Raw genomic sequence first — 471,107 nt, 5'->3', positions numbered from 1 at the left:
CCACAATATAGTGACCATCTTTGTCTTTCTTTACTTTTGTTTATTAAAGTTTCTGTTATCTGATAAGAATGGCTACACCAACTTTCTTTTGGTTTCTGTTTGTCTGCAATATTGTTTTCCATTCCTTCACCTTGAGTGTGAATGAGTCCTTGTAGGTTAGATATATTTCCTAGAGACTGCAGATTCTTGGCTTGTATTTTTTTATCCATTCAGCCAGCCTGTGTCTCTTCAGTGAGCAGTTTAAGCCATTTACATTTATTGAGAGAATTGATATTTGGCGTGGATTTCTGTTCATCCTGTTAGGTAGAACCTTATTGCTTTGTTTTACTTTCTGGGCCATTTTGGAATCTGGGTTCTGGAGTTTAGCTTTTTGGTGATTTTACACTGGTGAGTGTCTATTGCACTGGCCGGTACATAATGCAGGTTCTAGTACTTCCTGCAGGGCAGGTCTGGTCTTCGCAAATTCCTTCAGCAATTGCTTATCTGGGAAAATCTTTAATTTTTCCCTCATATAAGCAGCTTAGTTTTGCAGAATATAGACTTCTAGGGTGGCTATCATTCTGTTTTAGAAGACTGAGGATGGGTCCCCAGTCCCTTCTGGCTGTAAGGTTTCACTTGATAAGTCTACATTTAGTCTGATGGGTTTTCCATTGTAGGTTACCTGCTGTTTTCACCTTACTGCACATAGGAGTGCCTCTTTGATATTTACTTTGACCAGCCTAATAAATATGTGACCTAGTGATTGCCTTTTTTCCCATTGCGTCTCCCAGGAGTCCTGTGTGCTTCTTGTACCTGGATATCTAGATTTATAGCTTCACCAGGGAAATTTTCTTCAATTATTCCCTCAAGCATATTATCCAACCCTTGTGTATTTTCTTCTTTGCCCTCTGAAGTGCCTATGATTCTTATGTTTGGCCTCTTTAAATAATCCCATGTCTTGGATGCTTTGTTCATGCCTCTTGTTTCTGTGTTCCTTTCCATTGATTTGTTTAGCTCATAAATGTTATCTTCAAGGTCTGAGATTCTCTCTTCTGCATGATCCAGCCTATTCTTAAGGCTTTCCACTGTGTTTTGTAATTCTTTGAATGCATTTTTCATTTCCAGAATTTGTTTATTTTTTCTTTAATACTTCACTTTCTTTAGAGAATTTGTCTTTCATTTCTTGCATTGTTTTTGTGGCTTCTTTGTGTTGAGTTTCTATTTTCTGTTGAATTTCATTGCACTTTCTTACAATGCATATTCGAAGTTCTTCGTCTGTCATTTAACTGTTTCATTTAAGTTGATATCCATTGCTAATGAGCTCTTGATTTGTGTTGGGGGTGGCTTTCGCTGTGATTTTTCATGTTTCCAGAGTGCTTTAGCTGATTCTTTGTCATCTGGCCTCTTGGTCGAGAACTGGGGGTGCTAGGGTCCTGTCTCTGTGTCCCCAAATTCATCCCCTGACCATGCTGGGGAGAGGAGTTCTGGTCCTTAATTGTCTTTTGGGCATTTTAGCAGGTTTGATGAACCTCTTGGGTCACTTCTTCCCAATAGAGTGCAGTGAGTTTGGACCATCATTATGAAGCTCCAAGCTGGTATTATGGGACTTGTGGGTACAAATCCACTGCCTCCTAATAGCTTGAGATGTAAGGCACTATCTTTGGCTATTCGGTTGTTCCTGCTGTTGTTTATTGTAGTTTGTGTGGAGGAGCCAGTTACCAAGTAATCTGTTGTGCCCATGGTAGGCTCTAGTCCCCCAGGTGAGGTATACGAATGCCCTAAGCTTTGGGAGGGGCCTTGGAGCTCCCAGGGATTCCTTGGACCCTGCTCCCCACTGGAATAGTGGGAAGAGCAAAACAGATCGTAGCTGGGGTATAAGAGCCTGGTTGTGTGAGCCTCTATGGGGCTCAGAGGTTGCTTATCCGGTGAGTAGGGGGAGCCACTGATACAGAGTTTAGGGCTATCCAAGCTTGGAGGGCTGCTGCTACTTGTGTGATTGCTGAGGCTTGTAGCCATGCTTTTTTTGTCCCTCTCCATAAGCCCAGGCACTTTTCCCTCCAGTTGGTCCACTTGTGTTTCCTCTCCACCCATGATGAATTCTCGAACTTACCCACAGTTAATGTGTCTGGCCTGCTGGCTTGTGACTCTATGTGATGCTGGCAGATAGGGGGATCTCCAGTTGTGCCCCCCTTTTTAACACTAGATCCCAAGGCAAGCTGGGTGGGCCTCTCTATCACCAGAAGTCTCCACCATGGGAACACTCCCACCAGGGGAATAGTGGCAGCTCAGGGAACTCTTGGAGCAAGCTGTACTCCCTAATAAAGTGGTGGTAGGGGCAGCTGCTCCATTTCAGCCTGCCCTGGAGGCATTTGATTGCCATGGGTACCAGTACTTATGCAAATTGAGTCTCAGTGCCTATAGCCTACTCCAATATGGCAGTTCTCCTGGGGAGGGATGGAGAGGGTGCACTTATAGCCCTGTGCCCTCCTGTGCTGTTCCACACCCTCCCAATGGGCACATATTCTTTCTTGCCGCCTGACCCCAGAACCAGGATCCTCTCTTCTACGCCATCAGCAGGTGAACATGCCAGACACCTGTGGGCAAGAAGATTGCAAACAGCAGTGGCTGCCCTGCATGCTTGGGGTGCAAACGCACCCCAGGCACTGAAAGCAGGTCACACTCAGCACAGAGAACTCTAGTGGCTGCTATGGTGTAGGGAAGGGGCCCCAGTCTCTCTGAACTGTTCTTGTGTTAGGGAGGCACCGGTCTGCCCTCCTTTCTGAGCTGCAGCCTTGACCCCAGACCCTCCTTTCTGAGCCATCCCAGTGGCTACGCTGTCCAAGGAATGTGCCCTCTTGCAGGGAGCCCAGTCACTCAGTGCAAAGCCCTTTGGCAGTTGCTATGTGGTGGATGCCACCACGTGGCTATGAGTAGCTTGAGCCAAAATTACTTTCTGGGATTCCAGCAGTGAAGGAGGTGCAGAGGAGGCGGCATCCAGAATCAGGGATGCCGGCTCTCTGGTCCTTCGTGGCACTCCCCTGCTGGAGGAGAGTCCTGTGTCCTGTTGCTGGCCTGAGGCACCCAGATGGGGAGGGGGAAAAGCCGCTTACCCTTTCCCTGGGCTCTGGAACTCTCTGGATTTTGTTCATGGCCGATTTCTCCCTTCTATCCTCCTCTCTCTCAACTGCTCAATTTCTTCTGGTGGTGTCCCCGGACTCCACTTCTGAGCAGCAATCACTCTCCACTCTCCTCAGTTCAACCCTCAACTCTTCTGCCAGGAAGGTTCAACAAGCTTTGTGTCTAGTTGGCCATCTTGGCTTGCTCACTCTAGGGTATTAATGCACAAGAGACTCAGACATAGTTTTGTTGTTGTTTTTACAGAGGAAGGGAAGCAGGCAGGAGATCACAGAGCAAGAAGGAAGGTATATCATTATATCTTGAGTTTTTTCCATATTCACCTATACCATATTTCTCAAAGAAAAAGCTGTAGTGCTGTCCATATTCTGGTGGGTTTGAGATCCAGCACAAGAGAAAGCTTATTCTATTTACCTGTGAGCGTTCTTCAAATGTGAGGGCAAACATAAGTCACTTCTTCCTCATTTGCTGGAGATATGGCCCTGCCTACATAGTCACATGCATTTTCTCATCCTTTTTGACCTATCAGTTGGCCTTAAAACAGGCAGTCCGCTTTGCATGATTCAGATATGGATAAATTCCAGTCACTATGGTTTATTTAAAATAACACAAGTTCTCCTACAACACAATCAAAATTTAAGCTACCAAAGCATATTAACTGTGAGTAATTGCATAAAATTCAAACTTCCCTGGTGGCTCTTCAGTCCATAAATCACTATGTAAATAACAGATGGGCATTGTGTTATGCACCCCCATCTAAAGTCCACATCCTAATTCCTAAAATCTGTGAACTATTGTATTACATGGCAAAAGGGACTTGGCTGATGTGATTAAGTTAGTTAGTGATCTTGCGATAGGAGATTATGCTGGATGAGCTGGGTGATTCCAGTGTAATCACCAGGGTCTTTATAAGAGAGAAGCAGATGGTCAGAGTCAGAGGAGATGTAACAACAGAAACAGAGTCAGAGAGACTTGAAGATACTACATTTCTGGCTTTAAAAAGGTGGAAGAAGGGACTGTGAGCCATGAAATGCAGGAGGCCTCTAAAAAGGAAAGGCAGGGAAATGGATTCTTCCTTTGAGCCTCCAGAAGAAATATAGCCCTGCCAATATCTCGATTTTAGCCCAGTTAAGACCATTTTGGACTTCTGACCTTCAGAACTGTAAGACAATAATTTGTGTTATTTTCAGCCATTAAGTTTGCAGTAATTGGTTGTAATAATAATAGGAGATTAAGACATGTATCACGATGAGTGACCGATTACATCACTTCTTTCAGTCTGTCCATGATTGGTCACTGCACATCTGTTACTTTAGGCACGATGGTAAGGTGTGTAGTTATGCCAACTCCTCATCTCCAGTGGTAAATCCACATTTTGCAAAAATAAAAATTGGCTAATAAAGATGAGTGTGCACAAGACAAATGAAAAATGACAACACTGGAAGTGAAATTCAAATTCAACATAGATGCAATTATGGAAGAACTAGCTGACTGTGGGAATGCTGACACTGATGCTGTTTGAGATACTGTAGATACACAACCTGAAAAACAGAGAAGGCAAATCTATTGACATCCATGAGGAAAATAATTGTAACAAAAAGGATAAAGATGTCTCAGAGGAAGTGATGCCAGTAAAAAAATTTAATCTATAAATTATAGTAATTCCAATCAAAGTCTCAAATCTATTTTTAGATAGATAATTTTCTTACCTATAGAAAAAACATACCTATTAAACTTGAAAAATAAAGATGTTTATCAGATATTCAGACAAATTTAAAGAAATAATAATTTAACAGTTTGATAAAGGCACAGAAATGGCAAATAGAGTACTAGAACAGACTGAAGAATTTAGAAAACAGACTTAGACACATGGGAAATGATTAAAAAGTGTCATAAATAGGGGTATAGTGATAGGTGGTCCATGTGTAAAAACATCAAGTTAGAGCCCTATCTCAAATGTTTACAAAAACTCCAGATGGATTAAATGCCTAAATATTTTAAAAACTATGAAAGTAAAGAAGAAGATATAAGAATATAACTGTAGAAGTAAAAGCCTTCTTTGAAAGAAAGGTCAAAAATCTAAAAGGTAAAAGACCCAAAAAGAAATTGATTACATTAAAAAGAAAAATCCACAGTATGGAAAATTGACATCAATAAAGTTAAATCATGAAAGACACTGAACAGTCTAACATAGGGGCCAAAGCACAATAGCAAATCCAAAAGGAATCTGTAGCCTAGGTAAGGCTGAGTTAGCAAGTGAGGGCCACAATGCCCTGCCCAAAACAAAGCAAACCACACATTCACCAACTGTACTTCACCACATATCAGCGCAAGGTGCTCAAGGATCAGAACAGACCAGTCATTATTATAGAGGGAGTCACAGAGGACTCAGAGGGAAGACAAGGACAGCACCCACCTCTTCCCCTTCCATGAGTTCATAACAAGCCTTCCTCTAAACCAAGAAGCCAATCTTGCGAGGAGGAAGAGGGAGAGAATAGCTATACAACTATTAGGAAGACTCAAAAGCAAGGGAAAATCAGTCACACAAAATAAGCTACATTAATTTTCAGACTTATAATAAAAATCAATAATAGACAAATGACCTGTAGTAAAGAGTCTGACTCCATCTTTTGATGTTTGCTGACAAATTGTAAGCCTCACTCTTCCCAATTCCTCTCCTGCCCCACATCTGGGTGGGCTGAGAAGAAAGCCTGGATACTCCTTCTTTGGTACCAGCAGGACTTTCAGATCACTTAAGCCTCTTCTGCAAACCCTGCCCCCACCAGCCACAATAAAAACCCCAAGCCAGTCTCACTTCCTTGTTCTCTCAAGTTGCCCTGCTTTCTCCAGAAAGCCTCATTATGTGAATAATAATAAACCTTTTCATATCCTGTTGGGGTATGTGTGATGTCATCAGTCTCAATATCCAAAATCAAATTTTGGAGGAAGAAGGTGGTTCCAGCCTGCTTCTGTATGGTGGCCATACACAACTATTCAGGAAGACAAAAATAGTCAAAAATTACAAACAGACAAGTCATAGAAGAGAAAAATAAGAGTGTCTAAGGATATCAGTTCCACTAATATTCAGAAAAATTTCAACCAAAACAAGATGCCATTTTCATCTTTCATATTGTGAAAAAGAAAGATTAATATTTGAGAATAGACAAATATGAGAAGAAACAGTAATTCTTGTACACTGGTGGAAGAATAGTTTAATTAGCAACATATATTTAAAAGGTTTAAATGAGCATGCCCTTTGATGCAGCAATTCCATTTAACATCTTCCCTAGAGAAACACTTGCAAATATGAAAACATGCAAATGTTCACTGCACTCTTATCTGTAATATCAAGAGACTGGAAAATATCTAAACATTTACTAGTAGAGGAATGGTAACAAATTTTGATTTATTAGCACCGTGAAATAATGTGAGTTAAAAAGAATGAATTTAAGTACTGACATGGAAGAATATCTAAGACATAGTAGGTACAAGCAAGTTGCAGCATAGAAAAAAATGTTTGGAAGGAAAAACAACAAACTATTAATTGGTTAATTTAGATACATGTAGAAGGTCACCAAGGAAAACACTCACTTTCTCTTGTCTAAATTTACTATATAGCTATTACAAATATGCATTCATGTATTATTTTTGCAGTTAAAACACATTTAAAAAAAGTTTAAATGAAAAGTTTAAATGAATTCAGTAGAGTCTCGGGATACAAAATCCATACACACAAATCAGAGGCATTCATATATGACAATAACAGTCAAACTGAGAACCAAATCAAAGACTCAATACCCTTCACAATAGCAACAAAGAAAATAAAGTACCTAGGAATACATCTAACTAAGGAGGTAAAAGACCTCTACAGGGAGAACTATGAAACACTGAGGAAGGAAACTGCAGAGCACGTAAACAGGTGGAAAACCATACCATCTTCATGGATCAGAAGAATCAACATTGTTAAAATGTCTATACTACCCAAAGTGATCTACAGATTCAATGCAATCCCTATTGAATTACCAACATCATTCTTCACAGATACAGAAAAAATAATTTTATGCTTTGTATGGAACCAGAGAAGAACCCATTTAGCAAAAGCAATTTTATACAATAAGAACAAAATGGGAGGTATTAATTTACCAGACTTCAAACTATACTACAAGGCAGTGGTTATTAAAACTGCTTGGTATTGGCACAAGAACAGGGACACAGACCAGTGGAACAGAATCTAGAATCCAGATATAAAACCATCCTCATGTAGCCATCTAATCTTTGACAAAGCAGACAAAAACATACTCTGGGGGAAAAAATCCTTATTCAATAAATGGTGCTGGGAAAATTGGATAGCCACAGGTAGAAGACTGAAACAGGACCCACACCTTTCACCTCTCACAAAAATCAAGTTACGGTGGATAACAGACTTAAACCTTAGGAGTGAAACTATTAGAATTCTATAAGAAAATGTGGGAAAGACTCTTATAGATGTTGGCCTAGGCAAAGAATTTATGAACAAGACCCCAAAGGCAATCACAGCAACAACAAAAATAAATAAATGGGACCTGATCAAATTAAAAAGCCTCTGCACGGCCAGAGAAACTGTCACAAGAGTAAATAGACAACCTACAGAATGGGAAAAAAATTTCACATGCTACACATCTGATAAAGGACTGATGACTAGAATCTATTTAGAACTCAGGAAAATCAGCTAGAAAAAAATCAAACAACCCTTTCAAAAAATGGGCAAAAGACATGAACAGAAATTTTTCAAAAGAAGACAGAAGAATGGCCAATAAACATATAAAAAAATGCTCAACATCTCTAATCATCAGGGAAATGCAAATCAAAACCACAATGAGATATCACTTCACTCCAGTGAGAATGGCCTTTATCAAAAAGTCCCATAACAATAAATATTGGTGTGGATGCAGAGAGACAGGAACACTCATACACTGCTGGTGGGACTGCAAACAAGTGCAACCTCTGTGGAAACCAATATGGAGATACCTTAAACAGATACAAGTAGACCTAACATTTGATCCAGCAATCCCACTACTGGGCATCTACCCAAAAGAACTAAAGACATTCTATGACAAAGACATCTGCATCCTCATGGTTAGCCCCAGACTGCACATTTTTGGCAGGAATATCAAGAGGTGCTGCTGTGTGCTCATTACATCCTACAAGGTGGCACATGATGTTGATTTGTCCCATTACTGGTGGTGGTAACTTTGATCATGTGATTAAGATGGTGTCTGCCAGGTTTCTACACTGTAAAATTATATTTTTCTTTATGACTAACATATTTTGTGAAGATACTTTGAGACTATGTAAAGAATCTTATTCCTCCATCCCACTTTACCCCACTAGTTTCAGCATCCACTGGTATTTGTTGCCCAACTTACTACAATGGTTGCTAAATGGTAATTTTTAAATTCCATTAACATGTATTGATTGACATTCTATCATAAAAAAGAGCTTTCTCTTCCTGTTATTTATATCAGTGTGGACTTGTGAGTACTATTTTATTCAATTACTATCATTACTTTGGTGCTCATGGTACCCCTGATTTGGACTATGTTGGCTTCAAGCTGGCTTCTGTGTTCTTTGACATCCCCATCATTCTTTGAATATTTTCTGGCATAAAAATATGTTCCAGCCTTGAAATGAGCCATTTCTTCAAGGAGCCCTGGTTCCTTTTAGCAGAGACTAGTATTTAGAAATCAAAATCGAGGCACCAGTTATGCTCATTGCTCCTGGGGAGTTGCTCCCAGTCTGCTCAGTGTTCAGAGTTAGGAAATACATATGTACAACACACATGCACACATGCACACTTTCCATCACATGTGTATGTAAACCACATAGTTATAACTATATTTATGTATCTATGTAAGTAGATACAGATATATCTGATTGGAAATAGCTCCAATTCTAATCCATTACTACAGGGTTTATTCTGGCTTTCCCTTATAATTGTACTTCCCTCCTCCATTCTTCAACAGTGAGAAACCTAGCTCCCATATTCTCAATATCTTAATGGCTCAATCCCCAGTATGTAGCCAATCTCCAGACCCCCCTGGACTGCCTTCTGCCCTGCTCCAATGCCAACCTCATACATCATCACTGACCACCAAGCGGCTGGCCCTGCCACCTCACTCCAGCTCCATCCTCCTGTGGGCTGGCCCTCTCACCCTGCTCCAGCGCAGTCCTTGTATGGGGTGTCTGTCACCAACCTGCTCAGATGTGATTGACTTTTGGACTGAATGAAAGGAAAGAAGGGTGGGGGTACAAGCTGGGAGTCAGAGGAGGGAAGAAGAATGAGAAGAAGGTAGGGAAAGAGGAAGGAAGGAAGTCAAATCAGTATTTTCAATATTGAATGCAGGTATCTGAAGCTTGAATGACTGTGGATAATAGACTTAAACCTAAGGTGTGAAACTATAAGAATTCTACAAGAAAACGTTGGAAAAACGCTCATAGACATTGGCCTAGGCAAAGAATTTATGAAGACCCCAAAGGCAATCACAGCAACAACAAAAATAAATAAATGGGACCTGATCAAATTAAAAAGCTTCTGCACAGCCAAGGAAACTATCACAAGAGCAAACAGACAACCTACAGAATGGGAAACAATATTCACATGTTACACATCCGATAAAGGGCTGATAACTAGAATCTATATAGAACTCAGGAAAATCAGCAAGAAAAAATCAAACCACCCTATCAAAAAGTGGGCAAAGGACATGAACAGAAACTTTTCAAAAGAAGATAGATTAATGGCTAACAAACATATGAAAAAATGCTCAACATCTCTAATCATTAGAGAAATGCAAATCAAAACCACAATGAGATATCATTTATCCCCAGTGAGAATGGCTTTTATCAAAAAGTCCCAAAACAATAAATGTTAGCATGGATGCGGAGAGATAGGAACACTCATACACTGCTGATGGGACTGCAAACTAGTACAACCTCTGTGGAAAGCAATATGGAGATACCTCAAAGAGATACAAGTAGAACTACCATTTGATCCAGGAATCCCATTACTGGGCATCTACCCAAAAGAACAAAAGACATTCTATAAAAAAGACATCTGCACTCGAATGTTTATAGGCAGCACAATTCACAATTACAAAGATGTGTCAACAACCCAAGTGCCCATTAATACATGAGTGGATTAATAAAATGTGGTATATGTATACTATGGAGTACTACTCAGCCACAAAAAACAAGGGTGATCTAGCACCTCTTGTATTATCCTGGATAGAGCTAGAGCCCATTCTACTTAGTGAAGTATCCCATGAATGCAAAAACAAGCATCACATGTACTTACCATCAAATTGGTTTCAACTGATCAACACTTAAGTGCACACATGGTAATAACATTCATCGGGTGGCACGCAGATGGGATGGGGAAGGAGGGGATGGATATATACACACCTAATGGGTACAGTGTGCGCCGTCTGGGGGATGGACATGCTTGAAGCTCTGACTCAGGTGGGGCAAAGGCAATATACGTAACCTAAACATTTGTACCCCGTAATATGCTGAAATAAAAAAAATTTTTTTTAAATACATGAGTAGATTAATAAAATGTGGTATATGTATATCACAGAGTACTACTCAGCCATAAAAAATGGTGAACTAATGCCTCTTGTATTAACCTGGATGGAACTGGAGACCATTCTTCTAAGTGAAGTATCAGAAGAATGAAAAAACAAACACCATATGTACTCACCATTAAACTGGAACTAATCAATCAATACTTATGTGTACATATGTAAGTAACATTCATCGGTAATCACACAGGCAGGAGGGGAGGAGGGGTTGGGTAAATTCACACCTAATGCGTGCGATGTGCACTATCTGGGTGATGGGCACACTTATAACTTTGACTGAAATAGTACAAAAGCAATTTATGTAACCAAAACGTTATACACCCATAATATTCTGAAATAAAAAAAAAATCTTTTTCCTCAAAAAAAAAAAAAATGAGGTAAACAAATCCTTTTGAGAAAATTCTGAAAGGCAAAAATTCTGAAAGAGAATTTGTATTTTAAAGGGTCTGTCTACATATCTTACTTTTAATCAAAAAAGTCTTTACATATGGTTGGTTGGTTTTTCAATGTTTACATGGAACCCAAACTAGGAGAAAAATTGTAGTGGTGGGAAACTTTTCCTGAGATAATTAGGATTTGGAAGAACAGGTCAGTTGGTTAAGGCCACAGTGTGGGTAAATATAATGGAAGATCCTGAAGCGGAGTTAACTATGTTGATGAAAGCCAGAGGAGCAGGAGAGCACACTCTTCAGTTATGGATGTTCATCATAACCACTAGGAAGTGGTATAAGCCCATAATAGCTTAATTTTTCTGCCTGTATGGGGACTAAAGCCTGAGCTGAAGAGAAGTGTGGAAGCAAGGTCTGCATGTAGACTTTGTACGTATCTCAGTTTCTTGTGCTGTACTATTAAAAAATTTATTTTTCTTGTACTTCACTGAATGTAGAATTCAGTAAAGATCCTCAAAAAAGTTGTCTTTAAAGTCTTCCAATGAAAAGTTACACATCTCCCCAATTTGATGGAAATTTTGAATGACTATTTATAGCCTTTTGGGTTAATAAAGTCTAGTAAAATCTATGAGTTTTGGAAACTTGTGTTTAGTTTTTTTCTTTCTCTTTCTTAGTTCAAATCAATATGCTGTACATTCCTCTCCCACCCCTTCCCTGGCATTTGAAAACAATTACACGTTTTAAAACCATATTTCACAGTGTTACAAATGAGGGTCTTACCTCTGTCCATATTTAATTTTGGGAAAAGTTACTAACAGTGCATGACATCATGACATAAGAGAGCATCTATGTACAAACATATACAATTTTATTGATATCTCTACAGACTACAAGAATTTTGTTAAGTATAGTCACAATTGCTGAGTGCAACAGAAAAATAGTAATTTGTCATTTTCTGAAAAGATGCAAAAATTCTGAAGATGAAAGAAAGATACATCAATGATGTCATCTGTTTCTTATTTCCTAGAATAAAACATCACATAATTAAGTACTAAAAATTATAGGTTATTAGAGATTTTGATCCTGTGTACAGTTGTCCAAAACCACCACCTAGATTATTTTCTGGCTTTGCAGTTGAGAAGGGTGGGCCAATACCAGAGGGGAAGCAGAATGACAGGAGATAACTCTGAATTTTTTTTCATTATGTATTACTGTCTTTGATAGGCTGGACTCTCCCTTTTTGAAAGTATAAGCACTCTTTCAGGGCACTGGAAGTCAGATAGTATAAATAAGTTATAGGCATTCTTTTCCCTTTAAACACATGTCCAATAACTAAGAAAATAAATCCAAGTGGCCCTGGGAGCTTTTGATTGAGACAATAATCAAAAAGGAAGAGTTGTTCTCCCTTTTTGCTAAGATCAAGTCCCCCCCACCATCCCCGCTGGCCCCACAAAAAATAAAACCTATAGCAGAACAGATACCTGTTACCCATGTCTCCTGCAAAAGAAGAATGAGTAATAAATTTGGACCTGATTTAGTAAATAATTGTTTTGAGAATTTCCACTGTCCAAATATTGAGAATTAGTTTTCCACTTAACTTTATATCCTGTTGAACTTACTGTGATATTTCTGGCATCCTGTGATGTCACCATATATAAGATAACAAAAAACCTAGAAGTTTGAATTGAAATAATTAATGGGCAAGTCACATAGGAGAATATCACAAAGATAGTTATTAAGATTTAACGGGGCACTTCCTGGTCAGAAATTCACACATACTTTTCTTTTGTAAGAGACACAGAATAAATACCAATCCAACCAACATTATCGGTTACATCTTGCCTGCCCTTACCCCTCAGAAGTGTGGCTGGGACACCAGCCAAGGTAGACAAACAGGTTTTCCTTAGTTCGCCATAAAGCAGTGGTTATCAGTTTTGGCTGGCCATGAGAACCACCTTGGGGGCTTTCAAAAATACCAATGTCTGGTTCCCACTCTGAGCGATTTTGATATAATTGGGAATTTAAAATTTTCCTGAGGTGATTCTTATGTACAGCCAAGGTTGAGAATCACCCCTTTAGATAAATGTATAAATAAAGGCTCCATCTGTGCTTCTGATTCCTCACTGAAGCCTCTTCGACTTTACTCTGGCTCCCATGTCCCTCCCCACCACAACCCCTTTGCACCAAATTGGCACTTCCTCCTCCTTTCCCAAGTCAGACCTTACCTATTCTGTATTTTATCCTTTCAGGGTTATGTTGTCTGAAAATACACACACTGAACTTATGCTGACAACCATGCTTCCTGGAATGGTACATGTTAGAGATACTGCTCAACCCAGGTACTCGGCAAGTATTTCTGGCACCTGGGCCAGTGTGCACATGAAATAGTACCCATCCAGAAATGGAACTGATTACAGAGGACAGAGGTAAAGAAGTTGTGAAAGCTACCATGGTTCTCCTGACAATAAAGAGCAAGACCTGATATAAATGTCCTGACTCTTTGGCATTGCCCTCTCTGAGCCAATGTGGTCAGGGTATGGTGTTATTTTTTCCCACAGGGGTAGGCTGTAATCACACGGATACACTCCTGCATTGCCCCAGTGATCCTAAGCCAAGGAGAAGATTTTTAGCTTACTTTTCTAGACCAGCTTCAATTTTCCCTTCTGTCTAAACATTTTATAGCCAAGTATCTTAAAGAATCTATCTAAATGTTTTTGAACCAATATTAGGCCTAATCTTATTCTTTTTTCTCTCAAAGTAATGATGATCCCTTAATTAGATAATGGATGGATGCCTTTAAAACTGGATACCTGGGTCACTAAAAAGGCCTTCCAACAGTAAACTTTTTCCTTTAAGAGCCTTTAAAAAATTTGAGATATAGAGACTTGGATTTTGATTTATTAATTTGAGAATTACTTCCAAAAGATTTGAAAAGTTGTCTTTATGATTGAATTATTGTAAAACATCTCATTCAGTGTGTTACCGTCCTTCCAAAGTTGCAGTCAGACAGTGACCCTGATGATGACTGGGGCACTAGGTCTGGGGCTCAATGAAGTGTAGGAAGCAAAGTCACTAGTGCTGCTTTTGTAGAGGATTACGATAAATGATAAATCAAACATCCCTTCCTCCAAACTCCAAGATTAATTAATGATTTCATGGTAGGGATTACTGCTCATGTTATTCCCAGGGAAACAAATAGCTTCTGATTGATGAAGGGAATGGAAAGGCCCATTTTCTGCTGGAACAGTAAAAAGGAGTTATCTTTTGAGAGTCATAGAGAGATAAGGTCAATTTGTTGAGACTTTAGTTTGCAAGCATTATCTTCTGATGCCAACTTAGCAGATAAAATGTAATTTTGATGATAACTAAGGCTCAGTTATTTTCTCTATTATTTTCCAAGTTACTAGGAGTATTTTTCTTATGTTCCAAGATAGAGGAGAGTAAAGATGAGAAGATGCAAAAGATTACATGGATCAATAGTACTCATTTTCCAAATATGATGATGATGATAAGATGATGATGGTGGTGGTTGTAGTGATGGTATGTGTGAGTGTGTGTGTGTGTCTGTGCTAAGGTCAGTGCAACAGAACAGAAATGTTCAAAGAGAAAAATCACATCCACATTAGATTCTTGTTATTGCTATCTCTTTGAATTATAAAAATAATTTTGATACAGTAAAACCTCATTAATTTGGATTCCACTAATCAGGAGTTTGTGAGATGAAGTTGCCCTTACATTGAGAAAGGGCTCATAAAAATAATTTTGAAAGACACGTTTAAACTAGTTAAAAGAACCTTTTCAAGCATTTCAGAAGCACCTGTTTACTTCCAATTGATGTGCTAATTTTACACTTTTCATCTATTCATTGAAGCCAGAGTTTTAAGCACTTCTACTGTGAAATGCTACGTCTTTTTTGATATTTTTCCTGCATGCTTTCAAATATTCTGTAGTTGTTATTTTTCACTGATTCATATAAGCTTTCTCCAAAATTGTATTTTATTGCATATGAACCACACATGTAATTTTGGGTATAGTGATCTTACTAAGACATTGTGCACTTATGATGTACAGTTTTATATAAGACATATATTACATATTCACACTTAATCTGTCTCTTTAAATGATATAGAATTGTGGCTATAAACTGGGAGCAATTTTGGTAATGGCTGGAGACATTTTTGATTGTCATTACTAGGCAGTTCCTACTGGTATCTAGTAGGTAGGTGCAGGGATGTTGCTAACATCTTACAATACACAGGACAGTCCCACACAACAAAGACTTTTCTGCTACTATTGAGAAACCTTGATGCAGAACCAGTTAAATCAAATCTTACTGGGGGTTTCAGAGATATTCACTGAATTTAATGCTGCTTTGGACTGCATCTCATTATTTCTAAAATAAACTAATATTTCATTCTTGAGTTGTTTTTAAAATGTAGAAATGATAAAAGTATTTGTCCAAAAAATCAGAAAACTGGGTCCTTGAAACTCAGTACAATAGTGCATTGCAATTTGGCCGCCAATGTTTTCCAGATCCTGGACCCAAGTTTAATATTTTTACTATGTAATTTTATAATTCCACAAATTATATAGTCATATGATGTCTTTATTTCCAAGCCTGGTTCTGTTACTCTAAGGCTGTTCACAGGAGTCTGGGAGGCTCATGGAGAGACTTTTTTTTTTTTTTTTTTAAATCAGGAGAATTCAAGGACTCTTGAGAAATGCTGTCCTAGCATATATTTTCTGACTCTTTCAATCATCTTTGCTTCTCAAAATTACTGAGAACATTGTCAAGGAAGTGCCATATCAAACAAAAAAAATCGAAAAAAACCAAGTACTATTTCTGGCCATTAAAATAACCTGGACTTTAGGAAAATGGTGAATTCTTAAGAATACGAATGTAAATTCAATGAGAACTTGATTAATCAAAATTCAATAAGCCAAACCCATAATTTAAGAAAAGATTCTTTTTGAAGAACAACATATTACAGGATGGGTCCTGGAATATGTGTATATGCATTCCTATGACTTCTGACTTCCAGAATCATGTTAAATGATAGTAGGTATCTTTATATTGTTTTGCCTCTAGTGCTTCTCTGCTAAGTTATGACAGATACCTTTTATCATGTTAAAAATATTATTTATTCCATTTTAAAAGGAGTTTTTAATAAGGAAAAGGTGTTTGGCATCTATTGACATAATCCTGTGGCTTATAGTATTAGACCTAATTGGGGACAAAATTATTGGTGTTGTGTCATTAAACTCTATGTATTTCTGATGTCCAAAATGATGACTGAGGCCAAAATAGCAAAAGCATCACTACATTTTATAAAGATTTCCAACAATAAGTATTGAACAAAAAAGTATTTTCTAATGAAAGCCCTTGTTAATCAGAAATGTAAATTAGAATCCCTTTCCAAAAACATTAACTGAGGTTTTACTGAATCACACTAAAGAGAATGACCAGTTTGGTCTGTGAATGTCAGGCTGCAAAAGCACCTTTGGGTTGTAGACCCCACTGGGTTTGAACAGTAATATACTGTGTAACTTACAGACAAGGATACAAATGGAATTAAAAAATATATCGCTTTAGAAACTGAAATTGGGGTGTGTGAAATTTCACTTTTTGTGAAATCGGTTCTCAAACTGTATTGTTCCTGTACCTTAGTTTCATCAACTCCCCTGCAGAGTACAAACCAGGCTGAAAAAATGCTTTCAGGTGACCCAATCCTGCATGGTTTGTGCTAAAAATAGCAACTCATTCTGAAGGTGATAGAAATGGAAATAATTGTGTTGGGAATAATTTACTATACTGGCAATATTTGTTTATGACTGAGAACTATGAATAATGTAAAATATTATGGGGAGAGAAGAACATTTATCAGACTCTTGCCATAAGAATTCAATAATGTCCTAGAATATTGAAAGTTACAGTTGAGAAGAAACCTCTGGGTTCTTGTTTACCTTTTCAGTTGGGTATGGCAAATCGATTTGAAATGCACTGATCAATCTTCTAATGCAGATTTTTTAAATTGTCAGGTGTGGCCCAATTTACAAAAATAGTTTACCATAAATCTTTTTCTCTTCTGTCACAACATGCTTTTTTTCTTTTCCTCTTAAGATGTTAATTTATCATGCAAAGATTTTTTTTCATTAAGTGCATTAATGCTTTTGTTTGTACAGGAATTTTCAAATCAAAAGGACTCCCCATAGTTCCTAGATGTAAATCCTTAGCAAATGACATGCCAAGATGGTAGCTCCATTCCACATGGGAAAAGGTAAATTCAAACATATCTTGGGATTTTAGCCAGGGCTCCAGCCTTTTGGTTGTACTGCGTCTCTGACACATCTCCTTTATGATAACTTCAGATTGACTATAATGGAACATTTTGTAGAAGAAACTGGCTTCTAGCAGTTGAATAGTGATGCTGGGAATAAATTTAGTTTCCCTGAATAATGGTTTCTCAAAGCAGTCACAGCTTCTTTAGAAGTTTAGAATTGGTACCATTTCTTATCCTTATATTTCAGCATTAACTGCAAAGAAAAAAACAGTCACCATAAGATGGTAAAAATAATCTTTAGAAGTGCTATTCAAATCAAGCCCACATTGAATTAATGCATATATAACTAAATCTCAAAACTTATAATAAAATTATAAAAAAAAAACAAAAACAAATACCTGATCAAGCTGTAAAGACTCAGCTGACAGGAAAAGATTTTTAATGACTGAGTTAAACAGAGGGTGTGGATCTCAGCCTCTATTGCCCCGCACACTTTCCTGGGGGACTCACATCATCTGCCTAAACATCTTTTAAGCGACAGATGCACAATACAGACTTAATGTATCAGAACCAATGAATAATTTTTTAAATTATCTCCTAAGGTAAAGAAGTATCAATATAGTAGAGTATTTTTTAAAAACCTTTTATTTCCCAAATATTGGGGGAATACTAATACTTATAAGAGATCCAAGTTACCCTGAATCTCACACAGGATTACTTATGTGGCATCACTGTTTAAGCTTTCTTGTACAGAACCTAAAAGTTTACAGATACTACTCCATAAAATATGCCCATATTTACTTAGGCAGCTTACCTCATGTGCATGTTTGGAAAATGCTTCTGCACTGGTCATCATGCCTGCAGTTTTCTCTTCCAGCTCTCCTAGCCTTTGTCCTCTCTCATCAAGTGCAATCCGTGCTCGGGTCAGCTCTCCCATCACGCCTCCAGCAGCACCTTTCATCCCTTCTATGCTACCTGGTCCAGGAATGTGTTGTGCAAGGCTGCGGGATGCTTTTCCTGCTGAAGCTTCCCCAACTGGGAATTCAAGCCATAGCAATTTAAAACATGTTTTCAGTGATTCAAACAGTCACCAAGACAAAGTACTTGCATTATATTCTACTGTCATAATTCTTATTAAAAACAAAGACATATTTGGCCCTGTTACATATATGTGTTTGGAGATATTAGCGCTTACCCAAGAAAAATGCCTAAGAAAGAGAATGTGAGAGAGATTGTTACCACGTGCCTTTTGTGTGTGTGTATGTTCCACACAATATGGCATAATTGCATTTCTTGACATGGCTGAATTGGAATACTCAAAACATATGTGACCTCATATCTAACCCATGTTAGTGTCTGTTCCGATCTTAGGCCTGATCATTTGCTTAAATTTCTGCCCGGGTCTTTATCCCAATCTTCTTTGTTCATCTTGATGGATCAGCCTTTGTAGGCCTCAGGATGTTTTTCTTTCTCTCCCTGCTCCCCTAAATACTTGAGAATGGGGTATATGAATATATGAATGACAGACACTAATATACACATGTTAAAATTCTGTGACTTATAAAAGGCTAACAAAATTTCCAGTCACTTACAAAGTTCAGTTTTATTCCATTTCAATGAAGTAACTTTTTTATTGAAAAATAGCTATCTTGGCAAAAATTTAGTGAGCATTCCCAAGGATGTAACAGGGGGATGGAATCTAGATTTCTTTTTAAATAAGAGCAGATGGAATCTAGATTTTTTTTTTTTTACAAAAAATAAGAGCTATATATAATTCACATGCCATGAAATTTACCCTTTTAAGTGTACAATGGTTTTTAGTGTATTCACAAATTTCTTCAACCATCACCACTATCTGATTTTAGAACATGTTCATTACCCCAAAAAGAAATCCCATACCTGTTAGCAGTTACTCCCTATTCCCTCCTTCTCCCAGCCCAAGGCAATCATTGATCTAGTTTGAGTCTCTCTGAATTTGTCTGTTCTGGACATTTAATATAAATGGAACTATATAATATGTGGCCCTTTTTTGTCTGGCATCTTTCACTTAGGATGTTTTCAAAGTTCATCCATGTAGTAGCATGTATTAAGACTTCATTCCTTTTCATGGGCAAATAATATCCATTGTATAAAGACAAAAACACCTAGATCTTTTTGCAGAGCTAAACATTCAAGAGAAAGTGTTTTGATCTGCAAGACCAAATGGTGGTGAGATATTCTGGAAAATATATTCTTATCTTCTTTCTAAAAATTGTTCCCTAGTATCTCCTTACTGCTTTTAAATTATTGTTTATCAAAGTCTCAGTCCTATTTATTCTGCAGCATTGATAAACCCTGCATTCTGAATAAAGAATTGGTTTCCTAGCAGTGATTAAAGGCAGGCGGATTAAAAAAAATTTTCTAGACTTTAATAATTGAATACCTTCAGCTTGTCATGCAGGTATGGTTTGCATGCAAATGAGATATTTATTAGCTTGCTCTTTATTTGTATGAATTAGATATATCATTCTTGTTAAACTATTCCCCAATGTGAAGTGACCAATTTTAATTATGTTTGGTAAACAGAAATATTTTTTATGGTACACAAGGAAATATTCAAATTTTAAGATAAAAGTAAAAAATAACCTGCTCTAGAGTTTGAGATCACATATTACATTGTTACACACACATACACAGAGAGAGAGAAAAAAACAGGCCTATTTCGAGATACATTTTCATAATCAAGGGTTTACTCACAGAGCTCCTCTCTGTCAAATGTTTGTCCACTTCCACCAAACAGTCCCTTGAGAAATCCTCTATTTTGAGCTTCTGGTGTCTCTATGGGAGTAAACAAATCTCCTAGCATGTCCTGTACAAAATTCAAAGAAAAAAGCATTAGAGAAACTAAAAAGCAATTAATAAATAAAAAGGTGACACTGTTGTATGGTAGAACACATCATGAAATAAAGTCTGTTTTCCATATATTTTCCTGATGATTTTTACTTTGCTCATAGTTCTGTCTCTGGCATTTTTATTCATCTCCTTTGCCTTCCTCTCTCTAGTAACTAACGTCCTAAAATTTCTCTTTTTTTCTGCCCTCTACTCTTCGCCCTTTCATTATTAGAAAGCATGGGAAGCTAATATATTCACCTTAGGATTAATTTCCACCTATGATCAATAACTACCAATCTACACTTCTGACCTTTTTTCAATTACCACAGCCTCTTTCCTATCCTGGTTTCCTTCCCTGAATCAAATGTGGTTTCTATGAAATAAGAAGCCTTTGTTGGTATGTGGAAGAAGGTTGGATCTATTTTTATACCAAGTTCAAAGTTAATGAAATGGTTCAAGGTAATTTAAATGACTCAAAATAGGCAGCTACCTAATATGGTGAGGTACAATTGTTTTACTATTTGGTGAGCCTTAGAATGACTGGAGAAATATCTTGTTAGAAATGCAAGGCTAGGTGCAGTGGCTCATGCCTGTAATCCCAGCACTATGGGAGGCTGAGCCCAGAGGATCACTTAAGGCCAGATGTTTGAGACCAGCCTGGACAACACATAGCAAGACTCCGTCTCTACAAGAAATAATTTAAAAGAAAAAATGCATATTTTCAGACTGCATTCCACACATACTAAATGTGAATCTACATAGATGTGCTCTGGTTGTCTGTATTTTTATTTATTTTTTAATTAATTTTTTTTTTTTTTTTTTTGAGACAGAGTCTCACTCTGTTGCCCGGGTTAGAGTACCATGGCGTCAGCCTACCTCACAGCAACCTCAGACTCCTGGGCTCAAGCAATCCTCCTGCCTCAGCCTCCCGAGTAGCTGGGACTACAGGCATGCATCACCATGCCCGGCTAATTTTTTTTTCTATATATATTTTTAGCTGTCCATATAATTTCTTTCTATTTTTTGTAGAGACAGGGTCTCGCTCTTGCTCAGGCTTGTCTCAAACTCCTGAGCTCAAACAATCCACCCGCCTCGGCCTCCCAGAGTGCTAGGATTACAGGCATGAGCTACTGTGCCCCGCCTAAATTTTTTTATTGATACATAATAATTGTACGTATTCATGGAGTACATGTTATATTTGGATACAAGCATATAACATATAATGATCAAATCAGGGTAATTGGGACATGATTCACCTGAAACATTTATCATTTCTTTATGTTGGGAACATTTGAAAACTTCTAGCTATTTTGAAATATGGTTGTCTGTATTTTTACCAGACATTGTTTTCCAGGTCTTTCTAAAGTAGATCAAACTTTCAGAAACATCAGTGTGGGGGAAGGAACTTAGATCAACAGTCAGGAGATCTGTGACCTCTTATCAGTTTGTCTATGAACTTCCTGTATGACTTTAACTTCATCATTTCCCCTCACCTCTACTTACTAGACCTGTGCTCTTCCTCCTGAAATCCTTCTCTTTGGAAATGGCAGCACTATCTGTTTAGTTTCCCAAGCCAGAAACCCAGAAATAATTATTAATTCCTCCCTTTCTCTCACTTTTATATCAAATAACCCTCAAATCCAAGTGATTACACTTTATAGCTATTGGATCTTCTAACTTTTCTCCATCTTCACTATTGGCACCCTTATTTTTAAGACATTGTAATTTTTGGCCTTAATTATTTCAAAAAGCCTTCTAATTGTTCCTTCTACCTCCAGTCTTGCTTCCTCAAAACCAACTGCCATACTATAATCAGAATATTTGTTTTAATAAACAAATCTGCTAAAACTTTTCAGTGACTTCTACTGCCCTTGGGATAAATGCTAGATCCCTTAAGGAGCTTACAAGGGGCTACAAGATCTGCTCTTGACGAATCCTCCAGCACCATACCTCATACCTCCACTCTTTTCGCTTCCAGATTCTGCACTTTCTTGGTGGTTTCCTTAACCCTGAAGCTTTCGCATGCCACTACTTCTGTCTAGACTATCTTCACTTTTTTCATCCCCAGCCATCCAATCACCTCGATAACTCCTACGTAGCCTTCAGAAGTCAGTATTGCCCATAGTCCTTCTCTAACTACCACCTCCCTCCTGCTCCCTCAAGCCAGATGCCTTGCTATACATTTCCCCAGCACTGCACAGCCACATATAGCGGTTTCCACAGAGTGCTATGGTCATCTGTTTACTTATCTCTCTTCACACTAGCAGGTAGAGACTTGTATCTTGTTTTTTACTGTGTTCCTAGAGTCTAGCCAAGTATCAGGCATATAATAAAAACTCAATAAATATTTGTGGAATAATGATAATAATGATATTTATTATTTGTCTTTAAAAACTTACTATATTCCAGGTACTATGCTCAGTGCTTTAAATGAATTTCTTACTCAATTCTAACGAGGTAGAGCATTGCAGGTAAGTAAAATACCCAAAGTCACACAAATGGGGGAGCCAAAATACAACTCAGATAGTTCAGAGCTTTTACACTCTTACCCTTTATATTATAATGAATGGGTTTTAGTTTTCTTATTTGTAAAATGAGGGTGTTGAACCAGTTAAATCTCGAAGATGAGCTTTTAAAAGAATGTGACCATTCTTACTTACCCAAGGTTAGATAGACTTTTATATCTATCCTGTTCCTAGGCTATGCTTACTGCTACTATGAAAGACAAATGCCCAGTTCTCACCTATAGGATATATATTTATTTTGTATGACACTTAATCAAAATTAAGTTTTTTTCAGAGAAGTCCATGAACTCCCTGAACTGTCTGCAAAGTTTTTGTGTGTACATACATATTTCCCACCTGGGGGGAGAGTTTATAATCTTTCAGAAGATTCTCCATGGGTAAAAACAAATAAAGAAAAAGATTAACTATGAATATGAATGATCTTCACATTTTATCCTTCTTATTATTTCTTTGCAACCCTAAAACCACACTAGAAGTTGGTAGGGTCATAATGAAGAACATATATTTAAAACATGTTCTAGAGGAAGGTCATATTTATTATCTGACCTAATATTTTAGCTTTTAGATATCTCTTATTCTCTCTGTTTTAACAACCATGTCCAAAGGAAATGTACTTCCTGACTTACCTGTAGATTATCACACATTTCTTGGCTGTATGTTAACCGCTGAATTTCTGTAGGAGAGACGAGGTATAATGCCTGACCTTCATTGGTAAAACAAAATGTTCGTGCTATCCTCATGTCTGTCAGTGGCAAATAATTAACATCCAACATTGGGCGAAGACTAGGTAGGCTGAATGGAAAAAGGAAAGCCACATTTCACATTCAAGTTGTTAGAAGCAGATCATTATATAAAATAGTAATTCTAATACCATCTCATTATGGGTGTTTCTTTTTATCCTGTTGAAGTTTCAGTGGTAATAAACTAGGTTTCCACATAAAATCATATACACAAAAAAATCATGGGCACGGTTTTTCTATCATAATCCATGAAGATGCTTAGCAAATGTCCTTGAAGGATTAAATGCAGTTGCCAGCAATTTCAGGGACAGTTTTTGCAGCATTTCACAGGTACCTATGATATGATTATACCCTTTGGTTTTGTCAGAAACATCATAGCTAGAAAGTGTTTGAGTGTATCATACTTGGTCTATCGTCTCTCTTTAAGGCAGAACTTCTAAGTCTGAGGAGGTCATGCACTGACAGAGATGTGGGGTGGGTCCACTTCACTGTGCCCAGGAATTGATCGGCTTTGATCCCTACTCCATTACTCACTCTATACACAAGAAATGAAAATTACCTATAATTTAGGGCAGCTGCATTAAAGGCATGATTAATAAATAAACATGGCCCAGGCTGTAAGGGAATAAAAATAAGTTATAAATAATAGATCATAATTTGCATATCCAAACGACTACCACACATCTGAAGTGTCTTACCCCATGGCTATATGCATATCCTAATGTTGTAGCTAATAATTTTTGCTAAAATATTCATCAGAATGTCTCTTTGGATACTGTTGTTAGGAACAGTTTTACAAACCACTGAAGAAAACCAGTCTCATTGCTTTTTAATCACACCTCTAATGCCAAAAGGAAAAAGATAAACTTGTAATTAAATCTCAAGTTTTGAGACCATTCTACTGATTCTAAGTGTGCACAATGATTTCAAATTATCCCAGATCATAAAGTCAGCACCTTGGGGGGAAAAAGTACTGATTTCTCTTATCAAAGTAGTTTGTAACTATACTTTGAGCCCTAGAAGTTTACCATATAAAATGGGACCTGAAATTTTTGCTACCGAAATAAGTTTTTTATGAAGTTCTAGCACTGTGTCCACCAATATGGTAGGCTACTAACCACATGTGGCCATTGAGCAGTTGATATATGGTTAGTCTGAACTGAGATGTGCTGTAAGTATAAATTATACACTGGATTCTAAAGACCTGCTATGAATAAAGAATTGTCTACTATCTAAAAAAGATATAAAAGATTATCTGTTTAGCACTTCAGGTAAGTAAACTCCTTAAGATATGGGTCCAAAACAACCCCATTTCAACAGCCTTCTATGATAGATTCAGTCAAATTAATGGATGGGGTTGATGAAGAGGTTTCAACTGACATTTCTGATCAGCTACATTGTCTATGTTGTATAATAAAAGTAAGCCAAGAAAAGAAAAGAAAAAAGGTGTAATCACTTCAGGCAGGAAAAAGGAAAGAGCAAGTAAATTGTTAAGTGCTAGGAAACAATTGCTTTTAACTCCAGGAAAAAAAAAGATTCTCTTTTACGCAGGACACTTCAATAAAGAAGTTGAGTCAGATAACTAAAGGTGGTTCTCACAAAAAATGGCTGATATAGACCAATGTGAGAATTCACATATAGATAAGCCTTTTTGCAGCCTTCTCTACTCTCAAACTTGCTTTTTTAGGTCTGGGTACTTAGGACCTAAGCAATCATTAGCTACCTGCCATCTATCAGAAAACCAGGATTTGAGAAGACTGGGCTCAGGACAGTTGCAATTTGATAGGGTTTCAAAAGACCAGCACGGGAAAATGAACAAGGCTGAGGGCATGCTAATTTGTAGGATTCCTTTCTTTAAGACGCACAGCACAGTACATACCATTATTTCCTATCCACACTTTACATATGTATTACTAAAATCATGCCCAAGCATTTCCTTTTCAAATATTTCTGAGGATCCCCAGGAATACAGCAAGAGCTTCTACTATGACATAATATCAAAGTAGCCATCATCAAGTAAAGCAGCTTTTACAAAGGACAGAGAATGACGGATTACTGTCTTAATGACTCCTGTTGCTTTAAAAAATCTCTTGGTTTTCATTTCTCAAGAAATCTCTCTTCATAAATGTAAATGGTAGCACACATTCATTTAAATAGAAGTTAATTGGGGGATATACATAACACCACTTGAAAAATCAAGAAACATTAACATTTTGCAAACATAGGGTAAATAATCACTAACAAGCTGAAATTCCAATTGTGACATAACAGTTTAATAATCTAAAACAAATTTTGAGTGACTAAATGCTAGCTTAGAGGAGGGGGAGGTATATGTGTGAGATACACCTTTTTTTTTTTTTTTTTCCAAATACACACTTTTTTTTTTTTCCCCAAAACTAAGGAATGTCTAGAAGTTAAATCATTTTCAAACAAGACTGAAATGATCCTCATTGGAAATTTCTAAAAATAGTTTGAGAAAGGGAAAACCAGATAAAGTGAGAAAGAATCAGAAATATATGAGAGAATGAACAAACCATAAAATAATTGCTTTTATTTTTTCAATACTTTCTCCTTCACTATTTTCCCTTGGCTTATAAATCTGCTTTTGTCTCCCCTATCAAAAAAATAAAACAAAACAAACAATAAAAAAAAATTACTCTCATAGCCTAGTTTCACTCTTGAACTACTTTCTTATCTCTCATCTCTCTTTTTACCACAAAATTCCCTGAAAGAATAATCTATACTGGGGTAAAGAGCTGGCTGGATAGTAAATATTTTAGGCTTCATAAGCCAGATAGCCTCTCTTGCAACTTACTCAACCCTACCTTGTAGTGGAAAAGCAGCCACAGTCAATGTACAGACAAATGGGTGTGGCTGTGTTCCAAAACATTTTACTTATGGACATTGAAATTTGAATTTAATACAATTTTAAAATGTCATGAAATATTCTTCTCATTTTCAACTATTTAAAAAAATAATAACCATTCTTAGCTTGCAGGCTGTACAAAATCAGATGGAGGCACGTGAGTAGATTTGGTTTGTGGGTTATAGTTTGCCAACCCTTGTCCATACCACTGCTTCTATTCTTATCCCCTTCAAAATTAGCTTTTGCCCCCACTATGCTACTAAGATTTGCTTTCTCAAAGATCATTAATATCCTACTAGTTGTAAGATCTAGTGTTTTTTCTTATACCCAAATATATACTCTGCTATATTTTATTACCTATTGAACCCCTCCTTTGTTTTGATATTCTCTCCTTTTTCTTTCATGAAGTTAATCCATTTTGGTCCTTTTCCTATCTTCCCAATGACTCCTCAGTCTCCTTTGTTGGATTCTCTTCTTTCTTTCACTACATAAATGTAGAGATACCCCCATGCTTCTATCCTCAGCTCAATATATTTCTCATTTCTTTTTATACTATCTTTTTGATGACCTCATTCATTGTCATAACTTTTATTAATGCATTTACATAGACAACTTCCAAAGCTGGATCTTCTGCCTATATTTGTTTAAGAGCCCAGGCCTTAAATTGCTTGCTAAATTTCTGAAGGATTGCTTATAAGCACCTCAAATTTCAAATATTCATTCTCAATTTCTTCCCAAACTTCTCATTATCAGCTTTTCCAAATATTTCTGACTTTGCTATATGTTATTGGTATTACTGTTATTCAGGTTCCAAAAAAATTTTTTTAACCTTTAAGTTCTCTTCTAACCCCAAAATTTAACAACCTCCATTACCATTCATAACTAATCAGCTTTGTATTCAGTAAGTTTCCCTTCCTTATCCCTTACACCTGTTCCCTCCTTGATTTCTGTATAGCTACCACTTCAGTTCAAAAGTCTATCCTAACTCTCCCTCCATGTATATTTCTTAAGGCATAGCTAGAGAAGGTTAATTAACTGGTTGAAAAATTCCATTTCCTATTAATTGAGTAATGTCAAACTCTTAGCCTGACATTCAAGGTTCTCAACAATTTGCTTTAATCTATCTCTCCAGGTTACTGCAACTCTTCTTTTTAATACATGTTCAACTATCCTGTGACTTTGAACTCCAGGGACTTAGTTTGTGACTAGAAAATTCAATCCTATATTTCCTCTGTTGAAATTTATATTTTCTTTGTGTTATAATTACTTGTGAACCTGTTTTATCTCAACAAGTAGGCAGTAAACTTCTTAAGGGTTAGGACCATGATTTACTAATTTTTATATCCTTCCCAGGCCTAGCATAATGCTGAACTACCTCAATGATTTTTGGAACTAGGTAAGATACTTCTTCATAGTTTATGTTTATTAACTGTTTGCTGAATTAATAAAATCATTAGGTAATTATTTTTGCATCTTACAAATTTTATTTAATTTCACTAAAAGTAGAATGAAATCTCTTAGCTGATACCTTATTTTTAAAGTATCTGGTGACTTTTAGTGTACTGTTCACTGCTAGCCTCATTTTTCCTAGACTTGCAACCTCAGGCAAATTATGTAACTTTAATTTATTAACATGTGTAAAACAGAGGATGAAAATAATACCTTATTTTACTGTATCCTAGAGAAGCTGTAAGGATCAAATAATAATCTGTATGTCAAATTCTTGGGTGAAGTATGAAACATAGTAAAAGTAACAGTTAACTTCTTTTCATTTTAGCTTATTCCTCTTTTATTTCCTGGGCCTAGTATAGCATCTGGGAGATAACATATCCTTAGTAAATGTTTGTTGAATGAATATATGAATGACCGAGAAATCATTCTTTTCTTAGATTCCTTGATGTTAATTAGAATATATATTTCATTCACAATGCCAAGCATTTTTAGCAAAAAACCAAAATTCTTATTAAATTGAACACTAAAACATCCACAAACATAAAAAAACCAATGACCTCAGGTTGCTTATTGATAACATCTTTCATATTACACATATACTTTTCAGAATTGTACCTTGCTGGCATTGTTTTGATTATCAAATAATTTATAAAGAAGGCAAGTACCTCATTATCATGATATGTCCATTAGCACAAAAACATGCCAAGCAGGCACTGTTACACATGACCACCACATCTGCTTGCAGTATAAAAGATGTCTCAGTGATGTTATGAACATAAAGGCAAATCTGAGAAGGCAGTGAAAAGACTTTGGCTTGTTTTTCTGAGCAGATTACTGTATACTGATGATATCCTACTTCCTGGGATGCAGAGGATGAGTTCATGACCACTTTTCTTCTCCAAGATTTTTCATTTTCATCTATATTGTTTGGATCCCTCCAAACTTCATATGGAGGTTGCATTAATCCCCCAGTTCGGTCCAAACAGGAGAATGTTAGTACAGCTCCTTTCAATGAGAGGAATGTACCTATAAAAACAATTTCAAATCACTGGCACATGAAATTTTTTCTAAAGCATATATGGGCAATGAAAGCTTTATATTATGATAATTTATACCAAGTGTCATAATATTATGCCAATATGTATAAATTAATAGATTTATGAGTTCATCTGTTGCAATAACTTAGAATCATAGAATGTTAGGTCTGAAAGGAACGTAAGACATCAACTTGTCAAATCTTCTCATTGTATTAGTAAAAAAACAGACTCAGAAAAATTATAAGACTTGGGCCAGGTCACATAGCAAGTTAGTTTAGAGTTTGGAAGTGAGGTTTTCTGATTCCTAATCTAGGATTCTTTCATTATACTATACAGTACCCCTAAAACTTCTTTTGAAAAGAAAATTTTTAAAAATGTATAATTTTATTAGCTAAAATAACTTCAACTGAAAAAGTAATCACACCATCTGATTTCATTTTCTTATTTCATAGGCTCATTTGCTAGAAAATGCTTTCTTTCTTCTGAAATTGAACACTCAGAATAAATTTCATGAAATTTCAATATCTAGAGTTCATGTTAACAATTTTAATTGTATAACAAAGACAAAATGACTGCCTTCAGCTCTTCGTCAGGCTTATGCATCTTTATATCAAAAAGGAGTTTAACTCACCTGGATTCTCCAAGGTTGAATATCCATGCCAGATTATTACCTATGAGTGATTTTCACCAGTCTTGGAGGACAATATACTATAAAGCCTAGGTGGGAACTTGGGCTACATTGACCTTTGGACATTTCCAGGCTCTTCTTCCCTAAACAGTGCCCTAATAGCCCTTTGTTTCCTTTGTCCTTTGACATCATGCAGAAAGTGTATAACTCAGGCTGATATACCTCAAGGGTATACATGTGACAGGGACTTCAAAAGGGAAAAGTAGCATAAAAATATAATCATTGAGAAAGTACTTAAGCATGTAATTAAGTACTTAAGTATATAATTTAAATTACTTAAAATTTATCAAATTCAAAAAAATACCTTTGGATGATCTAACATCTCCGTTGCATTTATAAATTCACCTTAAAACTAAGAAACCTGTCAATATTCTCTAACGAAGCGGTCCCCAAACTTTTTGGCACCAGGGACCCTTTTCATAGAAGACAATTTTTCCACGGACCAGGTGTGGGGAAAGAGGATTGTTTTGAGATGATTCAAGTGCATTACATTTATTGTGCACTTTATTTCTATTATTATTACATTATAATATATAATGAAATAATTATACAACTCACCATAGGTTGCGGACCCCCTCCTATAAGGGTAACTGAAGAGGATAGAAGAGTAGAGGTTTAGATGCTTCATTCTAAGGGTCAGTATATAAAAGAACATCTCCCTCAATTCCCCATGGGAAAAAAAAATAATGCCAAAAGCTATGAAGAATGTTTTAATTAGAATTCATCTAGGATTGATCCTACTATACTGTAAAACCTTTTTATAACTACCTGCCACGAAAAGACTTTTCTAAGTATAAATATTTTGCATCTTTGATTTAGAGATGGCCAGCAGTAGGTTAAAAAGACAGGAAATTCACATTTTGGAAGCTGTTTTACTCATAGCTGTTGCATATAAGCTGTCAGTATCAAAATGAGTTTCTCAATAAGTTGCCCTTGCCAAAACAGCTGCTGTGTTACTAATTTGTAGTAAAAAATGCTTGGATTATATTCTGTTCATTAGGTTTATTCAATGTTTAAGTTTTTCCAACAATGTATTATTTATTTTTTATGACCCTACTTTTCATCTTTCCTACCTGGAAAAAAAACACTTGAAGTAAATCTAAATACCTGCTACTATTTCATAAATACACTTTGGTAAAAAGTAAGATTAAACTTAAGGGTTTCTATAATAAGATATTAATTTAGTTTACAGTAAATAATTCACCACACAGTTAATTAGGACTTTCCTAATTAGAAAAGGAGGTTTCACTGGCTAGAAATTTACTTTACTCTAGCTTTCCAAATAACCAGCCTTCCCCACTACATCCTGCAGACATTCAATTAACAAATATTTATAGTATTGAGGGCTTACTATGTTTTCTAGGCTCTGTTTTAGGCACAGGAAATATAATAGTGAATAAAATAGAAAAAAATTTCTGCCTTCATAGAACTTACTTTCTATGGTGGAGACAGACTTTATATGATAAATATTTATATCAGATATAATAAGTAATTATAAAATATTAGATAGAAATAAATGCCAAGGAAAAAACTAATACAGAAAAGGACATAGAAACTGTTAGTAAAAGGTGGTTACATCCTGGGCATCCATCTACCAGACTTCAAGCTTTATTTCAAGGCTATAGTAGCCAAAACAGAATGGTACTGGCACAAGAACAGAGACATACATCAATGGAACATGACTGAGAACCCAGATATTAAACCATCCTCCTATAGCCATCTGATCTTTGACAAAGCAGACAAAACTATACATTGGGAAAAAGAATCCCTATTCAATAAATGGTGCTGAGAAAACTGGATAACCACATGCAAAAGATTGAAACTGGATCCCCACCTCTCACAAAAATCAACTCATGATGGATAACAGACTTAAACATAAGGCATGAAACCTTAAGAATTCTAGAAGAAAATGTTGGGAAAACTCTTATAGATATCAGCCTAGGCAAAGAATTTATGAAGAAGACCCCCAAAGCAATCACAGCAGCAACAAAAATTAAATGGGACCTGATCAAATTAAAAAGCTTCTGCATAGTCAAGGAAACTATCATTAGAGTGAACAGACAACCTACAGAATGGGAGAAAATATTTGCATAGTATACATCCAATAAAGGGCTGATAATAAGAATCTATATAGAATTTAAGAAATTAACAAGAAAAAATCAAGAAAACCCATCAAAAAGTGGGCAAAAGACAGGCACTGAAACTTTTCAAAAGAATACAGAATAATGGCCAGCAAACATATAAAAAAGTGCTCAACATCTCTAGTCTTTAGGGAAATGCAAATCAAAACCACATGAGATATCACCTAACTCCAGTGAGAATGACCTTTATCAAAAAGTCTCAAAACAACAAATGCTGGAGAGAAGGACACACTCCTGCACTGCTGGTGGGACTGCAAATTAGTACTATCCCCCATGGAAAGTAATTTGGAGATATCCCAAAGAACTAAAAATAGAAATGCCATTTTGATCCAGCAATCCCACTACTAGGCATCCACCCAAAGGCAAAAAATGACATTCTATAATAAAGACAACTGCACTCGAATGTCTATGGCAGCACAATTCACAATTGCAAAGATGTGGAAACAACCCAAGTGCCCATCAATACATAAGTGGATTAATAAAATGTAGTATATGTATACCATGGAATACTGCTCAACTACAAAAGACAATGGTGAACTAGCATCTCTTATGTTATCCTGGATAGAGCTTGAGCCCATCCTTCGAAGTGAGGTATCACAAGAATGGAAAAACAAGCACCACATGTACTCCCCATCAAATTGGTACTAACTGATCAACACTAACATGCTCACATGGAAGTAATATTCATTGCATGCTGGTCAGGTGCAAGGTAGGTGGTGGGGGTGGGTAAACTCACAACTAATTGATGCAGAGCACACTGAACAGGGGAAGGGCATACTTGTAGCTTTGGCTTGGGTAAGGCAAAGGCATTATATGTAACAAAAATGTTTGCACCCCCATAATATTCTGAAATAAAATGAAAGAAAGATACATAAGTTCTAGAGATCTCCTGTACAACATCGTGCCTATAGATAATAATACCGTATTACACACTTAAAAGTCTGTTAAGAGGTTAAATCTCATATTAAGTATTCTGATCATAATAAATTTTCTTTTAAAAAAAGAAAACTGAAACCACTTATTGAGCATGGTTTATGTGCTTAATGCTTTACATAAATTTCATGAAATCCTCCCAAACACCACTCAGGGGGCGCTGTCTTAGACTATTTTTTTTTTTTATGATGCTGAAGCTCACAGAAGTTAAATAACTATCCCAAGTCACCAAAGTAGAAATTGACAGAGCTGTAATCTAAACTCCTGGCTTTCTGAATCTAAAACTTACATATTTTTTGTTTTTGTTTCTAAAACTACACCTTATGGCTTCACAAGAAATAAGATCAAATTTCAGAGTAAATAATTCTAACACTTTATTTCTTTTGATTTTTCCTGACCATGAGAAAATGCAAGAATATTTTCTGAATGACTAAAAATTCAGCAGAAACAATTTAAGGTATGTTTCAAACTCATCTGTAAGACTACGCTTTTGAAAATTCAGCCTTAATTAAAAATTATAATCTTTAATTTCCTATTCATTTTAAAAGAAATTTACTTTCAATTTGTATTTCCACTGTTCAAGATTATTTCTTTCATTTCAGGATTTTCTTATGTGAAACAGAAAGGTTTTGTTTTGTTATGTGTTTGGCTTAATCTAAAAAAAAGATGTGAAATACCTCAAGACTACATTCTCAAGTAAGGATGTATGTAATTGACAAAGAGTTTTTCAATGTTTGCCAGGCACACATCTAAAGAGTTACTTACTATTTCCATTATGTTAAGAATAGAGCTATATATCTAGTTCATTGACTTTTCACAAAAAATAATAATACGTTTTCTCATCTATCCGTATAAGAGGTCCTATTTTGGCAAAAGTTTGAATTCATGTCACTAACACATGACAAAACGGTAAGCGATATTTCATTTGCTTTTGATAGCACCTGGAGAGAATGTCATTGTTTTTCAATGAATTAAAGACATCTAAAAATCTTAATAGCTTCCTTTATGTGTTAGTTTGGTTTTTAAGAATTTAGACAGATTCCGAATTCTACAACCAGTTGTCTCAAGTGAAATTATTAGATTATTAACATCTTATGGAATGTCCGATTTCCTTAAGTACTAAGTTTGACAGTTGATATCTATGATATTTCACTTTGACACTTTTTTTTTATTGTGAAGGTATCCTCATTCTTTCAAATGCACATTTTGGCTTGTGATTATTTTTTTAGAACAATTTTTGTGAAACCATGGATAAGTCAAAAATTCATGTTATTTTTGAATTTGAGTTCCATCGTGGAACAAATGCAGCATAGACAGCTCAAAATATCAAGAAGTTTTTGGGAAGGGTGTGGCTAATGAAAGCACAGTACATTGATGGTTTGAGAAGTTCCATTCTGGTGGTTTTAATCTTGAAAATGAGCCATGTGGGTGATCGGAGAACAAGGCGGATAATGATGAACTGAAAGCTGTAGTGGAAGTGAAACTATCTCAACCTACACATGGATTAGCAGCAAGGTTTGACATTACTATTCCAACAATATTGGACCATTTGAAACAAATGGGCAAGATAAAGAAGCTGGATAGATGGGTTCTGCATGAAATAAACGAGTGTCAGAAGATAAATTGCTTCAAAGTTTGCCTTTCTCTTTGCTGTCATGCTATAAAGGTGAACCATTTCTACACTGTATCATTACATGTGATGAAAAACGGATTTTTTTTGACAATTGCAAGCATTTGGGACAATGATTGGATCAAGATAAAGTCCTGAAACACAGTCCAAAACCAAATATTCATAAAAAAAAAAAAAAAGCTGTTTGTATCTGGTTGGTGGTCCAGTGCTGGTATTATTCACTACAGCTTCATGAAACTTGGTCAATCAATTACAGCAGATGTCTACTGCAACCAATTGGATGAAATGATGACAGTGCTTGTGATTAAGCAGTTGATATTGGTCAATAGAGATAACCCAATCTTCCTGTAAGACCACATGTTGCAACAAACAATACTGCTCAAACTACAGAAGCTAGACTTGGAAACTCTCTGTCATCCACCGTATTCACCAGACCTTGCACCAACTGACTACCACTTCTTCCAGGCCTTGGACCACTTCTTGCAAGGAAAGTATTCAATTCTCAACAAGCTGTGGAAAACACCTTTCGTGATTTCATTGCCACTCGCTCTCCAGACTTCTTCTCTGCTGGCATAAGCAAGCTACCATTACGATAGTGAAACTGTGTCAATAGTTTAGGAACATACTTTGATTAATTGTACTGCTTCTTATTTTTGATATAATAAACTAAACTTTTGATTTTAAATCAGAAATTTCATATTTACTGACCTAATATAACCATTTTGGGAAAAATATGGTTTCTACAAATAAACACAACTAGTAATAACAATTTTAAATATCTAACAGTGCTGCTATATGTCAAAACCTATAAATGGGGAACATATATATTGATTATTCTGTATGAGGCAATGATTATTCTTGCTTAGTCAAATATTTGACTAAGCAAATATTTGACATTATATAATCATTATGCTTGATTGAACTATGTTCCTATTGTATTAGTTTTTATTGCAGTTTGTAAGAGTTACAATGCATGAATTTCACAAGTATGTTTGAAATATACACACACACATATTGAAAAGTCCTAATTAAATAATACTTTAATATAATAAAATTTTTTATCAATGTTTAGACTTAAAATTAAAAATAATATCTTTTTCATTTCAACTAAGTGATTTCCAGACAAAGCCTGTTAACTAGTTTCATATTATTTCTGTGAGATATCACAGTAACCCATTATCATATTTATATAAATTACTTTTCTAGTTCTTCATTAGAGAGCTGGAGTTTAAAGGAACAAGTTTAACATAGGAAACAGGGCTGGGACAAGTCTAGAGTATAGAGGGTAAGTCCAAGAGATATTTTTCTCAGTAGGCAAAGGCCAATACAAGAATAGTGGAAGGAAGGAATACAAAAAAGGGGAAAAGATCATTTCTGGTATACTTTTGTATAGGCTTAATGTTGAGAAAACACAAAAATATACCCAAGCTTATATAATATATAATTAGAAACTGAATTAGTAAATTAAAATCATATTTTAGTATACAGAACAAGGAAAGTCTATAGAGAAAATGAGGTAAATAAATTTACATGAATCTTTATATTGTACATTTTTAATTTTTCTTTATCAGCTTATCTTTTAAGTCAAGCATCACACATATCACCTCTATCCGTAACTCCTGAAAGCACAAGCCATGTCTAGACAGACTCGGGCTAAAAGTCTTCGTGAGCATTTGTACTTGTTCTTTATCTAAGCTTAGAAATATACAATTTGTTGGTAGATTAATTGTTGATAGTATTAATAATACTTAGTGGAATGAACTTAGTGATAGCTATTTCAATTTCTGCTTATTTTCCAATAAACTGTTTAGGCAATGTTTCTAATGTTGGATTTGGCTACATTTATTAATCTGTACTTGCTCTCTTTCTGTCTTAACCCTCAATCATTTAAGATGTGCTAGACACTGTGCTGGGGTCCAAGACAGATTTATTATGAAGGTAATAAAGTTTAAGCTTCAGGGCCCTTCACGTGCATTGGTTCCATGGCCCAAAAAAGGACCTTAGTAGTATGTTAATATATTCATATATTTTTACAAAGTTTGTGAAATTAAAATATTTTAACCACAATCATTTAAGACTCCTCTTTCCACTCGAAATTTCTTCTAGTTTGGTGACGTTATTGTGGACAGGTACTTCAGGGATCTGGGTAAGGGGAAGCTGAAATGAAGCACATTTATTTTGGATTTAGTGAGATATATTTAGGTGGTTCACACAGTCACTACCATGTTTAGGTTACTGCTAGTCTTCCAGGTATAGAAATGGCTTCCAGGAAAAGTACTACTACCCTGATGCAACTCAGCATCATTTTGACATGGTATGTGCTGGGCTGCAGGTCATAATTGCAAATGCATATTATCTCAACCTTAGGGGTATATGCATAATGTAGAACAAACAAGATTTAAAATTTATGTAGCCAAAAGCTAGTCTGTAGAAAATTCTGCCAAATCTTACAGCTCGCCCAAGGAACTTGATACAGGTTTTCCCAAATTTGACAAAAAACCTAAAATTTCATGTGACATTTACTAATGATAGATGATTAGGAGGTGGCAAAGAGAGAAAAGGAAAGTGAAGAATTAAGACTGGTTAGACCAGGGACTTCGCACCGGGAAGTAACAGGAAATAAGGTTAGAGAGGTAGAGCAGGGCTGAGTTTTTAGAGACCACTGATTTCCAAGAAACAGAGCTTGAAATTGCTTTTTTGGGCAAGTGAAGGGCATCAGAGAACATGGTGCATGGAAACTAGGTGATGAAAACAAAACTGGGATAAGACCAATATGTAGGCAGTAAGTATAAGGAATCCAAAAAGAAGAAATTGAAGTTATGAGGGTTATTTAGGTAGTATTGAGGCACTATTAATACAAATGGAAGAGTGACAAAAAGAACTAGTTTGAGGAAAAGGAGAATGAATTTATTCTGGATGATCTTGAGTTTAATCATACATTTAAATCTTGAGTTTGATTATAAGGCATCTCTCTCTGTATATATACAAAATATATATATACACATACATATATATATAGTATAACCTCTCCCTATATATATTTATAAAGCAGTGTTAGGTACTTCATATGGCAGAACTGATAATAACAGAATTTATAGCATCTAGCATAAAGATTTAGGCAAAAATAAAATACAATTAAAATGAGTCTTACAAAATTTCTCAAGAGTTATTGATGGAGAGTAAAATTCCTAGGGGAGGAAATAAGGAAGGAGAGGGGAACAGAGAAGGGAGAAAGTTTGCTGGTGTCAGAATTTTCATTTATTTTCCTTTGTATTTTGATTTTTATAATTACAAAATTTAAAATTTAAAAAAAACAGCTCTTGAGAATAAAAAAGTGCTTTGTATTACAAATTGTATACTAAAAAAAAAAAAAATCCACTGACCTAGGAAGTCTTTTCCAACTCCTTAACATGATTTATAGGCCCTTAAATCTTACCCTACTTACTTTTCCAGCCTCATCTAGTACCATTCTATCTCTAAGATTCAGCTATGCCATGTTCTCTCTTACCTTCAAGTTTTCACTCATGCTGTGCTGAATTGCTCTTTGACATCAGTACTGTGCACTCCCTCTCATTTCTCGGAAAATGAATTTGAGTTAAGCAGTTTTCTTAAACTTGAAAATAGTCCATTTTGAAATTTCCTTCCCCTCCTTATCTTCATTTCCTCCTCTAGGAATTTTACTTTCCATCAGTAACTCTGAAGGTTATTTAACAATATTTTTACAAGAAAAAAAAAAGTACCTGAGAGCTTGTCACTCACTTCAGCACTGACAATGGAAGAAGAAATACCACCAATTCCAAAACTTTTAGCACTATAAACGGTACCCATAACATTCCCATAAGCCTGGGCAGGGACTAGTGGATATAGAATGAAGAATAGATATTGCTAAAAGGGTGAAGACTGGGACACTATTATAGCAAGTCAATAAGTGAGCTGTGAAGGAGGAAGGGCAAAGTTTCCTAAATTTGAACTGGCTTTCTGTCACTTCTGCCTTTTCTTATAAAACTTTACCTTCCTTTTTTTTTTCTTACTGCCATAAATTATGGCTTCCAAATAGGCTTTCTTTCTTTCAGTGGTTGATTATAGAACAAATATTAATATGAACCTAGTCTCATAGCTTTCTCTTTTATATGAGTCTCTTTTTTCAAAAAATTAATAGACTTTATTTTTTTAGATCAATTTCAGGTTTACAAAAAATTGAGCAGATAGTACAAAGAGTTCCCATATATACCTTCTATCATTTCTCCAATTATTAACATCTTGTATTAATGTGGAACATTTGATATAATTAATGAACTGATACTGATATATTATTAATTAAAAGCCTTGAAAGAATAATAGAATACTAACATAGAAACTTGGAGAAGATAGCTTCCCCATTATGTCTCATTAAATATACAAGAAAAAAGTTTGCAAACATTTACAAACCAGATATCAAAAGTTAAATCTATACTTATTTTGTATTTTGTCATCATTTTTGGTCTATGTTTATATGCTAAGAATGGCAAAGAGCTTAGGAAAGTAATATTGAGAGATCTGATATATTAGTTCCAGGAATTTTTTATTTCTATGCTTGTGATACAGAAAACCTCATTTGTGACCACATTTGTTAGAATATTTCTCATTAGGGAATTGTCCTTCATTTATGGCTTCAAACTTGTGTGACACAGGAAGTTGATTTTACCTTTAAGCTTGTGAGGAATGCCTAGCAAACATGTAAGATATCTAATATGTGTAATCATTTATTGAATTAAAGAATGGATGGATTAATAATTCATTATGACTTCAAACATTTGGCTCTAACTCAACTAGTATAACAGAATTGTGCATATTTCCTTATATTAATAATTAGAAATGTAGTAAAAGGTATTTTCTCATGTAAAATATATATTTAAAATAATCTTAGGTTAACTTTTAAAGCACAATGCATTTCTCTGAATTTGCCATATTATTAATAGTAGAGAGCTGCCTATTCTACCTACAGTCTATCTTTATGAATTTAGCACACCAGTTAACAAAGAAAACACAACTCTAACCTGCCATACCATATCTATCCTTTTAAAATAAAAATCCCTATTCTATGTATGAATGAAATTATTTTTATATTTTATTTAAAAACAATCTGAAAACTATTTATTATTATATATAGAAAAGAGGAAGACATTTGTAATAAGAAAAAAATTTTTAAATATTCAAAGGAATGACAGGAGGAATCATGCTTATCTCTTCTTCAAAAGGAAAAAAAGATAATTCAAGTAGGAAGAGAATACAATATACACTTAGCAACAATACTTTAAATGTAGGTCAAATTCTTTAGGTACTACTATGAAAAGGAAAGACATTGTGTAGCTTGCCTTTGAAACAATATGGGAAGATTATAAGACTAGAAATTCACCTTAGGTCAGACAGCTTCTAGCTTAAGTGTTCTGAGTTCTTCAAGGATGATGTAAAAACGTTCATAGGCTCTGATCTGGCATGGATATTTGGAGAAATGTTTCAATTTATTGAAAATAAATTTAACTTTTGCTTTAAAGTTTTCCTTATTGCTTTCCAGAAACTTAATTTCCAAGGCATTGTTTAGGTTAGCAGTTCCACAGTTTACTACCATAGAAATGGTTATACTCTTTTACCCTGAAGGAAAAGATAAGGTACAATGTGATAAATTTTGGAATAATATATGATTTGTGAAATTCTCAATAGTTCCTATTCTCAGAATCCTTATACTCATAACCTTTGCCCCAAATCAATATAAGCTAATGTTTTATAATACCTTATATTTAAATTTGAAAAAATAGCAAGGAGGGAATGCTCTTACCACTTGGCAATACCATTACTGGCTCTGTAAACCTTTGTTCATCTGTTGATGGTAGGTTTAGGGAGATGATCAACACCATTCCCAGGCTAGTTCCAACAAACAGACAAGGCGAGATGGTAGAGTCATTTTTCCGTGCAAAGGAGTCCATGAAGTATAGTGCCGTAATTGCTTCTTTAGAATCTTTGTCAATACTAGAGATGCTAGAGCTTCTAGAACGATTATAGGAATTTTCTCGGTTTTCTATGGAAATTAAAAAAAAGATTGTTAGCATATTTCCACAACAAACAAGTCAGATTTAACACATAAAAACCAAAATTATGAGGGGGAAGTAGAATTTAATTCTTTGTTAATTGACCTGGAAGGCAGCTTATTCAGTTTACCAGCTCATTTTGAAAATGGATAAACTGAAGTCTGAACGTATAGATCATAAACTTAGGGAGAGCTGGACTAGAACTTGAGTTTCCTCAATTTCAGCTCACTATTTTTCTCTCTCTACATTAACGCACAAGTTAGTTAAAAATCTCTTTCTGGAAAAAAAGATTTAGTCTAAATAGTAAGGGTTACAAGAAATCTGATACTGTTTACATTGTGCTTCCCTCCTAACTCTCAATTGTTGGAAGTATTTCTAACTATTTCTTGGCAATTCCCATTTACTGAAAATATTGTGGCTATTGGCATGAAAGAACTTATCTGGGTCACAAATCTTCTGTGGTAAACATTCTATATCTGGGTAATTACAATTGTAAAAATTGAAGTTTTTACTAAGGCCAAATGCAATGATTATCTCTCCCTGGTTTCAAGCTGCCTACCTTGAATGCAAATCCAGTCCTAATTTTGCCTAGGGCTAAATAAGGAGCTCTAGACTATGCTACCCTGTTGATAGTGGTAATCCTTCTGAGAGGGTTTTAGCTGACTTAAAGGAACAAGGTAGTTTCAGTTTCTCCTCTTATCAACACTTGCACATGTGCGTACCCTAATCATACACTCACACATCTCAGTTAAATATCAATAAGGTTGTACTTTTCTTATGATCACTCCAGAGTATAAGTTCTTCATACTTTTCTTTCTACTGTCTTCATTCTCCTTTCCCTCTTAAAAGGTACAAGTGTGACTCATAACTAATTTTATAGAAGGAGACTAAATATAGGTTCCTCAGACTATCTCTTTCCTAGAAAACAAAATATAGCCTTCCTAAAATTTCTCCTTTTTCTCTCTCAGCAAATTTATAAAAATATTCATTTGTCATAAAATTTAGAGATGAGAGGGAACCTGGAGATAATCTATATATTTTACAGATTTGGAAATAGAGATTCAGAGTTAAGTATTTTTTCCAGAATCCAACACAAATTAGGTGTATAAATCTAAAAGTCAAAATTCCCACCTCTTATTACAGTGATTAAGAATGCTGCTACTTTTATAACCCTTACATATTGCTTCTATTATAACGTTCCTAACTAATATATGTCTCCAAAATTTTTCCATTCATGGTTCATCACCATTCAAAGTTGATACTCATAGATATCTAATAGAGAAATAACATTACCTGTATGTCCATGGGATCAGATTTAGTATAGCATAATATTGTATCAATAAAAACTGAAATATAAATTTTATTTTTAAAAATTTTAAAGAATATAGATCATTATCAAAAATTTTAAGGGGCAGTAAATGGGGAGTTACCTTATAGCATAGAATTACTATAGCATAACTTCCTAAAATTACTTTTTCCTATCTTTCTCCCTAAAGCTCTTTATCAACAACACAGTAGTAGCAAAGTTGTAAGATTCCCTTTTCTTTCCCTCTCTAAAAATTCTGGCCTCTGGCTCTTGTACTTTGCTCCCTGTCTCCATACTCATTTCATAAATAAGAAAATAGTCATTCCTTTTAAAAACATATTAAGATGAAGCTTATAAATGTTAGAATTTAATATCTTGCCTTTTTTCTTGGTCACATTCATTTGACAGTTGAGGAAATTAAGGTTGCAAGATATTAAATAACTCTCTACAGATAGAGACCCCAAAAGACTTATCATTGAGATTGAAATAAACTCTCAATTATTTTTAGAAGGGTAGAGAACTAAATAAGGCCCTTTGTATAAAGGGTAGAGAACTAATTAAGGGTAGAGAACTAATTAAGGCCCTTTGTATAAAGGAGGGGGGAGCCTACCCATGAGCAGACTATTTTAGTTTTAGAGATGACAAAGGAGGTGCAGTGAGGAACTGAGTTGGAGTTATGGCCACAGCCCCATCAGGCTCTCAGTTACTCATTACCTAGTAGCTATAAAAATATTTTTCACATGTGATCTCCATCCCTTGTCTCCCAGCTCCCACTACCATGCTAAACCAAATTTTAACTTTGCCCATGAAAATTAATGTTTAACCTACCTTCTGTTGTAACTGGTAAAGAAATCTCCATGCAAGCAGCTGACTGTGCCTTTCGAAATGGTGGTCTTCCAGGACCCCAGCGATTTACTTTTGAAACATCAGCACTGGAAAGACGTTTTCCAGAGCTGCAACTCTGAGAAGTTGGACTTGTGCAATGTCCATTTACATGGTCTGTACCAAGAGGAGGAAGGCAACATAAATATCAAATTAAATCTCAATATAAAGGAATCCAAGTGTATAGATTAACAAATGAAGATGAGTAAGAATTCCTTTTTTTCCCAAGCCATATGAATGTAGCTAAGTCCTTGCTATTTTCAGATTTAGTCATAATGTCAGTTGTTAGTCAAAAAGTTCGAAAGATATTTATTAGAGCAGGGTCTCACTCTGTCACCCAAGCTGGAGTGCAGTGGCATGGTCATAGCTCATTATAACCTTAAACTTCTAGGCTCAAGTGATTCTCCCACTTCAGCCTCCCAAGTAGCTACAGGTGTGCACCACCACACCCAGCTATTTTATTTTATTTTTTGCTGAGACAGGGTTTTTGTTATGTTGCTCAGGCTGGTCTCAAATTCCTAGGCTCAAGGGATCCTCCTGCCTTGGCCTCCCAAAGTGCTGCCATTAGAGGAGTGAGCTACTGTGTTTGGCCAAAAGGTATTTATTAAGTATAACATTCATTTTTATGTTAACACAGCTAAAAATTTATTTTATATCCCCACTATGTATTTTATCATTTAATGGCAATACAAAATAGATTATAGTATTGAACTTTTATGTTGTATAATTTGAAAATACATAAATTTATATTAATACAAGTTTTGAAAATACTTTAAGTACTTAGAGTTTAAAAGATAGAATGAAAGCATCTTACTGTGCAGTTGAGAATGATGCTTAAGAATACTAGAACCAAACTGCTTTCCCTGGGCTCAAATCCCAGTTCTGCTACTTACTATTTGTACAAATTACTGCAGTCTTCATACTTTAGTTTCTTCGTCTGTAAAATTTGAATATTGTTACCTACCTCTTAAGAGTTTTTGTGATTTTTTTTTTGGTAGTAATAACATGTCACATGCTAGAATATGTGCAGGTATATGTAAACTTTGAACAAAATTTAATTATTATTGTCAATCTTATTCCAGTGTATAAAACTGCTCATGTCCAAGACAATAGTTTTGTTCATTTAGAGTTTGGGAGTTTAATTCTGATTTGATATAACTTAAAAACTTAGCAATGCATTAAAAATATGTCTTATTTGTCTTAATGCTAACAAATTGTATTTGAAACACCACCTCATAGTTCTGTAATATGCAGAATACATTTTAAAATGTGCTTTTGTGGTCATTCAAAGGATGATAGAGTTACATGGAGAAGAATCATGCTTAATGACCATATTGGACATGGAGGACTGGCATTCAGTATCCACTGCAATATAACCTTTCTGTATTGTAGAGTTTACAAACTTAAGATTGTACACTTCCCAGATTCTCCTGCAGATAGTGCAAGGATGAGAATTAGTTTTTACCATTTAAATGTGCTGGCATGTTTTACTATTTTTAAAATGAGAGTTAACACTTATCAAATACTTAAATGCTTGGCATTTTATACACATTATCTCATTTAATCTTCACAACAATCCCACAGTGTAGATGTTTTTATTATTATCCTGATTTTGCAGATGAGGAAACTGAAGATCAGAAAAAGGGTTCAGAAAATTTTCTCATATCACATAAGTAGTAATCATGGAGGCAGGATTCTAATCCAGATTTTCTCACCTAGTGTTTGTATGCTTAAATACTAGACTACAGGGTCAGCTAAGATACTTGGAAAAGGGGTAGCAATTTTGAAGACATTAGTATGGTTTACAAGGCACATGTAATAATAATATATATTGAGATCCAAGCTTTTTGGAAGTTTGACTATAATGTGCCTCAGAGAGGACTATTTTGGGTTAAATCTATCTGAGAATCATTAAGCTTTCTGTATCTAGATATCTGTATTTCCTCCAAGTCTTGGGAATTTTTCAGTTATTATTTCATTAAATAGGCTTTCTATGCCTTTTTCCATCTCTTCTCCTTCTGGAACTCCCAAAATTCCAAATATTTGTTCACTTGATGGTGTGCATATGTCGTACAGATTATTTCAAAATATATGTCTTCAAGTTCAGAAATTATGTCTTCTGCTTCATCTTGTCTATTGTTGAAGCTCTCAATTGTATTTTTTATTTCATTCACTGAATTCTTTAAGTTCCAGTTCTGGCCTTGAACTCCTAGCCTCCAGCATCCTCCAGCCTTGGCTTCCCAAAGTGCTGGGATTAAAAGTGTGAGCCACCACACCCAGCCTTTCTTAATGCTCTTGTGTCTGAATCTTCCTATTACAATAAACTATACATACTGTATTGCTCTTCAAATCATGCGTGAAAACTTATACTATGAAATTGGAAACTATTCCTTTGAGGGGAAAATCACCTAATATACTGAGTTAAAATTATTTGGTAAAAGAAGGTTACGACCAAGTTTTACTCTTAAATATATTAAGCATAAATGACATGCTCTAGCAGTGTTCTTTGGGTATTGTAGTTTGTGCCTTCGATTTACTTATTCTTTCAAAAATAGTTTTTTTCCTTTCTTATTTTTTATTTCAAAATATTGAGGGGGTACAATTGTTTTTGTTACATGGATAGCTTTTATAATGCTTAAGTCAGGGCTGTTAGTGTGTCCATCACCTGAATAGTGTTCATTGTAACTAACAGGTAGGTTTTTACCCCCCACTTCTAGATTACAAATGACTTTTACTTCTCTCTGTGCCCATTGATTAATTCCAAATTATTAGAGAGTACACGTGTTTTTTTTTCCATTCCTAAGATACTTCACATGGGATCATGGCCTCCAGTTCCATCCAAATTACTGCAAAAGACATAATTCTTTTTTATGGCTGAGTAATATCCTCTGGTGTATATAGACCACATTTTATTAATCCACTCATTAATTAAATTTGATGGGCACTTGGGTTGATTCTACATCTTTGCAATTGTGAATTGTGCTGTAATAAACATTCCAGTGCAGGTGCCTTTTTGATAAAATGACTTCATTTCCTTTTGGTAGATACCCCATAGTGGGATTGCTGGGTTGAATGGTAAGTCTGTATTTATTTCTTTGAGGAATCTCCATATTGTTTTCCATAGAGGTTGTACTAGTTTGCAGTCCCATCAACAGTATATAAGTGTTCCTTTCTCTCCGCATCCACACCAGCATCTACTGTTTTTTGATGTTTTATAAAAGCCATTCTGAAAAGGGTAAGGTGATATCTCATCGTGGTTTTAATTTGCATTTCCCTGATGATTAATGATGTTGAGCATTTTTCATGTGTTTATTGGCCATTTGTCTATCGTCTTTTGAAAAACTATTCATGTTTTTTGCCCACTTTGTGATGGGGTTGTTTGTTTTTTTCTAAATGATTTGAATTCTTTGTAGACTCTGGACATTAGCCCTTCATCGATGTATACTTTGTGAAAATTTTCTCCCATTATGTGGATTGTTTATTTATTTGCTCGGTTGATTATTTCCTTTGCTGTGAAGAAGCATTTTAATTCAATCAAGTTCCATTTATTTATTTTTGTTGTTTCTGTAATTGTCTTTGAGATTTTAGTCGTAAATTCTTTGCCTAGGCTGATGTCTAGAAGAGTTTTTCCTACATTTTCTGTTAGAATTTTTATAGTTTCATGCCTTACATTTAAAATCCCATCAAAATACCAAGAACATTTATCACAGATCTAGAAAATACAATCCTAAATTTCATATGGAACCAGAAAAGAGCCTGAGTAGCCCAAGCAATCCTAAGCAAAAAGAACAAATCTGGAGGCATCTCATTATCTGGTTTCAAGGCTATAGTAAACAAACAGCATGATAATGGTGTAAAGATAGACACATAGACCAGTGGAACAGGATAAAGACTCCAGAAATAAAGCCATCTAGATACAACCAACAGATTTTCAACAAAGCAGACAAAACATACACTGGGGAAAGATGCCCTGTTCAATAAATGGTGGTAGAAACATCGGATAGCCACATGCAGAAGAATGAAACTGGGTCCCTATCCCTCACCATAACAAAAATATGCATAATGGCTAACTAAAGATGTCAGATGCCAGTTCTCCTCAGAAAGAAGAACCAGAATTACAGGTGAATAATCATTGCATGAGTGGAGTGTTAATGAGAGAGTACTGCAGTCTTTTGGAGAGCTCATGGGAAGACACTAGGACACAGGAAAAGAAGGAAGCAAGAGGAGACTGCTTGGCAGAGACTGAACTCCAAAGGACTTCGTATTTTATGGAACAGGGGGGAGTGTTTTCAGCTCCTCTCACCCTTGTAGCACACTGCTGGTTCACAAAGTTATGAAGATCTCCTCTGCCCTTGTGAGTCCAAGCACCGGTGTGGGTGGTGATTTGGGGATTTCTTAAGGACATTGCACCAGGCTACAAGTTAATGCAGGGTTGCTTGCTTTCTGCCTGGATCTGAGCTCTGGTGCTGGGTGCCATAATGGGTGCACACCACTGTGGGACTTTGTCCTGCCCAGAGACTTTCAGCCCCTGTGTCTTCACGTCACCAAATCTTCTGTAGACATTCTCTAACATCTGTTTGGATTGTGACAGCAACACAGGGTGGCTAGACCAAGGGGAGTGGCAGGATTCCTAGTGGTTTAACACTTAGGGATTGCTGTTCCTAAGGAAAGAGAGTGCAGTGCACCAACAAAGCATCCCTTGGGACACAGGAAACTAGAGTATAAGCTTTTCTGTGTCCGAGAGCTGCCCACTTGTGGGCAGAGATCACTGTATCTCTTTCAGCAGACAGAAAGGCACTGTGCTGGGCTCTGTGGGGGAGGACTGTTGTTCCACACCAGTAGCCAGACTGCCCCAGTGCTGATGAAGGGATGTGGAGAGAGGAACAACTTCTCTCCCTATCCCACACTTCTCTGGACACAGCTGGAGCTGCTCCTGTAGGAGATTGACATGGGTGCACCTGTGGATGGCCATCTAGTTGCAATTAGGGAAAAATGTGCCCCCCACTGGAGGTGTTCCTGCCAAGATAAGGATTCCATGATGGGTGGGGTCCCTTCACCTCTCTACACAGAATGGCAATATTCCTGGAGGTGGACAGAGGTGTCTGATCTAAATATCCTGAGTGCTGGGAGAGGGGCATGATGGTGAGGTAGATTTCATTCCTTCTGGCCTGGACAGTGGAGCTGGGGCAGCCCCATTGCCTCCAGTCCAGAGACCTTGGTACAGTTCACCAGGAGTTCCTCCCATCACTTCTGTCAGAGCTGATAGTTGGGTCCAATATTGGGATACCATGTATACTGATCTGTTTTGGCCTCAGCCAGTTTTTAACCATGGGCACCACCTACTGGCCTATAGGTTGAACTGCACAACTCAGTGCAAAACTTGAGGACAGAGGAGCACAACACTGCACAATGAGGTAAGCTTTCTGAAACCTCCACCATCCCAGTTGCTCAGGAGGCAGTGAACAGGCTCACAAGCCCAGTTCATCACTAATACAACCAGAATCTGAGAAAGCCACCAAACAAAGGCTCTCTGTAACCAAGGAACTCATACACAGTCTTTGCTAATGAAAGTAGTCAAGACTGAAGCCAGGCAGCCGTACACAACATACATTATAGTCACATTGTCAAGGGGAAAAATATCCTGTCCAAACAAAAATAAATTCAAAAATAATAAGAAGAGATAAAATACTCTATCCAGATGAGAATGAACCAGAGAAACAATGCTGGTAATATGAAAAAACAGTTTTACAATACCCCCCAAAGGATCACACTAACTCTCTAGCAATGGATCCACATAAAAATGAAATATTTCAAATGCCAGATTAAAAATTCAAAGTATTGATTATAAAGAAGCTCAATGAGGGAGGGAAAGGGCAAGATGGCTGACTAAAGACATTGCTTGCCAAACGTCCTGGAGGGAAGGAAGTGTTTCAGATAAAGGGGAGGTGGGGAGAATGGGCACAAATCAAGTGTCATTCAGAGGAAGAAGTGCCAAAGCCTGCCAGGAACTTCATGGAGGAAAATTGTGAAGCAGAACAGGAAAAAAGGAAAGAAAAAAGATATCAGTGAGGATCAAACCCAGAGAAGCTCAGAGTCCAGTGAAGGGGTAAGGGGGATCCTTGTTTCTCCTTCTCACACACCTTCAGTAATCAGCAGGCTACTAAGTTGTTTGGAAGCTTTTCCACCCTTATGTGCCCAAGTGCTGCTGCAACCAGCATGATCCCAGAGCTTGGACATTCCTTTCAGGCTTCCTCCCAGCAAAAGGGACTAGAGGAGCTAGGGATCCAGCTCTCTTCCATTCAGATTCTTTTCTTCCTCCTCTCCTCTCCTACCCACTACAGCTGAGAGGGCAGATTGAGACTTTTGGGAGTGGCTGCCTCTTATCAGCTTCAGTGTCCTTCAATCTGCAGTTTCCATAGAGAGTGGGCCCCATACCTATCCCCTTGAGGACCTGCAGTGGACCCAGGGGTGCCCAGTCTCCAAGCTCTCTGCTTGCCAGTGCTCCCCAAAGATGCACAGCAGCAGGTTAGACATGCAGGCCAGATCCCATGCTCCCAGGACTTGAGTGGGTTGCTCAAGTGGGTTCAAGTGGGGCACAAGGGAGATATTTGAGAGCTTGACTCAGAAGGCTAGAGAGCCCACATGGGTAGAAATGATGGGAGAGTGCAGTGGGGGTTTGAGCCACGGCAATCGGGTGGAGAGCCCGTCTCCTGACAGGAATGTCATGCTGTCAGACTAGGACAGGTCCCCTGGCATGAAGTTCCCAGCTTGTGGCACTATTGTGGCCAAGCATGGTGTGTTCAGGTGCTCATTTGCAAACAGCACTGGAGGGAGCCTTTCAGAGCAGAAGTAGTGAGAGAGGGGTGGAGAGCCAGTCGGTGAATTACAGATGGCCCCTGCCCCTTGAGCAGTCTTTCCAGTTTTGAGAGGTTGCTTTGGCCCCTCTCCCAGTGGTTTTTCCCAGGGGCCTGGAATATGACCTTTGAACCTTGCCAAGACTTTGTAGAACCCTCCTGGCTCACCCAACCTAACCCTGCCCAGCTTTGCTCCACCTGCTCCCCCTCTGTTGTGGTGGAGAACAAGTAAACCCCTAGGAGTTATAGGGCCCCTCCCACTGCTTGGGACATTCAGGTACTTCTCCTAAGGGGCCAAAGCCTATTATAGGCACAAAAGAACATCTCTGCAGTTGGCTCTTTCCTGAAAGCATCACCCACCGACAGGGAGAACAACTGTATAGCTCATTACAGCATCTACTGACTCAATCAGACAAGGCATGGCTGATTCTTACAAGCACCACCCACCAACTCATAGAATAAGCTGAGGGTCCCAACACAATTTACCCTCATGGGAAGAGAGAAAGACAGCAGAATAGAAGCAAACTGAGGGAGAGGAATGAAACTTGTAGGTAGCTCAAGGTGTGAAGGGTCTCCCTCCTTCACTGCAGACCTCTGAGCTGATGGGGAAGCTGCTCAGAGTCTGTGCAGGGACATTGCACTGGAGAGCATGTGGAGCAGAGATCTGGTGGTTGCCAATCCTGGGTTTCCACAAATGATGCTATCTGGATTGCTGTGGTGCACGGGGCCAGGTCCCATCGGACTCAGTCTTCTAGTAGTAGCCTTTGCAGCACCCATGCCAGGCTACGAAGGAATAGACACAACAGAACCTCCCCCATGTTGTGCCCTGGGAACCAGTACTTATGCAAATTGAGTCTCAGTGCTGCAACCCACTCCAATATGGTGGTTCTTTGGGGGAGGAAGGGAGAGATGGGGCACCCTTACAGCCCGCTGCTCTCCTGTGCTCGTCCATACCTTCCTGATGGGAGGGGCTCTCTCTTGCCACCCGACCCCGGAAGCAGTATCTCTCCGCTACACCTCCCCACCCTGCTGTCTGTGCCATCAGCAGGTGAACATGCCAGATACCTGTGGGCAGGAAGATTGCAAACTGCAGCAGCTGCCCTGCAGGCTTGGGGTGCAAACACACCCCAGACACTGAAAGCAGGTCACACTCAGCACAGAGAATTCTAGTGGCTGCTATGGTGTGGGGAAGGGGCCTCAGTCTCTCTGAATCATTGTTGTGTTGGGGGGGGGCACCAGTCTGCCCTCTTTTCCGAGCTGCAGCCTTGACCCCAGACTACCCTCCTTTCTGAGCCACCCCAGTGGCTACGCTGTCCAAGGAATGTGCCCCATTGCAGGGAGTCCATTCACTCAGTGCAAAGCCCTTTGGCAGTTGCTATGTGGTGGATGCCACCACGTGGCTATGAGTGGCTTGAGCCAAAATTACTTTCTGGGATTCCAGCAGTGAAGGAGGTGCAGAGGAGGAGGCATCCAGAATCAGGGATGCCGGCTCTCTGGTCCTTCATGGCACTCCCCTGCTGGAGGAGAGTCCTGTGTCCTGTTGCTGGCCTGAGGCACCCAGATGGGGAGGGAGAAAAGCCGCTTACCCTTTTCCTGGGTTCCAGAACTGCCTGGATTTGGTCCACATGCCAATTTCTCCCTTCTATCCTCCTTTCTCTCAGCTGCTCTGTTCCTCTTGGTGGTGTCCCTGGACTCGACTAGTGTCTGTCCCTGTGGTCCACTTCTGAGTGGTAATCACTCTCTGCTCTCCTCAGTCCAACTCTCAACTCTTCTACCAGGAAGGTCCAACAAGCTGTGTCTCTAGTCGGCCATCTTGGCTCCCCAACCAGATATTGAATTTGAAGATTCTTCTCAATTGATGTGAAAAAGCTCTGGCCAGTTCTACCACTTTTATAGTAGGTTATAACTTCTTTTCTTTTTTTTAAATGCCTTTTGCATTTTCTTCTTTTCTGTTACATATATTTTACGCTTTGAATGATTTTTAAGTTTGAGGATATTTTAATTTTTTTTCTAGTCATCATCTTGAAGATATATTCTTAATTCCTTACTTGTTAAATTATCATCTATACATAGTATCAATGGATTTCAATGAGAGGTGAAATTAGTTTAATTCCTCTTTCTTCTACTTTTCTTTGCTCTCAATTCACCACCAAATAACCACCAAATATGTAAAATTATTAACTCTTTTGTTGGCTACTTCAACCTTCTCTTTGCCTCCCTTATCACAATTTTAAAAATTACACTATTGTATTTATATCGTCATGGATTTAAAATTTACATTCTAATCTATAATCATATTTGTCACCATTGCTCTAGTTCTACAATTAAAGGAATAAATGATCAGTAGTTGTCCTTTGACCATGGTCTCTCCATGCATCTTTTTGTTGACTGGAGATCATCCTGTAGGATTGCAGTCCCCAGCCCCCAGGCCCCTGAGCGATTGAAGCTTCATCTGTATTTACAGCCACTCCCCATAACTTGCATCACTGCATAAGCTCCACCTCCTGTTAGATTAGCTGTGGCATTAGATTCTCATAGGAGAGTGAACCCTACTGTGAACCGTGCATGTGAGGGATCTACGTTGTGCACTCCTTATGAGAATCTAATGCCTGATGATCTGAGGTGGAGCTGAGGTGGTGATGCTAGCACTGGGGAGCAGCTACAAATACAGATTATAATTAGCAGAGAGATTTGACTACACAATAAATGTCATGCACTTGACTCACTCCGAAACCATCCCCTCTCAATCCCCATCTGTGGAAAAATTATCTTCCATGAAACTGATCCCTGGTACCAATTGCTGGTGCCAAAAATATTGTGAACTGCTGCTGTAGTAGATTTTTTGTAAGTGCTTATGGGGACCTGTTTCATTTATAGTGTGTTCTGTTATGCATATATCACAATATATTCATAATAGTATGTGACAACGCCTAGATTATGTACATCCGAGGCTTTAATTCTATTAATTCATTTTAGGTTTTTAAATTCAAAATCCTATTTATTAGAAATGAGAAGTGTTTATACAGCAGGCCCTTGAACAACATGAGTTTGAATGGTACAGGTCCCCTTGTATTTGGATTTTTTCAATAAAAGTTACACTGAATGTGTCTGCCTCTCCTGTCTCCCCTTCTACCTCCTCCACCTCTTCTGCCTCTGCCACCCCTGAAACAGCAACCTCTCCTCTTTCTCTTCCTTCTCAGTCTACCTATGTGAAGATGAGAATGAAGACCTTTATGATGATACACTTGCATTTAATAAATAGTAAATATATTTTCCTTTCCTTATGATTTTCTTAATAACATTTTCCTTTGTCTAGCTTACTCTATTGTAAGAATACAGTATATAATTCATCTAACATAAAAAAATACGCGTCTTTTGACTGTTTTATGTTATCAGTAAGGCTTCCAATCAATGGTGGGCTATTAGTAGTTAAGTTTTGGAGAAGTCAAAAGTTATACACAGATTATCAACTGTGTGTGGGGTAGGTGCCTCTAACCCCTACATTGTTCAAAGATCATCTGTATTTTTATTAACAATGAAAAAAAACAAGACAGTTTTTTACTCAATATAAAAAATGTTAGTTATAAAGCAATTTCCCATGAATCTGACGATTACATCATAACATGTTAACTACTTAAGGGTTCTACATGCTTAAGTATCCAATGTATGAGGTTTTTACTGTTATTACTATTATTTTACTCAGTGTTATACTGTTACTCCAGTTAATGATTAGTATCCAAAGCTGTCCAACATGTTATCCTTTTTGCTTTGTCTTCAGGGAATAGTTCAGTGTCCAGTTCATATACACAGTTACTAACAACTTTATATAGATGAATCTTATCTATTACTTTGGGCTTGAGATTCCCTTGTAATCCAGCCTACATTTCCAATTGCTCAATGAATGTTTAACATGGATGTCCCTTTAGCAACTCAAACTTATTTCCCTTTCCTTTCAAACCAAGTATTGTCCATGACAGCTATTCTCAACACTCTGTAAGCATCTGTGACTCCTATTTCCTATGCCTTACCAGCCCTCTCCCCACCCCCCCCTTCCCAACCCCATCAGCTGCAAAATCTCCCATGGTAAACCCTTCTTTCCTTTTATTTTCATTGTTGTTTTTCTAATTCAGGCCTTCATTGGCCTAAATTTCTTTCTCCTTCACTAATGGATTGTAGACTACTAAAAAATAATCTTCCTACATTATGTTACAAACAGCCCAGGGTATATTTTACATCAAGGTTTTACATAGGAGAATTTACACATACAGACATTTATTTCCTGCAGAAGCCTTATGATTTTTTTTTTCTGTAAACTTGTGGGAAATGAGTTTTCAAAATGAAATTACATTACAGAATTTTTAGAAATAGAAATTTAATGAAATTTTGTTGTGAATCCTTTCAAGTGCAAAAAAATCTTTCATTCAAATGATAAGAACTTAACTATTTTATCTTTTGTATATATCTGAATTTTCATAATTCATCTTTGCTTAAAATCTGCATGAAGATAGAATGAAGCATTTGGAGGGAGAGAGTTGAAGACTTTGAGAAATTGACATTTATGGATATACTGAAAATGTTTATTAATAATAGCATGCATAATTGACCTCCAGATTAGAATTATAACTACAAGCTTTTGGCTATGTCTAATAAACATAGAAATAGGCTGGGAATATTCTTTTTTATTTTTTTTCAGCATTCTAGGAAAGAAATTATGGAAACTATGTGAATAAATATTATAAATGCATGTTTTTCTAAAGAAAGGTATTATCATTCTTTAAATAGTTTTCAATTGACAATTGTCATAGGATATGCTACACAAAATTACAGGTAATTATAAGATTATAACCTTTGCAATCATATAGAGTTGATTTAAATTCCAGTTTCGCTAGTGGTTATGTGACCTTAGGCAAGTTTAGATTTTTTATAACTTTAATTTATTCATTTGTAACGTGGTAATAACATCACCTACCTTATCTCATATGTCCAAATCATATTGCATATTTTTTGACACATAGTAGGAGGTCAATAAATGGAGCTATAATGTTGGTTCTTCCTTTGACATAAATTAACTTCACAATAATTTCTTTACTGTTAATATCAAACTAATGACAATAGCTAATATGTTAGTGCTTTGCATTTAAAAATACTATAATTATCTCATTTAATCAAATTCATATAGGATTATATGTAATTGATTTTAAATGTCATAAACTATATATGTTATAGAAGTTATTTAATTCAGATGCAATGAGATGAGGTATATGAATATACTCCATAAACTTAGGTTACCATGTTCTGTGGCCTAGGTTCAAATCTTGAGTGTACCATTTATTAACAATATAACCTCAGTTTCTGTTCTGGGGGGAAAAAAGATTGAGAATAGTGACAACCTTAAATAAAATAAAATAAAATAATAACTTCAGACTTTTGTAAACTCTGAAGAATAATACAAAGATTAATTATTGTATTTTTGTTATTTTATCCATGACATTAGTAGGATTTGAAACTATAGCTTTAAATCAGAGTAAAGGAAATGAAAATAAAGATAATCCAATGAAATTTCAAAAAAACAAACTCCTATGCTATAGCAAGCAGACAAAAATTCTAAATAAAAAAATGTATGAAGGCCTATTTAATAAAGCCTTACTTTATTTCAGAGTTAGACTTTCGAATAAATCTGTGACCACTACAAAAAATAAACTAAAAGTGAATCAAATTTTCTACAACTTCCCTAAAATAAAAAAATGGCTAAAGCTCTATTTCCATATGTGTCAGACTTTTTTGTTGTTGCTAAACAGTATTAATTCCAAATGATACTAATATACAAAAAAGGGGAAATAACTCCAGAAAATCATGCTCATTTACATGATTACAGTCAGAAAGAGTTTACATGTGTGACTATTAAATGTTTTAAAACATTTTCGTGATATAAAGAAAACAAGCAAAACATTACATACTTTGGTGTGTAATGATTTATAAAACATAATTTTGTAAAATGATTATTAACAAACACGATGCTGAATGCTGCCAACAGAACTGTATGGTGATTTTTAAGAAAGCCTTTTTGGAAAGCTATCAAACATTGCCATCTAGGAAACTTGTGTTATTCATGGATTGATTGGTAAAAATGTTCAGCCAAATGAATATAAGAAAACTTAAAATTGTTGGCTTTTGCCTACCGTACCAAGATCAGCCTTAAGATCTGTTGGCAGACTTAACTTTCTTGATCCTTTAACTGAAACAACAGAAAAAGGAAAAAGGCAGTTGTTAATTATATAAAATTAAAGAGGAGTGTGGGGGAACAGTATGTTTTATAATATCATTATTAAAAACCTGATGAACATTACATTTAGTGAGCCTGTATGGAAGCAGAAATACTGTTGCAATATTAGTTTGTTGCCATCCAGTAGTAATTATTTAATATGCAAACAGAAACATATAAAAAGCAATTATTTGTACAGTAAATAATTATGTGTATGTTTACATAGTTTCTCTTACATGTGGTATGAGAAGTAATTTCTTATTTAATTTGGAAAGAACCAAAAATTAATTTCAGACAACTCTAACAGGTAAAGAGATATTGCAACAAATGTAACAGGTCATTTCACAAATTGTTGAAAAGGGTAAAAATTGATCAATCCTGTGAATTTTTTTTTTAAATAGAAAGAAGAAAATTCTATTACATATGATGTAGTCAATGAAATTTTACTATGCCTATGGCAAATGAAATGATGAAATCAATATTGAATACTATGATGTTGCATTAAGTAAATGAGAAAATCTTGAAAATATAAAATATTTGAAAATAAACAATGATATTATATCAAAATTATCTAGAAAATGTTTGTATAAACCAAGAAAACTCCTATAATTTATTTATAAACTTTCTCCTTATTACTTATCTGTCTCATAAAACATTTAACTGGAATGCACATTATCATAGAAAGAAATGCATTGGGGAAAATCACGTACGAAATCTTATCTGTCAATTAATACTTTATGAAGACTCAAATTGGCTACCAATTAATTTATACCTTCTAGTGAGTGATTTTCTTTACAACTAGGAAAGTTATTTGAAAATAAAGATGCAGGATGATAGAGTAGAAAGAATATTCAATTTAAAACCAGAAAACCTGTCTCACATATTTCTGAATTGTTACTACTTAGTTATTTAACTTTGAAAAAATCCCTTCATGAATCCACAGCTTAATTTTCTTGTCTGGAAAATAAGATTGTTGATATGATCTCTGATGTTTCAGCCTGAATGTGATTTATAACACATTTTATAATAGGTTTTATACACGTTTTCATGTGTCACAAAACACAACTTGTCTTTTGATTTTTTTTAACCACTTAAAAATTTAAAACTCATTCTTAATCCATAAATTATACCAAAAGAGATGGTGAGCTGGATTTGGCCCATAGGCTGTAGTTTGCTAGCTGCAATCTGCCAATCTGTGCTAAACTATTTACAAAAGAAAAAATAAGTATTATCACTCTAATAAAATAAGAGCAGCAGGCAGTTGTCTGTATGAAAAGACATTAAAAATAATTTTATTAAGATTAAGAGGAAGTCAAATCAGATTTTAATAATTTGGGTTTATAATTAGCAGCACAAACAGATGCTATTTATATCAAAATATGGCAAACTGAATAAATATATGCAATAATTATGCTTCAGAAAAGGCTGTTAATATAGGCTATTTTGTAAACTGATTCATAATTTAGATGCCTGAGGTGGTAGGGTATTCATTTTTTAAAATCTTTCATTTAATTTTTTAACAGGAACTAATTCATTATAAGGTAAGGATTTGTTTCTTAATTTATCTTTTTCATTGTTTCTATCTCATTTTTAAATAGGTCTTCAACATATCTATATAGTATTGATTATCTCCAAAATGGATTACAAAGACTCTTTCAAAAATATAGGAAACAGTCCCTGCCTAGTGTCAATAAGTCAGATTTATACAGCAGGACAGTGACTACAACGACATGTATCTTCCTACTTCCCACTATTCTTTCTGACGGAAAATTCACCTGTATTCTAGTATCTAACTTACTCTGACTCTTCAAATCGGCTCTACTTTTTGGGATTCCCCATCACTGACCTCCGACTACCATCTACCTTTTAGGCTTACTGTAGACTAACTACTTCCTACCTGAAAACTCGGTCCAACCTCACAGAACACATCCCTCAATTGTGTAGCTGGAGGAGGGAAAGGGAATCACTAGATGGTGGTATTATTTAGGGCATTTCCTTAATAACAATGTGAATAACAAGCCACTGTTATTTGTGCACAGAATAATCCTCCTCCTCACCTGTCCAACTAGGAAAATTCCTACTCATCCTTCAAGAAAGCTCAAAAATCATTCCCTTTCTGTAGGCAGCCCCTTAACTTCCATAGCATCTGTGCACATCTCCTTTAGAAAACTTAACACATTTTATTATACTTGTTTTTTTTACTCTATTATCCACTAGCATCTTGAAACTTTGAGTTCTCTAAAGATAGGGACTGTATTCCCAATACCTACTAAAGTATTGGCAATGAGTAGTCATACAGTAAGTGTTGAATGAATGCTGAACAGTATAGTCAGAAAGCAAGGATGAAATCTTACTTTAAAGAGAGCTGAATAGATTGAGAACATATGTTCAAATGTTAGAGAATACATTACACAATAACATTTGAGGAATTTGGGTTGGAAGATGAAAAAGGCAAGAGAGTAAGAGGCAAGTACTCTTGGAATTGCATAGGAGGAAAACACTACTTATTAACTGGCACTGTGTCCATGGGAATGCAGCTTGCCAAATTTCTTCATTTTTACTGATATCTGAGCTAAAGCATATGCACCACTGTCACTTCCTATTGTTAGCCAAAGGGGAAAAAATGAAAATAGAAACTACTTACTACTCACTGGCTTAGCAAACTGCACAGGGAAGAGAATTGAAGAATCTTAGCTCAAAGGAATCTTAGAGATTATCTAGTCTAGTATTTTACTTAATGCAAGTATTTGTCCTACAACATTCCTGACATCCTACCTGCTTGAATATTTTCATGCAGAAATCTTTAAAGGTGTAAAAAACATTCTAATTTGTGGTTGCTGTAATTGCAACAAAATTTCCTTCTGTTCAAGTTCAAACTACTTTCCTTTACCATCGACCAATTTGTCTCAGTTCTAACTTCTAGAGCATTGTAGAGTAAGTGGTTCTTGTTCTCATATGCAAGATCTTAAAGCACCTGAAGAGACTTAGAGGCCACTTTTACGTATGCTCAGGTCAGTAGGAATTTGTATTTTAAGAAGTGTCACAGGTGATACTGAAGTCAAGAGGCTGGCTTAGGACATTCTGAGAAACAATGTTTCAAGGTTTCATGACTTTCCCCCAGGACCTTTCCATAAGAAGCACTTCCTGAGTTGCATCTCAGATTTTCCATACAAGAAAATCCATATTGTCTTTAGTTGTTCAAGATAACAGATGTGGATATAGATACAGATATAGCTATTACTTTATTAGATTTTAAAGGTGATTACAATTAGATATTTTCCAAGTTAATGGGTTCATTTTTTTGGTCCTGTTTTTTAGTAGTTCAAATTTTTATTATATGTATCTTGGATCTTCCATTTTCTAATGAGGAATAGAAGGTGGTAGTTACAAGGACAGAAGTGCCACTAATAGGAGAGGCTAGATGCCTTTTTTTTCCCCTTTGTACAGCTCCATACAGACTCTGGCTTTTCTCCAAAGTAGGTTTCCTGGTATTTGATGAAGTGAAGCCTAGTTTTTAAGAACACAGGTGGATTCTTATCATGACTCAAACATTTTCCCTGGGCTAATAGTTACTTCATCTCAGAAAGACTGGTGTTTCCCTTCCTTTGTAAAATGGGGATAATAGTAGTTCCAACATCACAAAGATTTTGTTAGGATTAAAGGAATATGGGTAAAGCACTTAGCAGGATGTGTGGTATATGGCAAGCACTCAATGTTAGCTATTATTTTCATTATGTTGACAATAAAAGATTGTCATTCTTTGGTATTTTATGTCAAAAATAATTTATCTGGGCATTATGTCCTACTTAAAATCTAGTGCCTAGGATTAAACAGCACACTTGATAAAGCCTGCAATTATATATGATACTGTTTCATCTTTGCTCTGCACAATAGTATTTCCTAAAAGAATGCTGTCTTTTCAAGCCTGACATCACACGCTTGATTCATAATTAACTATATTCTCTATAAAAATTAAGTCACATTGTGCATCCTCACATAGAATGGTCTCTTTAATCCTTCACACCTTGAAAAACTACCTGTCTTGGCTCACAGAAAGTAACACAGCAAATAGTATCATAGGTAATCCTGCGGAGGTCAGGAAACATTGCCACAGGAAGTGTTAGACTTACAACAGCTTGATTTCTTATGACCCTAGTCCTGTTAGATTTTGGGAAAATTGTCAGGAAATTCTTCTTCTTATTTTAACATGCTGTGGCATACTTTTTGAAAATAGAAACAAAATCAAAACCAAAGGAAATAAAATCCATAGAATTATACACTAAAATAATGTGAATTTTATTTTATGTAAATTATACTTTAATAATTCTGACTTAAAAAAGGAAAGAAAATGCAAAGGAAAGCATCCCCACAGATAAGGTTAATCACTTCCCTAATTACATCTATCAACTTCTGACTTACTTAGAAATTGTTAATAGGGTGGCATGAGAGGCCAAAGATGATGCAAATGAGTGAAAGGATTGGCTTATGGCAAAATATTAATACACAATGATATTTATCTAAAAATTCAGGCCTAAAGATCAGATGAAGACCAAACCCCACAATAGCACCAGATTATAAACCTTTGGAAAAGTATACATCTCTACTCTTAGATTCATGCCTCTCAAATTTAGGTTCAATTATAGTATTGAGGCTGGGTAATCAGTCCGGTGGCTTACCATAGCTTATGCCAGAATTAGGTTATATGCTCAGCCCTAAATAAGAACAGACTTCAGGCATTACAACATGGTTTTGCCTATGGGGCTTAATATGTCTTGATTATATCATCTTGAATTACCTGTATACTCATTTGCCTTTTTGATAATTCCTAATTCAGTTCAAAGTCAATGGACAGTACAGTTTGGTTCATCAGAGGGATGTTGTACTGGCTGCAAATAAGTCTCAGTTAGATCTTTGGTTACACATCTAAATCAAAATTTTAGGAATAGATTAAACCCTAAATCAAAGTCTGAATGCAGCTACTACTTTAATAGAAAGTAGCATAAAGAGATAGAAGTTTCTAATTCAAATCTTCTGATTAGTTGTTTCTTGCTTTGAAACAATTAGATTTACTTTTTTGATTTCCAGTGAAGAATTTCTACTTTGTTATGACTAAGCTACAACTAATATTTGGAAGTCTAGAATGGCCAAAGGGACCAAGCTCAGTCTTTTAGGCCGTGGATGTTTACCACTGATTTTATAAAAACCACTACCATATATTATTGAGCATCTATGTTCTGAATACTAGCACGCAATTAAGGTTAAGAAACTTGCTAAAGGTATGATGGTGGAAAGTGACAGGGTAACATCAAATTTCTCTGACTCCAAAACTATGCCGTTTCCACTATGCATCACAATCTTCTTGATATAGAAGATAACACCTGTGTGGTCTAGATACTGTCTCTAACACAAATAAAACTAACATTAAGTTAATATAAAATTTCTATAGATTTAAATGTTTATAAAATTTATTTATCTATGAATTTATCTATTTACTGATTAATTAACCAACTGGTTGGATATAGTAACAAATTTCATTTGTCTTCATCTTCCTGATTAGAATTTGCCCTAGCATAAAAATGTTTAATGTCATGGCTCTACCTCTACCTTAAAATATGCATTACATTTTTATTTAGACAATGTTAATGAATCAATGTCATATACTTATTCAATGATTCTGAAACTTTATTTCTGTCTATCTTGAATTATAAACTCACAGAGATAATGTTTTTTCAGCCCACTGTTTTTTAGCATACATAATAGGAGGTCAAATAATTTGGGACTGAATAAGCAGAGGACCCTGAAGTGTGAAGACGGGTTCACACTAAGCCATTACTAGCAGAATGACCTTGGGCAAGCTATAGAATTTTTTTCTTAACCATATTTCTCCATTCATATAAAATAAGAATAATACTAATCATATATGGTTTTTATAAGGATTAAAAAAAGATAATACATATGAAAAATACCTTGTTTGCTTTAAAGTACTATACAAATGTTGATTATAATTTTTAGCAAATAAGGCTTAATAGACTTAAAATATGGTGATAAGGTTGATTTTACAAACTATAAAAACCAAAAATTATTTTCAAAATCAGTTTTTCCTGAAATTTAAATGGCAAATCATTTTTTTCCTGATGTTTCATACAATGTATATTTCTTAAGTTCTTTTGAATTTCTTTGTTAAAACATTGTCTCTTCATAACTCAGCTACTTCTTACTTTCTCACTGCTTCTCATATAATCTTAATTGTGATATTTTTTGTAATTCTCATATTGATTTTTTTCATTTAATTAATGAACACCAGGGGAAAAGCATAGGCTTTAGAGCCAAATGTAACTAACTTGGAATTCCACCTCTACTCACTTAAATACTTTAAGTTTTTAAAGTATTTGAGTTTTAGTTTTCTCAACAGAAAAAGGCATATTCCAGGGGCGTTATTAATATATTACATAAGAAAAAAAGGAACTACTGTTTGGAAAGTTATGGATAACAATTATCTTTATCTTCTTTGGCTACTAAATTTATTTGGGGTCTAGAACATTATTCATGCTTTTTAAAGTTGTAAATCTTTCCAGAACCATTTTACAATGAATGCCTAATTTAAAAAGGCTATACAACCTGTGTTTGAGTCTGTCTGGTCCCTGGGAGCAGTAACAAATGTCAAAGACTGCACAAAATTTAGATTCCAGGACCCTCCTTTCTGCTCACTACTTTTGAGAAATAACATTGCCCCTTTGAGGAAATTTTTTTTGTGGAGTTTCCATGATCATCGTGGTTATTTCTGATTACAGAAAATAAATCATGGTATGATAAAGAATTGTGAGGAATTTTCACAAAATATCACTATTTTTCAGCTCTTAAGTTTTCTCTGAATTATCTATTGACCCCTCATTATTTTCTTATCATTGTCCTGATGAAACTATTCAGGGTTATAGTAGAGAAACAACACTATCAAAATTCTATGGAATATTTCAAAACCTTTCACAAAAGCCTTAGGGATTCCTTCCTACTTTATATGTCAAGAAGTCAGTGTCTCTGGTTTTAACAATTGCTTCAGGGAAATTTGTCTTCATTCGCCATGAGAGCCCTGTGTTTTCAGCACAACAAATGAGAATAATGTTTGGAGACATATTGTGAAGTCTAGAAAATTGTGGAGATATGAATAACATGTTTGTTCATAAAAGAGATTTTCACCTTCACCTGGCAAGTGATGTACTTGATTCCTCTGTCTCACAGCTGGTATTTCATTCCTATAAAAGCCTGGTGCTGCCTCAGGAGTTCTGGTAGCAAGTCCTAAAGGAAGGGAATACAAAACTATTGGCATGCAATTTCTTAGCTCAAATGAACCAAGAATTTTTACCTTAAAGGTGAATTTCATAGTAACTATTTGGACAGACCTCTATTTTGTGCCCTTAGCTGAAATAAAGATAATTACTGCCCCAACAGAGGACAGGTTGGAGGGAAGACGGAAGCTTCTTGGAGGATTTTAGCCACACAGAATTATCCAGAAAGAGCATTCAAACTAGGCTTTAAGACACTGCTCTAACTCAGGCCTGAGAACAACAGAGTTTGGTACTCCTTTGTTAGTATTTTGTGACACTAACCTCTATAATATTTTAATAAAGATAAATATTTCTATCACACTAGCCTTCACTTGAACTTGGTAGCTTAATAAATCTATTGTAGATTGTGAACAGTGAACATTATGAGGGTGGATATCTATATAGGTAGCAGCAGTGTCAGCACCTGATGCTAGCCTAGGAAAAGATGTTAATCTGAGCAGAAAATCAGAAAAAAAGGCACACATTCAAGCAGAAAATATTAGAAAAATGTACAACTTTGGGGAAGACACAAATTTACAGTTGAAGACTTGGTGAGTTTTCAACTATTTGTGCAAAGAAAAAGAGGCTGTTTTCTTTAGGGAATTATAGTTATGTGCCAGGTAAGTGCTGCTAGGGTTGAATGTTGGCACCTACTTCATCGTCTTGGGAGGTGATTTTGTGTTGTACACAAATTTACCTGCTGAGTAAAAAAGGGTTGCACCACCTTAAAAAAAAGAGTATGAACAATTTGTATAAGTTTAATGTTTGTTTCTGAAGATAGACTGTAAGTTCCATTCATAATAAAGTATTTTTATTTTGTTCGTCAGTTTATCTTCACTGGATAGCATAATGTTTAACTGTAGAAACTGAAAATTATTTGTTGAAGAATTGAGTGAACGAGTAGACAACATAAAAGCATTATATTATCTTGGAAGCTGAGAACATTGGCATTCGATTTGGCTCATTGGATTCTTTCAGCTCCCAATCCCTATTCTGTTCTCTTATATTATCCTCAAGGAAATATTTAACAGTCTGAACTTCACTCTATTTTACCTTTAGTTCATGGGGGTATAAGGAAGCTTGAGATCCACATAAATAATCAGACTTATAAAATGATTACTGGTTCCTGGCTTCCCTAATTCCTGACCTCTCTTATTCAGAGGCACTTGCATTCATGTTTTTACCTGTTTTTAGCAGATTTAAAGGATTGAGAGGCTGAGATCTCCAAATAGATATTGAAAAAATACTTTTAAAATGTTTCGTAGGGCAATGGTTCTCAAATAGTCCAGAGAGCAGAAGAATTAGCATCAGCTGAGAACTTGCTAGAACTTTAAAATCTCATGTCCCACCCCAGACATATTGAATTAGAATCTCTGACATAGTATTTTTCTTAATTCTTTAAAAGTTATACTGTATTGCAAATATTTTGTTTCCCCTTAATTACATATATTGATCCTGTCAGTAATTTATTTAAACATTTTAATTGTTTATATTTTCATTATTTTCTACCTCTAAAGATAATACATTTCATGAGTTTTTAAAATTCCATTGTTAAAGTATTAAATTTGATTTTTTAAAGTTATGTTTTAGTTTTAAGAGATTGGGCTAAAAAGTCTGTATTACTCTAACTGTATCTTTCCTAATAATCTAGATTTGATGCAGCAATTCCTACAATAGCAAGAGATTGCAGAATGTAGTTTTCAGTACATATGTTGCTGTTGTATTTTGGAAATAGTATTGGGCACATTCTTCTTTGTGGGCTTAAAAAGGCCCTCTAATATAACAATAATTAATTATCCTTCTTTTTCATAATGAATGAAATCAACAAGTATTGATAATTTCCAACGTTCTTAAGTAAGATATAGTAAACTGTTGGCACTTTTCCCTGAAAGATACATTTCACATATTTTAACAAATGTAACATTTAATGATTACAAAGCTGTCATAAGAAAAAAAATCTCATTCCTCAATTATAATTCCTTATAATTTAAAGTTGCTACTAAAGAAGAGGGGACCCGTCCAGTAAACAAGTATCAAGTAAGGTATTGAAGTGATAAGCAAATCTTATCACAGTCCATCATTTTTGCCCCAAGTATCATAATTCAACAGTAGTCAAAACTTTCCTTCTTTGAAGCAAACTTCTTAATTACATGAAAAGTTCTCTGAGTGTGTCTTGCAATTAAAAAAAAAAGGGGGTAGTGGTGGTGGTGGTGGTGTGGTCCAACATCTGCTCTAACATTAATAAAAGAAGAAGCATCATAGGCAGAGGGCTAAAAGCAGGATGTCTACTGAAAACTTATAGCAATTATCATAATTAATTATGAAATATTAAAAGCCTTATCCCTGATCCTGGGAACAAGGAAAAAATGTCTGCTAACACCATAGACTGGGGAACCTGCAGCCTCAAGGCCACATGTGGTCCTCCAGATCCCCAAGTGTGGCACCTTTTAGTGAAAGGATTTGTTCTGTAAAATTTGGATTTAGTCAAAAGGCCTCAAGGATCCAGAAGGCTATAGCAATTAAAACAGTGTGGTTTCAGATAAATGATAGATAAACATGCCAATGGGATAGAACATAAAGTCTATAAACACACACATACACACAAATAGTAAAGTTCATTAATTTGTGGCAGAAGTACCACCTTAGTGCAGTGGGGGAAATGATAATTTCCCCATAAATGGTGCTTATCAATTGGATACCTAAATGGTATAAATAAACTTTGACTCCTTCTTCACATTATATTTGGAAATAAATTCCTAATGAAACTTTAATTTAAATATGAAAGGTAAAACAGTAAGATTTCTAGAAAATAATATGGAAAAATAGCTTTATGATCTTGGGGTGGACAAAGGTTTTCTTTAAACAAAACACATTAAGCACTAACAAAGAAAAGATTGGTAAATTGAATTACATTAGCATTAAAAATTTCTCATTAAGAGACTAATTTTAAGAGAATGAAGGCAAGCTACAGAGTGGGAGAAAATATTTTACACTATGTATATCCAGCAAAAGACTTCTATTCATTATACACACACACATATACACACACACACACACACAGAATTCCTATAAATAAGAAATCAGTAAGCAAAAGTTGGCAACCCAAGAACAACGAGCAAAAACCCTTATATATCTTATAAAAGTGGGTATTAAAATAGCCAATAAACATAAGAAATCATTAGACATTAGGAGTACACAATTCAATTAAATTCCACAATGACATATTACTACATACACTTCAGAATGACTAAAATGGGGAAAGAAAACCCCAATATCAAACATTGGCAAGTATGCGGCACAAACAGAACTCTTATAGTCAGTAAAAGTAAAATTGGTGCAACCACTTTAGAAAACTCACTGGAATTATTTACTAAAGCTGAACATATGCATACCCTATGACCCAAAAATTCCACTCCCAGATACATATGCAACAGAAATGAATTAATATTTGCATTGAAAAGATATAAGATTGGTCATATCAGCTTTATTTATAATAGTCCTGAACTGAAAACCACTAAATGTTCAGTAACAATAAACTGCATAAATAAATTGAGGTATAGTCATATAATGGAATATTATACAGCAATAAAATCATGCAGCAACATAGATAACTATCATATATATAATGTTGGGCAAAATAAGCAAGAAACAAAAAATAAATACTGTATAATTCCATTCATGTGAGAATCCTGCAAAACTAATTCATGGTGATAAAACCCACAAAACTAATAATCTATAGTGATTAAAGTCAGAATAGTAGATACCTTTGTGGAGGTTAGTGGCTGAGAGGTACGTGGGGGAGGCTTCTGAGGTTCTAGTAATGTTCTCTATTTTGATCTGGGTGTTGTTTAGACAGTATATTCATTGTAATAGCTAATCTAGCTGAATCCTTTAGATTTATGTACTATGAGGCTTTTATACTAAACCTCAGTAAAAAATATTTACCCAAAAAGAGGTAGGGCCAAGGTATACAGAAATATTCCAAATAAAATACCCAAGAGCTGTGGTATTAACAGTAAACAAGGTGGAATTCAGGCGAACAATATATGATATGAAATGAACAATGGTGACTAATGGTAAAGGTTGTAATTTAAAACGTGGATATACTTTTAAAATATCTAAACATAAAATAAGACAGCATGAATATTCTTAAAAATAAAAACATACCAGATACAAAGAAAAAGAGCCAGAAGTACATTATTAATAGAATATTTTAATTCACCTATTCTTCATCCTTGACAAGTAAAATAATCAAAATGTAAGTAAGGACCTTAAAGACTTAAATAACATAACAAGGTAATATTTATAGCTATTTAATGCTACATATTTACTTTAAATAACTTTTGGGTCAAAAAAATATAAGCAAATTGCCTACCATATAGAAAATGATGCTAATAAAATCCCAACTTATTGAAAACTATGTGATACATTTAAGGCAGAGTTCAAAGAGAAATTCATCATTGAATACTTATATTGATATGTAATAAATAATAAATGAATTAAGCATATACCACAAAAAGTTGAAAAGGGAAAAATAAAATGAGACAAAGGAAAGCAGAAGTAACTAATAAAGATCAAAGCAGAAATTAATAACTTAACAAAAAAGTTAAACCTATTGCTTGGAACGGACGCGCTTGAAGCTCTGACTCGGGGGGATGGGTGGTACATGGGCAATATATATAACCTGAACTTTTATACACCCATAATAAGCTGAAATTAAAAAAAAAAAAAGTCAGCAAACTAAGACCTGTGGGCCAAATTGGCCCCCGACTGTTTTGTAAATAAAGTTTTCTTGGCACTCAAAAAAAAAAAAAAAAGATAAGTAAATCAATTGTTAGATAGCCCAATTAAGGAAAAATAGAACACCAAATAATGAAAATATTTTTGTTTAAAGAGAAAATATAAATACACAAAATGAGAAATTATAAGGGGTATGCGATTTGATAGAGGAATTTTACTAAAACTTTAAGGAGTAGATAATCCCAATAGTTCTTGGGCATAAAGAAATAAGAGCCTTAGAAGAAAAGATTGATGTCTGATTACAAAAAAATTGCTCAAGGAAAAAAATACTACAAGCAAAGTTAAATTGAGAAAAATATTTAGATATCATGTCATAAAGGGATAATCTACTTAGTTTATGAAGAGGTTCTACCAATTGATATAAAAAGGACAAATGACTATAGAAAATATGCAAAGTATATGCATAGATGATTCACCAAAAAAAAAATTAAAGAGCTCTTAAACATAGAAAAAGGTGCTCAACATCACTTATGAGAAAGGTAACTTAATATAAAACACTGACATATCCTTTTTACCTACAATATTTGCAAAAAAATTGATAACCAATGTTTGTATGTTATCACCAGAAGAAGAGAAAACTGTTGCAAACCTTAAGGTGAGCAATTTGGGAGTATCTATACAAATTAGACAGGCATCTACTCTTTGACCTAGCAACTCCAATTTTAAAAATTTATCACATAGATATACCTACACAAATTTAAAATGAGGTATGTACCAAGTTTAGTCATTGCAGCATTGTTTATAATAACACATTGGTAGCAAACTAAATGCCCTTTAATAGGTGAATTGATTAAATAAATTACAGTACATGTATGCAATTCAGTATTATACAACTATAAAAAAGGAAGTGCTTTATATAACAACACGGAAAGACAAGATACATTGTAAAGTGAAATGAGCATGATATAGTAAAGCACATAAAGCAGGACACAAAAAAAGAATATATGTCTTTTTGGTTTGTTTACAAACACAAATTATCTGGAAGGATAAATAATAAGCTAATAATGTTTATTTTTCAGGAGGATGGTAACAATGCATGGGGGCATGACGAGTGGGAGAGTTTTATTCAATTTCTTTTTGATGTTTGAACCATATAAATAACATTATTAGTCAAATTCAGATTATGAATGAGAATTTAAAATTAGGTTAAGTTATATAAATTTGATATAGGACATTGAATTGTATCTTATATTGAAGATTTATGACTATAGTAAAATATGATCAAAATAATATTTTAGGATATTAGTTTTGCAACAAGACGTGCAAAATGAATTGTAAGAGGGAGAGACAGAAAGCAGAGACACCTGCTAGAACATTTCTGTGATACTCTAGTTATGGTGTAATAAATACCTCAATTAGAATGGTGCCAATGAGAATGCAAGAGAAAGGATAAGGATATGAAAAATTTTCAAAATAAAAGCAATAAAATAAGGATTGAAAAGATACAATTGAAAAGAAAAATTTATACAGGACATACCTAGATTCAGATAGCTTAGATTCCCAAAGAATGAGGATAAAGAACTAACAACTTTTAAGTAACAGAATAAATTGAAGAAATGTTGCAATTCTAAATTCCTTTTTTGAAGTCCAAATTCATTGCTTTATAAAGACCTTATTATATTTTTATAAATTTGTATAAGTTCAAATAAAAATAATGCATATGAAAAGAAATTATAATTTTTTGATACTCTATAAAAACATATCTACAGTTCAGTATCAAAGATATACCTAATATTTTTGGTGCTTAAAAACTTGCACAATATGGGGGGGGAGGGAATGGGTGTATACCTACATAATAAGTGTGATGCACACTGTCTGGGGAATGGACATGCTTGAAGCTCTGACTCGGGGTGGGGGGGTGGCATGGGCAATATACATAACCTAAACTTTTGTACCCCCATAATATGCTGAAATAAAAAAATAAAGAAAAAAAACTTGCACAATAATATATATACATTATAGAAAAGTCTTAATATTTAGATAAATAAAATTGGAAAAATAGGTAAATCACTCATAATCCCACTACCCCAAAATGTCTGTTAACTCTTTTTCAACATACAGTACCTTAAAGCCTTATTCTTAGGAATCTTTATCTCAAATTTTTTGTATATTTTAATGGGCACACACTTTATCTTGATGTTTTACTTCACACCATATTATATTATCATTTTTCTTTCTCTCTCAATGAATATACATATTACCAAACGGTGGTCCAAGGAATGGTATCATTTGCTCCTGACGTATAGTGTCTGTTTCCCGCTAATTTAGTTCTAGCCATAGATGACAAAGTTTGTATATATTACCAATTGTATTTGATACTTACTAATAAGCATTATTAATGTATCTGTGAAATATCTTCCTTTAAAATATTTTTAAAAGTATTGTACTTATATCTCTGATGCTAATTTTATTTTGGGTCAGAAATATTTTTAAAGACATTTATTTCTATTTGATTTTGGGGATCAAATATATGGTAAATTTGAGAAATGGAATTATATTTAATTACTAAAATTATAAATTTCACATAAAATTAAAAAAATAAAGCAACAGATTACTGCAGTGAATTACCAGAAACCTGAAAAATACCACTCATGTTTACCTGAAGTAGGAGACTTGCAGCGCTCAAGTTCCAGGGGAACTGGACTGTCATTCAGTTCAGTTAAACCTGAAAATACAATAGCAAAAAAAATAAAAAAATAAGAAAATAAATTTTGCTAGCACTTTGTAGGTAATTTTTATTTCTTGATTCCTATACGTTTAAAAAGGCTTTTTCTTCTTGTGAAAACTACTTTCCCATGTCTATGTTATGTCAATTATTCTGAAAATTTGTTTAAACAAATGATACAGGAAAAAATAAGGAGCAATAACTGATTGACATACAAGGGTAATAAACATGAATGAAGGAAAGATATAAAATCCTTTTTTTTATTGTTTTCATAGCAAATGGCTACTTTAATAAATGACCCAATTTCATCTGAAAACAGAGCATGAATAATAAGAATTAGAAGGGGTTTTTTTAAAAGACTTAATCAAATCTTCTTTCAGGAGAAATGGTTATTGCCTTTCAAAAGATACTTAAGGAGATGCTATAAATTTAAAATTTTATACTTATTTATAAAAATATAGTATTGTGTATTAAATATTAAATGATTTGTTCAATGATATCGAATTACTTCTTATAACAAAAACTACATTTTTCTCTTATTTCTAGTATTTCTTGGTTTCTATTCTGTCACTTTCCTGACAAATATAAGATAGGCAAAACAGATTAATAAATATTTTGTAATTCTCATTACCAGCCAGTCTGCAATCCTATGGCATTTGTAAAATGTCCTTCATTATGGTTCTTCTATCCTTGTTGGATAGTCTCAGGTACTTTTTCTTTTGTAAATAAATATTCATAGTTTCTACTTTCATGCAATTCTCTATACCCAGACACACTTGAGAACTATTGTCAATGACCAAATCATCTTAGTTCATATTCTTTCCCATACCTTCTTTATATAATTGGTACCAATAAACTTGCTGTAGGTCCAAAAAAATATAGAATTTTGGAACTGAAAAGGCCCCTTGTGACAACCTAGCCCAATTCTTATGTTTTATAAATTAGAAACTGTAAATTCAAAGGTTTAAGCTGTTTATTCAAAGTCACAGAATTAAGTCAATGGCAGAGCTTAAGTAGAACCCAGAACTCAGATTTTACGTACTATATTATTCTGAATTAATATCATTTCAATTGCTCGTAGGGTTTTGAGTACCAATTGCAAGGTTTATTGTTTGCTCTATTTCTTACTTCACTGAAAGTTTAACTTGATGATATTTAACTTAATGCTCATCCAATTTTTGAATTTCTAGTTATAATCATAATACACTTATAATATTTACTAATATAAATATTACTATTAATCTGGAAGTAGACATTCACCAAACTTAATTATCTTAAGTAAAGCCATAATCCTAGAGATACAAATTGGATAGGAAAAAGTTTATGACTAAATAAGGAGTAAATGTTAATTTACAGAGTTGCTATAAAAATACCCCTGGTACTGGTTGAAAGTTTATTGATTTAAACAGGCTTTGTTATCTGACAGAAAATTAGAAGTGTAGGTTATCAAGGAGAGGAGACTACTAGAACTAGAAACACTAAGTAGCAGAATAACAAAAAGTAGGCAGAAAGAGGAGCTATTATGACTAGTGAGTGATCTGAAACCGTGTAATAGAGCAGTGTCTTACAGATCTCAGAAAGATTTTGAAGATATCACTAAAAGTTGAGTCAATTAAATTTACTGAATGCCTAATGTGTCACATGTTCTCTGTAGTAGTAATAATATTAATAGTAACTAGTACGTATTATTTTGTACCTAGTACCTTCATAAATCATCCTTTTTACACCTACCAATACTGAGAGGGGTTATATTACTCCCATTGTACTCCCTCTGTAAGAAAACAGAGGCAGAAAGCTATTACATAAATTCTCCTACTTTACACAGCTAAGAGGTAGGAGAGCAGGGATTTTATCACTATAGTATGTCTAGTAAGCAAGAATATATTATGTATATGTTAGAAAGAGTTCCATCAAAATTTTAAAATAAAAAACTTGGTGGTTAAAGAGCTAACCTTCATTTGTCTGAAAAATATCACATTTTCTATTTCTGTACTATCTTTTGAATCTGTTGTTTTCTCTAGTTCCTTCTAAACTCATACTTTCCTGATGAAAGTAAGAACTGGACTGAATGTGGACATAATAATAATAAAACTATTTCCATGTGTCAATTTATAATGTGTCCAAATCCTAAACTAAACATTTTTATAGTCATTCAATCCTATATAATTATTCAAAATAATCATTATTTTAAAATAAAAATCTAAATTTTTTTTTCTGACTACAGAAGTAATGCTGGCTGGGTACAGTGGCTCACACCTGTAATCCCAGCACTCTCGGAGGATGAGGTGGGAGGAATATTTGAGGCCAGGAGTTTGAGACCAGCCTGGGCAACACAGTCCCTGTCTATAAAAAATAAAAAAGTTAGCCAGGTGTGGTGGCCCATGCCTGTAGTCCTAGCTACTTGGAAGGCTGAGTCAGGACAATTGCTGGAGTCCAGGAGTTCGAGGCTGCACTGAGCTCTGACAGCGCCCCTGTAGGCCACAACAGAGTGAGACCCTGTCTTCAAAAACAAAAAAAGTAGAAGAAGAAGAGCTAATGCTTTGTGCCTGTAGAAAACTTGGAAGATTCAGAAAGGAGGGAGAGGTAAAAACAATATGATTTAATCATAATTTGGCTTATTTTCTTCCTTTTATGATTATTTTTACCCCAATAAGGAAAGTTTAATATTCTGATTTTTCTATATAACACTATTTCATAAATGATTCCTCCATTTCATAAAAATTTCATCAAATCATTATAAGGATATACCATGCTTTTTATTTAACATTTCTCTATTGTGAAACATTTAACTTTTCCAGTCTTTACTACTTTACTATACTAAACAATACTATAATAAATAACTATGTGTGGAAATTTTTAGTTTTTTTTTTTTTTTTTGCTATGAAAGATTTCCATAATCTTTCCACTATGATACAACAGCAACACCAGCAACATTTTACATTTTCACCAGCAACTATGAGAGTTCTTATTGTTCAGCATCTATACCAACACTAGGTATCATTAGTCTCTTAAAATCTTAGTCCTTCTAGTTATAATAGTATCTTATTATGATTTTAATTTCACTTTCCCTGGTTACTACTGAGAATTGGAACCTCTGTATGTGCTTATTGGCTAATCATATGTCTGTCTTTGTGATGTACCTACTCAAGTTTTTGGCTAATTTTTTTCATGTTAGACTGCTTATCTTTTTGTTATGTAGTTTCAAGAATTCTTTATATATTTTATATAAGAATATTTTGTCAAATGTAGGTATGGTGAATATTTTCTTCCAGTGTGTCTTTTAATTTTCTTAGTGGTGTCTTTTGATGGCATAAATTTAATTTACTTGAAGGACAATTTATTATTTTTTCTTTTATTGTGATTTCTTTTTGTTTCTTAAGTCATCAGTGCCAAAGTCATGGTCATGAAAATATTATTCTTTGTTTTCTTCTAGAAGCTTTTTAATTTTTAGCTTTCATTTTTAGGTCTATAATTCAACCCAAAGTAATTTTTGCTTATAACATGAGGTAGGGATTAAGGCCCACTTTTTCCCTATTTGTTTCCCCAGTTGTTCCACCATTAGTTGTTAAAAAGACTTTCCTTTCTTCATTGATTTTTATTGGTGTCTTTGGCAAAAATAAATTGACCATACATATATGGGTCTATTTCTGGACTCTTTATTCTATAATCATTGTTCTTTTGTCTTTTTACAACTACCATACTACCATAATTAATGTAGTTTTATAACACATCTTGAAATCAGGTAATGAAATCCTTCAATTTTATTCTTTTCCAAGATTGTTTTAGTTATTATAGATCCTTTGCATTTCCATATAAATTATAGAATCACTTTGCCAAGTTCTACAAATATGCTAGATTTTTATTGGACTGTGATAAGCATAGAGATTAATTTGGTAAAATAAATATCTTTATAAAATTTGAGTTTTCCAACCCACAAACATGGTATTCCCCTCCATTTGAATGACTTTTAAAAATAATTTAAAATTCAATTTCTTTCTGCAATATTTTGGAGATTTTGGTATAGAAGTCTTGTATATGGCATTTTTCACGTCTTCTATTTCTTTTTTGATCTTCGGCATAGTTTACATATCCATTATTAAAAGTGGGATACTGAAATTTCCAACAATTATTGTTAAATGGTTTATTTCTCCCTTCTGTTAGGTATTGCTTCACGTAATTTGTAACTTTTATTAGGGCCATATATGTTTATAATTGTTATATCTTCTTGAGTGATTGATACTTTTATCATTATAAAATGTTCCTCTGTATTTCTAGTAACTTTTTTTGCTTTAAAATCTATTTTTTCTGATATTTCAGCTTTCTTAGGGTGGTTCTCTACCATTATTTTTTCTCATCCTTTTACTTTTTTATTTTCAACCTGTTTACATCTTCAAATCTAAAGTGTGTCTCCTGAAGACAGCAAACAGTTGGACCTTGATTTTTTTAAAGAAATTCAGTCACATAATCTATGTCTTTTGATTAGATTGTTTAATCCATCCATATTTAACATTATTGATATAGTTGGATTGCACTTGTCATTTTCCTTTTGGTTTTCTTTATGTCTCATGTCTTTTGTTTCTCTAGTCCTCCATTACTACTTTGTTTGGCATTAAGTGAATATTTTCTATCATAACATTTTAATTCTTTTAATGAATCTTTCACCATATTTTTTGGAGTTTTCCTAGTGGTTACTGTAGGACTTACCATATACATCTTATCAGAATCTACTTCAGATGTATGCTAACAATTCTAGTAAGATATAGAAACATTACTTTTTAATAGCTCTAGACTCTCTTATGTGCTGTTACTGGTATGCATATTACATCTATACATGTTACAAACCCGATAAAATATTGTTATAATTATTACCTTATATACATGATTTTATGCCTTTTATAAAAACTGATAAATAAGGAGAACAAGCAAAAATTCATAACCTTCTGATTTACCATTTCTGGTCTCTTCATTTGTTCTGGTGGACCCAGGTTATCATCTGGGATAACCTGCTTACTCAAATACAACTTCACTCCCATCCACTTCCTTTGTGCTCTTATTGACAAATATATTTCATTTCTATATGTTATAGACCCAAAAGGTAACAATTATATACATGTTGTTTTAGAAATTGCTTTAAAATTAGTATCAGTTAAGAGAAGAAATATGCATTTATATTGTCTTTAATAATTACATAATTAATAATATTCCATTTTTTGCTAGACATAAGATTCTTGGTTGATAGTGTTTTTTTTTTTTTCCTTTAGATCACTTTGAATATGTCACCCCACTGCCTTCTGGCCTCCATTTTTTATGATGATCTGTTAATCTTATAGGAGTTCCTTTGTGATAAGTCATTTTTCTCTTACTGCTTTCAAGATTTTCTCTTTGTCTTTATCTTTCAGCAAGTCTACTATGATGTATCTGGTGGTAGAGATTTTTGTATTTACCCTTCTTGGAGTTCATGAGCTTCTTGGATGTATAGATTAATGATTTTCATCAAATTCATAAGTTTTCAGTCATTGCTTCTTCAAATATTTTTTCTGCTTCTCTCTCTCCTCTTCTGATGATCCTACTATGTGTATGTTGGTGCACTTAATGGTGTCCCGTGTCTCTCTGAGGCTTTGTTCATTTTTCTCCATATTTTTCTCTCTTCAGAATGCACTGTCTCTATCAGTCTATTTTAAAGTTTGCTGGTTCTTAATTCTGCCAGCTCAAATCTACTGTTGAGACCTACTAATAAATTTTTCTTTTCACTTGTACTTTTCAACTCTAGAATTTCCATTTGGTTCTTCATATAACTTCTATCTCTTAATTAATATTCCCTATTTTTAAGCATGTTTCTTATACATATTTATAATGGCTGCTGTGAGATCTTGGTCTGTTAAATCCAATGTTTGGCCTCTCCCACAGGCAATTTATGTTGTCTTGTTTTTTCCTGTGAATGGATCACACTTTCCTGTTTGCATGTCTCATAATATTTTGTTGAGCACTGGACATTTTAGGTAATATTTGTTAGTAATTCTGGATACTGATTACTAATTCCCCTCCTCATTCCAGTTTTTGTTGTTGCTTTCTTGTTTATTTGTTGAATGACATGGCTAGACTATTTTAGTGAAGTTTATTTCTCATACATTGTGAAGACTGGTGTTGCTTCTCAGAAGGCACAGCCTTCAGTACACATACAGTTACTCTGTAATGGCAGTGATTTTAGCAGGGTTCTCTTTAACTGTCTCTTTTTCTGATAAGTTGCCTGCCTCTGTTAATATCACACACAGCCTATTAGGCTCTACAATCTCAGCCAGGTAATTGCTCTATTATTTTTGACAATTCCCTGAAACATATACTGTGCAATGTTCTGATCTAATTAAATTTTGTCAGGAGTCATTTTTGAGGCTGGTCTTTAAGGTTCAAATCCCAGGACGGTTCTTCTTAGTTATCTCTTTCCTTGGTTCTCACTGGTGAACTAGCTTATCTACGACCTAGCTTGTTCTTAATGAAGTGGAGCTATCAACCTTCTCTAATTTGATTGCCACCAAATTCTCTATTGGCGTTCAGAGCATCGTTAGGCTTGAACTTCACCAAACTTTGTTTCAAATAAAGCCTGTTCCTTTGGGAAGAGCTTCAGAGTTCCCTGTTCTTATAGACTGTCCATCCCTTTGGGCAAAACCTGAGCCATTAGTCTGGGCCCTGGGTTACAGTGGTAACCACTGGTCTTCTCAGCATATCTTTTCTGGCATGAAACCTCTGCCCTGTGAGCAAGATGGGGTGAGGGCAATCAGGGCCTCAGTATTTTTGGCCTGTCATGCCTGGGGAAGAGATTCTGTCCTATAAGTGGGGGATGGGCAGGAGAAAGGAGTCTCTGATTTCTTGGTCACACTTCCCAAGAATTTGGCTTCTTCAACTTGAAGTTGATGAGAAACATTGGCAACCTGGAGCAGGGAGAGAAATTAAGTGGGTTGTTGCTCAAGTGCCACAGATTCTCACTGTTTTCACCAAGTTTCAGTAGATTTTCTCAAATAAATGTTCTTTCATTTACTGTATGCCCTTAGGACAATTTTCAGAAACTTGAAATGGTTGTTTTTAAAATATTTTTCAACAGTCATACTTTTCTGCTGGGGAATGGGTCCATGATGCTCCTCAGGCTGCAATCTGGAAGTCTATCCTGTCCATGGTAATTTTTTAAAAGTTCACTTCCCAATATAAAAATAGTTTTTGAATGATATAAGGGATCTTCAGAGATAATCTTGTCCAATTACATCATTTTAAATTGTTTCATTTTTTAATATATTATTTCACAGATAGTGGGTTAAAAATGAGAAAAAAAGTGGTTTCCGGTTGTAGAATAATGGATTTGGTTTCCAAGGTACCCGAAACTTTAAGACACTTAGAGACACAAGGTCGTACAGTGAAAAGCATATGGAGTCACTTTATTATTGGCCATGAGTTTGGCTCCTACTTATTCTGTGTGACTTTAAGAGATTAATTTCATTTCTTTCAACTTAATTTGTTTTTCATCTGTAAAGAAAGCTACTAATAAATATCCATGTGCCCCAAACAGTTAAAATACCTATTAAGTAATGTAACACTAAGTCAAATTGCCTGGCACAATCCCAAAATAGAATAGACACTCAATGGAACTAGATTCTATCTCCCCAAATATGTACAATGCAGATTTGCTTTTCTGAAAGTTAGGAAATGATTTATGTAAAGACTGTACAGTATCTATTATAACAAGACTGTAGAAATATAACCAGATTATATTATTTAATAGTTAAAGCCAAATTTTCCTAAAATTTATTTTTAAAAGCAAATTGCAGGATATACCTTTGAGTCATTAAAGAATAAGTCCCCTTTCATAATAAATGATATTGATCACCAAGAGAAGACTTTAGGAAATCTGATTTTAAATCCTAGGGCTTGTCTGGGCCCTCATGGAGCCCACTGGTAGGGACATGGAGGATCTCTTTAAGTCCTTATAATGACTTGATTTTACTTCTGACATGATACTTTAAGTCTCTGGTTAGAAGAAACTGTGATTATATTGCAGAATTCCAGTGAACTGAGCAACTACAGAAGCTAGTTTTTCTCTCATTTGTCAAATTTGAAAAGTCCCCTAGCTGTTCATGTGTGACAGAGCCTGCTGCCATGCTCTATACCACTATCATCATCATTTATTTACTGATCTTATGACTTGTGTGGGTATAGAGGATATAAAGAATTTTAGATATGGTCTTCATATTATTGTTAAGCATTTGGAAAGGTAGAGCGTAAGCATAAAAATAAGTAGCCATATAAACAAATCTAGGCTAAGTGCCCACTAAACGGTTCAGACACTACTGTGTACAAGCCTGTACACTGTAGGCATTTAAATAAAGGAATTGGCATAACAAGGCTCTATGGAAGCAGGAAACATTTACTAGTAGGAAGTGAAATTTGAGTAGGGCATTTCCAGAGAAATGATATGAATAAATCATAAAAGTAGTAAGATATAAAAACTTGGCTTAAAGGGAGTGTTTTTGTAGAATAGTAAAAAATTCATCTGAAAATATAGATAGGAATTATATTTTACAGGACCCTGAAAGAAGGTTTTAAAAGGTTTGATTTTTTATTCTGAAAGAAATATAATGAATATAAGGAAATATATTATTGAGCATTTCTCAGAACTTCTTTAAAGGTTACATCATGATTGGTATTGTAGAATTCTGATGAAGTAAGTGCCTGTTTCTGCTTTCTATCCCCAGTCCCTAATTTCACTTCATACCATAAAAGCATTACATGTTTATTACAGAAAAATCAGAAAATATGGTAAAGCTAAAAGAAGAAATTTGTAAAATCCACAATCTCATGTTCCAGAAACTTTTTTGTCTACACACACACACACACACACACACACACACACACCCCATCCTCGTGTAGGGGAATTTCACCTTTAGAAGGCTAAACTGGGATTCAGAAGTCTGAATACGTACGTTAAACCACCTGGAGACTATATACAGAAAGGTTTTTGCCTGAAATCTTTTATGTGGTGTAGGGTATGGATGTGAAAGAATGGTGTAGGGCAGGGGTCAGCAAACTTTGTGTGTACAAAGCAATATAGTAAATATTGTAGGCCTTGTGGGCCATATGGTTTCTGTTACAGCTATTTAACTCTGCCATTGCAGTGTGAAAGCAACCATGGATAATATGTAAATGAATGATCATGGCTGTGTGCCAATAAAACTTTATTATAGAAACTGAAATTTCATATAATTTTCAGAAATGAAGAAATATGAGAGTATCTAGTAAGTTTCTGTTTTAGGAGTAGTAGAAGATAACCAATGTTCTTATAGAAGGCACCAGAAAGAGAGACAGGGGGAAGCACCCCAAAAAGGGATGCTCTGCTAGAGTAGAAAACCAGAGAATATTTATGAGTCAAAATAAGTCACCCCAGACTGGGCACTTCCAGAAAAATTTTAAGGATTTCACAGGAGCTGACTTCCTTAAGCTAGGGGCACAAACTAGTAAAGCTTCAGGTTTTAGAATGATTTGATTCCATTGGTATCTATGAGCTGAGGTCTGAAGAAATTCAGGTTACAAACAACATGAATGTGTGAGTGTGTATATATGCATATATGTATATTTTATACAAATATAAGCCCATTTTGTATATATTGTTAAGCAACCTGCTTTTTTAAATGATATATTGTTTAACATATTATAAACACTTTTTCATGTCAATAAATATTTACCCATAACATCACTAGTACCATCTGCACCTCCAGTAACACACGCCCTTACTCCCCACCATTTCTGCACCAGTTTTTAGAATTGCTTACTTCAGCTTTCTTAAGATATTCATTTGCTACCATGATAAATGTTAATCTTATTTACTCTTTTATTTGTGAACTTAATTTTCCTCTTTCACAGTGTTTGGTACCTAAAATCACCGTAGAAAAGAGTGTTTGTGTATTCTACTTTAATAAAAAGCACCAGAAATTAGGAATACTTAGTTATGTAAAAGAAATATAATTACTTAAGAAAATATTATGGCCCTGTTTAGAATAATGTTATAAAATGGCCAAAAGCACAAGGTTTCCAAAATAAGAAAGCAATAACTTATTATTGATACTGGTATATCAGGTTTATTATATACAAGGACACCATGGCTATTCTGCCTCAAAACAAAAGATAGTTACTCTTGGACATGGTTGGCATGGTTTGAAACAAACACCAAAACAATGGGTATGACTGAATGGGTACATGACAATAAGGATTTAAAATATTTGTATAATAATTTTTATTAAAATTATCAGGTTGCACTTCCATAACAAAACAAAAATTTGCATGCATGCTGAATGTGTTTTTGAAAAACACATTACTGAGCACTGATGTATGGTTTTAACTTAAGCATTATGACTTAAAAATGCTATTTGCCTAACCTTTATAGAACTTACTCTGATAGGAAGTACGGATCCGTTTCGTTAAATCAGGATAAAAGTTAGACAGGCCACGCATGCAAAAGTTGTCTTTGGAACATGCCAGAACACCAGCATCAGCAGCAGGCAGAGGAAAGAGAAAAATATTCTAAAGTGAAAGGAAGTGATATCATACCAGAATCTAGAACAGCCAAGGTGAAGAAATTGCAGCAAGATTAGGTAATCAGAGAGGAGACATTAAAAAATAAATCAATTAAAAAGTAAGAGGTGATAGATGAATGATGAGAATGCAGTAGCTGTAGCAATTTTATTTAATCCAATATCTTATAAAAGTAGATTGTATATTTTTCTTACATGTTTTTACAAAGTATACTTATTTGGCTTGTTAATTAATATGTATGAATTACCTCATTAATATAAAAATGATTATCTTTAATCCATCCATAGTTAAAAAGCTAGGGATTTTAGTCTTTAATATTATTTTTATAATGTGAAGTGACTACTCATAGTCATTTTTTTTTTTTTTTTTTTTTTTTTTTTTTTTTGAGACAGAGTCTCACTCTGTTGCCCAGGCTAGAGTGAGTGCCGTGGCATCAGCCTAGCTCACAGCAACCTCAAACTCCTGAGCTCAAGCGATCCTCCTGTCTCAGCCTCCCGAGTAGCTGGGACTACAGGTATGTGCCACCATGCCCGGCTAATTTTTTCTATATATATTTTTAGCTGTCCATATAATTTCTTTCTATTTTTAGTAGAGGTGGGGTCTCGCTCTTGCTCAGGCTGGTCTCGAACTCCTGAGCTCAAACGATCCGCCCACCTCGGCCTCCCAGAGTGCTAGGATTACAGGCGTGAGCCACCGCGCCCGGCCTATTTTGTACATTAAATACAAACAAAGTTTACTTCATCACAGTTTTTCTTGATTTTAATGTCATCAGAATTCTAAGCTCTAATAGTAATTGTTAAGATTCAATAAATTTAAATTAAATTAAATAACAGTTGTATTGCCTTTGTCAAAATATACACTTTTTCACCCCACTGTGTATATCCATTAAGTAACTTAGATGTTGTCATAGGATTCACAGCTTTTCTGATTGAATTGGCACTTTCAACATTGCAAACAGTGTCTACTACCCCCTAACACCTTCCTACCCTAGAGTCCCTGAACTTCAACCTTCTTTTTTCCAATCATGAGGCAATCTTATGGTACATATATGCACAATTTCTCTAATTCTGTCTTCCTTTCAAATTCAAGTAGTGATAGAGGCAGAACCTGTAGAATTTGAAATTTCCAGCACTCCTAAAATATTGCTAAAAGTTTAGATCCCTACAAAAAAGCCTCAGGCTCTGAAGGAGAAATTTTGTACCCCTGAAAAAGGTCTAAACTAGCAATTTGGAAATGAATGAAGTTTAAAAAATAAAGCTTAACAAAGAAGGAGAATTTAAGTATATCAAGTTTTATTAGTTTAAAAGGGAAATTCGTTTATTATCACGTTGAGATGTTAAATTTGGTACCCCTGCTATTACCAAAATTACACTACCATCATGTACCCTTTTTATTTTTTATTATAAAATATTTTTTCATAGGTGTATGTAGTAAATACTTCAATATTCAATAGATTATTTTAAATAAAACAGAGTAGAAAACTTTAAAGAATTATCTAAAATAACATTAATACTATATAAGTATTTTCACCTGCAAAGCTTTTGTTTAATTTTTTTTATCAGCTAGACTATTGTCAGTGGACAGAAAATACACAAAATTTTGGCAGTGATTACTAAGCCCACTATTTGGATATATAATAAAATTTTAGTAAAACTTTAGATAATTTGGCATATCAAAGTTTGACATTATCTCCTAATTAACCATAGGTTTCTCACCATTTATAGTTAAATAAATTAATTTATTGATCCTGCCAAGAAAAATGCCATCTTTCATAGCATTTTTAAAATGTTAATGCATAACATTTATTGCACTGTGAAATTAACTCTAGGAAAGTCATTATCCAACAAGGAAAAGCAACAGCTACAACATGGAATTAATTTAAAAAATTAAAAGTAGTAAACAACTTAAAATTTTCTTTCTAAAAAGGCCAGACATTTTAGAAGAAAGTTAACCTGTTTAACATAACCACTGCAAGCAGCTTTTTCAACTAGAGAGCCCTAATTTTCATAGCATTTTTACATTGAATAGCTTCTTATTTTGTTATTTCTTAGGAATTCAACCTAAGAAACTTGAGATGATTCCTAACTTCAACCAACAGCAAATTGAAGTTTAAACACTCCCTTGCTCCTTCAAAGATTCTCACTATGTTTCTGTTCAATTCATTTTATTTAACATGGTATTGTAAATGTTATTGAGTTTATTTGCCATGCATTTGAGTAGCATCACAAAAGAAAGACAAGAAGTCTAAAAGTAAGAAAAAAGATGAACTCAAGTTCATAACCCCTCTTGTTTTATCTCCTACCTGCAATGAACTGCTTGTTTTTTCGAGGAGACCGTGGTTGTCGCTGGTATAGGTCACTTGATTTATATAGGTCAAAGGTCCCCATGCTTAACAGTACTGTCTTCTGTATAAAATCCACCACAGCCAACCCATTGCAGTTCCCAAATGCAACTCTGAGAGAGAAAAAAATATGCAACCAGAATGTATCATAACAGGCATGATTATTTTTATCTTTAAATTAAAAATCAGATTGTTGGAAAGGATTGGGGAGGTTGGTTAGTGATTTGTGTAAAGTTAGGAAGGATGCCTTGCCTTTACATTGGGTAGACTGACTTTGTATCCTAGACACAATCATTTAGTGAAAAAAACAGGTATGAACTTCAATCACATTTTATCCCCAGTTTTATCATATAAGTAGTGATGACCCAGTCTGCTCTTTAATTTGATCTTACGTTTTTACAGCGGAATTACACAAAATCTTTCTACTATGCAAGGTCAAGAAATGTCACTAGCTACAGATGCCATTTTTAAAAATAAAATTATAATTATTAGGCTCCAAATTAATAATTCTCTTCTTAAAAAAATAAAAATTAACTTCATATATCAAAAGTTTTGACACATAGTATGCAGATTCTCACATTTCGAACAGATTATCTAGAGAATGCTAGGATTCACTGGGAAAACAAAAGAAAGGACCAAAAGTGGGTAAAGAGAGGATTCAGAGAAACTTGGCATGGCCGAGGCCTAGCTAACAGTTTCAGGAGAAGGACCTGGATATGAAGAAACAGTAAATGAGAAGCCCTCAGGGCTCTACTCTTTGAGTTGAGCTTTTATGATCTTGGCTACAAGAGTACCCCCTGACCCACACAGGTCTTGAGGCTAACATAGGAAGCTGCTTGGAGAGTGCACAGAGATATTGCTCCAGAAAGAGAACTCACGTGGAATCCCACAGGTATCTTAACGTAAAGCAGCTTGATCCAGGGTGCCATTCTAAGAGCCTAGATACTGGGGAAGTACAGACACACCTGCAGCTACTGAGTGGCTCCAAGGAGGGATAGAGGAGCCCAGGTGCTACCGTGTTCCCCTGGAAAGGTCCCCGCTTCCCTGTTCAGGCTGTCATTGAGACTGAGGTGTGAGTGGACAGTATTTTCCACAGTTTCCCATCCATGCTGTTTGCCTGGCTGGGGCCCCAGCCTTTCCAGATGCAGGTCCAAGCTGCCATTTTGAGAGTCTGACACTGTGTACACTCTGCCCTCAGGCTGAGTTTGAGCTTATCTCTCTGCAGCACCTGCCTGGTTTGGAGATGGGTAGGGAAACCAGGCTTTCCAGTTCCCATGTGGGATGGTACCCGCCATCCTGCGGCTGGCTGCTGTGGGACTGAGTCTTGTGCAAACTGCACTCCCCACAGTTTCCTGCCAGCACAGCCTGACTGAGAAGGGCTCCACCCTCTCAGATCACAGGAGCAAAGTACCATTCTAAGAGTTTAAAGCTAGGCAGCACCCTGTCCTTGGGCTTAGTTTGGGCTGATGTAGCTACAGCTCTGCACAGCTGAGGATGGACAGGGGAGCCCAAGCTCTCCTATGTACTCCAAGGACAATTCCCACTTTCCTGCTATAGGATGTAGTGAAACCAAGACATGAGCAGACGGCACTGTATCCAGTATCTTGCCCATGCTGTTTGCCTAGAAGGGGCCCACCCTCTTTGGTCACAGACACAAAGCGCCAGTTTGGGAGTTAAAGGCTGGACCATATGCTGCCCTCAGGCTGACTTAGGGCTGACCCAGCTACAGCTGAACCCAGCTGAACCCAGCTGAGGGACAGAGGAACCCAAGTTCTCCAAAACACACACAGGACAATTCCCACTGCCTGGCTATGGGCTCCTCTGAGACTAAGATGTGAGTGGACTGCACTTCCCATAGTTTCTTGCCCATGTCATTTGCCTGAAAAGGGCCCTGCCCTCTTTGATTGCAAGCCTACAGCCGGTGCCATTTTGAGAGTTTAACACTAGGCGGCTCCCTGCCCTTGGGCTGAGTTCAAGGTGATGTGGCTGTAGGTACCACCTAGTGGGGAAGGGATAGGGGAGACCAATCTCTCCTGAGCACATTTAGGGCAATACCCACTGCCCTGTTACAGGCAGCTGTGAGACTGGGGACTAGTCTACCCAATTTATTGCAGCTACCAGTAACACCAAAATGGACCACTAGGGTCCTAGTGTGTGGCTCCACAACCACTATTGCCACCACCCACACTTTATACCTGCTGTTCAGGGGACTGATAACCGGCCCACACACCTGGAGCAAGCCACCTGAAAGCCCCAAAATTGGCCCTTCAGGATCCACTAACACTGTTGCCAGGGTAAGGTGCTTTGAAGCTTAAAATCAGGCATACTCAGGCCACTGCTTCCATCGCTGGGGCCCCAAAGACTGGCTTGGCTGGCATTCAAGACCCCAGCAAAACTTCATCACAGCTACAATTAATAACTGTTCCCTAAGCCACGAAGGAAATCTCAGATACTACTGACCCTGACTACTGCCCAAAGCAATCTACAGATTCAATTCAATTGCCACCAAAATGTCAACATTATTTTTCACAAAATTAGAAAAAAAATTCTAAAATTCATATGGAACCAAAAAAATAAAAAATAAAAAAAAAAAGAACCCAAATAACCAAAGCAACCCAAAGCAAAAGGAACAAACCTACAGGTATCACATTATCTGACTTCAAATTATACTACAAAGTTATAGTAACCAAAATAGCATGGTACTGGCATAAAAGTAGAACACAAAGATCAGTGGAACAGAATAGAGAACCCAGAAGTAAAACCATATACATGCAACCAACTGATTTTCACAAAAGCAGTCAAAAACATGCACTGGGGAAAGGACACAAGTCAATAAATGTTGCTGGGAAATTGGATACCTATATGCAGAAGAGTAAAACTAGATCCCTATCTCTCACTATATACAAAAATTAACTCTCTAGATGATTTAAAGACTTAAATGTAAGAGGTGACACCATAAAAATCCTAAAAGCAAATGTGGAAAAAAACTCTTCTGGACATTGGTGTAGGCAAAGAATTTATGACTACAACTCCAAAAGCAGATGCAACGAAACAAAAATAGACAAATGGGGACTTAAACTAAAAAATCTTCTGCACAACAAAAGAAATAATCAATAGAGTGAATAGATAACCTCCAGCATGGGAGAAAATATTTCAAAACTAGATGTCTGACAAAGGACTAATACAGAATCTACAAGAAACTCAAACAAATCAGCAAGACAAAAACAAACAACCCCATTAAAATGTGGGCAAATGACATGAATAGGCATTTTTTAAAATAAGATATACAAAATGGCCAAAAAAAGTATGAAAAAATACTCATCACTAATCATCAGAGAAATGCAAATTAAAACCACAATTAGATACTACTTTACTCCAATTAGGATGGCTATTAATAAAAAGTTAAAAAACAATAGATGTTGGAATGGATACAATGAAAAGGGAACACTTAAACACTGTTGGCGAGAATGCAAATTAGAACAACCTCTGTGGAGATTTCTCAAAGTACTAAAAGCAGATCTACCATTCAATCTTCAATCCCATTATTGGGGATCTACCCAGAGGAAAAGAAATCATTATATCAAATGCACTCATATGTTTATTACAGCACAATTCAAAATTAGAAAGATGTGAAATCAACATAAGTGCTCATAAACAGATGAGTAGATGAAGAAAATGTGGTATGTATTTACCATGGAGTACTGCTTAGATATATGAAAGAATGAAATGTCTTTTGTAGCAACATGGATGGAACTGAAGGCTATCATCCTGAGTGAAGTAACTCAGAGACAGAAAAATAAATGCTGCGTGTCCTCACTTATAAGTGGGAGCTAAACTATGGCTACACAGGGCACACAGAGTGGTATAGTGGACATTGGAGACTGACAAGGGGGGCATAGAAGAAGGGAGTGAGGGATGTAAAATTAGCTATTGGGCACAATGTACACTACTTGTGTGATGGGTATATCGAAAGCCCAGATTCCACCACCATACAATATATACATGTAACAGAATTCAACTTGTACCCTCTAAATATACTAAAATAAAAAAAATGGAAAAAAGGTTTTGATACCATATTCAATATAAAGAGATATAAAAATTAATTTTTTCCCATTTTTTGTAATTTTCTTTGTTGCACTTTTTTTTCTTTGTTTCACTTATTAAAAGACAAAGAACACTTTTTTATACATTTGCTGGCCATTAGTCTGTCTTCTCTTGAGAAGTTTCTGTTCATGTCCTTTGCCCATTTATTGATGGGGTTGTTTGATTTTTTCTTGTTGATTTTCTTCAGTTCTATATAGATTCTTGTTATCAGCCCTTTATCGGATGGGTAGAAAGCAAATATTTTCTCCCATTCTGTAGGCTATTTGCTCTAATGATAGTTTCTTTGGCTGTGCAGAAGCTTTTTAATTTGATCAGGTCCCATTTATTTATTTTTGTTGTTGCTGTGAATGCTTTTGGGGCTTCTTCATAAATTATTTGCCTGGGCCGATGTCTGTAAGAGTTTTTCCAACATTTTCTTCTAGAATTCTTATAGTTTCACGCCTTAGGTTTAAGTCTGTTATCCATTGTGAGTTGATTTTTGTGAGAGGTGAGAGGTGCGGATCCTGTTTCAGTCTTCCACATGTGGCTATCTAATTTTCCCAAGACCATTTATTGAATAAGGATTCTTTCCCCCAGTGTATGTTTTTGTCTGCTTTGTCAAAGATCAGATGGCTATATGAAGATGGTTTTATATCTGGGTTCTCAGTCCTGTTCCATTGATCTATATCTCTGTACTTGTGCCAGTACCATGCTGTTTTGGTTACTATGGCCTTGTAGTACAGCTTGAAGTCTGGTAAATTGATGCCTCCTAATTTCTTCTTTTTGCTTAAGGTTGCTTTGGCTATACTGCAAGCATTGTTCAGCATATACAAATAAATAAAAGTGATGCACCACATTAACAGAATGACAGATAATAATTATCTTGATAGATGCAGAAAATCATGTGACACAATTTAACATTGTTTCATAATAAAAACTAGCAACAGATTAGGTATGCAAGGAATATACTTTAATACAATAAAAACCATATATGACAAGGCCACAGGTAGCATCATATTCAATAGCAAAAAGCTGAAAGCTTTTCCTTTAAGATAGTATTACAAGACAAGGATGTCCACTCTTGCTACTTGTATTCAAGTCCTAGCCAGTGCATGCAGGCAAAAAAAATAAGACATCCAAATCAAAAAGGAAGAAGTTAAATTGTCTCTGTAGATGATATGATTTTATATGCACAAAATCCTAAAGAATCCACCAAAAAAAAACTTTAGAATAAATGAATTCAGTAAAGTTGCAGGGTGCAAAATTAACATGCAAAAATCAGTAGCATTTCTATATAATAATAACAAATTAGCCAAAAAAGAAACCAACAAAACAATCCCATTGACAATAGCATAAAAAAGAATAAAATACTCAGGAAAACTATAATCAAAGTAAAAGACTTGTACACCAAAAACTATAAAACATTGATGAGATAAATTGAAGGCACAAATAAATGGAAATATACCCCATGTTCATGGATTGAAAAAATTCATATTGTTAAAACATTCACACTTCCCAAATCTATCAGCACATTTAATCCCTATCAAAATTCCAATGGCATTTTTCACAGAAATAGAAAAAAATTCCTAAAATTTATATGAAATCACAAAAGAACCCAAATAACCAAAGCAATTGTGAGGAAAAAATGAAGCTAGAGGCATCACACTTTCTGATTTTGAACTATATAACAAAGCTACAGTAATTAAAACAATGTGGTACTGGCATAAAATAGATACATAGACTCATCAAATAAAATCAAGAACCCAGAAATAAACCTATGCATATATAATCAACTAATTTTTGACAAGGGAACCAAGAATACAAAATGGGAAAATGATAGTCTCTTTAATAAATGATGCTGCAAAAATTGGATATTCACATGCAAAAGAATGTGAATACCTTACATTGATTACAAAAATTAACTTGAAATGGATCAAAGACTTAAATATAAGACCTGAAACCATAAACTTCCCAGATGAAAACTTAGGGAAAATCTCCTTGAGAGTGGTCTCAGTAATTATTTTTTGGATATACATGACCCCAAAAGTATAGGCAACAAAAGCACAAATAAGTGGGGCCACATCAAACTCAAAAGGTGCAGAGCAAAGGACATAATTAACAAAATAAAAAGGCTACCTGCAGAATGGGAGCAAATATTTGCAAACTGTATATCTGATACCAGGTTAATATCCAAAATATATTAGGAACTTATACAACTCACTAGCAAAATCCAAGTAATTTGATTAAAAAACGGGCAATGTACCTGAATTTGTATTTCTCCAAAAAAACATAAAAATGGCCATTAGGTACATGAAAATATGCTCAACAAAACTAATCATCAGGGAAATGTAAATCAAAACCACAATGAGATACTGCCTCACAGCTGATAGAATGGCTATTAATAAAAAGATAAGAGATAACAAGTGTTGGTGAGGATATAGAAAAAAGAGAAACCTTGTCCACTGTTGGTGGAAATGTAAATTGGTAGCCATTATGAAAAATAGCATGGTGGTTCCTCAAAAATTTAAAAATACAACTACCATATGATTCAGAAATTTCACTTCTGGGTATATATCTGAAGGAAACAAAATCAGTAGCTCAAAGAGATGATCTGCACTTCCATATTCATTGCAGCATTGTTCACGATAGTCATGAGATGGAAACAATGTAAGTGTGTTGATGGATGAATGAATAAAGAAACTGTGATACATGCGCGCGCGCACACACACACACACACACACACACAGGAATATAATTCAGCCATAAAAAAGAAGAAAATTCTTCCATTTGCAATAACATGGATGAAACTTGAGGGCATTATGCTAAGTTAAAAAGTCTGACAGTCAAAGATAAATACTGTACAATTTCACTTATATAGAGAATCTAAAAGAGTCGAACTCTTAGGAATAGAGTAGAATGTGTGTTTCCCATAGATTAGGGGATGGGGACAATGGGAAAAAGCTGGTTAAATGGTACAAACTTTCAGTTATAAGATGAATAAGTTCTGAGGATCCAATGTATAGCATAGTGAATATAGTTAACAATACTCTCTTGTATACTTGAAATTTGCTAAAAATGTAGTTCTTAAATGTTATTACCACAAAATGAAAGCAAAACAAAACAAAAATGGTAACTACGTGATATGATAGATGTATTAACTAACTTTATTGTGGTAAATATTTTACAATATATGTAACTATATCATTATGTTGTACACTTCAAACTTATACAGTTTTATTTGCCAATTATATTGATACCTCAAAAAAAGCTGGGAAAAAACTGAACCTTAACTTTTACCTTCAATGGTACACAAATATTAACTCAAAATAGATCACAAAAGAAAATGTTAGTAATCTTGGGTTATGCAACAATTTGTTGAACAGGACAAGAAAACACAAATTGTAAAATAAAATATTGATAACCTGCATGACATCAAAATTAAATTGTTTTGATCTATATATTATTAATAAAATAAAAAGACAAGCCACAGACTGAAAGAAAATATTTGCAAAATACTACCTTATATACAGATTATACAAAGAACTGCCACTAACAATAATAAGAAAACCGAATTTTAACAATGGGTAAAATACTCAAATAGACATTTCACCAAGAAGATGTACAAATGTCAAATAAACACTTGGAAAGATGCTGAATATCATTAGTCTTCAGGGATATACAAATTAAAACCAAATTTAGATACCACAGAACCCACCAGAGTGGATAAAATTAAAAAGATTGACAATACCAAGTATTGAAAAAGTATGTGGAAAAACAGAACCCTCATACATTGCAGTGGAAATGCAAAGTGATACAGCCTTCTCAGACAACAGTTTGTCTCTTTTTTATGACCATACACTTACCATATGATCCAGTAATTCCACTCTTATTTTTCCAAGGAGAGTCAAACAAATGTTATGCAAAGACCTCTACTGGATGTTCATAGCAGATTTATTCATAACAGACAAAAACTGTAGCAACCCAAATTTCCATCAAGTGGTAAATGAATAAACACATTTTTATAAATCCATATAATAAAATATAGTCAGGCCTCTGTATCTATGGGTTCCACATCTGTGGATCCAACCAACTGAGGATTGAAAACATTCAGGAAAAAAAATTTTCACAAGACTTCAATCTGCTATGTGCCAAATACTACATTGAATCCATGTGAATGAAGTGATGTGTAGGCATTGTATTAGGTATTATAAGTAATCTAGAGATGATTTAAAATAGATGGGAGGATGTGTGTAGGTTATATGCAACTACTACACAATTTTATATAGCAAACTTGAACATCCAATCCTGAGCGAGTGAGAGGGGGACAGTAAGAGAGGTGTTCTAAAACCAATACCCCACAGATACCTAGGGATGACTGTACTACTCAGCACTGAAAAGGAACAAGCCATAGATATACACAAAAATATAGATAAATCTCAAAAGCCTCATGCTAAGTAAAAGAAAACAAATACAAATTAATTTACACTTCTATTTACATGAAACTGTAGAAAATGCAACTACAGTGATAGCAGATCAATGGTTATGAGGAGCCAATGGATAAGGGGTGATAATTGAATGAGAAAGGGCATAATGAACCTTTTTAAGGGGATGGATACTTTTTATATCATTAGTTTTTTGGTGGTTACATGACTAATATTTGTCACATATGTTTGTCAATATTCACATTGAATATTTAAAATTTGCAAATTTTATTTCACATATATTATACTTCAATTAAGATGTTTAAAACATTAATAAAAAATTAGTTAACTGAATTACTACTTAAAAGGCAGTCTGTTAAAATCATAGATAAGAGTTATAGTCTCTGGTTTCTAAGAGTGTTCTGGAAGGAAAGGGATAGGGAAAAAAGTCTAAAAATTGGATATTTTCTTTATCCTACCTGGAAAGTATTAGAGAATGATTTCATTCAGAAAGAAAAGTGAGATCTGTTTTCTTCCTTCTTTCTACCTTGTTGATAAGAAAAATTCAAAAGAAAATACTAACAAGGAGATATTTTAAAGAATTATTTTATTAATTCCTTCTTTATTTCTTTAGTCATCTATCTTAAAGTGTATGTATCAAAATTAGTTCTTTCACCTTGTACAAGATTTGATATATTTTTCTATTTTATAAATATAAAATATACTTGAACATACAAATTAATATAAATTATCTACCTTAGAAAGGAAATTAAAAGTCCAGATTATAAAGTCTCCAAAAATCCTATTGAGGTTCTGTTCTATTTGGCATTTCTAAACAATGTTAATATGTAAGCACTGGTATAAAATAAGTGAAAATCAAAGATTTCAAAAATGTATTTCTACTTGTTTAAGTATGTTGGTACTTTAATAAATTGATTTTTTTTTCTCAAGCTATGACTCAAAATGGAAAAATAGGTTTACATGTGGGTTTCTTTAACGGCCTAGGATAAAACGTTACAAGATAAAAAGAAAAACTTGCTTTTAAATAGCCTAAAGTTTTTACCAGTCATATATACTTACTTAAAAAAAGGTCACATAACATTTGTACTCTTACACGCTTTGGAAAAATTAGACTGATCTAATAATTTTGGCTTGAAAACAGCTTTGCTTTTCCTTGATTTTACCACGATGTAAAAATAATGTTAGCACTATATGTGCTATTTTAAATTTAACTTAATTACATTGTATTACTTTCATTTTTTTTTCTTAATTCTTTTAAAAAATTTTTTTATTGATACATAATAATTGTACATATTCATGGAGTACATGATACAAGCACACAATATACAATGATCAATCAGGGTAACTGGGACATGATTCACCTGAAACATTGTACTACCTTCATTTTAAGTACTCAATGTGACTAGTGGTATCATATTGGACAGCACAGGATATACTAATAGAACATTTCTATCACTGGAGGAAGTTTTACTGGACTGTAATGTTGTAAGTTATGTAAGTACTGGGTTTACTTTTTCATAAAAATCCTAATTAAATTTAATTTTCTAAAAGCCTTTATCATTTTTTGGTCTAATACACTAATATTATTTTGATATTATAAAATTATAAAATTTTGTGTTAAAACAAATTATAATATATACTTGATAAAATAGATTAATTATAATAATACTATAAATCATAAGGCCTTCATGTATTGAGTTAAATTATAATTTCCAGATATTTAATTAAATTCAAGAACTTAGTATCAAAATGAATCAATTTATTCATAATTTTAGATGCCTGGACAATTTATAAGAAAGAAAGACAATCATTTAGATCATAAAAGATTTTTATTTCTTAAATAGATGATACAGAAACTCTTGAATTTGGACATTTCTAACTATATTCAACTCTCTCACTGTGCATAAAAGTCCACTCTCAGTGGAGTTAAACTGAGAAATTGATAACTTTTGTGCTTAGCTTAACATTTCTCTCAACCCATAGCTAAATCTTATCTATTGTTTACCTGCTTAAAGTGGGTGACCAAATAATATCTAACATTTGTCAGCTATCCACATAAATGCCAATAAAAATATTTTAATGTTTGTTTTTCACCTGTTATTAATAAATATGGTTCCAAACTAAATTTAGCTAAACTGCTTCCCTCCCTGATGAAGGTGAATCATGTGACTATCTAGTAGCTATTCAAAATTTTAACTTGTCTCATCCTGACTTAACTGATGTCCAACCCTAATACAATCCTAACATATTACTTGATTGTGGCTCATGTATTAAAAATAATCAGATATATCTTATCGTTATATATATTTAAAATATATAATATGAAATGCTGAAAATAAAATATTCTATTTACGTATACTAATTACACTTAAATGGGTACTTTATACTGATAGTAGATATACCTTCAGGGTTGTTCATGATTTTGACATATTATGAAAATAAAGTTCCAACTTATTTGGATATCTCAACTTTTAAAATAGAAAAGAAAGTATGACTGTTGGAAGCAATCCAATACTTAAAATAAAAACCCTTTAATTATTAAGAATAAAGTCCATACTAAATCAAATGCTCTACCTATTTATAAATAAGTAGTGCTACCTGTAATTGCACCACTGATAGACAAATATCAAGAGGATTCATTGCTATTAGACCTCAACTGTAGGAATGCCAAAGAGGTTCTTGAGGCTAAAAATAAATGCTACCAGATGAAAACTGTATAGAATTTGGGGGTAAATAAGGAACATTTACCAAAATAAATCATATTCTTGGATGAATAGTAACACAATAAGCTTTACAGAAATGAGAAATTACAAAATATATTACCTCTCAACAACATAAATAAATTGGCAATCAATAACAATTAGGTATATAACAAAGTCCCAAATATTTAAAAATTAAACAACACAGTTCTAAATAACCCAGGGGTAAAAAAATATTTTACAGATTTAAAACTAAATAATGTTGAAAGTAAATATGTAAAATTTATGGTAGACAGTTTAAGCAGTATTTGCAGGAAAATATGTGACTTCAAATGGTCACATTACAAAGAAAGACTTAAAAGTAATTATCTAAGCTTCTATCTTAAGAAATTAAAGAAAAGATGAAATTAAATCCAAAGTAAAATCAAATAAAAATAGGAGCTTTAGTCAATAAAATAATGAAAAGCAATTAAGAATATTCACAGAATATTGGTTCTTTGAAAATATTAATCAAATTGATAAACCTTAGAAAGATTGATCAAGAAAAAGAGAAGACATAAATTATCAGTATCAGAAATGAGATTAGAAACCTTAAAAAGAGATGTTGAGCACTTTTTTATGTTTCCTGGCCATTAGTCTGTCTTCTTTTGAAAAGTTTCTGTTCATATCCTTTGCCCATTTATTGATGGGGTTGTTTGATTTTCTTAAGTTCTATATAGATTCTTCTTATCAGCCCTTTATCGGATATGTAGAAAGCAAATATTTTCTTCCATTCTGTATGTTGTCTATTTGCTCTGAGGACAGTTTCCTTGACTGTGCAAAAGCTGTTTAATTTGATCAGGTCCCATTTGTTTATTTTTTTGCTGCTGTGATTGCTTTGGGGTCTTCTTCATAAATTCTTTACCTAGGCTGATGTCTAAAAGAGTCTTCCTCAGATTTTCTTCCAGAATTCTTAAAGTTTCACGCCTTAGGTTTAAGTCTGTTATCCAATGTGAGTCAATTTTTGTGAGAGGTGAGAGGTGGGATCCAGTTTCAATCTTCTGCATGTGGATATCCAGTTTTCCCAGCACCACTTATTGAATAGAGATTCTTTTCTCCAAAAAAGTGCTCAACATCTCTAATCATTAGGGAAATGCAAATCAAAGGTACAATGAGATATCACCTAACTCCACTGAGAATGGCCTCTATAAAAAATCCCAAAATAACAAATGCTGGCGTGGATGTGGAGAGATTGGAACACTCTTACACTACTAGTGGGACTGCAAGTTAGTAAAAGCCCTGTGGAAAATAATTTGGAGATACCTCAAAGAGCTAAAAATAGAAATACCATTTGATCTAACAATCCCACTACTGGGCATTAGGCATCTATCCAAAGGAAAAGAGAGACATTCTATAATAAAGACATCCGCACTCGAATGTTTATAGCAGCACAATTTATAATTGCAAAGATGTAGAAACAACCCAAATGCCCATCAACACATGAGTGGATTAATAAAATGTGGTATACATATACCATGGAATACTACTCAATTACAAAAAACAATGGTGATCTAGCACCTCTTATATTATCCTGGATAGAGATTGAGCCCATCCTTTGAAGTGAGTATCACAAGGTTGGAAAAACATGCACCACATGTACTCACCATCAAACTGGTGCTAATTGATCAACACTAAGGTGCTTACATGGTAGTAATACTCACTGGGGGCTGGTCAGGTAGGGGGGTGAAGGGGTTAGGGATACAGAGTGTGAGGGGGTAAACCAACAGCTAATGAAAACGGGGCACACTGTATGGGAGAAGGACATGCTTGTAGCCCTGGCTTGAGTAAGGCAAATGCATTTCATGTAACAAAAATGTTTGTACCCCCATAATATCCTGAATTAAAAATAAAGAAAGAAAAGAAAGAAAGAAGGAAGAAATAAAGAAACCTTAAAAAGAAAATAAGGAAATGTTACATAAATTTCATGCCCACAGAACTTCTAGAAAGACTGCAAGACGACTGGGAAATCCTCTCCCCAAAAAGCAATGAAAAAGTGAAAAAAATTGACATAAACAACTATTTAGGACAAATTCTCAAAGTATACATCATATTGAAAAGCATTTACTGAAGAAAAACTACTGAAACTCAGTAAGAATAGTAGAAGTTTATCCAGGGGTTGCATCCATTTCCTTTTCCTTAACATCATAGTAGGGTAGATCTACCACAGAAAACCAGGCCCAGAGGTCATCACTGTTGAATTATATAAAAAACTTAAAGAAAAATACCAATCCTTCACAAACTTTTCCAGAAAATGAAGATGGAACTCATCTTATGAGGTCAACATTACCATAATATCAAAGTTAGACAAAGACATCACAAGAAAAGAAACTATAGATTTGTTTCACTCCTGCGTATTTCCCCAAGAGAAATACATACATCTACACAAAGACCTGTTTATAGAAACATTAATAATATTCAAAAAGTGGAAACAATCCAAATATTCATCAACCTGTGAATGGAAAAACAAAATGTGGCATATCTGTAAAATAGAACACTAGCAGTAGAAAAGAATGAAGTACTGATACATAATACAATATGGACGAACCTCAAAAACATTATGCTAAGTGAAATAAGCCAGATTAACAATCACATGTTACATGATTCCACATATGTGACATGTCTAGAAAAGGCAAATCTATAGAAATGAAAAATAAATTAGTGGTTGTCTGGGGCTAGTGGTGGGAATGAGAATGACATGAGGATCATTTGAGGGGGGTGAGAAAAATGTTCTCAAATTAGATTGTGGTTATAGTCGCACAACTCTGCAAATTTACAAAAAAATAATTGAATTGTAAATTTAAATGGGTAAATTTTATATTATATAAATTATCAAAATAAAGGATCTTAGAAAAATATTTTAACTTATTAATTTTTAGTTTATTACTTACTTGATATCTCAGCTGGATGATAAATTTCATGAAAGACACAAATTGCCAAAACTCACATAAAGAGAATTAGAAAAATCTGACTAGCCTTATATCTATTTTGAAAATTGTATTTATAACTTAAAACCTTCTCATAATGAAAACTCTAGGCCCAGAGGGCTCTATTGGTTAATTCTCTGAAACACCTAGGAAAGAAATAATACCAACTTTATGCAATTTTTTTCCTGAAAACAGAGGTGGTAAGAACACTTTTCAACTCACGTTATGATGCTTAATAACCTTTATGCCACACCGGACAAAGACATCATAGGAAAAGAAGATTAAAGACTAATATTCATATTGCAGATGATGTAAACAAATGGAAAAACATATCACAATCATGAATTGGCACAATTAATGTTGTTAAAATGTCCATCCTACCCAAAGTGACTTACAGATTCAATGCAATCCCCATCAAAATACCAATGACTTTTTTTACAGCTCTAGACAAAATATAATTCTATGCTTCATTTGGAACCAGAAAAGAGCCTGAACAACAAAAACAACCTTAAATGAAAGGAACAAATCTGGAAGCGTCACTTTACTGGACTTTAAGCTACACTACAAGGCTATAGTAACCAAAACAGCATGGTACTGGCACAAGAACAGAGACACAGACCAATGGAACAGAACAGAGAATCCAGATATAAAACCATCCTCACTCATATAGCCATCTGATCTTTGACAAAGTAGACAGCAATATACACTGGGATAAAGAATCCCTATTGAATAAATGGTGCTGGGAAAATTGGATAACCACATGTATAAGATTGAAACAGGATCCATATTTCTCACCACTCACTAAAATTAATTCAAGATGGATCACAGACTTAAATCTAAGACATGAAACCATAAGAATTCTAGAAGAAAATGTTGGAAAAACTCTTCTAAATATCAGCCTACGCAAAAAAATTATGAAGAAGACCCCAAGGACAATCACAGCAAAAACAAAAATAAATAAATGGGACTTGATCAAATTGAGCTTCTGCACAGCCAAGAAAACAATCAACAGAGCAAATAGACAACCTATGGAATGGGAGAAAATATTCACATGCTATATACGATAAAGGGCTAATAACCAGAATCTACAAAGAACTCAAGCAAATCAGCAAGAAAAAAAATCAAACAACCCCATTAAAAAGTGGGAAAAAGACATGAACAGAAGCTTTTCAAAAGAAAATAGACTAATGGCCAATAAACATATGAAAAAATGCTCAATATCACTAATCATCAGAAAAATGCAAATCAAAACCACAAAGAGATATCACCTAACTCCAGTGAGAATGGCTTTTATCAAAAAATCCCAAAAGAATAGATGCTGGTGTGGATGCAGAGAGAAAGGAACACTTACACACTGTTGGTGGGACTACAAACTAGTGCAACATGTATGGAAAATAGAATGGAGATTCCTCAAAGAACTAAAAGTAGAACTACCATTTGATCCAGCAATCCCTGTACTGGGTATTTACCCAAAGGAAAAAAAGTCATTTTATCAAAAAGACATTTGCACTCGAATGTTTACTGCAGAACAATTCACAACTGCAAAGATGTAGAATCAACCCAAGTGCCCATCAATTCCTGAGTGGATTAATAAAATGTGGTATATGTATACCATGGAGTACTACTCAGCCATAAAAAAATGGAGAACTACCTCTTGTATTATCCTGAATGGATCTGGAGCCCATTCTTCTAAGTGAAGTATCACAAGAATGGAAAAACAAACACCACATGTACTCATCATGAAATTGGTACTAATCGATCAACACTTATGGGCACATATGGAAGTAATATTCATCGAGTATCGGGCAGGTGAGATGGGGGAGGAGGGGATGGGTAAAAAATTCACACCTAAGGGGTGCAGTGTGTACTGTCTGGAGGATGGGCATGCTTGTATTATAGCTTTGACTTGAGTGGTGCAAAGGCAATTTATGTAACCAAAGCATTTGTATCCCCATAATATTCTTAAATTTAAAAAAGGAAAAAAGAAAAAGAAAATTTTCTTCTCATTTTAGTTACTAAGTATTTTCTTTTAAAATCATGAATGAATGCTGAATTTTATTAGATGCCTTTGTTTTCTACATCCCTGACAATCACATTGCTTTTCTACTTTATTCTGTTAATGTGATTAATTACACTGATTCATTTAAAATGTTAAACAAACCTTGTATTCCTAGTTTAAACCAAATTTAGTTGTTATCTTTTTTAATTGCTAGAGCTATTTATATATTCATTGGGACTTTTTCATGTATGTTCATAAATGATATGAACTTATAATTTTCCTTTTTTGTAATGGCCTTTTCCAGTTTTTGCATCAAGTTATCTTGACCTCATAAAATGAGATGAGCATGATTTCATCTTTCATAATTCTCAGAAAAATTTTATGTAATACTTGCATGATTTATTTCTTTAAAACTTGGTGGAATTTACTCCAGTAGCCTCATGAACTGGGATTTTTTTGGCAGCTGAAGCTCTCTATGAGACAGCCTTCTGATACAAGTGTAGGTTCTTTAGAGGCTCTACAGTGACTGTCACCTCCACAGTTCCCTTACATGGAAAATGTGTTCTTCTCCAGCTGACCTATTCTAACAATAGAACCACATGATATATCTTCATAGCTCCTTTTTTTTTTTTTTTTGAGACAGAGTCTTACTTTGTTGCCCGGGCTAGAGTGAGTGCCGTGGCGTCAGCCTAGCTCACAGCAACCTCAAACTCCTGGGCTTAAGCGATCCTCCTGCCTCAGCCTCCCGAGTGGCTGGGACTACAGACATGCACCACCATCTTCATAGCTTCTTAATTCTGATGTTCCCTAGTCTTTGCAGGTCAATCTCTTTAGAGGGGAACACTGTAAATGGCTTAGCCATCTTCCATGGTAATTACTTGGGTTAGAGATTAATCATACATTCTTACATATCAAATAATAGGACTGTTCCACAGTCCCTTCATCCTATTCCTTCTTCCACTGGCTATTACCTCCCCCTTTCCTACCAAAGTATTTTCTAGTCAAGAAGCAAGCATTCAACAACTATGTTCACATATATTTCCCCACTTTCACGCAGAAAACTCCAGTGACACAAAAATAAGACTTTTTTTTTCATGTACTTCTCTTTACTGATCAAGGAGGTCTCTTAGGGCTCACCAGACTTAGCTTAGGAAGTACAGAAATATAGCCAAATATACAAGGAAATGTATTCTTTGATAAAAGTTGATTCTAAATTAGTAGAGAAAAGATGAAGTATTCAGGAAATGGTATTGGCACATTTTTTTAGTCATCAGGAAAGAATATAGTTTAATCCTTATTTCATACTTTACACTTAAATAAGTTTCAGATAGATTAAAACTTTCAATCTATAAAAGAAATAATAAGTATATTAGAGAAAACATAATTTTTTATTACCTTAATGTTAGGACTACCTTTCTAAGTATGACACAAAATCCAGAGCCATAAAAGAAGAGAATAAAAAAATAGAATTATTTTAAAAGCTATGCATGGGAAAGAAGACACCATGCTACACAAAGTCACAAAGCAAACAAAAGCAGGGAAAATATTCACAAATTACATCATAGAGAAAGCTAACTTCCCTAATATATAAACAGTTTTCACAAATCTCTAAGATAAAGGACAACTCTGCACACAAATGGACAAAGAATAGAAACAGATACGTCACAATACAGGAAAAGGTGTTCAATTTCACTTAAGATTCAAGAAAAGTCTACTAATATTATAATAACATACTGCTTTTCACTTAAATCAATGGTGATCAAAAGTTTGGTTATATGTTGTTTTTAAAAAGGTTGTGGGAAACCAGGCATTCTCAACATTGCTGGTGGAGGTATAGTTTGACACAATCTCTATGGAAGGCTACAACCTAGGAATCAGGATTAATTGGAATTAAATTAGACTTTAAAGAGACTAAAATCCAACTTTCAAAGATCTTATATTTGATTGAGTTACGTTGTTCTGAGCCTTCTATAGTCTCTTAATCTAGACCTCCAGAGAAAATACTTTCTGGAGGAAGATAACATCATCTAGAACCTCAAATTATAATGTTCATTTCTCAATTTTTTTAAAAAACATAAACAAGAAAAAAAACCCAAACTAGAATACATGTATACAATATATCGTGACCCTCAAACCAAGAAAAGTAATAGTTTAGATACCAAATATGGAAGTATCAAAAACATATATAAAGACTACATTTAATATGCCCAAGGAAATAAAGACAAAGATGATAATTTAGGAAGAGACAAGAAGCTTTAAAATAATCTAATAGAAGGTCTAGAACTGAAAAATAACTGAAATTGAACTCCATGTGTATATCTATCATTAGATTAGACACAGCTGAAGAGGGAATTAATGAACTCTAAAAGACAAGTCAAAAGAAAGTATCCAAAATAACATATAAGGAGAAAAAGAACAGAAAACATAAAAACACACAAACAAAAAGGTATAAGTGTAGTAACATCCTAATAATCTCTTAATAACATCAAAAGTGAGAACATTATCACAAATTTGACATCAAAAAAGAACAAATAACCACAGTTTAAAGTTTCGTTTTGTTTTTCTTATACATGTTCCATCTAATAAAAATCCAGGTAAGGGCTTCTTTCCATTTTTAGGACTTCACCTAAAGTATTTTAAAAGAAACATCTAAAAATATCAAACATATAAGTTAAATAATACAAATCAGAAAGAAAGTTTAATTACTTACATTCCATACGCTGAGCTTACAGCAAGACTAGTAATCTGTTGGGGAGGTTCACCATCTACCCACACCAGCTGAATAACAAGTTCTGCCTGATATCCTGGAGGCATCCGCACTGGTCGTGTCTTAACACTAGAAGAAAGAAAAAAAATAATTCTATCACATACAGTTTAAATAAGCATGCTCAAACTTGAGAATTTATATAGATTCATCTTTTAGAAATATACAAGACCAGGCATTGGAAAGGGGGCAGCCTTCAGGTGAACAATGTCTTTAGCTTCCTCAAAATATACTGAACCACTTATGATTGCTTAGTTATTTCTTTAAGTATCTTTTTAGTTATTAAAATCCACAACTTTAACTGGCCTTCATCACTTCTTTTGTTTTGAGAATATTTTATTTTATTTATTTATTTATTTTTTGTTTTTCCATTCTTTTTTTATTTTTTATTTTTTTATTTTATTTTTTATTTCAGCTTATTATGGGGGTACAAAAGTTCAGGTTATGTATATTGCCCATGCTCTCCCCATCCCCCCCGAATCAGAGCTTCAAGCGTGTCCATTCCCCAGACAGTGTGCATTGCACTCATCATGTAGGTATACACCCATCCCCTCCCCTCACACCTCACCCACCTCAGTCTGAAACCCAATTGGTATTATTCCCAAATGTGCACTTAGATGATGATCAGGGAAACCAATTTGCTGGTGAGTACATGTGGTACTTATTTTTCCATTCTTAGGATACTTCACTTAATAGAATGGGTTCCAACTCTCTCCAGGAGAGCCAAAGAGATGCCATATCGCCATTATTTCTAATAGCTGAGTAATATTCCATGGTATACATATACCACATTTTACTAATCCACTCATGTATTGATGGGCATTTGGGTTGTTTCCACATCTTTGCCATTGTGAATTGTGCTGCTATAAACATTTGGGTACAGGTATCTTTTTTATAGAATGACTTTTGTTCTTTTGGGTAGATGCCCAATAACGGGATTGCTGGATCGAATGATAAGTCTACTTGAATCTGGTTAAGGTATCTCCATATTGCTTTCCACAGGGGTTGTTTTGAGAATATTTTAAATTATTTTTATTATGTAATTATTTTTCTTATGTAATATTTGTTATATATATGTAAATTATAAAGCATGATAAACAGAATGACCATTGACCTACTACCCAGCATAAAGTTTAACATATCCAACACCTTAATTCTTGATATTTTCCTCTAAACCTGCCCCACCTGTAGCCTTCTTTGTTCCAATTGATAGCAACTTTTAGCTTTCCAGTTATTCAGTTAAAAAAAACCTTAAAGTAATTCTTCCTCTCTCATACTTCTCTCACATTTACCAACCATCCAATTATCAAATACTGTCAATGCTACCTTTAAAATATATCCAGACTCTTTCTACTTTTTACTCCTCTACTATCACCCTATTAACAGTTGCCAAATAAAAATACAGGACTCCCACTTAAATTTAAATTTCAAATAAACAGTAAATAGATTTTTTTAGTATAAATATGTACAATGAAATATTTGGGATATACTGCTACTAAAAAAGTGTTCATTGCTTATCTAAAATTCAAATTTAAGTGGGTATCCTGTACTTTATTTGCTAAATCTGGCAGCCCTTACCTTCATCTCTAATAGTTTACTCCAGTAGCTTCCTAACTGGTCTCCCAGCTTCTACCCTTTCCTTCTATCACCAAATCCATTTTCAACAGCCACTAAATTAGTCTATTTAAAATTTAAGTCTGATCATGTCACTTCTCTATGAGAAACCTTATGATGACTCCCTATTTCTCATTTGGAATAAAAAGGCAAGGTCCTTACAATGGCCTACCTGCTATTACCTGACTTCATCTCTTATCACCACCCCACCCACTCTAGCTACACTGACTTTGTTACTGTCCCTCAAACATGCCAAGAACTTTAAATTCTTTGCCACTCTTCTACCAGATAATTCTTTGGCTAACTCCCTCACCTACTTCAAGTTTTTATTTCAACCTCACCCTCTTGAGGCCCATGATGGCCACCATTTTGCTCAGCAGGAACCACAAAGGCAAAAAAAAAAATAAATAAATAAATAAAAAATTCAAGCAGTTGCACAAACGTGTATGTTGATAAGAATTGTAATATTGCTAAAATGAAGATTTGGCTAGTTGAAATGTTTATTTATTAACTACTATACATTGGAGACTAAATTCAGCAAAGGAAAGTGACTTAGGGATGGATGTCTATATACAATTTAGCAAAGTACAATTAGTATACAACTCAAGAGTCGTTCATAATATAATGTAAACCACAAAATAATATATTAAATCAGGTTTGCCATTTCATCCTTAGGCGATAACCACATAATATAGGATTATACTGACTTTTTCCTTTCGGTTCTCTTAATTATCCTTAAGATTGCCTTCACTACTTTTCAAGTCAACATTAAATGTGTCCATATATATTATATTTCATAATTTTTACTGCTTATTTTATCTCCAGGACCAGATCATTGTTGGTTTCACTGCTTTTTCTCTTTCATCCCTATCTTTTAAATTCCTATCTTAATTTTTTAAAATTTTATAGAAAAATATAGTCATTGGAGCTTCACACTGTAATGATGAAGCTTCTTAATAAATCAATCTACAAAATGCTTTCTTAAACTTTGTTGAAATTTTTATTCTTTTTCTGGTTTTTATTTTAAGAGAAATCAATTAAGTAAAGCAAAGATAAAGGTAAGATTAAATATGTAAAATTATAATATTATGAAAGTTTTCCATTAGCTAAAATTTTATGATGATGTTTCCTCTTTGTAGATTTTCTTCCTGGTAATACCTGCACATATTTCTTTTTTTCCCCTTGTATTTCACAGGAAAAGTTTTGGCAGGAAGAATCAATGATCATAAAACTCTGGCAACTACTAATTGTATCAATTTTGTTCCTGAAATCTTGTCTCTAAATTTTCCATAAGAGTGTTCATAAGAAATGAGAAAACTAGCTGTCTAAAGTTCCTTGAGTAGCAGATGCAGATATTTTCATATATGGCTCTGAGAAATTCCCTGCTTAAGCTTAATTCTCCAATGAGCTAACACTAGAAACATTTGGTTTGATAGTATAGAAGCAGTAAGTAGCAATTTATAACCTATTACTAAAAAGAATAAAAACAATTTAAAGTGAATATTACTATGGACTTTTATTAACTTTAGGTTTCATTTGATACAATGCTAAATTTTGTTTACATAAATCAAAAGAATGTAGTTTATTAACAAATAGCAGTAGTTGTAAGAAAGACAGAAATATTATTCAATACACTAGCAACCATGAGAGAAATTCTTTTTTCTAATATAAGGCTCTTGTAGTGGACAGTAAACTTGATTTTCTTTTTGATTCCAAGAAGATCACAGAAATTCCATAAACATACTTTTTGAATATCAAGCAAGTGACCAAGTTTTCACCCTGTCAAACTTTCAATTCTATCAAAGCCATGTTTTCTTTAAGGTACTTCTGGGAAGGAAATATATGAGTAAATAAATGAAGGATGAAAATATTGTGCTCTCTTCATGGATCTTCAGAGAAAAGACCCCCTCCTGAATTGTAGATCACTTAACAATAAGCAAGAAGATTGATTTGATTTGTCACAGTTTCAAATACTTATATTATTAATATATAAAACTGTTTTAAAATTTGGTAGCAACTCTTACTTGAGACATGGGATACTGTCCTTTGTTACTCCTTCGCTAGCCACAGTGTTAGTGCTCCCGGAGAGACTACTTGAAGAAGGAAGCTGGGATGAGAGATCTGGAAATGGAGGACTTGTTTCTGGTTCAGGTGTAATAATATCTTCAACATCATATTGAAGTCGTACCTCTAATGACTTAAAAAAAATCAAATTTTAATGTAATCTAAATCATAATAATAATCACATTAAAATATCTAATAACTTTTTAGAAATTATTCACAATTTTTTCAGATTAATAAACTCAATTTCAATTTATACTAAAGTTGAGAAGTATCCCAAATTGAATTAAGTAGGGAATTATATGAATATTCAATGGCAATCATAAAAATATAAAATTTTAAAAATTCTTTGAAATTATAAGAAGAATTCTACCAGTGGAGATAAAGTTTTTATATAATATTTTTAAGATAAATTAAAAATTATAATTTGATATATGATAAGATAAAGAAGAAATTGGTTATGGTTATTATAATGAAAGAAATTAAACTGGATGTATGTGGTTATGAGTCTGTGTGGGGGGTGTGTGTTTAGAATGTGAGTGTTTGTGTGTATGAAAAAATCATTATTTGTACCATGCTTTTTAGTTTAAAATTTTTTCATTGCATTTTGCCTTTGCATTAATCCAACAGAAATTTTTCAAAAAAAATTACACAATTTTGCTTGGTTAATTACCTTAGCTCTTGTTTAATTTCATCAGCTTGATCAAAATTACTTAATAAAAACATATGATAATTTATATAGAAATAAAAAGTTGATCCCCAAACCCATAAACTAAAAATGTTTTAAAACTAAGTACTTCATGACTATATTAAATACTTTAAGTAAAACTGATTTTATAAAAAATATTTGCTTTATGATGTAAAAATCAGCATTTTTGAGATTGAAAACAATTGCTTACAAAAAATGTCATTATGGGATGGTGAATATAGCAATATTACCAAAATGATTGTCACAATTGCCTTAAAACTACAAAATAACTTCTGTGACCATAAAATTACCAGTTACTGAGTGCTTACTATAGTTAGATATTCATTATGATAATGTCTTTAATCATCACAAGAACACTATGAAATTGATATTAATATTTCCAATTTATTTTTTTTTCCATTTTGTTTTACACAGGAAATTATATAGGTGATGAAATTGTATCTTAGCCAGACTCTCATACTGACTAGCAGCAGCCTTGTGACTTGCTCAAAGTCACACAGGTATTCAATGGGAAAGCTAGAATTAAAATCTAGGTTTACCTGACTTCAAACTTTGGGCTTTTAACTAATACATTACAAAAGAGTGATGTTAATTTTAGCTGTTGAGTTAAAACACCCCTACACAGGCCTGTAGTAAATAATCTTATCTTCTGGACATGGTAGGGAAGGAAAATTATCTACAGGTACCTTAATAGATTTAATTTATCCCATAAGAGCACCATTATTTTGAATAATCAGAGTATTTCATTTAAAAATTAATATTAGTTGCCCCACAATTATTTCTATCCTATAAAAAAAAGTTGCTATATAGAAAATCATTAAAAATAACCTTATTGTAGTTGAGAAATAATCATTTATGGTAAGTAGTTGACAAGAAAACAAAAATCAGATAAACTTTTTAAAAATTAATAAAAGTATACAACAAAGCCTGCATTAATTTGACTTATATGCATAAAATAAATCAATAAATGTCTATTTAAAACCTATATATTTTATAGGTATACATATGGGAATATGTAGGTTTATATTCCACAATATATACGTATTTCAAACATCATGTACACTATAAATATGTACAATTTTTATTTGTCAATAAAAGTAAATAAATTTAAAAAATAATGCTAAAGTTCTAGTATTGGCAATTAGCAGACAAAATAAATTGACTCATTTTGGCCAGGTAGATGTAACTTGTATAACATCAAAAAGAAAAATGAGAAAAATATGACATGTTTAATTTGTAGCAAGATTAACTTAAAATAATATCTAAGCTCATTTTGACATTGGGGGGAAAAACCCCAAGTTTTGACAAAGAACTGTTTTTGTCATTTTAAGTCAAATCATTTTTTAATATATTAAGTAACAATAGTAATTAAAAACCCTAATGATTTGTATTTTTGGCCACATACTACACACTTGATAGCTTAAAAATCATACCAAGTAGTAGCCCAAATCTATGTTAATTTTTTTCTTTTCATAACTTTAAGTGTGAAAGTTAAATTTTAAATAACTTACCACTATTTCTGTTGTAACTTCATGTCTGCTGAATTTATAAATTATGACATATGCAGAGACTCCTGATACACAGAATATTCTGCTTTCTGGACACCAGTAAATCATCTGAATGGCAAATGGATCTTCCTCTACAATCTCACATGTTTGTTTTCCTTCTCCTACCTTCTGTTTTTCAAATACTTTTGAAGTTTTTAGCTTGTACAGCATCTGCAGAGTTACTATAAGATATTGAAACATAGCTATCATCTAATATAAACTTAATTCTTAGATGTTGTTAAAGCTTTTTCAATATATTTTTTAAACCACAAAAGCAAAACCCAAGTAAAGAAAATTAATTATATTTTAATTAGTAAGCATTCAACGTTATGCTCTCATATCAGTACAGTAGCTAGCAGGAGACTATAGAGAAAAATATATATACTATATACCATGGAATATATAGGTGCTTTCTCATGTGATCCTCATAAAAGTCCGACAAAGTGAGTATTTTTATCATTACTTATTGATGAAAGCATTAGGGCTCAGAAAGTTAGGAAATACTGAAAGTAATTTTTTCAAGGGAGACTTCTCAATCCTTTTTAAAATTTCAGCCTTTTGATTGTTAGATAAGATAATTATGCTATCCCCAAAGGGTTTACTTCTCTCAACAAATTTTTAGACACTCCTTCGGATGAGAAACATTCTAATTTACCAGTTAGTAATATTGGGAGTCCAATAATCTGTAATTATTTTAGAAGGGATATTTTCTGAGTGATTCTGTGTCAAGAAAAGGTCAGATAATCTCATAAATTATGGGTTTGTGAACTGTTTTCAAGAATATTTACTTAGAGGAATATTTTTCCATTTGAGATCATGATGATAATAACTCCTCTATAAAAAAGCTTTGATTCTACAAAAGATCCTTGAGAAAAAGTTTCAAGAATCAGGAGTCCCGCCAAAAGTGCATAATCTGAATCTAATCATGAGAAACATTAGTCAAACCCAGACTGAAGGAGATTCTAACAAAATAACTTTCCCGAACTCTTTAAAAATGTCAATGTCATGAAATAAGGACTCAGGAACTATTCCAGATTTTTTTTAAACTCAAAAGATATGATGACTAAATGCAACAAATGATTCTAGATTTTCTTCTTTTATAAAGGGTGCTACTGGAAAAATTGGAGAAAGCTGAATAAGATCTGGAGATTAGATAATAGTGTTATAGGAGTGTTAATCTCCTGGTTTTGATAACTATACTTTGGTTATATAAGAGATTGCCCTTGTTCGTAGGAAATGCACATTGAAGTATTTAGGGGTATGTAGTGCTAGAGGAGCATGGTCTACAACTTTACTCTCAAATGGTTACAGAAAAGCTATACATATATATGTACATATATATGCACATGTGTGAGAGAATACATGGAAGGAAGAAAGAGTAAGAGGGATAGTAAGAGAGGCGGAGGGAGAAGAGGGGGAACAAAAGTAATATACATTGACATTTGGGGAATTTGGTAGAAAGGTATACAACACTTCATAGTTCTAGTCCTGTTTTTGCAATTTTTTTTTTTATAAGCCTGAAGTTACGTCAAACTAAAATAGTTTTTAAAATAGGTAAATCTTGTACTGGGTGCTATAGCATGGCTTCTAAGGCCAGATGGGATATCATTCTCATGATTATTATTGTTACATGACCACAGTGAGATGATATTGCAGACACAATTATGGCCCCAAATTAGCTGACTTTGAGTTAATCAACAAAGATTATTCTTAATGAGCCTGACCTAATCAGGTGAATCTTTTAAAAGAGGGACTGGGGCCCTCCCTGAAGGTAAAGAGACACTCTCTCTTGCTGGCCTTGAAGCAGCAAGCTACCATGATTTCTAAATGTGAAAGAAAATGAAGCCTGCCAACAACCACAGGAGCTTGGAAGAGAACCTTGAGCCTCAGATGAAACTGTAGCCTCAGCTAACACCTTGACTATAATTTTGTAAAACCTTGAGCAAAGGACCCAGCTAAAGTGTAATCAGATTCCTGGTAAACAGAAATGGTGAGATAGTAAATGGGTGTTGTTTCAGGCTGTTAAATTGTGGCAATGTATTACTTAGCAATAGAAAACTAAAACACATAATAATATAAACTCAATTATTCAAATTCACCTCACTTCCTGTGTTAGTGTTTCACAAAATTAGCCAAGTAAGTGATATTTTTTCAGTGACATCCATTAAGTTGAAGATATGCCCTTATAATTGATTACAATATAGCTATTAAACATACTGTAATTCATTGCAATATTCTGAATGTGATAAAATATTTTCTTTAAAATGAATTTCTTCAAATATTATGCATGCTTAAGGGCAGTATGTACTCTAATAATTAGTGTGAAAGTGTCCTGTCATATTTCAAAAGCTAAGGAATGACTCTGAGGGGGTGGGGAAGGAGCAATGACATTACTATGCAATTGATTTTGTCCAGGAACAAACTCAACATGAAAAGACTCAACTCTTCTGAAGACTCTGTTGCCCTTTGGAGTTTCCCTTTAAGCACTTGCTCTTTACTTACTGTGTGAGGTCAGGAAGGGGCCTCAGAACACACAGCTTTTAATCTTTTCCTCTTGCTGATGGTTTGCTTGATTGCTGAGGGACTCTACCTTATGGGCTATGAGTATCATCAATATTTAACCTTTTTCCTCTGATATTCTGTTTATTACAGTCTTCCTTAAAAGCTCTTCACTTCTATAGCTTCAAATATTACTTTTATGCTGCTTCTTCATGAGTTTCCATTCCCAACTATTCTTCTTACCTGCTGGATATTTTTATTTGAATTTTCTGGTGTTACTACAAAATTCAAACTTCTAAAGCTCTCTTGTATTCCTTATTTCCAAAAGAGCTACCTACATCTTCCTGGTTACTCATCCTCAGATTGCTAACTTGTTCTTCTCTTCTTACTCCTGACCGTCAAAATCTTAACTATCTTCTAAAGCTCACATTAAATATGACCCCATCAAAATACCCTTCCTGGATCTACCTGGTCCAAATAAAGTCTCCCCCATTTCTCATAACAAATAGAATTTGGGGTACTACAGTTAGAGTTATTATCATATGGTTTGCTCTGGAGTTACATGTGTACATTCCTGTATCTTTTCTAGTGACTATAAGTTTTCCGAAGGGTATATATGAGTACAATGAAGTCTTGGGCATCTTTGCATGGACTTCACTGTTGAACAGAATATCTTATTTATTACTTAAGTTTCATAATTCTCAAGAATTTAAAAATAATTTTTACATTTATCAAATAATTTGATCTTCACAGGACTTAGTAGATGAGTGGGGAAGAAAAGTGAAGACTAGAGGGTAAAAGCACTTGGCCAAGACCACACAGGTAGGAGGTGAAGGAAATTCCTTGAATAGAGTTAATTCAACAGAGTTTGGTACTTTTTCCAATGCACCATACCTCTTGTAGATATAATTGGTTGCTACCAAAGAGTGACTTAGTCTTGTTTGTTTTATATTATAGAAGAAAAGTACAGTAAATACTTTAAATTCATCTAACAATATAGGAAATGGATTTTTGTAACACAGCCATATATATGCTAAAAATATATCTGAAATGTTAATTGCCCAAACTAAAACCTGGTGGATGGCTACAAGCAAATGTTAACCAAGTGGTTTCTGTTATACAGTGAGAAACTTGAAACTTACTTGCAGAAGCATCCCAAAATTTTATTGATCCATCTGCATGACTAGATAAGAAATAAATTAGCATTAGTTAAGGTATATTAAATAAAAAATCATAATCACTCCAAATGTATGAAAACATGACTGTTGTTAAACTTTTGATTAAAAAATGCCATTATAATGAAAACTAATATATAAGCCATTTATAAGCTCAAAACAATGTTTTATTTTTTAAGTATACTAAAATCTAAATATTATTAATAGAAAAAGAACAATTCCTTAGATTTTATGGTAAGAAGATTATGTATATAATAGAGAGCAATGAAAAATGGCCTGTGGAAAATGAATATTTTATGTAAATGAAAAAGATAAACTGACAGAATTCTAATATTAATATAAGCATGAAATGATTATCACAGTAAAATTAAAGTTTCATGATATAAAAGTAAATCCCTAAACTTATCTAGGTTTATCATTATTTGGTAATAAATAATTTAATGTCAATTCTATAAAAACTCATCTAGAAAATAGAAGAGGCTGGAATACTTTGCAACACATTTGATAAGGTCAGCATTATGCTGACACCAAAACCAGAAAAAAATGACATATCCCTCATGAGAATAGGCATAAAAATTGTCAACAAAATATTAGCAAAGAAAACCAAGCAATATATAGAAAGGATAATACATCATGACTAAGTGGGGCTTGTGTCATGAATGATAGCCAGTTAAACATTAAAAAAAAAATCAACCACCATATTGTAATTCACCATACTGACTGTGGTGTTATATATATTGGTTTTTATCCATGGTTCCTATGGAGTTTCATAACTCCCATGGTCCTTTTTACAATGTTGAGACACTTTAGCCCTCAGAAGCAGGCCTCAGAAGATAGAATCTCTCTCTCTCTGACCTTCCTCCTGGCCTCTTTTCACCTGCCCAAGGCAGGACTCTAATCAGATTGTGGGTCAAAAGATCCTCATTCCAGACATGGTCTTGCCCCATACCCTGAAGGAAGGAATGCTACACAGAGAGGCCAGGAAGAATCTAAACAGACAGGCCTTGCTAGGTTTAGACTATGCACTTTTTGTCCAGTCACATTTCTACATGGCTGTCAATCATGCCTATGTAATGAAGCCTCCATAAAAACCCAGGAGGACTGGGCTTGGAGAGCTTCTGGACAGATACCTGAACACGTGGAGATTCCTGGAGGGTGGTGTGTTCAGGGATGGCATGGAAGCTCTGTGCCCCTTCCCCCATACCTTGCCCTATGCATCTCTTCATCTGTATCCTTTGTAATATCCATTATAATAAACCAGCAAATGCAAGTGTTTCCCAGAACTCTGTGAGCCACTCCAGCAAACTAATCAAACCCAAAGAGGGAGGGGGTATGGGAACCCCAACTTGAAGCCAATCAGTCAGAAGTTTCAGAGGCTTAGAACTTCTGGGGTATCTGGGGAGGGGGAGGTGTCTTGGTAACTGAGCCCTCACCCTGTGGGATCTGACACTATTTTTGGTCAGATAGTGTCAGAATTGAATTAAAGGACACACAGTTGGTGTCTGTTGCTTGGTGTATGGGGGAAAACTCCACATTTGTCACAGAAGTCGTCTTCTGTGTTGATTGTTGTGGAATGTAGAGGAAAGCATGGTTTGAGGAGTGATTTTCCCAAAGCACTGAGAGATTAAAAGAGAAAAACCACGTGGTTATCTCAATAGATGCAGAAAAAACATTTGACAAAAATATACCATCCATTCAGGAAAAAAAAACAAAAACAAAAAAACCTCTCAATAAACTAGTAACAGAAGAAACTTCTTTAACTTCATATAGGGCGCCTAGGAACAACCTACACATATCACCTAACACTGTGGTCCCCAACCCCCGGGCTGCAGGCATCTACTGTCCATGGCTAGTTAGGAACTGGGCTGCACAGCAGGAAGCAAGTGGCAGTGGCAGGTGAGTGAGTGAAGCTTCATCTGTATTTACAGTCATTGTCTCCCATCACCCCCAGATGGGACCATCTAGTTGCAGGAAAAGAAGCTCAGGGCTTCCACCGATTCTGTGTTATGATGAGTTTTATAATTATTTCATTACATATTCCAGTGCATCAATAATAGAAATAAAGTACACAATAAATGTAATGCACTTGAATCATCCCTAAAGGATTCCCACACCCCAATCTGTGGAAAAATTGTCTTCCATGAAACCGGTCCCTGGTTTCATGGTTGAGGACCACTGGTAACATACATAATGGTTAAAGATGGAATGTTTTCCACCTAACAACAGGAACAAAGCAAAATTTGTTCCCTCTTACCATTCTTATTCAACATTATATTGGAGATGTTAACTACTGCAATACAGAAGAAAAATAAATAAAAGGCATACAGACTGAAAAGGAAGAAAAAAAATTGTTTCTATTTGCAGATCACGTAATTGGCTACGTAGAAAATCCCAACGATATTACAAAAAGGGTACTGGAACTCATAAAAGAGTTTATCAAGATTGTGACATACAATGTCAATGTAAAAAAATCAATTATATTTCTATTTAATGGAAAGAAACATTCTGAAATTGAAATTACAAAACAGTACCATTTACAATAGTACTCAAAAGAAATATTCAGATATAAACTAATACAATTTGTGGTAGATCTGTATGCTGAAAATTATGTTGATTAAACAAATGAAAGGCATTAATAAAAGGAGAGATATAATGTATTTTTGATAATTGTATGACTTACTAGATATTGGTTTCCCCAAATTACATGTAGATTCAATGTAATCTCAAAATACAGCAAAATTATTTTTGTAGAAATAAACTGATTCTAAAATTTATATAGAAAGGTGAAGGGCCTAGAATAGCAAAAGCAATTATGAAAAATGCAAACAAAGTTGGAGAACTCAAACTACATAAGCCTCACCCTAAAACTGCAGTAAATTTATTGTGCTACTGGTGAAATACAGACACATATATCAATGAAACATAGTAGAGTCCAGAAATAGACTCACATTTATATGGTCAACTGATTTTTTTTGAGAGTGAGGTAGTCATTAATTGAATGGCTGACTTTACTTTGTTAACAGTTTTATTGAGATATAATTTACATACTATAAAATTCAACCATTGTGAGTGTACAGTTTGATAATTTTTAGTAAGTTTATATAGTTGTCACACCAACAGTATCATTTAGTTTTAGAACATTTCCATCACCCCAAAAAGTTACCTCATGCCAATATGCAACCCTCTTTCACATCCCCAGTAGATCCCCACTGATCTACTTCTTGCCTGTATAGATTCATTTTTTCTTAGAATTTTTATATAAGTGGGACCTACATAATATTTATTCTTTTTTGTCTACGTCTTTCACTTAGCATAACATTTTTGAGGATAATCCTTATTGTCACATGTATCAGTGGTTTGTTCCTTTTTATTGCTGAATAGTATTCCATTGTATGTATAAACCCCATTTATCCATTCACCTGTTCACAAACATCTGGATTTTTTTCAGTTTTTGGCTATATGAATGACTTTGTTCATGTACTCTAATAATATATCTATAGATACTTTAAAAATGCTTTTACTGAAAAATCCTGAAGGATGTTGGTCTGAGGTTCTACATACCCTAACAATATTTAATTCTATTTTACTTTTTATCATGTAATATATATGAAAAGAACAATATGTAACATAAATTTAATATATAGGATATAATTGTATTGAAACCACTCAACCAAAGAACTAACATTCCTATTAACTTGCATCTATAGCTATGTTCTTATTGATTCCATCTCCCCTGCCTCCTTTGTTACCAGAAGTAACCACTATCCTGAATTTTTTATCATCCTGTTGCTTTTAATATTATCACATTGTGTATGTATAAACATTATTTACTTTTGCTGCTTTTAAAAACTTTATAATAATGGTTTCTTGCATTTTTCCATATCCAATTATAAAATTCATCCATACTGTTGCTTGTAGCTGTATTTCATTCATTTTCATTGCTACATTTAATTCATAATTGTCCCTCATGTGATTATACCACAACTTCAATCTTCTTTGGTCATTGGGCAATATGGTTGCATCTTTTACTTTTCTTTCCTTTTCTTTTGCTATTATAAATAATGCAGCTATGGAGAATCTTGTACCTGTCTTTTATTATTTATGTATGTATAGGAGTAGAATTGGTAGGAGATAGGGTATGAAAACATTCAAATTTATAAGATAATTCTAAAGTGTTCCAAAATTTACAAATTTATACTCCCATTTTACAATACAGAAGAATTCTCGATTTAAATCCCTTCCAACACTTGCTACTAACAAATTTCTAAATTTTTTGTCAGTATGTGTTGAATGTAAACTGGTATCTCATTATGGTTTTAACTTGCATTTCCCTAATTGTTAATTAGGTCAAACAACACAAACTTTCTCTTCTGTCAAAGGCCCCATTCAAGTCTTTTGTCCATTTTTCAATTGTGTTGATTGCCTTTTTATTATTAATTTGAAGTTGTTTATATACTCTAGATACAATTTTGGTGGCTATATAGGTTACAAATATCTTCTTCCAGTTTGTTGCTTGCTTTTTCATTTTCTGTTTTTTTCACATTTTTATTAATACATTACTTATATTTCTTGAGTCATTTCTTTTTAAAAAATTTTAATTTTTAATAATTATGGGTACATAATAGTTGTACATATTTATTGGTTACATGTGATGTTTTGATACAGGCATACAATGTGTAATAATCAAATCAGGGTAATTGGGGTATCAATCACCTCAAACATTTATCATTTCTTTATGGTAATGTATTCCAAAAATATAAAGTTAATTATATTTTCTAAATATTCTGTGTTCTTACTAATTTTTTCTATTAATTAAGAAGAGAGATTTCTGTCCAAACAGAATTTTTGCTTTGTCAATATCTCCTTGTATTTCTGTCAATATTTGCTTTATAAATTTTGAAGACATTATTGAATACAAATTTAAAATTGTTATATCTTCCTTTTAAACTGAAACTTTTAATGTGATAAGTGATCTACTCTGTGGGAATATTTTGGCTATAATGTCTATTTTATCTGATTTTACCTTGGCTTCACTAAATATCTCTTTGTTAGTATTTACAGTATGTTTTTTTAATCCTTATACACTGAAACTTACTGAATACATATGTATTAAAAATGTGTTTTTAAACTACACAGATTTGTATTTTTTTCAATGCAGAGTTCTAAAGTTTATTTTAGCAGGAAAATTTTAGCCCATATATATTTAATATAACTATTTATATAGTTTGCTTAAATGCATTATTTTATCTGGTACTTTATAATAGTTCCCTTACTGAAATATATTTCTTTTTCTCTATATTCACACTCCTTTTAAAGATATTTTTTATTGTGGCCAAATTCACATAAAATCTACCATTTTAAAGTATACAATTCAGAGGTATTTATTACATTTATAATGCTGTACACCTCTACCCAGAACATTCTCATCATTTTGAGAGGAAACTCCACAGCCATGAAGCATCACTCCCTTCACTCTCCAGTAAATACTAATCTACTTATTGTCTCTAAGGATTTGCCTATTCTGCATATTTCATATAAGTGGAATTATATAATATATGGCCTTTTACTGGTTTCTTTTACTTAGCATAATGTTTTCAAAGTTCATCCACTTTATAGCATATATCAGAAATTCATTACTTTTTATGGGCAGAATAATATTTATTGTATGGGTATAGAATTTGTCTATTCATCAGTGGATGGGCACTTGGACTGTTTCTACCTTTTGGCTATTGAGAATAGTGCTGCTATGAACATTCACATACAAATTTTTGTTTAAACACTTACTTTCAATTATTTGGGGTATATACTTAGGAGTGAAATTGCTGGGTCCTATGGTAATTCTGTTTAATTTTTTAAGGAACTGCCAAACTGCTTTCCACAGAAGCTGCACCATTTTACGTTCACACCAGCAATGTAGGAGGTTTCCAATTTCTTCACATTCTCTCCATACTTCTTATTTTCCATTTCTAAAATTGTAGCTGCCCTAGTCAGTATGAAGTGGTATATATCATTTTGGTTTGAAATGCATTTTCCTAATGACTAATGATGTTGAGCATCTTTTCATGTGCTTGTTAGCTATTTGTACATCTATTTTGGAAAAACATCTACAAAAGTCTTTTGTTTATTTTTTTTTTTAAATTGGGATATTTGCCTTTTTGATGTTGAACTCTAAGAGGTTTTTTTTTTTTCATATTTTGGATAGTAAATCTTTACCAGATATATGATTTGAAATATTTTCACTCATTCAGGGTTATCTGTTCACCTGACAAAGACCAGTTTATCTATTTTTTTCTTTTGTTGCTTATGCTTTTGGTATAATATCTAAGAAATTATTGTGAAAATCAAGGTCATGAAAGTTTATCCCTTTGTTTTCTTCTTTGAGTTTTATAATCTTAGCTGTAAATTTCATTCTTTGATTCAATATAAGTTAACTTTTGTATATGGTGTGAGATAGGGGTCCACATTTGTTCTTTGCATGTGAATATCCAGTTCTTCCAGTATCATTTGTTGAAAAGATGATTCATTTGGTCTTGGTTCCCTTGTCAAAAATCAATTAGCCGTAGATGTATAGTTTTATTTCAAGACTTGCAATTCTATTCCATTGAATTATATCTCTAACCTTATGTCAGTACTATACTATACTTAATATTGTTGATAGGTTTTAGAAACTGACTTTAAGTGAAACAATGTATAAGGAAATGAATTTTTTTCTCACCAACTTTATAATGAGATGATGCTATTTGAGGACCTACTGTACATCATTTCACTTAAGGTTGCAGTTTCCAAGAACCTATGGACGTTAACTGAAGACTTACCATACTGTTTCGATTACTATAGCTGTATAGGAAGTTTTGCAATTGGGAATTATGAGTCCTCCAATTTGGTATTTTTCAAAATTATTTTGACTATTTGGGATTCCTTATAATTCCGTATGAATATTAGGATAAGCTTTTTCATTTCTGCAAAAAAAAAAAAAAAAAAAAAAAGCCACTGGGATTTTGATAGGAATTGCAGTGAATATGTAGATTGCTTTGGGGATATTGCCATCTTAACAATTTAAGTCTTCCATTTCATGAACACAGGATGTCATTTCATTTATTTATGCCTTATTTAATTTCTTTCAGCAATGTTTTGTAGTTTCTAGTGTACAAGTCTTTCATTTCTTTGGTTAAATTTATTCCTAAGTATTTTATTCTTTTTGATCCTATTGTAAATGGAATTACTTTCTTTGCAGATTTTTCATTGTTAGTATATAGAAACACAACTGATTTTGTGTCAATATTGTATCCTATAACTTTGCAGACTTCATTTATTAGTTTCAAATTGTTTCTCAGCAGATTCTTTTTGACCTTTTATGTAAAAAATTATGTTATCTGTAAATAGGGATAGTTTTACTTCTTCGTTTCTATTGCGGATGCCTTTTATTTTTTTCTTCTGGCCTCACTTCTCTGGCTAGAATTTCCAGTATAATATGAAACAGGAGTAGGAAAAGCAGGCATCCTTGTCTGGATCTTGATCTCAAGGGGAAAGTTTTCAGTCTTTTTCCATCGAGTATAATGTTAGCTGTGAGTTTTGAAAAATGCCCTTTACCAGGTTAAGCAAGTTCCATTCTTCTCCTGGTTTTCTGAGAGTTGTTGTGGTAGTTGTTTTAAATCATTAACAGGTGTTCAATTTTTTCAAATGCTTTTTTTGCATAAATTGAGATAAGTATGTATTTTTCTTTTATCCTACTAATATGTGTATTACCTTGATTGATTTTCATATGTTGAAATATTCTTGCATTCCTAGGATAAATCTCACTTATAAATCAAGATTTATAATTCTTTCCACACACATAATCATGTTCATCGGTAAAAATAGTTTTATATCTTCCTTTCTAATCTTTATATTTTTATTTTCCTTATATTTTTTGCCCTACTGAACTGGAGAGGTCTACAAGTTTAATGTTCAATATGAGGGATAAGAGAAGGAATCCTTGTCTGTTTCTCTATGTATGGGACCAAACTTCAAATATTTCATGAATAATTACAATATTTGCTGTTGGGTTTGGTGTTTTTTTTTTTTTTTTTTTTGGAAGCCCTTTTTCAGACTACAGAACTACTTTTCTATTTCTAGCTTGCTAGGAGGTTTTTTTTGTGATCATAAATAGATGTTAAATGTATCAAATTCTCATTTAATTATATGATCATGAGATTTTTCAAATTTATTTACTTAGTGTGGTTAATTATATTGATTGTTTTTTGAGTATTAAACCAGCATTGCATTCCTGAGATAAAATCTACTTTGTTCTGAGGCAGCACCCTTTTTAAAATATCACTGAATTCTATTGCTTCACATTTTATGTAGGGTTTTACAGGCATATTCATGAAGGAGATTACTTACAAATTTCCTTTCTTGTGATGTGCTTGTCAGGTTTTGGTATCAAAAATATAGTGACCTCATAAAGAGTTGGGAAATGTTGCCTCTTTCTATTCTCAGAAAGATTTTGTTAAAAATTGATGGTAGTCTTTTTTAAATATTTAGTTGCATTCTCCATGAGGATATTTGTGTCCAGAGTTGTCTTTGTAGAAGGTTTTAAATTGTGATTCACTTCCTTTAATAGATATATGATTATTCACATTTTCCATTTCTTCTAGTGCCAGTTTTGTAGGCTTTTTTTTCCCTATTAATCTCTTATATTTAATAGCATGTTGGTCATAAATATCTTTGAATTGATGATAAAATTTTAGTGATATTCTCTTTTTATTAATGATTTTAATTTTTTTCTATTTTTCTTAATTAATCTTCCAAAATCTTCACCAAGTTTATTATTTTTCTTCATAAACCAACTTTAGCTTTGCTGATCTTTGCTATTGTACATTTGCTTTATTTTCTTTTTTCTTAGCACAATTGCATACTGGGAAAACTTTCTATTTCATCAATTTCTGTTCTTGGCATTCTATTCTGTTTCTATCTTTTTTTTTCTTTTTTTACATTTTTGTGATTACTTTGACATTCTTTTTAATGTCATAAGATAGCTAATTAGATAACTGAATTTTAGTTTTTCTTATCAACATACAAAGTTAAGAGCATGTTTACCTCTAAACATAGGTTTAGATGCATCTAAATGTAATGATACATTGTATTTTCACTATCTTTCAGTTTGAGATATTTAAAAGGTTTCTATTGTAATTTCTTCATTATCCCCTAAATTGGGAGTAAATTGTTTGATTTCTAAAAATTGTGAATTTTCTTTATATATTTTTGTGATTGGTTTCTACTTCAATTCCACTATGGTCAGAAAACATTTTATATATAATTACTATCCTTTGACATTTATTAACACTTGTATTATGGCCCAGCCTAAGGTCAGTTTTGGTGTGTATCCCATGTGCACCTAAAAAGAATGTACATTCTTGAGTTGTAGAGTATAATGTTCTAATCCTATCAGTGAAGTCAGATTTATTAATCATGTTCAAATCTTTATTATTATGGAGTTTTTCTCTGATTTTTAAATCAGTAGTAGAGGTTTATAATAATTTCTATTATTTATAGAAGATTTGTATTTTTTTTTTTATTTTTTCTATTTTTAGTAGAGATGGGGTCTCGCTCTTGCTCAGGCTGGTCTCGAACTCCTGACCTTGAGAGATCCACCCGCCTCGGCCTCCCAGAGTGCTAGGATTACAGGCGTGAGCCACCATGCCCGGCCGATTTGTATTCTTTTCTATCAAATTTTGCATTGTATATTTTGAGGCTCTGTCCTTAAAATCCTAGTGGATTCACCATTTTATTATTTTGAAATAGTATCTTTTACCTTTGGTAATGCTTCTTGCTTTAACATTTGCTGTGATTGGCAGAATTCTAAGATGTCTCCCAAGATTCCTATCTCCCAGTGTAATGTCCTGTGTAATCTCCAGGACCATGAATACGATAGGAAAGATATCACTCCCATAATAAGGTTAGGTTATGTTGACTTGCAGATGATAATTTAGTCTGGATAATCTCTTGATTTCAGTCTCATGGTAGCCTAGCACAGATCTCAGTCATATAGTACAGATGACTGACCTACAGAACTGTGAGCCAATAAATGGGTAAAGGTTTTCTATCTTGATAGGCTTCCCCTTTCCCCATCCCTTGGCTAAAGAGAACTAGCTTTTGTTGAGATTTTTTGTCTGTTCTCATTCATACTTCTATGTTACTAGCTTATTCAGCTCCGATTCTGGGATATATGAGGAAGAAAGAAAACCTAAGGAACTGATCACAATGTTGTTTTTTGGGTCTTTGGGGCCCTAGCCAGACTGATGCTCTCCACACTTCCCAGTCATTTTATGTTTGTCTTACATATAATATCCAGGGTTTTTACTTGTACTTAGAAGAACAAGGAAAAGTACCTCTATTCTATCTTCCTATAGCAGATCCCTTATCATATTTTAAATCTCATATTTATCTTTAGCTATATCTCTCTTTTCATTCCTAATATTAGGACATGAAGTGAGTTGCTATACAAAGCAGATATTTCTGGTGCTGTAAGTTTTGAAGCATACTTTAAATAAATATCTACCTGATGGGGATACAGAGCAGTGATTCCTGGATTTAGCAGGTATCAACAGATGTTGGTAAGGGCCATTCTAAAGTTAATATTCTATTATTTCTACATGAAGACTTCTCTGACTAAACTCTTATGATTCCCCCCTTTTGACTTTCTCTTGGTAATATAATTTATGTTTATATTTTTTGTTATAATTCTCTTTCCATTGGTTTGACTCTGTCTTCCACCAAGATTACCATCTTTGGATAGAAGCTGTTTTATAATTTTATTTTTATCTAAACTATTAGTCTGCATAGAGCAAAATTATGGAAAAGCATCATGACTCAGTAAACATCTTTTTGTTGATGAACTGATAACTCACAAAATACATTCCACTTACCCGGTGATAATAATTTCAGGATATGTTTGTGCCCCAATGTTCCAAGCTCCTCCACTGATTGGCCACTCCTAAATAGATTATCCAGGGAGAATATATACATTTTATTTTTTTAGTTTGAATGACTTTGAAATTTAGAATGAAATACTTTAAAATAATGATAAAAGGTTCACTTAAAATTAAATAGCTGTAAAATAATCAAGGATGAAGTATGTAGATATTTTTAATTCTTTCATTGAACAAACACCTCTAAATGTACCATTCCATCTCCTTTAAAAATATAGAGTTTAACCAATATTACCATTCATATAGACAAATAAAAGTATTTTTTTTTTTTTGAGATAGGGTCTCACTCTTTCACCCAAGCTAGGGGGTAGTGTTGCGATCATAGCTCATTATTACCTTGAACTCTTGAGCTCAAGTAATCCTCCCACCTCAGCCTCCCAAGTAGCTAGGACTACAGGCATGCACCATCACAGTTGGCTAATTTTTTAAAAATCTGTGTACAAATGGGGTCTTGCTACATTGCCCAGGGTTGTCGTGAACTCCTAGCCTCAAGTGAGCCTCCTGTCTTGGCCCCCCAAAGTGTTAGGATTACAGGTGTGAGTCACTGTGCCCAGCCAGAAGTATTTTTAATTCTACAAATACAGTATTGCTACACATGTCACAGAGTCTGTGTACCATCAAACTATGGTGGTGCCATTTAACACAGACTCTATACAAGTAGTGCCTCTTAGAGTTGTCCATCCCAATGGCCCTGGGCAAATAATAGAAATAATAGATGGTCTGTTACAATTGCAGATATATTAGTCTTGTAGTAAACATATCAGAAAAGAATTCTAGAATGTTGTTTAAAAAATGACTTTTAATAATTATGTCCCTTAAATAATTAATTAATAAATGCTAAGAAGAAATGACTTGATTTTCTTAACACATAATCCTCCATCTATGACTCTTAATTTTCTTAACATATAATCCTCAATCTAAAATAAAGGTTACATTTTATGATTCAAATATGTTAGTTTACGTATACACTTAGTACATAAATTTACATGCTAGATAAGTATATCTTAGCATATAGTTAGTGTATAAGAAATTTATATTTCTGTAGACTTAAAGCTATGTAGCATTTAGGAAATTTGAATTTTAGAAGTTATATCTTTAATAGATGTTAGCCTATGACTTCAAAAAAATTTAGTTCAACTCCTCTTATAAGGAAAGTCAAAAAATAAACTAACAGGAAAAAGTATGATCATGTGATACAAATACAAGAAAAGTTATTTATAATTTCTGCTTTTACCTTATTACTGTATCCTTGTTTTTTATGCTTGACTCCTATAGAATAGAGTACTAGAATCAAATCCGCAGGGCAGTCAGCAAAGTATGCTGTGCATGTAACTGGTGATTCATGAATGTCCATAGGATATGGATTTTCAAAGATTGGAAAACTAATAGATAAAGATAATGTATTAATGTAATTTTGAAAAGATAAAAAACATGAAATATTTTGATAATGTAAACCCTAAAATGTTTCTAAATATTAATTATAAATTTCACTTAATTGTTTTTAAGCACCACAGAACAAAGATCATATGAATAAGAATACTCGGCACACTTATAACTTTGACTCAACAGTACAAAAGCAATTTATGTAACCAAAACGTTTGTACCCACATAATATTCTGAAATTAAAAAAATAAAAACAGTTATTTATAAAACATAATATTAGTACTTGTAGAATTTTACTTAAATTCATCTTCTTCCCATAATTCCAACATTCCACAGTGATGCTGCTTTGCTAATATGGATATGATAAATTATATTAAATTGAAATTATGCAACAAGTTGACTTACTAGTCAATTTGTTAAAAATTATATCAACTAAATACTTTATGTACATCTTTAAATATTTGTATACTTATAAATATTGAAATATTAGTCAATTTTGACATGTTTTTCAAAGGAAGTGCTGTGGTTTGGATGTTTGCCCCTCTAAACGTCACACTGAAATTTGACCTCAGTGCTAGAGGTGGAGCCTAAAGGGAAGTGTTTGGACTATGGGAATGGATCCCTCATGAATAGATTAATGCCCTCCCTCAGGGGTGAGTTCTCACTCTTAGTTACTCTGAGAGCTGGCTTAGCACTTCCCCCTTATCTTTCTTTCTTTCTGTCTCTCCATGTGATATCTGCACATGCTGGCTTCCCTTCACCTCCTGCCATGAGTGGAAGCAGCCTGAGACCCTTACCAGACATAGATGCTCAACCTTGGACTTCCTAGCCATAATTCTAGCAGAATCATAAGCCAAATACACCTTTTTCCCTTATAAATTACCCAGTCTCAGGTATTCTCTTATAGCAACATAAAACAGGCTAAGACACGGAGGCAATATATAGGCAATTTTTAATTTTTTTGCAGGTGTAATTGGAAAAAAGTATGTTGTGTATAGGATGTGTGTGTGTGATTGTGTATGTTTTGAAGATCGTTTCCTGTGTAAACTAGAAGACATAATTGGAATGAAGATTTACGGATGCAACAAATTTCATTTCCTCAAACCTACTATAACCTTAAAAACATGAATATAGTATCAAATTAAAAATTCTTGTAGCTATTTAGGACTTCATACATACTGGGCACTCCACTAGGAGGAAATAAATATTATTCCATGCTACATCTGTTCTGGTCTGTATGATCACATTACTTCTAATACTATGGGTTTTTGGGAGGATGAGTAGCGGGTGTTAAAAATAATGTTCTCACATTAGGAGTTAGGAATTTAGTCCAATCTCTAGAGAACGGGGGGGGAGGGGGGATGTTGGCTGAGATTCTCTTTCTACCAAACTGAAATCTTGCAGATGGTATCTCATATAAAAATAGTTGTAAAATCACGTGCAAAGGAGCAAGCTAAGTTTAGTAAATGACAAGTAGGTTAAACCAGAAGGATCAGAGATTACCTGTGTCAGAGTAGAAATTATTAACATTTCTGAGATTAAAGAGTTAAAAATAAGATGAATGGATCACCTTGAAGACCAGATCTACAACTTGTGATTTGATAATAGCAAGGGTAACAATGATAGGCTCCTGACAAGGTGAACAATACAGTGAGAATGTTTGGGAAAAATTATTTTAGTATATTGGCAAACAGTAGGCAAAAAAGATATTCAAAGGAGAAATAAGAACAAAAATTTACAATAGGACTTTAGATGTAAAATGTAAACTAGTTGTTCTTAAAATAGAAATGAAGATATAAATCCAAGAAACTAAGAAGAGGAAATACTTATAAGCCCTAATGCTTGCTTTCATGTTGAGGATTAAATGGGAAAAAAAGAAAAAGAGAAAAAAACTTGAAAAGGATTCCAAAGTTACAACTTGTTTAACATTCAACATAGCTGAGAGAATACTATTTGGAGGGAAAGAGAATATGTTCAGTTTTTGACATATTAAATTTCATATAATAGCCAATGAAATGGTACTGTCACAAAGATCTTAATACATGGTGCTAAAGAATGTAAATGTTAAGATAAAAACTTGCTAACAAATGTTAATTCACATAGTTACATAAGGTAATGAAAAGCACACAAATAAATGCATAAAATGTTAATGTTTATGTTGAATAAATTTTATAATAAAAAACATAATGAAAAAATAAATGTATATGCTGAAGAAACTAGTTATTAAAAGTATAGTAGATGTCAGACAATTAAACAAGGTACGAAGACACAACAAATATGATGCAGAAAGAAAAGTTGAGTACCAAAGAGATCAGAGGAGTACATTTTAAATAAGACCTGTATTAGAACTTCTTAGAGGAAGAATCATAAATCTTTATATGTATACAAAATTTAATCAAGTTTAATGTTTATAAATAGGGCAGCTAGTCAGAATTCACAGTTAGGATGATTTTATGGACCACATGCTACCTCCCCTTGAAAATACTGAGAGATTATATGCTGCAAATTAGCATAAAGAAGAACTCTGGTCCTTACATTTACAAACTACATGGAAAGTAGAATTCAGATTGTAATTTATTCAACAAAAATTTATTCAGAGCCTACGCCATGTGTTACTCCATGTCCTCCTTCATAGTGACTCCAGTTTAACAGGGAAACAATCTTTAAGTAACAACAAATGGAAATTGACACAAATGCATCTGTGTCAAAGCTACGAAAAGAGGAATGTGGAGGCTATAAGAGTCCATATCAAGATATTTGACCAAATTATATAGGTAATGAAAGATTTTTTTAATGAAGAAGTGATATCTGGCTTGAGATTCTTACAGATAAGATGTTAATAAAGAGAAAAAGGGAGGGAAGATTAATTCAGATAGAGGAGAGAGAATGTTCAAAATTCTGATGCAAATAGAGGGGGCTAAGAGAAGATTAGTGGGTCTAGAATTTATAATGAGGGAAAATTAGTTTCATGCTATCATCATTCATAATGAAAGTGTGTAGCAAGAAGACAATGTCCATCAATTTCAAGTCTACTTTTACTGTCAGTGTAAAGGAGTGAAGAGCACCGCTGTAACAGCAGTATTCCCTATTTGTTTCAATTGCCTGCAACATAATGAAAAAGTAAAAAAGAAAATAAAAGAAGGTCCTCATCTTCTCTGCCACCGAAATCCTGGTCTTCTGTATTATCTGCAGTAGTTCAATAATACTTTTATCATGTGTCATTTTCCTTTAGTCAACAGACTAGCAGATGGCCAGTTATTGTATTGTACATGGTTTCATAACAATTCCTTTTGCTTAAGGACACAGCAGAAATGAAATCCATTTTATATGTCCTGAGTCTACAAATGCTTCTGTCCAAACATCGGGTGCTGCCTTTAAGACATCTTACAATTTTCTCAGTGTTACCCAAACACTCCGGGTTTAGTTTTCATCATTGAACCAAACTGCATTTCTATAATTCTAGCAAAACAATATTCAAATAAAGAATATTTATTATCTAAACAATACCAATGCCAATTATCTAAAGTTTGCTTCTGTGTTTTAATTATAACAAATAGAGTTTTTAAATTTTGTTGATCTGTACATGGATAACTTACTTGCTTTGTGTCAGGTCAACGACAATGAGATCTTTCTCCAGAAGTACTACAACAGCATAAGGTTCTTGAAATTCTACAAGTAAAAACAAAAAATTGAAAAGTTTTCACATTATGTATTTTATATAATCACCAAAATTTCATTTCCTTTATCTCCTGAACAAATGTTATTTCAATGATTTGAAAAGGCCAAACTAGAAGCCAAAATAAGAAGTAACAAAGAGCACTTTAAAAGAATAAATATATGTTGTATTTCTCAAATTTAATGTTAAGAGCACTACAGAGAACAAGGAAAAAATGAGAAGTTGCATTGTATAGAGTTAAATATATCTCAATAATCATGGGGTTGTAAGTAAGTAGTGGACTATGTGAAGAGAATGAGTCTGTCACCTAATCTCATAAACATTTATTCTATTCTCCCATAACCATAGTATTTTAGATCTGATTTCATGCCTATAATGATATGTACTGAGGAAATAGTAGTGCTGCTTCTTTGGGATATGATGCATGTTCATCTCCCTATAAGAACAATACTGCTTATATTAAAAAGTTTATTTTCAATTCAACGTGATTTAAAATGTACTTATAGATTGCCTACTATGTGCCTAGGACTATATACCTCAAGAAAGCAGAATATGAGAATATGCTAAGATTTCCAAGTTCCAAAAATTTAACCCCCTCTCTTCCCCCTTCTTCCTCCCTCCCTCCCTCTTTTCTTCCTCCCTCCCTCCCTTCCTTTCCCTTCCTTTTTCTTTCTTTCCTCCAATATGTTACAGAAACTGTTTTAAGAACAAAGGATATATGGAGAACAAGACTGACAAGGTACTCATTCTCATGGCGTTTATATTCAAGGGATGTTTACAAACCGTGAACAAGCAAATAAGAATTCAGAAAGAATGTGAACTATGAAAAAACAAGGGTATGGCATAAAAATGATTTGTTGTTGGAGGAGAAGGTGGGCTAATTTAGAATGGTCAAGGAAGACATTGTTTTCCATCTATAATAAAGAACTAATGAGGGAAAGCCACAGTGAAAGAGTTATTCTGAATTTAAAGGAAAGATATTTATAAAAACATTTTACATATATGATATTAAGTTTTCAGTAGCTAGAGAAGATATTACTATTTTTCCATTTTACAGAGAAAACAGGGGTATAAAGAGATTAAGAGATTGGCACAAGATTACACAAGTAGCATGTAATAGAGCTGAAACTTCAACCCAGGCTTCCTGACTCTAAATTCTACTTTATTTTCATTATACCAGCAGTTTCTACTAGCTAGTTTGAGAGGTATTTAATTCTAAACTCAACAATCAGTTTGCAGGAATTTTGTCCAGAGAATTCAAGTCTTGGGTGGGAAACTGAACTACACGAATAGATGGCCTTCACAGTCCCTCCAGTCCTGAAAAGCTACAGAGTCTAGTCATTTTTATGTTTACATCTCACATGCATATGAGAGAAAAGCTCAAACACACACACAGACACACACACACCGCCCTGAGGAAGAAGAGGCATGCATTGGTGTTTGGTACTTGGGCATATATCTATGTGACCGTATGCACTCTGTACACTGTTTGCTACTCAAACTGTTCTCAAACTGAGACTTTCCCCCTTCTTTCTTATCTCTTAGAGCTATTTTAAGTTTTCCAACATTGTTTCAATATTTCTTGGGGGTTTTGTTTTGTTTTGTGTTTCAGTTTGAAGAATGGTGAGGCTCCATACAACTATTAGGTTATTAAGTATGGAATATCTGATTTCCTTAAGTAATAAGTTTGATAGTTAATATCTCTGACATTTCACTTTGATACTTTTTTTTATTTCAGAATATTATGGGGTTACAAACATTTTGGTTACATATAATGCCTTTGCCTCACCCAAGCCAGGGCTACAAGCATTCCCTTCTCCCATACAGTATGCTCCGCATCCCTTAGTTGTAAGTTTACCCACCCTCACCACCCCCCTCCCACCTGACTGGCACCCAGTGAATAATACTATCATGTGAGCACCTTAGTGTTGATCAGTTAGTACCAATTTGATGGTGAGTACATGTGGTGCTTGTTTTTCCAGAGTTGTGATAGATATCTGACTTCAAAGGATGGGCTCCAGCTCTATCCAGGATAATATAAGGGGTGCTAGTTCACCATTGTTTTTTGTAGTTGAGTAGTATTCCGTGGTATACATATACCACATTTTATTAATGCACTCATGTATTCATGTTCACTTGGATTGTTTCCACATACTTGCAATAGTGAATTGTGCTGCCACAACCATTCTAGTATAGATGTCTTTATTATAGAATGTCTTTTTTTTGGGGGGCGGGGTAGATGCCTAGTAGTGGAATTGCTGGATCAAATGGTATTTCTATTTTTAGGTTTCTGAAATATCTCCAAATTACTTTCCACAGGGGTTGTACTAATTTGCCGTCCCACCAGCAGTGTAAGAGTGTTCCAATCTCTCCACATCCATGCCAGAATTTGTTGTTTTGGGACTTTTTGATAAAGGCCATTCTCACTGGAATTAGTTGATAACTCATTGTGGTCTTGATTTGCACATGATTAGAGATGTTGAGCACATTTTTATATGTTTGCTGGCCCTTATTCTGTCTTCTTTTGAAAAGTTTCTGTTCATGTCCTTTGCCCATTTATTAATGGGGTTGCTTGATTTTTTTCTTGTTAATTTTCTTAAGTTCTATGTAGATTCTTGTTACCAGCCCTTTATCGGATATTTAGTATGCAAATATTTTCTCCCATTCTATAGGTTGTCTATTTGCTCTAATGATAGTTTCCTTGGCGGTGCAGAAGCTTTTTAATTTGATCAGGTCCTAGTTATTTATTTTTATTGCTGCTGTGATTGCTTTGGGGATCTTCCTCATAAATTCTTTGCCTAGGCCAATATCTCTAAGAGTTTTCCGAACACGTTCTTCTAGAATTCTTAAGGTTTCATGCCTTAGGTTTAAATCTGTTATCCATCTTGAGTTGATTTTTGTGAGAGGTGAGGATCCAGTTTTCCTGGCACCATTTATTGAACAAAGATTCTTTTCCCCAATGTATATTTTTCTCTGCTTTGTCAAAGATTAGATGACAATATGAGGATGGTTTTACATCAGAGTTCTCAATCCTGTTCCAAAGGTCTGTATCTCCTTTCTTGTGCCAGTACCATGCTGTTTTGGTAACTACAGCCTTGTAGTAAAGCTTGAAGTCTGGTATATTGATGCCTCCCAATTTGTTCTGCTTGCTTAAGACTGCTTTGGCTATATGAAGTCTTCTCTGGTTCCATAAGAAATATAGAATTATTTTTTCTAAATCTGTAAAGAATGATGATGGTATTTTGATAGGGATTGCATTAATTCTTTAGATCACTTTACATAGTATAGGCATCTTAACAATATTGATTCTGCCAATCCATAAGCATGGTAGGGTTTTCCATCTGTTTACATCTTCTACAATTTCTTTTCTCAGTAACAAAATAGGCATAGATGGGACATACCTTAAAATAATTAAAGCCATATAGGATAAACGCACAGCCAATATCATATTGAACAAGGAAAAATTGAAATCATTCTTTCTTAGAACTGGAACCAGACAAGGTTGCCCCCTATCTCCACTTCTATCAAACATAGTGCTAGAAGTCCTTGTCAGAGCAATCAGACAAGAGAGGGGAATTAAGGATGTCCAAATGGGGGCAGAAGAGGTCAAACTCTCACTGTTTGCTGGTGATATGATATTATATCTAGAAAATCCCAAGGATTCAACCAACAGACTCTTGGAATTGATAAATGAATTCAGGAAAGTCTCAGGATACAAATGTAACGCACACAAATCAGTGGCATTCATATACACCAATAATAGTCAAGCTGAAAATCAAATCAAAGATGAAACACCATTCACAATAGCATCAGAGAAAATTAAATATTTAGGAATATATTTAACGAAGGAGGTGAGAGACATATATAAGGAGAACCATGAAACACTGAGAAAAGAAATTGTAGAAGATGTAAACAGATGGAAGACACTTCTTGTTTTGCTTTTTTATTCTGAAGGTACATTCTCATTCTTTCCAATGCATGTTTTGACTTGTGATTATCTTTCAAATTTTTTAGAGCAATTTTTGTGAAACCATAGAGAAGTCAAAAATTCACGTTATTTTCAAATATGAGTTCCATCGTGGAAACAATGCAGCACAGAGATCTCAAAAAATCAATGAAGTGTTTAAGAACAAAATGACTAATGAACACACAGTATGTTGATGGTTTGAGAAATTCCATTCTTGTGACTTTAATCCTCAAAATGAGCCACGTGGGTGACCTGAGACCAAGGTGGGTAATGATGAGCTGAAAGCTGTAGTGGAAGTGAATCCATCTCAACCTATGTGTGAATTAGCAGCAAGTTACTGCTCCAACAATACTGGACCATTTGAATCAAATGGGCAAGGTAAAGAATCTGGCTAGATGGGTTCTGCATGAATTAAACGAGCATTGGAAGAGAAATTATCTCTAAGCTTGCCTTTTTTTGCTGTCACAACATAAAGGTGCACCATTTCTACACTGTATTGTTATGTGTGATGAAAAATGGATTCTTTTTGATAATCACAAGCATTTGGGACAATGGTTAGATAAAGATGAAGTGCTGAAACATAGTCCAAAATCGAATATTCACCAAAAAAGCTACTTATGTCAATTTGGTGGTCCAGTGCTGGTATTACCTACCACAGCTTCATGAAACCTGGTCAATCAATTACAGTGGAAGTCTACTGCAACCAATTGGATGAAATGATAAAGATACTTGCAATTAAGCAGCCGAGATTGGTCAATAAAGACAGGCCAATCCTCTTGTAAGACCACATGTTGCAAAAAACAATGCTGCTCAAACTACAGAAGTTGGACTTGGAAACTCTCTGTCATCCACCATATTCACCAGACCTTGCACTAATTGACTACCACTTCTAGGCTTTGGACCACTTCTTGCAAGGAAAAATATTCAATTCTCAACAAGCTATGGAAAACACCTTTCAAGATTTCATCACCACTCACTCTCCAGGCTTCTTTGCTGCTGGCATAACCAAGCTACTGTTAAGATGGCAAAACTGTGTGGATAGTTTACGCACATACTTTGATTAATTGTACTGCTTCTTATTTGAGATATAATAAACTAAACTTTTCATTCAAATCATACATTTCATATTTAATGACCTAATAGTTATTTCTTCTTTGTCATCTCTCCTCCCTAAGAAAGTCATTGGTTAGGAAGCAATTACTACAAAAATAAAATGGCTGAGACACTGCCATGAATTAGCTAAAATCATAAATGGATAAATTATCATTTTAGGTAATTACATCCATTTTACATTATTGTTTCTTTATAAATAACACAAACTGGCAGCAGAAGTTTCACCTTTGTAGAAGTACCTTATGTACTGCTATGACCAGTGAATAAAAAGATTTCCTGAGGAGTCAATGTTAAGTTCAATTCCATGTGTATTATTTACTAAAACTTTTATCTTGGTGAGATTAGTTAACTTCTTTGATCTTTAGTTTACCCATTGAAATGGCACAATAATAACTACCTTAGACTGCTGTGAAGATTAGATGAAACAATGAATATGAAGATGTTTAATGCAATGCCTGGCATATAGTAGGTGCCCTATAGATGACAACCGTATTACTCCCTTTATTAGATTGGTTTGTTTCTGAGCAGGCTGGGTCTTTTAACCCTAGCCCCCAAGAGGGTGAAAAGCTCTATCATAAATAATACTTCTCTGAATAGAAATTCATTATTTATGGGGCTTGGAGATGACTAGATACAGTTAAGTCTAGATGTTAAACTAACAAATTCTTTTTATAGTCTGTTAATTACTCTGGGTAATACTCTTGAGATAAGAGAATTAAAGAATTTGTGTTCTCTGAGAGATGAATTGAATTGTCAGATATCAAAAATGATTCAGAAATATTAAAAATTGTTAATAATTTTGTTTTGTTTAACATATGTATAACACATCTCTATGTGGCTGTAAAGAAAATCGAAGTTTCCTATTTACTAAAACAAAATCATAATTTTAATATATTGTTAAGTGAAAAAAATATGACACAGAACAGTATATAGAGTATGCTGTCATTTGTACAAAAAAGATAATATATATAAATGAGTATGGAAATCCATAGATCATTTTGGGGAGAATATGTAAAAAACTTAGTAACATTCATTGCTGGTTGATGGTCAGTGAGAAACTTTTCATTATATACTATTGTGTATTGTAGTTTCTTTTTTCTCATGTATTACTGTTTCAATAGTTAAAAACACATTTAAGTACAGTCATGTGCTGCTTAACAATGGGGATATATTCTGAGAAATGCATTGTTAGGGGATGTCATCATTGTGCAAACATCATAGAGTATACTTACACAAACCTAGGTGGTATAGCCTACTGCACACCTAGGCTATATGGTATGGCCTATTATTCCTAGGCTATAACCTGTTACCTGTACAGCATGTTACTGTACTAAATACTGGAGGCAACTGTAACACAATGGTAAATATTTGTGTATCTAAACATAGAAAACACACAGTAAAAATTCTATATAAGAGATAAAAATGGTACACCTGTATAGAGCAGCTCCATTATAATCTCATGAGACCACCATCTTATATGGGGGCTGTCATTGACTGAAATATCATTATGCAGTGCATGACTATAGTTAAGAAAACACATTTATATTAATATTTTACTGAGCAAAGTTAAACTACTCCTAGCCTCTGACAAATGAAAACTTCTGTTCTCATTAGCACTTTTCTGAAAAACAAAGATTTATATTAATATATGTGGCTTGGAAGTGAATAGGAATGGTTACTGTGCATTTATACTTTATTGAACATTATTAGAAATTGCCCTAACTTGTCTATTGATGTACAGAAATTTATATACACATAGACATATGGAGTTTGATTTTTTCACTCACAAATTCTCAGTTTCTATTGTTGGTACATCTTCTTCCTCAAGGCTTTTAACAGGAGGCACTTTCCTAAGCTCAGCTTTTGGTCTTCTGTTCTTTCTGTTCTTTCTTCCTATATTCTTTCTTCATTCATTTTCATAACTCCAAAGAACATTTATATTTTGATAATTCATAAATAAATATTATAAGATCTTTTCTGTCTCTTTTTCTGTTCTCTAAACAACTCTGCTGACTCACAATCAGACTTACTTTTCTTTCTTTCCAAAAATTGCTATTATTGTGCAGGTGTATGAAACCACTATTATTAAAATATGTAGTTATCTTTGAATCATCTATCATGTCACTCCCTAATTCAGTTGTTCACCAAATTCAGTGGGTTTTCCTTATTCCATTCCTTCAGACAGTACCCTGTTTCAGGCCTTGGTCATTTTAAATCTACATTATTGCAAAAGCCCCCCAGCTGGAATCTGGAATTTCAGATTTCAGTGTCTCTCTCTTTAAACCCACATATTCCTTTTGGGTAAATCTTATTAAAATCACTACTTTCTCTTGTCTTAGTATTTCCTCAAAATTCCTCTGTAGCTCCTTATTTTGAAACACCTCTAAATTTTGATCTCATCCTAGCAAACCTCACAAGTTCTGAAATGTTCACTAAATATCCTTTTCAAGACTTACCTAAATCTTACTTTTTCTGTGAAACTTTGCATGAATATTTCAGTCATTGACAATTTAACTAGCTTATATATTGATACATTATTTATACTCTGAACCATATAACTCAGCACTTAATTAATGTCTTATATTATTTAAACTTAAGTCATAGTTATCTCACTCATCTGACTGCATTTTATGCAACTTGACATCAGAAATCATTTTCATACTTCATCTATATGCTCAATAAGTCCTTTAGTACTGAGGCTATAGAAGCATTCAATAAATATTTGTTAGTTAATTAACAACACAGGCAAATTGTCTGTCCCTAGTAACGCTGGAAGTAAAGTGCTACATTGATTGTTATTTCATATCAATTTATCCCATGTTTTAAATATGCAACTAAATAATTTAAGATAAATTATATTTAATAAAACTCATAACATATATGTATCTTTGTAGTTTATAAAGTATGTTCACTTAACCTTCCAATAATCATGTGGGGACATTATTATTGTTTTTCTACAAGTGATATATAAAACTCATAAATGTAAAGTGACTTGCCCAAGGTCACATAGCTATTAATAGTAAGTGGCAGAGCTAAATTATAACATCAAATATTCTATCCCCAAGTCCAATGCTATTTCCCTTATATTTATATGTTTCCTCTTGAAAATGTAGCAATATATTTACATATACTATGTTGTAATCATAAACTCATATTTCCTTTTTATGTTTCACCTTTCTCATTTTTTAGATTTCATTAAAATATTTCTTCATTATTATATTTCATTATACAATTTGCATATAATTTTAGACTGGTTTTTATGTTTACAAAGTCTTTATTTATATTTGGGATGATAAAATATAAGCATCTCTCCTCCTGAAGGCCATTCTAATTATTCTCAAAGTTGAAATAAATCACTAACCACACATCAGCAATCCTAGAGTAATCAGAGGTGCTGCAGTTGCATCTGAAGCAAAGCCAGATGTGAAACAGATGCAGCACCACCAGAGTTACAGATCACTGATATCAGGTAAGTGCTTTAACTTTGATTGGCTTTGGGATGGGATGGGTGGAGCTGGTCTAGGAGAAGCTATTAGGAGACCTCAGTTTCCCCAAGTGATTTCACCCCAAACCCCTATCGGACCCTCCCAGCTCAGCTTCCACCATCCTAATCAAAGTTTAAAGCACTTACCTGATATTAGAACCTGAAATGCCAGGACTGCTGCACTACATCTGTCTTACTTCCAGTTTGTCAAGTAGTACAATTGCAGAACCTGCTCCAGCACCTGTAGCTCACAGTGTTATATCACAATGGACGTCTGCTGCCAAAACTGAAAATATTTTACCTTAATTTTGTTAGGAACTTATCAAAAATTATTTTTTCAACATTAATAGTTTCATTTTAGTTACTTACCATTTGGATATGGTGTTTCACATAAAGTTAGAAATTCAACAATAGGATGATCCATTTCAAGTACTGTAATTGCTTTTCCATGCATGATGGTTAAACTTGGTCTTCTGCAAGCTTTGTCATAGGACAGCCCACCAGAGAATATTATGAATGGTTCACTACACAGGAAAAAAAAGTTAGTGAGACTGAGGAGGTCCTTTAAGATGACACAAAGTCACATGACTGAGCCTATAAAGAACAAGTTTGATTATATATAATGTAATTTTTCAGAAAGTAAAAGGCTTTCCTGGCCCCAAATTTCTCAATCAACAAACTATTATTCTACCATTTTCCTTTTTCTAGATGTACATTCTCACCATTATAATTACAATGGATCAGTCTAAAGATATTGCAGTGGGGTTGGGGAAACGCAGTGAGGTTGGAAGGAGGTGGAGATGCTCACTGACTCTCAAAAAGTCATCTTCACCTAAATTAGTTAGTCTCCACAGTCTAAATCACTATTAGACAATTAGGATATGCTAGAATATCAGATCAACAAGTTGGCATGTGGGGTGTGAAATGTGACAGTGGAAAGCCCAGAATGGCAGAGAGCAACACGAAAATCCTAGACAATGGTGTTTCTGTTTAAAAAAAGTTACGATAAAAAGATGGAGAAAGATAATATGTAAGGAAAAAATAGTTCATCAAAGATAAATAGCCTTCTTGGTTTTACTAATACTTATGGCCAGCCAGCTCTATTTATGTTGCTCAACTAATGTCAAACAAAATTTTTATAGTCTATTAGTCTGTAAGATACAATTAGATAGTAAGGTGAAGTTGAGATGACTATAATATATAGCTATATGAAACAGATTCACAATTTTTCATTTTTCTTTTCTCAAACCAATGCCTATATATCTCTAGTATATGTACACAAAAGAAAATAATGTGTTGATATGAACTATTTTCAAGAAATAAATACCAAAGTGAAAATATTCTTCTCCAAAAATTTTTTTGAAAAAGACTAGAGACTTTTTAAAAAAGCTTTCAGAATATTACAGGGCTACAAATGTTTTGGTTACATAAATTGCTTTTGTACCATTTGAGTCAAACTTATAAGTATGTTCATCCTCCAGATAGTATGCATTGTACTCATTAGGTGTGAATTTACCCATCCCCTCCCCCCTCCTCCCACCTGCTTGGTTTCTAGAAAATGTTATTTCCATATGTGCACATAAGTGTTGATTCATTAGTTCCAATTTAATATTGACTAATGTGGTGTTTGTTTTTCCATTCTTGTGATACTTCACTTAGAAGAATGGTCTCCAGAACTAGAGACTTTTATTGTATCAAATTTCTCTAGATTTTAAAAAGCATTTCTAATATAGTTCTTTTTAAAAAAAAGTATGAGTTTTTGTACCTTTGTTGCTTAGCTTTGTAAAAAAAAAAATCCCATGACTTGGAGAATGTAGTAATATCTTTTCATAAATATTAATATTCAAATATTCATATTTGAATAATTTGAGTAGTTAAATAATTTTAACAATGTGAAATAATGATGACAATAGTAATAGCAATTTCTGTTTCCTAAGAAACCCATTAAGTTCTTTCATCAAACTGAGGACACTTCATGCCTTATCCATTATTTCATTTCATCCTCATGAGCATCATAGTAAGATAGATATTGTTGATTAGAAAACTTGGGGGGATAGGCGGTACATGGGCAACGTATGTAACCTGAACTTTTGTATCCCCCATAATAAGCTGAAATAAAAAAAAAATAAAATAAATAAAATAAAAGAGTTAATTAAAATTTTCAAGGTCACATAGCTGTCTTACTCTAAAGTGAATGATTTTGTTAAATTTATTTTTATTTCAGGTGAGGGTGGGTAAACTCACAACAAAAGCGAATGATTTTGATCATTATTTTACACTGTTCTGACTTGAGTTCCTGATTTCTAAAGTGACCTTCTCATCACTTTCATTCCTTACTCCCTTTTCCTGGCACTAACCCATCATCTTTAAGTTCCATCTCAAGCATCTCTCCTTTCCCAAGAAGAATTTCACTGATATCTTCTCAGCTTTCCTCCCCACTCCCTTCAAGTCTGGATAAGATGCCCTTTTTTGTGCTCCTCTGTAGCATGTAACTGTGAAAGTATCTTAAATGTTGTGTAGAATCCACTAGTTTATGGCCTTGCCTCTGTTACTAGAACATAACAAATTCAAAAGCAGGCAGTAATCTCATTTCAGAACATCAAACAAATTGCACAGTGCATGGTATATGGTAATAATCTAATAAATTTTATTCTGACTATTGCTATTAAATTGAATATTGTTGAGAACCTCACAGAAATATATTTGGAGCAATACAACAGATATCATTAAAGTCCATGTATATGTACTTTATTATGGAAAAACTTCTCAGGCCTTCACGTGAATCTATTCTCATTTTACAAGTCTGGCTTTCAAGTTTCTTAGTCTATAGAAAACAAAAGACTGAATACTAGTATATAACAAAATGTAAATTATAAGAAGTCCTGGTAGCCCAACATTGAAGGAGAGAGAGAAAAAAATTTTAAAAGCAAATACACAAGTGAAAAGGAAAAATAAACCAAAATATCACAAACTGTTAGGAATAGTTAATATAGTACCCTGCACCTCAATAATCCTTGAAGTGCAACTCTATATAACAAGTAATATAAATAATATTGAACTTAAAGACTCAAGCAATGTTTAAATTATAAATAATGTTTTAAGAAAGAAAAATATATATAATTTATATTTCCATTCGCAGTGATTAAATTTGCAACATTTTAATACTTTAGTTATAATGGTATAAAACTGTGGTCATTTTTACTAATTAATGGATAGTAACATTAGGCTAGGCTAAAGAGATATTAATATATTTAAAGTGGCTGGTTAAAAATGACCATAATTTTATACTTTTAAACTTTAGAAGAGCAGACATAAACAAACATTTAATATACCTGTGATACTAAGAAAATATTCTAATATGAGCATACAATTAATATAAAGTAGGATTATCCAATTTAGAGTAAAATAAAGTTAATGTTTAGGCAAGATTTATTATGTTAATTCTAAATGAGAATATTGCCACTAATAATTATTCCAAGTAAAAGGAACATTGTTAATGTACAGGATATGGCTACTATGAATACAAGATAATATTTTATTAAATATTATTCTTTTCTTTAGTTTTCTATATCTTAAAATTTAGTACTTTTATTATGCCAATATACATAACTTTATCTTTCCTATTAACTATAATCTTTGCAACTTCAGAATATAAGCTCCTAAAGTACAGAGACTTGGTTATATATTTAATTCTTTTATATGCAATACCAATAGTCACATAGCTTCTGCTTAATCAATGCTACCTATAATGTGCATGGCCAAAAAAGTCCTCTATTGTTAAAATTAATGTATATAATACTTATCTAAACACTCATTAAGAATTTTGAAATAATTAACACTTGTTATTTATAATATTCATAGTAATAATCATCATAGATATGCCTACTGAGCAACAAAAAGTTATTATTAATGTAGAGGTTTCAGTTACTATATTTATAATTATGTAAAATTTAAATAATATATTAACATTGACGGTTATCTGCCTTTCTTGTCTCTATTTCTTATCTCTGTATTCCCTAAAGTTAAAATGCATACCTGTTTCTGCAGGTCTTGTATTCTACTTTAAGAATTGGTTTACAAGATTCAGATTTTCTTCCCTCTTTTTGACTTTTTCCTAAGGAAAGAGAAAGATTTTATTAAATATAATTTAAATTCTACTCATCTATAAGAATTAAAAAAAAATTGACTAAAGGAATATAAAGAAAAAGGAACAATGTAATTATGTGTTTGTCATAATAGGAGAAACACATGCCTATGTGTCCTAGTATTTTTATTGAACTTATAAACAATTTCAAGAGTCCTAACAATTGACTGCTATACAATCAATAAAGTTATCTGTAAAATTATTCAACTTTAATTGCTTTACATTCTCCACATATAAATCTACTTTCATATAAAGTTATTTCAATTATTTAAGCTTGAAGATAAAATAAATGGGTTTAGAATTGAAATCACATATATATTCACACTTATTTACATAATGAAATGTATTACTGTTGCTATGGTTTGAGCGTGCCCTGCAAAAGTTCATGTGTTGGAATCTTAATTACCAATTCAACAGTGTTGAAAGGAGGGACCTTTAAGAGATGATTAGGTCATGAGGGCTCTACCCTCATGATTGAATTAATGCTGTTATTGTAAAAGTGGGTTAGTTATCACAGGAGTCGGTTCATGATAAAAGGATGGTTTTGTCCCCCTTCACTCTCTTGAATGGTCTCTCACCATGTGAAATCTTCTGCCATGTTATAACACCACAAGAAGGCCCTTATCAGATGTGGTCCCTCAATCGTGGAATTTCCTGCCTCCAGACTCATGAACCAAATAAACTTCTATTGTTTATAAATTATCCAGTCAGTGGTATTCAGTTAAACAGCATGAAACAGACTTAGATAACTATGAATGTTCATACGAGGCTCAATATTTTATCTATAATACTTGCAAACCCCTTTCATGTATAGAAAAACTTGCCATTTAAAGCATGTGATGGACTACCATTATTCCATTTCCATCAAATTCATTTACAGAAAACCCTATTAGATAATGATCACAGATAATACATTCTATGATTTTTAAAAATAAATTTAATGATGTATTATATTTGCATAAAATAAAAATAATAGTCTCTTATAAAGGAAGAGTTACGCTGTTTAGACCCCTTGAGATTTTGAAGAAGAAAACAAAAAGAGAAGGAAATAGAAGTAAAACCACCTCCATACATACCATGCTTATCTTTCTAGTTATGCTTTTGGTTTAATTTTATGTCTTACTTTCATAAAACTGATATGATTTTGAAAATGCTATGTTTATTTCTATTTTATTTTTAGTAAGTATCCTTACGTCTTCCTGTATTACCACAGTTATTTATAAACACATACACCTATTATGTATAGAGAAGTTTACATGCGTATGTTTAAAATTTCAGATTAGCTTCAGAATAGCACAGGCAAATCCAAATAAGTTATCAAGATAGTTTTATTCAATTTGTTTACAGGGCAAGGAATCGGCAAACAACAAAGTATTATCTGTTCCATGGCATGCTTTCTCAAATTTCCTTTTCTTCCTTTTACCCTATGTCAATTAGAGAAGTAACCAATAGCATAAAATTGGTCACAATCATTCACACTGTAAGAAAATAGATATCTCTAGCATGTATAAAATAAAATTGCTGACATTATATTAGATCATGATGCCTTATATAGAGAAAGCTTTTGCTCAAGGAATTACTCGGAATAGTCATCTTAAGATTGAGGAAGAGATGGTTGGAGATTACTGGTTTTGGTAATAAATTGGGAATAGAGATACCTTAAAGAAGTGACACAGCCAGGGAGCGACCCATTCCCTGCAGTTTATGTGCCTTTACCATCCAGTGCCTCTCTAACTTGCCATACCATTAATTGGATAAAATAGCTTATTTGTAGTTGTTTGTATATACGAAAGCATTTTTCAATCAATATACATCAGTGTCATCAACTGATTTTAGTGGAAAAGAACAACTACATAATTAATTGATTAGTTAATGTTTTACTTCAATTTCCAACTCCAACAATTTACTTTTGGGTAAGGATTTTTCTCTTTTGATTATATTCATTGTCAGTAATTGAAACAGGTTTGTATCATGTTGTATATATTAACAACAACATTAACAACAATTACATTTATTGCTATTTCTATTGTTCAGAATACTATAATAAATTACAAGGTATAAAGAAATAACTAAACTCCAGAGGCTTAAAATTCACTAGATTGAACAAAATATAAAAATGATAATATAATATACCACAACTAAATGAGTGATAGACATAAAGTATTGTAGAAGTTGAGGTTAAACTGTGCTTTTATGGATAGGCCAATTTGGCTAGATTAAAGGATTCATGGAGGATAATAGTAGAAATAATGTTGATGAGGTACAAAAGAACCAATCAATGGCAATCTATACAACTCATTTGCAGTATAGACAATGGAGAATTATTGGAAGCTTTCAAGTTGGGGAGAGATGTATGTAAAGCATGTTTCATAAATATTAATATAACTTCACATAATGGAGCAATTTTGAGGATGTAAGAGACTGATGCAGGAAAAACAAGTAAGAGATTATTGCAAAAGCAAAACAAGAATGAAGGAAAATGAAAAGTCTCAAAGAAGGGTGGCATATCAATCACACCAACATATGCATAATGAATGTACCAGAAGAGGAGCAGTGAAAGGAGCAGAAAAATATTTTTAAAATAATGGCTGAAATTTTCCTAAATTTGGTAAAAATATTATCTACACATTTAAGAGGTTTGGTGAACTCCAAATAGGACAAAACAAAGAAATCTACACCTAGACACATCAGAGTAAAAATATTGAAAGCCAAAAATAATATCTTGAAGGCAGCAGAGAAAAATGACTCATTGTTTGTAAGAGCACCCTAAGACTAACAGCTAACTTTGAGAAAGAATGGAGGCCAGAGGCAGTGGAATGTGGAATGACACAAAGTACTGGGAAAAACAAAAACAAAACGTGTCAAGCAAGAAATCTTACAGTAAGCAAAATTATCTTTTAAAAATAAAGGTGGGCCAGGCGCGGTGGCTCACGCCTGTAATCCTAGCACTCTGGGAGGCCGAGGTGGGCGGATCGTTTGAGCTCAGGAGTTCGTGACCAGCCTGAGCAAGAGCGAGACCCCACCTCTACTAAAAATAGAAAGAAATTATATGGACAGCTAAAAATATATAGAGAAAAAATTAGCCGGGCATGGTGGTGCATGCCTGTAGTCCCAGCTACTTGGGAGGCTGAGGCAGGAGGATCCCTTAAGCCCAGGAGTTTGAGGTTGCTGTTAGCTAGGCTGATGCCACGGCACTCACTCTAGCCTGGGCAACAGAGTGAGACTCTGTCTCAAAAAAAAAAAAAATAAAGGTGAAATAAAGATATTTCCAAATAAACAAAAACTGAGAAAATTTGTTGCTCACAGAGCTATCTTACAAAAAATACTAAGGAAGTTCTTCATACTGAAAGAAAGTAACCCCAGACACTGGTGTGAATCCATACATACAAAGAACAGAGTACGAGTAAAGGTAACCACACATTAATAGATAATTATAAAAGACAGTATAATTACATATATTGTCCAATCATCACTTAACTGATTAAAAATTAATTTTGTAAAACAATATGTATATAATTGTATTGTGGGATCTATAATATATTTTCCAATAACAACATAAATGAGATGGGCAGGGAAAAAATTGGAACAAGGAAAAGACACCAATCGGTAATTTGAATCCACAGGAACAAGGAAGAGAACCACAAATAACAAGCAAAAATGCTAATGTCACCTATTATACACACACACATATATACTTGCTTTACTTTTTTGTCAACTTCTTTAAAAGAGATACAATTATATAAGGTAATAATAACAACGCATTGTTGAGCTTGTAGCACATATAGATATAACATGTATAACAATAATAGGACAAAAGGGGAGAAAAGGGAATAGAGTTATGGGAGTAACATTTCTATATCACACTGAAATTCAGTTAATAGTATAGTAATAAAATAGTGTGTATTAATATATAGCATATAGTAAATATAAATCTAAATATAGATCTGAAGTAGACTCTGATAAATTAGGATATATTACATGGTAAGCCATAAGGCATTCCCTAAGAAAACAACTCAAAAGAGTGAAAAATTCATTAAAGGAATTAAAATGTTACACTAGAAAATATTCATTTAGTGTAAAAAAAAGAAGTAAAGGAGAACTAAAGAAATAAAAATGGAATGAGACATAGAAAACATATCAACAATAACATTAAATATGAATGGATTAAACAAGCAAATCAAAAGGAAGAGATGGTATGACTAGATAAAAACAAAAAGATAATATCCAACTATATGTTGTTTACAGACAACCTGCTTTAGATCAAAGATACAAATAAGCTGAAAGAAAATAATGGAATGGGATATAACATGAAAATGGCGACCATAAGAAAACTTCAATGGCTATACTAATATCTGACTGAATAACAAGTGGGTTAAAGAAGAAACCAAAAATATTTTGAGAAGAATGAAATGAAAATACAACATACTGAAATGTCTGAGAGGTAGCTTAAGCAGTGCTGGGAAGTTAATTTATAGCTGTAAGCAGCTTTATAAAAATAAATCTTAAATCAATAATCTAACTCTCCATATTAAGACACAGAAGAACAAACTAAACCAAAACCAAGCAGAAACAATGAAATAATAAAGATTACTGCAGAACCTACTGAAGAGAAAAATAATATAGAAAAGCAATCTAAAAGTTGATTCTTTGAACACAGATAAATGGAAACACATCTTATGATTGTGGATTGGAAGAATTAAGATTATTAAAATGTCCATGTTATCCAAAGTGATCTACAGATTCAGTCAAATCTCTCTCAAAGTCCCAATGGAATACTTTATGGAAATAGAAAAAAATTTCTAAAATTCATATGGAGCTACAAATGACCCTCAATAGCCCAAGCAATCTTAGCAAGAAAACAATGCTGGAGGCATCACACTTCTGATTTCAAAATATATTACAAAACAAAAGTGGGACTGCATCAAACTAAAAAGCTTCTTTCTGCACAGGAAAGAAAACAATAGAGTAAAAAGGCAACCTATGGAATGAGAAAAGTATTTGCATACCTTATATCTGATAAGGGCTTGATATGTAAATTACATAAGGATCTCAAACAACCCAATAGCAAGAGTCCAAATAACCCAATTAAAAAATGGCAAAAGACCTGAATAAACATATCTCAAAGATGACATACAATGGGTCAATCAGTATATGAAAAGGTGCTTAACATCACTAATCATCAGGAAATTACAAATCAAAACCACAATATTACCTCACCTGTTAGAATGGTTATTATCAAAAAGACAAAAGATAATGAGTATTGGCAAGGATAAAAGGGAACCTTTAAAGCATTTGTTCATGGGAATGTAAATTGGTATAGCCATTATGAAAAACAGTATGATGGTTCCTTAAAAAAATTTAAAATAGGACTTCCATGTGATCCAGCAATCCCACTTCTTGCTATACAGCCAAAGGAAATGAAATCATTATCTCTAAGAGATATATGCATTCCCATGTTCATTGCAACATTATTCACAATAACGAAGATATGGAAACAACATAAATGTTTGTCAATAAATGAATAGATCACAAAAATGTGACACAGACAGAGAGAAATATTATTCAGGTTTTAAAAAGAAGAAAATCCTGCCATTCATGATAACATGAATGAACCTCAGGGATATTATGCTAACTGAAATAATCCATACATGGACAAATACTACATGATCTCACTTACATGTGGAAATGAGAATAAATCCATAGAAACAGAAAGTAGAATGGTGGTTTCCAGGTGTTGGGGAAGGGGAAAAAGGGAAAATGTTGGTAAAAAGGTATAAAATTTCAGTTATGCAAGATGAATAGGCTCTGGAGATCTAATGCACAACAATGTAACTATAGTAAATAATACTGTATTGTGTATTTCAAATTTGCTGAGAGGGTAGATCTTAAGCATTCTCAGGATGAAAAAAAAAAGAACAAAAGACACAATTATGTGAGGTGATGGATATACTAATTCATATGAAAATACTGAGTTGTAGATCTTAAACATATACAATTTTTATTTGTCTCTTATACCTCAATAAAGCTGAAAAAAAAAGTTGGCTCTTTGAAAACGTCAAGAAAATTCACAAACCTTTAGCTAGGCTGACCAAGAAAACAAAGAGAGATTCAAATTACTATAACCAAGAGTGAAAAAGGGATCATCACTACTTACCTAAAAGAATTAAAACGATTTTAATGGAGTACTATCAATAAAAATATTCTAACAAATTAGATAATGTGGGCAAAATGGAAAAATTCCTAGAAAGACACAAACTATCATAACTGACTTAAGAATTATAAAATATGAATAGACCTATAATGAATAATGAAATGAATTAGCAATGGAAAAAAACTTCTCACAAAAAATAGCCCAGGCCAAGATGGCTTCACTGTTGAATTCTACCACAAATTGGAAGAATTAGTACCAATTCTTCACAAACTCTCCAAAAAATAGAAGAGGAATAAATACTTCCCAACTCATTCCATAAGGCCACCATCCATTCCATGAGATCTCTGTTACCCTTATGTGAAGACAAGGCAGAAATATCACAATAAATGAGATTTTTCTCATGAAAGCAAGTATGTTTTGATATCAGAAAAAAAGTCAATTAATGTAGTGACACCATATCAATAAAGGACAAAAATACATGATTATCTCAAAAGATACAGAAAAAGTATTTGATAGAGTCTAACATAATTTCATGATTGAAAAACAGAACTCAATAAACAAAGAAAAGAAGGAAAATTCCTCAACTTGATAAAGGCCAGTCAAAACCCCAGAGCTATTATAACATAAATGGCAAAAGAAAAAAAGCTTTCCCTCTATATTCAAGAACAAGAAAATAATTCTGCTCTTGCCACTTATATCCAACACTGCACTTGAAATTTTAGCTATGGCAATTATGCAAGAAAAAAATTAAATGGCATTCAGACCATAGAGAAAAAGGAAAACTATCTTTATTTGCAGATGACATGATCTTCTATACAGAAATCCTAAAGGAATCTACTAACCTATTATAAATAAAAATGTCAGAAAGTTACAAAGTACAAAATCAATATATAAAAATCAATTGTATTCATACCTATATAGTAACAATAAACAATCTAAAAAAGAAGTAAAGAAAAGACTATTTCTCATAGCATCAAAAAGAAAATAGGAAAAAATTTAACAAAAAATGCAAAATTTATATGCTGAGAACTACAAACATGTTGAAATAAATTAAAGACCACAATAAATGAAGAGATGCCCCATGTTCATGAATCAAAAAACTTAATATTGTTGAAACGACAATGCTTTTCAAATTAATGTACAAATTCAATGCAATCCCTGTGAAATATCTTAGCTCCCTTTAATCAAAATTGACAAGCCAATCCTAAAATTCATATGCAAATGTAAGAAACTTAGAATATTCTGAACATCTTAAAGAAAAAGAAAAGAGTTAGAAGATTCACACTTACTTATTTCAAATCATACTAAAAAGCAACAGAAATGAAGATAATGTGATTCAAATAAGGATAGACACATAAGTTAACTAGATAAAATGAAGAATCCAGAAATAAGCTCTTACATTTACGGTAAACTGGTTTTCAACAAGGGTGCTATGACAGTTCAATGGGGGCAAAATAATCTTTTCAATAAATGATTGAGGGACAATTGGATACCCACATACAAAAGAATGGAATTGAACTCCTACCACACAAATATAAAAATTATTATCCAAAATGGATAATAGTGATAGTTTGACCTCTTCTGCCCCCATTTGTTTACCCTTGATTTCCTTCCTTGTCTGATTGCTCTGGCAAGAACTTCCAGCAATATGTTGAATAGAAGTAGAGATAGTGGGCAACCTCGTCTGGTTCCAGTTCTAAGTAGGAATGCTTTCAATTTCTCCCTGTTCAGTATGATGTTGGCTGTGGGTTTGTCATGGATGGCTTTAATAATGTTGAGATATGTCCCATCTATGCCTATTTTTTTAGGAGTTCTTATAAAAAGTAGCTGAATTTTGTCAAATGCTTTCTGTGCATCTACTGAGAGGAACATATGGTCTTTGTTCTCTCTTTTATTTATATGGTCTTTGCTGATGATATATCCAGAAAGCCCCAAAGATTCAACCAAGAGACTCCTGGAATTGCTAAATGAATTCAGCAAAGTCTCAGACTACAAAATCAATGCACACAAATCAGTAGCTTTTATAACAGTCAATAACAGTCAAGCCAAGAAGTAAATCGAAGATGCAATATCTTTCACAATAGCACCAAAGGGAATAAAATATTTAGGAATATATTTAACTAAGGAGGTGAGAGACCTATATAGGGAGAACTACAAAACACTGAAAAAAGAAATTGCAGAGGATGTTAACAGATGAAAACCATACCACGCTCATGGTTTGGTAGAATCAATATTGTTAAAATGTCTATACTACCCAAAGTGATCTAGAGATTCAGTGCAATCCCTATTAAAATACCAACATCATTTTTCACAGATATAGAAAAAATAATTCTATGTTTCAAATGGAACCAGAGAAGACCCCCATATAGCCAAAGAAACCTTAAGCAAAAAGAAAAAATTGGCAGGCATCAATCTACCAGACTTCAAGCTACACTACAACGCTATAGTAACCAAAATAGCATGGTACTGGCACAAAAACAGAGACATAGACTGATGGAACAGGACTTAGAACCCAAATATAAAATCATCTTCATATGTCATCTGACCTGTGACAAAGCAGACAAAAACACACACTGGGGAAAAGAATCCCTATTCAATAAAGTGTGCTGGAAAAATTGATAAATTATACTTTCCTTGTTATCCATTTCATCCATTTTCTCAACTCTATTTGCAGAGGTATACAAAATACACTTTTATGTGTTTTTTTTTAATTCCTCCATTTCAAAGATTATTTCTCCCATATAATTTTTTATTTCATGTTTTCTTTCTTAGGGGTGGGGAACCTGTGGCCTTGGGGTCACACGTAACCTTCTGGATCATTGAGTGTGGCCTTTTGACTGAATCCAAATTTTATAGAACAAATCCTTTTAATAAAGGATTAATGGTGGCCCACAGTTTTCTTTTATTATTTTAACAATACTTCTGCATTTTTATTTGTTCTATGGTTTTATTTTTCTTAACTCAATAATTTCTGTTATTTTTATGATTTCCTTCCTCCTTCTTTCTATAAGCTTTGTTGTTCTTTTCTGGCTTTTGAGTGTGAATTTATCTTTAGACTCTCATTTTTATTTATATAAAATATTTAAGATTATGAGTTTTCCTCTAATTATTGTCTTACGTGTATTCCTTAGTTTGGTATGGAGTATATTCAATATTATTATTATTTTTCATAAGTTCTGCAATTTTGTTTTTATTTCCCCTTTGATTTGTATGCTGTTTTAAAAAGAGTTTTTATATAACTCAGAAGGTTATTTTTTAAATTATATTACCTCAATGTCAAAGGATGCTTTATTAACCCATTTTATAGAATTTATTAAGATTTCCCTTGTGATTTAACATATAGCCAATTTTGAAATATATATTTGAAATATATACTTAAAAAATGTAATGTACTCTCATCTTTCACTATAGGAACTTGGTCACATAATGGAGACTGAAAAATATAGTTTGTTTCTGAATTGTATTAATAAAATACACATAACATAAAATTTACCACTTAACCATTTTTCAGCGTAGTTTGGCAAAATTAAGTACATTCACATTGTTGTGCAGCCATCACCACCATCAGCCTCTTAAATATTTTATCTTGTTCAACTGAAACTCTGTACTCATTAAACAATAACTCCTTATACCTCCTTTCCTAACCCCCTGGCAACCACCATTCTACTTTTTGCCTCTATGAATTTGACTCCTCTAGGTACCTTATATAAATGGAATCATGCAATATTTGTCCTTTTGTGCCTGGCTTACCTCACTTAGCGTCATTTTCTCAACGTTCATCCATGTTGTAGCATGTGTCAGAATTTTCTTTCTTTTTAAGATTCAATAATATTCCATTTTATGTTCATACCACGTCTTGTTTATATATTCATCTATTGATGGACAATTGGGTTGCTTCCTCTTTTTAACTATTATGAATAATGCTATAATGAAGATGAGTATGCAAATACCTCTTCATGTCACTGCTATCCTTTCTTTTGGGTATATACCCAAACGTAGAACTACTGGATCATATAGTAACTCTATTTTTAATTTTTTGAGGAACCACCATGCTGTTTTCCACATTAGCTGCATAATTTTGCATTCACAACAGTGCACAAAGGTTCTAATTTTTCCATGTTCTTGCTAATATTTGTTATTTTCTAGTTTTTCTTTCTTTTTTTTGACAGTAGCCATCCTAATGGGTGTGAGGTGGTATGTCATGGTGGTTTTGATATTTTCCTAATAATTAGTGATACTGAGCATCTTTTCATATGCTCACTAGCCATTCATATATCTTCTTTGAAGAAATGTTTATTCAGATCTTTGCCCATTTTAAATTGGGTTGTTATTGCTGTTGAGTAGTAGGAACTCTTTATATATTCTGGATATTCACCCTTTATCAGATATATGATTTGGAAATATTTTCATCTATTCAGTGAGTTGTCTTTTCACACTGTTAATTTTTTGTCCTTTGATGTGTAGAAGTGAAGATATTTTTTCTCTTAATAGGTGAATTAAGCCCATCTAAATTTACTGTTATAGTTATTGACATGTGGGCTCAGCCATGCCATATTATTTTGTAGTATATCTGCTTTGTTCATTATATTTAACATATGTTGTGATCCTTCATTGTTGGTGAAAATCTGATGCCAACCCAATTTTTTTTCCTTTATAAGTCATCTAGTTTTTGGCATATCAGCTCTGAAGATTTTTTCCCTTTGTCTTTGAAAGTCAAAATTTCCTAAAAGATGTCTCTCAGTTATCAATTTTCCCAGACACAAAGTAGCTTCTTTCTAATGTGTAGATTCTAAGTTTTTCTTTTGTAGAAAATTTTCTCAACTGTAATTTTAAATATTACTTCTATTCAATGCTTTGTTCATTTTTAGAGACTACAATTAAACTTTCATAGGATTTTCCTTGACCCTCTTTTATATTTATCACTTTCTGCTCTGCTTTAAAGAAATTCTTCCACTATGTATTAGTATTTGTTTTTTACTACTTTACTCAATTACTCTTACTAGGTTATCAGTTAAATGTTCATATTTCATCTTCATTTCTGAGAGGATTTTGTCTTTTTATTGACTTTTTCTTGAGATTAGTCAATTCGTATTTCCTATTTGCTGAGGTTTTATTATGCATTACAGTTCTTAATTTTAAAGTTTTTTATTTGAGATTACTTTTCATATCTGAAAATCCTTAAAATATTATTTTAAAAGTGTTGAGTCAAAATTTTTCAGTGCTTCAAGTCATCTCTTTTTTTTCTCACCAGTTTAGCTAGATGTTTATTGATGTTTTTACCTTTGAAAGAACCCACTTTTGGTTTCATTGGTTATCTGTTTTCCTTTTGTCTTCAATCTTATTGATAGCTACTATAACCCTTATTTCTTTCCTTACTCTTGCTTTGGGTTTAACTTCGTCTTCTTAACTTGTTTTAAGGAAGCTCTGCTTAGTGAATTTAAATCTTCTTTCTAATGTAATCATTTAGTGCTGTAAATTTCCATCTAAATTCTGTGTTAGCTCCATGCCACAAATTTTGGTATGCTGTAGTCTCATTTTCATTCAATATTTGTTTTAATTTCCCTTAAGATTTTGTCTTCATTTCATGGGTTATTTAGAAGTGGGTCATTTAATTTTTAAATAAGTAGGCATTTTCTAGATACTTTACTGTTATTCAAGGTTAATGCATTATGGTCCATGATCATATTTTGATTTCTAGTCTTTTAAATATTTTAAGGTTCATTTTATGGTCCATAACATGGGCTATCTGGGTCAATGTCCCATTTCAACTTCAAAATAATGTGCATTCTGCTATTGCTGGGTGGACAATTCTATAAATGGCAGGTCAATCAGTTGACAGTGTTCAGGCTACCTATATCATGCCCAGTTGTTCTATCAATTACTGAGAGATGAGTATGAAGTCTCCAAATATAACTAAGAACTTGTCTATTTTTCCTTTCAGATCTACAAATTTTTACCTCATGTATTTTGAAGATCTGTCTTCGGTACATACACATTTAAGATTGTTATACTCTTGGAAAATACCTTTATTATTACTTTATTTTTAGGTCTTGACATTCTTTAATAATATTCCTTTATAGCTACATTGTCTGAAATTAAGATAGCTAAGCTAGCTTTCTTTTGGTTGGCATTTGTATGCTATATTTGTGGGGTTTTTTTACTGTTAACTTATCTATGACTTTATATTTAAAGTCTGTTTCCTGTAGGCAGCATATAACTGGGTCTTGTTTTTTTGATCCAATCTTAGAATCTTTGTCTTTTAACTGGTATGTTTAATTGTTAAAATGATTATTGGTACAGTTAGATTAAAAATCTACCACATGGTTAGTTGTTTTCTCTTTGTTCTTTATTTCTTTTTCCTCTTTTTCTGCCTTCTATGGGTTTAATTCAGCATTTTAATGATTCCAGTTTATCTTCTCTATTGACATTATTTATTCTTATAAAAAACATTTTTAGTGGTTGCCCTAGGTTTAAAATATGCAGTCTATTTTTTTTAATTTAAAAATTTTTTTTTTGAGACTGTGTCTTGATCTATTGCCCTGGCTAGATTGTGGTGGCATCATCATGGCTCACTGCAACCTTAAATTCCTGGGCTCAAGCTATCCTCCTGCCTCAGCCTCCCAAATAGCTGGGACTACAGGTATGCACTACCACGCCTGGCTAATTTTTCTATTTTTTGTAGAGACTGGGTCTCACTCTTGCTCAGGCTATCTCAAACTCCTGACCTCAAATGAACCTCCTGCCCCAGAGTGCTAGGATTACAGGTGTGAGCCACCATGCCCTGCCTAAAATATACATTTTAAAAGTAATCTGAGTCTACCTTCAAATAATAACATATCGTTTACATGTGTATTGTAAGACCGTATAACAGCATGATTGCTTTGTCTCTTGAGACTGTGATTTGTTTTGTTTTTTGCCTTTTCATATACCTCATAAATTTATTAAATGCTGGACATGTTGTAAAGGACAAGAGATACTGAGGTAAATGTCTTTTATGCTTGGAAATGAACATATTTCTTTTCTTCTAGGACTTTAGTGTGAAAGTTAGTGTTAATTTAGTCAAGAGTTTAACTGGGTTTAAAGTTTGTTGTTGCTATGATTACCTTCAATGCACCAAAGGATTCAAATTTCTCTAAAGATAACTGGTATTTAGGGTGTGGGGTATTTGGTAGAGGGTTTTTCTCAATATTTGCTCCTCAGAGAGAATCTGACTCTTACAGCTTGCCCAGCTGTATTCCATTATTTTTTTCTTGTTACTTGTTATACTGTCTCAATTTTGGCAAACTGATGGCGGGGTAGTGGAGGCAATGTTCTCTGATCTTTTAAGTAAGCTTTATTCTTATGCAGGCACTGTGAACACAGGTTTTTGGCAGGTGGCCTTCCAAAGTGTTCCTGCCCCCCTTCCAGCAATTGTGCTGGGGCCTAACATATGTTACTTTCTCTGCTCCAAGAGTAGAGGTTTTTTTCTTCTTTTTTCTTTTTTTTTCTTTCTCCTGTTCTCTTTTCCAGCTGTAATGAATTTCATCCAGTGCCCTAAAGGTGACAGTTTTTATTGCTCTTCCTCCTGAAAATTACAGCTTTTGTCAATAAAAGAAATAGGGAAGATTGGCTTTGGCTACTGCTTCCCTTCCCTAGCCAGAATTCTGAGGGAAGCTTCCTCTGGATTCACCTTCATTTTCCCTATAGTTGCTTGGTAGGGTTCATGGAGGAAAATGCTGAAAGAGGGTTCAAAGACCTTATGTCTGGTAGCCCCAGGAGGCTTTACATTTTCATATTCAGTCTTCATGAATTCATTTAAAAATCTTTACTGAATTTTTATATTGGCTTTAGTGGCCTGCAAGGGTATCTGCCCTAGGCAAGCAAAGACTCAGGTCTTCTTCCCTGAAGGCAACTTTCTCTCTCCAGATTTCAAATTACAGTTGACCTTTGAACAACACAAATTTAAGCTGATCAGGTCCACTATACACAATTTTTTTTTTCAGTAAATATACTGGAAAATTTTTTGGAGATTTGAGACAATTTACAAAAACTTTCAGACAAACCATGTAGCCTAGCAATATCAAAAAAATTAAGAAAAAGGTGTCAGGAATGCATAAAATATATGGAGATACTAGTCTATTATATCATTTACTACCATAAAATATATACAAACCTATTTTTAAGAAGTTAAAATTTATCAAAATTTACACAAATACTTACAGAATGTAGATGGTGTTATTCACAGTTGAGAGAAATGTAAACTAATGTAAATAATGTGGGTTAAATAGAAGCATTTATAGATTTAAAAATGATGAAAAAATGTTGATATGAACTAAAGGAACTTCCAAACCCTAAAGCATAGTATTTTTTGAAATAAATTTTTTTTTTTTTTTTTTTTTTTTTTTTTGAGACAGAGTCTCACTCTGTTGCCCAGGCTAGAGTGAGTGCCGTGGCGTCAGCCTAGCTCACAGCAACCTCAAACTCCTGAGCTCAAGCGATCCTCCTGTCTCAGCCTCCCGAGTAGCTGGGACTACAGGCATGTGCCACCATGCCCGGCTAATTTTTTTTTTCTATATATATATTTAGCTGTCCATATAATTTCTTTCTATTTTTAGTAGAGGTGGGGTCTCGCTCTTGCTCAGGCTGGTCTCGAACTCCTGAGCTCAAACGATCCGCCCACCTCGGCCTCCCAGAGTGCTAGGATTACAGGCGTGAGCCACCGCGCCCGGCCCTGAAATAAATTTTATTACATATATTTAAAGTATATAACATGATGTTATGGGATACACATAGATAGTAAAAATGTTACTATAGTGAAGCAAATTAATATATCTCTCTCACATATTTACCCATTTTTTTTGTGGCAAGAGCAGCTAAAACCTACCCATTTAGCAGAAATCTCAAATACAGTACAATTTAATTAATTGATTTAGATCTCTAGACTTATTCATCCTACATATCTGCTACTTTGTATCCTCTGAAATATATTTCCCCATTTCCTCACCCTATCCCTTCTGCCCCTGGTAACCACTATTTTATTCTCTAACTTTACAGATTTTTCTTTTTTCTTTAGGTAACACATATAAGTGAGATCATGCAATATTTTTCTTTATGTGTCTGGCTTATTTCACTTAGCATTATGTCCTCCAAGTTTATCCATGTTGTGGTAAATTACAGGATCTCCTTTTTTTAATGCTGCAAAATATTATATTTTATATAAATACCATGGTTTCTTTATACATTCATCTATCAACAGACATGTAGTCTTTTTCCATATCTTGGCTATCGTGAATACTGTCATGAACATGGGAGTGCAAGTATCTTTATGAGGTGGTGATTTCACTTCCTTTGGGTATATATCCAGATGAGGAACTACTGGGTTATATGCCAGTACTATTTTTAATTTCTTTAGGAATATCCATACTCCTTTAGTTTTCTATAATGGCTATACCAATCTACCTTCCCATCAACAGTTTACAAAGTTTCCATTTTCTTCATACCCTTTCCAACATTTGTCATCTCTTGACTTTTTAATAGTAGCCATCCTAATGGGTTGGAGGTGACATTTCATGGTGGTTTTCACTGGCATTTCCCTTATGATAAATGATGTTGAGTACCTTTTCACATTTATGTTGGTCATTTTTATGTCTTCTTTGGGGAAATGTCTATTCAAATCCTTTGCCTATTTTTAATCAAATTATACAGCAACAGAAGAAGAACAGTGGTTGCCTTGGACTGGAAGACTAGAGAATGAACTGCTAATGGGTATAGGGTTTCTTGGGAGGGAGGCTGATGAAATGTTCTAAAATTACTAAATGATTAAAATAATTGTGTTGATGATTGTACAACTCTGAATATACTAAAATCCATTGAATTTTTACACTTCAAATTGCTGAGTTGTGAATTATATCTCAATAAGTCTGTTTTGTAAAGAATGAGGTTTAAGTTCTCCAAAGTATAGCAGAAAATGTCACAACAAAATCTACTGTTTCCATTTACTTATCTCTCAGAGTTTTTAGTTTAACATTCTCTTTTGGAATTTTAGATTCCTATTTTCATGCTTGCCAGCTCAATGACATTTTTAAAAAACTTAAAATCCTACATATCCACTATTTTATTTATTTCAGTAAGAATCATTCAGGCATCTAACCTTCTAAGCTACCTATAATTAACCATTAAATAATTTTCCTCCCTTCATGTTTATTTTTGCTACATATTAGCTCATCACATTAAAAATTTTGTTATTTTTACTGGGAACAAATTAAACTTATGAAGTAATATATAGGGAATTTACATCTTTATAATATTGAATCTACCTAAGCACACAGAGTATGTTTTTTATTTTTTAAATCTTTTTATGTCCCTTAGTAAAAATAATACTTCACATGTACTTTAAGGTTTACTTCCACTTACTCTTGAGGGTGCTGTTATTTAAAATATTTCTATTCATCCATCATATTCTGTTTGTTTTGTATACAGCATTCTAATATTATATAATATGTAATAGTTTTCCTAAGTAGTTTTGGTTATTGAGCTGTGAAATCATACTATCAAAAAGTAACTATAATTTTGAAACCTCTTTCTAAATTTTTAAATACATTTTATTTTCAAGTCTAATCATATTGGATAGTATTTTCATGAAAATGTTAACTAAAAGTTGCAATTTCAGACACCCCTGTCCTATTTCTGAGCAACAATTTAACTATTAATTATTTTAATAAAGTTTGGTTTAATATCGTATATGTAGATATGTGTTGTATATGTGTATATGTGTATATTTATCTGAAAGCACTGTAATTGAAGGTTACATATTTGAAAGCATTATACTTTACTGTGAAAGAAAGTCAATGTCTGCCATCACCAGCAGCAACCAGATACAGAGCAAAAGCAATGCCATAACAGTACTAATCTCAAGTGAAACGGTGCTGATCTAGCCTCATTAACTATGATCATCTTCCTCTTAGCCCAACATTGTCTAATAATATGAGTTTCAGACAAAGTGTATCTTTTCAGGGCAGAAGATTTTGATTTGTAAAAAAAATAGTGCAATACTTCTAGATAGGGTTTCCCAGTGTAGAAGGCACTGTGGCTAAAAACAAGGGGTACAACAAAATTAAAATCTCGAATGCACATAATGTCTAGAGTGTACACAACATAATGTCAATATTATGTAAGATATAATCCAAATTACTAGACATATGAAGAAACAAGAACATGTGAACCATTCTTATGAACAGAGACCAACTTCAAGGTGAAGTAGATATTGGTATTATCAGATAAAGGTTTAAAGAAGCTATTATAACTAAGCTCAATGCTTAAAGGAAAAGAAAACACTCATCATGAATGAAAAAAGAAAGTACAGAAATAGAAAATACAAAAAGGTATCACACGAAAAAATACCTGAAATAAAGAAAATAACATAGGCTTCATAGCAGAATGGAGATGCCAGAAAAAAAAAGAGCAGTTAAACTGATGACAGATCAATAAGAATTATCCAATCTAAAATACAGAAGAAAGGGGGAAAATGGTGGAGTGGAGGTAACCTCCTGGATTCCTGCCCCCAGAGAAGGAGGCGTAGATCTTGGTCTGCTACACATGAGTGGATTGCTCCCCCACAAGAACAATTCCGTTGTGAATTGGTAGAGAATCAGCATGGGGCACAAAAAGCAGGAAAAAGAAAAGGTGAATGAGAGGTAAGATCATGAAATCTAGAGACTGGGAGACAAACAATAGAGAGTAGAGCGTTAGACAGCTGTGCCCACCTGGCCAGCGAGTGAGGTGGGATCAGTCCCACAGGAGAAGGTCTTGCTTCCCCACTGACCTCCACACCCACTCAGAAAGGGATCTGCTTGAAGTCGGTGCAAAATCACCACAGGAGATGTGGGGATCTGTGGAGAGGAGACAACAGCAGGAAGCATCTTCAACTCCCTGAACTCTGTGCCAGGACTGCACTGGGCAGGGGAGGGACTGGTCTGGGCTACTTCTGGAGGCAGTTAAGAGATAGGCAAATTGCCTCTACCACTCAGCGGGTCCAGATTGACAGAGGTGAACACTAAATAGGGGACTCTAACCTGGAAACCACCGCAGGGTAATAAGCCCGCTCAGGGTGGATCAGAAAGAGCAAGAGCTCCTGCTGGACAGGTGTGAGATTGTGGGAGGGTGACATAAAAGACACAAGGGGGCAGCCTGATGACTCAGCCCCCCCGACCTGGCACCTGCCAACCCCTGAACAGTCGCCCCCAGTGCTAGCGCTCTGCAGGCAGGCAGTCACCATTTTCGGGGTCCACAACCCAGCCGCTGCGGTGTGATAGGTACGGTGCCAGGTGGCTCCCTTCCCCCAGCCCAGGGACTCTCATGACAAGCTCCACCCTTACACGACCTACGGTCAGTCAACTAGCCAGACCCATTTTGATGTATAAACTCTGAGCGCTTCACCAGTTGTGAGAGTCTAACGCCCCCTGGGACTTACAGACGCTGAGGTAGGGGAGGCTATCACCCATGGGACTTGCAGGCGCTGGGGTGCTGGGTGGACTGTGACACCACCCCCTCCCCCTAGCCAGCATCTTTTGCGCTGAAAGTGGTAGGCGCCACCTCTGGAGGTAGGGAGAGACAAGAAAAGCCACTCTCTCTCTGTGCTACCATGAATGTGCAGAGCCCTGGCACAGATTAAAATTTGACAGCCCAGCGACTTTACTCCTCAGACTGGATTTGGTCATCCGGTTGGATCAAAACCCTGGGGCTGGACTCTTGCCTCCAGTTGGCTGCCAATAGTGGGATCCACGGCCAGGGAACAAAAACCCTGTCAAGAGGGCAAAACAGGCTCCCCAAGTAACCCCTTCTACCAGGAGCAGCCTCCCAACTGTGGTAGAAGAACCCTGAATGACACATAAGCGGCTCCCCCTAGTGACAGAGGAAGCAAGCATAAAAGCACACACATCCAGGCTGTTAGGCAGCAGCTGAGAACTGCCTTGCCTCTACAGCATCTACTGGAACAGAGCCTGCACATGGTGTGTTACCTTCCAAATGAAAACTGAAAGGTAGGAAGCAATGACTGATCCAGATGGGAAGGACTCAGCAAAAGAACTCTGGAAGTATGAAGAGTCAAACGGAAAACACACCACCAAAGAGGAACAGCAGCTCTCTAGCAATGGACATTAACCAAATTCAGAACACTAAAATGACAGAAGAAGAATTTCAAACATGGATTGTAAGAAAACTCAATGATATGCAAGAAATAAATGGATAAGCAACACAAAGAAACAAAAAAAATCAGGACTTGGAAGAAAAATTCACTAAAGAAATTGAAATATTAAAGAAAAATCAAACCGAACCCCTGGAAATGAAGAATTTATTCAGGGAACTACAAAACACAGTGGAAAGCCTCAAGAACAGGGTAAATCAAAAAGAAGAAAGAATCTCAGAGATTGAAGATAACACCTTCCAATTAAATCAGTCAGTCACAGAGATAGAGCAAAGAAATAAGACAAAAGAACAAAGCCTGCAAGAAATGTGGGATTATGTGAAGAAGCCTAACGTAAGAGTTATGGGCATTCCTGAGGGTGAAGAAGATAATACGGAAGGGTTGGATAAGCTATTTGAAGATATAATAGAGGAAAATTTCCCAGGCCTTGCTAAAAATTTAGATATCTAGGTACAAGAAGCTCAAAGGACCCCTGGGAGATTCATTGCAAATAGGAAAACACCACATCATGCGGTCATCAGACTGACCAAAATATCCACTAAAGAGGCCCTTCTTCAAGCTGTAAGGTGAAAGAAACAAGTAACATACAAAGGAAAGCCCATCCAAATAACGCCAGACTTCCCAACTGAAACCTTACAAGCAAGAAGAGACTGGGGTCCCATTCTGACTCTTCTGAAACAGAATAATGCCCAGCCTAGAATCTTGCACCCAGAAAAACTAAGTTTTATACAGGAAGGAGAACTTAAGACATTCTCAGATAAGCAAAGACTGAGGGAATTCACCAAGACAAGACCAGCCCTCCAAGAAGTACTCAAAACAGTTGCACACAGATCAGCACAATAAACACTCACAAATGTAAAACCACTCAAAAGCTAAAGATCAAAGACCAGATACCACAGATACCACAATGGCTCAAGAGAGAAAAAATAGCAATGAAGTTATACCCAACAGGATGAACAGAAACCTGCCCCATCTATCAGTTCTCTCAATAAATGTGAATGGCTTGAACTCCCCACTCAAGAGACATAGGCTGGCTGAACAGATAAAAAAATACAAACCAAGTATCTTCTGTCTCCAGGAAACACATCTAACCTGCAAGGATGCAATTAGACTAAAAACAAAGGGGTGGAAATCAATATTTCAAGCAAATGGAAGCCAAAAGAAGGCTGGCATGGCAGTTTTGATTTCAGATAACTTAGTTTTTAAATCAACAAAAGTAATGAAAGACAAAGATGGGCACTATATAATAGTGAGGGGTACAGTTCAACAAGAAGACATAACAATACTAAATATATATACACCCAAATTAGATGCACCCAGATTCATAAAGCAAACCCTACTTGATCTAAACCAAATGATAAACAGCAACACCTAATAGCCAGAGACTTCAACACCCCGCTGACAGCACAGGACAGATCCTCCAAACAGAAAATAAACAGAGAAATAATGGATTTAAACAGAACTCTAGAACAAATGGGACTGACTCACATTTATAGGACATTCTATCCAAAATCCACTGAATATACGTTCTTCTCATCAGCTCATGGGACATTCTCTAAGATTGGCCATATCCTAAGACACAAAGCATGTCTTAAAAAATTAAAAAAAAAAAACCCCAGAAATTGTACCATGCATCTTCTCAGATGACAATGGAATAAAAGTAGAAATCAACACTAACAGAAATTCTCATCCCTACTCAAAGTCATGGAAGCTAAACAACCTTCTCCTGAACGATTATTTTATAAATGAAGAAATCAAGATGGAAATCAAAAGATTCTTTGAATTAAATGACAAAGAAGACATAAGTTATCAAAATCTGTGGGACATAGCTAAAGCAGTCCTGAGAGGAAAATTTACTTCCATAAATGCCTATATCAAAAAGACAGAAAACTTACAAATAGACAACCTAATGAATAGACTCAAAGAGCTGGAGAAAGAAGAACAGACTGACCCCAAACCCAGCAGAAGGAGAGAAATCAATAAGATCAAATCAGAACTAAATGAAATGGACAACAGAAAAACCATATGGGAGATTAATAAAACAAAAAGTTGGTTCTTTGAAAAGATAAACAAAATTGACACACCTCAGGCTAGACTAACCAAGAGCAGAAAAGAAAAATCTCTAATAAGTGCCATCAGGCACATGAAAGGAGAAATTACAACTGATGCCACAGAGATACAAGATATAATCTATGAATACTATAAAAACTTTTATGCACACAAACTAGAAAATGTGGAGGAAATGGACAAATTTTTAGAAACACACAGCCTCCCTAGGCTCAACCAGGAAGAAATAAAATTCCTGAACAGACCAATATCAAGAACTGAAATTGAAACAGTAATAAAAAAAACCTTCCTAAAAAGAAAAGTCCCAGACTAGATGGCTTGACACTCGAATTTTACTACACCTACAAAGAAGAACTGGTGCCTATCCTGCAAAAGCTATTCCACAACATCAAGAAGGACAGAATCCTTCCCAACACATTTTATGAAGCCAGCATAACCCTGACACCAAAACCAGGAAAGGATGCAACAAAAAAAGAAAACTACAGACCAATATCCCTTATGAATATAGATGCAAAAATTCTCAAAAAAATACTATCAAACTGAATCCAGGAGCTTATCAGGAAAATAATCTATCATGACCAACTGGGTTTCATCCCAGAGATGCAGGGATGGTTCAACACACTCAAATCAATAAATATAATTCACCACATAAATAGAAGCAAAAACAAAGACCATATGATCCTCTCAATAGATGCAGAAAAAGCAATTGACAAAATTCAACACCCTTTAATGATAAGAACACTTAACAAAATAGGCATAGATGGGGCCTAACTAAAAATGATACAAGCCATACATGACAAACCCACAGCCAACATCATACTGAATGGGGAAAAATTGAAAGCATTCCCGCTAGAACTGGAACCAGACAAGATTCCCACTATCTCCACTTCTATTCAACATAGTGCTGGAAGTCCTTGCAAGAGAAATCAGGCAAGAGAGCAGAATTAAGGGCATCCAAATGGGGGCAGAAGAGATCAAACTCTCACTCTTTGCTGATGATATGATATTATATCTAGAAAACCCCAAGGATTCAACCAAGAGACTCCTGGAATTGATAAATGAATTCAGTAAAGTCTCAGAATACAAAATCAATACACACAAATCAGAGACATTCATATACTCCAATAACAGTCAACATGAGAACCAAATCAAAGACTCAATACCCTTCACCATAGCAACAAAGAAAATAAAGTACCTAGGCATATATTTAACTAAGGAGGTAAGAGACCTCTATAGGGAGAACTATGAAACACCGAGGAAAGAAATAGCAGAAGACGTAAACAGGTGGAAAACTATACCATGCTCATGGATCGGAAGAATCAACATTGATAAAATGTCGATACTGCCCAAAGTGATTTACAGATTCAATGTAATTCCTATTAAATTACCAACATCATTTTTCACAGATATAGAAAAAATAATTTTATGCTTCGTATGGAACCAGAGAAGACCCCATTTAGCAAAAGCAATTGTAGGCAATAAGAACAAAATGGGAGGTATTAATTTATCAGACTTCAAACTATACTACAAGGCTATAGTTATTAAATCAGCTTGGTATTGGCACAAGCACACAGACACAGACCAGTGGAACAGAACTGAGAACCCAGATATAAAACCATCCTCATGTAGCCACCTAATCTTTGACAAAGCAGACAAAAACATACACTGGGGAAAAGAAAACTTATTCAATAAATGGTGCTGGGAAAACTGAATAGCCACATGTAGAAGAACGAAACAGGACCCACACCTTTCACCTCTCACAAAAATCAAATCATGGTGGATAACAGACTTAAACCTAAGGTGTGAAACTACTAGAATTCTAGAAGAAAATGCGGGAAAGACTCTTAAAGACATTGGCCTAGGAAAAGAATTTATGAAGAAGACCCCAAAGGCAATCACAGCAACAACAAAAATAAACAAATGGGACCTGATCATATTAAAAAGCTTCTGCACAGCTAAAGAAACTGTCATGAGAGCAAACAGAAAACTACAGAATGGGAAAAAATTTTCACATGCTACACATCCAATAAAGGGCTGATAACTAGAATCTATTTAGAAATCAGGAAAATCAGCAAGAAAAAAATCAAATAACCCTATTAAAAAATGAGCAAAGGACATGAAACAGAAATTTTTCAAAAGATGACAGAACAATGGCCAACAAACATATGAAAAAATGCTCAACATCTCTAATTATCAGGGAAATGCAAATCAAAACCACAATGAGATATCACTTATCTCCAGTGAGAATGGCCTTTATCAAAAAGTCCCAAAACAATAAATGTTAGCATGGATGCGGAGAGATAGGAACACTCATACATTGCTGGTGGGACTGCAAACTAGTGCAACCTCTGTGGAAAGCAATATGGAGATACCTTAAAGAGATACAAGTAGGCCTACCATTTGATACAGCAATCTCATTATTGGGCATCTACCCAAAAGAACAAAAGACATTCTATGAGAAAGACATCTGCACTCAAATGTTTATAGCAGCACAATTCACAGTTGCAAAGATGTGGAAACAACCCAAGTGCCCATCAATACATGAGTGGATTAATAAAATGTGGCATATGTATACCATGGAGTACTACTCAGCTATAAGAAACAATGGTGATATAGCACCTCTTGTATTTTCCTGGATAGAGCTGGAACACATTCTACTAAGTGAAGTATCCCAAGAATGGAAAAATAGGCACCACATGTACTCACCATCAAATTGGTTTCACTGGTCAATACCTAAGAGCACATATAGGAATAACATTAATTGGGTGTTGGGCAGATGGGGGGGGGAGGGGATGAATGTATACATCCATAATGAGTGTGATGCGCACGATCTAGAGGATGGACATGCTTGAAGCTCTGACTCGGAGGGTGGGGGCCAAGAGCAATATACATAACCTAAACTTTTGTATGCCCATAATATGCTGAAATAAAAAAAATACAGAGGAAAAATGATTGACAGAAAAATAAACAGAGGCTCAGAGACATGTGGGGCAATACCAAAAATTCTAACAGGTAACTTGTATCTCAGAAAAAGAGAAAAGACAGAGGGGGAAGCAGAAAAACATATTTGAAGAAATAAATGGCTGAAAAGTTCCCAAATTTTGTGGAAGATACAAATTTATCAATATAAGAAGCTTGGTGGAACCCTTAACAGAATGAACTTGAAGAAACTAAGCCTAGGCATAACATAAACTGCTGAAAATAAAAGATACATAAAATGTTTGAAATCAACAAGAGAAAAATGACACATTATACAGAGAAACCAAAATTCAAACTACTACAAATTACTCATTCAGAAATTATGGAAGCCATTTTGTTCTTATTGCCTAAAATTGCTTTTGCTAAACGGGGTCTTCTCTGTATCCATACAAAGCATAAAATTATTTTTTCTGTATCTGTGAAAAATGATGTTGGTAATTTAATAGGGATTTCATTGAATCTATATATCACTTTGGGTAGGATAAGTATTTTAACAATGTTGATTCTTCCAAAATGTGGTATATGTATACCATGGAGTACTACTCAGGTTTAAGAAACAATGGTGATATAGCACCTCTTGTATTTTCCTGGATAGAGCTGGAACCCATTCTACTAAGTGAAGTATCCCAAGAATGGAAAAATAAGCACCACATGTACTCACCATCAAACTGGTTTCACTGATCATGACCTAAGAGCACATTTAGGAATGACATTAATTGGGTGTCAGGCAGATGTAGGGAGGAGAGGAGATGGGTGTATACGTACATAATTAGTGCGATGAGCACCCTCTAGGGGATGGACATGCTTGAAACTCTGATTCAGGAGTGGGGACAAGGGCAATATACATAACCTAAACTTTTGTACCCCCATAATATGCTGAAATAAAAAAAAAATTAGGAAATAAAAAAAAGAAAGAAAGAAATTATGGAAGCCAGAAAACCATGGAAACATCTCTAAAGTTTTCATCATTTTAAAAACAAAACACACACACAAACACACACTGTCAGGTCAGAAATCGAAATCTAGCAAAAATAGCCTTCAAGAATGAAAGCAAAAAAAGGAAGCTCAGTGAATTCATTTCTACCATACCTACAAGAAATGCTAAATAATGTCCTTTTATCTTCAGGAATAAATGAAAGTGATAAATAACAGGAAATATAAAAGACTCTTTTTCCTCTTAATTAAAAAATACATGTGACTATTTAAAGTAAATATTATAACAATATATTTAAATGTAATGTGTGGTAAGTATAGCATAAAAGACAGTGGGTAGATAAATAAATCTGTATGGTTGCAAGATTTCTACATTTTATGTAAAGCATTACAATGTTAGCTCTAATAGACTTTCAATATTTAAGGAAGTATATTGTATTCCCTGGAGCAATCAATGAAAAACTATGTGAAGATAAAATGCTTATGTGTAAATAAAAATGGAATTCTAATAAAAATATTCCAATAATCCAAAAGAAGGCAGAAAGAGACAAAAGAAGAACAAAAACAATATGATAGGACCCATAAGAAACAAATAATAAAGTGGTAGGCCTAAATTCAATGTCATCAGTAATTACATTTAATATTAATGGACATTTCAACTGTAACGCTACATAAAAACATAAGACTCAACTTGGTTATCTATAGAAGATTGATTCCAACCCCGCCCCCGCCAATGAATAACAAAATTCAGAGATACTCAAGTCTTTTATATAAAATGGCAAACTGTTTACATATAATCTAACCACATCCTCCTGATTATCTGAGGTCCTCAACCCGGGGCCGTGCCCCAGTACCAGTTCATAGCCAGTTAGGAAAAAGGCCACGTATCACCATCTGAGCTCTGCACCACCTCCCTGAGACCCATGACACCCCACCCCCACATCCGTGGTCCATGGAAAAATTTTCTTCAATGAAACCGGTCCCTGGTGCCAAAAACGTTGGGGACCACTAACATTAATACTTAATACAATGTAAATGCTATGCAAATAGTTGTTATACTGTATTGTTTCTTTTTATTTGTAATATTTTAATTGTTATATTGTTATATTTTTCCCCTGAATATTATCAATCTTTGGTTTTTTCAATCCATGGATGAGGAACGTGGGGATGTGAAGGGGGACACTCGTGTATGCTCTCTACAGGAGAAGTAATGGATGCCTAATAATAGATCCTTAAAGTACATGAAGCGAAAATGGGCAGAATTAAAGTGAGAAGTAAGCAATTCTACAATCACATTCGGAGATTTTAATGCCACTCTCTAAGCAATTTAGAGCACTAGACAAATATCAGTTAAATCACAGAGAATCTGATAAACACAACCACTTTGATCTATTTGATTTTTAAAGTATATAAAGGAGAAATGAAGAGAAATACAAGGGAAATCTACTACAACAGAAATTTTAACTGACTTCTCTTAGAAATGAAATATCAAACAAAAACTTAGCAAAGATTTAAACCATACAAAATGAAAAATACAATTTCAAGTTTGACCTTTATGTAACAATCAGAAAATGTAAATTCTTCTCAAGCATGCTTGGAACTTTATGGTAATTTGCTACGCACTAATTATAAAGAAAATCTCAGTAAATTTTGTAGTATCATGCCACATTCTCTGACTATAATTTTAAAATCCATAATAAAAAACATGATTAGAAATTAAAAAACACATGTCTTTCTAGTTCATGGGTCAAAGGAGAATTATAACCGGAATTAGAAAATACCTCAAACTGAGTATTAATGAAAATTATGTATCATCAATGAAATTACATATCAAAACTTATAGGATACAATTAAACTGGTACTTGGAAAAAATTTTTATTTTAGAAAATAAAAATAGTTAAAACAAAAGGAAACAAAATAAACCCAAATATGTAGATAGATATGACAATAAATATCTCTATTGTCAAAATCACTGGTATTTGCTTAACTATGTCATCATGAGGCAGCAGGAATTTAAACTGATATATTTAATATATGTTATGAAAGACATAAATGCTGATACCTTCAACAACCTGTGAACAGAACCTTATTTATTTCAACAGGAAAGCAGAATTATAGAAAACAACCAAACTGATAAAATGAATATGGATATGATAAAATATATGAAAGTATAAAATATCCAATCAAGCCAAAATGAACTATTAATAATTAATAATTTATTAATAAAATATTTGAGAAGAATAGAAGGAATTAAATAGAAAATTTATGAATAAATCTTATTAAACTTTTACATATAAAAGGCATGAGGATTTGAGGGGCGGGGAGGGAAAAGTGAGAGGATGTAGAGGGGAACTACCATAGAAACAAATAGTTAATCCTGAGTGGCATGTGTAGCAAATACCTATCCAAATTTTCCCCAGTGGCAATCTCTAAATAAAGCATTTTTAAGTGTCTAAATGTAAAGTTATCTCTAAGTAAAGCAGCTAGGTTAAACATTGCAATAATTTAATCATTTGCACATGGAGCATGTGACTGTGGTACAAAAAATGTCAAACATATAAAATAATTCTGAGAAAGCTTGTGATCTATGGATCACTCATTATAGAAAACATACCACTATTTTCTAAATGTGACACTATAATAAATACTCAGGAACTATAAAACAGAATCTGTTTGATTAACTGTTAGGGTTTGACCTATTTATTCTTACAAACAGCCAATAGTGTGAGGTAAATATCAAACTCAGATCATTACCAATATTATCTGAAATAATTTGGTCACCTGAACTACACATATTCATACATTTGAATATTTTATTCTGCCCAGTTAAGTACACAGATCAACATAAATCTTTACTTAAGATTAAAATCCTCATTTAGGATTAAAATGTTCTTTTTAACATGAAGATAAGATTTTTTTTAAACACTATAATTAAAACCATGGTCCTCATAATTTAGTGGAATCATATGGCACAAATGGAAATAAGTAGGATAATCTAGAAAACAATAAACTATAAAGTAGTATAGGAATTAGGTCTCTAAGTTAGATCTGTATAATGCCATTCTCTCACTTGCTCCTCAACTCTTAAAACTGGCCAAATTTCCTATATTATACCCTCTGCCTCAGATATATCAACCATCCATTATCCAATTTTTGGTTAGTACAGTCTCTATATAAGTACAGCTTACAAAGTAGGGGCATAGGTTGTAGGAAGAGGGGAAATGTGGAAAGTTTGGGGCATCATGTTGGGATCTGTAGGAGGTAAAAAGAAGTATTTACAACCAGAAGCCATGTCCTATTATTACTCTTTTCTACCAAACACACTGATACTACCTGTCCTACTTCAAGTCAAGGCAATGTAACTTTAGTGTTTATCTCTTTTGAAAGCATACATCTTACCATGTGGAATTGTGGTCTGGAAAGGGCGACTTGGACTTTTCAGGTTCCATAAAGTCAAGCTACCATCTGAATGGCTGCACATGAACTGTTTGCCCTCATGATGCCAATCAATTGAATGAATAGCCTAATAAAATAATAATTAGAAACAAGTAAAAGAGGAAAAAGTAGATATGTTATATCAATCTATATTCCAAAGGAAAAATATTTTGATATAAAATTATTGTACTAGTAACACTTAAGAAACATGTAATTTTTATGACCCAGATCAGACTATCTTTAGCTTCTACCCTCTACAGGCTTATAAAAGGCTACCAAAACTCATTTCCCAAGATGAAGTTAAGTAAATTTCCTAAAGTCATTATATTCTAGAACTTTTTGTTGTAAATCCTACGTCTTTCCTGTATCCTATGATAGTTCTTTGAAAAATTATTTACACAGAAATAAAAGTTATTAAAAGATAATTTCTGATAAGGTAGAGTCCTAGTTCCACTTAAAGTAGACAATTAAAAAAATACTTTAAGTAAGAACTACCATCTGAAGGCTTTCTATATGCCAAACCCCATGGTGTTTTTTAATATATTATCTCATTTAATCCTATAAAATAGGTATTTTTTTTAATTCACACATATGAAATAGGCTCAGAGAGATTGACATACTTGCTCAAGTCACACCTCAAAGCCAAGGTCTGTCTAACTACAAAAGCCATATTCTCAATCACTGCACTGTACTGCCCCTAGCATATATACTATTTAAATAGATTTAAAGCAAAAAGGGTTTTTTTTTTTTATATTTTCAGGTTCACTCCATAGTTTTGAATTAGATAAAATTCAAGAGTAATTACAGTCATTCCTCAGTGTCCATAGGGGACTGGTTCCAGCACCCCCTCCCCTGCTCCCTGCAGATACTCAAATTCACAGATGCTCAAGTCCCTTATATAAAATGGCATAATATTTGCATATAACCCATGCACATCTTCCCATATGCTTCAAATCATCTCTAGATTACTTATAATACCTAATAAGATATAAATTCTATGTAAGTAGTCACTATACAGTACTTTTTTACTTGTATGATTTTTAATTGTTGTATTGTTTTTTTTTTTCCCAAATATTTTCAATTGGTTGAATCCACAGATGCAGAACCCATGGATATGGAGGGCTGACAGTGTTCCATTTTTCCAAGTTGTCGTATTCCCAGTACTAGCACAGTGTCTTGCATAAAGTAGGTACTAAATAAATATATGTTGAGTGAATAAGTATTTAATGTCACACACATTTCTCCATACCCTTGGTATTCTTTCTGAATTAATAAAGTATATGCAGAACTTGGGTGATGTGCTACGTACAGTCAGAAAAGCAGAACAGATGTATACAACATCTTTTTCTTTCTTTCGTTTTTTTTTTATTTATTTTTTTTGAGACAGAGTCTCACTCTGTTGCCCTGGCTAGAGTGTCGTGGCGTCAGCCTAACTCACAGCAACCTCAAATTCCTGGGCTCAAGCGATCCTCCTGCCTCAGCCTCCCTAGTAGCTGGGACTACAGGCATGCGCCACCATGCCCCGCTAATTTTTTTCTATATACTTTTAGTTGTCCAAATCATTTCTTTCTATTTTTAGTAGAGACGGGGTCTTGCTCTTGCTCCGACTGGTCTCGAACTCCCGAGCTCAAACAGTCCACCCGCCTTGGCCTCCCAGAGTGCTAGGAATACAGGCGTGAGCCGCCGTGCCCGGCCCGACAACATCTTTTTCTTAAATACACTTTAAAAATGGCAGGAGAAAGAAGACTGACATAAATGAAAACTAGTCATACCTATTGTTTGTGACTGTAACACACATACATACAATTTCAAGCCCTAAACCACCTTCATATTCCACTGAATTTCTATCTATTGGAAAAGAGAGATATAAAAATAATGGCCATAACAAACCCAAAATAAGTACTATAAAAGTGATATAGTTATTGTACAGAAGAATAGACATGTAAAACCAACTTGTTAGAGATCAGGATATCAAATAGTGAATTACTGAGGAGCTGTCATTTGATCTGACTTGATGGGTAAATATTTTATTTCTATTTGTTTGATTCTATCCTACTCTTTTCTAAAAAAAAAAAAAAAGGACTTAAAGGGTTTACTGAAGAAGCAAATATAATACAACTGATTCAAGAAGAATTTTAAATAGAAAACAGATTCTGAAAGACAAAACATTAGCAGTTTTGTCAACTCAGTGGCTGAGACCAAGTTTCTTGAAAACAAAAAAGAAAAAGGAAACTCAAAAAACTGGATAACGATCTGAAAAAAGGAAACATAGCAATTTCTCCAAAAAATTAAAAGACTTTCCTCATGCCAAATGCTGAGGGATTTCTCTGTGAGATATTATTTAAGAAATATTTATGTAATGAAACAAAAATTTTACAGCTAATGTGAAAGTAAAATTCATATATTTATTACTGAAAATACTCTTGGATTTCTTAAACAAAACTTTCAATTCATCAACTGTTATTCATGAAGGGGCTAGTTAAATAGTCCAAATGGCTTTACAGTGGCTAAAGACTTAATAAGATTTTTATATACAGAAGAGCAAAGAAGAGAGAGAGCCCATGAGGAGGAATTAGCAGGACCAAAAGCTTGGAAGTAAGAAATAAATGATATGCTTAGGGGATAGTGAGTAATATGTCTGAAATGTGGGGAGTGTGCAGAAGAACGCAGTAAGTTAAACTAAAAGGAAAAGATAGCAGCAGGACCTTAAATCCCATGTCAAGGAATATGGACTTTATATTGTTGACAATTGGAGGTCATTAAAAGGTTCTGAGGTAGAGAATTATGTTCTATGTTTTTAAAATGATAATCTTGTTAATGAAGGATATATTGAAAAGGTAAGCTATCAAAGGAAAGGTGATTAAGGTAAAGGGCTCTTATAGTCATATAGGCAAAAGATAACTTAAACTAGGGCATTAGATGTGGGAATGAGAAAAGAGAGGAAATAAATGAGAGACAATACAAAGAATCAAGTAGACTGCAAAAACTGATTGCATGTGATATATGACGAAGAAAGAATCAAATATTACTCTGAGGGTTCTACAGTGAATTAACTAAACAAAACTTTAAAAAAACATGGAAGGAGGTTCAGGTATTTAAATGAAAATTCAGTGCCAACGGTATATTTAATCTGAACTTACCTAATAGATGGTTATATGTATTTAGATCTAAAGCTCAGGAGAGAGGTAAATGATAGACATGTATGGATGTTAAATTTTTCAGCACAAAGGTAATATTTGAAATTATGAGAGAAGATATAAACATAAGTATATAATTGGGGAGAGATGAAAAGAGGGTGAAGATATAGTATCCTAAAGAGCATCTATAATTTAAAAGAGCACTAAAGAGAGAATCAGTGATGGAGAAAGGAGGCATGATAAATGAGGCAGAAAGACACAGACAAGTAAAGAAATTATTTTAAGGAGGAACTGAGGTAAAGTCACAGATTCAGTGAGGAACTTAAAGATTAAGAAGAGATTACTACGTACAGTAATGAGGAGATTATTGGTGACTTAGGAAAAACCATTTCAGACAGTTATTAAATATGGTTTCTAGATATGAGAGGTAAAGTGCTAAGGAAAGTTTGAAAAGTTTGGCAGTAAAATGAAGTATATGACTATTCCTATAAAAATTATAGAACATAAAATTATCCATTAAAGTAGATAGATTTATATACATATATCAGATGCCAATCTTTAAAATAATTTCTAGGTATGAATTAGGTATGATGTGGTACTCTACTAACTTAGGCTGTTGCAAATCCTTATTTAAAAATTTCTTCATAAATTTACTTTTACTGACTTTTTAAAGTTCAAAATCTTCCTTCCATATTTTTTAAGGCCGTAGAAAAACTAGCTGATTCAGAATTTTTCTCTGAGTTTCCTTTTGAGCTGGCCACTCTAATTCCAACTGGTTAAATACCCAGATTGCATGTGGACCTCATTTAATTGCTAGTCTTGAGAGAGGGAAAAATATCCATCTCCATCTTTATATTCTGTATATGTAACTAAAGGAGAATCCTAGCTTAGCACCCTAGGACCTTCTTTCCTTATGATTCAAGATGCCCAGGAAGTTGATCATAAAGAACACATGATATTACTTGTCAGATTATTTTTCACCAATCATGATTAAGTTAAGCTATGTCATTTACTTCTGAATTCTTTACCACTGTGACATCTATCTATCTATCTCTCTCTCTCCATAAAGTTTAGTTTGAGAGACTCACGAAGAATGAATTGTAGAGTTTATGAAGTAGATGAAGGCTTATGGCTTTAAGCACCGACACTTGAAAAATTTAACAGTTATGAGGGGATGGGAGAGAACATGTAAAGTATCCCAGTTGAGTGACTACAGGTTCATTTGGCAACATTTTTTTATTCCTCCATGATAAAATGAAGATATTTTTCTATTTATTGCAGTGTTGCCTTATTTGGTGCTCTTCCCATACAAGAGTGGGTTTTACCGGACAGATATTTCTGGCCTATATTTTCCTTCCATCTCTTCCCATTCCTACCATTTTTCAAATTGAATTAAGAGCACAGATGATTACCTTTATTTTCACAACTATAAAAGGTAATTTCCCTTTTCACCTTTTGCCCCCAGCTTCTCTATCTTCACATGAGCCTCTTTTGAAGGAGAAAATAATTAATTGCCTACAATCAACACTTCAACAACTAAAGTATAAACTAGGAGGCTATTCCTTGACAAATGGGAGTTTGTTGCTTCCCCTAAATGAAAACCTAATCAAGTCTCACTTATATACAATAAAGCTTACTTCAGGATCTTATTGTCACTTATTAAGTATTACTATTTATAAAATTTCTCTCTATTCTAAGAAGGCAAGTATTAGAAGATAAGGTCTTTCAAACTGACTTAAACTTTTGCCACAGAAAATGAATTTCTAAGGCAGGTGTGAATAGTGTTTTTAGAGACTTTAAGGACAAGGAGGCACAATATAGCTTGAAGCCTAGAGGAAGGAAAAGCAGTTGAGACAAGGTTGGACATACAGTATAGGCAACAAGCATGAAAGCATAGAAGATGCCAAAAAAAATCAGGGGGGAGGGGGCCAAAAAAAGGTAGTCAAGGCAGAATTCCCTCTTACGAGAAAAACCCAGAGTTGGAACTTGTACAAATACCAAAAGAGAGTGTGAGGTACTGGGTCAGAATCAGGCAGTTTCCCAATTCCCTGTTGTAAAATACAAAGGCTTAAAAGTAGAAAACAGACACAGAGTCACAATACTTTTTTCAAATATTCAGTAGAAACCACTTACCTCATCATAATAAACTCTGAGTTCTGCTCTTTTAGATTTCAAGTCCCAGAATACTACAGTACCATTTTCATAACCTATTAGCAGCTGGAAAACATTAAAACAATCATTTTCTTAATTCTAATGTTAATTTTAATTTGATTCAAATAAAGTTTAATGTCAATTAAGTAAAATCATACCAAATAACACAAATTTATTTAGAATATCAATTTTTCTAGAACTTGCACATAAGAGTCTCACATTTAAAAAAAATGACAAACTCTGCTTCAATATAAACCAATAAACTCTACCTCATTCCAAAGAGGAATTAAGGAAGAATGTAAATATATATGACACACTATAAAAATAAGTATAAAGATTGAAAGAAAAATTGGGATAGAAAATGAAGATGAAATAAAAGAGGAAATGGGATAAGTTTAAAAAACTATGTATATGCCATTCAGTCCCATGCATTTGAAAAATGTGGCCACAAATGTGGTTTCAAATTACTTTATATTAAATTCTATTTTCTCTTTGACTGAAGACAGGATTTTAAACTGATAGTTTATGAACCCTCAGAAGTTCACAAAGGTATTCTAAAGATTCATATCATTAAAACTGGTTATGTTTATAAATTAATATTATTAATAAAATACATATAATATTCATCCTTCTAAAATAGAATTTGAGAGCAGATAATGATTATAAGATGATCATCTCCAATACTCAGTGACAATGCTAGCCATGCTATTGATTTTTACTATTATATGATTGAGTTATGGCTTGTATCCTTCCTATTTTCTTTATCAATGATAGAGTAAATCTAATAAAATATAATCTTTCATTGTTAATAAAAAAAGAAGAGGAAGGATAAAAATAGCTAATGTCAAAATAATGTTAATATTTCTGACAAATGTACCTTAAGATGATTTTCTTGAAACATATTAGTAGTATTCCTCTGATGAAAAATTCTTATGCAGTGCATTAAGATGTTCAGTAATTTAAAAAAAAAAAACCAGTGGTAAAAACAGAAAATATAGTGGTGGAGATAATCTATTCCTACATAGCATCCTGACACTTTATCACTTACCTCAACATTATATAATGAGACACAAAAAATAACAAAAAAAACAGCTAGTAGTTTTAACAAAAAATACACAAAAAGTTCAAATATCAGGTCATTAAATCAATGGATATTTATTTGTGAAGCTGTAACATAAATGTTTGATTATTGATTTTACAAAAAAATGAGCTGTTTACAAGCTAACTTAAAGTAAATGGCATGCATGACTTACTAAATGAAATTAATGTCAAAATTAAATATATTTGAATATTTATTTACATAGTCATATATGCTATACTCAGATATATTTTATACTTAGATATAAAATTTATATAAAGTCATATATGCTATACTTAGATATATTTTAACTTCAATCCAATTCTTTTACCAGAGAAAATGATGAACAATAAAACTAATTTCTATTGAGTGTATGAGACTACAGAAAGGAAACTTGTTAGTTTAAAAAGTTTGAAAAATATCACTTAAGCAAGAAAATAAATAATATAATCTTTCCAAATTTAAGCCCAAGATGTACTAAAATATTTTTAAATGTAATTATATTTTTTCCAAGCAAATATCTGAAAGTTAAAAATTGCTTTGCTTATAAAACATTACTTGCAATAGCCCCAGTAAATCATAAAATATGAAATACTAAACCTCAAAATATCATAAATTGTTGAGATAATTATACAAGATTATAATATAAGAAATATGACATTAGAATTACTTAGAAAATTAAAAAAGAGAAAAGCATCCCCTGACATCCAGGAGACATTAGACAAGGTCACTCTGTAACCATGAGGGATCAAGACAAAACAAGACCACTCCACAACCATATCTGACCATACTGAAACACAAACATCTCCCAAGCCACAAATCATACATACATGATTTTTTAAAAAATATTTCTCAAACAATAGAATGTTAGTACCATAAAGACAAAGGAGTACGGTGACTTGTTCATTATTATACCATTAGAACTTAAAACAGTGTCTGAAGGAAATAGGTATTTGATAAATATCAAATTAATTATTAAATACCAAAAAACAAAAATTGTAGATACTATATTCTAAACACACTAAAATAAAATTAGATAAAAAATATTTTAGAAACTTAAAATATCTCTAAATAATTAATGGGCAAAGAAGAAATCATAATGAAACATATGAAATAGAACTGAACAGAAATGCCTCATGTTGAAACTTATGGGACAAATATGAATCTTAATCAAGAGAGAAATTTATGATGATTGTGCCACTGTACTCCAGCCGGGTGACAGAGCAAGAAACAAAAAAGAGAGGGAAATTTATGGTGTTATGAATACATATGAAAAGAAGAACAACTTAAAATTATTTAATGATATAAGCATTTCACTTCAAAAAGTCAAGATAAAAGAGTAAATTTCAGAAAGTAGAGGAAAATATAATGAACCATCTTATTCGAAAGCAAAGGATATATTTCATTTATTCAAGTACACTTTTACGCCTTTCAGGAAGTTTAAAGGTTTTCCACATATTGATTTTCTTGTTAATTTTATACCTAATTATTTTGACTTTAAAAAAAATTATAGATATGGGGGTACAAACGCAGTTTTGTTACATGGATATATTGTGTAGTGATAAAGTATGGACTTTCATCACCCAAATAGTATATACATACTGTAGCCAATAGGTAATTTTTAATACGTCACCCCCTTCCTACACTCCCACCTTTTGGAGTCTCCACTGACTATTATTCACTCTGATGTAAATTAGAGTACAACCTCTATGGCAAACAGTATAGAGATTTCTCAAAGAGCAAAAACTAGAAGTACCATTCAATCCAGCAATTCCACTACTGGGTATCTACCCACAGGAAAAAAAAAAATCATTATCTTAAAAGACACTTGTTGAGGCCGGGCGCAGTGGCTCATGCTCATGCCTAATCCTAGCACTCTGGGAGGCCGAGGCGGGTGGATCGTTTGAGCTCAGGAGTTCAAGACCAGCCTGAGGAAGAGCGAGACCCTGTCTCTACTAAAAATAGAAAGAAATTAGCTGGACAACTAAAAATATGTAGAGAAAAAATTAGCAGGGCATAGTGGCACATGCCTGTAGTCCTAGCTACTTGGGAGGCTGAGGCAGAAGGATTGCTTGAGCCCAAGAGTTTGAGGTTGCTGTGAGCTAGGCTGATGCCACGGCACTCTAGCCTGGGCAACAGAGTGAGACTCTGTCTAAAAAAAAAAAAAAAAAAAAAGATACTTACACTTGTATGTTTATCACCACACTATTCACAAATAGCTAAGTCATGAAATCAACCTAAGTGTCTATCAACAGATGATTGGACAAAGAAAATGTGGTATATATGTACCAAGGAATACTACTCAGCTATTAAAGAGAATGAAATCATGTCTTTTGCAGTAGTAGCCAATGACCACTAAGGCTGTTCCCACTTCTTGGCTATTGCGAATAGTGTTGCAATGCATATATCTCTTTGATATCCTGATTTCAATTCTTTTGGATAAATACCCAGAAGTGGGATTGCTGTTATCAAATTGGTAGTTCTATTTTTACTTTTTTGAGGAACCTCCATACTGTTTTCCAGAGTGGCTGAACTATTTTGCATTCCCAATATATTAGATATGGGTTCTAGTATCTCCACATCCTTGCCAACAGTTTTCTTTGGGTTTTTTTAATAGTAGCCATCCTGACAGGTGTGAGGTGATATCTTATGGCTTTGATTTGTGTTTCTCTAATGATTAGTGACTTTAAATATTTTTTCATATGCCTATTGATCATTTGTAAGCCTTCTTTGAAGAAATGTCTATTCAAGCCCTAAGCCCACATTTAAATCAGGTTATTAGATTTTTTTACCTATTAAGTTGTACAAGTTTCTTATGTATTTTGGAGATTAACCCTTTGTCAGACGTACAGCTTGCAAAAATTTTGTCCCATTCTCTACATTACCTTTTCACTCTGTTGATTGTTTCCTTTGCTGTGCAGAAGCTTTTAAGTTTGATTTTGTCTGACTTGTTTATTTTTGTTGTCTTTACTTTCAGTGTCACATCCATGAAGTCACTGCCAAGAACAATGTCCTGGAACATTTCCCCTGTGTTTTCTTATAGGTGTTTTATAGTTTAAAGGCTTATGTTTAATTCTTTAATCCATTTTTGGTTGATTTTTTAGTATGATGTACAAAAAGAGTCAAATTACATTCTTTCACATGTGGATATCCAGTTTTCCCAACACCATCTGTTCAACAGATTATCTTTATTCACTGTGTATTCTTGGCACTCTTATTGAAGATCAGTTGACTGTATATGCATGGATTTATTTAGGGCCTCTTTATTCTGTTCCATCGGTCTATATGTCTGTTTTTATGCCAGTACCATACTGAATTGATTATTGTAGCCTTGCAATATAATTTGAAATCAGAAAGTGTGATTTTCACATATTTAGCCATCCTTGCATGCCAGAAATAAATCTCACTTGGTCATGGTGTATGATCCTTTTAATGTACTGTTGGATTCAGTTTGCTAGTATTCTGTTGAGGATTTTTGCATTTCTACTCATCATGGATATTCACTTGTAGTTTTCTTTCCTTGAGATATCTTTTTCTGGCTTTGGTGTCATTAAATAAGTATGATAGTGTTCCCTGCTCTTCAATTTTTTGGAAGATTTTGAGAAGGATTAGTGTTAATTCTTCTGGTATCAATGTCTGCTCTGACTCTATAGCTAACAGTACTGAAAAGGTAAACAGTTACTCCTGCAAATGATCACAGATGTTCCTACAATTACTGCATATATTTAAAACAGCATATTAGGATACTTCTTCACAGATAACTGGCTTCTCTTACTATCACTGGATTCCAAAACTATGAACTAACATATCTGAAAGCCTTATGAGATAATGTGATTTTGATTGTGAATGTTAAAAGCTAAACTACTCTTGAATTTTTTCTGATTATGCAAAGTAAACAATGTCTGAGTCAGCTGCCCATCTAATTTTGCTCCTAGAAACATGATGTATTAGCTATTATCACAGAGTCCTGCCTTGCCACTCCAGCTTGCTGCTTGTTAATGTAACTATGCTCATATTGCCAAACAGTTAAATATTTCCACTTGGCCTCTATCAATCCATGATACTTAATCCCTACAGATATTATTAAGCCTGAGTCTCTGTCATCAACTCCTCCTGTCAACAAAGGCCTCTGAAGGACAACCACTACCAAGCTTCTCAAATATGCCAATACCTGCCATTCCAGAACATTCGTTATTAGGTTGTGTGAAGACAGTGCCCTTAGGAGCCTCCTAGGGAACATAGAAAGTAAGTAGCCAAAAAAACACACAATACATTTATTTTATTTTATTTTTTATTTCAGCTTATTATGGGGGTACAAAAGTTCAGGTTACATACATTGCCCATGTACCACCTATCCCCCCAAGTCAGAGCTCCAGACGTGTCCATTCCTCAGACAGTGCACATTGCACTTATCATGTAGGTATATACCCATCCCCTCCTCACACCCCCCTCCCCGAGTCAGCACCTTCAAGCATGACCATTCCCCAGACGGTGCGCAATACACTCATCATATAGGCATACACCCATCCCCTCCCCCCACCCCCCACCTCAGTCTGATATCCGATTGGTATCATTCCCAGATGTGAATTTAGGTGATGATTAGGGAAACCAATTTGCTGGTGAGTACATGTGGTGCTTATTTTTCCATTCTTGGGATACTTCACTTAATAGAATGGGTTCCAACTCTCTCCAGGAGAACAAAAGAGATGTCGTATCATTGTTATTTCTTATAGCTGAGTAATACTTCATGGTATACATATACAATAATTTACTAATCCAATCATGAATTGATGGGCGTTTGGGTTGTTTCCACATCTTTGCCATTGTGAATTGTGCTGCTATAAACATTCGGGTACAGGTGTCTTTGTCATAGAATGACTTATGTTCTTTTGGGTAGATGCCCAATAATGGGATTGCTGGATCAAATGGTAGGCCTACTTGAATCTGTTTAAGGTATCTCCATAATGCTTTCCACAGGGGTTGCACTAGTTTGCAGTCCCACCAGCAGTGTATGAGTGTTCCTGTCTCTCCGCATCCACGCCAACATGTATTGTTTTGGGACTTTTTGATAAAGGCCATTCTCACTGGGGTTAAGTGGTATCTCATTGTGGTTTTGATTTGCATTTCTCTGATGATTAGGGATGTTGAGCATTTTTTCATATGTTTGTTAGCCATTCTTATATCTTCTTTTGAAAAATTTCTTTTCATGTTGTTTTCCCACTTCTTGATAGGGTTGTTTGATTTTTTTCTTGCTGATTTTCCTGAGTTCTAAATAGATTCTTGTTATCAGTCCTTTATCTGATGTGTAGTATGGAAAAATTTTTTCCCATTCTGTAGGTGGTCTGTTTATTCTTGTGACATTTATTTTAAATTCTCATCTCCCTTAGTCTTCTGATCCCTTCTTTAATACTATACCAAAAGACTCTGACATCTATACTTTATTTATGTGATGGGGTTAAAAATTAAACCAAAGGGCAACTGTAATCTCACAGTAACAATACCAGGAAGCTTAGCTTGCACCTCTGTTCATGCTAGTTTGTTTGTTCTCTTCTTCTCACCACAGGGGATGGCTCAATGGTCACAAGACAAATGACAGAAAAACTGCAAGATTAGAAGAGATGAGGAACAATCGAGACACCAGGGACCCATGGGAAGAGCATGTGGCATAGGTCATGAAGACCCTGAGTCAACTAAAGGACTATGTACCTATAAAAGAGCCTAAACTCCTCACAACAGGAGGAGGGTGGTTCTTTAAGATCAGAGTCTGACATCCTCCTCATTTACTGGCAAATTAATAAACCATCCTCTCCTTTCTCCTCAGCCCCGTTGTTCTCATTCTTTGTTCAACTTTAGTAACAGATACTGAGCTTTCGGTTACATTTACCATATACTTTTTTTTAGTCCAGGCTTCAAGGAGCCATCCCAACAAATTATTAATACTAGAGGCAGATCCAAGTGTTAATTGTCAAGGCATTAAATCCCAACTATGGGTGAGTGTGCCCATGTAAATAAACTCTCCTCTATGCAGCTCTCCTAAGTTCAAACCCTTAATAACCACTCCCAAACACCTTCCTTTGGTAACTGACATTATTAGTCAGATTCTCAATTCCTTTAGTGGATATTATATTTCTTTAATGTCTAGTGTATTTCTTCCTGGAGGAAGACATGCTTCTGTGTTAAATTGTGCTGAGATCTGAGATTTGATTCTGGTTATTCACCTGAAGATAATGATACTGGAGGTAGTCTTGTGAGGATAAACATCATCATGCAAAGAAACTACCTCAGGAGAAGTCATTACACTGTGTCCCAGAAAATGAAACTGTTCTCCTTCAGAAATGGTGAAAGAGATATTTCTGCTGGCCAGGAGGATTTGAGGAAATTGGGGAGAGTATTGCAATATTCTAAGGCTTATGTATACAAATTTCTATCCCAGGTATAGTGGTTGAATACTGTCCCCAAAATTTCATGTCCATCCAGAACCTTAGAATATGACCTTATCTGTAAATACAATCTCTGCAGATATAATTAGTTAAGGAGCTCAAGATTAAATCATCCTGAACTTAAGTGGGTCCTAATCCAGTGATTGGTGTTCTTATAAAAAGAGAAGAGGACACAAAAACACACAGAAGAAGGTCATGTGAAAATGGAAAATTAAGGCAGAGATTAGAGTTATACTGTCACAAGTTAAGGACTACCAAGAGCCACTTGAGCTAGAAGAGGCAAGGAAGAATTCTCCTCTAGAGCCTTCACAGGCAGCATGGCCCAAACAACACCTTGATTTCAGACTTTTTTGGCTTTCAGACTGTGAAAAAAATTCTTTTAAGTCACCCATTTGTGGTAAGTTGTTATGCCAGCACTAGGAAACTAATATACCAGTTGTTATGGTTATACTCTTTCGTTACCAGTACTCTGACTTTAACAAATAAGACCTATCAAAGTTATGAATTTTGTCTCCTTATAAGCAGATTCTGGGCCTATTTTCAGCACAGTCTACACTATAGCTGCAGGAGGTAAGATTTCCTTTAAAGCTACCTTAGAGAACCTCTGAGATTCAGTAAATTAGTAATTAACTGTTCTGGGTTGATGTAGGCAGAATAAAGGACTCTCAAATATGTCTACACCCAAATCCTTGGAGCCTGTAAATATGTTCCATATATTACAAAAAAAAGACTTTCCAGATGTATAATAATTAAGGGTTGGATCTCGAGATGGGGAGATTATCCTGGATTATCTAGGTGAATCCAATCTAATCACTTGAGTCCTTAAGAGCAAGGAATCTTTCCCAGCTGTGGTGAGAAAGAGATGCATTTATGGAAGAAGAGTCAGAGAGTTGCCATGTTATTGGATTTGAAGATGCAGAAAGGGAGCTACAAGCCAAAGAATATGTGCAGCCTCTGAAAAAGGCAATAAATCAGATTCTCAGATTCTCTTCTAGAATTACCCAAAAGGAATACAACCCTATTGATACTTTGATAACAGCCCCGTGAGACCAATGTTGGACTTCCAGCCTACAGAACTGTAAGATGATAAATTTGTGTTGTTTTAAGCTACTAAATTTGTGATAGTTTATATTGGCAATAGAAAACCAATACAAATGTCCTCAAAGGAAGCTATTTTATTCCATCACCTATATAGTTATCATTGTCCCATATCAATTAAGCCCCACAGGCACTTGATTTCCCATTGTCTTATCTTTCCAACAGCCCCTCATCCCAATCATAGGAGAATGTTGTTCAAGTAATTGTCATGTCACTGCATGGCAGGGTTTAATACCTCTCCACTTGGCACCTTCCACAGATTCTTTAACTTTAGACAGGAGACAAAAAATCCTATCTAAAAATCCTATCCTGAGGGTTTACAATCTAGAAAAGGGGTCAGCAAACTTTTTATGTAAAGGGCCAGATAGTTTAATCTTTACAGACCATATAGTCTCTGTCACAACTGCTCAGTTTTGCTCTTACAGCAAGAAAGCTGTCACAGACAATATGTTAATGAATGAGCAAGGCTGTGTTCCAATAAAACATTTACAAAAAACAGGCAGCATGCCAGATTTGGCTCATAGCCTATAGTTTCCATCCCTGATCTAGAACAATTACAATAACTATTATCTTAACCAGGAGTCTGCTGGAAAAAAGCCTGAGGCAAGGCTTAAGTGTTAATGTTTAATGGAGAAGTGCAATCTCAGAGTTGCAATCATAAAGGAAATATCCCTCCCTTCCCCACCCCCCCTTCCCAAGTCAGCACCTTCAAGCGTTACCATTCCCCAAACGGTGCGCAATGCACTCATTGTGTAGGCATACACCCATCCCCTCCCCCACCCCCCACCTAAGTCTGATGTCCGATTGGTGTCGTTCCCAGATGTGTATTTGGGTGATGATCGGGGAAACCAATTTTCTGGTGAGTACATGTGGTGCTTGTTTTTCCATTCTTGGGATGCTTCACTTGGTGTAATGGGTTCCAGCTCTCTCCAGGAGAGCCGTAGAGATGTCGTATCTTCATTGTTTCTTGTAGCTGAGTGATATTCCGTGGTATACATGTACCACAGCTTACTAATCCAATCATGTATTGATGGGCATTTGGGTTGTTTCCATATCTTTGCTATTGTGAATTGTGCTGCTATAAACATTCGGGTACAGGTGTCTTTGTTGTGGAATGACCTTTTTTCCTTTGGGTGTATGCCCAGTGGTGGGATTGCTGGATCGAATGGCGGGTCTGCTTGGGTCTGTTTACCTCCGTGGTGCTTTCCACAGGGGTTGCACTAGTTTGCGGTCCCACCAGCAGTGTCAGCACCTCATTTATATTCTGCTGCTCTAGACACACTTCACTTACTCTATTGCTTAAGTTCCTACTGCTTTAGCAGATTAGGTGTGTCAGACTCAATGTCAATTCATTAAATAAAAAGCAAGAAAAAATATCAAAAACATTTGCTGGAAGGGGGCCGATATTTTTACAATAAATTGGCAGTTATTAAAAAAAAAAAAAAAAAAGAAAGAAGATTCATTATCACACTAACCACTATTTTTATGGGAAGGAACAGAAGAGACAAATCAGTCCAACCAGTCACTTAGCAGGTATATTGCCCTGGACTTGCAGGATGTCTCCAAATGTTTATGTGAAAAAACTATAACTTAATATAGCCTAATTATATGGAGGAAGAAAAGAATAATTTATTTCTTGCCTCTTATCAGATGATATCGATCAAAGTTTTTTCCATGGAAAGTTAACACCCCCTCCATTCAGAATTGTGTCATTTGACCCCTTTGGCATCTGTTAGGGAAGCCAGATGGAATGCCTTATATGTTGTGGCACATCTAAATACAGAATTAATGGAATGAACCAGAAACTCTGGGCATAGCTAGTCAACTTCAGGAAGTAGTACTGCATGAAGTTGGTTAATCCTGCCAAACTTGAGATGAACCAAGCAGCTAAGGGTTTTTGGGAGACAAGCAAAGCTGAGAGAATTTGAGATGTACTCAATACTACATCCAATACAGGCATATCTTAGTTCAAGAGCACGCTCTTACATTTGATAGGCTAATGTGCAGTTTCACTACAAATGATATCTTAGGTAAAGGATGGTCTATCTTATGAATCTAGAATATTATCTTGATTCTGTAGGTACTTTAACTTTAGTAGTTTGTTCCTTCTTGCACTTCACCAGCAAGCTTCTAAGTGAAGCTTTCCTCTTCCAATTTGAATTTCTCTCAGAAATGAAAAAATGTTTACAGTTAGAAAATCTATTAACATCTTTCAACAAATTAAAAAATTAAAGAATAATCATCTCAACACACATAGAAAAGCATTCAATAAAATCAACATCATTCATAATGTAAAATCTTAGAATACTGGAAACAGGTGGAAATGTTTTAACTTAATAAAAGCAATAAACCAAAGACCTACAACAAACATTTTACTTAATGCTGAAATCTTGAAGGCATTTCCTTTGAGGTTGGAAACAAAAGAAAGTTGCCACTAAAAACATTTATATTCAACACTGCACTGAGTCCTAACCAACAAAATGATATATATAACAATAAATATTGGAAAGGAAGAAACAAAATTTGTCTGTATTTGCTATGTTTTTATACATAGAATATTCCACAGAATCTAAGCACAGCTATTAAAAACAAAATATTCAATAATGTAATTGATTAAAAATATCAAAAAAATCAATAATTTTTATACATTAAAAATAATTATGAAACTAATTTTAAGAAGATCAAGTCACAAGGACAATAAAATCTAAAGGTATTTGGAATTAAGCTAGTAAAAAATATGTAAGACTTTTATGAAAAAAAGTTATAAAGTAATAGAGAAAATCAAATGAAAACCAAAGTAAATATATCATGTTCACAGATGGAACACCCATATATTAACCATATAAATTTTCTCTAAATTACATGTTCAAATTTTAAACAAAATCCCAATTGAAAATTACATAGAGCTTGACAAGCTTATCCTAAAACTCATACAGTAAAATGAAGAATCAGAAATAGTCAAGATGACTTAGAAAAAGAAAAGGGAACAGCTTACCAGATATCAAGACATTTTTTAAGTTATCACAATTAATAAAGCACACCATTGCTACAATAACAGATAAATAATGCAACAGAAGAGAAATTCCAGAAGACCCACTCAAATATGAGAACTTGATAATAAGAGTAAGGTGTCCTACAAATCACTGGAAAATAGATTGACTATTCAATATGTGTATTATTTATTGAATTATATATACAAAATCTCAAAGCTATATCAAACCAACATATATTACATATAGATTAAAATCTAATTGTGAAATGCAAAGCCTTAAAACATAAAATATGATTGTATACTCTCTTAGGAAGAGAAAGATTTAGTGAATAAGAAACAAAAAGCAGGAATCAAATGAAAAAATAAATTGAATACATTTTCGCATACTAGACATCAGATAAAGGACTGATAACAAGAATCTATTCAGAACTCAGGAAAATCAGTAAGAAAAAATCGAACAACCCTATCAAAAGTGGGCAAAGGACATGAATAGAAATTTTTCAAAAGAAGATATAAGAATGGCTAACAAACATATGAAAAAATGCTCAATATCTCTAATCATCAGGGAATTCAAATCAAAACCACAATGAGATATCACTTGACTCCAATGACAATGGCCTTTATCAAAATGTCCCAAAACAATACATGTTGGCGTGGATGCGGAGAGACAGGAACACTCATACACTGCTGGTAGGACTGCAAACTAGTGCAACCCCTGTGGAAAGCATTATGGAGATACCTTAAACAGATTCAAGTAGACCTACCATTTGATCCAGCAATCCCATTATTGGGCATCTACCCAAAAGAACAAAAGTCATTCTACAAAAAAGACACCTTTACCCAAATGTTTATAGCAGCACAATTCACAATTGCAAAGATGTGGAAACAACCCATATGCCCATCAATTCATGAGTGGATTAGTAAAATGTGGTATATGTATACCATGGAGTATTACTCAGCTATAAGAAGTAATGGTGATATAGAATCCCTTTTGCTCTCCTGGAGAGAGTTGGAACCCATTCTATTAAGTGAAGTATCCCAAGAATGGAAAAATAAGCACCACATGTACTCACCAGCAAATTGGTTTCCCTGATCATCACCTAAGTGCATATTTGGGAATAACATCAATTGGGTATCGGACTGAGGTGAGGGGTGGAGGGAGGGGATGGGTGTATACCTACATGATGAGTGCATTGCGCACTGTCTGAGGAATGGACACGCTTGAAGCTCTGACTCAGAGGGATGGGCGGGACATGGGCAATATATATAACCTGAACTTTTTTGTACCCCCATAATAAGCTGAAATTAAAAAAAAATATTTGGCTACTCTCAAACATTTTCTTTTTTTGATGAATTTTTAAATCAGTTCATGAATCCTTTAAAAATAAGCAAACTCTGACGATACCTGATTGGAATTACATTGTATTGATGGATCAATTTGAATAAATCCAATATTATCCACTGAGTGGACTTGCCTTTAAGGTTCAATTTTTGTTACGCTAATTCAGTTTTTATCCTTTCAAAAAACAAAGAACCAAATCTACATACTAAATAATTTATTAATGTTTTCTCTAGTACTTAGCAAAAATTATATACTTGAAGAAACATATTATTTATAATGATAGTGACACTAGATCTTTTCATGTTATCAACTTTGTTTCCTCATCATCAAAGGCAAATTATAAAATGATCAGGATGAATAAAGGATTATCTCTGTTATCTGATAACATTTTCTGTATTAGTATTTGTTTATTAGTATGTATTTATAAAATAAAGATTGGTTAGTTTAAGTAATTTAATATTGGTCATATATCACTACCAAAACTGAATAACAGAGGCAAATGAATAAAAAGATATTGATAATCATGTCATTAAATTCAAGCATAGAATATTTGAAAATTAAAGTTGTTCTCCATGTTACATTCCTCTAAATTCCAGAATTAAATTATCAACATTAGTGCTAAGTGAAACTAAAGACTTGACTTGGAACCAGTATTAGCATGAATAATTCATTCATTCATTCAACAAATTTTAATTTTAAATAACATCAGATGCTATAAACTGTGTTAAATATTAGGTATAAAATGATAGTAAGAAACATCTTTTTTCAAAAATGAGGAAAACAAAAGCAAGAATAATGGTACTATAATACTCACTTTCCCTTCATCTCTTGGGCTATCACTTAAATGTACAACTGGACCTGGATGAGTCTTGGTGGATCTGTTAAATCAATTCAAAACAGTAATTAAAAACAAAACATTAAAATACCATACCCCATTAGAGACTGAAAAAAAGAAATTAAGATTATACTAGAATAAACTGCCAGTATTCTGAGCTTAAGTTCAGATTCACTTGGATTTTTGGTTTTCTTTTCCAACTATTTTTCTTTCTCCTACTTACTTTATTAAAGTAGTTGTAATTTTTTTAAAAAAAAATCAGGCTTAAACAAAGATTCACATAAGATTGGAGTTCTTCATTATCTGATATGTTTGTTGCCAGATAAGGGCCTCTGAAATTTTTTAATTGAATTTTTATTTATATAGACAAAAGAATAGTACAGTCACAGTTACAGCTGATGGTGTAAACCTGTGTCAATCAAGTTTCAAAATACATACCTGATTTAAGATTTCCTTTGACATGAAATCTCCTCTGATTTTGCCCCTAAAGAAAAGTACAGTGGCACCTTTGATTTCAAAAGAAACTCACTCTAGTGATAGCCATCTTACAGAAAACTGACAAATTGGGGAAACCTAGTTCACTACTTATGTCTCATTTAGCTCATCATCTAGCATAATCAATAACATATAATTATGAATCTACTAACATATTTTTAAGGGACCTGTGCTCTGTCAATTTGTCTTTAAATTTATTCCACTCTGATATGTGGCATGCTTCTTTTATAATTCCCAGTCTAACTTATGTCATTGCTGAATATGGTTATGTATGTCATGGTTAAATAAGATATGACCTGATATGACCAGAGATGTATTATTACTCAATTTTGCATAGCCTTTCTTTGTGACCTAACTGTGTCAGATTAATTCTATTATGATTATATTGATATAGTTTCACTTTATTTCTTAAGTACACATGAAAAGCATCAAAGATTCTTTACAATACAATGAAGAAGATTTAAATCATAGAAACTATTTGGAACCAGAGAAAAGTGACAAATTAATTCTAAAATCTCCTGATACTGACTCTTCAATGTGACCCAGAGGAATAAGCACAGATTTATTAAATATTACTTTTTTAGTAGATTCAGCCTAAATATTCTCATCTAAAAATAGAAATAATAGCACTGATCCTACTGAATAATTGTGAAGATTAGAAATGATATGTATATAGTGTCTAATATAATGGCAAACATAGTACACATTCAATAAATATAATTGTGATAATTAGAAATCAGTTACTATTTGCATTTTAGAATATACGTAGGAAGAAAAGAAATTAAAGAGGGCTTCATAAAAAGTCTACAGAGCTTTCTACAATTCTTTCCACATTTATATGTAAAACATCATTTACATATAAATGCAATGTTCTATAAAGGTATAAATCCCTCTGATAAGGGAAAATGTACTTAAATTATCCTTTAGGAACTAATAATAACCGACAAACCATAAACATTTATCTGTCTCTTCGGTTTGATTGGACTAACATTTGCCAAAATGTACTCAATGACAGAAACTAGTAGAAACATAAGATGTTTCACATAAAGAGTGTTCCATATAGAAAAAGTTTGGGGAACTCTGAATTAAACAAAGTTAAATACTTTTTTCCCATAAAACTTCTTAGAGAATGTACTATGCAAATAAGCATTATAAATCTTCAATATTTTACAAAATTATTGGTCCACTGAATCCTTTTTCGTTGATCAGATGAAAGGAATCACTGAAATATATTTTGGGAAACACTAGTTTGGTCATACATAAGACTCTTCCATTTAGATTCTCAGATTCTACAAAACACTCTAGTTCAGAAAATAATCTAGCATTAAACTTCTGTTATTTGGCAATGACTTCTTCAGACTACAGAAGAAATATTATTTATTATTTTTTAAAAAACTTAGAAGACATCAAAGTTAAAAGGAACAAGCTTTCACAGTATTTACTACCTAGAGATAATGACTATTAACATTTTAGTATCTTTCTTACGACTTTTTCTCTAACATTAAACTTCCAAATCTCACAAAGTGCTCCTGGCAAAACTTATGGTCATGAGAAATTAACCTAAAAGATTTAAAAAAGCATCTGTGGACTCTGGATTCTGAAAATCCCAGGAATATTACTTTAGATAGAATTATCAATGAACTTAAATTCATGTACTAGCCACCTAAACAATACCTGGTAATTCTTCTAGGTGTCCCTATTTCTCTCCCTCCTTTGCACCACAATAGGTTTCTTGATAGTTTCCATTGTGGATTTTTCATTATCTTCCATATCTTAAATATTGGTACTCCTTGGTATTCTGTCCTAAACTGCCATCTATTCCCATATAATATGTGGTCATGAATTCAAAAGCCTACGGAAGCCATGCAGATATTTCAAATGAGTTAAATAGGCTAAATAAGAACTGTGCCAAAGTGGATAGCACATTATCCACTTACAAAAGGAAAGCTGCTACTCAGTTCCAACTGATCACTGCCATGCAGGAATGCTAGCTAGGATTATTTCATCGTGAATTCCTTTCATGAAAAGCTGGAAATCCAAATTTTCATTTCACTCTACCAACTTTCAAATATTAGAAACTAATAATTCATAACATATTCAAATAAACTGAGGGCCAAATAAAACATGCCCGTGAGTCATATTAATAATTGGTCCAACAGCTACTAGTTTGTTACCTCTTTTCTATATAATTTTCTTGCACAATTTCATCTATTCTCATGGTTTCAACAATCATGTGAATTCTGATCTATCTCAATAGCTTCATATCCATATATCCTACCTCCTACCATTCTTCTATACCAACTCCATTTCAATGTCTTAAAAATACACACAACTCAACTGACCTAAAAATGGAACTCATTATTTTACTCCTAATCTATTTAGTCTCCTATACTCTTTCACTAATTGAGCAACACACAGTTGCTCAAGCCAAACCCTGGGGGGCGGGGGGAATTCACCTGTAATTTTTCCTTATTTTTCTTTCCTCTTCTACCTTCTAAATATTCCTTTAATATCTCAGCTTATGTCTAGCCCTATAACCACCATCATAATTTTTGCCAATACAGTCTTTCCTCTTTCTAATCATTTCTCCATACCTGCATTCATAGTATTCCTAAAACATAAATCTGATCAAGACAAATCTCTACTCAAAGCCCTTCAAAATCTAGCTCTCTAGTGGCCTTAGGTAAGTTCAAACTTCGCAAATTGGCTTTACAAGACCTTTCATGTTATATATCCTGATTACCTCCCAGCTTTATCTCTTGCAATCTCTCCCCTAGTCATTTAAGTACTAAAAACTATGGTACTTAACATTTCTGGAAGTGAAACAAAATTGTCTTACATTCCATCCTTTGCATATTCTGTTCCCTCTGCCTGGAACACTGTCACCTCTGTCCCCTATTTTTTACTCATCTAACTGAAACTCATCCTTCAGATCTCAGCATAAATGTATTTGGCTTCCTTCACAGATATTTCTCTGAGACCTTATGTCTATATCAGATGCTCTTCTTGTGGAATTACCACATTACATTTCCAATATATTATAATGGCCTTTTTATTTAATCTTACTTTCATTAGACTGGAGGTCCCAGGAGAACAGAAACTGTATCTTAGTTCAAAGTTGCTTCTAGTGTCTATCTCATAATAGTGCTCAATAAATGTTCGAATGATTTTTAAATACAGCCTTAAACATAAGATTTAATTATAAATTTCATGCTCAAAATTTAATCACATATAGAAAAAGGGGTTACCTTTTTTAAATGCTGGGGCTCTCCTACAAAAACAGCTATTTCTGTACTATAACCTGAAATATATTTTCCCATAGAAATATTTTTTAATGACAATTTAGTTCTATACTGCTACTTTATAAGGTATTCTGCAGACATTATAATTTCTATGGAAAATGTGTTCCAGGATCCAAATAACCAATATATACATCTTGGAAACACACTAAAAATAGAGACAAGGTGAAAAAGAAACATTGAATGAAATGTATTTCAAGTTAGGACTTAAAATAGAAATAATCTCATGTTTTTTAAAAAATAATTCTTATATTTGTCATTTATAAAATATATTATATATAATTCATGATCTAAAATTATATTTATGAAATGGTTCTTCTTAATTAAATGCGTATTTTATTATTTTCCCATACACTTGGCACATATTAACAAGAAGTAGCATGCATTTTCTAACGTATCTTTAGAGGTAGAGAGCAATTAAAAGACAATTCTGAGAGACTGGAAGTCAGTATTTAAAATTTTATCTACCACAATGGAATTACAATTCCATGGAACACATTTTTGGAAATCCAGTGTTAATAAATCAAGAGACATTCAGGAGGTGATAGCATGTTGTTTCCTATTTCTTGAAGATATTTCAAGAACATTTTCAGAGGCATGTATAACTCTATCAAACAGTATTTATTTACAAAATGGTAGAGGCTAATCTAATGCTGAATCATACGTATAAGATTATACTATGAAAAATATTAATAAAAGTGCCTTATTTTACCTCTTTAATTCCTCCTAGTTTTACCCTTCTTTATAATACACATCTTTTAATACTCTTTATTAGTCTTGAAATCATAAAGCATAGACTATATAAATATATGTAAGTCACTAATTCAGGTAGTAATTTAAACTATGAAAAGGATTTAAGTAAATGAATACAAAAGTGGTGAAATATTTGATCTGTTTAAGATAGTAAACTCTTCTCTATTACTTTAGCAGTATTCAACTGAACACAAATAATACATCTACACATTTGCACTAACATTGAATTTGTTTTAAAGTTTTATAGTATGCACTAATATTGTATTTGTTTAAAGGTTATAATCTTCTCTTATGTTTATCTGTTTGTATATGTTTATCAACATCTAAAATAGTACATGAAAATCACTAAATTCATTCCTGTTTATTGCTTTTATAGGACTAGGATTATAGGGGGAAAGTCTCTTTCCCCTTATAGCTAAAAAAGTATTTTGTGGGGTAGGGGGAAACACAATTGTCTATAGGATAAATGTTTTTTAAAATACACATACAGAAAAGTAAGAGCAAAATAGCTCATACCAATTATCTCGAAAACATAAATGAAAGTTGTAAATCAACAGTAGTAACTAACATATTAATGCTTCAATAATGTAATCAGTTATTTAGTAGCTACTCTGTGAAAAGCACCAAAATAAGCCAAGTATGAAGAAAAATAAAGATTTTTCTCTGGAGCAGTTCTTAATCTAATGAAGGAGGAATAATTATCATTAATAAAAGACCCATTAGGACATAATATAAAAAGAATATTGTAACAAGAGTATAACTAGTAACAACCTTCCCTATCGAGCAACATACACGTACATTGAAACCACTGAAACATCCGGATTAGGAAAAGCTTTATTATAAAGACCAGAGTCAAGCTTTATGAAAAGAGAATGTTTTAATAGGAATTTTTGAGAATAATTTTATAATATAAAATATACATGAGAGAGGAAATGAGCCAGCCTCAAGTCAAACATCTTATCAAGGACCTAATATGTACAGAGCATAAACATTTATTAAATAAAAGTTGTTTTTCTGATTAACAAATTGACCAGAGAATTATCTATGTTACAAATAGATGGCTTGGAATTCCATGAAATTTCACATTTGGAGAATTTCACATTTTATGTAGCAGAAACTTAAATATCAGTGCCAAAGCCAAAGTAGTAATTACCATCAATCACATACCAAAAATGCTGTATATATCACAATCTGGAAGATGTTGAGAAATTACTTCTCCTCTGAACCCAGAACAACATTTTAACAAGGCAAGAAAAGAATAAGCTACCAGCATTCAAAAGCATGTACACTGATCATGATTATTTTTATACCAAATAATCCAGTCCCAATGAAAGTGGTTATATTAAGGCTGATTACAACAAAATGAGATGATATCCATGTATCATTTGTGGGATGAGCCTTACTATTTTATCAAATTTTGTATTTATAACCCTTAATTATTTATGGTATTTGAAAAGTCTAAAATATTATAATACCTATTTTTAAAAACCTTTATGGTTTTAAGTTATTTTAGCTGAACTTTTCACTCAAATTAATTATAAATTAGCAATAGATGTATCAAATAACTGTAATTCAACATATGTTATATAATGATATGAAGTATTTAAGTCAAATAAATTGATATTCAAGTTTAAACTTACAGTTCAATTGCCTTGTTCCACATGATAACATATCCAGAAAGAATGAAAGATTCGATATTTACAATATGTGTATTTCCTCTTTCTGTTCCAACATAGAGCCATTTACTCTGGAAAGGTAGATGACAGTAAGTAATTCTGAAAGAAAGAAAATTATAATTAAAATATCTAAATTTTACATCTGGCCAGCATTATATTTTCCTTACACTTATTATGTAGTGGTAGCTATATAAACAATAAAACTTACTATATATTCAATTAGCATTTAGTTTTTAGCTGAGGGCACAGGATAAATAAAATAGAATATTATTAAAAACAATAATAATAACCATTATTAAATAAGTGCCTATATGGGCATTAATTCACATTATTTCTAATTCTGAAAACAGCACTGGAAGACAGATATGTATTTCTGTTTTACAAAGAGAAAACTGTAGCTGAAATTTTTTCTCATTACTTGCCTAGGAACTGACAGCTAATAAGTGGCAAAACTGGGATTCATATAGATTCTTTCTTCCTTACAACGTTGCCATCTTTTCGCTAAGCTACATTGGTTGGTTGTTTGTTTTGTTTTGTTTTGTTTAGATAAGATTCACTTCAAGGCCAGGAGTGGTGGCTCACACCCCTAATCCTAGTACTTTGGGAAGCCAAGGTGGGAGGATTGCTTGACGGCAGGAGTTTGAGACCAGCCTGGGCATAGAGAAACTCGTCTCTACAAAAAAAAAATTAAAAAATTAGCCAGGCATGGTGGCATTCCTCTGTAGTCCCAGCTACTCAGGAGGCTGAGGCAGGAGGAATGCTTGAGCCCAGGAGTTTGAGATTGCAGTCAGCAACGATGATGCCATTGTACTCTGGCCCAGGCAACAGAGCCATACCCTCTCTCAAAAAAAAAAAAAAAAAAAAAAAAAGATTCACTTTAAATAGAAATTTGGTACATATGAAGAAATTTCATAGCTCACAGAGAAGTGGTAGCCATGTCTAAATGAAATAATAAATTATATACTTTTTATTCAGATGTTTTGCATCTAAATATAATAGTAAAAAGAAAACTTATAAGGTCAGAGATACACTGTACTTTTCCCTTAGTTTTATTATTCTGCTCTTATCTTCACAATGGACTTTCTGACCAACTCTGGGACCTATTCCTTGGCTGGAGCAACTATGACTCCTATATATGAAACATGGGAATTTACCAGAGTCTTCTAGTCCCAATATCACCACTTTCTCTAGTTAGGCCTAATCCTACTCTTTAGTTACCCTTAAAAAGAAAAGGAGGATAAGTTCAGTTATCTCTTACCAGAACTTGTTATTGAATCACAATATTTTTTATAGTTAACTTAGAAGAGGAGCTAGTACATTGTTAGAAGAGCTGAACAGAATTCTGACACCAGGCAAACAGACCAACAATAATAATAATAATGAGAATGTGAATGATAAATTTTCAACAGGATTCTATCTTGTACCACTTTATATAAGAGTGAAGAAACATCCAGTGTGTCCAGCCTATATTTTCAGTCTGGTTCACTGAATTTTTAGACAGCCTACCTCTTTTTAATTTTTTTTATTTCAGCATATTACGGGGGTACAAATGTTTAGGTTACGTATATTGCCATTGCCCCACCCAAGTTGGAGCTTCCAGCATGTCCATCCCCTAGACGGTGCGCTCTGTACCCATTAGGTGTGTTTATACCCATCCCCTCCTCCTCCCTTCCATCTGCCTGATACCCAATGAATGTTGTTACTATATGTGCACTTAAGTGTTGATCAGTTAATACCAATTTGATGGTGAGTAAACATGGTGCTTGTTTTTCCATTCTGGTGATACTTCACTTCGTAGAATGGGCTCCAGCTCTATCCAGGAAAATACAACAGGTGCTAGATCACCTCTTTGAACCTTCATCAAAGCATCCTGCTGAAAGTACCCTGCACACTACATCCAAAAAACTAAAAGCCCTGCTATGACATAAACAATTACAGAGTTAATTTACAACCTATATGATACTGGACAATTTTGATTAAAAGCTAAAATATAGGATAGCTGTCACCAAAAGATATTACTAATGTTGCATAGGAAATAACTTGATGGTTATGTTTCTAGACAATGAAGAATCAATTTTAAATTCAGTCTTAAGTAGGAAGAGGAAACTCATTTTAAAGAGGATTTAAGATCACCCTTTCTGAATCACAGGAAAAGTAGAGAAAACACTAATTTCATTAAAGAAGATACAAATATAGTTGTTCAAGTAGAAAAAAATCAAATTTAAACATTACATAGTAATTTCCAAGGTTAACAAGAAAAGTGTAAGAACTTCTAGGTTTAAGTAATAAGACAAAACTAGAACTAATTAAACTAATAACTACCTTTTTCTGATCCTTATTAAAAAGAAGCCAGAGCCTTGACATCAAGAAGGTTTCACCTTATACCCAATGTCCAATTGATAGTGGTTATAACAACTAGTTCAGAAAGATTTCCAGATTTTATCTGAACTCAATGAAAAAGAATACTGTGATTACTTAGGATGATTGACATAGGTGAGAAAAAGGACATGATTATACTTGTGCTGTGTATTTGATAACCCTAATAAATCATTAAACTATACATTTACACAACTTATTGTATTTAATAGTTACATCTTCATTTGTAACTTATTTCTATAATCACCACCTGCTAGATCAAGGATTTTTTGTTAAGCTGTGGAAAAATAATCTTGTTCCTATATCAATATTGACTATCATTCTCCTACAGCAAATCATTTAAGACATTCTTAGCCTCCGATCCACATTTATTCAACCTTCACTAAATAACTCTTTATAAAAAAGCATTGTTTTAGATTACAACACAAACACTCCTTTTCCCTCAAAAAGCATACTATCTATTAGCAGAGATAAAACAAGTACACAAGAAAAATAAAAGCAAAATGTGTGAATTTCTATAAAGAGTTCAAAAGAAGGAGGGATTAATCATAGTAAAAAAGACCAAAAAAAGCTGATGTAGAAAGTTGTATTTAAATTTTTCCATTAAAGATCAAAACACAAAGTAAATATTTCTCAAGCTCAAATAATGTACAGATCTTTGAAAACTTTTTGCTGAAAAATTCCCACTTTTGATCTACTTTTAGAAATTATATAATTTATGTATAAAAATAAGATTAACATTCTTCATGCTTATGGCTCTTTACACATATAAAACAAAAGTACACATAAAACTACAACTAGAATTCAAACGAATAACATTAATTTATGTGACTGTTGAATTTTGTACAGAAATAAACTCACAATATGTATATGGTTCTAACTACATAGGTTCTTTTGAGTTTAGTGTGTCTATACTTTGTGCTTTTTTGATTTCCTCACTACTTTTATATACTCTAACTGCTTTGAACTCTTTGTTCCATAGTACACCAACACACATAATTTCACAATTATTTGGCATGAATACATAATATATGTGAATAGTCCACCTCTTTTATTAACCCATAACAATTAAGTAATACCGCGTGGTGCCAAAACTATCAAAAAATGCAAATTTAACTTTACATATTAAACCTGTGTGGCAGTATTTTTGTATAAATTTGTTTATTCACATCATTCAGAATGTTTCCATTAGTCTAGCATAAAAATAAAAATATTACGAGTAGAAATTATTGCAAAAACTCACAACCCATGTCTATGCCCATAGTCCTAGTATATGAGAAATACTCTAATAACACCTAAGCAAAAAATATATTTTAACATAGAAAATGGTTTAAAATTATGGACATTATTCAGTAGGAAATTTATTGCACGATTTCAACTTTGAAATCCCCGCCATTCCCAAGTTCTAACATAGTTCCATTTTAGGACTATTCATTGTCTGGACTCCAGGTCCTTGAGTTCCAGGCTTGATAAGTCTGGTAATTCATCTAAGACTCCAGCCCCTTACATAATATTTATAATTGTAATACTCAACCTGGTTACACTAGGTGTATAATGGTATAAAACTAGCTGTATAATGATTCTGCATGTCAAAAACACAAATATCTCAGATGATGATTCAGTAGTTTTAAGGTAATATTTAGCAATATGGTTTTAAAACTCCTTTTGGGTGATTTTGATGCAAATCAACAGTTAATAACCATTAAATTATAGCAATAATTTTTAATCTTTGATATAAAGAAATATCTCATTAAAATGCATACTCTCAGATTCCAACCACACAAATTGTGACTCTGTGATGCTGAATGAGGCATACAACTCAGGAATTTTAACAGGTTTCTCAGTTCTTGCTATTCACAGTGAAGTCCATAGACCAGGAGCAGAGACATCAACTGGAAGGTTATTAGAAATTAAGAATCTCAGGTCAGATTTTCTGAATCGAAAACTGCATCTTAGGAAAGAACTACCAGGTAAGTCAAAAACACATTAAAGTTTAGAAAGCACTTCTCTACATGATTCTGATTTAGCTAATCTATGAACCACATTTTAAGAAACACCATTCTGTGGTTAAATGCTGCTTACTTATTCTTCAAGTTTCAAAATAAGAAACTAAATTACTACATTATTAGTAGTAAGAATAAAGCCTTGTAGCTATGTAGTCCTCCAAAACCAGTTAAAGATAAGATGATCAGAAGGATAATGATGATAATGACAATAACAATAATGATGATAGTAAGAACTGCAGCAGCCAGGAAAAAGGACAGATAGTTACACTATGATTCCCTCAGCATCTTAAGTCAAAGGCTGATATGCAGAAATTTTAGTGGAAAAACTCAAACTATCTAAAAGAAAGAACAAAGTAATAAAATTCTTTATGAAAAAGAATCTGATGAGTTTGAATAAGCCCTGCCTAGCTGGAATTATTACACAAGAGACAAAATTTAAAACAGAAGTCAAAATTTAGTTGAATTTCATTCATGGTCTTAATGGCTTAATCAATCAACTAATGAGTCAGTAAAAACTCACTGAATATTATTGTGTCATTAGCTGGAAAATTTTTGAGCATAAGTCAAATTTAAAAAATAAGACAAATCTCTGAAATTATTAAAATGACTTACCAATAATCTAAGTCAGGGGACAGTAAACTTTTTCCATTAAGTGTTAAAATATAGTAGATATTTTAGGCTATAAAGGCCACATGCTCTCTGTTGCAATTACTCAACTCTGCCACTGTAGTGCAAAAATGGGCATAGACAATACATAAACTAATGAGCATGGCTAGATTCCAATAAAAGTTTATTTAAAAAAAAAAAAAGTTGGTGAGCCACATTTGACCTATAGGACACAGTGTACTGATTCCAGATATAAATCCCTATTTTTTTCTTTTTCTGGACTATGTAGTATTATATAAATTTATTAGCTGAAATTCTCAAGGGAACTGTTTGAAATAGTTTACTTTCTCATTAGGAATCACAGAATATTGACTTTACCTTGATTTTTTCAGCATATTACTTATTACCTATCATATAAAGATTAAAATTTTTTTAAATCTTACAATTATTACAAAATTGCTTAGAGCAAGCAAGAAAAACATGATCAAAAGATTTCATGAGGGGATTTCACGGATTCTTAGTTTACATTGTCAAACAGTGCACTAAAAGTAATGATTGACATACAGAAGATTCGTTAATTTAATAAACACTTCACAGGTACTACATACATGCATCTACTAGTAGATACTAGAAACACAAAACTTACAAGACACATTTCCAGCCCTTTGGAAATTCAGAATTTTAAAAAATTGGCAAAAACCGAATGATAAAAATCTATTATTTTAGTTCACTTATGTAAAATAAAATCAGAAACACACTTCCTTCACTAAAAATCAAAATTTATTTCCTCATCAAAACTAACATAGCAAAAGACTAAGAGCTTTGCTGAAGACTGTTACTTGATATTTCTTTATCTGTTCTTGAAATAATAGCCTAATCATCTAATGTTCTCTGGCTTTTAACCAACAGAAGTCATTTGTAAGCCAAGCATTTTATGCCATATTTACTAAGCTGTATATTCTATACAGTCTTTCTCAAATTTAAAAATTGTTAATCCCTATCACCTTCTACTGAGAAAGAGCAATCATCATGGAAAAACAATCTCCATTGATTAACTTCCAGATCTACTCTCAAAAACATATCAAAATGTTTGATGAAATAATTTGATCCATACATATCTTGATGTCAGTATCATAGGTTGAAAAGAAAAATATATTAATAGAAATACATAGAAAATTCTGCATTTTTGCTTTTAAAAAATAAGTTTCTAAAGTATATGATGGGGAAATATGGTTTAAAAATGGCTTAGATTAAAAAAAAAAAAGAATAGGAGTTTTACTTGGCCTTGAGTTCAATATGAATCAATATTACTATTCTAAAACCAAGGATTACAAAATCAAACACAATCTTAAGTGCTATACATTCACTTATAGTATTCATTTTATTAAATCACATTTCAATTCGTTCCATTTGATTTGGTACAAGTTTAAAAAGGACTGACAAACTAGAGAGGTACATTCAGGGAATGGTGACTGGAACAGTGAAACGTTTGAAAATCACAGCAAGCAAAGTATGTTTGGGTTACTAATAATATTAAATTGTTCCTCAATTTGATTAACTGAAAATCTGAGTGATCTTGTTTTGGAAGAGAGATTAGACATTTTACATAGACACTCACAGAAAATAAAAATGAGAATAACATATAAGGAAGTTACAAGAAGCAAATTTTAGTTAATCATGAATAAACTTTCCAAGGACAATAATTCTTCAAAAATAAGTTAGGCTAATTTGTGAAATATTCTTATCCATGTTCTCAAATTTAGACGGAGGTTGTAATAGATGATTTCCAGATTATCTCCAATTCTGGAATCCAGATATTCTATGGTTTATCAAAAATTCATACCATCTGAGGCACTAATTGTGTCCCAATGAAGGAAAACTAAAATATACATGGTCAATAAAGTAATTTGTATTAGTACAAATAAACAAAAAAAAGAGTACAAAAATCTTTAGACAATGCAGATTTGTCTATCTCTTCTTTGAAGATTTGAAAAAATTTTACATATAATTAACCAAACTGGTTCCCTTTCCATTCCACAGAGAAGAACAACACAATTTTTGGCAGAGGCAGCAGAGAAAAGTTTATTTTCATGTTCCTGCAGAAACAGAAATAACATTTTCTACCGACATTTAAATTTACAGAATATTTTTTTCTGAATAAGAGTATTGGTCAGTGGAGGCCATGTGAGGAGTAGTAATGAGGCACTCCTAAGCCTCCTGGCCTGGGTGGTAAGAGTGGGAAGCATAAATCCCACCCCAGCTAGTAATAATAAGGTACCTATCCCTATCTCAGGTGTCATTGAGTCTAACTGAATTTCCATTCCCACCTATCACTAACAAGATTACATCTACCCTTCCCCTTCAATAGCAATATTAAAACCCACCTAAAACAGAAGGTTTAAATAAAACCTACAACCTTATGACATAATGATTAACATGTCTAGGACTTATTAAAAATCACTTATCATACCAAGAAATAGGAAAATTCCAATTTTAATGGAAAAAAAACAATAGATACCAACACCAAGATGACAAATACTAGTATTCACTAACAAATATTTAAAAAGTGCAATCATATAAATGTTTCAACAAGCAATTATGAACACACTTGAAACAAAATACAGAAAGTCTCAGCAAAGAAAAAGGAGGTAAAAAGAAGAGGCAATGAAAATTTTACTACTAAAAAATAAAATAAAAGTTCTATGGATAAGCTAAACAGCAGAATAAAGGGGACAGAAAAAAGAGCCAGTCACCTTGAATATGAAACAATATAATTTATCCAATCTGAACAAACAGAAATAGATGTAAAAAAATGCCAGGGTCTCATAAACCTGTGGGACAAAAACAAAACATCTAACAATCATATTATCAGGGTACTGGAAGGAGAGGAATAGGGGAAGAGACTGAAAAAAAAGTCAAAGAAATAATAGCTGAAAAATGCAGGAATCTGAGCAAAATCAAAAACAATAAACCCAAAGAAGTAAAAACTAAGATATATCATAGTCAAACATTTGAAAACTAAAAAAAGGAAAAGAAAGAAAATCTTGAAAGGAGTTATACCTTAACTATAGGGGAAAAAATTCCTGTGATAGCAGATTTCTCATCAGAAACCATGCAAACCAGAAGGAAGTAGGATGCTATTCATGTGCTTAAAAAAACCCAAACTGTCACCCCAGAATTTTATATTCAGCAAAAATATTTCTCAGGCATAAAGAAGAAATAACTTCACATCATCAAGTGAAGAAAAATTAAGAATTTGTTATTTAAAAATCAGTCCTAAAAAATGGGTACAGGGAGTTTACTAAACAGAAATAAATGATAAAAGAAAAAACTATGGAAAATCAAGTATGAATAAAATACAACAGAGAGAGTAAAAATATGACTAAATACAATATGTATATTCCTTCTCCTCTTGAGCTTCCTAAATTATGTTTGATAGTTGAGGCTAAAATTATAACATGATCTGATGTGGTTCTAAATATATCTAAGGGAAAAAAATTTTTTAAATTTATTACAAATGAAAGAAGAGAAGTAAAGAAAAAGTCTCTACATTTCATTCAAACTGGTAAAATGTAACAGCAGTAAGCTGTGATAGGTTGTTTATATATAATGAAATGTCTAGAGCAACTATTTAAAATGAGATACATTAAAAACAAACTAATAATACATCAAAATGGAATTCTAACAAAACTTCAATTAAACCACAGAAACGCAAGAACAAAACAAAGTAATGAAAAATAGAACAACCAGCAACAAAAAATAAAATGTAGTACTCAAGCCCTAATATGTCAATAATTACATCAAATGTAAACACCAATTAAAACACATAGACTGGCAGACTGAATTAAAAAACATGACCCAACTGTATGCTGTCTATAAGAAACTCACTTTGAATATATTGACATAGGTAAGCTTAAAGTTTAAGGATAGACAAAGATATATCATGCAAAGATGAATCAAAAGAAATCAAAAGGAGTTATATTAATGTCAGATAAAGAATATTTCAGAGGAAAGAAAATTACCATACAAAGAGGAACATTGTATGATAATTAAATGGTAAACCCACCAAGTAGATACAGCAATCCTAAATATGTATGTACCAAACTGGCTGCAAAATACGTAAAACAAAAACTGATAGAATTAAAAGAAGAAAAAGAGGAATCCATGATTCTAGTAGGAGATTTTAATACCCCTCTTTTAGCAATTGTTAGAATGCCTACTCAGAAAATCAGTAAGGATACAGAATAACTCAACAAAATCATACACCTACAGGATATAATCAATATTTTTAGAATAATCTGCCAAACAAAAGCAAAATAATTGTACCATCCACAGGACATATGCCAAGATAGACTACATCCTGGAGTTAAAAAACAAACCTCAAAAAATTTAAAATAATTCAAATCATACAATGTTCTCTGAACACAATGGAATCAAACTAGAAACAATAAAAGGAAAATAGCAGGGAAATTTCCAAATACTTGGAAGTAAGCAACAAATTTCTAAATACAGTCATGTGTCACTTAACAATGAGAATACGTTCTGAGAAATGCATCATTAGGGGATTTTGTCATTGTGCGAACATCATAAAGTGTACTTAAACCTAGATGGTACAGCCTACTCAACACCTAGGCTATATAATACAGGTGAGTATCCCTAATCTAAAAATCTAAAATCCAAAATCCAAAATTTTTTTAGTGCCAACATGATGTTCAAAGGAAATGCTCATTGGAGCATTTCTGATTTTGGATTTTTGGATTAGGGATGATCAACTGTTAAGTATAATGCCAATGTTCCAAAATTCAAAAACATCTGAAATTGAAAACATTTCTGGTCTCAAGCATTTTGGATAAGGATGCTCAACCCATGTAGTCTATTACTCCTGTGCTACAAATCTGTATGGTATGTTACTATGCTGAACAATGTAGGCAATTGTAACACAATGGTATTTGTGTATCTAAACATATCTAAACATAGAAAAGATAATGAATGTATTGCACTATGATGTTACAACAGCTATAATATCACTAGACAATACAAATTTTTCAACTCCATTATAATCTCATGGGACCACCATCATATATACAGTCCATCGCTGATTGAAACACTGTTGTAAAGCACCTGACTGCAACCTATGGGTCTAAGAAGTCACAAGGAAATTTTTTTAAATGCAATAAATTGAATGAAATTGGAAATACATCAAAGTTTGTGAGAAACAGCTAATGCACTGCTAAGAAGAAAATTTATAGCACTAGATATTTATATTATGAAAGAGGAAAAGTCTCAAACCAATAGCTAAAGTCCCATCTCAACAACCTAGAAAAATAAGAGCAAAATAAACCCAAAACAAGCAGATGAAAGGAAATTATAAAGAGCAGAAATCAACAAAATTGAAAACAGAAAATGAATAAAGACAATGAAACAAAAGACAGTTTCCTTGAAAAGTTCATTAAAATAGAAAAATCTCTACTAAGACTGACAAGAAAAACATAGGAAAGACAGTCTACCAATATTGGGAATAAAAACAAGCAATATTGCTACAGACCATGCAGATTTGAAAATGATAACAATGCTACACAAGTAAACTTGACAACTTAGATGAAATGGACCAATTCCTCAAAAACCACAAACTAGCACAATACCCCTAATCTAAAATAGATTGAATAACCCTATAGCTATTAAGAAAATTTAATTAATTATTTTAAAATTTCCACAAAAGAAACTTCCAGACACAGAAGATTTCACTAGGGAATTGTACCAGTTAAAAAAAAAGTAACACCAATTCTAACAATCGCTTCCAGAAAATATAAGAAGGAAGACTTCCAAATTCATCCTATGAAGATAGTAGTACTTAAGAGCAAACCAGTAAAATAAAGTACAGACCAATGTCTCTCATTATATTATATACTATATGGACGTAAAAGTCCTTAACAAAAGATGAGCTAATAGACTTCAATAATATATTAAGAGACCAAGAGAAGCTTATTCCAGAAATTCACAGCTAGCTCAACATTAAAAAAATCATTCAATGTAATTCACCATATTAATATGCTAAAACAACGTGAAAAATAACGTGATCATATCAATTGATACAGAAATAGCATTTGGCAAAATTCAAAACCTAATCGTGATAAAAAACTCTAAAATATAGGAAGAGTGGAGAATTTCCCCAGCTTCATAAAGAGCATCTACGAAAAACCTACAACTAACATTATACTTATTAATGAAAGACTAAATGCTTTTCCACTAAGATTAAGAACAAGGCATGGATACCTGCTCTAATCACTTTTAATCAACATAGGACTGGAAGTTCTAGTCAGTTCAATAAAGCAAGAAAAGAAAATAAACACATGTAGATCAGAAAGGAAGAAAGAAAACTGCCTCTATTTGCAGATACCATGATAGTCTATGTAGAAAGTTCCAAAGAATCTACAAAGAAACACCTAGAACAAGTGAGTTCAGCCATGTTGCAGTATATAAGATAAAAAACAATGCAAAAATAAATTATATTTCTATATACTAGCAACGAACATGTGCAAGTTGAAATTTCCAATGCAATATCATTTAAAATTATTAAAAATATGATATAAAAAAAGAAAAATCAGCAAGGAAAAAATCAAACAACCCTGTCAAAAAGTGGGCAAAGGACATGAACAGAAACTTTTCAAAAGAAGACAGAACAATGGCCAAAAAACATAGGAAAAAAATGCTCAACATCTCTAATCATCAGGGAAATAAAATCAAAGCCACAATGAGATATCACTTATCTCCAGTGAGAATGGCCTTTATCAAAAAGTCCCAAAACAATAAATGTTGGCATGGATGTGGAGAGACAGGAACACTCATACACTGCTGGTGGGACTGTAAACTAGTGCAACCTCTGTGGAAAGCAATATGGAGATACCTTAAACAGATACAAGTAGACCTACCATTTGATCCAGCAATCCCATTACTGGGCATCTACCCAAAAGAACAAAAGACATTCTATAAAAAAGACATCTGCACTCGAATGTTTATAGCAGCACAATTCACAATTGCAAAGATGTGGAAACAATCCAAGTGCCCATCAATACATAAGTGGATTAATAAAATGTGATGTATGTATGCCATGGAGTACTACTCAGCTATAAGAAACAATGGTGATATAGCACCTCTTGTATTTTCCTGGTTAGAGCTGGAATCCATTCTACTAAGTGAAGTATCCCAAGAATGGAAAAATAAGCACCACATGTCCTCACCATCCAATTGGTTTCACGGATCAACACCTAAGAGCACATTTAGGAATGACATTGGGTGTTGGGCAGATGGGGTGTGGGAGGGGATAGGTATACACATACCTAATGAGTGCCATATGCACTGTCTGGGGAATGGACACACTTGGAGCTCTGACTCGGGAACGGGGAGGGGGAGGCAGGGGAGGGGTAAGGGCAGTATACATAACCCAAACTTTTGTACCCCCATAATATGCTGAAATAAAAAAAGTGAGACATGAAAAAAAATAAAAAAATAAAAAAATAAAAATATGATATACTGAGGTATAAATCTAAAACACAATTATAGGGTTTGGATCCTGAAAACTACAAAACCCAAATGAAAGAAATTAAGGCTCTAAATAAGAGGCATACCATGTATACATGGATTTTAATCCTCAACATAGTAAAGATGATGATACTCCGAATCGAGATTCAGGAATAATTAAATTTTTAAGAAACCCTGGCAAAATAATTTTGTATACTTGCTAATTCTAAAATTTATATGAAAAGGCAAAGTAACTAGAATAGCTAAAATAATTGTGAGAAAGAATCAGTCTACTCTATTTTTAAGACCTAATATAAACCTACATTAATCGAGACTGTGGTAGAGGGATAGACATATACATCAATGGAACATAATACAGAATGCAGACAAATAAACTCATTTAATATGTCCAACTGACTTTTAACAAATGTGCTAGGCAATTCAATGAAAGACATTTAGCATTTTCAACAAATGATATGAGAGAATTAGATATCTATTGAAACAAAAATGAACCTCAAACTTATACAAAAATTAACTCAAACAAGATAATGCACTTACATGTAAAATATAAAACTTGTAGGAACAAAACAAGAGAAAACTTTTGACATCAGGATCTAACCAAAGAGTTCTTAGACTTGACATCAAAAGCATAAACCATAAAGAAAGAATAAATTGGCCTACATCAAAATTTAAAATTTTTTCTCTGTGAAAGACTGCTATGGGGATAAAAATACAAGCTACAGACAAGGAGAAAATATCTGCAGAACACATATCGACAAAGGATTAGTATCTAGAATATATTTTTAAAACTCTCAAGCTTGAATAGAAAAAAATAAATATACAATAATAAAAAGGCCTAACAAACTGAAAATCAATTACTTCTCTTGGACTTATAAGAGGATTGAGATCACAGGGCAAACTACAACCACAAAATCTGGAGAAACAGGCAAATTCATATAATCACAGTCAAAATCAGTTTTCCTGAAACAGTAGCCATCGTAGCCCAAACCTGGTAGAAACACTTAAGTGGCATATTTTTTTTTTATTATTGTATGATTTCATTTACATGAAATATTCACAAGAGGAAATCCACAGAGACTGAAAGCATATGATGTTTGCCAAGGGCTGGGGAAAAGGATTAGCGAGAGAGAGCCTGACAAGTATGAGGCTTCCTTATGGGATGATGAAAATGTTTTAGAATGAAACAGAGGTAGTAGTTGTACAACATCATTAATAAATGCCACTGAACTATATACTTTAAAATGGTTAATTTTAAATTCTGTGAATTTTACCTCAATTTAAAAAAAATCAGGGAAAAAGATCAGTCCACTAAACCAAGATTTCTAATTCTGTCTTTCGTTTCTTCTAGCTACCCTACTATATTATAATATTTATATTCTGTCAAACATGTATTAATATTTATATCATTTAGAAATATCACTTAATTGTCCATTCTAATAGCCTGCCTCATCCAGTTGCCAAATTTTGCCTAAGATTGGATTTTTCCCACATCTTTCCATGACAAAAATATTTCCTTAGAAAATTTTTAAAAAAACTTAATTTACCTTAGATAAGGACAGGTCGGCACTTTAAATTGTTTCACATATATTCTCACTCATCAGTCAAGTTTTTTAGTACTGTACCTATTCTGTACTCAGTTCTGCAGCCCTACAGGCTTTCAGAAATCATAAAGTTATAAGTAAATGCTCAGTATTATATGAAATGTTCTGGAATATATATTAATGTGAAATTGGCACTTATCCTTTTTTATTATTTCAAAATATTATTGTAATACAAATGTTTTTGCTTACATGGACCATCTTTGCTATGCTTGACTCAGGGTAATAAGTGTGCCTATTACCCAGAGAGTGTTCGTTCTACCCGTTAGGTAGGCTTTGCCCATCCCCTTCTCACCCTGACTCCTACTTGATTTCCACAGAGTTTTACTTCCCTCATTGGGTTATTTCCAATTTAATAGCAAGTACGTGTGGTATTTTTTTTTCCATTCCTTAGATACTTCACTTAGGATAATGGCCTCCAGTTCCATTCAAATTATTACAAAAGTCCTTAATTTATCCTTCTTTATGGCTGAGTAGTATTCCATGGTATACATATACCACATTTTGTTAATTCACTCGTGAATTGATGGGCACTTGGGTTGATTCCACATCTTTGCAATTGTGAATTGTACTGTAATAAAAATTTGAGCTCAGGTGTCTTTTTGATAAAATGACTTCTTTTCCTTTGGGTAAATACCCAGTAGTGAGATTGCTAGATCAAATGGTAGGTCTATTTTTAGTTCTTTGAGAAATCTCCACACTGTTTTCCATAGAGGTTGTACTAATTTGCAATCCTACCAACCGTGTATAAGCGTTTCTTTCTCTCTACATCCAAGCCAGCATCTATTGTTTTTGGACATTTTAATAAAAACCATTGTAACTGGGGTAAGGTGATCTCTCATTGTGGTTTTAATTTGCACTTCCCTGATGATTAGTGACATTGAGAATTTTTTCATATGCTTATTGGCCATTTGTCTATCTTCTTTCGAAAAGCTTCTGTTTGTGTCCTTTGTCCACTTTTTAATGGGGTATTTGGTTTTTTCTTGCTGCTTTGCTTAAGTTCTTTATAGATTCTGTTTATTAGCCCTTTATTGGATGTATAGCTTGCAAATATTTTCTCCCATTCGTGGGTTGTCTATTTGTTCTGTTGATTATTTCCTTAGCTGTGCAAAAGCTTTTTAATTAAGTTGTAATTTTGACAAACTGCCAAAGGCTGAGTGTGAACTACCTTGAGAGTGAGAAACTCTTGGGAGCTGCAATATTTGGGAGACCACCATACTTTCATGGGTTTTACCTGAAGAAGCCCTACTAGATTCCTATGATGAAGAGCATACCCCTCCCCGCCGGAAAAAAAAAAAAAAGAAAAAGAACAAATCACTTAAAGTCATTGCCGTGGGAGAGGGAAAATAACATTTAAAAGTGCATGCAGTGTGTGCTCCATAACAAAGGCCTACTATCCAAAGATAAAGACCTTACTAGAAGGGGGGAAAATGGCAGATTAGCGGTGGTCTCCTGGCTCACTACTTTCAGAAAAGGAGGTAAAGAACTCGGAGGGCTACACACAAGTGGATCATTCCCCCTGAGAACAGCACTGTGTATCCGCAGAGAAATAGCATAGGTCAGACAGCACAGTAAAGAAGGCGAAAGAGAGACACATTTACAAAGACTGGAGAGTACGAGAAATATAATAGGTAATAGAGAGCAGCATGGGAGGGCCGCCCACCTGGCCAGCCAGCACGGTGCGATCTGACCCACAGAAGGATGACCAGCTCCCCCACAGACCTCCACACCCACTCAGACAGAACGTGCCTGAAGTCAGTGCAAAGACGTGGCACAAGGCAGCAGGCTCTGTGAAGAGGAGACAAAAGTGGGAAGCATTCTGAACTCTCTGGTGCTCTGTGCTGGGACCGCACTGGGCAGCGGAGGGACTGGTATGAGTGGTTACTTCCTGTGACCACGACTGGGAGTTTGGAGAAAGGCACCTCACCTGTGGTGGTCAGCAGGACCAGAGCACAAGAGGTGAATGCCGAAAACGGGGCTGTGATCCTGAAAACCACTGGCAATTCAGCTAGCTGAGGGCAGGACAGAAAGAGCAGGGCCCTCTGATAAGCAGAGGAGAGACTGCGGGACTGTGATACTAAAGTAACAACTGGCATCCTGCTGATTCAGCCCGCAGGATTGGCTTTTGCCAACTCCTGAGTGGTCGCCCCCAATGCTAGATCTGGAGGAGCCCTCAGCTACCATTTTTGGGGTCCCGAGCCCAGAGACGCTGCAGCTCTGGCAGTTTCAAGCACCACTCCATCCCTAGACTGGGTAGTTTCATGTGGGGCACAGCAGACTCCACCCTTGGAAGTGGGGAGAAGCAAGAAAAGCTGCTTGCTCTGTGGGGTTGGCATGAATCTGTGGTTCTTTGGTGCTGAAAAATAGTCAGTGACCTGATGATTTGGATTGCTGAACCAGCTTCTGCCAATTCTTGAGTGCTCACCCCCAACGCTAGTTCTCCAGGGGCGGATGACCACCATCTTTGAGGTCCCTAGCCCAGAGACACTGACATGTGCAGCGGTTTCAGGTACCATCTCTCTCCCAGCCCAGGGATTTTCGTGCTGGGTGCAGCGGACCCCGCACTCGGAGGTAGGGCAAAGTAAGGAAAGTCACTTTCTCTGTGTGACAGGTGTGAATGTGAGGGACCTTGAGGCCAAAGAAATAGTCAGTGGCCTATTGATTTAGCTTGCCGGACTGGCTTAGGCTATCTAATAAGGACATAACTCCAGGGTTTGCTTTCTGAGTCCAGGCGGCCACCAGCATTGGGGTTTGTGGACAGGGAAGGAAAAACCTGGACAGAGACCTCAGCAATTGCACCAATTGACCCCTCCCCTCACGAGCAGCCCTCCAAGTGTGGTGAAAGAGCCCTGAATAACATATTGGCAGCTCCCCCTACTGGCAGGTCAAGCAACCATAGAAGCACACACACCCAGGCTTCCGCACACCAGCTACGGTCTATCTTACTCCTACCCCAATCTTAATGGAGAACAGGGTCCAAGCAACCCTTAGCAGTGGCAAGGTCCCTCCCAAAGATTGGAGCATTCATATACCCCATCCGGGGGACCAGAGCCTAACACAGAGACATCAGATTACCTCAACAACTGGTTCCTCCATACAAACTACAATGACAGAGTGTGTAACCCCATAGCTTAACATACTGCCTTCCATCCCAAGCTATTAGAGAGCAGTGGAGTAATACCCACAGGTGCAATCCCCCAGCTTGGAGCTTAAGCTCGGGGACCAAACTCACTACCCTCCATTGCAAGAGGTGAAAACAACAGGTCAGAGATAAACCCACTTGCTAAAATACCCCTAAGGAAATACAGGACCAGCACACCTCTCCCCAGCACTGTCAAGGAACAACCCTTGGAGACTTGGAGGAGATAGGGGCCTAAACCAGTCCTGCACCCCCAGTTCTCAATCAAGAAGCCTGATGAGAAAGAATGAGTGAAAGAACACAGGAAACATGAAGGATCAGAGGAAAAAGTCACCCCCAAAAGAAATCATTAGATCCTCAACAATGCATACCAACTTAAATGAAATAAATAAAATGACAAAGAATTCAGAATATGGATTCTAAGAAAACTCAATAGAATTGAAGAGTAAATAGAAACCTAAAACAAAGAAGCCACAAGAACAATACAGGAAATGAATGAAAAATTCTGTAAAGAAATTGAAGTGTTACAAAAGAACCAAACAGATATACTGGAAATGAAATGCATTTAAGGAACTACAAAACACAGTAGAAAGCCTTAAGAATGGGGTGGATCACACAGAGAAAAGAATTTCAAAGCTTGAAAATAATGTCTATGTGTTAAACAAATCAGATGAAGAAAAAGAACACAGAAGCAAGAGACATGAACAAAATATACAAGAAATGTGGGATTATGTAAAGAAACCAAACATAAGAATTGTAGGCATCCTGGAGAGAGAAGAAGAAAATACACAAAGGCTTGAAAATCTATTTATTGGAATAATGAAGGAAAACTTACCTGGTCTGGCCAGAAGTCTAGATATCCAGGTACTAGAAGCACACAGAACTCCTGGGAGACTCAATACGGAAAGATAACTACCACGTCACATAGTTATTAGGCTGGCCAAAGTAAATACAAAAGAGGCAATCCTTTGAGCAGTAAGATGAATACAGCAGGTAACCTACAAAGGAAAACCTATCAGACTAACTGCAGACTTCTCAACTGAATCCTTACAAGCCAGAAGAAACTGGGGACCCATTCTCAATCATCTAAAACAGAATAATGGCCAACCTGGAATTCTTTACCTGGCAAAACTAAGCTTCATTTATGAGAGATAAATAAAGACTTTCCCAGACAAGCAATCATGGAATTGCTTGGATGGAATTTGCAAAGACCAGACCTGCCGTGCAGAAAGTACCCAGACCTACATTATATATACTGAACAGTGCAACAGACACCCACCAATGTAAAATCACTCAAAAGTTAAAGTCCAGAACCCTGATTCCACAATAGCTAAAGAGGTAAAACAAAACAATAAGAATTTATCCAAGAGTATGAATAGAAATGTACAGTAAATAACAATTCTCTCAATAAATGTGAATGGCTTGAATTGTCCACTGAAGAGACATAGACTGGCTGAGTGGATTAAAAAAAAATGCAAACCAAGTATCTGCTATACCCAGGAAATGCATCTTACCCACAAAGATGCTTTCAGACTCAAGGTGAAGGGTTGGAAAATAAACTTCCAGAAAAAATGGAAGTGAAATGAAAGCTGGGGTAGCTATTTTTACATCAGACAACATAACGTTTAAAACAGCAAAAGTAAAGAAAGACAAAGATGGTCATTATATAGTAGTGGAGGGAAAAATCCAACAAGAAGACTTAGCACTTCTTATATTTAGCCACCCAACAAAGGAGCACCCAGATACATAAAGCAAACTCTGTTTGATCTAAATAACATGATAAACAGTAATACCATATTAGCTGGGGATTTCAACACCCCACTGACTGAACTGAACAGATCTTCCAAGCAGAAAATAAGAAAAGAAACAATGGACTTAAACAGAGCTCTAGAACAAATGGGTCTAACAGACATATATAGAACATTCCACCCAAATAAAACTGAATATACATTCTTCTCATCATCTCATGGAACTTTCTCTAAAATCGATCACATCCTAGGCCACAAATCATATCTCAACAAATTTAAAACAATAGAAATTATACCACCTATCTTTTCAGACCACAGTGGAATAAAATTAGAGTTCAATTCCAACAGAAACACTCACCACTTCACAAAGTCATGGAAATTAAACAGTCTACTGCTGAGTGACTTATTGGGTCAAGGAGTAGATCCAGAAGTAAATCAAAAGATTTTTCAAACTAAATGATAATGAGGACACAAGTTATCAAAATCTGTGGAATACAGCAAAAAGCATTCCTTTACATGCCCACATCCAAAAGGCAGAGAGTTCACAAATCAACAAACTAATAAACCATCTTAAGGAACTGGAAAAGGAAGAGCATATCAATCCTAAACCTAGCAGAAGAAAATAAATAAGATTAGAGCAGAACTAAATGAAATTGAGAGTGAAAGAGCTATAAAGAAGATTAATAAAACCAAAAGTTAGTTTTTTGAGAAGATAAAGTTGATAGTCCTCTTGCTAGACTGATAAGAACTAGAAAGGAAAGGACTCTAATAAGCTCAATTAGAAATGAAAAAGGCGAGGTCACTACAGACACTATGGAAATACAAAACATTATCTTTGAATAGTATAAAAATCTATATGCGACAAAACTACAAAACACCAAGGAAATGGTACAGCTGTTTTGGAAGACAGGCAGTTTCCTACAAAGCTAAACATAGTCTTAACATATGATCCAGTAAATCGTAGATATTTTTCCAATGAATTGAAAACTAATATCTGCACAGAAATATGCATACAAATATTTTTAGTAGCATAATCACTAAAAACTGGAAGCAACAAAGATGTCCTTTAATACAAAAATGGATAAACTGGTACATTTATACAGTGTAATATTATTCAGCAACAAAATTAAATGAGTTATTTCAAGTGACTAAACAGCATGAAGGAAACAAATGCATATCGCTTAGTGAAAGTAGCCTGTCTGAAAAAGCTACATACTATAAAGGTACAATTACATTATAACATTATAGAAAAGGAAAACTATAGAGACAGTAGTTTTATTAGTAGTTGCAAGGGGCTTGAAGAGAAAAGGAGAGAGTTGGGTAAGTAAAGCATGGGATTTTTAGGATAGTGAACTTATTCTTATGAAACTATATCATTAGATATAATATTATACACTTGTGAAAACCAACACAAGTTTACAGAACAAAGAGTCAACCTTAATGTATGCAAATTTTAAAAAATCATTTAAAGGTCAGAGAATTCCAGGCAGGAATGCAGGATAAAATAATATAACTCTATTGTAATAGAGTAATATGTATCAAACTACTTCACTGAAGAAAGTGAAGGGAAATGGTGCTGACCTAAGTAATTTTGGAAATGAGTGGTACCTGTAAAACTAAGGTGAAAGGAATTGCACATAAACACTATACTCTAGTTGATAGACTTGTTTCCCACAGAGGTATGGTTTAAAATTCTGACACAGATATACATGTATACTGGAATTGAATACACACACAAACATATATATAGAGAGATTTATAATGAGGAATTGGCATACACAATTATGGAATCTGAGAGCTCTCTTGATTTGCTGTATGAAAACTAGAGACCCATGAAATCTAGTGGCATAATTCAGTCTGAGTCTGAAGGCATAGAAACCAGGGGAGCCAATAGCATAAATCCCAGTCTGAGGGCCTGAGAAGGTGAGATGAGATGTCCCAGGTCAAGGAGGAAGGCAGGATGCAAAAGGGGTGAAGTCTTCCTTCTTCCACCTTTTGTTCTATTCAGGCCCTCAATGGATTGAGTGATGCCCATATACATATATACACAAATATATGCCTCCTACTGATTTTCTATTTTTGGAGAACCCTTATTAATGCAATGAGCAGCAAAATAAATGAACTCAAATTGGATTTGAACCCAAAGTATAAAATATATTTTATGAGTTTATACTGATACAAATGCATGAATGAATGAGAGAGAAAAGATAATTATCTTTGCAAAAAACTTCCAAGTAATTTATAGTCTATGTTTAATGAGGTGGAATATAAATCCCCACTCTTTAAGTGTAGGCTCTGCAAAATGACTTTCTTCAAAGAGAACAACATTATGGAAACATGGAAGAAAGAGTAACTTTAGAGTGGAATAAGCTAACAAATGCTACCTCATACAGGTAGCCAAAGTCAATATTGATAATGTTACATCATATTAATAGTACATACCTTTTAATGATGTGAGGAAATGACACTTTATCTCTGTGATCAACTCCCCCAAAACCTATAACACCAGTCTATTCATGAGAAAAATATCATACAAATTTCAGTGCTCCAAATTGGTGCTCCATTTTCACCAGAAGGTGTCATCAGGGAGGATGGGAGAATTTAAAGCAGCTAAATTTTCACCTCATTCAGGCCTCATGCTACAACTAAATAGGATGACTATCTGCCCTGAAAAAAGAATATTAAATAATATAAAATAATACCCAAACTTTTCATGGTACAACCACATTTGCCAATGGGAACCGACAGCCTTAAGGCCACATGTGGCCCTCCAGATTCCCAAGTGCAGCCTTCTCAATCGAATCCAAACTTCCTTTATTAAAAAGATTTGTTCTGTAAAATTTGGATTCAGTCAAAAGGCTGCACTCAAGGATCCAGAAGACCACATGTGGTCCCGAGGCCACAGGTTCCCCACCCCTAGGAAAATCACAACTTGAATGAGAAAAAATCCACAGATGGCAGCACTGAGAAGACCTATTATGGAATAGTTGGGGAAAAATATTTAAAGCAGCAATCATAAAAATGCTTCAGTGAGCAATTATAAACATTCTTGAAACAAATGAAAATATAAAAAATCTCACAAAAAATCGAAATTATAAAAATAACCAAATGAAAAGTATAGAACTGAAAAACATAATCAAAAGCTCAGTGGATGGGCTCACATCCTATGTGGAGACAACAAAAGAAAGAATCAGGGAAGTCTAAGAACAGTAGAAATCACCTAATCTGAACAACAAAGAGAAAATAGATTATACAAATAAATAAATAAACAGAGTTTCAGAAGCCTGTAGAACAGTAAGAAAAGATCAAACATTAGTATCACTGGATCCCTAAAAGAAGACGAAAAAAAAAATGTATTAGACTAAACCAGTCCTAGAAGAAATAATGGAAAAAACAGCCAAGAAATCATCCCAAATTTGGTGAAAAGCATAAACATACAATGCAAGAAGGTGAGAGGGCTCCAAACAGGATAAGCCCAAAGAAATCCAAGACACATCCTAATCAACTTCTGAAAACTAAAGAGAAAGAAAAATGTTGAAAGAGGCTAGAGAGAAATTACTCATTACCTATAGGGGGACAAGAATTCAAAAAACAATGGTATTCTCATCTGAAACCTTGGAAGCTGGAAGGAAGCAGCATAACATTTTTCAAGTACTGCAAGAAAAGGTTGTCAATTCAGCATTCTATACTAACTAAAAATATACTTAAGGAATAAAGGTGAAGTCAAGACATTCTCAATGAAGAAAAACTAAGAAAATATGTTGCCTGCAGATCTACCCTATAAGAATGGATAAAGAAAGTTCTTCAAATAGAAATAGAATTATAAAAGTAAATAAAAGTAAATTTGGAACATCAGGAATAAAGAATAGAGTTAAAATATGTGTAAATATAACAGACAGTCTTTCTTCTAAGTTTTTAATTTTATATTTGAGAGTTAAATCACAAATTATAACACTGATATGATTTTAAAAGCATGTAGAGTAAATATGTAAGGAAATTATACCATAAAGGAATAAAGATAAAGGGACCTACATGGAGGTAACGTTTCAATTGCAAATTGATAAAATATTAACACCATTCATGAAAAAAACTTTTTTCTTCAATGTGATAAAGAATCCGTACAAAAACTTACAGCTAACATCACATTTAAATGAGTACATTAATACTTTTGCACTATGAATGGCAACAAGACAAAAAGGTCTACTCTCACTACTTCCATGTAACATGATCTGGCCAGTACAATAAGGCAAAAAACGAAATAAAAGGCATAAAGATTGGAAAAAAGAAAATAAAAAATTTCAATTTGCAGATGACATGCTGGTGTAAGCAGAAACTTCCAAGGAGCCTATAAAAAATTCCTAGAACTAAAGCTGGCTCCATAAATTGTGGGGCCCAGTGCTAAATAAAAGTGCAGGGCCTCTTATTCAAAAAGCAGGAAAAATATGTACGCAATGTAATAAAATATAAAACTTTTTCTTTCCTTTGCAATCTCTCTCCTGGTTTTTCATGGTTATTTTTATAAATAAAGAAAAATTATAGGTTTTTGAGGATGGCAGAGTGGTGGTGAACGCCTGGATTCGTGCTCCCAGAGAGGAGGGCATGGATCTCAACCTACCACAATGCTAGAGGACCGCTCCCCCACAAGAACAGCGGTGTGAATCCACGGAGAATCAACATGGGACACACAGAGCAAGAAAAGTATGAGGTGAATGGGAAATAGGATCGGGAAATTCTGGAGAGTGTGGGAGGGACAATAGACAGCGGAGTGCAGGACGGTTGCACCCACCTCACCATCGAGTGAGGTAGGGACAGCCTCTTAGGAAAGTGGCTTGTTCTCCCCACTGACCTCCACACCCACTTAATTAGAGACCTGCCTGAAGCCGGTGCAGAATCACCCCAGGAGACGTGGGGCTCTGCGGACAGGAGACATTTTTGGGAAAACAGCTTAGACCCTGGGGGATCTCAGCCGAGACCACACTGGGCGAGGAGGGATGGAGCTACGCTAAGGCGTAAAGAAGCAAAGGGTCGCCGAACCACGATCTTTTTGTATTTCTTTGCTTTTTTCCCACAGTTCCCTAGCCGGGAAGCCCCGGTGGGCGTCCATGCTCGCCAGACCCCCGACTCTGGTGCTTGCCGGACTCCGAGTGTTAACCCCCCCAGTGCCAGCATTCCACGGGTGCGCGGTCGCCATCTTGAAGTCCACAGAGTAGTCGCTGCGGAGCCATAGGGTGCCGAGCCGCTCCCTGGGCAGCTGGCTCCACTAGTCCGTGAACCCAGCCAAGAGCGCGGGCTCTGCATAATCTCTGTAGACAGGAGAAAATATCAGGAGACACCTTGGACCCTGGGAGATCTCAGCCGAGACCACGCTGGGAGAGGAAGGATGGAGCTGTGCCAAGGCAAAAAGCAGCATAGGAGCCCTGAACCACAGATTTTATTGTTTTGTTTTTGTTTTGTTGTGTTGTTTTGGTTCCCCCCCCCCCTTTGCTTTGGGTGTTTTGTGTTTTTTGGGGGGGGTTGGTTTTGTGTGGGTTTTTTTTTTTTTTTGGTGGCCTTCTAGCTGGGGAGCCACGCTGGGCTTCGGAGCTTGCTAGGCCCCTGGCTCTGGTGCCTGCCGGACCCTGAGCATTCACCTCCAGGGTTGGCGATCTGCGGATGTGGGGTCGCCATCTTGGGGCCCACAGCCTAGCTGCTGTGGAGCCATAGGGTGCCTCCCCTGGTCCGTGGACCCTTTATAAGGGCCCCGCCCTTGTGTAAACACTGAGTACTTCTCCAGATGTGAGAGTGTGGAGCCTGGTCCCTGGGGACATTGGGCCAGGGCAGACTTTTTCCCGTGGGAGCTGCAGCAGCTGGGGCGCTGAGCGAGCAAGGGCACTGCCCACTCCCCGTAGCCAGTGTCTTTCCTGCGGACAGAGACAGAAACCACCCCTATAGAGGAAGAACCAAAGGAGAAAAAAAAAAAAAAAAGAAACAACAAACAAAAACAGAGAGAATTTTTGCCTGCAACTAGTGTGGATCCTGCCTGCTTACTGAAAGTCCACAACCCAGTGACTTAACTTGCCAAAGCGGTCTTGGGTCACTCCAATCCTCTAGGGCTGGACTCACCAGAAGCAGCCCCCTAACTGAGGTAGAAAAAACTCTAAACAATACACAACAGTCTCCCCCTCTTGACAAAGGAAGCAACATATCTAGATTGCTTCACAGCCTAAGAACAGAGTATAAAGTGTACTGTTAACCAGACTAAAACTGTAAGAAAAGATCTAATGATAGATCTAGATGGGAAGGGCTCAGTGAAAAAACACGAGGAGCACAAAGAATCAAACGGAAATCTCACCCCCAAAGAGAAATACCAGCTCTCAACCAATTGACACAAACCAGACTCAAAATACCAACATGCTACAGGAAGAATTTCAATTATGGATTATAAACAAGCTGAATAATATACAAGAAATAATGGATAACCAACACAAAGAAACCACCAAAAAAAAAAAATACAGGATTTGGAAGAAAAATTCACTAAAGAAATTGAAATATTGAAGAAAAACCAAACTGAACTCCTAGAAATGAAAAATTCACTCAGAGAGCTACAAAACACTGTGGAAAGTCTCAAGAGTAGGGTAGATCAGAGGAAAGAATCTCAGAGATTGAAGATAACTCTTTCCAATTAAATAAGTCAGTCACAGAGATAGAACAAAGAAATAAGAGAAATGATCAGAGTCTTCAGGAAATGTGGGATTATGTGAAGAAACCTAACGTGAGAGTTATTGGCATTCCTGAGAGTGAAGAAGATAATAAGCAAGGGCTGGATAAGCTATTTGAAGACATAATTGAGGAAAATTTTCCAGGCCTTGCTAAAACTCTAGATATACAGGTTCAAGAAGCTCAAAGGACCCCTGGGAGATTCATAGCAAATAGGAAAACATCACACCACGTAGTCATCAGACTGACCAAAATATCCACTAAAGAGTGCCTTCTCCAAGCTGTAAGGAGAAAGAAACAAGTAACATACAAAGGAAAGCCCATTAGAATTATGCCAGATTTCTCAACTGAAACCTTACAAGCAAGAAGAGGTTGGGGCCCCACTATCACTCTTCTGAAACAGAATAATGCCCAGCCTAGAATCTTGTACCCAGCTAAGCTAAGTTTTCTATACGAAGGAGAAATTAAGACATTCTCACATAAACAAGGACTGAGGGAATTCACCAAGACAAGACCAGCCCTCCAAGAAGTACTAAAAAGACAGTTGCACACGGACCAGCACAAGAAAGACCCATGAATGTAAAACTACTCAAGAGCTAAAGATCAAATGCCAGCTACCACAATGGCTCAAGAGAGAAAACATAGCAGTGAAGTTCTACCCAACAAGCTGAACAGAAATCTGTCCCACTTATCAGTTCTCTCAATAAATGTGAATGGCTTGAATTCCCCACTCAAGAGACATAGACTGACCTAATGGATAAAAAAAACACAAACCAAGTATCTGCTGTCTTCAGGAAACTCACCTAACCTGCAAAGATGCATTTAGACTAAAAATAAAAGGATGGAAATCGATATTTCAGGCAAACGGTAGCCAAAAGAAAGCTGGTGTGGCAGTCTTAATTTCCAACAACTTAGTTTTTAAACCAACAAAAGTAATAAAAGACAAAGATGGTTACTATATAATGGTGAAAGACACAATTCAACAAGAAGACATGACTATACTTAATATATATGCACCCAACTTAGGTGCACCCAGATTCATAAAGCAAACCCTACTTGATCTGAACCAAATGATAGATAACAATACCGTAATAGCTGGAGACTTTAACACCCCACTGACAGTACAGGACAGATCCGCCAAACAGAAAATAAACAAAGAAATAATGGACTTAAATAGAATCCTAGAACAAATGGGCCCGACTGACATCTACAAGACATTCTACCCAAAGTCCACAGAATATTCATTCTTCTCATTAGCTCACAGGACTTTCTCTAAGATTGACCATATCCTAGGACATAAAGCATGCCTTAAAAAATTCAAAAAAATAGAAATTATACCATGCAACTTCTCAGATCACAGCGGAATAAAAGTAACAATGAACCCAAACAGAAACCATCATTCCTACTCAAAGTCATGGAAGCTAAACAACTTTCTCCTGAACAATTATTCTATAAAGGAAGAAATCAAGACAGAAATCAAAAGTTTCTTTGAATTAAACGACAATGGAGACACAACTTATCAAAATCTATGGAACACAGCTAAAGCAGTCCTGAGAGGAAAATTCATATCCATAAATGCCTATCTCAAAAAGACAGAAAACCTGCAAATAGACAACCTAACGAATAGACCCAAAGAGCTGGAGAAAGAAGAACAGACCGACCCCAAACCCAGCAGAAGGCGAGAAATTACTAAGATCAAATCAGAATTAAATGAAAAGGACAACAAAGAAACCATAAGAGAAATTAATAAAACAAAAAGTTGGTTCTTTGAAAAGATAAACAAAATAGACACACCTCTGGCTAGACTAACCAAGAGCAGAAAAGAAAAATCTCTAATAACCTCCATTAGGAACATGAAAGAAGAAATCACAACTGATACCACAGAGATACACGATATCATCTATGAATTCTACAAGAATCTTTATGCACACAAACTGGAGAATGTGGAGGAAATGGACAAATTTTTAGAAACACATAGCCTTCCCAGGCTCAACCAGGAAGAAATAGAGTTCCTGAATAGACCAATATCAAGAACTGAAATTGAAACAGCAATAAAAAACCTTCCTAAAAAGAAAAGCCCTGGTCCAGATGGGTTCACACCTGAATTTTACCACACCTACAAAGAAGAACTGGTGCCCATCCTACATAAACTATTCTCCAATATCGAGAAGGATAGAATTCTCCCCAACACGTTTTACCAAGCCAACATAACATTGATTCCAAAACCAGGAAAGGATGCAACAAAAATAGAGAACTACAGACCAATTTCTCTTATGAATACAGATGCAAAAATTCTCAATAAAATCCTAGCAAATTGAATCCAAGTGCTACTCAAAAAAATAATCCATAACGACCAAGTGGGCTTCATCCCAGAGATGCAGGGGTGGTTCAACATACGTAAATCTATAAATGTAATTCACCACATGAATAGAAGCAAAAATAAAAACCATATGATCCTCTCAATAGATGCAGAAAAAGCATTTGACAAAATTCAACACCCTTTTATGATAAGAACGCTTAACAAAATAGGCATAGATGGAACCTACCTAAAAATGATACAAGCTATATATGACAAACCCACAGCCAACATCATACTGAATGGAGAAAAACTGAAATCATTCCCACTTAGAACTGGAACCAGACAGGGCTGCCCACTGTCCCCATTACTTTTCAACATAGAATTGGAAGTCCTTGCGAGAGCTATCAAGCAAGAGAGCAGAATCAAGGGAGTCCAAATAGGGAAAGAAGAGATCAAACTCTCACTCTTTGCTGATGATATGATGTTATATCTGGAAAACCCCCAGGATTCAACCATGAGACTCCTGGAATTGATTAATGAATACAGCAAAGTCTCAGGTTACAAAATCAATATACACAAATCAGAGGCATTCATATATGCCAATAACAGTCAATCGGAGAACCAAATTAAAGACTCAATACCCTTCAAAATTGCAACAAAGAAAATAAAATATCTAGGAATATACCTAACTAAAGAGGTAAAGGACCTCTATAGAGAAAACTATGAAACACTGAGGAAGGAAATAGAAGAATTTGTAAATAGACGGAAAACTATACCATGCTCGTGGATTGGAAGAATCAACATTGTTAAAATGTCTATACTACCCAAAGTGATCTACAGATTCAATGCAATCCCTATTAAACTACCAACATCATTCTTCACAGACGTAGAGAAAATAATTATATACTTTGTATGGAATCAGAGAAGACCCCGTATAGCAAAAGCAATTTTATGCAAAAACAAAATGGGAGGTATTAATTTGCCAGACTTCAAACTATATTACAAGGCTGTGGTTCTTAAAACTGCCTGGTATTGGCACAAGTGCAGGGACACAGACCAGTGGAACACAACAGAAAATCCAAATATAAAACCATCCTTATATAGACACCTAATCTTTGACAAAGAAGGCAAAAACATACTCTGGGGACAAGAATCCCTATTCAATAAATGGTGCTGGGAGAATTGGATAGTCACATGTAGAAGACTGAAACAGGACCCACAGCTTTCACCTCTCACAAAAATCAAATCATGGTGGATAACAGACTTAAACCTTAGGCGTGATACAATCAGAATTCTAGAAGAAAATGTAGGAAAGACTCTTACAGACATTGGCCTAGGCAAAGAATTTATGAAGAAGACCCCTAAGGCAATCACAGCAACAACAAAAATAAATGAATGGAACCTGATTAAATTAAAAAGCTTCTGCACAACCAAAGAAACAGTCACGAGAATAAACAGACCACCTACAGAATGGGAAAAAATTTTCACATACTACACATCAGATAAAGGACTGATAACAAGAATCTATATAGCACTCAGGAAAATCAGCAAGAAAAAATCAAACAACGCTATCAAGAAGTGGGAAAACAACATGAAAAGAAATTTTTCAAAAGAAGATATAAGAATGGCTAACAAACATATGAAAAAATGCTCAACATCCCTAATCATCAGAGAAATGCAAATCAAAACCACAATGAGATATCACTTAACTCCAATGAGAATGGCCTTTATCAAAAAGTCCCAAAACAACACATGTTGGCATGGATGTGGAGAGACAGGAACACTCATACACTGCTGGTGGGACTGCAAACTAGTGCAACCCCTATGGAAAGCATTATGGAGATATCTTAAACAGATTCAAGTAGACCTACCATTTGATCCAGCAATCCCATTATTGGGCATCTACCCAAAGGAACAAAGGTCATTCTATAACAAAGACACCTGTACCCGAATGTTTATAGCAGCACAATTCACAATTGCAAAGATGTGGAAACAACCCAAATCCCCATCAATTCATGAATGGATTAGTAAACTGTGGTATATGTATACCATGGAGTATTACTCAGCTATAAGAAATAACGGAGATATAACATCTCTATGGTTCTCCTGGAGAGAGTTGGAACCCATTATATTAAGTGAAGTATCCCAAGAATGGAAAAACAAGCATCACATGTACTCACCAGAAAATTAGTTTCCCTGATCATCACCTAAATTCACATCTGGAAATGATACCAATCAGATATCAGACTGAGGTGGGGGTTGGGGGGAGGGGATGGGTGCATGCCTACATGCACCATCTGGGGAATGGTCACGCTTGAAGGTGCTGACTCGGGAGGGGAGGATGCGAGGAGCGGATGGGTATATACCTACATGATGAGTGCAATGCGCACTGTCTGGGGAACGGTCACGCCTGGAGCTTTGACTTGGGGGGACAGGTGGTACATGGGCAACGTATGTAACCTGAACTTCTGTATCCCCCATAATAAACTGAAATAAAGAAAAATAAATAAATAAATAAAATTTATAATTTTTAGTTATTAAAATGGATTTTTACCATTCCTGTTTATGTTGCACATTACCAGTTTTAAATGAAAATACAACAACATTTAACTCATATGCAGAATCACCAAAATACACAATTTGTATTTTATAGCTTATATGTACATATTTATGTGAGTCTTACCAGAAAAGTATAAGCGCTTCCTAAAACTTATACTTTCACTTCCTGATACAAACACACATGCTACTAACACTCTCTACCTTAGGCTTACTAATTAGCAGGGAAGGACTGAAAGGAAAAAGGAACTATGGTGTGCTATATCATTTTTTCTTTATGTGTCATTATTTTCAGCATAAATGATTAGCTAATAGAGGAAACCAACATGAATAAGAAAGGATATGATAGGCTTCCTTAGTTATTGACTTATTTCTGCATCTGAAGCAAGTTGTAGTTGCTGTGAAAAGTATGGCCTTTCAGGGCTGTCGGTGTTCCTGCTTCCTCAGTGCAGATGTAATATACTTACCTTTTGCTTATTTTGAGTTTTGCTAAATTCCCATGCACTGTGGGTCCCTTGAAATACTGGTTCATGGAATTTCACAAACACTATATGTGGATGGGGCAATAAGAAATAGCAGGCATATATACTGTCATATAGCTTCTGCTTATGCATATGCTCCACTGTCCTATTAGACTTCACTTATTAAACACAGGTTCAAAGAAAAAAAATATTAAGAATTTCAAGATGGTGAGAGCAGAGCATTTAACTAAGCACAGACCCTTGTGAACACAGATCCCTTTCAAATGCATAGATCTGAATTACATAAAACTGGTCCTGCCTGAAACTTTTAGTGATTTCAGCAAATTTGTAGGCTATAAAATCAACATACAAAAATTAATTGTATTAAATATTTCTATATGTTAGCAATGAGTATGTGCAAAACAAAATTTTTAAAATACTATATACAATCAAAAAATAGTTATAGATCTAACATAACATGTATATGACTTGTATGATAAAAAATATAAAATAATGAAAGAAATCAAAGACGATCTAAATAAATGGAGAGACTGTGTTCACAACTTAGAGGACTCAACATAGCAAAGATGTCAATTCTTCCCAAATTGATATATTGATTCAATATAATTCCTACTGAATTTTCAGCAAAATCTTTTGGTAGAAATAGGAAAAGTTATCCTAAAATTTATATGCAAAGGTAAAGGAATGAAGTAAGTAAAACAATTTTGGAAAAAATAAAATTGGAGGAATCACTATTCTTACGTTTAAAACTTACTACCTAGTTACAGCTATGAAAATGTGTGGTATTGCCAGAGAAATAGACACATATCAATGGAAAGTGACAGGAAATCCTGAAATAAACCCACACAGTCACATCCAACTGGGTTTTGACAAAGGTGCAAGAGCAATTATATAAAGGAAGGATGGACTTTTCAACATCCATGGGCAGGGAAGAAGGGAAGAACTTTCATGTAAATCTCATGCCTTAAACAAAAATTAGTTCAAAATGAATTGTAGTTTTAAATGTAAAACTATGAAAACTTTTTGGAACAGTGGAAAAAGTCTTTGAGATCTAAGGCACCTAGACATGACCTAAACTTGTCACCAAAAGCATGAATAAAAGAAAAAAAAAGATAATTAGATTTTATTGAAATTAAGTTTTTCCATGTGAAAGACCCTCCTTGTTAAGAGGATGAAAAGGTAAGTTACAAACTGAGAGAACATATTTGCAAATCACATAACTGACAAAGCACTCATATCTAGAATATTAAGAAAAAAAATTTACTACACAATAAAGAAACAATCCAATTAGAAAATAGGAAGAAGACGTGAACAGAAATTTCATCAAGGAAGTATATGTATGTCAAATAAGCACATAAAAAGATGATCAACACTGTTAACCATTAGGTAAATGCAAATTAAAACCACAATGAAATATCGCTACTTGACTTGTCAGACAGCTAAACTAAAAAATAGTGACAACACCCAGTTCTTGCAAGCATGTGGAGAAACTGGATATCATATATTTCTGGTAGAAATATAAAATGATACAGTCACTCAGGAAAATAGCTCTGTATCTTCTAATGAAAGTAAACAAATACCATACAACCCAGAAATTGTACTCCTGAGCAATTACCACAGGGAAATGAAAACTTATGTTCATAAAAAATACTTGCAAACAAATGCTCATAGCAGCTTTATTTGTAATAACAAATATTGGAAACAACTAAGACATCCTTAAGTGGGTGAATAGTTAAAAACACTGTGGTCATTACTATTCAGAGATACTACTCAGAAATAAAAGTTAATGAACTCTTGATAGACACAAATTAAATGAATCTCCAGAGAATTATGCTTAGTAAAAATCCAATTCCAAAAAGTTATACATTGTATGATTCTATTTATGTAACATTCTACAGTGACAAAATTGTAGAGATGGAGAACAGATTAGTGCATTCCAGGGGTTAGGAATAGGATGGAAAGGGATGAGAGCAAAAGTGACTGTAAATGAGTAACACAAGAAAGATCTTTGTAGTGACAAAACATCTTTGTGTCTTGATTATAATGGTGTTTGCGTGAGTGTACACATGATAAAATCACATGTATCTATGTACATTTGACTATACACACCCCCACATGCATACACACAAATCAGTACATGTAAGACATTATCATTGTGGAAAAGTGGGTGAATGTAACATGGAACCTCTCTGTATCATTTTTGCAACTTCCTTCAAATCTACAATTATTTCAAAGATAAAAGTTTTTATAACAAGTGAAACAATAACAAAAACTGAAAGAATTCAACTTAACAAACTGCAGTAAAATAAGAAGAAAAATAACTCTTCAGGCAGAAGGAAAAGAATCCAAATAGAATTATAGTAAGAAATGAGGATCAAAAGAAAGAATATATATGAATATAAACTAAATATTAACATGCTAAACTGTATTAGCAATGTGTTATGAGGTTTAAAGTGAATGTGGAAATAAAATACATAACAATAATAATGCAAAAAGCAAGGTGGATAGTTAATAAAATTTAAGTTTCTGTCATTATCAAACAAGTGATAGAAGAAATGCTCTTAGACTGAAATAAGAATTTATGTTGAAATCTCTAAGATAACTCCTCAAAAAGAGTGAAGAAATACACAATAATTGCATAGAAAGAAAGATAGGGTAACAAAAAGTTCAATTTAGTCAAAAGAGAGCAAGTAAAATAAAAAAGAAACATAAAGAATAAAATAAAAATAAGATGGTAGATAAAAACCTAGATATATCAGTAAATTATATTAAATGTAAATGTAGTACATAAAAAACTAAGCTTATCAACTAATTTTTTAAATTATATGTTTAGGAAAAAAGAATATAGAAAAGTTGAAAATAAAATAATGGAAAAACATATACCAAGCAAACACTAACCAAGAAAAGATGGACTAACTATACAAATGTCATCAATGTATATTTTAACATAAATTACTAAAAAGAAAAGGGATATTTTATAACAATAAAGTAATAAATATATATGGAAGATAGAACAATTCTAAGTCTACATAGATCCAATGATTTAGCTTCAAAATATATAAATCATTACTACTAGAAAGAGAAATTGTCAAATCTATAATCATAGTGGGAGATTTTAACACTCCTCTCTTAATATCAGATAGAAAAGACACAAAGAGAAATCAGTAAGCATTTACAGATCTAATGACGCAATTAACAAACTTGGTCAAATTTACTTATATTGAACATTGAACCTAGCAACAGATGAGTACAAATTCAGTTTGTGCATAGTTAATAAAATTGTCCATGCAGTGGAACATAAAACAAGTCTGAACAAATGCCAACAAAACTGAAATCATATAGAGTATCATCTCTTCAATGTGACATTTAATTGTTTACTAACAATAAGAGATGAATAGAAAAACCATAGCTTCTTGGAAATTAATTCATTTCTAAAGAATACAAAGTTCAAAAAAAAAAAACCCACAGGAAAAATTAAAAAAGATTTTAACTTCACATTAGTGAAGATTAGACATACCTAATATCAGTGATATGCAGCTGAAACAGTATTCACAGGGAAAATTATAGATTCAATTCATATATTAGAAAAGAGGAAATTCTGAAATTAATTATGTAAGTTTCCATTTCAAAACATATTTAAAACACTGTAAATAAAGCCCAATGAAAATGGCAAAAAAGAGTAGAAATCAATAAACTACAACAACATATGTACAATGGAGAAAATCAAGAAATCTATCAGTTCTTTGAAAAGATTGACAAAATTGTAATTCTCCAGAATATTCATATTTAAAAAACCTCACAAATGACACATATTAGGAAGGAAAATAGGAAATTACTACAAACTCTATCATTAAGGTAATAAATTTGAAAATTTAGATGAACAGAACAAATTTCCTCAAAATACAAATTACCAAAATAGAAGAAATAGAATATCTGAATATTCCTACACATATTAAGGAAATTGAATATGTCATTTAAAATCACATCTGTGCACAGATTTCTTTACTGGTGATTTTTTTCCTAAATTTTAAGAAGAATATCAATCTTCACAAATGCTTGTAGAGTACAGAAAAGAGATAACATTCCTTCACTGATTTTATAAGGTCAATGTAACTATTACATGAGAAACTGACAGGGAAATCAAAAGAAAGGAAATTCGCAGACTAAATTTTTATGAACACAGATATAAAAATCAAAAACTTATTAGCAAAATATTATCAAATCCAGCATATATTAGCAAATAAAATAATGCTAATGAATCACAATAGTGATATGTATTCTAAGAATGCAAGGATCTTCTAACATTCAAAGATCAAATGATGTAATTTATCATATTAACAGATTTAAAAAGGGAAAAATTATATGTTCATCTTAGTAGATGCATAAAAACTATGTGATAAAATTCAACACTCATTCATGATTTAAAAATTTATGTGCTTTGCCATCCAGGTACCTGGGGACTAGGACTTACCTAACCTAGTACATCACTGCTGGCACTGGAACATTCTCCCAGAGGCTTGAAGTCCAGTCGATTCCAATAGCACAGTGAGAATCTACCCACCAAAGTAAAAAGGTAGTGTATCTCTCCCCTGTCTACACAGAGCAGCGGAGGAGACACATAAACTGCAAAGCTATCTGTTTTCAGGTAAGGGAAGAGGTTCCAGATGTAAAGAAACCAACATAAGAACTCTGGCAATATGAAAAAACAGGCTGTTTTGACACCCTAGCAGGATCACACTAGCTCTCCAGCAACACACTCCAACCAAAGGAAATTTCTGAAAGATCAGATAAGGAATTCAAAATATGGAGTGCAAGTTAGGTCAATGAAATTCATGAGAAAGTCAAAACCAATCCAAAGAAACCAGAAAAGTAATTAAACACATGAATGGAAAATTTGCTAAAGAAACTTTTTTTTTTTTTACAAAACATAACATAACTTCTAGAAATGAAAGAATCATTTAGGGAATTTCAAAAAATAGTGGAAAATTTTAACAATAGACTAGACCAAGAAGAAGAATGAATTTCCTACCTTGAAGACAAGGCTTTCAGATTAACATGTTAGGTTAAATATAAAGGAAAAATAATCAAGAGAAATAAACAAAATGTCTGAAAAATATGGGATAATGTAAAGCGCCCAAACATAAGAATCAGAGTTAAAACTTAGGGAGAAGAAGGTAAAGAAAAAAGCATCAAAAACCTATTTGAAGGAGTAATGGAGGAAAACATCCCTGGTCTTGCTAGAAATTTAGACATCCAGATACAAGAAGAACATGGAAATCATGGAAGATTCATTTCAAATAGGATATCACCAAGGCACTTAGTTATCAGACTTGCCAAAGTCAAAGTGAAGGAGAAAATCCCACAAGCTGTGACAGGAAAGCATCAAGTAACTTACAAAGGAAAACCCATCAGAATAACAGCAGAATTCTCAGTAGAAACCACAGAAACCAGAAGGGATTGGGGTCTCATCTTCAGTCTTCTTAAACAGAGTAACTGTCAGCCAAGAATTTTGTATCCTGTAAAACTATGTTTCATAAATGAAGGAGAAATAAAGTTTTTCTCAGACAAGCAAACACTAAGGGAATTTCTCACCACCAGATCCACCCTATAAGAAGTGCTCAAAAGTACTCTAAATACTGAAAAGAATAAATGACATTCACCAGCATAAAAACACTCAAAAGTGAAAACTCACAGCTCTTATAAAACAGTAATACTAGGAGAATAAAAAGCAACTGGCAAAAATCATGCTGAATAGAACAGAATATCACTTATCAATACCAACACTGAAGGTAAATGATCTAAATGTCCCACTTAAAAGATACAGATTGGGGGAATGGATAAAAAACACAACCCAGATATCCGCTATCTCCAAGAAACTCATTTAATTCATATAAAGTCTCACAGGCTCAAGGTAAAAGGGTGGGAAAAAATGATCCATACAAATAGAAACCAAAAATGAGCAGGAATAGCTATTCTTATATCAGGTAAATCAGATTTTAAACCAACCACAGTAAAAAAAAAAAGAAAAGAAAGAAGACAAAGATGGTCATTATATAACGATAAAGGGATCAATTAAACAAGAAGGTATAACAATCCTAAATATATATGCATCCAGTACCAGAGCTCCCAGATTCACAAAACAAATTCTGCTAGTCCTAAGAAAAGAAACAAACAACATAATAGCAGGGAACTTTAACACTCCATTGACAGAACTAGACAGATCATCAAGGCATAAAATCAACATAGAAATGTTGAACTTAAACAGGACTCTAGAACAAGTGGACCTTACAGACATTTACAGAACATTCTACCCCCACACTGCAGAATATACATTCTTTTCATCAGTACATGGAATATTTTCCAAGACAGACCACATATTAGACCACAAAACAAGTCTAAGCAAATTTTTAAAAATTAAAATTGTGCCATGGATCTTCTTAGACCACAGTGGAATAAAATGAGAAATCAATTCCAGCAGGAACTCTCAAAACTACACAAGTAGATGAAAATTAAACAACCTGCTCTTTAATGATCTTAGGGTCAAAAACAAGATCACGATGGAAATCAACAATTTTTTTTAATTGAATGACAATGGAGACACAAGTTACCAAAATTTCTAGAGTACAGTAAAAGCCAAGCTAAGAGGGAAGTTCATACACTAAATGCTTACATCAAAAAGACAGAAAGATCACAAACTAACAACCTAATGTCACACCTTAAGGAACTAGAAAAACAAGAACTAACCAAACCAAAACTAGCAGAAGACAAGAAATAACAAAGATCAGAGCAAAATTAAATGAAATTTTTTAAAAAATACAAAAGATCAATGAAACAAAGAGTTGGTTCTTTGAAAAGATAAAATCAATAGACCACTAGCTAGATTAAACTAGGAAAGAAGGGAGAAGATTCAAATAATAAGCTCAATCAGAAATGAAAAAAGAGGAATTACAACTTAAACAATAGAAATACAAAAGATCGGCCGGGCGCGGTGGCTCACGCCTGTAATCCTAGCACTCTGGGAGGCCGAGGCGGGTGGATCGCTCGAGGTCAGGAGTTCGAGAAATACAAAAGATCATCCAAGACTACTATGAACACCTCTATGCACACAAATTAGAATATCTAGAAGAAATAGTTTTCTTAGAAACACACAACCTCTCAAGGCTGAATCATGAAAAAATAGAAATCCTGAACAGATAAAAAATGAGTAGTGAAATTAAATCAGTAATTTAACAATCTCTCAAAAAAGCCTAGGACCAGATGGATTCACAGCTGAATCTTACCAAACCTAAAAAGTAGAACTGGTATCTATCCTACTGAAACTTCAATAACATCAAGGAGGGAATCCTCCCTAACTCATTATACAAAAGCAGTATCACTCTGATACCAAAGCCAGGAAAGGCCAGAACAGAAAATAAACTATGGATCAATATCACTCATGAACATAGATACAAAAACCTTCAACAAAATACTAGCAAATCAAATCTCACAACACATCAAAAAAATAATTCACCATGATCAAATGGGTTTCATCCCAGGGATGCCAGGATAGTTCAACATATGCAAATCAATAAATGTGATTCACCACAGAAACAAAACTAAAAATTTCAGAAAATCTCAAAAGATGCAGAAAAAGCATTTAATAAAATTTAGCACACATGTGTGATAAAAACCCTTAACAAACTAGGCACAGAAGGAACATACCTCAAAATAATAAAAGCCATATATGACAAACCCACTGCCAAAATCATACTGAATGGGGAAATATGGAATGCATTCCCTCTAAAAACTGAAACAAGACAAAGATGCCCACTTTCATTACTTCTATTCAACATAGTACTAGAAGTCCTAGCCAGAACAATCAAGCAAGAGAAAGAAATAAAAGGCATACAAATCGTAAAAGAAGAGGTCAAACTATCCCTGTATGTTGATGATATGATCTTATATCTAGAAAACCCAAAAGACTCCTAGAATTGATAACGGCATTCAGTGAAGTCTCAGGTTACAAAATAAATGTACAAAATGTCACTAGCATTTCCGCACACACTAATAGCTGCCGAGTTGAGAATCAAATCAAGGACTCAATCCCATTTTCAATAGCTGCAAGAAAACAACAAACAAACAACAACAACAAAAAAACTATAACCAAGGAGTTGAAAGCTCTCTACAAGGAGAATGGCAAAACATCATAGATGACACAGTCAAATGGAAAAGATCCCATGCTCATGATTTGGAAGAATTAACACTGTTAAAATAACCATACTAGCAAAATTGATTTACAGATTCAATGCAATATCCATTGAAATACCAATACCATTTTTCACAGAATTAGAAAAACTAATCTTAAATTTCATATGGAATCAAAAAAGGGCTCAAATAGCCAAAGCAATCCTAACCAAAAAGAACAAATCTGGAGGTATCACATTACCTGACTTCAAATTATACTACATGGCTATAGTAACCAAAACAATATAGTACTAGCATAAAAGTAGACACATAGATTGATGGAATAGAATAGAGACTTCAGAAACAAAGCCATATAGATAACCAACTGATTTTCAACAAAGCAGACAAAAACATACACTGGGGACTTTATTTAATAAATAATGCTGGGGAAATTAGATAGCCAAATGCAGAAGAATTAAATTGGATCCCACTCTCTCACCATACACAAAAATTAACTCTAGATGGATTAAAAACTTAAAGGCAAGACCTGACACCATAAAAATTCTAGAAGAAAACTTAGGAAAACTCTTCTTGACATTGCCCTAGGCAAATAATTTATGACTAAGATGCCAAAAATGAATACAACAAAAATGAAAATAAATAAATGAGACTCAAATTAAAAAGCTTCTGCACAATAAATAAATAGAGTAAACAGATGACTTACAGAATGGGAGAAAATATTTGTAAACTATACAACCAACAAACAGCTAATATCCAGAATCCACAAGAAACTCAAACAAGTAAACAAGAAAAAAATGACCCCATTAAAAAGTGGGCAACAGACATGAACATTTTTCAAAAGATAAACAAGTGGCCACTAAACATGTGAAAAAATACTCAACATCAATAATTATCAGGGAAATGCAAATTAAAACCACAATGAGATACCATCTTACCCCTGTCAGAATGGAAATTATTAAACAGTCAAAAAAATAGATATTTTTAGACTTTGGGCACAGATGCAGTCAAAAGGGGACACTTGGTGGGAACACAAATTAGTACAACCTCTATGGAAAACAGTATGGAGATTCCTCAAATAACTAAAAGTAGACCCAACATTTGATCCAGCAATCCCTCTACTAGATATCTACTTGTTGCATAGAAGTCATTATTAGATAGAATAGAAAAGATACATGTACTTGCATGTTTACTGCAGCACAATTCACAATTGCAAAGATATGAAATCAATCTAACTGCCTATCAATTGATGAATGGATAAAGAAAATGTGGTATATACTACTCAGCCATAAAGAAGAATGAAATAATGTCATTTTGTAGCAACTTAGATGGAACTAGAGGTCATTATCCCAAAGAAGCATCTCAGGAATGCAAAAACAAACCACATGAACTCACTTATAAGTCGGAGCTAAACAATGAGTATACAAGTCACACAGAGTGTTATCGACAACATTGGAGACACAGAAGGGGAGAGGATGGAACATGATGAGAGATCAAAAATTAACTGTGGGGTACAATGTACACTATTCAGTATTCAGGCCGGGCGCGGTGGCTCACGCCTGTAATCCTAGCACTCTGGGAGGCCGAGGCGAGTGGATCGCTCAAGGTCAGGAGTTCGAGACCAGCCTGAGCAAGAGTGAGACCCCGTCTCTACTAAAAATAGAAAGAAATTATATGGACAACTAAAATATATATATACAAAAAATTAGCCGGGCATGGTGGCGCATGCCTGTAGTCCCAGCTACTCGGGAGGCTGAGGCAGTAGGATCGCTTAAGTCCAGGAGTCTGAGGTTGCTGTGAGCTAGACTGACGCCACGGCACTCACTCTAGCCCGGGCAACAGTGTGAGACTCTGTCTCAAAAAAAAAAAAAAAAAAAACTATTCAGTATTCAGATGATGGGTACACTAAAAGCCCTGACTTCACCACTGTACAATTCATCTGTGCAACCACTAAATCTATTGAAATACTATACACACACAGAGAGAGAGAGAGACAGAGAAAGAAATTAAGAGCAAAAGAAGCCTTATTATTATAAAGAAAATCTAAATTAAAAGCCTATAGCAAGTATCATACTTAGAGGTGAAATAATATTCCCCCTACAATCAGTAATGAGATGAGGAAACAATTGTTCCTACCCTTTTTAGTCAATATTGTACTGGAGGTGTATGGAGGACCAATTCTAAGACAGTCTCCATGGTTCCCGCCTCCTAGTATTCTTGCCTTTGAGTGTGCATAGGACCTGTGACTTGCTTTTAACCAATAGAACATAAGAGTCATGAGATCACCCATATGATTAAGTTATATAAGTGTTATAAGTGTCTTCTGAGAAGACAGTCTCCCTTACTGGTTTTGAAGAAGCAAGCTGCTCTGTTGTGAGAGGGCCTTATAGCAAACAACTAAGGATAGCCTCTGGCCAATAGCCAGCAAAAATCTGAGGCCCTCAATCCAACAACTTGCAAGGGAACTGAATGCTTCCAACAATGAAATAACCTTGAAAACGGATCCTTTCTCAGTTAAGAATTCCAGTTTCTCAGATGAGACCACAGCCCTGGAATTCATCTTAACTGCAGTTTTGAGACCCTGCAACAAAAAACTCAGCTAATAAGATTTTTTTAAATTTTATTTTAAAAAGCTGGGCTTAGTAGCATGTGCCCATAGGTCCAGCTATGCGGGAGGGTGAGGCAGAAGGATCCCTTGAACCCAGGAGTTCAAGACCAGTCTGGGCAACAAAGCAACTGTTTAATCTAAACAAAAAAATAAATAAATAAATAAATAATAAAATAAGATTAAATTTTAAAAAGCTGAATATTATATTTCTCAAAAAAAACCTTTTAAAAACTCAGCTAAGCTATGCTTGTTCTCTTGACCCACTGAACTATGAGATAGTAAGTGAGTGTTGTTTTAAGTCACTAAGTTTGTGGCAATATTGTTACATAGCAATAGATAATTAATGCCCTGTCCTAACCAGTGTAATATGGTAGTAAAAAGAAACAAAAGAGGCCAACTAAAATATATATATAGAAAAAATTAGCCGGGCATGGTGGCGCATGCCAATAGTCCCAGCTACTCGGGAGGCTGAGGCAGTAGGATCGCTTGAGCCCAGGAGTTTGAGGTTGCTGTGAGCTAGGCTGACGCCACGGCACTCACTCTAGCCCAGGCAACAGAGTGAGACTCTGTCTCAAAAAAAAAAAAAAAAAGATATATATATATCTTTTGTTACACATTTAATATATATATATATATTTTTTGTTATATACATATAAAATTACAAAGAAGGAAATAAAACTGTCACTATTTCACTAAGATATGATTGTGCATACAGAAAAATCTACAACAGATAAACTATTTATCAATTCAATTTAAGCAATGCCATACAAAGTCAACAAATAAAAATTAGTTAAGTTTCTATATTCCAACAAATATCCTTCTAGAAAATATTTTCAAAAGTATAATTTATAATTAGAGTAATAAAAATATCAAATATTTAACACTAAACCTAACAAAAAGATAGAAGACCTCTACAGATAAATCTATAAATGTTATTTAGAGAAAGCAAAGAAGACTCTAAGTAAATAGAGGATTATAACATATGTCCACAGATTGAATGAATATTGTCATTATCAATGATAAGTTAATATTGCCATCCACCATCATGTCAGTTCTTCTCAAACTGATCTACAGACTCAAGGTATTTGTACTAAAAATCTCAGCAAATGTAATTGTGAAATTTGGCAAGCTTTTTCTAAAATTTAGATAGAAACACAAAAGTATGGCAAGAAAATTAAATAAGAATGGTTGGTCAAACTGAGGTAAATTAAATACTACATAACAATGAAAATAAATAAACTTCAGCTACATGCAACATGGGTGAAACTCACAAATACAATGCTGAACTAAAGAAACCAAATACAAGCAAGTATAAATTTATGACTCCATTTTTATAATTGTCAAAACAGACAAAATTAATTTATAGTATTTGAAATCAGAATAGTGTTAGTGTTACCAAAGTTCAGCACTTGTCCCCAAGGCCACATCAGAAGAATGAGGACAAGTGATTGAGGAGAAGGAAACAGAAATGTATTACTTTGCCAGCAAAGGAGGAAAATGGTAGATTTTCATCTCAAAATCCATATTCCTGTACAAAAGCAGAAATACAGAGCTTTTAAAGGGCAGGCTCTCAATTCTAGGCTATTGTTGCTTAAATGTAGTTAATGATTCTAATCCCATCTCTGCTGAAGACAAAGCCTGTGACCTGCACCTACCTAGGAGACCCACCTAGACCTCAACCAGCCAGTTGCTGGGCCTGGGATGGAGCCACAGTTCAGCTGAGCTATCTCCTGTAACACAAAGAAAGAAAGACATTCCTCTGCCCCTTCCAACCACCTGCCCAAGACAGGCATTGCAGGCCTAAATTCTCAAAAAAAGAATGGAGGAAGATTTAAAGAGACAGAAAACATCTTTTGCCTTTTTTTTCCAGACCATTCCATCTGTTATATATTCCTGACTCTCAATTTTACACTTCCATATCTATGGGAGGAGGGGCAACTACTGTGTAACATTAGACCTGGGGGTTAGTGACTGGAAGGTAACATAGGTGAGTTTCTGTGGTTCTAGTAATTTTTTTTTTTTTTTAATTTGGGTATTTGTTACACAACTGCAAAATTATTTCAAGGTGTACACAAGATTTAAACAGTTTCATGATGATTCAGAAACATTTATACACACACCAAAAAAAAAAGAGGGGGGGATTTTTACATACTGATAAGGAATGATCTTTAGAATGCATTACAAAAAGGAGAAAAAAGCAAAGCATAAAACCATTTGTATAACATGCTATAATTTAACAAAAAACGACACATATTTTCAATTTGACTTATATACACATAAGAAAGAAAACTGTGTTACATATAATATTTCCTTATATATTTTCATAATGAATCTCTGTCAAGATACTGTTTGCCCCTGCTAAGTGTCCAGGGGACAGGAATGGAAGAAAGATCCTTTACTGTATATACCCTTCTATCTTTTGAATGTCAAACCACGTGAATATATTAATTATGCAAGAGATTTTTTTTAAAAAGCCAATTCAAATTGCCTTTATAAAGTAATAAAATATTTTAAATTGGGGTTATAAATTGAGTCCACAAAAGCCAACTCTAATGGATCAAGTTTTCCAGAGAGTTCATAAATTCTACAGTTTTTAACAAAATATTCCTTCCCTTCAGTTTAACTAATATTCCTCAGACATTCTCTGATATTAATTAGCAAAACACACAGACAGAAAAATAGACTGATAAGTACAGATAATTTAAGGGTCCTTATACAATAGCCTACATATTGAATTTCACTTGAAAACCACATAAAACAACTCTATGACTTCTCCAACATTACACAAACTTATGATCAGTGATAGCAAGTGCTGCTACTATGCCTAAAATATGAATGTTTGATTTTATTCATTATTCAGATCACACATCACAAAAACACAGTTTCTCTTCCTTATTTAGGTTTATTTGGAAGGAGTCCAAAGATCATTTACCAGAAGCAGCTAGATACACAAACCTATTTCTCAACAATCTAAGACTGGTTACTGCCTTCAAAGATTGTAAAACTAAAGACTGAAAGTGCCCCAATAAAATAAACTAAAATTTATAGTATAATTTATATAAACTGAAACATATACAGAATCATAAAGGTATTTAGAAAATTTACCTAATTAAATGGCTAATGTCAGAGAGTTTGGAGGCTATTCCAAAATATGCTTGGTTAAACTCTCCTTTATATACCTGAACTTCACATTCACCAAACATTGACAGATATTTTCCCTTCCTACAATAGATTGTGATAGTTAATGAATATTCTGAAGCCATATGATGATAAAGAGTATGTATCTTTCTCTAAAAAATAAATATCACATTTTTGTACACATTAAAACAGGCAATGCTCTCAAAATTCCTATGATTTAAACTTGTTCCAAATCTGTAAGCTTGCTCTTTTATGTTACTATCAATTATTCTATTTGAGATAACAAAATTATAATTGGAATTCATCACTACCAATCATTTCTTCCCCCAAAAAGGGCCATGAAAGGGGTCAGAACATTCCCTTTGTGAAAATAAATAACTCAAAATCTAAGCAGTTGGAACTCTAAATAATTTTGATCCTTAAAGGAATGTGATTATAGAGCCTGAGTCACTCAGCTGTAACCGAGGCACCGTAACCTTTTTTTCTGATCATAGATTAGCCTTCTTCCTTCCTCCATTTTGTAAAATGTTGCAAATGACTAAAAGACAACAGAGAAGACTTTCCCTCTTCACTGTAGATCTTCATTACAGATTATCTTCCCTCTCACCTTTCTCAAAGACTTCATGGCTATCAGATTGTTTTAGGATGGAATGTTAATATATTCCTTTAAATTGGAAAGAAAATGAAAACAAGCCTTATAGAAAAGAAAACAGACTGTAACTAATTGAATTTTTGTAACTCATAAACCTGTCTTGTATAGAAAAAGTTACAATCCTACCAAGCTTCTTTGTTTTCCTCTATAGGCAGGAACTTAACTTTTAACTTCAAAATATTAACCCCATTTCTCTAAAGTCTAAGTCTCTTGAATGACCGCTCCCACTTTTTGCTTGAATAAACCCCTTAAAACTAGATTCTGATACTTTCAATTATTTCAGGTTGATGCTTTCAACATTCCAGTTGCAATGGAAAAAAAATCCACTCTATCCATCCACACAAAAATGTAGGATCAGATATACCTAAAGCATTGAAATAAAAGAAAAAATTTTACCAGTAGAAAGGTGGGTAAAATCAATATGGTAAACCAAATGTATAATATTTTTAGTGGTAAAGATAAAGGAATAGTACGACTCTTGACTGTTCTTAAAATGTTTCAGTATCCTGAAATTTCTCCTACATTACTTAAGTTTTTAAATAAAATAGCCAAAATTAGGCCTAAATAAAGAAGCCCTATATAGTTTTAGCAAATGTCTAAAATATAAATTCTTTTCCTCCTAAAAAAGGATTGGATATGAGAGGGCTGCTTACCTAGGTCAGGATCTGACCATCTCTTGTCAGACTGCACCACTTTTCAAACAAATGGGTTTCCCTTTCAGGGCAATCTTATATCAATTACTAAATACCTACTAACTCTTCACATTTACAAATAACTATGTTTGAGAGGGAAGATGGATGACCAGAGACACCAGCTGCCAGAGTGTCTCAGTAGGAAGGAAAGGTTTTAGATGAAACAGAAAAAAAACAAACAGACAAACATTATATTGAATGTAATTCTGAGGTAAGGGTGCTAGAACCTGTGGGGGAATTCACAGGAAAAAATTGCAGAGCAAAACAAGGAAGAGCAAGAAATTGGTGGAGATCAACCCTGAGAGGCTTGGAGTGTAGCAAAAAGGGTAGGTGGAGTGGTTTGTTAATCTCACCCTCACATCTCTGACAGTGGGCTTCTGAGCTGCTGGAGTGACTTTCTACCCCCAGAAGCCCAAAAGTTGCTGCTGCCAGAGAACTCGGAGCTTCTTGTGGACAAAGTACCAGGCTCCCAGGCCCTCACCCTGGGCAAGGCACCATATTGCCTCTCAACCCACTGTGCACCTTTTTCCTCCTAAGGGGGGTTCAGCCTCTTAGTTTTTGACTTACTTGTTCCCAAGCAAACATTTCCCAACTCTGGCCCAGACTCCAGGAGCCACAGGGGTCCAGTGAGTCCTCGGGGTGGGGTGGGGGTGAGGGGGGCGCAGGGGGCGGTCTGCATGACCCAGCAGCAATTCCAGGCCAGCTGCCTTGCAGAGAGGGGCATGGAGATGACCAGAGTGCTAGCTTTCCTCCATCCAGACTCTTTTCCTCCCTCTCCCCTCCCTTATCCATGGCTGTTGAGAGAGATAATTGAGCCACCACACCAAGGCTTCTACAGAGAGTGGGGCTCAAACCATTTCCTCTTAAAGTCTCGAAGCTCCCTGCTCACTGGCATTCTGTGGAGCTGCATGCATGGTGGCTGCATCAGAGCAGGGCATACCACGAAGTGGAAGGACATCAAACCTGCTGGATCACTCTATAGGCAACTTGGGACCAGCACACTTCTCCTTGGTCTGGTCAGGGATTGATCTTTGGGGATAGGCCCACAAGCCAGATCCCACACTCCCAGGACTCGATTATGTTGATCAGGAGCATGGAGGGGAGATTTTTGACCTAATCTCAGCAGGCAAGGGAGCTCATGTGGGCAGAACGGAGAGGAGAGTGCAATGTGGTTCCCAGCTGCGGCATACTTGCAGAGCACCCTTCCCCCCACAGGAAGGCTGTGCTCTCAGCCCAGGCTGGGATCCTGGGTGGGGAAGTCCCCCACCCTACAGCACAATTGTGGGGGAGCTTAGCTAGTTAGAGCTCCTGCCTGCCAGCAAACATTGCAAGAAAACCGTGGTTCAGGGGAGTGGGGAGAAGAGTGAAACCCACTCAATATAGCCAGATTGTGACTCTCTGACAGCCCATTCTCCATAAGCAGACTTTCTGGTTGGGTGGAGCCACTTCACACCCTCCCTGGTGGCTTTCCCCAGAAGCTGAGAGTGGACCTTTGACTCCTGCTGAAACAGCTACACTGCAGGCCTTTGTGGAGGCTGAGGGTGGGCTCAGCCATCCCAGCCCCACCTAGCCTCACTCCCCTACCTATCTCTACTGTAGCAAAGAATAGGGACTCCCCTGAAAGTTCCAGGGCCCCACCCAAAACCTCGGGCATTCAGTTGATTCTCCTGAGGGACTAGAGCCAGTCACAGGTCCCAAAATCTACACCTCATCTTGTGCCTTCCAACAAGTGCCACCCACTGATAGGGAGGTCAATATGCACAGCCCTTTACAGCATCTATTGACTCAATCACACAGGGTGTGGTTGATTCTCACTCACAAGTGCCACCTACTGTCTCACAGATTACACTGGACAGGCCAATACAATTCACAGTGTTAAGAAGACCAGAGGGCTGGGGGAAGAGAAAGGATTTCAAAGACTTCCATCCTCCCTCATCAAAGAGAGACAGGAAATCTGCCCACTCACATAGCTCACCATGACTACAGCCTACAAACAACTAGGAACTGAGAAAATCCTTAGCACCACACTAAGGATATCTATAACCAATGCAACCATCCAGAAACTACAGTGCCATCAAAGCACCCACAAGCAGAGCCAAAGGTTCTTACCCAACATATGCTACAAACACACCTGTATTAGTCAGGGCAGAGGAAAAAGCCCCATCTAAACAAAAGAAAATCCAAAAATAAGAAACAACAGCTGCTCCAGATGAGAAGGAATCAGTGAAAGAACTCGAAAACTATGAAAAATCAGAGCAAAAGGATAGCCCCAAAAGGAAATATCAGTTCCTTAGTAGTAAATACCAATCAAAACAAAAATACTGAAATGACAGATAAAGAATTCCAAATATGGATTGTTAAGGAAGCTCAATGAAATCAAAGAGAAAATGGAAAACCAACTCAAAGAAACGAGAAAAGCAATTCAAGAAATAAATGAAAAATTCACTAAAGAGATTGACATGTTAAAAAAAAATGAAGCAGAATATTTAGAAGTGAAAAATTCATTTAAGGAAATAAAAAACATAGTAGAAAGCTTTAAGAATAGACTAGACGAGGCAAAAGAAAGAATCCCAGAGCTTGAATACAACTATTTTGAATTAACTCAGTCAGTCAAAAATAAAGAACAGAGAACTAAGGGGAATGAACAAGAAATATAAGAAATATGGGATTATATAAAATGGCCAAATATAAGAATCATAGATGTCCCTGAGGGTTAAGGAAAAAAGTGCACAAGGACCTGAAAAACTATTTGAGAGGATAACCTAGGAAAACTTCCCTATTCTTGCTAGAGATTTAGACATCCAGGTACAAGAAGCTCAATGAACACCTGAGAGATTCATTGCGAAGAGACAATCTCCAAGACACATATTCATCAGACTGGCCAAAGTCAACATGAAAGTATAAACACCTCTGAGGCATAAGGCAAAAACATTGAGCAACTTACAAGAGAAAACCCATCAGGCTAACTGAAGACTTCTCAACTGAGACCTTAATAAGCCAGAAGGGATTGGGGCCCCGTCTTCAGTCTTCTTAAACAGAACAACTGACAGCCTAGAATTTTATATCCTGAAAAATACACAAAGGAAAAATAAAGACATTTCTAGACTAGCAAACACTGAGAAAATTTGTCAAGACCAGACCTCCTCTGCAGGAAATACTCAGAACTGCATTATACATGGATGAGCACAAAAGTCACACATCAGTGTAAAACAACCCAAAAGCAAAAGCTCAGAGCTGATATAAAACAATAGTACAAGATGTAAAACAAAGCAATGAGGTACTACCCAACAGGATGAACAGAACAGCCTCCCACATATAAATTCTATCAATCAATGTGAATGGTTTAAATTCTCTAATCAACAGACATAGGGTGACTAAATGGATAAGAAATTATAAATGAGTATCTGCCATCTCCAGGAAACAAATCTAACCCACAAGGATTCATAGAGACTCAAGGGGAAGGGATGAAAAAAATATATAGTCCATACAAATGGAAATCAAAACAAATCGGGGGTAGCCATTCTCATATCTTAAAAAATTGACTTTAAATAAAAAATAGCAAAGAAAGACAGAGATGGTCATTATATAATGGTAAAGGGAATAATCCAACAAGAAAATATAACAATTGTAAATATCTATGCACCTAACACAGAAATGCCCAGATTCATAAGGCAAACCTGACTAGATCTAAGCAAAGAGATAAACAGCAGCATCATAATTGCTGGAGACTTCAATACCCCACTGACAACTCTGGACAGATCATCCTAGCAGAAAATACATAGAGAAACACTGGACTTAAATATGACTCTAGAACAAATGAGCCTAAAAGACATTTACAGAACATTTTACCCCAAAACTACTGAATACACATTCTTCTCATCAACATATAGAACATTCTCCAAGATTGATCATACTTTAAGGCACAAAGGATGGCTCAACAAATTCAAAAAAATAGAAAAAATAGAAATCATACCATGTATCTTTTCAGACCACAGTGGAAAAAAACTAGATATCAACTCCAAGAGAAAGACTCAATTCTACACAATGTCTTAGAAATTAAACAACTTGCTACTGAATGATTATTGGATTAACAATGAAATTAAGATAGAAATAAAAAGATTCCTCTAACTGTATTAACAACAGGACACAACAATCAAAATCTATGGGATTCAGCAAAAGCAGTCCTAAGGAGAAAATTCATAGCCTTAAATGCCTACATAAGAAAGACAGAAAGATTACAAATTAAAAATATGATAACACATCTCAAGGAACTAGAAAAGGAAGAGTAAACCAATCCCAATCACACCAGAAGAAAAGAAATAACTAAGGTCAGAGAAGAACTAAAGGAAATTGAAAACAAGAAAATAATACAGAAGATCAATGAAACAAAAAGTTGGTTCTTTGAAAAGATATACAAAATTGATAGACCTCTTGCTAGATTAACTAGGAACAGAAGAGAAAGAAACCAAATAAACTTAATCAGAAATGAAAAAGGAGATACAACAACTGATACTACATAAATAAAAATATCATCTCTGAACACTATAAAAAACTCTATGCACATGAACTCAAAAACATAGAGGAAATAGACAAATTCTTGGAAACATGCAACTTCCTAACACTTAGTAAGGAAGAAATAGAACTCCTGAACACACCAATAATGAGAAACAACATTGAAGCAGCAATAAAAAACCTTCCAACAACAAAAAAACCTGGATGGACCAGATGAATTCAAAGCTGAATTTTACCACACCTACAAAGAAGAGTTAGTACCCATACTCTAGAAATTACTACATAGCATTGATCAGGAGGGAGTCCTCCCCAACTCAATCTATAAATCCAGTAGCACCTTGATACCAAAGCCAGGAAAAAAACATAACAACAAAAAGAAAGCTATAGACTAATACCCTTATGAATATAGATAGAAAAATCCTCAATAAATTACTAGCAAACCAAATTCAATAGCACATCAAAAAAAAAATAATCCACCATAACCAAGTGGACTTCATCCCAGGGATGCAAGGATTGTTCAACAAGCATAAATTAATAAATGTGATATAACTCATAAAGAGAAGCAAAAACAAAGACCATATGATCATCTCAATAAATGCAGAAAAAGCATTTCACAAAACTCAGCACCCCTTCATGATAAAAACCCTCAACAAAATTGGCATAGAAGGAACATATCTCAGAATTATAAAAGCCATATATGACATACCCACAGCCAGCATCACATTGAGTGAAAAAAAGTTGAAAGCATTCCCACTAAGAATGGGAACAAGACAAGGATACCCACTGCCACCAGTTCTAATCAACAGAGTCCTGGAAGTCCTAGCCAGAGTAATCGGGCAAGAGAAAGAAATTAAGCATGCCCAAATTGGGAAAGAGGTCAAACTATTGCTTTTTGCTGATGATATGATTTTATATCTAGAAAAACCCAATGATTCCACCAAGAGACTCCTGCAATTCATAAATAAATTCAGCAAAGGTTCAGGTTACAAAATTGATGTACACAAATCAGTAGCATTCCTATACAGCTATAACAGTCAAGATGAGAGTCAAATCAAAGACTCCATACCATTCCCAATAGCTACAAAGAAAATAAAATCCCTAGGAATATACTTAACCAAGATTGTGAAAGATCTCTACAAAGAGAACTACAAAATGCCTAGCAGAGAAATCATAGATGATGTAAACAAATGGAAAAGCATATCATGCTCATGGATCGGTAGAATCAACAATGTTAAAATGTCCATACTTCCCAAAATGATCTACAAATTCAATGTAATCCCCATTAAAATACCAATGTCATATTTAACAGATCTAGAAAAAAATATTTCTATGCTTTTTTTGGAACCAAAAAAGAGCCTGAATAACCCAAGCAATCTTAAGTAAAGAGAACAAATCTGGAGGCATCACGTTACCAGACTTCAAACTATACTATAAGGCCATAGTAATCAAAACAGCATGGTATTGGCACAAAAATAGAAACATAGACCAAAGGAACAAAACAGAAAACCCAGACACAAAACCATCCAAATACAGCCAACTGATCTTTGAAAAAGCAGACAATATATAGTGAGGGAAACAGTTCCTATTCAATAAATGGTGCTGGGACAACTAGATAAGTCACAGGCAGAAGAATGAAAAAGGATCCATGTCTGTCACCACACACAAAAATTAATTGGAGATGGATAAAAAGCTTAAATTGTAAGGCATGGGACCATAAGAACTCAAGAATAAAATGTTGGAAAAACTCTTCTAGATATCAGCCTAGGCAAAGAAATATAGAAGACCACAATGGCAACCACAGCAACAACAAAATTAAATAAATGGATCTTGATTAAATTGAAAAGCTTCTGCACAGCCAAGGAAATAATAGAGCAAACAGACAACCTACAGAATGGAAAAAATATTCACAAGATATACAGCCAATAATGGACTAATAACCAGAATCTACAAAGAACTCTAGCAAATAAGCAAGAAAAAATCAACAAACTCCATTAAAAAGTGGGCAAAAGACATGAACAGAAGCTTTTCAAAAGAAGGTAGACAAATGGCCAATAAACACACATACAAAAAATGCTCAATGTGTCTAATCATCAGGGAAATGCAAACTAAAACCACAATGAGATATCACCTTACCCAAGTTATAATGGCCTTTATTAAAAAGTTCAAAAACGATAGATGTTGGCATGGATGCAGAGAGAAAGAAATGCTTATACCCTGTTGGTGGGACTAAACGTTAGTACAACCTCCAGGGAAAACGGTATAGAGATTCCTCAAAGAACTAAAAGTAGGCCAACCATTTGATCCAGTAATCCCACTACCGGGTATTTACCCAAAGGAAAAGAAGTCATTTTATTAAAAAAAGACACCAGGACTCAAATGTTTACTGCAGCACAATTCACAATTGCAAAGTTGTGGAATCAACCCAAATGCCCATTAATTCATGAGTGGATTAATAAAATGTGATATATGTATACCATGGAGTACTACTCAGCTATAAAAACGATGAATTAATATCTTTTGCAATAGTCTGGATGGAACTGGAGACCATTCTCCTAAGTATATGTATACTATGTAATACTATTCAGCCATGAGGAAGGTTGAAGTGAGGCCTTTTGCAAGAATATGGATGGAACTGGAGACCATTATCCTAACTGAAGTATCTAAAGAATGGAAAAAGAAACACCACTATTAAATTAGAACTAATGTATGAGAACACATGTACATAGAGGGAAGTATAACTGAATGGAAATCAATCAGGGGGGAATGGGGAAGAGGGGATGAGTGAAACCTACCTAATGGGTACAATGAACACTATCTGGGTGACAGACAGACTTATAACCCTGACTCAAGCATTACAAAAGCAATCCTTGTAACCAAAAACATGTATCCCTGTAATACTTTGAAATTAAAAACAAAGATTGGATATAAAAATATTTCCATTGATTGTGAATCCTAAAATATTGAGATATAATACTAATGAATATTACTCAGAATATTGAGAGTTAATGATTTAGATAGTATATTATGCATATGAGAAGAAAAAGAAAAAGCTAGAGGTAGAAGTAATATAGGAATAAGGCAGAAAAGAAAACTATGAGAGCCTGAGTGCAGATTGATGGGAATAAGACCACCAGGGCTTAGGGACCTCATTTCTGAGGCCCTGAGAGGAGAGGAAGTGAAGGAATGCTGCCTGAGCAGGAGCCAGAGATAAGGACAGAAGTTAACTGCCTAGTTGGGGCACATTCCAGTGATCCGGGAGTATAGCAAAGCAGACTCCCACCTTAAAGCCTGAGGGGCCTCATGCCTAAAAAGCCACGAAGTGGCTTGACATGAAAGCCACCCACGGCTGTAAAGGAAGATTGCAAAATGTCAGCCCTGGAGAAGGGATGCCAGGCTCTGACTCTTAAACACCAGGTTGAGTTCCTTCCCTCCCCTTTCTCAGTAGAACACCTCAGTTGATGGGGAGCTAACCTCCCAATAAGAAGTATTAATCTCTTTGTTCCTCAATCAAATGGGCCACAGCTGCTGAGTTCAGATATACTATCTACACATACCTTAAGGCATAGTTGTGCTTAGTAATGGGCTATAGTAATCAGCTAAGACATCTTGTGACTATTAGGGGAGGCTTGAAACTTCTACACATTGTAACCCACATGCTTTTCACATGAAATCATTGTAATCTATAGCATGAAAAAGAATAAAAATGGGTGCTAGATTTCAGTCAGGACCACCTGGCTCACGGGAATGCTGGTGGTCCCTGACTTCCCCGCACCCTTTCACTTTACTTTTTGTGTCCATGTCTTTGTCTCTCCCATCTCTTGCAGAGCACACTGCCTGGGTACCCGGTTATATCAGGGACGTTGCAAACCCTCGATACAGACATTTTGACTGATACCAGACTCTAACCACCCCGAACAAAGAAGTCACCAACAATTCATGGGCCGGGGATCACCTGAGGATGGATAAATTACTCAGCTGGATGCCTTACAATTCATGCTTGCCTTTCTGTGACAACAACTTATGGTTAACTTTTATGGCCTGACCACAAGAAAATGCTGGTTATGTATAGGGCTTCTAAACATTTAAAAATGTTACCACCCATAGTGGGCTCCCCTCCTGCTCAGGAAAGGACCTCTACTTTGTGCAGTAGGATCTATAAACTTTCTGTCCCTAGTTGGCTTGCTCTTGAATTCTTTCACATGCAAAGCCAAGAACCCACTTGAGGAGTTCAAGGGGGTTCTTTCCTCCCTTCATTGGAACACCCCTGCATTAGAAGGAAAAATGTCTGTATAGCTGCCATCCTACTTTCTCCCCAAATTTATAAAAACAGGTTTACTTCATTCATATATAGTGGTGATTCCTCATCAACAATTATCATTCAATAAAATAAAATGGGCTCATTCCTCAGTTTAAATGGTACTTGCAAATGTGTGAAAATTTACTTCTCAGAGGTTTTATTCTTTTTATTCACATCAAATTTTCTGTGATTTTTCCTTTCCATTTACTGCCAAGAGTTTGTTTCCCAAATGATGAACAAGTATCTGATTATTTTATACAGTTAAATTAAAAATTTTACTGCATCTCTACATGAATTATCATTTAAGTGGATGTGTGTTATGTTCTAGGTCTAGTTGAATCCAACATTAGAAAGATTAAAATGTGGTACAGTTTATTATAAATAAAATCTAATAACTTTTCCCATATGTATTCATATAATTTCCTCTTTTTGATCATTGAGATTTCCTTCTAAAATGGGAGGATCTGAATTCTGATCAAATTATCATCTTTAAAAATGTGAATCTTGGATGTTTGGTATTGCTCAACAGTTAGTACCACCATTTTTTGATATCTAAAACTTTTGTCTCAATGTTTTCTTTAATATAAAGAGATACTTAAGTAAAAGGGTTAGAGTGTAGGACATAACTGTCATAATCAAGAGGTGTGGAAATGTATTTATTATTTACTTGACTTTTAAATTTTAGATCTGGGTTTTCAGTATCCTGGACCAGGGAAAAGAACATGTCATTGCTGAAGTGCTTGTTTATAGCTAAGAGAACAAAAAGCCTAGGTGCTCCCCTTTAGTAGATGGCTGACTCTGTATCAATTATCCATTTTATATGAAAAGAAACTTTGTAAAAGCAAGCATAAACATCAAATTATTTCTAGCTATTGAGATTATGAAAAAAAAAAGTCTGTCAAGTTAACCTGAAACTTTATAAGGAAGTAATTTGCTTATGTATTAAGAAATTGTTTAACTCATATGTCCTTACCGCTCTCGGTTAAATTTAAGAGAATGAAGAATAGCTGGCCTTTTTTGTCTAAGGTTCCACAAATGAAGTGTATCATCTGAACTTGCACTGACCAAAGCACCCTGGAACAAGAAGAAGATAAAGTAAGTATGTAATTTACTTAATTTAGAGTTTTTGTGAAGCGGAAACAAGTTAATTTACTGAATTTTTCACTGCTTGAAGAGTTATTTGCCTATATAACCTAGAAATTTAAGGAAGAAAAGTTACATATATTTCAGTTGAGAAGGTTAAGAATGCTGAAAGTATAAGAGGCAAGTAAAAGAGTCATCCTGACATGTGGATGGTCAGAGTGACTAGTTCAAGGAATATCCATTTACTAATAGAGATGATTAATTATTGTAGCATCATTGTTACCATTAAGGTTTTTCTTTGGGAAAAAGAAAAGTTTAATTTTTTTTGTTTCTACTATTCACACATATTGTATATAGCTTTACAAGGAAGCAAATATCCACCTAGTTTAGGTTATTATGTATGAAATGTCCGATTTCCTTAAGTACTAAGTTTCACAATTGATATCTCTAACATTTCACTTTGACACTCTTATTTTATGTTTATTGTGAAGGTACATCCTCAGTCTTTCAAACACATGTTTTTGGCTTGTGATAATCTTTCAAAATTTTAGAGCATTTTTTGTGAAACCATAAATAAGTCAAAAATTTGTGTTATTTTTGACTATAAATGTACCATCATGATGCAGTGCAGGCAGCTGGAAATACCAATGAAATGTTCAGGAAGGATGTGGCTAGTGAACACCTAGTATGCCAATGGTTTGAGAAGTTCTATTCTTATGATTTTAATCTTGAAAAATGAGCCATGTGGGCAACCCAAGACCAAAGTGGATAATGATGGGAAAGCTATAGTGGAAGCGAATCCAGCACAACCCATGTATGAAGTAGCAGCAAGGTTTGACATTACTATTCCAACAATTTTGGACCATTTGAAACAAATCAGCAAGGTAAAGAAGCCAAATAGATGGGTACTGCATGAAGTAAATGAGCATCAGAAGAGAAATCATCTCGAAGCTTGTCTTTCTTTGCTGTCACGACATAAAGGTGAACCATTTCTACACTGTATTATGTGTATGAAAAATGGACTCTTTTTGACAATTGCAAGCATGCAGAACAATGGTTGGATAAAGATGAAGTGCCAAAACACAGTCCAAAACCGAATATTCATCAATAAAAGGTAATGGTGTCTGTTTGGTGGTCCAGTGCTGGTATCGTCCACTATAACTTCATGAAACCTGAACCTTCAATCAATTACAGCAGATGTCAACTGCAACCAACCAGACAAAATATGGGGATGTTTACGATTAAACAGCCAAGACCAGTCAATAGAGACAGGCCAATCCTCTTGCAAGACAACACTTGACCACATGTTGCACAAACAGCGATGCTCAAACTACAGAAGCTGGACTTGGAAATTCTCTATCATCCACTGTATTCATCAGACCTTGCACCAACTGACTACCACTTTTTCCAGGCTTTGGAACACTTCTTTCAAGGAAAAATATTCAATTTTCAATAAGCTATGGAAAATGCCTTTCGTGATTTGATCACTACTCACTCTCCAGGCTTCTTCACTGCTGGCATAAACAAGCTACCATTAAGATGGCAAAACTGCATTGACAGTTTAGGTGCATACTTTGATTAATTGTACTGCTTCTTGTTTGAGAGATCATAAACTACACTTTTGATTCAAAATTGGACATTTCACATTTAATGACCTTAATATAAATTGAATACAGTTCATATAAAAATTCTCTTTTGCAAGAATTTCCTGTATGATTGGAAAACATATATTCTTCATAAAAAGTATATTTGGTACAATTTAATTTGCTTTGCACAGCCTAAGAAGCCCCATCTATTATAAAGGAAACCATCTAGAACATATAACCAACTATAATTCAGTATAACTATAAAAATACTGATTATTTGTATATAGCACCACCAAATACAAATGAATCCTATTTCACATAAATTAGGATGTTTTCCACCTCTTATATCGCAGAAAGCATATGGGATAGACAACTAACTCCTATGTAAGACTTTATAAATATATGTTTAAACTACTTAACTAAGTAAGACCATCTCAAAATATGTCAGGACTTTACCATAATGATAGTTTCCCAGCCGAAAATGTCAATGCTTAAAGCTAGAGCATTGAAAATATTCTCTGAAACTGATCTTGTAGAACTATGGTGGTCCTGATACCTAAAATGCTTTAAATATTTTCCAAGATACTTTGTTTCAAGTAACCTTTACAACATAAATCACAGATCTAAAAATGATTATTCCATTTAGATGCTAGGAAGAACTACATTGAAATCCCTAGCATTTATTTATTCTTTGGGAATTAAAAGAGAGAAGAAGGGACAAACCTAAATGTCCTTCTATTAATAAAAGGCCCAAAATGCTCATGTATCCCATGATGGCTCTCTTTACATTATGTACCTATGATTTTAGTCTCAGAGAGGAATAGCTTTATAAACATACAATCATAATAGAAGAGTTTATCCATTAAAATATTAAAAAATTTGTATAATTTGCCGTTATATATTAATATAAATATACATGTTCCAAGAGGTATGCATTGATACATACATCTTAACATAAACTAATAAATAATTTTATGTCATGCAATAAGATGTACCCTATATATGCCTTGAAGATTTTTGTGTTTGCTTGTTTTATTTGTATACTGTATATATGCTTCCTATATGCAAACTCGAAAGTTATTAGGATCACTTGGAAGCATTTGATAAACTACAATTGATTTCTTTTAAGATACAAGCTACTGATCTCATTTCTCAAAGAGGCGGAAGTTCACTTGGGATATAGTAAAAATAGAACATGATATATAAAAGTAATAAAACATTTTCTATAGTACATAGTCATATGCTATACAAAAGAAAACATGCCAAACACAATGGAATTAAAATAAAGCAGCATATATTCAGTAATATCTTAGTATAATACCTGAATAAGTTTAGGGAAGAACTTAGTGTCATTAATTCTGTGACAAAACTGGGATGTAACTTATCACTGGAAGGAAGTGAACAGGACTACTGAGCATAATAGCACCAACAGAGACCAGACAAATGAAAATGAGCACATCAGTAGATTGTCTAGTGTTCATTTACAAAAGCAAAGTGAACCTACCCAAAGCACTATATATGAAGATCTGTGAAAATATTTATAACTGTGAAAAATATTTATAACTGTGAACTGAGATCAAAAACTTGGAAGTTTGGGAAAAGGTATAGAAGCTGAGTGTGAGGTGGGTCAAGGTGAGTAGTTCAGGATAGATCATGTGAACAATGTAAGGAGGTTGAAGGTTTATCTTTATTTATCCTTAGTTATGCAGCATAGAGGCACACTTAGAGGCTTGAAGAAAAATCTCAGAGGATCAGACTCAGTGCAGATCACATGAAAGAAAATTATGCCTGCCAGTATACATCTGTGCAGAAGATAAAAGGCTGAGACTCCTCCATTAGGAACTACTGAGTAGCACTGAGACCTCAAAAAAGGTTGACATTCTAGATAATAATTTCTAATTATAATAAAATATTTTTAAATATTTATGTTTTATTCTTTACCTTTCTCTTTTTGGTACCCCATATCAAGTGTGTCTACAAGATGAAATATGGTATGTTTGTCCTATATGGAGGATCTCACAGCCTTCTGAGAAAGATTTTGAACCAACAGAAGTAAGTGAACATTTGCCAATATTACAAATTTTTCTTTTGTATCTCTGATATAAAGTTCCGAGCCATTTTACCCACATTTATATTGTAAATTTTTAGAAAGATAGATATTAATATATACAGATATATGCAAATATATGCAGACACTGAATAAAAAATCATTGTCATGCCTTGAGAAAACCACCAAACTTTTTTTCCAACACACTGAATTTTATCTTCTAGGTGCCTGAATTTGGCATGGCAAAAACTTTTAAAGCATTTTTGCATTGACAGGTTCACTTAATCTAAAAGAACCCTAAAAGACTACAAATTCCACTGTAAAAACATGATTCAAGAAGATCTTAAGTAGCTTTCAATTATGGAATATGTGCAACCTCTCTGAGCTTCACAGAAACGTATTTTGTGTTTAGAGAGTTCCTCATAACCATAGTTAAATGAAAACATGGACAGAGTAGACAGCTAATTGCCATAATAGCTATGGATACAAAAGTAAACACAAATGCATACACATACCAACAAATGCATTTGGAGATATATACAGATAAAAGGGCCCAAAGATAAATAAATAAAAAGATTATTTCATAGAAGACAAAGACAAAACATGAAGTTTTGGCTGGATTACAAAATTTAAGTTGGTGGGAGATGAGTGAATAGAACAAAAATTTAATGGCCAGTGAAGCAATCAAAGGACTTTGGGTTTTTAAAAAAAAATTAAAAACTGAATCTTAATTATGTTATACAGTCACAGTAACAGGATCTGGTACATAAAAATATTTTTCCTTTAAAATTTAATAAATTGACAAATACAGGAGTACAATCTTTTATGAAAAAGATGACCATGAATAATATTGCATTTTTATACATATGTATATACATATTTTATACATATAGGCATTCAGAGTCATAATATTAAAAAGATTACATCATTAATAAAGTATGTTTTGGAGAGGTGTTTGAAATTGTCAAGAAATCCTTACCTCATTGATCAAAAATTGGAGCTGCAGGACAGCTGCACCACTTTCATCTTGGCAATAACAATCAACACCAGGTCTTCCGAGTCTAATATTATAAAGTCAAGGATTCTGACATTTTAATTAGCACAATATTAATGAACAAAGGAGAAATTAACTTATTTATCAACAGATGTTTTGCTTCTTAGTTATCCTCATTTTTGTAAATAGAGTTGAAAAATCTTAGTCTTAGTTGATGCAAATTAAATTATATAGCACAGATGTTTAGTACTGCAGCAATTTGAAAAAAAAATGACAGTAAGGGATTTGAAAGGTAGCAGCTTTTCTCCCATGAAGTAAAACAAGAATTGGGAATCCAGGTCTATCTTATTTTATCAGAAATTTCTTTAACTGATTAAATCTTTCTTTCATGAAAATAAATTTAAAATGAGTCAAAGATTTTAATGTAATAAATAAATCATGTGATTAGTAAAAAAATGATTTAGGTAAATATGTTGGTAATCTTGGTACATATGAAAACCTTCTAAACATAATTTAAAACCCATAGATCATAAAGAAATAGATTGATATATTTGAGTACATAAAAACATAAAATTTCTACATGGAAAACACTGTAAATAAGGTAAAAAGACAAAGCCATATTAGAAAATAAATAGTAACATAGTATGATTAGTCATTATCTGTATTATGTAAAGAAAGTTAACATATAAGAAAGAGAAAGAGAGGAAGAGAGAAAAGGAAGAAAGAAAGGAGGAGGGACAGGGGAAGAAAAGGAGAATGAGAAACATATAACAAAATTTACTTATATATTCTATATAAATGATATGATATATATTTGTGTATTTATTTACAATTCATTTGCTTCCATAAAGATAGAAATTACATGAGCACTTCTACTTCCAGACATAATAAAGAAACAGGGGTCAGATTTATCCTCTTACATAAAAAATTAAAATCTGGACAAAATTCATGTAACAACAGTTTTCAGAGACTACATAACAGGTAGGAGATGACAGTGATCCCTAAAAGACAGAAAAAAAAATGAGGTGAGCCTTATTACTCCCAGTTTACAGCCTAGAGAGAGTTTCCACGATGCAGCCCAAGGAGGGGGAACCCAGATGAAATCTAGCAGGTTCACTGAGATGAGGAGATAGAACTAAGCACCTGGGGAGGACAGAGACAACTAAAGTTCACAGAGTGGAGTAGCAAAGAAGAAAAAGTGACACATAAAAAGAGCTCTAGAGATCTGTAGGAGGGTCCCCCTTGAATCTTTAGCTAAGTACTGCTCAGGAAATAAGTTTAAAGAAACTACCTAAGACTGGGAAAAGAATAAACCAAGAAGGAAACAACATCCTTCTTGAAGAATAAATCTAGAAAGAACAAATCAAGGGCAAAGAAAGTTAATTTGGGACCAGGAATTTTACATGTTCCCACCAGCCATAGTGAAAACTCTCAGAATTCACATAGTATCATGCAAAGTACTCAAGAGAATATTTCTTCTGTATTGGGAAAAATTCACCCCTAAGATAAAGACTGCTTTGGTCCTGCCTACCAATGCATAAAACCAGGCCATGAAAGTATCAAACTGTTGCCACATAACTGCATAAAAACAAAGATAAATGTTAATTATGGAAGTACAAAAATTTCTAGTACTTAAAAAGGTAAAATTCAAAAGGCATGGCATTTAATCAGACATACGGAGAAATAAAAAATGTAACCTATAATGAGAAGAAAAATCAATTAATAGAAACAGTCTTAGAAATTAAACAGAGGCTAGAAACAGAAATATTAAAATATTTATTATACTATATGGTATATGTTGAAGAAGGTAAAGAGCAAATTGAGCATGTTAAGTAGCTATATGGAAGATCAATCTATCCACACAAATAGAACATCTAGAGATTTTTTTAAAATACATTGAAGATTAGTGAACTTGAACACATATCAATAGAAATTATCAAAGATTATAACTTTAAGGAGGCAGAGCAAGACTGAAAACAGAACCATTCAGTGATCATCCCCCCGAAGGAACACCAAATTGAACAACTATGCAAAAAGGCACATTCATAAGAACCAAAACTTCAGCCCACTATACCTCTAGGAATAGGCAAGAGTCACAGCATTACTGGGCTTAGGGCACCCTCTAGTGCTGATGTGGCTGCAGTGACCACAGGCTTAGAACACAAGAATCAATCCCTTTTGAACACATGGAAAGCATTCCCAAGACGGATAAGTACAAACAAGCCAGATTGTGAAAATTGGAATAAATACACAACTCTTCAATGTCCAGACATTGATGAACATTTACAAGTATGAGGAACATCCAGGAAAACATGACCTCACCAAAAAAATAAAATAAAATAAACAAGGCATCAGTGAACCATCTCAGAGTGATGGAGACATGTGACCTTTCAGAAAGAATTCCAAATAGCCATCTTGAGGAAGCTCAATGAGCTTCAATACAACACAGAGAAGGAATTCAGAAATCTATCACAGAAACTTAACAAGAAGACTGAAGTAATTTTTTAAAATCAAGCAGTAACTCTGTAGCTAAAAAATTCAATTGACATGCTGAAAAATGCATTCTAGTCTCTCAACAGCAGAATTGATCAAGAAAAGAAAGAATTAGTGAACTTTAAGACAGGCTATATGAAAATACAGAGTTAAGGAAGAAAAAAATAAAAAAGAAAGCCTACCTACGTGATCTAGAAAATTGCCTCAAAAGGGCAAATTCTAAGAGTTTTGGCTTGTAAAAGGATGTAGAGAAAAAGATTAGGTAGCAAGTTTATTCAAAGAAATAATAACATAAAACTTTCCAAACCTAGAGAAAGATAATATCCAGGTACAAAAAGGTTATAAGACACCAAGCAGATTCATTCCAAGGCATATATTAATCAAACTCTCCAAGGTCAAGGATAAAGAAAAGATCCTAAAAGCAGGAGAGAAAAGAAGCAAATAACATATAAAGGATCTCTGATACACCTGGCAGCATACTTCTTAGCAGAAACCATATGGGCAAAGAGGGAGTAGGATGACATATTCAAAAGCTGGAGGAAAAAAATTTCAACCTAGAATATTATATCTAGCAAAATTATCCTTCCAACATATAGGAGAAATATGGACTTTCCCAAACAAAAGTTAAGATATTTTGACAACACCAGACATGTCTTATAAAAACTGCTAAAGGGAGTTCCTCAATCTGAAAGAAAAGTATATTAATGAACAACAAGAAATCAACTGAAGATATAAAACTACCTGGTAATTGTAAGTACACAGATAAACACAGAATTCTCTAATACTGTAATTGCATATATAAACCACTCATATCTTTCATAGGAAGACTAAAAGACCTATCAGAAACAATGACTACAATAACTTTTTAAGAAATATACAGTATAAAAAGATATGAAGAAGGACAAGAAAAGGTCAAAAATAGGAGGGATAAAGTTAAAGTGTAGAAATTTTTAGTTTTCTCTTTGCTTAATTGTTTTGTTGGTAGTCAGAATTAGAATTAAGTTGTCCACAGTTTAAAACAATTGGCAATGAGACGCTATTTGCAAGTGCCAGAGTAGAAACAAAATGAAAATCTATAACAGATACAAAAAAAAAACCAAGATTAAAACATACTAACACAAAAAAATCACTTTTACACAAAGAAAGACAGAAAGAAAAAAAGAGAGAAGCAACCAAAAAAAAAAAAAGGAAAACAAATAAGAAAAGGGCAGTAGTAAAACCTTAGTATGAATAAAACTGAAAGCAGATGAACTAAATTTTCCCATTAAAAGACATAGAATGGCTGAATAGATTTTTTTAAAAAGACCCAACTATGTGCTGCTTATAAGTAATGAAATTTACTTAAAAAGACACAGACTGAAAATAAAAGATATCTCATGTAAATGGAAACCAAAAAAGAGCAGGAGTAACTAAATTATACTTACATCAGATAAAATATGTTGAAAGACAGAAAGTGTAAAAAGAGACAAAGAAGTTTCTTCTATAATGATAAAGGAGGCAAATCAGCAAGAGGATGTAACAATTATAAATATTTATGCACCCAATGTTAGAGCACCCAAATATATAAGCAAATATTAGAGCTAGAGAGAAAGAGAGAGATTCCAATAAAATATTGTCTGGGGACCTCGAACCCACTTTCAACATTGGACAGATCACCCATACAGGAAACAAAGAAACACTGGACTTGATCTGTGCTTTAGACCAAATGGACCTAACAGATATTTAAAGAACAGTTTGTCCAACAGCTACAAAATACACATTCTTCTCAGTCCATGAAACATTCTCAAGCATAGACCACATTTTATGCCACATAACAATTCTCAAAAAATTCAAAAAAATTGAAATCATATCAGGTATCCTTTCTAACCAAAATGGAATACAACCATAAATCCATAACTAAAGAAACTATTGAAAAACATAGAAATTAAATAACATGTTCCTGAATGACCATTGTGTTAATGAAGAAATTAAGAAGGAAATTTTAAAATTTCTTTTCTTTTTTTTTTTTTTTTTGAGACAGAGTCTCACTCTGTTGCCCGGGCTAGAGTGAGTGCGGTGGCATCAGCCTAGCTCACAGCAACCTCAAACTCCTGGGCTTAAGCGATCCTACTGCCTCAGCCTCCCGAGTAGCTGGGACTACAGGCATGAGCCACCATGCCTGGCTAATTTTTTTTGTATATATATATTTTAGTTGTCCATATAATTTCTTTCTATTTTTAGTAGAGACGGGGTCTCACTCTTGCTCAGGCTGGTCTCGAACTCCTGACCTCGAGCGATCCACCCGCCTCGGCCTCCCAGAGTGCTAGGATTACAGGCGTGAGCCACCGCGCCCGGCCAAAATTTCTTAAATAAAAATGGAAATAACAAACTCTATGGGATGTGGCAAAAGTAGTATTAAAAGGAAAGTTTATAATAATACATGCTTATATAAAAAAGTTGAAAAAAACTTCCAATAAGCAACCTAACAATATAACTCAAGAAAATAGAAAAGAGCAAACCAAACACAAAATTAGTAGAAGAAAACAAAAAATAAAGATCAGAGCAGGAAAAAAAAAAAAAAAACTAAGACTAAACAAACAATAAAAAAGATCAACAAAACTAAAAGTTGGTTTTCTGAAAATGTAAACAAAATTAACAAACCTTTAGACTAAGGAAAAAAGAGAGGATATAAATAAATAAAATCAGAAATGAAAAAGGACACATTACAACTGATACTACAAAAATTCAAAGAATCATTAGGGATTAATATGAGCAACTATATCCCAATAAATTGGAAACCCTAGAAGAAACAGATAAATTCCTAGACCCATACAACTTCCCAAGATTGAACCATGAAGAAATCCAAAACATAAATAGACCAATAGCAAGTAACAAAATAGAAGAAGTAATAAAAAGTCTCCCATCAAAGAAAAGCCTAGGACCTAATGGATTCACTGCTGAATTCTACCAAACATTTAAAGAATAACTACTACCAATCCTACTCAAATTATTCCAAAAATTGAGAAGGAGAAAATACTTCCGAACACATTCTACAAGGCCAGCATTACCCTGATACCAAAACCAGAAAAAGACACAACAAAAAAAGAAAACTAGAGGTCAATAACTCTAATGACCATAGATGCAAACATCCTCAACAAAAAACTAGCAAACCAGATTCAACAACTCATGCCTGTACGCAGCACTTTGAGAGGCCAAGGCAGGAGGATCATGTGAGGCCAGCAGTCCAAGACCAGACTGAGCAACATAGCAAGACCCCATCTCTAAAAAAAATTAAAAAATTAGCCAGGCACGGCGGCACATGCCTGTAAGTGCAGCTACTTGGGTGGCTGAGGCAGGAGGATTGCTTGAGCCCAGGAATTTGAGGTTGCAATGAGTTATGATAATGCCACTGCACTCTAGCCCAGGCAACAGAGCAAGATCTATCTCAAAGCAAACAAACAAAAAAAAAACAAATATACATACACACATTAAAAGATCATTCATTGTGATCAAGTGGGATTCATGTCAAGCATGCAAAGATGCTTCAACATACACAAATCAATAAATGTGATATTAATATATCAACAGAATGAAGGACAAAATCCATATGATCATTTCAGTTGATGCTCAAAAAGCATATAATTCAACATCCCTTCATCATAAAAACTCTCAAAAAACTGGGTATAGAAGAAACATACCCCAACATGATAAACGCCATATATGATAAACCCACAGCTAGTATCATACTTTCAGTCTGGAACAAGACAAGAATGCTCACTTTCACCACTTTTATTCAACATAGTACTGGAAGTCCTAGCAAGAGCAATTGGACAAGAGAGAGAAATAAAGGCATCCAGTTTGGTTAGGAAGAAGTCAAATTATCCTTGTTTGCAGACAATACGATTTTATATTTATAAAAACCTATAGACTCCACCCAAAAAGTATTAGAATAGATAAACAAATTCATCAAAGTTGCAGGATACAACATCAACATACAAAAATAAGTAGCATTTTTTTTTAACTTGGCTTCCTTGGATTTATGGGAAAAAAAAAAAAAACCAGCGGCATTTCTACATGCCAACAGTAAACAATCTGGAAAAAAAGAAAAACCTAAAAAGTAATCTCACTTACAATAGCTATAAATAAAATTAAGTGCCCAGGAATAAAGTTAACCAAAGAAGTGAAAGATCTCTGTAATGAAAACTATACAACATTTATTTTAATTAAAGAAATTGAAGAGGACACAAATAAATGGAAAAATATTCCATGCTTAATAATTGTAAGAATCAATGTTGTTAAAATGTCCACATTACCCAAAGCAATCTATAGATTCAATGCAATTGCTATTAAAATTTCAATGGCATTCCTCGCATAAATAAAAAAATAATCCTAAAACTTTTATGGAACCACAAAACACCCAGAAGAGCCAAAGCCATCCTGAGCAAAAAGAAAAAACTGGAGGAATCACATTACCTGACTTCAAAATATACTACAAAGCTATAGTAACCAAAATGGAAGGTACTGTCATAAAAAGAGACAATAGGCCAATGGAACAGAACAGATAATCTAGAAATAAAACCACCCCTTTACAGTGAACTCATTTTTTGACAAAGGTGCCAAGAATATACATTGGGGAAAGGACAGTCTTTAAAATAAACAGTGCTGAGAAAACTGATAATATGCAGAAGAATGAAATTAGACCCCTATCTCTTGCCATATATAAAAATAAAATAAAAATGGATTAAAGACTTAAATTTAAGACCTGAAACTATGAAACTACTAGAAGAAAATATTGCAAAGATTCCTTAAGACCTCAAAATCACAAGCAACCAAAGCACAAATGGACAAATAGGATCACATCAAGGTAAAAAGTTTCTGCATAGCAAAGAAAACAATCACCAAAGTAAAGAGACAACCCAAAGAATGGGAGAAAATATTTGCAAACTATCCATCTCACAAGGGATTAACAACAAGAATATACAAGGAGCTCAAACAACTCAATAGCAAAAATATAAATAATCCAATTTAAAAATGGGCAAAATGTCTGAATAGACATTTCTCAAAAGAAGACAAATGGTCAGCTGGTATATAAAAAAAAGTTCAACATCACTATTCATCAGAGAAATGCAAATCAAAACCACAATAAAATATCATCTCACCCCAGTTAAATGGCTTTTATTGAAAAAATGGGCAATAATTAATGCTGACAAGAAAGTAGAAAAAGGCAACCTTCATACATGGTTGGTGGGCATGTAAATTTAGGATACCCATTATCAAGAACAGTGTGGAGGTTCCTCAAAACACTGAAAATAGAACTAGCCTATGATCCAGCTATCCCACTGCTGGATATATATCCAAGAGAAAAGAAATCAGTATATTGAACATATATCTGCACTCCCAAGTTTACTGCAGCATAATTCACAATAGCCAACATATGGAATCAACCTAAGTTTCTATCAGTGGATAAACAAATTTTAAAAATGTCATACATATGCACAGTGGAATATTACTCAGCTATGAAAAAGAATGAATTCCTGTCATTTGCAACAACATGGATGGAACTGGAACTTAATTGAAATAAGACAGGCACAGAAAGACATATATTGCATGTTCTCACACATACGTGAGAGCTAAAGAAAAAGGAAACATGGAATTCTTATAGATAGATGGTAAAGTAATGGTCACCAGAGGCTAGAAAGAGCAGCAGGGAGGGATCATAAAGTGGGGATGATTAATGGGTATAAAAATACACTTAGAATAAATAAGACTTAGCATCTGGTAGTACAATAGGGTGACTACAGTTAATAATTTACTGCATATTTTAAAATAACTAACAGTGAACTTGGAATGTTCTTAAAGAAATGAGAAATGCTTGAGGTGTTGGATACCCTAATTACCTTGGTGATCATTACACATTGAATGTCTGTATCATAATATCACATGGATCCCATAAATATATACAACCATTATTTACCCATAATAATTAAGAATTTTAAAAAAGAAAGTATCTAAAACATAACACAAAGAGCAAAACCTGGAGGTGGGAAAAAGAACAGCATATGATTGAGCTGTGGATTAATGTCAAATGACCTAATTAGTTGTAATTAGAGTAATGAAGAATAGGAAAGGATGAAAAGGAGACAAAATATTTGAAAAAATAACAATCAAAATTTTTTTCAAAGTGAAAGTGACAGAAAAACATTTTTCATACACATAAAACTAAAATAATTCATCACCAAAAGACCTGCACTAAAAGGAATATTAAGGGAAGTCTTCAAGCAAAAGGAAAATGATATAAGATAGTGTCTGGATATACAAACAAAAATCTGGATATACAAAAGGAAGTAAAGATGTTGAAAATGGTAAATATATGGGAATATAAAATACCTTTAAAAGATAATTGTTTAAAGCAAAAAAAAAAAACACTAATGCATTTGTGGTCTTATAACATATGCAGAAGTACAAATGATGTTAACAATATCATAAAAGCCAGTAGGAAGAGAAATAGAAACTTTAGTAAGGTTTTTATACTATTCAGGAAGTGGTATAATATTAATTGAAAGTTAACTTTCATAAGTAAAATATGTATGTGAGTATAGACCCACAAGGAGAAATACTAGAGTCAACAGTTTAAAAATCTATTGTATTTCTATTAGCAAAGAACAATTACAGTTGGAGTTTTTAACACCCCTCTTTCAATAACTGATAGAAGACGGAAAATCAGAATGAAGGAGAATTAAGTAAAACATTTTCAATCAACTTGACCTAATTGACATCACAGAACATAACACCCAAAAACAGTAGAATACATATTGTTTAAAAGGAAAAACTACTAAGACAGAAAGATCACAAATTAACAACCTAATGTCACATCTCAAGAACTAGAAAAAAAGAACACACCAAACCCAAAGCTAGCAGAAGAAAAGAAATAACAAAAGTCAGAGCAGAACTAAACAAAATGGAAATGAAAAAAAAAAAAAAAACTATAAAGGATTAATGAAACAAAAAGTTGGTTCTTTGAAAAGATAAACAAAATTGACAGACATCTTGCTATATTAACCAAGAACAGAAGAGAAAGGACCCAAATAAGCTCAATCAGAAATGAAAAAGGTGACATTACAACTGATATCACAGAAATACAAAACATCATCAATGAATACTATGTAAATCTCTATGCACGTAAACTAGAGAATGTAGAGGAAATGCACAAGTTCCTGAAAACACACAATCTCCCTAGACTCAACCAGGCTGAAATAGAACTCCTAAATAGACCTGTAACAAAAAATGAGATTGAAACAGTAATAAAAACCTCCCGACAAAAAAAAAAAAAAAAAAAAAAAAAAAAAGCACTGGACCAGATGGATTCACAGCCAAATTCTATCATACCTACAAAGAAAACCTGGTACCCATACCACAGAAATTATTCCATGAGACTGAGGAGGGAATACTCCCCATCTCATTCTACAAAGCCAGTAGCACCTTGATACCAAAGCCAGGAAAGGACACACACACACACACACACACACACGAAAACTACAGATCGACATCCCTTATGAATATACATATGAAAATCAATAAAATACTAACAAACAGAATACAACACCACATCAAAAAAGTAATCCACCATGACCAAGTGGGCTTCATCCCAGGGGTGCAAGGAAAGTTCAACATACATAAATCAATAAACATGATTCACTGCATAAACAGAAGCAAAAACAAAGACCACATTATCATCTCAATGGATGTTTAAAAAGCATTCGACAAAATCCAGCACCCTTTCATGATAAAGACCTTCAACAAACTAGACATAGAAGGAACATATCTCAGAATTATAAGAGCCATATATGACAAACCCACAGCCAACATCATCCTGAATGGGGAGAAGTTGAAAACACTCCCTCTTACAACTGGAACAAGACAAGACAATTCAATTCAATTCAATTGCAAATTCAATGCAATTCCCATCAAATTATCAACATCATACTTCACAGATCTAGAAAAAATAATTCTACACTTTGTTTGGAACCAGCAAAGAGCCTGATTAGCCAAAGTAATGTTAAGCAAAAAGAACAAATCTGGAGGCATCACATTACCAGACTTCAAACCATACTACAAGACTATGTTATCCAAAACTGCATGGTATTCGTATAAAACTAGAGACACAGACCAAAGAAACAGAACAGAGAACATAGATATAAAACCATCTCCCTACAACCAACTGATCTTTGACAAAGCAGACAACGTACACTGGGGAAAATAAACCTATTCAATAAATGGTGCTGGAAAAATTGGATGGCCAAATGCAGAAGAATGAAACAGGACCCATACCTCTAACCACTCACAAAAATTAATTCAAGATGGATTAAAAGACTTAAATGTAATGCATAAAACCATAAGAATTCTAGAGGAAAATGTAGGAAAAACTATTCTAGATGTCAGCCTAGCCAGTGGCAATCATGGCAACAACAAAAATAAATGGGATTTGATTAAACTAAAAAGCTTCTGCATGGCTAAGGAAACAATCAACAGAGCAAATAGACAACCTACAGAATGGGAAAAAATATTCGCAAGCTACACATCTGATAAAGGGCTAATACCCAGAATTTACACAGAACTCAAGCAAATCAGCAAGAAAAACCCAAACAATCCTATTAAAAAGTGGACAAAAGATATGAACAAAAGCTTCTCATAAGAAGACAAATAGCCAGCAAACATATGAAAAAATGGTTAACGTCAATAATCACCAAATGCAAATTAAAACCACAATGAGAGATCACCTTACCCCAGTTACAATGGCTTTTATTATTAATAAAAAGTCCAAAAACAATAGATGCTGGCATGGATGTAGAAAGAAAGGAACACTTATACACTGCTGGTGGGACTGCAAATTAGTACAACCTCTACAGAAAACAGTATGGAGATGCCTCAAAGAATTAAAAGTAGATCTACCATTCGATCCAGCAATCCCACTGTTGGTTATCTACCCCAAAGAAAAGAAGACTTTTCATCAAGAAGATACCTATACTCAAATGTTTATTGCGGCACAATACACAATTGCAAAGATCTGGAATCAACCCAAGTGCCCACCAATTCATGAGTGGATTAATAAAATGTGATATATGTATACCATGGAGTACTACTCAGCTATAAAAAAGATGAATTAATATCTTTTGCAATAGTCTGGATGGAACTGGAGACCATTCTCCTAAGTGAAATATCTCAAGAATGGAGAAACAAACACCATTATGTACTCACTCTTAAATTGGAACCGATGAGCACACATGTGCACAGAGGGAAGTAAAACTCAGTGGAAATCAACCAGGGGGAAGGGAGGAGGAGGGGAAGAGCAAAAGCCTACCTAATGGGTACAGTGAACATTATTTGAGTGACGGGCACACCTACAGCTGGAACTCAAGCATTACAAAAGCGATCTGTGTAACCTAAAACATTTCTACCCCCTTAATATTTTGAAATTAAAAAGAACAAAAAAAAGGAAAACCATAAGAACATCATAAAATGCTACTGAAACTAATAAGTGAATTTAATAAGGTTGCAGAATGCAAAATCAAAATTTTAAAAATCTATTGTATTTCTATCTACTAGCAAAGAAAAATTATATATTTTACAACATCAAAAATACTTTGGAATACATTTAACAAAAGATATTTAGAGACCTCTTCACTGCAAGTTACAAAATATTGCAAAGAGAAATTGAAGCCCAAAATAAATGGAGATATATACCATGTTCATGTATTAGAAGACTTAATATTGTTAAGATGGCAACACTCCCTAAATTGATCTAGAGTCATTTAAATTAAATAAAATCCTGATAGCTTTCTTTTTGACAAAATTAATAATTGAAAATTTGTTTCTCTAAATCATAGTATGTAAATAGCTAAATTTTCCACAAAAAAAGAATTTGCACTCTGAACAATTGCCCTCATCTCCACAGATTAATGGCTCTGTGTAGCTACGGAGAAAGAAACTAATATAATGAGGGCTCTGACTCCAATTTCTGATGTCAGACTATTGACAGCTTTTAAGCCTCACTCTACTTTCCTCTTCCCCCTGTGCTCACATCTGGTTGTTTTCTCTGTTAGTGCCAGAGGGAGATTCAAAACATGCAAGCCGTGTCCCGATGGAAGAACTCTCACCCCAGCCCTATCATGTAATCAGGACAAAAATTTAGGCCAGTCTCCTTTCCTTTCTTTCTCAAGCCATTTTGGATTTGCTTAAGAGATCTGCCCTGCTCTCTCCAGAGACTTTAATTGTGTAACACACCTTTTCACACTCTGTTGGGGTGTGTGTGACGTCATTATTCTCGACATCAGAACCAAATTTCGGGTGGGAATCCACATGCTTCTGTACATAACCATAAAACTAGGAATCATCCTTACCCCTGCATAAGTTAAATTCACTCTGCTGCTGTGTGACAATGAAATCTCCCTATCTACTGATAAAAGGGTGCACTGTCCACAAACAATAGGGAATTTTGAATACTATCAATACCAGACTCACAAACTGATGGTTAGCAGTTAGGAAAGTTAGCTTCCCTTACTTGGTAAATGCTCAGCACAAGAAGGAAGAGCCCAGCTAACTCAAGGATCATAGCAAAAAGTGTGGGCCTTATTTTTTGAGAGGGCAATTTGTGGGATGATAAACATGGGAGATACGTTTTATGGCAGTGTCATCTAGTAACAATTTAGGAGTAAAATAAAGGTTTATCTACCATTGTCTGTACCACTAGCCTCCATTTGCTACATAGATAGAGAGTGGTATTTTAAAGATGCTCATTTTTAAATAATATCCAAAGCTTAATTTCCTAGTGCTATTTCAGTAGTTACTATCTAAAAGACTTGCACAGGATGCATCTAAAAATTCACAGAAATAGCATGAAAATATACTGTTTTTAATTAAGACTTAAAATATCTCAAGATCTTCTAAGCATTTCTTAAAGTAATAATTTATTAATCAGTTTAATTTATGTTTTCACAATCTACTTTATACTTTTAAGTGGTGACATTTAGTTTATATAACAAATGTTCACAGAACTCAAAGTATAGAATTTTAGATAAAAGACTATAATTTATCTTGGAAATTATAAGTTCTTAGTTACATGAAAACATAACAGTTAATGCTAGAGTTAGAAATACAATTACAGAGTACTTGGTAATATATTGGTTTAACACCAAGTGTGTAAATATTCTATAAAAATCATGTGAATTAATTATCTAACAGATAATAAGGTTACCAATAACTTTCTAGTAGCTAAATTCAATAATCACTTTTCAGTCTTTCTCCAACTTGACCCCTATTGCACTATTTGACTTTATCAACCTTTCTTCTTGGTACATTCTTCTTCCCTTACCTTTTTATAACAACCACACTCTCCAATTTATTTATTTTTGGCCATCACCTCTCAGGTTCTTTTGGGAAATTATTTTCCTCTATTTCTTATATATTTTCTAGACTTCTATACCTCTTTTCTAGACTTCTATACTGCCTATACTTCTTTTCACATTTCACTCACTCCTCCTGGGCCATCCCAGGCTTCAATTACCATTATATGTTAATGATTCCCAAATCTTTATCTGCAGCTCAGAATTATCTCCTACATTTTGTAAAAAATCTCTCATTGCCTAAGTGTATTGCTTTACTTGAACATACCGCAAAAATCTTATACTTAGCATGTAACAAACTGAAGTTGTCTCCCCGCTCAAATTCTGCTTTGCTTTTCTTGTTTCCTATCTCATTGAGTGGCAATACCATCCACTAAGATGGTTAGGCCTGACTGTTATCCTTGATTCCACTCCAAATCCAATATGTTATGTTAGTCAATTTTATTTTTAAATATCTTTTGAGTGCCTCTATTTTTGCTCTACTATCATCTTTTTCCCATTGCAACTCCTTCTTAACTTGTCTCCTCATGTGGTGGTTAATTTTATGTGTCAATTTAGGTACTCAGTTTTTGCTCAAATACCAGTCTAGATCTTTCTGTGAAGGTATTTTTCAGATGTGGTTAATATTTAAATCAGTAGACTTTGAGTATAGCAGATTACCCTCAATAATGTGGATGAGCCTCATCTAATCAATTGAAGACCTTATGAGAAAAGATTGACATTCCCTGAGAAAGAAAAATTTTGCCTTCAGACTGCCTTTGGATATAAGACTGCAACATCAACTCTTCCCTGAGTCTCCAGCCTGCCAATCTGCCCTGTAAATTTTGGGCTTGCCAGCCCCACAGTGTGTGAGCCAATTCCTTTAAATATATCTAGATAGTTGATAGATAGATATAGGTAGACAGACAGAATTAGAATTACATATATACATATATCTTATTGGTTGTGTTTCTCTGGAGAATCCTAACTAATACACCTGTTTCCAAATCTGTTCTTCACAACACATCCTGAGTCATCTTGTTACAATGCTACTCCTATTTAAAAGTCCACTGCCATGAGAATATACCCAAATTCCTTATGGGGGTCTCAATTGTATGCCTTACGGATGTTGCTGTTTATCTTTTCCCTCCCCAAATTCCTCTTACATGCAATAATGGTACAGTGGGGGAAGAGATCCTGATTTGTTTTAACAGCATCAATACAATCCACCTCAGGTCACTTCTATAGGATGGTATTCAGGGTTGGTCTTGGAAGCTTGCCTTGAACCCATTTTTCCAGCTCTCCCAATGAGTTACCCAATAAATCCTTTTAATAAACTTCCTTTCTAATTAATCAACCAATTAGTTTACTGTTGTTAACAACTAAGAACCACAATTGATACAGAAGTTGTTTTCAGAAGTTAAGTAGTACAAAAACAGAACCTAAATGTGGAATTTTTGCTAAGTGGATGAGGAAAAGTAACACAAATGAGGACACACTATTTCAAGCTGAAAAGTTAGTGATCCTTGTCAGGTGATGGTGAAAAGTGATCAACTGTTGCTTTGCTGTACTTTGGGACATAAACCACACATAGAGCAAGATTTATACATAAGATAATATAGGTAAAAGTTGGCATGTGTTGATTATTTTTAATCTTTAGGAACATTCTAAATAAAAAGGTAACACAGAGCTTGCCAGTAATACAAACAGAGATGGTATAGAATTCTGATTTTCCAATAAAGGCATTCTCAACCTATGGCTTCAAACCAAGTCAACTTGAAATTTAGTGGAGTGAGAGTCCCATAATTTGTGAGTTGGAAAAGATAACTTATGTAACTGTGCTGGTTACACTCCATTCACCTGACTGGATCTGTTTACTACTCTTTTCTACCCTTCTCTGCATCTTGGGAGACTAATGAAAAGAAAACCCCTTAGCCCTTTGGACTCCAGGAAGGTTGTAGGTAAAAGTTGGAGGGTAGAACCATGTCACAGTTTCACAGTAACTCACTTCCAAGTCACAGCTCATTTCTAACAGCTCTACTTCTATGATTAAAGCTTTTCAACTCAAGCCATTTTGGATTTGCTTAAGAGATCTGCCCTGCTCTCTCCAGAGACTTTAATTGTGTAGCACACCTTTTCACACTCTGCTGGGGTGTGTGTGATGTCATTATTCTCGACATCAGAACCAAATTTCGAGTGGGAGTCCACATGCTTCTGTACATAACCATAAAACTAGGAATCATCCTTACCCCTGCATAAGTTAAATTCACAAACTCAGTGTTTGTGACTTGGCTAATGTTACCTGTTCAAAAACTGGCAAACTCAGAAACCAGTAGTCAGATTTTCCAATTCCTAGTTAAATATTCTTACTCTTCAGTTTCCCCTGTATAAGAAAAAACTGCCCATGCCACTTTTTAAAAACTAAAAACTACAACTAATGGACGCAGTGTGCATTGTAGCGGGGGAAAGGGCATGTCTCAAATCATGGTTGTGATGTGGCAAAGTCATAACATGTAACTAAAATGTCTGTACCCCCATAATTTCCTGAAATAAAAAAATTTAAAAAATAGATAAAAAATAAATAAAAATAAAAACTATGCTCTCTAACCCTAAATATCTCATAGGTAATTTAAGGGATTTTTTTTTTCCTTTTGCTATACTGATTTCCTTAAATCATAATTAACTACATAAATTAGAGTTCTATCTTTCAGAATATACTATTAGTAATATATTAGGTTTATATGGCTCTGAAAAGTATTCTGAAATGGAATGATGCATATTTTGAACATTTGATTATAGAACTTAAGAGTCCAATGGATATACATATTTATAAACCCGTAAGTAGAAAAACATACATTCATACTGAAGGGGATCAGAATATGCCACTTTTGGCATATAGATTATTTTGAGATAAAGATAGTTGAGAATCAACAGATATGGAAAGAAGCCTTCTCAGAGCTTCCTTATCTGACTAAAAGCATAAACTTATGAGAAGTGAGGACTGCTATAAATCTCCTCTCCAGAGAAGTTTTACGGCCATGAAGAAAACAGAAAGCACCAAGGATGAGTCTGCACAAACAGACCTTACAAGAATAACTCTTATTTTCCATTAGTTTCCCCATATATTTATCATCTCATAATTTACCACTCCTAACCCCCTTTCCTTTGTCTAGTCATTTCTCCACATTTTACTGCCCTTTGTTAAAGTGGTATATAATCTCTTAAGTATAATCACCTCTGAGTTATCACTTCTTTTCTGTGAAGCCCCATACAAGTAAAATTTAAAATATTATCATCATAAAATGTATAAACTTTTTCTCCCATTAATCTATCTTTTGTCAGTTTAATTTGCAATCTCAAGTACAAAACTTAAGAGGGTTGAGAAAATTTTTTTTTTCTCCATAACATCTACAGGCCCATAAAGATATAAAGACAGTACACATTTGCTATTTATAAATAGAATCATAAAAATTAAATGATAATAAAGACAACAAAAAAGTAGGTTAAACTTGAGCAATTGATTCAGAAAGTCCTGGGTTGGAATTCTAGTTCTGTCACTTACTAGTTTCATGATCTTGGGAAAATCATTTAATGCCTCAATGCCTAGAATATCATAATTTTAACATTCTACATAACAGAATTCGGTAAACAGAATGTTAAAATGATACTTTTTTAAATTAAAGTCTCCAAAACTAAGTGGCAAATATTCCCCAAGTTTCAAAGCAAGGCACTAGACACCCTTAGAAAGATTTGAAGAGAAAACTAGAAACTAATTTAGTAAACTTTAGGTAGCCACCCAACTCAACAAGAGAAGTTAAGAGTGGCCAAGAGACATGTTAGAGATTAGAAAGATTTCTTTGGAGAGATTTTTGGTAGTCTACAAGCACCTACTATTTTTGAAGAAGTGGGGGATGCTTCCCCCTCTCCCTCTATCACGCTTAACGAAAGGTAATTTCAAGGATGATTTCTTGGACAGCTTATTATGTATGCAGTAGATTTGCTGAGGGAGTAGTTGGGGTAGTAAGGAATACTATTGTTTATAACTCAACCCTACAAGATTTGCCCTTTAAATGTACATATTATATACAAATGGATTTTGTATATATTTTTCCTCAAATAATCAGATCTGAGCCTGAATTCTCACACAGCAATTAATTAGCTAACGCTGATCCATAGCTGGTCCTTTAAACTAAAGTTTACTAAAGTTTTTACTAGTCCTTATATTTCTTACACTTTACTCACTCAACTTACTTGTCTAATTTTTATAGATATTCGAATTTCCCAAACCTGCTTTTTGGCTCTCAAATCCCAATAGTGTTTGTAAACCATCAACTGTTGATTCAGATATACCTTTATCTGCTATGTTGGATTATATTAGTTGTCTTATCTGGTATTCAGGAATAAATACATAATGAATAAACACACTACTAAAACTAGCCTTACTGCTTCTGTTTTTGGATCCCTACAAAGCATTTACATAAATAAAGTAATTTGTATAAATTTATTATATCATTTAATTCCCCTGCTTGAAACCTTTTAATGACTTCCCATTACATTTAAAATAAAATCCAAACTTATACCTTGACTTAAAAGACTCAACATGATCAAGTACTTGCTTCTTCTCAAACCTCAATCACTATGTTTCAAGCACAGTTAACCATTTAGAATTCTTTTAATAACCCAAGCTAATTATATCTTTGTTCTAGATCTTCCAGATCATTGCCTGGTTAAATCTGATATTCATTCCTTAGCCATAAAGTTACCTACTCAGAGACCCTTTCCCAGATAGCCAATCCAAAGTAATCCAAAGATACTCTTTATCACATTTCTATTTTATTTTCCTCATAATGCATCACACTACATTATATTTTCTAATTTTGTTTATTTGTTTATTATGGCTTCCTTCCTAGTAAAATATAGCAATATGAGAGCAGAGGGCTTTATGTCTTGATCATTACTATATTCTCAGTACCTACAACAGTGCTAAATAGTATAGCAGTTATGCAATCTTAGCTAACATAGCTTCAGAGGACCAGGGAGCTATAAGCTGAATGGATCCAAGAGCTGACAGAATACTAGAAGAGATTTGAATTCCAAACACCAGGAGAGGAGATACCTCAATGCTCAGAGGCATTCAGTAGTGACCTGAATAAGATTTTATCTTAGTGATAGGACTAAAGCACTAAAATAAAGTTACTCTAGATCCACCCTAATTCCCTAATGGCATAAGATAGAAAACATCTTTTCATATGCTTATTTGCCATCTTTATGTCTTTTTTTTTCCCCTTTGGTGATGTCTGTTCAGAACTTTTTGCCAATTTTTAAATTAGATTGCTCGTTTTCTTGTTGTTAAGAATTCTTTTTATTTTTAGACAGCAGTTCTTTATCAGATATGTGTTTCACAAATATTTTCTCCAGGTCTGTGATCTATCTTTTGACTCCTTTAGGAGTGCCTTTCACAGAGCAGTTTTTATTTTAATGAAATCCAAGTTATCAATTCTTTTCTTCATGGATTGTGCTTTTGCTGTTGTATCTAAAATTCCATTGCAAAACACATCACCTAGATTTTCTTCTATGTTATTTTCTAAGAGTTTTATAATTGTGTATTTTACATATAGGTCTATAATTCATTTTGAGTTAATTTTTATGAAAGGTGTAAGGTCTGTGTCTAGATTCACTTTTATTGTTATTATATGGATGTCCAATTGTGCCAGCATCGTTCATTTCAAAGACTATACTATCTTAATTAAATTGCCTTTGTTCCTTTGCAAAGATAAGATCAGTTGACTATATTTGTATACATCTATTTCTGAGTATAATCTGTACCATTGATCTATTTGTTTATACTTTTTCCGGTACTGCACTGTTTTAATTACCGCAGCTTTATAATAAGACTTGAAGTTCAGTAGTAACAGTACTCCAATTGCTCTCCTTCAAGATTGTGTTGGCTATTATGGATCTTTTGCCATTCTATACACACTTTAGAATCAGTTTGCTGGTATCCACAAAATGACTTGCTGGGATTGAATTGAATTTACACATCAAGCTAGGAAGAACTCAATCTTGACAATATTGAGTCTTGCTATCCATGTACATAGAATAATCTCTCCATCTATTTAGATCTTTTTTGTTTCTCTCATCAGAATTTTGTAATTTTCCTCATATAGATCTTGCAAATATCTTGTTATATTTTATGTAAATATTTCAATTCTTTTTGCTGTGAATATAAATGTTGTCATGTTTTTAATTGACCACTCCTGGCATATCAGAAAGAATTGACTTTTGTATACTAATCTTGTATCCTGCAACCTTGATGTAATCACTTGTTACTTCTATGAGTGTTTTTGTTGCTATTTTGTGATGTGCTACATAGACAGTCATGTAATCCACAAGCAAAAACAATTTTATTTCTTTCTTCACAATCTATACCTTTTATATGCTTTTCTGGTCTTACTGCATTAACCAAGACTTCCACTAAGATGTTAAATAGGAATGGTTGTGGAAACATCCTTACCTTTCTCATGATCTTAGCAGGAAAGCATCTAGTTCCTCACAATTAAGTATGGATACCATGGGTTCTTTGTAAATATTCTTTAACAAGTTCATGAAGTTCCTTTCTATTCCTAGTTTGCTAAGGATTTTTTATCATGAGTAGGCATTACATTTGGCAAAATACTTATTTTGCATCTACTGATATAATCATATATTTTTTTCTTTAGCCTGTTGATTTGATGATTTATATTAATCAGTTTGTAAATGTCACACTAGCCTTGCATAACTGGAATAAATCCCACTTGGTCATGGTATATAAATCTTTTTATACACTATTGGATTGGATTTGCTAATATTTTGTTACAGATTTTTGAATTTATATTCATGAGAGATATTCATGCATAGTTTTCCTTCCTTGTAATGTCTTTGTCTGATTTTGATAACTAGGGTACTATCAAACTCCTGGAACGATTTAGGACATATTCCCTCTTTCTTGGAAGAGACTGTAGAGAATTGGTATAATTTTTCCCTTACATGTTTGGTAGAATTCACCAGTAAACTCATCTGGGCCTGGTTCTTTCTGTTTTGAAAGGTGACTAGTTATTGATTCAATTTCTTATAGGCCAATTCAGATTATTTGTTTCTCCTCACGTGAGTTTGTTAGATTATGTCTTTTAAGGAACCACTCTGTATTCATCAACTTTGTGGGAATAGAGTTGTTCATAATATTAATATATTTGTGTGGTCTTTTTTATGTCTATGGGATCAGCACTATAGCCTTTTTTTTGTTTTGTTTTGTTTTATTATTTTTCTAATTCAGGATATTATGGGGGCACGAACATTTTGGTTACATGTAATGCATCTGCCTCGCCTAAGCCAGGGCTACAAGCATGTCCTTCCTCCATACCATGCACTCTGCTTCCATTAGTCGTGGGTTTAATCCCCCACCTGATCAGCACCCAGTGAGTATTACTACCATGTGAACACCTTAGTGTTGATCAGTTAGTACCAATTTGATGGCAAGTACACGTGGTGCATGTTTTTCCATCCTTGTGACACCTCACTTCAAAGGATGGGCCCAATCTCTATACAGGAAAACATAAGAGGTGCTAGTTCATTGTTTTTTGCAGTTGAGTAATATTCCATGGTATACATATACCACATTTTATTAATCCACTTATGTATTAGTGGGCACTTGGGTTGCTTCCACATCTTTGCAATCATGAATTGTGCTGCTATAAACATTCAATGCAGATGTCTTTATTATAGAATGTCTTCTTCTCCTTTGGATAGATGCCTAGTGGTGGGATTGCTGGATCAAATGGGATTTCTATTTTTAGCTCTTTGAGGTATCTCCAAATTACTTTCCACAGGGCTTTTACTAATTTTCAGTCCCACCAGCAGTGTAAGAGTGTTCCAACTCTCCACATCCACGCCAGCATTTGTTATTTTGGGACTTTTTGATAGAGGTCATTCTCAGTGGAGTTAGGTGATATCTCATTGTAGTTTTGATTTGCATTTCCCTAATGATTAGAGATGTTGAGCAATTTTTTATATGTTTTCTGGCCATTATTCTGTCTTCTTTGGGGAAAGAAAGAAAGAAAAAGTCAGCACCCTGACTTTTCCAACTACCGCCTAAGAATCTGGTTTCTAACTTGACTGCCTCTGGGAGCCAATGCAGCCCAGCATACACTTGTCCCCTGGGGTCAATAGAGAACAAAGCAGCAGCAATGAACAGCCCTGAAGACTCCTCTAAGAACTCTTCTTCTCAGCTTGCTCCAAAAATAAAGTCCAGCTCCCAGACTACCCCAGGAAGGGGTGAGAATGCACATCTAATGTCCTGACTTTTCCAGCTGCTGCCTAAGGATCTGGCTTCTAACTCACCTGTCTCTAAAAGCTGATAAGACAGAAGTCACTAGTACCCTAGGAGGATGAACAGGCATGTGGTCACTTTCTGCAGCCCCTCCCCACCAGCTTACTTCAGTAATAAAACCAAGCTTAAAGCTTCACCCTAAAAGGAGTTAAACACAAATAGTGCCACAACTTTTCTGCCTACTACCCAACTGGCTTCTAAACTGCCTGTCTCTGAGAGCTGATGGGGCCTGGCAATCACTAGGCCCATGTAGACAACAGACAGCAAAGGAAAAGTTTGAAAGATTCTATGCTCTGAATGGACAGGCAGGCAGCCATAGATCCCCTTCACAGTTCAGTGAAGACTGAGCAAATGATAAACTCAGTTCCCAGCTCCTCTCTCAGGAAAGAAGGAATTAGACACAACTCTCCTGCCCCAACTTTTCCAGCTGCTACTTGAAGGGCTGGCTCATCTGTTTTGGTACACTGATAGGACTTGGAATATGCTAGTCTCCTGGGGGCAAATAAGAACAGAGACAGCAGTTTTGATGAGTTCAATGGTTTGAGAGGCACAAAGAATCTCTGTCTGTTCATCTCTAAGAAAGCCATTTTATGAAGACTTGGAGAGGCTACTGTTTTATCTAATGTGCAGGAACCAAAACAGAGAGTCCAGAAAAATAAAGAAACAGAGAAATATGTTAAAGGCCCAAATAGAAATCATAAAGCTGAAGAATACAATAACTGAATTGAAAAATTCAATAGAGGAGCTCATCAGCAGCCTAGATAAGGCAAAAGAAAGGATCAGTAAACTCAAATACATGTCATTGGAAACCATCTAGTCACTGGAACAAAAAGAAAAAATAATAAAAAAGAGTGATGACAGCCTAAGAGATTTATGAGACATCATTAAGTGGACCAATATACACATCATGAGAGCTCCACAAGGAGAAGAGAAAAAAGGAAGAAAAGCTTATTTAAAAAATTAATAGCTGACAATTCCCAAACTTGGGGAAGGAAAAAGATATCCAGATACAAGAAGTCCAAAAGACACCAAATAAGATGAACCTAAGCAAACCTATATGAGACACATTATAGTCAAATTGCCAAAAGATACAGACAAAGAATTTTTATAACAGAAAAAGAAAAGTGACTTTTCACATACAAGGGAAACAGCATACGATTATCAGCAGATTTTTCAGCAGAAACTGTAGGCCAGAGAGAGTGGGATGAACTATTCAAAGTGCTGAAAGAAAAAAAACTACCAATCAAGCATAATATATTCAGCAAATTCTTCCACAAAATGAAGAGGAGATAAAGAATTTCTGAGTCAAATGAAAGCTGAGGAAGTTCATCACCATCAGATTTCCCTTATAAGTAATGCTAAAGGGAGTTCTTCAAGTTGAAATGAAAGAATGCTAAACCAGGGGTGGGGAAACTTTTCATGTTGAAGGCTGCATAAGTTTAGCTGTAATCAAATAAGGCCAAATTCAAGAAACTTCATTTAGATATACTTAAAAATGTACATTTTTGTAAAAATCTAACTACCATGTATTTAATAATTTCAAAAACAAAAGAAAACTATTTGTTAAAGTTAACTAACATTTTAATGGTTTTGTTGTGTGTGCTTTTGTTGGAAAGTATTTGAATATTTAGTTGCAACATGGGGGTCCGCAGTTTCAGCTGTTTCTCAAGATGGGTTTCAGTCATTTGTGACCTTAAGGGTGTCTTCATTTGGGTTAGATAGGAGAATGTATTAATAGATTTGCAACAATAAATGGTGAAAAGCAAAAAAGCATTTTTTAGGCATGTTGCCAAAGGTGTGGGTATTCTACTTTATTTTTCCATATTTCAATTAGATTTTTCTTAACATCAAACAATGACTTTAAAGTCATTGGGCATGGTGGCTCATGCTTGTAATCCTAGCACTCTGGGAGGCCGAGGCGGGCGGATCATTTGAGCTCAGGAGTTCAAAACCAGCCTGAGCAAGAGCGAGACCCCATCTCTACTAAAAATAGAAAGAAATTATATGGACAGCTAAAAATATATATAGAAAAAATTAGCCGGGCATGGTGGCGCATGCCTGTAGTCCCAGCTACTCGGGAGGCTGAGACAGGAGGATCCCTTGAGCTCAGGAGTTTGAGGTTGCTGTGAGCTAGGCTGACGCCACGGCACTCACTCTAGCCTGGGCAACAGAGTGAAACTCTGTCTCAAAAAAAAAAAAAACCAAAATAAAAATGATCAAAGCAAAAATCAGTGAAATAGAATATAGGGAAACAACAAAGAAAAACAATGAAACCAAACATTGATTCTTTTTGAAAATTAATATAATTGATAAACTTCTAGGAAGGCTCATGAGAAAAAAAGAGAAGACGAAATTACTAATAACATGAATTAAAGAAGGACATGAATACTGATCTCAAAGACATCAAAAATATGCCAATAAACTTGACAGTATAGATTTTCACAATAGTTATTCACTTCTACAGAAACAATAAACTTTATTTGGTCATAAATATTTCTCTTACCTGAATGTTTAAACAAATGTAATTGGTATTAATGTAGTGAATAATAAACCAAAAAGGATACATTCGTATAGCACCTGTTCTCGTTCCAATAGCCAAGATTTTCTGAACTGGATCAAAAGCTAATGCTGTGGGCTGATAAGGGAAACCATGCCGGACTGTCTGAAAGAGAGAAAACAATACAAATAGTCATCAAGGAATTAAAAATTAAAACCATAACAAGATACCATTATACATGCAGCAGAATGCCTAAAATTATTTTTTTTTTTTTTTTTTTTTTTTTTGAGACAGAGTCTCACTCTGTTGCCCAGGCTAGAGTGAGTGCCGTGGCATCAGCCTAGCTCACAGCAACCTCAAACTCCTGGGCTCAAGCGATCCTCCTGTCTCAGCCTCCCGAGTAGCTGGGACTACAGGCATGCACCACCATGCCCGGCTAATTTTTTCTATATATATTTTTAGCTGTCCATATAATTTCTTTCTATTTTTAGTAGAGATGGGGTCTCGCTCTTGCTCAGGCTGGTCTCGAACTCCTGAGCTCAAACGATCCGCCCACCTCGGCCTCCCAGAGTGCTAGGATTACAGGCGTGAGCCACCACGCCCGGCCCTAAAATTATTTTAAAAAGAAAACAAAAATACTACTACCAAATGTTGAAAAGGCCATGGAGTAATCTAAACTGATACATTGTTGGTAAGGAGTACAAAATGATACAAACACTTTGGAAAAATGTCTTGTAGTTTCTTACAAAATTAAACATATACCTGTCTTATGACTTAGCAATTTTATTCCTATGTACGCACCCAGGAAAATTAAGAGCATATGTCCACAAAATGATTTGTATAAGTATGCTCCCAGCACCTTTATTCATAACACTGAAAAACTGGAAATAGCCTTGTTGTCCATCAACATAAGAACCAAATAACAACTTTATGGTATAATCATACAATGGAATACTATTCAACAATTAAAAGAAACAACCTACTACTAAGTGCAACAATATAGATGACTCTCAAAAACATTATTCCAGGAAGCCATACACAAATGAGTTTATATAGTATCACATTTATATTTAGCTCCAAATAAAAACTAAGCTATGGTGGAAAAATATCAGAACAGTGGTTGCCTTGGGGAAGACTGACTGGGAAGGAATATGAAGGAACTTTATAGACTGAAGGTAATATTCTATATTTTCATAGAAGTTTGGATTACACAAATGTATACATTAGTTAAAACTCATCAAATTGTATAGCAAAATTTATGATTTCTCAGTATTTAAATTTTACCTCAAAAAAAGGCAAGAAAAAAGTATTAGAAATAAATACTGATTTCTAACATTATATATACTGAAGTGTTAAGGGTTAAAGTGTACTGACATCTGCAACTTTAAAATGCATCCAAAAAATAATATAGATGGGTGGGCAGATGGATGAATAGATATATGATAAAATCAATATATCAAAATTATAATTATCAAATCTAGGTGGTAAGAATATACATATGCTATACCCCCATAATATGCTGAAATTAAAAAAAAAGAATATACATACAAGAGTTCATAATATCATTCTTTCAACTTTTCTGTCATTCTGTTCCTGGCTTATAATCTAATAAATGGTACATATTAAAAACCTACAGCTAATATCATACTAATTAGTGAAAGAATGCTTTCCTTGTGAGGTAGATATCATATGAATATGTCCACTCTCACCCCTTCTATTCAACACTGTACTGAAGGTTCTATCCAGAGCAGTTAGACAAGAAAACAAAATAAGATACATCCAGATTGGAAAGAAAGAACTAAAACTATTTGCAGATGACACAATCTTGTATAAACACAATCCTGAGAAATACACTAAAAAAATTATTGGAACTAATAAAGGAGTTCTGCAAGCTGAGGTTACAAAATTAAGGTACAAAAGTCAACAGTGAGATCTCTCAAGGCTATTGGAGCTCCTGATGACCAATTAAAGTATAGATTTCAACTGCTGCTTATTTAAATGAATACTTTTGACACCCCCAAATTTATATTTCATATCACATTTGTTATATTTCACATTTTTAACAGTTCTTCAAGTAAATCTGTTTCAAGTATGTCTGTTAGCTATATTTCTTATTAAAACATTGCCTGACAATTGCTGAAAACTATGTGGAAAGATTTGAAAAAAATGTTCACACACTCATTCATTGACCAAGGGTATTGTTTATTGATAAGGGCATGGAGTACTTTATATATCTTTATGATTGAGCATGCCATCAATGCCAAGAAAAGAAAAATGACTTTTTTTTTCAGATTTATAAAAAACTTGAGTTGCTGTCACTGATTCAATGTGTTTTTACGAAGATAATTTCTTGGTCTGTCATGTGGCAAAATCAGTAATAGAAATCCAGTAGATTTCTTACCACAAGATTATATTCAATGTTTTTAATGAGGATTTCAAATAAAAATGAGAGTTTTAAAATAAAAAAGTCCATTATATTTCTATATATTAGTAATGAACTATTCAAAAATGAAACTAAGAAAATAATTCCATTTACAATAAATAGCATCCAAAGAAATAAAATACTTAGGAACAAAATGAATAAAAGAAATGCAAAACTTGTACCCCGAAAACAATAAGACATTGTTTAAAAAAGTTAAAGAAGAACTAAATAAAAGGAAAAGTATCCTATATCCATGGATTAAAAGACTTAACATTGGTAAGGTGGCAGCACCCACAGAACTGGTCTTCAGAATCAATACAATATCTATCAAAAGCCTAGCTGACGTTTTTGCAGAAATGAACAAGCTGACCCCAAAATTCATATGGATATTTGAAAGACTCAGAATACCAAAATAATCTTGAAAAAGAACGAAGTTGGAGAACTCACATTGTCCCATTTCAAAGTTTATACAAATCTATAGTAATCAAGAAAATGAGGTATTGGCATAAGGACAGACATATAGATCAATGGAACAGCTTTGAAATTCAGAAATAAATCCTCACATTTTTAATCAATTGATTTTTGACAGAAGTGCCAATTCAATGAGTATAGTCTTTCAACAAATGGTACTGCAACAACTGTATATCCACATGCAAAAGAATTAAGTTGGACCCCTTACTTATATCATACACAAAAATTAACTCAAAATGGATCACAGGATCACAGATCTAAATGTAAGAGCCAAAACTATGAAACTCTTAGAAGAAAACATATGTTTAAATCTTAGTGACTTTAGATTAGGTTATGGTTTATTAAAAATTTATTTCTATTTGATAAAAATTATATACATTTACAGTGTACAGAGTGATGTTTTGACATATGTCTGCATTGCAGAATGGTAGGCAATGTTTTCTTAAATATGACTCCAAAAACAAATGTAACAAAAGAAAAAAAACAGACATATTAAACTCTGTTAAAGGTAAAAACTTTAATTCTGTAAAGGACACCATCGAGAAAGTGAAAGGACAACCTACAGAATGGGAAAAAATATTTGCAAATCATACATCTGAAAAGTAACATATCCACAATATATAAAGAACTCTTAAAACTCAATAATAAAAAGGCAACCCAATTTAAAAATGGGCAAAGGATCTTAGTAGACATTTACCCAAGTAATATACACAAATGACTAATAAGCATATAAGATGCTCAACACCACCAGCCATTAAGGAACTGTTTAAAATCATATCCACAAAAGGTACAACTGTGCACACACTAGGATGGCTGTCATCAAAAAACAGATATATTAACACATTTTGATGAAGATGTGGAAAAACTGGAGCTCTAATATATTGCTGGGTGGAATATAAAATCATGCAACCTCTTTGGAAAATTGTTTGGCAGTTCCTCAAAATGTGAAATATACAGTTAACATATGACTCAGCAATTCTGCTCCTGGGTATAAACCCAAGAGAAATGAAAAGGTAAATCTACACAAAACTTTCATAATGTACATAGCAGCATTATTCATAATAGCAAAAAAACCCCTAAAATGTCCATCAACTGATGAATAAATATAATGTGTTATATCCATACAACAGAATATTATTCATCAGTAAAAAAAGAATGAAGTTCTGATATACGCTATAACATAAATGAACCTTGGAAGTATTATGCTAACTGAAGAAGCTAGGCACATATTATATGATTCCATTTATATGAAATGTATAGAATAGGAAAATCTATAGAAACAATTTATATTAGTGGTTGCCTGGTGATGAGAGTTCAGGGAACCTTATTCATGGTTCATGCTGTGAAATTTGCAAATATCAGGATGAAATCACTTTTTGTCAGACCCAAACAAATTAGAGCTGGGAAAGCATGAAGGGGAAAGTATGCTTTCATGTCTGAGATAAAGATAGTCTCAATGACTTCCTAAAATAACCCCACAAAAAATTATTTCTTTAGGACTGCAGCAATTCAGATACAATGCTCTTGAAAGAACTTCTGCTCAGTAATGGCATCACCACCAATGATCTGACACCAATTCTGGCTTTTTGTCTCTCAAACCAATGAACTCTGCTTCCAAGCAGCTTATGTAAACTACTCCCTGTGCCAGTAAAAACTTCCCTTTACTCTCCCCTCTTCAGATGCATATGAGGCCTGGCATAGCTGTGCATCTCAGGTATAATCTTCATTTCTAATTCCTGAATAACTTCAATATGTTTGGAGATATTTTTCTCCGATACTTTTTGGTTGACAAAGCATATATTTATATCTAAATACTATGATATGCCAAAGCTATCATTTCTATATTTGAGCATATAACTGCAAGGAGCATTGTACCAGGTTTCACATAATAATGTAAATGTAACCATTGGAAAATACCAGGCAGAGGGAAAAAAAACACCTATGTGTAACAGGCGATAGAATATTCCACTTATGCAATAATTTTATTTAAATATTCTTCTATGTAGATTTGCCTACAAAGAGTTACAATTACATAATATATGTTTTTTCTGCTATTAGTTCACTTGTCTGGTTTGGTCTACAAATGCTATACTTTGGGTAAAGGGTAGAGTGGGGCAAATCATTCCAGATTTTGAATCTAGAAATTAGAAATGAACTATAAGTTTCAAAATTTGCATAATAAGTCATGAATTCATATAATTTGAGATAAAATATCTCTAGTAAGGGACATTCACATGGATACAAATTATTTTGCCACTTTGGTAAGCAAAAGCCAATTATTACTAGAATAGTAGAGTCCGCTCTAATTTGTGGGAAAGTTTCCTCAATTTCAATGATATTTGTTTCTAATAACAGCCAAATCACTTGAACATTGAGTGTTTTAGGACTATGTGTGTACATTCATAGCTCTTACCGAAATCTTATACCATCCTGGGTTACTGAAAGAATTGCTGAATAATTTCCTGCTCTCTTGGATAAAAGACTGAGTAAGAGGATCATGATAGGCATATGACACCGTGGAATAGTATGATGGTGAAATAACAAGTTCCTATGAAACTGCATCACATTGTAATAAAAAAGTAAGATTGCTCCATATGCACAAGTGTGGCAAACTACCTGCTCATACAAATGCCAGTGGCCATTGGCAGTTCAGGTAGTGGTACTAGTTTCTCAGTAAGACTTGCAAATCTTTTGAAAGAATCAGAAAACTATCACATTCAAAGATCTAAAAGCTTTGATATTAAATTTAAAAAAATAAAGCACTAATCCACCTTTATTTTATAAGATGTTTGGAAGTAGATATAATAGAAATGGAATATTTATTAACATTAATTTTTAAAAGTTTTATATCCTGCTTTTTACTGTTCTCATTTTAATTTTATTTTTTATCATGCACATAGCTTAACAAGTCACATAATTCTATAGGACATATTATGATAATTAAAAGTCATCTGTCCCCTTTCTTCTGTCATTTCCTACTTCCCAGATGAAACCACTTTTCAATCTCTTTTGCTATTTATTTTTCCCTAATATGTCTCAAAATAACACTTTTATATTGCTACTTACTGACTTTCAAAAAAAGGGTTCCTCTCGGTCTCACCCATCCCCGTTACACATTTAGTATACTTGCCATATTCCCATCTTCCCAATAAATCCTAACAGTGTTCACACTGTATTGTTACTACTCTCTTATTCACACAAATGCTTTTATTCCCTGAGGTTAATTTGTTTTCATTTGCCTAGTTTTAATGTGCTTGTCACTAATTCAATGCCAAACCTTTCCCCAGTTGCCCAAGTCATCTGTCGATATGTTAAACATCAGGTACATATATTCAGAGAGAGAAGATATAGCTATAGATATATAGAGAGATAGAGAGACTATTTATATAAAAAAGCAAATAATCCATAATGAGAAAAAGAACAAAGCAGTTGTTTCTGCTTTGGGTCCAGGGGCACAAAGAGAGATGGGCTGCTGCAAAGGGCCACAACAGATAAAAATATACTCCATTTTGAAGGTGGTAGTGACTTCACAGGAAACTCATCACAATAAATAGTATATATACTTTCAGATTGCTTTAAGCATTATAAAGTAAATAAAGACTTATGAACATAGGTGCAAAACACTAAGATACTAATAAATCAAATCCAGTAATGAATACGAACAACGACAAACTATGGCCAAATAAAGTTTATTCCAGAAATGGAAAAATAGATGTTAAATACATATACTTCATACTCTAGTTGTTACTAGCTTATTTCACCCTTTTCCTTTCTTTACTTTAAATATGCAGTTTTCCAGGCTGTAGCCTCCAAATTGTGGGAACTTCTAACTGCTTACAAAATAAATCTTCAAAAATAAAGATGCAGAAAAGCAAATAATATTCAACATCATATAAATGTCTTGGTAAATGTTATTTCTAAAAAGGAATCTTATAAGACAGTTATACTTTACAGATTGCTGCTACCTCTTGTGACTATAATCTTTAGTCACTAAGGAAAACTCTGAAAACATGAAAAAACAGACTATATCAATACCTCCAAAGGATCACAACAGGTCTCTAGCAATGAACTACAACCAAAAAGAAATCGTTGAAATGACAGATATGGAATTCAGATTATGGATGGCAAGTAAAGATGAATGGAATTGAGGAAATGGTAGAAAACCATCCCAAAGAAACCAAAAAAATAATTTAAGACATGAAAGAAAAATTCACTAAAGAGACAGTTAAGATAACATTAGAAAAGAGATAACAGAACTTAAAGAAAAGAAAGAGTCATTTAGGGAAATTCAAAATACAACAGAAAGATTTAATGTCAGGCTAGACCAAGTAAAATAAAGAATTTCAGAACTTGAAGACAAGGATTTTGAACTTATCCAGTCAGTAAAAAATGTAGGAAAAAGGACAAAGAAGAATGAACAGTCACTGCAGGAAGACTATGTAAAACGAACAAATAAGAATTAAACGGATCCCCGAAGGACATGAAGGAAAGGCAGTAAGCATGAAAAATGTATTTGAGAGAATAATAGAGGAAAACTTCCCTAGTATCACTAGAGATTTAGATATCCAGATACATGATGGTCATCAAACACCTAGAAGATTCATAGCAAATAGGACATCATCAAGAAATACAGTCATTTTGAGAGAGAAAGCTAAGACTAGAGACAAAGCTTGTTGGATCATCCCAGCAGAAGAGTTGAGGGTTGGACTGAGGAAAGTGGAGAATGATTATTGCTCGGAAGTGGACCACAGGGACTGACAGCAGAGGAGTCCAGGGACACCACACCATGAGGAACTATGAAGCTGAGAGAGAAGATAGAAAAGAGAAACTGGCAGCATGAACAAAATCCAGGGAGTTTTGGAGCCCAGTGAAAAGGTAAGGGGTCTTCCCCCTGGCCACCCAGGTGCCTCACGCCAGCAAAGGGACACAAGGCTCTCATCCTGCAAGGGAATGCCACGAGGGACCACAGAATTGGCATCCTTGCATCTGGACACCTCCTCCTCTGCACCATCTCCATTCCTGGCATCCCAGAAAGTAATTTTGGCTCAAGCCGACTCTTAGCTGTGGCCACACCCTTCCCGTAGCAACCGCCAAAGGCTTTGTGCTGAGAGACTTGGCTCTCCACAATGGGGACACATTCCCAACCAAACCTGCCTCAGAGAGTGTAGCCGCAGTGGCTGTGGCTTGGAGAGGAGGGTGGGACTTGGTGACCCCCAGACACCAAAGCGGTGCAGGGAGACTGCAACCCCTCTGCCTACAACAGCAGCCACTAGACTTCTCTGAGCTGAGTGGCCTACATTCAGCGCCAGGGGTGCGTTCTCACCTGAGCTAATGGGACAACTGCAGTTTGCGATCTTCCTGCCCACAGGCACTGGGCACACTCACCTGATGAAGGCTCACACTCACCTGAAGCAGGACAGGGAAATGTAGGAGAGAGGCCCCAGTTTCAGTCTTGGGCGGCAAGAGAGAGCCCTTACCCACTGAGAGGGTGTGGAGGAGCAAAGGAGAGCAGGAAGGTGTGAGTCTGCCCCATGTCCCACCGCCCTGCTGGAGAACCGCCATACTGGAGTAGGCTATAGCACTGAGACTGAATTTGCATAAGCCCTGGTTCACATGGCAATCGAATACCTCTGGAAGGCTAAATCAGAGCAGCTACCCCACCTCATTACTCACTTCAATAGGGAGTGCAGCGTGATCCAAGAGTTTCATGAGCCGCCACTAGTCCCCTGGTGGGAACGTCCCCCTGGCAGGGACCTCTGCAAATAGAGAGGCTCATCCACCTCATCTTGGGGTGTAGAGGTAGAAAAGGGGTACACAACTGGAGATCCCCCTATCTGCCAGAGACACATACAAACAGATCAGACACACAAACTACGGGGAAGCTCAAGAGCTGGTCTTGCGCAGAGAGGGAACATGCTGGACTAATCAGGGGAAAGTTCTAGGGAACAAGCAGGGAGAGTGCATACCCCAACCCACAGAAAAAACAAGCTTGTGGACTGGATGGAAAAAGCCTGGCTAGCAGCCTCAGCAATCACATGATTAGACCCTTCCCCTTTAGGAGCAGTCCCTCAGGCTTGGAGAGATACCTCTGAATTCCATATCAGTGGCTCCCCATAGCAGCCAGATAAGCAACCCCTGAGCCCCATAGAGGATCAGAAAAGCCCCACAACCAGGCTCTAGCACCCCAGCCACAATCCATTTTGCTCCTCCCCCCACCTCAGGGGGACCAGGGTCCCAGAAACTTCTAGGACCTACAAGGTCCTCCCAAATCTTGGGGCACTTGCATACCCGACCTGGGGGAATAGAGCCTACCACAGGCAAAATAGATTACCTTGGTAACTGGCTCCACCACGCAAACTACAATCAAAGACAATGGGAACAACCCCATAGCTAAACACAGTGCCTTCCATCTCAAGCTATTAGGGAGCAGCAGAGTCATAACCACAAGAACAAACCACCAGCTCGGAGCTTAGGCTGGGGGAACAAACTCATGACACTCCATTGGGAAGAGGTGAAGACAACAGGTCAGAGGTAACCCAAGAGGTTCATCAAACCTACTAAAATACCCCAAAGGCAACTCAGGACCAGAACTCTTCTCCCTGATACAGTCAGGGATCAATCTTTGGGGACTCAGAGACAGGTCCATAAACCAGCCCTAGTACCCCCAGCTCTTGAACAAGAGGCCAGATGAGAAGGAATCAGCAAAAGAACTCTGGAAACATGAAAAATCAGATGAAAAGATACCCCAAAAATAAATCAATAGCTCCTCAGCAATGGATACCAACCTAAATGAAATGGTTAAAATGACAGATGAAAGTATCTTGAATATGGATTGAAAGAAAGCTCAATGAAATACAAGAGAAAATAGAAACCCAACAAAAAGAAGCCACAAAAACAGTGCTCTCAAGACACAGAAAAAGCATTTCACAAAATCCAGCACACTTTTATGACAAAATCTCTTAACAAAATTGGTATAAATGGGTCATACCTTAAAATTATTAAAGCCATATATGATAAACTCACAGCCAATATCATACTGAACAGGAAAAAATTGAAAGCATTCCTACTTAGAACTGGAACCAGACAAGGTTGCCTACTATCTCCACTTCTAGTCAACATAGTGATGGAAGTCCTTTCCAGAGCAATCAAACAAGAGAGGGGAATTAAGGGTGTTAAAATGGGTGCAGAAGAGGTCAAACTCTCATTCTTTGCTGATGATATATCTAGAAAATCCCAAAGATTCAACCAAGAGACTCCTGGAATTTATAAATGAATTCAGTAAAGTCTCAGGATACAAAATCAATGCACACAAATGAGTGGCATTCATATATACCAAAAACAGTCAAGACAAAAATCAAATCAAAGACACAACACTTTTCACAACAGCATCAAAGAAAATTAAATATTTAGGAATATATTTAATGAAGGAGGTGAGACACCTATATAGGGAGAACTACAAAACACTGAGAAAAGAAATTATAGAAGATGTAAACAGATGGAAAACCCTACCATGCTGATGGATTGGCAGAATCAATATTGTTAAAATGTCCATACTACTTAAAGTGATCTACAGAATTAATGCAATCCCTATCAAAGTACCACCATCATTCTTTACAGATCTAGAAAAAATAATTCTACACTTCATATGGAATTAGAGAAGACCTCATACAGCCAAAGCAATCTAAGTGAAAAGAACAAATTGGGAGGCATCAGTATACTAGACTTCAAGCTTTACAAGGCTACAGTAACCCAAAAAGCATGGTACTAACAAGAATAGAGATATAGACCTTTGAAACAGGACTGAGAACCTAGACATAAAACCATCCTCATATTGTCATCTACGCTTTGACAAAGCATACAAAATTATGCATTGGGGAAAAGAATCTCCATTTAACAAATGATGCTGGGAAAACTGGATAACCACATGCAAAAGATTGAAACTGGATCCCCACCTCTCATCTCTCACAAAAATTAACTCACGATGGGTAACAGACTTAAACCTAAGGCATGAAACCTCCAGAATTCTAAAAGAAAATGTTGGGAAAAATCTTATAGACTTTAGCCTATGCAAAGAATTTATGAAGAAGACCCCCAAAGCAATCACAGCAACAACAAAAATAAATAAATGGGACCTGATCAAATTAAAAAGCTTCTGCACTGCCAACGAAACTATCATTAGACAACCTATAGAATGAGAGAAAATATTTGCTTTCTACACACCCAATAAAGGGCTGATAATAAGAATCTATATAGAACTTAAGAAAATTAACAAGAAAAATCAAACAAACCCATCAAAAAGCGGGCAAAGGACACAAACAGAAACTTTTCAAAAGAAGACAGAATAATGGCCAGCAAACATATAAAAAAAAAGTGCTCAACATCTCTAATCATTAGGGAAATGCAAATCAAAACCACAAAGAGATATCACCTAACTCCGGTGAGAATGGCCTCTATCAAAAAGTCCCAAAATAATAAATGCTGGTATGGATGTGTAGAGATAGGAAAACTCTCGCACTGCTGGTGGGACTGCAAATTAGTACAAACTCTATGGAAAGTAATTTGGAAATACATCAAAGAGCTAAAAATAGAAATACCATTTGATCCAGCAATCCCACTACTAGGCATCTACCCAAAGGAAAAAAAGACATTCTATAATAAAGACATCTGCACGCAAATATTTATGGCAGCACAATTTACAATTGCAAAGATGTGGAAACAACCCAAGTGTCCATCAATACATGAGTGGATTAATAAAATGTGGTATATGTATACCATGGAATACTAGTCAACCACAAAAAACAATGGTGAACCAGCACCTCTTATATTATCCTGGATAGAGCTGGAGCTCATCCTTCAAAGTGAATTATCACAAGAATGAAAAAACAAGCACCCCATGTACTTGCCATCAAATTGGTACTAACTGATCAACACTAAGGTGCTCACATGGAAGGAATATTCATCGGGTGCTGGTCAGATGGGAGAGGGTGATGGGGGTGGGTTAACTCACAACTAATGGGTGCAAAGTACACTGTATGAGTGAAGGTCATAATTGTAGCTCTGGCTTGGGTGAGGCAAAGGCATTATATGTAACCAAAATGTTTGTACCCCTATAATATTCTGAAATTAAATATATATATATATATACACACATATGTATATATATACATATATATATAATATAGTGACCTAATAGGAAAAGTGATAATCTCTTAAAATGTCACACAGTAGAATTTAATTTACATTTAAAAGGAAGTTACTATGAGTAATTATAACTTAATTAAATATTGATCATTCTAAGAGCTCTATTGTGATTTAGGCTCTCTGCAGAGAATAATCTGGGTGCTTTGAAATAAACTCAAAATGACATTAGTAAAAAAAAAAAATACAATGCGGGAAATGAATGAAAAGTTCTCTAAAGAAAGAAGTATTAGAGAAAAACCAAACAGAAATTCTGGAAATGAAAAATGCATTTAAGAAATTATAAAACACAGTGGAAAGCCTTAAGAATAGGCTGGATCACTTAGAAGAATCTCAGCACTTGAAGATACCTATGAGCTAAACAAATCAGTTGAAGAGAAAGAACACAGAAACAAGAGGCATGAACAAAGCATATAAGAAATGCAGAATTATGTAAAGAAGCCAAACATAAGAATCATAGGCATCCATAGAGTGAAGAAGAAAATACACAAGGGTTGGATAATTTACTTGAGGGAATAATTGAGGAAAATTTCCCTGTCCTAGCTAGAAATCTAGATATCCAGATACAAGAAGCACACAGGACTCCTAGGAGATTCACTGTGAAAAGGCAATCACCATGTCACATAGTGGTCAAAGTAAACATGAAAGATGCACTCCTACAAGCAGTAAGGTGAAAACAGCAGTTAACCTACAAAGGAAAACCTATCAGACTAACTGCAGACTTCTCAACTGAAACCTTACAAGCCAGAAGGAACTGGGGACCCATCATCAGTCTTCTAAAACAGAATAGTGGCCAGCATAGAATTTTGTATCCTGCAAAACTAAGCTTCTTATATGAGGGAGAAATAAAGACTTTCCCAGAAAAGCACTTGCTAATGGAATTTCTGAAGACCAGACCTGCCCTGCAGGAAGTACTCAGACCTGAGTTATACACTGACCAGTGCAATAGACACCCACTGGTATAAAATTAGCCAAAAGCTAATGTCCAGAACCCGGATACCACAATGGCTAAAGAGGTAAAACAAAACAATATTGTGCTACCCAACAGGATGAACAGAAATCCACCCCAAATATCAATTCTCTCAATAAATGTGAATGGCTTGAACTGCCCATTAAAGAGATATAGGCTGTAGGAATGGAGAAAATACATTAGCCAAGTATCTGCTGTCTCCAGGAAATGCATCTAACCCTAACCCACAAGGACTCATTCAGGGCAAGGTGAAGGGATGGAAAACAATATTCCAGACAAATGGAAACCAAAAGAAATATGGTATACCCATTCTCATATCAGATAACATACAGTTTAAATCAACAAAAGTAAAGAAAAACAAAGATGGTCAACTATTTAATGATGAAGGGAACAATTCAACAAGAAGACTTAACAATCCTAAATATTTATGCACCTAACACAGGAGTGCACAGTTACATAAAGCAAATCCTATTTGATCTAAACAAAATGATAAACAACAATGCCATAATAGCCAGTGACTTCAATCCCCCACTGACAGAACTCGACAGATCCTCCAAACACAAAATAAGCAAAGAAACAATGGACTCAACAGAACTCTAGAACAAATGGGCCTAACAGACATCTACAGAACATTCCACCCAAATAACATTGAATATATGTTCTTTTCTTCAGCTCATGGAACATTCTCTAAAATTGATCACATCCTAGGCCACAAAATAGATCTCAATAAATTTATAAAAATAGAAATTATATCCTGTTTCTTCTCAGACCACAGTGGAATAAAATTAGAAATTGATTCTAATAGAAACATTCATCTCTACACAATGTAATGGAAATTAAACAACCTATTGCCAATTCTTGGGTTAAGGAGGAGATTCAGATGGAAATCAAAAGATTCTTTGAACTCAATGATAATGTGGACACAAGTTATCAAAATCTGTGACATACAGCAAAAGCAGTCCTGAGAGGAAAACTCACAGCCTTAAATGGCCACATCTAAAAGACAGAAAGATCACAAATCAACAATCTAATGAATCATCTCAAGGAACTGGAAAAGGAAGAGCAAACCAAACCTAAATCCAGCAGAGGGAAAGAAATAACTAAGACTGAGAGGAACTAAATGAAATCAAAAACAAAATAACTACACAGAAGATTAATAAAACAAAAAGTTGGTTCTTTGAAAAGATAAACAAAATTGATAAGCCTCTTGCTAGATTAACCAGAAACAGAAAGGAAAGGACTTTAATAAACTCAATTAGAAATGAAAAAGGAGCAGTCACAACTGATATCATGGAAGTACAAAACATCATCTCTGAATACTATAAAAATCTCTATGCCTATAAACTTGAAAATATGGAAGAAATGGACAAATTCTTAGAAACACACAACCTCCTATGCTCAATCAAGAAAAAATGGAATCCCCAAACAGACCACTTCAAGCACCAAAATTGAATCAGCAATAAAAAATCTTCCAACAAAAAAAAAGTCCCAGACGAGTTCACACCCAAATTTTACCAAACCTACAAAGAAGAACTGGTACCTATCCTGCAGAAATTATTCCATAACACTGAGAAGGAAGGAATCCTTCCCAACTCATTTTATGAAGCCAATATCACCTTGATACCAAAGCCAGGAAAGGACACAACATAAAAGGAAACTACAGACCAATATCTCATATGAACGTAGATGCAAAAATCCTCAACAAAATACTAGCAAACCAAATTCAACAGCACATCAAAAAGATAATCCACCATGATCAAGCGGGTTTCATTCCAGGGATGAGAGAATGGTTTAACATACGCACAAATCAATAAATGTGATTCACTACAGAAACAGGAACAAAAACAAAGACCACGTGATCATCTCAAGATGCAGAGAAAACATTCAATAAAATCCAGCACCCTTTCGTGATGAAAACCCTCAACAAACTAGGCACAGAAGGAACACAACTAAAAATTATATAAGCCACATGTGACAAACCCACAGGCAACGTCATACTGAATGGGGAAAAGTTGAAAGCACTTCTCCTAAGAACTGGAACAAGACAATGGTCTCCCATTGTCATCACTTCCATTCAACATAGTACATAGTACTAGAAGTCCTAGTCAGAGCAATCCAGCGAGAGAAAGAAATAAAGGGTATCCAAATAAGGACAGAGGAGGACAAACTATCCCTGTTCACTGACAATATGATCTTGTATCTAGAAAACCCTAAACACTACACCAAAAGACTCCTAGAATTGATAATTCAGCAAAGTCTCAGGTTCCAAAATCAATGTACACAAATCGGTACCATTTTATATACTAATAAGAGTCACACTGAGAGTCAAATCAAGGACTCAATACTATTTACAATAGATACAAAGAAAAGAAAATACCTAGGAATATACTTAACCAAGAAGGTCAGAGATCTCTATAAGGACAACTACAAAACAGTGATAAAAGAAATTACAGATTTCAAAAACAAATGGAAAAACATCCCATATGCATGGATTGACAGAATCAACATCATTAAAATGTCCCTACTGCCCAAAGTGACTTACAGATTCAATACAATCCCCATCAAAATGCCAATGTCATATTTCACAAATCTGGGAAAAATAATCCTAAGCTTCATTTGGAAACAAAAAAGAGTCCCAATAGTCAAAGCAATCTTAAGCAAAAAGAACAAATCTGGAGCATCACATTACCTGACTTCAAATTATACTACAAGGTTATAGTAACCAAAATAGCATGGTACTGCTATAAAAGTAGAGACATGGACCAATGGAACAGAATAGAGAACCTATAAATAAAATCATCTACCTATAACCAACAGATCAACATATCTTTGACAAAGCAAACACCACCACCACTGGGGAAAAGAAGTCCTATTCAATAAATGGTGCTGGGAAAAGTGGATAGCCACAATGCTGAAGAATCAATCAGGACCCTATTTCTCACCATATACAAAAAATTAATTCAAGATGAATAAAAAACTTAAATGTAAGGCATGAAACCATAAAAATTCTAGGAGAAAACATAGGAAAAACTCTTCTAGACATCATCCTAGGCAAAGAACTTAACACTAGGACCCCAAAGGCAAAAAGAGTAAAAACAAAAATAAATAAATAGGACTTGATTAAATTAAACAGCTTCTGCACAGAAAATTAAATAATCAGGAGAGTAAATAAATAACCTACAGAGTGGGAAAAAAATTCACAAACTATACATCTAACAAAGGGCTAATATCCAGAATCTACAAAGAACTCACACAATCAGCAAAGGGGAAAAAAAAAACAAAACACCACCTTTAAAAGTGGGCAAAAGATATAAACAGAAGCTTTTCAAAAGAAGATAGACAAATGGCCAAAAAACATGAAAAAATGCTCGACATCAATAATCATCAGGGAAATGCAAATTAAAACCACAATAAGATGTCAGAATGGTCATAATTAAATAGTCAAAAAACAATAGATGCTAGTGTAGATGCAGAGTGAAAGGAATGCTTACATACTGTTGGTGGGACTGCAAATTAGTACAATCTCTATGGAAAACAGTATGGTGACTCCTCAAAGAAATAAACATAGATTTACCATTCAATCCAGCAATTCCACTACTGGGTATCTACCCAAAGGAAAAGAAGTCATTGTATCAATAAGACGCCTACACTCCAATGTTTATTGCAGCACAATTCATAATTGCCAAGATGTGGAATCGACCTCAGTGCCCATCAATTCATGAGTGGATAAAGAAAATGTGGTGTGTGTATACACACACACACACACACAAACACACACACCATGGAGCACTACTCAGCCATAAAAAAGGAATGAAATAGTATCTTTTGCAGCAATTTAGATAGAACTGGAGACCATCGCCCTAAGTGAAGTATCTCAGGAATGGAAAAACAAACCCTGTATATACTTTCTAATAATTGGGAGCTAAACGCTGGGCATACACAGGCACAAAGAGATGTAAAGGATGTTGGAAACCCAAAAAGGAGGAAGAGTAGGAGAGGATGAGGGGTAAAATCTTACCTATCAGGTACTATGAACACTATTCTGGTGATGGGCACACTAAAAGGTATGACTTAAGCATTATATAAGGTATACATGTAACAAAAACATTTGCACTCCCTTAATATTTTGAAATTTTAAAAAAGGAGTAGATAAAAACAAAAATAACAAATAAATACTAAACAGCAAAAAGCTATAGTCATTTTCATTAAAATCAGGAATAAGATATATATTCACTATTCCATTATTCAACTTTGTGTTATAGACTCAAGCTAATTCAGTAAAATAAGAAATTGAAATAATTCATATAAACACAAGAAAGTAAGAAACAAAATAGATTACTAAAATTTTTTAGAAGTAAAAGAATGTGGTAAATTATCTAGGTACAAGGCAAATAAATAAAATCAGTAACTGTTGTCTATACTAGCAATAATCAATTACCAATAAAATTGGCAGGAAATTCCCTTTTATATTTCTAGTTGTAAATTTGAAGTCTTAAATTTGTTAAAAGTCTAAAAAATAAAAGTAACACTAAATAATATCTTTTCTAGTATATAAAGTGCTTAGGAAGACAAAATACTTGTCACTAGCTTAGAACTTAATCTGTTTTCATAATCTCATTACTAACATGATTATATTCACACATCTCAATGTTTACTGAATACTACAAAAGTTACAATTGTTAGAATTCTATTAGAAATACAGAGCTGTTGTCATTAGTTCCTGTTGTGCTTTGACAACAAAATCCCATCAAGAACTTTTCTGTTATTGTTCTGTGATTGAAGCTGAAAGCATCTCTTCTCAAAGTATCTTCAAAAACCTAATAGTGGAAAAAATTATTTATACATAGTAATAAACAAATGAGGTCCTATCTGTTAGCATTTTTCAAAAATAAAATATTCATCTACTTATCTTCTCAAATCCCAAATCAAGGCCTCACTGATACATAAAATATTTGCTAACATTCTAAGCCAATACCACAGCTTAATTTTTATTCAAAATCATTGAAGAACGATCATGGCTTTTTGGTCTCCCCAAATAAGTTCTAACTCCTTTATGAACAGGGATGATGCCTTCAATTTGTCCCCATCTGATCCCCCCACTGAGCCCAGTGCTATGATTAGTGTTTTTTTCAGTTCATTAACATGATTCATGCATATGAGCAGCATTTCCTTCAAAAACTATTCTCTTATATTTAAAGAAAGATGAATAATTGTGATCAAGTATTTTGTAAATGTTGAAATAAACTCTTTTCCTAAAATAATTTTTAAATCAGTATATAATTATCTCTGTATTTTCAGGTGTTGTCTCAACTTTCCATAGTAATGAACGCATATATTAAAAGGAAAACAAGTTCGATAGCTATCATTCTCACCCTTTTCCCACTGAGCCCCTCTGTGATTACTGCCACCATATGCAATTGGTTTACATAATACGAGGGTGTTAGAACAGAATAAACAAACACCCACATTTGGATAATATTTTGTAGTTATCTAATAAGGGATATGTTATACATATTAATGTATTATTAAATCACGTGTAAAAGTAGATTATTCTTTACTACCTAATTGTGTTTCTTCCCTACCATATTATAAACCACTTGAGTTCAGACATTATATCGTTTCAAGCTCCAGAGTTTTATAGGCATGCAAAAAACTACTGATTTTTATCAGAAAAATTCAACACATATAGTGAGGAACTTTTATTCTATAGTTCATACTGTTAATCTTACCCAAAAAAAATCTAAGACTCATAATTGAGATAATATATGTTAATATGCTTTGTAAATTGAGCACACTATGTAAATATAAGTTTACAGTATTTAAACTTAACATAAAAAGTACCTTTTTAAAATATGAGAGAATCGAGTTCAAATTAAATTCATTTACTTTCTCAAAACTATATCGTTATCTCTCATTCTATCACCTCCTTTCATATCATACAGATATATGGTAAAACACACCTTTAAAGAAACATAACAAAATATATATGAACAGACCCAATTCTTACAATTAAGAAGTATATATACAAATATATATTGACAGAAGTAATGTGAATACTAGCACACTAATAACATGAGTTAAACGTCAGCATACGCACAAAGGATATCCAATTCTATTATCTTTATTATTCAATAAAGGATATAAAACTGAAAGAACAATCTCTAATGTGGCCAGAGAGTTCTTTCCAAATTACATTCACTGTTTTTTTTTCTACCCCTAGGACTCATTTTCATCTACACGTCTGGCTTATACGTTTTCTCTATACCTTGGGCCCAACCACAGCCTTAGTGTCTTTAATATCCTTGCTTCAATTTATCATACAGCTTGACTACTCATTCTTCTCTCTCTTTCAATTCAACTAACCATCACCAACTGTTATCAGCTGAAATGAACACAGCCTCTTTATCATACACTTTTAGACCCTTTCAAGTATTCAAATTTGTTATTCTTTCTATTCACTCACAATATCTTTTCTGGTCATCCTTTCTACTCCATCTTTCTTCCTACCTTAGTTCTTCCAACTCTCCTTCTTGTCTGAAACTTTTATTTTCTTCCTAGCTACACTAGCTTCTGTTTCCAGAGTATTAAACATTTCAACACATTGCAACTTAATTCTGTATCATGTTTGAAAAAAAATACTTCTTTTATTGAATCTACTTTATGTGTTTGTACAGCTATCAAACAAATTTCTGTGTACTTAATGATCTTTTTCATTGATATATAATAAAAATGAAAATTAGTAGTCATAGAAAAATAATTTGGCTCTCAGGTAAAATAAAAACCACTTGTAAAAGAAACTGAAAATCTTGTGAAGCAAAATTATAGAGACAGAATGACAAGGAAGAATATTGTGCTAGGAATCAGGAAACCTGGGTTCAGGTCTCAGCTCTGTCACTGTCTAACCTGGACATACTACTTAACCTCTCAGTTTCATCACCTATTAAAAAAAAGTCCACTAAATCATTTTAAGGTCCCTTCCAATTCCATTTATACTTCTAATACAAATACTTGTGCTAGAAACCACAGTAGACTTAAGAGACATGTGATAGACAGGTATTTCTGTATTTCTCACTAATAGTGTATCCCTTAAAAGAAACAGCAATGGGCTTATATTTAACATTATGTTTGATGATTCAAAAGGACTAATTATCTAGCTAGTTATAGTGCTAGACTATTAAAGATGATTTGCTGTTGATTTAGTCTGATTCCCACATGAGCTACACACTTGCATTTTAAACAGTCCACTGAGGTATCTGCTACTATTATTGTAAGTATAAATAGACTTCAAGTATTTGAGGGCCACCTTTCTTCCGCAGTTGGCACCTTGTTAAATCCCCAAGAGTTGATAGGGGAGGGGAGACATTTTGAGGCTCCATTACAAGTAAAATAAGGTCTAAATTCACAATTTACAAAAATAGCATTTTTGCCCTCTTCCAAACAAGTAATGCAGAGTCCATGTCTTTCTTTCTTATCCTATTTATTGCCAGTTGCAAAGAACTTGAAAATGACAGCTTTCCTCTTGCTATGACTATATGCACACAATCACTGCCCCCAAGACTGATGTCACCACCATTTGTTTACTATGTACCAGACACAACGAAAACACTTTACATGGGTTGTCTCACTTAATTTTCATTTATTTCTATAGCCCCATGAGATAGGTGGTTTCCTCACAAATGAAGAAATTGAGGCTCAGAAAGTCTAATTAACTTGTCCAAGGCCACTAAGCTAGTGAATACGTACACAGATTGATTGATACCCTTAGAATAAGAGCTATGTAACCTTTCAGTACTCTAAATTCTGATGATGAAAGACCTTCCTGATTTACCTAATATGGACTTAAGATCAGAGACAGAAATGGTTTTCAAAGGAATTATAATATCAAAGCTTCAACTTCGGGTAGAGTCAAGATCAACCATTGAGTTAAAAGCAACCATGGGATAATAACCAAACATTTCTCTGCCTAACTTTACTAATGGGTATAAATAAGATAAAGTGATCCCTGTGCCTAATGCACCTATCAAGAAAATAATAAGACTGTATCAAAAATGGAGGAGCAGTGGTTATTCCTGATCTTTGAGGGATAGGGTATAGAAAGAAGGGTATTACAGACCAGCAAAATGCTTTTTTACCTACTACTTCCCAGAGTCATTCTAGAATAAGCTCAACCACGTGAGAGTAGGAAGAAACTTTGATCCACACAACCCTTCACAGTTCTCATGGCTTTCTAACTCAAGGTGCTTGTAAAATCTGAAGTGTTAGTTTATTTATTTTCCTGGAATGTGTAAAGACAGTTCATTTTGCAAACATAGGGTAGGAAAAACCAAGAGCAGGGGTGATAATAAAAGTATGGCTGGTCCAGGGTACATAAAAATGGACACAAGATCTCAGAAACTTATAGTTAAGAATAAGAGAACAAGGTCGATACTCAGAGGAAAAGGGAGAAGGCCAGTAAAACTTACTAAAGGGAAAAAATTATAGACTAGTGACCCTGAGCTCTATTAGGGTCACTCCCACCTTAAGATGCTGTTGGCAATAGGCCACTATCAGCTGTACCCAGCACAGTCCATAGGGTAACAATTGTGAAGTAGGTAGATATTTTAGGGAGGGTGAAATGTGAGCTATTTCTTCTCACTATAAGAGTTCTACTCTCCAATGTGAAGGACATGAAAAAGCAGAATTTCAGGAGAAACATAAATATCTTTTGACCCCATATATCTTATTTTAGTCTATTGCCCAAAATTCAATTCTCAGAAGGACAAAAATATTTTTTATACCACAATGACAGAAATTGAAAAAAAAATACTTGGGAAAAACAACACTTGGGACAGACATTTTAAAGAATAATATGTTGACTAAATTTCTTGTCACTATGGGACCACTTTAATGAGTAGCAGTGCTTTTACTCCTAAAGGAGGAAGTGGGGAAGTCAATAAATAGCACGAAAAAAGGTTAAGAAAAAGAAGACAGGACACTGAAGACCAACCTCATCTACAGAAATAGAAGCTATAAGTGGAGGTATCTTTCATGTTGGAGAATACTAATTCCAAAGGAAATCTTTAAAGATTTATAGTCCCTAATCCCTTGTGTAGTAACAGCAGAAAGCTGTAGGAAAAGAAACCCCAAGAAAGCCTTTGGTTTGGCAGTAACAGAATTTTATAAACAGTCCTACATATTTTACAGACAGGCCTACCTTTGCTACTAGGCAGGTCTGTCTGAAAAGGCCCAAGATAATCTAAAAGAATCAAGTATTTAAGTGGTTAAAGGGATATTTTCAGATAAATGAGCAGAAATTAAGTCTCAGAACTACTAGAAATAAATGACTTTGCACTAGTGAAACAAGTCATACTACTGGCAAATTTTTTTTTAATTATTTATTTTTTAAAATTCAGGATGTTATAGGGGTACAAACATTTAGGTTACATGTAATCCATTTGCCTCACCCAAGCCAGGACCACAAGCTTGTCCTTCCCTCATACAGTGTGCTCTGCTTCCATTAGCTGTGGGTTTGCCCCCCAACCCCCCCCATCTAATCTTCAACAAAGCAGACAAAAGTATACATTGGGGAAAAGAATCTACTGGAAAATTTGACCTAGTTTAGAGCTTAAACTCTCAAGTTAAACAGACTTAACTAGACATCACAGCTGTATACTTAAGAGTTTTTTGACTTTAGGCAAATTTATAACCTCTCTCAGCCTCAATTTCCTTATCTGACTCATGACAATCAAAGTAATTCTTACTTCATACAGTTGTTATAGTAATAACAATCTAAAGGGGTAATTCTTCTAAAGTGCTTAGCACAATGCATGACCAGAAGTAAGTACTGAATAAATGTTAACTATTATTATCATTGCCTTCTTTATTATTTAAACATATTATCAATAACAATATTAGGCATTCATTTTGACTATCCTTGACTTCATCTGGTCCCTAAAATCTAATCACTCTATGTTTGGCATCTGTCAATTTGTCATTATTTTCTCCTGCTAAGCTGATGATCTAGTCTAGTTAGTGGGGCTTGTGTGTATATTTATGTTTGTGTGTACGTGCATGGTGTGTGGCATGCACATACACATAACCACAACTGTTTTGATCATTCATCGCAATAAACAGGTAAAATAATTAACAGATTTTTTAGTAAAATCATATATAATTCCATTAAAATGGTCAAATGGGTTTTATAGAAAATTTCTTATAAAGTTCTGTTTGTAATAATCTTACCATGAGAGATAAAAAAAATATGAATGTCAAGCTGGCTAAGTTCTATGTGAATGGCAGAAAGGCATCAGCTTCAATTGGTCAATTAGTCATTACTGACAAGAATAGTTTATTTTCTACTTTATTTGGTTGTCTTTCCCTAGGCAAGATTAACGCAGATAAGTCAACAAGAATTAGGCCCCTGCTTCAAAATAAATTATTCTTAGGAGTGGAAAAAGCTAACGAAAAGTAATCCTTCACTTTTGTTGAAACAACTTTAGGACCAGAGATAGAGCAGGCCACATTTGTGTTAGATAGAGAACAGAATAATATTTAAAAGACTAAATTTGCTAAATGTAAATTTCTTGATTTTGATCATTGTATTGTGGCTTTGTACTTTTTTTTAAAAGCCCTTACTTCAAGGAAATAAAACTAATATATCTAGGGGAAAAGGGAATCATTTCAAACAGCTCAGAAAATGAGAAAATAAATGTGGTAAAATGTCTGTATTTGTAGACTCTGGATGAAAGGTATATGGAATTCTTTGTACTATTTTTACAACCATTCCAAGTCTGAAATTATTTTAAAATGAAAGTTAATAAAATAAAATACTGCCCCAAAAAAGTTATGTGTCTGAGAAAATACGGAAGCAATAGATGAAAGAAAAATAGCAAAATGTGGTAATTATTGAAACTGGGTGATAGATCCCTGGCAGAGGGGTTATTTGTTTTGCGGGGGCTTTTTTGTTTTTGATTTTTTTTTTGAGACAAAGTCTCACTCTGTCACCCTGGCTAGAGTGCAGTGGTGTCATCATAGGTCACTGCAACTTCAGACTCCTGGGCTCAAGGGATCCTCCTGCCTCAGCCTCCTGAGTAGCTGACTATAGGCATGTACCACCACGCCCAGCTACCCTGTGATTTTTTTTTAACTATTCTCTCTACTTCTTTGTATGTTTAAAATCTTCCAAGTAATTTTTTTTAATGCTCAATTTGCCAAATGGGTGAGTCCCTCTGGAATATGAAATATTCTACCAGATTAGTACTGTCCTTTAGGAGAGTCAGAAATAAAATCAAAACACCTTTTAACATTTCAATAATATCTTTTAGTTGAAATTTCAAAGAAACTTCAAAAACCTCACTAAAAATAATTGTCCAATGCTATACTATGTAGAAGACATTCACTCTATGATTCTTATCAGTATTGATTTTCATAAGGAAAACATCAACTGTGCATATTTCCAAATACGTAGAGATAAGGTTATTGTACAAGGAGTGTTCCCCTAACAGGGATGTTTTTCCCTAACATCCACTTGAAAGCTACATGAGATAGGATAGGAAAGAATGGACAAAGATTTTCATAATGCTATATTACTAATATTGGGGTTTAATATAGGGTAATTTGCTTTTAGAAATTGTTCTGACTCGATGACAGAAGCTAAAAACAGGTGACACTCGTCAGCTTAGGTTAGCAATTGTAGGTTTAGCAAGAAAATAAACAGCCAAAACTCACCCAAATTACTTTGTAAATGGCCATATTATGTACCCATAGTGTTTCTTAATGTCATACAGTACTTTATGTAGTAACCAAGAGCCCCTCCCTCTAAAATAGAGACTTTCTCATATTCCCTTATCTCTTCTTGAGCACCCTCTTTATTTCTGTGTCCAGAGACAATGAGGAACCATTATAAGAAAATAAAAAGTGAAATTTACAAGGAGGGTTCAAAAACATCCACATTTCCTCAAAATGAAACTTTAAGTTTCCCAGTCCCTCACCCAAACCCCTTATAGATCTGACTGGGTTTCCCTATAAAGTGCTCTTACCTTTTCTAGGTCAAAAACAAGCCTTGGAGCTCATTTACCAAATACAGAACCTAAATTCCTAAGTCCTGAAACCTTTTTATTTCTTTTATTAAAAACACTAAGAAAAGAAAACTATCTTATTTTCCTTTCAGAGCCAATTCTAAATATAAAAACCAACTTGTTTGCAAAGTACTGATCAGTTGCTAATTCATTATGAAAGTTAAAATAGACCACAAATCAAAGACTGTAAAAAAAGACAAAAAGGTCACTATATAATGATAAAGGGGGTCCAATTATAAATATCTATGCACCCAACACCAGAGCTGACAAATATATAATATAAAGCAAACATTAATAGTCCTAAAGAGAGAGACAGACTGCAATACAGTAAGAGTAGGGGACTTCATCACCCCACTCTCAGTAATGGACAAATAATACAGACAGAAAATCAAGAAAGTAACAGCAGAGTTAAACTATACACTAGATATAATAAGCCCAGCTGACATTTACAGAACATTTCACCCAAATACACATTATTTTCATCAGCCCATGGAACATTTTCCAGAGTAGACCATATTGTAGGCCACAAAACAAATCTGTACAGATTCAAAAATATACAAATAACATCAAGTGTCTTCTGCAACTACAATGGAATGAAATTAGAAATCAATAACTAGAGAAACCTTGGAAAATATACAAGCACGTGGATATTAAACAACATGCTCCAAAATGACCAATGGGTCAATGAAGAAAGTAAGAAGGAAATTAAGAAATTTCTTGAAACAAATGAAAATGGAAATACAACATACCCAAATCTATGGTATACAGTGAAAGCAATATTAAAGGCGAAGTTTGTAACCATAAACACATATATTAAAAAAGTAGAAAGACTTCAAATTAAAAACCTAATGATACACCTCAAGGAATTAGTAAAAGAAGAACAAACCAAACTCAAAATTAGTAGAGGAAAGAAACAATAAATATTAGAGAAGGAATAAATGAAATAGAGACCAAAAACATACAGAAAATCAACAAAAAGTTGTTTTTTTGAAAAAGAGAGAAAGCCCAAATAAATAAAATCAGAAATGAAAAAGGAGACATAACTGAGAGCTCAGAAATACAAAGAATCATTACAGACTATTATAAACTATGCACAATAAATTGTAAAACCCAGAGGAAATAGATAAATTCCTAGGCAAATACAACCTACCAAGATTGAAACATGAAGAAATAGAAAATCTAAATAAACCAATAATGAATAATGAGATCAAAGCAGTAATAAAAAGTCTCCCATCAAGGAAAAGCCCAGGATCTGATGGCTTCACTGCTGAATTCTACCAAATACTTAAAGAAGAACTAATACAAATTCTATTCAAACTCTTCCAAAAATTTTGAAGAGGATGGAATACCTCCAACTCATTCTAAAAGTTTGGTGTCAGCATTATCCTGATACCAAAACCAGACAAGGACACAATAACAACAACAACAAAACTACAGGCCAATATCACCAATGAACATAGATGCAAAACTCCTCAACAAAATATTAACAAATTGAATGCAACAACATATTAAAAAGATCACTAACCATAATCAAGCAGTATTTGTCCCAGGGATGCAAGAATGTCTCAACATATGCAAACCCATAAACATGATACACCATATTAACAGAATCAAGAACAAAAACCACATGCTTATTTCAATATATGCCAAAAAAGCATTTTATAAAATTCAATATCCCTTTATGATAAAAATTCTCATCAAAATAGGTAAAGAAGGAACAGGCCTCAAAATAATAAAGGCCATATACGACAAACCCTGGCAAACACATACTAAAGGGAGAAAAATCAAAGGACTTTCCACTAATATCTGGAAAAAGACAAAGATGTCCACTTTTACTACTTCTATTCAATATAATACTGTAACTCCTGGCCATAAAAATTAGATAAGAGAAAGAAATAAAGGGCATACAAATTGGAAAGGAAGGAATCAAATTAGCCTTATTCATAGACATGATTTTATACCTGGAAAAACCTAAAGACTCTACCAAAAAACTACTAGAATTGATAAACAAATTCAGTAAAGTTTTAGGATATAAAAATCAACATACAAAAATTAGTAGTATCTATATAAACCAATAGTAAACAGTGAAGAAATCCCATTTATAATAGCTACAAAAAAAGATCAGATACCTAGGAACCAATCCAACCAAACAAGTGAAAGCTCCATAGAAGAAAAACTACATAACACTGATGAAAGAAATTGAAGAGGGCACCAAAAAAATGGAAAGATATTCCATGTTTGCAGATTGGAAGAATTAACATTGTTAAAATGACAATTCTAACCCAAGCATTTTACAGATTCAATGCAATCTCTATCAAAATACCTATGACATCCTTCGTAGAAATAGAAAAAACAATACTAAAATGTATATGGAACCACAAAAGACCCAGAAGAGTCAAAGCCATACTGAGCAAAAAGAATAAAGCTAGAAGAATCATATTACCTGACTTCAAATTATACTACAACGCTATAGTAACCAAATCAGTATGGGACTGGCATAAAAACAGCCACATAGAATAATGGAACAGGTTAAACAACCAAGAATAGATCCGCGTATTTATAGCCAACTCATTTTTGACAAAGGCACCAATAATATACAATCAGGAAGGCAAAGTCTCTTCTACAAATGGTGCTGGGAAAACTGGATAGCCATATGCACAAGAATGAAACTAGACCCCTATCTCTCTCACCATATACTAATGTCAAATGAAAATGGATTTGAAACAAGCATTCCTATGTTGGTTACAGCAATACTAACAATAGCCAAAATATGGAATCAACCTAAGTGTCCATCTATGCATAAATAAAGAAAATGTGGTATGTATATACAATGGAATATTATTCAGCCACAAAAAAGAATGAAATCCTGTCATTTGCAGCAATATGGATGAAAATGGAAGTTATTAAGTGAAATAAGCCAAGCACAGAGAGAGAAATTTTGCAAGTTCTCACTCATTTGTGAGAGCTAAAAAAGTGGATCTCATGAAGATAGAGTAGATTGGTGGTTATCAGAGGCAGGAGGAGACTTGAAGAGAGGTTGATGAATGGGTTCAAATACACAATTTGATAGAATAAATAAGACCTAGTGTTAAATAGATCAGTAGGGTGACTATAGCTTACAATAATCTATTATACATTTCAAAATAACTAGAATAATTTGAATGTTTCTAGCATAAAGAAAAGATAAATATTTAAGGTGATGGATATCACAATTATGCTAGTTGGATTACTGCAAATTATATGAGTGTATTAAATTATCACATATGCCCTAAAAGTATATACATTATATATCAATAAAAATATTAAATTTTAAGAAAGCCAAAAAAGTACCACGTATCATTGTATCCAAAAGTTTTTTAAAAAGAGAATTAGAGGCCGGGCGCGGTGGCTCACGCCTGTAATCCTAGCACTCTGGGAGGCCGAGGTGGGCGGATCGTTTGAGCTCAGGAGTTCGAGACCAGCCTGAGCAAGAGCGAGACCCCACCTCTACTAAAAATAGAAGAAAATTATATGGACAGCTAAAAATATATAGAAAAAATTAGCCGGGCATGGTGGCGCATGCCTGTAATCCCAGCTACTCGGGAGGCTGAGACAGGAGGATCGCTTGAGCTCAGGAGTTTGAGGTTGCTGTGAGCTAGGCTGACGCCACGGCACTCACTCTAGCCTGGGCAACAGAGTGAGACTCTGTCTCAAAAAAAAAAAAAAGAAAAGAAAAAAGAGAATTAGAGAGTGTTACTTATCAGAGAACAAAGAAGAATGATTTGAAGATAATTCTTTGATAACTATATGGAGCAGACCAAGATTAAACACTTTTCAATCCTTTGAAAAAAAATTTGGTGAATAAAAGAGTACCTGTGACTTAAGAGTTGTTTTGGTAAGTTAATAGTCTCCATAAGAGTATTAAACTTGTTAGGGGAATGAAATTGTGGCAAAAGAAATATGTTTTAGACATTTTCCAAGTTCTTTTGTTTTAGAATAAAGAGTATTTTAGCCAAGAGGATATAAATTAAAATTAATGTTAAGCAAAGGACAGACAGAATAATAGTAAATTTAACCTTAACTACATATTATATTATATAAAGAAATTTTATTAATTTTGTTTGATGTGATAATGACATTTGGGGGTTACATTATGAAAAGCAAGAAGGGGAAAAAAGTTCTCATCCGCTCTCTAAAGGTTTTACAGATGAAAGGGTACAGTGTGTGAGATTTGCATTAAAATAATGAAATAGGAGAGTAGTAATAAGAGAATACCAATGAGCAAGATTTGCCAAAGTTGATCATCGTTGAAACTGGGGGTTCATTATGCTATCTTTCCATTCCTGCATGTTTAAAATTTTCCATAAAATAACTAGAAAAACAAAAACAGGTGAGGGTGAACATCTTTGTGGTAGACAGAATAACAACCCCCCAAGAACCTGTGAATATGTTAGGTTATATGAAAAACGGGAATTAAGGCTGCAGATGGAATGAAGATTACCAATCAACTGACCCTGAGATGACGAGTTTAACCTGGATTATCCTGGTGGGCCCAATGTAATCATAAACATCCTTAAATGGGGAAGAGGGAGGCAGGAAAGTCAATGTCAGAGTGGTGACACGTGGAAAAGATCAACTGTTCATGGCTGGCTTTGAAGATGGAAGGGAGCCACCAGCCAAGGAATTGTGAGCACCTTCTAAGAGTTGGAAAAATCAAGAAAACAAAATCTCCCCTAGAGCCTCCAGAAAGGAATGCGTCCCTGCTAACACATCGATTTTAGTCTAGTGGCACCTATTTCATACTTCTGACCTCCAAAACAAAAAGATAATAACTTTGTGTTGCTTTAAGCCAATAAGTTTTTGGTAGTTGTTAAGGCAGCAATAGGAAACAAATATAATCTTCTGGCAGAATCACCTATTTTTATTTACCTGAAAGGAGAGAAAGCACAAATTTTACTGAAAATTCAGATGAAATATGTATTCTCATCCAGTAAAGAAAAAAATTTTCAAAATTAGTACCCTTACTATTTTATTTCATTTATTAATATTTTTAGAGATGGGGTCTCGCAATGTTGTCCAAGCTAGAGTGCAGTGGCTACTTACCATCATAGCACTCTACAGCCTTGAACTCCTGGCCTCAAGGGATCCTCCTGCCTCAGCCTCCCCAGCAGCTGGGACTACAGACATGTGCCACTGTGCCCACTCCTTACTATTTTAAAAAGCAAATTTTACCTCTATTCTCCATCCTACCTTTCCCTTTCTGGTAGCCTCAGTTGCTTTTCTGTGGCTTCATTGCATTACCACCCCTACAATGTACCAAAATGACATCAGAATCTACCATATCTGCTACTTTCTCACCACTTTTCTCTTATATAAAATCAACTCCTTACACATCTACTCTAAATCTGCTCTCAGTACTGATTCTACCAATTCTATTCTCTTTTGCAGTGTGAACTTAATTGTATCAACTTACTGAAAACATTTTTACTCTAATCAACTTCCTCTTACTCTACTTCAGTCTGACAGTTCTGTGTTTTTTGCTTGTTGTTTTCAAATGATTTTTGTTTTTACCATCCTTGAACTCCCTACAGTGCTGACACATGCCTGAATTTCTCTCTTCCTTAATAGTTCCTAAAGAAAGCTTCAGATTATCTGCCTCTACCCTTGAGTTTTCCTCATAGTCTGCTCAGTTCTCCTGTGTGTCCTTTTCCAGCTTTACATTTTCCATCTATTTTGATGTTTATCAACTGTAAGCATTTTCCCCAAGATTCAATCTAACTTAGCAGTTTACTGTACTACTACTGATTTTCAAACTTTTTTGGTATGTAGATTTATATACTGGTTTTTAGTCAACTTATAATGAGCAAATTAGACTGAACATCAACCAACCCAATCAATTTTTTTTTTTGGCCATGTAATTGATTTTATTGTGTTCATTTTGGTAAAATATAAGATTTCTAATGTCATTGAAATTTATAACAGCACAGAAAACAGAAATATAACAATTTTCTCTAGCTACTAATCTTTACTTTCTAAATCCAGGTCTTAAATTTGCATCTAAAACCACTATTACAAAATGATCAGTTTGTTTGTTTTTTTGTTTTTTTACTAGTAGGGCCCAGGGAAGATCAGTTTTATTTACAATAAAATGTACCTATCCTAATAAGATATTAATTTTTGCTATTGTCAATTCAAGAAATATTTGTTGGATACATATAATCTAATTACAAAACACTTAACTGAAACTAAAACATTAAATACTATATTTTCAATTTCAAATTCATCATATAGATTATATATCATATCCTATCATTATATAACATTATGTTCAAAATAACTCTGTATACCATCAATATCAACTGGTAATTTGGGGCCTCCAAAAGAACTAAAATCATACTTTTCTTTTTAATATCTTACATAAGTCCAGAAAATATCATAGGTGATTTTGCTGATAAATCAACCCCTAAAAATATTATTTCACTCTTATTGTAGTTAGTTGGCTGAGAATGGTTCATGTCCTAGTTATTTTTAAAGTTGTATAACAAATAAAATATCTTTTGAACAATAAACATGTCTAAATACCTTCTTGCTGTATTCCTTCAGCGACTATGACACTTCATTTAACCAAACCCCTCCCCAGGTATCACAGTTGGCCTATTATGTACTTTTTGGAGGTCTTATATTCTATTCTTTACAACTACCTTCTCTAAATCCTTTAAATATGATTTCTATTTTTGGCTTTCTGAAACTTAATCACTGATTTTCTACTAGTCCTTATAAATAAATTTTATTATTACTTAATAAATTAGGAATGATTACTCAGTATACTTTATATTTTTAAATAAAAACACTAGAGTACTATACACATTAAAAGATTAGCCTTTCAAATTTTAAAAAGAATTAAGAAATTAAATTAAAAAAGAAAATAACTCACTACAAACAAAAGCTTTTATAATGATCACTATTTTGACACTTAAGTAGGAATAAAAAGCTTAAGGCTTTTCTTATGGGAAATAAAACTCAATGTAGCAGTTTAAAGCAGGGCTTCTCCTTGAGACCTTTAAGGATATAGTCAAAGTTATTGCTGTTAAACTAATATGTAAGTGGTTTTATAGAACTATAATGTAGCAAATCAATATAATCACTCAATTATTAAAATAAACTATGAAACTTAATCCTATGATTTTTCACAGGCACATCTTTAAGTGAAAACAGAAGGATGTCTACAGAAATGCACCAAAACCATAAGAAATAGGAATTTTGTTTAACCACTAGTAATAATCCTATAGATAAATATACTTGGAAATTATGTAAGATTTTAATTTAGTTCCATATTGAGACATACTAAATGAGACCAACAACCCAATTTGCTGACAAAAACTAGCACCAAAGGAGCTTTTGTGAGAAAACATGATTGTTCTCTATGGTAACTTTAAAAATCTATAAACATACTTTGTACATGTCTATAATCCCTTACTTGAGTCTGCCCCTACACCTTTATGCTCTCGTGATAAGCAGAGCAGAGAACCTGGAGTACTGACTAATCTGGCTTTGGTTTCTGGTTCTTAAAATTTTTTTTTAGTTTTAACTCAATTTGATTCTTAAGCTTGTAACATACCAATCTTAACAAAGGTAACTTAATTCTTCCTGGTTTGCTTCTATTACCACTTTTTAAAATGCCCATCCTCTACTGTCCTTTTTGGTGACAAGATCATAAAGTCATTGTCAGATGCAATATCCATAATTAGTTAGCCTACAGTGTCAACCATGCTACCTTTTATTCTACCAGTTTATAACGATAGAAATGAGACAAGTCTACACGTCTCAGGGAATCTTCTATCATTCTTTTTATGGATCAAAACTAGAAATGTAGAACTGTGATAATGGGCTTGTACTAATCTCAGCTACAAAACTGCTCAACTAAAATGATGTAAAATCAGGGGATTGTGGAGACAATGGAAATCTTGAGGAAGAAATAGTATTCAGGGATATTTGGGCACTTAATCTCCTTTCAGCTTCCAGTCTCCTGGAAAGCCCAACTCTCTACAGTACATGCTTATGTTTCTAATTTTGTATGTATTTACTTGGGAAGATCTGATATTATGTCTGGTATAAAGGTAATGATTATAAATCCACTTCCCAGCATAAATTATACTGCTTATCTACCTGTTGTCTCTGACATCATGACCATTTATAAAAACATCTTATAAACGTTTATGAATAGTGAGTTGTCTAATTTGAATTTATTCAGAACTTTAGGGATTCTGTCATTTGGTTCTGATTATATATTTATTTTTGTCTATTTTGTTAATTAAGTCCAGAACATCTCATGTGTTCATCACTGTCAATCTAATATTTCTGAACTATTCCCCCAAAAAGATCATTTGGAAACAAGAATGTTCCTAATATCTTCCTCAATAAAAACTGAAATAAATTTAATCGAATCTTTCTACAATCTTCCTTTCCACATATTTTTGAAAATTAAATGCCACGTTCCTAAAATGGCATCACTCTTTCACTGGATGACTTCCTTCTCTTTATCTGATATAAAATTTATTTCATACAAGTATCTACAAGAAGCTGTTCAAAATAACATCTAGTTTGCTCTTAACATACCACTATTAGCTTCCTTGCTGTTATTTATTCATTCATTTATTCAACAAATGTTTGACTGCCTTCTTTGTGGCAGGCACTGTTCTATACAATCGATGAAACAGACGAGAACAAAATAAAGCCTTGCCTTCATGGAGTTTATATTCTAATGGAAGAAACATACAAAACGTAAATACATAATTTAATAACAGATAGTTTTAAGTGCTACCAAGAAAATGTAATCAGGATAAGGGTTGAGAGTAAAGGAGGTGAGCAGTGGTCAATGAAGACCTCTCTTGAGAAGGTAACAATTGAACTAAGAACTGAAAAATGTGAAGAAGGCAAGTAAGGTGAAGAGAGTAAGTAACTATTTGGGAAGGTGGTGAGTAGAGTATTTCAGGTAAAGGAATAACAAATGCAAAAGCCTTGAGGCAGGAATCATGGTTCTCAAACAGCAAGAAGGCCAATGTAGCTTGTGGAGACTAATAGAAAGAACAGTTGAAAATAAAGTTTTGTGAAGAGCCAGACCACTTAGGGCTTTTTAAGATGTACTAGGACTTATGATTTTATTTTTAAGATAAATGGAAAGCCATTGAAGAGTTTTGAGCAGGAATGCCATATTATTTAAATTGTAAAAGAATTCTTCTATCTATTATGAGATAAGACTATAGTGAGGACTGAGTGAAAGCAGGGAGATCACCGAGGAGGCTATAGAGTAGTAGTCCAGGCAAGACATATTGTAGGCTTGGATCAAGGTAGCAGTGGTGGAAGTAAAAAGACGTGATCATTTTGGGGGTGTAGTCTGAAGGAAGAGTAAATAGAATAGTCTTTACCTTCTCAAAATCTCTATGCTTCTTGAGAAACTTATCATATTGCTTTTTCTAGAAAAATAAGAATGATGAAACAAAAAGAGTAATAGATTTAAGAACCAAAGAACAGAGTGTTAAAAGTATGTCTCTTACCAACTTGGAGACCTAGGATACTACTAAAATTCTCTGGCCTCAAATGTCTTGCCAGTAAAATAAAAACATTAACACTTCTTTGCCTTGCTTCATGACTATTATGAAGATCAAATGGGGTATCACACAGATGAAGCTCTCTAAACTAATTTTAACTTAATGAACTTCCTAGATTAACAAAAACTCCACTCTCTTTGTAAAATGTACAGATGGATACTAATGGTCCACTGAACATGTAAAACTAGTAAAATACTCTCTAGTTAAAATACCCACATTTATCATAGAATGTACTTACAGAGACCAAAAACAACTAAAAATAAATAAATAAAATAAAATACCCACATTCTCCTGTTCCCAGCGTAATTAGGTGTGGATCAGTTAACTACAGGGATGAAAATATATGTGTGCGTGTGTGTGTGTGTATATAAAATATAAATATATATACAGCCAAGTACCACATAATGACATTTCAGTCAATGATGGACTACATATATGATGATAGTGCCATAAGATTATAATGGACCTGAAAACTTCCTATCACCTAGTGACACTGTAGCAATGTAGTGAAATGCATTACTCTTATGTTTGTGGTGATGCTGATGTAAACAAACCTACTGCACTGCCAGTTGTATAGAAGTGTACAGTGATGCCCTAGGCCTTCACATTCACTCACCACTCACTCACTGAGTCACCCAAAGCAACTTCCAGTCCTGTAAGCTCCATTCATGGTAAGTACCCTATACAGGTGTACCACTTTTTAGTTTTATACTGTGTTTTTACTGTACCTTCTCTATGTTTATATAGATTTAAATACACAAATACTTGTTACTGTGTTGCAATTATCTACAGTATTCAGTACAACATGCTGTATAGGTTTGTAGTGTAGGAGCAAAAGGTTATATCATTTAGCCTAGGTATATAGTAGGCTATACCATCTAGCTGTGTGTAACTACACTCTATGATGTTTACACAATGACAAAATTGCCTAACAATGCATTTCTTACAATGTACCACTGTTGTTAAGCCACAGGACTATATATATATAATCTAGAAGGTTTGACACTTGGTTTGCCTCAAAAGCATGTAAGTTCTTACCCTACTTTAAATAAATTAAAACTGAAAACTGTACATATGCATTTGGGTGGTTTATGGAAGTGAAGTCCACACAGAACTCCAATCAGAGACCCAATACTCAACAAAAACATCTTGGCCATTTATCAAGTGATTTGTAAATTGATGTATATTTAAATGTTTACATATATCACTATTAATAGCTTTCTGTTTTAATCTCTTTTCAATTAATCAACCAACCATATATAATGCTGCTTCATTCATTCAAAAAGTATATTGAGTGCCTATTATAATGGTTCTGAACATTGACTATGTATCAGAATCTCCAGTGGGGCCTTTTAAAAAAAACGCAAGTACCTAGGACCCATCCCTAGAGATTCTGGTCCTCTAAGACACGGGTTGTATTGGAAATCTCTTAGCCAGAATTGAGAACAATTAGCCTGCTAGGTAGTGGACACACTAACAATGATAACAAAACAAAACAACACCACCAAAAAAAAAATTTACTTCTCTTGAATCTGTATGTAATCAAACAACCCTATCAAAAAGTGGGCAAATGACATGAATAGAAATTTCTCAAAAGAAGATGTAAGAATGGCTAACAAACATATGAAAAAATGCTCAACATCCTTAATCATCAGGGAAATGCAAATCAAAACCACAATGAGATATCACTTAACCCCAGTGAGAATGGCCTTTATCAAAAAATCCCAAAACAACACATGTTGGCGTGGATGTGGAGAGACAGGAACACTCACACACTGCTGGTGGGACTGCAAACTAGTGCAACCCCTGTGGAAAGTATTATGGAGATATCTTAAACAGATTCAAGTAGACCTACCATTTGATCCAGCAATCCCATTATTGGGCATCTACCCAAAAGAACATAAGTCATTCTATGACAAAGACACCTGTACCCAAATGTTTATAGCAGCACAATTCACAATTGCAAAGATGTGGAAACAACCCAAATGCCCATCAAATCATGATTGGATTAGTAAGCTGTGGTATATGTATACCATGGAATATTACTCAGCTATAAGAAATAATGAAGATACGACATCTCTATGGTTCTCCTGGAGAGAGTTGGAGCCCATTATATTAAGTGAAGTATCCCAAGAATGGAAAAACAAGCATCACATGTACTCACCAGAAAATTGGTTTCCCTGATCATCACCTAAATACACATCTGGGAACGATACCAATCGGATATCAGACTGAGGTGGGGGGTGGGGGGAGGGGATGGGTGTATGCCCACATAATGAGTGCATTGCGCACCGTTTGGGGAATGGTCACGCTTGAAGGTGGTGACTCTGGAAGGGGAGGGGTGGGGAGGGGAGGGATATATACCTACATGATGGGTGCAACGCGCACTGTCTGGGGAACGGACACGCCTGGAGCTTTGACTTGGGGAGACAGGCGGTACATGGGCAACGTATGTAACCTCAAATTCTGTATCCCCCATAATAAGATGAAATAAAAAAAAATTTACTTCTCAAAGAGTTCATAATATAATGGCTGTGACAGATTTTTTAAAAATTCTTTTAATCACAAGAAGGTGCTAAGTCTACACTATAGGTATATATATGCTGGTGCTATAGGAAAACAGAGAAGAGGGAAAAAAAAGTAACCCTGGTGGATAGATAAGAAGGCAGTAGTCAGAGTTGGTCTCATGGAGGGGATGTTTGAACTATGAGGTAAAGGGTAACTGGGAGTTCTCCAATTATGTGAAAGATGGAAAAGACATTCTACTCAGAAGCAACAGAATGAGTAAAAGCATTGAGATATGAGAAAATATGGTGCTTTCAGGGAATGCAGTATGCCTAGCAGATCAAGGAAATGAGAATGGAAGGGTAAACAGGAATTCATTCTAAAGGGAACTATATACAAACCAAGTTGAGCAGTTTGAAATTTATTGTATATAGCAGTGGTTTCAAATTATGTTTCATAGAATTCAAGTTCAGGAAAAGCAGTTCATGTATTTCACAGATACCTGAAAAACATGGGCATTGAAATGCATATGTACTGAACTTAAAACAGATTACAGTAACCTGATGCATTGTTTTTTGTTGACTTTGAACTAAAGCTGCTTTTGTCATTTTTGTGGTTTTGAACATCTTATAGATATGTCATTGATTACAAAGGGTGCATAATAAATCCTCTACTACCTACCTGGGGATGCCACTGCACAATAAAAAATGAATATAAAAAATTTTGTATTGGTTGGCTGTATAATTTATACTTACAATTTATAAAATAAATGTATGTCAATAAAGTACCACTTTTTTAAAAATAAATGTTACTTGCTTGAGTTTCACATAAGATTTTTGTTTGAAGAGCATCACTGCTCTAGAAAAACCTACATAAAATTTTAGCAGGGAAACGACATAATTAACATTGTATTTCCAAAATAACATTATAACAAAATAAAGTATAATAAGGTAAAACAAGAAGTGAGGAAATTAGTTAGGAAGTGAGTTCAAGAGACCAAGCAAGAAAATATGATGGAATGAACAAGTACTGGAGGGATGGAGAAAAGGACACAAATTTCAGAAATCGCAAGGAAATAGAATAGATAGTATTTGATGACTAATCAGATGATAAAGAGGAAAATAGTTTTCAAAAGGGCAGAGTCTAGGTTTATAGTTTAATTTTGGTCATGTTGGTAAGGTAAAAGTACGCAGAAGGTGCCAACTCCTTAGTACTCAGAATAGAATGTTCTTTGCACATTTAATCAGTGAGCCTAAATGAAGTCCCCATTTCAGTAACAGTTCTAATTTTGGAATTTCCTTAATCCATTTTTATATATTTTATCATAGACCAGGTAACCTATAATACAGTCATATAACCACTTTTTAAAATTAACAATATTCCTATCCAAAGATGTCATATTATTTTCTGCATTTAGTAAGACTTCAGTACTATTAGAACACACCTTACATAGCTATCTGTCCCTATAATTTATTTGAAAATTATAAACTAATATTATTACAACCCACTGGTTATATTCATTCTATTATGAACAGGTGATTTAAAAAACTTTAACAATAATATATATAATTTATCACCCTTTCCATTTATACATTGCCTTCATTTTATTGTCTTGTCTGATCCTTCCAACAATCTTTTTTTAGTTACAGAGAGCAGAAATACTTATTTCTATACTACAGATGCAGAAATCAAGGCTCAAGGGAGATAAATGGCTTGCCCAAGATTATATCTCTGCCAAGTGGCAGAGCTTTAAATAAAACACAAATTATCTGGTTCCTAGGCTAATGCTCTTCCTACCATGCCGTATGTTTTTTGAAGTAGTATGTATTTAACTTCTGCCACATCCTATGGCCATCTCTTGTCTGAATAAATAGGAAGATGACTATATATTCCATTTTTCTCCCTTGCATTTACCCATTTCCCTGAAAATTTAAATTTTTGTATTTAAAACCTTCTCTCCCAGCTTTACAATCTCAATAGCCCAATGCCATTCTGTTTCAGCAGTCTGTTTTCGATACCAATTTTACCTCTACTAAAATTCTCCTATATCATTATCACATCCATGGACTGAATTTGGAAATTTTTTCCAGAGTCTGAGAATGAAAATAACAATATGTCAAAAATTTAAAAACTAGGGCATAATTCCTATGCATAGCAGTTCAAATTTGGCCTCCAGGACTCTTTTACATATTCGTCTCATGACCACTTTAAGCCCTTCCCTAATCTTACATAATATGTATTATTTCATATTGAGGAAAAAATCACTATTGTATACAAATTTCGCAGGGTAGGTTAAAATTAAATCTGTTTATCAAACCTAAACTTGCTTTTATGTAAACAAATAACTATAGGTTTAAATGACCCTGCTAGAAAGAGAGGCGGAGGCAATGATTGAAACTTATTATACATCATTTGCTTAGTATAAAAATCATTTTAATAACTTTTTAAAAACTTTTTTGAAGTGTCAAAAAATGTGATACTCAATTTCTGTGATTTCACAAGTTTTCTATTTTTTCTTAGTGAAACACATTTATAAAGCTATATTCATTTCTACCACAACGACTTAGTAGCTTTTTTATTTCATATAGTAAGTCAAAAGCACATTCCAAGGCAACCCCCAAAAAGGACAATAAAAATTATAAATCACTTTTACTTCAGAAAGTATAACAATATCTATGCATTAACATAATGTTTGTTTTGTAAATTCTCATCTTCTCTTTCCATCAGAAATTCTGTCTTTTGCTTATTCATTAGAAGTTCAACATCAAAGTATAATTACCTAAAATGTTTTCTCACTAAACCAGAACACTGGCTATTTCTGAGTTCTTACAAGTATTATTAAATACAAGCTCTTCCAAGGATTAAGCCTGTGCATTTGTTTGTTTATGTATTTATGAAGAGTTTAAGAATCTGGGAAGTGTTTTTATTCAGAATTTTAAAGCAATGCCACTGGGCCCTTTTAAATAGACATTTATCTATTATCTACTTAATTCTAGCAACATGTTAATAGCTTTATTTACTTTATACTGAACAGTGAAATAAAATCACAATTAGTTTCTCTGAATGACAACACAGGAAACCAAATGACTATTTTCTCCTTCAGTTTCCTACTTATACATATATATTAAAAATTTTGTCCACTGTTGGAACTCCTGAAAATTCTACTTTATATGTGCTTACTTCCCCCTTAAATTATCATTGCTATTTAAGTTGATGCCCGAAATATCTTTATTAATTCAAACTGATCTATCCACAGGGTTTTCTGCACCAGACTCTCTTTGATACTGGCATCTCCAAAATTTCCAGTCCCTAGTGTGTTTTTCCCCTTTGTTTCCTCACAACCGTATAATAAAGAAATAATAGGCCTTAAGCCAATTCAAAACTTACCTTGCAAATCTGGAAGTACTCTGAAGTCAGGGTTTCCTGAATCTCCTCTCTGAGAACCCCCGCAGTCCCTCCTGGATGTACGGAACCACTTCCAGCCCCACCACCACTGTTGCTGCCACTGCTGCTACCACTGCCAGGGGAGGAGGCAGTTAAGCCATCCAAAACTTTTCGGAAATTAAACTTCTTCATTTTAAACACTGTTGAGAAATTCAAAGAACGGGGAAAGGGGTGACTTAATACATGGAATTATACCTGAGCAAAAGCCTTTATCTTTTCATTAATCAAGGCAGTAGTAGCCAGTCCCCATTTTATGATTATTGGCTATAATCGACTGGAAAAAAGAGTCAGGCTTCATTTCATCAAATTTTAATTCTAAAAAGCGTATCCTTAAAAAAATAGATAAATAAAACACAACTCCAAAAGCAACAGTATTCCCTCCTCATACATCAGATTTTCAAGCTGCCCCAGCTGTAGCTACGCTTTATCAGCACTGGGGTAAAAATAAAAGGCAGTGTCATCATCGTCATTAGCATTATATCATCATTATTATACAATCAAACCAGAGTCCAACAGACCAAGACTGTTTCTCTCCTAACGGCGGGCTTTTCTTCTAAACGCTCAGCTCAGAATATTTTATTTTCGGAAAAACAATGTTGGAGGGAGCTATCATTTACTCTGCCGCCACCTTCCAGGCTCTCCCCCCATGATCTTCAACGCTCCCTTTTCCTCAGTAGGAAACGGGGGAGAGGCCTTTATTCTCCACCCCTAACAGCCCGGACCTCAAAACACCTGCGAGTGGCCCACAACAACAGCCGACGGCAGGGGCGAGCGGCCACGCCAGGTGCCTCCACTTGTCCCTCCGCTTCCCCTTCCCTCCCCCCGCCCCGTCTTCTACTCCGCGTCCCTCCATCTCCTGCCCCCCTCCCTCCTCCTCTGTCCGCAGCCGCCGCTGCGCCCGCGCGCCCGCCCGCCCGCCGTCCGCTCTCCCCGCAGCACGGCGGCAGCTCTCGGGGGACGTGAGGCGGTGGCGGCGACGGCTGCGGCCGAGTCCCCGACTCAGCCTGCTGGGCGCGCACAGCCGCCGCTGCCGCTGTTCCTCCCCCGGGCCCAGCGCCGAGGAGCGGGGCTCTCGCCCGTGGACGCGTGAACACACAAACACCCTCACACAGACGTTCGCGCGCCCAGCCGGAACACACACAAACACGATCACAGAAACATTCGCGCGCGGGTGCTCTCACGTTCTCTCACACACACACGCACACACAGGTGTGAGGGAACCACGGCTGGACGGCGGCGTCGGCGTCCCAGAGGGATGACTATATGTCCCCGGACTTAGGCACCTTCTTCAGACGCCACCAACCGCCTGCCAGCCTGGGAAGCCAAGGGCGCGGAGGGAGGCGAGCTCGCCGGCGTCGGTCCAGCCGGGCTCCTGCTGCTTCTTCCAGTCCCTCTGGTCGCGACGCCTGGCGCTCTCCGAGGTCCTAACCGAGCAGGCGGGCTCCACCACAGGCTCCACCCCCTGCCGTGGGAGGCAAACCCCGCCCCCGAGCGGCTCCTTGCTCGCCCCGCCCACTTCTGCCTCTGCTGTGCGGGGCGGTGAAAGGGGCGGAGTGCTCGGGGACGTCAAAGGGCGGGAGTAGCTTCGCACCAATCCTAGACTCGGTAGGGCCAAGCTCTGTGGTATCGAGGCGCGGAAGAAATTTGCCTATAGGCCAAAGGTAAAGCCAATGAAAGGGGGAGGGGAGAATTTAGAAAAGTAGGTGAGGTTTTTGATTGACAGCGGTATTGGCCAGTACACGGAGGGGGGTCGTGCTCTGGGGGCTGTAATTGGCGCTACCTGTTGAAGGACGCAAGTGTGAATCAATAGAATGCCTGCAAGCGTGCGAACTTCGGCGCCTGGAGTCTGAGGCTGCAGGCAGGGTTGCCTTGGGTATGGTACCGGACAATATTGTGGACTGGGCAAGTGTGTTCGGCTTTTTACCTCCGTGATCCTTTTCCCGCTGTTCAGGCGTATCTATTGGGCCCTCTCACTGCCAGCTACCGGCATTCAACTTGTATCTGTGATTAACCTCTACAAAACTGTTATGGCTTAATGGGTTATCTCTGCCAGAGGGAATTGTATTTCCGTAGATTGGGAATATATAGCCTTCCAGATCGTAAGGAATTGATTGCTCACATTGTTCCCTCTAATAAGTAGAATTACTACTTCCTCATCTTCACATATACAAAGATATTTATTTAATTTTTTTAAAGAAACATTTTTCTCACTTAGTAAACCTTGTCAAGATTATACAGGGTGTCCCAAAAGTCTCCATACAAAGGAAAAATTTTGTAAAATTTTGTAAGGAATATTTTGTAAATGAAGGTACATTTAGCTACAATTTCCCATATTCTCTATGTATGGCAACTTTTGGGACACCCTGTATTTTAAGCTTTTTTCTGTGAGTCATAATAATCAATTTGAAAGATGCACTCACTATTCGGTGCAAAAAAAAAAAAAAACACACAAAACAAACAAAAACCCTGCATCAGGATGGGAGGATTTGGTTCTGAGCCCTGACGTGCTGTTGAATTGGGGAAAATTTGAATCCAGATGTCTTTGTCTGTGAAATGAAGGGCAGCTCAGGGAGCCATAGGTAATTGTAGACTTCAAATTGGGCGTCACAACAGAGCTCATTGGTAATTATTCCAAATATTGTTTTACATCTAAGATGACCTCTTTTTTTCTTCCCTTCTTCCCCCTCTTCCTGCCCCTCCTCCTCCTCTCTCCTATGTTCTCTCTCTCTCTCCCTCTTTCTCTCTCGGGAGAGGGTAGGAAGGAGGAAGCCAGAGACTTAAAGGAGAGAAATTACTTACTCAAGCACATAGCAAGGAAATAGTGGAAATGGAATAGAGCTCAGTTTTTCAGATCCCCAGCTCAATGCTCACCTCCGTGTTTTGAATTTTTCAGTACTTAATGGCTATTTTTCTTTTTTTGTGATTCCCTGTACTGACTGATAGTCTTTCATTGCCACAGCTACACAGTAACTTTCTTGAAGACAGGCATGAAATTGTATATTTCTCCTAGCTTGTTTAGCACCTCACACAATATTTTACTTATAGTAGGCACTTAAATGGTTTTGAACAGGTGGTTTATTAATGATTATTATTTAACAGTTAAGGATTTATGAGATGGTACCCAATTATATCATGTTTGGGAGGGGTAAAAATAAGGTTGGAAACAAATGCTATTTCTAGTATAAACTAGATCTTGGTAGGGTTCCAAATTCCATATTGGATTCCTAACAGTAAGTATGTTTATCCTTACTCTTTTTTCCCACCTTTTTTCTTCTCTTCTTCCTGGCCCATTGCTCACCTTGAAGCCTAGGTGCCAATTAAAGCTAAAGAGTTTGCTTTTCTCTTTTCATCACTGGCTTTTGCTTTAAGGCTGGTGGGGGGGTTTTGCTCTCTGTATTGACTAGGAATTGTTGTCTAGAGTAATAGATTTAGGTGCCCTCCTTCCCTTCATCAACAAGTCTGTCTGCAACTCCTTAGTTGTCCAATAAATGAAAACAAGCCCATAGCAAGTGGTGATTTGGACTTTTGATGAGAATGAAGAAAGAAGATAACCCAGTTCAGCAAAATAAGATGTAATGTTTACAAACAAAACCCCTTAAACCACCCATCCCTACCACTATACTATCACAAACTGTTGGCAATTTTTATTCCAAAAATTGGCAGAGAGCTGAGAAAGAAAAAACACAAAACAGATTGATAGAGACTCTTTGAGGACCCCAGAGAGAATTCAATGGATATCTCTTCCCATGGAACAACAAATAGGTATTGGAAGTGGAAGAAAAGCCAAGTCAGAACATATAAATGAATACAAAGAAATACTGGAAGCCTAAAAAAAAGATCATTAGAATGCTTTGATTGTGGACTCTTTGGGACTCTTTTAAATGTCTTTGTTCCACCACAGTGGATAGCACAGTGCCTTATACATGGTAAGTGCCTGGTAAATATTAATTTAAATAAATGACATCAAGTAAAACCTTAACATAATTGCAATCTCAGATAGAGAGACCCTGTGGACAGAGGATATTGTGATGCCAGTTCACAGACTGTGAGCAAAGGATAGAAAGGAGCAAGAGGTAGAGTGCATTGTACATGTGAAAGGACAGCAGAAACAATCATAGCCTAAAAATCTTACTAGGTGGGAGAATTTCATATATAATGAAATATATGAAATATCGATGGAAGCAAATTTCATCCTGAATTAATTAAAAAGTAATAAGATATTATTGTATAAGCCATCTGGTAACAAGAATGAGATCAAACCAAAAAATATATCTTATAAATAATGTGGGAAACTTTACAGTTGTGTCAGGTGTGTTAGGCAGGGGCCAAATCTGCAGGTGGCAGATATAGCCTAGGAGGGCAGTTCCTAGGGACGAAGAAGGAGGGAACAGGAAGGGACTGCAGGAAAATGCATCTTACAACCACAAAGAGCAGGAACTTGAGGTTTTTGAGGCACACACACCTTTGGAGCTGTGACTTTGTTATAAGAACACCTGTCAATTATGTATATCAATTATCTTGTAACATCCCACACCTCCTGTATGCCCTCCCCTGGGGCAGGCCAATAAAAGGAAACCACCTGGGCATCCTCAACATCTTTCTCCACTCATGGAGACTAACCTGTTCCTCTCTGGACCGTGCTCTCTTGCTTTGTATAGCTCCGTTCTTTTCTGCAGTAAAAGCTGTTTGTGTGGCATTGCTTCATGTCTGTGGTCACTCTGTCACACTGGCCCTGCTTGTGAATTTTCCAAGCAAGGAGCCAAAGAACCAGGACAACAGTCCACCAAGAGGCCAGACCTGACAGGTGATAATAATGAGGAGCTGCAATCATTCTACTGCAAACTGGAAGACTACCTTTTGGAGAGAAATTACTGAGGTAGAGTTTCTGAATAAGCCATGATTTCTTCCTAAAATGACAAGTATGAAGATCTGCAAGAAAGAAAAATAGTCTAAGCTTAGTCCTTGGAACAAAATCATCAAATCATTTAAATAAATCTAATACATTGGAAAGATTTTTAGAATATATGTTGAAAATATATTACAACTCACTTGAAGGGTTTGTGATTTTGAATTCAAGCCAACAATGAACCTGATAGAAGCTGCCTTTTCACACCCCCAAAATAATCAAATAATCATAGGAGTATACATGTGTGACACTTCACACAAAGAAGAAAATTTGCTTAACACATTGACTGCCACTCTAGAAAAAAAATTTTTCTCTTGGGTCCACAGTGTTTTGTTACAAAAATAGAGTAAAAACTTCGAAAACAAAATGATCTTATCTAATTAAAAAGTTATTTTTTATTGTTTTCTGTGGAGAAGTTATATGCAACTTGAAAAATGGTTCTTACAGCTCCCAAAGTGAAGAGACTTGAGTTCCATATACTTCACGAGGCCCCAGCCTCAAAGCTAGCATGAGTTAAATACAACTCACATGGCACTTAATGTGTTAACTGGCTAGGCATGGAGAAAACTAACCCAAATTGACAAAACACATGTAAATGGCTGATTGTATATAAAGATAATAATAAATTCTGCCAGTTATTTAGCACCTATATACCAAACACTATACTATGAACTTTATAAACATATCTTTTAATTTGATCCTTATTATAACTCTATGAGACAGGTATAGTCCCCATTTTATAGATGAGGAAATCTGAGGCTCAGAAATATTTAAGAAATTCACCTAATGTCACTTAGGTGGATAATCAAGTCTTCAAATTTGAGGCTGTCTAACTTTTAAGATCATGCTCTTATTCACTGACTTATTACTAATTAGAAGATTAAATAGAAACTGGAATAGGAAAAAAGTGGGGGGTCAGTTCTTCTGAAACAGTGAATATATGTGTATTAGTCTATCAGGACTGCTATAACAAAATACTACAGACTGGGTAGCTTAAACAACAGAAACTTATTTCATCACAGTTTTGGAGGCTAGAAGTCCAAGATTGAGGTATCAGCAGGTTCAGTTTCTTCTTGGGCCTTTCTCAATGGTTTGCAGATGGCCTCCTTTTCTCTGTGGACTTGTATGGTCTTTTCTCTGTGGGCTCTAATTTCTGGTGCCTCTCTGTGTGTCCAAATATTTACTTCTTATAAGGCTACCAGTCATTTTGAATTGGGACCCACCCTAATGCCTCATTGTAACTTAATCACCTCTTTAAATGCCGTATCTCCAAATATAGTTGCATTCTGAAGTACTGAGGATTAAAGCTTCAACATATGAATCTTGGGAGGATGTAATTCAGCCCATAACAATATGATCATAAAATTCAGCATTCCTTGAGGAGAGCATCTACTAGGAGCTGAAACTACATAAAAGACTTTACATTGAGTTTCTCATTTAGTCCTTACAAGAATTACATAGGGTAACAATTCATAACTCCATTTTACAGGTGAAAAACTGAAGCAAAGAAAGGTTTAGTAATAAGCTTAATATTATCCATCTAGTAGATTTCAAAACAAGAGTTTAGCCCAACATAAATCTTATCCCAAAGTTCTTCCCTCATCCTGGTACTTTTCTGTTGATAAACCAAAGAAATCCCATTGTATAAATGTTTGATATTAGAAAAGTTAATTTTGACAAAATTCAAGTATTGGGATAAAACAGACAGAACAGGAAAATTGGAAAATATCTGATCAGGAGTTTAGGTACTAGAACTAAAAAGACAGTTGGGAATTTGGTGAGCACTAACTACTAGAAGCAGAGGATTTTGGGGATAGCAAGTTTTTATCTCACAAGAAATCTCAGTATAATTTGAAATACATTAACAAAATCACAGGGGAGCACCCCACCAAAATATAAGAAAATCAATTATCAATAACTAATTGGATACAGCAAGGCAATATTAATTTTGCTTAGAAAGGCTGTAGTCTCAGTGAATATCAAAACAGCTGGAAGGAAAATTAAGGTAGAGAGAGGATGATGACACAAGACTTACCATAAGGCCAGGCTGGCAGTTGTTTACATTAGAAGGTGTGATCATTTCCAAACTGCTTGCTATGAGCTTCCAGGTCCTGGACTGAGCAACCTAATTTATCATCCACTTCTGACTCCTCAATCAAGTTATAGCACTATCCTTATTTGCCAGTCTAGGAGCTAGAATTTCATTAAGAGAACACAGCTGGAAAAAACAGATTCCACCTATATCCTTTCTGGAAAATTTGTCAAGAGGATTAGAAATTATTTTTCCTTCCTAAATCTTCATCTGATGTTTTCCCGACCCTATTATACATCCTTCAGGAGGGGTACTGGTTAATAATTGTCAGCTTTCTACCGTACGGCAGGAAGTAGCAATCAGCATTAAAATCCATTATTCGACCTAGTCCAAGCCCACAAAAGGAGAAACCACAGGGTTAATTAAATAATGTCATAGCTGTCATGGGTTTCAGATAAACAGGCAGGGGTCATTAGGATAGAGCCAAAACATACAAAGTATGGCTCAGCACACAATCAATAACAGAATCGCAAACAGTTTTGCCCTTTTAGGGCAAAACTCAAATATTTGCTATTAAACATGTAATTAAAATCAGCTCTTTGTGCATATTCTAAAATAGATTTTCACATATTCATCCATCACGTTGTGATGTGGTAAGAGAAGGTGATTTACTGTTGGGAAAGTCCTGAGTTTACTAGCTGCAGCACTAATAAGTGCTTTCAGGTTCTAAGTCTCAATTTTCCCTTTTATATAGGAACAAATATAGGCTAATATAAGAAACAAATGAGATTATGTATGTAAAAGTGATTTGTAGAATGAAAGCTACTAATAAATATATTATTATTTTCATTATTTATTTTAGTGAAATAGTTTATAGGAATTGGGTTCAGATTTGAATTATTTTATATTACTATTAATATAAAATTCCTTTGCATCTATGGATGTAGCTGAAATTGAAGGAGAGAAGGAAGATTTGGACTAGATGAACTTTAAGGTTCTTTCCAATCCAAAATTCTGTCTTTATATTTGTTTAGTTGAAGTTCACTGCACTCTTTTCCTAAATACTACAAATCCTCCTTGAAAAGGTAATTAAAAGGGTACCCATGTAGGTACTGGCTAACAAAGATGAACTGTTGTCTACACTAAGCAAAAAACAGGAATTCTCAAAAGTATCCTTCTACCACTTAGAGATTTCTGGATATCACATTTTTATTAGTATTTCTATTTATAGGTGTATATATGTATAAATGATTATAAAAGTAAAGTGTGCTTATTGTAGAACCTTTAGAAAATCTATACATCTATTTTTAGTCGTTTTCAGGACAGGGACTTGTTCTGTCACCCAGGCAGGAGTGCAGTGATGCAATCATAGCTCATTGTAAACTCAAACTCCTGTGCTCAAGGGATCCTCCTGACTCAGCCTCTGAGTAAGTGGAACTACAGGCATGTGCCACAACATTGGCTCATTGTTTTAGTTTTTTGTGGGGACAGAGTCTCAAAATGTTGCCCAGGCTAGTCTCAAACACCAGGCCTTAAGCAATCCTCCCGACACAGCCTTGAAACGTGCTGGGATTACAGGCATGAGCCACCATGCCCAGCCTTTTGCAAGATGTTCTTAAACAAACTGGAAGTGTCCATTATATACTATTTTGATTTCTGAATTTTTCTTAACTAAATGTTTTGTTATAAGCATTCCCTATTTCATTGAATATTCTTCAGGCGCATCATTTTTTAATGTCAGTATTATATTCAATGATATGAATATTCCACAGTTTAATTATTTCCATATTCTTGAATATTTTATTTTTGGTAACTTTATACTATTATAAATAATAAGGGAGAGAATACTTTTAGACTAAATCTTCAGTAAAGTTTCAGTTTTTAAAGGGGATATTACTATGTCAAAATAATATGTATTTATACTTAATTCTAAATTTTATTTTTAAAAGGTTGCAAAAACTTAAAACCTTATTAAGAGCTTAGGTCTCTGTGGAGAACTCATGTTACAATGAACTTTTGTGAAGTGAAATCTCGTGCTACCTACATTGACTTTTTTTGTTTTTTATATGCTGACAGAATTCAGAGAGAGTTTTAAAATGATAAGAGTTGGTAAACATAATCAACTAAACAGAATAGAAAAATGTGACAAGATGAAACATGACTGTGATTTTAGTTTGGAGGGATAAACTATAAAAGTTTTCATAGAATTTTAAAGTTAGAGAGAAACTTAGTAATCTATTAATATATCTTTCACTCCTAAATTTAAAAATTGGGGACACAAACTTCCATTCAATTTTGTCAACAAATAAATATTATAATCTTGTTGTATATTGTTATTTGAGGGGGGAATGAGAAAATAAGAATAAGGAGAGCTGAAAGGGCATAGAAATAAATATAGATAAATCTATAAAAGGAAAATGTTATAGAAAACAGCAAAATATTAAAATCATGTTAATATTAAAGACTTTTAAAACTAGTTTGGGTTTTTGCAATAATAGATAAAATAAGTAGAGTTGTGAACCCTTGGACTTTGTTATTCGAATTGAAGTTGGGAGCAAGATTCAGGCCACAAACCATAGATTCTTTGATGCTGATCTGTTTTATTTTTCCTTTCTTTCACAGCAGAATATCAAGTAATGATGCTGATCTAGATGATAAAAATTACAAAGAATTAACATCATTTCTTGGGTGTAAAATATGGAGACAAATGGAAACAGTCATTTTTAAGGCCAGCCTTTCTTGTTTCCTGAAATTTTAATTCATCATGACTCACAAAGATTACACCAGTTTAGGTAGGGATATGTATTTGTTTTCATGATGGCAATAACAAATTTAATAATGCCATTACTGAGTTAATTTTTCATAATGGCTCACAAAAGGTTAAGATGTTATAATTTTGTAAATGTCTATATTAATTATTAGCTCTGCTAAAATTGGCACACTAGAGTTTTAAAGAATAAGCCAGGATATCGGCATGACTTTGCTTTACCATAAGGAAAAGTTCAAAAAACAGAGTCATGAGGGTTGGAGAAGGAGAAAGATGAGTGACTTCTTGCCTGCCCAATTGCAGACTCTAAGACAGAAAACCCTTTAAGTGGGTCCTCTCTGGCCATGCAGGATAAGCTTTCTGTTCTAATCAGTTCCTTGTCGAGCTTGAGCTGACAAAACATTATTATTCTCTTAACCTTTGCCAAGCAGAGGAACTTTACAAGTATTTTTTTTTTTTTTCAGTAACAGCCAGAGTGATTTATGGGTTTTTCTCCCTCTAGCTCTCTACAGTTAGAAAAACAAATTTTATTTCTCAGCCTCATTCCTACCTCCCCATTATTCCCAGTTTTCTACTGTCTTTAGCCATAATCTTTCTTTCTTTAATGCAAATATTACTTTGTTTTGGATAGTTTTCAAGTGTGTCTTTGTATAATATTTAATTATGGAGACCAAGTATCTTGAATTTTCTGGAACAGTTCCTATTTAAAATATTCTGTGCCATTGTTCTTCTAAACCATCAAAAAATATCCAGTTCCGCAACAAATGCCACGGTTTTCCATGATGCTCTTTTTAAATTTGAGAGACAAAACCCATAGGGGAGAGGGTTACACAACAGTGTACTTTTAAGAGCAGGAACTCTGGTTTCACACAGTCTTGAAGCTGCAACATATTCAGTGTGTGATGTTGGGCAAGTTACTTCTCTGTGCTTCAATTTTCTTATCTATGAAAGGATATCAAATTACCAACCTCATAGAATTATGAAGATTGAGAGAATTCATGCTGGCACTTAACACACTGCCTGGCACATAGGAAGCCCTCCATGAATGTCTGATACTATTATTTTTGGCACCAAAAGTCTAATGTGAATATTGGTAATTGTAAAAGAATTATAAGAAGAAAAAGTTAATTTTACCATGCAAAAGAACATGTAAACTATTAAATGTTGTTTGTTATGATTTGGACCCTGGATGGTAGGTAGCTGGGTATCTGTAGGTTAATTGTTACCTAGTCATTCAGAAAGGAAATCTTTGTAGAAACTAGAAGCTTGGCTGAGTTCACTTAGGGAAGCCTAGAGTGGTAAATCTTGGAAAATAGATAATTAACTCAGTCATATTATCTGTTTAATGAACACTATGGTCTTAAGTTATATTTTTAGGAAAACTTGTTAGCAAAATGGACAAAGGGAAATGTATCTATAGATCAAAGATTTGTTTTCGTGATGGCAATAACAATTGAATATATTTAAAGATTTTCAACATGGAAACATTATTCTTCCACAAACAGAAGATATGTAAACTTAGTCTCTCTCTGTTTAAACTCCAGGATTGAAGAAAGTTATTTGTTTGCCTGCTTGTTTTTTTTTTTTTTAATCTCTTTCTTTCTTTGGTTTTTTCCTCATTAACAACTTCTGGAGATTTCCATAAGCATTGGCAGCCATTAGCATTGTAAAATCTTTCCTAATAATCCACTTGAAGTACTCTAAGACTTGCCAAGAAATTCTGGAAACAAAATGGATAAAATAAACAATTATTAAGCAAGCTGAAGGATGCTGGTACTTTAAGACAAAAGTCTACCAGCCTCCTCATTTGCCAGCAAATTAATGAACTTACCTTTCCTTCTCCTCAAATCACTTGTCCTGATTCTTCTGATGTAGCCTGCCTCAGAGACAAGTGCCAAACGTTTTGTTTTGTTTTGTTTTGTTTCGTTTTCTTTCTCTTTCTTTCTTCTATTATTTCAGCATATTGTGGGGGTACAAAAGTTTAGGTTACATATGTTGCCCTTGCCCCCGCACCCCCCACCCCGAGTCAGAGCTTCAAAGGTGTCCATCCCCTAGACAGTGTGTATCACATTCACTATGTATGTATAACAGAATTTGGCATCCCTGGATGGCCCCATCAGTGCCCTGGTAGAATGGCATCCCACGATTGCTGGAAGAGGCAAAGACCAGTCCTGGGTCAGAGCTGTGGGTCTTCATGGGTAGGAGCAACTTCTTTTCAAAGTGAGAGAGCAAGGGACAGCCCCAGCAGCTGCTGGAGCCTGTTTTAGCTCTAGCGAACTCCCGTCTTTGTCTCCCTGATGTAGACACAGTCTCCTACAACCTGAACTGAGTTGAGGAAATGGATTTGGAAATGTCTGGACAGCCTTGGTCATTTGTTTCTTGAGTAATTTCCCTGGGGTGAACCCTGAGACCCTGGACCTGCCCATTTGGGGGGGGGTGTTTAGACCTTCCTATTGGTTTTGTTGGTTTTGAGGTGCCTTTTAGGGGTGGAAATCATGAGGTTGAATGGAATGAGGGAACCTGGTTTGCCTTTGGGGAGAATTTCCCATTTGGGGAGGAGTTCCCAGGGAACAGGGGGACTAGGCCACCCAATTGATAAGGCTTGTGAAACTTCTAGCCCTGTGGGGCATTTGTTGGAGGCCCAGGAACAGGGAATTAGGCCATCCATTTAGGGACGGTTTTGAATCTACCAGTTGGGTGGTCTTTATCCCCTTCGGATTCCTGTTTGTGAAACTTCCAGCCCTATGTAAAGGCATTTGAAGCACCATATGAGATGCCATTTGGGGTGGCATTTGTCCCCTTTGGATTTCCATTTGTTTGTTTGATGTCCTGGCATTTTTGTATTGAGGATCCCCTGTATTATCTGTTTGTTATTTGTGAGTTTTGTTGCAGCATAAGAAAGTTCCATCTCAAAGTCCTTCAGGAAAACATTTGGCTGAATGGTTACTTGTAGCTATGAACCTGTGTGTAAAGAATATGGTGTTATTGTAATCCAATGTACAGGCTAGAGTGTGAGGAGAAGCTGCCATTAAATGAAAATTCCCATTTGATTGATAGGCCTTGGCACTTTAGATTGTGTTGGGAATTCCCTGTATTGTTTGTGTTTGATTATTTGTGAATTTTTCTCTGGTGAGTTTTTGTACTTATGTCTACAGATTATTGTGATACGCCTTGTCTGGAGTATGAGGAAAAGTGGTGGTCAATGATCTGTAGTGTATTCTGGGCTGTTGGTTCTTTTAAAATTCAGAGCTCAAATGGTCAACCTGCCACCGTAGAGTTAAAATGTTGAGTCTTAAGGTCTTTGCTTGAGATAAACCCATTATTTATGGTACACAAAATGATCTGTGTTTGTATGATTTTTGATAAAGGAGATCCTCCTGCCCCTGCCAGAACCTCCACAGCTGGCTAGGGTGAGGCACCGAGCAGGATCACAGCCCGAGGATGGACCTGGGAGGAGGGCGGACTGGCACACATGGCCCAACACCAAGCAGCGTGATACAAGGGGGAAGGAGTGCCTGCCATCACTACCATCTTGACACCATGGGAAGGGGTCAGGAAGAGAATTGCCTGAACTAACTCTTCAGTCCCAGTGGAGGGGCCAGTCTTAGGCGATCTAAAGCATCTGTTTGAGAAAAAAGAAAAGAAATGAAAATGTTGATATTTTTGCTAATCTTTTTTGGTTCTGTCTACAGGATAGAGGGACAACTCCTCAGTGAGGATTTCCTGAGGCTATTGCCTCTTCTGTTGATCTGTTTTGCTGCTGGGTATGTTATCCTAAACCTAGTTTGGTACAAGTATTTCTGTATATGATTTCTGAACTTGCAGAAGCTGATCTCTCAGACCACCCAGAGTACAACTAGTGGCTCTGCACTCAGATGTCCCATGTTTCTTTTCTAACCTAGCCCTGTATCAGATATTGTGTGCAGGGCAACAGTCCCTTTCACCTTGTCAATCCTCGTGGTTGTAGTTATTGCTTATGCCCTTTTTCACTTGATAATCTGTACCTTCCATCTAAAACATTGCCCCAATTCAGGAGAAAGTAGCTTGATGACTACATTGCCCCTCCTCCCAAAGATATGAAAGGGTAAAATCATCTGTTGGGAATATGTAAGAGAGAAAATGGCCTGAAAAAAGGTAAAAATGTTTTCTGTCTCTTCAAAACCCCCTCACCCTTTCTGAGAACTAAAACCTACATCTTTGTCTCAGGCCAGTGGTTGGGAGGAGAAGGAGAATGTCCTTTGTTCTTTGTGCCACAGGAGATGGCTCAAGGGAATTGTCCAGGTGAAGGTAATGAGATCATCGTAGCCGAAGATGGGGTTATGGTGTTAATCAAAACCCTTAAAAGCTCTGTACTTCTACTCAAAAACAGGACATTGGTACTTTGAGACAGGAGTCTGCCAACCTTCTCATTTGCCAGCAAATTAATAAACTCCTCTTTCCTTCTCCTCAAAAAAAAGGGAAACTGGGTTCTTCAAATAAGTATGAGAGGAATAGTATGCCATCAATTCAGCAGCAGATGATTAAAATGACAATGCAAATGTTGTATTAACTAATATATGTATTGTCTGAATTTTTTATTTATCTTCATGTAATTGTATACTTTTTAGTGACGATTATTATATGTATAATTAAATGTGATTTAAATTTTACACCACTGTAAAACTTTATGTAAATTAGTTTACAAATAAGAAAGAATAAACTGTTTGTTACAATATGTGTCCTGATTTATAAATATAAAAATATCGTTACCATATTTATAATTCATTAACTCTTACAAAGATTTCCGCAGTCCAAGAAAGGAAGAAACATGAAAGAATAAGGGCAGTAGCTACAAAAACATGTGTTCCACAGGATGTGGAAAGCAAAGGAGATGATCAGGAAGGGGTCTTATTCCCTTTATGCGTATCAGGCTTAACGAAGTCCTTAGCCTTTGTTGTTTTTTTTTTTTTTTTTTTGAGACAGAGTCTCACTCTGTTGCCCAGGCTAGAGTGAATGCCGTGGCGTCAGTCTAGCTCACAGCAACCTCAAACTCCTGGGCTTAAGCGATCCTACTGCCTCAGCCTCCCGAGTAGCTGGGACTACAGGCATGCGCCACCATGCCCAGCTAATTTTTTGTATATATATATTTTAGTTGTCCATATAATTTCTTTCTATTTTTAGTAGAGACGGGGTCTCACTCTTGCTCAGGCTGGTCTCGAACTCCTGACCTCGAGCGATCCACCCGCCTCGGCCTCCCAGAGTGCTAGGATTACAGGCGTGAGCCACCGCGCCCGGCCAGTCCTTAGCCTTTGATAGTACAAGATTAGAAAAGAAGAAAATACCAAGAATAGACATAAGGCTCAGTTTTATGATTTGTAAAGTAGCTTGCAAAATCTATTTTTGTCTGTTTTGCTTGTGGTAATATCCCTGAAACTTACAGTAGTATCTGGTACATGGTAGGTATTCAGTAAATACTTGCTGAACCAATGAACATTAGTATATGATATTCATGCTTCATGCTAGAATTCCAGGCCTGAATTTGAGACGTAATTAAGCCACAAATTAGATAAAATGCTTCACTTATTTAACAAACATGTATTATATGACTATTTTCCACTAGGTACAATGCTAGGTGTTATAGGAGACAAAAGGAAAATAATACCAATTTGCAAAGCTAATAATAATTGGATATGGGGGGATGAAAGACATGCAAACAACTAATTAGTTCATAAAAACTGAAATGTCTGATTTTGAATCAAAAGTTTAGTTTATTATATCTTAGAGAAGAAGCGGTACAATTAATCAAAGTATGCACCTAGATTATTGACACAGTTTTGCCAGTAGCTTGTTTATGCCAGCAGCAAAGAAGCCTGGAGAGTGAGTGGCAATGAAATTGCGAAAGGCATTTTCTAAGCTTGTTGAGAATTGAATATTTTTCCTTGCAAGAAGTGGTCCAAAGCATAGAAACAGTAGTAGTCAGTTGGTGCAAGGTCTGGTGAATATGGTGGATGACAGAGAGTTTCCAAGCCAGTTTCTGTAGTTTGAGCAGCATTGTTTGTGTCACATGTGGTCAAGCATTGTCTTGCAAGAGGTTTGGCCTGTCTCTGTTGACCAATCTCAGCTGCTTAATCACAAGCATCCTCATTATTTTGTCCAATCCACTGTAATCGACTGACCAGGATTCATGAAGCTGTAGTGGACAATACTAGCACTGGACCACCAAATAGACACCGTTAGCTTTTTTTGATGAATATTTGGTTTTGGACTGTGTTTTGGCACTTCATCTTTATCCAACCATTGTGCCGAATGCTTGTGATTGTCAAAAAGAATCCATTTTTTTATCACACATAACAATATGATATAGAAATTGTTCAACTTCATGTTGTGACAGCAAAGAAAGGCAAGCTTTGAGGCAATTTCTCTTCTAGCACTTGTTTAATTCATGCAGAACCCATCTATCCAGCTTCCTTACCTTGCTCATTTGTTTCAAATGGTTCAACGTTGTTGGAACAGTAACGTCAAACCTTGCTGTTAATTCATGTGTAGGTTGAGATGGATTCACTTCCACTGCAGCTTTCAGCTTATCATTGGCCTCAGGTCGCCCATATGGCTCACTTTCAAGATTAAAATCACCAGAATGGAACTTCTCAAACCATTGACATACCGTGCATTCATTAGCCACATTCTTCCCAAACACTTCATTGATATTTCAAGCTGTCTGCACTGCATTGGTTCCACAACAGAACTCATATTCAAAAATGACATGAATTTTTGACTTATCCACAGTTTCACAAAAATTGCTCTAAAAAATTTTTGAAAGATATTCACAAGCCAAAATGTGCATTTTAAAGAATGAGGATGTATCTTCACAATAAAAAAAAAGAAGTATAGATGTGGAAACAACCCAAATGCCCATCAATTCATGAATGGATTAGCAAAATGTGGTATATGTATACCATGGAATATTACTCAGCTATTAGAAATAATGGCGATATGGCATCTCTTTGGTTCTCCTGGAGAGAGTTGGAACCCATTCTATTAAGTGAAGTATCCCAAGAATGGAAAAATAAGCATCACATGTACTCACCAGCAAACTGGTTTCCCTGAGTGCACATTTGGGAATAACACCAATTGGGTATCGGACAGAGGTCGGGGCTGGGTGGAAGGGATGTGTGTATACCTACTTGATGAGTGCTATGCGCACTGCCTGGGGAATGGACACGCTTGAAGTTCTGACTGGGGGGGATGGGGGTGGGGGGAGGGGATGTGTGCACACCTACATGATGAGTGCGATGTGCACTGTCTAGGGAATGGACACAATTGAAGCTCAGACTCGGGGGGATGGGGAGGCATGGGCAATATATATAGCCTGAACTTTTGTATCCCCATAATGAGCTGAAAAACAAACAAAAAAAAAACAATAAATAAATAAATAAATAAAACAATAACAATACCAAAAAAAAAAAAAGAAGTGTCAAAGTGAAGTGTCACATATACCAACTGTGAAACTTAGTACTTAAGGAAATCAGACTTTTCATACTTAATAACCTAATCTAAACCACTGTTATGAGAGTAATGATGTGAGTAGTATAAGCAAGACCCTGTGATTCTATCGAAGTGATGACCAATTATTCTTTCTAGGTGCCTCAGTGAAGAAGACGTGAGTGAATTTAGGTTGCTTTTAGCTCTTTTTGAACCTTTTTCCATACTTAGCTTTCTCAACATGGATCCATGCTGATTTCCCTCCTCCTTCTCTGAGGTTTCTTTCTTCTTCTTCACTGGGTCATCTTCCTTTCCCCAACAACTAAGGATTTAGGGAGCAAATAGAATATGAGCAAGAATTGGCAATTATCACGAATTACTATTTCAAGAAGCTTAGTAGTAAAGGAAAAAGGGAGAGCAGAGAAAATTTAAAAAGTGAAAAGGGAAGGTCTGGAGGGAATAGGCGTGAATTTGAAAGCTTTTATAATATTTTGGGGCAGTGGTAGAAGTAGTGAACAAACTATTTAAGATTCAAAAGTAAAGTAAGATAACCATGAAACAAGGTCATAGTCTGCAACAACTAGATTATAATCTTTCTACTTTTCCCAACCCTCCAATTTCTCCTCTCCCAATGCAACTCCAGCTGATGACTTTGCTGTGAATAGAGAAAATGGAAGCCATTCAATGAGAATGTCCTTCTCCTCCTACTATCACATCTTCTAGACAACACTAGCAACAGCACTCATCCTTGACTTCTCTAATTACCCACCCCCACAGTACTCCTTTGATAAATTAGGAGGGATTTCTCCTCCTGCCCCAGGCCATAACCTCTGAATCTATCCCTCAAGATTTCTCAGGAACCTCACCCCATTTAGTTAACTCTTTTCCTCTTCTACATCTTCAACCGGTTCCTTTTTCATCCTTCCCTCAGCATTTAAACATGCTATAATATCACCCATCTTAAAACAAGATAACTTATCTTGACTCCCATGTCTCCTTTCAGCTACCCACTCTTTCTACTCTCCTTTACAGCCAATTGTCTCAAAGCTGTTTAAATAGCCTTCTTTCCCTTTCAATATCCAATTTAAACTAATCTAGTTTTCATTGTCACCACTACAATGCAATTACTCTTGCTAAGGTTGCCAGTGTTCAACAGGTTTAAATCCAATGGACACTTTTCAATTTCTTTCCCATTCGATTTCTCAAAGGTGTTCAACACAGTTGACCCTCTATCCTTTTCAAATACTCCCTTCTCTTGGTTACTATGTCCCTTTCTCCTAGTTGTCCTACTTCTCTGGCCACTCCTTTTGAACTCTCCTCCTCCCTCCAAAAGGAATTGGACTGCCTCAAGTCTTTCTTCTAGATCTTCTTTCTTCACACTCTACATTCTAATTACCAGATCCCGTGATCTCTGTAGTCCCATGGCTTTAAAGACTATCAATATATCAATGACAAATTGATAACTGTAGCCCAGATCTCTTTTCTGAGCTCCAGATCCACACAGTCCACCTTCTACCTGGTAGCTCCATTTGGATATCTTTCAGAAATCTCAAAAAAGATATCCAAAACTGAACTACTCCTGTTTCCCATTTCAGTGAGTGGGACTTCAATCAACTAGATTGCTCATACCAGAAACTCAGAAATTATTTTGATCCCTTCTCCTTTGCTTAGTGACAGCCAACCTATGACCAACTTCTGTGTTGTCAATTCTACATCCCGTACTGCACTTTAGATATTCTTGAACTTTGGAGGAAAAGAGCATATTTACTCTCTGCATCTCATATATTAGACCACTAAAAAGGGGAATATTTGTAGATCAGGGCTAAGAAAGGAGATTGATATATTGTATAATACTTAGAACTAAATGGTGTTGGAAATGTTATCTTCTTATCCTACTAACAGCCTCTGCCTCCCACTTTGTTCCTACCTTCTCCCATTTAATCACACTCTCTCACTTCTGTCAAACTTCATATATGTCCTTTTTTGTTTATCAGTATGACAATTAGGAATCCCTTGGAAACTCTTACCTTCTCTACATACAAAATTATGATCATTACCCTGATTCTTCAAGCAATGGTTGAATTTTAGGACAAAAATATCCATGAGAAAAAGTCCTACATGGTTATGAATAAGCAGTAGATATTTTTTTCATTCTACAACAAGAACAATGAAGGAAACATTTTCTTTCTTTTGCCACACCAGATAGCATGCTTTATTGAATGGGAAGGAAGAATTAGGAGAGTCCTACCTAGCAGTGATATAATAAGGCTTTATTTAGGTGCAGTAAGAATAATTAACAATTTCCTCAGGATATTATATTTTAAATAATTTAAACTTCTTTTTTAAAAGTCCTGGATTAAAATAAAAATTAACTACTTTAGAGTTTGCCTGGTGTTTTGATTTTCAGATAAAAATAAACAGAAGCCCAGTATTCTTTTCACTTTGGCATTTAGATTTTTTTTAATACGATAAAAAAGCAAGCTTGCCTCCTGGGTGTAAGAAGAGCTTCTAGCTGCAAGAGTCAATCAATTGGGAAGGACATTTGTGGGTAGGAGTTGTGAAAAATTGCCAACTTGACCTTGAAAACATGAAAAATAATTGAAACTCGTGGCAATGAGGATTTATTTCCCATGTGCTGCAATCTCTCTCACATTTTAATTTGGTTTAAATTTCTGTTCCCTACCACCTACTCACACATATTCATGTGCACTATTAACATCATAATGTATATTAAGGAACCTTCACAGCTGGTTAAGAAGCTTCTTCTAGAAGGCTAATAACGTCACTTTGATTCAATGATGCTGTGCATAATGTAATCTAATAAAATTGTGGTATGTGCACTGAAAAGCAGTCAGGATAAAAGAATAGTTCACTCACTCAAAGAAGCAGCAACTAGGAATACAGCTATACTAGCAAAATCACGCCTATTTATACAGCTCAGTGGAATTTGTGTCCTTGTAGATATTTATTTGATTCTATGTGTGTGCATTGTGGTGGGCAGAAACAAGATGATAGAATCTCAAGGTTGGGAAAGCTATAAAAGGCTATCTACTCCAATCACCTATTTAATGTTTAAATTATTTCAGCAACATGTGCTCTAAGTGGTCATCTACCACGTACATAAAACACTACCCCCACTCTCATCCTGCCTCACCTAACCTCAGCAATGGAAAGAAGGAGTTAAATATCTCTAGAGAAAAGGTTTTCGACCATGGTTGCACAATGGAACACCTATGGGAGATTTTAAAAATCACCATGCTGTAGCTACAGCCCAGATCAACTAAATCAGAATCTCTATGGGTGGGACCCAGAAATCAGAATTGTTTAACTTTCTCAGGTGATTCCAAATGCAGCCAAGATTGAGAGCCACCGCTCTAGAGGCAACACATCCTAAAAGTGATAAAGTTGTTTTTATAGGAAGTCAAAAATCTGTCACCTTGCAACTTTGACCTATTGTTCCTAAAAGAAGTTTTCTTGGGAATTCTTAGTTGAAGCTCAGGAAAAGAACTTCTTCTCCTTGCCAGGTCAAAAATTAAATAATAGGTTTTATTTATAAACAGAGATAAAAGGTTCACAACTATGTGACAGATATCATATGTAATTTCCATTTGTTTTTCAGCCATTGGAGGAAAGATCACTTTCCTTAAAGTTATGCATTTTGAGCAGGAAAAAAGCCTCTGTCTTAAAAGGATTGGACAGAAAAAGTTCCATCTAGAGTCTGGATCTGTGGTCATGATCCAGTCACTGCTTCTTTACCCATGAGATGTCTGCCCATCTCTTCCTTATGTGTGATATGATAACATTAAACTAAACTTTTGTTTCAAGGCAATGAATGGTTTCCTCTGTACTCTAATAAAGATATTGCAAGTAACAATTTTGCAGAAATCCTTAGGACATACAGCAATATATTAGAATTTTTAAACATCTCAAGATATTGTTCTCTTCCTTTTTTGTTATATACATATAAACATACACAGAGATAGATTAATATATAGACATATATAATCTTGGGAATTAAATGACTTGAGCCTTGCAGTGTCATGTTCTTCTAGCGGTTGATTATTGAGTCCATCCATTCCCAGAAGAAGGCACTGTCACATTTCTAATGGCTTAACTACACCAGGATAGATAGTTTAGGTGTGGTAATCATCCTTCCACATGAAGGACTCTAGAATTATTTAATAACAGATATAACTTCTTCAATTTCTTTCTCCTCTAGGTTAAATAAATTCTCAATTTCTTCAACTATTTCTCATAAAACATGGCTATAATTTCTCTCAATATCTTGGTCACTTTCCTCTTAATGCCCTCCAAGTAACTATAGTCCTCTTAAATTATGGTTCCCAGAAATGTGGAGATTATGTTCTTGGTCCTAGATACTATAAAATAGAGGGCCTTTTACTTGAAAGAATTGGATAAAGTAATTGATGGATAATTAAAATAAAAGTACTTATATGAAGAACCATTAAATAAGTGATAATTAGTACAAGCTGGTACACTACTACTGGAAGTTTATAGTCTCAGGCCTGAGCAATTAAAATAATGGAGTTGCCATTAACTAATCAGGGGAAGACTTAGAAAGGGTAAATTTTTGAAGGAAGGGCAGATCAGGAGTTACTGTTGGATAGTATTTTCGTGCATGTCAGTTGGCAGTTTGATATTTAAGTTAGGCATTCAGGGGAGAGGTTTGAGCTATAAATATTATAATAGAAAAATATAAATGTGTGCATTACCAGTATATAGATGGTATTTAAAGGTATGATATTGCCTCAGACCACCAAAAGAATGAGTATAATAAAAAAAAAAAAGAAGTAGTACAAAGACTGAGCCCTAAGGCATTCCAACATAAAGACTTGAGTAATAACCAGGAAGAGAGAATAAAAAGGAGCAATCAATGAGGTAGTTGAAAAACCAATAGACTGTGTTGTCCATGCCAAGTGAAGGGAGGGAGTGCTCAACCGTGTCAAATGCTGCTGAAAGTCTAACAAGATGAGGACTTGAGGTCATGGATGATATCAACAGGAGTGGTTGTGGTGGAGTGGCAAGGGCAAAAGCTTATTTAGAGTGCATTTAAGAGAGAAAGGGAAGAGAGGAACTGGAGATTATGTGTATAAATACCTTTTTCTTAGGCTTTTGTTTTAAAAGAAAGAAGAGAAATGGCATGTGAGCTGGCAAGGAAATGAGATCAAGAGAAGGGTGATTGAATGATTGATTGATTGGTTGATTGATTTTTGAGCTAAGAATAAAAACAGGATGTTAACTGTTGGAAAAATCCATTAGAGAGGGGAAAATCAATGATGCATGAGAAGTAGGGAGAATAGTTGGAGGACATCCTTCAGGGGGAGAAAAGGGAAAAGATCTAGAACACAAATTGAAGGTCTGACCTTACCTAGAAGTACATAGAATTTATCCATAATAACAGAGGAGAAGGCAGAGTATATGGTCACAAATATATTAGGGAGGCTAGAAAAGGTGGTGTGGCTTTTGGAGGTTCTTTAAGTATTGCTTCTATTTTCTCAGAAAAAGAGAAAGCAATGTCATAAGCTAAAAGGGAAGATGAGGGAGGAAGTGTTGAAGAGTTAGAGAGAAAGCGGAGGAATGAAATAATTATCTAAGTCTAACAAAGTGGGAGTATGTATAATTGCTAGGCAGCATTAAGGGTCCACTTAAGGTTTATAATCATGAATATAAAGTGAGCCCAGTCGGCATGGTTGTGTGTTTTTCTCTAGTCGTCAACTAAACAAGTACAGACATACTATAGGCATAAAATTGGATTGAATCATAACTGAAGACAAGTGAGAACAATATAGTGAGAGAGTGGAGAGTGGAAAGAAGCTAAGGGTATAGGCATGGGACTTAGTATAATGACTGATCACAAAATTGAAGCTAAATAATGAAACTGAAGACATGAATGATTAGATAGTAGTGGGATAGATATTTTATCGGTCCTGATGGGTTCAAAGGAGTGTCAGAATTGAGGTACTGGAAGAAATGAACAGGAAAGGTTAGAGGAGGTGGTAGTCAGAATGGAAAACTTGAAATTGAGATTATGTAGGAATTGCAGTTATTGACAATCACAAAGTTTAAGATATGCCCTAGAGAGTGGCTAGGGAAGGTGGAAGAAAGAAAGGAGGTCAGGAAACTGAAAATTCAAGCAATTGGAAGGATTATCTGTGTGAATAAAGAAGTCATCAAGAATCAAGACAGATGTATTATCAGAGAATGTGACAGAAATGAGGGGGAGTGATTTTCTGGGGGTCAGTACATGACTATGAAAAGGAGAGACGGTGGGTGAAATAGACATCTGATGACATAAGAACCAAATCTTGGAAGAGAGATGGTTTAGAGGGTTTTTTTTTTTTTTTTGCATATTTCTTCTTTGTGCAACATACTTGTTTTCATCTCTAGCTTATCATTGACATAGTTGTTTAATACATGCTACACTTTTATTTGTGACTTAGATGAAGTCATAGAACAAAGTAAGTTCAGGGTAGAGCTCTGAGCTATGCCACTAGAAACCTCCCTCTAGGTTGATATTGACCCCCTAATAAATATCTCATTACTGCTATGGTTTCATTATCTTGTTTATCCATATGGATGTCCAGTGTTATGAGACATGTCATATTTTGTTGAAATTATAATATTTCATATCAAGTACAATGTTTTTCAGACTATGATATGCAGCTCTTGGTAGCCCACAGACATTCTCAGAGGTCGTCAAGTTCCATATGAGATTTATTCTAATGTTCATTTTAATAATCATTTAAAAATAAATACTAACATATTCAACATAACTTGGATTGAATAACTGAAGAATGCCATATCATTTCGTTCCTGGGTCTGCATTTATCCTCACGTTGGTACCAAGTAGTACTACTTTAATAGTTGTTAGTAAAAACAAAACAAACACATGATGTCTTAATCCTTAAATGACATCATTTTGTCCTCTATAAATGATGCTTTTGCAGTGTTTCAAATAAAGAAAAGACGTGGGTGAACTGAATCATCACATGGCATGAGATAGAATTGGAAGACCAAACCCATGGAAGTCAGTACCACGTTCACATTGCTAAACAGTAATTTTATTTTATCTAAAGAATACGACTATCACATAAAATTAATGCGATGAATTTTAATAATATTGGTTTTATAACTTTATAAGCATTCATATTGTATAGTCTTGATTTATAGTTGTATTTATATTTATTATTAAAATAAAATAATTTATATACATTCTATCTTCTTTCCTCCTAATAGGGTTTATATATTACTCAAGTCAGAGAAATCTGTCTTTTTCATTTCCCTTATATTTGTGATCTAATGACTTATTTTAAAAAGTGAGAAAGTAAAATAACCAACATGTCTTGTCCTTTAGGACTCCATGCTGCCAACCAGAAATAACTACTCATTTTTCTACATCCTGTAAAGTCACTCTTATTAGTCAGTACAACAGTCTCCCAGGTCCCCAACCCAGCCAAATCTCAATAGCTTAACATAACAAAAGTTTATATTTACTTCGTACTACAAGTCTAATGTAGGGCAGCAAAGAAGCTCTGTTCATCGTCGTCATTCAGATACCCATGCTAATAGAGACTTTAGCTGGACACAAACTTCCCCAATCACCAGAACAGTGGCAAATTGCACCCTAGTTTTTAAAGTTTCCCTCTAGGAATGCTACATATCACTCCAAGTCACATTTCATTGGCCACAGAAAATCACAAGGCCATACCTAACTTAAAAAGGGAGTAGGAAGAGCAGTGCTGCCATATAAGTGGTAGGGGAATTAGAAAAATTTGGTAGATAATACCCTTTGAATCTTACAGGATGAATATCACATTGATTAATTTAGAATTAATATTTGTGTCAATTAGGGTTCTTTGCAAACAAGAGAAATTGACTCTAACTAATGTAGCAATAAAAAGGAATTCACTGGAAGGACTAAAAAGAAAAGATTAAATAACCAGGTTCAGAAAAATCAAGAACCTGGGCAGTTCTGGGCATCTCAGTAGCAAGAATAAATGGATGGCCTCTTCAAGGTTGCCACAAAAATTCAGTCATTTTGATGTTCATCCAGGAGGTGGGAACTGATTGGCTATATTGAGTCACATGCCCACCCCTTGGCTAGGAGACATCAACAACACATCCTAATATCCCACTTCAATGGGGAAAGAGGTAATTTACCAGCAGAAAAATCAGTGTTGTTATGAAAAGAAGGAAAGCAGGATACTGGACAGCCAAAATGCATCCTTCTTTCTCTTTTGAAAATTTGAACTTTATTAAGCCGCCTCTGGGCATCTGTTCAATTCTTGATTCCTCAGAAGTTTGTTGCTGTTCTCATGATCATAGCATGAGAGACTGACAAGAGAAAGATCCTGCCTGCCCACAATTATCTTGCCTTCTGACATGCCACATAGTTAAAGTCTTCCAACATTATAGCCACCGTTTTCTGTAGTCATTATCTCCAGGAGGGGTTTACATCAGACAATCGTCACTAAAACAATTCATGGATCAATTTGTGAGATTATATGGCCATAATTTATCATAGCAAGACCATATGGGAAGGAAATGAAGGACTATGAGGACATTTAAAAAGTCTGCAGCCTGGAGAATTTCCTGGAGAATAATGATTTTGCTGGGGGTTGAGGGAAAGGCTCTGAAATTGGTCCTGAGCAGCCTTAAGTACTAGTATTACGGTTAAGGAAAGGAGCCACAAGCAAACATTTTTACAGTAAAAGTATGAACACAAAATGCTTCCTTTTATTCCACACTTGCAGCATCTGCCCTTTGAAATTTGGCTACTACTGAGTTCTTCATGAGTACCACCTGTTTTTCCCACGTTGCAGAATGAGTTATAAATAAAATGAGTTATTAATATTTGGCAATGCAGCTTTGAACACGGAATAGAAAGTTTTACTGACTACTCTGCAGAGTCCTTGAAGACAGATGGACCAAGCATGTGTGCATCATTTGAAAAGACAGCAGTTTGTAATGGAGGGCCAAAATCTCATTCTGTCCACCCCACCCCCACACACACTGCTTCTACAGGCTGAGCTCTCTGGATAATCAGAGAGAGCTCTGCATATGTGAGAAAAAGACAATAGCACAAGTCTAGGGTGGGTTCGAATTATATTCAGTTACTTTTATTTATTTAACTTTTTTAAAGGAGACTGATGCCAAAGATTCACTGGATATGGTTATAGTTTAAAGCATCTTATGATAAATCAGATTCTCTCAGTATAATCTCTCATGGACACAACTTCAGCAAACTGTACACTGCTTTTAGACTCTCAGGCCACAAGTAACTAACTGCCACTTTGCAGAATGGCCCAAATGCAGAAACAAATATAGTACAAAGGTAAGAAAATGGGCTTCCCTGCCAGTTAGCCAATAAATTGCCACTTTATTCCCTAAAATGAATTCCTACTGGCCTAAGAGTGGACATAGATTCTGAATTCCTGTCACACTTCTCAACAAGCTAGTAGAAAAATTGATAAATTATTTAGATTTAAAATATTAAAGATGAAATAAAGAAAATATTAGTAACTGTGTTCATTCCTTAAGCCAAGGAGTTAGTGAATTTTTCTAGGATGAAATGTGAAACAAATGATCACATATTTTAAGGGCTCACTCCAACAATGGACTTAGAAATGCATTATATAGAATTCTATTGGTTGCAGTATAGTGGACTATTTATTTGCTACAGGCTAATTTGGGGGACAACTGCATCTTCATAGCATCTCTAGAGACTAGAGAGTGGATCTAAATCTAAATCTAATAGTGTCATTCTCCTGATTAAAATACTACAGTGGCTTCCCGTTGATATTAGAGTGAAGTCTAAAATCAGTGACGTGGCCCACAGCATCCTGCTTGATCTGGCACTTACCTGCCAGTCCAGCCTTAGTTCATGCTAATATGCTGTAGACACACTGGACTTCAAAATCATTTTCCACTTATTTCTTCCAATACTCCAAGCTCCTTCTCACCCCAGCTTCTTTGCAGGTACTGGTCCCTTTAACTGGGATATTAATTCTCTACTTATTTAAGTACTTATTAAGTTAACTCCTATATATCTTTCAGGCCCCAAATTAGCCTTTTCTAGTCTTCCTTAACTCCCACAGGAGGTTAGATTCCCTTATTATTAATATGTTCTTTTCTTTTTTTAGTACTGTTCATTTATACGATTCAACAGAGTCATTAATTGTTGGTGTGGTCAACTTAGTATTCCCCTTCCTCATTAGACTGCAAGTTTCATGATGGCAGAGACCTCATCTGTTTTAATCATTCTGTATCTCAAAACCTGACATATGGTAGATGATTAACAAATATTAGTGAATGAATGAATCTCAGTATTGTAACTCATGACTCTTAATTTTAACTCAGCATTAATTCTTCCTATCCAAAATCAAAAGATAAAAAAGCTAAAGTGATTAAAATTAATAATGGGCAATAATTTATAATGGTGAGAGAACAAAAACATTTCCCAAATTCAGAAACAATTTGTTTCCAAAATTTCATTTGTACATAGATTTTTTTTTAAAGTGTGGAATATGTTCTTCAATTGTACTTGAAGTCCTAGGCTAACTCAAAATGATTGAGCTATCAAAAAACAAGCATGAGTATGGTACTCTTAGTATTATTTAAACTACATTTCACCGCAGTGTGTAATATTATTTCTATAGGGAAAGACATTCCAGATTCTACATAAAGATAACAAGAATACATTTATCCTGTTTCATCAGCTTTCCCTTGACACTTTCTCTCCCATGACAGAGATGTCTGAGGGGCCTATGGAAGAAAAGGTGGGAAGTGAGGGATTGCTATAGGGTCAGTCACTCCAGGCTAGATTTGATACTTCTAGACATCCACAACATATTATTTCCTACCTCTATACCTCACTTCTCATGTGACCTGCAATAGAAGAACAAATAGCAGAGGTATCATCTATGGGAAGGTTGTAAATAATATGAAGAAAACATTCCAAAGTTACCAGCTGTTTGTAAATCAGATGTTCATACATCAGAGAGTACTTGTCATCATGTCTGTTAGCTGAGACACACTTTCCCAAAATAATAGTTAGAAGATTCTTGTTAAGCATGAAGCCAGAAGGAAGATATTCAAATAATTTTTGTAAAAGCCAGATGATTTATACCTACTCTGCCTGGAGAATAGTCTGCTAGTGGCTAGAATACTTGTGTCTGTCTGCCAGGTCAGACACACAGTGCCTTTTATCCTTGGATACTGCTTGCTAAAGACTAACAATTTTTTTTTTTTTACTTTCCTGTTCTTCATTTGTAATATTCCCTAGTAGTCTACCAAGTGCTTCGGTCATTACAGCCTTACCTCTCAATATCATTTCCAAGGTTAGAGTTTATCCTTCATCATCACATGTTAGATTGGCTTAAATTTGATGAGACGCTAGGAGAGCAGACACCTTAAACTTACCAGCAACACTTTATAAATCATATTTAACATGGATCTCTTCTGTGAAATTGTTTTGCAAATAATCCTGAATAACCCTATCCACTATGTTGATTTCTGTGCCTCACTCCTAAATTGAAAGCTGTAGCTTATACTGGGAGTCTTTTAACATTTATCCTCTTTCTACATTCCTCTTGTCTCATTTTCCACACTCATTGTCTTAAGTCTAGGTTAAAACTACATATGAATCTAGATAAGGGAAAAGCCTAGAGGTTTTTCCCTAGGCTTTTCCCTTATCTAGAGGGGGGTGGGGGTGTGGGGGTGTGAGGTTGGGATGAGGGATAACCACAGTAAATTTCTGTAGCGGAGGGCCTTAAAGGTAGCAATCTGACTGATAAGGGAACAAGGGAACTTCTTTTAAAGTTGTGATTGTGAAGAGAGCACACTTGTTTTCTAGGCTCTGTGCTTGTTTAAGGGTGGCTTCAGAGTGGGTTTGGCTCTTTTGATTTTTTTGTTTGTTTGTTTTGCACTTTTGATAGTATTGATATGGGTAAAGAAAAAACTTTCTCTCTACGATAAGAAACATCAGCAGTCCAGGTATGATAATAAATGGCAACTGACATTGGTCTTAATCTTCAGGAGAATAAAAGAGTGATAGGAATATGATAAAATGGAGAATGCCCCATATGAAAGAGGCAGCTGCTTCTTGGTTCAAATGGATTGTTGCCATGTAGAAATGTGGGCAGTGTGTTATCAGTGGTTTCCATTTTTCTAAAGAAGCCAGAAATCCAGACTTTTAAGCGAGCTCTCCCAATTTTTTTCAGTGTTGGCTCAAACTAATGCTTTTTGTGACTTTACAAGACAGTATGGCATCTTTTTCTCAGAAGACATTGACATCCGTTCTATCTTGACTGACTCATTTGGTGGGAACATGAAGTCCACATGCCAATGCAAATAAAGAAGGGAAAAGAGGTTCAGGAAGAGGGGAGGAGCGGGGGAGATATTCTGAAATATATAAAGATAATGAACAGTGGTACTTCACTTTCTACCAAAATATATATATTCCATAAAACTGAGTTCTTGAGATGACAAAAACATGTATGATAGTGAGAAACTTACAATTTTAAAAAGCAGTGCTATAACCTTTAAAACAGGAGATGAAGAAGGAATATTGAGATATAGAACTGTGATATGTCTGGAAAGATCTGCTCTTGTAAGGAATTTATGTTGGTTAGTAGCAAAAATACAGAGAAATGCATTATGTGACAAAAAACAAAATTCAAGATACTGCTTATCTGGGATGCAATCTAGGAGGGGTACCAAAAGGCTTTAATTATATTGTTGGTGTTTTTCTTAAGTTGGGTGGATATGTGGATGTTCATTATAAATTGTTATAAATTTTTATATATGTGAAATATTTCATAATAAGTATATTTTAAAAGAATAAATGTTAGGTCTTTGTCAGACCTGTGAATGGCTGTTTTTTCTGCCAAACAATTATATTTTCTTTTCAAGGCCAAAAAGGAAAGGGCTCTTAGACTTTTCTTCCTGCACTAAAAATCTCTCAGCCTCTGACAGAAAATGACAGTCCATGAGCTCAGAAACACACCTGAGGCTGGCAGGAACATTGAGGGGTTACCAGAAATGTGCTAGCTAATAGCATAGCTATGAGTCCAGCAGTTGGACTCTAGATTTCTGTTTGCTTCCTAAACCCAGCCAGAGATGTTTATAGAATAACAGCACTCAGGAGTTATCTCTGATTTTTAGAAGAAAGTAATTAAGAGGGATGAGTAATTTCTGAATAATACTGGGCTCCACACTAGGTATATCATCACCATCATCATAATAATTAACATTTATATAACACTTAACAGCATACAAAAAGATCTCACACACATTATCTATCTCAGCCTCACCACAACCCTGGAAGGGACAGAGGAAACGTGTTATTATATTCATTGCACAGTTGAGAAATCTGAAGATCAGAGTGACTTTGCCCAAAGTCAATGAGCTGTTAGGTGTCAGAGCACTGACCGCAAACCCAGGTATTCTAATTCCAAACATTTGTTCTTTCTTCATATGCTTTGTGTCAGTTTGATGGTTCAGCTAGCCCAACCTATAATAATGAGTGATATTTGATAAGGGGGGTCTAAGATTCCAACCCTACAAAAATTAAGAATGAATCAAATATCTCTAATCTCTATAATAGGTTGATAAGGATATAGAGCCATGGCTTCATCATAACTTTCTAGACATTTTCTGCCAGTGACTCGCCTTCTCTAATCCCACAGCCAAATCCACTTACCTGGCTTGGACCATGGGTTTGGTCATGGCCCAGACTTGATGACCAAGTTTGTTCTTAATAGTGGGTAATTAAAAAAAAAAACTCATATGTAAGAATAATATCTCAGTCTGACCGCTAGCCCTATCTGATATAGTATCTATGTTCTTGTAACATGCTTTTGCCTACAGGACATTTTTTTAAAACTCACGCAGGCTTTGTTTTTCAGTGACTGGCAGCAGCATTTCTTGACTAAATGATTTGTACTCATTCTCCCCATTTTCACAACTCTACTGTTAAACTGAATACTCAAATATACGTAAGTCTTGTGTCCCAGACAATTTTGGCAAACCAGCAAGAGGAAAGTATGCATTGAAATTTGATCTGAGTTTTAAATATGTTTCAATACATTTTCTACTCTTTTGTCTCTATGTATTAGTCAAGTTTTCAAATGTTTCTGAAAATCTGACTAATGAGGGCTTAACAAATAAGGGTTTATCTTTCTTATATTACAGGTAGCCTGGCAATAAATGTTTATCTCAACATTTATTGGCTCAACAATACTAGGAATCTAAGCTCTCTCTATTTTTCAGTTCTAGCATCCAAAGAGTGTTGGATATTGCCTTGTAGTAGCAAAATGGCCTCTGAAGCTCTGGACTCCATATCTGCATTCAAAGTAGGAAGAATTCGAGGGGGGATGGGAACACACACACACACACACACACACACATATATTTTTGTACATATCAGCAGATTTCACCTTACATCTCAGTGGATAGAACTGGATCATGTGGCTACCCCAAGCTGCAAAGAGAGTAGGAATGAACGGTGTCATAATTGTCTTATCAGTCGTGATTTATCATCTGCGGCTGGTCATAAACAAAGGCAGGCTTCTGTGGCAAGAAGAAACCAGGAATGGGTTTAGAGCAGACATCTAATAGTGTTTGCCTTAAATATCCAGTCTGAAACTATGTTTTTTGCATTCCTTTACCAAACAGGTAAAGTACAAATCTAATAATTTCTTATAAATAAAAGAAATATAGAAGCATAGTATAATAAATTATGTATACCACTTTCTTCTTATTCTCTCCTATCCCTGGCATGATTACTTTTAGTGAAAATCAGCAGTAAAAGTCCTACTTGAAGGAGATACATGAAATATGAAAACTTTAGGCTCCTCTCTATTCACATAGAGAATATTCTAGTATGTGATCTTTCTGTCTCTATCTCTCTCTCTCCCACTCATTTTCTCTTCCTTGTCTTTCTGAAAATTCATTCATTCTGCTGTTTGCAGGGCAATTTCTATGGGCCACTCTTTAGTCCAGCACACCCTAATTAAGAGAAAAACCAGTGACTGCCTCACACACATAAAATCTTGGCCAAAGATTTATTGGCCAATTTATTCAAGAAACAAACTGCTTTGTATTAATGCTATAGAGATGACGAGTTTCTTTCTCTTGGCAACATTTTTCTTACAAGCAAACAACTATTACATTGTTGTGGTAACAAAGTGTACCAACCATTATTGGACATGTCAACTGATACTTTGAACAGGTTTGAATTGCCTGGATTGATAAGAAAAATCAGAGCCTATTGCAGCTTTTAAAAAGCCTCTTGACACTCCAGATGACAGATATCCTTATTATGTTTTCTCTTCTAAGTAAAATCAAGGGGCAGACCAGCTAGAGTGCCAAACTGTAAACCTTACTTTGTACTTTCTTGTCCCAAAATGCTGATTTGGTCTTTTAAGTTGCTTCCTTGCTTAAATGTAAGAATTTCCCAGTTTTCATAGTTTCTACTCTGTCCAATAAAGGAATTAAATGTGCTTTTCCAAATTTAATTCTATATATTTAATCTCTTAAAACTCAAATGAGAGTTTTCTAAGCTTCAATATAAAGCTCATTCATTTAACATTCAACATATATTTTTGGATTTCACACATGGTGTACAGACACTGTAATAAGAACTGAAGATAAAATAGTGAGTAAGATAACAGTCTCTGCCCTTATTGAGCTTATAGTACAGTGGAGAAGACAGATATTTTCAGCCAAAGAAGGTTTCCAGAGAAATTTATAACCAAGCTAAGATCTTTTGTTGTTTAAGAAAAGTAATGCCAGCTGCTTAAACAAACAAACCCCAAGTTCTCCACAGTTCAACACACATGCTCATGCTACAGTCAAATGAAAGTCCCAGGCACCTTCATCTTAGGGCTCTGTCCTCCTCTAAGTCTTCTGAGTCCTTTCTAGTCAGATGGTGAATGGAGAGATAAAGAAAGGTTTGGTTCACTTGTGGCAGGTTTTTTATGGGCCAGGCCTGAAAGTGGCAGGCATGTCATTTCCACTGACATTTTACTTGGTCACATGATCACACTTAACTGCAAGGAAGGGTAGGAAATGTAGTCTAGCCATGTGCCAAGGATGTAGAGGAAAAGATGAATACCGCTGAGCACAAGTAGTGCCTGCCCAAACCTGAAGGGTGAATAGAAATTAGCCATGAAAATTGAAGGAGGAGAGAAGTGAGAAAGAGGTAATGAAGAAAGTTACAGGCAGAGAGAACACAAAGTGGAAGACCCAGAGGTGACAGAGCATGGCATTTGGGAGCTGAAAATTGGTCAGTGAGGCTAATATATAGGAATCACATTGGCAAAGCAAATGACAAAAACATCATGAACATCTTCATAGACCATTTTAAAGAATGGTGGCTTTGTAGCAAGAAAAGTGGAGCTTCATTAAAGATTTTAACTGGGGAAATGAAATGATCAGGTTAGATATTTAGAAAAACTATAATCACTGGAATACGGAAAAGAAATCAGAAAAGATGAGAGAAAGCAAGACTAGAAGCCAAATAAGAAGCTGTGTCAATAATCCAGGAGATGGGCTTTGAGCCAGGGTAATGTCACAGAATGACATGGGAAAAAAAAGAAGATTGATTTGGGAGATATTTAGAAGGAAGAATTAAAATAGTGTGGCTTCTGATTAGATGTGGTTGCACATGCTACATAGCACCAACCTGCAGTGTTTTAGAGGTTCTTCTGTACTGTAGCTAGGTATACTTACTTGTTCATCTAGGTGAGCTACAGCAATCACTCCTACTTCATATAACTACCCATTTGTCAATCTTTAGAATGAGGTTAGTGTTCCCAACCCCAAGAGCAAAATATCACCAATATATTCCATTTATAATTATAAATGTAGTTTGAGACTTGTACTCCTTGTCCAAGGCCGTTTGCCAGAAATCATTACATAAGTCAATAACTGAGGTGAATTAGGAAGTTTCCAATTGACTCTGGGCATCTAATATCTCATTTTGCTCATTTCACAGACTTTTAAAAATTACACAATTGCTAAAATTAAAACAAGTTTCTCTGCTCTATCATGAATCAGCTTATGTATTGGTTTGAGGTGAGTGTTTAATTTTGTCACTGGCTGAAGAAGCTGAGGACATCTTCATCAGACAGCAACAAGAGGCACCAATTGCCTTGCTATGCAAAGGCCTTGCCATCCTATTTCTGGAATTATTTGTTTGGCAGAATCCCAGACTGTATCCTGGGACCTACTACCTGGGGACATTCTGTTTTTGTAATACCAAATCACAAGAATGCTGCTTGCCAAGACTCACACTGTTGTCCACCTGGCCAGGCCTGACCATTTTACAAATTGAGAATAGCAGGCAGAAGACACTGTAGAAATTAGGCCATGCCCACAAGCTCATCGTTAGAAGTAACTGCCTGCTGGATTCTGAAACTCTATGGTGTATCCCCTGCTCTGCTCCTGATCAGTGATCCTGAGTGATGTCATGCTGTCCTGGCTCTATTTACCAGCACCTTCTTACTTCCTCATAAATCCCACTTGCTTCCTTGTGTACCACATGGATTCTGGTGCCACACTCTGACCTTCAACCTGTCTGAACCTGGCATCTGGCTCCTCCCCTGGAGGGAAGTGCGCGTTTCTTCCAGGTGCTGTACTCCTATCCCATCCTGGAACTTCCCTCACCCTCTGGAGAGCCTCTACCTTACAACTGCTGTTCTGACTTCACCTCTAGCCACTACTTTTGACCTCTGCAACTGGGATTATCCTCTGTACCCCAACTGCCCCTCCAGCTGTGATAACACTTGTTTTCCAGTCCTGTAAAATGCGATCATAGGGCTAACTTCATATATTTCTCTTTTTAAAATTTGAGATTTAAGAAATTTGCAGCAGCAGGAATTGATTAATGATACCTACTTATGTTTCTCACTAAGAGTTTTTCACTTATGTTCTTTGGTTCTTAGAATTATAAATATATTTTGAGTCTCAAAATATATTTTGAGGTGAATTTATTCCTGTTATTTGGTTGACAAATATTTGATATAACTGTACTATCTGATCCAGGTACACTGATTGCTAAATACCATGGTTTTAAAATATTATGAAGTTTATATCTGTACAGTTAAACTCAGAAGGTACTGCCTTAGGTGGTTTGCCCCTGCTTTTCTGAGTATAGTAAGAGCCTCAATCATTATTGCTATTTCTTGTTTCTTGAAGAATTTTTTTTTTAACTCTCAAAAAGGAAATTTCCACTTCCATTTCACTCTACCGAGTTTTACTACAATGTTTTAGTGTTACTTTTTCAGTCTTTTTTTCTCTTGCTTCTTTTTTAAATAGAAGAAATTTTTAAAAATAGTTTTTAAATAAACTACTCTTTGTTGTAAGTAATTTTTAGATGTTTTATAACCTCCGTTTCCCTAAAGATCTTTATGTGGTTTTCAACTTCATGATGACATGATGAAGAAGATTTAGGCCATCAGATTTAAAGTTCTTTGAGGGCAAAAGAATACATGCATATGTGATCTGATCTCCCAAATTGCTTTCAAGTTACTTACATTATTATTCAAAAGAGCAAATATCTTTCCATCTTCTGTCTGCTACAGGACAGCACAGATTTCACAATTAACTCAGTCTACTGAGGCTATCCTCTTCTGTTTCAGGGTGTGTCTCCCCCCATGAAATCACTGGGCATGTTTTTGACAATTTCGTGTTTCCTTATTCTTGAATATTTATCTATTCATCAATAAGTACTATAAGACACACTGCCTCACTGATTCTTCCTTCCAAGATCCCATTACTTGTTTATATTTTGAATCCAAAATGAGCCTTGCTTAAAAATAAAATGTGGTGGAAAAAAGAAATGGTGGATTTAAGAATTTAAAATGCCTTAGTAATAGCCACCACTTATTGAATACCTAATGTGTATAATGCATTGTGTTAGATGTATTTACAGATATTATTATTAACCTCATAGTAAGAAGTATGTCTTATTATCTCCATTTTATAGATAAGGGAAAAGTAATTATAGCTCAGAAAGGTTAAGTGATTTATTTAAGGTCACACAGCTAGAAAGGGGCAGAACTAGAATTGCAGTCAAATCTGGTTCAAATTCCCATGCAAACTCTCTTAGCATGCTGCATCTAATGCTTGTTAATTCTAAGGTTCAAAGTGGTGACAGGATGAGTTAATTGGAGTAAGCCTAGGACTAGGGGAATAGGAAGAACTTTCAGGGTAGGCCAAAGGCTGGAGTCTAAACATGAAGGCATGTTTAGGAATTTTTTATTCTAAGATGTATTGGTTTTCTATTGCTACCATAACAAATCACCACAAACTTAGTGGCTTAAAACAATTCAAATTTATTATATTATAATTCAATAGTGCAGAAGTTCAACATAGGTCTCACTGGGCCAAAATCAAGGTGTCAGTAGGGCTGTGTTGCTTTCTGGAGGCTATAAAAGATAATTAGTTTTCTTGCCTTTTCCAGCTGTAAAGGCACATGCAGTCCCTTGGTTTATAGCCCTTTTCCTCCATCTTCAGAGTCAGCAACACAGCATCTCCTTGACCCTGCTTCCATTGTCACATCTCTTCCTCTGTCTTCTTTTACCTTCTTCTTTCACTTTTAGAGACTGATTACATTGAGCCTGCCTGAATAACCATGGCTAATCTCCCTATTTTAAAGTCAGTTAATTAGCAACCTTAATTCCATCTGCAACCTTAATTATTCTTTGCCATGGAACCTAACACATTCACAGGTTCTGGAGATTAGGACTTGGATATCTTTGGGGGGCCGTTATCCTGCCTACCACGTAGAGCTAGACATAATGAAACATAAACATCAGGTTAGGTATAGACATAGGATATTAGTGTACTAAAAAGTGACAGGAAGATCATGAGTACAGTCAGGTAAGGTTCAAATCAAATCCAAGATGTCTATAAAATAATTAGTAGAATAAACAATCAAAGGTAATCCATGTACATTCCATTGGCAGAAATCAAACAGTACAGCATTTAGAAATTAGGACAAGAGTGAGTAAGCTGTTATGGGTTGAATTGTGTACCCCTCAATTTTTTTTTTTTTTTTTTTTGAGACAGGTGCTCACTCTGTTGCCCAGAGTCATCATAGTTCACTGCAACACCTCAAACTACCAGGTTCAAGTGATCCTTCTGCCTCAGCTTCCTGAATAGCTAGGTCTACAGGTGTGCACCACCATGCCTAGCTAATTTAAAAAAACTTTTTTTTTTTTTTGTAGAGATAGGGTCTCGCTATGTATTGCCCAGGTTGGTCTCAAAATCCTGGGCTCAAGCAATCCTCTCACCTCAGCCTCCCAAAGTGCTAGGATTACAGGTGTGTACCACCATGACCAGCCTGTGTAACCCCAAATTTGATATGTTGAAGTCCTAACCTCCAGTATCTCATATGTGACCTTATTTAGGAATAGTGTCCCTGCAGATGTAATTAGTTAAGACGAGGTCATAATGAAGTAGAATGGGTCCCTGCCTAATCTAATAAGATTGGTGTCCTTATAAAAAGAATATGCCATATGTAGAGACAGAGATCCAGGGACAGCACCATGTGAGTCTGAAGGCAGAGATTAAAGTGACGCCTCTACAAGTCAAAGAATGCTGAAGATTGCCAGCAAACTACCAGATTCTAGGACAGAAGTATGAAACAGATTCTCTCTCACAGCCCACAGAAGGAAACAACCCTGGTGACACCTTAATCTCAGATTTCTAACTTCCAGGACTGGAGACAATAAATTTTCTGTTGTTCAAGCTATCCAGTTTGTGGTACTGTGTTATAGCAGCCCTGGCAAACTAATACATAAGCTTCAGAGAAGAACATGAGATCTGGAGAAATTAGCAGGATGTTCAGCCTGTGGTGTAATTAGGAGATAGGTAATGAACCAAACCAGGTACAGATGGGACCCCAGGGTTAGAGAGGGGCCAGCAACAAATGACTTGATCTCAAATCAACAAATTGGCTAAGATTTATTCCAAGAGCCTGGGTTTGGGAAGAAGGAGCCACCTGAGTTAGGGGAACCCAGGGACAGGAAACCAGTCAGGTACACGTCAGTGAGCAATACAGTCCTGTGACAAATACATTCTTCTTACAAGTGTTTGGTCAATTTATTTATTGATTCTCTGCGGTTACCTTGCCTACAAATGAAGGCCACTAAAAGGTTTTTGTGTATTCAATTGTTTTAAATATTTGGTTACTCCAGGAAGTTAATTGGCTACCTCTCTCTGTTCACTTTGCAGAAGCAGCAACAAGAGAACATCTGGTGAGAGAAGAGTGAGAAAAGCAACTTATCTTTCTTTTGTGTGGTTCTTCCTCTCTTATATCCATAAAGGTTTTTTTTTTTTTAAACAAACTTCCTTATACATCTTACACATAAAAATGTGCTTGGTCATCCTGGTAACACTGGAATTGTATGTTTTGTTGAAAAGTATGTGCAAAATGTGTGAATCTTTTTTTTTTTTCCTCACTAGCATTACATTTCTTCTTAGAATTATACATGCAAGAAAATGGTTTCACCATTCTGCTGTAGGGGAAACAAAGAAAAATATAGATAATTGGCTAGTTTGCATACAGATGCCAACCTACAGCATGTACCAATGTAGGGATGGGTCCCCACAGAGTTAAATATAAACAAATTTTCAGTCCTACAAGCTTCACTTCACTGCCAAGGTCGAGCAGGTGATTATGCAATAACACCAGATGAGTAAAACTTCACTGACAATTTATTTGGGCTAGGAAATTATGCGAATGCTGTTGAAATATAGTCCAGTATTCCCATTCATATATATTTAAACTCTTACCTGTCAATGATGATCTTTCATGTCCTTTGTGGATCAGGAAAACCCATATTTTAATTGCCATATTTATATATAGATTTATTTCTTCTTCTTCTCTCTCTCAACCTCTCTCTCTGTTTCTTTCTCTATTGTGTTTGAAAAATTAGAGCAACATGCTTCTTGACTTCCAGTCTCTCAGGGGCTCAGGGGCAAATGTTTGTTGCAACCGCTATTTACTCCCAGGCTTCAAGGCCTAATCAGCAGACTAGGAAAACTTCCCAACTTTTAAATTAGAAGCCCATAAGCAAATAAATCCCTTAATTTTTTCTTTTCCTCAGCTTGGAAAACTGGAAGGGTAATTATTTTTACTTTTGTGTTTGAGAACTATACTCTGTTGCTTGTCAACTGACATTGTGCAGAGTCTTACATTAAAAAAAAAAAAAAAATTCCTTTGAGTATGGGAAGTGCAAAGACCAGAAAGCAATAGAGAAAAACTTCACTCTATAAACATGTTATTACTATTTTAAACAGTTTTATTTCAATAATATATTTTTAAATTCTACATTTAGAAAATAATTATTTTTTTTCTGCTGACTTAGATATTATTTATTTATAAAGTCTAAATACAACAAAGCTTTATATCAAACTATAGATATTAAAAACAGCTGATACAGAGAAAATGCAAGTAAATTATTCATAGGCATTTCATTCTTGGTTTTGAAATCTACTTTTTTAAGCTATTGAAAAGTCACTATGAAAATTCTTTTTTAAATTAATTGAATTAATTAGTTAATTTTTTATTGATGCATAATAGATGTACATAGTTTGGGGTACAAGTGATAATTTAATATAATACATTCATATAATTTGTAAAGATCAAATCAGTGCACTTGGAATATATCACCTTAAATGTTTATCTTTTCTTTATGCGAGAATCATTTGAATTCTTCTGGCTATTTTGAAATATACAATAGATTATTGTAAACTATAGTCACCCTACTGATCTATTTAAAACTAGAAACACTGTTTCCCATCAACCACCTACCATAACAGGACTCAGTTTGCCTGTAAGATGGAACCTATTTGTTATCCCTTGTTAGAATATCTTACCTCCATGGGTCATGAGAAAACAGGGAATAGCCATGCAGAGCAGATGAGAACCTTAACAGCTCATATTGCAGGTAAATATAAAAGCTCTCCTCCCATTGATTCTGAAAACCTCTGGTTTCTCCTTCCAGAATGCTTACCACTCGATATCATGCATATCCTCCAACACAAGTCCTTTTTTGGACTTAATGCCAGCTTTTTGGATTATGCCTTTGAACTCAATGTTATGGACTATCAAGTCAATTTAGAATCCCACCTTTGATCAGAGGAAAGCAAGTGAAGGGGCTCCTGATTACCTTAGAAGATAATTTGGACAGATATCATGAGGCTTTTTAACAGGGATAAAAATGGTACAAACAGGACCCAAGTTGACTAAGAAAAGTTTTGTTTTACTTTGCTTGTTTCTTCACTATCAAACATTCAATACAGAAAACAAACTAAATGGTTAAAACTTAGAAAACCAAATGTGCCACTCTTGGGAGGAGAAGGAAATGAAGGGGAACATTCAAAGTGAAAAGGGAATACTAAAGAAGCAATTAATGTCTTCTCTCTGATACGCTGCAAATAGATAGTTGAGGGCTTTTAACACAGTGTTCAAGCACAGATGTGCCTTGAGGTATACCCACCCACACAGATATATGTACACAAAAACTAATTTTAAAAAAAGCAATATCCAACACACAGTTACACACGAGGGGGTACTAACACTTATTGAGTGTCCACTTTGTGTCAGACTATTAAGCAGGCACAATTTGAGCATGGGGACCAGACATAAATGACAACTGACTTGTTAAACTGATATAAACATTTATTGAATGCAATTAAATAATCACCCAGTGGTTACTATTTGGCATTTGTGGGTAGCCAAATGTTACAAACAACGTAATGCAGAGATGACTCAACAACGTTCAACAAATATTTATTGAGTACTGAGTTGGGAAACATGACAAAAAGTCCTGCCTTTGTGGGGCTTATATTCTAGCTGCAGGAGACAGACAGCAAGCAAGAAATGTAATAAATAAGTAAACAAATTGTATGGTATGCCAGAAGGTGGTGGGTGCTATGGAGTAAAGAAAACAAATAGAGCAGATCATGGGAGACAGGGAGCTCTGGGGATTGGGAGTGAGTCACGGTTTTAAATAGGTCAGGGGTAGGTCTCATTGAGAGCATAACATTTGAACTAAGATTTGAAGGAGGATCTCCAGCACTGGTAACTTTCTGGGGTAACTTCTACTTTCTCTGCTTTTTCTATGCCTGGCTGAATTTACTGTTGTCACCAGGGAATCTCTGCTGGCCCAGGATGCATGTTGGTTCCCCATGGATCTTTGGACAGGAAGGCTGATTTAAACACTCGTGAGTGGCAGGTAGAACCAGGTCTGGTCTGTCTAAGTGAAGCACTTGTTGCTTCCCCACCCAGACCTTTAGATTTTCAAACTATTGTTTCTTCAAACTGCTGACTTTTGCTGATTTGAAATAGTCTTCTATATACTATAGTATTATTATAAATGATTATACAAAAATTAAAGTTTATGTTTGCGTCAAGCTCTGCATTAAGTACTCTATATACATTATCTCATTTAATTCTCAAAATAATTCCATGAAGTAGGGAACTTAATTACTTCCATCTTACAGATGAGAAAACTGAGGCTTAATGAGGTTAAATAACTTATTCAAGATCAAACAGCTGGTAAATGCCTGGGTCAAAACACAGGCTTGTGTGATTTCAGAGTCCTTTTAGTTACTAAATTTAGTACTGAATTAAGTGCATTTCTTAATAGAAACTTTAAAATGTGTGGTAAAGATCATGTAATTTAATCGTTTTTAAAAGACATTGTTCAGCTATCCTGGGTAATTTACACTTACAAAGAATGTGGCATTTGTTCTCACAATGCTTCTGATTGGTCCAGTGTCATAGTTTTTCAAATTTCATTTAGCAGTAAAATCTTTTACCAAACAAAATCTTACAATAGAAGACTGAATTAATCACAGTCCTACCATGGCAAATTCAGACACAGATGGAAAACTCAAAAAGGGTAAATGAAGGAACTATTCACAAGTTCTGTGTGGAATAAAGGGAAATCAGCAAGGGAAGGTGAAGTACCTTAGGCCTCGGAATGGCATTGCCACCCCTAGGCTGGAAGGGGCAAGAGAGGGGCAGACTGATTACCAGAACCTGGCAAGAACTAAAGCGATGGGAGATGGCCACAGGCAGGAGACGCAGACTTTGGTAGAGGAATGTAGCCATTACTGAACCACAACTTAGAAGGGAAGGAGTCTGGGGAATAAATACCCCTGCTTCTTTCTCCTTCTGCCCTCCAATCTCGTGCTGCTCCTCCCACTGGCTGAACCCAGTGGAAAGCTAGAGGGCAAGGAGGTTCAGTTGTGCAATCCATAAACATCAGCCTCCTGGGGACAAAAAGCAAGATGAGAAGGGGTGGAGAATGAATTTAAACAGGCAAACAGGATATCCAGCCCAAAATCAAATATGCAAAACTCATAAAGTAGAATATTTCTTGTTGAATTGGGGTGGAGGTTTAGAGCCTGCCAGTTTATCTCTCTACACTCATTTTCACCACAGCAATCTCTGGGATACCTTTGTTGAATTCTAGTGCTCTGGTCTAGTCCTTATGCTATATGTTATAAATATCTTAGTCACAATCAACACCTCTGTGTGTGTTGCAAACCACCATTTTGCCAAAATACAATACGCATGTACAGAAAAAAACTGAACTGAACATAGGACAACGTGGGAGGCACCAAACCTGTCCCTGAAGGTTCAGGGTTCCAAGCTCTGGAAAGGACAGTCTGATAGCACACGTGATCACACTGACAGGACCCCCAGTCTGGGAACCTGAGGGCTGAATGAAATTTCTATGGGATGTATAGGCCAGCTGAGGACCCTCTTTCCCTTGGGACAAGCTTTGGGCTTGGAGCTAAGGGGCTTCCTTTGAGTAGATTTTTCTGTTATTAAGTACAACCTTCTCAAAGGGATTCACAATTAAGTTTCATGTGTCCATTGGATTAGAGGGAGAGGAATTTATATCCAAAGACGTTGGAATATGTAGTTATTTACAAGGATAAATAAGCAGATGGATGGCATCTTCTTATGGGGTGGGGGAAAGATACAGCGTAGCTGGGGAGAGGGTTAGGTAGGCAAGAGAATTTATTAATCAGAAAAGTGACCACAGAGTGCCCATCGCTAACAAAATGCAAAGTCTGGTGCTGTTACTGGCAGCCAAGACGCAGTACCCTCCAAATGTGCTCTCAAGTCTCTGAATCACAGCCTGGCCTCCTCCTCCGCGGGGGCCGCTGCAGGTCCGTCAGTCATTGGGCAGAGCAGCTGAGCACACCCTCTGCTGCTATGCAGAGAAGTCTGACTAGGGAAGCCAAAACTAGGATGGGGATGGGCGGGGATGGAGAGGCGCCAGCACACAGGAGCCAGACAGCCAGATATTCTGTCAGTGGAGCTGCTACTTGAATCTCCTGGTTCACTGGAGAGGGGGGGTTGTTGTGGGGGGAGGGGGGGAGAAGGATGTTGTTTTTAATCTAAGTAGCTAGAGTGGCCTTCACAGGGAACAAAAATAAGCTGAACGGAGGAGAAAGGCACAGCTGTTCTTTGCTTTCTGAGGAGTCTCCAAACCTCTTATTTTATTATGTGTTGGTGCAGCTGCCCAGCCAGAGAAGCACAGGTTGCCTCTGTGCGGGTGCAGGCAAAGAACAAAGTGATATGAGATGTAGCCTATAACTAACCTATCTCCCCTCCGTTGTTACTGGCCCTGCCCCTGCCCCTGCACCACCCCCTACCCCCACTCACTGTATGTCTCTCTAGGTTGGCAAGCTTGGTATTAATAACATGAAACCTTTGTCACAAGTGAGATAGAATGCAAATCATCTCGCATATATTCTCACATTTAATTCTCAAAACAATATTATGAGGTAGGTACTATTATTACTATGCATCTGTCCAGATGAGGAAATTAGGACTCTGGAGAGGTCAAGAAACTCAGTAAACAAACAGCAGGCTGGAGTTTGAGCCTCAGTGGCAGGACTTCAGTACCTGTGTCCTTACACACCAGACCATCCTATCTTGCCCGTATAGGGTCAGGACCTCACCTTATTGTTTTGTTTCCTCTGTCCTCCAAGACGGCCTGGCCTCCATGCTTCTGACCCTGGACTGGTCACTTAATCTTTGATTTTTAATTATTTTCTCTGTCACAGATGCTGAAGAGAGAATACAAGGTCCCCTTTGACTGCCTTTTCTCTCCCTCTAATAAAACGCAGTCAGAGGGCCATCCTGGGAGACAGCCAGTCCTGGTTAGTGAGGAAACACCCAGGCCCCTCCCTGAGGGGGCCATACCTCTTAGCTTAGAACTCCATTTTCAGATGTAATATTGAATGTAGAACCCTGTCTAGAAATGTAGTTCTACTGAATCCAGAAAGCCTCCTCAAACCTTGTACATCCTCATATGAGGAAGAGAAAGCTGAGCCATTAGCCTGAACCTAGGACAATGCCCATAGGAGGTAATGTTTGTGTGGCAAAACTGAGTCAAAGAGAAAAGCAAAATAAATGATACTTCCAAATCACCTCACCAAGTATTTTCAGAGAATTAAGAATCATGAAATGCTCACATATAGGAATTCAGATGCAATTCAGAAAGCTACTAAAATTTTCCTTATTGAAAATAATACATGGCTTTAGGTAAGGCCTTTCAATTGGCTATTCATAACAATTAAAATAGCTGAGGAAAGTGAAAAATTTAGGCATTTATTTAGAGGCTCTTTTAAAAAGTTAAACAATGTTCATGCTTCATCTGTACATTTTAGCATTATAGGGGTAGATTTTAAATTGTTTTTTTTTCTATGTGTATCATGGAACTTCATGCTTCAATTCCATATTCTCTGCCTTCTATCTCTCCTAAGTAAGACATGTATTTTTCTGGCATATTTGGCATATGTATATATTCATACATATGTACTCACTCATATTTGGATGAAAATATTATTTTAAGAAGATCCAAAATAAAGTTTACAAGAATTATGGAAGCAGCTACTTTACCACTTTTGTTTTACTTTCTCTATCCGCCCCCTTTGTGGTATAGACTTTGTCCTCTGCTTTAAAGAATAAAAGGATATGTGGAATTACATATGATTGGGGGTATAGCAATGGTTATTTATGGTTTTAGTCTCTAAAGCTTACTCTCAGCCTTAGAATTCATTTTATCCTTTGTATTAGGTCACATTTGTTTGCAGGGAAGAGAAATCTACTTAACATGGCTCAAGTAAAGGGGGTTGTGACGCTTACTATAAGGACAGAGATCTCCTACAAATCAAGGGGCCTCCGAAGAACAAACCAAATCAGAAGACCCCAGCAATAGTCATTCTCAGTCTCTACCATAAACATCATTCAGCTACCAGTGCCCTCAGTTTCTAGGTTTTTGATTCAAATGAGAGAGAGAGAGAGTCTGATTGCTCAGCCCAGCCTGTACATTTGTTCTCTTTGAGTCCAATGACCACCCCTGTGGTCACTGTAGCCAAGCAAGGTGAGACAGGGCTATTTGCTACCAACAAAGCCACCAGAGCTACATTGCAGATTCTCTCAGTAGGTTATATAGTTAAATGTACATGAATGCATGCTTGGGGTTCAATGCGGGAGGAGAAAGTGATAAATATCAATTTCTAATATATTCAGGGAAATCTAAAATGGATAAAAAAATTATCTTTATTCAAGCTTTCACACGTTTGCCCAAACTTTAGGTTTCTATAAGGCATTTCTAGGATATGCTTATTTTAAAGTTTAGTCAAGGACTGTATGCTAAGACAGACATCTGTTTTCTGGCCCATAAACTGCAGCAAGCCCTAGGGCTTTAGGTCATGAAAAATAATACATAAAAGCAGCACATAACTTGACAATAGATTATGTCCTAAGAGTTTATTAGTTTGCCAAAGCTGCCATAACCAAGTGTCATGGACTGGGTGGCTTAAACAACAGAAATTTATTTTCTCACAATTCTGAAGGCTGGAAGTCTGAGATCAAGGTGTCACAAGGGTGGTTTCTTGTGAACTTTCTCCTTGCTTGCAAATGGCTGTGTTCTCCCTGTACCCTCACCTGGTCTTCCCTCTGCATGTCTGTGTCCTGCTGTCCTCTTATAAGGAAACCAGTCATATTGTATTAGGGCCAACCCTAATTTTCCTTATTTTAATTTAATTACTTCTTTAAGTACCCTATGGTCACTCATACCTCTGGTACTGAGGTAGGACTTCAACATATGAATTTTGCAGGGGACACATTTCAGCCATCACAATTGGTAAGTCTATTAGTTCGAACTAGGAAGAGAAGACACATTTTCCATCTCTCAACTGGACAGTAGCCTCCTCTTTGGTCACCCTACTTTACCACACTATGATAAATCCACCAGAAAGCCACAAGACTGATCCCTTTCTAATTTATCCTTTTCCAAATGACAAATCTGATTTTGTCATTTCCTGCTTAGAGGACTCCTGTAGCTCCACAACACCTAAGATCCAAATGCTTCCCGTAGCCCACACAGATCCTCACAGTGAGCTCCAGCCAATCTCCCAGCCTCACTTCCAGCTACTCGTGTACCCAGCCCCTCCCCCACAATGCTCTAACCCCTGGACCACTGACCAGTGACATGTTGGGAGGTTTCTGCATTATGTGTTTTATGTTCTTATTTATTCTGTGTATTTAAACAAATTTCAGATGATTCTACATCATTGCTTTCCACCATTCATTGATTATATATTTATTTCAATTAAATTGTAAGTTAAATAGGATTTTGAATTATCTAGGAACCTAACTTATTGTTTCTGATTAGTTCCATAAATATTTGCTATACACCTATCATATGTCAGGCACTCTCGACACTTATTACATAAGGATGAAAAGTGAAGTCTCTGATTTTAAGAAGTTCACAGTCTAGCTGTGAAAGAAGACAGGCATGTAAACAAATAACTGTAATACAAAGTGACAAGTCTGGGAATAGAAATATGCATGCAGCACTCTAGGAATGCAAGATAGATTAATTTTATCTGAGGTGGTCGGGGAAAACTTGAGAGAGGAGAATTGATATTGGAGCTGCAAACCTGGTAAGACGATGAAGGGAATTTCAGGCACAGAGCAGCAAAGGTGAAAGTAAGACTTATGCACAGATACCTGCCAGGACATCAGGGGACCCTCAACCACTATCCCTTTTCTCTCTCTCTCAGGATCTGCAACTAAGAGTTGAACAGCCTTTTCTCTTGAACTGTCAAAACGCACAAAGCATCTAATTATATCTCTTTTTCTCTAGACAGTGGCTGTTGAGTTCAGACTCCAGGAACTCCTGTATACCTGCCCGTCTGAAAGAAATCACCTTCAGATTCCAAAGTAACTTCCCTTCTGAAGGAGAGCCCTAATGTAATTTCAAGGTGCTTTTATGATACTTTTCTCTGTATAGAAAAGAAAAAGAAACTTAATCTCTGGAAAGTTACCCTGTTACCTATGGTATTTCCTTTTAGAACAATGAATCTCAGCCTTGAATGTTAGATTAGATTTATGTAGGCTGACATTAAAGATACCAATACCCTGCCAGTACACCAGACCAATTAAATCAGAATTTCTGAGAGTAGAACCCAGGCATCGTTATTTTTTAAAGCTCCCCAGAATGATTGTGAAGCCAAGTTTGAAAATCACTGATTTAGAATTTATGCTTTTTTCCTCCTTAATACAAATTTAACTATCATAATTTTCAAGCTTTTCTGACAAGATTAGGATTACTTGTTGGTTCAGAAATGAAATGGACATTGTATTCATCCCCAATGTGAAATTTGTCTTCTCCTGTTTTGCCTTATCTCAGTCATACAGTCACCCAGGTTTCTTTCAACATTCCTCTCTCCAATGTATCTGTATCTTTCTCAGGCTCGTGGCTTCAGGTTAGGAGATAGGTTTTGACCAAGTGCGTTTATGAGACAGGCCTGCAACCTGCTCTACCTCTGGTTCATTGCTTCCATAGCTAGGAAGTCCCCTTAGCTTAAGGATGCAGACTCCGTGTCTTCACCCAACTCCCGGGTATTCTCTGGAGCTAAATCTCTGCAGTTTCCTCTTCATGTCTTGCCTGATCCCAGGCCCCTGACCCACAGGCTGAAATTAGAATCAATACATCCTTTTCCATTGTCTAATCCTGCCAGTGTGCTGCTGAGGGAGGAGATGAGGGGAATGGAGAGATCCTGACCCCAGAAGAGAAGGGGAAAACTTCACATTGAGAGAAAATGGGCAATCAACCCTCATCCTGAGACATAAGCTCTGATCTCTAGTCCTCTTTTTCTCTGATTTGAGGAGATAGATTGTGAGAAGCCAGTATGCCAGGAGAGCCGGGCAGAGGGTAAAGACTGAGCCAATTAGCTAGTCCACCAGAAAGTCAGCAGCAGAGTGGGGACGGGAAGAACTCACAGACACAGTGACAGTGACAGGAAAATGTGCTGGTGCTGCAGTCCACTGAGTCAGAAAGACCTGATTTCTCATCAAATTAACCAGCCAACACCTGTGGATGAAGCATCCCACACAAGTGTTGGCTCTAGCCAGGCTGCTCATTTGTCAGCATCGAAGTGACATCATGTAAATTCACAGGCAGATGCCAGACTTGATGAAAACTCATGATTCACTCAGAGTCTGTTGGGCATACACAGCTGACTGGATGACCTCCAAAGTCCTTTCTGGCTTTTTAACTCTGAAGTTCTATAATCCCTAGTGACTGCCATGACCCTGGCTTGTCCCAGAAAGTGCACTGAGAAGAATTTCCAAAGAGCTTTGTGTCCAGGTGCCAGTGCATTTTATGTGAAAAATGGGGGGCTCACCATGTCAAAGGAAGGAAATTGCCGAGAGACAATTTCCAACAGAGGAATGGCTGCCTCTGTGTGCCCATTTTTCCTAAGCAGTCTTCTAAACAGTATATAAACACGGGACCAGTGTCTCTAATTAGTTTCTACCCAGGCAACGAGATATTTGTATGGCAGAGATCTAGCTCTTCCTCCTTCCTGGTTGCCCATAGACAGTATTCCCTTAGGATCATACTATAGAAGCCACATACCTCCTCTTTGCTATTAGCAATCTGTCTACCCTTCTGTGGCTTTCTAAGCTTACTTGTTCAAAGGCACCATGGGGGTTTTGGTCTTTATTTCTGATCCCTCCAGGTAGTAAACATTGTGCCAGTTCCTTCTGGACTGAGAACTAGAGTCAGCAGAGAGCTCAGCGGAAATAGGTGCTCTGCAAGGATAGAAGCCGACCATGTGTTCCCCCTGCGTGCATAACAGGTCTCTGTTCTCATGCTGAGGTAGCAGCTGCAGCTCCGCACCCTATCCCCACCAGATCCTTGCCTCATTCTCTTTTTTAATCACTTATTCTGGCTGTTCCTCTTCCTGCCAACAATAATTCATAATGATTTCAGATATAATGCTCCTCGCATCGTGGTGCAGTATAAATAGTGAAATTATAATAAAAAGGATAAACAGAAAATACCACTTACACTTCTTTGACTGCATGTGAAAATAGGGCAAAGACTTAAAATACTTTCCTTGTAATCATGTGTTGGAAACGTTGGTGGATTTGGGTTATAAACTCTTGTTTTCATTTTTTTTAAAAAAGCATTTCCTATTTCTTGAATTTTCTTATATTAAAAGCTCTGTTAATAGGAGCCCACTTGTTAAGTATGTTTTCTATGTCTCTATATTTTTAAAAGGATATAAAGGACAAAAAAAAATTAGACATCATGGATTTAATTTTTTATAAAAGAGTAGCTTTAAAGGATATCTCCTAAAATATAATGAATTGGTGAAATCTTATAAACTTCTACTGTGTATAGCATCTGTTATAATAAGTGATGGATAATCAGAAAGATTCACTCATTCTACAAAATCCTCAAACTCTGAGGAAGCATTGCATTCTCTGGCAATTCCAGATCTTCAAATTACCCAGAGCTGTGAGAATCAATAAGCTGAGCTCAAAAGGGGACACTTCAATGACTTTCGCCATGCCTGTGGATAAGGCACATTGTCAGACTGGGGGATCCTGACCAAACGCAAGAACTCACAGAATTCTGGGAGTTTGGGAGTTTTGAACCAGAAAAAAAGAAATCTGATCTATGAGGGGTTAAGAAGGCCGGTTAGGCCAGTTCCTAGGAAATAGGATGTAATTAGACTCCCAGAATCCATATAGCCCAGGGGAGACTGGAGTTTGTGAGGGAAGGTAAGGAAGACATCTATGAATTTATACAATACCTTCAGATCAAAGTATATTTATTTTAAGATAAGGAGATTTAAGACTCAGGTAAGTTTTTCTACCTTAACTAGAATCCTTAGAATCAAAAATATATGCTATACTTTAAAGAGTAGATAATTATAAAGGTCTTTATATCCTTTCTTATTTTCCCATTCCATTAAATTATAAAGTCATCTTCATTATCTTTTTTTAAAAAAAAACTGTTTTCCCACCTTGTAGAGTGTAACTTCTTAATTATGGCTCTTGATTTTGGACTATATCTCCTTGTCTAACTTGGTCCACTATTAAGTGATTACATTTACTAAAATACAAACAAGACTATTATATAAAAATTTTCATATGTTTGGTTGAAATTTTTTTCTGACTTACTGTAAATTAGCAAGGAAAATCAATTTCACAGAACCATATAGATAAACATTTAGTGATTGTAGAAGATAATAAAGGAGCCAGAAGACTGGAAATGGATGACTTTTGCCCAGTTAACAAAAATGGCAGGGTAAAAGAGAGAGTAGCTCTCTATGACTAGAAACTATGGACAAAAGTGTATAAAATTGCTGCCTGCCAAAAGTCTAAAGTAGATTTATTTACAATGGTTTGTAAGCATGTAGAAAGTGAAGTGGTGACCATCAGGAGATAGCACGGGATCCTAAAAAAGAAAAAAAAAATCATTTTTCTTAATAAGCTATAGGTCTGCTAAATAGAAGGAGTTTTAAAGACAAATTATGATTTCGGCAAATCACTTAGAATGTCATGGAGACAATGATTTGGTGTGAGCTAGGATGATGGTTTAGATAGTTGAAATTTCTGTATAATGTGTCACTCTGTCCACTAGATTGTGAGCTCAATGACCAAAAAAAAAAAAGCATGTTTTATATTTCTTTGTATCTCCGGCAGATATCAGGTACCCAATCCATTTTTCCTGAATTCATACGCACTTAAACAAGCCTACTCAAAATGAACTGCATAATGGACATCAGGTCAACCATGAAAGAATTATTAAGTGGCATATTTTAAATATCCTGTGCATGACTATTATTGTATTTGCTAGTATTAGCAAATATTTTTGCAAAAATAAAATAAAATAAAATTTTAAAGATAAATGTTCCAGTGAATAATAATTACAAAATAATAACCAGGAAGAAGATGCCTAATGTAATGCTGCATACAGAATATATATGTTCAATAGCTTTTTCTTCTTATGGTGGTTGGGACAATTGGATATCCCCTTTGGACCTCTACCTCATATCATATACAAAAATTAACTCAAAATGAATCAAAGGCCCAAATGTAAGAGTTTAAACTACAAACCTCATATGGGCTGGGTGTGGTGGCTCACATCTCTAATCCTAGCACCCTGGGAAGATGAAGCAGGAGGATCACTTGAGGTCAGGAGTTCGAGACCAGCCTGAACAAGAGCAAGAACTCATCTTTACCCAAAACAGAAAAATTATCGGGGCTTGGTGGCACGTGCCTGTAGTCCCAACTACTTGGGAGGGTGAAGCAGGAGGGTGCTTGAGCCCAGGAGTTTGAGGTTGCAGTGAGGTACAATGATGTCACTACACCCTAGCCAGGGCAACAGAGTGAGACTCTGTCTCAAAAACAAAACAAAAACTTCTTAGAAGAAAACATAGATGTATTAAACTGATTCTAGCCTCGGAAAGAAAAGGTGTAAATCTTCATGACCTTGGATTACACAGAATGATTTCTTAGATGTGACACCAAAAGTATGAGTAAGAAAAGAAAAAATAAACTGAATGCCATCAAAAATTTAATACTTTTGTGCTTCAACAGACACCAGTAATAAAATGAACAGACACCCCACAGAATGGGAGAAAATATTTGTAAATTATATATCTGATAAGGGACTTGTATCTAAACTCTATAAAAGACTATTACAACTCTGTGATAAAAGAACAAATAATCCAATTTAAAAATGGGCAAAGGATTTGAATAAACATTTCTCTAAAGAGTTATACAAATGACTAATAAGCACATGAACAGATGCCCAACATTATTAGCCATCAGGAAATGTAAAACAAAACCACAAGAAGATACCATGTCACACCACTAGAATGACTATAATCAAAAAGACAGATAATAACAAGTGTTAGCAAGAATATGAAGAAACTGGAACCCTCATAAGCTACTCATGGGAATGTAATATGGGGTAGCTGGTTTGGAAAACAGTCTGGCAGAAACTGTTAACTGTCAAACAGTTAAGCAGAGCTACCATATGATCCAGAAATTCCAGTTCTAGGTATACATCTAGGAGAAATGAAAACATATCCACACAAAATCTTATAAATGAATATTTATAGCAGTGTTATTCACAATCATCAAAAAGTAGAAATAACCCAAATGCCCATCAACTTATAGATGGGTAAATAATATTCATACAATGGAAAATTATTCAGCAATAAAAAGAAATGAAGAACTGATATATGCTATGACATTGATGAATCTTGATAACATGCTAAGTGAAAGAAGCCAGTCACAAAGAACCACATGTTGTATGATTCCATTTATATAAAATGCCCAGAAGAGGAAAATCTATGAAACAGAAAGTAGATCAGCGGTTGTCTAGAACTAGGGGCAATTAGGGGATTGATGGATGACAGCTAAGGGGAGTGAAATTTTGGTGGGTAGTAAGGAAGATATTCTAAAATGAATAACGGTGATGAATGCACAACTCTTTAAATATACTAAAGGACATTTAATTGCACACTTTAAATGGGTAATTACATGGTATGTGAATTATATCTTAATAAAGCTATTTAAAAAAAATCTATGGTGGGCTTCCTGTTTGTAGTAGACATGGCTACCCAGACCCTTCTTCAAGGGAAGACTTGCCACCTAGCTGTGAGGAGTGCAGTCAGCAGATAGCCTATAGCTGTCAGCTCCTTCAGGGTCAGCCTCACTTCCAGGGAGCTGCCTTGCCCAAGGTGATACCCTTCCCAGGGCAGCCCACATCCCAACGAGGCAGGCTATAAAGGCCCATTTCTGTTGGATGAAGGACAATTCCAAGCAGCACTCCTAACTCCAGAGCTCCCTGCTGGGTTGGCCGAGGCTTGGACAGACCGCACCATGCTTTGACTTCTCTGCTCAATTCCCCTGCCTTTCACAGCTACTGATCTCTAACCCTGAACCTCAAACTGTCTCAGCATGTGCTTCCAAGGAACACAACCTGTGACAATATTAAACATGGCAGATTAGGCATACGCATTTCTTCCGTATCTCAGAAGCCCCACTGAAATGAAGGTAATTTTATTTTTTTAACTCATCAGGTGAAAAAGAACAAGAAAAGAAGCTCACTAGATGAAGGAATAATAGTGTCTTAGCAGAAAGGAGGAGTGACAAAAATGCCTTATAGAATGGGATATCAATGAAGAGTTAGGCAATTTCTTCCACAGAACTTCTGAAAGGAAGGACAGGCATTCCTGGATTCAGGTGCAAGAGCAAAGCTGATTAACAAGGCATTTGATTGAAATCAATATACAAAATGGGTATGTCCCCAAGTCTTGTTCTTTATCCTTGCATAAGGCTAGAGATTTATTTCCTGGAAAAAAAATGGATGACGGAGACTCTAACTTTGGGGATACTAGGATCACTAGAGAAGAGGTGAGGCTTGGAGATGAAAATAGGGGGGAATAAATCAAAGTCTGCAAGTTGAAGAGGAAGACTGTTCCCCTCTACTCTGCTTCCTCCTATAAGTCTCTCTCTCTCTCACAAAGGCCAGTATGTTGTCCCCAGACAATAGATGGGAGATTTTTCTCTGGAGAAACCAAGTGACTCTAGGAAAAAAAAACAAAAACAAAAACACTACACAATACTTGCATTCAGGGTCCTCAACGAAAAACTATCTGGCTGCTCTATCACCCTACACTGCCCCCACATACAGAGCTTCCAGTTTTGTAGTTCCTCATTCTTAAATATAAGTGGGCAGGAAAGCACTATTAGTAGACATTTGAAGAAAACCTTCATCATGAAAAACAGACCAAAACAAACAAAGTATAGAAGAAACAGTAAAAACAAGAGGACAAGAAAAAATTTTAAGAACAAAATATTCATAACTTAATATCTATGGGGGAAAAGACAAACTATTGCATCCAAGAAGCAAAAATAGGGAGGGAAGAATAATTACAGGCTAAGAGACAACTTTGGTAAATAAAAATATGGTAATAACAATGCAATAAGAAGCTTGTAAGACAAAGATGTAGAAAGCTCTTAAATGTAGAATAAATGACAAAGAGATGGATAACAGGAAGGAAAGGATAAGAAAAAGACCCAGGAACCAAGACTTGTAGAAAATAATAGCATGAGATAAAGAGAAAATTCTAAAAAAATAAAAGGAACTGATATATTATCTGATGCATTTAACTGTATGGAAATAGTGTCGTGAGGTTTAAAAATCTATGAAGAATTTAGAAAGAATTAGCAGCAATAGGTGTATAGGAAATAAAATCATTAAAAAATTGAGGCAATTTCTTACTCCAAAACAAGCAAAAAGCTGTACAAGAAAAAAACACAATCAGAATATATTATCTAGCTGGGTAGTAAACAGTATCTATAGCATCATCATAATGTAAACATTGGATATTAATTTACCTTAAAAATTGTATAACTTTTGAAAAGATAGAATAGAGAGAAGGAGAAGAGGTGGAGATATATGTGATAAATCCTCATCTACAAAAACAAGATATCAATAGATAATGTTTAAAAAGATAAAACAATAAATAGCAGTCTACACATATCATTTTGAAATATGAAGAATGCAACAGAATGAAAAAACTTTAAAAAATGGACATGTTACCCTTGAGGAGCAATACCTAAAGATGGGGAGGGAAAAGTGAATAAGGAACTGCCAATTTTTGTTATAAGTTTTATATTTGACTTTTAAAATTACATGCATACTCTGAAAAAAATAAAATTTAATTGAAAAATAAAATCTACAAAGGTTACCAGCTTCTTAGCATAGTCAATCTAAACTACTTCAATGTACTAATATGTAAAGGGGAAGAGCATGAACTGAAGATTCAGACAGGTGTATCACTTATTAGCTATGTGACTTTGGTCAACCATCTCAACCCCTTAATCATATTTTCTAAAACAGGATTTATGACACCTTTCTTATAGGACTGTGTGAAATTAAAATAATCTGGTGTACTATGCCTAACACAGTGCCCAGCATATTACTGAGCCTTGATGAAAGTGAGCCATTGTTATCATTGGTCTGGTCATCAGGAATCTCCATCAGTTCACCCTTCTTTTCTAATCTCCGTTTACTTTTCTCTCTACAATATGACTTGGCTTTCCTTTTGCTTTAGATACATCTCTTTTCTCCATACTTGTTACTGGCTTTGTACAAACCTCTATCTCCAACTGGTAAAGTATCTCAAAACTTTTCTCTAAAATTCAACATGCATCCTTTCCTTTGAAACTCACTTGTTCTCAGTGTATCTCCCAGATTTCTAAGTATGAAGAATTTAGGTTATATAGCAATTTGATCAGAAGCAAGTGGATAGGATTATCTTGAAGTTGAGATTGCATAGCAAAATCACTTCTAAAAATTTGGATTGTATGTTTATTTGGAGTAGCTTGGGAATGAGTGCTAATGATGATTGGGTCTAAGCTCGCCTAAATCACCACTTGATACCATTTTCTTCCTAAGAGCCACCACTGTATAACTCTACCTGATTCCTTTATTCAGAATTCTCTTGATCCTCCTGTATGCACCATCATATATAATTTTGGGCACCTAGATGAAGGTTACTTTTCTTAGGTGTTCTCATTCTTTATCTTCCAAATCAACTTTGATGGTACTTCAAGGTGGCTACAACTTTCTGTTTGTTTTGCACATTCCGATGACATCTGATGCATACCCTACTCAAGAAATCCTTGATGACTGTGTTATTTGGTTCCTACTGATATATTGAGTGAGATAGTTCACCATATAGAGGAGAAAAAATAGAAATTTAGGCATCTCCTTGGAAGAAATCTATTGTCAAGAATCCATGGGAATATACAATGGGCCCCTTCAAAACAGAAAATATGGCTGGAAAAGTAGGAAGGAAAGAACGAAGGCAGGTATCTGGGGACAGCAGGGATTTGGCTGTAGACATTGCATAAATGGGAGGGAGACTGTATTGTATAATCAGCAAAATGGTCATAGCTTTCCTTGAAGTGAGGCTCAGGTACTGCAATAGTGCTAGAGCTGGCAGCATCACCATGACTATTATTATTTAGATCTTTAAAATGTGCCCATCACTGAGCCCTGAGGCACATGTACAGAAACAAACACATGTTTCAATATTTACTCTGTAGGGCCTGCATCCATGGTGGTACAGTTGTCGATCCTCCCACAGCCATCAGGCACATGCTTGACTAAACAGATGGCCTTGCCAGGGTTTTTTCACTGGGTAGGAGGGTGGAGGTTTACAGAGCCAGAATTCTTAATTCAATATGTCTTCCTGAGTCTATTCTCTGGACAGCTCACCTTAGACACACCATGTGGAGCGGAGAGGGCAGTTGATGGGGAGTGAGGGAGAAGAGGGGTAGCAGCCACAATATAGCATTGAAAAAACACAGAACTTAAGACAGCAAAAATCTAGTTTCAAGTTGTTCCTTGCCACTAAATTGCTATGTTGTTGTGCTAGCATCTCTTCACCTCTTTTAGTCTCAGTTTCCTCATCTGTAAAATGTAATACTAATGTTTCTCCTGCATATTTCCCATTCTTTTATAAAGATCAAGCAAGTTTAACCATCTCACAGATGTAACTTCAGGTGAGCATTTAGTATGCAAACTATCCAGTTATGCAGAGCTAGCTTACCTTCTGTGATATTTATAATACTCAAGAGAACTATGTCCTTAAATGGGGAAAAGATGGGTGATAAAACTAGCTTAAAGATAAAAAAAAGATCACTCAAGTTTAATCTGTGTCAAAATACTTTGTAAACTATAAAATTATATCCTCATCTCATGACACTTTAGTGTCTAGGACAACTCTTTAAAATCTTTATTTTTCTAAAGGAGAAAAATAAATGCTTTTGTATTTTAAAGACTTTGTAAAAAATTACTTACATAACAAAATATTTATTTTATTATTCAGTATTAAAGAGGAGAGAAATAATTTACATTCAAAAATTCAGAGGGATGTTCTATACTAAAATATTTGTTAAAGAAGAAATATAATTTGAGTAAAATTTTATGTAAGGCAGACTTTTATTTATGCTTCAATGTTCTTATAACTAGGTCCTTTAAACAAGTGAAAGGTCTATAAGTGAACATTTCCATGCATGTAATTATTTTATTTTATTTTATTTTATTTATTTATTTTTTTTGAGACAGAGTCTCGCTTTGTTGCCCGGGCTAGAGTGAGTGCCGTGGTGTCAGCCTCACTCACAGCAACCTGAAACTCCTGGGCTCAAGCGATCCTACCGCCTCAGCCTCCCGAGTAGCTGGGACTACAGGCATGCGCCACCATGCCCGGCTAATTTTTTCTATATATATTTTTTAGTTGGCCAGATAATTTCTTTCTATTTTTAGTAGAGACGGGGTCTCACTCTTGCTCAGGCTGGTCTCGAACTCCTGACCTTGAGCAATCCACCCGCCTCGGCCTCCCAGAGTGCTAGGATTACAGGCGTGAGCCACCGCGCCCGGCCAATGTAATTATTTTAAAATCATCCTTCAGTTGAACCCAGAAATGAAAAGAATGAATGAATAAAAACAGATAATGAAAATCTGAGTAATATTGGGAAAAGGCAGGAAAAAGGAATTTTTTTATGGAAGAAAAGATGAGGGATGGAGACAATATTCTTGTAGGAACACATTTTTTAAAGAGGCTTTGAGGGGCCATTTATTCTACAATCTAGACTCCTAGTTCTATAGTAATTATTTAGTTTCTTGAGTTTAAAAACTGTGAACTAAAACTAGAGTCTTAAAAGTAATATATAACATACATCACATATTACCCAGGCGTGACCCGGCTGGATTGGCCTGTATTCCAGTGACCAACTACCTTTGAATGTAACTTTGAATGAGCTCTGCCTCCTTGTCTATAAAATGAGGAATTGGCACCAGGTGATCACTGGAGTTTCTTCTATCTAGGACCACAAGCCATGTGGGCTCTTTTCACTTCTGAGAGTTTGTTTTCCAGCTTATTGGAAAGCAGTAACAATGCATACGCCAATGCTTCATTTCTGGAGGGAAAATGGATCATCCAGATGTTTCTGAAGGTTTAATATTGTGTAGATAAAAGAGCCAATTGGCCTCTTTCATTTAGAAGTTGTTATGTAGATACCCCAGAAACAGATAAGAGCCATCACACATCATGCTATCCATCACTGACATCTGGGATTAAAATGTCTGACTCTTATCTTTTCATCCTGTGGCTAATTCACTGACCCGACCCAGGTTAGGTTTCAGCCACTCAAAAGTCTTGTCAGAAAGTAATTTTTAGTTTTGTCTCCTGTAGGCCATAGAAATTTTCTGAGAACAAAAGCAATTCACTTACATAAATACTGTTTGAAACAGATAAAAGATAAAATTTGGTAATAGTATTGAAAGAATAAGTAAGGTTTAGTATTTTTCCTTATATTAAGGAATAAATGGAGAACATGTATCTAATTTAAATGTGTTTGACTTAAAGCTACAATCTGTTTTTTATTGAATGTATTCCTCAAAATAGTCATTGAATAGTTAAATGACAAGAAAATAAGAAAGATTTTCAAAATACTTTGCAGGTGGTGATTTATAAAGAGCCTGACTGAAGAAGGAGCCTCCTTTTCCTTCTTTTTATCTTTTCCTTCCCTTTCTCCATTCAGCCATGTCCTCCTGACAAAGGCTCCAGACTGTGCAGAACTTGGCTATTTGTGATGGATAGCCTGGGGAAGATGGTGGCTGTCTGAGGGAAGAGATTTAGTAGCTATCTCCAGAAGGCTGTGATAAAAGCTGACAATGGGTGATTGGATTTTTTTCTTTCTTTCCTTTGTTAAAAGCTTTCTTGCTTTCTTTCTTTTTTCTTTTATCTTTCTTTGATTCTCTTTTCATTGGGGTTTAGCCATTTAAATCAGCGCTTCCTATTTCTCTTTTAAATTGTCAAGATGCTAATCAAAAAGGAAAAAAGCAGGGAGAAAACAGGCTAACAATTTGACAGTTGGGGAAATAGGGACTCCTTAGTCCCAAAGGAGAACTGTCTTTTAAAAAATTAATATATACCTATAGAAAGTGCATATATCATAAGCATACAGTTTGATGAATTTTCACAAATTGAATACAGCCATTTAACCAGTACCCAGATCAAGAAGCAGAATATTACCAGCATTCCAGAAGTCCCAAATCCCAATGTCTGCTCCTAGTCCCTACTTTTCTCTTCAAGGGTAACTACCATCCTTATTTCTAACAGCATAGATTTGCCTATATTCATATCTTATATAATTTTAACCATATATGTACTCTCTATGTCTGTTTTCTTTTGCTCAGTATTATGTTTGTGGAATTTTTTTATATTGTCATATACAGTTTTAGATCTTAATTCTCCATAGAAGAATAGTATTCTATCAGGTGAATATACTACAATTTATTTTTCTTTCTATTGTTATTGGACATTTGGGTAGTTTCCAGGTTAAGGCTATTATACATTGTGCTTAAATATATATTTAAGTACACACCTTTTGGTGAATTTATAAATATATGCCTTTCTATTGGGTATATACCTGGGGGTGGAATTGCTGAGTCACGTGGTATGCACGTATATTTGGCTTTAGTTCTCCCAACCATTTGTGAAGTTCTAGTGATTTCACACTCCAGGGGAAAACCATTGTTTTGTGCTGTGTACATAAATAATGACTTTCCTCTTCCCCGCCTCTTATAGTTATACTTGCCCTGGCTTATTTGTTTTACCTAGGTTTAATAAAGTTAAATAGTCTAAGCATAAATGGAGCCTTCCTCTGAGAACAGAGGCTGAGAATGTTATATAAAAGCCTTCACACCATGCTCCTGTTTTCCCTTTTCACAATCGTGACAGAAAATTATCTTTCTTAAGTGCTGTTTTCAGGGAGCTTTAACCATATATTTAACTTTTCTAAAATCATGCAGAGTTCCATACCTTGATCATACCAGGCTATCCTTCTCCCCATTAACCTCTTAGACTTCACATCTGCTTTTTTAGCTGTACTAAAAGAAAAAAAAAATCAACAGGTAGTAATCCTCTTAGTCATATATAGGAGCTATAGAAAATAATTTAAGGGCAGAGAAAAAAGAATAATCTTTCAAGGTACAGACTAAGGGGATATGAATGCCTTATATCAGCTTTGCAAACAATCTGAACCAGAAGGCACCGTTAATCTTTAGTCTGTTAATCCAATAATTGATCAGGTTTGATGGTCTCAGGAGGGATTTCAGCAAAAACTGGGTCAATGCTTGATTGCTGATTAGTCTTGAAAACCACCTGGGGCTTCTGGAATTATAGAACTCCACAAGACTCCAGGCAGGATATACTTTTACTCCCAATTACAATTAAAAAAAATTTCTGTATCTATATATATTTTTTTTTTCTGGACACACAGGGGCTCATGCCTATAACTCCAGCACTCCTTTATATCTCTGATTTTATTTATTTACTGTTTTAGGCCGAGGCGGGAGGATCACTTGAGCCCAGGAGTTTGAGACCAGCCTAAGCAACATATGGAGTCCCTATCTCTACAAAAAATTTTTAAAAATTAGCCAGGTGTGGTGGCATATACCTGTAGTCCCAGCTATTCAGGACGCTGAGGCAGGAGGATCACCTGAGCCAGGTTGCAGTGAGCAACGATGATGCCACTGGGCTCCAGCTCAGGTGACAGGGGGAGACCCTATCGCAAAAACATACATATATATATTTATAGAATACATATATTTTTACACATTTTCCGTTCACCCTATTTCAACTCAAAGTTTTAAACCTTCGCCATCAATAAAAAGCCTTAAAACACTCTTTATCACAATTTTTTTGAGTTAATGCTGGCATATTTGTCTCCCATCAAGGAAATTGAAGCATATATTTATTGTAGCATATTGAACATGCATGCTATTGATTTAATATCAAACTAACCAAACACAGTTCCTGTGTCCTTTTAGAATTTATAGCCTAGTAAAATAGATTAAAAATAAATAAGAGATGAATAAGTACATAAGCACAACTTATGATTATACTAGGAAGAAAACAAACAGAATAAAGTATCTGAGCATAATGGAACAAGAAGGTGGAAACCTTGTACATAAAAGGTCAGGATTTCTGAAAGGAAATGTTTAAGCCGAGACATAAATAATGAGAAGAAATCAGCCATGTAAAAAGCACGGAGGAAAGTGTTAGGAGAAAACAGCGTATGCAAGGAGGCCAGTGCAGTTGGTAATGTGTAAACTTTTTTAAAATTTAATTTTTTTAATTGACACGTTGAAATTGCATGTTTATGATGTCAACATGATGTGCTTTGATATATGTATACATAGTAGAATGGCTAAATCAAACTATTTAGCATATGCATTATCTCACAGACTTGTCATTTTTTTGTGGTGAGAACACAAAATCTACTGTCTTAGCAATTTTTAAGTATAACATATATCATATGCTATTATTATATTGATATAATTAATATATTGTATTGTTACATTGTATAATATATTGTATCATACAATATAATAATATATTGTATTATACAATATATTAATATATTGTATATTATAATAATTAATGTGCTAGCTGTAGTCACCATGATGTACAATAGATCTCTTGGCCTCTTTAATAGAGATATGTACCATAGATCTCTCTAACTGAAATTTTGTGTCCTTTGACCAACATCTCCCCAACTCCTGCCTCTGGTAACTGTCATTTTACTCTGTTTCTATGAGTTTGACTTTTTTAGATTCCATATATAAGTAAAATCATGAAGTATTTGTCTTTCTATGCTTGGCTTATTTCATGCAACATAATATCCTCCAGGTTCATCCATTTTGTTGCAAATGACAGGATTTCCTTCTTTTAAAGGCTGTATAATATTCCTTTATGTATATATACCATGCTTTCTTTATCCATTCATCTGTTGAAGTTCAACTTTTAAATAAATGCATTGTCTCTCTCGTTTTATTTCAAATATACAATACAGGGTTTGGATATTCCAACTCTTTTAAAGAGTAGCAAGAAGAGTCAGTTTGTTAGTAGTAAATTTTATACAAATGTGAGACGGTCCTAATTGCTCTATGCCAAATACCTGTGTGGCAGCAAGTCTATGGATTAAAACTGTAAAATGGAGATAGGGACAAGAGTCTAAATTAAGTGGCAGAAAATAATCAGTTCAATGGCATACTCAGGCAGTTGACAAAGGCATAGCATGAACACAGCATGGTCCAAAGTACTAGTCAGGAGCCAGAACTGTAGTCAAGGGATACAAAGTCAAGCAGCATTGGCAAGGTCAGCGTTCTGAAACATCTAAAAGGCTGCTGTCAAACCAACATGGTTTCCTACTTCCTCACCTCTTTTGAGAAAGAACATGGTGAGTTGGACAGTTTGGAATAGGATAGGGACCAGAAGTAGGAAGTCAGAGACAAAATATATAAGAAGTGAGAGAGGGTCACAAAGGGGATGAATCAGATATTGGAGTGCAACTGAGAAGGGAGATAACAAAGCCGGAGAAGCAGGGAGAAACTAAAAGATATAAGGCACCCAGAAGAAAGTAGGACTTTGATAACAGAGGGAAGGCATTTTAGGCATCTATTTCACCATCTCAGAGAAAAATGCAGTTGCAAAACATGCACCAGGATTTAAAAACGTTAATCTTTATAGATTTTTTTTGTTTACAATTTTTACTATAAATGTGGTAAAAATTGTTTTGGCAAAATAATTTAAAACCAATAATACCTGTGGGGTTGTCTTCAAGAGTCCGTGAGACTGGGGAGCTGAGGAGTTTGTGTCCTACTCTGCAGCCGAGTTGAGGCAGAAACAGATCCCCAAGGATGACAATAGCTACAGAAAGAAAAGCAGGAAAACACAGAGAGCTGCTCTAGAAATCTTGGGGCTGAGCAGAAGGGCTTGTGTGAGGTTCCTTGAAGTTTGGTGACCAGACGTGAAGTTGATTCCACTTACACTTGTGCTAAATCCCCGGAGCTGCCCGGTTGGAAGCTAGTGATAAAGGAATGAGGGTGAAAGAAAGCATAATTGGGCCAGGCAGATACCGGGATGACCACCATATTTGAATGAGGTGGCTTAGCTAGATGTGAGGTAGGGTAAACCACAGAAGAGTTTCCAGGTCTTCTAGGACCCTGCTACTTAAAGTGGGATCCATGGACCAGCAGCATAAGCTCCACCTGGGATATCATTAGAAATTCAGAATCCCAGGTCCCAACCCAGACCTACTAAATTAGAATCTGTATTTTAACATGACCTGCAGGTGATTCCTGTGCAATTTAAATTTGAGAAGCACTAGTCTAGGACACCGCAGGATCAAAAAGAGCATTACAGACCATATGAAGAGAGGACAGGAAGAAGCAGCTAATATATAATGATAACGCAGATACATAACACAGATAATGAGTTGTAGTTTGAACTAATGCTAGACTCAGACAAATCTGGGTGTAGAGAGCCAGCACTAGTGCAGGTGGCAGGATGACAGCTTTTGGTGAGAGAACAGATTCTTTTTCTTGGCAGGAAGAGAAAAAAGAGAGAGAGAGAGGTTCTAAAGACCCTCTTAAGAATAAATCCCCAAAACAGTGTTGAAGCCTAATGGTAGATGCCTGGGAGAAGACTACCTAAGCATAAACAGCCAGAGATTAAATTGGTGACAGGCTCTGTTGCAAGAGAAAAAATAAGAGAAAGAGAAAGATGGAGAGCCCAAAGGAGACAAATGTGAGCATCCCATTAGAGGAAACCAGCCCAACTGACACCAAAAAAATTTCCTAGTATGTAGAACAGAGGATCTGTTTGGCTTTCTTTGCTCCTCTGAACAGAAACCCTGAGGAATATTCCTATAAAGACTAGGTACCAACCATAAAAGCAAACAATGAAGAAATTTTTCACAACTCAGAAACAGTATGGATATCTGACTCCTCCCTGCCTGGCCAACCTTATATCCTACTAGGCTTCATTCCATACTTTAGCAATACTGAAATAGGTTTAGATCCAGAACTCTTCATGTACTTTAGTACATAAAAGAGATGCCATGTGTTAGCTGAGAGAAAATTTGTGACACTTCCTTAGGAATTCTGAACTATTTTTGAGGATTTTGAAAGGAGCTGGATTTTCTGCTGAGAGTTGGGGACAGAGCTAGAGACAGAGGTTTATGATGAGTTTTGTACCCTGAACTTTACCCTCAAGCAAGGATGACTAAGTAACCTGGATTACACTGGCAATTATTGTATTTTTAATAATTATTTGTTTGCATGACTACTTAGTGATCATCTGTCCATCTGTGCGTCTGTAGCATTCAGCACTATTGCTGACACAGAGAAGGCACTCAGTTCATATCACTTGGATAAATGAATAAAGGGAAGGTTTGCCTCAGCTCAGAGGCTCATATAGGCTTTTTACAAAGCCTCACTCTCCAATCTGGTCCAAAGCCTACAAGTAAAACAAACAAACAAATGGAAAATCATTCCTGGAGTAGAGAGCATTCAGGCTGAGAGGAAAGAAGATTCAGAAATTAGCCCTGACTCCCCCCTCTTTAATCCCAAATTTCCAGTTACTTCCAGAGGGAGTTATTTTAATGACACTAAAACTAAACCTGTTGAAAACTGTCCCTTTCAAAATATAACACCTTCCTAAACTCTCCATGATCACTAATGACATATGTATCCTTGTTCCTTATTCACAATCTCAAATTTAATTTTTACTTTTTCTTTGTTCCATATATGCATACTGGTACAAAGACCTGTAGTTTGTTTTTTTTTTAAATTTCAGTGTATTATAGAGGTATAAAAGTTTAGGTTACGTATATTGCCCTTGCCTCCCCTCCACCCCCTGTAGTTTGTTTTAATGACTGTTTTTCATATCTTCCCTTTCCTATCTGATCCCATAGTCATCAGTCTTGCACAGGCTCCAGTCACCTCGCCACCATATCATTATGATATCCTCCAAGCTGGACTGTCCTCCTCTGATATCTAGCTCTTCCTGGCATGGCTTTCAAAACAACCTTCGCATAATGTCATTTTCTAGCTTAAGAACACAATTCTTTCCAACTGACTATTGGCTCAAATATAAATAAATAGATACATACATGTGTATTATTCCTTTTGCATTTCTTGATACTCTCTACATAGTGTAAATCAAATTGGTAGCCTTACCATTTTTTTCTCAACTCTTGATCATTCCCATGTTTTTTCACTTGTTTATGGTTTTTCCCTTTGCCTGGGTGGCTTTCAACATCTCCCCATCAATTCATGATCATCACTCAATTAAAATCACATTCAAGATTCACTTGCTACTTTCCTTGATTAAATGCAGACCACACTGATGATCAACTTGGTTTTCATTTCTATATGCAATCAGATAGATAGACATATATGAATACATATAGATACATATACATACATAACTATATATAAAATTGTTTTTACATATTAATATTATTTTCCAAACTAATTTATATAATATAAAAGGACTTTATTGTTTCATCAGTATAGAGTGGGATTATGCATAAACTAGATTATTATTAAAGCTTCTTAAAGAAATAAATGAATAATTTTGCTTTGCAATATTGGCATTGCTGCTTGTTTTTCTTCATGACTAGGTAGGTTACTTGAGTCATTCGTCTGTAAATTCATTCATTCACCAGCCAGCTACTTATTGAATACCTACTTTGTTATGAGCCCTGAATTGAGACCTGGAGATCCCAAGATTAACAAGACATTGTCGCTACCTTCAAGGAGCTCATAGTCCAGTGACGGACACAGAGAAGAAACTAGACAGTTGCAATTATATCACACACCTGGAATTGTCATCTATTTGTCCAGGAATTTCCCTTCCCCAACCACATAGTCACAAAAGGTAATATGGCCCTACGCTCTCTTACCCAAGATGATTGGTCCATCAGTAAGCAATTGACTCATGAGTATTCTACATTTTTATTGAAGCAATGATTCTTCTGACCAGTGAAACAAGGTATATTCTCTGCACTTAGAATGTTATTTGGCACCCAGCAAGACAATTGCAATTAGACTGAATAACTTACCAATGGGGACACTGGTCAAAAAAGAAAGACTAGAAGATCCTTTGGGACCTAAACAAGATTTATTCTCTATTGTTCTCAAAGAAAAATAGTCTACATAAAAGAGCCCAAACTGAATGGCCAGGAGACTTCTGCACTCTAGCCCAGGCAACAGAGCAAGACTCTGTCTCAAATATTTAAAAAAAAAGAAAGAAGAGAGAAAGAAAGAAAGAAAGAAAGAGAGAGAAAGAGAGAGAGGAAGAAAGGTAGGTAGCTGAACAATCTTTCAACATCCTCCTTAGCTCTTGACTACTTTCAAAAATATGATTCAGGGAAACTCAGGAATCTATAAAGTGAATGGCTTAGACCTGTATGATGAATTGGTTCCATGCTATATATATCCTGACTTTGTACAAAATAAGAGATGTCTGTATTTCATATAGGCCTTTCTCCTAATTTCAAGTTTGATTCTCCGAAGTTTGTTGACTTCCATGACTAGCTGTGGTATGGGTAAATGGTTCCTATTTTATAGCAGCATCACTCTCATTCACCATTTATGAAAGCTAACATTTTCTGTCAGTAAGTTCAGAATGAAGACTAAAGGTAAAAATAATGTACCTAATTAGTATAACAACTTAATCAAAATGGCCTGTCTTATAGTTTCTAAAATATACCCTTGTGAACCTATGTTCTATCTCAGAACCTAAATTCCTTTTCCTCCTCTGCCTCTCTCTAATTATATGCTAATGATAGTCCTAAAGCATCCTGGATTCTAGAATTGTGAACACCATGCTTGTATTACTTGACCCAGGGGCCACATGAAGAAGAATACCAGAGGAACAACATCCAGCACAATGAGGGATGACTTACCTAGCAAGGCAAGATTGACACACACACTAATAGCAAAGCCTCCATATCAAGTTCTATCAAGATATTAATATATCCTGCCAAAAAAAATAGTAGCTAATGGCTACTGTATCAGACAAAGAAGTTCTAGATCATATATCTGACTTCAACTGCAAGAAAAGGAAAGAGCAAAGCAATGAAGATTGGTCCATCTCTGTGGTGTTTGTTCCAGTACCTCTCTAACACTTTTCCCTCTTGCCATGTAGGAAAAAAAAATACTTTGAGAGGGCATTGAACAGGGGCATTGTCAAGTCTTTGCTTAAATGATACCTTCTTAGTCCCACCTGACTACTCTATATAAAATTCCAACTCCTCTCCATCCCATACGTGTGATTCCGTCTTAATTGTGCTCCTTATTTCATAGCACTATAAGCTTCTAATACACTATTTTATTTTTTTCTTATTGTGTTTATTGTTCATTGTCTGTCTTCCTCCCCTATAAAATGTGAGGGAGTAGAAGGGCAGGAATATGTGTCTGTTTAGGTCACTAAGGCATCCCAAGTAACTGGACCTGTGCCTGGCATATAGTATGTACTGCAACAATAGCTGATGAATGTTGGAGGAATTACCAGAGCTTTGAAGCTCATACTTGTACACATGAAACCACTGGAGCCTAAAGACTTGTCAAGGTCTAATGAGCTGGTCAATGGCAGAGCCAATCCAAAGACCCAAGTCTTTGAACTACTCATCTGAAGGTTTTTACACCATTGCATTGTATAAAAAGAAAGAAAGGTGGAAAATAATTCAGTCATTATATATTAAATATAAATTATGGTATTGATAGTATAACAGATTTGTGTTGGATTATAAATTCCTTGAGGGCAGAGACTGTGTCTTATTCATCTTTGAACCATCTTCCTCACCCCCCATAATTAGAAAGAATGTTTACCCACACACAGTAGGTGCTGAATTAATAAAAGAATAAGTGGTCAATAGTATCTGTTTGTGGTATAATGTGTGGTTTTCTTTTATTGGGAAGACAGTATAAAGAAGTCGCTCTGTTTACTGCAAATTATTAGCTTTTTATCATGGCTTGGAGAGTTTAGAATGAGGTTAACATATCTTCTGCTACTATTAGCAACCATCTTCTGGAGCCAAAACGCTAAAACCTTAGAAAAGACTAGAATATTTCAGAGGCAAGTTTTGACAACTGTCTAGTTTCTAGCTCTCCTTAAAGATTTATCGAGGCCATGAGTGTTGCTCACTTGAATCAAATTTGATGTTTATGTTTCTGAGAAGCTATCTGGCTTTTCAGGCTGAAATCGATGTGGTGATGACAAATAATGAGGCTGACTCATGAGTAACAGAAATTGCCCATTGCATGTACCTGTAATATTGGTAAAACTCAGCCACTGCCATGATGTGATCAGATTCATGAGATTTTTAAGTAATAAAACATAACTGATCTTTTAATGACATTCACCAACATCATTAATCCTTGGATATCCCTGAGAGAATGGAAAGAGACAATTGTTACCTTCCTTTATTAGAGAAGGAAACAGAGATGGAGAAAAGACATTTGTTGGTTGTTCAGCAAGTTACCAGTCAGATCACAAATCCATATCTCTGCACCATGAGTATCTCTAAGAAAGACTTTAGATAAGAGTCTAATAATCTTTGATATCCATTTAAACTAAAGGTCATGTCCTCATTTAAAATCAACACTAGCTGAGACCCAGAGAAGTCCTATTTGCATAGGAAATCCACAATCAAAAGTTTACAGAAACATACTATTGGCATCCTAGTAACTTGCTCAGCTTGAACATATGCTATCTGATCCTTTTTTAGAATCATTAAAAAAACTTGTGCTGGAACTTTGGGTGCAGCTTAAAGTACAAACCTAGGACAACTAAGAGCAATGCCCCTAAGATTGAATTTGAAGTTTAACAGAGAATGTCAGTGATTTTGAAATAAATTGTGGACATTCCACAATAGTTTTCTTTGAATTTTAACTTTTATTTAAGGGATCACAGATGGAAAATCTATTAAAAATCGAGCCATCTTTTTCAGATTAATTTGGCTGGAGGTGTTAAAATGTCCTCACTTGCCATGGCTGGTGTCCAGCACAAGGGAGGCAGTCTTCATAGGCTAATGCTGGCCTGGGCAAGTGGTAATTTATTGTCAGGCAGGTGCTACCCAAATGCCCTTTGAGTTTCTGTCTATGAATTCCATCCTATGTCAATCTGATTCTGAAACAATCTAAGGAAAGAAAGCACAGTCTTGGGGATCAGAAGAATAGGTTTAAATCCAGCTCAATCACTTGCAGTTTGACCTCAAAAAAATCATTCAACTCTGAGCCTGGGATTTTTTTACTGCCCCCCTCAAAAAAAAAAAAAAAAAAAAAAAAACTGGAGAGAGAAAATTCTAGGCTGAAGGAAACTTACAAAAAGAGACTTGGAGTGACAGATGACTCTGGGCTTGATTAGGGCAGAGACTACATATTTTCTTTCATAAAAAGAGAGAAATGGAATGGATAGAGTTAAATAAGCAGGGTCAAAATAAGGATGTGGATTCAACTCACTAGGCCACTGGCAACCAGAGTGACATGAGAAAAGGATGTGTAAAAGATTGGCCCAGGGCGGTGGTAGAATGCATCAAAGAGCAAAATGCCTAGAATCAGGAAGGGTACCCATAAGTTAATTGCAATAATTCATGTTTGAGGTGAAGAGGTTTGAACTAGCATTGTGGTGGAAGGAACAGAAGGAAGAAAAACCAGTAGGACTTAGTCTCTTTATTGCTCTTTCTTTCTTTCTCTCTCTCTATCTCCATATCTATATCTATACATATATGCCATATATAGATATATACAGAGAGATGTATACATATATATATACACAAATATACATATATGTCAAAATGACTATAATTTTTTAAGTCTGGATGATAGCAAATATGACAATGCAATACACAGAGAAAGAAAGCAGGAGAGGAGAGTAGGAAGGGATTTTGAGATGTTTAGTTAGAGGGTGGTGATAGCAAGTCATCCATGGGGAGACATTGACTGAGCTTTTAAGTGATGTGGACCTGGTAATGTAGACATATCCAGATTTGGAGATTAAGTATGATGGTGAGAGGTGAAGCCATTGGAACAGATGAGCTCCCCTCAGTGAATAGAAAAAAGAGAGAGTATAACTCAGAATTTAAGATGAAATATTGGAAAATTAAATGTGATAATGTATGTAAAGTACTTAGCACAGTGGATTGTATATAGTAAAAGATCAATAAATGGAAGTTTTTACTATAATTAAGAACATGCAGCTCAAAAAGTTAAGGGGAAAAGGAATTTGCAAAGGAGAGAGAGGCAGGCATGGTGAAGTATAACAGCTCCCCTTTCTGATGGAGAGTGTGGTCTCAATGGGGAGGAAGCCAAGCCTCAGCACGAGGATGCCCCAGGGCTGCCAAGACTCATTTTCAACAAAACTCATTACCAACTATAGAAGAAATCTAAATATTAACAGCTTTGTTTGTAGGTTAAATTACTGGGGGGTCTATATTAATTGATCATTCGAGCATTAGCCAGGATTGATGTAAAATTTGATCCATGGATCTTTTTTTCCTTCCATTACTCTTATCCTAGTCAGTTAAGAGCAGCCTTGGGAGCACAAAGTGTGAGTCAAACTATTCTTGCTTAGGTTGAGCCTATGGGCAAGTAGGTCCCAAGTAGAACAGGGACCTACACTTTGTGGTTATCCCTCCAGCTTCATGGCCACCTCAAATCCATATACCTGGACAGCTCTCTAATCAAGCAGCCCTCACATGGGGCCTATTGAATGTTATGGTCCCCATGGAAACTCATATAGGTAGATCATACTAGAAAATGAGCCATCCATTTATTAACATACATTGAGCACCTACTCTGATCCAGGCACAGTATCACCCACACTAAAAAAGATAGGCATAGAAAAGATCATGTCAATGAATAGAGGAATAGAAAGAAAGTAATTGGGGCTAAAGAGATACAGACTATGGATAAAATGCCACAAAGCACTTAACTCTTCATCTGTCTTCATAAGTTTTCTCCACTTTATAGCAGAGAAGACAATTAGATGTGTAGGTTACTCAATCCTAATTTCTGAATTCAGGGAGGAATTAATGGTTCCTCAAAAAAGAGTTTTTTCACTTTCCCTGCATCAATCCATCATGAGCACAAATGTATCTCTGTTAAGGCTGGGGGGAGAAAGGGGGAGGGAGAATACGAGTACTGCCAGAACAAGCTCAACAGACAGGAACAGAAAAGAATTTTACTGGCAGAAATTAGAAATTGTTCTTTCTCACTCCACCAACACATAAGTAATAAACGCAGAACTACCTTCTGCTGCCTTTATAAGCTGTGTTACAAAAATGATGCCTCAAGGGATAGAAGTAGAATCTGCCGTGCAATAAAACTGCACCACCCCACTCAGAACACCTGAAACTATTACAAAAAATTCCATTTTTTTGCTCATGATATCTTTGATATAGACCCAATAGTCTAAGTTAGCTCATAAATGAAGCTAAAACTTTTTGGCCACAGGCCTCTGCAAACTCTCCAGAACAAATTGAAAAATGTGTGATGTAATCTACAGAATTAATAAGAACTGTTACACACACAAGTTAAAGTAAGCGTTTCCTGCATGAGACATCTAATGTTTCAGAGGGTACCAGGCATGTGTAATGGGATGTTAAAATGGGACTCTGTCTCTGGCTGAGGCCCCTTAAGATGATAAATGCCAACCACAATCCCATTCCAAAGTGAAGTATTAGATCCTCGAAGCAGGACTTGGAGTTTTGTGAACATTAATTGATCACCCATTCCCTACCTATAAAAATAAGGTCGAAGGTGTTGAAAAAGTTTTTGGAGATTAAAAAAGGTTTCTTCTAGAGTGAGTTGTGGAACTGTGGTGTCATTTTCCTTCGCCATCATGCCCACTTGCTCCAACATGGAGCCCCCGCATTGTGCCTCAAGCCCAGAGAGAGGGATGTCAAGGAGAGCACCTGAGAGTTCAGTGTGGGTGTCCAGGTCAACCATAAGAAATCTAAAAAGTCAGAGCCTGACTGAAGGAACCTGAGCCAGCAGTACAGAGCGCTGCTGACAATAGGGTTAAGGTGCTTGCTTGCCATGGATCAGTTGTGGGCAATGCAGGAGAAAGGCTGCTGGCCTAGAACTGGTAAGGATAGTGCTCAGGAGAGTTTTCAGTGAGGGACAAGACAAGCTTCAGCAGAAAGAGGCTCAGAAGTATCAATGGGTACAGAAGTTGCAGCCAGGGGAAGAGTGACACACAAGGGGGATCTTTGAGGGGGGCAACAAAGGCACCACTGGAGGGCTTGCTTGCATCTCTACCATAGCCAGAGAAAGTTAAAACCACTACAGTGATGCTATCAGATTTTTACTTACTATCCCACACCTCTCAGGCCTTCCCACACTTTAATATTAAAGAATCCAGAGAGAGCCTAGTGAGTAGGGAAGAAGAAAAGGAAACAATCCACATGCTCGCATCTATACCCACCTGCACAGCCAGCTTCCAGTTGAAGCAGGTCCAAGTTGGGGAAAAGGAGAAGATGTAACTTTGAATGAAGTACAAAATTTTTTACTATTACACTAGACTAGATGTATTAATTATTGAACTAGGGCTGTTGTAGAAAATCAAGTGACCAAAGGAGAAAGATTTTATTATCTAATTGTGAGCATATAACCTATGACTCTGCCCATAATTTCACCTGGGAGCAAAGGAAGATGAAACTGCAGAGTATAGGCAGTGAAAGGAAGTAAAAAGTTGTTTTCTGATTGTACTTTACTTTTTCCTGTCTGTCCACAACCACTGCTAAAAGGAGTCATGTTTATCCCTTGAGATTCTACTTCATTCCCAATTCCTGGCCCTAGTTGATGAGAGCAGGGAAGGGTATCTGATCAAACAATAGCCCAGCCACAGACCTGTGACATAGTCTTTGTGCAAAAAGATAAGGGCAATCAGTTTCCTTGTCATGGGAATATGAGAAAACAAACAAATAAGAGAATTAGTAAACTTAGCCATGGGAATTGAAGCTAAAATACCATTCATCCATCCAATAAATTTTTACTGAGCGTACTACTATGTTATAATAAGGAATAAAAAACATGAAGTCCCTGTCTTGAAGAAGCTAACATTCTAGTGGGGGAGAGGACAAAAATCAATTAAACAAATAAATAAATGAAATAATGACAGATTATTATTGCCATGAAGGAAGGAAGTAAAATATTTGGATAAGGAATAGCAAGGAGGAGGGACCTACTCTATATAAGGTGGTTTGGGAAGAGCTGAGGTGTGGTGTTTAAACTGAGACCTGAAGAATGATATAGATCCAGATTTGAAGAGTAGAGGGAAAGAGTGCTCCAAACATAGACAAAAGCAATTGAAAAGACCCTGAGGAAGGAAATTGCTGAGCAGATTCCCAGAACTGACGGACAGCCAGAGCAGAGGGAGCAGGAGAGAAAGATGAGACCAGAGAGGGAGATAGGAGCCAGATGATGCTGAGACTGGGGAGCCATGGTGAGTGCAGTGCAACCTAACGATAGAATTGAGGCCACTGTGGACTATGTGACATATATCTTTAAAAAAGAGTAGAGACTGAGCAATAACTATGAGCTACCTAGTAAAACTTACAGCTAACAGTATTGAATGCTTTCATGCCTGTCAATGTTTTACATCAGAGGTCAACAAACTCTTCCTAAAAATGGCTAGATAGTAAATATCTGAGGCTCTACTTTCAACTCAGCTGTTACAGTGCAAAAACAGCCACAGATAATAAGCAAACGAATTGGCATGGCTCTGCATCAAAAAAAAAAACTTTATTTTTGGACACTGAAATTTGAGTTTTATATAATTTTCATGTGTCAAGAAATAGTATTTTGATTTTTAAACCATTTAAAATGTAAAACCATTCTTAGCTCATGGGCCATAAAAAACAGTGAGCAGGATTGGCTCACAAACCAAAAGTTTGCCAACCACTGCTCCACATGCTTCACTTGTATATAACTCATTTAATATTTTCAACAACACTATGAGTCAGGAACCATCAGTATACTCACTTCACAGAAAAAGAAACTGAGGCAAAAGATCTCACAGCTAGAAATTGGCAGAACAAACAATGAACCCAAGCAAGTCTGGACCCAGATCACATACTGTTAGTTTTGCAATCCTGCCTCATGCTAATAAACAATTCAAATTTAACATATTCAGAGAGTTTGAAAGATAAATGAGAGAAAGGATAATCTGTAAGGCTTCTAAGAAAGCAGGAGGGGATGGGCTCCTAAGCACATGTTGGACTTCTCTCACAATGATACTTTGCTTGTTCCAACACAAGCTGAGCTGCTCATGACACAAGCAACATCCCATGAAAGCCACTGCCAGTGCTATATTGGCTGGTGCGCTTTCTGGTAATAGAAGGCCCAGACATGCCCATGGCATTTTTTTTCTGAGGTTTTTGTACTTTGGTATATGTGCCCACTAAACTGAAATCATGGTCAGAAAGTTTGACTTTGTTAAATATTTTAAACTGTAAATGAAAAGAATTACTGTATAGTAAAAATTGGTTTGAACCAACTTTCTAGCTGCTCTTGAAGAGTATATTATCAGACATACAAGGCTTAATTTGGTTCCCAAGACAGTGAAACACAGTATGAACTAAAATAAAATCTTAAGCACCCCAGCCAACTAAATGGCCTCCCTCTTGGCCAAGGGGACCCCCCCCTCAAAAAAAAATCTTAAAATTGAGTTGCTAGCCATGAGGAGAAGGGAGGACAGACATGCCTCGTTATGTCCTGTGCCTTTTGCAGTTATTCTTGATAACAGTAAGATACAAAATCATTAACAAGCCTAAGACCATGTAAGACAAAGGTTAAACCACAACTACAGGTCATCAATTTACTTAACAGATCACTTGAGTCTCAATATCTGTCTGGCGCATGACCAGTGGCTTGTCTCTGATTAACAGTCTTCCTTAACTTAAAACATTCCAAACCTTTAGACAAAGTTTCATTTCTTTAACCAATTCCAAAGCAAGGAATCTTTAAACTCACCTATAACCTACAAGCCCTCGCTTCGAGATGCCCTGCCCTTCTGTACCAAACCAATGCATGACTTTATGACTACATGTATTGATTTATGTCTTTAGGTATAATTCCTATCCCCCTAAAATGTATAAAACCAGACTATAACCCAACCACAGAAAGACTACTTGCTCAAAACTTCTTAGATATGGCTCTCTGGCTCAGAATAAATCTCTTTAAATTAGTTTACAAAGTTTAGGTTCTTTGCCATTGACAAGAGTCATATCACATAAATCAAGGCATTGATTCTGGAAAACAGAAGATGCATGACTTTAGAAACACAAGTTTTTACTTAACTCAAAAGAGAAAACATCATACGCATTTGCAGATGGAAGAAGGATCTAGTCCTTCCTTTCAACAGGGGTACAGCAAACTCAGCACAGCCAGGAACCCTCAGGTCATGGAGGACATGGATTAGGACCCTAGCATTAAAGGAGTGGAAGAGGCTGACTTCACCCCACCACACATCCCATGAGACTTCACTGGTCCAGGGACAGCTGCAGCAATGTTTATAAGATGGACTAAAATGGGTAAAAAAAAAAAAAAAAAAGGTCTGTCTTCTGCCAGACCCAGTGATGCTGTGTGACTCACACAATTCAAGACCTGAACCTCTAGGAGGGGAGTTTATTGCTATCACAGGTGGCCTTGGCTGAGCAGATGCACAGAGGGGAAAAAAAAATCACAGCACAGTGAGGGGGCTCACACTGTCCTTCCCCAGCATGGTCTTGGGATGTTTTCAATGAGGTCTGAATACTCTTTGAGTTTAGAGCAAGGGCTCAGGAAACATAAATGCTGTCATGGAGATACTAAACACAGAAAGGGACCATCTAGTACATGTTGGATTTATGAGCAATACAAACATTCGACTAAATGCATAAAGTATAAAGTATAACCATGTCTAGACACCATATTGTATCTGAATAATTTTTGTGCCAATAAATAACATCAGAATTTTAAAAAAATTAACATGTTTAAGGGAAGCATTTCCAGAATGGTAGAGTCAGGACCTCCAAAAATCCATTTCTCTATAAAAGCAATGAGAATACTGGTCAAAAAAGTCAAAATCAACTTTTTCAGAATTCTGGAAATTAACCAAATACTTACAACAGTCTAAAAGGCATTTATTAAAGAAAAATGGTCAAATCTTGGTTTTATCAAAACAGTGAGTTTTATGGTGATTTAACTTGCCGATTTTGAGCCTCCTTTTCCTAACTCCTCAGTAGCCTTGAAAATTAACAGCTTTACAAATACAATAGCTGTGAAAAACAGCAGCCTAGCAGCCACTGGAAGGAGGCAGACTTGGTTTGGAACAGAGTTAGAAAACCTTTTCATGTTGGAAGCTGCATTAATTTAGCTGTAATCAAAAAGGCCGAATTCAAGAAATTTCAATTATATATACTTAAAAAGGTATATTATTTTGTAAAAATCTAACTACTATGTACTTAATAATTTCAAAAATGGAAACTATTTGTTAATTTTAAAGTTAATTAAACTTATAATGACTTTTTTCTGTTTTTTGCTGGAAAGCATTTGAATATTTGGTTGCAGCATGGAAGTCCTCAGTTTCAGCTGATCCTATAGATGGGTATCAGTCATTTATGACCTTAAGGACATCTTGATTTGGGTTAGGTAGGAGAACTTAGATTTGCAGCAATAAGTGGTTGAAAAGCAAGAAAGCATTTTTCAGGCATGTTGCCAAAGGCATGGGTATTCTACTGCATTTTTCCGTATTTCATTAGCTCTTTCTTAACATCAAACAATGACTTTAAAATGTCATCTACTGAGAGCTCAATCAATTCCATCTTCAGTTCTTTAGGTGCCTTGGTGATATCAACTAGGTGAGGCCAAAATGCTAATTTGAGTGTGATGTCGTGATTCTCAAAGTCAGTGAAACTTTCATTATATTCTCCAACTAATAGGTCTATAACAGCTTCATATTCTTCAAATGATTAGCATATATCATCCTACTCATCAATGACCTTTGCTAACTGGGGAAAATATTCATCTGAAATTTCTTTTTGAAGAAGAAGTGTTGTGAAAACAATAGCTTTTTTTGAAATACTTGGATTTTTTTTGCCACATATCATATATAGACTTAGTTTTACCTTGCAAAGAAATATTCAAGTCATTTAGATTTGAAATGATAGCACACAGAAATGCTGCATTCCTGTAGAAATCTTCTTTCAATAATTCACGTTGCTGATTCTGTTCTTCATAAAATTTATCTGTTCTTTCAAGATAAAATTTTGGCTAACACCTGTGCCTGCAATACCCACCACACTTTAGAAATGATACAGCAAATCCACACTGAAGACCTCATTCTTCAATTTTAGTATGTTATGAAACTAACCATGCTGTGTTGCATTTGCAAGAATATAGTTAACAATATTTACAACTTGCTACAAAATGTCACTTACAATAACAGCTTAGCACAGAGATTTTGCTGATGCAAGATACAATGAAAAGAAATAAGAACATCTAGATCTGTTAATACTTGTTTTAATCTGTGCAATAAACCCTTCATGTTTTCCTGTCATGGAAGGTGCACCATCCTTCACATACACTCACTAAATTTACCAAATTCAGTCCAACTTCATGACATTTATCTTGAAAGTTGTTGAAGATATCCATTCCCCATGTTCTGTTCATAAGAGTAACAAAGCAAGTAATTCATTGTAGCAAAGAAAATCTTGTCATGACCCAAATGAAGCCTAAAACCTGCACCAAGTCAGGAGCAGTAGGTGACTCATCCAAAGCGATTGAATAATATATATTTTCCTTTTGGAGTATTGCATGAAGTTGTCTGTTAAGTTGAAGGCTAATTCATGCTGCTGATCAGTTATGGTTCTCCTTGAAAGAGGCATTTGTTTGTACTTTGAAACATTAACAGAGTCTAAGCATTCTATAACTTTGACAATGCATTCTTTCACAATTTCTACATCACTGGATGGCTTCCCCTTTTTTCCCCAAGTATATAAGCTACTTTATAGGTTGCTTCAGTGGCATTACTTCCAGGTCTTATTGCTGCTTGAAAGAATTGTCTTTGCTTTTGCTTTTCATCTTTTAGTTTCTGCAATACAACCTTTTGTGCCTCTCCCTCTAATTCAAAATATCTGTGGTCCTTATGAGTATTATAATGCTGATGAACATTGAATTTCTTTAATGTTGATATTGCAGTATCACAAAACAAACAAATCATTTATCTTTAGCAGAAACATGATACTATTACAAATCCCAATCCTCATTTAAAAATCTGTTTTCTTCCTTCAGCATTCTTTTAGTCTTTGACGTGATGGGCTGTTAAGCAGACAGAATTAAAAAATACTGTTGAGCTATACAACTATTTACAAATTTCACTTCAAACAGAAACAAAATGTATCATTGTCAAAAGCTGATAACAGACTGGCATACCTGACCCCCATAAACTCTTGCCAACTGGCCACATGCAGTAGTGGTGCCAGTCAGACAGGGGAAAATAGAACTAAATCATGAGTGTAGCAGCTGTCAATTTAGCCCTTATGGCTTACTAACATTCTAATTGTGTTGGTCAATCTAGGAGGATTATTTTATTGAAACTTATTTTATTCTTTGGTATTTTAAATATGTTCATTTTAAAAATAAAATAAAAATATAACAGACGAACAAAAATGTATTAATCAAAATAAAAGGGTTTGTTCTGTTAAATTTGGATTTGGTCAAAAGGCTGCACTTAAGAACCTAGAAGACCACATGTGGCCTTAAGGCTGCAGGTTCCCCATCCCTGGTTTGAAGTATCCCCATTCCAGATAATTGTCATTATCTGGCCTATCTTGCAGCTCTCTGAAAACCTCAAATCACAGAGCTTTATTTGATTGGACAGGGAGCTCATTCAGTGTGAACGGCTTTCCCCCCAAAGCATTTGGAAAAACAACTAAAAAATTTTGTGATTTTTTTTATCTTTTCTTAAGATACACATTTATTGTTATAAATTTCCCTCTAAGTACTACTTTATCTATATCCCATAAGTTTTTATATGCTTTAATATGTTTGGTATATATTTTCTTTTTTATTCATCTCAAAGTATTTTCTAATATTTCTAATATTCACTGTGATTTGTGTTTTGATTCATTACTTATAAGTGTGTTGTTTAATGTCTACATGTTTGTGAATTTCCTGAATTTTCTTCTGTTGTAGATTTCTGATTTCATTCTATTATGGGTGTAGAACATACTTTGCATGTTATTAATCTTTGTAAATGAATGGCTTCATCAGGAACAGTTTCTATTGACTGTCTCTTTCTTATTTCTTTGCATATATGTTAAATTTTTTAGTTGATAACTAGACATTTTAAATAATATAATGTGGCAGCTCTGGATAACAGATTGCCCCTTCTCCCAGAGTTTGTTGTTTTTGCTCTTATTGTTGTTACTATTACTTTGTTTAGCAACTTTCCTGAACCAATTCTGTAAATTCTTCATTCTTTGTCATGTCCATTCACTGAAGTCTCTGCTTGGTTATCTTTGTGGCCATCTAATATTAATAATTACACAGTGATTTCCTTAAATGTTTTGAGTGAGTAAGTCTCCCAGCCATTGCGTATGGGCTTTGTGTGTCTATCGGGGCACACCTTCAATTCTCTGGCAGTTTGCAACTCTGCCTTAGCCTTCATTTACTGCTTAGACAGAGCCTCAATGTTAGCCAGAGTCCAGAGTTAGGGCTTCTCAGATCTTCCCTAGGTATTCTCATATCCTTGCACATGTTTGTGGCCATCTAGATTTCCAGGAGTATGTTGAAACTTTTTAAAGCTTCCTATGGATATCTCATTCCCTAGCTTTTTAAAAGTTTTGGGTTTTTTTTTTCTTTTTTTTTTTTTTTTGTCAGCCTCTTATTTACCCAAACAATTATCTTCACTTAAGGCAGCTGATATTAAACAATTGTCACTGATTGTTTTTCCAAATGCTTTGGGGGGAAAGCTGTTCACACTGAATGAGCTCCCTGTCCAATCAAATAAAGCTCTGTGATTTGGGGTTTTCAGAGAGCTGCAAGATAGGCCAGATAATGACAATTATCTGGAATGGGGATACTTCAAACCAGGGGTGGGGAACCTACAGCCTTAAGGCTCTAATTATCTTAAGAAATTAGAAAAAGGAGATCAAATTTAAACAAAAACAATCAGAAGAAAGCTAACAATAAATATTAAAGCAAAAATAAATGAAATAGAGAATAGAAAGGCAATAAAAATAAACAAATGAAAAATTGATTCTTTTAAAATATCAACCAATTGAAAACACTTGTTAAACTAAGACAAAAAAAGGAGAGAATATTCAAATTAGTAAAATCAAGAATAAAATACGAGACATTACTGATCTCACAGAAATAAAAAGGATTATAAAGAAATGCTATGAACAATTGTACGCCAATGGACTACATAACGTAGATAAAAATGGACAAATTCCTAGAAAGACACAAACTATCAAAACTGACTCAAGAAGAAAGAAAATCTGAATGGACTTGTAACAAGTAAAGAGATTGAATTAGTTAATTGAAAAACTTCCAAAAACGAAAAGCCAAGCATCAATCCTTCACAAATGCTCTCAAAAAATAGAGAGGGAGAATCATTTCTCAACTAATTCTGAGGTCAGTAATTGCCGAATACCAAACCGAGACAGAGAAATCTCAATAAAAGGAACATACACACTAATATCCCCTATGAATACAGATGCAAAACTTCTCAACAAAATACCAGTAAACTGAATCATGCATTACGATCAAATGAGATTCCTGCTAGGAACACATGGGTGGTTCGACATATGAAAATGCATCACTTATCAGACTGAGGTGGGGGTGGGGGGAGGGGATGGGTGTATGCCTACATAATGAGTGCATTGCGCACCGTTTGGGGAATGGTAACGCTTGAAGGCGCTGACCCGGGAAGGGGGGGTGGGGAAGGGAGGGATATATACCTACATGATGGGTGCAACGCGCACTGTCTGGGGAACGGACACGCCTGGAGCTTTGACTTGGGAGGACAGGCGGTACATGGGCAACGTATATAACCTGAAATTCTGTATCCCCCATAATAAGATAAAAAAAAAAGAAAAGAAAAGAAAATCCATCACTGTAACATACTACATTAATAGAATAAGGGAAAAAAACCACATGAGGCACTAGAGCATAATAGCTAAGAGCACAGGCCCTGGAACCAACTACATGGATGTCTATACTAGCTCAAACACTAACTGTGTGATCTAGAACAAGTTGGAAACTTTTCTATGCCTGTTTCCCCCTAGATTGTTTTGAGGAATAAATTAACATAACGTAAATCACTTAGCATAGTTCCTGATACAGACTATGTGCTAGTCAACTGTTCTCTGTTGTTATTATTTTACTATTTTTTACTACTAAACTTGCTAGGGATTGTGACAACTATGACTAATCTAACTCCAAAAGCATCTTAATTGATGTGCTTGATTTACTATCTTTAAAAGCTATAGAACTGTCATTGAGAATTAACGGATGCTTTCAGAGATTAAAATAAGCTCATCAATATGAGAAAAAAGTACATACCCAAAATCAATTTCTTGCTCTCCTCTACTTAAACCTGCATTTCCCCAGTGTTGTTCTTCTCAGACAATGACAACAGCCAGTTTCTCAGGCCAAAAATATTTAAATCATCTTTGATTTCATTGTTTCCCTCATATTCAATACCCAATGCACAAGAAAATTATTCATCCAATAAGCCATGATTCTTGGGAAAGAAAAGAATGAGAAGAAAAGGAAAAGAAATAAGAAAAAGAAAATTCTTCAAAATTTAACCCAATCTAATCACTTCCTACCTCCCTACCAGTAGCATGCTAGTCCATGCTACTATCCATCAGTTCTGGATTACTAATGGTCTCCTAACTGGCTTCTCTCTTATACACCTGCAATCCAGTCTCCACACAACAGCAAGAATGATACTTTTAAATTATAAATTAGATCAGGACTGATCTTACCATCCCCTACAGGACCCTACTTAATCTAGTCCCTGGATACCTCTCTAATCCTATTACCTGAGAATTTCCCCCCTGCTCTCAGCATTCCAGCCACAGCTGATTACTGTGTTTATCCTAACACAACAAGCACATTCTTGCCTTAGGGTCTTTGTACTTACTGTTTCCTGTACCAGAAACACCCTTGCCCCATATGGCTCCTTCTCTCAATTCATGCAGGGATAACAGAGGCTATCCCTGAATTTCATATCTAAAATAGCATCCTGCTATTCTCTATCTTCTTTGTCTGCTTTATTTTTTCTTCATAGCATTTATTACTACTTGACATTACATATTTCTCATATGATTATTGCATGTCTCTTCCCATTAAAGTTAGAACTCCATGATTTTGTATATTTTGTTCACTGCTATATACTGGGTGCATAGAGCAGTACCCAGCACATGGTAAGTGATCAATAAATATTTGAATAATGAACGAAGACAAAGCAAATCAGAATAGGAAAAAGAAAGTAACATAGACGATGTTATTTAGAGAAGCCATATATTTCTGAGAAAATTAGAGCAAGTGGCCACTCTCTAGAACTCTTTGGTTCTCACCAGATTTCCAGGCTCAGTTATTAAGTATATTCTTAGAATAGGTACCCACATCCTGCATTTTTCTCTGTTCCTTGCAGCCAAAGGAACTTAACTGAACCTGAAATTGCTACCAGGAATAGGATGTCAAATAATAGGGCCAAGGAAAATGTTGCACTGGCTGTAGCCTATTAGCAGGATGAAGGGCAGTAGCATCTTCTCATTTGAGTATGAGAAGGCAGAAGTGCAGGATGTGAGGCGGTAAGTCTGGAAGATAAGCCAGGGTTTGAGATACCTTGGGCCCTTGAAAGACAAGTTTTCCAGGAACTTTGTGGCCACTGCTTTAGAGCATTCTGAATAATGAAAGTAAAGAATAATGGTTATTGCTTTTTACTTTCTAAAGTAAAGTGTGACAGGAAAAGAACAATCTTTGTTTCCAGGCTGCCCAGTTAGCAGCAGATAGAGAAACACAGAGCCATTGTGTTATCGTGTAAGAAAGCTTTTTTGCCTCTGTCCTGTGTCTTACAAATCATCATGGCATGGAACACCCACACCAAGTGCAAAGAAGGAAAAGACAAATTATGCTGCCCAGTATTGGGGTAATAGGCAGAAGAGGACTGTTCTGCAGGGCTTCCCCTCATAGGGAACTCCTACAGCAGTGTGAGAACTCAGGCAGTGTAATTGGTGCCCAAAAGACAAGCTTCTCTCCAAAGAATTGAGAGTGTAAGCTGATACCTACAGGACCTCCTGGTGCTATTACATAGCCTACTATCCACAAGAAGCTGGCCACAGAGTGCAAGCTTTGCCAGGGGTTTGGAGGTATGGATAGGGGAATTGCTACAGATGATTGCAAGCCTAGAATGTAAGCGGGCAATGGGTCAACTGCAGATGTAATTGTTTTGCCTGCCCACCTTCAGCTCTTCTGAGAGGTGCCGCTCTGTTCAGCACCCTGATGGCGTCCAGTTAACCTGGTTATATAGCATAACCTTTGCCCTGTTGCTTTAATAATTGTTGCTAAGGGAACTAGGCAGGCTCCATATCCCAGGATTACTTAACATAGTAAATGTTTCTCAGTTGTTATTTGAATTCATAAGAAGCAATGAAAGTTTTAAAGCTATAATACAAAAGTCCAATAAATTCAAATAGACAACACTTGTGCTCTATTCTGTCACATTTAACAAACATAAATATCCAATGATTTAAAATTTAAAATGATCATTTTTTAAAAGTCATTATTTTAAGAACTATAATGCTCATCTCAGCTTTGTTTTAAAAAGATCCTTTCTTAAAAATTTTAAAGCATCTGAATATGTTCATTAGGAATAGATATGATGGCAAGTAACAGTAACTTAAACAAGGTAGCTTATTTCTATCAGGTAAAAGTAAGACTGTCAGGGCTAGTATGAGCATCCACAATCCTTCGGTACTTCTTCCAACTCACTGTTTTGACATCCTTATGACAAAGTCCTTGTTCTCAGGGTCCCAGATGGCAGCTAGAGCTCAATCATTACATCATGTTTCCAGGTAGCATAATGGAGAAAGAGATGAAGAATAAGGAGAGAAGGCACTCACTAGCTGTCTTTTAAAACAGTTTCCTGGAACGTGCTGCACAATCTTCCTGCTTATGTCACATTAGCTAGAAGTTAATCTTAGCTGCAAGGAGAGTGGAAAATGTCTATATTCTGGGTGGCTATGTGCCTAGATAAATATTGGGAGTTATATAACTACGGAAAGAGAAGAATAGATATTGAGGTAAACAACTAGCAATCTGTGCGACATTTCAGGATGGAGCTCTGGAAATTCTGTTTCCAGAGTAGCTTAGCCACAGTTGTTGCTAAGGATAAGGAAAGATTAATCCATGTGACTATTAATGTATGTATGGCTAGAGGTAGAAAAAAATGGAGGTGGAAATTTAGGTTGGAAAGTAGGGATAAAAGGTTTTGATTTTTAAACATGAAAAAGCAATTAACTATTGATTGGGAAATACTAATGGGGGGTTGGAAATGAGGGCTTTGATCTTAATGAATACCTTGATTACCCTTCATGTTGCAGAAGTGGGAGAGGACAGCAGGGATGGGGGAGAGTCACCTTAAAGTGATAGTTAAAAGCAGGGGTTGACAAACTATGGTCTTAGGACCAAATCCAGCTCACTGTTTTTGTAAATAAAGTTTTATTAGAACACAGCCATACTCATTCATTTACATATTGTCTATGGCTGCTTTCATGTTATAATGGCAGAGTGGAGTTGTTGCAATGGAGACTATGTGGCCCACAAAGCCGAAAATATTTGCTATCAGAGACATTACAGAAAAAGTTTGCTAACTTCTGGTTAAAACACCTGAGAGAGGTGATCCAATCTCTGACTTTAATAATTGAAATGTTCTTAAGCAATTTCACATATAAATAACAGTGTATTATATAAATATGATCTTATCTGTAATCACAAGGATGCAATAGCTGCATATTATTGGTGAAAGGGCAACATTGTTTTTCTTAAATAATAAAGTGTCATTTTCCCTGGAGAAGTTTCTGTTTCTCATTATAGCTTGTTTGGTTCTTTCTGGACTCTGCACTCTCTTGCTTCCATAAGACCCTTTGCATGGCTATTGAAGCAATCGAATGAGAACCTTAGCTCTGATAGATAGGGATAATATCCCCAAGGAGTCATTATACATATTGTTGCTGCTGTTGCTTTAACGCAAAGTCGAGAGATTTAATTTTATTAAGCTAATGAACTTACCTACTCAAATATGACATCAATGTACAGAGGGAAAAAAAGAAAAGAAAATCGTCTTTCAAATTTCAGATCAAATGTCACCTCCTCCATGAGGGCTGCTGTGGTCTGCTAGATGGAATCACCTCAGCCTCCTCTGTTTTCCTGTAGCATGCAGCCCGTACCTCTGCTGAATCTGTCACATTATGCCCTGTTTTGAGGTTGTCTGTGAACATATCTATTTCATTCTCTAAAATGTAAGCTTCTTAATGGTATAAATTTTATCTTGTTAACTTCTAAATGACCAGTGTCCAGCATAACACCTGGCACCTAAAAGGTGCTCAAAAAATGTTGGCTGGATCGAAATATGCAAACAGCAGGCTTTTCACCTCCACCACATCTTCTCTTTCTTCCCCCTTATAGAGGCCATCGGATCTGCCTCCAGTCTACCTTGTTCTGGCCAATGTGTTCTCTCCCCACTTCCCATCTCAGTTTACTTGCTCATTTGCAGATCTATACAAACTACATACGTGTGAAAATATAGCTTTCACACTGAAATTTTCAAAATATGGATTTTCTTCTATCTCCAAAAATTCTCATTCTGTGTTTTGTGATATCTTTCTTCACTGGATTCTGTTTTCTCTCTTTTCTTTTTCTCTGTCCCTAAATTACATTCACCTTTATGCACTCGACCAAGCCGTGAAGCAGAAGAGAGAGAAAAGGAGCTTTATTTCCCTACATTCCTCGCCTCCCCTCCTCTGTGCTCCATTGATCCAAAATGTTTGGACCTGTCTTGGCAAGAACTGACTGATCAGAAGTGCAGCAGCTTCCCTGCCCTGAATTTTAAGGCTCATAACAGAGGAACCGTCTCTTGTTATTCCTACTCTCATCAAAACATGGCCTGAGCTACAAGGACATATAATTCTTATATTTAAAATAAAAAACCCATGAAAAACTAACTATAAAGAAAATGGGAACCCATGAGACTAGATATTCCCATGATGCCCTTCACAGGCCGTGGACCAGCCCTGCTGTTGTTAGCAAAGGGGCCCTGACAGGGATCAAGGAATGGGCCCCTTTTGGCTCCAGCCAAAAGTGCCTGTGGGCCGTTTTGCCTTTTCCTAGTGCTGCTGCTGCCAGGACTCACTCTTAGTGTTCTAGCTTCCTAGGCACCCACCAGATGCAGCTGCCAGGCTGAAAGGGAAGAAAAATTGATTTCAGTTTCCAACTTGAGAATGCCGGCACTGCTCTGACCTTCAACAGGGCTACTTCACTTTCTTGCCAGCCCTCGCTCCACAGCCAGAGTTTGCTCTCAGCACTGTTTTGATGCATTTCCCCCGGACTTTTTTTCCCCCCTCACTTCTTTTCTGTGGCCTCTCATCTTGCCTGGCCTTGTGCCCTGACTCTCTCCAAACCCAGCAGGGCCTCCTAGCCAACCAGGAAAATGATGGGCACTCAGAGAGAGTTGCGGCACTGGCTCTTGGCAAGCTGCCAGGCACCAGGGAGGCCCGGCGGCCGGGAGAGAACTGGGGCTGCCTGGTCCATCTCTCCTAGCCCAAGAATCACTTTGACTCTTGTAAATGAACAGAGGCTGGTGTGACCTCTGGCAGGACATGTGCCTATTTTTGCCTCCTTTTTTATTTATAAGATGAAAATAACACTAGGAAGGCACAAATATTCAAAAAGAGAGAGAAAGAGACATTCAATGTCAAAGGAGTGATAAGAGCTCCTTGGAAGAAAGCAGTGATTGCTTTAGGCTAGAATCATTAAAGATTTGAGAAAGTAGTACAGGAGAACTCAAATTTGATCAGACTTTCCAACAATAAGACCCAAACTAGATTAGGCAACTCTGTAGTCAAGCAATTACACTTCCCTTTCCAGTGAGTATATCTTATTGTCAGAAGTCGGGCTTGTCTAGGAAATACTGATTCTTGCATATTACTGCTATTCTAGAATCTTCTATTCATGCCACAGCCCATTCCTCTTTCCCTGGGTCACATCCCAGCAAAAGGTGGTTGCATGACTCTCTCTGAGGCATAGTTTAGTCTTACTGCTAGAATTAGCAAAATGAAGATCCTCAATTTTGTCTGCAGGCTGGAAGTCAGGGAAGGAGAGACCTGAGATCTGGCTCCAGTTCTATTTTGGCTTACTTTATCTCTCTGGACCTCAATTTCTTCCCCCATAAGATAAACTAATTAAATCTTTCTTTAAGGTTCCTTCAAGATTCTGCTGCAATAATTCATTCCTAGCTGCATCAAGTGCATCACAACTCTGAAGGCAAGAGGAAAAGGATTGGCTCTCAGGTTCACTGATTTCTCTTTGCAGCATGAATGGAAACTATTTACAGAGGACTCTACTCTACAGCCTTACACTTGGGGCAGAAGAGAGTTGTTATCAAAGAAATCTGTGCTCCAGAGACCTGAGCATCAGTTCCTCTTGAGATGAAGTAGAGTCTGTAAAGACCAGCAAGAATCATCTATTTCAAGCATCATTCCTGCCCTCCACTGCCCATCCAGCTCACTACACATGGAGCAAGCACTTTTATGTGCCAGGCACTATTAGAAATACAGAAATTAATTAGGTAAGATCATTTTCCAAATCAAGCTCACAATGTTTGGTAAGAGAAACAAGGGAGCAAGGTAAAAACCCCCAAGGGTCCTAGCTGAAGAGTCATTTGGAACCTCTCGTTCACCTGCTCAGGAAGGAAATTAAGTAGAGGTTCAAAAGAAAATCTTTGAAATCAGACATAACCTGGATTCAAATTGGGCAAGTTAATCTATTGCCATATCTGGCTCCAGCCTCTTCAGCTTCAAGTCTTGTTCTCTTTTGGGACCTCAATACGAGCCCTGCCTTCTCCTGCCTTTAGTTTCCCCACCTTTAAAATGGCATAATAATAGCATCTTTCCAAAGAATTAGTGAGATGATGCAAGTAAAAGTTCTTCACTTTCTTTCCACAGACATTTTTTGAGGACTTATATGTACTGAGCATTTTGGAAGATAACTAAGGATACAACTTTGAATTTAGGTGTGGCCTCTCCCCTCCTGGATTTGCAGTGTGTTGTCAACATTAATAGATATTATATAAATAAATTTATAAGTTTAAACAGGGATAAATGCTATGTCTCATTTGTGTCCTCCAGGGAGCAGATGTGGCACAGAGTCAGAAGCATAAGAGATTTATTGGGGGTTACTGTCTGAGAAAAATTAAGAGTGGAGGAAGAAGAGGCTCAGACTGCAGTGCTCTTGTCAAAGGCCTGTCCAATTCAGGAAAGACTTGGGAAGAAAGATTGCCCAATAGAGGAATGGGAGTAGATTACCCACTGGACAGAAGTGACCAGGTGCTGGTCCCCCTCATTATGTCCAGCCACAGATTGGGGCTGCTCCAGAAGAGTGTGGCTGTGCCTAGAGAGCCGAGGCAGGTCCTGAAGGCACTAATGGCTGGAGGCAGTCCATCTGCGCTCCTTGCAGCTGACCGGCAAGGTCTCGAAGGGAGATCCACTCTGTGCACCTCCATGGCTGTCCATGAGATGAGGGAAAATCATAACAGGGGTTACCTAGGCTTCTCTTGGCTTCCCTGACAAAGTGGTATTTGAATGGAGATTTGGAGGACAATGCAGTGTTAAACAGATCAAGAGGGGTAGGCAGGAGCTGTCCAGGATGAGAAAGAAGATGCAGGAAGCACCAAGCCAGGAGAGGGCAGAGCTTGTATTAGGGGGCCAAAAGAGAAAAAGACTTGAAGCAAAAGAAACTGGAGCCAGATATGGCAGGGCCTAGCAGGCCATGTTAGGACTTCAGTCTTTATCTTAAGAGCAAAGAAAAGCTGGTGAAGGATTTTAAGAAGGATGTGGAGGAATCAGTAACATAATCAGATTTGCATTTATAAAAATATTACTGTGGCTGCTATTAATATGTTGAGGAAAGAATTAGCAGAAGAACAAAAGGAAATGCAGGAAAACCATTTAGGAGGTTCTTGCACATACCTTGCACATAGTAAGCCCTCCAAAGATAAGACCAACACCATTATTCTTAATAATTATAAGCCTGATTTGCATAATCATACTTTTGCTCCCTGAATTAAATCTAGACACTTTTGCATTTGCTTTGGGCTCTCTACCAATTACCTTTTTATTTATCATAAACTATACCGTACAATGACTTTATATTTTATTGCTCTATTTCAGTCATTATGCTTCATTTTAAAAATCTTAACCATTCACTAAACATAACTTGTACATTTTTGCTCTGAACCACAGTTCATGCCCATCTGAATGCCTCTTCCCACCGTCTGTCAAAAATTATCTTCCTCTTGTCTCAAACTCTGCTAACGTCTTCCTGACCCACTCCACCTAGCCTGATATTCCCCTTCCTTCTATCATCCTTCTGGTACTGACAGAGCTCTGTAAAGCTACAGTTTTTATTGGAATGTGTCTTTATGTTCTTTTCAGGTTATTTTCACTTCTTTTGAACTCCTAGAAAGCAGAGACTTCAGAAGGTAATAGGTGTTTAGAAAATGAAAATATAAAGAATAGCTTATCTTTTCATGAAGAATAGTATTTTTTAAGACTAGTCAAGTGCAGTAGTGAGAAGAGGGGAAAGAATAAAACAAGGAATTCAATCTGTAACTGACTTGAACAATTAATTGAGATAACTCACTATCTTTGGACCACCCAAGAAGCTTAGTATTTTTTTAAAAAAGAAATTAATGGTCTGAAATGATCAAATAATGTAGATTATTTTGGATCAGAACAGGAGCAAATGCAAAATAAAAACTGCTAGAAAAGCAAAAATAAGTGTGATATGCCAGTAAAAAAGATAGCTAATAATGATTGGAACTAAAATGTATTGCATTCTCACCAGTCACTATTCTAAACACTTTACCTATATATTATCTCATTTGATTCTCACAACACCACTATGGAGTATGATTTTTATCCTTATTTTACAATGTTGAAAGATGAATATCACCCAGTTCCCTGAGTTCTAAAGAGAAAAAATTTTTCTTAGTCAGCTAATTATTGAGCCTTAGTTGTGCCATGTGGTAAGGAGAGGGGAGAGTCACTAGAAAAGCTGATTGAAGACAAATGGCTTCAGAAAATGAAGTTGGCTTTCAGAGGGAAATATTGTATAATGGGAAGTAGAGGGAGGAGATGCAGGCAAGGAAGTGAAATTTAGAAAGGAGAGTCTACAAGATATTTAAGGAAGTATTCCATATTCTTTTTTCCTCTTCTTACAAAACTTTTTGGGTAAAGACCTACATTGTTCTTCTTTTGTTCCGGGTTTTCTTTAGTCTCCAGTAATGTGCCTAACAAATCTGGCTTTGAAGTAAGAGCTAGGTAGCCCAGCTCATTCAGGTTTATTCGGACATAAGTTGTCCCAGGATTTTGGAGGAGTGTAAATTACAGAATTAACTTTAGACAAAGAGGCACCTGTTTCTCTGGATCTAGAGGGTAAAATGAGGGAAGAAGGATGAGAAGGTTTTACCCTATGTTATCTTGAAGGGAGATTTTGAAAGAGCAGACTCACGTGGAATGATGCCTGTGCCATTTGCTGAAAATGAAAGCAGGGACTTGGACCAGAAGCTTTACAATCCTGAAATTTTTATCAAAGAAATCCAAAGGCTGAGACTTAGGGAGACCAAGGCGTAGAGGTTGCACTGAGGCCACATCGAAGGGGAAGAGCTTGAATTTCCACCAAATTTGAACTAAATCTCCACTGTCCAAGCCAGAAACAGACTTTATCTCCTCTCCTTATCCTCAAGTTACTGAAAGTAGGGAGAATGAGCAAGGCTTTGCTCAGGAAGAGCTATTATAACAAAATAATTGTAATTAGAGTGATAGTGCAGAGAGTGAAGCTCCATTTCTTTTGCAGAATTCAGGGCCTTATTTGCATTTGAGAAACAATCTCATTAGAGCGGTATATTAGATTATAAGATATTTTCCAGGAAAATATTTGAGAAGAACCATACCAATCTCTTGCATGTACATGTGTGCACACAGAGACACATACACACTCTTAATTTTTCAATTAAAAGTACACACACACTTTTTTAATTAAAAGCATTCAGAACGTAAGATAAATTGATCACTGGATGTTCCTAAATTTAAAGAGGGAAAGACTTGTGGAGGATTGGAAAAAAAAGGACTAGGGGTTGGAGGAACAGACATTAGGGAAAGTTATATGGCAAGGTTAAGAGAATTGTGAATTTAATGCTGTCTAAAAATAATTGCATTAAAAATCTTTCTAATGAGAATTAGTCAATCCCATTGACTTAGATAATTATAGAAGTAATTCCTTTTTTCAGGAATTTTAGTTGGATGGCTACAACCAGATACACGTGGACATCCCCTCCTGGTGCTAGAATTGCAATTAGAATGTTCAACAACAGGGTTCAATCCCTTGATTGGGTAAATTCCCCAATCCAGAGACGTTCCATATAGCTACTATGTACTGTAAATCACCCCAAAATGGTTTACTTGCTTTCCTGTTCCTCTTCTAAGTTTTTTACTCTTTGTGGAACCTCTTCACATGTTAGGCTACTTGTCTACTTTATTTCCCCTTACCCTTTCCTCCAAAAATATTTCATAGTTTTTTCTCAGTTCATCAGTCATAAAAAATAAAATTATTTAGACTGCAAAGGATTTTAATCATCATCTTATTCTCATCCCTCATCTTATAAGTGAGAAAAACAAGACCAAATAGGTTAATTTCCCCAGAATCATGGAGCAAGTAAAAGGCAGCAGTGATAAAATGCCTAGAACCCAGGTGCTTCTACCGCAGCTCTCCTACTGCGACACCTGCTCTTCAATAACTTTCATGAAGTAGCTTTCTCATCTTCCAATTTTCTCTCCAGGGAGCTTTTGCCAGCTCATTATGGCTCCCCTGTGACATGGAGATCAATGTTATACACACACAATATGTTTAACAAGTGCAATCTCACATGCCTTGGTTTGTTTCCTAAACACATTTTGTGGCCTTTTGGCCTAGTTTGCACATTGGGCATATGTCTCACTTTAAGTAGGCTGACCCAAATGCCTTCCTTCTACAAGGAGTCCTAAAATAGGAAAAAGCAACTCAATAGGAAATCAAAATAATACAAGAACATTCAAAATAATACAAATGCATAACAGAAAACTAGAAAAGTCATGATCCCATCACCTTACCCACCACTATAATCATTATGGTGTACTTCTTCCAGACTGTTCCCATAGGTATAGCCTTTTTAACATCATTATTATTGTTCCTTAACCCGACTTAGCTCAAACCCAGTGTTGGAATAAGCTGTCTATCAACTGTCTTACCCTTTCTTGGAATTAGTGAAAGGACATCCCAAGAACACCAATACACCTAGAGCCTCACCTGATATAATTGGGAGTTGGAAATAAATTTTTGGCCATTCTATGGTTGGGGGATTGTGGCAGAGATTGCTAATTGCCTATTTAATATACATAATTCCCTTTTACCTTATAAGAGAACTTCAACTTTATTTAAGGCAACTCAGCGCCAACCTTAAAAACTATATTTCCGCAGCCTCCTTTAGTTAGGATTGGTCATATCAACTAGATTTGGTGAAAAGATGTGAGCAGAATTCACAGGGTGGAATACTGTGCCCTGTGGGAATGTTCTTTAAGTATATGTTTCCTTTCCACCCTTCCTCCTTCCTCCTACTGTATGGTGCATGTGATGGCTGGAGCTGAAGTAACTAACTGTGACTACGAGGCAATCTTGAAGATAGAAACTACATGCTAAGGATGCTGGCATCTGAAAGAATAATGCTAGCACGTTGATGACATTGTGGTGCTGCTATACCAGCTCTGGACTACCAGATTTTCAACTTTATGTTACTGGAGAGAAAAGTATATTTCCATCTCATTTAAGCCATACTTTTATCATAATTTCTTTTTACTTAAAGCTAAAAATTACTAGTTGATATAGGAGCTAAACAATTCTGAAATGCTTGTAAGGAAAACTTCTCTTGAACACCTTCTTTGGATGCCCTAATGGTTTCTCTGAGTCTGGATCTCTTGGTTACTTGAGATTTCCAAGTAGCCAGTTTCTCTGTGCATCCCTACCTCCTGCACTGATACCTTGGTAGAGCCAAACCTCAGCCTTTGGCCTCTTTGGGCTTCACTTTCTGAACTCTTTTCCCCTTGCCCTGCTGTTACTTACAGCTGTATTCCTGAAAAGTCCTGACTTTGCCTGGGAAGCTGCTGCTGCTTCTAAATCTCATGCCCTCTCCCCTACTCCCATCCCCACCTTAATTTAGTTTGCACACCTGCTAGGGGTTATCCTGGCCAACTTTTTACCAAATGCTTAATAGATTTATATGTAGTATTTCTTTGTAGGACATTCCCTAAGATCTTCTCAAAATGATTTTTAGCTAAAATTTCCAGATTTATTTTTCCCCCTTCCTAACAGTCTCTATCAAACTGAGTGACTAGTTCCTACATAGTTCCAGCAAGGGGTAATCATGGCAAATTAGACCCAGCCTAAAATCTATCCATGGGTGGCTAATGACGACGCTTCTGGTTCTACAAAAGTTTTTTCCCAAAGGTTAGCTACAGAAATAGAAAGGCCGTTTTTCATTTTATTCTTTTTACCTCACAATCTAGTCATGATTCTGGCAATACATCAGATTTTCAATCTTTGGGGTCCAGATTTACTTAATGGATAAGTGATAACTTTCAAACCACTCTAAAATATTCAACTTATGAATAGAAATAAGCAAAGAAAGGTAATTTATTAAATATCAATATCAGCACCTGGATTTCAGTGGTAAATAAAGTTCTTCCACAGGCTATCACTCAATATCATTAGCTTAAATTAGTTTGGTGAAGTGTTCTCTACTCAGATTCTAGTGGCTACCTTTTATGCAAGTCCCTAGAAAAGCAATCATCTTGGTCCAGATTCCAACTAACATGGCATTTACTACTGACTAATGTGATTTATCCCACTTTCAAAAGAGCCTGGGTTGAGACAGGGAAACCCAGAAGAGATCGCTGTGGCTGCCCCTGGGAGGAAAGGGTCAGAGAAGGATGACTTGGAGAAGAGAGAGAGCTGGATAAAGGGCTCTCACACAGTGTCTCAGGCTCAACTCTAAGAGACTCATCATCACTCTCAACAAACTGAGAACTGCTATAAAAGATTTCACAAGTGTAATCTACCTTAACAGGGGTAGTTCTAAGACTCGGGGTCCTCAGTGGCTTCCTTCTCAACTGCTCAGAAGATCTAATCCAGGGATTAAACCATTTCTCCCCTAGGAAATCTCATTTACCTTTTCCCTTTATTATGCAGAGTAATTATGCACTCACACTTCAGCTTCTGCCTCCACATTTTATCCCCACTATCCATGATGGCGTGGCAAACAAAGGGCATTAGCTGCCAGGACCCCCTCTCTTAATTATATGTAACAACAAATCACTACTTTCTCTCACACATAGATAAAAGGCAAAATAAAAATAGCTCAAAATCAATTCAGGTGGTGGAACTGTGGGTGATTTTTTTCTTCTTTCTATTTTCAGTCTTCCCATATCTTATTTGATTATAATACATATTAATAAGTTCTAACATTTCCTGAACACTGACTCTGGGCCAGGCACTTGGCTAAGTACATTACTTATTTTATTTCACTTAATCCTTTTTACAAATCTGTCAATTTACATATAAGGAAACTAAAGAAATTAAGTAACTTATCAGTGGGTACCCTGGTCTATCTGACATTAAAATCAGGACGCTTAGCTACTACATTTATTTTTATAATGGAAAAAGTACACATTTAAAAAAAAAGATTATAGAATTGTTACTGAACCAAACTAAGTTCCGCTCACCCAGCGCAGTAAAGCCAGACACTGAAGCCAAGACTTGCAGTGAGAGAAAAAGGCTTTATTGCAGGGTGCCAGGCGAGGAGTACCAGCAGCTATCGATTAAGAACAGGACTCCCAGTGACTTACAAGCCGGGGTATTTAAAGGCAGGAGTACATTTCAAGCAGGCAAAAATGTAAATCAATATATAGAGGTTATACATTGGCCTGGCCCAAGAGGCAGGATTATCCAAAGAGAAGGGCAGGGTGGGCATAGATGGATTCAGAGATTCTTGGATTAGCAGAAAGGAATGTTAGGATGAGTGTGACAGGAAAGGAATGAATGTTAAAATGAGTGTGACAAGCCCTGCAGGGGGAAATTTAGAACAAAGAAGAGTGGTCAGAGGTCCATTCCTCAGTTCCCCTTTATCTGCATCTTCTATCAGTAGGGATTTCTGAAAAACAACTCAAGAACATATGTTAAATTGCCATCTTTTAGTTTCTACAGAGAACCAAAACACCTCCTGACTCTGGCTGGCTTGGAAGGCCTTTGTTCTCATGGGTTCCCCACTGACTTTCCAAAGCCAGCCAAGTACTCAGAACTTCCCCCAAAGGGACTCGAGATTTTCCTTTATTTCCATGCTTGGGGGGCTCTGCAGGCCCCTAAGAGGGGTCCCTGCTCTGTCTCAGCATGTTGAAACTAGAGATTTTAGTCATGGATTTATCTTAGGGAATTGAACTGTTGTAAAAATGAGAAGGTACATGGTATGGTAGTATATATAGTACGGTGGTTAAACGCCTGGATCCTGGAGTCAGAACTCATGGGCTAAACACCCGGCTTCCTGTCTTTTTAGATCTATGACCCTGAACATAACTTTTCCATACCATATTTTTTTCATCTATAAAATGGAGATAATAATGGCACCTACCACTGGGTCTTGTGAAGATTAAATTTATTATAACAAGTATAATAGGGCCTGGTACATGGTACTATGAAAGTATTTTTTGTTATTATTTTATTCCAAGAGATTGTGAAGCCAAGCTTGTATTCTCTGATATTGTGAAATACATTATTTGGTCTTAGTCCTGTTTCCTGGCACAGAGTTCCTAAAACCCTTGGAATCGCTTAAGTAGTAAGTGCCTTTTTGTATACTAATAAGATGACTGGTGGCTGGGGGCTCCTGAATAGGCTCAGGATGGGGGCTGGCTGCCAAGGCAACTAATCTTGTGATTAGAGGGTTGGAACTTTCAGTTCCACGATTCCATCTCCTAGGAGGGGAGAGGGGCTGAAGGTTGAGTTGGTCACCAATGGCCAGTGATATTATATAATGCCTACATAATGAAGCCTCCATAAAAACCCAAAAGGACTGGTTTCAGGGAGCTTCTATATAGCTGAACACACGGAGGTACCTGGAGGTTGGCACGCCCACAGAGGGAATGGAAAGTCTGTACCCCTTCCCAAATGCCTTGCACCATGTATGTCTTCATCTGGCTGTTCACCTGTACCCTTTGTAAAATCCTATTGACTTAAAATCAAAAGATCTATAAAGCTGGAAAAGAGAACTTTATTTCTTAGGATGGGTTGCAATCTGCAGGCTGGGAAGTATAGCCTCCGACTGAGACCAAAAGCAGGCACTTTGAGGGAGGAAGGATAGGACAGGAGTTTTATGCTAAAAAGGTTAGCTAAACTCACATATCTAAGAGGTTATAGGAGGAGCTGTGAATATTCATGAAGGGGGGTCACATACATGTGTGGTAAGCAAACATGTATGTTACATATGTCCATCCCATTTTCACTTTGGGGTGGAGACTGAACATTAAAATAGAGTAAAATTAGGTTCTATATGTCAAAAGGAGAAACATAGGACACAAAGGCATTTTTTTGCATTCTCCATAAATCAGCCAGAATCAGTTTGTGGTTGTTGGTGATTTATCAGCAAAGAATGTTTTGTGAACTCATCAGTTATGTTAAAACTGCAAAAGGAAGGGGAGTCTGGCCCTGCCATCAGGAGGTTGGTTGAAGTTGAAGTCAGTGGAAGAATCTTTCGATCTTTGTTTTCCAGGGCTGATTTCTGTTTAACTCTTAGGGAAAAGTCTAGTAATGGTTAGTTAGTGATGAAGAGGAGTATACTGAGGTGTAACTGACCTCCCTTCTCATGACAGCCAGGAAACTTAGTTTTTAAAGTTTTTCTGTGGTCCTTGGCCAAGAGGGGTCCATTCAGTCAGTTGGGGGGCTTAGGATTTTACTTTTATCCCACAATCCTTTATAATAAATGGGTAAACATAAGTATTTCCCTGAGTTTTGTGAGCCACTCAAGCAAATTAATGGAACACTAGGAGGAGTCATGGGAACCCCAATTTATAGCTAGTCAGTCAGAAGTACAGGTAACAGCCTGGGACTTGTGGTTGGCATTTGAAGTAAAAGAAAATCTTGAGGGACTGAGCCCTCAACCTGTGAGATGTGACTCTAACTCTAGGTAGATAATGTCAGTTGAATTGTAGGACACCCAGCTGGTGTCTGCTGCAGAGCTGCTTGGTGTGTGGGGAAAAACCCCACACACATCTGGTGTCAGCAGTGTTGTATTGAGTGGTGGTCTCTTACATCTCCTGAAAAGCAATTTGGGTTGTAAGCCTAAGCTCCTGGATGAAGGATTTTGAGAATGAGACTGTCTGCCTTTCCTAGTAGGATGGCTTTAAGGTAAGGTATGGGCTGGGGCATGATGGGAAGGGTCAATTTCTCTTGGGGCTAAATAGATGCACCTTCTAGGGAAAAGCCTCCCGGTATTATTATTAACAGCACAGCCAAGCCTCAGAGCAGACATTTTCATCTTTTTTCATGTAATAATTATAATTGTTACTCTACTATTAAAATAATCATATTATCAAAGGTCTGTTCATCATTTTTTAAAGCAGAGAAAAAGTCTCCAATTTATCAAATGAAACTCAAGGCAATTAAAGTATGCTGTATAGAATAATAAAAATATTTCTGCAGCAGAAAAAATAGTTGCCTAATATATGATCAAGAAGCAAAATGAGTCCTTCTGTTATTAGGCAAATGGATGAGTACAAGAGCATGAGTTTAACTGAGGGGAGAATTCCTAAGCAAGGGGCTGGGTTATGGGCTCAGGTGTTCTGAAGTGGTGGTCTCTGCTCAGAAAGTCATGGGTTATGAATCCTCAGGCTTGGTTCTTCCCCCAATATTGGTGGCTCCCAAGTCGGGGCCCAAGAATATATATAAAACATCAGGTGAAATAACAGCAAAGAATCCAGTCGAGGCAGAACAGAGACAATAGTATCTCATTTGGTCCAGGGAATATAAATCAAACAAATATACTTCTTGAGTTCTCACTCACCTCTGCCCAGTGTAAAGGTCTCCTCCAAGGTAGCCATAGTTGTAGCACTTCGAGGTATTGGGAGTTCTCTCTTACTTATGCTGTACTATAATCTGCCTTCTTTAACTTATACTCTACATTTTGACAAGACAGAACAAATTTATTCTGCCTGTCACAAAAGAGCATTTTACATATTTATAGATAATGATATTACAGACAATGCTATTCTTTTGGTTGACTTTTTCTCTTTTCCAGGCTAAATGTGACTATTTCTATAAACTATTCCTGATTTCCTGACCCTTACCATCCTATTACCCTTCTCTAGTTGGTCAATATCCCCCAAGAATTGTGGTATCTACCACAGAACCCAGTACTTCAGTGTGGTCTGACCACAGCCCACTGCAGTAGGACCAGAGCTGCCTATAATCTCCACCTCACTTCACTTCATGCAGTCAAAGATTGGGTTGCTTTTCTCCAGATGACACATCATAATGCTGGAAAATATTCAACTTGTGGATAATTAAAGTTCCCAGTCCATTTATATGAACAAATGTTGTCCAGATAATCGCCTACATCCTAAACTTATATGGCTGGTTTTCTTTTTACCCTAAATATAGAATTCCACAATTATTTCTGATATATTCCATCTTACTGAGTTAGATAAGAAACTCCAGATTGTCTAGACAATTTTGAATTCTGATTTAGCTCTGTAGCTGTACTTTCCAGCTTTGTGTCACCTGTAGGTTTAGTAAGAATGCCATTTCACCTATTGATGCATTGCAAAAGTAAAGCAAACTTTTCTGACATTATTGAAAGTGTAGGCTTGGGTACACGACACAGAATGACTTCTAAATTAGCTAGAGCAATTTATAGACAGCCTTTTTCAATTCTCTCCAACCCACCTGCATGACATGTAATACAAAGCACACAAAGAAGTAAAAGAGTCCTATTTAATGTGGGTAGTGAGCAAAGAAGAAAACAGAAAGAAGTAATGACACTACCTGTACCTCCCTCCCTATTCTATCCCTGGTCCCAGAACTGAAAATTCTTGTGGTTTTGACCAGGTACTATCCCTTGGAGATGGAAATGGCCGATGATATGTTTACAACTCCTCCTAGACCATGGTTCTGCCTAGCCACCCAGCCAACTTCCCTGTCCAAGGAGATCAGAGGCAGTAGGTTGGTATCAAGGCATCATTTGAACAGAATAGGTGTCAAATACAGCAGCCCTGGTCTGTATAAGACTCATCCCTTTGATAGTTCCCAATCTCCCTGCCAGAAACCATTTCTTCTTCCCTCTTGCCTTCACCTCCACAGGATCGGTACCAGTCAGAAAAGGAGTTGTTCTTCTCATTGATTTATTTCTTTCTATTTAGACCCAGTCAAAGGAACTGGGGCTTAATTTTTATGACCTTAGTGTTAGGAAAACAAAGCTTACTAATAATATTAAGGAATGGAAACAATTTTATGGCCAGGACCTGCTGACCAGTATGATGTTTTTTCTGATACAGTTGAAACTAAAACATACTATCTGAACCCGAACGTAGTCAATATGACTTTGATGACTCCCCTTCCCAAGGGAGATAATCATAACAATAGTCTCTAGGAAATTCCCTTACATGGGCTGGTATGCTGCTCTCTTTTCCTCATATCTCAAGATCAGATCATCTCAAATGGAAATGAATGTCCTACACCATCATCAGAGTGGGAGCTGTAAAGCAAGAGAGTAGAGGACTATATTCAGGAGCTGGCTCTAGAATCTGGCCTGGATTTCAGTATTGGCTTCTCCACTCACCAGCCATGTGATTTTGTGCAAATTACTAACCTCTCTGTTCTTAAGAGATAATAAAAACAGAGTGATTCTATTTTTATTACTCAATAAAATGATGTGATAAGAATAAATCAAAATAAGTTATGTAAACTAGTTAGTACAATCCTTGGCATATATACAGTACTCAGTAAATATTAGTTATTATTAAGCAGCCTTCTACATGTTCAGGTTTCTTTTTCTAGTACTGAATTTCTATGCTTTGATCTAAAATCTGGTAACAGTGTCACCAGGTTCTTAGAATCCTTGTGTGTAAGTGACTTAATCCAACCCTTCCTTTGACAGATGATAAAAATTAGGCCCAGGAAGGAAAAAGGAATTTCCCATGGTACACAGTGAGTGAATGGTAGAGCCAGCACTATAAACTGGGTATCCTGACTCCCAATCCTGTCCCCAGTTGTAGCCCCTTTTTCCCCCCAGAAAGGAATCAGAATTGGCTGTATAACCAAATGCAAATTTAGATGCTAGTATATTCTATATGTAGGAATGTGATAGTTATTGTGGAATATATATAAAAAAGATGTATTTATATGTATTTCATTCTATATAGAGAAATTATAAGAATTATCTATAAATATGTATGCATCTTACAATGAAGCTGATGCTCCAAACTCCCACTTCCAAGCCTCCTGTTTTCTAAGCAACATGGGATTACAGAAAGAGCATAGAACTTGGAACTGACTGATCTTGGATTCAAATCCCCATTCCACCACTTACTGCTTGCATGTCCTTTAGCAAATTACTTAACCCCTTTGAGCTTCAATTTCTTCATCTGGCAAGTGGAGATATCAAGTCATTTCAGTGTGTTTTGTAATGCCTCAGGTGTATATTAATAGTAGGGAATGGTGCCTGGTGTAAAGAGATGCCCATCACACACTGGCACCCTTCTTAGATGATTCCCACTTGGCTTCTTTGATTTGGTGCTTTGCTGGAAGCAAGGCACTGCCTGGGGCTGAGTGGCACAGGAACCATATTTAAGAGGCAAGACAGTCGCCTGCTTTCTTTGTCATGAGTGGGATGGGAACATGGTTCTTGAAGTTTCCCTCAGGGCCACTTGGGAGAATAATGTTGTTTCCTAGAAGACATCAGCTTAGGAAGTATGCCAAGACCCAGGGTTACTTACCATGGGAAATTGTCTCTAGATTGTTCAGTGTTGGGCCTCGTCTGGCTGGCCTTAGAGCTGTCTATGTGCCAGCCCTTGTATGTTCTAATCCTCAAAGTCTATTATCACCTAAAAGCAGCTTTTGCTTTTGGCACTTGGATTGTCAACTGCCACAGCCTCCTCTTGGTAAGCTTCCTTATGCATTAGGTATTTATAAATATTTATGGAAGGGATGGAGGGAGAGAGGGAGGAAAGAAAGATGGAAGAAGGGAGGAAGGAACAAAGGAAGGAAGCTCAAAGATGCAACAGTGATTGGCTCTTGATAACTAGGAAATAATGTTTTATTCTGAGAGATAATCTATAAAGTCGATCTATAATGGATCAAATCAGAATATGCAAAGTCATCTTAAAGTGGCAGTATAGATTCTTAGCCAAATAAGACTTTTATATCAGTGGTTCCCTAACCTGGCTGGGCCTGAGTGGGACACATTTACTCTGATGAATTCACTGGAGTTCAGGGTCAGGCCCTCAGCTTTGCAGCATTAGAAACTTGAAACCTGGCCTGATCAGAGTCACTTAGGATCCCCCCATAAATATTTGGATTCCTAGACCCCTCCATAGATCTAATAAACTAGAATTTCCAGCACAGTTAAAAAACCTGTATTTCTTTATAAGTTCCCCAGGTGCTTTTGTGGCAACCAGCCTCACTCTGGTGGGCAGACTGACGTTGGGAATAAGTTCCACTGCAAGAGGTCTGAAAAGGATTAACATAGAAAGGGCAATCTGTTGGTCAGAAAAGACTTGGTCAGCAAGGGGAATGTGGGGGAAAGGGCACACTTGGCACACGCTGGCTCATGCACGCATGGTTCAGGAATGAGGTCCCCTGCCCGGGTGCCCGAAACATCCAAAACATCTGGAAAGTGGATTCCTGTTGAGAGATAGAGGCCCCAGGTGAGCAGAGCCTGATGTTATTAAACATTTGAATCATCTAACTCTCTTTGTCAAAGTTCCTTGTTCATTGAGCAACTTTCTAATGATCTCTTTCTCTTCCGATGCAGCTGGCCTATAGGGAGAAAAGGGGCAGATCAGACCAAATGTTTCCCATTGTAAATTAATAAACTGGCATTCTGGTTATGTATCAGTCTCTTGTGGGTTAGCATGAGTCAGCATCCCTGAGTCTGATCAAGTCAGAGGCTCTGCCAAGATCAAGTTTCTGATGCTGCAAAGCTGAGGGCCTCAGTCCTGACCCCAGTGAATTAATCAGAGTAAATGTGTCCAACTCAGAACCCAGGAAGTCAGCCAGTTCACCTCTCCTGGAGAAGGGAGGTGAGAAAAAGCCCATTTCCCAGAGAAACACATGATGGAAAACTTTAATACTACATGTGTTTCACTGGGTACATGAACTGGGGAGGAAGGGTGAGATCCTTATAATAACAGTCCTCTAAAAAGCTTTTTCTATTCTCAAAGGGCTTTCATATATATTAGCTCATTTGACACTTGCAACAATCCTGAGAGGCAGGTGGTAGGTCAGGCATATATATTATTATTTTTCTTATTGCAGAGCTGACGAATTTGAGCACATGGTCACTTACCTAAGATCCAAAGTAAATGGCCCAACTAGGACTAGAATCCAGGTCTTTAGAGTGTTATCCATTATTCTTCTCACTTCCTCTCTCATTTAGTAAACAAAATACCCTAAACAGAATCCTAAAGGAGCAACAGAAACACCTGAATGGGACAGAGTGGGACTGTATTTGCATGTTTGTGTGGAGGGCTGAAGGGCAAATTCAGAGCAGAACAGAAATCAGACCAGTGGTGGTGATATGAAAGCTGACTCAATTTTTTTCTTAGCCAAGAGAACTGAGGACTGATTCGATTTAATTGAACAGATGATCATTGAGTATCTATTGTGTGCAAGGCTTTGTGTGCTAAGTGCTATCAAGAGGAGTAGAGCTTAGAAAAGACCGTTTTTAAACGTGTACTTTGGTGTGGTGAAGAGTGACCCTGAAGGGGCAGCATCAAAGGATGGGACCCACAACCACGGTATTTTAGGGGAGATGGGAAAGGGGAGAAGCTGACTGTGATTAGGACTCTGGCAGTCAAGACTATTTGGAAATTCGGGCTCGATGACATCTCATCAGGGATGGATGGTTATATAAAATCTTTCTTGGGGAAATGAAAAAGGATGCCACTTCCTCAACATTTTTCTGTCATTGTATTTTATCTTAGGTCTTTACGTCCTTGGTGTCTTAACTAGTGACAGTTCCCAAAATAAATCCTGGGTTGTTTTTCTTTTTTAAAGTTTTTTTACAATTGTATGGAAAGGAATTGTGAGCCAGGTCCCTGGGCTTCTCTTTCTCCTACTCTAACAAGGGCTTCAACACGATCTACAGCTGAGATGCGGGCTCCAGCTGGATCTCTGTTCACTAGCGCACAGACACTGCCCTATGGCTTGCTTCAGTCTTTTCGTGTTTTGCTAACTGGTTGATCCGGTTCTCTCTTTAAAAATCTGTACATTCTGATGTGAGCACTCTGGGGTGGCAAAGGGAGGGAGAGCTGCCTGTTCCCCACCCGATGGGTTCATGTCTGGCTGGATCAGCCTCCCACTTCTCTGGCTGATTCATCAGGCTCAGTCTATTCAGACAGATGGAACTTCTATTTAGGTATTTTAATAGCATGTATTTAAGATACCCTATTGAGAATCTGATCTGACAGAGGTTTGATGAAGTGTTGATGTGCTGAGAAACCAGGCTTACTAGGCAAATAACTTCTTCCCCAAAATCAGATCATTTGAATCAATTCAGCAAGTACTTGACTGAGGGTCTACTGTGCACCAGTATGTCCAGCATTGAGTTAAGAGAGCTAGAAAGGATCCAGAATGCTTGGCACACATGCCTTTGGAAGCTTCTACTTCCTCTGGGGAGGAACAGTGCATGGCTGGATGTATTTGCAATTCTACAAATGTCTTTGACTACCTACTATGTGCAGGGGTTTGAGCAAGCAAGCAGCCAAATACTATATTTGCCACAACACCTCTTTTATATCAAGCCTACATCAAGCAATTCAAAGGAAAATGGTTCTCTATTTTCTCTCATGATGAGAAAAAGGCAATAAAAGTCTAACATTTGTTGAATGTCTCAATTGAATGTACTGAATGCTCTTCAATGCACCATGTTCCTTCTTAACACCACGCTATTGCTTCTGTTATTGCCCTGATTTTATGAACTCCCCAACTCTGTTATGCTTATTCAACTCTTATCCTTCTTTGTTAGAGCAAATCTGACTTTTTCCAAAAAGTTTTTCGTCCCAGCATTCAGGCAATAATGATATTTTTCCTTCAAAGCCTTGACTGTTAATACCATGTTGTTTGGATCTTCAATTTAGTAACTAACAGCATATACTGTCTTGCATTGATCTTGAATCTTTCATGTTTGTTATGCTTGGAAATACAACAATACTAAAAGCCCTTTAAGGTAAAGCTCAATTTATATTTGTTCAGTTAATCAATATTTGCTCAGCACCTACTTTGCACCGTATCACAATTGTGGGGAAAACAAATTATGTATAAATAAGAAGAGATTCTTGCTCTTAAGGAGCTCACACATTTTGCTACTCTGAAATGGAAGAAATAATCTCTTTCTGAAAAGCACTTAGCATAGTGCCAGACACATAGTAAGTCTTCTATAAATGGATGCCATTATTAGCAATTATTTCTTTGAGACTGGATAGAAGAGTAGGAAGTAGAAATAAGAACTGAGAAAGGAAATTGCAACTGTAAAGATGCTTTTGGAAGCAAGTAACAGAAAACCCAATTCAAATGGCTTAAACAATAAAGGGGATTTATTGGCTTTCCTCACTAGAAAACTCCAGAGGTAGAGTCATGATTGGTTATGATTCAATCAGGGCTTTGGCTGCGTCTTTTTGTGATTCTTTTGGTACTACTCTGCCCCTGTGTTGGCTTTATCCTCAGGCTGGTAGCAAGATGACTATAGTAACTCTACGCTTCACATTTACACACAACATCCAGAGAAAGAGAGAATTCATCTCTTCTGGTGATTCTCTTAACAATGAGGAAACTTCTTTCCTCTAAGCCCCAGCAAACCTCCCTTCTCATTTCAGTGTACCAAGTGAGTCCCAAACCTTTTTCTCAACCCATTCCTTGGCCACAGAATGCTATGGACTGCTTGGCTTAGGCTCTAGGTTGCTGACCCAGTAGTGGTAAAAGGATGAGATTACTATGCCATTTAGGGTGGCCTTCTACTGTAGTAACAAGCAACCCCCAGATCACAGTGGCTATTTAATATAGCTAAAATTTATTTCTTTCTCTTGCTACAGGCCCATGTAGGTCGGCAGGGGGAGCCCTACCATTATAGTCACCCTGGGACCTGGGCTGATGGAGGCTTCCTCTTGACACAGGCATCAGCAATCAAGCAGCAGATGGAAGGGTACCTGGTGAATCATACACTAGCTTTTAAAGGCTTCTGCCTGGAAATGACATATATCATTTCTGTTCACATTTCATTGGCCAAAGCAAGTCACATGGCCACCCTTAACTTCAACAAGCTGGGAAATGCAATTCTACCATGTATCTAGGAGAACTAGAATATTTATGAATAGCCCCAATTGCTACCATAATTACCCATGGCACAATCAGGACCAACTACAGACATGACCATAGAGTTAGCTTCTTCTAAAGCACATGTACTTCCTTGGGAAGGTGATCCCATAGTAAAACTCAGGTATTACTAGGGAGGGAGCAATGGAGCTGACTATGCAACCAATAATGTTTATTATAGAAGTTGTATGAAGGCAAACTGATCTCAGACATCAAAGAAATAGAAAAAGCAAGATCATGAACAGACTGGCAAAGTTTGAGGAGAACAGAAGCAACTACTGTTAAGAATGTAGCTACCTAGAGATCTGCACAGCAGAAAGGGCCCACATGAAAAGAGGCAGCAAGGCCAATAGTGACGAGTTAGTATCTTTGCTGCTGCACTGGCCAGGCCAGAAGTAGGAGCATAAAAAAGCAGACGAGGAAGATATGTAGGAATGATGGATGATTTGAAGGACTTTGTGGGAGGTTTTGGGTTGTGGAAGTTAAAGAGTTGAAGTCAAGAGGTTCTCAAAAGGGCAGCACAGCCCAAATCATAATATAAACTGAAACAAGAATCTTATTTTTAAACTAGTATGAGTCTTTGAAAAGTAACCTATAACAGTAACAAAGACTTGTGGTAGGTGGTACAGACAGATGAAATGGAATCCAAATAATGCAAAATGGAGAACAGCCAATCTGAAAGAGATACTGAAACAAAGATGAGGCCTTCTGCCCCACTGGGCCTTATATGTGTTCGAGAAAAGTCTCCAAGGGAGAAGACAGTGTAAGTTTACATTAGAGCTGTGTTTCTACCCAGGGGAGGTGACACAATATAAAAGAACCCTAGATCTGCAGTCAGGAAAATCAGGTTTGAGTCTCAGCAGTGACTATAAATAGCTTGATATGGGCAAATTATCATAAACTTCTTTCGACTTGTTTCCTCAGCTGAAAAGAGGGGATAATAATGCCTTCTCTATCTTCCTTGGAGCTTTATGTGAAGCTCAAATGAAATAGGAAAGCCCCTTGATAGACTAAAAAGCCCTAGGGTACATATGAAATTAGAATACTGCCATGGGTCAGCGGGAGGAGTGGAGAAGGTCGAGAATAGAGGCAGATGCTATCGCCAATTAAATAGGGCCCAGAGGGAAAGACACAAGAGAGATATCAGTGGGCTGGCAGACATTGTCTTGGTCAAATCTTTTAATTGCAAGGGATAGAAACCCAACTCAAATCGGCCTAAGAATAAAATAAAATGTATTGACTCTCCTAACAGAAACAATTGAAAGGGTAAAAATGGCTTCAAGTGTGGCAGGATTCAGGTGCTCAAGTGTTATGGCTGGAAATTTGCCTCTCTCCACCTCTAGTCTTTGTCTTCCTCTGTGTTGGTTTCATTCTCAGGCACATTGTCCTCAAATAGTGACAAAGATTGCCCCCAGTAGCTGTCAGTTATGTTTCACCAGCTTAGTAATCCTTGCAGAGAGAGTGCCTTTTTCTCGTCTTAACTCTCATTGTCTGGCCTGGATCCTGTACCCCTCTCTGAGTCAATCACCATGACAGGCGTCAAGCCCAGCTGAATCACATGGATGGAGAGTGGGGAAGAAATGCAAACTGTGGGGACCAAGTGAAAACCACCCTTATCCACCACAGGATGCAGGTTTAAAAGGCTTACTCCAGAAGTGACTATTGTGGAGAAGAGGATGCTGAACAGGAGGGAAGAAAATCAAGGGAGAGGCAGAGGGAGAGTATCACTCATGGAGAAAGGCACATTGAAAAAGGGACTCCCCAAGTGCACTTTGGGGAATGGAGCGGTGGTGTAGGGAGACAGATGCTGAGCAGATAGCTGTGAGTCAAAGAAGGGGAGGACAGCGAGGACACATTTAAGAATTCCCAAAGTGGCCCAATACATTCTTTGAGAAATAGTAGTTTAGGAGGGAAAAGGAGCCACTGTCACATCCTTTCAGTTATTTCTGTGCTTGGTGGGTGTTTTTGTTCCTAACTGTTGGTGGCAGCGGGGGCGAGAGGGGTAGGAAGCCTGCGTCAGTAGGATCTAGACAGCTAGATGATGCCAGAGACATGGACCTTTGAGATGCCTGGAACACTGCAATAATTTTATAGCTTAATGAGACTCAGTGGAAAAAGTAGCAGAGAAATTATCACTAAATTTACTAGAAGTTACAGCCTGTCAAAGATGTGGAATGTGACTGACACATACCGCACGGTAGGTCCTTCTCCACCCACACGCTAAACATAAAGGCCTACCCTGTCTTGCCTTTTTTCCCGCCCTCCTACATACACATAATACCTGCACACAGGCACATAGCAGCAGGGAATGATTCTCCTGGAACATTGTCAGAGTCGCTCTTTAGACCTCCCAGGTAGGTTACTACCCTGAAATGAAAAGCCGCCAGCCTCTAATTTTTGAAGCTGGTAGAATAGGACTGATTAAAGTTGACTCCATACTGAGCAAATACTGTGAGGGGCAATTTAGTTCTGGATCCATCCTCTGGATTCTAACAATTGCCATCACCGCCACCCCTAATATTGGTACAGTTCCAAGAATGTTCAAACAGAAGGGCCTTACCTCTGTGCTTAACCGAATGAAAACATTAGCCCACTTCTGACCCTGGGCTTGAAGGCTTGACTGTGTGACAGAGAATTAGAGAGATCAGTTCCTGATTAGGGCGCTGGAAGGTCAGGATGAATCCGTATTATTACCTGGAGTCAGAATCCCAGAAATAAATGTAAAGGGCAACTAAGAGAACCCAATTCCTTCGTGGGGTGGGGGCAAACAAAAAAACAAAAAAAACCTCCATAACTCCTGAATTTTTACCTCATGTGCACATCTCCTATTAATCTGTCCTCTGTAGTTATTGCCAAGAAAGCTTCTCTGGTCACAAACCCTAGAGTTCTGGTATTCTCTGTTGACTCTCACATCCAAAACAAACATCTTGGACTATTCCCCACTGAATGACAGTAGTTACTGCACACAGTGCAGGAAGAGGTATTACTTTAAAAAGAAATAGCACATAAACATAGAATTCCCATGTGACCTGGCAATTCCTAGGTATACCCCTCAAAACTGAAAATAGGTACTCAAACAAATACTTGTACACCAATGTCCATAGCAGCACTATTCACAGTAGTCAAACTATGGAAACAACCTATATGTCTCTTAACAGCTGAATGGATAAACAAATTGTGGCATACACATAAAATGAATATTATTCACCCATAAAAGGCATGAAATATTGATACACACTACCATATGTGTAAACCTCAAAAACATGCTAAGTGAAAAAAGCTAGACATAAAAAGTCACATACTGTATGATCCCATTTATATGAAATATTCAAAATAGGGAAATCCATAGAAACAAAGATGATCTGTGGTTGTCAAGGGCTGGGGGGAGGGAAGAATGAGGAACAATTGCTTAATGGGTACTGGGTTTTCTTTTGGGGTGATGAACTGAACAGAGATGGTGATTATACAATATCGTGAATGTACTAAATGCCACTGAATCATTCACTTTAAAATGGTCGATTTTATGTCATGTGATTTTCACTACAATTTAAAAAAAAAGGCAGGGGGATGCTGATTCAGCTGGCGTATACATTTATCCTCTTAAATCCTCCCTTCTTTCTAGCTGAAGGTGAAGGTGGATCAGCCGTTAGGAAGCAACAAGCATTTGCCGAAGCAGCCTGAGCATAAAGACAAAAGGAACCTGGGTCTTCGATACCATGAAGGCAACCATAGAATCACCATTTTTATGAGAAAAATAAAACTCCTAGTTGATTTAAAAATGAAAGAAAAGAAATAGCACAATCTTTGTTCTTTACAAATTTCCTCTTTAAAGAACAATCTTAACACAGACTAGATGAACAAAATTATGTGCAAGCCTTGGACTAGACGTTTTTGTTAGATGTACTTTTGGTTAGGTGGCTTCACCAGTTGCTGGGAAAATGTCCTTTGCTACACAGGTCAGCACTCACCATCTGTAGGCATTCCAAACAGGAAGTTCTGGACAGATAATACAAAATAGCATCAGACATTAGGTATACAAATAGCGACAGAAATTGAATATGGCAGCCCTTTATATAAGGGATATAGTTTACTCTTGGCCTGAGGAAGCTGCCACTTAATTGTTTATTCATTTAACAAATATGTACTGATGGCTACTTACTATGTGCCAGGCATTGAGCCAGGGATATGACCTGGAATACTACAGTGAGCAAGAAAGATAAAGCTCCTGCTCTCATGGAGCTTACGTTCCAGCAGGGAGGGAGGGGAAAGACAGACAATAAACACATGACAAATTTAACATATATATTAATACAAAGCATACAGATCAACATATTGGGTTTTCAACTCTCCTCTGATTAGGACTGGCTCTTAGCTCCTCCACCTCTGGCACGGCTTGGCAGGGTGCTCAGAATCCTCAGATACCCAGAAGTCAGCAGCTTTTTCAATATCACACCATTGGTCTTAATAATTAAAGACTTTTCAGTTCCTTGTCACCATTGCTGCCAGTTTCCCTCGATTCCATCCTACTCCCGGAAAAAAGCCAGGGAACAAAACACCCCACCCCAACCACCCCCAACCCTCTCCAAAAGGTGAAAAAATAAACCAGAAGCAAAATCCATTATTGTTCCCCTAAACAAAGAGCCTACAAACAAAACAAAGCCTAACTTTCTGGTAGAAGGTGGAGGAGGAGAGAAGAGTGGGCACAGTATTCAGGTAAAAAATTTGTACAGGAGGAAAAATGCAAATAATCATTAAATCCAATACATAAGGTTATACATGTAACTCTAGCATCTGAAGAAAAGGCCCTGGACCAGTGCTATCCAATAGAAATATACTGCAAGCTACAAATGTGAGCCATTTATGCCACTTTAAATGTTCTAATGGTCATATTAAATAAAAATAGATGAAATTATTTTTCATAGTATATTTTCTATAACCCAACATATCTACAGCATTCTTTTTAACATGTAATCAATATAAAAATTAAGATATCTTACATTATTTATTCCCACATAGTCTTCAGAATTTAGCATATATATTTGTATAACATCTGAATTCAGATTAAGTAATAGCCACATGTGGCTTCTGGAACCTTACTGGACAGTGCGACCCTAGACAAAGTACTCACTAAATTCCTTTTTCCATGAACATAAAGCTAATGGCTCCCAGAATTGAAGCAGAGACTCTAGATGTCTCATTGGCTGTGCCCTAGAAGCTATATTCCAGCCCTCCCTTCTGATAGTTCTGGAGACATAGCTCTAGGTACCAAGTTCCATGAGTGAGCATAATTAACTGATTTGCCATTCAGGTAGTGTCAGGTGTGGCTAGGGAGAGTTGTCCCAGTTCTTTGGCTCCTTGATTGGAAGAATTGCAAGCAGGGCCGATATGACAAAGTGATGGCAGACATGAAGCACTTCCACACAAGCAGCTTTTATTGCAAAGCAAAAGTGAGGTCCAAACAGAGGAACAGGACCATCCCCATGAGTGGAGACAACCATGAGTTTAAAGACAGAGTATAGAAAGTATATAGCACACTCTCAAAGTCAGTAGAGAGTGGACTGCTCCAATATGGAAGAGCCTCATCCCCAGGGTTAGGGTCTGTCCTTTATGCTAATCTCTAATATGGTAAGCTGGGGGTGGAATATTCATGTCTCTTTAGGGAAGTAGGTGGAGATTCCCAGAATCATGTACCCTCCCATTTTCTGTCCTTGTATGGCTGCCTCCGGAACTGTCATGGTGCTAGGGGGTGTGAGTTTTACTATGTCATTGAGGGAAACGTTACCTTTGGTCATAAGCTCCTAGCTTCTGTGTATCCTCCCTGTCAGGAAAAGTCCCTAACCTTAAGTTCTTGCTGTTGTGGTTTCTTTTCTCTGTTTTTATTGGTCCCAACACTTGGCCCTTGACCACATCCCTCTAATGCCTGCCCTGCCACCTGCATGTCTAACCGCGTTCCCTGCCACCTGCATACCCTTATCCCTACCTATGGGTAGGAACAAAATGAGAAGCCTTAGTGGAGAAAAGGCTATGTTCCCCTTGTGTCAATTCTGTCTGTCCATCCATTAGACATTTATTGAGAGCCTACATTGTGCCAGAATTAATTCTATCTGCCCTCAAGGACTATAAACTCCTTGAGAGTGGTTGGTAGACATAAACAATCAAATAAGAAATAAACAAGTTCATTTCAAGTAGTCATTTTGCTGTGAAGAAAATAAAACATATAACAGTGAATGTTACAGATTACTTTAGATAGGAAGCTATCAATAGAGAAGACTGGCTTCTCTGAGGTGGCATTTAAGCTGAGAATGAAATAACAGAGACAAGAGTAGAGCAAAGAGCTAGGGCAAAGACCTAAGGCAGGAAGAAGTTGGCATATTTGAGAAACAGAATGTCAATATGGTTAGAGTAGTTAACAAGGAGATTTGTAAGAGATGAAGGTAGCCAGGGGCCAGACCACATGGGACCTATTAAAAAGAGTAAGAAGTTTGGATGTTATTCTAAGACAATCAATGAAGGATTTTAAGCAGTGGAGTAAAATCATCTAATTTACATTAAAAAAAAAAATAACTCTATATGGAGAAAATGGTTAAAATCCCTGTGTAAGGGGGTGGGGACATAAGACTGGGAGTAGGGAGAACAGTTGGAGGCTGCTACAGCCAGCAAGAGAGTTGATGTGGCTGAGACTAGGGTGATAGTGGTGGAATGAGGTCAGATTTAGAATATATTTTTAATTTATCAGCAAGTCCTGTCAGCTCTACCCTAAAAATTAAGTTATATAAATTAGATTATATTTTGAGTCTGACAAGACTTACTGAAAATTGGATATAGGATGAAAAAAGAAAGGATGGCCAACTATTAAGACTTTTGGCTTGAGCTTATAGGTAAAATAGTGGTGCCATTTACTGAGTCTGGAACAGGAGTAAAACTTGCTCCCCCCTCCTGTATTTCCAATGAATGGAACCTCCATCCAGCTAAAAAACTTGAGCTTCATCCAAGGCACCGCCTTATCCAGTCACCAAATCCCATTAATTCTACCTCCCCAAAGTTTCTCAAATCTGTCTGCACCTTTCCATCCCCACTGACTTGAACAGGTCTTTAGACCAAATTACTCACCAAGCCTACTAAAATGGCCTTAATAATCTCCAGGTTTAAACTTCAATCCAGTATCAATACTATAGTTTCTCTGCTTAGAATTACCGAACAATCTTTTTTTTTTTTTAGCAGCAAACTTTTTAATAGAAATTATGAAAACCAGAAGATTATGAAATAGCATCTTTTTAAAAAAATTTTAAAGACCATGAAATATATTATTGTGGTAAAAATATACATAGCATAAAAATTTACCATTTTAACTTTTCTTAGATGTACAGTTCAGTGACATTGAGTACATTCACATTATTGTGCAGCCATCACCACTATTCATCTCCAGAACTTTTTCATCTTCCCAAAGTGAAACTCTCTACCCATTAAACAACTCACCATTACCTGCACCCCTGTTCCCTAGCAGCCACCATTTTATTTTCTGTCTCTGTGACTCTAACTACTGAACAATCTTTTTGAAGAGCAATTTGGCAATATCTATGAAAGTTTAAAATAGACATACCCTTTGTTTATTTCATGATTCTGTCCTATATAAATAATGAAATTATGAGGATAATTCATTACAGAACTGTAACAGTGAAAAACTGGACACAACCTACATATTCATCAAGAAGGGAACTACTATATAAACCATTATACAATTGTAAAATTCTATCTAGTCCTTATTTTTAAAAAATGAAGATCTAAATATACTGAATAGAAATCTAAGATATTTCAAAAGCAAATGGTAATGTCTATGATTCCTTTCATTTATGTAAAAAGCACTGGAGTGTGTGTGTGTGTGTGTGGTTTCTGAAGGCCTAGAAAAGGTCTGGGAAGACACACATTCAACTGTCAACAATGGTTACCTCAGGGTAGTGAGATGGGGGTGAGCTAGGGAGTTTTCATTTTTTACTACATGTATTTCTTATTGGATGAATTTTTATAAATTAATACTTATCTAACAACAAAAAAAACTGTACAACCATCATGTATAACTTAATAATTCAAGGCGTTTTAGGACCTGGCACCAGAGCCTTCTTTCCAGATTAATTTCTCAGGCTTATTTACATTAGGTAGGCAGTAATGTACCTTTGTATTATGGGAAATGTGGGTTGACTATTGAAGCTGGGTTGTGCACTAGGCCTACCTGTTTTGCAACTGGAATAGGAAAGACTGCCTCTGGTATCCAGGAAGACATGAAGTTCTTTCTGAAGAGAAGCTAAGGTACTTGTTCCTCCCCGTGTGGGCATGCCAGAATTAGTTTATCCCTTTAGTTCTTCAAGGAAGAAGTAAAATTTCATGACTCTTTCCCCTTCCCAACCCATTTTGGTTTTACATGTTTTAAGAGTACCTGTACTTATCTTGTTCATAGTTTATTTTGCTTCTTTTATAGCAGAAAAAGCCAACAGAATAGACAGTAAATTTACCATAGTGCCAGTTCCTTTCTGAAAATCTTCCTGTTTTCCCTAAAAGATGTTTAGATATTAAAAAAAAGTGATAGCAGCTCAGCTCTGTTAGAGATAATACACACAAAATAGCTTTGGTGGAAACAAAATGTTACACAACTAGAAAGTGGAATTATACTAAAGTCTAAATATTTTCGTATTTCTTTCTTATCATTCCCTAGTTACTTTTTTTAAACTCAGAAATAAAGAGAACAAGAGAGTACATATGTAAGTCTTTCTGTGGTGGTCCTGGCTGGGAATCCTGTCATAGAGCCAACAGGGTAGAAGAAAATGAACTGTTCTTCCCAATCTTGTTTCCATTCAATGTCCAGTTGTCTCAAACAATACAAAAATGGGTTAACAAATATTCAATTATTTCTCCTTCAGTCAGATGACCAGAAATGAAGTACCTTATCAAGATGAGTAAGGAGAAATCTAATTAGCTACTGTTTATGCTGTAGTTTGCTACCACCTCAATCCTAAACCTACCACCCTCCTTAGTCCCTCAACTAATATATACTTCACCTGGTTTGAATTGCTATAGCATTTCAGAAGACTGTTGTTTTTTGGTTATTATCTGGCTTTATTTCAAAATGTATTATCTACCACCTACCACCATAAAATATTAGAGCTGGAGGGAATCTTGGTGATCCTAGCATAATCCTCTCGTTGACAGTTGAAAAACTGGCCTAGAAATATTACATAACAGTGTCACAGGAAACAGTGTCTAGTTTGCTGGAGCTGGGATTAGAACCTAGCCTCCAGACTTACAGGGTATGCCAAATTGAATATTTTCTTTTAATCATTTAAATTCAATACTCCTTAAGGTGTTTGGGGAGAAAAGGGCTTCAAAATTTTAAAATAGCTTAAAAGGCTTTAACGGCAAATAGAATGAAAGCAGTCTTCCATGAGACACAGGTTATGGATCACCTACAGCCAACGTTGTTTATTCTTCACCTGATTTTTGACAAAGTGTGATTAGTGATTTTTTTTTAGTGCTGTGGGGAAACTATTAATAGTTCCTTTTAAAGCCAGTTGCCCTCTTCTGCTGACTCTTAGGGGTGGAGAGATTGCTCCTTGGTTAGGGAAACATATTGATAGGCTTTTGGGATACAATAGGAACTTTCAAGGCATTATTTGAAAGGAATAGGAACAAAATAAACAATTATTTTCTTTAATACATTTAGAACTTTCCAAGGCCTTTGGAAAGAAAGGAGTGATGAAGAGAAGGAAAAATGAAGCTGAACTTTTAGTAAGATTTGAAGGCAGGCTTCTACTTGGAATGAAATCCGTGAGAATGGCTAAGAGATTCCTTAACAAGGATATATACAAACCAATCTTAGTCCTTGACTATGCAGGACTGAGACAATAACCCCTCTTGCATTGTCCCTCTCCTCTTGGTCATTACTGCAAAACTTCAGCGAAGATCTGCTACACAGACTTGTGTTGATGGTTCTGGGGGGACTCAATATAGGCGGTACAGAGGAAATGGAGAAACCACGGAAGTAGAGCCAGAGGACATAAGCTCCCTGCTTCCCCTTCCCTCCCCACAGCCCCTCAAAATAACGGTGATTTCCCAAAAGAAATGATACTGGAAGAAGTATTCTGGCATGTTAGGATAAAAAGTTCCATTTAAATTCTAAAGGACAGAGGAAAAGTTAGGATACCTGGGCAGCTAACACTTGAGTTACACTAACATAGTCAGCTACATTCAGAGAAACCAAGTTCCTGGCCATCCCTTATTATAAGCTGTGGGTGGTGGCAACTCCAGTTGTCCTGGGGTCAAGAGACACTGTGTCTGCATGTATCTACCAATGCTGGGTGTGAGCCTGCCCTTATTAGAGTTCAGAGACTGATAACTGGCTGGGCTCCCATTTTTTATCCTTCTGTCCCTGACTGGTTTTCCTCACCAGATTGTGCCACTCAAGAGACAAACCTGTCTGACAAAATAATATAAACTCTTTGGAGTCTTATTAGATGTGTTATTGAAATAGGCGGGTAGTGTTCAAATTTTTACATATTAAATTATATTTTCCCATTAATTTTGAGTATAAATTTGAAGATATTTATCCAAGGAAATGATGAACCCAGGATTTAAAAGCCAAAAAGAAAACAAAAAAAAAAAGCACCACTAAAAATCCTAGCATCAATCTAAAAAGAGCTTGCTTTTGTCACTCTATTTCTTTAATTCTACCAGGTCACTTCTACATGAAATTCATTAAATGTCCATTTGATTCTTTTTCCAAAATATATGTATACCTACCTCATAGGTTTATTACAAAAGATTAAATTAATCAACATATGCAAAGCAGTTAAAATAGTGTCTGGCACACAGCAAGCCCTTTATGTTAGCTATTTTTTCCCTTTATATTAAAAGGCTTCAAGGGCAGATAGAATAAAAGCAGTTTACCACCAGACACAGGTTATAATCACCTACGGAAAAAACCCTAGAAAAATTGAGCCCTATAATTAACACACTATGGATATCTTCTCGCTGTTAATAGAGCGATCCTCCCACCTCAACCTCCTGAGTAGCTGGGACTACAGGTAAGCACCACTGTGCCTGGCTCACTATATTCTTTTTAATAGCTTTGTGGTTTCACAAAAAATAATTGAATCACAGATTAATGCATATTTAGTGAGTGTACCTATCTTTCTAGTCTATTTCAAATACTTCTGCGATGAATACCCTCATTCATATTTCTGTATTCTCTTGTGACATTTTTCCATAACACAAATTCCACACATACACACAAGAACATACAGTTTTAAAAATTAAGTACATTCTAAAATTAACATCTGATCATTTAAATTAACTTCTTTCTAAAACTATGAAAGCTTCAAAAACAATGTTTAAAAGTTGAATAGCATCACTTTTGGCTAACATCAAATGTGAAACTTGAAATACTCCACATATACAAGATACATACATCAAGGTCATTCTTAAAGCAACTTATTGCCAGAAAAAATTTAGATCACATATGATACATCTATTATTATGAATAAAAATAATAGGACTAATAAGAGAAAAAAGTCTTTAAATTTTTTAATGGGAAGAGTATTCATTTTAATTATGTTCTAAGATATTACAGAGCTAGAAATTAACAAATTTCAGTCAGTATAAAATAGATTTATTGTCAATAGTCAATACAACCCAAGTAAATGAAACATCACTTCATACAAGGCTCAGATACTCTAAAATGCTATCTTAACTTCACATGTGTAGTATAAAATGATAAATACTTAAAAATTACAATGCAAGAAAAAATATTACAAAAAATACAATTGTAATAGACGCTTGTGTGAAAGTTCTTTACTTTTAGAGTTCTGCCTTAGGGAATAATACCATGCTACATATCAGAATCCAAAATAAAATGTTCCTTGAGGTTACAATACTCAAAAATATACAGGATGTACTCTAAAATACCACATCCGACAAGAACAAAAAGTGAGACAAAGAAAGCCTTCAATGATGTTGGGTGGAGGGGTGAGGAAAGGATGTAACCAATTATTCTATGTTGATTTCTGCTGGAATGGCCTCATGAAACAGTTTATAGCACTGACAAGAGGTCTATAGAAGAAGGGAGAAAAAACCAGGACCAGTCTCACCTCTATGTAAAGGATTTCCAAATCAGATCAAACTCAGGCAGTTCTAAGGCACTGTTCCCAATGCTCTCCACTCTTCAATCCTTTATATGGACTTCTTATTCTATGTCTATGTTTTTTCTAATTTCTTCATAAGGGTTTAGCAAGCATACTTTCTGTTTTCTATCATGTGAAGTCCAAACCAAAAAGGATTAAACAAAACAACAGAACCTACCAGTTGCGTCAGTTTTAAAGACACAAATTCTGGTTCAAACATGAGACTCAGGCGTATCCATCCCTGTTCCACATACACTCCAATCTCCCCTTACAAATTGACCCCCAACCTCAATTTTAAGCAAATACTCAAATTTTGAGGAAGTTTTAGAAGTTTTTTTTTTTTTCCCCACTAATCAAGGATTTTCCTGTTGGCAAGTTGCTTTGGTTGGCAGCAATATAAGGAATTGTTTGGAATGCTTAGTTAGAGCAGATAAAAAAGGATATGATCAGTGAATTATTGTAACCTATCGTAGTAGGCTTCTGCAGGCAGAGAGGAAGAATTTACACTATGGACTTCCCTCCCTCGTTTCAGAAGAGAGGGCAATGTCTTTAAAAAGAAAGGAAAAAATTAGATAAGGAAATACAGTAAAATATTAATACTGTAGTAATAGCAGGGAAGGAAATGCTTATAGCCAACCTACCTTGCTGGAAAGTTTCTGACATAAAAATTAAACTTTCTCTCCATTCTTTGCACAAAATTAACAGGTGCTTTACATCAAGAGGGACAGAAAACTACTTAAACACTTTGTTTCAAAGGTGGGGAATTTCTTTTTGAAATGAGCATTAGAGAAAGAAGGAAAAGGTAGGGATAGCTCACTCAAAGAGGTCCTCAAACATGCGTTGTCCCATTGCTATGTATGCTTCCTTTTCTTCTGGTGTCATCTGGGCCACCAGCTCTGGCCGTTGGCTCACTTCACTGTAGGAGAATGGACGGCCAGCCACCATGACAGTGGGGTCATCTGCTACTTCTTCAAACTCATCGTCATCCTCCTCGTCCTCTTCCCGATGATGTGTAGCCACAGCCGCTGGTCGGGGTGGAGAATCTTCATCTGACTCACTGGTCTCACTCTCTGAGTCACTGCCATTGGCGGTGGTCACAGGAGCGGCCGCCCCCACTGAAGCAGCTGCGGCAGAGGGAGTCTTCTTCTCGTGAATAAGCAGCGCTCGCATGACCTCCTCATTATCATCAGGCCCTGCACGGCCTTCCTCCCGCTCCTGAAAGGCATCCATATCTATGCCACCTGGGGAGTAAAACGCAGAAAGTCAGGATCCTTAAATATAAACGGCATTCCTTTATAACTAATAAAATAGGATTTTAATATATTTAGATATTTAATAATCTAATAAAATAACATAGACTTCACTAATTCCATTTCTTGAGCTGCTGTCCATAAGATATTCAAATGTTTCTTAAAACTGGAGCTTAAATAGCATAATGGTTAAATACATGGGTTTAAGAGTAATACATCATGGATTTGAATTCTGGTTCTTCTATATGCAAGCTGTACCACCATGGGCAAGTTATCTCTAAACTTCAATACCTTTTTCTGTAAAATGGGGTTATAAAAGCATCTATATTCTAAGGCTTTGGATAAGAACATATGAAATAATGTCTATAAAGGACCAAGTACAGCGGCTGGCATAATAGCAAATCAAAACATGGCTTGCTCAGAGTAAAACCTGAGCAAAACCCAGAGTAAAACCTCATCTTGCTCAGAGTAAAACCCAAAGGCTTTACAGTGGTCTATAAGGTCCTACACATCATCTGGAACCCTTCCTGACCACCTACCTCTTACTTCTTCTTGCTCATTCTGCTCCAGCCACAGTGGCTTCTGTGGACTCCTACTTCACAGCCTTTATATGGTCTTTTCCCTCTGACTGGAATATTTTTCCTCTAGGTATCCACACAGCTCTGGCCATTGGCCAGTATCTTTTCTTAGGAGTTCTGCACTTTCCAAAATGTCCAGGGTTATAGCTAATCCATTCTAATGTGCTAGTGTCTTCTACCTCTCATGTCTTTACTCAAATGTTGCCTTCTTTTAATTCACCGCATCCCTACATTTCCAATGGCTCTATTTTTTCCCCATAGCACTTAATTTCTAACATAATAAATAACTTATGTCTATTGTCTTTGTAACCCCCTTTCCGAGGATGTAGGTTCTACCACAACATATATTTATCTTTTTTATTTACTGATATTATCCCATGTACCTAGAGAGTACCTGCCACTAAATATTTGATGACTGAGTGAATAAATGGCAGTTTTATTTTCCTAAAGCAAACTAAGCATACTTTGAACTCTTTATAAAAAAGGAATCTAAATTTAGGAGTAAAATTTCTCTCACCTCACCACATACCTATCATTTTGCGTACACATCTTCTGTGATATATTGCAGATAAAATACTTAAGAAAAACAGCTGTATTCTGCATTCTGATACTACTACTAAACACACTGCCATTTAAAATATATAAAAGGATTAAAAGTGTTGTTTGAAACCTGACTCCTGGCTTTAAACCCTAACACTTATTAGCTGTGTGACTGTGGCCAAGTTACTTCATCTCTCTCTGCTTTAATTTTCTCAAGTACAGAAAGGGAAAAAAAATAATAGTATTTACATCACTGGATTACCTGTGGGGATTAGGTGAATTTCTGCGAAGTGCTTAGATTAGTGTTACCTATCACCAAGAGAAGGCTCAAAAATGGTCGATTCTGACCATGGATGAAGTGACAGCATCTTCTCATTAGCACATTAGAATGGATTAGCTCTAATCTTGGACATTTTGGAAAGTACAGAACTCCTAGAAGAGATACTGGGCAGATAAGAGAAAGGGAAACAGGAATTGACAAGTTAAAGTCAAAAAGGCTTTTGATAACATGGATGTCAAAATGAGAGTTAAAAATCAAACTTAACTCCTTCAAAACATTGCCAAAGGCTGAACTTCCTCCCTAGAGCTCGTACTGCCAAGGCAATATTTCAACAATAACAAAAAAGGAAAGGAATGCATGCAAGTGTCTAAGGCAAAAATTGTTTATAAAAGAATGCTCCAAATAGGTTAATACTACCAATATAGTATTTTCAGTAATGTTTAAAGTAAATATAATATTAGGGGAAAAGTAAACTAGTTTCATAAACTAAATTAAGTTACATCTAACAGATTTCTTATAGAACAAAGGAATTGTTTTGTTATGGATGAAGACAGAAAACAAAAAACAAAGATAAATGAGCAAATCTCTGGATGGTAAAGTAGAAATAGTAATTCTAGGAAGAGTCTTATTCAATAGAGTTATAAATTACAAAGATTTATACTATGAAACTATCGAGTTCACTGAATATGCTAAGCAATTCTGAGTGCTTAAAGGCCAAGCTGCAGCAAAAAATATAGGAAGAGCTGAAAGATGTATAAATGGGCAGAAAGGTAGTAGATCTATTTCTACACTGGCAAGTGCAAGAAAATCTACCTACAGAAAAATATTTTAAAATATACTGAAAGACATTGATTCAACCTATTGGATTCAAGGCAGGAGAGGGTCCTAACAAGTACCTGCACATGTTTCTAAAGTTGTAGGTCTTAATATGCTTCAAAATCAAAGCAACAAGCAAAATGTCCGGTAAAAACCAGAAGATACTGGAAATAAAACTCAAAGCATTAATGATAAACCCACGCATGAACCACATGTATTGTTCTGGTTGCTGGTCCCAATGTATATTACAATTGGAAATGGTCCAGAGAAAGAATTAAAATCAACAAAAACTGTAGGTGGAGGTGGTGGTGGGAAAGAGGACTATTTATAAGGAATGCAGATTCAAAAGGAATTAGAACTTTCAGTACATTTATGAGGATATGATTGAACTCTACAAATTGCTAAAAGATATCAACATGATGAAGTTTGAGGAAAATTAAGTATAGGACAAATAAGACTCATTTCATAGTTTCACGGATAAAGTCTATTCTACTATCATGAAACTTTTTACAAAGACAAACTTAGACATGACAACATACTATCCTATTTTATGTAAAAAGAAATATTCACAAAACTTAATTGAGTAGACTAGATGACTTCTTTAAGACCCATATGATTCATATTCTACCAGTCTAGGAATTGTAAACATAGAATGTTGGTTAATAAGTTTTATTTTATTGAATTTTGTTTCTAAGTTCAAAGAAAAGAGTTTGGTTGCCTCAAAAACAGGCAAAAAGCCAAGCTGGGGAAAATGAATCTATTAAATAATTGTACAGCCTAACCAGTATATAATCTAAAACAACTTGAATCAAAATAACTAAACATAGCAAGCTAATCAGAGGAGGAAAGAGAGTAAAGTACTGTTGCTAAGGAAAACTTTTTTCTTATTGGAATTTAAAAATCTAAGGGAATCACAGTAGAGGTATTACCTGCTTTTAACATCACTACCCAACTCCACAGTACTTTTACAATTTCTAGTATAAATGCGGAATGCTAATTATGAAGGAAAAAGAAGTTAGGAGACAGCTCAAAAAACAAGTGGTTTTCAGTTACTGATGATTCTTCAGCATTAAAGAACCATTAGCATTAAATGCTAATTCTATAGCATTAAAGTTACTGATGATTCTTTAGTAACTCAGGTGATAAGTTAGCAATGATATATAAACGTGAGAATAGCAGCATGTATATTCACATGCTGATAATATCTAACCAGAGGTACAGACTCCTATTCTCCTCTGCTTTCCAGTTTGAGTCATCTTTGTTCAGTCTCAGCCTCCCATTTTCTACATACTCCTAAATCATCACCACCCAAAATCTTGAATCCAGTAACTTAGACTAAAACTTAAATCTTCTTGGACTGTGAGAATGCTCAATCCTGTACACATGTGGTACATCTTTGAATATATTTCAGGCAGCACAAACTCCTTGATGTTCATGAGGAGACACCTTAAAAAGTTTGGAGTATAGTTTTGCCTCCCAGTTTAGAAAAATAAAATGCATATAAATTAGGGCAATAAAAGATTGCCAAAGAGGTAAATATGGCCACCTTGAACACAATAGCACATTTCCAAGAAATTAAGAAGAAGAGATGGCAATTTTTCAAATCTAAAAATAGAGATTCAGGCTGGGCACAGTGGCTCACGCTTGTAATCCTAGCAATCTGGGAGGCTGAGGAAGGAGGATCGTCTGAGCTCAGGAGTTTTAGGTTGCAGTGAGCTATGATAAGGCCACTGCACTCTAGCCGGGGTGACAGAGTGAGACTGTCTCAAAAAAATAAAGAATATAAGATAAAAACAGAGATTTAAAAAGCTATTTGTTATTTCCACTAAGTTGAAGGACAGTACAAGTACACTGGTTGTTTTTTATACTTGTTGCTCAATCTCTTACTCCCCGACATAATGCAATTAATTATTTTTTTAAACAAGTACCGTGGATTATCAATAAAACTAAGAACTGGCCAGTTTCCCACTAAGCGGAGTTAAACTGAACCCAAGACATATCCATTTTACTGACTACTTCTACTCTTACCTTCTTTCATCTCTTCAGAACTATATGCCCCTTGGACAGTGCTCTCTCTCAACCAAATGGGTCTCTCTTTGGCAGATTTCCCCTCCAGTGAGGCTCGATGAAGATCTTCTTGGTCATCCATGTTAATGACAACATTCTGAGTGTATAAGTCCTCATAAGAGGGACCTTTGGTGGTCCATGCTTCCCGGTGGTGCCCACCTGCCAGGCCGGCAGCTCCAGCAGTAGGTGCTGCACGGTCCTTGCTATATAAAAAGATTAGAGGAGGATAGGAAAAAGGAAAATTAAAGTCTTGGTGTTAGAAAAGAAGGATAGCTGGGTGATTACTGAAGTACTATAAAAAAAAATGCTATCTAGCAATCATGCACACATGCTTTAATAATTCTAAGAAACCTCTTCTGTACTTCAGGGTGAAAGCTGCATGAGTTAGAAGAACACATCATATTTACATTTAAGTTCCTTAAGCACTGATCCTCTGGTACAGTGGTCCCCAATCTTTTTGGCACCAGGGACCAGTTTAATGGAAGACAATTTTTTCACAAACTGGTTGGAGGTAAGGGTGGAGCTCAGGCAGTGATGCCAGTGATGGGGAGTGGCTGTAAATACAGATGTAGCTTTGCTGCCTTGCCCACCACTCACCTCCTGCTGTGCGGCCGCCTCCCACGTTTCATGGAAGATAATTTTTCCGAAGGGGGTGGGAGGGTGCAAAGATCTGTGGCCCAGTCCACAGCTCAGGGGTTGGGGACCGCAGCTCTGGTGTATATAAATGACTGAGGTTTTATAGAGTAAGATGTTTCAATAAATCTACTTGCAGGGGAAGAATGATATGGTGACATAATCCACTTAGAAACACCAGGTCTGTCAAAAATCTCTCCCAGTAATACCATTCATGAGTATTTTGTTTAAAAAACAAAAAACAAAATAAAATAAATGCTGTATTATTAATAAAAATATTCTCTCAGCTCAACCCAGAATAATTCAAAGTGGTTCTGTATGCCTTTTCCTTTCATTTGCGTGCTGACCATGGAAATAGCTAGAGAATTAAGTTCTTCTCTTGCCACTCACCAAGTAAGGCATACTCTTCTGCACGGACTAGCCTCTTTTCTATCGAGTTGTGTCTTCCTGTCTCCACATCTATGCTGGCATCCTTACCTTGCACTATGATCTGTTTCTCAGACTATTTTGTTTCACTTTTTACTTCTACTACCCATGATCTTCTTTCCTTGTTAGCCTGTTTAGTCACTTATGTTCATGCCCCCATCTCTATGAGTCAGGCCAAATTTTCAGTCTTTCCGCTGTTCCGTTTTACCTGCTTGTTTCACTCTCAATCTGCTCCAAATTCTTTTCAATATGCCCGATTCTGTGTCTGAGCTCACGCCTTGTCTTGCTCTGCCTGCTACTGATGCTTTCTGCTTCAACTTCTATACATGACTCTCCCTCCCTCTCTGTTCAGACATCTGTGTTTTATTCATGAGATAAAACTATCTTCATGTTTCTTGAACTACCTGCTCACTCCATACCTTTTGCTGTGTTCCCTTCAGCATCCCCTGACTGACTCTCTTGGCCTCATGTTTCTCCTTTACTCCTCCATTTTTCTCTCAATCTTTTCCATGGATCCTGGACGGTCTCCTGTGTGGAGGAGCCCTATCTCATTCTGAATCTAACTAATGCATTGTCTTCTCTCCTCCCTAAGCCATTTACTATTTTGCCCTCACTTTAGCCTTACTTCATTCATCTCTGTTTACTCCGCTGCTCTTCACTTTTTTCTGGGCCCACTTCATATCTACCGGGGCTTTCTAGCTCATGTTTAATTGAGGTTTCTCTAATGTAAACCTCTGACTGTGTATGTGATTGGTCCATTACATCTCTCCCTAACAACGCTGTGTCTCTGACCATCCTCTGGAGGAAACGTTGGCTCATCCCATCCCTCCCCACCCTGCCTCTGGATATCTACAGGGCCACTGCTACTTTTGCAATAAAAAAAATACGCTCTTTCCAGTTGTCCAATCCACACTGATGCAGTCATTTAATCCATGCCTTCCAGCTACTGCCTCTGCATTCTTTTCATTATTCTAGCTCTGTTACCTAGGATTACTTTGTAAACCACTTTCCTATATCCCTTCCTTCCGATGCTTATTCTATCTGTTCCATGTGTCAATCACTTCTTTTGTCTCATTTGGTCTCCACTCTAAGTCGAAGCCTATGAGGGACGCATCTCTCTAAATATACTCAATCCATCTATTTGTCTTGCTATATTTTGAAGTCTTATGCTACAGTCACAAATAATTGGTTTCTCTCTACCTTCTGTTTCTTTCTGCATTCACCTGATGTCACTTTTTGCACCACTTCCTTTTTGTCTAATTTAACTGTATCTGTCCCTAGTCATTCTCTATCTTCTACCTGTTCCCATGTTGTTTTCTAAGGGGCTGTGTGGCTGCCTTCACTGCAATCTGACTCTGCTTACTTTGTGTGTGTTGGCTTTTTGAATCCTGGTGTCCCTCAGCATTTACTTTTTTCTCTTATCTCTTGGCCTTTTCTGGTTTTGTATGTTTCTGTGCTTACTCTACATTCTGAGCCTCTCCTCCCTCACCCATTTGTCTCCCTTACTCCTTTAAATGCCCCTTCTATCCTCAGCCAACATCCGTATCTTGCTGTGCTGAGCCTGCTCTACATACCTATCTGCCCCAAAATGTGTCTCCCTGAGTTAGGTAACGACACCTGGGAGACACAGAAAAGGCAATTTCTCTAGCTCTGATCTGGCCAACTACATCCTTACCTGTCTTTCCTTCATCCAGTCTCATAAGTGACTCACTCACTCTTTCTGAGGCTATTCTGTTTCTCTCTATATATAATCCTGAACACAGAGTTTTCCTCTATTCTCTATCTTTAGCATTAACTCTGAAGACTGTCTCATGAAGATCTAAAGTACTTTGAGTAGAGAAAAATAAGAAAACTAGAGAGAAAGAACAAGACAATTAAAATTAACATAAGACTACTTTTTAAAAGTCTTTTGTTTTTAGTATTCTATTAGAGAAATTCAAGATGGGTTTTATTCCAGTTTAAGATAGGAGACAGTTGATCACAAATCAAACAAATTTTAAAATTTGGAACTATTTTTTTTGGGGGGGGGGAACAAGTTTTAAAACATTGTATTTTTAACCGCAGAGGGTTGACTCCACATATTTTTATTTCTACCTTCAAGACAGATACAGACAAATCTAAATCACTAGCCAATGTGACACTAAAGAAAATCCACATGAGATATCTAGATTCGCTTCTTCTGATATTTTAATGTCTTCTACAGAGAGAATGCACAGATTTTAATCGAAGACGACAAAAATGGTAATTCATGTTTGAATCTTTTTATTTATGAAATTTTAGAACTTTTAAAAGGCATAAATCTTACTCAGAGGTGCGAGAGGAATATTATTTCAAAACCACATTTTTTAAAGATCTTTAAGGTGAGTGTTAAGAGACAATGGAAAAGGGTAGGTTACGGGCAAGAAATTCCATTTCTGAAAAACAGATGAAAGGGATGGCCTTGCAAAAATAACAGGAAAATATCTACTCCCACAATTTCCAAAGATCAATCTTAAGAGTTCTCTCACTAACAGGCACCCTGCAGGAGTTCTGTTTTGTGCAACTTCTGAAATGAGCTGAATAGACAGAAAAGAGATGTAAATCTCCCTTTCAAAATTGTTTTTCTTAGAATCTGCTTTTACAGAATTCCTGAATAAACAGCAGGAGAACAAGCTACAGTTTCAACCATATCTTGAGGGCAGAGTCACATCTCCTGCTATAATCCCAATAATCCTGTCTCCAAGGAAAGGCAGGGAAGCCAACTCTTGGACTTTGATATCCTGCCACTTTTGTTATCAACTGACAGCCATCACTATTTTTTTTTTCCTTCATCCCCCTTAAAAATCACCAAGTGGCCTCAGTGCTGCCACCCCCTTCTCTTTCTTTGGGATGCCATGCCGTCTCCCTGCTCTCCCCTCCTTCCCCTCTCTCCTCTAAGATGATAAAATAAACTTTTTTACTTTTATATATCCTAACCTCTGCATGAGAAATCTTTCTCTCCCCATGCCATGAGCACCTAGTGAGCTTTCCACCCTAACACAGGAAGACTTTATATATCACCAATGGACTGACTTGCTAAAAGACTAGCACTGGCCATCAACCCTTGGGTTAGGCACACTGACAGTTCTGCAGAGGTAGTCTGGTCCCTGATCTAGACACAAGCTGGAATTTAACTGATTATAGATCAGTAACCAAACTAACAATGATACCACTTAGTTAAAAAACAACAACAACGACAAAAAAAACCACCAAACTATCATCCCTGCACTCCCATACCACTCTCCCAGTGCTTCTTTTCTGTACTGAGGTAGGATGGACTATTAAATCCTTGGGGCAGGACTGGCTATTATAGAACTTTATGCTCCTATAGTACAGAAAGGCCAAATCAATGTCACTTGCAGGATGTTATATCTGGGCAGTGGAGCTTGTCAAATGCTTGATAATGCCATCTTAGGGTAACATTGTCTAACCTAGCTCCAGTGATTTTTCCTCTGACCACATGGAAACAACTGTACTTTGCTCTAGCCGGCAGCTCCAGGAACCCCACTCTGTCTTTCTTTCCTGCCTCCATTTACTCCCTTCATCCTTAGTGGCCAGGCTATTGGGTATATTTTTTCCTGATCAGTTTATTGATTCTACTTTCTGATTCTTCTTCATCCCTGGAGTCACCATCATTCCATAAGAAGAAGGTGACTTGATACAGCAAGCTGCTATAGGGCCTCTGATGTCACTACACCACTAAGACTTGTCTCAGGCAGAGTGAGGGATATCTAAATAAAGATCCTGGAATGGAAGCTGGACTGTGGTAGGTGGGGAACATTAGAGGCAGGATGTCTGTGGTGGTGGTGACCGAATGCTACTGTAGTGGGGAAGCATCTTGATAAATAGGACAAATAACTATAGGTAGAAAAGGAAATACATGAATAATCAGATAGTATTATATTATGTAGAAAGCAACCAGAGAGTATGTTGAATCATACTTCAGCATGAAATAACCCATAAGCTTAGAGAATTATGTATTTTTATAAAATTAATTTCCCTTATAGGCTTCTGTGTTAGAGCCACAGAATAATTTAAGTGGACAGAAAAAGACATTAAAAAAAATAAATTCTTCATAGGATACCAAATGACCATTAACAAAAATGTAGCCTACCTGTGATATGGATGATATTAGTTCCCTACCAACTGTGGCTCCTCTCCTTCTTTGCTTATTGGTTTTATTCAAATACTGATGCCTATTTGCTCCAAAGAACTTTGGGACCTTCCCCAGCCCAAAGATGTAAATCTTTATTAGCCTAAGTGCTAATCGTGTGATCCCAATTCTTTTGCCAGATGCTGGTCTAGAAATAACCATATAAAGCAATTCTAGCCAGTCAGACTATGGGGGATAGATAGGATAAAGGAGGCCCTTTGTGAAAACTTTCTTCAGTCTCAAAATAGGACACAAGGAAGGGATGATCTCTTTCTGCATTTGGACATTTTCATCCACCTTAAGCTACCTCTCCTCATAGTCCCAAGAGGACAACCAACAGGCTGAGTTCAGCAGAGTATAAAGATGGAACAAATCTAGGTCCTTGAGGATATAATTAAGCTGTGAAATTAACCAATTCTGAACTGTACTATCTCAGGACTTACGGTCATGGAAGACAAATTTCCTTACTGTTCCATCTACTTACAGATTAGATTCTAGATCCAACTACAGTTGGATTTTTTATTATCCCAGGCAAAGGCAGCCTAACTGACACATGGTGCTAGATGAGAAAATTCATAACTTGGACAGACACAAAACTTTCTGTACAACTGGATTATTTTTGGGTAGAGTAGAAGAGCATTCTCTGACCCCAATTCTCATTTATGCTTTTCAAAAAAGAATATATAAACCACTTTTTATGGCATGGCAAAACTAAAGCTACCTCTGAAATTCAAACATTAGGGAACACAGATAAAATAAGGAGCCACTGTCAGACATTTTAACCCATAGGTAACATCTACTATACTTTCAAGGAATTTGCATTTAAAACTAGGAAAGGAAAGAAATTGTGCTTAAAATTCTTCACAAATAAAAAAAGAAAATGCTGAATTCCTTAAAGAACTTCAGCCTTCAGAAGTTGGCTCGGAAAATTCAAATATCCTCAAGAGGCACAACTAATTTAGGATTAGTTAACAATTGGCTGAGTCGCTGCAGGTCCAAGCAGAGTGAGTACCTGAAGTCAAACCTGAGTATTTAGAGATTACTGCCTAAGGCTCACACTGTTCTGCATTCAGAACAATCGAATTTCATCACAGGCACAAGTTAATAAGACAAGTATGGCAGAGCTTAGAATCTCTGTAACATTATAGTCTTTGGCCTCCTTGTAAATTACTTACCCACTTTTGCTCTCCAAAGTACAGTTAGTTAAAACAAGGGCAGGTTTAAAAGTGCTCTAAGGAAAAACACAGAGCCTACACTCACCTCTGTTTCAGGGCTGGGATTTCTGTGGGTTCTGGCTCAAGTATTTCATAGGCCAAGTTCACATCCTCTGTCTCCCGAAGCAATGCATAAATGGGCTCAATTTGTTCATTAAACCTTGCCAAAAGTGTGCGTGCATCTTTTTTGGGCATTGCTGATTCATCCTCCTCTACCTCTGTATGGCAAAAAGTACAGCGGAAAGTTCCTACGGAGAAAACAAAAGTCTCAGGTCAGGGAGGTGAAATATTTAAGATAAGCCTTTAGTAAACAATTTATACCTCCAGTCCTCCCCCAACATTTTATTATTAAAACTTCCAAATATACAGAACAGTTGAAAAAATTTTGTAGTCAACACCTATGTACCTACCATCTAGATTCTATAATTAACATTTTGCTATATTTGATTCATCACATATCCATCCCTCTATCCATCTATCATTTTTGATAGATTCCAAATTAATTTCATCCCTAACTTCAGCACAGCAGTTTTTAATCACATTTCTAGTATATATTTATTTTAACTTAAAGGCAAATTCTTTACAGCTTACCACTGCAATTTATACCCTTTCTCAAGGGCTTTCTTTCACACATTACATTTGGGCCTACATAACAGGGAAAGCCAAATAAATACCTAAAACCGAAAGTTTCTGATCCTCCTGTACATTGTCACAAGGCAATTTCCTTACTTACTCCCATTTATATCTAAAAAAATTTAATGAATCCATTTCCAAAATTAAAGTTCAAGAAGACTTTATTTTTCTTATTTCTATAGTATCTCCCTCACATCCAACTTGTAACTAAACTGTAGTAATTCCTTTGAAATGTCTCAGATTTTTCGCATCTACTGTCATTTTACTAATCTAGGACACCATTATTAGACTGAAAGGGCTTCCTAAATCTGGTCTTTGAACCTCTAGGTTCTCCCTCTCCAAGTTTCCTATGCCACCACTTTTCTCATCTCATCCTCCAACTCTAAAGTCCATGTGGTAGCTGAATTTCTAACGCCCATAGCATAAAATCTAAATTTTTTCATCCTAGCATTTTTTTTTTTCTTTTCTTTTTTTTTTTTCTGGAGACAGAGTCTCACTCTGTTGCCTGGGCTGGAGTGCCGTGGCATCAGCCTAGCTCACAGCAACCTCAAACTCCTGGGCTTAAGCAATCCTTCTGCCTCAGCCTCCCGAGTAGCTGGGACTACAGTCATGCACCACCATGCCCGGCTAATTTTTTCTATATCTATTTTAGCTGTCCAGATAATTTCTTTCTATTTTTAGTAGAGACGGGGTCTCGCTCTTGCTCAGGCTGGTCTCAAACCCCTGAACTCAAACAATCCACCCGCCTCGGCCTCCCAAGTGCTAGGATTACAGGCGTGAGCCACCACGCCCGGCCCATCCTAACATTTAAGACCCTGCATAATTTGGCTCCAAAACGTCATAATCCAAAGTCCTTTACCTGTCAAGGTAACACAAACATTTGAGAGACTATGTACTAAACATTAAATATTTACTTTGTTTGTATAGTGCTTTCACTTTCTAAAATGCTTTCACATACACTTTTTGATACTTATAACAATCCTGTAAAGTGTTGTCAGAACTGAGGTTCTAAAGAGTTTTGTGATTTGTCCAAAGTCACATAGCTAATGAAAGAAAAGTAATAGCACCTATTTTATATTGAGTGCTTACTAAGTGCCAGGTATCACCAACCCTCTGAAGCTATTAACTATTTAAATCTGTAAAATACAAAGGTTCTAAAGGGTTAAATAACTTGCTCAAGGTCAGACAACTATTAGCAGAGGGAAGGGGACAGGATTCAAATCAATCCAAACTATTATGCTAAAACTCACCCACTTAAACATTACTTAACAGTCTTACACCAAGAGTCGCACTTGGATTTCTAGTTCGGTTCTTATTCCCAATGGCAGGGGTAAGCATCCTTCCTTTCTGACCCAATTTACTTGAGGGATTAAAAGAGATCATTAAGTAAATACTAAGTACGTAGTGCCTGGCACCTATTAAGTACTCAGACATTATAGCTTTAAAAGGCCCAGTATGTGCAGTATGTGATCAATACATAACCCCACCACCAGCCTTTCCTCACTGGATAAAGAATAAACAACCTAGGCCTCTCTGTTTCAATGTAACACTAGATCCAACTGATACATTCCTAGTAGAGTAAGTTTCTTTACTGCCCCTTCAGAAATAGCCAATGGCATGTAAATTCTTTGTTCAAATACCTGTCTAAAATACATTTTCCTGCTGTCCAAATGCTACTTAATCTGAGAGAGAGAGAGAGAGAGAGAGAGAGAGGCAGCCCCCCACAGCTAGGAGGTAGCCCAGCACTCATAGCTAGGCAGTGGCATTTTCTGTGAAACAGAGTCTAACAGATCACCAACATCAGGTAAGGTCCTCTGTGACCATGATGGAAGTGAGGCAAAACAGAGCCACTGTGGAATCACCTCTGACAACAGACAAAAGCAAGAACTCTATACAAACCACAAAAAAGCCCAGCTAGCACAAGTGACTACTGCTTCTTTATCAATTTGTTTTAGCCTGGCCCTGTTCTTCTCACCTCTTAGATAAGATTTATTAAGGCAGCCAGTTAAGAATTATCCCCACTTCTTCATAGCACCCAATCCAGAGCAAACATTCACCACTTCCCTGATTCCTCTCCAAGATTACCCAACAAAAGCCCAAATTCTCTAGGTTTGTCCAGCACTGTCTTACTGATATTCCATGGTTCCTCATGGCATGTAGCTTCCCTTGCTGCAGCAATTATCAATAAACCTACCTTTGTTTACAGTAGGTGTGTACCTGATGGTCTTTGACTAATGGACATCAACATAAAGATTCTAGCATAACCAACCAGACAAGAACACCATTTACCAAAATAAAGAAAGAACAAGTTCATTTTTCTTTGTAGGTAGAAGATATTAAATTGCTTTAAAGATCAAAATGGATATATTAAAAACCAACTTATTACAGCTTAGAGCTCAAGAGAGGGGTTTAGACTAGAAATTTTGATGTGAGAATCAACAACATATAGGTGCCAACTGAAGCCATAAAGTAAACCAGAGTATCTAAAGAGATTAAGTAGAGTGAGAAGAATAGGCACTCAAGGTATAAATCCAAAGAAAGCAGATTCCTTGAGAAACAGAAATGGTACAACCAGCAGGACAGGACAATGTTTCAAGGAAATGGTAGTGCTAATATTTCAAGGTCAACAAGAACTGAAAATCAGCTTTTATATTTGGTAGTAACAAAGGGTAAGTAGTGACCTTGGCTAGAGAGGTTTTAGATGGTATACTACTATCTTAGATTATTCCCTAACTGTTACAAACTGTCTCAGCATCTTCAACAAACATAAATAATATAATCCATGCAGGAGTTAAAAAATCCACCACATAAAATAGGGTCTAATGCAGCTCTCAAATATCTGCTAAATTAGAAAAACACACTGATGTGGAATTAAAGTTGTCTGTTAAAAGATAGGTACTTGCAGAGACTGTCAATGAGAACTGAGAATACTTTAGAAGTTACTTAGTTCAGTAATTTTCAAATGTTTTTTAAATGAAGGTAAATCATTCCTCAAGTGAAAAAGTGCTTTATATAGAAACATAAAAGCAAGCGCTCTGGTAGAAAAGGTCAGTACTCTAACCCTCTCACTAGATGCCTTCAAAGCATCACAAGCAGCCCTCTCAATGTTTCCCAGCAGGCACACTTTGACACAGAGCCTTGGCACTGCTGTTCCCTCTGCCCAGAACACTTTCCCTCCAGACAGTCAACTTACTTCAGGTCTTTACTAAAAGTCACCTCAGTAAGGCCTTCCTTTGTTTATTAGTTTATCATTAAAAATTCATGTTACATCCAAATTCTTAAAAAATATCCTCCCAAATCATCCATTTCTTCTTTAAAGACAATACACATACTGCTTCACTTGACTAGTAAAAAGCAAAAATATATATATATATTCCAAATTTCAGCTTTAATAAACAAATCAACATGCTTGTCAGGGTGGGCAATCTCATAATGACAGTCCTTTAACTTAAGTAAATTTATTTTCATGAAAAAGAATAGGGAGAAAATAAACATAATATATAGTCATAAGGAACTTGAATTCTAGTCTCATGCAGATTTAACAAGAGCTACTTACTGAAGCACCCATTTTGCAGGTCTGAAAAGAGCAGCTTTTAAATTACTTTTAAGAACCAAAGAGTTTGAGATTTTACCCTATTTGCAAGCTAACAAGGTATTCTGCCACCATGAATACTGGCAGAAGACATGAGACTCCTAGGTCAGAAACAAAGACTTTTATTACTCATGGTAATAGCAGTAGCCAGTGTCAGTATTTGAGCCAGTTCTCTGAGCCCCAGTTCCCATGGGGGTGACACAAGAGGGCCAGGTGACAACTCTTCATGCAATGGGCTATGTTAGAGGAAAGAAAGCCTGAGCTTAAAAGGAATTCAGATCTTTTATAATGGGCATAAGCATACCTATCCTTTGCTCTGGGTGGTAACATATCGGACTTTAGTAAACAGGCTCTAGAGGGATACACTATATTTATTATACTGGACAGTAAGCAAATCTGCTCTTTGCTCTCAAGAGAAATAATATGTCTATCTTTTAAGGCTGCTTGCTATATAAACATCCTTGAAAAACACAGTCCAGAAAAAAGGCAGTCAGCCTGCTTACAAGACATGCATAACATGTGAGAGACCCATGGAGAATAGTCTCCCAATAATTACCATGTCTGGCAAACATTACAAAAGGAAAAGTTAGCCTTACATCTCTGAGTCCTACGTTTATCACAAAAACACAAGTTGTAAACGAGAAGCAGCCTGTCAAAAGCCAAATGTAGAATTTATTTTTCTTCTTGGACTCTAAAAAGTCCAAGGAAAAAAAAGAAACTTGACATTTTATAGAAAATTATTTAAGACTAGTTTAATATACCAGCAATATTTTTATGAAATTCACTATGCATTATAAAAATGCAAATCAGTTTTCCCAAAATTGGATGAAGCAGTGAGCTAGGGGCAGAAGGACATGGAAACGCAGCATATACTATGTACTAGCACGGCACCATGCTACTGCGGGAGTGGTGGTAGAATACACACAGACACAGAACCCATCACCAAGAAGCTTCAAGTTTAGTGGAGAAGAAAAGTATCTGGAGATAAACATGATCAGGAACCAGTGCAAAAAATAAAGTGCATAAATGTGTTGGGGTTCAAAGAAGGAATGTGACTTAAAGCTGAGGGCACTAGGGAAGGCTTATGGAGAAGGTATATCTTTTTGAGGTAGAATTTAGAAGATAAAATGTTGTTACAGAGATCAAAAAAAGGTGGAAGGGAACAGGACATTCTAATCATCATGAGAAGTAGGTGGTTGAAAAATGATGCTAAACTGCAATTTCAGTCTGGTAGGAATAGAGTTATCAAAAAGAATAGTAAAAAAGCAGAATTATTAATAACAAAACTGGAATGACCACAAGCAGATCTTGAGATAAGCTTCATTTTGACTTTACTCTTTAGTAACAGGAAAGCCATTGAAAGGTTTTGGAAAAGATCATGAGGTCATCAAAACTAATATTCACAAATATTGATCTGCCTTAGTGGCTTGAGATGGCCTTCTAATAAGGCAATTCTTAACTGAGTGAGTGCATAAAAATCACTGGTGGAATTTATACTCAAGTCCTGCCCTAGAGATGCTGATTCAATAGGTCTGGAGTGGGTCCCAGGGATGTGAATTTTAAAAGTTCCCCAAGGAATGATGCTTACTCCTTGTGGAGAGCTCCTGTTAAGTAAACAATATGATAAATATCCCAACTCTTGTACCTGGACCACTGTAAACTAAGCAGTGTGCACAGAATATACTATTCAAGAATGAGAGAAGAAACTGGAACTGAAACTCAGAGCTGTGCACCATCTTTCCCTTCCCGTATTTAACACCAAGAAAGCAAAAACCAGAAACAGTGACTCTAAGCCACACAAGGAAGAACAAGCAAGCTAGATCTGAGAATGTGGTAGCTGAAAGAAAAGACTACAAAGATTCTTTAGGCAAAGCTTGACGGAGATCAATGACAGCACATTTGTTTGATCACCTATACTCAGAAACCACAAAAGAACTAGGAAAGCTACTTTACAAATAGTCCTATGTATTCATCAGAAGCAAGTCTGTGCAATAATACTACCCAAATCTGACATATGAGGGAATAAAGACTCAGACATTAAGTTTGCCAGGTCATAACTTGAACACAAAAATCATTAAACCTGGATTCAAATATAAATCTGTTTAACTCAAAAGACTAAATTCACTGTACCATCCAGCATTACACATCCCTTTCCTAACCTCCCATGATACCTGCCAGCTACAACTTAGCAAATTTTCCCGTGTATATACCTAAGCTCTATATTTTTTTCTAATACGGAACAGAAGGAAAAAGGATTTGTAACAAATTATTTATTTAACAAACATTAAGTACCTATCACATGCCTTGCATTTATGTAGCTGAGTCTTAACCTATCAGGTTTGCCAGAAGGATCAAAATATACCCAGTTGCAGATAACTAATAGGCAGTGAAAGTGGGGAGGTCTTTTACAAACAGATATTTCTAAACTATATTTTGGGGTCATCTATTCAGTAGTGTAGGAATGTCCCAATTCTATGATTCAGGACTCTTCTAATAAAGGTAAGTTATAACTCCAAATGAGAAGAAAAGAAATTGAGACCTAATCGTGGGAATGAGAAGAGTTCTAAATCATTTTAACTTTCTCCCAAAATAAGATAAGTAAGAACAAAAATGAATTGGGGGCAGGGAGGATGAGAAAGAACTAGGAACAAAAGAAAAAGAAAACAGTAAAATTCAACAAAATTCCAAACTTGACATTCCTTTGCTAAACACAGAAGAAGAAAATTTAAGGGGTGTGTATTATGCTGGCCACAGCCTTCAACTTAACTACTTCCAACACGTTATTCATTTTAACATGTTATTTGCTTTAATTATCCAAGTATTCGGGTAAGAAAACAATAAATAAATACAAATAAAACCAAAGTGAAGAAAACCTATTTATACTCCTTAGTTTGACAAGAAAGTGCTTTGGAAATTTATAATAGAGTAAAAGGACAGAGATGTAAGATGAGACTATGGGCAGAAGACATTATTAGTCAAATTCCCAATTAGTCATTACTTAGGATTATACTTTTTCCCTCTTTCCTCCAGTATATACAATGATTAGGCCATCAGCTAATGCCCACAATTCACTGTCAAAGATTTGTCAAAGGTATCAGTTGCAACTGGAATATTATTCAGCCATTCTTTCCACAAAGTAAAAAAAAAAAAAAAAATTAAAATAAGCCCAAATGCTTTGATATGGCACAGGGTGCTGCAGTGCTGAAGTGGGAGTCATGTTGCAGCCCATGTCCTCAAGGAGGGCCAAGGAAACGGAGGATCAAATGTCTGCTGCTGCAGAGCCCTTACCCCAGAACAGTGGGTTTGATGTCCCAAGGGCTTCTGACATTCAGCCTTCCTTAGTCTAGACAACCATCTTCTGAGCTGCTTTCCTGGCACTCACATTCTAGTGAGTAGTTGTCAATGCAAAAAAAAATAACATCACGTATTATAAGGAAAAAAAAAAAAAACAGGGCAGGGAAGGAGGATAAATAAAATAGAGGGTGAAGGGAAAGGTGTACCACTCTTATTATATAGGAAACTCAGGGAAGGCCTCTCTGATACAACAACATATAAGCAGAGACTTAAAGGAAGTAACCGAGCAAATCATGCAGATACTTGGGCAAGGGAAAACAGCATGCAAAAAAAGTATATGAAGGCATTTCTGGGGCGTGCAAGGCACAAATAAGATGGCTGCTGTGAACATGGGAGAGAGTGGCAAAAATAGTCTCCAAAATGGGGGGGGGGAGGTGTGGAGGGGAGTAAACAAATTATAATAAATATAAATATATTTAAATAAATTATAAATTCTGTTAAGGACTTTGATTTTTCTGAGTGAGGGGAGAACCCTTTGAGAGTTTTGAACAGAAGAGTGACACGACCTGATGTACTTTTTAGAAGGATCACTGGCTGCTATGACAAATAGTCTAAATAGGCAGCAAGAGTGAAAGCAAGAAGACTACCTAAGAGAGTAGTGCAAAATCTAAGAAAGAGATAATAGCTTGTATAACTTTTCTGGACAATCCTATGAAAAAACTTTGAATACAAGTTTTTTACTCCGCCTCACTCAAAGAGCTTCTCAGGGTGGGGGAAAAGGAGGAAAAAAAAAAAAAAACCCAAAAGACAATTCTGTAGTCAGGAACAGAACTCCTAGGATTTTAGTGAGATATACAAGAAACTACAAAACTTCAAGACAAACACTAACATGTGATTAATTTTACTGCACTGTAAAAATTCAACCACCATATATCTTAGTAAGCATATTTGGACATTGTTTCCCTTCCCACTGAATATTTTATGGATTATAAATATGTTGGGAAAGGGAGTGAATTGGGAAGCTTAGGAAAATAAGACTGCCTAACACTGTAAATATTATTCTCTATTTATGCCACAGTATGTTTCTGAAGAGGGCATAATAAGTACAGCATAGTTTTTACATGAACACTACTATAACCAGGGGGGTTCAATTCCTAACCAAGGCTTCTAAATTAACCAAAAGTGATTATCATCATCCTCTAAAAGCAATGATAAAACAACCCCAAGCTTCTCCATATTTTAAAATGTCAACCATGTTCCAAATCAGATAGTGGTATGAAATTAGAGTTGAGAGAAATCATATATAGTATAGAATAGACTGAACTTACCATTTTACACATGCTAAAAGGCCAAGAGTGATTGTAGGATTTGCCCAAGGTAATAGTTACCAACATGGTGCAAGATTGGAAGCCAGGGCTCTGGAATCCTAACATCCTGTCATTTTACTGTCTTATAGCCATTGCTTAACAGGAACAAAAACAAAAAAACTTCTGGAAATGACATGAACACTGAACATACTGATTTTGCAAAAGAAACTAATATAATAAGTGCTCTAAATAAAACCATAAAATTATGCAAAGTTGACCAAGCATTATTAACCATACACTATTTTTTTTTTTTATTTCAGCATATCATGGGGGTACAAATGTTTAGGTTATGTACATTGCCCTTGCCCCACCCGAGTCAGAGCTTCAAGTGTGTCCATCCCCCAAGCGGTGCACACTACACCCATTATGTGTACCATACACCTTGTTAGATTTCAAAAGGGCTTGGGGTGGACCAGGGGGTTGGGAATGCAAAATAAAAGGACTGGAAGGATAAGCACAAAACTTAATAGTTGTTAAGACAGAGAAAGGTGGTGAGAATGGAGACTGGGTTGAGTGGGAGAGCCATAGAGAGGAAAAACTAGGTTTGTCATTTTGGTCTACATCTCTACTATTTGACTCTTTAACAAGTTTATAGTCATATATTTATTACTTATGTGTTGTTTTTCCTAGAGACAGGGTCTCACTTTCATCCAGGCTGGAGTGCAGTGGCACCATCATACTCACTGCGGCCTCGAACTCCTGGGTTCAAGTGATCTTCCCTGCTTCAACCTTCCAAGTAGCTGGTCCTACAGGCATGTACCACCATGCTTGGCCAATTTTTTTTAATATATATATATATATATATATTTTTTTTTTTTTTTTTGTAGAGAATGGGTCTTGCTTTGTTGCCCTGGCTGGTCTAGAACTCATGGCCGCCCTGGCCTCCCAAAGTATTGCAGGCATGAGCCACCATACCCAGCCAATTTATGTATTTTTAGAAGGAAAACGAATGTTATTTTGACCTTCCAAAAATACTCAACTCCCTCTTATTCAATATGCAGAAGTTACGTAGTCATTGGTGGGCTATTCTTTGAAAGCATTAAGCCCTTTGTTACAACTTTTATAACTCTTACTGTTCAGGGGGATATATATTAAAATGTTGAATCAAATGATAAAATCTCAAAAAGTCAACTTTTATTCTAATTTCCAAATTTTATTTTCATAAAGCAAATTTCTTCAGTTTGCTTAGTCAAGGCAAAATGTATAGAAAAAGAAATTGCTACTATCAAAGAGAAACACACATGACAGGAACATAGTTACATATTTCATATAATTATTTTACCTACAAAAAGGAATTTGAAAAATCATCCTTTAATTCATTGCAGAACATATAAAACTGCAAAATACTCATTCATTTGCATGCAAAAGGGAAAAAAACAAATGCAGGTTTAATGTTTTTTGAAATCCAGAAGACCTCAAATGTAGTAATGATTTACACATTGCTACCTCTCCCCCTAAAATTCAATTTATCAATGAAATTGGCTTCTGTCCTTCCTTAAATGGACACTTATCTAGATTTGGTCTAATCATACATCATTCCTGGATTCTGGAACTCATTATAAACAGGAAAAAAATGGGCGGTGGTGGCAAAAAAATGACAAATTGAAGTATGGTATTTAAATGAATACTAAAGCTTGCAATAAATTCTCTAAATTAGGCCTAAATCAAACTCATCTTAACATGCAGTAGGCAGGCAAAAAGTCTGTGGTTTTGATAAGACTATTTAAAAGACAATAACACAATATTGTATGCCAGCATCAAAACTAAAAAGCAACTCTTCACAAATAAGCAATTAGTTCTTATGTAATCAGTATCAAAATACAAAAGATTTTTTTTTTTTAAAAAGCTCTCAAATCGTCAAATTCAAAAGCAGCAAAATTTTTAAACTTTAAGGTTTGGGTGGGGGGAGAGGGAAGGATGGAAGGATGATGATACTTGTTCCTTACTATCTTTCCATAACTTGTTTATATATACATACACACACACACACACACACACATATTTTAACTTATTCTAATAATGGCTCCCTCTCCCCCTAAAAATTCCATACCTTTGAGCTTTCTGGTATAATTTTCTAATTAACTCATCCTGGGTAAGGTTCCTAAGATAAGTGAGGACTCAGCAACTGAGCAAAACAATCCTAAAAAGATTTTTGTGTTTGTGTTTTTAGCATTTCAGGAATTGAAAACACTATTTACAAGACATTTCCTGTCCTAAATAGTAAGAGATGAAAACAGGAAAAAGTAGCCTGCCCTATGAAGGCAAATATTATTAACAAGTCTTCAGAGGTTCACAAATAGAAGACCCCAATAGTTTTTAAATGTTAGGTTAAGGGAACAGAAAAGGAATTTCAATGGTAAGAAGGATCAGGAAACTGATCTGTCTAAACCAAAAAGCTTTACCTGTAGTCACCAGGCAAGAAGGACCTCATACGATTTAATCCCAAATTTTACATATGAATATCCCAAGTAGATATCAAATTTATTAATACTTAAATATTAAATAATCCAAGTGACTCAAAATTTAGCACTGGAAGAGGTCTATTCCCATTGTTGGCTACTTTTAAGAGTTATGTATCAGAGACTTATTTTTTAATTAATTATTAAAGACTTCTTTATGCTAATCCTAAAATCTATCTCTAAAGCCTTTTTCATGGAGCCACATAAAACAACCTGAAACTACATGAAAGGTATCATATTCTTCCCTTCTGTTCAATCTAAAACATCCTAACAATCTGCATACCCCTAGATTCCTCCAAATCCAAGAGTACAACACAGGCATATACGTGTGCATGAACATACACATGATTTGATGAGTCAAACTAGATAACCTCTAAATTCCTATTTCTCAGATTGTTATTAAATACACATAAGATTCCTTTTTTAAAACTTTAAATTATCTCTTATCTCAAAGTTTATTTAAAATGTGATTCCCAGGTCTCTAGGTGAATTCTGTAATAGGGGCTCCCAAATTATTTCTAATTCAAACACCTAACAATTTTACTCCACTCAGTAAACTACAGGGCCATATACACCTTTACAGAAGCTGTAAAACTATATTGTTTTGCCCAATAGCCTCACTGCTAAGAATTCTTCTTAAAGAAAAACTTAAACATGAATAAAATACTATCTATACACAAAAGGTATTCAAAGAATTTTATCTATTCCAGCAAAAATATAAATTAACATCAAAGTGCCCAAAAGTGGTGGAAAGAAAAATGGGGGAAAATTACACTTACTAAAACATATTTTGAACCCTAGATAAAAATAAGAGTGCTTGGTACATTAAGGAACCAAGAGATCACAAACTATTCTAGGCTACAATTGTAATTATAGGTAATATGTAAAAGGCTGGTGGTTTTGTGGGTGATTTTTTTCTCTTCAAATTTTTCTCTGGCATTATGGTTGCATAATTTTTAGCCTAAAAATGGAAACATAAAGCTATTTCCAAATCATCTAGCCTTAACATCTAAAAAGAGAATAAGATTCCCCTCCCCCCCGTGCAGAAGCATCTTGCTGAACTTAACTTAGAAGTGCCATTAATTAAATCGCCCATGGTTAAGATCGCTAAAATAGAAATACTGAGTCTATTTAAACGGTCAGAAAGCTTGCTAAATCTAAAACATGCATTTATAAAACACAAGATGCTATTTTGCTGATTCATTGAGGGATTTCAAGTCATGTTTTTTATTACATAAGACACCCCCTCCCCCCCACGTTTCAGAAACTTAAAACAGCTAGTTTTGCCTGATCAAGCTTCTGAAACCAGGGACTAGTGGGCAAAGGCTAGGCTATCCAATTTTAATGAAATAAAGTTATCTGTACATGCCAAGCATCAAATATTTGAAGAGAGTTCAACCCAGAAACATCAAAAGCAAATTCTGAATGGAAAGTACGGACAAAATTAACAATCTTTAGGAAAAGCAGAGCTGCGTACGGAAAAGCCATAAACTGAAATAGGAAGATCACAGGCTTGTGTGTGAAACAAGGATGGTAAAACAATCCTTGCTGGGTTCAGTTTCTAGATGGTCCTCAGGAACTCACCTAGCAGTCACTATCCTTTGTCCTGTGGCAGAGAGCTGCCCACACATACACTTCAGTTAAGAACTTATCAGGGAAACAGTAAAGTCTAGAAGGCTTCAAATCCAATTCCTGAATAATGTAAACCACAGTTCAATCTCAGAGCTGTCAAAAACAAGTAGAGACAGTAGCCCATCAGATATTCCCATCACTTGGTCAGAAATATGGTTAGAAATATCGTCAATCTCCTATAGCAACCAGGAAATTGGATAGGTTTTTTATAGGACTGGGCTTAGGAAAAAAACTGCAATCTACCAATATAGACAGAGCATAAATACTACAGTAGAAAAAGTTCCTTCCTTCCCCACTACACACACCAAATGTTTATTACTCATTTCTTCTTAATGGGAGATGGGGGACATGAGATGATGGAGGGATGAATACTGAGCAAAACAGCAAAGAATCAGAAAAACAAAGATATCGAAAGGGAATGTGTAGACGCAGGTAGGGTATCAGGTATTAATAGTAAAAAAAAACCCCAAAACACCAGAACTACCACCAACTGGGGCCTAATATCACCTAATCACATTTTCTCCTTAAAGGAAAGTCCAAATAACTGTCAAATTACAATCAAAAGGCAAGTATATTCTCAGAATGAGGGTCCCCAATGATTACAAACTTTCAATCATGATACCTCAGGCTTTACTATAGGGACATAACTACCAAGTTGAACGCTAGTGTTGGCTGATTGGGGCACCCTCCCAAGTGATATCAAGGTTAAGTGACTTATTCTTGCCCTCCTGTACTCCTTCTTTCCACCTTCATGCTGACCATAGCCCTCATACAGTCTTTGTTCAGACTGGCCACAATAAAACTGTTTCAGTTTTAGTATTCTTTTATAAAATATTTTCATGCCCTCTACCCTAACTCCCTGATTCAAATAACCCTGACTACACTGGGGTGTTTGGCCATCTCTTCCATGGGCACCTATTATTACAACTAGTTTCATTCAGACACTAACCCTAGGTGAAATTCAAAGTACATCATGGATCAATTTCCTAAACAGTGATATATAAGTAGTGAAATCATCTCCTTTTAGAAAGTTTTATGAAATTAAATAAGACTCAGATGATGAACAAATGTAGTAGAAACACATTAGATTACCCTCTCTGAAGGATAAGATAACACTTTCCACTGCAGTCTAGAGTAATGAAGACAGGACCACTGTATAACACCAACATCTGTAGAGAATTACAAAACCAAACCCAGAGCTCCTTTAAGAATCTGCTAGAGTGAATGGCAAAAATCACGAGACTTTGTCTATTTTGAAGAGCTCCAGATATATTCTACGGCCGTCTTCTATAGCACACTCAAGCAATTCTTATACCCAGATGGTTAAGATTCTTATAATCAAGATCTCTCCTAGTTAAGCCCTTTCAAGGTGAAATAGGTTCAGACAAATTAAACACTTAATGCAAACGTGAATCCTTTAAGTTTTCATCCAAAATCACTGCCTCACAGTAAAAAACAAAAAAAAGTCATAGGTTCTCTCTAGCTCTTTTTGTTGATATAGTAATCTTAATTGATATTGCTGTAATTTCCCATTTAAAAAAATTACTTAAAATGTACCATACATAACATTAAAAAATTAGAAAATAAAACATGTACAAAAATCGGTAATCTTATACAAATGTTTCATGTGTGAAAGCTTAAACTTCTCAAATATTTTTAAAAGGCAGATCTATGAGAAAGTAACCTATACTCTTAAATTTACCCATAACAAAAGGACAATCTAACTTAATAGCTTGATTCAATCTAACTTGAGTCCTTCTATAGATTTTTATCTCAAGAAAATAAGAAAATTGACCCACTGAGTAATTTAGCAAAACTATAGTCTCTCTTCCAGTTTATAAATAACAAGACAAAATAACGATACAACCCAAAACTTTAAAGTTTTCCATGTTAGACACTGTATTTTCAGAAAATATTTGTTTTCTACATTGTGTTAAAAAAAATCCTTAAAACTAAAGTTCTTAATTACATGAGGCAAATTATATAACTTGTCGACAATTCTCTTCCATTAATAATGTATAGGTAAGAGACACTAAATATATATCCACTTAATTTGGAAAGGGTTCCCCCTCTTATTTCATCTAGCTCTTATTTTGTAGGTCTCATCTGTTAACTTTTACCAGAGGCCTTCCCCAAATCCAGATTATATGCCCTTGTCACATACTACTAATGGCACTTTCTACTTCCACTAATGAAGCATTTAAATACACTGTATCGTAACTGTCTAGCAGTGGGCACAAGTTGGTGCTCCAGTATTTGTTCAGTGGAGAGGTCAAAAGTAAATTGTCAGAATAGCCTCAAAGTAGTAGAGAAGCCAACCCTTCAGATTAGGCTAAAACTACGGGGTGAGGGTGAGGCAGAGGCAGGACGGTCACGGATGAGAAAACCCCACGGATGAGTACGCTCCTTTGTGAAGGAGAAAGGCTTTGCAAAGGCTTCTCAAAGTAGTAAGACTCCCAACAGGACAGTAAGACTGACTGTATCCTGTGACTCACACCAATCCATTCACTTTTATAATGACATATACGATGGTTTAAAAATTAAATGAGTCAATTTAAGAAAAAGGGTACATATTTTATTTTACTTAAAAGAAAGATTCACATCAGTCATGGGTCACTTAAAGCAACATAAATAAATAAATAATAAATAAATAAATCACAAACTGGATAAATCTCACCTGTCATGGGGTCAAAGAGCTGATTAGCTTCTAAGTCTGTGAAAGTACTACTACAGACAGGACATTTGAAGGAAGCCCGGTTGGTGGAATCTCTCTCATCGGTCTCAATCCTTCTTCTCATGTGATCCAACTTATATTTTACCACATTAACAAGAGTACGATAATTGATAAAATAGTAGTTATGGCGAGTGGTTTTCCCATCTGCAGCAGTCTCTACCCTCATTCTACATTTGATAAACTTGTCTCCCTTTAAATTATTCAAAACTGATCGAAGTTGCTTCCGATCAAACTTGAGCAGCTCCAGCATATCCTCTTCTTTCACACAGGGGTTCCGGATCAAGATGTCCAAGGCCAAGGCATGCTCAATGCCATAAAATCCCCGGATCACATACTTGGCTAACCTCTTCAGTGCTGCGGGAACCTCGGTGAGGACATCTGGGTCTGCCATCTTTAGCAGCAAATTCCAACTTTACACTGAATTCAGGAAAAAAGAAAAAATCAGCCAGGCATAAGGACATGGTAATCATTTTATATCTAGAATAATCAACCCGTTACTGGTAACTGATAGCTACCACTCTGCTTGTTGTGCCACAAAGGTACTCAAACATTGTTTTAAAAGACTTCTAATAATACCTAAGCATTTACGAGAACAAAATGTTCCAGAGTACACAAAAGATTACACCTAAAAAGCTTGACTCATTTCTTAAATGGTTACTTTCATGATCTATGGTGTGTCTGATTCTAAAAGGTGACTTCTTATTTAAAAAATGACATATTATGTCAAGTCCACTTTCAGAAAAGCAACACAAAAGCTAAATGAAGTGATCACTATTCTTAATGACATAGATCCTTGGGAATGCTGAAACTGAGAAACCTAGCAGTTGGAATTTCCTTAAAGTGTTTTTCTTTTCTTGAGTAAAATTTTTCTAACAAAATTCTAGGCTGTTTTACATAGTCGGGCTTTCACAATAAAATCACAACAAACCAATAAACACATTAAGTAATCACCAGTTGGCGTATCTGACAAATTCATTAACTGTTGTATTAACAAATCTGAAAGAAATTAAGATTAGATCCAGACAGCTTTACAAACCTTGAAAAGTTAAATCTAGCAATTAAGTAAAAACCATTCAATCCTTAAAAAGGAAGGAAGGGGAGGAGGGAAGGAGGACAGCCCAAGATATCCTTAAATATTGGATCCCTTATAGGACAAAGCAGAAGCCATGCCATGGCCCAGAAAGCTGTCTTCTCAAAGTTCATACTGGTATGGGGTTTAATTAAAAAATGTGGGCTTTGGAATTCAGAGTTAGACTATGTTTTGGTAGCTGTGTGATCCTGCACAAATCCCTTACTTAAAACAACAAGCCACACTTTACTCTCTGAGAAATAAGGATAGTATCAACTACCTCAATGGGATTGCTGTGATTAATAAACAAGAACGTAATTAAAGGGTTTAGAAAGCTGTCGTTTACAAAGACAGCTTTTATATTGATTTAATATATTCCCAACTAAGAATGACTAGGCTATCCACGCAGATTACATCAAGTTAAATTTCCCTATTTCATGGGGAAATTTTTAACAGAGACATCACATTGAACAATTTCCATGGGAAATCATATTGTTATTAATAGTAGTTCAAACTGATCCTTTTATTTGAAATCAGTGGTTACCAATCCTATCAGATTTAGTACTTCTTTTTATAAGAAATATTTTGATATCCATAGTACTATACTATAAAGAAATTCCTAAATAACCAACCTATACACATATTTTGGGGAAAAAATATAAAGCCCTACCTATTACAAAGGGAAAGGAAAAGGAAAGTCAGTTATAATAAAATATATGCTTTAGATTGTAAATACTTGGGCATGATTATACAAAAGATATAACAAAGTAGCACCTAGATCCAAACATGTGGTCCTAGACCTTTCCTATCACCCAGGGGCTTAAGGATGCCAGGCAAGTGCCTGGGTTCAACACCAAAGTAGTACCACAGCATACTACTGGACACATTTGTTCTCCCACATTTGAACCCAGTTTTGGATTTTGTTTTACATGCTCAAAATTTAGCAGAACACAACTTGTGGCTTCAGAAACCATTCAACAGACCAAAGAATGGTAGACAAATGTCAGCGTAACCTATTTTTCCAGTATTATTTCCTACTATTGTATTCTCCTCCCTCACGACCCCTACCTTATACACTCTATGCTCCAGATTAATAGTTCTCAACCCTGGCTATAAAGCAGAATCATCTAGGGAGAATCTTCAGAATATCAACCCTGGGCCCCATTCCTGTTTTGTTTCAGCTTGTCTGGGAGGGCCAAAGTAGGCATCACACTAATTTTAAAAGCTCTTTAGGTGACTCCAATATACAGTAAAAGTCCCTCACCACTGCTCCAAACTGGGTCCTGGCTACTGCATATCCTGCCAATGCCCATCTGCATGGAGAGGTCCCTGTGCCACTTATCACTCAGTCTGTTTCTTTTGCCTGAAACATCTTAGGAAGCCCTGAAGATTAGAGCAAGGGAGTGACATGAGGACTCTGTAATCCAACAGTTCTGGGTTTTGAATCCCAGTTCCACTATTTCTTAGCCAGTGATCCCAGGAAATTCTCAGCCTCAGTTTCTCCATATATAAAAAGCAATTAACAGTGTCTTACTCATACAGTTGATGTATGGACTGAATTAGATAATTCATGCAAAGTTCTCTGGCATAAGAGTTCAGTTAAGTATTGGCATTCATAGTAAGATCTCCTATTTAGAAAAGTGACCCTTACAGCAATATGAGGAACTGAGAGTATGCCAGTGTGGCTGGATATGAGGCTGACGTGGTAGACAGAAGGCAGAGAGTGCATTCTTTTCAACTTTGTTTCTCCTGCTCCATGCCTGGTGCATGGTAGTCCTTAAAAGTTTGTATGATTAGAATACATGTGGGGCTGGGTAAGAAGGTAGGTGAGGCTGGGAGATGGGCTATGTAGATAAAAAGAAAAAACAAGGGCCCTAAGAAGTCACACTCAGAAGTCTCTGGAGACCAGCCAAGCGAAGGTAGAGGCACTGTGGAAGTATAGATCCTCTAGTAAAAAACTAAAGAAGAGAGCAAAAAATTGCAAGAAAACAAGACGAATGAAACTTATTGCAGAAACAAAAGGATTCAACAATATATTGGAAATAGAGTACTAGAGTAGGAAAAATCTAAATAGCTTTGTTTTGAGCCAGTGTAACCAGGAAAAGTTCTACTATGAGAAATACTGAACACCTGAAGTGAAACAAGTTTGGAAGAAATGAGGCATTCATTTTTTGATACTTGTCTTTGAGGAAATACCATAGGATATTCCTCTGAAAATGCCCAGCAGGTAGCTGAACAAATAAAACTGGAGTTCATGAATGAAATCAAGCTGTGCCACCCTGCTCAAAATCTCCACATTCTGAAATCCTCCTTCCTGACCACTGCCTTCTCTCCTCCACCACTTCCCCTTCCACACTCATGTTGAATCTCCTGCATAACTCAATCTCTGGATTTCTTAAATTACTAAGGTCAGAGGTCTCAAACTGGTGGTCCACACACATTGTTTCACCCAGAGACTGTACTGAAATTTTCCTGAATTAGCTGCCAACATTTAAAAATCTTGAGAGTTCACATAAACTTCAACTTCCAGCTTCTCCTAAAAATTGGAAATATCTGAAAAAAAAGTGAGCTCATGTTCCCACATGAAAACAATAAGATGAAGCTGAATAGCAGCTGACAGTGTTAGGGAAGAAGCTTGGCCGGTCTCTGTAGACTTCTGAGTATGTGACTTCTCAAAGCCCTTGTTTCTTCTTTTTATCTACATAGTCCACCAGTCATCTCCCAGCCTCACCTACCTCCCTACCCAGTCGAGACCCACATGTATTCTAATCATACAAACATTTAAAGGCTACTATGCACCAGGCATGGAGCAGGAGAAACAAAGTTGAAAAGAATGCATTCTGTCTGGTCTACCCATGTCAGCCTCACATCCGGCCACACTG

General features: G+C 35.5%; 2 protein-coding genes across 3 annotated transcripts; both read right to left on the bottom strand.

Annotated features, from left to right (window-relative positions):
- Positions 1-17,611: 17,611 nt before the first annotated feature.
- Positions 17,612-321,017, bottom strand: STXBP5L (syntaxin binding protein 5L). 2 transcript variants are annotated; one of them, XM_069472686.1, is made up of 27 exons: positions 320,829-321,017; positions 280,300-280,397; positions 255,506-255,587; positions 250,784-250,884; positions 194,650-194,784; positions 188,442-188,505; positions 174,660-174,743; positions 169,354-169,477; positions 140,536-140,614; positions 136,870-137,024; positions 127,857-127,929; positions 124,112-124,259; positions 122,815-122,882; positions 111,875-111,915; positions 108,198-108,415; positions 105,941-106,113; positions 102,249-102,374; positions 83,314-83,465; positions 80,870-80,941; positions 70,374-70,439; positions 42,483-42,653; positions 40,099-40,338; positions 28,520-28,880; positions 23,423-23,588; positions 20,137-20,248; positions 18,215-18,435; positions 17,612-17,653 (listed from the first exon to the last, which is right to left on the bottom strand). In XM_069472686.1, exons 1-27 carry the CDS (start codon positions 321,015-321,017, stop codon positions 17,612-17,614), a joined length of 3,561 nt encoding a protein of 1,186 aa, XP_069328787.1. The 2 variants fall into 2 exon arrangements, with proteins under 2 accessions (XP_069328787.1, XP_069328788.1); XM_069472687.1 differs by lacking the exon at positions 80,870-80,941.
- Positions 321,018-440,054: 119,037 nt separating this feature from the next.
- GTF2E1 (general transcription factor IIE subunit 1) lies at positions 440,055-467,565 on the bottom strand. Its single transcript, XM_069472685.1, has 4 exons — positions 467,100-467,565; positions 451,492-451,693; positions 444,963-445,204; positions 440,055-440,711 (listed from the first exon to the last, which is right to left on the bottom strand). The coding sequence occupies exons 1-4, from the start codon at positions 467,545-467,547 to the stop codon at positions 440,284-440,286; spliced, it is 1,320 nt and encodes a 439-aa protein (XP_069328786.1). The 5' UTR covers positions 467,548-467,565; the 3' UTR covers positions 440,055-440,283.
- Between the last annotated feature and the right edge of the window lie 3,542 nt (positions 467,566-471,107).

The sequence above is a fragment of the Eulemur rufifrons genome, chromosome 7 (assembly GCF_041146395.1).
Source record: "Eulemur rufifrons isolate Redbay chromosome 7, OSU_ERuf_1, whole genome shotgun sequence".
Classification (NCBI taxonomy): Eukaryota; Metazoa; Chordata; class Mammalia; order Primates; family Lemuridae; genus Eulemur; species Eulemur rufifrons.
This window is presented reverse-complemented; position numbering and strand designations above follow the sequence as displayed.

Coding starts and splice junctions, on each gene's coding strand:
- STXBP5L (XM_069472686.1), bottom strand. CDS start 321,017: ATGAAGAAGTTTAATTTCCGAAAAGTTTTGGATGGCTTAACTGCCTCC. Junction 127,930..136,869: donor TGAAACACCATATCCAAATG/GTAAGTAACTAA, acceptor TTTTACTTGTAG/AATTTCAAGAACCTTATGCT. Junction 83,466..102,248: donor GTAAGCTCAGCGTATGGAAT/GTAAGTAATTAA, acceptor TTTCTCTCTCAG/AGTTGCATTTGGGAACTGCA.
- GTF2E1 (XM_069472685.1), bottom strand. CDS start 467,547: ATGGCAGACCCAGATGTCCTCACCGAGGTTCCCGCAGCACTGAAGAGG. Junction 445,205..451,491: donor ATCCCAGCCCTGAAACAGAG/GTGAGTGTAGGC, acceptor CTTTTTATATAG/CAAGGACCGTGCAGCACCTA. Junction 440,712..444,962: donor TTCTGAAGAGATGAAAGAAG/GTAAGAGTAGAA, acceptor TTTACTCCCCAG/GTGGCATAGATATGGATGCC.